The sequence below is a fragment of the Muntiacus reevesi genome, chromosome 3 (genome assembly GCF_963930625.1).
Source record: "Muntiacus reevesi chromosome 3, mMunRee1.1, whole genome shotgun sequence".
Lineage (NCBI taxonomy): Eukaryota > Metazoa > Chordata > Mammalia > Artiodactyla > Cervidae > Muntiacus > Muntiacus reevesi.
The window spans coordinates 78,298,061-78,874,776 of NC_089251.1; the positions used below are offsets into that span (position 1 = coordinate 78,298,061).

General features: G+C 38.2%; 1 long non-coding RNA gene across 2 annotated transcripts; it reads left to right on the forward strand.

The window, feature by feature from the left end:
- Positions 1 to 29,612: 29,612 nt before the first annotated feature.
- Positions 29,613 to 483,462, forward strand: LOC136162967 (uncharacterized). Of its 2 annotated transcripts, none has more exons than XR_010662182.1 (6): positions 29,613 to 29,819; positions 36,993 to 37,052; positions 41,865 to 42,036; positions 131,531 to 131,613; positions 291,994 to 292,120; positions 483,356 to 483,462. It is a non-coding gene; the product is annotated as an uncharacterized lncRNA (long non-coding RNA). The 2 variants fall into 2 exon arrangements; XR_010662181.1 differs by lacking the exon at positions 29,613 to 29,819 and adding an exon at positions 36,773 to 36,846.
- Positions 483,463 to 576,716: the final 93,254 nt, after the last annotated feature.

Genomic DNA, 576,716 nt, shown 5'->3' on the forward strand with positions numbered 1-576,716 from the left:
AGGTGTTGAACAGTATTTTGAGGGCGGGGAACACAGAATGACTTGTGCTGATGGGGTAAGATAAGGTGTCAGGGGTCTGAAAGTGAAGGACCTAAGTCAACATATACCCTAGGGTGAGCCTGTGATGGACCAGTGATGGTGAAGTGTGTGGTGGTGGTTGGGTTCAGGGCAGCCTGGAATCCTTGTGAGTCATGGGAAGAACACTGAACTGAGACCCAGAGATTTGAACTCTGGGCTTAACTTCATCTCTCTGGTTGTGTGACTTTGGACAAGGCACTTAATATTTTCTGAGGATTGTCTTTATGATTAGTAAAATAAAATTGAATTCTCTTGCTTGGTGCCTGGCACATAACAAGAAATCTAAAAACACTAGTTATTGTTGTTTTTGTTGTTATTAACTCGTCTTCAACAATATGTTAAGGATTATGGGAGAATGTGGTATATTAAGTTTTTTTAATTTTAATGATAACTGTTATTACTGGCTGGGCCACAGAGCATGTGGGATCTTAGTTGCCTGACCAGGAATTGAACCCATGTACTCTGCAGTGAAAGCACAGAGTCTTGAAATCCTATTAAGTTTTTGTCTTCCAAGAATGAGGGGAGATCACCAGTCAAGCAAGGGTTGTTTACCTTTCCTTTTCCACTTCCTCCTTGTTATTTTTCTTCTATTGCTATTAAAAAATCCAGCTAGCAGGGGAAGTCAAATAAATAACCCAGTTTAATGAGGTCTTCATAATTCCTTGGATGCCTCCCTCTCCTACTATAAAACTGACCCCTTCCCGTCAGCTGCCTCACATACTCCCTTCCCTTTTGCTAGAAGATGGGGCTCTACCTAGAGCTTAGGGCCTGTCCATGGTGATCTCCATGTACCTCGGCAGCCCCAGAGCCCTGGAGTTCCTCTTTGGATGAGGGAAGCCCAAGAGTTGAGGTAGTACTTCTCGGAGCAGGTAGTATGGGAGGGGTGGGTAGGACAGTGACATCCTTTCTAGTTATACAACATTCCTTTTTTTGTGTGATTACTATATTCAGTTCACTCTGGGATGTTGTATCTCTCCCATTCTGAACATGTATGTAGAGCTGTTTCTCAGTTAAAAAGACAAAGAAGAATAGCGGGAAAATCTGGGGATTTTGTGTTGGGCAGACTTCCATTTGAATCTCGTCCTTTACTGTATGATCTTAGAGGAGTTGCTTATTTTCACAGTTTTCTTTTTTATACAGTGAGGGATAATCAGAATACTACTCAGCAGCAAAAATGAATGAAGTATTGACAAATGGAATAACATGGATGAATCTCAAAATAATCATGCTGAGTATAAGATGGCAGCCAAAAATAGTATACACTGTATGGTCTTGTTTGTATAAAATTCTAGAAAATTCACATTAGTCTGTAGCATCAGAAAGCAAACCAGAAGTTGTCTGGGAAAATGAACTGGAAAGGAGTGGAGCAAGGATAATAAAGGGTGCAAGGAAAGTTTTGGAGGAGGGTTTTACAGGTGTGTATGTGTATCAAAACCTACTAAATTGCACACTTTAAATGCAGTTTATTGTATGTCAGTTCCTCAATAAACATCAAAATGAGGATGGTAAAGACTATTCATAAATAGTTTTGATGTTTTAGTGAAAAAAGCATGCTAAAGTGCCAAGAATGCCGCAAGCAATCAATAAAGGGCTTTTCTATTCTCCCTCATTTTCACATATTTTAAAAAACAATAACAAAACATTAGCTTTAGCATCACATGTTTATATGACAAGGGCCAATAAGTGAGCACCAACACTTTAAGTAATAAAGGCTGCAATTTTTTCCTGCTTTTTTTGGGATCATGGATATATATACAAAGGATTAAATGAGACAATCATGAGAGGAACTTTGAGCAGTGCTGCGCATGTAGAGACATTCATTTTTTTTTTTAAATGATTATTAATCATTATTACAAATTTGATGGGTAGCACATAATAAGTGGTCAGTAAATACTGGTTGTAATTACAATTATTTTGTTTCTGGATTGGATGGACAGGAAAGACTTGCTAGATCACAGAAGTTAATTTCAGAAAAGGTTTGCTTTTCCTGAGACTCCTTGATGATGCTGGAGTTTTGTGCTCAGTTGCTCTGTCTTATCCAATTCTTAGAGACCCCATGGACTATAGCCCACCAGACTCCTCTGTCCATAGGATTTTCTAGGCAAGAATATTGGAGTGGGTTGCCATTTCCGTGTTCTTGCCTGGAGAATCCCAGGGACGGGGGAGCCTGGTGGGCTGCCATCTGTGGGGTCGCACAGAGTCAGACACGACTGAAGGGACTTAGTAGCAGCAGCAGCAGCCATTTCTTTTGTATTTGGTGACAAATCGTGACAGGAACCATCTGGAAGAAAAGTAGTTAATGTCCTTTTCAGCAATATAATTACTCATAATGACTGTTAATAAGATAATATTGAATGTTTCTGATTTATTAATGGTGGTCGGTGATTTAGATGGGAATAAGTGTTTCCTAGTCCTAACGAAGTGGTATTAACTTTTGGGAAATAAATCTCTGCATTATATACAAGCATCTCCTGAGAAACTTGTCAAAATGGAGGTTAACGAGGTTTACCTATGAAGATTTTGACTTGGTAGCTCTAAGATGGGCTAGGAATTTGTATTTTATTATGCATACCCAGTTGGTTTTGATACAGATAGGTTGTAGATCGTTCTGTGTGAAGCAATCGAGAAATCATTTGGGACCTTGGACAGCTCCGGTTATGCTCGCTCAAGCTTTTCAGGACACAGGACAGCTCCTAGCATCTCTGGCCGCTTACACGGTGGGAGATGAACTTCAGTTCTCTATGGGGCTTGCCCATTTTCCTAGAGAATTAAAAAAACCCAGGATCTCTTAAGACTGCACTTTGGGAAATGAAAAGTTTTGCCCCTGGTGGCAAATAAGGAGATGAGGTACATAGTATACCATGTAATAGAAAATATTTTAAGTTCTTAACTTGGAAATTTTGGGGCAGTGAGGGCACATGTAGCCTCCAGAGGATCTGAGACTCTTTTGAGCTTGTATGAAAAATTGTGAGGAGGATTGTGGACATATATTAATATTTTAGTGGATGGGGAAATTAACTTTGTCTCCATTTGAAGATGAAAATATTCTGGACCAACTAACTTGTGTACTTTTATATACCACTTATGTACTTTAATAGACCTCTTAAGATTTGTGTGGGTGACTAGAGAATTTTAAGTTCGTCCTTGTTGTTCAAGTACTAGCAGCTATCTATATCACATTAACTATGACAACATCAGTAAAAACAAGCATGCAAACAATCCTTGAAGGCACCCAACTCTGACATCTCAAGTCGTAACTTGAAGTACTCTCAAGTGTTGTGATGGAGATCTGTTAAAGTTGGCACAGAATTGGATATATCTCATCTTGGCTAATCTGGAAACTTAATATTACTTAAATACTATTTTACTATAGATTAATGTGGGAAATGAGGTCGTTTGGGTGATTAAGAAGGTTTTTTCCCCTATAAATCATTTGATCTTTAAATGTTCTTATCCTTGGTGGCTTTACATGTATATAAGTCAGTGGCTATGGAGTATTGAGTTAGCTATTATTTGCAGTGGGTCAAACTATTTCTTGCAGACAAGGTGATGGCTATTAATAGAATTTCAGTTAAAATACATCCCCCCCCCCAAAAAAAAATACATCCCCAAAGCTAACCCCTAATAGTTGGCAAACTATCTCACATTCATCATCTGTGGCCTGTTTGGTGGTAGTCTGTAGCTTAATATTCTAATATATGTAAAAAGAAAGTCATCCTCTCAAAGGCCTAGTTGATTTGAATCATCTGTCCTGAAAGATGCTGTTTTTTGACTATGGAGAAGATGCTCTTGCGTCAGTGCCAATAAGATGAGAGCTACTCCAGTGGGAGAGGGGAGGCAGAGCTCTGAGGATGCTCATCAGATCCTCAGAGACTAAGGGCATTTGGGGGGGGCAGCTTGTCCATGACTCTGGTGCTTTTCTTTCTCTGAGGAGTAATGAGATAGAAATTATTGACTCAAGGCTTTTAGCAGTTCAGCAAACCTTCTGAATTATCTGTGCTAATTTCGGAGTAAAGATAACCCAGATAGTTTTTTTTCTTGGCTTCTGTGACACCAGCTTCTTGTGTTTGACTTGTTACCTCCAGTCTCACTGGATGCTCCCTTTTAATCTCTTAACTGGCTATGTCTTCTTTGCTTGACCTCTAGTTCTTTCCTGGGTCCTCTTCTCTAGCTATGCTGTCTCCCTGGTGGATTTCATTTGGTTTCATTATGTTAATACCATCTGCATACAGATGACTCCAAAATGTTAGTCTCCAGTCTTGACCTTTCCTTGAACTGCAGGCTCATAAATCAAACTGCCTACTTGATGTCATCCTGCCTCCCTGACTTGGATATCTAATAGCATCTTAAATGTAATGGTCCCACACTGTACTCTTTATTCTCATCTTTTCCCTCTCCCTAAACTGTTCTTATCCCAGTTTCTTCTTTGAAAAATGGTACCACCTCTTCCCAGTTTTTAAAGATAAAAACCCGGGGGTCGTTTCACTCTTTTCCTCACTTGTCACATCCAGTTAGTCAGTTACATTTCCAAGATACATCTCCAGTATATTGACTTCTTTCCATTTCTACAACTATTACCTTCAGGTTAAACAATCAACATCTCTCATCTGGGCCATTTCAGTGGTCTTTTAACTAGCCCCTCAGCTTTCATTTTTGTTCTACTCTAATCCTTTCTCCAAGCAGCACCCAAAGTAAATGATAAATTGAATCATATCATCTCCCTTCTTAATACTCACCAATGACTTCTCATTGAATTTAGTATACAATTCAGACTTCCTTCTTTCCATGGCCTTTAAAACCCTACATGATGCCATCATGTGCATTTCCCTAGCTCACCTCCTTATATTCTCTCTTGCTTCCTCTGCTCCAGCCACATCACCTCCTTTCAATTCCTTAAATACAGCAAGTTTACCCCTCCCTCAAAGCCTGGGCCCTTATTTTTTCTTTCTGGAACACTCATATTCAAGAACTGTACATGACTGCCTCCTTCTCAATATCCAGGCTTCAGCTCCAATATTATTTTCACAGAGAGATCATTTATTCATGACAGAGAGATCATTCACTTATTTTTCCTTCAGTCACTATCTCTCTGGTCTCCTGGCTTCATTTTCTTAGTTTTTATCATGAACTGGGTACAAATTTTATGTCACATATTCAGATAAGTAAAAAAGTGGTAATTTATTGGCTTTTATTGGATTCCCTGGTGGCTCAGATGGTAAAGAATCTGCCTGCAATGCACGAGACCTGGGGTCAATCCCTGGGTCGGGAAGATCCCCTGGAGGAGGACATGGCAACCCACCCCAGTATTCTTGCCTGCAGAATCCCATGGACAGAGGAGCCTGGTGGACTATAGTCCATGAGATTGAAAAGATTCAGACACGACTGAGCGATTAAGGATAGCACTGCACAGTAATAATGGTGGTAAGCTAACTACTGTCACAGACAACCTTAAATTTCAATGGCTTCACCCAAAAGAGTGGATTCCTGTGCACAGCACAGTCCCAGGTAGGGTGGGAGATTATGGGAGTGGGTTTGGGGAAGGGGTATCTGCTCTTGTCCACTTTGATCTCTTTGGAATGGCTGGAGGCTTCTGTCTCTGCAGCCGGCAGTCACTGAGCTTGTCTTGCTCTCTGTCTCCAGTCTGTTCATACCAGGCATCTAGCATCCTTTTTGTTCAAGGCAAGTTGCCTCTCCTGGTCCATTGGTGCTCTCTCAAACAGCTCTGCCCCCTTCCTGAGATTAGGGAACACCTTCTGATGCTCCCCGCACCATTCTGAGCTGAAGGAGCCCGGTGAGTATGGAGGGGGTGGGGGTGGGGGTGGAGGAGAGCTGTACTGGTTTTTTTCTGCGTGAGCATAACAGCCTCCCTTCTGTTCTGCTGGGGACACTCCCCGCTGGGTGAGACATTTCGTGAAGCCTTAAGAAATTCTCTGCTCTCATTCTTGACCCTAAATTAGGGGGCTTCATCAACACCCACCTGAAATTTCTTTTCTGAGCGGGGTCAGGAGGAAGGGCCTCTATCTCAGGGACCATCACCAACAATTTTCTCTCTAGCTTTTTTTTTTTTTTTTTTTTTTTTTTTACCAATTTTGAAGCCGTTCCCTTCAACTCCAAAAAGCTTTTGATCTCTCTGTGTGGTGAGAAGACTGACCATCTCAACTCTTCTCTTTCCAAACAGTGTTTATAAATGAACTCTATGCCCTCTTTCCAGGCTTTGTCTTCTTGCCTTGCAAAGCCAAGCTTTTTGAAATGAAACAAAGCAAGACAATATAATACAAAGCTTTCTTCAAACACCTTGATTTTAAATACTGTTGTCTCTTCTGTGTATAAAAGAAGTCTGCATGTACACTCAAATCCACTGAGAACAGTCCCAGTAGAAAGGGACTGCTGCTTCCTAAAGGACACAAGGAAGCAAAGGGTGGACTTGAGATGGGGTTGGCTGTGGAAACCTCAGTGAAGGTCTTAAAACACTATTTTCCACTACATCTTGTTGTGTATGAGCTCTCTTCCCCTCAAGAAAATATCTCCGTTAAGAGCAAAGACCTTGACAATCTTGTTTACTTGGGGCCTAAAACTGCTTGTGCGAAGCAAATATTTGTTACCTAAGCAATTTGGCTCAAATTGGAAGGTGGTAATGCACCTCCTGCAAGTCAGGAGACCTGGGTTCAATCCCTATGTTGAGAAGATCCTCTGGAGAAGGAAATGACAACCCACTCCAGTATTATTGCCTGGAGAATTCCATGGACAGAGAAGCCTAGAGGGCTACAGTCTGTGGGGTTGCAAAGAGACAGACACGACTGAGTGACTAACAAGCAATTTACTATGACTAATTATTTAATATTTGTTGAATGAATGGAAAAAAAGGCTTTGGTATTTTTCTGAGCTTCGGTTTAGGTTAGAACTTCCGTCCACCCATCTCTTCCTTTTTCTGTACTCCTTAAAATGATTTGAATGACCTTGAATTACCAACCTAATTGTGTTGACTTGGGAGGAGACGCTCTTAGCAGACCCTCTCTTTAGATTCAGTCATATAAATATTCTATAAACTGCATTCATGTCCTTTTCTGAACCACAGTTAGCAGAAGGGGCAGCTGGATTGCTAATACAGACCTTAAGAGGGTCCCTTCTAATGATAAGAACTGAAACAAAATGAGGTTTTTTTTATCCAAAAGTTAATATAATTTAAGAAGATAGAATTAAAATGTACCCACGCATTATTCTGTAACATATTTTCTTCACATTATTTTAACTTCTGTAGCATGAAAATAGTTTGGGCATGGCAGTCATCTTACACAGATTAGAATGACTTAATAAAATGCCATTATGTGTCATTTAAAGGAAGTCAGTGCTTTACAAAGTTTCGAGGGAGCAAAAGGAAGGAAATCCACTTCTTTTGAGGCTAAGATTTCACTCCCTAGCCACAAGCAGACCCTCATATGCAGCTCTCCCTTCTGCTCCAAAGCCCACCTCCTAAAGAGCCTTGCACATATCCAACCTTCCCAGGCCAGCCAGCCATCGCCATTTCTCCATCGCCTTGGCCAGGCGATTCCCTCATCCATTCTTCTACTCTCGGACTCAGCCTGCATCCCACCTGCTCTTTGATACCCTACTTCTTCCTCCCCGTCAGAGTCAACTGTTCCCTTTCCAATAGCATGCTTTTTATACCTCCGCTTAACACATATTTCATTCCCCCTTGAGTTCAAGTGGGCCAGTGCCTTGTGGTTCTCTCTTACTGGCCTGCAAGCCTTTTGAAGAAACTCCATTCACCGTGCTCCCTGCAGCACTGCGCACGCCACAGTGCTCGGTTATTAACACTGTCCTGATCTGATGCTTAGCTGTCACATGCCAGGCACCATCTAGGCCCCTTATATAGCCAGACAGACAAACTTCTCTATTTGTGACCAAACAAAAGTTGCTACTTTTTCCCTTTTCCATTTTTTTTTTTTTTTTGCAGCTATCTTTTTTAAAAAAAACTTTTATTTTGCATTGGGGTATAGCTGATTAACAAAATGTTGTGGTCATTTCAGGTGAACAGGATAACAGGATAACTCCACTTTACTCTGTTGTCAGAAGGATCAAGTGAGATGAAATGTAAAGCATGGTGGCTGGTAAGTAGTAACCAATCAATAAGCAAAGGCCATTATTTTTCTTACTTAAAAAAAAAAAACTATTTTATGTTGAATTATAGCAGATTAATAATGTTGTGATAGTTTCAGATGGACAGCAAAGAAACTCAGTCATACATAAACATGTATCCATTCTTCCCCCAAATCCCCTTTCAATCAGCCTGCCACTTGACATTGAGCGCAGTTCCCTAAGCTATACAATAGGTCTGTGTTGGTTATCCATTTAAAATATAGCACCGTGTACATGTCCATCCCAAATTTTCTAACTGCCCCATCCCCCACCTTTCCCCACAGCAACTATGAGTTTGTTCTCTAAGCCTGTGAGTCTCTTTCTGTTTTGTAAGCTCATTTATATCATTTTTACAAAAGTAAATCTTACATCATCATTTTCAATTAAACAGACAGGTTTTACCTCAATAGTGCAGTGCAAGACATGTTTTTTTCTTCTTTAAATTTTATATGCAGGACTTACACAGATGACTTTACTTTTTTTTTGACTTTACTTTTTGATTATATGTCATCCCTAGATGTATCTGGGGTTTCTAAGGTGGCACTAGTGGTAAAGGATCTGCTTGCCAATACAGCAGACTCAAGAGACACGAGTTTGATCCCTGGGTCAGGAAGATCCCCTGGTGAAGGGAATGGCTACCCACTCCAGTATTCTTGCCTGGAGAATCCCATGGACAGAGGAGTCTGGTGAGCTACAGTCCATGGGGTCACAATGAGTTGGAAATGCTGAGCAAATTTCTCTCCTGTACTCACTGTTCAGAAATGAGGTGAAACCTTTATGCACATGAACACATAGAGACACTTCTTTCAGTTTGGTGGAAGAGGGTAGGGGTGTAAATTGGAATCTGTGTTCACCCTCTGCTATCTTAGTTTGAATTGCTTTATCAGGCAGAGTCCCTTTGGTTATTCATTGGTTACATATTTATTGAGTACCTTCTATGCATAATACTCTTCTTATTTTCTGTATTTACTCTTGGCACCATCTAGCATGAACCATCCACTTTTGAAGGGATTGATTTCTTGCCAAATACAGCTGTACATCGACTATGGCAACTTCTTAATTAAGGAATTGCCAGTTGCTAAAAAGGACAATCCCTGAAATCTCAGTGGTTGAGCCAACAGGAGTTAGTCGCATAAACACACTTCATACAGGTATTTTGTGTAGTGGTTCAGGGACCCAGGCTCTTTCCATTTTGCAGTTCTGCTATTTCTTTGGGTTTCAGAGTCCGTTGCCACGGGGGCAGGGCAGAAGCTGTGTAGAATATTTTTATAGGCCAGGCCTCCCAGGTGGCACTAGTGGTTAAGAATCTGCCTCCCGGTGCAGGAGATGCAAGAGGGTTAGATCCCTGGGTTGGGAAGATGCCCTGGAGAAGGAAATGGCAACTCACTCCAGTATTCTTGCTTGGACAATTCCATGGGCAGAGGAGCCTGGTGGGCCACAGTCCATGGGGTTGCAAAGAGTTAGACTTGACTGAGCATGCATGCTTGCTTTCTTGAACTATAGTACATCATGGCCCACAATCCACTGTCTAGAAATCCATCACATGGCCTCACTAAGAGGCAAGGGGGAGTGTGAGAGAGAATATAGTCTCTGAGCAACCACTTCCTTGAAACAACACTAGCCATATGGACTGGGGCATGAATGTTTAGTCTCTTCTGTTATCCAGGGTGAAGGGTGAAGCCAGTGAGGTCTGCCTTCTCAGACCCAGCTTCTGGTATCTGTTCCTCTTGTCTCCCTCCATGACCCTCCTTTCACTTCCTCCCAGGCCCTGTAGGTGCCCACTCATCTGTCCTTCATCTGAAACTACTCTGAGGAAGGAAGTGATGGTTCTACTAAAGTCTCAGTGACAGGCGAGGCTCCATCTAAGGCTGCTTGCTTTTTAACAGAAGAAAGACTCTGTTTGATATAAGTAGAAAAATATGAGGCTCTAATAAGAATAAGAAGGCATGTGAGGTATTTTGGGGGAACAAGAAGCATGCAGTCCCTAAAATTAAACCACATGTTAGATCTAACCGTGTCTTTCTACGCAACCCCCCAAAACCACAGGGCTCTGAAGCTTGGGATAGGTTTCTTTATTCTTTCATTTAGTTTGGAAGCTTTCCATAAAGACAGGCAGTGATGGGCTAAATTGTGTACCCACCCCCTTGCCTTAATGCATATGTTGGAGTTTTGATTCCAGGTATCCAGAATGTGACTGTTTGGAGATAGGGTCTTAAGAGGTGATTGCATTAAAATGAGGGTGCTAGGGGGTGTTCTGGTTCTAATCCAGTCTCACTGGTGTCCTTGTAAGAATGGGGAGAGCGGGACCCACCGAGCGCCCACAGGGTGTGTGCACCAAGGGAATACCATATTAGGACACAGCAAGAAGGCGGCCACCCGAGAGTCAGAAAGACAGGGCTCAGAAGAATCCCAGCTGGCCGATACCTTGATCTTGGACATTCGTCTCTAGAACTGTGAGAAATAAATTTCTGTTGTTTTAAAGCCACCCAGTCTGGGGGCTCCCCTGGTGGCCCCGTGATAAAGAATCGGCCTGCCAGTGCAGGAGACACTTGGTCGATCCTTGGTCCAGGGACATCCCATGTGCCGAGGAGCAGCTCAGCCTGTGTGCCACTGCTAAGAGCCTGTGATCTACAGCCCGGGAACTGCACCTACTGAACCCATGGGCTGCAACCACTGAAGCCCGTTTGCCAGAGAGCCCGTACTCTGCAACAAGAGAAGCCACTGCAATCAGAAGTACTGCAACTAGAGAAAAGTTGTGAGCAATGAAGACCCAGCACAGTAAAAAAAAAAATCAGTGATTTCAAAGTTGTTTAAAAACAGCATTTAAAGCCACCTGATCTGAGGTATGTTATTATGGCAACCTGAGAAAACCAGTACATGGATTCCCCTGTGTTGTACGTGGATTGGTGTTTTTAGGTGTGATAGGCAGGTAGGAGGAGGTTTGGGAGCAAGGATCCTTGGCTACAAAAGAATCACAGATGAGGGAAAGACCTTAACGACCGAGAGTGAATGGATTCCTTGTTTCCTTGAGAAGTCCAGGGTGTAATCTGTTAGATACTCTCCAGAATAGTGAACTGGTGGTGTTGGCTCTGAATTAACGACTCTAAAACATGCTCAGATAAATTTGTGCTTATTTCCATTTGTGTGTCTATGGATTGATTTAAGTTACATGTGTGTAATGGAAGATTCCTGCAAAATGCTTTAACACATGGAAAAGAGAAATTCTGGATAAATATTAGTCAAAAACTTCTTGCTCTTGTTGTTCAGTTGCTCAGTCATGTCTGACTCTTTCCGACCCCAAGGGCTATAGCACACAAGGCTTCCCTTCTTCACCTTCTCCCGGAGCTTGCTCAAACTCATGTCCACTGAGTCGATGATGCCATTCAACCATCTCATTCTCTGTTGCCCCCTTCTCCTCCTGCCCTCAATCTTTCCCAGCATCAGGCTCTTTTCCAATGAGCTGGCTCTTTGCATGAGGTGGCCAAAGCATTAGAGCTTCAGCATCAGCAATAGTACCCAGCTAGCAATATGTAACTGGCTGATTCAGAGTTAAGGTGGCCCTGTGGTCAGCACAGTCAGTCTGGAGCCTTGAACTGCCTTTTTTTCTGCCTGAGTAGGGATAGCCTCCAGTCCTTTTTCCCTCTTAGCTTCTGAAACTCAGCAATTGCCAACGTATTTTTTTTTAGCACCCAGAGCTGAGTTCAGGGCTTGGAAATGCCCTAGGGCCTGCCAATGCTGGGTTGGCCAAGTGTTTCTCCTTTCTTGCAGACGCATCAGTGGCTCTGGGGCCTTTTCCAGGAAACAGTGTTCAGAATTCAAACCCAATCACAAATCCCCTGTGGGTGAACAGGAGAAAGCAGGCATCTGGCATCCAGAGATAGGAAACAGAAGCGACATTGGGCTGTCAAGTTGCTTTCCACAGTGCTTTGTTAGAATTCAGTTCTCTTTATCTTAAGAACCAGTCATGAGCTGCTTAATTTGAGGTTTTTGGAAAGCAAATCATCCTTTTGGCAAAAAGGGGGAAAATGTGTCAACCATCTGGCTAAATCAAAGGCTTCAGCACTGGGGAGGGAGGGAGCTTGCGCATGGAAAGGTGGCAGTGTAGGGGGGAGGAAGAGCCCTGGACTGGGCTTCTAGTTCACCACCCTGACTCTAGCTGCTGACATGTCCTGCCTAATCACTTAGCCTTGTATTTTCTTCACCTGTTGGAACAGCGTGAGTCTTGGTGGTGCAGAGCCATTAGGAGACTTTGCTAACCCCATGTAAGCTGTTTGCCACCACTTATATGCAAAGGGCCTAAGAAAAAAAGGCTTCTTTTCTGTCCATAGCTGGGATTCCAGCATTTATAGACTTGTCTGATGGATTGATGTTTGTGCACATGTGTCTGACCAAAATCCTATTCTAGGGGATTGAGGGAAGCCACTGTAGGAGAACTCAGCACAAGGGGCTGGGCAAGGAGAACTTGATTTTAAAATGAGACATGAGTGTCTGGGGACAATATGGCAGCAAAATCTTGAGTTCATCTAGACCATCCTACCACAAAGGGGTTTTGTTTGTGAATTTTTAAGTGCAGTATTGGGATGTCCCTGGTGGTTCAGTGGTTACGAATCTGCCTGTCAGTACAGGGGACAAGGGTTCAATCCCTGGTCTGAGAACTAGGATTCCACATGTCTCAGGGCAGCTATGCCCACGAGCCACAACTACTGAAACCTGCACATCCTAGAGCCCATGCACTGCAACAAGAAAGGCCACCACAATCAGAGGCCTGCACGCTGCAACTGGAGAAAGCCTGCAGACAGCAGTGAAGAGCTAATGGAACCAAAAATGAATAAATCAGTAAAGTGCTGTGTCAATAAACACTTGCTGGGGACGCTTTCTCCCACAGCCAGGTGTGACACAGAAGGAACAATACCCTTCTCATTAGGGTGCGCTCTTCCAAGGGGCAGGGCCAACTCTTAAGTCCATGGCACCATCATAGGACAGGAACCGTGGCAGTGGCCATGACCACAGAGCTAAGTCATGATTATGTATAAGCATCCTGAAAGTTACAGGGAAGACTTGAAGGAGGGTAACCTATACAAGGTAAGACTTCCTGTCAACAGAAAGAGGCTTGGAGTGTTTGAAGTTTCAGTTCAGTTCAGTCACTCAGTTCAGTTCAGTTCAGTTGCTCAGTCATGTCTGACTCTTTGTGACCCCATGAATCGCAGTACGCCAGGCCTCCCTGTCCATCACCAACTCTCGGAGTTTACTCAAACTCATGTCCACTGAGTCAGTGATGCCATCCAACCATCTCATCCTCTGTCATCCCCTTCTCCTCCTGCCCCCAATCCCTCCCAGCATCAGGGTCTTTTCCAATGAGTCAACTCTTCTCATGAGGTGGCCAAAGTATTGGGGTTTCAGCTTCAGCATCAGTCCTTCCAATGAACACCCAGGACTGATCTCCTTTAGGATGGACTGGTTGGATCTCCTTGCAGTCCAAGGGACTCTCAAGAGTCTTCTCCAACACCACAGTTCAAAAGCATCAATTTTTCAGTGCTCAGCTTTCTTCACAGTCCAACTCTCACATCCATACATGACCACTGGAAAAACCATAGCCTTGACTAGACGCAGCCACTCAGTCGTGTCCAACTGTTTGTGACCCCATGGACTGCAGCACACCAGGCTTCCCTGTCCATCACCAACTCCCAGATTTTACTCAAACTCATGTCCTTTGCATCAGTGATGCCATCCAACCATCTCATCCTCTGTCATCCCCTTCTTCTCCTGCCTTCAATCTTTCCCAGCATCAAGGTCTTTTCCAAAGAGTTGGTTCTTCACATCAGGTGGCCAAAGTACTGGAGTTTCAGCTTCAGCATCAGTCCTTTCAATGAATATTCAGGACTGATTTCCTTTAAGATTGACTGGTTAGGTCTCCTTGCAGCCCAAGGGACTCTCAAGAGTTTTCTCCGACTCCACAGTTCAAAAGCATCAATACTTCAGTGCTCAGCTTTGTTTATAGTCCAACTCTCACATCCATACATGACTACTGGAAAAACCATAGCTTTCACTAGACGGACCTTTGTTGGGAAAGTCATGTCTCTGCTTTTTTTTTTTTTTTTTTGCCATCTCTTTCTTTTTATGTCTCTGCTTTTTAATACAGTGTCTAGGTTGGTCATAGCTTTTCTTCCAAGGAGCAAGCGTCTTTTAATTTTACGGCTGCGGTCACCATCTGCAGTGATTTTGGAGCCCCCCCAAAATAAAGTTTCTCACTGTTTCCATTTTTTCCCCATCTATTTGCCATGAAGTGATGGGACCAGATGCCATGATCTTAGTTTTCTGAATGTTGAGTTTTAGGTCAACTTTTTCATTCTCCTCTTTCACTTTCATCAAGAGGCTCTTTAGTTCTTCATTTTCTGCCATAAGGATGGTGTCATCTGCATATATAAGGTTATTGATATTTCTCTCGGCAATCTTGATTCTAGCTTCTGCTTCATCCAACCCAGCATTTCTCATGATGTACTCTGCATATAAGTTAAATAAGCAGGGTGACAATATGCACCATTGACATATTCCCTTCCAGATTTGGAACCAGTCTGTTTTTCCATGTCCAGTTCTAACTGTTGCTTCTTGACCTGCATACAGATTTCTCACGAGGCAGGTCAGGTGGTCTAGTATTACCATTTCTTTCAAAATTTTTCACAGTTTATTGTGATCCACACAGTCAAAGGCTTTGGTGTAGTCAATAAAGCAGGAATAGATGTTTTTCTGGAACTCTCTTGCTTTTTTGATGATCCAACAGATGTTGGCAATTTGATCTCTATTTCCTCTGCCTTTTCTAAGTCCAGCTTGAACATCTGGAAGTTCACGGTTCATGTATTGCTGAAGCCTGGCTTGGAGAGTTTTGAGCATTACTTTGCTAGCGTGTGAGATGAGTGCAATTGTGTGGTAGTTTGAATAGTCTTTGGCATTGTCTTTCTTTGGGATTAAGTTTAGGTGGATTAAAACATTCAGCTTCCATGTAAGGGGATGTGTTTGAAACATGATTTTTGAACTCAGTTCTAGTTCTCATCTTCAGTATTTCTCAGAACCTGAGGACAAGCCAAAGAAAGCCTCACAATGATCACAATAATAGAGATAACTATCATTTGTTGAGTCACTTACCTTGTGCCAGACGCTGTGATGAGTGACATTCACAGTGAATCTGAAGGGTAGGTGGCAGGACACCCAGTTTAAGGTGAAGAATCTGGAGAGAAGTTGATTTCTCAGACTTAGGCAGTGAGCACTGGTATTCAGATATGTCTGCTCCCAGGTCTTATGTTCCCAGATACCACAGCACAACAAGAGAGGCTTTAGAATGGCCTTTTCACCATGTTTGACTGGATGCTCAGACGTTGTGCCCATCCTCAGACAGCTCCCATGTCAGAACCCTGAGCTGAGAACCTCAGTGCCAGAGATGAACCAGGGTGAGCACCGCACACCCTTGCCATCACCCGTGAGGCCGCGCTGCAGGCTCTGTGGCGCTGCTCTGGGGCAGCGGGCAGGTGGAGGTGCCCCCACTGAATTACATTGCTGAGCACTTTTGTCATCATGACTGGACTTAAGTGAAGTGGTGAAATGGAAAGAAAATGATAACAACAGTGACAATGACAAAAATAACACCTAGCATTTATCCAATATCGTTACATGCTGAGAATTGAGCAAAACACCTTATCAGTCTCTTAATTCTTACGCCTTCATGAGTTGATTGCTAATATCATTATTTTAAAATTGAGGAAACAGAGGCTCAGGGAAACCAGGTTGTTTGATGATAAAGTGTATAAGTGGGAGGCAGACCTAGACCTGAGCCCAGGTGAGTGGAACTCCAAAGGTCTGGTGCAGAAACACTGTCATGAGCATTTCTCTAGAGCTACTATGTTTGGTGGCCTCTTCTCCCGTTCTGAATCACCCACATCTCCCTCTTGCTCCATATGTGGGACTTTTCCCCTCACCCCTGAAAGATCACTGGGCTCTAGTGAAACTCCAACTCCTTCCTCCCTAGTTATAACCCTGCGGGAGTCACTGTTTTCAGTTGCTTGCACTTTAGAGCTGCAGAGGGAACAGTTGATGTATTTTGGTATTGTTTTAAAATGTTTCTGCTATCATCACTGTTTATATTTACTCATACAGTAATTGGTCACAGAAAAAAAAAGCAGGTGATTTTTTTGTAACCCCAAGAGGAGCTGAATAGCTTTTATCTTGGTTGATAGTAACTATAATAAGCTCAGTGAAGTCATTGTGGGTTAAATATTACAAAATGCAATTTCCTATAGCAAATAAACAATGATTGGTAAATGTAATTTCCTACAATTGGCAGTTCAGTGAGTTTTATAGTTATAGTTTCAAGGTTAGAGGTTGTATAATAATTAACCATTATAGTTAATACAAGACACCCACAAGACACCTTTGTGTACGAACTACTGAATTTTATGATGACAAAATATAGAAAAAGTATAAATCTGACAAAAAAGCATTCTCTCCTTCCAGTCTAGCTCGTGTTTGTATTCTTAGTGGCTTCAAGTTAAGTGACTGGTAAATATTTTCCAGTTCCTTCCTTATCTATATAACAAAGTGTAATTATTAGCTGTGTACAGAGTATTCTCAAAGTCTCATGTCAACTTCTTAATCTCCCAAAGTTCTTCTATTAAAAAGTTTGTGGCCTTTAGAAAACATTTTATTTTTATTTTCTCCCCAGCTTGTTGAGATATAGTTAACATATAATTTTTTGTAAGCTTAAGGTTTGCAGCATGATGATTTGATATATATATAAAAATATTATAAAATGATTACCACAATAAAGGTTAGTAAAACCCCTCCATCACCTCAAATAATTACCTTTTTCTGTGGTGAGAACGTTTAAGATCCACTCTTTTAGTAATGTTCAAGTACATAATACAGTATTGTCAATTATAGTCACCAAGTTGTACCTTAAGTTCCCAGAGCTTTAATTTTAGTCAGTGGTTAATTAAAGAACTTAGAGTCTTTAATTTTTATTTCTGTAATGTAAATTTAAAAAACATTTTTACTTGCTCCTTGTTGAGAAACAATAACTTTGATCCCCAGATAAAGGAGTTTTGAGAGTGACCCAAGGAGAAGTATTATTATTTTTCTGCGGCAGGACAGGGAATGACTTCTCTTATGGCTTCTGAAATCATGATATCCAGAGGTCCTTCCTGATGCTGGCCAAGCAGGTCATGCAATATGAGTAGTGTTTTCTCAAAGCTGAAACATTGTGAACAGAGAGCGCTGTGACCACGAGCAGAGGTTGGGAACATAAGCGATGGTGTGCATCGGGGTTGCCATAAGGTTGTGTGAGCCAGAAGATGAAGCAGGAGAGTGCCCATACAGGCTTGAGTTCCTTGATACTTTACTCCTTTAAAATACTGTAAAAAACTATATTGATTGTGTGATCTAGACTCTTTGTTAGTATTATGGATATAAAAGTAAGTATCCTCAAGTGATTTACAGTTTAATGTGGGAAAATAGATAATTATTAATAAGTGAGCAGTTATGAAAAGGTGTGCTAAGTGTCATGACACAGAAGGTTTATGATATTGGGAGAACAAAGCAGGGGCATTCAAGCCTCATCAAATGAAGGTCAGGAAGTAGCGTTATCTGAGGTCTGATGAATGAGAAGAGGGTTGCCAGTTGAGGGAGGAGTTGAGAGGTGGGGGTTCCATACAGTGAGTTCTTGTCTGAAGTCCTAAGAGCAAAAGATAACCTCCTGGTCCTCAGGAGGAAGTAGCTGTTGGGTGTGACACAGGGAAGGGAGAGGAGATTAGGCTGGAGAGACAGGTTGGGCCCCATCAGAGGCCATGGTAATGTTGGACTTCATTTGAAAGATGCTGAACAATTACTGAAGGGTTTTAAGATAGAAAATGGTGTGGTGAGAGTCCCATTTTGGAAGATCTCAATAAGATTCAGGTCTTGAAAGACTGGATCGGAAGGGGCACAGTTAGGGGCAGAGAAACCAGTTAGGAAACAACTGCAGATTTCCAGTTGATAAATGTTGGGGGTCTGGACTAAGGCAGTGTCACTGGAAATGAAGATAGTTTGAAGGACTTTGAGAAGGTGAAATAGATGTGGCGAGAAACTTAATGTGGATGTGGGGAAGGAGAATAGCCAAGGGTGGCTGGTCTATGAAAGTGTCACATACATATTCAAGTTCGAGGCAGGAGGATGACAGTTCACTTTTGGACTTGCTGAATTTGGGTCCTAGTGGGACAAGTGGGATTGTTGAGTAGGAGGTGGGTTCATGGGTTTGGAGCTTGAGAGAGTGGTGTGGGCAGGTGATATAGATGGTAACTGAAATAATGGGAGAAAGTGGTGTGGGCAAGTGATATAAGTGGTAACTGAAATAAGGGGAGAGAGTGATGTGGGCAGGTGAGATAAATGGTAACTAAAATAATGGGAGAGTGTGTGAAGGGAAAAAGAGAAGTAAGTGTAAGGAATGAACATTTGGGTGACAGGCAGAAGAGGAAAGTCCTGTGATTAGAGGGTAGGAGGAAAACCACGGGAGCCTGGGCTGTGGGAAAGAGTGTTCAGTAAGGGAGAGGTTAACAGTATCAAATGATAAGGATGACTCAACTAAAATAAGGAGTGAAGAGTGCAGATAGGAGTCAGTACAGACGTAGACATCGGCATCTCTGGGGTAAGAGCAGTTAAAAGTGCAGTGATGGGCCAGATGCCAGATTCTTTTGGGATGAGTGGTAAGAAGGAGAGGAAATGGAGGCAGGGAGTGTAAGCACACTCCTTCAGGAGGAGAAAGACTATATTCTGAAGAGGCCACAGGGCTAAAGGAGCATATTTTACCTCTTAATGGGAAGCAGCCGGTAGATGAGAAAGTTTGAAGATGTAGGAAAGAGATGGGATAATCAATAAAATGAAGTGAAGCTGGGTGGTATCCAGAAGCCAAGGGGTGGGACTGGTCTAAAGCAAGGCAAACCTTTGTACAGTGGGTGTGAAGGAGGCAGATATGAATACAGATGTGAGCATTTTGCAGATGTGGGAGCCAGAAGTTGTGAGAAGCAAGTGAGAGTGGTAGTCTTTGGTAGTCTTCTACTTGTGGGTTAATGTTAAAGAACATACCTCCTTATTTCTTTTCATGCATTTCATGAAATAGTGTCAGAGATGCTATCAATGAGCTTTCTTATGATGCTTATCTTTTGTTGCTTTTGCTGTTGAAGCAGATTCTCCTGATTAAGAAAATGAGGTGGGAGAACTCTGTAAGCAATAACCCCTTAGTTCTAAGTGAAAAAAGTTAAGGGTCTTGGCAAATCCCGGGATTATGGCAATTAATATATGGCCTTCCAGGCTGGCTGGCCCTCCGTTGGCTGCCAGCTTAGTTTAACATCTGCCAGGATGTCAATCATATGGGCTAAAGTAGACTGCAACCGCTGACACTCTCCTAACCTTCTACCATTTAGCTTTAGCCAGAACATCTTAAAGATCCATTAAGACAATACTTTTAAAAGCTCTTTGAAAACTGTAGGTAATTAGAAATATAATGGTGTTAGATGATTGTGTGAGGCAATATGAAGTGGTAGAAAACAGTTATATAGGAATTACTTGTATGATTTTGTTTGGGTTCCTTAACCTCACTGAAACCCTTCACATTGAGCTTCTCACATCTAAAGTAGACTTTTCCTACCAGCCATGTAGAATTATTGTCAGTGTTCAAGGCAGTGGTTTTCAGTGTGGCTGATCTTGTCCATTGGGAGTAATTTTGGAGTGAGCAGGACACATTTTAGTTGTTGTAATAATGGGGAAATGGTGGTCTTTGGTGGGGTGGAGAGATTCAGGAATTTTGAGCATCTCACATGCATTTGATGATCCACAGAGAATTTTTCTGGATTGAATGCTAGTTGCATGTTTAGTTTTTTTGAGAAAATGTTTTCCAGAGTCTATATCATTTTACTTTTTCAGTAGCAGTGTATGAATGATCCAGCTTCTCTACAGTCTTGTCAGCATTAGATGCTGTTACTATTTCTTATTTTAGTCATTCTTATGGGTGTGTAAAGATATCTAACTGTAGTGTTAATTTACATTTCCTTAGTGGTTAGTGATGTGAAAATCTTTTTGTGTGCTTATTTGCTGTCTGTATGTCTTCCTTGGTACTATCAAATTCTCTCAGTTCTGCTTTTTTTCTGTCCCACAAATTTTGTCATATCGTATTTTCATTTCTGCTCAAATATAGTTTTTCATTTTCCATGAGATTTCCTCTTTGACCTATAAATTATTTACCAGTGTGTTGTTTAGTTTCTAAGTGTTTTGAGATTTTCCTGATATATTGGTTATTGATTTCTAGTTTAATTCCATTTGGGTCACAGAACACACTCTATATGATTTTAATTCTTTTAAATTTGTTGAGGTTCATTTTATGAGCCAGGATAAGGTCTATTTTGGCATATGTTCTGTGGACACTTGAAAAGGATGTGTATTCTGCTGCTGTTGGGTAGAGTGTTCTATAAATGTTGATTATAGTGTTGGTTACTGGTAATGTTGAGTTCTTGTTTATCCTTGCTGATTTTTTGTCTAGATGTACTAGCAATTGTTGATTGAGTGGTGTAGAAGTCTCTAGATATACTTGAAGTATTGTCTGTTTTTGCAAAAAGTCAATCAGTTTTTGTTTTACATATTTGGTAGCTGTGTTGTTTGGTATGTTTACATTTAGGATTGCAATGTTTTATTGGTTGATTGATCCTTTTAAACATTGTATAATGTCCCTGTCTGACTTTGGTAATTTTTTTTCCTTTGAAATCAGCTTTATCTGATATCAAAACAGCCACTCCATCTTTCTTTTGATTAGTATCTTGCACGTGTTGCCTTAAAGGTCCAGGAGCAAGTGATGAGAATGAAAACAGAGCATGAAATCTGGTGCAGTGGGTCAGGGGACCTGCAGCTTCTATTGGACTGAGGTGCAGAGTCCACTCTGAGTCCAGCTTTTATTCCTAATTGCAGACTACAAAGCTTTCTTTGATCTATCTTTCCCAAGACACTACATTGACATAGTCCAGATCTCCTTGTTTTTACCCCAGGCCATTCCCTTCTGGGATAGTCTTGGGAACAATCAGCAGGTGTGTAGGCAGTGTTCATACTTAACTACCCCAGCAACCCGGTGTTCCAAGGTCCATGCTTTCATGAACCCAGTCACACTCCCTTCTGGGTCTGGCGTTGGGGTCTGTAGTATATATGCTGCCGAAGCGACCACTGGCATTGGGGTCTGTAACAAGGCTATTACTCTAAGAAAAACATGAAATAGTCATCAACACAGTTTCATGATATATGCTGTTTTTCTAGGTGCTATTTCTATGAAATTTCTCAAGGCTGTGAAAGTGCTTTATTAGAAATTCCCACTACATGCATGATGTATTTTTCCCATCCTTTGGCTTTCAGCCTTTTACTTTCAATCATACTGTTTATATTTAATGTAATTATTATAATGCTAAGTTTAAATCTGTCATTTTTTCTTTTGCTTTCTGTTCTTCCTCTGTTTAAAATTTTTTGTCTCTTTGTTATTTTGTCCTGCCTTCCTGTGGGTTATTTGAACATTTTGTAGAGTTCCATTTTGATTTACCTTTAGTGTCCTTAAGTGTTCCTCTCTGTAGAGTGTTTTTAGTGTTGTTTAGGTATGACATCTCACACACACACACACACACACACACACACACACACACATCATAGTCTGCTGGTGTCATCATTTTGCCAGTCTCGCATGAGGTATAAGAAGCACGCCTTTATGCCCCTTCCTTTACACCCCTTCTCCTCCTACTTATAATGAAATGAAAGTTTCAGGTTAGTCACTTAGTCACGTCTGACCCTTTGCGACCCCATGGACTGTAGCCTGTCGGGCTCCTCTGTCCATGAAATTCTCCAGGCGAGAATACTGGAGTGGGTAGCCATTTCCTTCTCCAGGGGATCTTCCTGACCCAGAGACTGAACCCCGGTCTCCTGCATTGCAGGTGGATTCTTTGCTGTCTAAGCCAGCAGGGAAGCCCTATTTAGAATAAAGATGCCTTAAGTATTTCCTCTGTATGCATTTAGAACCATATCAGACAGTATTATAATTTGTGCTTCAACCATCAAATATAACTTAGAAAACTCAAAAGTAGAAGGAAAGAGGTTGTATTTACCTATATTTTTGCTTACTATGTTTTTTCAAAGGGTGTTTCTTCACCCTTCAGGAGAAAGACAAGGTGAAAAACACGTAACTCATCAAAGACAGTGACTAAACCTGAAATAATTTTTTTCTTGGAAGCTGCCATTTCCCTCAGGAATTCTCACTGGATCATGTAATTCATGTTTTATATGCTGTGTGGGGATTTGGCTTTCTGTTTATGGAGTTTGGATAAATACAACCAGGCTACGCACTTAGCTAGTGTCTCAGCAGGCGCCAGAGAGACAAGTTCGTCAAATGTAAATTAACATATATAATCTAAACATACTTCCAGTAACTGGTTTAATATGTGCTCTGTTGACAAAGAAGTCTCCCAGGTAATAAATATTGAAAGCTTGGGAACAGAAATATAAACTCCAGCTAAAAATTTAGCTCCTGTCTCTTTGGGCAAAGAGGCAAAGTGATGTTTTGCTATTTCTTTTAAAAAAACTCTGGATGATTAGCTAGATAAAGAAACATAAAAATGGTATGATCTCTTTTAGTTGAATTCTCATTAAAGAGAAGTTTGTTTAAGAATAAAAAATGAGTATATTAGTTCATTTTAGGATAATTATATGTAGTTGTCATATATGTATATGTAGTTATCATATATGCATTGAAATATATTTCAATAAGTGAACTCACTTCTTTTGAATAATTGGCTCAGTGCTATAGAGAAACTCTGGAGAAGGAAATGGAAACCCACTCTAGTATTCTTGCCTGGAAAATCCCATGGACAAAGAAGTCTGGCAGGCTACAAACCATTGGGTTGCAAAGAGTTGGACATGACTTAATGACTAAATAATAGAGAAACCCAGTCTATTTATCTATTTATTTATTATTAAGATGTAATTGACATATAACATTGTATTAGTTTTAGGCATATAACATAATTATTTAATATAGGTATATATTCAAAATATATATTCCTTGTGGTGAGAACTTTTGCCATCTACACTCTTAGTAAATTTCAATTATACAGTACAGACTTGTTCACTATAGTCACCATGAGTATTTTATCTCCAGGACATATTTATAGAAATTGTGTTAATAACTAAAAATGTTTAAAGTATGGAAGATATGAATGGATGTACAGTGTTTATACTTTGAAGAACTAATACTTAATGATTAAGACTATCAACCTAGACAGCATATTAAATGGCATAGATGTTACTTTGCCAACAAAGATCTATCTAGTCAAGGCTATGGTTTTTCCATCAGTCATGTATAGATGTGAGAGTTGGACTATAAAGAAAGCTGAGTGCTGAAGAATTGATGCTTTTGAACCATGATGTTGGAGAAGACTCTTGAGAGTCTCTTGGACTGTAAGGAGATCCAACCAGTCTATCCTAAAGGAGATAAGTCCTGGGTGTTCATTGGAAGGACTGATGCTGAAGCTGAAACTCTAGTACTTTGGCCACCTGATGCAAAGAGCTGACTCATTTGAAAAGACCCTGATGCTGGGAAAGATTGAAGGTGGGAAGAGAAGGGGGGACGACAGAGGATGAGATGGTAGGATAGCATCACTGACTCAATGGACATGAGTTTGAGTAAACTTGGGGAGTTGGTGATGGACATGGAGGCGTGCTGCAGTTCATGGGGTCGCAAAGAGTTGGACATGACTGAACGACTGAACTGAACTGAACTGAAGACTACGAATGAGAAATCCTGACACACTGGCTTTAAGGAAAAGACCAGAGAATTGTCATTGTTAGGCTCAATGTTGACATGCAAGGAAGTGTCTCAAATACTGTTATTTTGTTACTCAAAGTAATATTTTCAATTATCAGGTTAGTGCCATTAATTTGCCAAGAAAGCCTTTCTTTTTATATTTAGAGCAAAATAAAACCTCCAATTAGAGTATATTTGAATCAAAGCCTCTCAACAGTGGCAGGATTGACATTTTGGGTTGGGTGATTCTTTATCATGGGGGCTGCCCTGTACAATGTAGAGTGTTCCGTAGTGTCCCCTACCTACTAGATTCCAGTATCAACCCCTCCTGCCCACCACTCCCCCCATCCCAGGAGTGACAAGTAAGAATGTCTGCAAGCATTGCTAAATACCCTTTGGGGACAAATTTGCTTCTGTTTGAGGACCATTGGTCTACATTATTGGAAAATTCAAAATAGTGCAGTTAAAATGTAGAACAGCTATTCTACAATGAACATGAAAGGAAAGGTGTCTTTAATTCAGAGTCAATGATGTCTATATAGAACACACTGGACAGCATCTGGGGATCTCCATTTTCATGCTCATCCAAGGACTGAATTTGGGTGACCATAGCAGATTATTTGGATTACATATACTTCTATTGTCCTCTTTTCCCTGGCTTGATTTTGTAGATTACCTGTCTGGTTCACGATAACTCAGAGCAGAGTGTACCCCATTGTATTCAACATAACAGTTCAAGGATGTCCATGTTGGCTACATACATTGTTGATTTAATTACTGTGGCTTTGAATAAAGAATTTGGCCTTCTTCTTTCTGAATAAATGCTTTATTGACCTTTTCCACATAGCTCTTCATCACCTTAATTGCACACTCACTAATTTCTAAAAGACTAATTCCCCTCTAAAGGCTAATAATTTCAATAAACTGTTTTGATCGAGGTAGGATTTGTAAATCTTTGCCAGTTGGGCTAATTGTTCATTCAAGGCTTTTAATTGTTCCCTGACAAATTTATTTTTAAGAAGCATCTGAACTAGCCTTTCTTTTGCTCATTAGGTGGTTGGCAACTTCCCAAAGTAAGCAGGGCTTGACATCTGGTATGTGGTACTTAGTACACTGGAGATTTTTGCCATCTCTTTGATATTACTCATTGTTCCCTTTACTTCTTTAGGCCAAGGTTTGTTCCTCTTGGGATGCTCCTTGATTTTTAACCTAGGCCAGTAATACAACTTCAGGAGCCCAAGTGAGGCCTAGGGCAGTGAAAGCCATCAACTTTTGTTTTAGCTGGGTCTAGTTGAATCATTTTGAGGTAGACTAAGAAAATGATCAGTGTGGAACATGTTCAGTCAAAGGTTTGAGTACATAAAGGGTGCTTCGGAGGAGATGTTTTGGTCTGCGTGGGACTGAGGGGCTTTCTAGAACATGATGCTTTCACTGCTAAAGTCAGGAAAGTCTCAAGCAAATTGGAATGAGTTGGTCATCCTAGGAACACTGCTGTAATCCTGGTGTCTCAGGATTTAGCAGCCTGCAGAGCAACATATGACCACATAGTCATCAATGCCTGAAAAATGGATAGCTCTGAGCCCATACATCATGACTGCAAGAAGTTAGTCCCTTGACTGTCTCCCAGATTTTTCTAGGAGTCTTCAGAGAGTGACTCATATATTCTGAGAAATGAGGGCTCCTCTCTCTCTCCTCACTCTCTGTTTTTCTCTTTTTCTCTTCCTTAACTTTAAAGCAGTGCCCTGCAGCCTGCAATCTGCCTACAGAAGTGCCTCCATACTGCCACTGCTGCAAGTGTCTGAATAAACGATCAACCCCCTGACCTGGTTTTTCTGCCACTTTGCTGAGGATAGTTTTCTCCCAAGGGGGGTCCCAAATCCTTCAGGCTATTCACAGCCCCCAGGGTGTGACAGGTCCTTTAGTTCTTGGGTTTCCTCCTCTTTTCTCCAATCGTCTCCCCACCCCAGCTCCTTTCCTTCCATTATATTTTCTTCCCACCTGTACTTGTTCTCAGACATTCCTGCACCTATAAAATGGAGAATCACAACCCCCCACCCTACCCCTCCATGCAACACCAGTCCACGCAATGGAGGTGGGTGGGGTGGGGACTTGGTCTGCCTCATCTCACTCACTCATTCACAAGCTTCTTTTCTGTTCAGCCAAGTTGCTGGGAGGATTTTCCAACCTGACCAAGAGTTTCCTCTCAATCTCTAATTGTCTAATTAAAACCAGTATAGGCTATCCCTAGCCCCTTTGGTTGGATGGCACGAGTCAGAGAACTTATATTCAGACCCAGAGTTACCAGGAAGCCATCTGGATAAGCAGCAGGTGGTCAGGGACACTGTCCATGAGTTGCATCAGTGCTGAGTGTCGATGGGCACTGGTGAGTTTCAAAACACTGAATTAGGGCTGGTAGTAGTAACTCTCATTTCCCCACTAACCACTCCTGTCCTAACTTGAATCATTTCATCCTCTGACAGGATGGAAAACAAACTGCTCATTAGAAGGATTTTGGCTGCAAATAGTGAAAATTCTGATTCAACCTTGCTCGAACCGATTGAACATTTATTGTAGTATATAACAGTGAATCAATAAGAAGGACAAGCTTCAGAGTTGAGTGACTCAGTGGCTCAGAAATATCAACAAGGAGCCAGATTATCTCCATATCTGCGATATATAACCCATTCATTGTTTCATCTTTGGACTAAGGAATAGTGAGTGATTTGAACCATAATTAGGAAAAAGTCAAAGCAGAGGTTTTCAATAGGTTATGTTTTGGGCTCTCAGCCTGCAAAAATCAGTGAAGTCGGGGGAGAGGAAAGACATGTTTAAGGATAATGCTGTGTGCTTGGAATTCTCCACAGATACTTTTAATTATTGACCAGAAAATAGTCACATGGCCACACCTAGCTGCAGGGGGGACTAAAATTTCTACTACTATGGCTACTGGGGGATGACTAGATGTCTCTGTCTCAAGGATTAAATCAGTGAGTGTTTGTAAAGCAATTAGCACGTGGCTTGTACAGAGCAGACACTCAGCGTGACTATTGTTTCTCCTTTTAGTTAACATCAGGGGCAGACAGAGAATCAAAGGGAGGATGGGGTGAGGGTGGGAAGTGAGCCCTGTGCTACTTGTTCAAAAATTGTTTTATTGAAATCTAGCTGATTTACGGTATTGTGTTATTTCTACTGTATAGCAAAGTGACTCAGTTATATGTATACATTCTTTTCAATATTCTTTTCTGCTGTGTTTTATCTTAGAATACTGAATATAGTTCCCTGTGCTATATAGTAAGGCTTCTTTGTTTATCCATTGTATGTATAATAGTTTGCATCTGCTAATTCCAAACTCCCACTCCGTCCCTCTCTCACTCCTCCCTAGCAATCCTGGGCTATTTTTAAAGTGAGAGAAGCTTCTTCTACACTCCTTGTGAGGGAGGTATGGAAAGGAAGTAAGTTTGGCCAGAGATGGGAGGTTTACAGTTGCTCTTTTAAGTTTCCGTCTTGAAAATTGGTGTTTTAGAGATACATAGTCAAAATGGAAATGTGCTAAACCGGGCACAGGGGGAAAAAGGATATAAATAAGACTGAAATGTGTTCCAATGTCTTAAAGAACTTTTATGCATATTTACATAGTGACCTGGGAATGTTTTTCTACTAAAAATTCTGAGAGAGAATTAGATAATATGTATGAAAGGCTTTAAACTCTTAGGAGGAATGGAGCTATGCAAATCTAAAGGGTGCGCATTATTAATAACGACAGTAGTTTTAACATGTGTCATGCACTTTGCCCTTCAAAAGACTGGGATTTAATGCACACAAGGCAATGTGGTGGAAACATGAGTTCCCGGTGGGGTAACCCGCCCTTTCCTAGTGATTAGTGCACCTTCTTTATCTGGGGCAAAATGGAGGATTAGCGGCCAGTTAGTTTTCTCACTGTTTAATCACTGGGCCAGAAACACTCCCCTTTGTCTGTTTCTTTTTATCCTCTCTGCTTCTTCTCTACCAGCGGGAGAGAGTACATGTCCCTTTAAGCTCCAATTTCCTTTTTTCCTCCTTTCAAATCCTTTGAGGAGTTCTGGCTCTTGCTAGAGGCCTAACTTCAACTAGCAAAGCCAGTATTTTCTCAGGGCTCCTGTTTTTCTTCTTTGAAAATGGAGCAATAGAGCCTGTCCCTGGTGTATGCTCGGAACTAAGACTCTGATCATGCTGGGGGGGAGGGAAGAACTGAATCTGGAGGTAGAATAAGTGTTTCCTGCTTATTAGTGCAGTAATTTTGGGTAAGCCATGCTATGAAAGTGCTTCAGCATCCACAAAGGTCTATACACATTTTATCATCTTACAGGGCAGAGTGGGTTCCAGCTGGCCAGGCAAATGGAGATACAGGAACACACTGTAATTGATCCTACTTACAAATGCCAGAGCTTGTTTCTTTCTGCAAGTGGTTTTCCCTTCTTCGGGAGTAAGGATGTTTCACAGTCATCCCTTTATTTAACCCTTCCATCAGATATTTTTTTGTGCACCTATGAAGTGTAGGGTACAGCATGGGGCACTGGGTCCAACAATCCCTGGCCTAGAGGAACATGGTCACGTGGGGGAGACAGGTAACAACCAAGTGAACAGTTAGATTTGTAATTCCAGATGGTGATGTGCTATGAAGGAACTGACAGGGCTGTGGCTGAGGACCCTGGGGTGTGGGATGAAGGGAGCTCTGCTGGCTCTTTCTAGGATATGGTTCTCTGAGCTGGAAGGAACCCTGGGCATCATTGGTCTTTCCTCTCATCCTTGGTTGGACTTCTGTTTAAGAATCCTAGACTCGGGAGAGCTAATCTTGTTTTAGAAGAGCTGCTCTCAACACCAGGCTTCCCAGGCTCAATACCAGGCTCAAGATGGTATAGATTCTGCCTGCAATGCAGGAGACCTGGGTTTGAGCCCTGGGTCAGGAAGATCCCCTGGAGAAGGGGATGGCAACTTACTCCAGTATTCTTGCCTAGAGAATCCCATGGTCAGAGGACCCTGGCGGGCTACAGCCCATAGGGTTGCAAAGAGTCGGATATAACTGGAGCAACTTAGCGCACATGCACAACCACTGCCCTATTGCCTCCTGTCTGGGGCTGAGAACATGTTGCTTCCTTGTCTCCTCCCTGGGATCTGCCACCTCAGTGTTTCCCACCACCTGTCTCTCCCGAACAACAGAGGAGAGAGACTCCTATCTCACCAGGGAAGATTCCTGTCTCATCTTGCCTAAGCTCCACCCTCTGTAGCTACCAAGCCAGCTTCTGGGATGCCAGCTCCCAGGCCTGCAGGCTGAGTCAATCAATGCCAGAAACAGTCATTTTGGGAGCTGCCTAGGTTTTTTTTTTTATATAAGGAGGTTGATGAAATCTGCTTCCTGCTCATGCTCGCCTCCCTGGGACAACTTGGCACCGTCTGAGGTGGCCCACTCAGCCCCTGCCTTCCAGGAAGCCAGCTGGGAGCTTGTTGGCATTTATTACCTTTTTCGGCTTTAAAAACTCTGCCCACTGAAATGGACTGAATAATAACCATGAAATAGATCCGGGCAGTCACATCTGAATAGAAATGAAAGTAAAATGTTAAGTGGCAGGTGTTAACATCTTTCTACTCTGGGGGTCTAGTTGATCCAGTTTTGGTTGGCAAAGAGGAGGAGCCCTTGAGAGGCCCTGTGGTGTTCTGAGTTGGGTGGACACCCTGGGCTGGATGTCACAATATTTGGACTCTGTTCCTAACCAGATAGAGACTTTAGGTAAATTACTTCACCTCTCTGGTCTCAGTTCCCTTAATTGTAAAATGAGGAGTATGGGCTGGATGACTTACCTAGTCCTTCCTACATCAAATAATGTAATTTCATATAGCATTTTCAGATACAGTCATTGAAAACAATACTTTCCAGTCTCTGTCCTTTTTTAACCCCCTTCCTTTCCTCCTTTCTTTAAAGAAAGTGTGGCCAGGAAAGGGAAATTAAGTGGTTAGTTATCTGCTACTGAGATACCATGTGACTCCATAGTTTTTATAGATTGGTGACTTAAATTCTTTGTCTGAAACTGATGTATGATTTCTGCACAGCTGAAAGCCTTGCCTTGATCCTCCCAGACTGGCCTCTGGCCTTTTCTACATGGGTGTATGTTCAGTTGTAGCTCACACTTTGTGACCCCATGGTCTGCAACCCTCAAGGCTCCTCTGTCCATGCAGTTTTCCAGGCAAGAATACTAGAGTGGGTTGCCATTTCCTACTCCATTGGTGGGTTCAGGAAAGTGATCCAATTATTCCCCCAGTCACTGTCAGACAAGAAGTGGAAGCCAGGCATCAGTGGGCAGGCCAGACTGGTGGCCAGGAATTGGAACTGTTGGCATCTGTGTGGCACATGTGCCTAACACCGTCTTCTTCAAATGCGCTTCCAGCTCTGTCCTGCTCTGTGTCTAGAAGGAGGGAGGGGGAGGGAGGTCAGGGTCCTTATTTGTGCTCCCCGGGGCCTTGGCAGCTGGTCTAGTCCAGGACTGTGCCTTCCCACACTCTGGCCCTCGCTGCGCTCTGGAAACACTGTCCTACTACTGATCCTTTCGGTTCCAGGGATTAATTCATGCGATGGTTTCCTGCTGGGTGCATTTCTTCTCTTAATCCTGCCCAGGTTTCTACAAATACTCCCATGTCAGGTAAATTCTGCTTCTTGTCAAGGCCCTAACTGTTATGACATCCAAAGAGAACATGAAAAGTGACCAGGAATTAAGATAGTATTCATCTGTGCTTCTCGACTATGGTTGAACTTTAGGCTCTCCAGGGAAGTTTAAAAAAATACTGAACTTGGGTTCTACTCCTAGAGATTCAGATTTAATGGTCCAGAGTAGAACCTAGGATTGATATGTTTAAAATATGTACAGCCTGAGTATGAATCAAGCAATACCATTGGTTGGTATTAATTGTTGGGGCTGGGGAAATCGATATCTTTTCCCTGAGAATCAGAATTATTTCCTTTGTTACAGATGTTCACTCTTTTTCTTTTCAAGTTTTTACGATATACAATTTCATACCTCCACAAAAGTGGGGGAGGAGAGCAGCCAGTATGCATGTACCCATCACCCAGATTCATCAGTTATCAAGTCATGGCCCATATGATGTATCATTTTCGTTGTACCATTTTATGTATTGTATGTGTGTGTTTAAAGATGACTGCTTGTTTTTTGCACATTTTTGAGTCTTTGTCTTTTTATTGTTGATTTGTAGAAATTATGTACATGTGCTAAATACAAGATTTTTTTGTTGTTATTTGATCACATATGTATGCTGAAAATAGTTTTTCCCAGTCAATGACTTGTCTTCTTTTTCTCAGTAGTGTCTTTTGATGAACAGACATTTTAAAATCTGGATGAGGTTTTAATTTATCAATTTCTTTCTCTTATAACATGAAATTTTTATGTCTGGTCCAAGAAGATTTTGCCAACCCTGAAACCATGAAGGTATTTTTCTGATTTCTTCTAGAACTATTAAATTTTGTGCTTTGTTTTCGGGTCTCTGATCCATTTTGAGTTAATTTTTCTGTATGGAGTGAGATTGAGTTGAGGTTCATTTTTTTCTGTCTGGATATCTATTTGTTCTAGCAACATTAAAAAAAGATCCTCTTCACCTTCTAAATTGGCTTGGTAAAATTCATCTGCTGAAATCAATTTGCTTTATGTGTGTGCTTATTTCTGTATTCCTTATTCTGTTCCATTTTACCGATTTGCCTATCCCTACTCAATACCATACTGTATTGATTACTATGGCAAGAATAGCAAAGAGATCAAATCAGTCAATCCTAAAGGAAATCAACCCTGAATGTTCATTGGAAGGACTGAAGCTGAACAATAATAGCTTTATTGTCGTTTAGTACCTAAGTTGTGTCCAACTCTTTTGCTTCCCCATATACTGCAGTGCACCAGACTCCTCTGTCCGTGGGATTTTGCAGGCAAGAATATTGGAATGGGTTGCCATTCCCTTCTCCAGGGGATCTTCCTGACCCAGGGTTTGAAGCCAAGTCTCCTGCATTGCAGGTGGTTTCTTTACCACTGAGCCACCAGGGAAGCCCTTAGCAGCATTTCTGGCCTCTATTTACTAGATGTTGGTAGCAACTGTCACCTCTTGTGATAATCAGAAATGCTCCAGACATTGCCAAATATCTTCTGGGGTCAAAATTGCTACGAGTTGAGAACCACTGTCCTAAGGTATTAGGGATAAGCTATCAAATGCCTGCATTTTAAAGCTCTTTGAAACACTTCCTTTCTGTATGGTTACGTCATCAACCTGGTACATACTCAGATCCATTTGGTTAATTTTGCTTTGGAATCTTAACTTTGCTTTAATTTTTAATGTGTTTTATAATTGTATAAAATATTTATATGGTTTTGAAGTCAAATGTATAAAACAAAATATAGTTGCAGAAATCTAGCTGCTAATTCTATATCTTCCACCTAGGTTTTTGCCTATTGTGATTTTAAGTAACCATGAAGAAAAAGTTTGTTTCATTCCTCAGCTGTAGGTTTGTTTGTTTCTTTCTCAGTCTTATTCTCCTTCCCTCCCTTCCTTCCTTCTCCTTGTATTCCTTTTCTTCACCTCTCTTCCTTCTTTGATTATTTTTTCCCTTTCAGTTTTATTATTCAGCTTTATTGAGATATAATTGACATACAGCACTTGTCTGTTTAAAGTGTACAGCATAATGATTTGACTTACATACGCTATGAAGTGATTACCGCAATGATCACTTAGTGAATGATCAGTTTAGTGAATGTACCTCATCTCATAATTACAAAAGAAAAAGAAAAAAATATTTTTCTTTATGAGGCACATTCTTAGAATTTACTTAACCATTTTCACATATAACATGCAGCAATGTTAATTATATTTATCATGTTGTATGTTACATCTCTAGTACTTTTTTATCTTATAACTGGAGGTTTGTACCTTTTGACCACCTTTATTCTATTCTCCCTCCCCCTACTCCCTACCTCTAGAACCACAAATCTGTTCTCTTTTGTGTGAGTTTGTTTTAAAGTATAATCTACCTACAACACTGTATTAGTTCTTGGTGCACAATGTAGTGTTTTGATATTTCTATACATCTTAAAATGATCACCATTCTTTTTTTTTTTTTAATATAAAAAGGTCACTCTTTAAAAAAATTTTTTAAAATAGAGGATAATTACTTTCCAATATTGTGATGGCTTCTGTCATACATCAAGATGAATTGGCCGCAGGTATACAGTCCCAGGTGTTCATTGGAAGGACTGATGCTAAAGCTGAAACTCCAGTACTTATGACCACCTCATGTGAAGAGTTGACTCATTGGAAAAGACCCTGATGCTGGGAGGGATTTGGGGCAGGAGGAGAAGGGGACGACAGAGGATGAGATGGCTGGATGGCATCACCGACTCGATGGGCATGAGTTTGAGTAAACTCTGGGAGTTGGTGATGGACAGGGAGGCCTGGCGTGCTGCGATTCATGGGGTCGCAAAGAGTCGGACACGACTGACTGACTGAACTGAATTGAACTGAACTGAACTGATACACATGTACCCCACCCATGTCCTCCCTGCCCTCCCCACCCCATCCCTCTAGGTTGCCACAGAGCCCTGGGCTTTGGGTTCCCTGCATCATACATCAAACTCCCACTGGCTATCTATTTTACATATGGTAATGTATATGCTTCAATGCTATTCTCTCAAATCATCCCACCCTCTCACTTTCCCTACTGTGTCCAAAAGCCTGTTCTTTATGTCGTTGTCTCCTTGCTGCCCTGCAAATCATTACTATCTTTCTAGATTCCATATATATGCATTAATGTGTTTGTCTTTCCGACTTACTTCACCCTGTATAATAGGAAAAGGGCCACTCTTAACAAGGCAAGGAAGGGGATGGGTATGTCATCCAGGGTACATCCAGTACAACATATGCCAACCTAGAGTGTGTGTGTGTGTATCTGGGTGTGTGTGTTTGAATGATTTGACACACACTGTACAGACTCTCTAGTTGCCTCCCTCATTTCATCAGCAGTTGTCTATATCACTCAGGGTTCCAGTAGGAAACAGATGCCTTGCAAACGGGGTAATTGAGAAGACTTTAGTAGAAGCGTTACTTGTAGTGGTGTGAGCGGAGTTAAGGGAAACCAATAAGGGATGGGGCATCATGCCAGGACTAGGAGCCTAGGAGCCATTCTGTGTGTGGCCTGAGGAGCATGGGAGGCAGTGGGAGCCCAGAGAAGGTGACTTTATGGAGACGGTTGCCTTTGTTAGCTGTGAGCACCCAGCTCAGCTGACTTGGTAGGGAGGGATTTTAAAGGTAGGTAGGTAGCTAGATGATTTAAAAAATCCGATTTTCCTTTCTTCTTTCCTTGTAATACCCAAATGGTGCTTCTTAATGTCTGGATCTAACTGCAGCCAAAGGGCAAGGGAATGCACTGATACAGCATATACTTAGCCTCCAGGTGCAAAGAGGCGGATGGAGAAAGGTAGAGAGTAGATTTGAACGGTAAATGGGAAATAATCGGCACATTACTTGTTTCAACTGCTTGTATGGAGGAAGGAATTCGGCATCTATGGAGCAGTAACCATCCATCCGCTGGGCTCAGCGCCAGACACTTTACTTACCCCATTCCTGTAATATTGATACACCGTTCCTTGTTCCTATGCCTCAGGGGGAGAAGTGGGATTCAAAATCTGTGCCATCTCATTTCACAGCCGTTCTGTGCATTCCACCATGATGCCCTAGTAACACATGCGTGGGGAGCCAAACGGGGAAGGAGAACGTCTGCTGCCTTCTGTGAACATCCTGTCCTGCAGCAGAGAATGGAAACAATAGGAAAGAGGTGGCTTACTCGAGGAAGAGGTCTTCTGTGCATTGAGGGACAGCATAGGGCTGATAAAAACTTGCTTGCAAAAAAGGGGAACTGGAGAAAAGGGCAATTGAGTGCTTATCAATGGTTAGCATGTTCATCACAGTCTGTTTTTGGGAAGCAAATAATTTCCTGGGCCTTTTTCATGGGTTCTTGCCTGGTATTCATGGAGCCTTGGGGATCTATGCATGGAAACATGTTCCAATATAATTGGTTCCTTTGTGATGTGATGTAGTTTATTTGTGCACTTATAGACTTTACTGACTGATGTAGACATCCCACCATACGAAAGATTAATAACCCCAATGTGACAAAGAATTCAAAACTAGTTAGTAATAGAGGACTTCAGTGCTAGTGGGAATATGATTAGAAGCCTTGCATCCCTTGTATAGCGTGTGGTCAGTCGTGTCTGACTCTTTGAGACTTTATGGGCTATGGTCCACCAGGCTCCTCTGTCCTTGGGATTCTCCAGGCAAGAATACTGGAGTGGGTTGCCATTCCCTTCTCCAGGGGATCTTCCTGACCATGGGATTGAACTTGTGTCTCCTGCATCTGGCCACAACCCAGAGACAGATTTCCTCCTCTGTAAAATAATGTGGGCAGGTTCCTTGGGTGCCTAAGATTCAGTCTGGCTATGACACTGAATCTATGAAGCTGAAAGTGAAAAATGTGAACATGAAGATAAGAGAGAACACACTGTTGGTTGGTTTGCGGGAATAACAAAGAGATTTTACCACAGATAAAATTTTGCATTTATTAAATTAACTTAGTTACTTACCATTGCTAAATGAAAAAGGAACTATTGTTTTCCTGAAGACTGAACACAATATCTGACTAATTCATGTGGATAGGAAAGGTGCTTTGTAATTTTTCAGTATGACCACTGGGTGGCGCAATTGCTCCACATTGTTAGTAAAAACTAGTCTGCATTTTTAGGTGAAGTAGGTTTTCAGGGAGGCTGCTGAACCTGCAGCTCCTTAAGGAGAAATATACAGTGGTCATAACCAGGAAGCACTTCAAGAATTATCTAATTTAATCCCTTTTATTTTATTTTAATTGCACTATTTTATTTTATTTAATTTATGTGGCATATAAATATATTTTAACTGTAAGAGAATTAAGTTTTATACTGATATATGCCCCTTTTCTCCTGCTCCTTCTTGGAGGTATGCTCATACCCTACTCCAGAGAAAACTCATCGTTAACCCTTTGGGGTATTTCTTTAAGGTCCCTCTTTTGTACTATACACATAGGTATATGTGCAGTCTTTTCTTAATGAACATTCATGCAACATCCTGATTTTGCAAATGAAGAAAGACACAGTGTAGGTTTGGAGCCAACATTGTTCTGTGGGAAGAGCCTGTGCTTTAAAGTCACACAGACTTCTTAGGTTTTATATTTTGATCTTGCAGTTCTTAATAGTTAACCAACCTTGGCCAGGCTATTTAGCTCTCAGTTTAGGCCCTCATCTTGCAAGCTGTTCAGGTGGACTAAAAATGATGAATACATACAAATGTTCCTAGCTCAGCTGGCCTGGATGTGAGTATTAGTTTCCTTCCCTATCACTTTTTGCCATGTTCACACAACTCAATAGTGAAGAACACAGTTTTCTCCATCCTTTGAAGGATGTGAATACATGGGTACGTGTATAATCATCAGTTCAGTTGCTCAGTCGTGTCTGACTCTTTGTGACCTCATGGACTGTAGTATGTGTATACAGCTTAATGACCTGATGACCTATCCATAGGAATCCTGCTGTTGCCAAAGCCTTCCCTGGTCACTGTGTCACTCTTCTATCCAGGTTTGGGGAAAAACTGTATTTGAGGGGTGGAGGGAAACGCCAAGGGTGCAGAATGGCACAGGAATTCAGAAAGGCTCAATTGACTGAGGTTCAAGTTCAGATTCAGCTCAGGTCTGTAAAGTGCAAAACTCCTAATGTTCTCTGGGCTCAAGTTTCTTTATCTTTAAAATCAGAAAGATGAATCTGGACCCTTTACTAGTGAGAAGGTAAATAACCCACATAGCCCATGATGCTTTCCTTTTTGCCTTGTTTTACAGAAAGCTCGGAGCTGAATTGAATGTGAATTGAAACCATTTTCCTTGCCCCCAGATTTCCAGGTAAGTACCTTCTGTTGCATAGCTTTATGTTGGTTATTGTTTTAATGTGTGAATTGTAGATCAGTAAAGGCAATGATGAGGAGATGAGCTGGACTTCCTGCTAATGCAGGCGTGTGGGGGCTCAGGCTTTGTCCCTTGGGATACCATGGGCAGGCAGGGATTCTTACCTTCTTTTAAAATATTTCTCTCTTAGTTTTGCATAACAATTCCTGATATTTCATTTGGCCATTTTAGAAAATTTTTTCAGATAAGTTTGAAAACAGTTATTTAAAAATAAGATCTCAGGGACTTTCCTGGTAGTCCAGTGGCTAAGACTCTGTGCTCCCAATGCAGGGGGCCTGGGTTCGATCTCCGATTAGGGAACTAGGTCCCACATGCTACAACTAAGAGTTCACGTGCCACAACTAAAGATCCTGTAGGCTTCAGTGATCAAAGATCTTACCTGCTGCAGCTCAGATCCAGCATAGCCAAATAAATAAATACTAAAAATAAATAAGATCGCAGATCTTACTTGAAACTCACAACAGTCTCTGAGACTTGATCACAAAGCACCAGGCACACAGGGACATTAGTTGAACTGTGTTTTATAAAAATAGCACAACCTTAAAAACATTAAAGAACAAAGCCTAGACTAACAATGTATCTGTTTCAGTTAAGAAAGTGCTGAAAAATGAAGTGGGCTTTAGAGGAAACTAGATCAGGCAGCACAGGTCTTGAGGGCAACTTTGCGGGGTGATGGGTTTGTTTCATCCCCAGGTAGACTGAGCCCCATCAGATGGGTCCACACGCACCCTGTCTCTCTCTGGTTCTGAGCTGTTCTCTGGGACAGCTCTTTCCCCTGCAAATATGAGTCTCACTTACGGCCACCACATGGTTCTCCTCAGGAGGACAGAGGGGCTGTGGAACCCACTTTGGAGATCAGAATCTGTGTAGTTGTGGCCCCTTGTTCTGCCCCAGTCCCTATACTGGGAAAGGTCTCTTCTCCTTGGTTCATTTCCTGCCTAAATTGACCAAAGAATCTAGCGAGGTTCCTGGGGTGGGGTCTTGGAGCTCCCCAAAGGGACCACCTCAGGGTCTCCCGGGTCCCTGATTGTAGGACTCCTGGATGCTGCTTCTGAGATACAGAAGGATCTGTTCTGCAATTAAGGAGAAAGGAAGAAGACAGAGATTTCACAGCAAATCTTTCAACCACTCTGCAAAGCAACTGCATTACTGTGAATTCTGGAATGAGCTTGCTGTGGGTGAACAGGAATGGCCGTTGCCAGTTTGCAGGTTTTCTCTCATTCCAGGCAGGTGAGGGAGGCGGGGGAAGCAGCTGCAGGCTTTGGGTTTTAAACAAGTCTCCTGTTCTGATGTAAAGGTTGAGTTTTCAGTGAAGAGGAGATGGGTGTTTTGATGACACAAGAAGAACTATGGGAAAATTCCTTTATAGCCCAGTAGAAGGGATGGGAAAAAGCTTGCTGGCCTCCCTTGATGAGCTTCTGTTTCTTTTCCTGAGTTAGAGACAGGCACAGGCTACAGTCCAGGCTGTGAGCTATGCTACTACTAATTTTAATTAAATAGAATTTCTTCTCATTTCTATATGAATTTCTATTGATGGTATTTTTCAGCATCTTCCTTGCCAGTGGTCTCCCATTGGAGAGTCTTGTCTAAGTAGAACTGTACCTAAGCCATTCAGGCCCAAGCTGCCTGGCATTAAGCAGAAGAAAGCCTGCTTACAATAGCAGTGTTTCAATGGTTGCTATCTTGCCTCCTCAGGAAACTGGAAAGCTTTTTCAAAACGCAAAGTCAGCTAAGTTGGGCTGCTGAGATCCGATTAAGAAAGCTTTGCTTTTCCATTCTGTCTTTCAATGAAATGATTTTCAAAATCTTAACAGTTTCGATGCCAAAGGAGAAGGAACAAAGCCGAAGATGACGGGGAACCAAATAATTTCCCAAAAACAGGGGCTATTTTCACAATGAAAGGGAAGATCAGTTTTGAATTGCTGCCCCGGGGACAAAGTAGTGCTGTAGACCTGGGCCTCAGGGCTTAAAGTGTGAAGTGTGCACAGGACTCTGGCACTTGGAAGGAGCCAGATGTTCCGCAAGGTCCACTCAGCTTGGCTAACCTTGTCAGTCCCGCACCAGGGCTTCTTCCCTATGACTGCAGACCTCTGACCTGCTTTTCTTAGAGTGCTTTAGAAAACCTTCAATCGTAAATTCTTTCTCTGCCCCTTTGAGAGGTCAATCTTCTCCCAGCCTCTCTCCAAGGTTCTAACCCGGGAATGTCTTTCTCAAGGACCTGGGAGTCACCCCTTTGAAATGAGTCATCAGGAAACTTGGCCATGATTATCTCCCAGTCTGTGTGGGCAGGTAGGAATCTTAGCTTCCATAAGCACCAATTACCAAACACAGATGGATGGCCTGATCACATTGACCAACCTCCCTGCTAACTTCCTCTAGTACTTTTCCACCAGCTCATCCTAGCACTTAGCAACTCTCCTGCTTGTCTGTTTGTTCAGCCTCTCTCCCTTCTTGCTGCAAGAGTCTTCAATAAACTCTTCCTTGCCTGTTTAACTGTCTAGTGCAATTTTCTTTGGCACTGTTTAATGTAAACCCTCTTTCTGAGACTCTGGAGTCAGGGCCACTCTCTGTGGAGGAACCTCTTCTTATCAGACGGAACTGCCCTGGGAGATGCCCCTCCCCCTACTTTCATTTCCGGTTGGAAGAACTTCCTTCCGGTCCCTCTGGTTTCCCTCTGTAATCCAAACGGTGCTCCCGTTAGTACTTCCTTACCAGAGAGGACACGGGGAAAGGAAAGGAAAGCCAGTACTTGGCTGCTCCTTGGGTCTGTTCTCGTTCTCCACAGTTGTCTCTCTGTTTTGTAATTTTCTTCAAAAAAAAAAAAAAAACAAACAAACCCTCTTTTAGGGAATTCGCTGGCAGTCCAGTGGTTAGGACTCAGTGCCAGGGTATGGGGTTTAATTTCTGGTGGGGGAACTAAAATCCCACAAGTCATGAGGTATGGCCAAAAAAATTTGTAATTCTTGGATGGGGAATAAATTAGAAATGCTGTGCACATTGGTGAGGGAGAGCATCCGTTGAGTGGCTGTGTTGGGATGCGAGGAATGAGTATTTTGCTGGCTTTACTTAGAGAAACGTGTGGGCCACATGGGGTCCACCTCCCACTGAGCGAGGTGCTGTAGCGCCTGGACTCAGGAGTCTGCCTACCTGGTTTGATTCTCCCCTCCACTACTTGATGTGACCATGGGCGAGTTGCCCACATAGCGGCCCATGCCTCAGTTTCCTCACCTATAAAATCTGGACCCATTCTCAGGCTGTCATGAGATTTACATGCTTACTTGTGAAATGCTTGGTACAGTGTACAGCACAGAGTAAACTTCCAATAAATGCTTAGGCATCATCATTGCAATACGCACATTATTTTTTTCCCCCAAAAGGAAGCACATGCAGTTGTTTCCAAATAATCTTTGGGGAGAAACAGAGTAGGGAAGGAGATACTGCCTTTTGATTTTGTACTTCCTTGTACTGTTTCAACTTTTTAACCCTTCTTTTATTTAAAGATTTCGATTAACTACACATTTTTATCTTTTTGGTAAATTAAGTGAAATAGCCCATTGATGGTATGGGAAGAAATACTGGTCTAGAAACAGGGCTTCATTAAATCTATGCCATTTCAGAGTAAAATTTAAAAATTTAAAATTTGAAAAAATGAAAAGTAAACATGTGAAACAAATGCTAGTTATTGCAAGTCCCTTCTCTTAAGTCCATTTGATTTGATTGACTTAAATTTACATAGTAATCCAATAGCATCACCACTGGGAAAATACTTAACGTGTTTCAGAGGTGAACTGCCATGCCTGGTGGCACCATGATGTATTTTTGGGTGGAGGAAAAAAATGTATTGTTTCAAACCTGATAACAGAATTTCTGCCAGAGTGGGATTGGCCTTTAGGAAAATTTACTGTTATCTTCCATAGATATGAGGGGATGCTTCCCTCTGCCTTGCTATACCCACTGGCTGAATCAGAAACCAAAAGAGCTGGAAACTCCTTTTTTTTTTCTTTTTCAGAAGCTGGAACCATGTTAGGTTCCTACAGGCAGCTGAGAAAGGAGGGGGTGAGGTGCTTAGAATAGAGAAAAGCAAGAAAGTTGACCAGAGAGAGGTTTTTGGAGGAATGGTCAAGGGCAACTTTGGAAAGAGGGTGTGTTTTCTTTTTTAAACACGTATTTATTTGCTTGCACCAGGTCATAGTTGTGGCATGCAGGATCTTTGATCTTCGTTGCAGCACTTGGAATCTTTAGTTTGGTGTGAGAGCTCTTAGTTGCAGCATGTGGGATCTAGTTCCCCAGCCAGGGATCAAACCTGTGTGCAGGAGTGTGGAGTCTTTCTTGGACCACCAAGGAAGTCCCTGGAATGAGGGTGTCTGATTTGAAGTTATCCGCTATGCAGCGGTGTCCCCCACAATCACTGTTCCATGTAACTGCTCTTGTATAAGGGTTTTGGGGAAACGAAGGAAAGAAACTAGGGAGGAAAGAAAAGAACAGCCTTAAGAGGTCTGACTCAACTGAGATATTTATTCAGGGGGGTGGAAAAATTCAAACCTAGAGGAAATAATGAAACCTCTTTGAGAGATATTAGGAGTGTTTGGTTTCCCACTGTGTGGACAAGGAGAGTGTAGCCATTTCTTCTAGTAGCATGGCAGAAACTTTCAGTTGTCCCCCAACATCTGTTTTTGCTTTTAACCTAGAACTCCCTTAGTGTCATTACGGCATGAGACAACCCTACTCAAGACTACGTTTGTTTTGCAGCTGGATGAGTCCCATTGACCAGGCTTCTTGCCAATGGAAGACAAACAGAATGTGCAAACATGTAATTTCCATCTTACTCCCTTGATGGAAAATGACTTATCTCTCATCTCCTCTTTTCCTCCTCCCATGACCTAGAATGTGGAAGTAGCAGTAAGTCCATTTGACCACAAAGGTAAGGACAGTGTCTGAGAGTCTTGTCATAGCCTATGATTGCAGAACCTCCCTTTCTAGAGTTTCTGATTCAGTAGGGTTGAGGTGGGGGCATGAGGATCTACAATTCTGACAAGCTCTTGGGTGATGCTGATATTGCTGGTCCAGGGGCCACAGAGGATGGGAGAACAACAAAGCAGGAGCCTGGGTCCCTGATGTTCTTGTGGAGCAGAGTCACCTAAGCCACTGTGTTATGTCTGGACTGTTACCATAAGAGTGGAGTGAACTTCTGCCTTTTTAGAGCCACAGTGTTTTGGAATCGCTCCCTTTTTTAAGCAGTTGAACTTGTATCTTAATACAAATATTATGGGTAAGGGTTATGTTGTATGGCTGGAGGACTTGGGGATACTGGACTCCTGGCTCTTAAGTTCAACATGGGTGATTTTTATTTGGAAAAGTAATAAAACAAAGGTAATTACTTGTTTAATGACATAATGACTTCTTTTATGAGAGTATAACAGGTAGGCAGTGAACTGAAAACATTCTTTCCACATCTGCATCATTGCTTATTTTCTTGCCTTGGGAAAAATCTAAACCTTTGTATGCCCTTGTGTTCTCATTTAAGTAGGGCATGCAGTTTCAGTGCTGTTGTTCAAAGAGGGTTACATTGTCTTAGAAGTCATTGGAAAGTCAAACATTTCCTTTTATGTACTTGTTAACATGAACATAGGTTCAGTTCAGTTCAGTTCAGTCACTCAGTCGTGTCCGACTCTTTGTGACTCCATGGACTGCAGCACCCCAGGCTTCCCTGTCCATCACCAACTCCTGGAGCTTGCTCAAACTCATGCCCATTGAGTTGGTGATGCCATCCAACCATCTCATCCTCTGTCATCCCCTTCTCCTTCTGTCTTCAATCTTTCCCAGCATCAGGGTCTTTTCCAATGAGTCGGTTCTTCACATAACGTGACCACAGTATTGGTAGCAGTAATAATGACCTTTACTGAATGCTTGCTAGGTATCAGGTACTATGTACTCTGTATGCATGATGTCGTTTATTCTTGCAGTGACCCTCTGAGGAAGCATGACTATAATCTCCATTCTGCAGAAGAAATTGAGACTTGTGCTGTCTCTGTGTGTGTGCTTAGCTGATCAGTCGTGTCCAACTCTTTGTTGCCCCATGGACTGCAGCCCGCCAGCCTCCTCTGTCCTTGGAATTTTCCAGGCAAGAATACTGAAGTGGATTGCTGTTCTCTACTCTAGGGGATTTTCTTGACCCAGGGATCAAATGCATGTCTCTTGCAAGGGCTCAAATAACAGGTCAGATTCCATTCCAGGTTTGCCAGACACTAAAGTCCATGAGCTTAACCTTGGCAATATTCTCTCCCTCCCTGACTAAAGACAATTCTCAGATGGCTTTCAGACTCAGTGTATCAGGCCTAACAGTTGTTAGCAATTGGGTTCTAGTTAGTGTGTATATATTTTCAAATGCAGATACTTTATTATTTCTTCTTTGAGCAGTGGCACCTACCTTGCATAGACTGCTCTGGCTTTGGGAAACTGCTGTGGGAACTATTAGGTGGAAGTGAGAAAAGGGCATGGAGCTTAAATAAATGTATATGTATGAATGATTCACTTTGCAGCATAGTAGAGAGTAACACAACATTGTAAGTCAACTATACTCCAATAAAAATAAAAAAAGAATTCACACTTGGGTCTTGATACATTAAAAAAAAAGAAAAAGTGGCAAATGGCTTTGGGCTGCCTGGATTTAAGGCTGTGAGAATTTGTAGCTATGCAAGGTGTGGGATTCCAACACAGTGTTGGGTTTAGTAAGTAATCGCTATGGGGGCAACAGTGAGGGGCCACTTCTGACAACAATTTCAGGCAGGGACCGTGGTAGTCTTACAAATCATATGCCTCTGGAGCAAAACCAGGCTCCAACAAACACAGGCCAGACTGAATGGGAAGCTTTCACCTCCATCAGTACAAATCCATACACTCCTATGGAGGTCCCTCTTGGTTCTGGGATTGTGGCTGCTTCTTAGAATTGATATTCTCTTCTTGATATTCTCCTCAGCCTCCTGTCAGAGCTTCAAAATTTGGCTGTTCTTTTTCCCATTTTTCCTTTAGTCTGTCTGTATCATAGTAAAACAATTACTGAATTAATTAATCAACACTCCATTAATTAATTAATTCCATTCTTACTTCAATGGGATTATTAGGATCAGGCATTGCCAAGAGCAGAGTATATCTTTAACTCTACACAGACCCTAGGGATGAACACATTTTTGCATGATTTCAAAACTGTGAATCATTGCTCCTAAACGTGTTGATTAATCATTTGTGATAAACTGTAGGTCCATAACATCCTGTCCCTGACTTAATTCTATTCTATATATTTCAAGGCCTTGGTGTGGGGATAAGTAAACTTTTTCAGGGCCAGATAGTAAATATTTTTGAGACCATGTGGTCTCTGTTGTACCTATTTAACTTAGGTGTTGCAGTGGGAAAGTAGCCACACACAATGGGTAAACAGATGAACATGGCTGTGTTCCAGTAAAGCTTTATTGTAACAAGTGGGACGGATGTGGCCCATGGGTTATATATTTGCCTACCCCTGATTTAGATGAAGATAACAATTTATTCAGTGAACGTTGAAGAGGACTTACAGCTGCTGAGAAAAGTTAGGGGAGGAGGAAGTAGCTGAATGGACAGAGAAGACTGGCATGCTGCAGTCCTTGGGGTTGCAAAGAGTCAGAGTGACTGAACTGAGCTGAACTGGCCAAACCATGGCTTATAGGACCAAGATTAAAGCCTTGACTTTCTGGCCCTCTACTTCAGATGACAAGATTAAATATGATAGGTACAAAAGATGACCTTGAGTATATAGGATGGGAGTCAACTTGCTGGGAGGGAATTTGCATGAAAAATTCCCGAGTTGCTACTTTGCCTTAAAGCGGGAGGCCTTGCCTGCTAAAACAGATGACCATCGTGGGCTGAAGGTCCAGTCAACCACTGAAGGTTGACTGAGTACAGACCAGTAATGTTCCAGTCCTGCTGGGTTGTCTGTGGGTCATAGCACACCTGGAGTGGGGCTGCAATTTGGATTCCTCATTTTGAGGGTCTAGTGATAAATTAAAGTGCATCTGTTATTTTTTTTTATTTTTAAAAACTGTTTATTTGACTGAGCTGAGTCTTAGTTGCAGCATGGGGGGTCTTTAGTTGTGGCATGTGAACCATTAGTTGTAGCATGTGGGATCTAGTCCCCTGACCAGGAATCAAACAGGGGAATCCCCTACATTGGCAGCGAGGACTCTTAGCCTTTGGACCACCAGGGAAGTGGATCTGAAGAGGGGGACCAAGATTATTAGGGACCAGGACATCATTGTCTATGTGGAATCGTGAACTGAACTGGTTGTCTTTAGTCAGGAAAGGAGTAGGACTTGTATTTGGCTTAAGGGCCATGGCGCTTGCACACAGCAGCCACACAATCAGTACTTGACTGAACAATGTGCAGAGGGGTCACAAGAAGGGACCATCAGGCCTTCATCAGGGATAAAGATGAACTTTCTAGCAGCCAGAGTTGTCTGTCAATGCAATGGTCACTTTGGTTACTTCCAAGCCTATAGAAAGTACCAGGCACCATAGTGTTACTGGGAGGCACTAAAATTTCCCTTTGTAGGAGGGAAACCAAATTTTTTGATATTCTGACAAAATGGGCTTTAAACAAAGATAAAAGTGAGTGAAGCCAGATGGGTGATTTTTATTGTTTGTAAAATCCAATAAAAATATTCTCTGTAGTGTACAGTGTCTTTGGCTGAGCAGGCGTTCAAGTATTGAGGGGAATAATAAATGTTATTTTGAACAAATTGCTTGTATCATTCAATAGGGAAGAGGGAGAGACAATAACGTAAGTACTTGCAGATTTGCCAGGTGGTCAGTGCCACATGGAGTTGTTACCAAGGCCTTTCAAGGATGGAGGACGATTCAGAAATGTGTAACTTTATTAGGGGCTCTAGAAGAATAGTGAAGTCCTCCCTGTTACAGAACAAACTGTCTCTCTTGTCTGTTGTCCTCTGGGTCAACTTGTGGAGCATTTGCTGTGTGGCAAGAATAGGTCCACACATAGTGTATATTGATTTATTTATCTTGCTTACAGCAGCAGTTCTTAACCAACGATGATTTTGCCCTTACAGGGGACATTTGGTAATATCTGGAAACGTTTTGGTCTTCATAACTGAGGGAGGGGGCTGGAATCCAGGGGTTGGAGGCCAGGGGTGGTGTTGTACACCCTGGAATGTACAGGACGGCTCTTCACAACATAGAATTATCTAGGCCCAAATGTTAATAGTGTTGACATTGAGACACCTCGTTTTATTGGGACAGTAGCTGCTAGTATCATACCCCTTTAACAGAGAGAGAAACTCAGACACTGAGTGACTAGTCCAAGGTCCTCCAGAGCTAGAAGACTGGATAATCGCTGTACTGTCTTGCCTGTTTGTTTATTTAGTGATTTTATAATGTGTGTAGCGTCTAGGAAGTGCTGTGTGTGGTTGGTTCTTGGAACCAGCATGGAAACGGGCTGTTTTCATTTTCAATTTTATACTTAAGAGATATAAAAATTCTTAGCAAGTAACTCAGTTCTCTCCTGATGAATTTGTTTAGAAAAGTCAGACCAAAGGCCCTGGGAGGCTCTAGAGGCCTGGGAAGAGAGGGCACAATCCATTTTCCTCATTGTCTACCTCGTTGTCTGCCTCATTCCTCATTGTCATTCCTCATTTTCCTCATTGTCCCACTAAAAGACGGCGGAAAAGTTACCTGCTACCTGTGTAGGTAAGTTCAGGTGATCAGCTCATGAGAGCTGCCAGGGAAACCCTTCCATTTGTGACTTAAGAAATAGATAAAAAAATTTTTTTCCCCCTCCTCGCTGTGGTCCCCAATCCTGACACAAGTCCCTCGCCAGGGATATGAATTTCTTCTAATAAGTAGCTTGTAGCAATAAAGTGTCCTAAGGTGTAGATGTGTTATCTGGAAGGGCTAACCTCAAGTAAGTTTCTACATTTGTTCTAGAGATCCCTCAGGATTCTTAGGAAAAGACAGAGGACAGGGGATTTCAGTAGAGAGAAAAGAAAAAGGAAAAGACAAGCATCATTTACTACAGAGGAAGGGCTCCTATGGCTGGGGCTTTGGAAGGAATGGACATGGAAACTTTGCTTATTGAATTGGTAGGAAACTGCCCCTGTCTTCTTTCTCCATCTTCAGTTCTCTTGCTTCTTCGGCTCCTTCTAGAGGCAGTCTCAGAGACTGTGTATGTGATGCGCACAGAATGTGTGATTGACCTTTGAGACACTGGTACCCAGTGCAGAGCCCGGCATGATTTTATCGATGCATCCATCCAACTGGTCTTTAATGAGTGTTTTGCACAGATCCTGGTTCCTGAATTCCAAAAGCTTAAAATCATGTCTAGGAACCAGGTAAGTAAAATGAAGGCCTCACAGTGTGGAGAGTGCTCAGACCAAAGTGTACACAGTGGGCTCCGGGGGCTTCTAGGTCAGACTTGGGTGGGGAGTGATTAGGGAAGTTCTCCTGGAGTAGAAGTTTCTTGAGTTGATTTTCAAAGGCTCAGATTTAGTTAGCTAGTAAAAGAAGTGATGGAAATTATCTTATCCCAATGGAATAGCATGTTCCAGGGTACAGAAAAGGAAGCCTTGGAAGTGAAAGAGAATTATGAGGTTCAGCCATGTGAGTGTGGGGGAGGGATGGGAATGAGCCAGGGATGTGGGCAGTAGCCACGTCAATAAGAACCTTTGTGTCACACTGAGGGCTTTGAACATGGACCTGAAAGCCACTGAGGGCTGACACTGTGCTTTCAAAAGTGCCCTCTGGCAGCTGCCAGCAGAGTGGGTTGGAGGGGGGCCAGACTGGCAGTAGGAAATGGCTCTGGGAGCTTCTATTACATTTTTGTGCAGAAAAGCCCAAAGCACTGAGTTCATGACTCAACAGGAGCAGTGGCTAGGAAGGGACTGATTTGAGAAATACTGTGAAGTAGGATCTGCATGGTTGGTGAGTGCTTCTCTGTGGATGACAGGAGTGCACTTTCCAACTCCCTCTGAAGTTGGGTGTGGCCTTGTGACTTGCTTTGGCTAGTGAAATATGAATGGAAGTGCGTTTCTGGTGTCTCATCAGAGATTGCGCTGAAATGAGATTGTTGATAAAATTTTTTAATGAAACATTTTAGCAGAATAAGAGATGCAAGTCAGTCAATACCAATGGATATAAACCCTGAATATTCACTGGAAGGACTAATGCTGAAGCTGAAGCTCCAAAACTCTGGCCATCTGATCTGAAGAGCCGGCTCATTGGAAAAGACCCTGATGCTGGGAGAGACTGAGGGTAGGAGGAGAAGGGGGCAACAGGATGAGATGGTTGGATGGCATCACTGACTCAATGGACATGAGTTTGGACAAACTCCAGGAGATAGTGAAGGACAGGGAAGCCTGGTGTGCTGTAGTTCATGGGGTCACAAAGAGTCAGACACGACTTAGAGACTGAACAACATAAAAATAACCCAGGAACAGAGATCTTATGTTTAAATGCTCTGCAACCAAAAGACAAGAATGAAAAAGACCAGCCCTCCTGGATCCATTCATAATCAGAATGAACCCTTGTGGTTTTGTTTTTCTATGGATTTTTTAGCATTTACCTCCTGTATTTGTCTAAATCTTAACTGGAGATACTCTGCAGTACAAAGTCACACACACACACACACACACACACACACATACACACACACACACACATTCTCTCTCCATTCAAGCCAGGATATAATGTTCTAAAAGCTTTTAAAGAGAATAGGACTGGAACTTCCCTGGTGGTCCAGTGACTAAGACTCTGAGTTCGCAGTGCAGGGGGACTGGTTCAATCCCTGTTCATGGAACTAGATCCCACATGTCATAACATAAAGTTCACATGTTACAACTAAAAATTGTGTGTGGTGCAACTAAAGAGCCCTCATGTAGCAATGAAGATTGAAGATCCCAAGTGCCACAACTAAGACTTTGTGCAGCCAAGTAAGTAAATCTATAGAAAAAGAGAGAGACTAAGACAGTTTCACTTGGGTGTGAATCTCCAGTGATGAAGGGGGATATACTGAATGATCAAAGTTGTTGACTTCTAGTGTTTCTTCTCTCCCAGTGGTTCAAGGTGTGGCCCTGCAGTCAACTCTACAGCATTCATGTTCTAGTGAATGAGGACTGACTTCATTTGCATCTTTCCTTTTTTCTCTCCCACATGACTCCCCCCCTCCCCAGTCACTTCATTGCTAACTGGGCTGTTGTGGCAGAGAAAGAAGATCTGGCTGAATCAATTTGACTTACCTGTTCCCCAGAACTGGTGGAAGAGACTAAAAAATGACCTGGAGAACAGTCTCCTGATAGCATTAAAAAAATTCAGATTATCCTCTTCCTCAGCTGGAAAGAGCAATGTGGTGAATTTTGACTTCCTAAGTAGTTATACCGTAAGTTGCAGAAGATGTCATCTTGAACCTACTGCTTGAGAAGTACTATAGAGCTTCTGATGGCCCATAAAATGAGATGAGTCTTCATGGTGCAGGGAGAGGCTGTCTGGGATGCCTGGCTTGGGTAGGAAAGAAAGAAAACAAAGAAAATCTCTCAGTCATGTCTAACTCTTTGTGACCCATGGACTATAGCCTGCCAGGCTCCACTGTCTATGGGATTCTCCAGGCAAGAATACTGGAGTGGGTTGCCATGCCCTTCTCCGGGGGATCTTCCCAATCCAGGAACTGAATCTGCATCTCCTGCATTGGCAGGTGGATTCTTTAACACTAATGCCCTGGGCTTCCTTGTAGGAAGTGGTCTTTGCAAAAATTCTCTTCTGCCCTCCTTTCCTACCAACTGCCAAGATTTAAACTCACCAGCAGACAGAGAGATGAGCTCTGGAAGTCTCATTCATTACCGAGATTCAAAGGTACTAAAATAACCACAAAGAAATGAGATTCCTTCTTCAGATTGCCAGAGGAGGAAGTGAATGATCTGTGACTCAGAGGTATCTCTTTCAGTTAATCATGGCTGACTCTTCACTGCCTGCAATCCCTATTTATCATTATGAAACGAGGAAGAAAAATGATATATGTGACATGGAAGGAAGGGAAATAGGCTACATATTTCTACATAGGGTTGCTGAGACAGGAGTCCTGAGTTTTTAAGATGTAGCACCTACACGCAAAAGGCAGGAATGACAAATGTATCTGAATCATTGGTTAAGAGAGCTGGCCTCGCTTGGCTGGTGGCCATCTGATGCTCTCTGCCCTTTCTCATCTGTTTCACAGGTTCATTGCCTGTAGGGAAACATGCTTAGCTTAGAACCTTGTTCTGGTCTTGCCTAATGTTTGATAAATCACAAGAACCTTGGGATCAGCAGAAGGTAGCTAGCAGAAATCTCTTTTCTGCCCTCTGTCCTGCATCTGAGTTCCCTGGCAAGCTGGCTCCAGTTTGGCTAGGCTAAGACAAGAGTGTTCTTTCCCAACAAGGGGGGAAACAGGGAATGCAGCTCTGAATTTCAAATGAGCAGGATCTCCTGGTCTACCATGTTTACTTCCACAAGTCCTAGAAAAACAAACAAGACAATTGTGCTCATTTCTGGGAGCCCTCATAATACTTGGCAGAAAAATTCTTTCCTGGTGGCCTTGCATGAAAGTATGTATCCTTGGTTCTTTTGACAAGGCATTATTCTGTGTCTTTAAATATAACTGTTATTCTTACAGTTTCGTTGTTGTTGTTATTCAGTTGCTAAGTCATGTCTGCCTCTTTGCAATCCCATGAGCTGTAGCATGCCAGCCTTCCCTGTCCTTCACTATCTTCCAGAGTTTGCTCAAACTCATGCCCTTTGAGTCAGTGATGCTATCCAACCATTTCATCCTCTGTTGACCCCTTCTCCTCCTGCCCTCCATCTTTCCCAGCATCAGCATCTTTTCCAATAAGTCAGCTCTTCACATCAGGTGGGCAAAGTATTGGAGCTTCAGCTTCAGCATCAGTCTTTCCAGTGAACATTCAGGGTTGATTTCGTTTAGAATTGATATAACCTGAGGCAATAATTAAAGAGTATATATGTTTGTGACTTGTGATGCTGACCAGTGGTCCTTCCCTTTGTAACCTGACTCATGGGTGGTGGAGGAGGTTCTCTTTGTGATCTATAGCAGCCATTGCAAGCCTCGTCTTGCCTCCACTGTAGTTCTCCAATGGGTTGATCTCACTCCTTGTGGCTACTGCTATGGTTCATTTACTGCTGTGTTATATGCAGTCGGTCCTCTGGATGCTCAGTTTTCACATCTGCAAATTCAGTCAACTTCAATTTCAACTGCAGTTGGTTGAATCTGTGGATGTGAAGCTTGAGAATATGGAGGCCCAACTATATTCATTGTCTTCCTCCATTTTATGCAAGTGACTTGAGCATCCGTGGATTTGGGCTTCCTTGGGGGCTCCTGGAACCAATTCCCCGTATTTGGGAGGACTGAGGGAGGACTGTGCATCCTTTGTGTAGGGTGGTGGTTTGAGGATTTCAGGATGAATCACCAATGGTAAAGTCCCAATAGAAAAATTGTAAAGATGTCAGTGGAAATGGAAAAGAATCAATAGACTTGGTGACTGAATGGCTTTCAGTCATTTGTGGAACTGGAGTTCTATGTAGGCAAACTAAGGAGGAGTCTAACTGTGTAAGAAAGGTAAGAAGAGAAAATAATGAAAGGGGAGGTCAGAAGAAGAAACTCAGGGGAAGGAGATTATTTGAGGCACGGTGGAAAAGGTGATTTCTGATCTAAAATGGTTGTAGAATTGGTGAGTTAGCAAGGAAGGCAGTCAATTTGGGGGGTCATGTTTGGTAGGCAGTTGGAAATTTTAGAAGGAACTGAGATTCAGAAGTGAAGTGAGTACCAGTGAGATAGGTTTAAAAGTATTTAGTGTTGATATGATAATAGTTAGGTCCAAGGGAGTAGATATGATTGCACAGAGAGAAGTGTGCATGGAAAAGGACATATTGATAGCTTGTGGTGAACGGTGTTGGATTCATGATTTCTGAAGAAGATTTAACTTTGGGAACAGGGACCAAGCTTGATCACTCAAGAGCGTTTGTGTAGCAGAGTTTTTTAAGATATGAAAAGGAATAGTAAAAGCTTCTGACATAGACATCGGAGGGGTGATGGAGAGTGCCCCCCTCGTTAGTGTTAGCAAGGGAGTTATATACTTTTTAAATTAGTTATTACAGTAAATCAAAAGAGTGTCTCAGGATTGTAAAAACCCTACCAGACCCACTCCCATAATATACATTCTAAGATATCAGGATTAGTCAGAAGGTCTTCAGAAAGGAGAAGCTGTCCTCAAGCAGGGTACGTTGCTGTTATATAATCCCCAGTACAGAGTTTAGTGGAGAAGGAGTGGCAACCCATTCCAGTGTTCTCGCCTGAAGAATTCCCATGGACAGAGGATCCTGGTGGGCTACAGTCCATGGGGTGGCGGAGAGTCAGACATGACTAAGCAACTAACACACACACAGTTTAAACTGAGTTGTCTGTTGTATAATCATCAGTTCTGGGCTCAAAGAAAAAAACGTTTTATGTGACTAAGACTAAGGAATGTATAGGGAAAAAAAAGTTTGTCCTTTCCTCCTCCTCGAAAACCCCAGACCCCTTTCTCCTCCTCTGGGAGCCCTGGACTTCTTATCAACCTGCCTAGGAATTGACTCTCTTAATATGAAATATTTACATTTGAAGACTGGGAGGAGAAAGGTGCCTGGGCCATGGAGGCTGAGAAGGGACAGTAGAAAAAGGAGGATGTGAGAACTCAGGGGGGAAAAAAACAGTTTAAGGAGAGGATAGCTAATTAAGTATTGCAGAGGACTCAAATAGGAGGAGGCCTAAGATGACCATAGTGTTTCCACCTAGAAACATATTGGAGATATCTTTTCAGTGAAGTAGTTGATGTGGAAGCATCATTCTTGGGAACTGAGAGGTGAACTAGTGATGGAGAACAGTGAGTAGTAAATGGTATTTGTGTATGATGTTGATGGGTGGAAGGAGAGTTGTTTGATGTGAAGATGCATGGAAAAGTCATCTTTGATGTGTCTGCTAAGCTGTGTCTGACTCCTTTGTGACCCCATGGACTATAGCCTGCCAGGCTCCTCTGTCCATGGGGTTTCCCAGGCAAGAATACTGGAGTGGGTTGCCATTTCCTTCTCCAGGGGATCTTCCTGACCCAGGGACTGAACCCTCAATCTCCTGCATTGGCAGGTGGATTCTTTACCCTTGAACCATATGGGAAGCCCAAAGGCCTCTTACCCCAAGGGATAAAGAAAAGAGGTGAACATTCAAGAGAGGGTGAGGGGCTGCTTAACGTGACAAAAATCTAGGAAGAGGCATAAAGAATGGGAACCTGTAACAAAGTTTAGCCTGTGTACATCAGTAATGAGTTGAATCTTGGAGACAGAGTTTTGGCTGAAGTAGGAAAGAACAGCTCTTTTGTTTTGCCAGGCAAAGGGGGCAACAGCAGGCTAATGCCAAGATTGTGTCCTGACCAGGGGGAGTAGTAAGGATCTTTATGGTAATGGTTCAAAGAGGAGGGAGTGATCAGCTTGTGGACCTTCTTCTGATTGGTTGGTGGTGAGGTGAGTGGGAGTCAGCATCTTTCTGATTCTAACCAGTCTGGTGTCTACTTGCTTGTGGCCAGTGTACAGATAACTTCTTTCACCTGGTGGGGGTTTCAGAATCTGCAAAACAGCTAAAAAATATTGCTATGTATATCCCTTGAGGGGGAACCAGGACCCTGTCCCAAAGCTGCATTATTGGTTTTTGGTTTCTTGACTGCCCTTGTCTGCATATCCCTTCCCTTCCCTGCTTTGAACCTGTCCTTTGGTATTCAGGGAAGGTTCTAGAGGCTGAATGAAACCTGTGTGTGTGTTAATCACTCAGTAGTGTCCAACTCTTTGTGATCCCCTGGACTGTAGCCCACCAGGCTCCTCTGTTCATGGAATCCTTCAGGCAAGAATACTGGTGTGGATGGCCATTCCCTTCTCCAGGGGATCTTCCCAACCCAGGGATTGAATCCAGGTCTCCTGCACTGCAGATTCTTTACCATCTGAGCCCCCAGGGAAACCTGAATGAAGCCTATTTCCTGCAAACAGGAAAGAGTCGAGGGTGGGAGACACAGAAAGACCTGTGCCCAGGAGCCCCACAGGGTCCTACTTGCTTCAAACCAAAGCCTTGGGATTGCTGTTAGCACAGAAGAGAAGTTGGGATTCCGCCTCCCTGCAGACTAGAGAGAGTCCAGAAGAGCAGATGAAGCAATGAAGTTACTTTGGGATGAAACAGGGGGAGGTGAGGGAGAGAACGCTAAGTTTTTCAGTGAAGTAGGAGGCTCAGAAACAAGGGGATGGGGTATTTGAAGATTCGAGTAGGCTGGATTGAAATTGCTGCCATATGGAGCAGGATAGACAGTTAATAAAGATGAATAAAAGGATTAGTGAGCAGCTGAGGCGGAATAACAGAGATTTATAATGGAGCTGGTCAGCTGGCTTTTACAATTTTTGACAGCTTGGGAACAGGAGTGGATAAAATGGATGATTAGATTTGCCCAGGGCTAGGAATTGGCAAGATTAGAGGGACTGTAGTTTGGGATAGATCTGGGAAGAGGACTTCAAGGTGTTTCTTTGTACCTAAAAGTTCAACTTTTTTTTGGGTCAACCCAATATATTTAAAAACATCCCCCAGTATGGGTCACTGAGAGAGGCCTCAGAATCTTGAATAGTAGAGCACAGATGAGCTCACTAGCTCTCTTTCATTTGAAAACTTCTCCAAGAAGGTCTTCCTGGTAGGGTATCTTTCAAAGGTGTGATTTCATGGGAAGGAATGAGGAAAAATGAAGAGCCCTGCTAAGAGGGTTAAGGTAGTATTGAAAATCAGACACATTGAGGACCCTGGAACTGCGGATGGAGTGGGCAGTTCCTTGGCCTGTAATCTCTGTCAAGAATTGCATCATGTAATCCTTTCTTCGAGGCTATGAATTAAACACAGAGGACTCAGATGCGTGCCCCAGGTTGTCTGGTTTGGGAGTGAGAAAATGAACCAGGATTCCAGCTGAGGTTTTTAGGACACCAAAGGGCATGAACCGATCACTGCCCCCACACCATCCTCTTCCTTCAAACTACCGAAGGTTCCAGGAAGAGAAGTCTCTGGTTGGTCCTGAAGAGGTTTTGGACCATTAGACCCACCCTGTCCTCTGCTCATCAGGGTGCAGATTCTCCAACACAGTAAGCGTGGGGAGGAGTGTAGTTGCCCTTCTGTAAAGTGGCCCAGTAACCAGGGAGCTGATTGTTCCTGGTGTGGTGTCAATTCCTCATTTTTTGGGACAATGCTTCTGCAAGTTGGCTTTTCAGCGCTCTTCACATAAGCTTGGCAATTTGTGTCTCAACAGGTTTAAGAATGTTCTCAAGTGTCTCTTGCCTACTTAATTCCACCTTCTATTTGCCTCTTGGTGGAAGCAGAATGGGTTAGAATTTGAGTAAGAGAAGGACATGTTGTTCACTCACCTTCCTGGGGAGATCTGACAGAAGGCGCTCTGCACTGTGTCCCTGGCAGTCACAAAAGGCCTCAGAGAGGGAAAATGTGGTGGCATCTGACAGTGAATGGGCTGAAGATTCTCAAAAAAGATGTATCCTGAGGGACCGCGGGAGCTGAGGAGAGCTGCGTGCACAAGTAGTGTGGGGAACAGGAGCGGGAAGACAAATGTAGGCCCAACGGCTGCAGTTAGAGGCTCGTATGCCTTAGAAAAACAAAGACAGTGCCCCTGGGGCTATGCTCTGCTCAGGCAAGGCAGTGTTTTAGAAGATGAATAGCTGGTCTCCTTTCATTTCTGAGCTTTGTTTTGCTAAGACCCGAGAATGGCGGCAAACAGTGTGAAGGAAAGACTCCTAGCAGCGACTGTTGGTTAGTTTTTTAAGCTTCCTATTGTGGTAAGCAGCCTTTAAAATGGCCCCCAATGATCTCCACCTACTGGTATTCAGGAGTGTGGGCTGGACCTAATGATGTGCTTCTAACAACTCCCCACTTCTTTCTTACACCATTGACTTGTTTTGTTTTTTATCGTATCATTCTCATGAACGTGCTATGATATCTCCTGTCTTAAAAAGGGAATCTTCTCTTGAGTCCACTTTCTCCACCAGCTGTCACTGCATTTCTGTGTCCCTGCTGTAACAAAAATCCTAGAAAGTGATATCCTTCTCTCACTGTCTCTCATTCCTTGCCTCCTGATTTCTCTTCAATCTACTTAGTGGGGCTTTTTCTCAAATCCTTCCATAGAAACGGCCCTTGTCAAAGTTACCTATGAGTTCTGTGTTGTTATACCCCATGGCTCTTATCAGTCTTCATCTTTGCTTGAACTGTTAACAACCTTTGGCACATTTGTTCACTTGTTGCTCTCTGATACACTTTTCCTGCTTGGTTTTCAGTGTACCATCCTCTCCTGGCCATTCTTCCTTGGCTTCCTTTTCTTCTCTCAGATCTCATTATGTGGGGGTTTTTCTCAAGGCTCAGTCCTTGATCCTCCTGTTTTTCTCTCCATATTCAATTCCTTGGTGATCTCATCCAGTCTCACGTCTATGAATGCCATCTACAGGCCAATGGTTCCAAAATTGATATGTCCAGTTCAGATTTTTCTACTCCAGATTCTTATATCCATCTGTCTACTTGGCATCTACACTTGGATGCCTAATTGTCTTCTTAAACTGAATCTATTCAAAACTGAGTTCTTGTTCCCCTGATTGTTGCCAAACTTGTAACAGTTATAGCTTTATCCATCTTAGTTGATAGCAATCCATTATTCCATTACTTAAGCCCAAAAATTAGCATTAGACTCTTCTTCCTCTCACATTCCATTTTAAAGAGTCAGGAAAATTCTGAATCCTGTTGGCGTTATCTTCTTTTTCTTTTTTTTAAATTGAAGTATATTTACAATATTATAAATTTACAATTTTGTGTAAAGATTTACAATATTGTGTTAGTTTCAGGAGTACAGCAAAGTGATCCAGTTACATATGTATTTTTAGATTATTTTCCATTATGGGTTATTATAAGATATTGAATATAATTCCCTGTGCTATGCAGTGTTTATCTGTTTTATGTAGACTATGTTAATCCCAAACTCCTGATTTTTCCCTTCTTCACTCCCTTTCTCCTTTAGTAACTGTAAGTTTGTTTTCTCTGAGTCTGTTTCCGTTTTGTATATAGATCCATTTGTATTTTTTGTTTAGATTTTACATGTGAGTGATATCATAGAATATTTGTCTCTGTCTGGCTTCACTAAGTATAATATTTCCTAGGTCCATTCATGTTGTTGCAAATGGCAATGTTTCATTCTTTTTTATGACTGACTAGTATTCCATTGATTGGAGAAGGAAATGGCAATCCACTCCAGTGTTCTTGCCTGGAGAATCCCAGGGATGGGGGAGCCTAGTGGGCTGCCGTCTATGGGGTCACACAGAGTCAGACATGACTGAAGCGACTTAGCAGCAGCAGCAGTATTCCATTGTGTGTGTATATATATACACACACACACATACACACCCCACATCTTAAGCCAGTTGTCTAATGATGAGCACTTAGGTTGTTTCCATGTCTTGACTATTGTAGATAACTCTGCAATGAATATAGGGGTGCATGTATTTTTTCAAATTATACTTTCATCTGGGGTAGGTACCTAGGAGGGAGATTGCTGGATGATGTGGTACCTCTAGTTTTAGTTTGTTTTTTTTAAAGGACCTCCATACTGCAACACATAGTGTTGCACCAATTTACATTTCCACCAAAAGTGTAGGAGGGTTCCCCTTTTCCCACACCCTCTCTAGCACTGTTATTTGTAGACTTCTTCATGATGGCCGTTCTGACAGGTGTGAGATGAAACCTCATAGTGACTTTGTCTTCTGTTCTCTGATAGTCAGGTTGAGCATCTTTTCATGTGCTTGTTGATTATCTCTATGTCTTTAGAAAAATATATACTTAGGTATTCTGCCCATTCTTTGTTTTTTTTTCCTCTGATATTGAGTTATATGAGCCTACTGGCCTTATCTTTAGGATCTATCCAGAATGTGACCACCTTTCACCAGCTCCTCGGCTTTCACTCTGCTTTCATCTCTTGCGTGGGGCTCCTTGTTTCTACCTCTGTTTCTCTACAGTCCACTTCTGATATGACACCCAGATAGACACTTTGGTGAGACTATGTCACCTCATTCTTAAAATATCCCCAAACTCCCACCTATTTCACATATATGTCCTTTAAGTGGCCTGCATGATCTGATTCCTGTCACTTCTACGATCTTGACTGTGCTACAAAATGCCTCTAAGTGATGGTTTCCTCATCTGAAAAGTGGAGATGAGTATAATTCTTAGTTTAAAAGATTGTTATTAAGATTAAATAATGCATGTAATAGTAAAAAATGGAAATAATTATTACCATTATTAGTAATTTTTAAATAACATTAAGTTTAATGCCCTTAGCTTGGAATATGAGTTCATTTATATCTTTTCCTAGTCTTGCCCTATACTGTATTTCTCATGGTTCTCCCTTCTCTGCTTCTCAGTTTTTTTCCTTGTAAAATTTGTAAAATGGAGTTAAGTTCTGTCCTTGCTCACAGAGATGCACATAAAACTCCTCTTACTGAAGAAGGGGTTGTAAAAATAGAAGATATTATCATCCTGTTCCCATGGACTTAAAATGTTCCTCTTTCTTGTATCTGCATTAATAACAACAAGGAGCTTTTCCTTCAAATGTTTACCTGGGAAACCCTCCCCTACAAAAAACCCATGTCTGTTGCTCTGGCAACATCAAAAAGGGACTCACCCAAAGAAACTGTTTAAGTACTGCCCCTGTGGAGATGGGTACTTGATTTGACAACTTAGAAAACAGCAAAGACCCTTGCTTCTCCTCCTTGTGATACCATTTGTCTTTGTCAATTCTGTTTGATTAATTGATGTGCCAGCAGAAGATAAATGCCACTCACTGTGTATTCTTCTTGGTGTCTGAAGTTGCTGGGGCTTGTTTCTCTCATTTAATTGAAATGCTTCCCACACAAAAGAGATACGATCAGCTCGTTGGATTTCCAGAGAATAGTCATTCACTCATAGGCCTAGAGGGCAATCATCTCAGTCCCAATTGTGACACAAAAGGGAAATGTGTCACTATACAATCATCTTGTAAAAAATGTGGTATAATATTTGAATTCAGTAGATGGTTGGGTCTGTGGAGATGAAAGACTTTGTCCTAGAACTTTGTGGGTGGGCCTTTGACCCATCTGCTTGAGGTGCCCTCTGTGGTTCCTATATGAGACTTCCACTCCTCTTTATCCTGCCTCTGCATCTTTGTCCATCAGGGTTGTCTGTATTGTTGGAGCTGGATGACTTAGGTCAGGGGAGGAAGAGGGAAGAGGTCCTGAAAAGAAGTGAGACTCAGCCATTTATAGGGATCACCCAGACTACTGTCTTATTAGTTCTCTGCAGTCATGAAATTAAAAGATGCTTGCTCCTTGGAAGAAAAGTTATGACCAACCTAGACAGCATATTGAAAATCAGAGACATTACTTTGCCAGCAAATGTCTGTCAGGTCAAAGCTATGGTTCTTCCAGTAATCATGTATGGATGTGAGAGTTGGACTATAAGGAAAGCTGAGCACTGAAGAATTGATGCTTTTGAACTGTGGTGTTGGAGAAGACTCTTGAGAGTCCCTTCCTTCGACTGCAAGGAGATCCAACCAGTCCATCCTAAAGGAAATCAGTCCTGAATATTCATTGGAAGGACTGATGTTGAAGCTGAAACTCCAATAGTTTGGCCACCTGATGCGAAGAGCTGACTCATTTGAAAAGGCTCTGATGCTGGGAAAGATTAAAGGCAGGAGGAGAAGGGCACAATAGAGGATGAGATGGTTGGATGGCATCACCGACTCAGTGGACACGAGTTTGAGCAAGTTCCGGGAGTTGGTGATGGATAGGGAAGCCTGGTGTGCTGCAGTCCATGGGGTTGCAAAGAGCCGGACATGACTGAGCAACTGAACTGAACTGAACTGATTTTAAATTTGAGTAGAAGTCTAGGGAATGAACAACAAAAATAAAAATCTGGTTCAACGAACAGAGGTAACAGAACCGTTGTCAAATACTTTAAGGTAAACTTGATCCTTATTATATGTACCAATTGATAACTGTTACCATGTATATTGTATTTGACTTCCCTAGTGGCTCAGTGGTAAAGAATCTGTTTACCAATGCAGGAGATGCAGGTTCGATCCCTGGGTTGGGAAGATCCCCTGAAGAAGGAAATGGTAATCCACTCCAGTGTTCTTGCCTGGAGAATCCCATGGACAGAAGAGCCTGGTGGGCTATAGTCCATGGGGTTGCAAAAGAGTTGAACATGACTTTGCAACCAAACAACAACAACAAATATGATATTAGGACAGAAATTTACCTTAGCAATCTATTTGAGGGGCCTGGGTACTCTGGAAAGCATTATGCGCAGTGATGTAGTATGGTAGGAGACGTGTGATCTCCACACCCTAGCTTCATCACACCAGCTGCGTGTCTTTGGGATTGATGTTGAACTTCTCTGTGCCTCAGTTTCCTTTTCTGCAAAGTGAATGATGGGATAATAGTACTTCATAGAGTTGTTGTGAGCGTTTACTGAGATAATATATGTGAAACAAATTGGAATGGAGTTAGATTCTTTGACCCTACATCCTTTCGGGACCACAGAGGGGTGAGATGCATATAAGACCATGATAACGTGATTCCTTCCCCCTGGGTGTAACATGAAAGAAAGTAGACAAATAATATAAATGTAATGCAAATGATTAAAAGTGCTATAAAGCAAAATGACTAGGAAAACAAAGAAATGAAATGAATTTTCACTTAGGAGAAATCTGGATGCTTTGGGGAAGGTAGAATGGGTAGATGGAAGGAGAGGTGGAAGGACTTTGTAGGTGGAGGAGAAAGCAAAAACCAGTGCCTGGGGTCTGGAGAACACAGGGTATGTAGGGTAACCTTATTAGTATAGTTTCCCAGGAATAGTCTGTCTGAAAGAGTGTTGTAAAAGAAGTCTAGAGTCCAGTTAGGTTGAGATTGAATGCTGGGTGAATAGTTTGGGTTTTATTGTGTTAAAAAATTGGGAGCCATTGAAGTGTTTTATTTGTTGTTCTTAGCAGGTGAGTGACAATGAGGTTCTGTGCTTTAGAAAGATGATTCTGGCTCTAGTATGTCTGAGGAGTGATAGGGAGGGATACTGCAGTACTCCACAGGACAAATGATGAGGTTGGATGGAGGGGAGGAAGCAGAGATGGGAGATGTTGCTGAGGAAGAATCAGCAGAATTTGGCAACTTATCAGATGTAATGACTAAGACTGGGATTGGCCAAGCTTAGATTAGCTTTGAAGTAACTCGGGAGCCTGGATGATCTGGAAGATGGAAAGACTAGGGACCTGTCATTAAATGACTAATTCATGTCACTTCTGGGTCAGTGGTGGGAAAGATTAGGGGAAACTGGATGAAACAGAAAACTATCACAGGCTCCAGCCCCCTGGATCTGTAACTCTGGATCGGAGATGGGGAGGCATGGCGCTCATACTGTCCAACTACTCTGGGAGATGAAATATGAATTTCCAACCCTCCCATTTCTGTCCAAGGTAGGAATCAAGTTCTGGCCCTGTCCAGTCTTCCCCTTGCTCTCCAGAAGCCTGTCTAAGCCCAGAGCTTTGCCCGGCCTTGAGTGTCTGTGAGCGAGTTGGCTCGGACAGTCAAGGGGAGGATGATTCTTTGGGTGTCTGCTGCAGTGCCAGCCCCAGAGTCCCGGTCCCAGGGCCAGCCACCAACATCAGGGGGCAGGCATGCCTGTCAGCCAGGAGTTGGCATATAGAACTCAAAGTCATTTTTTGATTATTATTCTTTTCCCCTTTGGTTCCACTTACCATCATTATCTCATTCTTCAACAAGAACTTCTTGAATGTCTGCCATGCTTGGGGTGAGAACATCCTTCTAATAGGAACCAGATATTGCTCTCAAGGACCTTACATTAGACTCTCATGTGCTTGATACCTTTTCCTGTTAATAGAAAAAGAAGTGCCCTGGGAAAGTTAACAGTTGATCACTGGCATTATTTCTGGCTAGAGCTTGCCGTCTGTTAATTAGTCTCCCTTATTTTACAAACTAGAAACAGGCTCAGAGAGGAGGTCAGGTTAAGTCAAACTGGATTTAGAACCCATATTTTCTAGTTGTGTCTTTTGAAATTCCTCTTTGTCTCTGTGAAGGTGAAAACCCCAGATTAACTTATCATAGAAGTATCTTTAGCATAAAATTTCTTTCTTTAGAGAGGGGTGTCAAGGATTGGTAATGCTAAGTTTGCTTCATTTATTTTATTTTTGAAATATTTTAATTGATTTTTGATAAAATTGTATTGTACATATTTAAGGTATTCAATGTGATATTTTGAGATGTATATATATATATATTGAAATGATTATCACGGCTAATTAAAATATCTGTGACCTCCCATAGTTACCTTTTTCTGTGTGTGTGTGTGTAGTGAGAACACTTGAGATCTACTCTCTTAGCAAAATTTAAGTATATAATGCATTATTTTTAACTACAGTCACTATGCTTTACAGTAGGTTTCTAAAACGTGCTCATCTTTTAACTGAAAAGTTTGAATCCTTTGATCAATATCTCCCCTTTTCATCCACATCTAGCCTCTGGTAACCTCCATTCTAGTCTCTGTTTCTATGAGTTTAACTTTTTTTTCTTCTTAGGTTCCTAGTATAAGTGAGATTATGCAGTATTTGTAATATTTGTCTTTCTCTGTCTGTTTCACTTAATGCGGTATCCTCCAGGCTCATCCATGTTGTCCCAAATGGTACAGTTTCCTTCTTTTTTAAAGACTGAATAATATTTTACCTGTGTACCATATTTTCTTTTTTCATCTATCAATACAACGTCAGTTGTTTCCATATCTTGGCTACTGTGAGTAATGCTATAATGAACAGGGGAGTACAGAAATCCCTTTGAGGTAGTGTTTTCATTTCCTTTGGATATATACCCAGACATAAGATAGTTGGATCATATGGATGTTTCACTTTTTGAGGAATCTCCACATTGTTTTCTGTAATGACTGTAGGAATTTACATTCCCCCCAACAATGCCCAAGGATTCCATTTCTTTGCATTCTCTCTAACCCTTCTCTTCTGACTTCTTAATAATAGCTGTCTTAGTAAGTGCAAAGTGCTGTCTCATTGTGGTTTTACTTTCCTAGCATAAGTTCTTGCTTCTCACTCCCCCTCAGTGCACATGGAACGAATGAGACAGAAGTATGAGCTGAAACAGATGAGACGAGGGGAGCAGTACATTGTGTGGGTGAAGTGGAAATAGTAGAGAATGGCTCTGGATGCAAAGACCCACCGCAGATATGCCACTGAAGCCTGTTGATGGTGTCTAGAAGGATGTGGCCTAAGAAAATGGCTAATTCTGCGAGTGACGGTAGTAGGAGAACGATTCTTCATGTTTGTCTTTTGCTGGTCTGTAGTTGTTAATTTTCCTAGACTAAACATGCTTTGTTTTGTTGTTTTGCTACTTTACATCCCAGGTGGTTCAATGCTAAAAATCCACCTGTCAGTGCAGGAGACACAAGAGACATGGGTTTGATCCCTGGGTCGGGAAGATCCCCTGGAGGAGGAAGTGGCAACCCCTTCAAGTATTCTTGTCTGGAGAATCCCATTGTCAGAGGAGCCTGGCAGGCTACAGTCCACAAGGTTGCAAACATACATGCAATCAAATCAATCAATCAATCTACATCCACTTTTTCTCTGAGAGAATGACTGTTTCCCTGAATCTCAGTTCATGCACTTTGGGTAGGAATCACCTCTACCCCTAACTGCCAGCACTGGGGTAAGCATGGATTCAAGCAGGTCATCATATTCTTGGTCACATTCATTGTTTCTGAGATGGACTTGTCCTATTTAGAACCAGTAAAAATGAAATAGGTCATCTTCTATAACTTCAAGTCAAGCTCTCTTGATATTATACTTGAACATGAATACTCTCACTAGGCCCCTCTGTGGGAATGTGAAATACCTCCCTAAAGTTAAAAATTATTAGGCACTAGTTGATAGTTTTGTGAGCTCTATGAAAGAGGATGAGGGAAAATTGAAATCATGTTCTGTGAGACAGGCTGAATAACTTCTCAAGTGGAAAATGAGCATTTTCTCTTCAAGTGGATTTCAATATCCAAATACCTGGGCAATCCTGGAATGCCCTCAGGGAGTTGGACCAGGGCCTAGCCTGGGATAGTGCTTAATAGTTTGTTTTAAAGAGATAGTACAAATCCCATTTACCAGTGAGTCACTCACAGAAACTCTGACACACATTCTTTATTAAGATTGTTCAGAGTAGATGCAGGTTTTTGGTCCATAGGAAATCAGGTCTGTGCCTTAGGGCAATTTCAGAGTTATTTTTTCGGGAAAATATTATGAATTCAAAACTATCTAGTGAGAACATTTTAATCCTAAAGAAAAGGAGAACCTTGGAATAGCTGAGCTTTTCTCTTCAACCCAGTTTGCTTCCTGTATCTCTTTTTCATCTTGGTGTTCTTACAGTTCTCAGGTGCCGTGGAATCTCCTAGAACCCAAATTATAATCTTGAAATGCTAGGTTTTCTTAAAAGAAACCCACATTCTTAAGGAAATTATTAGCCTTAACTCAAGGTCAGCATCTCATCTTAGGTTCTCTAGGAGCAGAGCCTGAGAAAGGGATTCTGGTGCTTGTGATTCATCAAGAGACTGCCCTTTAGGAAAATCTATGAGGGAGAAGGTGAATTAGGATAAGGAAGGGGAAGAACTGAAAAGTCTCAGGTAAAGTCTGATCCATTTGTGTGTGGAGGGAGAAGAGCTTTGCAGCACAGATCACATGCAGTGTCAAAAGACGAGAGCCAACCTTTGATACCCGTGAATCAGGCAATAGATTGATGTATATTGTGTGTGGGAGGGCCCATAATCTCCTATGTTAGGTGACTCTTATTAGCCAAGGACAGTTTTCAGGAGAAGTAGGGTAGCTGTCAGTCATTAGTAGCTGTCTTTATCAACACAGGATACTAGAACACAGTACCATAGACTGAGCACCTGATAAACAACAGATATTTATATTTAGTAGCTCTGGAGGCTGGATGTCCAAGATCAAAGTGCCAGCATAGCTGAATGCTGGTGAGGATCCTCTTCTGATTGCAGACTGCTGATTTCTCACTGTATCCTTACATGGCAGAGAGCAGACAGAGAAAGCAAGCTCTCTCATTCCTTTTGTGCTGAGTCACCTGATTCTTAGTGACCCCATGGACTGTAGCCCACCAGACTCCTCTGTCCATGAGATTTTTCAGGCAAGAATACTGGAGCAGTTTGCTATGACCTCCTCCAGGGCACAATCCTTTTATAAGGGCATTAATCCCATTCATGAGGGTTCCACTTTCATGACCTCGTCTAGTCCTAATTTCTCCCCACAGACTGCACTTCTTAGTATCATTACACTGGGGATAAGATTTCAACATATGAATATTAGGGGGACACACAACTTTCCTAATAGAAGCCAACACTAACTTCAACTGTGCGATGCTATTATAATATAATAATGTGTACTCAGTTGTGTCAGACTCCTTGCGACCCCATGGATTTTAGCCTACCAGACTCCTCTGTCCATGGGATTTCCCAAGCAAGAATACTTGCCATTTCCTCCTCCAGGGGGGTCTTCCCACCCCAGTGATCAAACCCTCATCTCTTATGTCTCCTGCATTGGCAGGCAGAGTCCATACAACTAGTGCTACCTGGGAAGCCCATGGGATGGCTGTCGTTGCTGTTGTTCAGTCACCCAGTTGTGTCCGTTCCTTGTGAGCCCATGGACTGCAGCATGCCAGGCCTCCCTTTCCCTCACCATCTCCCAAAGTTTGCTCAAGTTCACGTCCATTGCATAGGTAATGCCATCCAGCTGTCTCATCCTCTGATGTCCTCTTCTCATTCTGCCCTCAATCTTTCCCAGCATGAGGGACTTTTCCAATGAGTTGGCTGTTCGCATCAGGTGACCAAAGTACTGGACCTTCAGCTTCAGCATCAGTCCTTCTAATGAGTATTCAGGGTTGATTTCCTTTAAGATTGACTGGTTTGATCTCCTTGCTTTCCATGGAACTCTCAAGAGTCTTCTCCAACACCAGTTTGAAGGTATCAATTCCTTGTCACTCTGCCTTCTTTAGAGTCCAACTGTCACAACCACATGTGATCACTGGGAAGACCATAGCCTTGACTCTAAGGATCTTTGTTGGCAGAGTGATGTCTCTACTTTTCAGCACACTCTCTAGATTTGTCATAGCTTTCCTGCCAAGAAGTAGTTGTCTTCTGATATGACTGCAGTCACTGTCCACAGTAATTTTAGAGCTGGAGTAGAGGAAATCTGTCACTGCTTCCACCTTTTCCCCTTCTATTTGCCATGAAGTGATGGGGCTGGATGCCATGATCTTAGATTTTTAATATTTAGTGTTAAGCTGGCTCTTTCACTTTCCTCCTTCACCCTCATCAAGAGGTTCTTCATTTCCTCTTCACTTTCTACTGTTACAATGGTATCATCTGCATATCTAAGGTTGCTGATGTTTCTTCTGCCTCTCTTGATACCAGCTTGTAACTCATCCAGCCTGGCATTTCTCATGATGTGCTCAGCATATAAGTTAAATAAACAGGGTGACAACAGACAGCCCTGTCATATTCCTTTCTCAATCCTGAACAATCAGTTGTTTCTTACAGGGTTCTAACTGTTGCTTCTTGACCCGCAAACAGGTTTCTCAGGAGACAGGTAAGATGGTCTGGTATTCCCATCTCTATGAGAGCTTTCCACAGTTTATTGTGATCCACACAGTCAAAGGCTTTAGTGTAGTCAGTGAAACAAAGGTAGATGTTTTACTGGAATTCCCTTGCTTTCTCGATGATACAGTGAATGTTGGCAATTTGATCTCTGGATACTCTGCCTTTTCTAAAGCCAACTTGGATGTCTGGAAGTTCTTGTTTCACATAATGCTAAAGCCTAGTGTGCAAGATTTTAAGCATGACCTTACTAGCATGGGAGATGAGTGCAACTGTCCGATGACAATTTGAATGTTTTTTAGTACTGCCCTTCTTGGGAATTGGGATGAGGATTGATCTTTTCCAGTCCTGTGGCCACTGTTGGGTTTTCCAGATTTGCTTACATATTGAGTGCAACAGTTTGATAGCATTGTCTTTTAGGGTTTTGAATAGCTCTACTGGAATTCCATAGCATCCATTAGCTTTATCGACAACAGTGCTTCCAAACACCCACTTGACTTCATAGTCATATAAAAGGGATCTGGATGGGGCACCAATAGCATCTCCTCAAGTATGAACTTGGAACAACTTGAATGTAAAGCAAAGAAGTTAATGAAACTTACTGCGTTTGTGCTAAAAGAACTCAGGAATCCACTTAAACAAGCTTCCACTAGCCAAAATGAGATTAGTTTCAAACATATAAAATGTCAAAAACCTTGAGTTTATAAAGATTAAACAACAACAACAAATTAGTAACTATTATTAGTCACCTGGTATATACAGGGAAAGAACCAAGCATTTGTCCTGCCCTTCCCTGAAGAAATGTATTTAGGTAACCAAATAGTTGATAAAATAAAGGTCTTCTTTTAAGAATAATTCCAGATAACAAATTGAGAAGGAATAAGAGAGTATTGCCACTTTCCACTCCTAATGAAATAATGAATCCATTGAAGAGATGTTTATGGCTAAACCATTAAATGGAAAGCTGATAGGAAATCCATTAGATATGGGGAAACTCATAATATATGGGGCAAGCCATAATTGATGAATCAGATTGAAAACAGCTAAACCCGCTGGCCAATCATAATGACACAGACAAGCAGACATCATATGCCATTGATATTGTGTAGTAGAAAGCACACAGCAACCCATATAAAATATACTTGCTGCTCTACCTCAGATCAGACTCAAATCTAATCAAGCCTCTGGATTCAACTATCAGTTTGCAGAAAATACAAGGGGTAGAGAGCCATATTGAATGACATTAACAGATTAGCAAAATCTGTAAAGAAGAGAATTCCATAGGACAAATGATCTTGTTTCTTTAATAAATGCATTTTTAAAGGAAAATAACAGAGGAAAGCAGAACATATAGGGTAAAAGAGTTTAGAGTCTTTCTAGGTGGCACAGTAGTAAAGAATATACCTGCCAATGTAGGAAATGCAAGAGATAGGGGTCAGGAAGATCCCCTAGAGTAGGAAATGGCAACCCACTCCAGTATTCTTGCCTGGAAAATTCCATGAACAGAGGAGCCTGGCAGGTTATAGTCTATGGAGTTGCAAAGTGTCGGACATGACTGAGCAGAGAACAGAACAAACAAATGAAATGTGTGCACCTTATCTGGTTCCTAATTTGAGAAAATCAACTATAACACCACCACCAAGAAAAAACATTCATGGGACAATTGGAAAGATGTTAATATTTCCTGGATATTTAATTTATTAATAGTAAGGATTAAAAAATTTTAATTTGTGATGATTATAGTTTTTTTTAGGGAAAAATTAGTTGTATATTAGAGATCAATACTGAAATATTTATAGATAAAATGATGTATCTTGAGATTTGCTTCACAATAACCCAAGGTAAGAGATATAAATAGAACAAGACTGGCTAAAAACTGGCAATATTGGAACTGGGTGAAAGATACTGCAATGTTGTGAAGTAATTAGTCTCTAATTAGCAACTAATAAAAATAAAAAAAAAGATACTTTGAGATTTATAATATTATTATTTTAATTTAGTGTACATTTGGAATATTCCATTGTTAAATAAATGAAAATAGATTTCAAAAGGATGATAATTTTAAATGTGAAGAGTAAAACAGTAGGCTTTCTAGAAGATATAATAGAGTATGAATATTACTTTGAAACAAAAAAAGAGAGCACTAACCATGTAAAATTATAAAACAAAAAATGAGAGTGCTAAACATATAAAATTAGGAATCTGCTCATTAAAATAAACCATTAGGGAAAATGCAATGGCAAGCCATTGAGTAGGAAAATATATTTGCAACATATATTATTAACATATATATATATATATATATATGACATTATATATATAACATATATTTTAACATATATATAGCATATATTATTAACACACATATATATATATGACATATATGTATAACATATATATAGACATAAAATACTCCTACAAATCAATAAATAAAAATACATTAAATAATTAATACAAATCAATAAAGCAAAAAAGAGAAAAAACAATTCAAAAGAAACTGGACAAAGATTTGAATAGGACTTTTTCAAAAAAGGATATCCAGTGTCTATTAAAGAAGAAAATTTGCTCAACCTCATTAGTCAAGTAGGAAATGTGAATTAAAATCATAATGGGTTATTTCTTTTATCTTTTATCTTTTTTGGTGGTGGTTTAAGTCCTATGGGTTCTGTGTGAACAACTAATAATTTATTCAGAGCTTTTTAAATAAAATCACTCGTGCGACTGATTCATTTTTCCCTTAGAAATTGAGAAATTGCATAATGCAATATTTTTACACACCTTTTGTCATTGTTGTTGTTTAGTCACTAAATCACGTCTGACTCTTTTGCGACGTTATAGACTGTAGCCTGCCAGACTCCTGTCCATGGGGCTTCTCCAGGCAAGAATACTGGAGTGGGTAGCCTATCCTTTCCCCAGGGGAATCTTTCTGGCCTAGGAATAGAACCAGGGTTTCCTGCATTGCAGGTGGATTCTTTACCAGCTGAGCTACAAGGGAAGCCCCTGACCATTGATAATTCTTAGCAAAACTATGAAACAACTGAAACTTTCACATGCTGCTAGTGGGAAGTATAAATTGGTGCAGACACCTTAGAAAATAGACAGTGTCTGTAAAGGCTCAGTATACATGCATACCCTTACGACCTGGCAGTTCCACTCCCAGCTACATGTACCCAACTGAAATGTGTATAAATGTGCACAGAATGTTCAAGAATATTCACAGCAACCTTATTCTTAATCAGAATCAAAGCAGAAAAGAACTCTCAAATCCATCAATAGTAGAATGAATAAATAAAATAAATAAATAAATAAAAAAATTGTGGTATATAATACTACATACTAATAAGAAATAAGGAATTAATTTTTCATCTTTCACCTAAAAGCAATAAGACCATAGTTTTTTAAACCTCTACTGAATACTAGTGGATTAGTAATTTACTGGAAGACATTATATATACCCACAAACAATAGCATGACAAAAAATATTCTGTGGACAACAACACAAAGAAACTAGAGCAAAGCCTTTTATTCACTGTAATTTCATCCCTCTGGTTGGGTCCTTTATATAGGACTTAAAGGTACTTAAAGCAGAAATGCTTTCTTCTTCATCATCATTATTATTTCTTTTTTATGTCTCCTTGTGCTCAAAAGATGTTGAAAGTAGTAAGCAGAGATTTCCCTTCTCTTGTGGTTGTGGAAAGAATTTACTTACTGAGCAGAGGCTCTATATTTTATTTTCTGGAGCTCCCTCCCCTGCCTCAGTCTGTTAACAGCTGCTCACTAAGGACGATAGGAATTTGTAGTTCACATTTTTTCTGGGGAAATTTCTGGAAGGCAGATAGAACTGAGATATTTCAAGCCAGTTCTCAGACACCTACTTGTCTAATATGACCTAGTTTAATATTTTTTCCCATACTTCCAATGTCCTCTTAGGTCTCCCCCACTAAAGGCAATCATAGCACTTATCATTTAGCCAAGAGATTATTTATTTAGGGTCTGCTTAGGTCCATGAGGGCTTTACAGGTGGCTCAAGTGGTACAGAATCCGCCTGCCAATGCAGGAGATGCAGGAGACGTGGGTTTGATCCCTGGTTTGAGAAGATCCACTGGAAAAGGAAACACAACCCTCTCCAGTATTCTTGCTGGGAAAATCCCATGGACAGAGGACCCTGGTGAGGTACATGGGTTTGCAAAGAATCAGACACGACTGAACAGCTGAGCACTGAAGGTCCATGAAGGCTGAAATCAATCATGTCTATTTCATCCACTGCTGGCTCCTCAGTACCCAGTGAAATATCTCATATGCAGTAGGTGCTAAATTATTTGTTGAATGAAATCAGGTTTAATGGAACTACCCCCAACTCCCCAAATCGGGCCAGTTTTACGCTGAAGTTGATAATGAATTTATTCTTATTCCCTATACAAGTCTAAGAAGCTTGCTTGCCTGGTTTCCAAATTCACAACTGATCAAAACTCAGATTCAAATGTAAATTCACGTGTTTTTATCTATATCCATGTCTATATTCCAGGTATTGGGTGGGAAGAGAAATTCCTAGATTTAATACAAACTTGGAAAGAAATCTCTCCTACTATACAAAACCTGTTGACTTGGTTTTATTTTCTGTGTTGCAATATCAAGCATCTATAGTTTTCACTGTCTTATTATTTCATGCTCATTGTTGAGGATAAACCCTCCATATCAGTAAGCTTCAGCTAATCCCAGCAGTGAAGACCTCAGGATATATCGTGATTCTGGGGGTAACTACTTACTCAGTGTTTGACTTTCTTTTCACCATCCCTAACATCAGTATCACCTCTTGCTAAGAAAGAATCACAAGCCCAACTCCAGGTCTACTGATCAGAATCTGCATTTTATCAAGACCCTAAGATGATGTATATTTACAATAGAAGCATTGCTGGAGACCATCATGAACACTTTTTTTAAAAAGGTTTTTCTTTGATGTGGACCATTTTTAAAGTCTTTATTGAATTTGGTACAATATTACTTCTGATGTTTATGTTTTGGTTTTTTGGCCATGAAGCATGTGGGATCTTAGCTCTCCCAAACTGGCAGCCCCTGCATTGGAAGTTGAAGTCTTAACCACTGGACTGCCAGGGAGGTCCCTAATGAACACTCTTGATGAGGTTAAAGTTACTGCATTTTGGACAAGACCATTTCATCTTAGCAGATTCTTAGAAGAATGATATTGAGCTAAAACCTGACTTTTTATTACTTCCCGTTTGTTCCTGGTTTCACATCCAGGGCCGTATGTCCATTTCATTTTTTTCCATGACAATTCTTTGAAGATCTCAAGGCAGCCTACCGTCCCTGAGGGTTTTCCAGGCCACTGTCTCTTAGAATTTATGTCAGGGATTATCAGTTTTGTAAAATGTTTTGTGGAAACAAGTGGTTCACTGCTATATCAATTGCAACTGTGTGTGATTTTGGAAGCCTTATTTGAGGTTCTGAGAAGTAAGGAAATCATTAATTTGACTTAATCCATTTTTTCCGAACCTAATTTGTTCAGGAAAACTTTCCTACTCACGTAACAACTAGTAGCATCGTCAAGATTTGAAGAAGCAATTTTGGGAAATATGGTTGTCAGCTGAGCCTCTTCAGCTGCTCTGTGGCAGTCTGAATAATAGTTATTTAGGTTCAAAGGTCAAAGGTTATCTAGGGTCAAATTCCTTAAATTCACAAGTGTTACCTATATGGTAAAAGAGACTTTGCATATCTGATTGATGATCTTGATATGGGGAGATTATACTGGAGTATCTTGGTGGACCCTAGATGTAATCATAAGCATCTTTATAAGAGGGAGGCAGAGGGAGATTTGAGGATAGATATAGGTAGATTTCCACAATGGAATGCAAGAGACTGGAGTGATATGAGGAAAAGGTCCCTAGCCAAGGAACGAAGTAGGCCTCCAGTAGCTAGAAAATGCAAAGAAATGGATTCTCCCATAGAGACTTTGGAAGGTACTTAGTCATGCTGACACTGTTGCTTTAGTCCAGTGAACGGTTTGGACTTCAGCTCTCCAGAATGGTAGAAGAATGTACATTTATATCAGGTTAAGCCTCTGTTTGTAATTTGTTATAGTAGCATAGGAAACTAACATGCTCATCGTATCACTGCCTACTCAAACCTTGCAATGACTCTCAATTACCCTTAGGAAAGAAAAATCCAAGCTCCTCAATGTGGCCTACAAGTCTGTACACAATTCCACAAACCCTTCAGCCTGAGCCCTACTGGTTTCTCTTGTCCATAGTGCTTAAATTGCACTGCTTTTCTTTCTGTTACTTGAATCTGCCAAATTCAATCCTGTGTTATGGCCTTGCACTGCTAAGCCCTCTGATGCATTTGTTGACCTATGTATTATCTGTTCTTCCACTACTCTGAGAAGAGAGCCTGGCACATAGACAGTACTCAGAAGACACTGGTTGTTGAATGTATAGATGGATAATTGAACGTGAATGTGGTTTCAACTTTCTTCGCCATCTTAATTGCTTCCTTTGGGTTATGTTCTGGCTGGTTTATGTCTTTAAAATTATGATTCCCAGGCCTGACTCCAATAGTACAGACCTGATCTGACCATTATCAGGCAAATCTGAGATATTTCTTGAAAGCTTTAGAGAGCTTACATTTCACATTTTTGTGTCTGAATTATTTTATAATACATTTTTAAAAAAAGGAGTAAAGTCTGAATCTGTGTTTATTTTTTTATTATTATTATTTTTTTTTATTTTTCAGTGGGTTTTGTCATACTGAATCTGTGTTTAAAAACATCAAACTCAGATGGTATTAACACTAACATCTTCCCCAGACATCCTGTCTAAAGTTGTAAACTACCTTTCACCAACATTCCCCGTCTCCTTTTCTGCTTGATTCTTAATATGCACCCCTAAGCCCCTATGTTGGAGAAGGCAATGGCACCCCACTCCAGTACTCCTGCTTGGAAAATCCCATGGAAGGAGGAGCCTGGTGGGCTGCAGTCCATGGGGTCGCTAAGAGTAGGAGACGACTGAGCGACTTCACTTTCACTTTTCACTTTCATGCACTGGAGAAGGACATGGCAACCCACTCCAGTGTTCTTGCCTGGAGAATCCCAGGGACGGCGGAGCCTGGTGGGCTGCCGTCTATGGGGTTGCACAGAGTCAGACACGACTGAAGCGACTTAGCAGCAGCAGCAGCAGCAGCAAGCCACTATGTAGTTTGCTTATTTTTCTTGTTTGGTGTCTGACTCCACTAGAAAATGAATTTTATGTTGATGAGGAGTTCGCTGTTTTTTAAAAACTGCTATATTCCCAGTGGCTGAAGCCTCAATAGCACAACGTAGATGGTCAATAAATGCTTATGAAGTGAATGAACGAGTGAGTCAACCAACCAACTGCATTTATCCAGTCAAATATTGGCTAGAAATTAATTTCAAAATTATTATTCTTTAAAATTATTTCTAGAAAGAAAAAATTTTTAAGAAAGTTCATTTTCTCTTTTTCCCAGATTGTATTTCTGTTTCCCCTGCTGTTCTGTGTTGCTAATTAATGGAACGTGAGTGGAGGAGTCAGGCCTCCCTCCCACGTCTGCTCCATTAAACCTCTCTAACCTATTTCTCTCTGCTCTTTACCCTTCTGGCTGTGACAGCGATGCCAGGACATCATGGAATGCCATGTGTTGAGGCTGGCAGAGTCTCTATCAGTCTGGGACCCTGTGCAGTTTTATGGAACCAAATATGAAATGCTTTGAACTGTTTATATGAGGGAAAAACTAGACTCATTGCATGTGAGCCTGTTATACATCTTTGGGTGTATTGGAGGCAATAGGTAGTCTACCATGACAAATAAGTATGTACAAATAAATAGTCTTCACCTATTAAAGCAATTAACACACACAAAAAGGCCAAGACAGACGAAGGATAGTATTTTAATTATCCTCTTTATTTTTCCTGCATCCTATCTTTGAGGTCCGTGGTTACACATGACAGTTTGAGGAATGGGTTACTGGATAACTAGGTCACCCCTAAAGGATACCCTTGAAACCATTTATTCTCTCTTTGAGGTGGCAGGAAGTAATATCCCTGTTTTAGCATTTCTGCCTCATCAGGGTGATTTACGGAAGCCTCTGAATTCTTGGGATTGCAGCAATGTTTGGCCGTTCCCCAGGTGCCAGTTACATAGTCTTTAGAGAATCAAGCACCTTGCAGTTCCCCTCACGTGCACCCTCATTGGCAAAGGCCTGTAAGCATTGTGAACCCTAGATGCCTTTGGTGAAAGATCAAATCGATAATCTGGTGTGTTCAGCAAACATAGAGGAGGTTGGAAGCAGAATGGATGGTGCCCATTATAGTTGAGACATGCATTCTTCACAACAATATTGCACATACGTGCATGTATAATCCATGTAATGTACAATCCATGTGTGCTCAGGTGCTTCAGTTGTGTCTGGCTCTTTGTGACCCAGTGGACCATAGCCTGGCAGTCTCCTCGATCCATGGGAGATGCCCAGCAAGAATACGGGAGTGGGTTGCCATTTCCTCCTCTGGGGATTTTCCCCACCCAAGGGTTGAACCCGTGGCTCCTGCATCTCCTGCATGGCAGGCAGATTCTTGACCTGCTGAGCCATTGGAAAAGCCTGTATAATCCATACTTCAGAGTTTATTTATGTCTTTCCTATTATTTGTTTTCTACAGTATCTCATCAGGTGGGTTGGAACATGATATAGTTCCCAGTTTGTGGGAGGAACGGAGATTTAGAGGCATTAAGGAGAGCACCCTTTTTGGGGGGTAACAAACTGCTATGGAAGAAATGGGGCAACATCATTAGATGATGCTGAACTGGCTTGACCTGCACGAACATCTCCCTTCACTGGGAAGAAGGAAAGGACTAGGGTCAAAGTCGGGATCAGATGGATTCGCTCTAGGGGGATGTGAACATACTGAAATCACAAACGGCCTTTATGTGTGCCTGTGTGCTCTGTATTGGAAAGAGTGCATAGCCTTCGGGAAACTTTTGAAGGGACTACACACCCTCAAGTGGTTAAGAACCACTGTCTGGGTGTTCTGTAGCTGTAAATTGTCTTGCATTCTGCAGAAGCAATTGATATCCAAAGCCTTGCTATGGGAAAATAGTGCTTTTGTATAAGAGGAAAGGGCCATAGAATCTTCTCAGGTAGAATTTATATCTGTCTTTTGGATATTTACTTTATAGCAGAAAACAAAATGAGTACCCATCCCCATAATCCCAGAGAATTCCTTTGGCTCCACAGGATCAGATTTACTATTTTGCCAAAAAAATAATAAAGATAAGCTTGCCATTTTTAGAAGAAAATGCTTAGCATTAACAAAATCCTGTGGATCCATCCTAGGTAAGGTGTATGAGGCTCAGAAAGCTTTTATTTTGTACACATATATTTATACAGAGGGAAGGCTGCCTTACCAAGTTACTGAAGGAAGTCACAGTTGCTGGGGCATCAGATAAAGGAAATAGGGACTTAGGCTGTTATTTTATAAACATTTCTTTGCTTAGAATTTCAGAGGGGTTGACAAGGTCATGCTCACAACTCTGACTATAAACATGCCTGTCCTAGGGACAGTTTACACATTTTTCTGAACAAGGTGCTTAGCCAAGCATAGACCAGGAACGAACCGTCACCCTGGGAGGGTACTATGCTCAGGTCGCAGGGCCTACGGAGGGACAAAGTGTGAGGGAAAGGGGAAATAGCTCTTAGAGTTGTCCTAAAATTGGGGTTATTATAAACTTCACTTTTTTTGTCTTGAAATTAAACATTAAGCTTGCTTGGTCACAAGGGCAAACCCTGAAGGCAGTTGCTGGCACCAGCTGGTGGTTTGGTATTTTGGTCCTAGGAGCTGACTCTAGGGGAGTTCCTTTTCATAGCTTGGAAGTGAAGTAACTGAATTCTCAGCACAGTGCTGATTTGGGGAAATCATTTTGGTTTGCACAATTTGGAGCTCTGAGCACAGCGTGTAATCGGAGTGGCAGTGATGAGGTGAGGAACCTGAGGAGGTTGCCTATTGTCATTGAATCTCTAATCTGCGTGTTTTAGTGAGACTAGAATGTCCTAGCTGTCATCTCATGATTGCTGGCAACATGGTGATTGGGTCAAGTTTTCCACTCAGGATGTAGAAATATGTTCAAGAAACTGAAGTGAAATGAAAAACATGAAGAGGCTATCTTCTTTATATTCCTCCCTTCTTCCTTCACTCCTTTTAAAATTTAAATTTGGCCATGCTGGGTCTTAGTTGCAGCATGGGAACTCTTGGTTGCAGCATGCAAGCTATTAGTTGCAGTGTGTGAGATCTAGTCCCCTGACCAGGGATTGAACTCCGGCCCTCTGTTTTGGGAGCGTAGCCACTGGACCACCAGGAAAGTCCCTCTTCCTTCGCTCTTTACCTACTGATTGTAATAATGTTCATCTCAGCATTTATCTCTTTGCCTTTCTGGAACTTATCATGTTTCTGCTACAAATAGATTATTGTGACACTGCAGCCAGGCCTGAGCTCTACCCATGTTCTGAGTCTTGAGCACTGTTGTTGGCCAGGTTCTTGCATGTTTTGCTGCTGCTTAAAGGAAAGAGATTGGGATTCAAAATCCATTTGCCCATAGAAGGTAGGAATGTATGCGTGTGTATTCATATGAACATTGCAGTAAGGATTTGGAGACCCTGGAGACAGCATAGAGATAGGGACACAGTCTGTGGGCTCATTCTTTAGTTAGAGAACATGGGTTCTAGTCCCAAATACCGTCTCCCCACTCCATGCTAGCTGTGTGGCTTTGGCCAATTCAGTTAAGCTTTTTAAGCCTCACTTCTTTTGTATTTACAATGGCAATAGTGCCTGTCTTGACTGCCCTATTGGGTAATTATCAAGACCAAATAAGGTAAGGTTTTATTCAAACATAAGATGGTGTTTTGGTCAGGAGAGTTTAGGTTATGTTGTGGTACCAAACATTCTTGGAATTTCAGTTGCTGAAAGTAATAATTTTTTTTTCTCTCTCACAGTTCATGTCTGGAATGGGTTGGATGGTTGGCAGGGGGACTCTTCTCATTGAAGTTTCTCAGAGATGCAAGCCGATAAAAATTCCATTTTCTTGTGTTGCTACTGTCTCCGTGTGCAGTGACCATGTACTTCCATGATTGGTGCATCGGGGAAGGAGAACACCGGAGAGTCAAACACTGGCAATTACATACAGAGCCTAGAAGTGCCATTCACTTCTGCTCACATTTCATTGGCCAAAAATATGGTCTTATGTAACTTTAGAGGAGATAGCAATGTCATCCAACAAGAACCTCTTGAACTTTAGTAATGCCAAAAGCTTAGGTGGTTTTGTGGAATTTTGTTGGTCCTAAGATGTACCTTTTCTCCCCTCATTTAAGTATCTCTGAAGTTGAGATGCTTTTAACAATTAATATCATCTTATAATCACTAGAAGGCATTCTTTAAAAATTTTACCTCTGAAACCAGAGTGCAGGTAACAACTGGTAGTATCCTGGATTTGATGATAATATGGCATTATTGCTATTCTTTCCAAATGCTTGGCCTTCCATGATTCTGAGGGACCATGACTGGGTGGGGCCTATAATTGCAGCAGTGCTAGATAGTGATCTAATTACTATTGTGAAATGTAGGCTAAGCCCTTTCTCTCAGTTCATTCGTTCAGTTGTGTCCGACTCTTTGCCATCCCATGGACTGCAGCATACCAGGCTTCCCTGTCCATAACCGACTCCCAGAGCTTGCTCGAACTCATGTGCATCGAGTCAGTGATGTTATCCTACCATCTCATCCTCTGTCATCCCCCCTTCTCTTCCCACCTTCAATCTTTCCCAGCATCAGGGTCTTTTCAAATGAGTCACTTCTTTACACCAAGTGGCCAAAGTACTGGAGTTTCAGCTTCAGCATCAGTCTTTCTAATGAATATTCAGGGCTGATTTCCTTTAGGATGGGCTGGTTGGATCTTCAAATATTCTCCAACGCCACAGTTCAAAAGCATCAATTCTATGGTGCTCAGCTTTCTTTATGGTCCAATTCTCACATCCTTACATGACTACTGGAAAAACCATAGCCTTGACTAGACGGACCTTTGTTGGCAAAGTAATGTCACTTTTTAATATGCTGTCTAGGTTGGTCATAGCTTTTCTTCCAAGTCTTTTAATTTCATGGCTGCAGTCACCATCTGCAGTGATTTTGGAGCCCCCCAAAATAAAGGGTGTCACTGTTTCCACATCCGTTTGCCATGAAGTGATGGGACTGGATGCCATTATCTTTGCTGTTTGAATGTTGAGTTTTAATTCAATTTTTCACTCTCCTCTTTCACTTTCATCAAGAGGCTCTTTAGTTCTTCTTCACTTTCTGCCATAAGGGTAGTATTATCTGCATATTTGAGGTTATTGATATTTTTTCCTGGCAATCTTGATTCCAGCTTGTGCTTCATCCAGCCTGGCATTTCGCATGATGTACTCTGCATATAAGTTTGATAAGCAGGGTAACAGTATACAGCCTTGACATACTCCTTTCCCAATATGAAACCAGTCTGTTGTTCCATGGCCTATTCTAACTGTTGCTTCTTGACTTTCTTGTACTGTTTGTGTGGGGCCCCTGTGAGGAGAAACTTTCCTGAGGTTTTCTCTCACTCCCAGGAATGGCAGTCTTCTTTTCTCTCGCCTTGACATTGGGCTCCCATTCTGAGACAAGTCTTTGAGGCTATAAGGGCCCATGAAGACGTATAAGACAGAAGCCTCCTCAGTGGCAGTGACGGCATCTTTTCTTTCTGTCTAGACAACTCCCTAGACATCCAGAGGGTCAAGATAAATGCTGATTTGTGATTCAGAATTCTCGTTCCAACTGCTGAAGAAGTGTCACCATTTAGTCCACGTCTGGGTGGGTGTCCAGGCTGTCTTACTTTTGGACTTTCAGTTCAGTTCAGTTGCTCAGTCATGTCTGACTCTTTGCGACCCCATGGACTGCAGCACACCAGGCTTCCCTGTCCATCACCAACTCCTGGAGCTTGCTCAAACTCATGTCCGTCAGGTCAATGATGCCATCCAACCACCTCATCCTCTGTTGTCCCCTTTTCCTCACACCTTCAATCTTTCCCAGCATCAGGGTCTTTTCCAACGCGTCAGTTCTTCTCATCAGGTGGCCAAACTATTGGAGTTTCAGCTTCAACATCAGTCCTTCCAATGAATATTCATGACTGATTTCCTTTAGGATTGACTGGTTGGATCTCCTTGCAGTCCAAGGAACTCTCAAGAGTCTTCTCCAACACCACAGTTCAAAAGCATCAATTCTTTGGCACTCAGCTTTCTTTATGGTCCAACTCTTAAATCCATACATGACTACTGGAAAAACCATAGCTTTGACTAGATGGACCTTTGTTGGCAAAGTAGTGCCTCTGCTTTTTAATATGCTGTCTAGATTTGTCATAGCTTTTCTTCCAAGGAGCAAGCATCTTTTAGTTTCATGACTGCAGTCACCATTTGCTGTGATTTTGGAGCCCAAGAAAATAAAGTCTGTCACTGTTTCTATTGTTTTTCCATCTATTTGCCATGAAGTGATGGGACTGGATGCCATGATCTTCACTTTTTGAATGTTGAGTTTTAAGCCAGCTTTTTCACTCTCCTCTCTCACTTTCATCAAGAGGCTCTTTATCCTCACCCTTTCATGGCTTTCCAGGTCATTGCCTTGAAACACCAGATATTGCCTTCTCTCCCGTTCCTGGTTTCCTCACCTGTGGACTCCTAGAGTGTTTGCTGTGCACACCTGTTCACTCAGATGATGATGGCTGGTTGGAAGCAGGAGGGGAGACTGAGGATTGTGCGGGCTGGGTAGGGGGGCTTGAAGGAGAGTAGGGAATAGATTGGAGGGTGAGGTGTATCTTAGCCTGAAGCCATCTGAGGACTGAAGTAGGGAGAAGAAAGCACAGGCTTTCTCCATGGCTTCTCAAATTTTGTGGGTTTCCAGGCCTCTAGATCATGCATCATAATACTTTATGCATATATCTGCAAATATCATCATTTTTGGCAAGAAGATTTGAGTTTAACCTTCCACATTATTCTCACTTGCAGCCCAGGCAGCCTGTCATGTACAATTTAGTATTTAAATCCTCTCAGTTATGGCCAAGATAATGACCTTTATGGGAATTAATGGCTGGGTAACAACATGTCCTTTTGGGGAGCCTCATGGCAACACATCTAAGTTAGACCCACCTCTTGGGCATTCATATCTGCTTAGAGATGACCTGGGGCTGACCCTGGGGCCAGAGGGCCCTCTTCTGTCAGGCTATGGTTGCAATTGGAGAGTTTGGGGGTAATGTTCTTATTCAGAGCCTCCTTGTCTTGTGTTCTTACTCAGATATCCTAGGTTTTGACACTTCTTTTCCTCTCATCTCTGCTTTTAACTTGATTCACTTGTTCAAGTTTTGTTGGAGGCCACCTTCAAATACCATTGCATTAATGAGTGACACCCTGGTGACTACTGAGTCTATACATGACCCTGTGCTTTACCAACTTCTTCCCTACCCCACATGCCCTGTGTGCTCCAAAGAGCTGCATCTCAGGCTTTGCTTCAACCCTCTGCCTGGCCTCAAGCTGCTGCTAGGTCCTAGCCTCCTCTTGTTGACTCCAGCTGGTTTTGCTCTAGCTTCTTGCTGCTGCTGCCCCTTGAGGATATGGAAAGTCCCTCCCACAGGGCACAGAAGCACTGCTGCTGCATTTCCAGCCTTGATACCTCCACCTGGTCCTGCCGTTGTCCTCCATCCCTCCTCCCAGTGGAGCCAGTTCTACCCTGGCTCAGTCAGTAATGAGCCTCCATGGTTATGCGGGCTGTTCATGATCTTCCCTTTCTCATTCTTTTTTTTAATTAAAAATATTTCTTTTATTATGTTACAGTATAGTTGATTTACAATGTTGTGTTAGTTTCAGGTGTATAGCAAAGTAATTCAGTTATACATATACATATATCTATTCTTTTTCAAATTCTTTTCCCATATAGGCCATTACAAAGTACTGAGTAGAGCTTCTTGTGTTATACAGTAGGTCCTTGTTGATTACCTAATTTATATATAATAGTGGGTTTATATTAGTCCCAACCTCCTAATTTACCCCTCCCCCCCACACCTTTCCCCTTTGAAAAGACACATGCATAGGTTTGTTTTCTAAGTCTGTGAGTCTCTTTCTGTTTTTTAAAATAAGTACATTTGTATCATTTTTTTTGTAATTTCACATGTAAATGATATCATATGATATTTGTCTTGATAATCTCTAATAACCATCTCAACATAGTCATCCATGTTGCTACAAATAGTATTATTCCATTCTTTTTTATGACTGAATAATATTCCATTGCATGCATGTCCTACAACTTCTGTATCCATTCGTCTGTCATTGGGTTTTAGGTTGTTTCCATGTCTTGGCTATTGTAACTAGTGTGCTATGAATATTGGGGTGCATGTGTCTTTTCAAATTAGAATTTTCTCCAGCTATATGCCCAGGAGTGAGATTGCTGGATCATATGGTAGTTCTATTTTTAGTTTCTTAAGAAATCTCTGTACTATTCTCTGTAGTGGTAGTACCAGTTTACATTCTCACCAACAGTGTAGGTGAGAATTTCTTCCTTCTCCATACCCTCTGTAGCATTTATTGTTTGTAGACTTTTGATAATCCCTTTTCTCGTTCTAACCTGTCTGTATTCAATGGACACTTGATTGATGTCACAGAAATGTTAGCGTCGGACAGCACTGGGCTCAACTATTGGTACTACCACTTATTTTACCAAAGTTGGTTTTCCTAACTATAAAAGTTGAGTATGTTGTTGTTTAGTCATTTGGTCACGTTGGACTCTTTTGCTTTCCCATGGATTGTAGCCCACCAGGTCATATGTCCATGGGATTTCCCAGGTAAGAATACTGGAGTGGGTTGCCATTTCCTTCTCCAAGGGATTTTCCTGACCCAAGGATCGAACTTGCATCTCCTGCATTGTCAGGCAGGTTCTATATCACTCAGCCACCAGGGAAGCCCCAGAACTGAGTATCAGTTCTGTTCAGTCACTCAGTCATGTCTGACTCTTTGTGACCCCATGGACTGCAGCACACCAGGCCTCCCTGTCCATCAACAACTCCCAGAGCCCGCTCAAACTCATGTCCATCGAGTCGGTGATGCCATCCAACCATCTCATCCTCTGGTCATCCCCTTCTTCTTCCACCTTCAATCTTTCCCAGCATCAGGGTCTTTTCTAATGAGTTAGTTCTTTGCATCAGGTGGCCAAAGTATTGGAGCTTCAGCTTCAGCATCAGTCCTTCCAGTGAATATTCAGGACTGATTTCCTTTAGGATTGACTGGTTTGATCTCCTTGCAGTCCAAGGGACTCTCAAGAGTCTTCTCCAACACCACAGTTCAAAAGCATCATTTCTTTGGCACTCAACTTTCTTTATAGTCCAACTCTCATATCCATACATGACTATGGAAAAACTTTATTTTCCAATTGAGTATTAGCAATACCCAATTGAGTATAGCGATACCTAATTAAGCACCTGGTAACCAGTTCATGAATAGTGACTATTAGCATGTTATTAGTATAGGAAGTGGGATAACTGTGGTTAAGTCCACAGAGTTTAGGGCCAAACAGATTTGAGTTTTAACTTTTGCCTTACTGCTTAATCAATGTCAGTTTCTATTTCTGACTCCCAGCCTGGTGCTCTTGCTGTTTCTTTGGGCAGTCTCTCCACAGTTTACTTTTCATGTTGGTAAATGGGGACTAAGCCAGCTCCTTGGACAGATTATTGTAAACTGCTAGATCTAAATAAAGAGGTGTTTATTATTGCAAGGAGGAGGACATACAAGTAATTGATGATCTCAGTCGATCGTCTTAACAGAAGAATACTGGCTCTCTGTAGCTCTGGGAATTCTCAGTTTTCCTTGGCTCAGATTGTGTTTTGGAGAAGAGCTAGTGCCAGCGTCAAAACTGACTTCTTATTGACCAAGAGTGAAGGAGAAGTTAATAAAGTGCTTGGAAGAAAAAGTGCCCTTTGTCTCTGGACAAAGAAAGAGGGAAGAACCACCATTTGATTGGGCTAGGATAGAAGGAATGAACTCTTAGGACTTAAGAAATTTGTAACCAGATTTTCTCTTTGCCTGGCAAGCAAGCCAGTGACTCAGCAGTCTTCTCAAGTTGGCAGAAGGAGAAAAAGGCTGAGAGTGTCAGAGATCAAGACACTGAAGGAAGCAGGTTATCTTTTTGGGAGATTTGACAGCAGTTAGGCTAGAGATAGGTTTAACATGGATAATTGAAATTCACATATAATCCTAAGCAGCAGCAGTGATTGCCTTGATTTTATCTTGTTCCATTCTTCTGCCTACCTTGAGGGAAGCTGCAAATAAATTTTGGAGGATGAGCTTAAAGATGAGCTGGCAAAGCAGGAGAGGGGAACTGGTTAACCAGGGCCCTTGGGTTTGAGCTGGAAGAGCAGTGGGTGCTGGAGAGAGGCACCAGGAGAGCTCATACCCCTCCCTCCAGGCCCCAAACATGCAAAGGCTTATTTCTCCTTGGTTATTTGGGTCAGATGGGTTCCCAGACACACAGGACTTGTATACCTATTGTCAACCTTTTGAGGATTGTAGAAATACATTGTTCCATTGGAACACTCAAATTCCTGAAGTGTGCTGCTTTAACTGCATCATAACATGAATTGTGTTTGGGATGGGCTGGGAAGCATTGCCTGTTAAGAGCTTTTCTATGAGCTCCTTTTAGAAGGAGAGAAATCACTGTTCAATCATCTTTTTGCAAAACTCTGCATATCCATTTATTCCAAGTGTATGAAATCTCCCTCCAGCTCGGATTCCAATTTAGTCCTCTAAGAAATTCTGATAGCTCCAGATTTGTAACTCTCAAACTCTGTTCTTAAAAATAGTCCTATAATTTCTCTACAACATGATAGAATTTGCAGAAATTCTGGTTGTGTTTCCTGGCTTTCCCCAGAGGCCTTTCTTCACCAGGGGATGCACTATAGAGAGTGAGGGCTGCATGATGATAGAGAGGGCCATCCCCAGAGTGCTCCAGGAGCAAAGGAAGCAGAAATACCTGCCAAGTGCACAAAAAGGAATAGGACAAGAACCCCAGGTCAGAAACTCACAGCGCTCAGTCCCGAGGGGCTGGGAGCTTGCTGTTCAGATGATCTCACTGTGAAAGTTTCAGAGACTCAAGGGGGTTTATTAATAGTTGGGGCACTGAAACCTCTGCTGCTTGTAGCAGTGACCTTTACAATAGCAGGTTTGTCTTTTAAAATATCTAGAACTTGTGCTTAATGTTCTTTACTGATTTAAACCAGGCAAGGGAGCAGTAAATCAGATTATCATCATCCTCAGGAAGGAGAGCAATCTGGAATGTTAATTTTCCAGCTGAGGTTACTGGAAATTTCTTTTCTGTTTATTTATTAAAGGGAGAGAATTAAAAAAGGAGGAAAGCCAAAGGTAAGAGGTTTTTTTTTCCCCCCCAGAAAAGCATGTATTCCAGGTTTCCGTTCTTGACACTTGGTGAGTTATTAACTTCTTGTCTCTTGTATTTGCCTTGAAGTTATAAAGATCTAGAGAATCTCTTTCAATGGAACAAGGGGTTTTGTCCCTGCATGGCATATGGACTCCGGGGATTCGCAAAGGGCTATTAACCACCCCATAATCAGAGAAGAGGTTTCCAGATGGCAGATCAAATATAAGATCACTGTGTTTCATAGCTAGTTAACTGTGACTGTATTAGAAAATGCCTCAATTGGTTTATTTTTTTTTAAGTAACATATGGGGTTTTGGCAGACAAATTTCCCTTTTCCTTCTTTAACTGTAATGTGGAGTATTTTTGCCCTTTAGTAGGGCTAGTAGATATTTTCCCTTTCCCTGGTAGTTTATTATCGGAGTTTACCCTTTGTGTCATTACTGTCTGTATGTACAGTGTGATACATGCTCTATTAACTCCATCTCAGAACCATGAGAGTTGAGCAGCTTCTCTGGTGGTGACGGTACCTCAGGGCAGAGGCCTGCTCTGGGGAAGGGTCTGGAGTTGGGTGCCAGAGAGATCCAGACTCAACCTGGCACTGCCGCTTGCTCACTCTGTGGTCTTAAAGCCCGTGGGCACTCAGAGAATCAGCTTCTCATATGCATGGGATATGCATATCTCTTATATGCATGGGATAGTGGCATTGACCTTGAAGAATGGTTGTAAGGTTGGACGCGTATATTTATGAAGTGCCCAGTGTAGTATCTGACTGGTTAGTCTGGGATTTCATGACTGTAGGATTGGCCCAATCCAACAACAAAAGTCCTGCTAAATCCCCCCAGTGACCTGATTTTGTGAAACTGCTGATTGAAGCTGGAGAGAAGAAAAATAAGTCTATTATGAATGGAGTGATCATGAACTCAGAATTCCAAGTCCCCTCAAAGAACCTGAAGTATCAACTTCAGCTCCCCTTTGTGGGAAATGCTGTAGGAGTGTTCAACACAGGCTCTGAAGCTTTCCCTGGAATCACAAGAATTGTAGGCTAATTACTGTGTCAGAGGAGTGCCTCATGAGTAATGGCTGCATTCTCTAATGACTCTTGGGATAATTAATCAGCATAACTTAGTGAGCCTTCCATGGCCTTCTTTTCTCAACAGTGACAACTTGATTAGTTTGGACATAGAATAATAGTTTGGTACTTAAACAGCACTGGCTTCATAATGCTCATTTTCGTGATTCTCATTTTCTTCCTCTTGAATTTTTTGAAACTTTTAATTATTTAAAGACCTGAAAATTCCTTTAAAAAATTCATAGAGAATCTTGAGACTCTAGTTTTGATCATTTATGTGCTATCACTAATGGATAAAATTTTATTCCTCATAGAGGGGACACAGCTGTGCAACAGCTGTCAAATTCTATTTCTTATTGCTGGGTTCTTCCTGGGCTTAAATATTTGAGGCAGAGCCAGTAGTGCATTTTATCAAACTGATAACAGGGGCAGATTTATGTAGAGAAGAGAGCGCTGGACTTGGGTTGACCAACTGGTACTGGTTTATCTGGGGCTTTCCCTGTCTTTGCCCTGAAAATCCTATATCCTAGGAAACCTCTCAGTCTTAGGTCAACAGAGACATCTTGCCCAGGTTGTTCTGATTGTGGAAGTTTCATGTCCAGAGAAACATAGGAAAACTAAAGATTTGAGTTCTAGCTCTTGCTCTGCTGCCACATAGCCATGTGACATTGGCCAAGTCACTTTGTTGAAAAAATTGAGGGATTGGATCATACAACCCCACAAGTCCATTAGGAGTGCCCCTTTGGTTTAAGAGGCAGCTTATTATTGGAATTTACCCTTTGTGTTATTATTCAAGGTTTTCCTTTCTTCCAAGAAACCAGTATCCGATTTGTTTTGAAAGGCCCTATAAATGAATTCAGGTTCCGAATTGGGTAAACTTGTTCAGAATAGTTCTGGATCAAATCTCAGGTATGGAGGGAGATGATGCTGATGATATTGTGGTCCTGGAGTAAGCAGGTGCTGCTCTTGTCAATGTTATAAACCAAACACCTGGTGCAAGTATCCTACATTTCATGACCAGGGAGGAAATCGGCTGCCATTTTCTGTTTTAGCTAACATGTAGCAATTCCCCACTAGTGAGGTTGAAGCCTTGGTTGTAACCCTGCAACCAAGCCTATTTATAAATTGTATTAAATATTTCCAAACCAAGATCAACCATGTGCAGTGACACTGATGGTTTTGGGGCACTTAGAATGGGGAGTGTTGTTCACAGTGGACCAATGATCACTCGATGTGAAAATAACTTCCCAATTGCCCATCACGTGCTTGGGATCCAGACACAAATAAGACTCGGCCCTGCCCTCCAGAAACACTCTCTCTTGTGAGGGATGTGGAATAGTAATTAATTATTAAATACAATGGCCACCTCATGGGAAGAGTTGACTCATTGGAAAAGACCCTGATGCTGGGAGGGATTGGGGGCAGGAGGAGACGGGGACGACAGAGGATGAGATGGCTGGATGGCATCACTGACTTGATGGACATGAGTTTGAGTAAACTCTGGGAGTTGGTGATGGACAGGGAGGCCTGGCGTGCTGCGATTCATGGGGTCACAAAGAGTCGGACACGACTGAGCGACTGAACTGAGCTGAACTGATTAAATACAATATGGCAAGTTCTGTAATGGAAGCATAAGCAGAATGATGTGGGGGAGCGAGGAGAAGCAATTGATTCCACTATTGTGCTGCGTATGGCTGTGGCACCCGCATCCCCAGTCTGCTGGCTCATGCATGTGTCTCCATAGCCGAAAGGGTGGGACAAAGATGCCCTGAAGTTCTGAAGCTCTGTGGTTTTTTTCTTTGAAGAGGATAGAATGTCATCATTATTATTGTTACTGTTCAAGGAAAAAAATAAAGATGATAAGAATGATTTCAGTTTCCATTGAGTTTTCCTGAAATCCCACATCTAACTTACTTCCATTAAGCTTTTCAACGCAATAGCTGATGAAACAGTATGTGCACCCATTATAAATATGTCTTTTAAAACCTAATTACTCCTTGTAATGGGAGAGAGCAAAGAAATTTGGCTTCTGTCATTTTGAACTGTTGTTGAACTTTTAAATAACAGTAAAATACCCACCTACAGCCAGACATCCTGGAATGTGAAGTCAAGTGGGCCTTAGAAAGCATCACTATGAACAAAGCTAGTGGAGGTGATGGAATTCCAGTTGAGCTATTTCAAATCCTGAAAGATGATGCTGTGAAAGTGCTGCACTCAATATGCCAGCAAATATGGAAAACTCAGCAGTGACCACAGGACTGGAAAAGGTCAGTTTTCATCCCAGTCCCAAAGAAAGGCAATGCCAAAGAATGCTCAAACTACTGTACAATTGCACTCATATCACACGCTAGTAAAGTAATGCTCAAAATTCTCCAAGCCAGGCTTCAAAAGTATGTGAACCGTGAACTTCCAGATGTTCAAGCTGGATTTAGAAAAGGCAGAGGAACCAGAGATCGAATTGCCAACATCTGCTGGATCACCAAAAAAGCAAGAGAGTTCCAGAAAAACATCTATTCCTGCTTTATTGACTATACCAAAGCCTTTGACTGTGTGTGGATCACAACAAACTGTGGAAAATTCTGAAAGAGATGGCATACCAGACCACCTGACCTGCCTCTTGAGAAACCTGTATGCAGGTCAGGAAGCAACAGTTAGAACTGGACATGGAACAACAGACTGGTTCCAAACAGGAAAAGGAGTACGTCAAGGCTGTGTATTGTCACCCTGCTTATTTAACTTATATGCAGAGTACATCATGAGAAATGCTGGGCTGGAGGAAGCACAAGCTTGAATCAAGATTGCCAGGAGAAATATCAATAACCTCAGATATGCAGATGCCACCACCCTTATGGCAGAAAGTGAAGAAGAACTAAAGAGCTTTTGATGAAAGTGAAAGAGGAGAGTGAAAAAGCTGGCTTAAAGCTCAACATTCCGAAAACTAAAATCATGGCATCTGGTCCCATCACCTCATGGCAGATAGATGAAGTGGAAACAGTGGAAACAGTGTCAGACTTTATTTTTTTGGGCTCCAAAATCACTGCAGATGGTGATTGCAGCCATGAAATTAAATGACACTTACTCCTTGGAAGGAAAGTTATGACCAACCTAGACAGCATATTAAAAAGCAGAGACATTACTTTGCCAACAAAAGTCTGTCTAATCAAGGCTATGGTTTTTCCAGTGGTCATGTATGGATGTGAGAGTTTGACTATAAAAAACTTGAGCGCCAAATAATTGATGTTTTTGAACTGTGGTGTTGGAGAAGACTCTTGAGAGTCCCTTGGACTGCAAGGAGATCCAACCAGTCCATCCTGAAGGAGATCAGTCTTGGTGTTCATTGGAAGGACTAATGTTGAAGCTGAAACTCCAATACTTGACCACCTGATGTGAAGAGCTGACTCATTGGAAAAGACCCTGATGCTGGGTAGGATTGAGGGCAGGAGGAGAAGGGGATGACAGAGGATGAGATGGTTGGATGGCATCATCGACTCGATGGACATGAGTTTGGGTATACTCCAGGAGTTGGTGATGGACAGGGGGGCCTGGCATGCTGTGGTTCATGGGGTTGCAAAGAGTCAGACATGACTGAGTGACTGAACTGAACTGAAAATAATGACTCCAACATGAAGTTTCTAGTTTAATGGGCATCAGTGTAGTCCCATGGTTAATAGTGTAGTGATTATTGGAATCAAGTGCTATAGGACACTTGATTTTATATCTTACCATAAGAAACACTTGACTTTTGTGTTTAATAATGAGAAGTTTGAAACTTTAGAGAGTGCTTTTTTCCCTAGTAATAGAGAGCATTTCATATATTTTTTTATTTATCTTTATAACATCCTTGAAAAAAGGGAGGAAGAGGTATTGCATTGTATGTTTTATAGAAAAGGAAATTGCAGCCTTGCCCAATGATGTACAGCTAATTAAGGAAAAGCCTTTCCTCTGCTCCCATGTCTCCTCACCTAATGTCCTCAGAGCAGGTTGTGCTGTTTTGCTGTGATCTTCAAGATATCTTAGGAAGTCACATTTTCTGATGAAAAAGTTCACTTGCACTTGTGGAAACTCAAAACTCCATGGGGGCCACTCCTCCAGGTGTCATTATAGCTGAGATTATACTATTTTGAAAATTTTATAGCAGCATTCTTTAGGTCTTCACTCCCAACCACTAAGGTTCTGGAGGAGTCAGGCTCCTTTCTTTAAAATAGAATGTTGGAATTCAAACCAGGTTTCATGGTGCAAGAGTACTTGTAACAAAACTGCAGCACATGTCATCAAGGTTGGATATAGCCAGGAAGCCCAGTGCTAGACAGTGACCTGGTTGTTTAGCTGAGAAGTGGTGGGATGAATTGGCCAGAGAATATGGGACTTGGGTCTTTGTGTGGACTCTATCATAAATTTGCTGAGTGATATTGGGCCTCAGGGTCCTACTTGTTTATAAAGTGAATGAGCTACATTGTATTGTCCAATAGTGTAACTATTTAAATTAATTAATTTAATGAAGTTAAAAATTTAGTTCTTCTGTTGCACTAGCCACATCTCAAGTGCTTGATAGCCACATGTGACTGGTGGCTGCCATAATGGACAGTGTAGACAAACACATTTCCATCACTGCAGAAAGCTCTGTTGGAAACCCCTAAGTTAGACTGTATCAATGGCTTCCCAAATGTGTTTTGGTTAGTCTTCAAAATTTTGTAGAATTTCCTTAGGGGCTCTGAGAAGAGTAAGGGAGAGCCTACCAAGCAACTGGAGTTCTGAGCATCTATCCTGTCTTCATTTTCATCTGCTTTAAATACCATAGGTGTTGTAATTTTGAAACACCTTTGAATTTAGTTTCTTTTATCAATCTATAACTGGTCTATCTCCACTCTGTTCACCATTATAATTCTAGAGGAAGAGGGGGACAAAGAAAAGGGCAAATGTTCTAATCAAAGAGAAAGGGGAAGAAAGAAAACCTGTCCCATCCAGCCTGAGGAGCTGTGGGAAGCAGAAGGGGAATTAGTGAATGGAAAGTAAAGCACGTATGTTCGGTTTCTCCTCACTGGCTGAAGAACTGTGATGGGGGACTGAGTTGGTGTTGAGGGGAGCTGGGCTTTAGGTGCCACTCCCATTCAAAGCCCTGGGAGGTGTCCTTGAGGTGTGACCTTTGTAAGCTGGAGTTGTCATTTAGTGACAGTGAGAACCTGACCTTAGCTCCTGAATAGAGTAGAAGTTGGCACCTTTCTTTAGGGAGCCTGGCTGGGAAGCTTTCTGGGAGTGGGAGGGGGTGGTGTAGTGTAGGTGGTCATGTTGCTAAGGCTGCAGGGTAGGACTTTAGGGTCAGAGGAATCACTGCTAAACTTTAGGGGCCCTGTGGGTCTGGTTGGAGCTGAGGTGGGGCCAAGAGAGAAAGGGGATCCTGAACCTGACCAGAACAAGAAAGAATAGCTTGTGAATTAAGTATGTCTGCTGTAGATTGGCAGTTGTGGAAGCCGGTGGAATGCCTGGGTGGAGTTGTGAGGTTGTGCAACCATACTTCATGTGGACCTGACCAATATACACCCAAAAACTAGCATGAGGTGTTGGTGGAGGGGGAGGGCTACATGGTCTCCATCCCAACCTCCAATGTCACAAAACCCCATATGCTCCCTGTACACCCAGACACCTCTTTGGGGAGGCCCTGCCATGGGAAGAAAACCAGAAACGCTGAGTCAGTCAAAATGAGACTAGGTTAACTAAGTCAGTCAGTCAGTTCAGTTGCTCAGTCATGTCCGACTCTTTGCCACCCCATGGACTGCAGCATGCCAGGCCTCCCTGTCCATCACCAACTCCCTGAGTTTACTCAAACTCATGTCCATTGAGTCAGTGATGCCATCCAACCATCTCATCCTCTGTCATCTCCTTCTCCTCCTGCCTTCAATCCTTCCCAGCATCAGGGGCTTTTCAAATGAGTTAGTTCTTTGCATCAGGTGTCCAAAGTATTGGAATTTCAGCTTCAGCATTAGTCCTTCCAATGAACACTCAGGACTGATCTCCTTTAGGATGGACTGGTTGGATCTCCTTGCAGTCCAAGGGACTCTCAAGAGTCTTCTCCAACACCACAGTTCAAAAGCATGAATTCTTTGGTGCTCAGTTTTCTTTATAGTCCAACTCTCACATCCATACATGATCACTGGAAAAACCATAGCTTTGACTAGATGGACCTTTGTTGGCAAAGTAATGTCTCTGCTTTTTAATATGCTGTCTAAGTTGATCATAAATTTCCTTCCAAGGAGGAAGCATCTTTTAATTTCATGGCTGCAATCACCATCTGCAGTAATTTTGGAGCCCCCAAAAATAAAGTCTGACACTGTTTCCCCATCAATTTGTCATGAAGTGATGGGACCAGATGTCATGATCTTAGTTTTCTGAATGTTGAGCTTTAAGCCAACTTTTTCACTCTCCTCTTTCACTTTCATCAAGAGGCTCTTTAGTTCTTCTTTATTTTCTGCCATTAGTATGGTATCATCTGCATATCTGACATTATTGATATTTCCCAGGCCATCTTGATTCCACCTTGTGCTTCCTCTAGCCCAGCGTTTCTCATGATGTACTCTGCATATAAGTTAAATAAGCAGGGTGACAACATACAGCCTTGAGGTACTCCTTTTCCTGTTTGGAACCAGTCTGTTGTTCCATGTCCATTTCTAACTGTTGCTTCCTGACCTGCGTACAGATTTCTCAGGAGGCAGGTCAGGTGGTCTGGTATTCCCATCTCTTTCAGAATTTTCCATAGTTTGTTGTGATCCACACACAGTCAAAGGCTTTTGCATAGTCAATAAAGCAGGAATAGATGTTTTTCTGGAACTCCCTTGCTTTTTTGGTGACCCACCAGATATTGACAATTTGATCTCTGGTTCCTCTGCCTTTTCTAAATCTAGCTTGAACATCTGGAAGTTCACGGTTCACGTACTGTTGAAGCCTGGCTTGGAGAATTTTGAGCATTACTTTACTATCGTGTGAGATGAGTGCAATTGTGTGGTAGTTTGAGCATTCTTTGGCATTGCCCTTTTTTGGGATTGGGTTGAAAATTGATCTTTTCCAGTTTTGTGGCCACTGTTGAGTTTTCCATATTTGTTGGCATATTGAGTGCAGCACTTTCATAGCATCCTCTTTTAGGGTTTGAAATAGCTCAACTGGAATTCCTTCACCTCCACTTGCTTTGTTCGTAGTGATGCTTCCTAAGGCCCACTTGATTTCATATTCCAGGATGTCTGGCTCTAGGTGAGTGATCACATCATCGTGATTATCTGGGTCACAAACTTAAATGCATTTATTTGTTTCTTCATTTCTTTGTCTCGTCTAAGGAATGTGGTGTCAGGACTTTGGGGGTGGCTTTGGTGATCTGAAATCTTTTAAAAATCAGCTCTACCTCAAAAAAATATTAAAAAGTTCTGTATTTGCAATGAGTATAGTGTAAATAAGTCTTTTACTCTAAACCTTAATTGTTGGCCCTCAATTAAGCATTTGGAAAAAAGAGTCACTTACTAAAATAATGTTGAAACATTGGATAAGATGACCTCTACAGTTTACTTTCTCTGAATCTTTATGACTATTTTATTCTAAGATGCTCAGAAAGCAGTATAGCCACCATACAACATATCAACCAGTCAGCCTGCAAGTGTTCTGAGTAGGGGTCCTGGGGGATGATATAATGCTTATGATTGTATATGTGTATAGACTAAGTCTTGATGCAAAATGTATTTCTTACTGTATTTCATTGTCAAAGAAGTTAGACAATGCTTGTCCAGATGGAGAGAGAAGATATCCACACCCGTAGCTGGAGCTTTCCTAGATTTCACCCTCTGTGGGTAATTGGTTACATCAGCATTGCCAGCTGAAAATTCTGTCATCTTTTGACATAGAATATTGGGTTTAAGGCCCTTGTGTGGCCCAAATGCACTCCTCGATCTTGAATTTTCCCACTAAATTTCCCATTTTCAAGCATTTTCTTTTTGTATTTGTATTGTTGTAGAGATTTATATTACTTGCAACCAAAAATGCCTTTAATAAGATAAGAAGGGAGATCTTAGGAGCAGGGAGAAAATTTGAAAGAATTGCATGAAAGGCTAAAGCCCCTATGAAAGCCAGTCTCCTATTCATCTCATTGAAGATGCTCTGAGTCTAGCCTCATGTTTGCCATATTTTTCTTTGTCCTAATCATGCCCTCTAAGCTCCTCTTCATTGTTTTCATATGTATCACCAATTCTCACCTGTCTCACCCTCCAATTTATATTAATTCCTCTGCTTTGTCCAATTTCTGCTTCCTCTTCAAAGGTCACCTCCAAACTCTGAATTTCTCAGGGAGGCAGCACTGATGTTGGTTCAAATCCTGTTTCTGCCAGTTACTAGCTATGCAATTTTGGGTAAATTGCATAAAGTATATGCCTTGGTTTTCTCATCTGTGAAGGGGGTGGGGAATAATAGCATCTACCTGTTAGGACTGGTCTGAAGATTAAGTGCTTGTAACAGTACCTGGCATGGTGAACACAATTTTCTGGCATCAGTTCTGCATTTGCCTCTGTCACTATTAATTACCCTGTTCTCCCTCACTACTTGGTTCTAAGCTTCTCCCACTTATTTATTAGTACTGTGGCCCCTCTGTCTGTAATTTCACATTTTCACAGAATCCAGCTACTTTGCTTTTTGGTAACTAAGATGGTATTGGCTTAGCTTCAGTCTTTGACTCTTCTCTCCTGTCTATGGTTTTGCACAGATTTGCAGCTCCGGGGTCTGATCACACCTGCAGGTTCTTTCAGTGTCTTGGAATCAATTAATCTGGGCCTTGAACAAATGTAAAGCTGCTCTTGTGGGATCTTCTCATTCATTCTCCGCTTTCCTTCTTTATTGATGATGTATGATTCTGCAGAGTCAGCATCATTTTCTTAGCAGCAAAGAGGAAAGCAAAATAGGATTTGAGTAATTCTGCCTTCTCCCTGTGACTGACTGTCATTATATTTTCTGGCTCTGAGATTGCACCTATTCCCTTCTCATAGATAAATTAAAAGTGCCTTTATGGTTGTCTCTGTCGTTCTGTACAGGCTTCTCTTATACTTTATGCACCTGAATCATGCAGCTGAATCACTGCAACATGCCTGTGCTTCCTCCAGGACTTGTCTGCCTGATTCTAGCTTTGTCTCTTTAGCTTCTACCAATCAAAGTATGTGCTTCGGCTTCTATATTTTGCTTGGTTCAAGATCTGTTTTGTTTTTGTTTGTTTTGTTACCCTGACCTTCTTTGTTCTTTAGTTCAGGGTTCAGATGCCTCGTCCCCCTTGGAAATGTGTCCTGATTCAGAACTTTGGTCCTGGTATGGCCTGGGTTTCTTGGGGAAATAGAAATAAACTGAATCTTGGAATGTGGTGGGTGGTATATTAAACACTATGTTAATGTGGTTAAGACCATACAAAGTTCTAAACCTGATCTTTGGGCTCTGTTGACTGTGATTTGAGCCTTTCTTTAGGGAAAAGTTGTTGGTCTCTGTCTTTTTGAAATCAGGGACTTACTGCTTTCTGAGGCTATAAATTTCATGTCACTGAAAGTGTTCAAACCAAGAGCAGATGCTCTTCTATTAAGGTTATTGAAATAAGATTGGATGGGAGATGAGAGCCAGAAGGCCACTGAATTCTCTGCTTTGCAGATGATTAAACTTGAGGATAACTTTTCCCTTTTAAAACTTGTCTTGGTGCCTAGCCCAGCACCCAGGACAGATTGGACTTAGAGTGGATTCTTGTTGTAGGGTGTATGTTGTCCAAGTTTAAAGGTCCAGGCCTTCTGTTCCAGGCTCACTTCCAATTTGAGGCTCCAGATATACTAGATTGTTTCCACTCCCTTAACTACCTCAGTATTCTTGCCTTGAGAACCCCATGAACAGTTTGAAAAGGCAAAAAGATAGGACACTGAAAGATGAACACCCCAGGTCAGTAGGTGCCCAATATACTACTGGAGATCAGTGGAGAAATGACTCCAGAAAGAATGAAGGGACAGAGCCAAAGCAAAAATAATACCGAATTGTGAATGGGACTGGTGATGGAAGCAGGTGATGATTGCTGTGAAGAGCAATATTGCATACGAACCTGGAATGTTAGGTCCATGAATCAAAGAAAATTGGAATTGGTCGAACAGGAGATGACAGGAGTGAACATCGACATTCTAGGAATCAGTGAACTAAGATGGACTGGAATGGGTGAATTTAACTCAGATGACCATTTTATCTACTACTGTGGGCAGGAATCCCTTAGAAGAAATGGAGTGGCCATCATAGTCAACAAAAGAGTCCGAAATGCAGTACTTGGATACAATCTCAAAAACTACAGAATGATCTCTGTTCGTTTCCAAGGCCAACCATTCAATATCATGATAATCCAAGTCTAAGCCCTGACCAGTAATGCTGAAGGAGCTGAAGTTGAACAGTTCTATGAAGACCTACAAGACCTTCTAGAACTAACACCCAAAAAAGATGTCCTTTTCATTATAGGGGACTGGAATGAAAAAGTAGGAGGTCAAGAAACATCTGGAGTAACAGGCAAATTTGGCCTTGGAGTACAGAATGAAGCAGGGCAAAAGCTAATAGAGTTCTGCCAAGAGACACCCTGGTCATAGCAAACACCCTCTTCCAACAACACAAGAGAAGACTCTACACATGGGCATCACCAGATGGTCGGCACAGAAATCAGATTGATTATATTCTTTGCAGCGAAAGATGGAGAAGCTCTATACAGTCAGCAAAAACAAGACCAAGAACTGACTGTGGCTCAGATCATGAACTCTTTATTGCCAAATTCAGACTTAAATTGAAGAAAGTGGAGAAAACTACTAGACCATTCAGATATGACCTAAATCAAATCCCTTATGACTATACAGTGGAAGTGAGAAATAGATTTAAGGGACTAGATCTGATAGACAGAGTGCCTGATGAACTATGGATGGAGGTTCGTGACATTGTACAGGAGACAGGGATCAACACCATCTCCAGAAAAAGAAATGCAAAAAAGCAAAATGGCTGTCTGAGGAGGCCTTACAAGTAGCTGTGAAACGAAGAGAAGTGAAAAGCAAAGGAGAAAAGGAAAGATATTCCATTTGAATGCAGAGTTCCAAAGAATAGCCAGGAGAGATAAGAAAACCTTCCTTAGCAATCAATGCATAGAAATAGAGGAAAACAATAGAATGGGAAAGACTAGAGATCTCTTCCAGAAAATTAGAGATACCAAGGGAAAATTTCATGCAAAAATGGGCTCAATAAAGGACAGAAATGGTAGGGACCTAAAAGAAGCAGAAGATATTAAGAAGAGGTGGCAAGAATACACAGAAGAATTGTACAAAAAAGATCTTCATGACCCAGATAATCATGATGGTGTGATCACTCACCTAGAGCCAGACATCCTGGAATGTGAAGTCAAGTGGACCTTGGAAAGCATCACTATGAACAAAGCTAGTGGATGTGATGGAATTCCAGTTGAGCTATTTCAAATCCTAAAAGATGATGCTATGAAAGTGCTGCACTCAATATGCCAGCAAATTTGGAAATCTCAGCAGTGGCCATAGGACTGGAAAAGGTCAGTTTTCATTCCCGTCCCAAAGAAAGGCAATGCCAAAGAATGCTCAAACTACCGCACAATTGCACTCATCTCACACACTAGTAAAATAATGCTCACAATTCTCCAAGCTTCAACAGTACGTGAACTGTGAACTTCCAGATGTTCAAGCTGGTTTTAGAAAAGGCAGAGGAACCAGAGACCAAATTGCCAAAATCCCCTGGATCATCGAAAAAGCAAGAGAGTTCCAGAAAAACATCTATTCCTGCTTTATTGACTATGCCAAAGCCTTTGACTGTGTGGTTTACAATAAGCTGTGGAAAATTCTGAAGGAGATGGCATACCAGACTACCTGACCTGCCTCTTGAGAAACCTGTATGCAGGTCAGGAAGCAACAGGTAGAAATGGACATGGAACAACAGACTGGTTCCAAATAGGAAAAGGAGTACATCAAGGCTGTATATTGTCACCGTGCAGCCATGAAATTAAAAGACACTTGCTTCTTGGAAGAAAAGTTATGACCAAACTAGACAGCATATTTAAAAGCAGAGACATTACTTTGCCAACAAAGTCTGTCTAGTCAAGGCTGTGGTTTTTCCAGTGATCATGTGTGGATGTGAGCGTTGGACTATAAAGAAAGCTGAGTGCCAAAGAATTGATGCTTTTGAACTGTGGTGTTGGAGAAGGCTCTTGAGAATCCTTTGGACTGCAAGGAGATCCAACCAGTCCATCCTAAAGGAGATCAGTCCTGGGTGTTCATTGGAAGGACTGATGTTGAAGCTGAAACTCCAATACTTTGACCACCTCTTGCAATGAGTCGACTGATTTGAAAAGACCCTGATGCTGGGAAGGATTGAGGGCAGGAGGAGAAGGGGATGACAAAGGATGAAATGGTTGGATGGCATCACCAACTTGATGGACATGGGTTTGGGTATACTCCGGGAGTTGTTGATGGACAGGGGTGCCTGGAGTGCTGCGGATCATGGGGCCACAAAGAGTCAGACACGGCTCAGTGACTGAATTGAGCTGGACTATGTATGTTCTCTCTTACCTCCTTGTTTTTGAACGTATAACTTCATGTTCATGGAGTTTGTCCTCTCTCTTCTCCCCCTGCCTCCCTCCCATTTACACCTGACTCTTTTTTTAAAATTCATTTTTAATTAGAGGATGTTTGCTTTACAATGTTGTGTTGGTTTCTGCTGTACAATGATGTGAATTAGCTATAAGTATACATATATTGACACAGACTGGTTCCAAATAGGAAAGGAGTACATCAAGGCTGTATATTGTCACCCTGCTTATTTAACTTATATGCAGAGTACATCATGGGAAACGCTGGGCTGGAAGAAGCACAAGTTGGAATCAAGATTGCCAGGAGAAATATCAATAACCTCAGATATGCAGATGACACCACCCTTATGGCAGAAAGTGAAGATGAACTAAAAAGCCTCTTGATGAAAGTGAAAGAGAGAGTGAAAACGTTGGCTTAAAGCTCAATATTTAGAAAACCAAGATCATGGTATCCAGTCTCATCACTTCATGGGTAATAGATGGGGAAACAATGGAAACAGTGTCAGATTTTATTTTTTTGGGCTTCATAATCACTGCAGATGGTGATTGCAGCCATGAAATTAAAAGATGCTTACTCCTTGGAAGGAAAGTTATGACCACCTAGATAGCATATTAAAAAGCAGAGACATTAATTTGCCAACAAAGGTCCATCTAGTCAAGGCTGTCGTTTTTCCAGTGGTCATGTATGGATGTGAGAGTTGGACTGTGAAGAAAGCTGAGCACCGAAAAATTGGTGCTTTTGAGCTGTGTGTTGGAGAAGACTCCTGAGAGTCCCTTGGACTGCAAGGAGATCCAACTAGTTCATCCTAAAGGAGATCAGTCCTGGGTGTTCATTGGAAGGACTGATGCTGAAGCTGAAACTCCAGTACTTTGGCCACCTCATGGGAAGAGTTGACTCATTGGAAAAGACCCTGATGCTGGGAGGGATTGGGGGCAGGAGGAGAAGGGGATGACAGAAGATGAGATGGTTGAATGGCATTACCGACTCGATGGATATGAGTTTGAGTGGACTCCAGGAGTTAGTGATGGACAGGGAGCCCTGGTGTGCTGTGATTCATGGGGTCACAAAGAGTTGGACACAACTAAGTGACTGAACTGAACTGAAGTGAACTGATACATCTATTATATATATCCGGGCTTCCCAGATGGTGCTAGTGGTAAAGAATCTGCCTGCCAGTGCAGGAGCTATAAGAGACATGGGTTTGAGCCTTTGGTCGGGAAGATTCCCTGCAGGAGGGCATGGTAACGCACTCCAATATTCTTGCCTGGAGAATTCCCATGGACAGAGGAACCGGAAAGGCTGCAGTCCATAGGGTCACAAAGAGTCAGACATGACTGAAGCGACTTAGCACACACACACATACATATATCCCCTCCTTCGTGAGCCTCTCTCCCACTCCAACCTCATCATCCCACCCATCTGGGTTGTCACAGAGCACAGAACAGAGATCCCTGTGTTATACGCTGCTTCCCACTAGCTCTCTGTTTTGCACATGGTCGTGTATATATTTCAATGCTAGTCTCTCAATTCATCTCACCCTCTCTTTCCCCTACTTTATGTGTCCACAGAGTCCTTTCTCTACATCTGTGTTTCTGTTCTTGTCTGGCTAGCTCTTAACTTGACCTTGGGACAGTCTGGCTTTGGTGTCTCTCAGTGTCAGCCACCACACCCTGGGCTTACGTTGTGGACTCACAGGACTCACCTCATGGTGCTATAATCCTCCCCTATTCTCTCTCCCATATGAAATGTCCCTCTTTCTGTGGCCCAGGGACTGTGTCTAATGCCTTTTGATTTCTCTGAGTGTCCATCACAGTGCCTGGCAGACTAGGAGTCTAATCAGTGGTTGCCAATTGAGTTGTGACTGTGGTTTCCAGATCTTGCAGACCAAACATGTTTCTGTTGCTTGATTTATTTCTGTCTCTAATCCTTCCTTTATGGGGCTGAATTAGAAAGAACTTTGAAAGGAAAACATAAGTGATGATATAAGGAAAATTGCCTTAGTGCATTGGAGACACCAAACCACCCAGCATTTCTTTCTTAGTCAATATGTGCAAGAGAGAGAGAAATTGAGCTGTGCTGGGCAATCCTTATCTGCTTTTTAGTGTGACTTGGCAGAATTAAATTATTCTTTCCCTTGCACTTCAGGGAGTAGGCGGATGCCTTAAAATTCAAACCAGTACTTTGGGATATCAGAGCTGGACAAATTTTTGTCCAAACAGATAGGTAGTGGATGGAATAATTACTCAGTGGGCATCAGGACTTTATCTGGGCATCAGTTTAATTACAGAAATTTGTTATAAAGCTGTACTTTGGCTTCTTTAATGCATATACATATCATTCCTGAACCAAATTTATTAAAATGTTTTAGGGCGGTAAGCATTTAAAAAACTTTAGGGAATAAGTCAGAATTGAAAGTTCCAAACAAGTGTAATTGTCATTGTATGCATGTTGTGTTCAAAACTTTGGCCCTCCTGGGAAGGGGCTGACTTCACAGAATAGGCTGACTTCCTATTAATTAAAGGAAAAACAAATGTGCTGCCAGAGTAGTTCTCACCTCTCCTTGGGCTGACCTTGGGAGACTCACTTCAGCTTTCTGGACCTCAGTTTCTCAGATGAAAAATTAGGGATTTGTTCATCTTTAGAATCTCTCCAGGCTGTAAAATCTGTAAATAAGGTACATCTGCTTTTCCTCTTTCTGAGGATCTGCACCTGAATAGTAACATTGTGGCTGAAATGATAAACTTCTTAAACATAATTTATGCAAGGAATGTTTATTGAACACTTACTTTGTGCTGGTCCCTGAGTTTATAACAAAAATCTCTGTTCATAAGTCTAGAAGAGGGCTTGGCAAACTTTTTCTCTGAAGGGCCAGGTAGTAAATATTTCTGGGGCCTACCCTGCTGGCTCAGATGGTAAAGAACCTGCCTGCAATGCAGGAGACCCAGGCTCTATCCCTGGGTGGAGAAGATCCCCTGGAGAAGGGAATGGCAATCCACTCCAGTATTCTTGCCTGGAGAATTCCATGGACAGAGAAGCCTGGCAGGCTATAGTCTGTGCAGTCACAGAGTCAGACACTACTGGGTAACTAAAACTAAATAAATACTTTTGGCTTTTCAGACCACTGTCTGTCACAACTATTCAACTCTGCCTTTGTAGTCGGAAGGCAGCCTCTGGCAATATGCAAATGAGAGGGTGTGACTTTGTAAATAATCTCTTTATTTACTAAAAAATGGGATGATGGACTTGATTTGTCCTGTGGGTCAGTTTGTAGATTTCTGATTTGTTTAGATATAAACAAATAGATTTCTCTGAGATGGGAGATTTTGCACAAGCTAGGTATTTCCTGTTCCATGGAAGTTAAATATTCTAGTTTAAAAAAAAACTTTGACTTTAATAAGAAACAAAAAACAAGGAAAACAGTGAGTGTCAGCACATAATAAATCACCACAATGGGGTGCAGGTTTTTGCCATGCTAGAATTTAGGGCAGTTTATCTGAATCAGGTTGAGGATCGGGGCAACCCATGACCTGTCCTAAATTGCATGGTGACAGGCAGCTGAGGATGTACAGATTTGCACAGAAATTGGTCACCTTGAAATATTAAATGTCTGGCATTTGGTGACATATATTGACCAATAATATTCTTACAATTTCTGCTTTTCTCCTGTTCAATCAATCTTACTTTATAAAAACTTTCTGTAATTGGAAAATGAGTCAGAACCAAGAAAACAAGTTTCATCATTTAAAAGTACATTTTGGGAAACTCAAAAGACATCACTTATTTGTCACTGATGCAGAGAACAAAAAGAAAAAAAAACGATTCATTTGCTTTGTGGTGCCAGGCTTTCTAAAAAAACAACATAAATTTAACAATACTCCTTTGTGCAAAGTGTATTTGCAGACCTGTCCAGGAGACTTAAGATTAGCAAAGAAAACAATTCTACTATCCAGAGATGATTTTGCTGCCGTGAAGTATAATGGTGATATTGTCTTATTCTGCAGTCATTTTTAGTTCTTTGCCTTTGTGGCAAGTTGATCTGGTACAGAGGGAGGCTTTTGTGTCCTTGGCCATGCTTTTCTATGTGACCTTTCCCTTAAACTTTGTCTGCATCAGCCCTATTGGGCAGATGGAGAAAAAAATTATGACCCTATCAGTGATGTCTCTGGACAAAGAGCAAGCGCCATTTAGACCCTCTGTGGACAGAGCCCTAGCAAACAGATACATAATAATATTTCACTTCAAGAGAATTAGCAGCAGGATTTTTAGATGCATGTGAAAGGCAGATAGTTAGACCCCTTCATCATGTACAGACTCATGTAATATAACTGTGTTGTCCTTTCCTTTGGTTCCAGTGTTCAACAGTAGGCTACCCAAGGATGCTTAGTAGCTTGTTCAAGAATCCTTAGGTAAAGAGGGAAAGAAATGGATATTTATTGATTGTCTACTATGAGGGCATTTTATGTACTGAATCTCACTTAATCTTTAAATACCTTATGTGGTAGGAATTATTATACCATTTGCCTTAGGAGAAAATCAGGGCTCAGAGAAGCTAAGGAGGTTAAATGACTTGCTCCAAGTCATGTTCCTAATAACTAACTGACCACGGATTTAACTACTACCTGGACTCCAAAACCTCTTTCTACTCTATGCTATTTCAAAATGGTTTGACACATGGTATTAGTGCAATGCCTTCCATTCCTAGGCAGGGAAGGTAAGGGCCCCCGAGTGGTTCTCAACCTTGGAGATACCTTTAGGGAACTTGAAAAAACTATTGGAGTTGTGTCTCCTTCTCAGTGATTCTGATTTGATTGTCCTGGGTTGTGACTTGGGCATGCGGCATTTTTTATTTTTATTTTTTGGCATGGAGATTAAAAAAAAATTGGAATATAATTGCATTGCAATGTTATATTAGTTTCTCCTGTACAATGAAGTGAATCAATTATATGTATACACACATCCCCTCCCTCTTGGACCACCCTCCCTTCACCTACCCCTCATCCCTCCCCTCTAGGTCATCACAGAGCAGTGAGCTGAGCTCCCTGTGCTATACTATGATTCCCACTAGCTATCTGTTCTACACATGGTAGTATAAAAGTGTCAATCCTAATTTCCAAATTCATCCCACATCTCTGCCCCCCTCCTCACATTGACATGTCTGTTCTTTGCTTCTATTCCTGCCCTGCAAATAAGTTCATTTGTACCATTTTTTTGAATTCCGCATATATGCGTTAATATACAATATTTGTTTTTCTCTTTCTGACTTACTTCACTTTGTATGACAGAATCTAGTTTCATCCACGTCTCTACAAATAATTCCTTTTAGTGGCTGAGTAATATTCCATCATATCTACATACGACCACTTCTGTATCCATTCATCTGTTAGTGGATATTCAGGTTGTTTCCGTGTCCTGGCTATTGTAAATAGTGCTGCATTGAACACTGGGGTGCATGTGTCCTTTTGAATTACGATTTTTCCCTGGGTATGTCTGGTGGGATTGCTGGGTCATTTGATAGTTCTATGTTTAGTAGTTCCATGAGATGTTTGTATATTTTGGAGATTAAATAAAAGCTACCCAGGTGATTTGAATGTAAAGTTAACTAGGATTGAGAGCCACTGGCCTAGAGAGGCTGTATTATATGACATGATAAGGTGGACATCATTTGGATGTGGTTCATGAGGGACTTAAATATATATGTATATTTCCGAGACAGAAAAGAGATAATCTTTGGAGTTTCTGGTTACAGCAGCTTTTTGTCCAAATCACAGCAAATTTTGTGGCTTAACATGAATTGCACTGCTGGTTTGACACCCTCCCAGACTGTGTCCCTTAGGGACCTATAGAGTATGGTTTTAAAGGATTTTAACTTTACAATATTGTTAAGTTAAAATCCTTTAAAATATTGTAAAGTAATTAGCCTCCAACTAATAAAAATAAATGAAAAAAAATTAAAAAAAATAAAGGATTTTAACTGTGAATTTAGGATTTAACATTTGGGATTTTTCCTTAAGAAGAAAGCATGATACTCCAACAACAAAAATGATGGAACATACAATTTTGGAAAGATCAAGAATAAATAACACCAAGCTTGGAAATAATTTTCCTCGATTTTTAATTCTGGAAGAAATTTTGAACTTAATAGAATATAAGTGTGGATGGAGTCTTGGTGTAAGGACATAGGGGAAAATCTTATGTGAATTCAGAGACCTTAAGAAAAACCTGATATATGAGTCTCATTTTATGTCTTTGTTCAGCTCTTTTCCACAAGCTCAGCTGGAAGAGATAATAGCTATGGAAACAAGCAAACAAATTGTCCTTGGATTGGTGGCAGAGACTGGTGCTTTTCAGGAAGGGTGGGTTTTAATTAGGGAGCCAGTGTGGCAGTTTGTAGTTTGCAAAGCATATTTACGTATATCCTGTTATAGAGTGATTGTAAAGTGATTGTAAAGTGATTGTAAAAATTTCTTCAGTTTTTTGTGTGTATGTGCCCTGTGAAATGTGATTTTAGAGTCTATCCCTGAACCTTTGAATCTAGGCTGGTCTTGTAGTTTAGTTAGCTAACAGAATGTGGTGTAAGTAATGTGCCAGTTCTGACCCTAGGACACAAGAGAGCTTTCTTGCTTTCTCTGTCTCTGTAATGGAAACAAATCTGGACTTGCCTGTTAGAGATGAGAGGCCACAGGGAACAGACTAGTTATCCCAGTGATGCCATGCTAGATCACCAATGACCATTGCCAAGCACATGCTCAATTAAAACTGTCCCATCAAGTCCAGCCAAGATCAGAAGAGTGCCTAGCCTTCTCATGGACCCAGGAGAAGTAACAAATTAAGTTACTGTGGCATTATGCAGCAGAAACTAACACAACATTGTAAAGCATCTATACCCTAATTTTTTTAAAAAAAGACAACAGAAACACATCCTCAGATGTAAGGGATGTGGGTTTGATCCCTGGGTTGGGAAGATCCCCTGGAGGAGGGCATGGCAACCCACTCCAGTATTCTTGCCTTGGGGAATCCCCATGGACAGAGGAGTCTGGCCAGCTATAGTCCATAGTGTCACAAAGAGTCAGATACAACTGAAGTGACTACTGAAGTGACTTATAACACACACACACACCCTCATGTGACTGTTGAAAGGATTATAATGATTCCTTTGTAGATGAAGAGACTGAGGTTCTGAGAGGTTACATTTCGAAGATATCCCTCCATTGTAGAAAGGGTGGAGGTATTCAAAGTATACACAGGCTTTCAAACCAGGGAATCCCTGGTTCTGATATCTACTAGTTGTAAAACTTTGGGATGATTAATTTAAGTTTTCTCAATTTGTTTCTCTATCTCTAAAGTGGGAATAACAGCATCTTGCTTATAAAGTTGCAATGAGGATTAAAGAAGATAATCTATAATCTGTGTAATGGCTGAGTTTGTTGTAAATTCTCTGTAAGTTATAACTTGTTATGATGATGATGATAATAATGGTGATGAGAACTACTCAATATTACATAGTCAGGAGGAGTCAGGGACATGAATTCAGGTCTCTTATTTCCTAATTCAACAAACTTTCTGTCTCCTTGCCCCCAACCTCCTTTTCCTTTTCTTCTCTGTATTTCTCTTTCTTGTTGTCATGTCCTCTGATGTGTTCTAAGAACTTATCTTATGTTTCCAAGCCACCATCAGCTCTACAGTATTTTTGAAAGTCTTGCTTTGTCCTTGAAGTGTCTTCTCCTCACCTTGCAGAAAGTTTATTTACTCTCAACAACAATTTTTATGTTTTGCATAGCTCTCAATGGCCCATCTCTGTGTATTTGAGAATACAGTTTTATTCTTGCATTTCCACTTTATTGCAATAAAATTAACTCCTTGGAATAAACATTTTAGTCCTTGTTTTAAATGTTATGTCCATTTGTTTATTATTTCTCCACATTCAGATGATTTCTCCTCTAGAATCCAGCAAGTGAAGATGCTGTGCAGCACACGGCCCACGTTTGTAGGTGGGCAGTGAACACCACTGACTTGTGGGTTAACTATAGGAGCAAAAGCTGGGCGGCAGAAAAACAGCACATCTCAGAGTCCCATTGTCTAAAATCCTGGAGAGAAAGGAAATATATATCAAGATTATTTGTGGAAACAATTATTCAGTACTGCTGGCTTCATCAGAATGTCTTTTAGCTAAAATTTGGAAGCCTACTATTAATCAAGTTGCCTTGGGAAAGATCACTACTTCCCTGAGGATCCCCATTTTAGCATCAAAAAGCAGATGTTTTGCTAGCTAAGAAACAAGCATTTTTTAACAGCCACATGCAGACTTTAGTCAGCAAGAAACACCAAATTTAATTTATGGTCATGGCTGTATTTTTCCCTCTTGGAATTATTAACTCCAATGATACTAACAAGAACTAATCTCTAGGCTTCTGAGGTTGCTGGTCATTTTATTTTAAACGAAGGTTTTTTTATCATTTCTAATTTTAACCTGGTTTAACTGTTAAAAATCTGATGATTCAGCCTATGGTATTCTGGGTGCCTGTGTATGTATGTGTGTTTACCGTATAATTACGGTCTAACTATATACTCAGATTTAAAAAATCAGTAATTTTGGATCTTTAAGCATATCTTTTGAAACCCTACCTCTGGATGTATGGGCTTACTACACTCATAATTTCATTGTTTATATCCATTTCTGTATATAAATTACCTTGGAAATCTCCTTTGGTGGCAAAACTGAATGTTATTTTGAGTTAAAAATAACTTAAATAGAATATTCTGGATTTATTTAAGAAAGTGATGGCTAGTAAAACGATCTATTTGAACAAAGAGAAATAAAGCATTGATTTAGGTTGTAGTTTAAGATTAATTTTTTGGTTGTTTTTGTTTTTTTGCCTTTCATACATAATTGTTAAAGGATACCAATGACATAGAGTTGGAAGTGTGACTTGGTACATAATCACTTTTTTTTTTTTAATAGCAGAAAGATTTAAAAGTGCATGAAATCTTGCAATCTGATTCTTGGTTGGTATGTGGCTATCATTTCAGCTTTATACTGAATACTGAAGTCCTTATGGCGTTTCGTTAGACAGTCATGCTCTCTCTGTTGGAACCCTTTCAGTGAGGGGGGACTCATTACTTGGAGAGGCAGCATCGATTATGGCATCACACATTTTGTTATAAAAGTTGTAATTAGCTTCTCAATTCCATTCTCCACAAAGCACTGTTACTAATTTGGACACAGGAACAGAATTGATTCAAAATCCGAAAGTAGGCCCAAGGGTGGGAATCCAAGGCTGTTTTGTGCCCACCATTCACAGTCCTGTTGCTGTTTGTACCTCCTCCTTTCTACTAAGTGGACATCACAGAGTCAGCATACATTTTAGTTTTTTTCTGGTATGTTCCTATTAACCTAGAACTCAGCGGCATAGCTGGATATATGGAGTGCTGTCCTCTGAATTTAACCACATATAGGAGTTGAAAGTGAGGTGGCAATTCTGTCTGTGGTTGGGCTTGAAATGGTACTAGACAAGCTTGGTGTATCCAGAACTTTGTTTTCCTCAGCTTTCAAAAACTGTTTCCTGAGATGAGCAAGCTATAGATTCAGAGGTTTATTTATCTCTCAGAATGTCAGTAGTAAAGCCCTTTTTTGGGGGGTGGGGGGTGCCAGCTGTTCATGAGATTTCTTCATAAGGCTAAAAAAAAGGTATAAATGAATTCTAGGGTAGCTCTCTGAACTACTTTTAGAAGTTATAGAAGGAAATCTTAGTACCTTACCATTGTATAATTTAACCTTTTTTCTTTGTGTTGGAGAACTGCTAGGTATTAATAAATCCCATTTCCTTTTCCTGGGCACACAGAAAGGCTGAATTTACCATCATCCCTTGCATTTGGTTTGGGGCCACGTACCTGGGTTTTCTTCAGTGAAATATGGTTGGGAGTAATGTGTGCTATCTGTAGGCCTAGTCATAAAATCTTCCACGTTTGTCTTTCCCTTTCTGGGAAAGGCCATTTGTCAGAGATGATAATATCAAAAGCTACAGGGGGACAATCTCTGAGTCATTTAGTTCAGTTCTTAATTATTCCATGATTATTTCTTACATCAAAGCCATTATCATTTTATTTATGCAATTAAAACTTAAAGACCCTCCTTATTTCTTTACCTTATTACATAGGTATTTTAATTTTGTAAGTGAAACAGGAAATAAAAAACATGGGAAGTTGGCAATTTTTTAAAAAAAATGACATAATTCTAAAGGAAATGACCTTATATTTGAGATACAGGATTGGGGAAAAAACTAAAAAAATTTAATGTTCAAAATTTGGATAAATGAAATACTGACAAATTGCCTTTCAAAGATCATTTCAATTTGAATGTTTCTAAAACTTGATTATATGCTCCAGTATTAAAATCAATGCTTTTTTTTTTTCATTGCTAAAGCAAATGATTCCTGAAGGGTCCACTTTGTTTTCCAGTATAGCTTAAAATTGAAAGGAAAATATTAGTGCAGTAAAGCATGTACTACTGTAATAGAATTTTCCCCTCCATTTACTGCAGTGGCAGTGCTTGAATGGAGTGGTATGAAAGCCATATATGATATATTATTTTTATACATCTTAATAAAAATATCATACATTTTTTCCACCAGCTTTTTTCAAGATTGATGTATCCTGATCAATATGACACAAATCTTATTGAGAAATCACAGGCAAGATACAACATAAACACACTTTCAGTTTAAAGTACAGTCTCTCTTGGTAAACAGTTTGTAATGACTAATCTGTAGGAAGCTTAATTACTCAGCAGAATCCATGTACTAGCTTGGGATGGTACCAGGCTTCCTGCTCATCCACGTCTGTCTGCCCATGCGGTTGATGCCTCTACTTCATAATATGCTAATATCCTCCTAGAATGTTGACATTCACTCTTTCCATCTCCTGTTTGACCACTTCCAATTTGCCTTGATTCATGGACCTAACATTCCAGGTTCCTATGCAATATTACTCTTTACAGCATCAGACCTTGCTTCTATCACCAGTCCCATCCACAACTGGGTATTGTTTTTGCTTTGGCTCCATCCCTTCATTCTTTCTGGAATTATTTCTCCACTGACCTCCAGTAGCATACTGGGCACCTACCGACCTGGGGAGTTCCTCTTTCAGTGTCCTATCATTTTGCCTTCTCATACTGTTCATGGGGTTCTCAAGGCAAGAATACTGAAGTGGTTTGCCATTCCCTTCTCCAGTGGACCACATTCTGTCAGACCTCTCCACCATGACCCGACCATCTTGGGTGGCCCCACATGGCGTGACTTAGTTTCATTGAGTTAGACACGATTGTGGTCCTGTGATCAGATTGGCTAGTTTCCTGTGATTATAGTTTTAGTGTGTCTGCTCTCTGATGTCCTCTCACAACACCTACCGTCTTACTTGGGTTTCTCTTACCTTGGACGTGGGGTATCTCTTCATGGCTGCTCCAGCAAAATGCAGCCACTGCTCCTTACCTTGGACGAGGTGTATCTTCTCATGGCCGCCCCTCCTGACCTTGAATGTGGAGTAGCGCCTCTAGCCATCATAGTCAACAAAAGAGTCCAAAATACAGTACTTGGATGTAATCTCAAAAACGACAGAATGATCTCTGTTCATTTCCAAGGCAAACCATTCAATATCACGGTAATCCAAGTCTATGCCCCAACCAGTAACGCTGAAGAAGCCGAAGTTGAACGGTTCTATGAAGACCTACAAGACCTTCTAGAACTAACACCCAAAATAGATGTCCTTCTCATTATAGGGGACTGGAATGCAAAAGTAGGAAGTCAAGAAACATCTGGAGTAACAGGCAAATTTGGCCTTGGAGTACAGAATGAAGCAGGGCAAAGGCTAATAGAGTTTTGCCAAGAAAACGCACTGGTCATAGCAAACACCCTCTTCCAACAATATAAGAGAAGACTCTACACATGGACATCACCAGACAGTCGGCACAGAAATCAGATTGATTATATTCTTTGCAGCCAAAGATGGAGAAGCTCTATACAGTCAGCAAAAACAAGACCGGGAGCTGACTGTGGCTCAGATTATGAACTCCTTATTGCCAAATTCAGACTTAAACTGAAGAAGGTAGGGATAACCACTAGACCATTCAGGTATGTCCTAAATCAAATCCCTTATGAATATTTAGTGGAAGTGCAAAATAGATTTAAGGGACTAGATCTGATAGACAGAGAGTCTGATGAACTATGGACGGAGGTTCGTGACATTGTACAGGAGACAGAGATCAAGACCATCCCCATGGAAAAGAAATGCAAAAAGGCAAAATGGTTGTCTGAGGAGGCCTTACAAATAGTTGTGAAATGAAGAGAAGCTAAAAGCAAAGGAGGAAAGGAAAGATATTCCATTTGAATGCAGAGTTCCAAAGAATAGCCAGGAGAGATAAGAAAGCCTTCCACAGCGATCAATGCAAAGAAATAGAGGAAAACAATAGAATGGGAAAGACTAGAGATCTCTTCCAGAAAATCAAAGATACCAAGGGAATATTTCATGCAAAAATGGGCTCAATAAAGAACAGAAATGATATGTACCTAACAGAAGCAGAAGATATTAAGAAGAGGTGGCAAGAATACACAGACGAATTGTACAAAAAAGATCTTCATGACACAGATAATCACGATGGTGTGATCATTCACCTAGAGCCAGATACCCTGGCATGTGAAGTCAAGTGGGCCTTAGAAAGCATCACTATGAACAAAGCTAGTGGATGTGATGGAATTCCAGGTGAGCTATTTCACATCCTGAAAGATGATGCTGTGAAAGTGCTGCACTCAATATGCCAGCAAATTTGGAAAACTCAGCAGTGGCCACAGGACCACAAAAGGTCAGTTTTCATTCCAATCCCTAAGAAAGGCAATGCCAAATAATGCTCAAACTACCGCACAATTGCACTCATCTCACACACTAGTAAAGTAATGCTCAGGCTTCAGCAATACATGAACTGAGAACTTCCAGATGTTCAAGCTGGTTTTAGAAAAGACAGAGGAACCAGAGACCAAATTGCCAACATCCTTTGGATCATTGAAAAAGCAAGAGAGTTCCAGTAAAACATCTATTTCTACTTTATTGACTACGTGAAAGCCTTTGACTGTGTGGATCACAATAAACTGTGGAAAATTCTGAAAGAGATGGGAATACCAGACCACCTGACCTGCCTCCTGAGAAACCTGTATGCAGGTCAGGAAGCAACAGGTAGAAATGGACATGGAACAACAGACTGGTTCCAAATATGAAAAGGAGTACATCAAGGCTGTATATTGTCACCCTGCTTATTTAACTTATATGCAGAATACATCATGGGAAACGCTGGGCTGGAAGAAGCACAAGCTGGAATCAGGATTGCCAGGAGAAATATCAATAACCTCTGATATGCAGATGACACCACCCTTATGGCAGAAAGTGAAGAGGAACTAAAAAGTCTCTTGATGAAAGTGAAAGAGGAGAGTGAAAAAGTTGGCTTAAAGCTCAACATTCAGAAAACTAAGATCATGGCATCTGGTCCCATCACCTCATGGGAAATAGATGGGGAGACAGTGGAAACAGTGTCAGACTTTATTTTTTTGGGCTCCAAAATCACTGCAGATGGTGACTGCAGCCATGAAATTAAAAGAGGCTTACTCCTTGGAAGAAAAGTTATGACCAACCTAGAGAGCATATTAAAAAGCAGAGACATTAATTTGCCAACAAAGGTCTGTCTAGTCAAGGCTATGGTTTTTCCAGTGGTCATGTATGGATGTGAGAGTTGGACTGTGAAGAAAGCTGAGTGCTGAAAAATTGATGCTTTTGAACTGTGGTGTTGGAGAAGACTCTTGAGAGTCCCTTGGACTGCAAGGAGATCCAACCAGTCCATCCTGAAGGAGATCAGTCCTGGGTGTTCATTGGAAGGACTGATGCTGAAGCTGAAACTCCAGTAGTTTGGCCACCTCATGCGAAGAGTTGACTCATTGGAAAAGACCCTGATGCTGGGAGGGATTGGGGGCAGGAGGAGAAGTGGATGACAGAGGATGAGATGCCTGGATGGCATCACTGACTCAATGGGCGTGAGTTTGAGTAAATTCCGGGAGTTTGTGATGGACAGGGAGGCCTGGCCTGCTGCGATTCATGGGGTCACAAAGAGTCGGACACAACTGAGCGACTGAACTGAACTGAGTATCCTCCTCCACATCTCCACTTTGGAAGCATTCTTTGAATATGCTCCTTAAAAAATAGTTTTGTTTTTTAATGTATGTTTGACCGCACTGGGTCTTCGTTGCTGTATGGACTTTGTCTAGTTGCGGCGAGTGGGGGCTTCTCTTTAGTTGTGGTGTGTGGGCTTTTCACTGTGGTGGCTGTTCTTACAGGCTCTAGGGCTTTGGTAGCTGTCGCAGGTGGGCGCAGTAGTTTGGGTTCTTGGGCTCTAGAGCACAGGCTCAGTAGTTGTGGCACACAGCCTTAGTTGCTCCTTCTCATGTGGGATCTTCCGTACCAGGGATCGAATACCACTGAGGCACCAGGGAAGCCCCTGAATATTCTCATTTTTGCAGCTGCTATGCAGTTGTTGTTTTTTTTTTTTTTTTGGTGAGCATTTCTAGAGCTTAATTAACCTTTATTACTTTGAAATCTGTATTCATGCTTAAGTTTAATTTATGTCTTTCTGCTTTTGAATTTTCAGAGACACACATTTGGATAACAATGGGAGCATTTGGGAAAAATCAAATAATTATCCCAGCTTGGCCACTATGAAGTTGCATAATTGCTAGCAAATTATTCTACTTCGCTGAATCTCTATTTTACTGTCGGGAGTTGACAGCAATTACCACTATTTACCTCCAAGTAGATTATTCATTTTGATATTTGTCTTTTAAAATGATAGAAAAGAGGATTATGGCTGATAAGAAGACTATAAAAAAGACAATGTGATGTGGAGCTTTGCATCAGGAAAGATGGGTGTGAATTTCAGTTCTATCATTTATTGGTTTAAAATCGTAAACAAGTTATTTAATCTCCAGGCCTGTTTCTTCAATATGGAATAGGATAATCTTACCACTATCACAGGATTGTTATGAGGATGAAATAAAATGCCTAGCAGAGAACTGGTCTATAGGAAGAGCTCAATAAATATTTGTTAACTCAAGAAATTAGATGTAAAACTTAAATTCTCCTGCAAGCGGCATAAAGCCATGTGGAGAGTGACACCACTCTATAAATAGACCACCCTATAGATAGTTATCTCTTTGTTGATCCAGGGTGGTTCATATTTCTGGTGGATAAAGAATTCTGATTTAATTCTATCATTTCACTGCCATTAAGAGTAGAGAAAGAAAGAAGGAAAGGATCTTTCGATTAGTATAATTAAAAGAAACCCAGAAGTCAGAAGTCCTGCCAAGTCATTTTCTGCTCCAAACCTGCTGATAGAATTCATTCTGTTTGGAATAAAATCTGAAGTCTTTACTGTGGACTACAGGTTCCTGTAAGATGGATGGTGGGTTAGCTTCCTCTCTCTCCTCCATACTCCCTCTAATCCAGTTCCACGTGTCTTCTTGCTGGTTTGGACCGCTGAGCTCATTCCCATCTGAAGCCCTTTACCATCCCCTGCATGGAACATCTTTTCCCCTTTCCCCAGACTTTTGTGTAGCTGAATCATTTCCATCATCCAGTGATTCCTCTAGTATTACTTCCTCAGTAAGAATAAGATTGTCTAAGATAGCCCCATCCTCGACCTCTATCCCATAAATCTGCATATTTTTCTTGCACAATAATAAATATATCAGACAGCACTTACATCTTCTAACATTGTCTTATGTATAGATTCCTTGTTGTTTGGTCACTAAGTTGTGTCCGATGCTCTGTGACCCATGGACTGCAGTCCACCAGGCTCCTCTGTTGATGGCATTTCTCAGCAAGAATACTGGAGTGGGTTGCCATTTCTTCCTCCTGAGTATCTTTCCAACTCAGGGATTGAACCCGCATCTCCTGCATTGCAAGTGGATTCTTTACCACTGAGCCACCAGAGAAGTATAGATTTCTTTACTTATTTATTATTTGTCTCTCTCACTGAAATATAAACATCCAGGAGTGCAGAGGATATTGTTTTGCTCATTGCTATCCCTCGTATCTAGAACAGAGCTCAGTACAACAGGCCTCAAAAATATTTGTTGCAGCAATGCACTTACTGTATGGATTGACCTTCTTACTATTATTATCTTAGGCACTGGGATCCTGTGTTTTAATGCTTTCTCATTAAAGCATTAAAAGTGTCAAATCTTATGGACTCAGAGGTAGAAACACTTAACTAGCTGCAATTGAGAGCTTGATGAAGGAAGCTACTTTTAGAAATACTGAATTTCCCATTGGTAAAGAGAATGGGCTTATAGGAGGGAGGTGTTGCCTTGGGACTCAAGGTCACTTTAGGTGCCAAGAGCCATCAGGAAATTGGAAAGGTCATGATGATTTTTACCACAGAACTAAGGATGCTGTGACAGGCTGTGGGGCAGAGAGAAGAATAATACTGCTAGTCATTTTAAGAGTGAAGACTGGAGACTAGGATGAACTATAGTAAGAAATGGTGAGTACGTATATTTAAGTTGGCTGCCACCAGGTCTTATCTGTGGCTTGCAGGATCTTCAGTTGTGGCATGTGAACTCTCAGTTGTGGCATGTGGGATCTAGTTCCCTGACCAGGGATCGAACTTGGGCCCCCTGCATTGGAAGCATAGAGTTTTTGCCACTGGACCACCAGGGAAATCCCTCAGTAAATATGTTTTGTTCATGAAAGCTGTGGACAGATCTGCCCACAGTGATCCCTAATGCTATCATGGTGACCCGTATAGTGCCCTTGCGATCCTCTCCTGTGTATGGACATGGTCTGCCTACATTCTTTCCTCCTTCCACCCTTGTGCCCTTCCATCCCTATTTTTTTCTAAAACCTTTATCCATGACCATGTTATTTTCTTCTTTTATGATATTTTATTATTTCATTTTAAATTTGTTTAACCATTTCAAATTCTTGGCAAAGTAATGTATGCCTAAGATAATTCAAATCATATGGAAGAGGTTCTGATTCTCTTCTATAAAGAGCAACTCGTTCCCACCCCATGTGTCACTTTCCCTCACTTGTTTCCTTGAGGCCAACTCCTTTATTTATATTTTCAGTTCTTCTGATGTTTAAGGTCAAAACTCTAGAGCAGTCCTATCTAACAGAAATGTAATGTGAGCCACATCTATAAATTCTCAATTATCTAGTAGCCCCATTAAAAAAGCAAAAGCACACATATAAAGCTGATTTTAGGAACATATCTTATTTAATCTAGTATATCCAAAGTATTATCACTTCAACATGTAATTATTTTATTAATGAGATATTTTACATTTTTATATTATTTTCAAAATTTGTGGTGTAAATTATACCTGCAGTGTTAAGTTGTGGTGTAACTTATACCTCAAGTTGCATTAGACATATTTTAAGTGCTCAGTCTGGAGAAGAAAATGGTGAGCTACTCCAACATTCTTGCCTGAAGAATCCCATGGACAGAGGAGCCTGGTGGGCTATGGTCCATAGGGTCGCAAAGAGTTGGACACGACTGAAGTGAGTTAGCATGCACACAAGTGCTCAATAGCCGCACATGGCTGGTGGCTGCTATATTGAACACTGATGCACCAGATAATGTATACCAGATAGTATGCATATTTATTTTTCATGATAAATATAATTGCTCTTTGATTTGGAAGATAAAGTTGCTTAAACACCACTTGTTTCTCCTGTTCTCTTCCTAATGTTTATAGATACACACACACACACAAACATACAATTGTGTATCTGTATATATGTATGTAATTTATACTTATAATTTCAGGTCTTTTATTGGTTAACTTTTATAAATTTAAGTAATATATGTAAATTTCTGATTCTTCAGCTTCAGTAATATCTCCGTTATGTCTCTTGACCCCTCACCTTATGATGCTACCATTTCTACCACATTCTGCACATTTCTGTCCTTTCTCTTGGCTCCATCTTTTGTTAGCCACTCTTCAGCAGAGCTCAATTTGTAAATATTTACAACTGATTCTGCAACTGGGTGTTTTAATCCTGCTAGAAAATTATATAGACAGGGAGGGAGTCTCTGTGTAATTTTGATTAATATTGATGGAGATATAGGCAACCATCTGAAAGCTGATAAGGCATTCCCTTTCTATAGGCCAATAAATTATGTAGTAATGGTTTTTGATAATGGAATGAAGTATCAAATGTGAGTTTGAATTGGGACTTTTATTATTTTATGAGGCCATTCTTCGAGATTAAATATAGTAAGGAAATAGATTCACATTTGACATGTAAATGATTCTTCCTCCTTCTGAAGACAGCTGGTTCTTTATGGGTCAGGGTTATGTTCTGCAGAAGACCAAATGCCAGATGTCCAGAGTCAAAGGAAACACAGAATCAGAAATGGCATATGTGTTTTAGTAATATTGGAGGCTAATGTTGTTCACATAAAAGATTTTTTGCAGGTACTTTTGTATTTAAAATGATAATTTGATATATTAAAATTATAAAATAAAAAATTGAAAAATTGAGCTGTTACAGTCTGATCTAAAACTTCTATTTACTGTTATTCTATTTATAAATCTAGTAAATGTTACCAGTCACTCTTAAGAGTTTATTAATTAACTTGATTAATTATAGTCCTTTAAATATTTTAAACTTTAATGGATTTTCTCTTCTTAGAACTAAATGTCTATGACAAGTAAATTATTTCAAGGTACTTAAACTTCTCTGGTTAGTTTAATAAAATTTATAAATATTGCAGTTCTCAAGTTTTTCTAATATATTTTAATAGTATATACAAACATAGGCAAATTCATTTATATCTTTTAACTTAAACTCTAAGTTTGAAGCTCAGTTATTCAATTACATATTTTATTTGGTTATATATTTTAATCTGTTAGTTCCTTTGATGTGCCAGATTTTCTAAGCAATTAAAAAATATTGAGACCATGGATTTGATTACTATATCATCTCTATTTCCTGTCTCAATATTCTGGACATTAAAAAGTCCTTAGCTACTGAGGACAGGGTCACCATCCTGAGCATCCTGAGGTTACTTTTCTGGCTAAGAAGGCTAAGAAGGGTAATTGGCTAGAGAACTGGAGCTGGGGCAGAAGCTGGGGCTACAGTTATTCAGAGAGGTTTTCCCCATGGCCACATTGAGTCTTGCCCAAGACCCTTATTCAATGCTATTGTTTTTTTTTTTTTTTTGCAGCCTAATTGCCTGGAGTCCAAGTTAAGACCTTCTTGATTCTTATGTGGCATATTTCAATCTTATTATTTCATGTAGGTAGATGGAATTCTATAATTCCTACCCAAATTGCTTTATCACTAGACGGGAATCAATTAACCAATTCAAGTTTCAAGTCTAACCTTAATTCTTTTCTTCATCTCTCCTAACTGGCAGGGCTGGGACACCTAGGGATTTTTTTTTAAAAAATTATTTATTTATTTTAATTGGAGGCCAATTACTTTACAATATTGTGGTGGTTTTTGCCATACATGGACATGAATCAGTCACGGGTGTACATGTGTTCCCCATCCTGAACCCCCCTCCTCTCTCCCTCCCCATCCCTTCCCTCAGACGTGTCCCAGTGCCCGGCTTTGAGTGCCCTGTTTCATGCATTGAACTTGGACTGGTGATCTATTTCACATATGGTAAAGAAGGGTGATCACCTAGAACTTCAAATGCATGATCAGGGGCTGGAGGAACACAGTCACGGGATACCTGCTTTGGGGGCAGTTGGGACTTTTTAGCTTCCAATAGCCCTTTATTCTCTCATAAATAGGGGTGAAAAACAGAGGCTATAAAATTTTTAGGTCTCTTATTTTTCAGACTCTTTCCCTAATACCCCAGCATATACTATTATTAATTATAACTTCTTGAGTAACTGGTGTGTGCCAGGTCACAGGATGTTTTAATCTCTATGGAGTAGAAGTTCCTTCCATTGTTGTCCTAGTATGTTTACCTATAATGTACTAATCACTACTTCTTGTTGAAGAGAAAATAGCTAATCTCCCTGGTCAGTGTCTGAAATATTCCTTGGGTCACACTTTCCCAGAGGGCAGAGTTATATAGGACTCTGAAATACTTTCTTTTCCTCTCTGCACCTTCCCTTTCTGCACTCTGCACCCATGGGTTCTCCCCTTTCCCTCTGGGTGAGTAAGGCAGGCTGGGCATATTGTTCAGGCAGTTTGGTACGCAGACTCAGGCTCTGCTCAGACAGCTGGTCTTTCCCAAGTTCAGAGACCAGAGAGAAGAAAGAGCCTTGCTTGAGCTCCTCACCTTCTTCTGCAATCCACCTTTGAGCAGAGTTGGGGTTTTGGGCGCTTGTTCAACTTTGATAAAATTAGTATTTGTTTCTCATTTTGCTATTGGTTCTTGTGGGTACGTTTCTTTTGGTTGAGGATCTCAGGGTGATAGATGGAGAACAGAAGGATTTAAAACCCTGTTCCTATGAGTCCTCATATTCAGAAAGACTTAGTAACATGCTTTGTTGTTGTTCAGTTGCTAAGCTGTGTCCTACTCTTTGTGATCCCATGGATTATAGCACGCCAGGCTCCTGTTTCCTGCAGTTTGCTCAAATTCACGTCCATTGAGTCAGTGATGCTATCTAACCATCTCATCCTCTGCTGCCCTCTTCTCCTTTTGCCTTCAGTCTTTCCCAGCATCTTTTCCAATGAATGGGCTCTTCGCTTCAGGTGGCCAAAGTATTGGAGTTTCAACTTCAGCATCAGTCCTTCTAATGAATATTCTGGGTTGATTTCCTTTAGGATTGACTGGTTTGATCTCTTTGCAGTCCAAGGGACTCTCAAGAGTCTTCTCCAACACCACAATTCAAAAGCATCAATTTTTCGGTGCTCGATCTTCTTTATGGTCCAACTCTCACATTTGTACATGACTACTGGTAACATATCTAGGTCACATAAACTAATCAATAGTCAAAGTAGGGTTTGAAATAGACTTGTCTCCCAAACCAGGGTGCATTTCACACTCCCTCACGGCTCCTGAACTAGTGCAGATTTTGAACCAAAGGAGAGTGATCATGATACTACCTGTGGCTGCTACTTCTTACGGGATGCAGGTCATATTGGAGACATTTACTCACTCACTGGTTCACAACCTTTTGAGTCTCAAGACTTTTTTATACTCTTAAAATGATTGAGGATTCCCAAAAGCTTTTGTTTCTATGGGTTGTATCTTTGGACATTCACTCTGTAAGAAATTAACACTGATACTTCTATAACACTTGATGTTCCTTTCATCAGCTGATCTCGGTGGCCTGATTTTGACTCTACCAATCTCTGTCCCTGCCATAGCATCTCACCTCGGGGTTGTAGTGTGTGTATAGACGTATATATGGGCATCTACTGTGCATACTGCCCATGACATTTGCTTCTTGGCATTCTGGGGACATGTGAGCAGGGGGAGTATGGCTTGACAATCTGTTCAGGTTGTGCCTTCATACACTATGCATATATATATACTTTTTATTTTTTTTTACTCTTTACTTGACAGGGTGCCATTTAAAAAAATTGCTTAAGGATGCTATGTGTGTTTGAGGCAGCTCTGAAGTGGTGTGATTGGACTCGCTCTTTTGGAAGAGGATTGTGACATCAATATGTATTGAATGGTTTGGAATGGGAAGGGGTAAGAATCAAGCAGGTCAGTTAAAAGGAATCTAGTTCAGAAAAATTAAATTTCAGATGATTTACGCTTGTAAAGTGACCTCTATTGCTGAACCATTCCTGCAGGCTTGTCAAATTGCTGAGCTAATATGGAACATAAAGTTGGGGATTCCCTGACAATTCTACGTTTACTTTCTTAACCTTAAGTTTACATTACCTTTAACTTTCCCATTTAACCACATTATAATTTATTACCCCCGACCTTCCCCATGGTTAATATATTTGTTATTAGCCCTCAGGGACTTTTGGTGCTTTAGAACTACTTTGGAGTCTTAAAGACATTTTGCTTATTTTAGTTTCTTACGCAGAGGGAAATGTGGCCAGAGCAGTGGTACCACTTCCCTCCAGTGACCTTCACGGGCTCAGTGATTGATCTGAGGATGAATGAAATTTGAGAGGAGCTCTGTATTCCCCATAGATAAGAGGCTTGTTTGCTTCACAAGCTTGGCTTTGTGAAGTACCTCCCTGTCCTTCTTGTATCCAGTCGCTGTGACTTACAACTAGGTTTAAGGCACCCTGTGGTGATAAGCAAAAGTAGAAACGCTGTGAAATCCAGGTGGTATGCCATTTAAATCAATTAAATGGTATTTAAAAATTATTGCTCTCTCTAACCTTGGAAAATGGAAGACTGTTAAGGAGAAAAATTTACTTTTATTATAAGAAGGAAAAAATCTACTTTCTATTTCAAGCAATATAATCTTTTTATGTATATTAACAATCCACTGTCTTCTTGCAATGCCTGGCCACAATTGATTAGATTAAGCAATTTGACTCTTAAAAGTTAAATGAATTATTTATCAATTATGGGTTGTTTCCAGTAAGTAAGCGTTTTTTTTCACATTTAAAATCTTTGTAGATAATTTGTGATTCTAAGTCAGCTACAGGGTGAGTCAGCAACATACACTGGAATATGATTACTGTGTGATTAGCAGCTTGATTTCAGGATGATCCAACCTGCATATTTGGCAGGCGTCAAGTATTTTCTAATACAGTGTCAGGCACACTCATGTGCTTGTTAAACTTCTTATGTGATGAGTATATGAATCTTCACAATAAGCCCTGGTTTCCCCAGCAAATTCTGTGTGCCCTCTGCTACCAGGCATACTATTGACGTGTATGTGGCGTCCCTAGCCACTGGAATCTAATACCTGATGATCTGAGCTGGAATTGATATAATAATAATAGAAATAAAGTGTACAATAAATGTAATGCTCGTGAATCATCCTGAAACCATCTACCCCTGATGCCTGGTCTGTGGACAAATTTTCTTCCATGAAACTGGTCCCTGGTATCAAAAAGGTTGGGGACTGCTGGGACTATCTACTCGTTTAAACAGAAGAAGGAACAGTTTTCTTGCTTACTAGTGCTTTCTGGGTGTTATAGGCTGAGTTGTTTTCCTCCCAAATTCATATGTTGACATGATAGCCCCCAGTGCCTCAGGTTGTGATCCTTTTTGAAAATAGAATGTAATTAGTTAAGATGAAGTCATACTGGAGTACTGTTGTCCCCTAGTTCAATATGATTGTTATCCTTATATATTAAAAAAAAAGGACATTTGACACAGAGATATACACACAGGGAGACTCTCATGTGAAAGTAAAAGTTGGGGTGACACTCCTGTAAGCCGAAGATTGCCAGCAAACCCCTGCAAGTTAGCTGAGGGTATGGGATGGATTCTTCCTTCCATAAAGAGGAGCCAACCCTGCCAACATCCTGATTTTAGCCTCCGTAACTGAGACGGAGATTCCTGCTGTTTAAGCTACCCAGTTTGTGGTTCTGTGTTACTTACTGTAGCCCTGGGAAGCTAATACACTGCATTTGTGAAAAGAGCAAAATCAACAATGAAGGAATATTTCCTAGTGCTGTGTACTCTGTTCACAACTTCCCATGCTTTATGTGCTGTCATAATTCTCACTCTTTTATTACCTTTATCACAGTACCTCATCTTTTCTTTCTCTTTGGAGAACTTGCATAAAGCCTTTAGTATCTAGAATGGGTGGCTTTTGCATAGACTAATGAGTCTTAGAAGAGCCAAGACTTACTAAGTGGCCTTGGAGTATGTTTAGAATGTCCAACTCTAGCAAATTTGAGAATTTTCAGGTTGTATGCCTATTTTTTCTGTAATCCTGGAAGTAAAAGGCAAACATCTAAAAAATGGTGGATATTTTATCATACTCAGTAAAAAGATGAAAGATAACAAAACTACAATTAGTGAAAAATAAAGTTGGAATGGAGGATGACCTTATATGTATAGATGAATGTTTTATTCTATGAATAATGAGAGCTACAAAAAACTTCTGAAGGGAGTGACATAATCAGTTATTTAAAAATTAATTTTTTTTAAAAAAATTGGAGTAAAGAATCTGCCTGCATTGCAGGAGACCCGGGTTTGATCCCTGGGTGGAGTTCAGTGCCTTGGTGGGGAAGATTCCTGGAGAAGGGAATGGCCATCCACTCCAGTATTCCTGCCTGGGAAACCCCATGGGCAGAGGAGTCTGGTGGACTGCAGTCCATGGGGTGGGAAAATAGTTGATTTACAATGTTGTGTTAGTTTCAGGTGTACAACATTTGAATTAATTATACATACATATAATATACATGCCTTTAAAAATTCTTTCCTCATACAAGTCATCACAGGGTACTGAGTGGAGTTCCCTGTGCTACACAGGGATCCTTATAATCTGTTTTATATATAGCAGTGTATATATGTCAATCCCAGCCTCCCAACTTATTTTTCCCCTCCATTTATCCATAGGTAGTTATTTAAAGCTTTATTTTGAAATAAGTATATAGATTTATAGGAAGATGCAAAGAAGTATCCAGGGAGATCCAGTATGCCCTTTATCCAGCCTCTCTTAATGTGAACATCTGGCATAACTATAGTGTAAAATGAAAACCAGGAAATTAACATTGACATAATCTGCTTATTCAATTTCACCAGCTAATATATGTACTAATTCGTCTCATTTGTGTGTGTGTGTGTGTGTGTGTGTTGCTATGCAATTTTATTACGCTTGTAGCATAGCATAACCACCATTACAACCGAGATTTTTCACTATACCATTACTGCAAGATTTTCTTATGTTAGCCTTTTATAACCTTACCCATCTCCTCCCTCACCTATTTCTAAACCCTGGTAACCATTAATGTCTTCCTCATTTGTATAATTTTACCATTTCATAAATTTCACATAAATTGAATCTTGCATATTACACCCTGTGACCTAAACTTTTTAAAAATTATTTTTTATGGAGTAGAATTGATTTACAGCATGGTGTTAGCTTCTGTGTGTGCAGGCTCAGTTGCTCAGTCATGTCCGACTTTTTGCAGCCCCATAGACTGTAGCCTCCTGGGCTCCTCTGTCCATGGATTTCCAGGCGAGAGTACTGGGCTGGGTTGTCATTTCCTGCTCCAGGAATCTTCCCAACCCAGAGACCGAACCTGCATCTCTTGTGTCTCCTGCAGTGGCAGGCAGATTCTTTACCACTGTGCCACATGGGAAGCCCCTGTGTTCCACTGTACAGCAAAGTGAATCAGTTATACAGAGATTTATATCCACTCTCTTTTAGGCTCTTCCCCATACAGGGCATTATAGAGTATTGAGTGAAGTTCCATGGGATATACAGCAGGTTCCTATTAGTTATCTATTATATATTAAATATATATATATATAGTATTTATGTGAAAAACTTTTTTTATTCAACATAATTTTGTTGAGGTTCATTCCTTTTTAATACTGAGTAGTATTCCATGGTGGAGAAGGCAATGGCACCCCACTCCAGTACTCTTGCCTGGAAAATCCCATGGACGGAGGAGCCTGGTGGGCTGCAGTCCATGGGGTCGCTAAGAGTCCGACATGGCTGAGCGACTTCACTTTCACTTTTCACTTTCCTGCATTGGAGAAGGAAATGGCAACCCACTCCAGTGTTCTTGCCTGGAGAATCCCAGGGACGGGGGAGCCTGGTGGGCTGCCGTCTATGGGGTCGCACAGAGTCGGACACGACTGAAGCGACTTAGCAGCAGTATTCCATGGGCTATCTGTACTACAATTTGTTCAAGCATTCACTTATTGAGGGGCATTTGGGTAGTTTTTGGTTATTGAAAATGAAACTACTATGACATTTGTATCTAAATTTCTGGGTGAAAACAAGCATTCATTTCTCTGCTGTATGTGCCCAAGGGTGCAACTGCGAGGTCTGTTGGTGTAAGTCTGTTGTTAGTTTTAAAAGGAAATGTCAAACTGTTTTCCAGGGTGGCTCTACCATTTGGCATTCTCTCTAGTGATCCCACTTCTTCACATCCTCCCCTAGATTTGGTGTTATTACAGTTCTTTTATTTTTAGTCATTCTGATAGATATAATGATATCTTACTATAATCTTAATCTGCATTTTTCTAATGACTTATGTTGTACACCTTTTCATGTGTTTATTTTCCATCTGTATACACTCTTCTGTGCAATGTCTGTGCATATCTTTTGACCATTTTTGAGTTGAATTGTTTGTTTTCCTATTGTTAAGTTTTGAGAATTCTTTATATATTCCAGATGCAAGTTCTTTGTTGAGTATGTGACTGTGAATACTTTCTTCTGGTCTATAGTTTGTCTCATCATCCTTTTAACAGCATCTTTTTCAGGGCAAAAGTTTTAAATTTTGATAAAGTCCAATTTGTCAACTTTTTCTTTTGTGTGTTGTGATTGTAGTATCAAGTATGTGGTTATTTTTGTATTTTTGAGCGTGAAGGATGAAAAGGAGAGCACTAAGCGTGGTGAAAGGTAGATAGTTGCAAGGCTGTTTCAATAGTACAAGTGCAAAGCCGGTGTCAGTAAAGCTGAAGAGAAGAAAGTAAATAGTTCTATTAGGTATAGATGTGATAGGACTTAGAAAGCAATCGTATATTAAGGCTAGGGTATCAGGAGACGTTTGGGGCTTGGATTTATATAATGGAGTGGATAGCTTTGCCATTACCTAGAATGATTACATGAAGGAATAGCAGGTTTGAGAGATGGGTCTGGGATGACCAAGTCTGAGATTAGACACAAAGAATTTAAGGTGCCCATGGGACATCCAGGGTGAAATATTTAGTGGGTGGTTAGAGAGAGTGAGTGTTGGAAACTAAAGACACGGGCTTAAAAGTTGAGGCCATGGGAATAAGTGAAACCACCTGGGGAGATGCTGTGATTTTAATTCTGTGTGTTGAATCATAAGACAGTAGTGGACTTCAGTGAACCATGAAAACAATCTGAAAACTGAGAAATTCAATATTCTCTTCTGTTATCAAAAGGTTATGGAAATCTGGAAAGGCAAGAATCTTTCAGTGTCTTCCTTTGGAAAGTGGATTCAGAGAATGATTCTAATTTATTTGAGTCATTGAATCTTAAACATGTGATGGACATGTGACTAGATAGGTCCCTGACTGACAGAAATAGTATCAACCTAACAAAATTAGAAGATATTAAGAAGAGGTGGCAAGAATACATAGAGGAACTATACAAAAAAGATCTTCATGACCCAGATAATCACGATGGTGTGATCACTCACCTAGAGCTGGACATCCTGGAATGTGAAGTCAAGTGGGCCTTAGGCAACATGACTATGAACAAAGCTAGTGCAGGTGATGGAATTCCAGTTGAGCTATTTCATATCCTAAGAGATGATGCTGTAAAAGTGCTGCACTCAATATGCCAGCAAATATGGAAAACTCAGCAGTGACCACAGGACTGGAAAAGGTCAGTTTTCATCCCAGTCCCAAAGAAAGGCAATGCCAAAGAATGCTCAAACTACTGCACAATTGCACTCATCTCATATGCTAGTAAAGTAATGCTCAAAATTCTCCAAGCCAGGCTTCAAAAGAATGTGAACCGTGAACTTTCAGATGTTCAAGCTGGATTTAGAAAAGGCAGAGGAACCAGAGGGCAAATTGCCAACATCCACTGGATCATTGAAAAAGCAAGAGAGTTCAGAAAAACATCTATTCCTGCTTTATTGACTATGCCAAAGCCTTTGACTGTGTGTGGATCACAATAAACTGTGGAAAATTCTGAAAGAGATGGGAATACCAGACCACCTGACCTGCCTCTTGAGAAACCTGTATGCAGGTCAGGAAGCAACAGTTAGAACTGGACATGGAACAACAGACTGGTTCCAAACAGGAAAAGGAATACCTCAAGGCTGTATATTGTCACCCTGCTTATTTAACTTATATGCAGAGTACATCATGAGAAATGCTGGACTGGATGAAGCCCAAGCTGGATCAAGATTGCCAGGAGAAATATCAATAACCTCAGATATGCAGATGACACCACCCTTATGGCAGAAAGCAAAGAAGAACTAAAGAGCCTCTTAATGAAAGTGAAAGAGGAGAGTGAAAAAGTTGGCTTAAAGCTCAACATTCAGAAAACAAAGATCATGGCATCTGGTCCCATCACTTCATGGCAAATAGATGGGGAAACAGTGGAAACAGTGACAAACTATTTTTTTGGGTTACAAAATCACTGCAGATGGTGACTGCAGCCTTGCAATTAAAAGATGCTTGCTCCTTGGAAGAAAAGTTATGTCCAACCTAGACAGCATATTAAAAGGTAGAGACATTACTTTGCCAACAAAGGTCCATCTAGTCAAAGCTATGGATGTAAGGATGTAAGAGTTGGATGTATGGATGTGAGAGTTGGACTATAAAGAAAGCTGAGTGCCGAAGAATTGATGCTTTTGAACTGTGGTCTTGGAGAAGACTCTTGAGAGTCCCTCAGATGGCAAGAAGATCCAACCAGTCCATCCTAAAGGAAATCAGCCCTGAATATTCATTGGAAGGACTGATGCTGAAGCTGAAACTCCCAAACTTTGGCCGCTGATTTATTAGAAAAGACTCATTAGAAAAGACCCTGATGCTGGGAAAGATTGAAGGCAGGAGAAGGGGACGACAGAAGATGAAATGGTTGGATGGCATCACCGACTTAGTAGACATGAGTTTGAGCAAGCTCTGGGAGTTGGTGATGGACAGGGAAGCCTGGCGTGCTGTAGTCCATGGGGTCGCAAAGAGTTGGACACCACTGAGCGACTGAACTGAACTGAACTCTCTAACTCATCTTTGTATTCCAAACTTATAACATTAAAAGAAAATGGGGTTTAACATCCTAATTTGGAATAAGAGAAGCATTTCAGCCTGTTACATTTATGCAATGCCACATGAGGTAAATCAAAGAAAAATGAAAAAGGCTACTTAAAAAATGTAATAGTTGCTGGAAAGAGGTATTTGAAGATCAGCTTTTGATCAGCATGTGCCATCTAAGCCTTTAATTTTTAAAATGCTCAAGCACAGTAATCTATTTTCATGCTGTGAGTGAAAGAAAGGGGAAGATTATAATTCTTTTAAAGAGAAAGACTGCTGCTTGTGATCTCGGAAAATAATAGCACTATGTTCTGAAGCTGGAAGCCCACCCTGCCCTTAGCACTGCAAGCTGTGCTGAAAGGAAAAGAAAATATGCAAGAAAGAATACATCACACTGTATTTAAAAGGGATTTTTTTTTGTTAGCGCTGTGGTCAAAGAACCTTGAGATTCTGAAGAGTAGACAAATGGATTTTCAGGTGCAGTGGTCTCTCCTAGGTACCCTCGCAAAAAAGCCCACATGGCCTCCCTGTCACTGCCTTCCCCTGCCCTGGCTTCCTCACAGAATGTTCCCTTGTACTCTTGGCTCCCCTCCACCAACAGAACATGTGTGGATTCCTATTTGCCTTTCTTTTGTATCAGGATGTAAAGAGTTTTGGGCCAGAAAATCAGAATTCCTTTTGCATATGACACCGTCAAATACAGAAAAAGAGGCGATCAAGTGTGAGCAATCAATCTGCAGGGTAGGCTGTGTGGGTCTCCAGGTGGACTCTTAGGGGAAGTGGAGATGCGTGTGATGTCCAGCAGGTGGCAGTGTGAGCACGTGACAAGGCCAGTAGAGGTAACCTCTTCCGGAGGGCCAGGACCTGTCCATCTCAGGGTTCTGTTCATCTCTGAAGGTAGGTTTCCAGCCCTTTGCTGCTGCTAAGTCATGTCAGTAGTGTCCGACTCTGTGCGACCCCATAGATGGCAGCCCACCAGGCTCCCCCGTCCCTGGGATTCTCCAGGCAAAAATACTGAAGTGGGTTGCCATTTCCTTCTCCAATGCATGAAAGTGAAAAGTGAAAGTGAAGTTGCTCAGTCGTGTTCGACTCTGTGCGACCCCATGGACCTCAGCCTACCAGGCTCCTCCGTCCATGGGATTTTCCAGGCAAGAGTCCTGGAGTGGGTTTCCAGCCCTTTACCCCCTATCTTTTAAATCCTTAACAAATCCTAAAAAGTCTTTCCATCTGATAATCTGTAGAAGCATCGCTTGTCTCTCTTCCATTGGCGGCTTATTTTGAAAGGCTGAGCTCTTTAAATAAATGAGCAAACTACACAATGTGAAGGGAAATAAAATGCTTGATAGCCATGTGATGGCAAGTTTGTTTGCCTTAAGCACTTGTTGACAGAATGATCAAATAAGGACAAGGTCATGGTTTTGATCTCTGTAGAGGCCAGTTAGCTTTGTTCTATTGTGTGGCCAAGGGTTTCATCTGACATGTGTTTAACCACCTGAAAATGTCTGTTTTGCATATGGGAGTCAGTGTCTAAGTGTTGCTCAGTCAAAGAAATTCACTAGGGTTAAAAAAAGAAGATTGACCTAAGAGTCATCCAAACTTGGGTCCAAATGCCTGCTCTGTGACACAGTGGCTGTGTAACCTCAGTAAGTTTCTCTCAATCCTTCTTCTTGTTGCCATAGCGCTGTGTGAAGGTGACAATGTAAAGAAAGTGCCTGGCATTCTGTAAGTGCTTGAGCAAGAGTAGCTAGAAATAGTAATGATGTGAAAATCCATTGACTGTTCCCATGGCAACTTGCCTGCATTCTTTGTATACCAAGGAGAGCTTTGCTTCAGTGGAGCATCTACTTAGAACCTTATCCTTTCTCCTCTTGCTGACCTCAGGCAACAGGGAGGAGCCTGAGGTAGAGGACGGTCTGGGTTAGAAAGAGCAGGTTAAGTGTACAGTGTTAGCATATTGCTGTGTCCCATGGCCCAATATAGATGACCTTTGGATGATCTCCCTGTCTGCAGAACTATGAATGGAGTATGAGATACCTAGGTCAGGTGACTTCTCCAAGGGAAGAGCACTCAGATTCCTTGCCCTCTGATCACTCACGCACATTGTTATTTAGCTGGCACTCCCAACTTCTGTTATATCCATGCTATTCTTGTAGGGATCAATTCTCCATCTTGTGCATAGCTCCACCATCCATTCAGTTTTGTAAGCCAGGTACCTAGGAGCCATGCTGGGTATCTCTCTCTCTGCTTTTTGACCTGTTCACCCAGTCTGGTTCAGTTTTATCTTCAGAACATCTCCTAAGTCCATTCCATGTCTTATTATCTGTATTACCATCCTTCTTGCCCACGACATCCTAATTCTTTCAAGATCTCTACAGTGAACTCCCAGTGGTGGACCTGCATTCACTCAGTCCCTTCACTAGTCCCTAAATGGCCACCCACTCCAGTGCTTTTGCCTGGAAAATTCCATGGACGGAGGAGCCTGGTAAGCTACAGTACATGGGATCCCAAAGAGTCGGACACGACTTCACTTTCACTTTCTCTACCCTGAAGTTAGAGTGGTCTGCCTGCTCTCTCATCACCTATAGGGTCAGGATGAAACTCTTGACCACTACTTACAAAGCCTAGCCTGATCTGCCTTCGTTTCTCAGCTGCAGTTCCAATAGCCTGTTATTAGTTCCTTGGATTTGCTACTATCATTTCCACCTGTGGACACTTGCCTGTGGTTTTCTCTCCTCCATTTCATCATTAACACTATTCACCTTTCCTCAGTTCAGATATTCTTAGGAATTCTTTTTTTTTTACCACCCCAATTAGGTAAAGTGATAATAATGAAACAGCAAATCCTTATATAGTAGTTATCAGGCACCAGTCCTATCTATGTTAACTCAACTTATTTAATCTTCATAACAACCCTGTGTAGTAGATATGCTACTGTTACCCCTGTCTTACAGATAAGCAAACCAAAACATAAGGTACGTACACCGACTTGCTCAAGGTTATCTGCCTGATTAGTGGTAGTGCTAGAAGTCAAACCAAGGCTAGCTGGCCGCAGAGCCTGCCCTGAGTCTCAGCCTCGCTCCATGGTGACAGGCGCTCACAGCACCATCTCGTCTGTAGCACCAACTACAGGTGCAGGTTTATCTTTGGTTATTGGAACATTTATGTCCCTGAAGAGACTGTAGGCTCCATGAAAACATCTTTGCTTTTTGCTCTCCTGGTAGCCTTTGCCATTTGGGGCACACAGTAGGAGCTGAATAAATGCTTGGATGAGCAAATACACGTGGATGGGAACTATGGACAAGGACGGCTCGGTGCTTCCACATCCAGGCCAGACATGCTTTCCATGATCTAGTTCTCAGGTCAAGCTAATGAGGCAACTCTGCCTTCATCTTTCAGCTGAGGAAATGCAGGACTAAAGAGGCCAAGGGCCTGCCTGAGGCCAGGTCTGAAGCGGGCTGTGATCCGCGTGGGCTGATGTCAGCGCTCAGCATTCTGCACCTTGCTGTGTTGCTTCTTCTTGCCTCTTTTCCTACCATCCTTTCCTTCCCTTCTCCTAACGTTGTTTTCTCCTTCTCTTCTTCTAGGCCCTGAACAAGATCTTCTGTTCTCAGGATATGGGAGGCATCTGCACAGTAGAAAACTGAGCTGACCTTCTCTCAGGAGGAAGGTAGGCTATGGCTATGTAGTGCCAATGTGACTTCACTTTGAGCTCTTAATGATTGCAGACATTTTCAGTATATTTAGTAAGTTTATTTGTTTTTTTGCATTTGGTCACACTGTTATCTGAAGGCAGGGATTTTTACGTTTTTTTATCTCCAGGTTTCAGAACATTGCGCCTTCACGAGTTCATCTTTATGCCAGATGTGGGAGGGTAGGTGGGTGGTGCTTTGCTTCGGCCGGAAGACACAGAAGAATAGCCCTGGTGTCAGGAGGCTCACATTCTTATAGGGAGAGACTGACATACGAACAAGATGCCAGGGAGCAGTGTGTCGTATGGATGGGGACGGGGGAGGCTGGTGGGCTCTGGGAAACCTTCATAGAGACATCTGCTCCACAGACCTGGGTGTGGGGCTCTGGACGTCCTGCTCAGGGCTAAGGTTCCATCCTTGTGAAATTTACAATCTAGAGGGAAAGAAGGTTGTTCAGTAATTACAGATTATAATTTATATTATGAAGGAAAAGAGCAGGGTAGGATGAGAGGGAATCACAGAACCAGTCTGGGGAGATGGGAAGGTCGAGGCCCTGGAGCTGAGCAGGGGAGAAGGAGTCAGTGCGAGTCCCGTTAAGGACAGGTGCCCAGGATTCTCCAAGCAGGAGCTGGTGCTCACATGAGGCAGGAGAGGCTTGAGGTTGGAGTAGTTGCAGACGGTCAGTGTGGCTGGAGTGCAATGATCAAGGGGGGCAATGTGAGGGGTCAGATCAGGCAGGGCCTCCCAGGCCGTGGTCGGGGACAGACTTCACTCAGCTGTGATGGGGACACAGTCACTGAAGGTTTTAAGGAAGTGAGTGCCATGATGGGATTACTGGGTACAAACAAGGCTGGCTGCATTTTGAAGAATGAATTAGACAGGGACAAACAGGAAAGTGGAGAGAACAGTTGGGTGGAGGTTTGAGTCTGTTACTAGTTTGTAGGATACTATGGCTAGAGTGTGGCTCCTCAATGGGATTTCAACAAGCAGAGGTGGTTGGACTGGAAGGGAACAGAATGTCCAAAATCAGGGAGCAGGAGGAAGCAGGGTGTGGTAGGGAAGTTGCTCTGTAAGCAGCCGAGGGAGGGTGGTGGGGCACTGTAGTGCCCCCAACTCTGCCAAGAAGATAGAATTGGGAGATGGAGATACTAAACATTTAAAGCAGATCTTTAACAGATCAGCTTTGCTTTGCAGAAAGAGCTCTCCTGGGGTGTTTCAAGGAAACTCAGTGGGAGGGGAGATTGGAGCTTGGTGGTTATTGAAATAGCCCAAGGACAGGAGAGATGGTGTTTTCCCAGTAGTTGTCAACAGTGATAACTATCATTTATCAAATGCCTTATGACATGCGAGCCATTGTACCAAGTACCTGACATCTGTCATTTCTCATCTTTGTCACTGAAATTCCCCACCACACGTCCTCTAAGGGGAGCACAAGGGAGGGGAATGCTCTAATCAGACACCCCCTCCTAGCAGCAGTGGAGCCTCTTGGCCCTGCGTGGGGTAGCATTCTGTTTCTGTAAGGAAATCACTGTTCTTTGATGAAGCAACTTTTCTAAAGGCGATAGAGCTGAATGCATTGCAGAGGTGAGATTTGAACTGTAATCTCTCTGATTCCAAAGACCATGTTCTTTTCATTATATCAAACAGTTCCTCATATCTCTAGCAAAACCTGTGGTGATGTAATTATTTATATGAATGTTTTCCTTTCTCTGCTAGAATTTGCACTTGTTGAGAACAGCCTTGCATGCTAAGTCACTTTAGTCGTGTCCAACTTTTTGTGACCCATGGACTGTAGCCTGCCAGACTCCTCTGTTTGTGGGATTCTCCAGGCAAGAACACTGGAGTGGGTTGCCATGCCCTTCTCCAGCAGATCTTCCCGACCGAGGGATGGAACCTATGTCTGTTATGTCTCTGGCATTGGGAGGTGGCTTCCTTACAACTAGCGCCACCTGGGAAGCCCTTGTTGAGAACAGAGACTGTGTATTATTCATTCCTGCACCCCCAGTGCCAAGCCCAGGAACTGGCACAGAGTAGGTATATTTTGACCAGAAGAACCTATATAGATGTGGTGAATATACACAATGGAATATTACTCAGCTGTAAATAAGAATGGAAAATCCCCATTTGCAGCAACATGGATGGACCAAGAGAATATTGTACTTAGTGAAGCAAGTCAGACAGACAAAGATAAATACCATACCACTTACATGTGAAATCTAAAAAAATAATATAAATGACTCTATAGACAAAACAGCACCAGACTCACAGACACAGAAGACAAACTTATGATTACCAAAAGGGAAGAGGAGGTAGGGGATAAATTAGGAGTAGGGGATTAGCAGATACAAGCTACTTACATAAAATAGATAAGCAACAAGGATTCACTGTATGCTGCAAGGAATAATATTCAGTAAAAATCTGAGAAAGATAGCTGAGTCACTTTTCTATAAACCCAAAACTAACATGATATTGTAAATCAACTCTACTTCAGTTTAAAAACCTCTATTGAATAGAGGATAGTTCTATTAAGAATCTGAAGTCCTCTTTCATTGCCCACTTGAGCCCCTTGTCTTTTGCTGTGAGAAGCAGCACACGTGAAGAGTTGCTGGCCCGTGTTTCCTCTTTGTAATAATATCGTCAGTCCTGATGGCTGCAGGGAACACCACCAGAGCAGAAAACCCCATGTTCTGTGCCGACTTTCCTCCAAACCTGCTCACACTGATGCCAACTTCCCCAAGTCCACATGCCGTTTAGTTTGAGGTCCTTCACTGTGAAAGCATCAGCAGGGCTGACAAATGGAAAAATCAGACCTTAAGTTTATTGTGAGGTTATGGGTTATAGGCATCTTATGGGATTTGAGAGTTATGCACACACATTACTGCAGAGATGCAGGTTTGCTGAAAGAAGAGATGGTAATTGTGCAGCCAATTAAAATTCACACTGTGTAACACCGACATTTTCTCCCAGTGCTAGCTGACAGTAGGTTTTAATTATGCAGTAATAAAAAAACTCCCAGAAAAACAGCAGTAAATTACAATCTATTTCTGTGAGTGATCTTAGTCCAATAGCTAAAATCTACAAATTATATAAAGCAAATATTTCAAATTAAATCACAGAATGTTTATAGAGCTCTGTTTGTGCATAAGGCATCAGCATATTTTTAATTGCCACCTTGCCGTTACAGTTAGAGAGCATGATCATTGAATAGGGGATGGGGGACAAAATGAAACTGGCACGTAGGGGAGGTGCTAGGGGTGGGACACCAGAAGCTCTGGGACAATAAAAAAGGATTTAAGGGAATTCCCTGGTGGTCCAGTAGTTAAGACTTCACCTTCCAATGCAGGGGGTACGGGTTGGATCCCTGGTTGGGAAGCTAAGATCCCACATGCCTTGGGGTCAAAAAAAAAAAAAAACAGAAGCAATATTATAACAAATTCAATAAGGACTTTAATAATTGTCAACATAATTTTTTTTTTTAAAGGAATTTGAGTGGCAGGGCCAGTGGAGGGCTTCCTTGGCTCCTTGCAGCTTCTGGGATCAGGCAAGAGTAAGAGCTCTGCACTGCTGGCCGGGCATAGAGACGAGGAATCAGCTGTGCCCAAGGCTGGGGCCACAGTTTGTTCACTTGCTCGGAGCATAAGCTGTTGGTGTTGGGACCTGCAGGCTGCAAGGAGGGCATGGCTGTCTGAAGCATCTTATTTTCCTGTCCTCGTAGCAGTTCTAAACCTCTCTTTGAAGAGTTATGATGGAGCCTGAAGCTTATAGAGTTTTGGGATCCTTCAGAAAGAAAACAGTACAAAAATATCTTCTCTTTTGCAGAGTTTTTGAAAGTATATGACCTTGCCAGGGCTTGAGTTTAATTAATTTCACATAAATCCATTTTTATCTGTGACCCTTGGGGTCTACACTCTTGTAGGGTGTAGAGTGTTTTGAAGATGGGTGTGAACTCACGTAGCCAAGAAAACCCATGGCAGGCAGGGCAGGCTGCACCCCTGGCCTGTCACTCATTCAGCTGCACACGTGGGTCAGGGTGTATCTAAGCCAGCAGCCATTTCTTGAGCGTTTGTGCCGGGTGCTGTGAGCACGGCCAGTGCTTTGGTGCTTCATACTCTAGCATAGCCGGGCATAGCAGCTTTCATTTCACCCCTTCCCCAAATAATGTTAGCGTTAACTAGTCACTTTTCAAAAACTTTTATTTTATTTTGGAGCATAGCTGATTAACCATGTTGTGTTAGTGTCAGGCACACGACAAAGTGATTCAGCTGTACATATCCATGTATCTATTCTTTTTCAAATTCTTTTCCCATTCAGGTTATTACAGAGTTTTGAGAAGCATTGTCTGTGCTATACAGTGGCTTGTTTAACCAGCTACTTTGAATGACAGAAACTGGGGTGGTAGGAACACTTTCTTAAGGGCCGGGCCTATGTATGAATTTGCTGTTGCAGACTGTACGTTAGCTGGGGGTTGCGGGGGGTGCCTGCATTTTTTCCTGACAAGATCTTGGCATCCGGTGACAGTGTGCATGGTGACACTAGAAGGGTCTTGGCCTTTTGGGATATCCTGGCACATGCCCTGCTCCCAATCCCCCACCCCGGGCTCCTACAACCAGAATCAGTGGCTGAAAACGGCCATGATTACGTAGATCCTAGTCCTTAACCAGAACATTTCATAGGAGTCATCTGAGGCCCTTGATAAAAATGGCTGATTTCTGGAGCTTTCCTGACTTCCTACAACAGAAATTACAGAGACAGAGCCTGTGAATTTGTACTTTTAGCAAGTACTTTAGGTGTTTCTTAATATCCAGCAAGTTTGGGTATCACTGAACCAAAGAACATGTGAAAAACATTCTAAGGTAATAAGGGAATGTGAGTTTTCACTGGGTAAATTAATTGAATAGTAGGAAAAGAGGGAGTGCCATAATATTCCTAATGATGGGTGATAAGAAGTGAAAAAACAGAGATAATGTAATCATGCATTTATTGCTTTTCAGGTACTACACTAAGCATCTAATGACTAGATCATTTAATGCTCCCCACAGATCTTTGAGGTGGAGCCTTTTTAACCTCCCTTTTACAGAGGGAACACATAGTAACTTGCCCAAGTCATGCAGAGGATGAACTCCAGATTTGAACCTTGGCAGCATATGCTTTCTGCTATTTTATACAGACTGAAATATTGTCTAATCCTGGAGAAGCTACATCGCTCAATATGGAGGTTAGGGGAAGAGCCTAGAACACTCTGCCAGCTGCAATGGAACCCCTTAAAGACTCTCTGGTTCAATATCCAGGGTCCTGAGGCTGCCGTGGTGCGGAAGGCAGTGAAGTGGAGTATCATCAGTGTGGGTTTGGATCTTGTGTGTGAGACACCGTGGGCCTCCCTGAGCTGTTTGCTGCAATGATGCCCTTGATCACATGAGAGGGAATGTGGCCCTGGGTGAGAGAGGCACCCAGGGGCGGTGACGGGAGTGGTGCTGTGTACCAGTCCACCTACTGGGGAGGGTGGTTAGCAGTGTGATGTGATATCTAAGAGCCTTTGTTCACTGTGTGACCATGTCCATTTTCTTTTTTTAAAAATTGCATTTGTTTATTTATTTTTAGCTATGCTTGGTCTTTGCTGCAGTTTGGGCTTTTCTCTAATTGTGGCGAGTAGGGGCTAGTCTCTGGGCTTCAGTAGTTGTGGCTCCCAGTCTCTAGAGAACAAATTCAATAGTTAAGGTGCTTGGATTTAGTTACTCTGCGGCAAGTGGGATCTTTCCTGGATCAGAGATCAAACCCATGTCTCCTGCATTGGCAGGTGGATTCTTTACCACTGAATCACTCAAGAAGCCCCACTGTGTCCATTTTCTATTGATGCTGTAACAGACTACTCTAAACTTGGCAGTTTAGAGTAACACCCACTTATTTTCTCAGTCGTGTGGATTGGGAGTTTAAGTAAAGTGTGGCCTTCTACTTAGAGCCTCACAAGACTAAAATCCAGAAGTTGGCTAGTTTGGGCTCTTATCTGGGAGTTCTGGGGAAAGTTCCACTTCAAACTCATTAAAGTTGTTGGCTGAATTCAGTTTCTTGCTATTATAGAATTGAAATTCTTATTTACTTAATAAGTTACTCCTTTCATCTTCAAATAAAAAGTGGCATATCAAGTTTTTCTCATCCTTTGAAACTTTGATGACTTCATCTGCTACCAGGCAGAGAAATATTTCTACTTTCAAAGTCTTATTTGATTAGGTTAGGCTCACTGAATACTTCAGGATAATCTCTTTACTTTAAATGATCAGTAAGTGTCAGTCGCTCAGTCATGTCCTCTTTGCGACCCCATGGATTGCAGCCCACCAGGCTTGTCTGTCCATGAGATTTTCCAGACAAGAATACTGGAGTGGGTTGCCGTTTCCTTCTCCAAGGGATCTTCCCAACCCAGGGATCGAACCTGGGTCTCCTGCACTGCAGGCAGATTCTTTTACTGACTGAACTACAAGGGAAGCCCCAAATGATCAGTAGTCTATCTGATTAGTCAACTGATTAGTTACCTTAATTACATCTGCCATATAATTATATAACAATGCAAATTACATAGTCAATATTCAGTGAGCAAAGGCTGTGGGGCCAAAATTCTGTCTGGCACAGTGACTCCAGGCAAGATCTCTTACACTTAGTGGCCTAAAAGAAATACCAGTTTTCATAGATATGTGATATGTACAGAAACCAAGATATTTTGCTCTAACAGAAGGAGTTATATATTATTCTGAAATTCTGTGTTTCATTCCAAGACAGAATATATTTTCCAAATAATGACTTGAAAGCTAAGAATGAGCTAAAATAATTTCTTTGGGAAAATCTGCTAAATAATATCAGAAGCAGTATGCATCATTTATCCTGCCCATCCTCCACCTACCCTCCCACCTCCTCACTCACCAAGTTGGTTTGAAAGTTTTCAAAAATCCTTTTCATTAACTTCTGGAGTATAAAGCTAATAGACCATTAACCAGTGATAATGCCAGACTACACTTTAATGTGTTCCTCTCCGCTCCCCGCCCCTCCCAGAAAAAGCATACCTCCAAGCAATGCTATTTAAAAAGAATATTTGAGCCAGTGTCTAATTTGAAGAAAATGAATACCTTGAGAAATAACATGGATACCTTATAATTTTTCAGTCAAAAACTGTCAAACAGAAGTTTCCATGTTCTGCGATTTTTTTTTCATACTAATTCACTCTAAAGTATTTCTCTTCCACCATGCCCTTTGCAGAAGTTCATTGAGATTCACACTCTTCTGTAAGTTATTGGAAATGAATGTGATCTTTTATTCTATGTACACTCCAAAGAACATGTTGGCATTGAACAATAACAGTAAAGATGGAAAAAATGAAAAACTAAATGTAGTTCCAGTTTCCAAGATTTAAATGCATCATATTTTAAGGTTGGCACCTTCATATACATGCTATTTCTTGGTAGTATAGAGAGAACAAACAAGAAGCTTAATTTTTCTGAGTATAAAACAATGGGGAAAAAAATCTATTTTTAATTAGCTTGGGCTGATATGAATGATGAGAACAATGCAGACTCTGTATTTTATTTGCATTGTTTTTACAGTTGCACAGGGATAAGTGACCTTGAATTCAGTATAATGAATGAGCCCTTTAATCAACTTTTATATGGATGATCGATTTGAAAATTTTGCTTAGCAAGATAATCCATAGCATGCTGTCCAGGATGCATGTGTCTGACAGCTTTGTGCAGCCCATTATGGGGCAACTAGTAGTGTAGTGTTAGTCGCTCAGTCGTGTCCAACTCTGCGACCCCATGGGCTGCTGCCCGAGTCTGTCCATGGAATTCTCCAGGCAAGAATACTGCAGTGAGTTGCCATTTCCTTCTCTAGGGGATCTTCCCAGGGATCAAACCTGGGTCTCCTGCATTGCAGGCAGATTCTTTACCATCTGAGCCACACAGATTGGATGGGGCAAGTAGACAGAGGTAATATACCTATGTTCTATTGTCACTTCTGCAGCGTGATCCCCCTTACACTAAGTATTTTATTTTTGTGAGAATTGAAGTTATTCATATTCCTATGAGTTCCCTTTAGAAACGTTAGAAAATACAGATAAAGATAAAAGAAGAAAAAATAATTCCATGTCATAGATAGCCTCTTTTCCTCGTGGTGTGTGTGTGTGTGTGTATATACATATGTATACACACATATACACAAACATATATATCATCTATCTATCTACATATTTTCAGATTTTGAAAAATACACATGTAGATGAATTAAGCTATGTACTATGTTGTATATATACTCTGTGTCTTCAGATAGTAGCTGGTGTCTTGTGACAGTGTTTACTGTGATTGCTGATTATAGTCACAATTCTGAAAATTTAGTGTTGGCGAGTTTTTGGATGTGATCATTTGAGTCCTATGCTTTAGTGATCCTTGTGCTCATCCAGCATTTCAGCATATTCCAAAAGGCTGAATGGTTGAATGGGTCAGAGGCTGAAAGATAGGGAAACTCTAATTACCAGTTCAAAACAGTATTTTTGGATTTCTCCATTCAGGGCTCTAGGGCTCTGTCTCCTGCTACAGTTTGGTTCTGTAGGGCTTTCAAAAGTCACTTCACTTAAATCTGCAAATCCTCAGAGGCTGATAAGCATCACAGATGGAAAAACAATCTGATATTTGTTGTCAAGAAACAACAAATTAGCCAGGGTTAGAGTCAACACCCCTTCATTCCAAGTCTGTGGCATCTCCTGTTGCTTCACTCCAGCTCTACCTCAGGAAAGGGAACCTTGTACAAATATTTGCATGCTTTATGCAACCAAGAAAACTTACTCTGAAGTAAATAAAACTTCAATGATCATATCCTAGCCTTTCCCCCAGAAAACATTTACTTTTCAAAATATGTCCAAACATATTTTGAAAGCAAATCTTTAATCCTATACAACTTGAACATAAAAAATATTTTCAGTAAACCTCTTTAAATATTTTTAAAGAGAATGAAACTATGAATTATAAACAAAAAGTAATTTCACATAAGAAATACAGCAGTACTTAAACTGTTAAAGGAAAGGAGTGTTGCCCTTCAAAGGGAATTTCTACGAGAGGATTTGTTTTTGTTGTGATGAAGCTGTTGTTTTCGCAACTATTTTGAAATTCATCCTAGCTTCAGGATCAAGTTATAAGGTATACTAGCAAAATGCTCCTATTACCTGTTGGTCTCACTACTGGTATTTGAGCAGACCCAAATGTATTATCCACCTTGAACATCTATTTCAGTTCTCTCCATGTAATGTTTACATCTTAAAGACAAAATGAAGTAAGAATAACTCTTCCATGATGGTGATTTGCTATCCTAGAGTCTGGGATAGTCTCTGTTCAAAGCAATGTAGATCAGGCCCTAAAGACCATTCTGGAAGAGAAGTTCCAAAATTGTTCTGAGCAAAGCCAACAGTGCCTGTGAGAACTGTGAAGACACACTCTACACTGCCTACTTTGTAGGAGATAAAAAATCGTTTGGTTGTTGAGTTCTGGCACATTGTTCAAATGATCAGTTTCTATTACTTTGTATGTTGATCTAGCATATACGCTTTCTGTATTATTTATAATAGCTGTCATTCTTTTCACCTGGCAAATCAACAGTGAGAATTTTTTTGCCACTAGAAAATATATATGAGGAGTTACTCTTTTGGAAAGATAGTTAAGGGTTGAATAATCGAACAACTGGGTTGCATTGAAGCAATATAGTTTCTGTTGTACACAGTTCAAGAATCAGCTTTTTCTTTGTAAACATTAAAAGTTTGTAAATGAGGTATATGTAGAGAGCCAAAAATCAATCTATATTTAATCATTCCAGTCACTGTTAACAGACCTACAGTCCCAGTAAAGAAGGGAGAAACACAGAGATGTATAGAAATGTAGGGGCGACATAGAGAAGTGCAAGCAGAGTGGGGGAATTGAGAAGCGTCTGCCCATGCCTTTACTTTTTTCCTTTTTTGTGTTTTGGCCAGGAGAAGGCAAAATAGACTGGATCAGAGGACCAAAGACTGATGTTAAAAGTCTTTATGTAGGCACTAGCTCTTATTAAAAGCTGGGCAGGTAGAAGGATACGTGAATGGGGGCAATCTTTGTGCTATTTACAATATAAAGAAGATTGACAGTCCCTGTGAAACTTGCACTTTCTACACTGACTAGTGAAGTCAGGAGTAAGGAGTAGTTAAAGAACAAAAAAGACATGAATTTTTTTTTAAAGAAAAGAGTTCATTTATGTGTAAACATAATATTTGGTCTTACTACAATGCATAGTGATTATTTTGAGGAGATGACCCACAGTATTCATATTTTCTTGTTAAAAAGTCTTCATTATAATAACTGGAGGACTGAAGATGAACAAATACTCAAATAACTGCTGAAACCACTGAATATTTTACTGAAATGCAGGCTTTTCCTACCATCCTGAGGAGCAATAGACAAGGATTTGTAGAGTGATTTATTTCTTAGTGATCCTTTTCTTATGTAGCTTAGATCACAATTCAACTTTTGTCCTTGAATAGAATATAATTTTCAAAATGAGGTTATTATATACATGTATGCAGATATAATATATAGTGTATATAATAATGTTCTTTGTCACTTATTAGATATCAACAAAGGTCTTTTCCCCCCAAGGGGGACTATGTTAAGTTGCAAATACTCTTAATATATTAATTTGCATGAAATGTTACCATCTATTGACCAAAGGTATCATGCTTTAGAAGAATATTAAAAACAGCAGAACTTTTCTTTTTGCATATGAGATTAGATCCTCAGTTTTATTTCTGATGGCGTTTGTAATGAAACAGCAAAAAAAAAAAAAAAAAAAAAAGTTGTTTAGTTGCCGCTCTGTAAAGCACATCACTTGTAGTCCAGGTCTTGAAGTGTTCTTAATTAGGCAGACAACCTTGTTAAAGGGAAATGGAAATAGCCAATAATTGTGCATGAGATCTAATGAAGGCATTACTGAGGGAACCAAGGAAGATATATTTCTGGGCAAAAAAGAGCAGTCACTCCCTTTGTGTGACATTAATTTCTTAAAGGAATGAAAAAAAATTAGGTTCTGAAGAGTACATAGAAGTTCAGTTTCAAATAATTTCAAATAGTTTCAAGAACACCTGAACTACTTGGCTTTGATTTTCTCCAAGCATGTCTTTAAGCTGGTTGAATAAATACTGGGAATGACTGAGTGGGGTATTTCAAATCAAAACTGGGTTTGAGAGCTAAGGTTTAGGACAAGAGAATTAGAAAAGAATCTTAACTCCTACATAAAACAAGGTACCCCAGTGAAACTTCTAACAACCAAGTGAATCAAACTGATGTAATCAGTACTCTCAATGCTACAAACACAGACACATGCTGGATAAAAGCAAAATAACAATAACAACATAATAATAATGAAATCTGAGCTTAAAAGGTGAATACCTAAGCACAAAAGTGGAGAGGGAGCGCAAAGCCAGAGCAACAGAACAGAATATATGGACTTAGGCTACAGAGAGTTAAAGGGGCGCTCTTGCTTAAGCATGGACGATTGGATGGCTACCGCATCTATAGAAAAGAGATGAGAAAACTAAGGAAATAGCAAAGAAGTTCTCTGGATGCCTGGAGCTATAAGTGAGTTAAAAACAAAAGTCAGTTACAAGAAATCAAATCCCCAAATTTAACTTATTTTACTATTACAATATTAGAACTACAAGCTGAGAAATTATTAACAAAACACTTTTGAAGTCCTCAGAGAAGCAAATAGTAAACCACTAAATGTGGATTCTTCCATAAAACAGAGCCCTTAAGACATCTTAGAAAATACAACCCTCACTGAATATGAGTTCATAATTAAAATGGTAAATTATGTGAGAAAATTATGCATCAGGACAGAAAATTAGTTAGTGCAAGATAGAGGAGAATTAGTACTCCAAGCAGAGAAAATAGAACATTCTGAAAGATTCTATACAATAACTATAATTAAAGGACTTTTGAGCTTAATGAAGGAATAGAAACTGTAATAAATACAACTGATGTATAGAAAAAGACCATGTAGATTTGAAAAAATTCAAGTAGAATCTCTAAAAATAAAAGTTATTAAAATTATAAACAATACTTGACTTAAATAATATATTAAGTACCAAAAGGAGATAACTGACCAAGTGGAGAGTGATCTGAGGAAGGTACTAGTGCGCTGAACCTAAAGATAAAAAGAAAGACAGTAAGTACTGGTTAAGAAACATGGAGGAGAGAATGAGAAGGCCCAACAGAAAGATGGGACAGAGGCAATAATTTAAGATATAATGCCTGATTTTTTTTTGTAGAATTGAAGAAATATATTAATGCCTAAGTGGAAGACGCACACAGGTTCTAAAGAATATGAAATAGATTTACACACAGACATCCTATGGTGAAAACTGTGGAACCAATTAAGGCACAGACAAAAATGTAAAAGCAGCCAGAGAGAAAAACTAATGTCCTGCTAACAGTTATCAGCAGTAGACTGCAAAAGAAAATAGAGTAATAGGTAGAAAATTTTAAGGGAAATTCACTGTTAACTTAGAATTCTAAACCAAGTTAAACTATAATATAAGAATTAAGATAACATATAGACATTTTCTGATGAAGAGGAGCAGGGCATTTATGACTTAAAGACTCTTACTCTTAGTACTTCAGGAGAGAGGGAATTGAACTCAGAAGGACTTGGGCGTGAAAAAGCAATGGAGAACTAATATTGCTGAACATGTTGATAAATCTGCATAAGCGCTGACTATAAAAATAAAGTTCATTTAAGTGACAGCTAAAGTGGAAGCAACATTTCCAAAGTAATATCGTGGAGCATTGAGGGAATGGTGCAGAGGAAGAGTGGAGTGTATATTGAAGAGGAGGATACATTAATTTCAGTCTCTAGGTTATGTCTTCATGTTCAAAATGAAAAAGTAATAAGTAAAAAAAGTAGAAAGAAAGCAAGTCAGCAAGCCAGTAGTGGGAGACAAAGGAATTAAGAAATTCTATCAGACAACGACAGGAAAGAAAGAAGGAAGAAACTGAAAACAAAATGAAGAGGTTAAATGGTTATATACATGAATTTTACAGAACTTTTAAAACACATATAGATATTTTATAATCATATCAGGCATATTAAGGATTATAATCATATGAGATAGGTGATAAATGAGAGAGGGAAATGGGGAAAAAATTGAGTGTGAAACTAGTGATTATTTACTGAAAAATGTGATTAATTGAACTGTTTGTCCTTGATTTAAATTATGGAGAAGGGAAAGTCAGATGAAAGAGATAAATTCAAGAATATGAATAAGCATAATAATCATAAATAAATAAAATTTGTTGAAATACATAAAGTCAAGGATTGAGAGGAAACATTTTTTCTCTTTATGAGATATAGCTAAAATCTGAAAGAAAGTAAAGAGATGGAAAAAGAACATATCAGACAAATAATACCTGAAAGAAACTTGGCATAAGAACCTTAACATCAGACTAAATAGATTCAAACTAAATAGAGCTTCCCTGATAGCTCAGTTGGTAAAGAATCTGCCTGCAATACAGGAGATCGTAGTTTGATTCCTGGGTCGGGAAGATCCGCTGGAGAAGGGATAGGCTACCCACTCCAGTATTTGGGTCTGGAGAATTCCATGGACTGTATAGTCCATGAAGTCCCAAAGAGTAGGACATGACTGAGTGACTTTCACTTTCAAATAGATTTAAAGTCACAGAACAATATTAGGAGTAAAAGATAATTGTGGATAAAAGAGACAGTAGGCTATACCAAAAGAGTGGCATAACAAATGCACTATATTATAATGTAGTTTCAAAATATAGAAACTAAAAGTGCACAGAAATGCAAGTATAAATTGATTAAGCCCACAGTCATAGTGGAAGATTTAATAGACCTTTCAAAATAAGTAGAAAAACATACAGGGGAGTGGATCAACACATTTAACAAGCTTGACTTAATATATAGACAGATATAAATATATAGATTTAGATATATCTCTGCCCCTTAAACATATAGAGAATGCATGTTCTTCCAAATACAGGCCAAATACATTAACACATACTAGGTCAAAAGTAAAGTCTTAATATATTCCAAAGACTGGCTATCATATAGATCATGTTCTCTGGCCATAACTATACTTAAAAAAAAAAAACTAATAATAATATATCAAAATAGTAACTAAAAAGCCCTCAAAATCAGCAACCCCATTTATATGGGAACTAAACAATGCACCTGAACCCAAAATAGTGATCCTGTTAAGGGCTTTTCTGTTTTTGAGTAATGGTTAAGTTCAAGGATGCCCAGGAAGGCATAATATGTAATAAAATCCATGTATACATATACAAATCTCTGTTATCTGGCCCTCAGAGAAATCTCAAGTATGTGTTTCTGTTTCCAGTTTTACAGATGAAGAAAATGGGGGTCAGTAACTTGCACAGAGTCACACAACTTATAAGTTGTGGAAACAGAATTCACCTCCATTTTCTTTAACACTGGCACAGAGAGAGACATACAACTGGAAATTGCCCGCGAAGAGAAGAGATGGAATGGCTAATCTGTACAAGAAACCCGAGAGAAGGAAATGTAGTTGATTCATTCATTGGGCAATTATTCAGAGAGTCAATATGTAGAGCTCACAAGTAAATGCATGTGAGCTCTTTAAGGAGTTGACGCTGGGTAATCAGGCTTTCCCAGAAGACAGAATAGTACTATCTCTTGTTTTAATAGCATTTTGTAAAATTTAACTCATGTAACAAATATTAGATATTATCATTAATGTTATACGTTGCCCAGAAGTCCTTGTGTTTCCTGGAAGCTTTATGGAAAATCTACTTTATTTTAGTGGTAAATTCCAGATAACAGAGTTTATGCTCAAAGAATAGTAGGAGAACCTAACTAGGAGATTTTCACTATCTCCCTGGCCTACAGAGTAAAATAAAGTGATGCACAGTGAAGTTTGTGTGTGTGTGTTTGTGATTAAAGTAATTCTTTTTTTAAAATTATGTAACAATTTTTAAGTTGAAGTATAGTTAATTTACAATATGTGTTAGTTTCAGGTATGCAGCGAAGTGATTCAGTTATACACAGTTTTATATAGATACTTTTTAAGATTCTTTTCTATTACAGATTATTACAATGAATTGAATATACTTCAATGGGCTATATAGTAGGCCCTTGTGGTTTGTCTATTTTATATATACTAGTGTGTGTATGTTAATCCCAAACTTCTAATTTATCTCTCCCCTGACCTCCATCACCATGATCCCCTTTGATAGTCATAAGCTTGTTTTGTATGTCTGTGAGTCTATTTCTATTTTGTGACACATCAAAATTTAAAGTAAGATAACAGTATCATGTTTTTTTTTTAACCATTTTTGAAAACTATATTTTATCCCACCTAGAGAGAAATAGGTATCCTTATCTCCTCTTTTGGAGGTAAATGAATTTTCTTCTAGCTGTCTTTTTCACTGAGTGCAGATCTTTTAAATGTCTTAACAATGCTGTCCTTTCAGTGGGCCAAAAGTTTAAGCTCCTGTTCTCCCAGACAGCCATTGGTTCCCAAAACTCTAGTTTTGTGGTGTTAACATTTAATCCCAGGGCACTTCTGGCTGCAGAGTTTGTCTACCAGTTTGGTTTCAGCATATTACTTTTATGAGCTTTGGGGATTTCTGTTTCTTTCTTGTAAGCTGAGCAACGCATTTAAACTTACATTTGCATTTTTTTATCCAGCATCTAGATTTTCTGTAGCAGGTGGGCTTTTCAGAACTTCAAGTCTGACAAGTGCATATCCTTAAAGCATTCTTCTTAATTGCAGTTAGAGTGAAATTTCCAAATATGAGTCTGACCATATCTCAAATTACTGTTCAAAACTCATCAATGACCTCAATAACTGTAGAGATAAAGCCCATATTCTTCTTGTTTTCTAGGATGGTTAATTTATTTCTTTTCTTTTTAAACTTTTAAATTTTGTATGAAGGTGTAGCTGATTAACAGTGTTGTGATTGTTTCAGATGAACAGTGAAGGGACTCAACGATTCATATAGAAGAGTCCACCATGCTCCTCTGTCCACGTGATTTTCCAGTGTAATATGCATCCATTTCCCCACAAACCCCTCTCCTGCCCAGGCTGCCACATAATATTGAGCAGAGTTCCATGTGGTATACAGTAGGCCCTTGTTGGTTATCCATTTTAAATATAGCAATGTGTTCGTGGCTATCCCAAACTCCCTAATTATCCCTTTCCTCATCCTTCCCCCGGCAACCATAAGTTTGTTCTCTAAGTCTGTGAGTCTCTTTCTGTTTTATAAGTCCATTTATATAATTTCTTTTCAGATTCCAAATATAAAGGATGTCATGCAGTATTTCTCCTTCTCTCTCTGCCTTACTTCACTCAGTATGACAATCTGTAGGTCCATCTATGTTGCTGCAAATAGCATTAGTTCATTCTTTTTAATGGCTGAGTAATACTCTACTGTTATATATACTACATCTTCTTTTTCCATTCCTTTGTCTATAAGCCCACATTCTTGAAATGGTCCATGAGGACCTGCACAAGCTGAAAGCACCTCTATCCTCATCAGGTGCCTTCCTTTCTTCACTTCGGCCTGAGAACTCCCTTATTTCTGTAAAGGTGGTATTTCTTTCAGCCTCAAGATTTTCACATATACATCTCTCCTGGATCACTTTCCTTGAATGCTCTCCTGGATCACACTTCCTGGATCACTTTTCTTGAATGGTTTTATCTAGTTAAATTTCTTGTTGGCATCTAAGTTCCATGAGGGGTGGGATCATCTCTGTAGGTTCCTTGTTGCATGCCACTTGTTCTGATGTTTTAGACATTCCACAGTATTTGTTGAATGATGTGGTTTAGTCGCTAAGTTGTGTCTGACTCTTTGTGACCCCATGGACCGTAGCCCACCGGGCTCCTCTCTCCATGTAATTTTCCAGGCAAGAATACTGTGGGTTGCCATTTCCTTCTCCTTCTTCACCACCCAGGGATTGAACCTGGGTCTCCTGCATTGCAGGTGGATTCTTTACCAACTGAGTCACCAGGGAAGCCCCATGATTCCTACAAGAATCACTCAATAAGTGAACTACTTGTCTTCATCTTTACACTTACTTTTCCTCCTCTGTTCATTGTCTTTTGAATAGGACAATGCATTGTCTTTCAGGCTAGAAATTGGAGCCATTCTAGTCTCTTCTTTCTTTTACACTACCACTGGTAATCAATAATCTTGCTAAATAACTAAGACAATTATTCTTTCTTTTTAATCTTGCTACCACTATCCTGCCTGAGTTCATTATTTCTTACTTGGATTATTACATATATTACCTAACTGAGTAACTTGCTCTAGCTTGGCTCCTGCAAACAAATCTATTTTCCTTCCCTTCTTAAAGTTCTTAAATGTTTGCCCATTAATGCCTTAGTCTGGCATGCACATTTATTGTGTTTCTTCTTCATCTCCCATCCCTCTCTATTCCACGTGCATCACAAGCTTGAGCTATGTTAATCAAACTTTCATAGAGCACTTATTACTTGGCAAGCTATATACTAGAAACTGTAACCTACATCATTTCAGTTACTCCTCTGAAAGTCTGAGTTTGTATTTTCCTCGGGAGGGAACAGAGATGTAGAGAGCGAGAAATTACTTGGTCTCTAGATTATGTTGCTGACCTGTGGCAGAGCCAGGACTGAAAGCTAGATCTTCTGAACTCCAAAACCCATGTTCATTCCATTAGTGTGTTTCCAGGAAAAAAGTTTGAGAACATTGTGGAGAAGAATGAAATCTACCATTGAGTCACCGAGGCAAATGGCAAGATGATGTCATGGTGATATAAAAATCAGATGCCAAATAAGAGATACATTTTTAAAAGGTCTTAAAGGAAGCTTTTTCTTATTTTCTGGTTTTTTTTTTTTTTCTTTTTCTTTTCTGGTTTCTCTCCACCTCTTCCTTTCCCAGTCCATGGAAACAAAATCAAATAATAGTCCTTAGAAACAAACTCAGAACTACCCCAACCCTAGACAAAATTAGAAGATAGGGTTTTTTTTTTTTTTAACTTTTTATTTATTTTGGAATATCAGTGAACAATGTGGTGATAGTTTCAGGTAGACAGCAAAGGGACTCAGCCATACAAAAACATCTACCCATTTAGAGGGCAGATTTTATATGAATCATTTTGATATGTCTTCTGATAGAGTATAGAATTATATTTTCCTTGACTTTCAGTCTTAAGATTCACCTATTACTGTTTGACCCTCATGTTTTTTTCCTGTCAGTCATATAGAATGAGCACCTGGGATCTATGTGTGCCCCAGTTTCCTTTCTCGGGTATTGCCAGATCCTGTGGGGAAGCGGTAAAAAATCTGCCTGCAATTCAGGAGACATGGGTTCAATCCCTGGATCAGGAAGATCCCCTGGAGGGGGAAATGCCAACCCACTCCAGTATTCTTGCCAGGAAATTCCCATGGACAGAGAAGCCTGATGGGCTATAGTCCATTGGGTCGCAAAGAGTTAGACGTGACAGCACAGATGCATGTGTACATGTAGAGCCTAAATAGCAGTTCTTAGAGCCAGGATCCTGATTCCCTGAGCCAATCCATTTACGTACTCCTCCTTTTGTACTTCTAAATAACTATTGAATTCTTCATTTCTTCTCTAGCTTTCCAATAGTCTTTTAAACCACGGACTTTGACCATCTCAGATTTATCCTGCACATAATTTCTAGAGCAATCTGTTTGAAGCACAAGTGTAACTGTGTTATTTCTTTGCTAAAAAAGAAACAAAACATAACAAAACCTCTCAGTGGCTCCTGGCCAGCGCAGGCTAAAAGCCAAATAACTCAGCATAGCCGGTACCTGCCCCTGCCCCTGCCCCAGCTTTCTCTCACAATCCAATGACGTTGAATGACTGTGGTTTCTTAAAATGCTGACTTAAAAAAAATTTTAACTTATTTTTAAATTAAATATCGTTGCTTTACAATGTTGTGTTAGTTTCTGATGCACAGCAAAGTGATTCAGTTATATATATACACACAGTAAGACCTTGTTGTTTATCCATTCTATATATAATAATTCACATCTGCTAATCCCAGATTCCCGATGCATCCCTCCCCTTGCCCCGCACTGGCAACCACAAGTCTGTTCTCTACATCTATGAGTGTGTTTCTGTTTTGTAAATAGGTTCATGTGAGTCATATTTTAGATTCCACATAGAAGTGACATCATATGGTATTTTTCTTTCTCTTTCTGACTTATTTCACTAGTATGGTAATCTCTAGGTCTCTCCATGTTGCTGGGTTTCCCTGGTAGCTCGGTTGGTAAAGAATCTGCCTGCAATGTGGGACATCTAGGTTTGATCCCTGGGTTGGGAAGGTCCCCTGGAGATGGGATAGGCTACCCACTCCAGTATTCTTGGGCTTCCCTGGTGGCCCAGACAGTAAAGAATCCACCTGCAATGCGGGAGATCTGGGTTCAGTCCTGGGTTGGGAAGATTCCCTGGAGGAGGGCACGGCAACCCACTCCAGTATTCTTGCCTGGAGAATCCCATGGAGAGAGGAGCCTGGCCGGCTACAGTCCATGGGGTCATAAAGAGTCGGGCATGACTGAGTGACAAAGCACATCCATGTTGCTGCAAATGGCATTATTTCATTCTTTTTTATGGCAAGGTAGTATTACCTTGTATATATGCACCACTATTTTATCCATTCATCTGTTAAAGGACTTTTGACTGCTCCCATGTCTTCGCTAATGTGAGCAGTGCTGCTATGATCATAGGGATTCATGTTTCTTTTCAAATTAGAGTTTTATTTGGATATATGCACAGGAGTGGGATTGTGGATCATATGGCAACTCTATTTTGAGTTTTTTAAGGAACATCCCTGATGTTTTCCATAGCAGCTACACCAGTTTACATCTCCATTACTGTAGGAGAGTTTCTTTTTCTCCATACCTTCTCCAAAATTTGTTATTAGTAGACATTTTAAAGATGGTCACTCTGACTGGTGTGAGGTGGTGCCTATTGTTAGTTTTGATTTGCATTAAGGAACCACTTTTTATACTTCTTCAGACAGATGGTGGGTTTCGGTTATTTTGTTAGGCACGGTTACCCTGTGCTTGCCTATTGATGTTTCTTTCTGAGAATATTTCAGAGATGAATGGATTTCTAATTCCCTGGTTTCAAATCTGATCTGATGCAGCTAGGAGAAGCAGGCTGTGACGTAACACAGTACGGCACAGAAACCACCAAAGTTGGGTCAGAGGGCCAGGTGGGGACTTGAGGACTCTTTCGTTAGGCCATGGGTAAGTTCATGGAAAATATCTCAAGTTCCATAGACTCATTCTTCAGCCACTCTAACAAAGATGTTCTGAAGAGTTCAGTGCTGGTACCTCATTAAAGACTGCATTTAGCTTTAGTTCATTCTCCCACTCCTCAATTCCTGTTCATCCAGCAGAACTTTGAGATATTGTAAATGTCCAGCCCTTGCCAACACAATTCCATTACAGATAACCAGTGAACCCCAAACAGCAATAGCAGAATAGGCAAAGCTTCAGATCAAATCACTATCTTGAAGGAGAAGCTTGAGTTAATTTTATGAATGTGTGGATAAAGAAAAAGAGAAACTAGAACAATTAGAGAGGAGGTGTCCTCTATGGTAGATAAAGGAATCCTAACAGGAGTTATGCCCCTAAAAGAGAGAAACCAACACATGGAAGATAGTGTTTTAAATAATCATTCAAAAAGATTCTCCTAAAATAAAAGAATCAAATGACCATGTTGAAAAGATTATACTGGGGGTGGGGTGAAATATAGCTGTCTAGATCAAGATATATTCTGCTCAAGTTATACATTATGTCAAAATTATCAAAGGTTAAAAAACCGAAGTTAAGAAAATTGAAGTACTTTTGGAGAGAAGAAGCAATACACCTCCAAGAGGCCAGTGCCTGGAATAGCTTCAAACTTCTTCCCGAATATGATTCTAGGAGACAGCAGAGCAGCTGCAACAGAGTTCAGAAGGAATATGCAGCCCCAGATATTAACTGGCCAAGTTTTCATTCATTTATAAGGCAGCAAGTAAACATTCTTAAATATGGAAGAATTTATGGAATATGATCCCTTTGAAAAAGCACTCCTTGACAAAACCAAAACCAAACCAAACCAAACCAAACAAAAAACCCAGAGAATCAAAGGGTCAATCAAAGTATTGAACTGAGAAATGGAGAAGATATGACAAAGACACATATAAGATCATTGAATCCAAAGAAATACAGACCTAAGGTTAAATACCTAGGGGGTTATGGTTGTGAATGGAATGGAAATATTACATATTTTAGGGCAGAAAAACAGTAAAGCACCAAGATAAATGTGGATGTAGGGAAAAAAGAAGGGAACAATTTTAACATTTCATCCTCCATAACAGTGTTGATATGAACTAAAGCTGAAACATGAAGTTAACAATAAGGAAAATATAGTAGTCATTTATCGGAAGTTCAGCAATTTCCTTTAGTTTTGTTTCAGATAGTTATACTTCTGTTAAATTAATGTAAAATTATACTTAATACCCCCAGTTAAAATATTATATATGTTCTAGTCCTATTGTCATAAAATTCTTTCTGTCCAATTCTGCTCACCTGTCTGAGTGGCAGTATGTTTAAAGCAGAGCTTCTCAACTTTATTGTGTCTATGAATCACCTGGGGTTCTTCCTGGCGTGTAGGCTTGGGGGAAGGGCATGAAATTCTGCATATTGAGTAAGTTCCCAAGTGTTGCTGGCTTCCCAGGTGGCGCTGGTGATAAAAAACTCACCTGCCAATGCAGGAGGCATGGGCATGTGAGATGCAGGTTCAATCCCTGGGTCAGAAAGATCCTCTGGAGAAGGGCGTGGCAACCCATTCTAGTATTCTTGCCTGGAGAATCCTATGGACAGAGGGAGTCTGTTGGGCTACAGTCCATGGGCTCACAAAGAGTCAGAGACGACTGAAGTGACTTAGCATGCATGCACACACTCAAGTATTGCTGGTGCTGCTGCCTCTTGGACCTTACTTTAAGCAGCAAAGGAATTTAGGCTGTGAACACTGACCTGGTCCCAGATGGCCTACATTGGATTGCTGGAGCCACTACTTACTACTTGTTTGACTGTGAACAAGTCAGATTCTGTACCTGGATTTTCCAGTCTATAAAATTGAGGTTTTACTGATTATTATTCCCAACAGTAATCTGTAAAATGACTATAGGTTATTATTCTCAATAATAATCTATAAAACAAGAATAATAATAGTGCCTGTCAACAAAAGTTAAGTATGATAAAAATTCCAGTCAATCCTAAAGGAAATTAACCTTGAATATTCATTGGAAAGACTGAGGCTGAAGCTCCAATATTTTGGCCACCTGATACTAAGAGCTGACTCATTGGAAAAGATCCCGATCCTGGGAAAGATTGAGGGCATGAGGAGAAGGGGGCGACAGAGGATGAGATAGTTGGATGGCATCATTGACTCTATGGACATGAGTTGAGTAAGCTCTGGGAGATGGTGAAGGACAGGGAAGCCTGGCATGCTGCAGTCCATGGGGTCACAAAGAGCCAGACATGACTGAGTGACTGAAAAACAATGTGATGAAAATTGATTATTGTTACAAGCTATATTAACCCTGGACCAGAAACCAAACTTCTCCTGGCTCCAGTTTCCCCATTTGTAAAAATTGCTACCTCATAGAACTGTGTGACAACTAGAAGTAATTTATTTAAGATGCCCTTCATGGTATCTGGCATAATATAGATAATCAGTAAAGGATAATTACCTATATTTATTGTTATTATATGTTATAATGTAATAATACTAACAATTTCTTCTAATAACCCATATAATCATACATCTACCAATCCATTTATTTACTCCCTCATATTTTATTTATTCATTCTATAACTGATTTTTGAGTTTTTCCTCTGTTTCAGGAGATGCTAGCTCAAGCATGAGGATTATGTTCATAAACAAGACAGTCTAGTGGACCTTTCAGTCTAGTAGGAGAGAAGAAGCAAAGACATCATATGCAAAGTCATAGTTAAGTGTTGTGAAGAAAAACTAAAGCAAGATTAAGGATGGAAGGTGATGCTTGGGGTAAGGAGAAGGATTATTAGACAAGTGGTCAGGACAGATCTCTTAGAGGAAGAGGCAACTGAGCAGACACCCAGATAAGGTGAGGGAGCAGAACTTGAGAAGTTCCAGTGAAAATATTTCCATCATAGATTCTTATGAGGTTGGAGGTCAGTGTTTCTAGTTCTGAGAGAATGTGATACAATGCCAGGAGTTAGAGGCAGGGCCAGATCAGTATTTTCAAAACCCAAAGTCACAGTTCATCAGTGGGTTGCAAACAGCATTAAAAATAAATAAATAAAAAAAAGGATGGGTCAGGATTGAAGATATCACAGTGCATATTAAGGGTAAGTGTTGCTTTGTGGAATTAAATATATGTACATGCATGTGTGTATGTGCTGTTATGATTTAAAAATGAATTTCTTGAAGTACCAGTGCAATAAGTTTCCAATATAGTGGACTAAATTATGTTGACCCTTGTGGTCTGTGATAAAGAGCGAAGGTTTATTCAGAAAGGCAAGAAGCCACAGAAGAAGTCTGGAGAGCAGAGGAGAGCCGTGCTGGGTTGATGTATTGAAGTTCTTTGACTTCTGGGTGGAAAGCTGACTGAGGGGAGCAAGAGTGAGAGAAAACAAGAATACCTTCTTGCTGGATCACCTCTCACCGATAGCACTGTGGTAGGCAGGTAATGTCTCCTGCACTGCCAAAGGTATCCAAGTCCTAAACCTTGGAGCTTGTACATATGTTATGTTAAGTGGCAAAGGGGACTTTGCAGATGTGCTTAAAATTGAGATGCAGAGAGTATCCTGGATTATTTGGGTAGACTGAGCCTAATCACAAGAGTCCTTAAATATGGAAGGGAGCAGCAGAAGAGAAAGTCAGGGTGATATGATGTGAAAGACACTTCACGTGCCATTTCTGGCTTTAAAGATGGTGGAAGAGGCCATGAGTCAATGGATATGGGGGATTTGTAGCTGCTGGAAAATACAAGGATCCTAGAACTTTTGGAAAGCAACTTGATACTTTGATTTTAGCCTGGCATGATCTGTGTTGGACTTGTTAACCTGCAGAACTGTATGATTATAAATCTGTGTTTTTTAAGCCACTGTATTTGTGGTAATTTCTTATGGGAGCAATAGAAAAATGGCACAATCATGTTGCCTCTTAAACCCATCTTCACCCCCTCCCTCATCACAGACCTCTTCAGAGCACTGACATGAGGTCTGGATTTAAGTTCCCTCAGTTGCCCTCACTGCCCCACAGGTTCCCCACAGAACTCTCTGTTCCTTCTGCTGTCTGCTGGTTTCCATTCTGCATTTCCAGCACCTGCTTTCAGTGATTCTCAATAGAGATGCCTAGCAGTGAAGGAACACTCAACCTGAAATCTTTTGTTGTCAAAAAGAGATACAGAATTAAGTTGAAGAAAATGAGGAAAGAATTGAGGTTGGGGGAGGCTGCAACTAATTTCTTTCACTTTTGAATTTTCATTTTAAAATGTTAAGACAAGTGGATTATCTCATAGCTGTTGGTATTCAATGATGAAAAATTGATGATTAATTCACTTTGGGTTTATTATAGCAAAGGGCAATGGTTTAGTTTGTCCAAATTCAAATATAGGGCTGAGCTAGTTGCTTTTAATACATTCTGTGAATGTGTGGGCAGCACTGGAGCCAAGTTCTTTGTGCTTTATCACTACTGGCTGGATCAGTGTTACTCAAATACTCTACTAGCCATATGGTCTTCAAATAGAAATGACTTGTCGTAATTTTTACTATGAATGACATCATTAGATTGGTCTAATGAAAAATATAAGGGATAAATGTTTCACTAGCACTTATTCAGTAATGATAATGTCTAGTATCGAGGAAGCTTTTTCTAATTTTGACAGTTTTCTCACACAAAGAACTCTTAATCCTCACAGAGATCTTGTTTGGCAAGAAGGACAGGTGTTCATCTACTTTGCAGATGATAAGCAAGGGACTCTGGGAAGTTACTAGATCTTCTCAAAGTAAGTGGCAGAAACTAGAACCCAAGTTGTCAGATTCCTAATTAGTATCTTCACCAGTTCCCCTTGATATCCTAAAAAGCTTCACCTTGTTTATTTGGTGTCTTAGCAGAAATGATCCACATGAGGTTGGCCTTGACACCCTGAAACTCCAATTTTTAAATATTTCCAACCATTCAAATAGAGATTTGTAACATCTACAACCTTGGTACGCAGTGAATAATAAGTACAGTTTAACCACTTCTTTCTGGTTAGGGTGTATTATTATCAGTGTTGATTATTGTATTGTGAGGTCCTTGAAAACCATTCCAGTTATCAGTGCCTATCCCATGTGATTCTGCACTGCCAGCCTTTTATTTTTGTATTGACTTTTCTCCTCGATAGTTTGTCCTCCCAGGACACTGGCTTCTATTAAAAGCTCTTGATTGTTGCCTGTGTCCCTCAGGCGACAAAGAAAAGTTGCCTGAGGGACACATCTCACCTGTGGAGCAAGGTGCATGGACTTTGTGAGTCTCCCTTACTGAATTTGATATGTCCTAGATGGTTCAAGTTATCAGAAGTCTGACTGTAATGCCATTCACATTGGATATTACTATGAACATATAAGTAACACTCTCTTGAAAAGAAGATTACGTGGAGCTTATTTATTTATTTGCTGTCCTGGGTCTTCTCTAGGTGTGGCCCTCAGGCTTCTCTTGCTGCAGTGTATGGGCTTAGCTGCTCCACAGCATGTGGGATCTTAGTTCCCTGACCCGGGATCGAGTCCACATCCCCTCATTGGAAGGTGGATTCTTAACCACTGGACCACCAGGGCGTCCCTACATGGAGCTTATTTTTAAAATACTGCTTACAGTTATTATCTCATAGGAATCTGATGACAAATGTTGAATAACATTCTAATGCATATGACAGATGTGGCACCTTGAAATCTGTCCTCATGTAAGGTTTTCTTTTATGGAGCAGCAACTAAGTAACACAGTTTAAACAGAAGATTACAAAATAGAACAGGATAATGTCAACTTAATAGAGTGTTTTAATTTTTTATTCCTATAAATCCCTTATGTAAGTCTTAATAACCTTTAATCATGTTCCACTCTGCCATTATAAACAAAGTACTAATTTGTTATTTGGTAAATAGATAAACAGTATTTACATGTTAATCTTAGAATACAAATTCTAGGGCATTTTTTTTCCCCTCTAAAGCTGTTTGAACTTTACAGCCACCTTATTAGTTCTTATTTTAAAATATTGAAACAATATTACCAGGAGATATTTCTTAATTTTGTATGAGATAGTTCGTTGACTATATTAAGTACTCATGCCCAGGAGAACTTTGATTGAGAACACTGTTTGAAAGAAAAAATAAAAACCATGTAAATTTGCAAAAGAAAGCAAACGTCATATTACTTAGCAAAATGTAATTTCATAATTTAAATTCCATTGATGGCAGAAGGGTGTTTCTGGGGGAATTTGCCTACAGGGGAAAGGAGAGAGCTAGAATGGATTTGATTCCAGGCTGTGTGAATCACACCTGTTGGGTGGTGACAGAGCAGGCTGTTAATTCTCAATGCCATTTGAGCTGTGCTCCTTACTCCTGCTTGAAATTGCTTGAAGTTTTCCACATTTTTTACCACCTCTGCTGCACGACTAGTGCTGAATAAAATGCTGAGATGCAGGCTTCCACTGCGAACTGGTACATGAGCTTGAAAGGATGCTGACACTTATCCTATCTTAGACAGATATAAGTGTCATCTGCAAGTGGTTTTTCTATTATCCTATTGAACACATCTCTTTATTGACCCATATCCTCTTAGACCTTCTTGCAGGGCAAGCTGTGGTGTTTACTGCCTGGGTTCAAATATTGGCTTTTCTGCTAACTGACTTGGTTGCTTTGAGCAAGTCATTGAATGACTCTGAGCTTTAATTTCCTCATCTAAATAAAAAAAAGATTATAATGCCTCATAATTTTGTCATGAAGGCTAGGTGAGTTAATACCTATAAAGCACTTGGATCAGTGCCTGGTACAGTAGTAAATATGACATATTAATAAGTATCAGCAATTAATGGTACTGGGCTACAAAATCTTTGAGGTCACTGGTGTATTTACAATTGCTATATCCACAATATCTGACATGACATACAGTAGAGGTTCAGTATTTAGGCTGAATATTTATGTGGTACATTTTCTAAGAATCGAAAGTTAATGCTGATACTAAAGTTTTATATTTTCTAGTCGACCCATTAGGAAACAAATCACTGTCAGTAAAAGGTCAGGTTGAAAATATCAGATTAAAGATACAACCCCCGAAGAGCATTTATATAAAAATGTTTATAGCAGAAGCTTTGTTTCTATTGAGAGAAAATAATATACCTTGATATGTATTTATAGGCAAAATTCTTATGACAAAATGCCTATCTTAAATGTTCACCTGTTTTTGGCTATTCAATGAATGATTTACCACTAAAGACTGAAACTCTGATCAAGTATTTCACATCACTTTCAGAGTGAACAGACCACCATTCTTATCCCTACCCAAATCTGGCAGTCCCAGTTTCCCTCATCCTATTCTACTTTTTCCCATAAGGACACAAAGCACCTTATCACATTATATTCTATATGGTTTAATTGTTTGTTATGTTTGTCATTTAGCATCTATATTCGTTGTCTAGAATATAAGCTAGATGAGGGCAGGTATCTTTGTTTGGTTCACTAATGTATCCTAAGTGCCCAGAATAGCACTTGGCTTGATAGTACTTAGACTCAACAGATCTTTTTTCTTTTTTTAAAAAAATTATTTATCTTTTAATTGAAGGATAATTGTTTCCAATATTGTGTTGGTTTCTGCCGTACATCAACATGAATCAGTCATAGTTATACCTACGTCCCCTCCCTCGTGGCCCTCCTTCCCACCTCCCACCCTATCCCACCCCTCTATGTTGTCACAGAGCACAGTTTGAGCTCCCTGTAGACTCAATAAATCTTTATTGGATGAATGAATGAACTGATTCCATAGGCTTAATTCTTTAACCTCTCCCCTCTCTGTAATGAAAATATTCTTAAATTTGAGCGCACGGGATTTCATGTGTACCCTTTCATTGGTTATACCACCTTTACCCCTAGTCAACCAAGTTACTCATATAAGTTCAGCTGAAATGAAACCTTCCTTGATAAAAGTGAAATTAGATGTTGCTAACAGAGTCGGACATGACTGAAGCGATTTAGCAGCAGCAGCAGCAGTAAGGAGTCCCTTGGACTGCAAGGAGATCCAACCAGTCCATCCTAAAGGAGATCAGTCCTGGGTATTCATTGGAAGGACTGATGTTGAAGCTGAAACTCCAATACTTTGGTCACCTCATGTGAAGAGTTGACTCATTGGAAAAGACCGTGATGCTGGGAGGGATTGGGGGCAGGAGAAGAAGGGGACGACAGAGGATGAGATGGCTGGATGGCATCACCGGCTCGATGGGCATGAGTTTGAGTAAACTCCGGGAGTTTGTGATGGACAGGGAGCCCTAGAGTGCTGCAATTCATGGGGTCACAAAGAGTTGGACACGACCTAGCGACTGAACTGAACTGAAGATTTAATTCCCAACATAAGCATAAATACTAAAAACAGCACTGGAACACAGTGTTTGAAGAGAGTGTATGACTGTCCAAAGCATTTTATGTCAGCAACAAATCAAAATATCAGCTTCAAAGTATGCCACGGGGCTTAACTTTATTTCTCTTGCTAAGAAAGCTGCAGCCATGTAAACCTATTTTCATTTCTCAGTAGGCAGTCACTGAATTTCTTGCATGGATCTTGAAACTCTGGAAAGGCTTAATAAACTGTGTGTATGTGTCTGTGTATCTCTCTGTGTGTATCGTTGGAGACAGGGGAGGGTGTTGTGCAAGGCCAGATTCCAATTTTAGAGTGGCTTATTTCATACATCACAGAGTCATATGGAGCTACCCAATATCTTATACTTAACTTCTGATTTTGTTCTAGTCTTAACTATACAGCTTGGAGTTAATTATATGTAGGTAGAAAGAGAGGTGGGCTTCCCCAGTGGCTCAGAGAGTAAAGAATCTGTGATACGGGAGACCCAGGTTTGATCCCTGGGTTGGGAATATCCCCTGGAGAAGGAAACAGCAACTCACTCCAGTATTCTTCCCTGGAAAATTCCATGGACAGAGGAACCTGACAGACTACAGTTCATGGGGTCGCAAAGAGTCAGACACAACTGTGCGACTGACAGACAGACAGAGGTAGAGGTAGAGGTATAGATAGTCAGAGAAAGGGAGAGATGAACAGACCTTCAGTATGATATTTCATGGGTTTTGATAAATGACCCAGATGATCACATTAGTAGTGAAGATGCTAAAATTTGTCACTCCAGAAAGTTCCTGTGTGCTTATTTCCAATTAATTCTGCAAACTATAGGCAAATATTGCTTTGATTTCAATCACTTTAGGTTGAGCTTGAATTCTTTGGAATTTCATATAAATGGAATTATGTAGTGTGTACTCTACATCTGGCTTCCTTTGCTAAATATAAAAATTTTAAATTCATTCACATTGTTATGTGTTCAGTTCAGTTCAGTCGCTCAGTTGTGTCAGACTGTTTGCGACCCCATGGACTGCAGCACGCCAGGCCTGCCTGTCCATCACCAGCTCCCGGAGTTTACTCAAACTCATGCCCATCGAGTCGGTGATGCCATCCAGCCATCTCATCCTCTGTCATCCCCTTCTCCTCCTGCCCCCAATCCCTCCCAGCATCAGGTCTTTTCCAAGGAGTCAGCTCCTAGCTTCAGGTGGCCAAAGTATTGGAGTTTCAGCTTCAACATCAGACCTTCCAATGAACACCCAGGACTGATTTCCTTCAGGATGGACTGGTTGAATCTCCTTGCAGTCCAAGGGACTCTCAAGAATCTTCTCCAACACCACAGTTCAAAAGCATCAATTCTTCGGTGCTCAGCTTTCTTTATAGTTCTACTCTCATATCCATACGTGACTATTGGAAAAACCATAGCTTTGACTAGATGGACCTTTCTTAGCAAAGTAATGTCTCTGCTTTTTAATATACTGCCTAGGTTGGTCATAACTTTTCTTCCAAGGAGCAAGCATTTTTTAATTTCATGGCTGCAGTCACCATCTGCAGTGATTTTGGAGCCCCCCAAAACAAAGTCTGTTTCCACTGTTTTCCCATCTATTTGCCATGAAGTGATGGGACCAGATGCCGTGATCTTTGTTTTCTGAATGTTAAGTTTTAAGCTAACTTTTTCACTCTCCTCTTTCAGTAGTTAATTTAAAAATTTTAAGTGGTATTTAGTTGTATAAATATACCCCTACTACTGTAGAACTGCTGTGTCAGGGTAGGTGAGTTCTTAGCTGTATAAGTAACTGCCAAGCTTAATGGTAAAAGAAACACAGAACTGATGCCTTTTTATTACTGTAGTAATGTGAGATCTGGCCAACTGTATTGTACAGCTGAATTTTAATGTGACAAATTTTCTTAGTTTAATAACTTCTATGAATTTTTTAAAATAAATTGAATCTAATTGACATACTATCACATAAGACTTAAGTTTTAATTCAAATGCAGGGTAAAGTGCTGTAAATGTTTTTTTTTTTGATGTGCCTATGTAATATGTTGCATCCCTAAGGGCATGTGTCTGGTTAAGACATGATTCTGCAGGATGCTTCTCTAGGTCACTTTATCTTGACCATAATAGTTAGGAAGGATCCAGCCAGTAGAGGTTTCCATATATACCAAGAACTCTGTTGAGATGTTATCAATGGTGAGTTGAGAAGACGAGGCTCACAGTACATAATGAGAACTGTGGGAGGACAGAATTTTCTTTTATTGCAGTTAAGAATGTGATTTTATTTATTTACTTTAAAATTTTATTGATGTATTATTGGTTTACAATGTTAATTTCTGTGGTATAGCAAAGTGATTCAGTTATACATATATATACATTTGTCTTCATATTTTGCATATGATTTTAGTGCCTAGGTCATCACTGCTGTTCTGTGGATTGGTATATTGAAGTTACTTGCCAAGTAGGAATTTTTAAAAATTATTAATATGGCGGTGGTGTATATATCAATATATGGATGTTCAGTACCTAAGAAGGACCCAATGAGGTTATTTCCAATTGTATGCCTCTTCCTCCACTGCTCCCAGGGATATCTATAATCTTGAATTTTGTGCTTAGCATTTCCTTACTTTTCTTTTTTTAATAGCTTTGCCTTCTATGTTTTCATATAATATATAGCTTACATTTGCACGTTTTTGACATTTATATGAAAGAAAGCATATCATATTTTCTGAGACCTGCTTTGTTCACTTTTTATTTTAGACTTATTCATATTGATGCATGTGGTTATATTTCATTCATTCATTTCTCTTTTTTGAACATTGGTAGTTCATTTCTCTTCTTGGTAAAAATTGGAATTATTTCTAGTTTTCCTTTTCTTTGCTGTTAAAAAAAAATGATGTTCTAAATACATTTATACATGTCACTTGGTGAATATGTAAGTGCAAAACTCTTTAGAGTAGTCTTTGGAGTGGAAATTGATAGGTCATGTGGGTTTCCATTTTCCTAGATTTTTTTTTTTTTTTTTTTTGCTAGACAAGTTGTTTTCTGCCAGAAAAATTATTTTCCAAAGTAGTCATATTAACTTAAACTCTAACTGATAGTGTATTAAAAATTCCCTTTGTGTCAGCATTTCTTATTGTTTGCTTTTTAAATTTTGTCAGTTTGGTACATTTAAAATGGAACCTCATGGTTTGATTTACATTTTTCTGATTACTAATGAGAGTAGAGTGCTTTTTCTAATTTTGTATTTGTGTTTCTACTTCTGTGAAGTGTCTGCTTGTTTATTGCCCATTTTTCTAATAAGTTTATCTTATTATTTGTAGATTTTCTTTTTTAACTCTTTGTGGATTATGTATGTTGTAAATCACTTCTCCCAGTTCTTAATCTTAAAGATAAATTCAGCCAGTAAAGTATACTCGCTTAGTCTGTGACCCCATGGACTGTAGCCTACCAGGCTACTCCATCCATGGGATTTTCCAGGCAAGAATACTGGAGTGGGTTGCCATTTCCTTCTCCAGGATATCTTCCTGACCTAGGGATTGAACCTGGGTCTCCTGCATTATAGGCAGATGCTTTACTGTCTGAGCCTCAATCAAATAAATCAGTTTTTTTCTTTGGAATTTGCACTACTTTGTCCTGTTAAAAAAATTCTTCCTTGTCTGGAGTTCATTAAGAAATTCAATTATACTTTCTTCCAGAAAATGTTCAAGTTTTCTTCTTTTAATTTACAATCTTCAATTTAATTTTATTTTTTTCCTTATGAAAAGCCATTTGTTTCAACACAGTTAACTGTATGGTTCTTCCTGTTCCTCTATTTCTATCACATATAATGTTTGCATGTATGTGTTAGTTGCTCAGTTGTGTTTGACTCTTTGCAATCTTATGGACTGTAGTTCACCAGGATCTTCTGTCCATGATTCCATGGACAAGAGTACTGGAGTGGGTAGCTATTCCTTTCTCCAGGGGATTTTCCCAACCCAGGGATCAAACCTGGTCTCCTGCAGTTGCAGGTGGATTTCTTAGGGTCTGAACCACCATGCATAATTTTGTTTCTGTACTTTCTGCTGAGTTCTTTTGGTCTGTTTTTCTCTTCCTATGCTAATGTCACATGGTCAGATTTGGTTACAAAATACTAAGCATTATTGCAGCAACGACTAACTAAATAGCCTCTTTAACAATTCTCTCCTTTGTAGTCTTTGGAAAAGTTTGCACAAGATTAGAATGGGTTTGTTCTTTGAACATTTGGTAGAAACCTGCCTGTAGAGCCATCTGGGTATGAAGATCCTCAATTACTGATTAAATTCAATTTACTAGAGGAACTTTCAGGCTGGTATAGTGTTAATATTCTTTTATATTTTCATCCTCTGTTGCATCTGTAGTTGTGTTCTTATTTTAATCACATTTTAGTTTAATTGTGCTTTCTCTTTTTTCCTTTGATTAATATTGCTAGGATTGTAAGTTCAGTATTCTTTTTCAAAATTCAACTTGTGGTTTATTTACTTTTCTTCTTTATACCTTTATTGTTTATTTAAGTTAATTTTTATTTTGTCCTTATTGTCTTTATATGGATTTCTTTGAGCTTATCATCTTGTTCTTTTTCTTTTTTTAAATTGAAGTATAGTTGATTTATAATGTTTCAGGTGTATAGCAAAGTGATTCAGTTATATACAAATACAATTTTTTTTCATTTTCACTCATAAGTTATTATAAGATACTGAATATAGTTTCCTGTGCTATGCAGTAGGTCTTTGTTAATTATCTATTTTATATATAGCAGTGTGTATGTGTTAATCCCAAACTCCTAATTTATTTATATATTATTCTTTTCTAATGAATTGAATGCTTAGATTATTAGTTTTTAGTCATTCCTATTAAGTAATAGAAACATATCTGGCTATCCATTTATTTCAAAGTACCATTTTTGCCATATTTAGAAGTTATGATATGTGGGAATATTCTCTTTTGTTTAACTATAAGCATTTTCTAATTTCATGTGATTTCTTTTTTGATCTTTTATTTCTTTTTTTTTCCATTTATTTTTATTGGAGGCTAATTACTTTACAATATTGTAGTGGTTTTTGCCATACATTGACATGAATCAGCCATGGATTTACATGTGTTCCCCATCCTGAACCCCCCTCCCACCTTCCTCCCCATCCCATCCCTCTGGGTCATCTCAGTGCACCAGCCCTGAGCACTTGTCTCATACATCCAACCTGGACTGGCGATCTGTTTCACACTTGATAATATACATGTTTCGATGCTGTTCTCTCAGATCATCCCACCCTTGCTTTCTCCCATAGAGTCCAAAAGTCTGTTCTATACATCTGTGTCTCTTTTTCTATCTTGCATATAGGATTATCATTACCATCTTTCTAAATTCCTTATATATGTGTTAGTATACTGTATTGGTGTTTATCTTTCTGTCTTACTTCACTCTGTATAATGGGCTCCAGTTTTATCCATCTCCTTAGAACTGGTTCAAATGTATTCTTTTTAATGGCTGAGTAATATTCCATTGTGTATAGGTACCACAGCTTGCTTATCCACTCATCTGCCGATGGACATCAGGTTGCTTCCATATCCTGGCTATTATAAACAGTGCTGCGATGAACATTGGGGTTCAGGTGTCTCTTTCAGTTTTGGTTTCCTTGGTGTGTATGCCCAGGAGTGGGATTGCTGGGTCATATGACAGTTCTATTTCCAGTTTTTTAAGGAATCTCCACACTGATCTCCATAGCGGCTGTACTAGTTTGCATTCCCACCAACAGTGTAAGAGGGTTCCCTTTTCTCCACGCCCTCTCGACCTTTTATTTCTTTAACAACATTCAACACACTACTATGTGTCAGTCTTTTCTAGAACTTTGGGATATATCAAGTAAAACAACTAGAGATTTTTTTATGGTAGCATGGATCAGTGGTGGCTTGCTGCAGGGTTGGGGACACTGAGTGTAGCAGTACATGCATGGGATCTTTTGAAGGAGGTCACCATTATCTTCATCACCTCCACCATAGTTTGGGCCCCAGTAAATAGCAGGGAGGGAACACAGCTCCACCCATCAACAGAAAATTGGATTAAAGATTTACTGAGCATGACCCAGTTTCCCCCTCAGTCAATCCATCCCATCAGGAAGCTCCCATAAGCCTCTTTTCCTTCTCCATCAGAGGGCAGACAGACTGAAAACCATAATCACAGAAAACTAACCAAACTGATTACATGGACTATAGCCTTGTCTACCTCAATGAAACTATGAGCCATGCCATGTAGAGCCACCCAAGACGGACAGGTCATGATGAAGAGTTCTGACAGAATGTGGTCCACTGGAGAAGGGAATGGCAAACCACTTCAGTATTCTTGCCTTGAGAACCCCATGAACAGTATGAAAAGGCAAAAAGATAGGTCGTTGAAAGATGAACTCCCCAGGTCGGTAGGTACCCAATAAGCTACTGGAGATCAGTGGAGAAATAAGTCCAGAAAGGATGAAGTTATGGAGCCAAAGCAAAATCAATACCCATTTGTGGAAGTGACTGGTGATGGAAGCACGGCCCAATGATGTAAAGAGCAGTATTGCATAGGAAGCTGGAATGTTAGGTCCATGAATCAAGACAAATTGGAAGTGGTCAAACAGGAGATGGCAAGAGTGAATGTCAATGTTTTAAAAATCAGTGAACTAAAATGGACTGGAATGGGTGAATTTAACTCAGATGACCATTATATCTACTACTATGGCCAAGAATCCCTTAGAAGTGGTGGAGTAGCTGTCATAGTCAACAAAAGAGTCTGAAATGCAGTGCTTGGATTCAGTCTCAGAAATGACAGAATGATCTCTGTACATTTCCAAGGAAAATCATTCCATATCATGGTGATCCAAGTCTATGCCCTGACCAGTAATGCTGAAGAAGCTGAATGGTTTTGTGAAGACCTACAAGACCTTCTAGATTAACACCTCCAAAAGATGTCCTTTTCTTTATAGGGGACTGGAATGCCAAATTAGGAAGTCAAGAAACACCTGGAGTAACAGGCAAATTTGGCCTTGGAGTACAGAATGAAGCAGGGCAAAGGCTAATAGATTTCTGCCAAGAGAATGCACTCATCATAGCAAACACCCTCTTCCAACAACACAAGAGAAGGCTCTACACATGGACATCACCAGATGGTCAACACTGAAGTCAGATTGATTATATTTTTTGCAGCGAAAGATGGAGAAGCTCTATACAGTCAGCAAAAACAAGACTGGGAGCTGACTGTGACTCAGATCATGAATTCCTTATTGCCAAATTCAGACTTAAATTGAAGAAAGTAGGAAACCACTAGACCATTCAGGTATGACCTAAATCAAATCCCTAACGATTATACAGTGGAAGTGAGAAATAGATTTAAGGGACTAGATCTGATAGACAGAGTGCTTGATGAACTTTGGTTCGTGACATTGTACAGGAGACAGGGATCAACACCATCCCCAGAAAAAGAAATGCAAAAAAGCAAGATGGCTGTCTGAGGAAGCTTTACAAATAGCTTGGAAAAGAAGAGAAGAAGAGAAGCCAAAAGCAAAGGAGAAAGGAAAGATATTCTCATTTGAACGTAGAGTTCCAAAGAATATCAAGGAGAGATAAGAAAGCCTTCCTCAGCGAGCAATGCAAAGAAATAGAGGAAAATAACAGAATGGGAAAGGCCAGAGATCTCTTCAAGAAAATTAGAGATACCAAGGGTACATTCCATGCAAAGATGGGCTCAATAAAGGACAGAAATGGTATGGACCTAACAGAAACAGAAGATATTAAGAAGAGATGGCAAGAATTCACAGAACTGTACAGAAAAGATCTTCATAGCCCAGATAATCACAATGGTGTGATCACTTACCTAGAGCCAGACATCCTGGAATGTGAAGTCAAGTGAACCTTAGGAAGCATCACTATGAACAAAGCTAGTGGAGGTGATGGAATTCCAGTTGAGCTATTTCAAATCCTAAAAGATGATGCTGTGAAAGTGTTGCACTCAATATGTCAGCAAATTTGGAAAACTCGGCAGTAGCCACAGGAATGGAAAAGGTCAGATTTCATTCTGAGCCCAAAAAAAGACAATGACAAAAGAATGCTCAAACTATGGCATAACTGCACTCATCTCACACGCTAGTAAAGTAATACTCAAAATTCTACAAGCCAGGCTTCAGCAATATGTGAACCATGAACTTCCAGATGTTCAAGCTGATTTTAGAAAAGGCAGAGGAACCAGAGATCAAATTACCGACATCCACTGGATCAAGAGAGTTCCAGAAATATATCTATTTCTGCTTTATTGACTATGTCAGAGCCTTTGACTGTGTGGATCACAATAAACTATGGAAAATCCTAAAGAGATAGGCATTCCAGACCACCTGACCTCCCTCTTAAGAATTCAGTATGTGGATCAGGAAGCAACAGTTAGAACTGGATAGGAACAGCAGACTGGTTCCAAACACGGAAAGGAGTACATCAAGGCTGTATACTGTCACCCTGCTTATTTAACTTATATCCTGAGTACATCATGTGAAACGCTGGGCTCGATGAAGCACAAGCTGAAACCAAGATTGCCAGGAGAAATATCAATAACCTCAGATATGCAGATGACACCACCCTTATGGCAGAAAGCAAAGAAGAATTAAAGAGCCTCTTGATGAAAGTGAAAGGAGAGTGAAAAAGTTGGCTTAAGCTCAACATTCAGAAAACTAAGATCATGGCCTCCAGTCCCATCACTTCATGGCAAATAGTTGGGGAAACAGTGGAAACAGTGGCAGACTTTATTTTTTTGGGCTCCACAATCACTGCAGATGGTTCCTGCACCCATGAAATAAAAAGATGCTTCTTGGAAGAAAAGTTATGACCAAACTAGACAGCATATTAAAAAGCAGAGACATTACTTTGCCAACAAAGGTCCATCTAGTCAAGGCTATGGTTTTTCCTGTAGTCATGTATGGATGTGAGAGTTGGACTATAAAGAAAGCTGAGTGCTGAGGAATTGATGCTTTTGAACTGTGGTATTGGAGAAGACTCTTGAAGAGTCGCTTGGACTGCAAGGAAATCCAACCAGTCCATCCTAAAGGAAATCAGCCCTGAATATTTATTCAAAGGACTGATGCTGAAGCTGGAACTCCAATGCTTTGGCCATCTGATGTGAAGAACTGACTCATTAGAAAAGACCCTGATTCTGGGAAAGATGAGGGTGGGAGGAGAAGGGGATGACAGAGGATGAGATGGCTGGATGGCATCATGGACTCACAGGACATGAGTTTTAGTAAACTCCATGAGTTGGTGATGGATGGGGAAGCCTGGCATGCTGCAGTCCATGGTTTTGCAAAGGTTGGACATGACTGATTGACTGAACTGAACTGAAGTGAGGTGATTGGTACCTACCCATATATCTTCGCCTTATCTTGTGGTAGTTGCTTGCAGACAGTTTCTATAGATGTTAATGTTTTCCTGCATCTCTCAGCCTGAGGATGTTTTCTAGCTACAGAAGTAAGGTTGGCCATGTGGGAAGTCTAGAAATACTGCAGAATTAGTACCCAGGGGTATGGGATAATTCTGAGCCAGACCTCACCTAGTCTTTCTGAGCTGTGGGATGGAGCCTGTTTCTCCAGTGATAACCTGCTCAGGGTCACTGACTTTCTTCCCTTTCCTCCCTCATTTCCCAACCCTGCACTGTGCCTACTGGTGTTTCCTTTCAGATGAACTACTTAGGTTCATCTCTTTATTTCAGAATCTGCTTATAACAAACATTCATGAACGTTATAGCCTGATGGGGAAGACAAGAAACGATAGATGTAATAAATAAGTAAATTACACAGTATTTTACAAGGTGATAAATATTACATGAAAACAGTAGAGTAGGGTAAGGAGTTCTTTGGATAGGAGATGTTTTGCAATTTTATTTATTTGTTTACTTACCCCTGTCTTGCTGTCATTTCCTAGACCATTTTCCTCACCTGGAACCCCATGCTAGTCAGACACGACTAGTGACTGAACTGACTGAATGACTGAAATAATATCATAATAGTATATGTCTTTCTCTGACTTATTTCACTTAGCATAATGCCTTCAAAGTCCATCCATGCTGTTCCTAAAGGCAAGATCTGACTATCTTTTATGGCTGAATAATATTCCATTGTATATACACATCACAGCTTCTTTACTGTTTCATCTATGATGGCTACTTAGCTTGTTTTCACATCTTGGCTATTGTAAATGGTACTGCAATGAACATGGGTGCATTTTGAGTTACTGTTTTTGTTTTGTTTTTTTTTCTGCAATTTTATATTGGATGGTGTGGGTAGGCTTTATTGAGACAGTAGCATTTAAGCAAAGACTAAGGAAGTGACATATTTGGCCATGTGGTGTCTGAAGATTTTGCTTGGTGTATCTGAGGAACAGTAAGGACCTCAATATGCTTGATGAACAACATGAAACTTGGTAGGAAAGGCAGATAAGAAGGTAGAGTAATCAGTTCATGTAAAGTGTTTTAGGCCATTAGATGCATTTTGGCTCTTACTTGGAGTGAGATGTGGAGCCATTTTGGTTTTGTGAAAAAGAAATGATATGATGGCTGTAAATTTTGAAAGGAGCACTGGGACTGCTGGGGTGGGAATGGTCTCTAGAGAGCCAAGAAGCCATTGTTATATTTCAGATAATTGAAGTTGTTTGCTTGAGAGGAGGAGCAGTAAAGATGGTGGGTGGTGGTTACTCTGTAAATATTTTTAAGGTAGAGCCAAATGAATTTCCAAATGATTGATCTATGGGTTGTGAGAGGAAGAAAGGGGTCAAGGATGAATCCAGTTTAGGATGTACAAGGCTATGGATGGAGCAATATTGAGGGAGAAAATTTCAGACATGTAACTTTGAGGTGTCACAATATGGATTTTTAAAGCCCTGAGATTGTGAGTGGAAGGGAACAAGAGTAAAAGTCAAAGATCTAAGCCACTTGTCACTCTAACATGAAGAGATTGATGAGGGGAGGAGGAATTTGCAAAGTAGATTTAGAAGGAATGATCAGAGGGGTAGATTATGGTGTCCTGGGAGCCAAGTAAAGAAATAAATATCAATACCATGGATTACTTATAATAGATGAGGAATGAGAACTGGAGTTTGATTTTCCCCCCAGTTTTATATAACTGAAATACAGCACTGTGTAAATTTAAGATGTACAGCATAATCTGGCTTACATATGCTGTGTAAAGATTAATGTCTAGTTGACATCCATCATTAAAAGAAAAGAGAAAGAAAAAAATTTTTTTTTTCCTTGTGATGAGAATCCTTAGTATTTAGTCTTATAACAACTTTCAGATATGCTATATAGCAGTTTTCCTTTTTGCATATTTTCTGTGGATAATTTTATTCTGGAGTTGTAATTAGACATATGTTAGCGCTTCTCATTTTATTTCCTTGCCACTTTCCCACTATTTCACATTTCACTTAAAAAATTCTGAGGAACGTACTGTTTAATACTTTTAGTTCTGTTTATTTTTATCTAATTTGCTCTTGACCCACTCATATTAGTCAATTGAGCTAGGCTATGCTGCAGAGACATATAAATCCTAAACTCTTAATTACTTTAAGCATCAAGTTTATTTTCATTCATGCAAGTTGCTCTGAGTGTCTTGCAGTTCTGTAGAACAGCTCCCTTTCACACCGGGATCCAGGAATCTAATTTGTTTACATTTTGTGGTTTTACCATTTCAGCATAGGGATTCAAGGCTTGTCACAGCAGGAAGCAGAGAACATGGAGAACTTATGCCTGTCCCTGCTTCAGACTAGAAGGGACACATACAACTTCTGCTAACATCCTGTTAGTCAGAAATAATCACATTGGCCAGAAACTAATTTCAAAAGGGGCTGTAAAATTTAGAGGAACACGTGGAATAATAATAATGACCTCTGCAAAACATTTGTTTTAAATTTCTATATTAGCTTAATGATATGAATTGCAATAAAAATGTATTAGCAATGCAAAGTTTTATGTACAGCCTAAATAAATGTTTAGGCTTCTCTAGTGGCTCAGTGGTAAAGAATCTGCCTGCCAATGGAGGAGACATGGATTTGATCCCTGGATTGGGAAGTTCCCCTGGAAGAGGAAGTGGCAACCCACTCTGGTATTCTTGCCTGGGAAGTTCCATGGACAGAGGAGCCTGGTGGGCTACAGTTCACGGGGCTGCAAAAGAGTTGCACACAACTTAGTGACTAAACAACAACAACAATAAATGATTATGAAAACTTTTTCTGTATAACTCTACCCAGGTTAAAAACATTATTAGCACTCTAAAATGCATCATTTGCTTATGATAAGCATTTGCTTATCATAATCTCCTCACCTCCAAAAGCAACCACTTTCCTGTCTTTGATGATAACTGTTTCCTTACTATTCTCTATAGTTTTCCACTTATAAATTCCTACCTAAATAATGTAGTTTAGTATTGGCTGTTTTGGACTTTATACATACTGTATGTATTTTTTAATTAAAAAGTTATTTATATATTTGTTTATTTTCAGCTGTTTTGGATTTTCATGGATACACACAGGCTTTTTCTAGTTGTGGCGAGGTGGGGCTACTTTCTAGTTGCAGTGTGTGGTGGCTTCTCTTGTTGCGGCTCATGGGCTCTAGAGCTCTGGCTTAGTAGTTGTGGTTCATGGGCTTATTTGTGCCATGGCATGTGAGATCTTCCCGGATCAGGGATTGAACCTGTGTCCCTGGCATTGGCAGGCATATTTTAAACCACTGGACTATCATGAAAGTCCCTTTTTTTCTTTCTTTTTCTTGTGTCCTATGATTCATCTATGTTCTTGCTGTATATGTATTTTGTTCACTCCCTTTGTCAGCTATTGATGGCCATTTAAATAGTTTCCAGGATTTTTGTTTGTTTTGATATCATGAGCAATGCTGCTATAGCCATTCTTGTATCAGTTCAGTTCAGTCGCTCAGCCGTATCTGACTCTTTGCGACCCCAGGAACTGCACGCCAGGCCTCCCTGTCCATCACCAACTCCTGGAGTGTACTCAAACACATGCCCATTGAGTCGGTGATGTCATCCAACCATCTCATCCTCTGTCGTCCCCTTCTTCCCCTGCCTTCAATCTTTCCCAGCATCAGGGTCTTTTCCAGTGAGTCAGTTCTTCACATCAGGTGGCCAAAGTATTGGCGTTTCAGCTTCAACATCAGTCCTTCCAATGAGTATTCAGGGCTGATTTCCTTTAGGATGAACTGCTTGGATCTCCTTGCAGTCGAAGGGACTCTCAAGAGACTTCTCCAACACCACAGTTCAAAAGCGTCAATTCTTCGGCACTCAGCTTTCTTTATAGTCCAACTCTCACATCCTTACATGACTACAGGAAAAACCATAGCCTTGACAAGACGGACCTTTGTTGGCAAAGTAATGTCTGCTTTTTAATATGCCATCTAGGTTGGTCATAATTTTTCTTCCAAGGAACAAATTTCTTTTAATTTCATGGCTGCAGTCACTGTATGCCGTGATTTTGGAGCCCCCCAAAATAGCCTGTCACTGTTTCCACTGTTTTCCCATCTATTTGCCATGAAGTGATGGGACCAGATGCCATGATCTTTGTTTTCTGAATGTTGAGCTGTCAGCCAACTTTTTCACTCTCCTCTTTCACTTTCATCAAGAGGCCCTTTAGTTCTTCTTTACTTTCTGCCATAAGGGTGGTGTCATCTGCATATCTGAGGTTATTGATATTTCTCCTGGCAATCTTGATTCCAGTTTATGCTTCATCCAGCCCAGCATTGCTTGTGATGACTCTGCATATAAGTTAAATTAGCAGGGTGACAATATACAGCCTTGATGTACTCCTTTTCCTATTTGGAACCAGTCTTTTGTTCTATGTCCAGTTCTAACTGTTGCTTCTTGACCCGCATATAGATTTATCAAGAGGCAGGTCAGGTGGTCTGGTATTCCCATCTCTTTAGGATTTTCCACAGTTTATTGTGATCCACACAGTCAAAGGGGCTTTGGTGTAGTCAATAAAGCAGAAATAGATGTTTTTCTGAAACTCTCTTGTTTTTTCAATGATCTAGCTGATGTTGGGAATTTGATCTCTGGTTCCTCTGCCTTTCCTAAAACCAGTTTGAACATCTGGTAGTTCATAGTTCACCAATTGTTGAAGCCTGGCTTGGAGAATTTTGAGCATTACTTGCTAGCATGTGAGATGAGTGCAATTGTGCAGTTAGTTTGAGCATTTTTTGGTCTTAGCTTTCCTAGGGATTGAAATGAAAACTGACCTTTTCCAGTCCTGTGGCCACTGCTGAGTTTTCCAAATTTGCTGACATATTGAGTGCAACACTTTCACAGCATCATCTTTTAGGATGTGAAATAGCTCAACTGGAATCCCATCACCTCCACTAGCTTTGTTCATAGTGATTCTTCCTAAGGTTCACTTGACTTCACATTCCAGGATGTCTGGCTCTAGGTGAGTGATCACACCATCATGGTTATCTGTGTCATGAAGATCTTTTTTGTACAGTTATTCTGTGTACTCTTACCACCTCTTCTTAATATCTTCTGCTTCTGTTAGGTCCATACCATTTCTGTCCTTTATTGAAGGACGTTTTTGCAGAAATGTTCCCTTGATATCGCTAATTTTCTTGAAGAGATCTCTGGTCTTTCCCATTCTAATGTTTTCCTCTATTTCTTTGCACTGATCACTGAGAAAGGCTTTCTTATCTCTCCCCGCCATTCTTTGGAACTCTGCATTCAAATGGGTATATCTTTCCTTTACTCCTTTGCTTTTCACTTCTCTTCTTTTCACAGCTATTTGTAAGCCTCTTCAGACAGCCATTTTGGTTTTTTGCATTTTTGTGGGGGGCAGGGGATGGTCTTGATCCCTGTCTCCTGTACAATGTCACGAACCTCCGTCCATAGTTCGTTAGGCACTCTATTAGATCTAGTCCCTTAAATGTATTTCTCACTTCCACTGTATAATCGTTAGGGATTTGATTTAGGTCATACCTGAATGGTCTAGTGGTTTTCCCTACTTTCTTCAATTTAAGTCTGAATTTGGCAATAAGGAGTTCATGATCAGAGCCACAGTCAGTTCCCAGTCTTGTTTTTGCTGAATGTATAGAGCTTCTCCATCTTTGGCTGCAAAGAATATAATCAGTCTGATTTCGATGTTGACCATCTGGTGATGTCCATGTGTAGAGTCTTCTCTTGTGTTGTTGGACGAGGATGTATGCTATGACCAGTGAGTTCTCTTGTCAAAACTCTATTAGCCTTTGCTCTGCTTCATTCCGTGCTCCACGGCCAATTTTGCCTGTTACTCCAGGTGTTTCTTGACCTCCTACTTTTGCATTCCAGTCCCCTATAATGAAAAGGACATCTTTTTTGGGTGTCAGCTGTAGAAGGTCTTGTAGGTCTTCACAGAACCATTCAACTTCAGCTTCTTCTTGTTGGGGTGTAGACTTGGGTTACTGTTATATTGAATGATTTGCCTTGGATATGTACAGAGATCATTCTGTCATTTTTGAGATTGCATCCAAGTACTGCATTTTGAAGTCTTTTGTTGACTATGATGGCTACTCCATAATCCCTACTTCTAAGGGATTCTTGCCTTAGAAGATTCTTCTTGGCAGCATAATTTGGCCCCTGGTAAATAGCAGGGAGGGAACACAACTCTACCCATCAACAGAAAATTGGGGTAAGATTTACTGACCATGGCCCTGCCCATCAGAACAAGACCCAGTTTCCCCCTCAGTCAGTCTCTCCCATCAGGAAGCTTCCATAAGCCTCTTATCCTTCTCCATCAGAGGGCAGACAGACTGAAAACCACAATCACAGAAAACTAACCAATCTAATCATATGGACCACAGCCTTGTCTAACTCAGTGAAACTATGAGCCATGCCATGTAGGGCCACCCAAGACGGACAGGTCATGGTGAGAGTTCTGACAGAATGTGGGCCACTGGAGAAGGGAATGGCAAATAACTTCCGTATTCTTGGCTTGAGAACCCCATGAACAGTATGAAAAGGCAAAAAGGTAGGACATTGAAAGGTGAACTCCCCAGGTCGGTAGGTGCCCAATATGTTACTGAAGATCAGTTGAGAAATAAGTCCAGAAAGAATGAAACATGGAGACAAAGCAAAAACAATACCCAGTTGTGGATGTGACTGGTGATGGAAGCAAGGCCCAATGATGTAAAGAGTAATATTGCATAGGAACCTGGAATGATTCATAGGTCCACACATCAAGGCAAATTGGAAGTGGTCAAACAGGAGATGGCAAGAGTGAAATTCGACATTTTAAAAATCAGCCACCTAAAATGGATTGGAATGGGTGAATTTAACTCAGATGACCATTATATCTACTACTGTGGGCAAGAATCTCTTAGAAGAAATGGAGTGGTCATCATAGTCAACAAAGGAGTCCAAAATGCAATACTTCGATACAGTCTTAAAAATGACAGAATGATCTCTGTTCATTTCCAAGGCAAACCATTCAATATTATGGTAATCCACGTCTATGCCCTAACCAGTAATGCTGAAGAAGCTGATATTGAACAGTTCTATGACCTACAAGACCTTCTATAATTAACACCCAAAAAAGATGTCCTTTTCATTATAGGTGACTGGCATGCAAAAGTAGGAAGTCACGAAACACCTGGAGTAACAGGCAAATTCTTGTATAGCGTACTGGTATATATGAGCATGAGTTCCATTTGAGTTATTTATACATTAGTGAAATTGTTAGATCATAGGTAAGGGTATTTTCTATTCTAATAGGTAATGGTAAACTTCAAAAAGTATGTGCATTAATTTATTCTTTTACCAATCATATGTGAGAATATGAGTTTCCTTTGTTCTACATGTTTGCAAAATTGACATTGTCAGACTTTTGAAAATTTGCCATTGTGTTTTGGTATGTAATGGGGTATTATTCTGATTTTACTTTTTACTTTGCTAAGTACCAGCATATTAAAAAGCAGAGACATTAGTTTGCCAACAAAGGTCCATCTAGTCAGGGCTGTGGTTTTCCCAGGAGTCACGTATGGATGTGAGAGTTGGACTATAAAGAAAGCTGAGTGCCGAAGAACTGATTCTTTTGAACTGCAGTGTTGGAGAAGACTCTTGAGAGTCCCTTGGACTGCAAGGAGATCCATCCAGTCCATCTTAAAGATCAGTCCTGAGTGTTCATTGGAAGGACTGGTGTTGAAGCTGAAACTCCAATATTTTGGCCACTTGATGCGAAGAGCTAACTCATTTGAATGGCATCACTGACTCAATGGACATGAGTTTGGATAGGCTCCGGTAATTGGTGATGTACTGGGAGACCTGGTGTTCTGCAGTTCATGGGGTCGCAAAGAGTTGGATATGACTGCGGGACTGAACTGAACTGAACTGAAGTACCAGTAAGATGGAACACTTTTTCATGTGTTCAATGACCGTTTGTGTGTTTGTTTTTTTTTTCCCCAGCTTTATTGATACATAATGCCATATAGCATGGAGTAAGTTTAGAGTATACAGATTTGACTTTTATGCATCACAAAATGTTTAACACAATAAGTTTAATGAATATTTATCACCTTATATATACGTAAAGTTAAAGAAATAGAAAAAGGTTATTTTCTTACGATAACTTAGAATTTACCCTCAACTTTCATATGTAACATTCAGTAGTGTTAATTATATTTATCATGTTGTACATTACATCCCTAGTAATCATTTATCTTATAACTGGGAATTTGTTCCTTCTGACCACATTTATCCAGTTCCCACTCCCCTATCCCTTGCCTCTGGTAACCACAAATCTGATCTCTTTTTCAATGAGTTGTTTGTTTTTGAAGAATAATTAAGTTATAGCACTATGATACTTCCTGTTAACACAAAATGGTGATTCTATATTTTTAAACATTTTTAAATGAGCACCATGGTAAATCTAGTTACCACCTGTCACCATGAAAAGGTATTATATAGTTACTGATTATATTTCCCACACTATATATAGCTATATATATATGTATGTATATATGATTATTTTAAATTACTGTTCTCTTAAGTTCAAATATATTTTAATAATCCTGCATTTTTGGTGGTGTTGCTCAGTTCCTCAGTTGTGTCCAACTTTTCCACCCCATGGACTGCAGTACTCCAGGCTTCCTCGTCCTTAGCTATCTCCTGGAGTTTGCTTAAACTCATGTTCATTGAGTCAGCAATGCCTTCCAACCACCTCATCCTTACCCCCTTCTCCTGCCCTTAATCTTTCCCGGCATCAGGAACTTATCCAATGAGTTGACTTTTCATGTCAGGTGGCCAAAATATTGGAGCTTCAGTTTCAGCATCAGTCCTTCCAGTGAATATTCAGGACTGATTTCCTTTAGGATTGACTAGTTTGATCTCCTTGCTGTCCAAGGGGCTTTCAAGAGTCTTCTCCAGCTCCACGGTTCAAAAGCATCAGTGCTTCAGTCCTCAGCCTTCTTTTGGTCCAACTCTCACATCTGTACATGACTATAGAAAAACCATAGCTTTGACTGCACAGACCTTTGTCGGCAAATTGATGTCTCTGCTTTATAATATGCTCTAGATTGTCATAACTTTTCTTCCAAGGAGCAAGTGTCTTTTAATTTCATGGTTGCAGTCACCATCTGCAGTGATTTTGGAGCCAAAGAAAATAAAGTCTCTAACTGTTTCCATTGTTTCCCCTTCTATTTGCCATGAAGCGATGGGACCGGATGCCATGATCTTTGTTTTTTGAATGTTGAGTTTTAAGCCAGCTTTTTCATTCTCCTCTTTCACCTTCACCACAAAGCTCTTTAGTTTCTCTTAGCTTTCTACCATTAGGGTGGTGTCGTCTACATATCTGAAGTTATTGACATTTCTCCTGGAAATCTTCATTCCAGCTTGTGCTTCATCCAGCCTGGCATTTCGTATGGTGTACTCTGCATATAAATTAAATAAACATGGTGTATTTCAATAATCCTGCATTTTTACCCACTGCCTATTTTTACTATTTTTGATATCATATTTTACATTGTTCTGTTTTGTGTATCCCTTAACTACTTATTGCAGAAAGATGATTTTTACTACTTTTTCCTGATGGGTGGGGCCAGTTCTGGAGCTATTAAAATGGTATTCCAAAATGACACTTGCCAGCACCAGTGACCTTATAGAATAAGCTCCCTCCAGCCACTGCTAGTGTCTATGTCCATGGAATGAGCTTCCATTGCCTCCTCCTTCTCTGAGTGGCTCTGGCTCTGGCTCTGGTGGTCAGAGGTGCATCTGACCCCGGCTCCTTTCAAATTCTTGCCTTTGCCCTGGATCCCAAAGTGTGTGAAGATTTGTCTATTTCCCATAGCCCCCCAGGTCTTCTGAAAGTAAGCTATGCTAGTCTTGAAAGCCAAACAATCACAGGGCTCATCTTCTCAGTGCAGGACTCCTATCTGGGGAGCCTAATGTGGAACTTGGACCCCTCTCTCTTTGGAGAGAACCTCTGTAATTGTAAATATCCTCCTGTTTGTCTGTTGCCTACCGGGTGGGTACGGGTCTTGAGTATACCATGTCTCCATCCCTTCTACCTATCTCATTGTGGTTATTCTTTATATTTTTAGCTGTAGATCTGTCTTTTTTTACTGTAGCAGTTAAAAATTTTTTTTCTTAAATGCCTTCTAAATACATGCCCCATATCATCTCATTTAAACCGTTAACTAGAGGAAATATTTTCTTAAGTGTTTCTATCTGAATATTCTAATATCTGCTGTCTAAGTGGATTTGATCATATTGTTATTCTACTAATTTTTTACTCTTAGTGAGTTGATTCATCATACTTTTTTTTTTTTGGTTGCTCTTTTGTTTGTTTGTCTTGATTGAGAATTCATGTTCCTTGGGAGTTTATCTGTGGAGATTCTTTCAGATTCTTTCTTAAAACCAAAACGGTTTTAAGGTGTTTTTTAAAATTTTTCTTTACTTTCTCAGAACACTTGAGTTACCTCTTCTTGGTGCCAAACTGTACTAACAATTCATGATCACTTTCAACTATTGACTAAGGTTAGTGTGGATCTATGGAAGCAAGTAATATGATTTCAGCTCCAATCCAATTGAGAGTAAACTTCTGGTTAACAATTTTCAGGAGAAGTGGTCTTTCCTCCTCATCTCTAATGGGTGAGCTAATGGAAAAGAAATAGGCACATATCTTTATTAATATTTCCTCCTTATGTGGTATCTTTAAAAAATTCCAGTTTATTCTTTCACTAAGGTGTTAGCTCTAGGGAATTTTAGTTTTTTTGAGAGTCTCTGATCCAACTTCCCACTTGATGTAGTCCCTACATTTATCCCTGTTCTTTAGTCACACAGCCTGGTAAGCATGAGGCTATGGATCTCTAGGGATCAGCAAATGTTCCCATGATAGATACTGATATCAGCATTTTGTTCCCTCTTGGATTCTGCTTCTTGTCACTGTCTCAGCCTCTGAGGATTGCTCTCAATTTCTTGTCAATTCTATGCAGTTGTAGAGATTTCTTTTCTATTCTTTCTTTCCACTTCCCCCTACCCAGGGAATCCAGTTTTTTAAAATATTCAGTCCCATGAGGATTTTAAATGAGATCTGGTGTTTCATATTGTGTAAAAATAGTGAAGTATTTTTTCCTTAAATAAGCTGTAAAGTAGATTCTAGATAGTCATTATAAAATGTCGCTCTCCCTTGCTTTTTGTTATTTCTTGACTAGGAGGGAAATTATTTGGGTTAAGATTAGAAATGTCCATGTGGGTGTACCATATGGGCCAGAGGGGAAAATACTTGAAAATTAATAATAAACAGTGAAGGAATTTGGCTGAGAGGATGCTACCTTCATACTGCACTTATTTCATCTTAGATGCTGATAAGAGGAACTAGGAAAGGAAAATATTTTTATTGCTGTTGAAGATGATTTTATAAACTGCCTGCTTAAATTTAAAGATGGAAGCAATTAGAATAGAATTTATTTTCTTTGGAAACAGTTTTAATATATTATTTAAGACCTATTTAACAAATAATAAAATATGTACAGTTGTGTTTCAGATACTGTTGACTAACATGTGAACATATTTGCCAGCACAGTGGGTCCCTAATCTATATAATTTAACAATACATAGGAATTATTGGTTTGGAAAACTTTTATTATTGATGCAAAGTGACCAATTTTGATTTTTTAATTGTTTTTAGCTAGCAGTTGAAATTTATTCTTATTTTATTTTTATTTATTTATTTTTATTCTTATTTTAAAGAGAATGTCTCTGGCTGTTTAAATGCTGCTTAAGTTCCATTTTAAAAAATAAATCCAGAGGGTGTGGAGAAAAGGGAACCCTCTTACACTGTTGGTGGGAATGCAAACTAGTACAGCCACTATTGAGAACAGTGTGGAGATTTCTTAAAAAACTGGAAATAGAACTGCCATATGACCCAGCAATACCACTTCTGGGCATACACACCGAGGAAACCAGATCTGAAAGAGATACGTGCACCCCAATGTTCATCGCAGCACTGTTTATAATAGCCAGGACATGGAAGCAACCTAGATGCCCATCAGCAGATGAATGGATAAGGAAGCTGTGGTACATATACACCAGGGAACATTACTCAGCCTTTAAAAAGAATTCATTTGAATCAGTTCTAATGAGATGGATGAAACTGGAGCCCATTATACAGAGTGAAGTAAGCCAGAAAGATAAAGAACATTACAGCATACTAACACATATATATGGAATTTAGAAAGATGGTAATGATAACCCTATATGCAAAACAGAAAAAGAGACACAGATGTACAGAACAGACTTTTGGATTCTGTGGGAGAAGGCGAGGGTAGGATATTTCAAAAGAATAGCATGTATAATATCTATAGTGAAACAGATGACCAGCCCAGGTGGGATGCATGAGACAAGTGCTCAGGCCTGGTGCACTGGGAGGACCCAGAGGAATCGGGTGGAGAGGGAGGTGGGAGGGGGGATTGGGATGGGAAATACATGTAACTCCATGGCTGATTCATGTCAATGTATGACAAAACCCACTGAAATGTTGTGAAGTAATTAGCCTCCAACTAATAAAAATAAAAAAAATAAAACACCCCCCAAAAAACAAATTGTACTAGAATGTGTTGCCTCCCAAACCATATCAATACATTTCATGAAACCTTAAAAAAAAAAAATCCATTAAACAGTAAAGTTCTTCATATGTTTTCATCTAAACAAAAGTATATAAGTAGAGATTATTTTTAATAATTATGAAGCACATTTTTGAATCTAGATGTAATTGCTAAAAGATAATGCTGATATTGTTATTTTAATTGTCTTTAACTGATTTCTATTACCTAAATTGTATAATTTAAATATTTAATGTATAAATATATATGATTTTTTAAGAAACAATTTTTCATAAGTGGAAGGCAAGTGTATAAACCTTTATTATATAATGCCACTCTATTTCAGGTTAAAAACGGTTAGACTTGAAGCTCAACAGCAAATCATCTTTTATATAAGAAAATGAATTTTAGTATATTTTAATAATTTCCTTTTTAGTTACTCACCCACGAATTAAATATTAAATAAAACATTTACTTTGTAACCTAAGTTTAATTTATAAAACATGCCTGTAGTATTGTTACATTTACTGTATACTTTAACTATTGTTTTTGGCTGGGTTATACTATGACTTAATAATTTTGCAGTGTTGACTTGTGTATAATATTTTACAGATTTTCTGGATAGCACTATTCTTTAAAGAATTTTTTCCATATTAAAAAGTTAAGTGAATTAAAAACGAATGCTAGTATTTATTTTAAAATAGCCAATAAGGCAAAATTTCCTTTAATGAGTTTTAAATGAAGCTATAAATTTTTTTTACTATTGGTTTATACTACTTCAGCCAGGACAGAGTATATTAACAGTAGAATTTTTATAACCAGTGGAAGGGACATTGTTAGGAATTTTACATTCTAAAATTTATTGTGTGAAGAAAACTTCCTGTTTAAATGTTATCTAAACTCTACTTAAAAAAATAAATCCATTAAACAATATTCCTATTGACAGAGGCCTAATTAATCTCCAGTAATCATTCTCCCACTCTTCTTTTTAGAAATAACATCTTCCAGCCAAAGTTGTAACAGGGTACATGGCCATACAACTTGATCACTTTCCCCAGCTTTCCTGACAGTCAGATGTGGGCTCTAGACACAATTCTGCCACAAGTGTGTGTGCAAGTGATATGCACAGCCTTCTTGGTCATATTCTCCATAAGGGAGACTTCCTGCCCTTCATTTTCTCTGGACCAGTCTGGACCAGACAGATGCGATGTTGCAGAACAGAGCTAGTTCTCGACATGCACGATAGGGTAGCACTCCAAGGGGCAGCAAGACAAGAAAGAAGGACCTGGGTTCTTGGAGACCTCGTGGGGCTGAACTTGCCTTTCTACATAGTGTGGCACTGAACCCACCTACCAATTCTAGACTAGTAGAGAGGTAGAAAAGGAGTTCTCTCTCAACGGCATTAATTGAGCCGAGTTTTTTTGAGTCTCTTATAAATATAGGTGTTTAGTCTATGTCCTAATATCTCTAAAAATAGGCTAATACAGCTTCTATATTTTTCCAACTGGATATTTTCACCATCACTCTGTGACTGTTGAGCACAGGGTGATGGCTAGTGAGATTAAGGAACTGAATCTTTAATTGTATTGAATTAGTGAATTAATTTAAATGTATTTATTTTAATTGGAGGATAATTACAATATTGTGATGGTTTTCACCATACATCGGTATGAATCGGCTGTAGGTGTACATGTGTCCCCTCCATCCTGAACCCCCTCTCACCTCCCTCCTCACCCTATCTCTCCAGGTTGTCACAGAGCACTGGCTTTGGTTGTCCTGCATTATATTGTATTTAATTGTAATTCATTTAAATTTAGATAGCACACGTAGATAGTGAGTACCATATCAGACAACATGACTCTAAAATTTTAGACATTATGCATATAGCTAATAAATGAAAATCTGAACATTTATCAGGTTAAAATTTTACAGGGACAAAAACATTGTGTACAAAAATATTTTTTTAATGAAATAATAGTGAACCCTTGAAAATCACAGGTTTGAATTGTGTGAGTTCACTTATACATAATTTTTGTTTTGATTAAATACATACTACAGGCATCTGGTCCCATCACGTCGTGGGAAATAGATGGGGAGATGGTGGAAACAGTGCCAGACTTTATTTTTTGGGGCTCCAAAATCACTGCAGATGGTGACTGTAGCCATGAAATTAAAAGATGCTTACTCCTTGGAAGGAAAGTTATGACCAATCTAGATAGCATATTAAAAAGCAGAGACATTACTTTGCCAACAAAGGTCCGTCTAGTCAAGGCTATGGCTTTTTCAGTGGTCATGTATGGATGTGAGCTTTGGACTGTGAAGAAAGCTGAGTGCCGAAAAATTGATGCTTTTGAACTGTGGTGTTGGAGAAGACTCTTGAGAGTCCTTTGGACTGCAAGCAGATCCAATCAGTCCATCCTAAAGGAGATCAGTCCTGGGTGTTCATTGGAAGGACTGATGCTGAAGCTGAAACTCCAATACTTTGGCCACCTCGTGCAAAGAGTTGACTCATTGGAAAAGACCCTGATTCTGGGAGGGATTGGGGGCAGGAGGAGAAGGGGATGACAGAGGATGAGATGGCTGGATGGCATCACTGACTCGATGGGCATGAGTTTGAGTAAACTCCGGGAGTTGGTGATGGACAGGGAGGCCTGGTGTGCTACGATTCATGGGGTTGCAAAGAGTTGGACACGACTGAGCGACTGAACTGAACTGAACTGAACAGTACTACATGATCTGGGGATAGTTGAACCTATAGGAGTAGAGGAGAGCTGACTGTAAGTAGAAGTCAGAGAGTTGACTGTAAAGTTATACATGTGTTTTTGACTACACGGACAGTCAGTGCCCCTAACCCCTGAGTTGTTCTAGGGTCAACTGATTTGCTATACAATATCATGTTAGTTTCAGGTGGATTGCATAGTGATTGGACATTTGGATAAATTACGAAATGATCATGAAAATAGGTCTAATAATCCTCTGTCCCCATACAAAGTTACTACAATATTATTGACCACATTTCTTATGTTGTATATTACATCCAGGTGGCTTTGTACTCTTAATCTGTTTGACCAATTTTGCTTACTTGTCTACCTCCCTTTCTTCTAGAAACCACCCATTTGTTCTTTGTATCTATGAGTCTCTTTTGTTCTGTTTGTTGATTGGCTTTGTTTTTTAGATTCCACATATAAGTGAGATCATATGATATTTTTCTTTGTCTGACATTTCACTTAGCATAATATCCTTTGGATCCATCCATGTTATCCCAGATGGCAAGAATCACTGGGATACAGATACCTTTCAAAATAGTGTTTTTGTTTTGTATGGAAAATACTCAGAAATGAAATTGCTGGACCTTATGGCAGTTCTAGTTTTAATTTTTTGAGGTGCCTCCATACTATTTTCTGTAATTGCTATACCAATTTACAATCCACCAACAGTGTACAAGGTTTGCCTTTTCTTTGCATCCTCACCAGCCCTTGTTATTTGCTGTCTTAGAATATTTAGTGATGGGATGGTATCTGATGGATTTGATTTGGAATTCTCTGATGATTAGTGATGCTGATCATCTTTTTGTGTGCCGATTGGCCATCTGTATGTCTTTTTTGGAAAAATGTCTATTCAGGGTCTCTGCCCAATTAGGTTGGTTGTTGGTTTGTTTGTTTGTTTGTTTTTTGATGTTGAGTTGTATGAGCTGATAATATATTTTGGATATTAACTCCTTATTAGATATGTTTACCATTCAGCAGTCTGCCTTTTCATTTTGTTGATAGTTCCTTTGCTGTGCAAAAGTGATTTATTTTGGTACAGTCCTATTTGCTTATTTTTGGTTTTGCTTCCCTAGCCTGAGGTGACAGATCCAAAAAAAATATTGCTAAGACCAATGGGATTAGTTACCTTCCAAATTTCCTTGTTCTTTTTGGTACAAGGAGGTGTACATGAAAATTGATGATGAGGAAACATTTTGAGTTGAGTTACTTCTGTCAAGGCAGAATAAATTTTCTCTTATCTGTCTAGGTTCTTCTGGTTCGTCTAAGAATTAAATTGATATGAGGCAGATTAGCAAGAAACAATCAAACACACATTTAAGAACAAGGAGAGACTCAGGAGAACTGAGTAATTTGCCAAAATGGCTAAAGCTCTTTACCTTAAATATCATCCTCAGCTAAAAACAAAAAGAGTATGTTGAGAATGGGGAGAATCAGTTATGTTAGGTGACCAGGAAAAGCACAGTAAGCAAGGGTAAGATGGTTATATATGTTTAAGTCATTGCCTTCTCCACTGGTAAGAATTACTAGAGATTTGATCATCCTTCTCTTCCTGGTACAGGGAGTGAGACACTTTTACAAATGTAGTTTTCTCTTATAAATGTACATGTTTCTTCAGTTCAGTTCAGTTGCTTAGTCGTGTCCGACTCTTTGCAACCCCATGAAGCGCAGCACTCCAGGCCTCCCTGTCCATCACCAACTCCTGGAGTCTACTCAAACTCATGTCCATTGAGTCGGTAATGCCATCCAGCCATCTCATCCTCTGTTGTCCCCTTCTCCTCCTGCCCCCAATCCCTCCCAGCATCAGGGTCTTTTCCAGTGAGTCAGCTCTTCACATGAAGAGGTGGCCAAAGTACTGGAGTTTCAGCTTCAGCATCAGTCCTTCCAATGAACACCCAGGACTGATCTCCTTTAGGATGGACTGGTTGGATCTCCTTGCAGTCCAAGGGACTCTCAAGAGTCTTCTCCAACACCACAGTTTGAACAGATCGCCAGCCCTGGTTGGATGCATGAGACAAGTGCTCTGGGCTGGTGCACTGGGATGATCCAGAGGGATGGGATGGGGAGGAAGGTGGGAGGGAGGTTCAGGATGGGGAACACATGTAAATCCATGGCTGATTCTTGTCAATGTATGGCAAAAACCACTACAATATTGGAAAGTAATTAGCCTCCAACTAATAAAAATAAATGGGGAAAAAAAAACCATCAATTTTTCGGTGCTCAGCTTTCTTCACAGTCCAACTCTCACATCAAAAGTATAATTCTTCCTTGATTTTCAGAGTTGCTGCCATGTCTGTGGTTTCTTAGAAAATAAACAACTTAAGCCTTATGCAAAAGAGACATGTTTTAGGGTTCTGTGGCATAACAGAATATGTTCTGTTCCCCTACACTTCTATTAACAGACATGCAAAAGAAAATATTTCTACTTAAGGCCTTGGGTTCATGTTGGTTTTTCCATTTTAGCAGCTAGTGTTATTAAAAACTTTAAATTTTATGTCTAATATGAATATTATAGATAATGTTTTCTTTATAATATGCCATATAGATTTTTAACCTCTCCTTCAAGTTGAAAATATACCCTTTTTATTGAAAAAAAATTATTTCTTATCCATTATCATTTTGAAGGGAGGAGGGATTAAAAGTATCTAACTTCAGGAATCATAGAATTTTTCAACTGACAGGGGCTCTGGAGATCATTTAGTGCATTCCTTTCATTTTACAGGTAATAATGGAATGCTCAGTGTAGACAACTTGCTTCAAGTTGTATATATGTGTATATGTTTACACACATATTACTTCTTAAACCCTTAAAATTATTAGTTGTACTGTTACTGGAGGATCTCCCAGTGGGAGATTCCTTCCAGGGCTCTTGTCTAACACTTGGAAATGAATTGTCTGAGAAGACCCATGTGCTGACAAAACAAAAGACTTTATTGAAAAGGGGCACTTGAGTGGAGAGCAACAGGGTAACGGAGCCCAGGAAAACTGCTGTCATGCCACTCACAGTCTCACGCTTGATTGCAATGAGTTTAGCTTTTCAGTGGTTGTCTCTGGGCCATCATCTTGCCTGTGCCCATATTTGTCTGCCTTGGGATCCTTCCTGGTGGTGTGTACATCTCTTAGTCAAGATAGATTCAGGCATGAGGGTTTCTGGGAGGTTGGCAGGACCTCTTCCAGGCTGGCATCTCCTCCCTCCTATTGGCCCCTCCCTAATTCTTTCGGCTGGTGGTAGCTTCTCAATTCTGGGACCTCCTGTTGTGGCATAACTTAAGCAAACAGTCATTTTTGTGCCTGGCCAGAACTGGCAGTTTTGGTCACTGGTTCCCTATAAATACACCTCAGAGTTGGGCTTTGGTGAGTTCTCGGTAGGTATCTCAGGATTCTCAGACAGATTGGGAGATGGATCAGAACATCCTGAAGTCTGAATTGAGACTAATGCTCTCTCTCTAAGATTGCACTCAGGCTATACCCGAGGGTGGGGATGAAATCAAACCTGTCAGAAACTGAAGGGAGAATCAAACTCTTCATATTCATAGTGGGAAAAAATCATGATGCCAGAGCAACAGTTAAGGTCTTAGATTAGTCTGAGCTCATACAAGCTCTGTGTCTGCTAGTTTTGTTCTGTATTTTAAGAAAATTTAAAGATAAATGGTATGCCTTATGACTAAATTCTACCATGAAATATTAATAAAAATTAGATAATCTGGGAAATCATGGAAATCATTTAGTTCTGTTTCCTTATTTCAGAATAGTAAAACAAATCTGGTTTCAGTTTTATAAGACATTTAATTATGGTAGCATCAAAACACATAATGAGCAATTTGCTCTTTTTTAAGAGTCAGAATAAATATAAGCAACAATGTACTTTAATTAGATATAAAGCAGTTTCTGATTAGAGTGTTTTGGATTATTAGAGTTAAAACTTTCTACATAATATTTTAAGCAATTTTAATTTCAAATAGATGTCAGATAAACATAACCAGTATGCTGTATTCATTTAGAACACATTTTGTAATTTTGCTACAGGGCAGAAGTCTAGGGGTGAACATCCATGATCATTACCATCATATTTAAGATAAATTTAACATAATAATCTAAAATTATGATTGTTATTGCCCAATCCCTAGTTCAGTTCAGTTCAGTCGTTCAGTCTTGTCCAACTCTTTGCAACCCCATGGACTGCAGCATGCCAGGCTTCCCTGTCCATCACCAACTCCCGGAGTTTACTCAAACTCATGTCCGTTGAATCGTTGATGCCATCCAACCATCTCATCGTCTGTAACCCCCTTCTCTTCCCACCTTCAATCTTTCCTGGCATCAGGGTCTTTTCTAATGAGTCAGTTCTTTGCATCATGTGGCCAAAGTATTGAAGTTTCAGCTTCAGCATCAGTCCTTCCAATGACTATTCAGCACCAATTTCCTTTGGGATGGACTGGTTTGATCTTGTAGTCCAAAGGGACTCTCAAGAGTCTTCTCCAACGCCACTGTTCAAAAGCATCAATTCTTTGGTGCTCAGCTTTCTTTATGGTCCAACTTTCACATCCATACATGACTACTGGAAAAACCATAGCTTTGACTAGGCGGAACTTTATTGGCAAAGTAATATCTCTGCTTTTTAATTTGCTGTCTAGGTTGGAAGCTTTTCTTCCAAGGAGTAAGTGTCTTTTAATTTCATGGCTGGAGTCACCATCTGCAGTGATTTTGGAGCCCCCCAAAATAGTCTACCACTGTTTCCAATGTTTTCCTATCTATCCGCCATGAAGTGATGGGACCAGATGCCATGATCTTAGTTTTCTGAATGTTGAGCTTTAAGCCAACTTTTTCACTTTCCTCTTTCACTTTCATTAAGAGGCTCTTTAGTTCTTCTTTGTTTTCTGTTGTAAGGGTGGTGTCATCTGCATATTGAGGTTGTTGATATTTCTCCTGGCAATCTTGATTCCAGCCTGTATTTCATCCAGCCTGGCATTTCACATGATATACTCTGCATATAAGTTACATTAGCAGAGTAACAATATACAGCCTTGACGTACTCCTTTTCCTATTTGGAACCAGTCTGTTGTTCCATGTCCAGTTCTAACTGTTGCTTCCTGACCTGCATGTAGGTTTCTCAGGAGGCAGGTCAGGTGGTCTGTCATTCCCATCTCTTTCAGAATTCTCCACAGTTTATTATGATCCACACAAAGGCTTTGGCATAGTCGAAAAGCAGAAGTAGATGTTTTTCTGGAATTCTCTTACTTTTTCGATGATCCAACAGATGTTGGCAATTTGATCTCTGGTTCCTGTGCCTTATACTTTCCCTAGTAGAAGCTTTTAAAATTTTTTATTATAATTTCTTATAATTCTTTTTCTTTGGATCTCTTTTTGGAAAGAGCATAAGGGTATAAAAAAATCTGTTATTAGGCAAAAATACTTTCTTTGCCTATGTTAAAACTTGACACTTTCAATAGCTATGAAGTAAGGTCCATGTAGTCAAAGCTATGGTTTTTCAGTAGTCATGTATGGATATGAGAGTTAGACCAAAAGGAAGGCTGAGTGCCAAAGAACTGATGCTTTCAAATTGTGGTGCTGGAGAAGACTCCTGAGAGTCCCTTGGACAGCAAGGAGATCAAACCACTCAATCCTAAAGGAAATCAACCCTGAATATTCATTGACTCCAGTGAATGCTGAGGCTGAAGCTCCAGTACTTTGGCCACCTGATGGGAAGAACTGTTTCATTGGAAAACTCCCTGATGCTGGGAAAGATTGAGGGCAGGAGGATAAGGGGGTAACAGAAGATGAGATGGCTGAATGGCATCATTGACTCATTGGATACGAATTTGAGCAAACTCTGGAAGATAGTGAAGGATAGGGAAGCCTGGTGTGCTGCAGTTCATGGGATCATGAGTGGGGGCAAAAAGTGGGACACAACTCAGTGACCGAGAAACAGCAACAATATGACAACATAATCTTACAGAAGTTGGTAAGATCCAGGTCTTATTCTGTGATCAACAAGAAAGTCAGTGTGAGTGGTGTTTTTTACAAGTAGTTTTACAAGTACATGATTGTTTTCAATATTGCAAAAAATCCCCAAATCCTCAAAAATGTAATCCTGGTCAATTCTATTACTTTAGAAATTACACTCTTAAACTCAAAGAACAAAAGATGAGGAATTAAAACTTTCCTTTAGAAAATGTCTTAAAAAGCTGTCACTGAGTCAAAGAAGTAATTTGATAAAGACAGTAGTCGACTAGAAATAGAAAGTGCTATTTAGCTCCTGGAATAAAGCCCTGGAAACAAGCGGTTACACAGTACATTTTATAGGCTTTAACTGGGCTATTAGCTTTATTGTTCAGAGCATATTGATTTATGCAAAAGAATCAGCAACCTTAACTATTTCTTGGATGAAATGAACAATTATTTCATATTAAAACTTAATAAAAAATTGCACAACTCATTTAAATTCATGGTACTGCCTTGGTAATTTTCATTACACTGATTTGCAAATATAACTCATTCCTGAAATCCCCTTGTCTGGCACTTACTTCTTCTTAGCAAAATCTAATAGGACAGAATTTCACTAAAGTCTCATGTCACAATGATTTCTCTCCTTTTCTTACTTGGGGAAGATTTTGTTCTTAACCTACTTGAAAGCAGTCAGGAAAACAAGTGATTAAAGCATATCCAGTGACACAGCATCCTTAGTTTTGTAGCATAAGTTGCTCTGTTAAGTTATGTACAAAATATTCATTGTAAATTTATTGTGAGGGGAGATATGCACTGAAATTGGTACACTATAACTCAGAAGTGTGAAGAAAACCATCTATCTTCCTTTATTTTATACCTGATTTCATTTGTTCTCAAACCTTTCTGCTCATAAAGGGAAAGAGAAGCTTAATTTTTCTGTTACAAGTAATCCCATCTTCCTTCAGTTTAAACCAGTTTTTCAGGAGATTGACGAATACTTCAAAGTCTTTTCTCCCTCCTTTTTTGGCCTTTGCAAGATGGTTCTAATCTTGGGAAATAGAGAAGGGTCCATCCATGTATGATGTTGAATGACAGCCCATGCACAATTGTTTTTCTTCCATTGAGGTATTTATCTTGATAGTTTCTGGGTAGCAAAGTCTGATGTCATTGCTATCTTTTATCTGTTGTGATGATGGTCCATGATGGAAATGATTCTTGTTTTGTTTGTTTGTGTGATTAACATGCAATGATAGCTTTTCTCTTGGGTGACTCTGTCATTCCCCTGATGACTGTGACCTAGCTTCAGCTCTTGTTGGCAGTGGTTTCCCTGCTTTTGGCTAAGGTTCCAATTCTCTCATTTTCTTAGACAGACTCTCTTATGAACATTCTGCCACAGATTTCCTCATCTTCTTTCTGCAATAATCTTATTAGAGAGTTCATTAGCTAGAATACTCAGCTATGTTTTGCATTCTTCTTGGGACCTGCTGAGAGTTTTCATCCTCTACGTACCTGGCATAGGCCAAAAACAGCATCCTGATTCTGTTTACTCTATGTTAATGCAAGGCCTTCTTCAAGATGGTCTCCTTATACAGTCTCAAATGGTAATGATGACACAGAACCCTCTGATTTTGCTTCTCTTGCCTCTCTTGGATCTTCCTACCATTTTCCCTTAGAGTTGGCTCCAGTGCAGAAGATACCTTGGGAGCAGAGCAGGAGACAGGAGGACACACATGAATAACTTCTCATTCCTTTCTCCCTCTACTGGTCCTTTTCTTTTGGCCAGAAGGGCTTTGTTCTTACTTCTCTTGTCTTGCTGGGACTTCCTTTAAATCCTTCTACTTTCTTCCATGGATTTGCTCTTTTTACTGGGGACAGAAAATGGTTAAGGATTGCAAGGAAAGAAATCAAAAGGGAAGATATATCAATAGATATTTTTTAAAAAAATGCTCATTACATTCTTTAAATATCCTTAAAATTTCATGGAATGCTATGCCTATTTTTGAAGTAAACAACCAGTGGGAGAAATTAAGGGAAGTGAGATACAAGCTTATACCTTGGTTTCCCTGCTCTAGAAGCACACCAACCAGGAACATTTATTGGAGTCCCTATACTGTGCTTGAAGTTTGGGGAATAGTAACAAAGTACAGGACATTGTAACCTATCCTTAAAGAACTTATCATGTAGTTATGGAGATAAGACGGATGTGCTACTGATTAAAGGTGGCAAATGAATGCTTAATGGATGAGCACTATCATAGTACGTAGGCAAAGTGATTGATTTTGGCTGAGCTGGTGAAAGAACATTTCATTGAAGGAGGGGGTGAAATGTAAACTAGTCTTAGATATATGATAGGACTCATATTGGTAGAGTAAATGGAGGATGGTGGTCTAAGGAAAGGACGTGACTATAAGAGGAGGAAGAAGATAACTATGGAGGAGGAAGACAGAAAGCTCATTTGAGAAATAAGTAATCTAATTTTTTTAGTCAATCATCTATGAAAACAGTACTTGATAAGACTGAACAAAAACCTTGAGATGTCATATTTTGAGGCATGGCTTGATTTCCCCCTATTAACAGTTTACTGAAACACGGCACTTGGAAACAGTTGTGACCTGAAAAGAAACTCTGTCAGTGCAGTAAAGTGGCCACTGTGAATACACACACATGTCCTAGGGTAACTTGGTGTTCAGGGTCCAAGTGCCAAACAACTGGCTCTTGTTTTATCAAGGTTTCAGTGGTAAGAGTAAATATGGAAGGAAGCCAGGTATCTTTACAAGTAAGTAGAGTACAGAATTCAGAAGCTGTACTGCTTGAAGACCAGGTGGCTACAGGGGAAGTTTGCTAATGGCAGCAAAAGCTATAATCCAAAGAAAGACTTGAGAATGGCAAGAAGAAAGGGCTGTATCCCTGAGGGAGTCATCAGGATAAGTATACAGGCTTGCTGGACAGGAAGTGTCCCTTAAACTCTCTGGGAATCTTATCTAATTGCAAGGCTTATGGATGACATGCAAGTGTATATGACTTGCTCCAGGCTATGCAGGTTACTGGAAAGAATAGAATTTGGAGTTACAGTTTACTAGAATCCAGACAGTGTCAGTTTCAGCACTGGCTACGTGTTTGGGGTCAGTAACTTTAATATTCATTAATTAAAAAAAAATGGAGATGAAACCTCATAGTTAAAGAGTCACGTTGAGAATTGCTGGTAGGTGTGATTATATATGTAGACCATCTGGTACATAATAGACCTTAGAAAAGGCAGAGGAATCAGAGATCAAATTGCCAATATCCACTGGATCATTGAAAAAGCAAGAGAGTTCTAGAAAAACATCTATTTCTGCTTTATTGACTATTCCAAAGCCTTTGACTGTATGGATCACAATCAATTTTGGAAAATTCTGAAAGAGATGGGAATACCAGACCACCTGACCTGCCTCTTGAGAAACCTGTATGCAGGTCAGGAAGCAACAGTTAGAGCTGGACATGGAACAACAGACTGGTTCCAAATAGGAAAAGGAGTACATCAAGGCTGTATATTGTCACCGTGCTTATTTAACTTCTATGCAGAGTACATCATGAGAAGTGCTGGGCTGGATGAAGCACAAGCTGGAATCAAGATTGCCGGGAGAAATACCAATAACCTCAGATATGCAGATGACACCACCTTTATGGCAGAAAGTGAAGAGGAACTAAAAAGCCTCTTGATGAAAGTGAAAGAGGAGAGTGAAAAAGTTGGCTTAAAGCTCAACGTTCAGAAAACTAAGATCATGGCATCCAGTCCCATCACTTCATGGCAAATAGGTGGAGAAACAGTGGAAACAGTGTCAGACTCTTATTTTTCTGGGCTCCAACATCACTGCAGATGGTGATTTCAGCCATGAAACTAAAAGACGCTTACTCCTTGGAAGGAAAGTTATGACCAACCTAGACAGCATATTAAAAAACAGAGACGTTACTTTGCCAACAAAGGTCAATCTACGTACCTGGCATAGGCCAAAACAGGTCCATCTATGTACCTGGCATAGGCCAAGGCTATGGTTTTTCCAGTGGTCATGTATGGATATGAGAGTTGGACTGTGAAGAAAGCTAAGCGCTAAAGAATTGACGCTTTTAAACTGTGGTGTTGGAGAAGACTCTTGAGAGTCCCTTGGACTGCAAGGAGTTCCAACCAGTCCATCCTAAAGGAGATCAGTCCTGGGTGTTCATTGGAAGGACTGATGCTGAAGCTGAAACTCCAATACCTTGGCCACTTCATGCGGAGAGTTGACTCATTGGAAAAGACCCTGATTCTGGGAGGGATTGGGGGCAGGAGGAGAAGGGGACGACAGAGGATGAGATGGCTGGATGGCATCACCGACTCGATGGACATGAGTTTGAGTAGACTCCGGGAGTTGGTGATGGACAAGGAGGCCTGACATGCTGCGATTCATGGGGTTGCAAAGAGTCGAACATGACTGAGCGACTGAACTGAACTGAACTGAAGTATTCATTTCCCTTCTACTTACTAATAGCATTTTCTTATTCTCAAATACTTAAAGCTTTTTTTCACCTAGATGCCCACACAGTATCTCAGATCAGTTGCCTGCTGTTGAATTCATTACCTTCACTCCCAAGCCTTTTTTCTTCCTATTTCCTATATGCATGTATGGCACTACCACATTCCCTGTAAAATGCTAAGCCTTTTACCCAGAGGTTATGAAGGGGTATTGGGATGAGAAGGAGGCAAGATATTTTAAATATGCAAATGCAGGGTCAGATTTTATCTTTATTGAAAATCTGTTGTTTTGTTCTTAATGCATTTTTTGCAATAAATTTTATTTTAAAAACATTGCATTAAAATATCACTTATCTTGATTACTGAAGTTTAAAAACCAAAGTGCATCTTAAATATTTCTTACCTGCCTCACCCTAGTCTTGGCCCTACAGTAATGCTCTTCAGTAATGCTCTACCTGGAGAAATAGTGTGTTTGTTCTGCGTATCGATCTTTAAAATTTGAAATGGTTTGCCCACATTTAAAAATTAGGAGAGGTCATGTAAGAATTCAGGTTTCTGACTTTTCTTGAAAGACTCCTAAACCTGGCAACACTAGATCTGCTTTTCCCATGACAGCAGTTGGATGGAGATAAATAGTAGCGACCTTCTGTAGAGTCATGAACTCTCCAGTTTGCCACAGTCCTCCCATTTCCTCTTGTATGTACCAGTGTGCTCCTATACTTTACCTCTGTACATTGTTTTTTTCTTCTCAGATCCCTGATTATTTTCCTCCTTCTTCATTCATTCCTTCCTTACAATTTCCACCCCCAACCCCCCCCCCGGGGGGGAATGAATACAGACTGTTTTGTATTAAAACTTATCAAATGCTGAAGAAAAACTTGTGGCTGGTCCATGAGACAGCCACAAAGGGGCCCACGTAAGGCTCTGGCCAGTGAGGGAGCTCCCTGAAGGTGAGAAGGGGAGGGCCCAAGCCTTCCTCCTTGCACATCGGCAGGGATGCTTGGGTCCTGCTCAGGTACAACCCCTGGGCTCAGAGATTTGTGGCAGAGACCCATGAATCAAGGTAAATTGGAAGTGGTCAAACAGGAGATGGCAAGAGTGAACATCGACATTTTAGGAATCAGTGAATTAAGATGGACTGGAATGGGTGAATTTAATTCAGATAACCATTGTATCTACTACTGTGGGCAAGAATCCCTTAGAAGAAATGGAATAACCCTCCTAGTCAACAAAAGAGTCTAAAATGCAGTAGTTGGGTGCAATCTCAAAAACATCAGAATGATCTCTGTTTCCAAGGCAAACCGTTCTATATCACAGTAATCCAAGTCTTTGCCCAACCAGGAATGCTGAAGAAGTTGAAGTTGTGTGGTTCTATGAATACCTACAAGATGTTCTAGAATTAACACCCCCCAAAAATGTCCTTTTCATCACAGGGGAGTGGAATGCAAAAGTAGGAAGTCAAGAGATACTTGATACAAGATAACAGGCAAATTTGGTCTTGGGGTACAAAATGAAGCAGGGCAAAGGCTAACGGAGTTTTGTCAAGAGAATGCACTTGTCATAGCAAACACCCTCTTCCAACAACACAAGAGAAGACCCTACACATGGACATCACCACATGGTCAACACTGAAATCAGATTGACTATATTCTTTGCAGCCAAAGGTGGAGAAGCTCTATACAACCAGCAAAAACAAGACTGGGAGCTGACTGTGGCTCAGATCATGAATTCCTTATTGCCAAATTCAGGCTTAAATTGAAGAAAGTAGGGAAAACCACTTTCAGGTATGACCTAGATCAAATCCTTTACGATTATACAGTAGAAGTGACAAATAGGGAGGAGCCAAGATGGCGGAGGAGTAGGACGGAGAGACCACTTTCTCTCCTAGAAATTCATCAAAAAAATAACAGAACGCAGAGCAAACTTCACAAAACAACTTCTGATCGCTAGCTGAGGTCATCAGGCACCCAGAAAAGCAGCCCATTGTCTTCGAAAGGAGGTAGGACAAAATATAAAAGATAAAAAGCGAAACAAAAGAGCTAAGGACGGAGATCCGTCCCGGGAAGGGACTTAATAGAGGACGTTCCCAGACACCGGGAAACCCTCGCACTGGCGGGCCTGGGGGAAGTGTTGGAATCTCAAGAGTTTGAATCTGACTGGGAGGGATAGAATAAATAAAACCCACAGATTACGAGCCTAAAAGCAACTCCCAGCAGAAAAGTACCCCAGACGCCCGCATCCGCAACCAGCAAGTGGGGGCGGAACGGAGAGGAGCGGGCGGCATTGCTTGGGGCAGGGTCCGGGCCTGAGCGCCCTGAGGACAATCAGAGGGAGCTTTTGTGAGTTGCCAGCTTGAACTGTGGGATTGCAAAAGAGAGAGAAAATTAACCGGCCCGAACACACTGCCGGCCGTTCTCAGAACAAAGGGACCGAGATTCTGGGCGGCCGAAGTCCGCCGGGAGGGTCTCGGCGAGACGGAGGGCGGGGGCGCCCGACCGGCGCGGGCGGGAACTGGGGCTGGGGACGCGGAGGGCAGAGGGCGCGCACGCCCGACTGGCGCCGGCGGGGACTGAGACTCGGACCGCGCAGGGCAGAAGACGCGCCGCACCCGGGAGAGAGCGCCCGTCAAGCGCCTGGCTGCCTGGGCCGCTCGGGCGGCGTGGGGCCGGAGCGCGGGCCCAGCTTTGTGTGCCGCGCTTTTGTGAATCGCCCGAGGGCTGGAGCCGCGCGCAGCGTGGCGCGCGCTTCAGACAGAACAGCCCGGAGCCTGAGCAGTGCAGACCGAGAAAAGAGCGCAAGGCTCTCCCTGGAGCGCCGGCCCCTCCCCGCACGGCCCCTCCCCGCACAGCCCCTCCCCGCACAGCCCCTCCCCGCAGCGCGACGGAACTAGCTACCTGAATAAGAATCCACCTCCGCCCCCTGTGTCAGGGCGGAAATTAGGCGCGGAAGAGACCGGCAACAGAACCCAAATAAACAAAGGGAACCGCTTCAGAAGGGACCGGTGCAACAGATTAAAATCCCTGAAGAAACCACCGACTGACTACACCGGAAGGGCCTGTAGATATCGAGAAGTGTAAGCTGGAACGAGGAGCTATCTGAAGCTGAGCCGAACCCACACTGACCGCAACAGCTCCAGAGAAATTCCTAGATATATTTTTTCTTTTTCTTTTCTTTTTTTTTTTTTTAAGTAAGGAAAAAAAAAATTTTTTTTTTCTTTTTTCTTGGTTCTCTTTTATTTTCCTTTAAAAATTCCTTATTACTCCCCCATTACTCCTTAACTTTCATAGATTTTTACGATTTTTTTTTAATTAGGCAAAACAATTTTTTTCTCTTTCTTTTTTCTTTTTTTTCTTTTTCTTCTTTTTTTTCTGTTCTTTTTTCTTCTTCTCTTCTATTTTCTTTTTCTTTTTCTCTTATTTCTTTTAAAGCCCTCTAGCACTCCTTTTACTACGCCTTAATTTTCATTTTCAATCCACTATAACCTTACAGAAGAAAGGGGAAAAAAAAAAAAAAAAGAAGAAGAGAAGCCCTATTTTTATACCAAACTTCATATATATTTCTAAAATTTCTTTTGTGTGTTTTGGTTTTTGTTTTTAATATAGTATTTTTAAGAGTCTAACCTCTACTCTAGATTTTTAATTTTTGTTTTTCAGTATATGATATAAATTGTGAACATTTAAGAATCCAATATTCAGCTCCCATTTTTATTCACGAGTGTGTTGATTATTCTCTCCCAATCTTGACTCTGTTTTCTACCTCAGAACACCTCTATTTCCTCCTTTCCCCTTCTCTTCCCAATCCAATTCTGTGAATCTTTGTGGGTGTCTGGGCTACGGAGAACACTCTGGGATCAGACAACTTCGTAGATCTGTCTCTCTCCTCTTGAGTCCCCCTCTTTCTCCTCCTGCCCATCTCTATCTCCCTCCTCCCTCTCCTCTTCTCCATGTAACTCGGTGAACCTCTCTGGGTATCCCTAACGGGGGAGAAACTTTCCACCATTAACATAGAAGTTTTATTATCAGTGCTGTATAGTTGGAGAAGTCCTGAGACTACAGGAAGAATAAAACTGAAATCCAGAAGCAGGAGACTTAAGCCCAAAACCTGAGAACACCAGAAAACTCCTGACTACATGGATCTTTAAGTAATAAGTGACCGTACAAAAGCCTCCATACCTGCACCGAAACCAACCACCACCCAAGAGCCAATAAGTTTTAGAGCACGACATACCACGCAAATTCTCCAGCAACGCAGGAACATTGCCCTGAACGTCAACATACAGACAGCCCAAGGTCACACCTAACACATAGACCCATCTCAAAACTCATTACTGGGCACTCCATTGCTATCCAAAGAGAAGAAATCAAGATCCGCATACCAGAACACTGACGCAAGCTTCGCTAATCAGGAAACCTTGACAAGCCAATCGTCTAACCCCACCCACTGGGTAAAACCTCCACAATAAAAAGGAACCACAGACCTGCAGAATACAGAAAGCCCACTCCAGACACAGCAATCTAAACAAGATGAAAAGGCAGAGAAATACCCAACAGGTAAAGGAACATGAAAAAAGCCCACCAAGTCAAACAAAAGAGGAGGAGATAGGAAATCTACCTGAAAAAGAATTTAGAATAATGATAATAAAAATGATCCAAAATCTTGAAAGCAAAATGGAGGTACAGATAAATAGCCTGGAGACAAAGATTGAAAAGATGCAAGAAATGTTTAATAAAGATCTAGAAGAAATAAAAAAGAGTCAATTAAAAATGAATAATGCAATGAATGAGATCAAAAACACTCTGGAGGGAACCAAGAGTAGAATAACGGAGACAGAAGATAGGATAAGTGAGGTAGAAGATAAAATGGTGGAAATAAATGAAGCAGAGAGGAAAAAAGAAAAAAGGATCAAAAGAAATGAGGACAACCTCAGGGACCTCTGGGACAATGTGAAACGCCCCAACATTCGAATCATAGGAGTCCCAGAAGAAGAAGACAAAAAGAAAGGCCATGAGAAAATACTCGAGGAGATAATAGCTGAGAACTTCCCTAAAATGGGGAAGGAAATAGCCACCCAAGTCCAAGAAACCCAGAGAGTCCCAAACAGGATAAACCCAAGGCGAAACACCCCAAGACACATATTAATCAAATTAACAAAGATCAAACACAAAGAACAAATACTAAAAGCAGCAAGGGAGAAACAACAAATAACACACAAAGGGATTCCTATAAGGATAACAGCTGATCTATCAATAGAAACCCTCCAGGCCAGAAGGGAATGGCAGGACATACTGAAAGTAATGAAAGAGAATAACCTACAACCTAGATTACTGTACCCAGCAAGGATCTCATTCAGATATGAAGGAGAATTCAAAAGCTTTACAGACAAGCAAAAGCTGAGAGAATTCAGCACCACCAAACCAGCTCTTCAACAAATGCTAAAGGATCTTCTCTAGACAGGAAATGCAGAAAGGTTGTATAAACGTGAACCCAAAACAACAAAGTAAGTGACAACGGGACCACACCTATCAATAATTACCTTAAATGTAAATGGGTTGAATGCCCCAACCAAAAGACAAAGATTGGCTGAATGGATACAAAAACAAGACCCCTATATATGCTGTCTACAAGAGACCCACCTCAAAACAAGGGACACATACAGACTGAAAGTGAAGGGCTGGAAAAAAATATTTCACGCAAACGGAGACCAAAAGAAAGCAGGAGTCGCAATACTCATATCAGATAAAATAGACTTCCAAATAAAGGATGTGAAAAGAGACAAAGAAGGACACTACATAATGATCAAAGGATCAATCCAAGAAGAAGATATAACAATTATAAATATATATGCACCCAACATAGGAGCACCGCAATATGTACGGCAAACACTAACGAGTATGAAAGAGGAAATTAATAGTAACACAATAATAGTGGGAGACTTTAATACCCCACTCACAACCATGGATAGATCAACTAAACAGAAAATCAACAAGGAAACACAAACCTTAAATGATACAATGGACCAGCTAGACCTAATTGATATCTATAGGACATTTCACCCCAAAACAATCAACTTCACCTTTTTCTCAAGTGCACACGGAACCTTCTCCAGAATAGATCACATCCTGGGCCATAAATCTGGTCTTGGAAAATTCAAAAAAATTGACATCATTCCAGTCATCTTTTCTGACCACAGTGCAGTAAGATTAGATCTCAATTACAGGAAAAAAATTGTTAAAAATTCCAACATATGGAGGCTAAATAACACGCTTCTGAATAACCAACAAATCATAGAAGAAATCAAAAAAGAAATCAAAGTATGTATAGAAATGAATGAAAATGAAAACACAACAACCCATAACCTATGGGACACTGTAAAAGCAGTGCTAAGGGGAAGGTTCATAGCATTACAGGCACACATCAAGAAACAAGAAAAAAGCCAAATAAATAACCTAACTCTACACCTAAAGCAATTAGAGAAGGAAGAAATGAAGAACCCCAGGGTTAGCAGAAGGAAAGAAATCTTAAAAATTAGGGCAGAAATAAATGCGAAAGAAACTAAAGAGACCATAGCAAAAATCAACAAAGCTAAAAGCTGGTTTTTTGAAAAAATAAACAAAATTGACAAACCATTAGCAAGACTCATTAAGAAACAAAGAGAGAAGAACCAAATTAACAAAATAAGAAATGAAAAGGGTGAGATCACAACAGACAACACTGAAATCCAAAGGATCATAAGAGACTACTACCAGCAGCTCTATGCCAATAAAATGGACAACTTGGATGAAATGGACAAATTCTTAGAAAAGTATAACTTTCCAAAACTGAACCAGGAAGAAATAGAAGATCTTAACAGAGTCATCACAAGCAAGGAAATCGAAACTGTAATCAGAAATCTTCCAGCAAACAAAAGCCCAGGACCAGATGGCTTCACAGCTGAATTCTACCAAAAATTTAGAGAAGAGCTAACACCTATCTTACTCAAACTCTTCCAGAAAATTGCAGAAGAAGGTAAACTTCCAAACTCATTCTATGAGGCCACCATCACCCTAATTCCAAAACCAGACAAAGATGCCACAAAAAAAGAAAACTACAGGCCAATATCACTGATGAACATAGATGCAAAAATCCTTAACAAAATTCTAGCAAACAGAATCCAACAACATATTAAAAAAATCATACACCATGACCAAGTGGGCTTTATCCCAGGAATGCAAGGATTCTTTAATATCCGCAAATCAATCAACGTAATACACCACATTAACAAATTGAAAGATAAAAACCATATGATTATCTCAATAGATGCAGAGAAAGCCTTTGACAAAATTCAACACTCATTTATGATTAAAACTCTCCAGAAAGCAGGAATAGAAGGAACATACCTCAACATAATAAAAACTATATATGACAAACCCACAGCAAGCATCACCCTCAATGGTGAAAAATTGAAAGCATTTCCTCTGAAATCAGGAACAAGACAAGGATGCCCACTCTCACCACTACTATTCAACATAGTGTTGGAAGTTTTGGCCACAGCAATCAGAGCAGAAAAAGACATAAAAGGAATCCAGATAGGAAAAGAAGAAGTGAAACTCTCGCTGTTTGCAGATGACATGATCCTCTACATAGAAAACCCTAAAGACTCTTCCAGAAAATTACTAGAGCTAATCAATGAATATAGTAAAGTTGCAGGATATAAAATTAACACACAGAAATCCCTTGCATTCCTATACACTAACAATGAAAAAACAGAAAGAGGAATTAAGGAAACAATACCATTCACCATTGCAACAAAAAGAATAAAATACTTAGGAGTATATCTACCTAAAGAAACAAAAGACCTATACATAGAAAACTATAAAACACTGATGAAAGAAATCAAAGAGGACACAAACAGATGGAGAAACATACCGTGCTCATGGATTGGAAGAATCAATATTATCAAAATGGCTATTCTACCCAAAGCAATCTATAGATTCAATGCAATCCCTATCAAGTTACCAACGGTATTTTTCATAGAACTAGAACAAATAATTTCACAATTTGTATGGAAATACAAAAAACCTCGAATAGCCAAAGTAATCTTGAGAAAGAAGAATGGAACTGGAGGAATCAACCTGCCTGACTTCAGACTCTACTACAAAGCCACAGTCATCAAGACAGTATGGTACTGGCACAAAGACAGAAATATAGATCAATGGAATAGAATAGAAAGCCCAGAGATAAATCCACGAACCTATGGACACCTCATCTTTGACAAAGGAGGCAAGGATATACAATGGAAAAAAGACAATCTCTTTAACAAGTGGTGCTGGGAAAACTGGTCAACCACTTGTAAAAGAATGAAACTAGAACACTTTCTAACACCATACACAAAAATAAACTCAAAATGGATTAAAGATCTAAATGTAAGACCAGAAACTATAAAACTCCTAGAGGAGAACATAGGCAAAACACTCTCCGACATAAATCACAGCAAGATCTTCTATGACCCACCTCCCAGAATATTGGAAATAAAAGCAAAAATAAACAAATGGGACCTAATGAAAATTAAAAGCTTTTGCACAACAAAGGAAACTATAAGTAAGGTGAAAAGACAGCCCTCAGATTGGGAGAAAATAATAACAAATGAGGAAACAGACAAAGGATTAATCTAAAAAATATACAAGCAACTCCTGAAGCTCAATTCCAGAAAAATAAACGACCCAATCAAAAAATGGGCCAAAGAACTAAACAGACATTTCTCCAAAGAAGACATACAGATGGCTAACAAACACATGAAAAGATGCTCAACATCACTCATCTTCAGAGAAATGCAAATCAAAACCACAATGAGGTACCATTACACGCCAGTCAGGATGGCTGCTATCCAAAAGTCTACAAGCAATAAATGCTGGAGAGGGTGTGGAGAAAAGGGAACCCTCTTACACTGTTGGTGGGAATGCAAACTAGTACAGCCACTATGGAAAACAGTGTGGAGATTTCTTAAAAAACTGGAAATAGAACTACCATATGACCCAGCAATACCACTTCTAGGCATACACACTGAGGAATCCAGATCTGAAAGAGACACGTGCACCCCAATGTTCATTGCAGCACTGTTTATAATAGCCAGGACATGGAAGCAACCCAGATGCCCATCAGCAGATGAATGGATAAGGAAGCTGTGGTACATATACACCATGGAATATTACTCAGCCGTTAAAAAGAATTCATTTGAATCAGTTCTAATGAGATGGATGAAACTGGAGCCCATTATACAGAGTGAAGTAAGCCAGAAAGATAAAGAACATTACAGTATACTAACACATATATACGGAATTTAGATAGATGGTGGCGATAACCCTATATGCAAAACAGAAAAAGAGACACAGAAGTACAGAACAGACTTTTGAACTCTGGGGGAGAACGTGAGGGTGGGATGTTTTGAAAGAACAGCATGTATATTATCTATGGTGAAACGGACCACCAGCCCAGGTGGGATACATGAGTCAGGTGCTCGGGCCTGGTGCACTGGGAGGACCCTGAGGAGTCGGGTGCGGAGGGAGGTGGGAGGGGGGATCGGGATGGGGAATACGTGTAACTATATGGCTGATTCATGTCAATGTATGACAAAACCCACTGAAATGTTGTAAAGTGATTGGCCTCCAACTAATAAAATAATATTTAAAAAAAAAAAAAAAAAAAAAAAAAGAAGTGACAAATAGATTCAAGGGATTAGATCTGATAGACAGTGCCTGAAGAACTATGGACTGAGATCATGACATTGTACAGGAGGCACTGATTAAGACTACTCCCAAGAAAAAGAAATGCAAAAAGGCAAAATGGCTGTCTGAGTGAGAGAGTCATTTCCTAGGTAGGTTGATAAGAAGTCTAGAGGTCCCCAAGGAGAGAGGGGTCAAGGAGGAGAAAAGGACAAACGTGTTTTTTTTTTCTACATTCCTTATTCTTAGTCACATAAAACGTTTTTATCTTTAAGCCTGGAACTGATGATTATACAACTAACAACTGGGTTTGGACTCTGTACTAAAGATTATATTTCAGGGATGTATTCTGCTTGAGGACAGTTTCTCCTTCCTGAGTGCCTTCTGGCTAATCCTGTTATCTTGAAATGTATATTGTGGGTGTGGGTCTAGTGAGGTCTTTACAATCTCCAGACATTCTTTTGATTCACTGTTATAAGTAATTAAAAAGTATATAACTCCGTTGCTAACACTAGTGAGGGGGTACTCTTTCTGCTCCCTTCTGATGCCTATGTCAGAAGCTTTCTCTATCTCCTTTATACTTTAATAAAACTCTATTACACAAAAGCTCTGAGCGATCAAGCCTCGTCTCTGGCCCGGGTTTGACTTCTTCTCCAGAGGCTAAGAAACCCAGCGTCTATCTTGTTTCAGCAACAATCTTTCATGAGGAGGCCTTACAAATAGCTGAGTAAAAAAGAGAAGCTAAAGGCAAAGGAGAAAAGGAAAGATATACCCGTTGAATGCAGAATTCCAAAGAATAGCAAGGAGAGATAAGAAAGCCTTCCTCAGTGATCAATGCAAAGAAACAGAGGAAAACAATAGAATGGGAAAAAGAGGTGGCAAGAATACACAGAAGAACTATATGAAAAAGATCTTCATGACTCAGATAACCACTATGGGGTAATCACTCACCTACAGCTAGACATCCTGGAATGCAAAGTCAAGTGGGCTGTAGGAAGCCTCACCACAAAGAAAGCTAGTGGAGGTGGTAGAATTCCAGCTGAGCTATTTCAAATCCTAAAGGATGCTGCTGTTAAATTGATGCACTCAATATGCCAGCAAATGTGGAAAACTCAGGAGTGGCCACAGGACTGGAAAAGGTCAGTTTTCATTCCAATCCCAAAGAAAGGCAATGCCAAAGAATGTTCAAACTATTGCACAATTGCACTCAACCCACACACTAGCAAAGTAATACTCAAAATTCTCCAAGTCAAGCTTCAACAGTATGTGACCGGAGAACTTTCAGATGTTCAAGCTGGATTTAGAAAAAGCAGAGGGACCAAAGATCAAATTGCCAACATCCATTGGAGCATCAAAAAAGCAAGAGAATTCTAGAAAAACATCTACTTCTGCTTTATCAATTACACCAAGGCCTTTGACTGTGTAGATCACAACAAACTGTGGAAAATTCTGAAAGAGATGGGAATACCAGGCCACCTGACCTGCCTCTTGAGAAATCTGTATGCAGGTCGAGAAGCTGCAGTTAGAACTGGACATGGAACAACAGAGTGGTTCCAAATTGGGAAAGGAGTACGTCAAGGCTGTATTTTGTCACCCTGTTTATTTAACTTATATGCAGAGTACATCATGAAAAATGCTGGGCTGGATGAAACACAAGCTTCATCAAGATTGATCAATCAATTGATCAAGATTCATCAAGTGTTTCATCAAGAAGCACAATCAAGTTTGCCAGGAGAAATATCAATAACCTCAGATATGCAGATGACACCACCCTTATGGCAGAAAGTGAAGAAGAACTAAAGAGCCTCTTGATGAAAGTCAAAGAGGAGAGTGAAAAAGTTGGCTTAAAACTCAACATTCAGAAAACTAAGATCATGGCATCTCGTCCCTTCACTTCATGGCAAATAGATAGGGAAACAATGGATAAAGTGAGAGACTTTATTTTTCTGGGCTCCAAAATCACTGCAGATGGTGACTGCAGTCATGAAATTAAAAGATGCTTCCTCCTTGGAAGAAAAGCTGTGGTCAACCTAGACAGCATATTAAAAAACGGAGACATTACTTTACCAACCAAGATCTGTCTAGTCAAAGCTATGGTTTTTCCAGTAGTCCTGCATGGATTTGAGAGTTGGATTATAAAGAAAGCTGAGTACCCAGAAATTGATACTTTTGAACTGTGGTGTTGGAGAAGACTCTTGAGAATCCCTGGGACTGCAAGAAGGTCAAACCAGTCCATCCTACAGGAAATCAGTGCTGAATATTCATTGGAAGGACTGATGCTAAAGCTGAAACTCCAACACTTTGACTCTTTCATGTGAAGAACAGACTCATTGGAAAAGACTCTGAGGTTGGGAAAGATTGAAGGCAGGAGGAGAAGGGGACAACAGAGGATGAGATGATTGGATGGCATCACTGACTCAATGCATATGAGTTTGAGTAAACTCTGGGGGTTGGTGATGGACAGGGAGGCCTGGTGTGCTGCAGTCCATGGGGTCGCAAAGAGTTGGACACGACTGAGAGACTGAAATAAACTGAACAGCAGAAGCTATTAAAACATTGTAAATCAATTATCTTACAATTAAAAAAAGAGAATTTAGACCCAAGCCCTTATCTTTGAAGATAAACTTCACTACCCCTACATTGTATATTAATGTTTTTTAAAAGCCTCTCCTCTACTCTTCCTGCAGCCCTGGAAAGCTAACTCAACCACTAAACCACTGTCATGGTAAATTTTCAGTTGTAGTAAAATCATCTTTTTTTTTGGGTTCCTTGCCCCCAAATTTTACAACCATTTTGGCTAAAAAAGCTTTGATGCTGCAGAGAGAACAGAACAAAATCCCCAGGGACAGCTGGTACAGCTGAGTGTATTTTGGTGTGATAAATGACAAAAGATGAAAAAGGAGGAGGAAAGAGGACAGGCAGTGGTTCATCTGACTCTGTATGATCTTTGCCTGGGAAAAGTCAAACCAGTTTGCTCCACTGAAGCCAGGCCACAGCTTAGCTTCCCTTTCCTATTTTCTCCTGAGATAACAGCTTAGATAAGTATTATTTAGGACCTGGAGAGCTTTCTTTCTCTTGTCATAGGTTTCACTGGGGATGTTGTTATGCTGTATACTTTCTAAATATCCTTTAAGTCAATATTTGTTAGTGGGGATTGAACCCTTAGGGTTGAACCCTTGTATATTATTGCCTAAGAGTCTGTGAAGGTGCAGTGTGTTAATTTTTACCAGTTGTTCAAACACATTCTGTGTGTAATTCAAACACATTACTGTGAAGGTACTTTATAGATGTGATTAAAGTCGGTAACTGGGCTTCCCTGGTAGCTCAGCTGATAAAGAATCCGCCTGCAATGCAGGAGACCTGGGTTCAATCCCTGGGTTGGGAAGATCCCCTGGAGGAGAGCATAGCAACCCAGTCTAGTATTCTTGCCTGGAGAATTCCTTTGGACAGAGGAGCCTGGTGGGCTACAGTCCATGGCGTCACAAAGAGTTGGACACAACTGAGCAACTAAGCCCAACACAACACAAAGTCTATAATCACTAGGCTTTAAGTAAGTGAGATTAATCTCGATAATTTGTGTGAGCCTAATTCAATCAGTTGAAAGACTTACGAGCAAAGCTGAGGCTTCTCTGAATAAGGAGAAATTCTGCCTGTGCAACTTATCTTTCCTGAGAGTTTTAGCTGGCCTTTCTTGACAGCCTGCCGTATGGGTTTCAGACTTGCCTAGATAGCACCTGTAATTCTGTGAGCTGGTTCCTTGCAGTACATGTTAACACATACCTCCCAGTCTGTTTCACTGGTTGAATCTGACTGATAAGTGGAGAAGATAGAGAGGTACCTTGATGGTGTTTTTCCGTGTGTAGCATTGGTATCTTGAAGATTCTACAGCTGAGCATTGGGGTGGGAAAAATGGATGTGCTTAGATGCCAAATCTTAGTATAGATGCTTTTATAAAACCAGTCAAAGGTGTTTTTCTGTGTGTAACATTGGCATCTTGAAGATTCTATAGCTGAGTATTGGGGTGGGAAAAATGGATGTGCTTAGATGCCAAATCTTAGTATAGATGCTTTTATAAAACCAGTCAAAGGGTTTCTAACTTAGAAGAAGTGGTTCACAATGACTACTAACCATGGAATAAAATTTGATAGGGTGTTAGGCATGTCCTGTGTTTCAACTCTCCAAAGTGAGGTAAATTTTTATAGTTTTCAGACTTCCAACAACTGAAGTTTCTCAAGTTAATAAACCTCATTTTCTAGTTCTGAATGTCATGGGCAAAATGTCAAGCAATTGCATATTTGAGAGGCCAGAGATAAAGGTTGGTGGATTTCATTGTGCTTACTCTGGAGATCTCATTTTGACGGCAAGAAGTGCTCTATGGAACATTAGTAATACTCAGTCTTAATTGTCAGAGCATTTCCCAACAAAATGTTTTCTTTCTCCAGCTTCCTGCTTTCTGGTCAGGTCCCAGCCTTTCATGATATTTCTTTTACAGAAGTACATCTCAGTGTTCTTCTACCTGGGAGAAGAATGTTAATTGAGTCAGGGCTCAGGGCCTCAACTCAGGCCAACTAATTGGTATGGAAGCAGTGTGTTCCTGCTCCTTGCATGGCTGAGTTAGCAGAGTTAGGTCTATGTGACTCATAAATCATTTCAGAATTTTAGCAGAAATGGCATCTAAAAAGAAGAAATAGATAAAGGATAGAGAGATCAAAATTTAAAAGTGCATTGTGAAAATGAGTTGAAAATGTATTAAAATGTTGAGAAAGAGGCTGACAAGGTATTAACAAATGAATTAACCTCATATTTTATCAGAGTACTTCTACTTTGGGCTTAATTTGAACATTGTTATGTTCAAATTCAGAACTCTAGAGCTAGAGTTCTGAAGGTCTGTTTCTTTTATAATGTATTTTAGAAATGTTTGTAAAGGGCTACCAATAATGTGTCTAAAGCCAGTGATTTACACTTGTGATTTTGCAGAAAATACTCATCAACAATCATTTCTAAGGGACATTATGAAAGAAAGAAACATTCAGAAGTCTAGCTCTATATATAACATGTATATACACACATAGATGGAAAGTATATATGTATATACTTATATACATATATGTGTATCTCTCGCTATATATAGACACATATCTCTTTATAATATATAGGTTTATAGTGAATGAATTTTATTACAGTTCATGCTGAAATTAGTTGTGGCAGGAACACTTAACATGAGATCTACCCTCTGAAAGTTCTTCCTAAGTATCCCAGGAAGACCCCCATAGGATCCTGCTTGGTTACATGGGGAAAAAAGAATTCTAAGATGTGTTGTAGTTCTGAATGACCATCTCTCAGTTACAAGTTATCTTGTAGTTTCTGTATTTTAGTGATTAACATTCTCTTTGTTGGGGTTATTACTGTGATGCATGTTTAATATCAGTCATGGTGGTGGCAGGGTATTTCACTTGCTTATTCTCACTGGAGCAAATTGGAAATAAAAATTAACTGCCAATGACTCACAATAAAAAATTATGCCAACTTTCTTCATATTGTTAAAACTTAAGTAGCTTTTTGATAAATACCCAAACTTTAAAGCATTTTAAAGCAACCTGTTGAGTTTCTGATATGTGTAGGTTTTTTTTTTTTTCATTTCACATCTAGTATTTTTTCCTCCTTTATTTCTACTATAAAGATCAGAAATTCAGTTGTCTCCTTTATACTTTACTAACCTTGAGTTGGCCTCAAACCCAGGTTGGTTTTCCCTTCAGTGCTCAGTTTTGGGTATTTGTTTTCTTTCATCTTAGGGGATTGTCTGCCTTACTGATTCCAAAGAAATTGTAACATATTTTAATTTTGGGGGGTAAGAAATATTCATAATCAAACTTTTTACAATTATAGATGTAACTTAAAAAAAAAAGTTCTGGGAGTAATTCTGGTGGAGCAGACATTCTGAGAATGATTCTTTCTAAATCTCCACAACTCTTGTTTGACTTCTTTGAAGGACAGAAGCTGAGTGTAATGTTAATAGTTCTTTTCCAGTTTACCCAACAACTACACTCCAGGATCTCAGAAAAGGATTTTCCTCAATAAAGAATCCATGAAAAAAAATCAGGATGTAAGCACTGTATACAAATGTGCACATCTGCATACACACAGGATCATGGGGATTAGAGAAAATATAATTACACAATTATAGATGATTTAGAAGCTAGGAAAAAATGCTACCTTCCCCACTTATATCACAGTCTTTCTTGGTGCATATTGAAGAAGACAAATATATTTTCAAAGAGTTTTGCCAATAGAGAGAAAACAGGACTAACATTTCAGAAGGGATTTTAGGTTAGCCAGGGGGAGGAATTATTTTTAGAATTTTTAGAAAGTAGAACTAATTATTGTTCAAGAAAGTAAACTCTCCACTGGGTAATTTTAAGAATAGCCCTAACTATAATTTGTTTTACATCATTTACATGGAAACCTGGGGAATGATTAAAAGATCTCCAGCTAATAGTTTATGTTAACATGAATATATAATTTCTCCATTGGTACACTGAGTACTTATTTTTCTAAATCAGAGCTCTGTTTATAAAAACCATCACCTTTGTATTGAAATACCACTAATTGGAATAAAAAATTAGGAATTGTCCTAGTAAGACTATGATCATCATAGTTACTCTTTATTTAGAGAAGGTTAACATTTGAGAATTATTTGTAATAAAAACTATTCTAATTGATTACTTTGAAATATAGAGGATGGCATTAAATAAATAAATAGTAGGAATTAAAAATATGTTTGTTCTTTCCAACTGCTATATAATTAAATTTTGCTTATTCACAGTCACAAATAAGAATAGTAACAGTCTTATATTACTTAGATGGAATACGTTAAGTTATTTTACTTGCAGGATTCTGCTTATCTTCCTCCTTGATTTGCTTAGAAGAGAATTAAGGTTGGCTTGCATTTGCTGGATACATGAGAACTCTTCTTAGGCAAAACAAAACGAAACAAAACAAAACCCCCCCCAAAAGCTCAGAACCATGCTAAACAACAGGGAAACATTAAAAGTTGAGTTAAAAATCATCTGGGGATAATCAAGCATCTTGTTTAGGAGACTCAGTGACAGAATTTTTGTGCTTTGTTTTGTGTGCCTTAGTAAGGTGTTCATTTCAGGGCTTTAAAAATTCCGGAAATAAATTCAGATCAGGTATTTTTCCACTGGATTAGTAAAGTTGGTAATTTGGATTAGAATGTCCTAGAGTTCCCAAGAACATTTTTGCCTATGTTTCACTTTTGATTCTCCCTGCTTTTCTCCTCTCCATTTCTTACTATTCTTGCAGGCTATTTTTACCTGTCTTTGTGAACCCGGTAATTACTTGAACCCTTCAAGTTTCCAAAATAGAGTCATTCAGACTAGGTTATAGGAAAGGAGAAACCTGAACAATTTAAGCTTTAAATAATTCCCTCATAACTGTTTACTTAAATGAAAACACTTCCATTATATACATTTCAACAAAGTTCTTTCTTTTGAAATACTCTTGGTACCTGTGCTTGGTAAGAATTATTACACTTTTCCTTGTGACATGAGATGCTTCCTATTTCCACTTTGTTGGGAATCCATGGTACAACAGATGCTGAGCAGAGAGGCCCTGGGAACACATAGCCCCTGACTAATACTTCCCATAGACTTCCCCCAAAGAGTACAGAAATCTACCACATTTCCTCAAAGTACATATCCTGTCCTAAGTGCATTTGATGGGCTAGAAAATAAAACAAAGACAGGTTATAATAACAAGATAAGTCACTACCATTATACTCTGCTTGGTTCTAGGACAGTAAAATTTTATATTTTAACACATATATGACTGGACTACATCATAAAATTGATGTATACATTCACTTTGGTAGTTTCTATTTCTCCTTATTTTTCTCTTATAAAGCTATTTGTAAACTGTTTCCTTTATAATCCATGGAACCTTAAAATTGAAGAAATATGTCATCTTAAAAATACAAAGACACAAAGAAGCCAGAAGAATGCCAAGAAACAAAAACAGTCTTTTAGAAGTTTCAAGTCCTGTGTAGGGAGGACTAGAGAATAGTGTCCTGACTATAATATTTCAGCTTAGATTTATGGTGGACTTGATTGTCTAAAAAATTATTTTTTCCTAATTTAATCAGTATTTATTAGATGCCAGCAATATGGCAGACACTAGAGTAGGCACCAGTTTTAAAAAAGTGAATAAGATCAAGTCTGTATGTTCTGAAATAAAATTTACAGTTTTAGTTTTAAAAAATTGCCTCAGTGTTCTAACTATAAAATTACTAAATAGTAAGTAAATATCTGAAAGAACATAGCAAAAACAATTTAATGGGACATAATAAAATGTAAACCAACTATATAGTGCTCTTTAACCTGGAATCAGAGTCATGAGTTTAACAGTAATGAATTTATGACTCATTAGGACTAAGAGATTGTAATTTTAAAAAGAACATGACATTTAGGTGACAGTTTAAAAGGCATTAAATCACTGTGTTTAACCTTGTATTTCACATATCTTTAAAAGGGCAACAAAAATATTTGTAACAATGTGACTTGTTTCATTTTTCCTGTTAATATTTGTAACAATTTATTGCCACAATGCTGATGAATTAAACTATATTGATTAAAGGTTATTTCAATAGGAGACTTCAAAAGGACTTTAAAAGAGGCTGTTCTAACAGACTTTATATTCTTAAAATCTGTTTATTATTGCCCTTTCTTTTTCCTGTTTAGGGTGTTTTCTTTAATATAAGGTCTTCTTAATCTTGAGTTGTGGGAAACAAATGCTCTAATAATGAAATTTGATTAAGTAAATTTTGACAGCCAGTTACATTTATTCAAAGTGTAGACCGAGACTATGAAAAAGTGAGTACATCTTAGATCTGGGCTAGTGAAAGATAGGATAAAAGGATAAAATGAGGGGTGGGAACTTTGATCAATGGTAATGCATGAGGATCCAACCACTAGAGGCAGAAGACCAAGGGAAGAGTAGGTAATGTGTTGAGAGGGTTTCTTGTATGACTGATCCCCTAGAAGGATTGTCGTCCACTTAATGCCCTTACATGCACCTAGTTTGTACTGGACCAAGGTTAAATCTGCAAATGCCATATAATTCTTGAATTTATTGTGATGGGAACTAGGAGACCAGTGACTGCTACTCTTGGTTCTATGATTTTCCAAAATATTCCATTACCCTAGGGTTTGCTGTGGGTGCAGGGAAGTGCTGCCGTTAGGGGAGATTGTTGTCTGGGCCAGGGTGGGACTTTCTGTTAACATACACACATGAAGAAATAAGTTGGTCTCAGAGCCATGCAGCATGGGTGGACCTAGGGGTGCATTCACCATTTTGGATGTAGCAGGAAGGAGACGATGAGGCTGTGTTGTGCTGGTTTCTCTCTACCTATGTTATAGGGGAGGCCCAAGCATCATTATTTTGAAGTAACATTATGGAGACAGGGGTCAGAGCTAGGGTGATGATATTAAAATAGGAAGAGGGTGGAATTGAGATGTGCCAATCTGTGTCTCAAATGCTAGTGCTTTTTTTTTTGAGGCTGGAGGATCAGAATTCAATGAGTTCTTCCATTTCAAACACCTTGCAGAACACAAAATTTTTTTGATAATGGTTGGTTTAAATTTCTTCTACTTTCTCACCTTTTCTTGAGGGTTTTTTTTTTTTTTTTTTTTTTCATTTTTCTTGTCCATATGAAATGCTGGTTTTCAATCTGGCAATAACAGTTTTCTCTATGTCTATCTCTAGCTACATCTTTAGCTCTACCTACATAAGACTGAAAAATTTTTTTAGGGGAAAACAAAGATCTTTGTTTAAGGAATGTGGCTATATGCTACATTTAGTTGGGCTGCATATAGACCTATTATGTTATTTAGGCAGGGATGATGCTCTGTTGGGGAGTCCCAGGTGGCTCAGTGGTGAAGAATACACCCCCAATGCAGGAAACTTAGGTTTGATCCCAGGGTTGGGAACATCCCCTGTAGAAGAAAATGGCAACCCACTCCAGTATTGTTGCCTGGGAAATCCCATGGACAGAGAAGCCTGGCGGGCTACAATCACGGGGTCTCAAAGAGTCAGACACCAACATAGCCACTGAGCATGCACACACACTCACAATGCTCTACTGAAAATATCACAAAGTGTTTTGGGATGAAAGGATACCCAGAAAACACTAAACCATTATCCCAATCAGTTGATGGTAAAAAATAAATTCTTTATAGAGAAAACAATATCTCTGATATTTCAGTGGCAGCTTCATTCTGTGAACTGCTGTTTATATTTCTTTAAATAGCAGCATTATTAGCAGGAGATAGAAATTATAAATCACCTCTGCCATTTTACAATTATTGGAGTATACACAATATCCATACACGTAAAAAAGAAAAGGACACTACAAAAGTATTAATGCACAGGGTCAGGATTAAAGGTAGCAACATCTCATGATTGCTATTGTTAACTTTTGTCCTTTAAAAATTGTGGTAAAAATATATACAGCAGAATATATACTATTTCAACCATGGTAAGTGTACAATTCAGTGTGAATACATTCACAGTGTTTGATGTTGTTACATTTTGAAAATCAAAACTTTGGAACTAATTGCTTTCAAATCAAAATTTTGTGTTCTTATCTACTGGTAGAAGGAAAGGATGGAAAAACAAGATTAAAAAAGTGGGTGTGAGATTGAGGAATAAAAAAGTTGATTACAATTTTAGATGAAGGTTTTTGTTTTGTTTTTACTGACACTGTAATTTTTATTTTCTTCTATTGGTTTCATAAAGTCTTAAAACACTATCCCCAAATCAGGTGGAGTGAAAAGCAATTACATTTTGTAATACAGAATGTTTTTTGAAATTTATATTTCTTCCCTTTTATGACTAAGCTCTTAGAAAAATGTTGCAATAACACATCGGAAATATGTTATATTTAAAAGGAGAGTTCACTGTTGTACCAAAACTTATGATAGAATTTTGGGCTTTAAACTTAGAAGATATGTTAGTGATCAGCAACTCTGAATTCCTCATTTTATAACCAAGGAGAATGAAGTCCATAAGGATTTATCTTTGTATCTACCCATCTATTTGTCTATAACATGCTTTGTTTCAGAAAGTATTTTAAAGTGGTTTACAAGGATACATAAAAGACAGAAAGATAAGAAATTGGATATAGGTGAAAAAGGCAAGTGGGAAAAAAGAGAAGGATCATAAAAAGAGTAGTCAGAACTGAAACTGACTCAGAAATGCATGCTAGTAAATCCTAACCGTTTGGGGAGGTGTAAGTCTCAGACTAAACTCTAAGTGCTCTCTTGGTCAGTGTAGACAAGGAAATCTGATGAGCTAAACAATTCAGTTATTCCAAAGATAAATGTGATCTAATTTCAAAAGATGGACCACTATATATAACACAAGAAAGAAATGTTTCCTGAGAGTCTTATGAAGAGGGCACATTTTCTAAATTAGCAACATCTTCAAAGCCTTCTCTGTGGGAGGCAGAGTAACAAATTCCTAGAACCATTTCTCATGCAAGCTGATTGGGTCTTAGCTGGGTGCCATTCAGTAAGAGTTCACCGTGAGTGATATGACGCCTACTTCAGTCCTGGGAAGGATACTGGTGTGTTGAGCCCCATGAAGGGCAGCTAAAACTTCTTTCTCATTTAGTCGTTAGGGACTCAAACTATGCTTTCCCAGGTGGTTGAGAAGAGAGCTATAACTTGGCATGGTAAAACTTCTGGAACTCAAGTTTTCCAATAAATCAGTGTTTTGCAAACCTACTTTGGGCATGTGAATCTTCTGGGTGCTTGTTAACAAGGCAGATTTCTCTATCTCATGTTTATTGGTGATTCAGAAAGTCTAGGCGAGACCCAAGAATCTGTATGTGACACAGGTGTGAAGATCCATACTTTGAGAATTTCTAGATCATCTTTTCTCAGAAAGGGGATTGGTCACTTGATCTTTTGTGTGGTACATCCATGCTTCAGTTGAAGTCTTTATGGGAGCTTTCACCTCCTTGTTTTCTGCCTTTCCATCTTTCTCCCTCTTCTCCTCTAGCTCCATACATTTAAATAATTCAGAGTTGGACAGAGCTCTAGTTAGAGCTGAGATTTCCTGATTTACTCCAGGCAAATGCATAATATTAGCAATTTCTTTAAAGCTTCTTTGCAGTGTTACTGAGTAAATGGGGAAGGGAAAAGTAAGGGGTTTACTTGGTATAATGAGAAACCTGACTTCTCTGGGATTAGGAGTGTTTAATTCCTGATCAAGCTTTCCTACTTTCTGTGGCTCTATTTCTCCAAATCTTTATGGCCATTATAGAAGGAAAAGAAAACAGGAAGAATGTTGAGTAGTGTAGGTGACACACAGATCCTGGTGAGGAGGAATATTTTGTCCCTGATAATATTTAGACTTGTCAACACAAGATGGGTTTTTTTTTTTTTTTTTTTAAAGGGGACCAATTTTAGTCAAATTTCTGAATGTTTTTAAATTCCTTGCAGATACTCCCTTATTGCCTATACCAAGTGTGGACAGCTTTCTTTTCTCTTCATATGGTACATTACATTTGAGACATTATTATAGGGGGTGTCTGTGTTTGGGAGCAGGGACCAGAGGAGAGAGTTTGGAGCAGGAAGAGAAGGCTTCATTCCACTGCTTTGTTCTAGCCTCGCTACTCAGTCTATGGTCTTTATACCAGCAACATCTGGACATCACCTTGGAGCTTGCCCGAAGTGCAGAATCTCTGCCTCATTCTAGATTTACTGAATCAGAATCTTAATTTTAATGAGATACCTAGTGATTCTTGCACATTAAAGTTTATGAAGTATTAGGATAGTGCCTCAAAATTTTTTGAGTGTTAGAATCCCTTGCTGGGTGGAATGCTTTTTAAAACAGATTCTAGAGATTCTGAGTAGGTCTGCGATGGGACCCATGAACTTGCACTAATGAGTTCCAAGTGATGCTTATAATGGCTATCCACACACTGAATAATGAAGGTCAAAAACAGTACTGCTTTTTTTTTTTAGTAGACTTTATTTTTAAAACAATTTTGGGTGAACAGCAAAATTGAGCAGAAAGTACAGAGACTTCCCATATACCACTGACACCCCATAGCTTATTATTATCAACATGCCTTACCAGAGTGATAAATTTGTTACATTTGGTGAACCTACATTGACCCATCATCACCCAAGGTCCATGATTTATGTTAGGGTTCACTCTTGGTGTTGTATGTTCTTTGTGTTTTGGCAAATGTATTATGATATATATATGTATTTGTGTATATATATATATATATATATATATATATACCACTGTAAATTCACACAGAATAGTTTTACATTCTGTAAAGTACACAGAACATGTCCTGTGCTGTGCTTAGTCACTTAGCCGTGTCTGACTCTCTGTGACCCCATGGACTGCAGCCCGCCAGGCTCCTCTGTCCGTGGGGATTCTCCAGGCAAGAATTTTGCAGTAGGTTGCCATGCCCCACTCCAGGGGATCTTCCCAACCCAGGGATTGAACCCAGGTCTCCCACATTTCAGACTGATTCTTTACCATCTGAGCCACCAGGGAAGCCCAGGCATACTGGAGTGGGTAGCATACCCTTTCTCCAGGGAAACTTCCTGACCCAGGAATCGAACCAGGGTTTCCTACAGGTGGATTCTTTACTAGCTGAGCTGCATGGGAAGCCCACTACAGAATAGTTTCCACTAAAAAATCCTCTGTGTTCCACCTATTCATCCTCTTCTCCACTTTAATGGCAACCACCGATCTTTTTTTCCTATTTATTTAGTTTTACCTTTTCCAGGGTCATATAGCTGGAGTCATACGGTATGTAGTTTTTTACGTTGGATTCTTTCTGGTTAGTAATGTGCATTTAAATTTCCTCCATGCCTTTTCATGGCTCGATAGCTCATTTCTTTTTAATGCTGAACAGTGTTGCGTTGTCTAGATGTACCACAATTGATTTAACCAGTCACCTATTGAAGAACATCTTGCTTACTTCCAAGATTTGAGAGTTATGAATGAAGCTGTCGCAAACATTTATGTGCAGGTTTTGTGTGGACGTATGTTTTCAACTCATTTGGATAATTATCAAGGAGTGTGATTGCTGGATTATATGGTGAGACGAAGTTTAACTTTTTAAGAAACTGTAAAGCTACCTTTCAAAATGGCTGTACTCTTAATATTTTGTATTCCCACCAGTGATGAATGAGAATTCCTGTGGTTGTATATCCTCACCAGCATTTGGTGCTGTCAGTGTTTTACATCTTTGCCATTTTGATAGTGTGTAGTGATATCTCACTGTTGTTTTCATTAAGACTTCCCTAAATGACATGTGATGTGGTGCATCTTTTGGTGTGCTTATTGGCCATCTGTATATCTTCCTTGGTGAGGTGTAAAAATCTTTTGCCCAATTTTTAATTGTGTTGTTCAGTTTCTTATTTTTGAGTTATAAGACTGTGGATTGAAAAAAAATGCACCAAGTGGGAACTTTGAGTTAAGTTTTATTTGGGGCAAAATGAGGACTATCATCTAGGAGACAGCCTCTCAGATAGCTCTGAGGAACTCTTCCGAAGAGGCAGTGGGGGAGGTCAGGATACATGTGATTTTGGTGAAGGGGGTCCATGCAGTCAAGCACACATTTTGGCAAAAGATTGCTGCTAATCACAATCTGCCTCCCTAATGGAGGGGCAGAGGTCTCCATTAACGATTTGAGTATTTTTCTGGATATGAGATGGTGCAAGAAGTTGAGCTCATAAAATCTTTTCCTGAAAATAACTGTCTGAAGGCCTGTCCTGCCAGTTTTTGCCAGAGCACTGAGTACCTCATTCCTGATCTCCATCCTGAACTCCTTTCAGGGTGTGTTCATTGTCAGCAACTGCAGTGGTGAGTGACTTCATTCTTGTAAAAACAGATGGCAAGTAATAATTTTTAATTGGCAGAGTTCTTTGTATATTTTGGATATCTGTCCTGTATGTCTTTGGTAAATGTTTTCTCCCAGTCTTCTCGTTCTCTTGACAAACCACTGCTTTTTAAATGGGCCGTATAGAATCATCTAGAGGATTTTAAAGATACTGATTTCTTGGAACTCATCCCCACAGATTATTATATAATCAGTCAGCATAGGGTCAGGGAATCATAATTTTAAAAAGCTTCCTCAAGGGATTCTTAAGTAGTTCAAGTTTGAGAAGCACTGTCCTAGAACACTGTTATTCAAACTTGGGTGTACAGCGTAATCACAGGGCAAGTTTTCACTTTGTAAGTACTGATGCCTGAATCTCACATCCGGAGATTCTGATTTGATTGGCATATGGTTCAGTCTGAATGTTCAAGGTTTTTAAATGGTCCTTGGGTGGTTTAATGTGAATCAGAGTTTGAGAACCACAGCCCTAGAACGAACTCTTCGGTAATGCCAGAGCTATCAACACTAGCAGTGCCTTGGAGAATTATGAAACATCCCCCATCATGTGGGGGAGTTAGTCATGCGGTGTCTATTCCTCAGTTTGTCCCATGGCATATAGTTGGGGGACAGAGCATGGGCTCTTTGGCCAAGTGTTACTGAGCTTGGCATTCACACAGTCACGCAGATACCGAATTCCTAGTCACTGGGGCAGGGAAGACAAGCTGTATCACCTCTTGATGATGGTACAAAAATGATTACCATGTGGAGGTAAATTGTCTTTTCTGTACTTCACATGACAAGAACAGGGAACACTTAGACATTACTACTTGGTTTCTTCCTTTCCAGCTTTGAGGAGACTCAGAGGACATAACCATCCACATGGAGGACTGTGGGTAATAGAAGATGGGCTGGGTTGAGAGGACATGGGGAGCTGTGATGAAGGGAATAAGATTATAGGGACCTGATGATCCAGAGGCAGAAAATGTTCACAGGGAAGAGAACATGAGACTCCCAGGGGTGGCACAGAGCCAGAAAATATGCGATGATGGATAATTTTGGTAAATGCTTTTGAAAGATGAAAGTGAAGTTTTAAATTAGTTTGGGGGAATTGCTTTGTTAAGTGCTACATCATTTATGACCTAGAACACATACGTTGTGGATTTATGAGCATCACATTGTTACGAGTAGATGAAACAAAATGGAAGAAAAGATCTTGAAACTCTAGTCCTTCTCAAGGAGCTTCTACTTGATGCAGCCATTGAGTTTCACTGACATAAATATAAAGAAAACTGGACCCAGAAGTGTTAAAAGACTCATCAGTGTTAGTCAATGACAGAGATGAAATTTGTATTTTTTTCAGGCTCCAAATCCCAATGTTTTTTTACTCCCTGTGCTGTATACTTCCTAATGACTGTTCCTACTTATTGAGAGATTGCAACATGCAAGGCACAAAGCAGTGCGTGTTAAACACATTACTTCATTTAATCTTCAACATTTCTGAGAGGCATGCAGTGTTCTTCCCATTTTACAGATGAGAAAACTGAGAATTAAGAGATTTTAAGCAACTTAACCAAAGTCATGTAGCTATTACATCATGGACCAGGGTTTATATCGATGTCTGTCTAATTCCCAGGAAGTAATCCTTCCATCATATGATACTTATTTTTGTAAAAAATAATAGAAATTCCTTAGCCACTCTGACCTACTCTGTCTCTGTTTCATTCACTAGGTCTAGTTTCTAGGTCACAGAAGGGATTGAGCTCTGACTCTCAACCACAGTTCCCATCTCGTGCTCCCTCTTTTGCTGAAGTGTCAGACATGTTGGATGATAAATAAGACTTGTTCTGTTTTCAAGGGGCCCAGCCTGTGCTGACACCTTGGAGGAAGTGATGCTACTTGGTTAGTACAGATTTTCCCCTACTTTTTTCCTTTGTTCTTAGAGACATTTGGGGAAAAGACACTGAGTTTAAGTAAAGTGGCCAGGGGTCATATCAGTCATCTGCAAATTTTTTGGTAGTCTCTTTTGTGTAGTGCACCTGGTAGGTGGCAAGATATTTAAAGTGGTTTGAGATAAAGTTCTGACTTTCAAGGAACCTATAATTTAATTAAATGATTAGAGCTTTTGATCCAAACAAAGTCCCCCCACCCAGTACTAGTTATAGCAGAATACCATTTTCTATCTTTAAACTTCTCACATATGCCTAGTAGACTATTTTAAAATATTAAAAAATTCAGTTCCTAAATGGAACACCAGTATATAAAACATAAAAGCAAAGTGGTTTTGATTGAAATAGTGGGATATGCCTGGAACCCCATGTGCCCAGTCTCGTTTTTCTCATCTGGTAGCTTCTGAGGCATCTCATCAACAGCCTCTTCCAGGGAACACATATGAAACTCTGCGAGGTGCTTGGAAAGATCCTGGATGCACATTCAGAAGATCAGAATTGTATTCCTTCCTCACTGATAACCTTAGCAAACCCTTTAGTTCAATCATTAGGAAGCTTCTCATTCATGCAAGTGACTCAGTTTCTGAATTTCTGGTTATCTTCTGTGGGCATTGAGTATTTCTCAGAGGGGATGTGACTTAAGAAGATCTCCAGCGTCCTTTACCACTTCAGCATCATTCTGTTTATTCTGAACACTCAAGAGAGCAGCACAGAGGAGCAGAGGTTTCACATTCCTCGGCCCTGAGTCAGGGTTGTTCATTCTTTTATGTTCCAATGATACTGGGGAAGGGAGGCAATACATGCATTTTCTATACTCTCTCTTGCTGCTACTCAGGCTCCCCCCGCCCCAACTCAGAAACAAAAATCTTCTCCTGTATTTATCCAGCATTAACTTATTAACTTCACGTCTCTTTCCCCTGGTTTCTAGGGGTATTCTAGCAACTTGTATCATCTGCTCACCTCGTCCAGCTGAGTGCTTCATATCTTATAAGGACCCTGGCATTTGGTTCATTGTTTTCTCCCCATGCTTAGTCTTGACAAACTTTAGGGGTTATTTGAGTGTCTATGTGGTCAGTCTAGGCAGTACCTAGCCTCTGAGTTCTTTAATGTCTTCAGTTGCAGTATAAACTGCAACCTATTTCATCCTCCTCTTTCAGTGATCACACTGGAACTGCTTGCTTTCTGAAGCTTTACACTCTGTTACTCTGATAAAAATATGACAGTCACATTCCTTCTTTCCCACCAAACCTACTACACTCCCATCAAGCCTGTTCTTAGATATAGTCACTTTTGCCAGTGTTTTTCTTTATGTCCTTCAGCCTCTCCTGTCCACACTCGTTTCCCTTTTTAGCCCGGACAGTCACTAGCATCACTCTCTCCTTAATGCTTGTGCATTAAGGATCTGTCCCCTCTGTTTTTCTCCTGTCAAGGAAGACAGGACCCTTCCCCCACTTCTTCCTGTGCTTCGACTTTACCTGAATTAAATTCCTGACTTCTGTTCCTGCATTGCTCCTTTCAGAAGAGGAGGAATGAGTTGCCTGACTGGTGAATTTTGAAGAGGCTCTAAGCACGCTTAGTTCAGCTCCTCCTCGATCCTCTTTGGGATTTGCCTGCTTGCAGAGAAGGAGGACACACAGTTGTTTCTGAGCTCTGCCTGCCTACAGAGAACTTATATTCTGCTCTGCTCCTCCTTGAGGTGAAGGAGGAGTGGGGCTCACAGTGTTTCCTACTGCCTCAATTTCAGTTCATCCTGCAAACTAGCCTTTCTCATGAAAGGTTGTGTGGTGCCTCCTCTCTTTCCAAAAAATTAAAACAATAATTGTTCCCAACTCTGGCTCAGTCCTTAAATATGAATTCTCTCCGTCTTTACTCAGTTGGCCAAGTGCAGCTGGAAGCAAATCATAAGCTAGTTCATTACTATTATAAATCCACAGTGGAGTCTTGATGGTGCTGGGCAGTCCTTCCCTTACCATTAGGGGGAATGCTTTCTTCTCTTCCTCCTGGCAGGTCCACTCACATTCCCTGATTTTCCTGAGAGCCTGGCCTGCCCTTTCCATGACCAGCAGTTGAAATCATCCCCTGAACATCAAGAAGTTAATAGACATGAAGTTTCTTACATCTCCATACCTGTAATATTTTCTATCGCTGCCCATCTTCTCTTTCTTCCCTCACTTCCTAGAAGAAGCATTTCCCCCTGGTTCCAGGTTAATTTCTATAGTCGTCTCTTGATCCTATCCTTTTGTTTTCCCTCAAGTCTTTATGTCATTGATTGATCCCTCTCTGCTTTCTCTCCTCTTTGCTTGCTTAGTTAAGAGTGTATTCTGGAGACTGAAAACATATTTGAGCTTCTCACCCTGAAGTAAAGAATTCTGTCCCATGACTCTGTGCACCTTTCCAGTTACAGCCAAATCTTAGCTCTAGTCTGTTCTAGTTCTCTGTCTTCTTGTCCGCCATTAACATTTCCATCCACTTCCATCAGGTTTTTACTACCTCCTTCCCTTTCCCACAACAAATATTAAGTCAGCCCTTACAAAGGTCTACTCACATGGTTTTAACTACCAGCTGTTTAGGAAATGATCCCAAATCCCTATCTCCGGTCTCTTCCAACTCTGTATTCTCAGAGGCAACAAAGGCCATTTTTCTGAGCCCCACCAACACATCAAACAAAGCAATGTTCCAAACCCGACTCTTATCTCCTCACTAATCTTCACTCTCTTTCCCCCTCTTCCTATCCTTTTCCCACTCTTTTAAAAAGGTTTTTCTATCTCAGTTAATGGCAACTTTGCCATTCCAACTTCCTACACCAGAAACTTTTAAATCACTCTAGATTCAGCTTTTTTTTTTTTTTTTTAATTCCCCTGGCACCTGCTCACCCTCCCAACTGGCTTCCTGTTGTTTAGTCACTATTGTAGTGTCACTGAATCAAATTGAATATTTTAAAACAGATCTCAGTTTTGTCCTTTGACTCTTCATTTTTACTGCCACTGCCCAGTTAGAACCTCTGTCTTTTGCCACAATTGTCATGGCCTTCCAAATGGTTTATCTATCCTACATGGCTGCCTCTCCCTCAATCTGTCCCTCTTAATGCTGTAAAACAGAATGCTTTTTGAAATGTAATCTGATCATGTTGTTTTTACACTTAGAATTCTTTTCTGGTTTTGCACTGTTTCTGGACTGAAAGTCCACAAATTCCTTTTCATGGCAAGTAATACCCTTCAGCATTCTGATCACTGTCCACCATTTATGGTGTCTTTTTCCATAACTGCCCCCATGCACAGCACTGCACTATGGCAGTGTGGGATGCCTTTCTTTCAGTGATTGTCAGCAGAACTCCTCTTTATCTTTCAGATCCTAGCTAACGGGTTACCCACTCATGGAGGTCTATAGATCTCTACATACTTACACTCTGTGTTGCATTACTTTACACGTGGATATCATTTTCTAGACAGAATGCTACCTGGGGGCTATCACTGCCTTTATCTTTGCATACATAGTGGACACAGTATTCAGCACATGGTCAACACTCAGAAAATGTTTGCTGAATAAAACTGAAATATGCTAGAGATTGATGAAACACTATGACTAAAGGGAAATACACCAAATATAAAAATAATTTATGTGTTCAACTGATAGAATCTCAAGTGACTTCCTCTATCTTCTATAATTTGGTAAAATTGAGTTTAAACTGAAAATAAGTATAAATATTAAAGGGAAATGTTGCTTCCATGTCCTGGCTGGGGACATGGAAGCAACCTAGATGCCCATCAGCAGACGAATGGATAAGGAAGCTGTGGTACATATACACCATGTAATATTACTCAGCCATTAAAAAGAATTCATTTGAATCAGTTCTAATGAGATGGATGAAACTGGAGCCCATTATACAGGGTGAAGTAAGCCAGAAAGATAAAGGACATTACAGCATACTAACACATATATATGGAATTTAGAAAGATGGTAATGATAACCCTATATGCAAAACAGAAAAAGAGACACAGAAGTACAGAACAGACTTTTGGACTCTGTGGGAGAAGGCGAGGGTGGGATGTTTTGAGAGAACAGCGTCGAAACATGTATATTATCTATGGTGAAACAGATCACCAGCCCAGGTGGGATGCATGAGACAGGTGCTCGGGCCTGGTGCACTGGGAGGACCCAGAGGGATTGGGTAGAGAGGGAGGTGGGAGGGGGGATCGGGATGGGGAATACATGTAAACCCATGGCTGATTCATGTCAATGTATGACAAAACCCACTACAATATTGTAAAGTAATTAGCCTCGAACTAATAAAAATAAATGAAAAAAAAAAAAAAAACAATATTAAAGGAAATGTTATAGAGGGTAAACCCATAGTGAATGTACTTCCAAGCTAAAATTTCTCTGGGAAAGTTTAGGAAAGGTAGGTAACTTAGACGTTGTGCTCAGGGATTCAGAAGGATAAAATAAAGAAACAAATAAACAAAACAATTAAGCAATCGGTTGAGAAAGATAAATTTAAAAGAATCAGGGATTTACCTGGCAGTCCAGTGGATAAGATCACGTACTTCCACTGCAGGGGGCACAGGTTCGATCTGTGGTCTGGAAACTAAGATCCTGTATGCTGTACAGTGCAGTCAAAGAGAAAAACAAAAAATCACTCTGTATATGCTTTCATGGTTCCAAATAGGAAAAGGAGTACGTCAAGGCTGTATATTGTCACCCTGATTATTTAACTTATATGCAGAGTACATCATGAGAAATGCTAGGCTGGATGAAGCACAAGCTGAAATCAAGATTGCTGGGAGAAATATCAATAACCTCAGATATGCAGATGACATCACCCTTATGGCAGAAAGTGCAGAGGAACTAAAAAGCCTCTTGATGAAAGTGAAAGAGGAGAGTGAAAAAGTTGGCTTAAAGCTCAACATTCAGAAAACTAAGATCATGGCATCTGGCCCCATCACCTCATGGGAAATAGATGGGGAGACAGTGGAAACAGTGTCAGACTTTATTTTTGGGGGCTCCAAAATCACTGCAGATGGTGACTGCAGCTATGTAATTAAAAGACACTTACTCCTTGGAAGGAAAGTTATGACCACCTAGATAGCATATTAAAAAGCAGAGACATTACTTTGCCAACAAAGGTCCATCTAGTCAAGGCTATGGTTTTTCCAGTGGTCATGTATGGATGTGAGAGTTGGACTGTGAAGAAAAATTGAGCGTCGAAAAATTGATGCTTTTGAACTATGTATGGTGTTGGAGAAGACTCTTGAGAGTCCCTTGGACTGCAAGGAGATCCAACCAGTCCATCCTAAAGGAGATCAGTCCTGGGTGTTCATTGGAAGGACTGATGCTGAAGCTGAAACTCCAGTAGTTTGGCCACCTCATGCGAAGAGTTGACTCATTGGAAAAGACCCTGATGCTGGGAGGGATTGGGAGCAGGAGGAGAAGGCGACGACAGAGGATGAGATAGCTGGATGGCATCACCAACTTGATGGGCATGGGTTTGGGTAGACTCTGGGAGTTGGTGCTGGACAGGGAGGCCTGGTGCGCTGCGATTCGTGGGGTCACAAAGAGTCGGACACAACTGAGCGACTGAAATGAACTGAATATGCTTTCTTCTTTTATTCATTAAAAATGCTTAAGTCTTTAATCATTTATATCCTACCTTTTCCCAGTGTCTTTAAATGAACTTACAATGAAAGATTAAGTAAAAGTTCTTTTTAAAAAGTTCTTTTAAAAAATAAATGAGGCATAGTGATCTTGGGTGGCCATGGCAATGAGTGTATTGAACCTAGCCACTAGACTATGAGGGATAGTGGCTAGTGACAAGGCCATGGTTTGTCTGCTTTGTAGAAATGAATTTCAACAAAGAGATGGAAAGCAGTAAAACAAGGAAAGTGTATAGGAGGAGGGAAAAAGAAAGAGTGCTTGTGAATAGACACACACAGGCAGGCTCAGAAAGACAGAGAGTCATGCCTTCATGGTAGTTTAAATCACTTATATGGGCCATTTCTTCTGGGTTTCCCCTGGCCAGTCATCTTGCTCTGCCTGGCTCTCAGTCCGTATTTGGTATAATTCAGCATCCTCTCCTGTGTGTGTGCATCTCTTAGCCAAGATGAATTCTAGCACAGAGAACTGTGGAAAGTTTAACACCACCTATTATGGGGTGGCACCCCTCAATTTTTAGTCCCCAAGGAACCTTTCTGTGTGTGAATAGTCAGGAAGATCTTTTTGACCTTAAGAATGAGAAATATGCGGGGGGGCCGGGGTGCTCGCAAAAAAAAAAAAAAAAAAAAGAAGAATGAGGAATATGTGGTCTGTTTATCTTTTATTTAGGCAGAACTCAAGTCCTCTCTGCCCCTGCCATTATCTTTATCTTGGAGTATCTGTCCACAGGGGACAGACTTCAGCTTCTCAGCCTGGGGCCCATCTGTCTCCTTGTCTCAAAAGGAAATGAAATCTAACCAAGTAAAATGAAGGCAAGAATTATATTGCACATCAAGTTCAAGCTGCGAAGGTCTTTGTATTGGCTAAAGATGAGTCACCGATTTGACTTTGACCTTTCTAATGATCAATGGGAGAGAGAAAATTATAAGATCTATTTCTTGTTCCTGTTTAATTGCTAAGTTGTGTCCGACTCTTGCGACCCCAAGGACTGTAACTCACTGGGCTCCTCTGTCCATGGGATTTTCCTGGAAAGAATACTACAGTGAGTTTCCATTTCTTTCTCCAGGGGATCTTCCCAACCCAGGAATCAAACCCAGGTCTTCTGCAATGGCAGGCTGATTCTTTACCTGCAATGGCACCCCACTCCAGTACTCTTGCCTGGAAAATCCCACGGACAGAGGAGCCTGGTGGGCTGCAGTCCATGGGGTCGCTACAAGTTGGACACGACTGAGCGACGCCACTTTCACTTTTCACTTTCATGCATTGGAGAAGGAAATGACAACCCACTCCAGTATTCTTGCCTGGAGAATCCCAGGGACAGGGGAGCCTGGTGGGCTGCCATCTATGGGGTTGCACAGAGTCAGAAACGACTGAAGCGACTTAACAGCAACAGTAAGCTTCAAGGAAAGATTTTAATGACCACAAAACTCAGACTCAAGACATTCACTTGAAAATGTATACTTTGTCTTTTAGTACACATTTTCACAAAGGATGACATGTTGAAATCAATGAATGAAATTTTATCTAACCTCATAAAATGAGTTGGCATCTTTGCTTGATCTCTTATTTACCCTACTACTTCCTAAAGTAGGTCCTTGGAGAATCTCATGAGATGAATACTTTTGGTATTGCTAGTGGTTTCCAAAATTCTATAGGAGAAATATACCAGAAAGATGGGGCTTCTCAGGTGGCACTAGTGGTAAAGAATCTGCCTACCAATGCAGAAGATGCAAGAGACTCAGGTTCAATCCCTGGTTGGGAAGATGACTGGTGTAGAAAATGGCACCCCACTCCAGTATTCTTGCCTGGAAAATTCCATTGGCAGAGGAACCTGGCAGGTTACAGTCCATGGGGCCACAAAGAGTTGGACATGACTGAGCAACTGAGCATAGCACAGCACAGCGTACCAGAAAATAAATTCCATTGTTACGTTTGATAGTTTCTAATAAGAAATTTAATTTTTTATTTCTTAGGCTGTCTAGACTATAATGTTTCCTGGATTAAAAAAATTGTGAGGAATAATGCATTAGCTTTAATGATATTCAGAAATAGTTTGGAAAATGACCATCTAAGCTCAAAATTTCCTGTTGTCCTCAGTTTACACAGTGAAACTAATAACTGTAGTAGATACTCAAAAAGCATGGGTACCACTTAATCATGTGGGATTCAGGGCTGCCTCTGTGAAGGCTCAAACAGAGTGAGTAGGCTTATAGTTAAAGGCAAACTTACAGGTTCTTTATTATTGAAGGAAGAAATTATGGTGGAATTGAAATGCTCTGTTTTCCCATTTGTATCTGAAGGGAATGTTCGAAGGGGAGAAAGGCAATATCCAAAGGCTGGGTATATTATGCTTTTTGAGTGTGCTCCAGTAGAAACATAATGTCAAGTGTATTGATTTAACGACCAAATCACTGAACATAGAAACTGTAATTAAATATACTCTTGAGAACATAATTAAGGAGGTAGTACTATTATTTAATGAATAATGAGGGCCAAAAATTTTAAGTAATAAAAACAGGGAAAAGAGCCTTTGGATAGATACTCTTTTCTAAGAATCCAAGTTTCTCTTTATTAAAAATAGTTCTCAAAGCAAATCTCTTAATTTATTTCCCATTGAGAGATTTCCCTCCTTAGTTTGCCTTGTCTTGGAAGCTGTTGAATTTTCTTCTTTTAAAATCCCTCTCATCTTTTCACTAAGGTTTTTATACCAGCCTCTTTGTATCTTCCTGGACTTTAAAACTATCTTATTGTACCATCTGCTGCCTCCTACTTGAGTCAACAATGTTAACAGATATGACTTCTGCATTCAAGATAATAGTGTATTTGGGGGCATGTCTTCAATCTCATTCTTTTCCAGATATAACAGATTTGATAACTACATGCTTCTGATCTGACAGCACGGCCCTAATATTTGAAAAGAAAGCTGAACAGTTGTTCATTACTTACATATCTTGTGCATCTTTATTATTTGATATGGAACATACTTATAAACTGAATTATCAATATTCTTATATACCTAAGTATCCATATGATTTTGAAAATATTTTGATAAGTGAAAAAAACCCTCATCTTCTAAGGCAATGCACAACTTTTCTTCAAAAACACACAATTTTTGTTTCTAGTAATATCACAAATAGGAATGGCAAAGAAAAACTGTGCACATTGTAAGCTAAAGTACTCTGCTTTAATTTTTATGCCATTGATTTTTCAGGCCAAATCAAAGGAAAAATACTGCATTTTGAAATACCTGAATATATTCATATGGTAAGTTATTTATTTAAATCAGGGTAATTTAGTGGGTTACACTATATGTCAAGAGCCACATTACAATGCCATAAAACATCTCATAAATCACAAAAGAGGTACCAAGAATAAAGGGACAGCAAAGGAAATCTTAAGAGACATTGTAATAGCACATTTGGCAGTACGGATTGTTGAGTTCTGAACAGACCAGAATGATACAGTTTTTGCCAACAATAATAGGGAGGAAAAATACTTTCCATGGTAAATCCAAGTACTAAAAGAGTGGAGCTGTGTGGCTATTAAAGAGCCCATGGAGACAACTTGAAAGCATGCTTTATATCTTATATATTACATTATTAGAGGTACTTACAAAGATTCACAGATATGTACAAGCTATCAGGTTTATGATAATGGGTAAGGTAAATTATTTTTAACTTATATATGTCTCAAGGAACTTCACACAGCAACATTTCCAAAGAGTCTAAAATTTTTAACAATCAGAGTCTAAAATTTTTAACAATCTATCAGTTTTCTAAATGTGGTATATTAGTTAGCTTTTGTTGTGGTACCAAACAACCCCAATAGTTCAATGACTTATAAGAACAAATGTTTGTTTTTAACTTGTATTGTAAGAGGGCTGCAAGTCAGCTGAGATGTCTTGGCTGGGCTCAACTGGGATGATTACCTCTATATATCTTCTCATTCTACCACCTGGGCTGAAGGAGCAGCCCCTAACCAGGTTATGCTATTCTCACAGCAGAAGGTAGAACACAAGAAAGATAGACCCTGCCATGCAAACATAATCTGTATCTCTGATGGAAAGTGGCTTAAGCCTGCTCACATTCTGTTGGCAAGAGCAAGACACAAGACCAAGTCGAAAGTCAGTGGGGTTGGAAGTACATCCATCCTATGGTAAAGAATGGCAAATGTAGGGAGGAAATGAGTAATTAAGAACAGATAATACAATCTAACACTGTTGATAAAAGGTACTGTTGGTAAAAATTAAAAATTTTGTGAACATTTCTCTAATAAAAATCTGTCAAAGTTCATTGATAATTTTCTGTAGTATAATCTATTAATGCAATTTATTCTAAATCCTTATTGTCTTCCCTTGCCTGAAGCATTTGATAATCTCCTTGAAACATTTTCCTCTTTTTTGATTCTATAGTATTTTTCTTGGTTCTCCTCTTATCTATCTGAAGATCTCTGTATGTCTTCATTAATTATCTTTCTTCTTGTGGTTCTAGAAATAAGACTTTACCACTTGATCTTTCAATGGCTTTATTATTGCTAACCAGTTTCAACACCAAAAACTCCTATGATTTCAATGATCTCTTTCATGTGGAAGTAACTCAAATATCTTTCTCTAGTACTGACTTTGTACTTCTTCCTGCCTTCTGGGATCTCTATCTGAATGGCTTTTGACACTTGAATTCAATATTGTCATTAGAAACTTGTTGTCTTTCCATCTACATGTGTCCTTCTGGATTTCCCTATTTCTAATGGCAGCACCATTTTCTAGGTCATTCTGAAGCAAACCTATGAGTCCTAGTTGAATCCTCCCTTCTTCTATCATCCCATCAATAAATGCCAAATCATGGACTATTTCATCATCACATGTTTCCCATAACCATCCACTTACTTTTCCAGCACCATCATTCTTCATCCCAGCCTAACCACTTCAAAACAATAGTCTACTCTCCTTTGTTCTACTTCCTTTATCTTCTTATTTGTCACCAAGTTTTCTAGATCAGAGCTCATAGAACTTTCTAGTTATCCTCAGTGTCTAAATCAGTCACAAATTTTCTCTGATATACAAGAATTTTCACAGTCTGTTTCTATCTCAACTTGTTGGGGTTACCTTCTAAAAGTTAAGGTTCCCTGAAGCTCCAGTCAAAACAAGCAACTTGATATGACTTGAACACATCCCGTTTTTCCAGATAAGTGGAAAAACTTATTTTACTTATCTTTTATCTGCTTTTTTTTTTTCTTTTGGTGTATACTCCTGGCTTCAATTTTGGTTCAAGTGCTGCATGTCCTCTTAAAGTTCAGTCTCAACCAAAAGATTCCTTCTAAGAACTTTGTTCAGTAGTACTAGGTTTTCATCTCTCTACTGCATAGATTTGCTATGTGTTCAGTGACTTACAAAATTATTCCTTTATTGACCCTACTGTTTTTGGGGTGGTGGGGAGCAAGTAGATATTACTTGTAATTCCTATAGCTCTAGCTCAGAACTTTGTATATAGTAAATTTATAATATTAATAAATTAATAAAATTAATAATTTTAGAATGTGAGGCAGACAGACTCTCTGGCACTATAAAAGTTAATTATAATTATTTTTGTTATTAAATCTTCATTAAGTGCTCACAGAATATGGTTACATTTGAAAAAGTCATATTATTTCCTACCTTGTTTATAAAGTAATTATAAATGAGAACAAGCACATTTAACATAAGGATAATTAAGAAATGGTTTATTTTCTTATTTACAATGGACATTCATTATAATCCTTTTTGATGGGAGTAGGGGGTAAGATCCATTCTTTGCACTAAGTTAATTTCTGTCTTGGGTGTTTAAAATTAGCCTGTGCAGTAAAGAAATTTCTTGATGTAAATTGTCTCTGCATCTTGCAAAAGATCATTAAAATAACTGTGAATCTCCTTAGAAGATAAATATAAAAAGAAATAATGTACTTTTACTATGACTTGCTCAACAGTTAACTTATGTTAGTTGTTATTGTTTCTGAATAATTACCTTCTACATAAAACTGCCTTGTTTCACAGTGAACTTAGTTATTCAAAAGTTGGTCAGTAGGGAGAGTGTGGGCTGATCTACTTTTAATTTCAGTTTTTAAGATACAGACATTAACTTCTAGTGTTTGTTATAAATAGTAATTAAATGATATAATTTTTGGAAATGTTAATATCTCAGAGTCATCACACTACATTAACATAATTGGGAAATATAATGGTATTGATGTCAGATAAAGAAGTGAATGTGCACTTAAAAATTTGTTGAGATGGTAGATCTCATGCTTGGTGTTTTTACCATAGAAACAAACAGACAAAAAGATGAAAACAAAATAAAAATCCTAAAGGGATGTAGCTAAAATTTTAGAGGTGATAGATATGTTTATTACCTTGACAATGGTGATATCATGAATACATGCGTATATCCAAGCTCATTAAGTTGTTTATATTAAATACATGTAGCTTTTTGTATATCAATTATAACTCAATAAAGTTTTAAAGCAAAACAAAACAAAAACATCTTTAATAGAATCTGAAACATATTCAGGATATAGTAACAATTTCCATAAATCCTGAGAAGTGAGTGAAGGAAAAATCAGTATGATGACCTAAAATGAGAACAGGTTTTGGAATAACATTTTGTACATATCCAATTTAAACTGTGTGCAGCACAGAAAAAGATAAAAGTTTCCCAATTCATTTTATGCTAGCATAACCTTGACTGCAAAACCTTCCAAGCCAGAATAAAAAGGAAAACAGAGACCATTCTCATTTATGTGTATTGTTGCAAAAATTTTTAATAAAATGTTGGCATGTTAAATTGAACACCAAAAAAGGATTAAAAAATCATTATTCTCCTATGTGTTTTATTAAATTTGAACTTTTTTGGAATAAATATAATTTGTCAATTTCCCACTGGAGTTTCTTGCTATTAAACTTTCAAAATATTTTTGCAGTTACTGTCAAAAATAAAGCCCTCACTTTTGTTTTTAATTCCTTTAGTCCCCTTGTGTTTGGCAATTACTACAACAAAAATTAAAATGACATTGAAATTTATTCCTTAGATCTCTAAATAACACCTAAATTTTGTATGCAAATGTCTTCTTAACATAGTGAGTTTTAAAACTTTCTTAAATGAAGAGGTTTTGCCTGTTCTTTAAAAATCCTCAAAACAAATATGCAAATTAATTAAAATAGGGATGGTAAGTGGTTAGATGTTTATATATTTAAAATAACTTGTGTTTACCTCATTTTATAAAAACAATCCATCTGAGGTATTTTTGCTTGTTCAAGTTGTACAAGAGACAAAACCAATATAAAAATCACTTGTATGGGTATAAAATATTAAGTATAGGTGCTAATTCAGCCTTTATTAGTGACTAACCTTGTTTCTATAATGTAGTTATTTAGCCACCTAGTCTTGATTTCTTATCTATAAATGGAAGATGAGGAGTGGATGGTCTTTTTGGTTCCAAATCCTAATGTTTTTAAAACCCCAAACCAAAATTATTCTGTGAGTAGGATACATAGATAGCAGTACCATATAATAAACACAATAGAAGAAAAATGATGTTTTATGAACCTGTTCAGATTAGGGAAAACATACAATTAAAACTCATCTGTTTTGGGGTTTCAAATAGAAAAGAGAAAGCAAAAGCAAGATGGCCACCATCATTTAATTTCTAGCTACATAAGATAAAGATGGGAGAAGAACTAACGTTTTCTTATTTCTATATAAACAATGTATTGAAGAATAAACAGGAGATTTCTAAAGGACTTAGAGACTCCAACTCTGTTAGAAAAACTGGACTTTGAAAAAGGCACTGGAAATAATGCGCCTACTAAAAATAAAGTAGAAAACCCAGAAAACAAAACCTTAAACTGAAATGACATTTAACTGTGCAGTGAAAACTTATTACTTTAGGATGATTTATAGGTGTAAAAATATGCATCTGACCTAGTAAAAAAAAATCTGCACTGTAGGATATTTTGAAATTGACATTCTTTTACTTTTAGATGGCATAAAGTATCTTAACCTAGGGCTTCCCTGGTGGCTCAGTGGTAAAGAATCTGCCTGCCAATGCAGGAGACTTGGATTTACTCCTTGGGTTGGGAAGATCCTCTGAAGAAAGAAATGACATTCCACTCCAGTATTCTTGCCTGGGAAATTCCATGGACAGAGGAGCCTGGCAGGTTGCAGTTCACGGAGTCGCAAGAGTTGGACATGACTTAAGACTAAACAACAACAAAAAACCTTAAATTTAGTTTTTTTTTCTTTACTCTTGGAGGGTAGCACAGTGACTGGCTTTGAAAGTGTCGAGGGATTGTTTGTATAGCATTTTACATATCCATGGTAGTGTGGATGGTTTTAGGAACTTTGAGGACAAATATAATCTATGAAGACTGAGATTTCCAAATAAAGTCACAATTCAATCCATGCTTTTTATTACCAAGATAATCACCCAATTCTTGTGGATTTGGAATTAATAAATTAAATTTTCATTAAGGAAAAATTCCTTGAAAGCTATATTTGAATATGCTATTAATAGCTTACAGTGCATGTAAAATCAGGACATATACAATATATAAGACCAGGAAAGAATTTTTTCCTTTCAAATGCTTTAAAAAGAACTTTCTCACCTTATAAATTATTATTACCATGATGAAACTGGACAAATAGCCAAGAAGCAGTTACTCATAGAGTATGAATTGTTCAACCTTAGTATTTAATAATACCAGTCAAGGAAAGTGACTAATGTTCTTCACTATAATATGCATTCAGAGTCTGCACAAGGAGGAACTTCATTCAACTTTACTAAAACATCAGTGATGTTATAATGTGAGAAAGTGAAATACATCTCAACAGCAAAAGAGATAAGTACCTATTATCTATGCAATTCATATTCCTAACAATTACAATATGGGTGTTGGGGGCTAAAATGTCTGTAATTCATACATTCAACAGTCATTCTTTTAACACCATCTGTTCCTAGATGTCAGAACAAGCGTGGAAATTTTATGTAGGGTAATGCATTGCCTTCCGATTGTCTGCAGTCTCATTGTCAGGTAGACATGTATACCTTGAAATAGATACAAGGGCAGAGGACATAGTGGGACATCAGAGTGGAGTTGGGGTTTCCTGGAGGTGAGTTATGGGCATCACATGCAATGGCAGGGAAAAATGAGAACTAGCAGTCTAGAGGGATGGCAGTGGGAGAGGCATTGTTGCTCATTGAAAACAGGGTAATCTTCATGGCTTCTTCCCTAACAATGAGCTTGTAGTGGATACCGTAACAGGCTTTGTCCCTTCTAAGCCTACCTCTTCCCATCTTCCCATTCTCTGTTACTGGTCGTTGCTCAGAGGTCTGGTTCTTGCTCTCTGCCAGCTACAATGGGTGTTTATTTCTTAGGTTTCACTCATACCTACAGCTTTGTCCCAGTCCCCACTACTCAGCATTCTCCACCCAAGACAGTCAGGGGATCAGGGGCCAAGCTCGTGTGTGTGTGGCTGTGTTAAACTAAAAAGATTTGCTTAATTAAGAAAGCAGCACTAAAATTAATCAGGGTTGTGAGGTGAATGTGAGAGAACAATTAGATCTTATATGGACAAGAAAATACATCTGAATTTGGTGTGATAGAAAATGCCTACTGAAAGATACTGACCAGAAAAGTGATGTAATGAATGCCATTTCCTCACAATGTCTGTTATTCAGAAGTGGAATAGGAAATTCCTATCCTATTCCTGGATAGGAAACTTGTCATCTGGATTAGACTAGTAGCTCCTTGAAGGCAGGGTTCTTCCACATGCTCTCAGGGGTCTCCTTGGGGGCCCGAGTTCCTAATCACTCAGTAAATACTGGCTGTTGGAGAGTGAGCTAGTTCTTAAATTGTCTACTTAGAAATAATTTTGTCTCTTATGAAATTGTATGAACATTCCCATTTTTGTTTCCAGTCTTTCTCTGAAAGGGCAAAACAGACACAAAATTAAAGAAAGCTTATGCAATGCTTCCCCCCCCCCCCCCTGTATATCCTATTAACTTTTAAAAATATTTAAGACATATATTCCTCTTTGAAGTAGACCTGTGCTGTATGACTGTGATTAAATTTTTCTACATTCATCAAGAGTTTTTCATTTTCCATTTATTTCTTACATTTTAATCCAGTTCTGACTGGGGAAGAGAGCCTTGAATGAACCTGAGATTACTTAATTCAAATCAGACATATAAATTGTCTTGATTTTCAAAAATAAAAATACAATAGATGTAGTACCATAATCAGGAGCAGAAGGTAATAAAAGCTCACATTAAAAATTTTGCAAATGATTCTGATGGGCTTTTTTTGTATTATAGAATGCTTGCTACCTAAAAATATAAATAGTGACATATTTTGATGTTAGTATAGTGTTTTATACTTTCAGCATTTTGCTTCATTTTAAGTTGCTAAGATGACCTTAAGAGAACCTGTCTCTTGTTAATTGACAACTATTGCAGGGGCATAGTTCACTTCATTTTCCTCTGTATTATTAGTTTTTATTAGGTTTGATGTTTGAACACCACTATACAAGTTCAAATATTACCAACAAATCAGGTAGAATAGCAGTATTTAAAACTTATTTCAACTTTTCCTCTGAAGACCTGGTCTTTGTTACCATGTCTATACTGATGCAAAAGTAACTGGAGATTTTCCCCATGTTTTTCCAAATTCAGATGATTAATAAAGTGGCTTGTCTTAAAGACACTTAGTTGATGCAAATGATTATGATCTAGGAATATCTAAAGTTCTAAACTTAACTGTAATCATGGATAAAGGAAAGTAAATAATCTCTTTTGAATTTAGATATCCTTGTCTCATTTATTCTTTGTTTTCTCCTCTATTGACCCCACAAGGCTTAGCACAATGGCTGAATATCAAAGGTGCCAGAAAGATTTAGTAGGTAAATACATGTGAAGTTAAATGTTAAAGACCCATCACTTCTCTTGGGTCACTGATTATTGCTGTCCTTTTGTTTTTTAAAGACTTTTTTTTTTTTTTTTTAAACAGCAGTTTTTGGTTTAGAACAAAATTGAGAGGTGGGTACAGAAATTTCTCATATGTCCCCTGTCCCCACCTATGCATTCTCCCCCACCCCTGCTTTATCATCATCATTCACCCCAGAGTAGTACATTTTTACCAAAGATAAACCTACGGTGACCACAGTTTACCTTAGGGTTCGCTTTTGGTATTGTACATTCTAAGGGTTTGGAGAAATGTATAATGACGTAATCATGATAATAATGAACAGAGTATTTTCACTTCCTAAAAGTTCTCTGTGCTCTGCCTATTGATCTCTTCCTCAACATCTTCTTCCTCAGCTGCTCCTGGAAACCACTGATCTTTTTACTGTTTTCATAATTTTACCTTTTTCAGAATGTGACACTGTTGGGTTCGTGCATATATGGCTTTTCCAGATTGACTTGTTTCACTTAATACTATGCGTTTCAAGTTCTTCCATGTCTTTGCATGGGTTAAAAGAGCCTTTCTTTTGAGAGTTGACTGATACTCCACTTGGGGATATACCACCATTTATTCATCCATTCACTGAAGGACAACTTGGTTTCTTCAAATATTGATGCACTTTTCAGAATAAAACCCAACATGTTAAATAACATAAGAAAAGAATATTAGGGATGTAAAGTACCTCTCCATCTTTTCTCTAGCTTCCAAATTAGTGATTTCATTCATTGTATTATAGGATTTTACAGTGGGATTGAAGGAGAAGCTAGAGGTGGTGGCAGAGCTGTGATGAGTTTAGATCTCATCTATTTTGAATCTATTATTTTAGTTGAGAACGATTGATTTTGATCAGTGTCAAAAATACAAAACATCTGCCAGTGCAGACCCATGTAATCTTACTAGCCACTTTGTAGAATGGATTCACCTTTCTAGTCCTGACAGCTTTGATACAGCAGTGCATAGGAAGGCTGTCCAAGACCCTGGATGTCCAGGCAGATTTGGAGGAGGACGAAATGAAGCAGGGCAAAGGCTAATAGAGTTGTGCCAAGAGAGCGCACTGGTCATAGCAAACACCCTTTTCCAACAACACAAGAGAAGACTCTACACATGGACATCACCAGATGGCCAACACTGAAATCAGATTGATTACATTCTTTGCAGCCAAAGATGGAGAAGCTCTACAGAGTCAACATAAACAAGACTGGGAGCTGACTGTGGCTCAGATCATGGACTCCTTATTGCCAAATTCAGACTTAAACTGAAGAAGGTAGGGAAAACCACTAGATCATTCAGGTATGACCTAAATCAAATCCCTTATGACTATACAGTAGATGTGAGAAATAGATATAAGGGACTAGATCTGATAGACAGAGAGCCTGATGAACTATGGATGGAGGTTCGTGACATTGTACAGGAGACAGGGATCAACTGTCAACTCAGCAGTGGCCACAGGACTGGAAAAGGTCAGTTTTCATTCCAATCCCTCAAAAAGGCAATCCCAAAGAATGCTCAAACTACTGTACAGTTGCACTCATCTCACTCACTAGTAAAGTAATGCTCAAAATTCTCCAAGCCAGGCTTCAGCAATACGTGAACCATGAACTTCCAGATGTTCAAGCTGGTTTTAGAAAAGGCAGAGGAACCAGAGATCAAATTGTCAACATCCGCTGGATCATCGAAAAAGCAAGAGAATTCCAGGAAAACATCTATTTCTGCTTCAATGACTATGCCAAAGCCTTTGGCTGTGTGGATCACAATAAACTGTGGAAAATTCTGAAAGAGATGGGAATACCAGATCACCTGATCTGCCTCTTGAGAAACTGTATGCAGGTCAGGAAGCAACAGTTAGTTCCAAATAGGAACACTATTTGGAACACTGGTTCCAAATAGAAGGAATATGTCAAGGCTGCATACTGTCACCCTGCTTATTTAACTTATATGCAGAGTACATCATGAGCAATGCTGGGCAGGAAGAAGCACAAGCTGGAATCAAAATTGCTGAGAGAAATATCAATAACCTCAGATATGCAGATGACACCACCCTTATGGCAGAACGTGAACAGGAACGAAAAAGCCTCTTGATGGAAGTGATAGAGGAGAGTGAAAAAGTTGGCTTAAAGCTTAACATTCAGAAAACCAAGATCATGGCATCTGGTCCCGTCACTTCATGGGAAATAGATGGGGAGACAGTGGAAACAGTGTCAGACTTTATTTTTTGGGGCTCCAAAATCACTGCAGATGGTGACTGTAGCCATGAAATTAAAAGATGCTTACTCCTTGGAAGGAAAGTTATGACCAACCTAGATAGCATATTAAAAAGCAGAGACATTACTTTTCCAATAAAGGTCCATCTGGTCAAGGCTATGGTTTTTCCAGTGGTCATGTAAGGATGTGACAGTTGGACTGTGAAGAAAGCTGAGCACTGAAAAATTAATGCTTTTGAACTATGGTGTTGGAGAAGACTCTTGGGAGTCCCTTGGACTGCAAGGAGATCCAACCAGTCCATCCTAAAGGATATCAGTCCTGGGTGTTCATTGGAAGGACTGATGCTGAAGCTGAAACTCCAGTAGTTTGGCCACCTCATGCGAAGAGTTGACTCATTGGAAAAGACCCTGATGCTGGGAGGGATTGGGAGCAGGAGAAGAAGGGGACGACAGAGGATTAGATTGTTGAATGGCATCACCAACTCGATGGACATGGGTTTGAGTAAACTCCAGGAGTTGGTGATGGACAGGGAGGCCTGGTGTGCTGCGATTCACAGGGTTGCAAAGAGTCAGCTGAGCGACTGAACTGAACTCATATCACTGGAGAAGGAAATGGCAACCCACTCCATTGTTCTTGCCTGGAGAATCCCAGGGACAGAGGAGCCTGGTGGGCTGCTGTCTATGGGGTCGCACAGAGTTGGACACGACTGAAGTGACTTAGCAGCAGCAGCAGCAGGATTCATATCATGGAAAGAAAGAGAAAAGATTGAAGCAAGGGGAGATTGAGTACATAGGAAGGCCAACACTTTCCCCCACATGACCTAACTTCGTATTTACTGTATATAACTTGTCCTTTATATTGAGTTCTATGGATTTTGTCCACTTCCAGCTATGTCCATTTCCCTGGACATGGAAAAATTTTCCATGCCTTTTATCTTTTACCACTTTTGAATTGACTTCAAACAAGCTTTTATCCCTCACCAGTCTAATGAAATACATCAGTGGCCTTTATGTTGCCAAAATCAAAGGTCAACTCTCAGTTCACATCTCCCTTGACTTATCAGCATCATTTGACACAGGTGATTATGTCTTCATTTTTGGAACATTTTTTAGATTTGATCTCCAGGAATAGACTCTTTCCTCATTTTCTTTCTATTTTACTGGCTTCTGTCTTTTATTCTCCCTTATTAAATTCCTCATATATTCATCTCAAACCTCCTAAAACCAGAGGACCCCAGAGTTTAGTTTTCAAACTGGCCCGTTAGTTCTGTATAACCGTACTCACTCCCATGATGATTTCCCCCCATCAATGGCTTTAAATATCATCTATATGCTGATTATGCTTAAATTTATATTTCTACTGCACACCTTTCCTCTCAACCCTGGACTCAGACAGCTAACTATGTAACAAACATCACTACTTGGATGTCTGATTAGCCACTTCAAACTTAATAAGTTAAAAATAGATACATGATTTTTCTTTCCAACTGTGAGAGTCAATTCCTAGGCAGGTTGATAAGAAGTCTGGGGGTCCCTGAGGGACTGGGGCTCTCAAGGAGGAGTTAAGGGTCTGGAATTCTCAAGGAGGAGAAAAGGACAAACAACTTTTTTTCCCTCTACATTCCTCAGTCTTAGTCACATAAAACATTTGTTTTCTCTAAGCCTTGAACTGATGATTTGACTGCAAACAGCTCAGTTTAAACTCTGTACTAAGGATTATGTAACAGCCATATATCCTGCTTGAGGACAGTTTTCACCTTCCTGAAAACCTCCTGACTCATTCTGATATTTCAGAATGTATATTATGGGAGTGGGTCTGGTAAAACCTTTCTATTGTTAAGTTCTAATCCTGTTATCTTAAAATGTAAACTGTGAGAGTGGGCCTGGTAAAATTTTTACAACCTTGAGACATTCTTTTGATGTATTGTAATAACCAATTAAAAATTATATAACTTCCTTGCTAACACTAGTGACGGTGGCACTCTCCACCCCCCTTCTGATGTCTATGTCAGAAGCTTGCTCTGTCCCTTTTTATACTTTAATAAAACTCTGTTACACAAAAGCTCTTGAGTGATCAAGCCTGGTCCCTGGTCCTGAAGCTAAATCTTCTTCTTTGGAGATCATGAATCTGACATGGTAAGCTATCATAACCCTTTTAGTTCCTAGTATTCTGCATCTTGATAGTGGAAAATTCATTCCCCCACTTTCCCTGACCAAAAACTTTGGGGTCATTTTTTACTCCTTTCTTTTTGCATACACCCACATCCAATGAGTCAGCAAACTCTCAGAACACTTCTTTCAGATAAATACAAATGACCTCTTCTATTATCACTCTGGTTCAGGCACCATTCTCTTTTGCCTGAATAACTTCAAGTCTCTTCATCAGTATTTCTGTTTTCACCTTTTTTTTTTTTTCATTTATTTTTATTAGTTGGAGGTTAATTATTTTACAATATTGTAGTGGGTTTTGTCATACATTGACATGAATCAGCCATGGATTTATATGTATTCCCCATCCTGATCCCCCCTCCCACCTCCCTCTCTACCCAATTCCTCTGAGTCTTCCCAGTGCACCAGGCCCGAACACTTGTCTCATGCATCCAACCTGGGTTGGTGATCTGTTTCACTGGAGATATATAACACACACTCTCTACATAGCATTCGTGGAGTTCCTAATGCCGAAAGCTCAACCTCTGTGAATGGGTGCTGAATTGAATTTTGGAGACCATTTCAGGTGAAGTAGAAAAACGTAGCTTTATTATTTTGTCAGATGAAGGGGGACACAGTGGACCCCTGCCCTAAAACACTGTGTCTCCCAACCCAGGAGTGTTTGATGAAGAGTTTTACAGCAATAGCTCAAGGGCGAGGTTGCTGATAAGATTAGGGTATGTGCAGGGCCTATAGTTCTTTAATCTGGTTTTAGGTAATCTGATGAATTTTTGTGGTTTCTTTATTCTGCCCTCAGGTGGTCTTATTGAAGAGCTTCTCTGCTTCCTTTGATCTGGAATGAAGAATGATGACATCTTCCATTCCACTAGAGGTTTTAGTTCTATCAGTTCAGTTCAGTTCAGTGGCTCAGTCGTGTCTGACTCTTTGCGACCCCATGAATCGCAGCACGCCAGGCCTCCCTGTCCATCACCAACTCCTGGAGTTTACTCAAACTCATGTCCATCGAGTCAGTGATGCCATCCAGCCATCTCATCCTCTATCATCCCCATCTCCTCCTGCCCCCAATCCCTCCCAGCATCAGGGCCTTTTCCAATGAGTCAACTCTTTGCATGAGGTGGCCAAACTACTGGAGTTTCAGCTTCAGCATCAATCCTTCCAATGAACACCCAGGACTGATATCCTTTAGGATGGACTGGTTGGATCTCCTTGCTGTCCAAGGGACTCTCAAGAGTCTTCTCCAACACCATAGTTCAAAAGCATCAATTTTTCAGTGCTCAACTTTCTTCACAGTCCAACTGTCACATCCATATATGACCACTGGGAAAACCATAGCCTTGACCAGACGGACCTTTGTTGGCAAAGTAATGTCTCTGCTTTTTAATATGCTATCTAGGTTGGTCATAACTTTCCTTCCAAGGAATAAGCATCTTTTAATTTCATGGCTACAATCACCATCTGCAGTAATTTTGGAGCCCCCCAAAATAAAATCTGACACTGTTTCCACTGTCTCCCCATCTATTTCCCATGAGGTGATGAGGCCAGATGCCATGATCTTAGTTTTCTGAATGTTAAGCTTTAAGCCAACTTTTTCACTCTCCTCTATCACTTCCATCAAGAGGCTTTTTCGTTCCTGTTCACTTTCTGCCATAAGGGTGTTGTCATCTGCATATGAGGTTATTGATATTTCTCCTGGAAATCTTGATTCCAGCTTGTGCTTCTTCCAGCCCAGCATTGCTCATGATGTACTCTGCATATAAGTTAAATAAGCAGGGTGAAAATATACAGCCTTGGTGTACTCCTTTTCCTATTTGGAACCAGTCTAGACTGTTCCATGTCCAGTTCTAACTGTTGCTTCCTGACCTGCATACAGGTTTCTCAAGAGGCAGATCAGGTGATCTGGTATTCCCATCTCTTTCAGAATTTTCCACAGTATATTGTGATCCACACAGTCAAAGGTTTTGGCATAGTCAATGAAACAGAAATAGATGTTTTCCTGGAATTCTCTTGCTTTTTTAATGATCCAGTGGATGTTGACAGTTTGATCTCTGGTTCCTCTGCCTTTTCTAAAACCAGCTTGAACATCTGGAAGTTCATGGTTCACGTATTGCTGAAGCCTGGCTTGGAGAAATTTGAGCATTACTTTACTAGTGTGTGAGATGAGTGCAACTGTACGGTCGTTTGAGCATTCTTTGGGATTGCCTTTCTGAGGGATTGGAATGAAAACTGACCTTTTCCAGTCCTGTGGCCACTGCTGAGTTTTCCAAATTTGCTGGCATATTGAGTGCAGCACTTTCACAGCATCACCTTTCAGGATTTGAAATAGCTCCCCTGGAATTCCATCACCTCCACTAGCTTTGTTTGTAATGATGCTTTCCAAGGCCCACTTGACTTCACATGCCACGATGTCTGGCTCTAGGTGAGTGATCACACCATCGTGATTATCTGTGTGGTGAAGATCTTTTTTGTACAGTTCTTCTGTGTATTCTTACCACCTCTTCTTAATATCTTCTGCTTCTGTTAGGTCCATACCATTTCTGTCCTTTATTGAGTCCATTTTTGCATGAAATATTCCCTTGGTATTTCTAATTTTCTTGAAGAGATCTCTAGTCTTTCCCATTCTGTTGTTTTCCTCTATTTCTTTGCATTCCTCGCTGAGGAAAGCTTTCTTATTTCTCCTGGATATACTTTGGAACTCTGCATTCAAATGGGAATATCTTTCCTTTTCTCCTTTGCTTTTCATTTCTCTTCTTTTCACAGCTGTTTGTAAGGCCTCCTCAGACAGCCACTTTGCTTTTTTTCATTTCTTTTCCATGGGGATGATCTTGATCCCTGTCTCCTGTACAATGTCAGGAACCTCTGTCCATAGCTCATCAGGCACTAAACTAAACAGAGTTTAAAAATACTGTTACATATATCCCTCTAGGCAGAACCAGGATCCTCCCCCAAGGTTGCACTGTTGTTTCCTGGCTGTTCTTCCAGTGTTTCTGCTTCCCTCCCTTCTCTGATTAGCAATTTTTTGAGTCTGCCCGTTGGGACTCATGGAGGTCCTGGAGGCTGGAGTCTGTTCCCTACAAAAAAGGAACAGGGGACTGATTTGCTTCTACCTCAGAGCCTTTAAACTTTGCACCTTCAGTTCTCTCTCTTAGGATTCTCTTTCCTCATGTACCTGCCTGATTTGGTCCAATACTTCATCAGGTATATTCCCCAATACAGAATAGACGTTTTCCATCACTCTCTCCTCTTGCTCTGATATCACCCAATACCTTCTTTTCCCATTGAACTTTTGATTTGTTTATTTCTTCATCATTTCTTTCTATTAGGAAACAAATGCCATAAGGGTCGGGACCTTGTCTCTTTCCTTCAGAGTTATACACATGGTTCTGGAACCATACCTGGCATCTATTAATATTAGCTTATTAATATTTAATAAGTATTAAATGAATTAATTTTAAGGGGTTGAGGACAGAGATGTGTGAACAATAACACAGTGGAAATAAACATGTAGAGCCCAGCACATTGTAAGTGGCTTTTATGGAATATAAAAATACACTGGTAAAAGTTAGAAAGCTATAAATATCACTACCTGAGAAATATGGACTCAGAAGAAAAATGGTTACTGTCAACCTCCATTGCCTCCCTACTTTCTTACCTATTCATGGCTTCTTTTTTGACCTTCTTCTCTACTTGGGCTTTCTCTGCCTTTTTTCCCTTAGAGGTACACCCAGAGGAAAAAATTCAAAATAAAATCTTACTTTCTAAATTATTCTTAATATAATTTATTCCATCTGACATGTTTCATTGCCCTATTAACTTTGGCAAGTGTCCTTTCTAACTTGAATGTAACCACAAAGCAAGCCTATAACCAGTTAATTTAAAAACGTTTATTTAAATATGTATTACTCACTTGGATTCAGAAAATACCAGAATGGCTGCATGATTACATAAGCCATAGCCATATAACATAAATATAAGAGAGTAAGAAAGAACAAAGAGAAAAGTAAGTTAAAGTAATTGAACAGAATCATGATTAAGACTTTGTTATTACAAAAGTATGCCTTAGGGTCATTTAACTACAGCCAGGGGTTAAACTGAGCTCACTGCCTGTTTTTGTAAATAAAGCTTTATTGGAACACAGTCACACCCATTCCTTTGTTCCTTGTCTTTGCTGATTTCACATTACAATGGGAATTGAATAGTTGTGATAGAGTCAGTATGGCCTTTAGAGATGGAAATATTTACCATCTTGCCCTTTATAAAACGTTTGCTGATTCCTGCCGTAGAGTCCCATATGCTCATGAAGGATGGGCCCCAAACTTGGTTCTAACCTTTCTAGTTGCTAATGCAGAGATCCAACTTTCTCCATTCATGAGGGCCTCAGTTTCTATAGAACAAAATAAATTTCAGCTTTCTAGGTTGAATACAATTATTTCTGGTGCTGAAAACCGAAAGGATCTTTCTGTGAAGGATCCTTATCAGTAGAACCTTGACTAATTTAACAGTGTCCTTTGTAAGATGCTCACACTAAACATGATAAAGGCCACATTCCACTGGCGGTATTCCTAAAAAAATCCCTTCATGTAGGCTGATATTTTCACACCAAAGTTCAGTTCTCTTTTTGTGGGAAATTCTGTGTGGAACCATAGTATATGATCTCTTGCCTAAGCATCTCCTTTCAAATTTTATGACCATTCATTTTGATGATTTTTTATTTTTTCATATCTGATGTCTTATTACCATGTCATACACTCAACATTTGTCTAATCTTGGGCGAGTTTACTTTTCTTGGATTCGTTTTGAAAAGAGTGAAAAAAATATTAGGTTAGTGCAAACTACACTTTCAGTGGTGTAGAGGCATTAAAGGGTATGCCATGTTTGTGAATTGTTAAAAATTTGAGTATATATGGTAATAAATGGCCTGAGGTAGGTTTGGTGCAAACTAATTTAGGGTCAGATTGTAAAAGACCTTGATAAATAATTTTGTTATAGTCACACTTTCTGGGAAACAAACTCACTCAGAAGGACAATGCAGAGAGTGGAGTGCAGTTTATTACACTGGCGGGCCCAAGTCTCCTCTTAGCCAAGGACCCCCGACCAGCATTTGTGAAAATCTTTTATACCCCATGTGTACGTGTCTAAACCCACCACCCCAAATCCCTTGAAGCTTACAAAGGAAGGGTAAATACAATCACAATAACCACATCATAGACGTGTTATGTGTTCAAACAGTTAATAATCAATAAGCCCGGTTACATTCCAACCAGTTAATAACTGATAAGCCTGTGGTTACATTCCGATAGATACTGTCCAGAGGCAGGGGTGATTAGTGTCTGTTTTCTCTTAGGTGATGAGTAACCTGGATATGATCTTCAAGGTTCCCCTGTCTGGAGGGGGTCTTATCCTTCCATTGTCGTTCCCACAGGCACTAAGCAGAGAGTTCAGAGTCCACTGGAGAGGCAGCCGAGCACGATCAGCACGGACGGGCCTGAGATGGAGCCCAGGCCCTATGAATTCCTTCTTCAATTTGGGCTTTATCCAGTTGGCAAAGGGGTCCCCACTAATATTTTCAAAGTCACTTTGACTGTATGTCTTTTAGCTAAATACTGAAGAAAGTAAAGTCATTTAAAAAACAAAGAACAAGGCCATTGTGCTTTGTCTCCTCCAAAGCAACTCCAAACAGGTGTTCCTGCCTACTGTGGAGTGATATGAGTCTAAAGAATTGCTTCTAGTAGGTTCTTCCGCTTTCCACTGCCCCTGGCTTTTTAATACTACCTCCTTAGGGTTCATGACTGTCTTTTTCCAAGGTCAAGGCTTTTCTGAATCCTCCTAGTACTCCTTCCCTGCAGTGTTTTTAACACAAACACATGCTCTGTCTGTCAAGTACAGTGTAAAAATGACTTTGCTGGAAGGCATGTAGATTTCTGGGCATAAGCTGCACATGGAGCAAGCATTATGAGCAGATGGCCTCATTACTAGATCCAGCCGGAGCCAGACGGAAACCGTGCCGGGGCTTTTACAGGATGAGACAGTTATGGCTCTCTGATCTTCAGCTCCGTGCTTTGGTCTCAGGTCTGCAGTTAGGTTCAGTTCAAAACAATTCTCTTTGGAACTTCCATTTTACATTTTCCCCTCGTTTAGCATTATAAATATATATATATACATGTATATAATCTCTCCTCTAGTGCTCTCTGTATGCCTGGATAATTTTACATACTGGTGTTTTTTACTCTGGTCTGCTCCAGTTCCTTTAAGGCCTATCTCTATTCTTCAGTCTCACTGAGTCTGCCTGCCTCCTGGTTTTTCAGTTTTCTTAAGCATCGTTCGTACATCACTCTCCCTGGATTGCACTCCAACCATGTGAGCATTTCTCAGTCTAACTTTCGGTTGCCTGTCAATCTGTTTTAAAATAAGTATGCCAACATTTCTCCTTTTCTACAGAAAAAATATGGTTATAAGACAGTTTGCAGTAAAGTCAGGGCAAGGTGAGGGGTAAGAGCATTCTTACCCATTAATATTTAAGAATGTGATGGCAAAAGATATGGGAAACAATTGAGAGACAAATGAAACCTGAATGCGTAATTTATACTCCTTTAAACTCTCTCAAATTTAGGCAGCTTGGCAGGCGCTATTGCTTATCTCAGTAGAAAAGAAGCAAATACTCTGGTCTTCGTTTCTTGATTCCTTGTAGTGTAAATAGGAAAGAGTAGTTTTCCAGTTTCCTTCTTTCACTTGAGTATTATACTTATTATTGTTTTCTCAGATATAGCTTAAACTTATTGAAGGTAGGGGTCATGCATTTACTATGCTGTATCTTCTGCGGCACCAACATTTAGCTATGAAAAATCTCTTGCTTTTGTTTTATTCTGTGTTGATTTTATCCTCGGGTTCTTGGTGGGGATAAGCTGGTTTCCAGTTGGCTCTGCTCTTAACAGCTTTCCAAGCTCAAATTCAGTAGAAAAGATAGCATTTCCCTAAGTTGTTGTTTAGTCACTAAATTGTGTCTGACTCATTTGCAACCCCATGGACTATAGCCCACCAGGATCCTCTGTTCATGGGAATTCCCAGGCAAGAAAACTGAATTGGGTTGCTATTTCTTTCTCCAGAGAATCTTTCTGACCCAAGGATTGAACCCTAGTCTCCTGCATAAACAGATGGGTTCTTTACCACTGAGCCACCAGGGAAGCCCCATCTCCCTAAGCAGTGCAAACAAAATATATGGACTATCATTTGTTTTAATTGAATCATGTGTATCCTTGAAGGGTTATCATGTCCAGAGTGATGAAATAACCTAGTTGGTGGCGGGAGGAGTGCAGGAGCTGGACAAAGAGCCACCTCCACTTGAAGCACAGGCTTGAGTGGAAGAGAGATGATCCTCAAAGGAAAATTGAGTATTTCCAAAAGATGGGAAAATGGGTGATGGTTATCTAGCACAACAAATGTTCACTACAATGTTCTTATTAAGAAAATTATAAGGGTAGTACTATGCAATCGTAGCGTCCATGAACTTTGAGTAACGAACATTGAATGATTCTTTGAAAGCTTTAAGTTTCCCAAGAATGGCTCAGGGCAGGCTTTGATGAGTATTTGAAAGCCACCAGAGGCAAAGTGGAAGCTACAAGGTGTTTTTAGAAAAAGATATTCTCCTGAGGATCAGAGGAGACCTCCTATTGCTTATAAATAAGGTGCAAAGCTTTATCTTGATACATAAGATCTTTTACAATCTGACCCCAATTTATTTTTATTTCATCTCCTGCCAATTTCTACTGTATTCTGTATAATCTGGCTAAACATACTTTCTTATCAGTCTCTAAACAGCATGTCACACTGTTTTATGACTCAGAGACTCTCCCGCCACCTCTTTCCCTGGGTTGGGAAGATCCCTTGGAGAAGGAAATGGCAACCCACTCCAGTATCCTTGCCTGGAAAATCTCATGGACAGAGGAGCCTTGTGAGCTGTAGTCCATGGGGTCGCCAAGAGTCAGGCACAACTGAGCGACTAATGCTTACTTAAAGAAATAATAAAGAGAAATGCTCAACTCAGTGACTTACTTTTTTGAAACTGATACGTTTCTATTTGTTTATGAATGAAGCTCAAATATGATTACTTGTGTAAAGTTCTCAGAGAGAGTTTAGTCACCTCTGACTTGAATACTCATGTGAGTGGTATCACTGTTAAGTTTAAAAAGGATTAAAGAGGCCTTCCCTGGCAGTCCAGTGCTTAAGAATCCATGCTTTCAATGCAGGAAGCAGAGGTTCAAGCCCTGGTCAGGGAATTTCTGTATGCTGCATGGCACAGCAAAAAAAAAAAAAAAAAAAAAAAAAAAAAAAGGACTATTGAAGAAGGAACAAGTTTGACTACAGAAAGAGGATGAGGATAATGAGTTCCATCTTGAGTAGGTAAGTCTGAAGTAACTGTATAGGACTGATGTGCTGGTATTTAGAAGCACTGGATCTAGATATTCAGCTGGGTCACCTGATATGAAGATGCTGACCTGGGTGTTGCCTCAATGAAGTGTTGAATGAGATTTCATAGTGAGAAGATTATCCAGGGTGGAACCTTGGAGAAGCAACATTTAAGAGGAGGCCGAGTCACTGAGTAGTCAGTGTTGGAGATGAGGGAGAAGGAGCAGAGAGGTGTGAGGAGATGATGGGGTAATCTCAGTAGGTGAACAGTGACCAAGGAGATAGAATACGGAGAATGGGGTGAAGAGTGTTCAGTGGTAGAGGCAGGTCAAGGATGATAAAGACTAACAAAGGACCAATGCCTTTAAAGTCATAGGTGATGAGTTTGAGAGAGTTTGAAAGGATCTTAAAGCCTATAGAGGGTACTGTAAGAAGGAGTACCACTTTTGGGTATTAATGGTGCTAAAAGGCAAGTCTCATGAGTATCTTGTGATGGGAACCAAAAATACAGAATTTTTTCCAGCATGAATGAAAGAATCAGAGTTACAACCTTAACTCTTTTTCCTGTAGGGGGTGATGGGGATTCATCAGAGCATCATAATGGATTTCTTTCTAGAACATTTCCTTTGAAGAGAGCATTGTTTTTTGTGAACATAATAATAGAAAAATGTAACTTCTTAAAAATCACATCAGGAACTCTTTGGGAATAAAACTGACCAAATATGTTGTTACAACCTATCACATAGCACAAAAAATGAAGTCTACTGATCTGGATAGAAAGAAGAAGTTGTTATTGATATCTTATTCCCTCTAAACAAATGTCATTCTTTAGTCTATCCTCAGGACCTTTATTTTTCAAGTGAAAAAAGCTTATTTTGTAGTTACTAAATCACTCACTGGTGGTTCCCTGGTGAGAAAACAGTAGTAAATATATAAGGAAAAATATGCTAGAATATGTGGGCTTCTTTGATACTCAATATTGACATATTAAATCTCCAGGTTCATCCTGTGTTTGTGAGAGGCTGTGTGGTTGTGGGGTTATGTTTGGTTGTCAGAAAAGATCTCAAAGACATCATGAGTTCATTTTGTTTTTATTTCTGGGTTCACTTCTCTAATCCAGTAGGTCTGGAAATTCAATTAATAACTTAGGGAAATTTAAGCTTTGAGAAAAGGGACATAAAGGACCTATTTCAGATCTGTGAAACTGATTTTTAGCCAAAGCAGTTACTGATGTTAAGATATGTGTCTTTCCAAACCGCTATGTGAGAAATTAAAACAAAATTAGAGGGCTGCCTGATGAGTAATTCTAAGAATAATATCTAAGTAATCCTGTCTACTGATGTGTATGCCTTGATCTAGCCAATGAAGCAGACATATGGCCCATTTCCCCCTGTTAACTTTGGTTCTTAGGTCTCTTGAAGTCTCTGATAAATGCCATGGAGTCTGTCTCTATGCAAAAGCTTTTTCAAACATTTCAGTGATTCCAAAGAGTCCCAGAAACTGAGACTTACAATCTCACATCAAAAGATCACAAGTTAGGGATGCATAGTCTAGAGACTTCTTTATCAATGCTTAAGCATGTATTTTCCATTCCTGTACCAGCATTTAGATTAATCAGTCCTTGTTTGCTTCAGGTCAAGAAATTCTAGCACCTCCTGACTCATTTCCTAATTGACTCAAGCAGGAAGGTTGGTTGTAGGTATCTTCCTCAGTTAGGATGTAAAAACACCTTGAATATTACCTGTTGGGTAGAATCAGCAGAAATTCCTCCCACTATGTTTTTTTCAGCTTGTAATTCTGAGACAAAAAAAGAAAAAAGGCAAAGAAACAAAACATTTAGAGTTAATGCCAAACTCCTGGAAACATAAATTGAAAGTTAGTATGCTACTTTTGTGATGTGACATAATTTCTCCAAATTGTAATTCTCTTCCAAAGTTATCTTATCCTCTGTCTTGAAGTGTGGGCAGTTGAAAAAATAGCATGTCAAGAATATTTTCCTCTAACTGTGGGAGAGGATAGTGGGCCTCTTATTCAGCCCTACTGTGGATTAGATTTGTTTGTTTATATCATATTGATGCAGGAAAGATTGAGGCAAAACAGCATTTTGATCATCCTTGAGTTCTAAATCTTTGTTGATTTCATTTTTGTTTTTTTAATTTTTTTTTTTTTTACTTTATATTGGAGTACAGTAGATTCACAGTATTGTGTTAGTTTCAGGTAGATAGCAAAATGATTTAGTTATACATATATATCTCTTCACTTTTGGATTCTTTTCACACATAGCTTATTAAAAATATTGAGTATAGTTCCTTGTGTTATACAGTACTTGTGGATTACCTCGCTTTACCTTGCTAGCAAGGTAATGCTCAAAATCCTTCAACCTGGGCTTCAAAAATACATGAACTGAAAACTTCCAGATACAGGCTAGATTTAGAAGGTCAGAGGAAGCAGAGATCAAATTGCCAACATACGCTGGATCAAAGGAAAAGTAAGAGAATTCCAGAAAAACATTTACTTCTGCTTCATTGACTACACAAAAACCTTTGTGTGGATCACAACAAACTGTGGGCAGTTCTTAAAGAGATGGGAACACCAGACCACCTTACCTGCCTCCTGAGAAATCTGTATGCAGGTCAAGAAGCAATAGTTAGAATTAGACATGGAACAATGGACTGGTTCCAAATTGGGAAAGGCTGTCAAGGTATGTCAAGGCTGTATATTGTTACCCTGTTTATTTAACTTATATGCAGAGTATATCATATGAAATATTGGGCTGGATGAATCACAAACTGAAATCAAGATTGCTGGGAGAAATATCAACAGCCTCAGATATGCAGATGATACCACTCTAATGGTAGAAAATGAAGAGGAACTAAGCCTTTTGATGAGGGTGAAAGAGGAGAGTGAAAAAACTGGCTTAAAACTCAACATTCAGAAAACAAAGATCTTGGCATCCAGTCCCATCACTTCATGGCAAATAGATGGAGCAAAAGCAGAAACAGTGACAGATTTAATTTTCTTGGGCTACAAAATCACTTCAGGTAGTGACTGCAGCCATGAAATTAAAAGACCCTTGCTCCCTGGAAGAAATGCTATGACAAACCTAGAGAGCGTGTTAAAGAACAGAGACATCATTTGCTGACAAAGTCTGCCTCGTCAAAGCTATGGATTTTCCAGTAGTCATATACAGGTAGGAGAGTTGGACCATAAAGAAGAATTGATGCTCTTGAACTGTGGTGCTAGAGAAGACTCTTGAGAGTCTCTTCCAATCATCTCATTTTATGAACTAAAAGACATAAAACTAAATGTCTCTTAAAAAACATTGAATTTTATTACATCCATTCTCTCCCAAATTCCCTCCCATCCAGGCTACTAAATAACATTGAGCAGAGTTCCCTGTGCTATACAGTAGGCCCTTGTTGGTTATCCATTTTAAATAAAGCAGTGTGTACCTATCCATTCCAAACTCCCTAAGTATCCCTTCCCATCCTTCCCCTCCCCCTGCCCCAGCAACCATAAAAAAAAAACAAAAAACAAAAAAAACCCATAGAATTTTAGAACTGGAAATGGTCCATGGAAAATCATCTGTTTGTTTTCTTTCTGCAGTTGAAAAACTTGAGGCTCAGAGATATAAATTCATCCAAGGCTAGTAACTCTGATAAGGCTTCTCCTTTTAGATTTTTATTAACAACATCCTAAAGAACAGAACTGACTAAAAGTTCCACACCTTATAAATCAGCATGGAGCTTGCCCAGAGGGTGGAATAGCTTGTGAATTCAATTACCATCTAGATTCCAAGAGACAGAGAGGAGTAAATGAGAACAGAACTTTAATGTTTTGAAGCTTATAAAAGAAACTCTTGTGGTAAGTGATCATCACAATTATACTGCTCTCTGGTGTGGATACAATTTGTCTTGAGGTCCTTGTAAATAAATTATATAATTTCCAGAAAATGTGAACTTTGGCTCTGTATCATAAGGAGAAGTGGCAGATAAATGCACCCACTTGATATAAAGGATGAGAGTAGTCACCATACAACCCAAGAAAAATAAACTAGTTCTGTGTATTCACAGTAAAAATTGTCTCACTTAAGTTTTTTTTTTTGGTGCGATAGTAGGATTGTTTTCTTTAATATTTCATATGAATTTGAGAAGAAAGCTCATGGATGATGACTTAGAATATTATGTGGGGGGTTATTTATCCTTAGAAAAGGGAACATGAAAATTCTAAAGAAAATAGAACATTGTCATTTATCCTCAAGAAAAACATTTTATCTGGAAGGCATACTATCCATCTTTCTCACTATGTCTCTTATAAGAGGGACTGCTATTAAGTCTGTTAAAGCATTATGGGACTCAGAAAAGAAAAATAGCTAAAGGGACTAAGGCTAAAACAATGCTAGTCTCCTGCCATACCACAGGGAGAAGCCATAGACTAGTTCCTGATATGCTTATTTTCTTTAATTAGGACAAACCCCACCCTCAAATGATCTCACATGAAAAGCCAACATATGCTCCAGGGAATCAACTACAACTTCAGACTTTCCAATTAACTTCCCTTTTTCTTACTTCTTATCACTGGTAATCTTTGAGGTATGTTTCAATTAACATAAAGTTTAAACTAAAAAAACTTCTAAACTTCCCAGCTTCTAAAATATTATACACACTATCCAAAACAATTCCTATGAACAAATCAATACATATAAATTTTTATTATTCATTACAAAAAAAAAAAATACCCTTAAGATACACCAGGCAACATGGTGGCATGAACTTGGGACTTTGGATCTTTCTGTGTCACAGTTTCCTCAAATATAAAATGGGAAAATATGGTGACTTACTTCATATAGAGTTGTTACATTTCCATGGGGTAAATTGTGAATGCATTTAGAATAGGACATATAGTATGGCCTATACATTTTAGATAACGTTGTGGTTGTTATTGCTATTATTATTACATTATTATTTGTATTATTTATTAAGCCTGCATTATGTTTAATGAGACCTAAGCACATTATATCCTTGTTCTATATTTCCTCATTTAATCTCCACAACAACCTTGAACTTTGTAGGTAGGTATCATTAATTCCATTTTACTATGGATGAGACCAGAGTTGAGAGGGCTTAGGAAATCCAACTAAGTACACAGAATGAGAAGCAGAGGTATAGTTCCAAAATAAGTCTATCTGACCTCAAAATCCATGCTTTTAACCACTACACTAAATTTATACCCAGCTGATCTTTTCATATTTGTGAAATTTTTCCTAAATCATGATCATCTTGCAAGACCATAGGATTGAGTAAAAAAATAGTCTTGCAATTCTGTTATGGACTAGGTCTGGCTGTATATTTTTAAAATTAAATGTTACATTTATTGTTTTTTCTTTTTACATAAGCAATAAATACCTTTTGTTGAAAAATTAGAAGTTTCTTCTGATAAAGAGTAAAAATCCTATCATCTCTACCGAGAGATAACTATTGTTATCTCCTTGGTTGTGTATTCTTTCACTATTCATGTTCTGAATTTCATCTAGCTCAATGATTTATTCTTCATTGGTTGTAAAGTTTTTACAATTTATTAACAGCATTTCCGTAGAACACATAAGGGTAAAGACTATTTTCTTTTCTTCTATGAGTAAGATATTTTATTTCTCTTAAATCTTTGAGTGGCACAAAGCCTAGACTGTGGTTTACCAGTGGGGTTAACCCAATATTTTTAATGACCAAAAAGGTAAAATAAGGACACAAAAATAAAATATAATACAGTACAAACACTGTAGGAAGAAAGAAAATAAATGGTGGTTGGGAGTTCTTCACTTCTTTGGCTTAGCTCTCAATATTATTCCATTTTAATAAGCAGGTGGTAATGGACATAATCTATGTTTTTTCTCCTGCCCAAGACTCCATCCTGAGTTCTTTGTGAAATGTGGGTTTTTTTTTTAAACCAAAAAAAATAATGATAATAAAAAGGCTTCCCTAACCTCAAGACATTTACAATTCACCACTTTGCCAGTGAATTTAAAGAAGGTGGTAACAGGAAAAGATCAGTTTGTGTTGCCTCAAATTTTAGGACTCATGGAAAGACTGCATGAATTGCAGATGATTCTGCTCATAGATTTTAAAGACATTTTATGGACTGTGCCCAGGCATCTAATACCACTTCTGTTCGGAAAACAACAACAAAAACCAAAACAGAAGTTAAATCAAATTACCTATCGGTGGAATAGAGATAGTACTTTGCCTTCTTATCTACTGTTTTACTTCACTTTTGAGCTTCATAATTTTTTCAATAAATCATTGCCACTGTTATTCTTCATTGTGGGGTGACTATAATGAAATAAAAAATCTAGGCTACAGTTAAAAAATGACAGAAGCGGAGGACACAAAGGAAATAGACTTTTCAAGATAAAATATAGAACAATATCTAAGAACAATAACTTCTTGGTGGCAATTTCAATATTCCAGTTTCATCAGAGCTATTTTTCTTGGAGTCATAATAAAGAGACCACATTTAATGCCTGAATGTAACTCAGTTTATTTTAAAAATTTATATTAAACATTTTGAATTTTATTAGTTTTGTGTTTTTAAAAAATCTGTTCATTTGAAAGGAAATCCAATAGTTTCAGAAAACTGTTAAGTAACTTTTAGTCACTTAAATCACAGATAATTGAATGCCTTTCTTTTTTAGGATCTTTAGTTTTTGCTCACACCACAATTTTTATACTTTTAGATGCATCTGCTGTTACAACAAGGAGTAAATTTTGCAGGAGATTTGACATTGATCATTATGAATAGTTATCTAAACAACTGTTTCTAGACTCTAGTTTAATTGTACTGCACTGAGGCATAGCCAGTAGAGATAAATGAAATAGTCATTCAGCCTAATACAGACCAGTCCTTTTCATTGTGTTATGCAGAAAGTTTTGACTTTAGATACCCATAAGTCTGAGTTTACAATCTCAGCATCAAAGCCCTTTAAAGTCACTGTGCCTCCTTAACCTGCCCCAAAGTACATTTTTCTAGTTTTAGCAGTATTTATTAGATATTAAAAAAATAATCTGTGTTTTATATTCCAGGCCCCAGGTGTGGTCAAAAAATACATTTGCCATTTAAGTCATTTGAAGAACAAATGCTAACCACATTTGATGAATAGACAAGACCTCAAATCTACTTTCATATTTTCTCAGTCTTACTTGTCTGACAAAATGTAGCTGAGTTCTATTGTTTTGAGGACTGTTCTGCCTCTGAGATCTTATGATTCAATGCTCATGCACGAAAGTTGCCTGTCCTGTATGTGTCAGGGCATCAACAAAGCCTGAAGCAGTGAGAGGAAATCCTCTCACAGCGTATCAGTTATTGGCATGCTTCGCTGTTATTGTTGTCAGTCTTAAAAATGGTTCTTCAGAAACAGACCTGCAAACTGGGACACGGAGCAAAAGGGACAGAAAGTAGAATGAGTGACAGTTGAGAGAGGCTTTATGTTTTTCTTCTCTGCCAAGGAAAAGTTATAGCCCATGCCTGTTGGAATGGTGTGAACATGGGATTCCTGCCCATTTGCAATTCACATTTTAAGTAGAGCACCTGAAATTTCTATACACACTGATACTGAGGTTCTGATTGTCCACAATGATCAAATGTGCCACAAGCTATCAGAAACATCCAATGGACTGCAGTTCAAAATCCTTCCCTTATCCAACCCCTTATACCCCTGTTTCAGAGGATTCAGAGAGGCTGAGATGTTAGAGTGGTGTCACATGCAATTGTGGTGACATCCTCAGATATTGAGATATTCCTCTGCCTTTGGATATGCTTGTGTACATCCCAGGTGATGCAGTGGTAAAGAATCTGCTTACCAATGCAGGAGACACAAGAGATGCAAGTTTGATCCCTGCGTCAGGAAGTTCCCCTGGAGTAGGAAATGGCAACCTACTCCAATATTCTTGCCTGGAAAATCCCATGGACAGAGGAGCCTGTTGGGTTACAGTCCATGGGGTTTCAAAGAATCAGACATGACTGAGCAAATGAGAACACAGCAGACACATAAGTGTTAACATTTGGCCATCAAGTGTGTGGATATTTACTTTAGAAGTATGAAGTTGGGATATTTTGACATTCAATCAGAAAAGGCGTATCCTGGGAAGGCTGACATACCCTGTTGTGATTTTAGTTCCTTCACATAATCTAGAGCTTCCCTGATAGCTCAGTTGGTAAAGAATCTGCCTGCCATGCAGGAAACCTTGATTTGATTCCTGGGTCATGAAGATCCCCTGGAGAAGGGATAGGCTACTCACTCCAGTATTCTTAGGTTTCCGTTGTGGCTCAGCTGGTAAAGAAAATGCCTGCAATGTGGGAGACCTGGGCTCGATCCCTGGGTTGGGAAGGTCCCCTGGAGAAGGGAAAGGCTGCCTACTCCAGTATTCTGGCCTGGTTAATTCCATGGACTATATAGTCCATGGGGTCACAAAGAGTCGGGAACTACTGAGCGACTTCCACTTTCCCTTCACTTTCACATAAACAAATCTCTCTGAACAATTTGAACAATGAGTATGATGAATCCTGCCCTATCACTATTTATTGGATATTTGTCATATTTGTGTTTGCCTATCATCTTTTTTTTTAGTCTCTCTATATTTAAAGAAATCCCTAAGTTAGGAGGATAGTTTTACTATTCTACAAGTCAGAACTAAAATCCTCAGCACCTCCCTTGTACCTAGGATATACCTGGGCTTCACCAGTAAAATGCAACAAGGAGGGAGTTCTCACCCAAGCCTTTAGTTCATCTCTCAACTACATTAAGTTATGCATCCCTTTATTTATCCAAAAGAAAGCTTTGAGTTTATAAGGATAGTATCTTATTCAGTTTGGGCTGCTATAATAGAACAGTATATAAATAGGGTAGATTATAACCAATAAAAATTTATATCTACTAATTCTGGAGCTTGGAAGTTCAACCTCAAGATGCTGGCAGTTTGAGTCTGCTAAGGGCCTGCTTTCTACTTCATAGATGGCCATCTTTTCCCTGTGCTCTTCATAGCAGAAGGAAGGAGAGAGGGAACTCTCTGGGCCTCTTCCATAAGAGCACTAATCCCATTCCTAAGGGCTCTGCCTTCATGACTTAATCACTTCCCAAAGACCTCACTTCCAGATACAATCACTTTGAAGATTAGGTTTCAATATGGGAATTTTGAGAGGATGCATGGTCTGTAGCAGTTGGTAATATCTCATTTGGAGACCTGATCTATATTCATTTTTATGATTTTATTAAAAAAAAAAGTCATCTCCTTTTAGACTTTATCTAAAAGGAGAAAGTTTTCCAAGGGAAAAAAAATCTTTTTCTTATATATAAAAGTATTCCATTCTCTGATGAATTTAGTCAGAAATATTTTGTACCCTGCTAGATGCCTAGTGGAAGTAAATACCAGAAGCCTCCTGTTATTTGATATGTTAAAGATAGGGAGTGTTTACATATCCTAGATGCATGCTAAGAACTGCACTTCCTTGGAAAAAAGTTCTAAACATTAAATTTGCAATGAAGTTAAGCTTTCTTCATCATGATCAGATCAAACGATCTTTAAAATAAGTTACTTAACCAAAATCTATGTAGGATGGGCCTTACTGTTGGATGGGTTTCTCTGACTAGTTGGGAACACTGGGGAAGAGAGAATCATAACATTTCCTAATTCAATGGCTTATTGGTTTCATGGTTGAGTTCGGCAAGGAGCATCTCGTTAGAATTTTATCCAAATATACTCGTGTAAATTTGCACAGAAGGGCCCTTCAGTCCTGTTCAGTCACTCAATCGTGTCTGACTCTTTGTGATCCCATGGACTGCAGCACGCCAGGCTTCCTTGTCCATCACCAACTCCCGGAGCTTGCTCAAACTCACGTCCATCAAGTTGGTGATGCCATCCAACCATCCTCTGTCGTCCCCTTCTCCTGCCTTCAGTTTTTCCCAGCATCAGGGTCTTTTCCAAGGAGTCAGTTCTTTGGATCAGGCGGCCAAAGTTTTGGAGCTTCAGCTTCAGCATCAGTCTTTCTGATGACTATTCAGGACTGATTTCCTTTTGGATTGACTAGTTTAATCTCCTTGCAGGCAATGGGACTCTCAAGAGTCTTCTCCAATGCCACAGTTCAGAAGCATCAATTTATCGGTGCTCAGCCTTCTTTATGGGCCAACTCTCTCATTCATACATGACTACTGGGAAAACCATGGCTTTGACTATATGGATCTTTGTTGGTAAAGTGATATCTCTGCTTTTTAATATGTTGTCTAGGTTTGTCATAGCTTTTCTTCCAAGGAGCAAGCATCTTTTAATTTCATGGCTGCAGTGATTTTGGAGCCCCCCATAATAAAGTCTCTCACTGTTTCCATTGTTTCCCCATATATTTTCCTTGAAGTGATGGGATTAGATGTCATAATCTTCATTTTTTGAATGTTGAGCTTTAAGCCAACTTTTTCACTCTCCTCTTTCACTTTCATCAAGAGGCTCTTTAATTCCTGTTTGCTTTCTGCTATAAGGGTGGTGTCATCTGAATATCTAGGGTTATTGATATTTCTCCTGGCAATCTTGATTCCTGCTTGTGCTTCATCCAGCCTGGCATTTCATGTGATGTACTCTGCTTACAAGTTAAATAAGCACAGTGACAATATACAGCCCTGACGTACTCCTTTCCCAATTTGGAACCAGTTTATTGTTCCATGTCCAGTTCTAACTGTTGCCTCTTGACCTGCATACAGATTTCTCAGGAGGCAGGTAAGGTGATCTGGTATTCCCATCTCTTCAATAATTTTCCACATTTTGTTGTGATCCACATGGGCAAAGGCTTTGGCACAGTTGATAAAGCAGGAGTAGGTATTTTTCTGGAATTCTCTTGCTTTGTCTATGATCCAACGAATGTTGGCAATTTGATCTCTGGTTCCTCTGCCTTTTCTAAATCCAGCTTGAACATCTAGAAGTTCTCAGTTCACATACTGTTAAAGCTTAGCTTGGAGAATTTTGAGCATTACTTTGATAGTGTGTGAGATGAGTGCAATTCTATGCTAGTTTGGACATTCTTTGGCATTGCCTTTCTTTGGGACTGAACTGAAAACTGACGTTTTCCAGTCCTGTGGCCACTGCTACATTTTCCAAATTTGCTGGCATATTGAGTGCAACACTTTAACAGCATCATCTTTTAGGATTTGAAATAGAAGATCCCTTCTATTTAATAATTCTAAAAGAATTATTATGTAAGAGATGGTCATGTCACATATGAGTCAGAGTTTCTCTTTCTCCTTCTAGTTTGTTAGCCTTGTCACTTGAATCATTTGATAATAATCCAGGAAAAATAAACTTCATTTCTCAGTAATGATTGCAAGGACATTTCTGCCTTCTTGATGGTATGTTTAGCCCAATTGTAACAATAATCGTCCACACATAAAGATTTTGTTTTCTTTACTTACTGCACATTTTACACATGGATGCTGCTGCTGCTGCTGCGTCACTTCAGTCGTGTCCAACTCTGTGCGACCCCATAGACAGCAGCCCACCAGGCTCCCCTGTCCCTGGGATTCTCCAGCCAAGAATACTGGAGTGGGTTGCCATTTCCTTCTCCAGTGCATGAAAGTGAAAAGTGAAAGTGAAGTCGCTCTGTCGTGTCTGACTCTTAGCGACGCCATGGACTGCAACCTACCAGGCTCCTCCATCCATGGGATTTTCCAGGCAAGAGTACTGGAGTGGGGTGCCATTGCCTTCTCCGTTACACATGGATAATTTCTCTTAATTAGCCCTGAGGGAGAGGAATACCTTTATGAATTGTTTGGATTCAAAGTTTTTTTTTTTTTGGTACAATAACAGAGCTATTGTAATCAAGGTCTTTATATTACATAGAATTAAAGAGGATACTCATTAATTTGAAATTTTAAAAATATCTACAAGGAAAGTGAAACACCAGTTTACTGATAGAAGCTTTTCATACTTACATAGACTGCCTCTACTAGAAGAGTATGAAGCTGATACCACGTTTAGGTTACTGGCCTTCTGGTTATAATTTAGGTAATTTGGGTGAACATTTATTGAATATCTACTCTACATCAGGCCCAGTATTAGTGAATATAATAATGAATGAAACATGGCATCTGCCCTTAAGGTCCTCAGAATCTTGTGTCACAGAGACTCATGTGGGTTGGATTGTAAGGACTCCTGAGTACTAAGAAATCCAGGAGTAAAATTACTTTGATTAGAAATTTGCTTTAGTGAGGGTTTTGAATATCTTTTAGGTCAGAATCAGTAAAAATCGGTAATGTAATCTATATCTAGCTACTGTTCATTCTTCTCAAATGACCATAAATGATATATAAGGTGTTGTTCAGAGAAGCTAGCCAATAAAAGTGAAATAAGTTACAGAGTCAACTGTGCTTAATTACAACTAAATATTACCCATTTTTTTTAACTTATTTTTCTATTGAAGGATAATTGCTTTACAGAATTTTGTTGTTTTCTATCAAACCTCAACCTGAATCAGCCATAGGTATATATATATCCCCTCCCTTTTGAACTTCCCTCCCATCTTCCTCCCCATCCTACCCCTCTAAGATGATACAGAGCCCCTGTTGGGTTTCTTAGCCATACAGCAAATTCCCATTGGCTATTTTAATATGGTAATGTAAGTTTCCATCTTAATCTTTCCATACATCTTATGCTCTCCTCCACCTCCCCATGTCCACAAGTCTATTCTTTATATCTGGTTCTCCATTGCTGCCCTATAAGAAAATTCTCAGTACTTTAGTATTTTTCTAGATTCCGTATATATGAGTTAGAATGTGATGTTTATTTTTGTCTTTCTGACTCACTTCACTCTGTGTAATAGGTTGTAGGTACATCCACCTCACTAGAACTGACTCAAAGTTGTTCCCTTTTATGGCTGAGTAATATTCCATTGTGTATATGTACCACATCTTTATCCATTCATCTGTTGATGGACATCTAGATTGTTTCCATGTTCTAGCTATTGTAAATAGTGCTGCAGTGAACAATGGGGTACATGCGTCTTTTTCAACCCTGGTTTCCTCAGGGTATATGCCCAGGAGTGGGATTGCTGGGTCATATGGTGGTTTTATTCCTAGTTTTTTAAGGAATCTTCACACCGTCTTCCATAGTTGCTGTATCAGTTTACATTCCCACCAACTGTGCAAGAGCATTCCCTTTTCTCCACACCCTCTTCAGCATTTATTTCTTGTAGACATTTTGATGATGGCCATTCTGACCGGTGTGAGGTGATACCTCATTGTAGTTTTGATCTGCATTTCTCTAATAATGAGCGATGTTGAGCATCTTTTCATGTGTTTGCTAGTCATTTGTATGTCTTCTTTGGAGAAATCTCTGTTTAGGGCTTTCCCCCACTTTTTGATTGGGTTGTTTGTTTTCCTGGCATTGAGTTGTATGAGCTGCTTGTATATTTTGGAAATATTTGTCAGTTGTTTCATTTGCTATTATTTTCTCCCATTCCAAGGGTTGTCTTTCACCTTGCTTATAGTTTCCTTTGCTGTGCAAAAGCTTTTAAGTTTAATCAGGTCCCACTTGTTTACTTTTGTTTTTATTTCCATTACTCTAGGAGGTGGGTCATAGAGGATCTTGCTTTGATTTATGTCATTGAGTGTTCTGCCTATGTTTTCCTCTAAGAGGTTTATAGTTTCTGGTCTTATATTTAGGTCTTTAATCCATTTTGAGTTTATCTTTGTGTATGGTCTTAGGAAATGTTCTAATTTCATTCTTTTACATGAAACTGTCCAGTTTTCCCAGCACCATTTATTGAAGAGGCTGTCTTTGCCCCATTGTATATTCTTGTCTCCTTCATCAAAAATTAGGTACCCATAGGTGCATGGGTTTATTTCTGGGCTTTTTATCTTGTTCCATAGGTCTATATTTATGTTTTTATGCCATCACCATACTGTCTTGATGATTGTAGCTTTGTAGTATAATCTGAAGTCAGGAAGATTGATTCCTCCAGCTCCATTCTTCTTTCTCAAGACTGCTTTGGCTATTTGGGGCCTTTTGTGTTTCCATATGAATTGTGAATTTTTTTGTTCTAGTTCTGTGAAAAATGTCATTGCTAATTTGATAGGGATCACACTGAATTTGTAGATTGCTTTGGTAGTATAGTCATTTTCACAACATTGATTCTTCCTACCCAGGAACATGGACTATCTCTCTATCTTTTTATGTTGTCTTTGATTTCTTTCATTAGTGTCTTATAATTTTCTGTGTACAGTTCTGTTGTCTCCTTAGGTAGGTTTATTCCTAGATATTTAATTCTTTTTGTTGCAATGGTGAATGCGATTGATTCTTTAATTTCTCTTTCTGAGTTTTCATTGTTAGTATATAGACATGCAAGTGATTTCTGTGTATTGATTTTGTTTCCTGCAACTTTGCTAAATTCACTGATTAGTTCTACTAATTTTCTGATACTATCTTTAGGGTTTTCTATGTCCAGTATCATGTCATCTGCAAGCAGTGAGAGCTTTACTTCTTCTTTTCTGATCTGGATTCCTTGTCTTTCATTTTCTTCTCTGATTGCTGTAGCTAGGACTTCCAGAACTATGTTGAATAATACTGTGGAAAGTGGGCACCCTTGTCTTGTTTCTGATCTTAGCATGAATACTTTCAGTTTTTCACCATTGAGAATAATGTTTGCTGTAGATTTATCCTATATGACCTTTCCTATGTTGAGGTAGGTTTTTCTATGCCCATTTTTTGATGAGTTTTAATCATAAATAGGTGATGAATTTTGTCAAAGGCTTTTTCTGCATCTATTGAGATTATCATATGGTTTTTATCTTTCAATTTGTTAATATGGTGTATCACATTGATTTGCACATGTTGAAGAATGCTTACATCCCTGGAACAAACCCAACTTGATCATGGTGTATGAGCTTTTTGATGTGTTGCTGAATTTTGTTTGCTAAAATTCTGTTGAGGATTTTGTGTCTATGTTCATAAGTAATATTGGCCTGTAGTTTTCGTTTTTGTGTTGTTTTTGTCTGGTTTTGATATCAGGGTGATGGTGGCCTTGTAGAATGAGTTGGAAAGTTTTCCTTCCTCTGCAATTTTTTAAAAGACTTTTAGAAGGATAGGCATTAGCTCTTCTCTAAATGTTTGATAGAATTGTCCTCTGAAGCCATCTTGTCCTGGGCTTTGTTTTTTGGGAGATGTTTGATCACAGCTTCAATTTCAGTGCTTGTAATTGGATTGTGCATAATTTCTATTTCTACCTGGTTCAGTCTTGGAAGGTTGAACTTTCTAAGAATCTGTTTCTTCCAAGTTATCTATTTTATTGCCATATAGTTGTTCATAATAGACTCATAATCCTTTGTATTTCTGCATTGTCTGTTGTAACCTCTCCTTTTTAATTTCTAATTTTGTTGATTTGATTCTTCTCTCTTTTTTTCTTGGTGAGTCTGGCTAAAGGTTTGTCAATTTTGTTTATCTTCTCAGAGAACCAGTTTTTAGTTTTATTAATCTTTACTATTATTTCTTTCACTTCTTTATTATTTATTTCTGCTTGGATCTGCATGATTTCCTTCCTTCTACTAATTTTTTTTGTTCTTATTTTTCCAGTTGTTTTATGTGTAAAGTTAGGTTGTCTATTTGATGTTTTTCTTGTTTCTTGAAATAGTGCTGTATTGCTATAAACTTCTCTCTTAGAACAGCTTTTGCTGCATCCCAAAGGTTTTGAGTTGTCCTGTTTTCATTGTCATTTCTCTCTAGAAATTTTTTTATTTCCCTTTTTATTTCTTCAGTAAACTGTTAGTTATTTATAAATGTGTTGTTTAACATCCATGTGTTTCTGTTTCTTACAGTTTTTTTTCCTGTAATTGATATCTAGTCTCACAGTGTTATGGTCAGAGAAGATGCTTGATACAATTTCAACTTTCTTAAATTTCCTAAGGTTTGATTTGTGACCCAAAATGTGGTCTATCCTGGAGAATGTTCCATGTGCACTTGAGAAGAAGGTGTATTCTTCTGCATTTGGATGGAATGTCCTGAAGATATCAATGAGATCCATCTCATCTAATGTATCATTTAAAACTTGTGTTTCCTTATTAATTTTCTGCTTTGATGATCTGTCCATTGGTGTGATTGGGGTATTAAAGTCTCCTACTATTATTGTGTTACTGTCAATTTCTCCTTTTATGTCTGTTAGTGTTTGTCTTGTGTATTGAGGTGCTTCTATGTTGTGTGCAAAGATACTTATAATTGTTATGTCTTCCTCTTGGATTGATCCCTTGATCTTTACGTAGTGTTTTTCCTTGTCTCTTGTAATCTTCTTTATTTTAAGGTCTATTTTTTCTGATATGATGACTGCTACTCCAGCTTTCTTTTGCTTCCCATTTGCATGGAATATATTTTTCCATCCTCTAACTTTCAGTCTGTGTGTGTCTTTAGCTCTGAAGTGGGTTTCTTGTAGACATAATATGTATGGGACTTGTTTTTGTATCCATCCAGCCAACTGTGTCTTTTGGTTGGAGCATTTAATCCATTTACATTTAAAGTAATTATTGATACATATGTTCCTATTGCCATTTTCTTAATTGTTTGGGGTTATTTTGTATCTCTTTTTCCTTTTGTTGTATTCCTTGACTATATAAATCCCTTTAACATTTGTTGTAAAGCTGGTTTGGTGGTACTGAATTCTCCTAACTTGCTTGTCTGTAAAGCTTTTTATTTCTGCATCAATTTTGAATGAAATCTTTGCTGAGAACAGTAATCTCGGATGTAGATTTTTCCCTTTCAGTACTTTAAATATATTCTGCCATTCCCTTCTGGCCTGCAGAGTTTCTGCTCAAGGATCAGCTGTTAAATGTATGGGGTTTCCCTTGTATGTTACTTGTTGCTTTTCCCTTGCTGCTTTTAATATTCTTTGTTTGGGTTTAGTCTATGTTAGTTAGTTTAATGTGTCTTGGTGTATTTCTCCTTGGGTTTATCCTGTATGGGAGCTTTTGCCTCTTGGACTTGATTGACTATTTCTTTTTCAATGTGGGGGAAATTTTCAACTATAATCACTTCAAAAAATTTCTCATACCCTTTCTTTTTCTCTTCTTCTTCTGGGGCCCCTATAGTTTGAAGGTTGATGTGTTTGATATTGTCCCGGGTGTCTCTGAGACTATCCTCAGTTCTTTTCATTCTTTTTACTTTATTCTGCTCTTCAGAAATTATTTCCACCATTTTACCTTCCAGCTCACTAATTCATTCTTCTGCTTCAGATATTCTGCTATTGACTCCTTCCAGAGTGTTTTTAATTTCGATAATTGTGTTGTTTGTCTCTGTATGTTTATTCTTTAATTCTTCTAGGTCTTTGTTAATTGATTCTTGCATTTTCTGCATTTTGTTTTCAAGGTTTTTGATCATCTTTACTATCATTATTCTGAATTCTTTTTCAGGTAGTTTACCTATTTCCTCTTCATTTATTTGGACTTCTGCGTTTCTAATTTGTTCCTTCATTTGTGTAGTATTTCTCTGCACTTTAATTTTATATATATATATATATATATATATATATATATATGTATATGTATATGTATATGTATATGTATATATTTTAACTTATTGTGTTTGAGGTCTCCTTTTCCCATGCTTCAAGTTTGAATTCTTTCTTCCTTTTGGTTTCTGCCCTCCTAAGGTTGGTCCAATGTTTTGTGTAACTAAGGGTGAGATTTGTGCTTAGTTTTTTTGTTTGTTTCTTTTTCCTCTGATGGGCAAGGCTGAGTGAGGTGGAATCCTGTCTGCTGATGATTGGGTTTGTATTTTTGTTTTGTTTGTTGTTTAGATGAGTCATTCTGCACAGGGTGCTACTGGTCCTTGGGTGATGCCAGGTCTTATATTCAAGTGGTTTCCTTAGTGGGAGTTCTCACTATTTGATACTCCCTAGAGTTAGTTCATCCTTGCATTCTTTCTGGAGTTATTCAAGACCTTTTAGAACTAACACCCCCAAAAGATGTCCTTTTCATTATAGGGGACTGGAATGCAAAAGTAGGAAGTCAAGAAATAACTGAAGTAACAGGCAAATTTGGCCTTGGACTACGGAGTGAAGCAGGGCAAAAGCTAATAGAGTTTTGCCAAGAGAATGCACTGGTCATAGCAAACACCCTCTTCCAACAACATAAGAGAAGACTCTACACATGGACATCACCAGATGGTCAACACCGAAATCAGATTGATTATATGCTTTGCAGCCAAGGGTGGAGAAGCTCTATACAGTCAGCAAAAACAAGACCCAGAGCTGATTGTGGCTCAGATCATGAACTCCTTATTGCCAAATTCAGACTTAAACTGAAGAAAGGAGGGATAACCAAGACCATCCAGGTATGACCTAATTCAAATCCCTTATGACTATACAATGGATATGAGAAATAGATTTAAGGGACTAGATCTGATAGACAGAGAGCCTGATGAACTATGGTTGGAGGTTTGTGACATTGTACAGGAGACAGGGATCAAGACCATCCCCATGGAAAACAAATGCAAAAAGGCAAAATGGTTGTCTAAGGAGGCCTTACAAATAGTTGTGAAAAGAAGAGAAGCGAAAAGCAAAGGAGAAAAGGAAAGAGATTCCCATTTGAATGCAGAGTTTCAAAGAATAGCCAGGAGAGATAAGAAAGCCTTCCTCAGAGATCAATGCAAAGAAATAGAGGAAAACAACAGAATGGGAAAGACTGGAGATCTCTTCAAGAAAATGAGAGATACCAAGGGAACATTCCATGCAAAAATGGGTACCATAAAAGACATAAATGGTATGGACCTAACAGAAGCAGAAGATATTAAGAAGAGGTGGCAAGAATACACAGAAGAACTGTAGAAAAAAGATCTTCATGACCCAGATAATCATGATGGGGTGATCACTCACCTAGAGCCAGACATCCTGGAATGTGAAGTCAAGTGGGCCTTGGAAAGCATCACTATGAACAAAGCTAGTGGAGGTGATGGAATTCCAGGTGAGCTAGTTCAAATCCTGAAAGATGATGCTGTGAAAGTGCTGCACTCAATATGCCAGCAAATTTGGAAAACTCAGCAGTGGCCAAAGGACCAGAAAAGGTCAGTTTTCATTCCAATCCCTAAGAAAGGTAATCCCAAAGAATACTCAAGCTACCATACAATTGCACTCATCTCACACACTAGTAAAGTAATGCTCAAAATTCTCCAAGCCAGGCTTCAGCAATTCCTGAACCATGAACTTCCAGATGTTCAAGCTGGTTTTAGAAAAGGCAGAGGAACCAGAGATCAAATTGCCAACATCCACTGGATCATCAAAAAAGCAAAAGAATTCCAGAAAAACATCTATTTCTGCTTCATTGATTATACCAAAGCCTTTGACTGTGTGGATCACAATATACTGTGGAAAATTCTGAAAGAGATGGGAATACCAGACCACCTGACCTGCCTCTTGAGAAACCTGTATGCAGGTCAGGAAGCAACAGTTAGTTCCAAATAGGAACATTCTTTGGAACACTGGTTCCAAATAGGAAAAGGAGTATGTCAAGGCTGCATACTGTCACCCTGCTTATTTAACTTATATGCAGAGTACATCACGAGAAACGCTGAGCTGGAAGAAGCACAAGCTGGAATCAACATTGCTGGGAGAAATATCATTTACCTCAGATATGCAGATGACACCACCCTTATGGCAGAAAGTGGAGAGGAACTAAAAAGCCTCTTGATGAAAGTGAAAGAGGAGAGTGAAAAAGTTGGCTTAAAGCTCAACATTCAGAAAACTAAGATCATGGCATCTGGTCCCATCACCTCATGGGAAATAGATGGGGAGACAGTGGAAACAGTGTCAGACTTTATTTTTTTTGGCTCCAAAATCACTGCAGATGGTGACTGCAGCCATGAAATTAAAAGACGCTTACTTCTTGGAAGGAAAGTTATGACCAAACTAGATAGCATATTAAAAAGCAGAGACATTACTTTGCCAACAAAGGTCCATCTGGTCAAGGCTATCGTTTTTCCTGTGGTCATGTATGGATGTGAGTTGGAATGTGAAGAAAGCTGAGCGCTGAAAAATTGAAGCTTTTGAACTGTGTGTTGGAGAAGACTCTTGAGAGTCCCCTGGACTGCAAGGAGATCCAACCGGTCCATCCTAAAGGAGATCAGTCCTGGGTGTTCATTGGGAGGACTGATGCTGAAGTTGAAACTCCAATACTTTGGCCACCTCATGTGAAGAGTTTACTCGTTGGAAAAGATCCTGATGCTGGGAGGGGTTGGGGGCAGTTGAAGAAGGGGATGACAGGGATGAGATGGCTGGATGGCATCACCGACTCGATGGGCATGAGTTTGAGTAAACTCCGGGAGTTCATAATGGACAGGGAGGCCTGGTGTGCTGCAATTCATGGGGTCGCAAAGAGTCGGACATGGCTGAGCGACTCAACTGAAGTGAGAGTTAGTTCTCTGGTAGTCTAAGTTTTTGCAGTCAGTGCTCCCACTCCAAAGGCTCAGGGCTTGATCTCTAAAAGGACAAATCCATCTGGTTTTGTTTCTGGTTCTGATGGCTTTCTAGATTCTGGATCTTTCTGAGGAAGTGAGACATTGCTGCTTCTGCTGTTACCTGATGCTCGTTCTGCAATCCCCCATCATACTGGAGCAGAGCCCACCACCTTGCTTGCAGAGTTCAGCCGCAGCAAAGACTGAGATCTCAGAAGTCTAAATATTACCCTTACTTTTGAACAGAAGTTTAAAAGTTGATCATAAGACCAACCTACATTAATTAATGATTTATAGTCTCTCATTTGGCTTTCACCACCCTGTGAAATAGAGTTTATTAGAGGTTTTAGTTGCACACCATGGATTTTATCTTGGATAGTGTACCAAAACCACAGAGACAGTTTTAAAGAGCTTCTTTGACAGCTCTGAAAATCAGACAGAAGGCTATGTGTCTAGGAACAACATCCAGCACTTACCTGCAGAACTGGCACAAAGAAAGAGTTCCTTTGTACCAGTGTCCCAAAGTGAACCCTGGGTCTCAAATTTCCTGCAACTATTACCACCATCAGCACCCATTCAACTTTTGTGGCAGGAACTCAACTTGCAACCAAATGCACTGGTGTGTTTGACAATCAATGGTAGCATGTAACTGTAGAAATAAGACAAATGTAAACCCTATTGGCATTCTTTCTTTTGACTCATTCAATTGTTCCACCTTCTACGTTCTTGACAGCTCTGAGTTCTCCAGTCAATACTCATCATTCCCAAATCATGAGGTTTCCCAGGAGAAGAGGGGTTATAATTGGATATTGAAAAGTAGGCTGGCTGTTTTTGAGCTCTTAACTATCAAGGGGAGGGTGGTCCTAGGTAAAGAGCTGGGGAGGCCCAGAGCAGTATGAAGATCCTGAGACTTTAGTGAAGTAGGGTCTGCAAGTGGTAGGTAGGATGTGAAGAAATGGAGATGGGAGTACAACAAAAGAGAAAATTGTCTTAAGACCCTTGTGGGGGAACATCTACCCAGCACTGACAGTCACCTCATGCCACGTTTGAAATCATTACATCAAAATGGGTATTCTTGAGTGAAAAGTGGTATTGTCATGGTTTTGGATAAGAGACTGCCTTTTTTTAAACAGAAATGACAAAAATAACTAAGAACTGTAAGAAACTTTGGGCCAAGAGTCAGATTTAAAATAGGCAATTCTTGATACGTTTTTTTTTACAACTTCATTGATTCGATATTTATTTATTTAAAATTAATTTGTATTGGAATATAGTTGATTTATAATGTTGTATTAGTTTCTGCTGTACAACAAACTGAATCAGTTATACACATACAGATTTTTTTCTTTTTCAGATTCTTTCCCATAGAGGTCATTAGAGAATATTGAGTATATTCAATACTTTCCTGTACTATACAGTAGGCTTTTGTTATCAGTAGTTATCTGTTCTGTGTTTGCCAAAGATTTTTATTTATGACTCAAGCATATAAATACATACACTCAAGTAAATGTGTCCATTTACTTGAAGGTTTCTTCCAAGCTCAAGATGCTATGCAGTGATTCAGGCAGTCTTAAAAAATAGAAAGACATCTTCTACAGTAGAAGTCACAAAGCTTCCTCGCCACTTTTTGTCCTCCTACTCTCAGCCAAAGCAGGTGATCAGGAGCCTGGGCCCACCCCCTTCACATCCTCTGTGAGAAGACTTATGTGGGACTCCATTTTCCTTCTAAAGCTCTCATTACTATTATTTAGGGGATACAGACAAAGGAAAAGAAGAACAAAGGGTCAGTTTAATGGAGTTTTCCAAAAACTCGTAAACTAAATAACTTATTGAAAAGACTTTAAATATGTATATGCTTCAGTGATTATTTTTATTTTTTGCAAATAGCTGATATTTATGTGAAAGTTGTGAAGTACATAATTATAGTTTATATTGTTTATCAGTATATTCCCATGTAGTAAAAATTCCCAAAACATGCTTATCCTCACATAATCTTAAGGATAATAGTTATCTTTAGGAAGAAAGGGAGTTGAAGGGGAAGAACTATGGAAGGGGGCTTCCCTGGTGGCTTAGATGGTAAAGAATCTGCCAACCATGTGGGATTTGATCTTGGTTTGATCTGGGGAGGGAATATTCTCTGGAGGCGGGCATGGCAACCCACTCCATTATTCTTGCCTGGAGAACCCCACGGACAGAGGAATTTGGTGGGCTACAATCCATGGTATCTCAAAGAGCCGGACACAACTGAGCGACTGAACTGAACTGAACTGAACTGAAGCACTGAGCTAGAGATATCTTATTTTTAAAAAAGAGTCAGTTGAGACAAATGTGGCAAGTAGTCAATAGTTATTCTTGAAAAGAATGGTATCAGTGAAATGATTTTGAATTCTTCTGTGTATTACAAGATATTTACCAAGGGAAAACATAGCATGTGTCTACGTGAAAAGGAGGATTTGGGCATCAAAGTCATGCCCCCCAAATATATCACCCTTAAAAATTCTAAGACAAGAAAAATATCATCAAATGTATTTGTCATGAGCATATTTTTAGATAGGTAAAATTTATGGTAAAAGCATATGCTGTTTACCTGCACTGAGGCTTATATAATCATCTGGAAATTTGTATTTATATGTGTATAATTTATGATTTGGGGAAATATCAACTATTTAATACTAATTTAAAGGTTTCTTTTCTATCTTTGACTTAATAATGTATTTTGGTCATAGCTATAATTTATTTGATGTTGGTCATTAGTCAGAAATGCAATCCTCCAGTTACAGTACTGTTAATATGGAGAAGTGTGGTCCAATCAGTGACTTAGTTTATGACAATTTCTAGAAGAATGCTTTGATGGAAATTAGAAGTAGAATATTTGTGTAGTTCACTTAATGCTTTCTGTAAGAGTGTCCAGCACATACCAGGTGACAAGTTTAATAAATATTCCAAAGTATATTAAGCAAAAAAAAAAAAAGAAAAAAAAAAGAAAATTTGTGACTAGCATGTATAGAATATTTACATGTGTGCAAAATGGAAGGGAATAGGTAAATTCATATTAGTATTTGGTTTTTGTGTATATCAACATTTTTTGGAAGGACACACACACACAGTTACTTATAATAGCCAATCATCCTGTTTGAAGTTGTGGAAGGGGCTGCATAGACAGAGGGCCAGACTGGGGGAGTGGCTGTCACTGTGGGCATTTTCATACTTTTTTGAGTTTTGAACTTTGTGACTATATTATTTGCTCAAAAATGAATTAAAATAAAAAACAAATAGAAAATTTTATATTTTAAAAATGAGTTATTACTCTTGTGAAGCTTTTCTTATAAGCAACAGGGCTATAATTTTCTTTTTTGGTACTCTTTACTCTTGTTCATTTTATCCAAGCCATTCTAAATAACCAAACTGCAACATCTGGGACATAAAGTACAAATAAATTTTGCTGTAATTACTTTTATGTCAGTATGTCATTTGAAAACTATAAATTTAGGGGGACTATCAATATGACCAATTTTACAGTCTGTAAATTTGATGGCTTTTTCAGAAACTATGGCATTAATGGTCCACAGAGGAAAAAAATAATGAAAAGATTAAGAGCTACATAAAAGGGAATAACCAAATACATGGGCCTGAAATGTAGACCTCAAGTTTTTATAAATGTTAGCCTTCTGGGAAGCTTTCTGGATTGATGGTTGGGAGGCAGAGAAGATATGTCTGTGAAAATTATAAAGACTTTGCAGAGTTCATATTGAAAACCACTGAACTATATAATTTAAGGGTTGTTTCCATCTCAACTGGTCATGCCACTACAAAAAAGACAGAGAGAAACAATAAAACCGTATGTAAGATGAGTCCTTTTAGAGGAAGTTAAAATAACTTAGTTTGTTTTTTAAGACTTGACTAAACGATATAGTTTCTTGGGCTCCAAAATCATTGCAGATGGTGACTGCATGAAATTAAAAGACACTTGCTCCTTGGAAGAAAATCTATGACAAACCTAGACAGCATATTAGAAAGCAGAGATATTACTTTGACAACAAATATCCATAGAGTCAAAGCTATGGTTTTTCCTGTAGTCATGTATGGATGTGAGGGCTGGAACATAAAGAAGACTGAGCACCAAAGAATTGCTGCTTTTGAACTGTGGTGTTGGAGAAGACTCTTGAGAGTCCTTTGGACTGCAAGGAGATCCAACCAGTCCATCCTAAAGGAGATTCAGTCCTGAATATTCATTGGAAAGACTGATGTTGAAGCTGAAGCTCCAGTACTTTGGCCACCTGATGTGAAGAGCATCTCATTAGAAAAGACCCTGATGCTGGGAAAGATTGAAAGCAGCAGAAGGGGACGACAGAAGACAAGATGGTTGGATGGCATCACTGACTTGGTGGACGAGTTTGAGCAAGCTCCAGGAGTTGGTGACGGATAGGGAAGCCTGGTGTGCTGCAGTCCATGGGGTCGCATATAGTCTGATACGACTAAGTGACTGAACAATATATTATATCAGTATATATTTTGACTTACAAAGTTTAAACAAGAAAAATGGCATTAAATATAATGAAGGATAATATGTATAAACAGAAGAAAGAAGCTCTTGATTATAGAAGTGTTAAGTTAGCAAGGAAGATCTTCAACCTTATAAATATTTGACAAAATCAGAAGTTCCTTAGGTGATGTAGGCATTTGAAGGATAAAGTGTTCCTTTTGAACCTTGAGTAACAGTCTCCATAGACCATTTAAAACATGTCACAAACAAATTATCACTTGGTGAAATAATTTTTTTCTTTATTATGCAAATAATTCCATATTTAGGCAAGATTACTTGTTTAAGGCTTTATATTTTCAAGTTGTATACTACCTGAATGGTACATAGAGGATCTTTCTGACCCAGGAATTGAGCTGGGATCTCCTTCATTGCAGGCGGATACTTTACCAGCTGAGCTACCAGGGAAACCTGCATATTTTGTAGATTGTTTAAAGCATCAGGTTTTTTAATCACTACAGCTTTTTTTTTTTTTTTTAGTGGTTATAGGAATGACTTATGTTTATTTTTAATGCAGATGGAGAAAGAATTTACAAAATTATAAATCAACATTCATTTAAATTTGTATTATGTGTCATAATTTCCCTTATAACCACCTCATTGTGTCACAATATTATATGTTTGTACAATATTTATTTCTCCTAATAGCTTTGATGATCCCTGAATGCTACCAATATGTAGAGTAAAAATTAATCTTACAGTCAACCTTAAAGTTTTCAAGTTTGTATAAAACAACATAAAGTATATACTAAAACACACTTTCTAAGCTAACAATGCCTTTAGCATGAAATGATTCAACAAATAGATTGGCCAGAAACTGATTTTTGGTTTGGGGAAAATATTATTTCCCTAATCCATTGGTAGCACAATTGACTACTATCTTAAACTACTCTGTGAAATATTAAACATTAAAACAATTTAACTATCAGGAGTCTATTGCATCAGTGTGTGCTGAATCACATTTTGAGTTCTGAATGTAGTTTCACAGACCCACAACAATGTTATTTTGCTGTATTATTTTTTTGAATTCTCAGATAATTATGAGATAATAAGTGTTCCTGAAGTAAATTAATGATCAGAAATTCCTAATCCAGAGAGGATATTTAGGTGTTAGCTTTCAGGTAAAAATTTAGTTTAGTGATTACAATAACATCAAGTCATGCCAGATAATCACACGCTAAGTTCTTAATCATTCTCCCACAAGGAGATGCCACAACTTGTTGAAACATTTGTTTCAGTGTTTATCAGCTTTCACTATGCAATGGATTCCACCTAAATCTCTTAGGCTACCTTTCAGTAAAGGAAAGAAAGAGAATGGGTCATTTTCTACATTATTTCCCCCAATTTTTTATTTTGACAGATTTTAAGACTAAAGAAAATGGACACATATATCTTTCATTTAATTGCAAACATTTACCACATTTGCTTTCCCCTGCCCCCTCACCCCATCCACTCATATGTCAGTCAATCACTGTCTATCATCTACCTATCTATCCATTTCTATCTGTGTCTTTTTAAGTTGCAACCATCACTACACTTCACACTTAACTACTTCTGCTTGTAAATCATAAGAAAAGGATGGGGAATACGTGTAACTCTATGGCTGATTCATATCAATGTATGACAAAACCCACTGGAAAAAAAAATAAAATAAAAAATAAAATAAAAAAAAAAGAAAAGAAAAAGAGCATTCTCCTACAATACCAATCTCACTCCTAAAATTAACACTCAATAATGATGTCTTTTAAAGCTACCTTTAAAAATTCAAAAACTGGTCCAATTTCTTGTATTACATTTGGTTGTTATGTCACGTCAATCTCTTAATCCAGAACACTCTGATGCCTTTTTCTTGTTTATTTTTCTCAATTGTCTCATGAAAACTCTTAATGACAAAATAAGACATTGAATAGATAATTAATAAAGAACTTTTTTCTACTGAAGCACCCTTTATATTAAGAGGATACCTTTCTTTTTAAATTTTTTTTAACTGGAGGAAGATTGCTTTGCACTGTTGTGTTGGCTTCTGCCATACAACAATGCTAATCAACCATAATTATATATATCCCCTCCCGCTAGAACCCCCCACCCCTTCCTCCCATTCCACCCCTTAGGGCATCACAGAGTGGCTTGGCTTCCTGCGTTATATAGAAGCTTCCCACTAGCTATGTATTTTATACATGATAGTGTATATATGTCGATGCTACTTTCTCATTTTGTCCCACCCTCTCTTTCCCTCACTGTGTCCACAAGTCCATTCTGTATGTCCGCATCTCTATTTCTTCCCTGCAAATAGGTTCATCAGTACCATTTTTCTAGATTCCATATATATGTGTCAATATACAATGTTTGTTTTTCTCTTTCTGACTTACTTCACTCTGTATAACAGACTCTATCTTCATCCACCTCACTACCACTGCCTCAAATTCATTCCTTTTTATGGCTGAGTAATATTCCATTGTATATCTTGTTTGTTTTTAATGATGTTATCTTTTTTTGAAGAGCATAAACCTATTGTCTTATAGTATGTTCTACATTCTGAGCTTCAAAAATATTTCCTCCTGATTAGTAATCTTGTATTTAATATGTAATCTGTAGAATTATGTGGGAGGTTGTATGAATATCTTGTTACCTTCAAACCTTTCACCCAGTGGTTTTGGCCTCTAATGATGATCCTTGTCTCTTATTATATTGATTATAGAAATGGTATTTTGCTGAGTTATCCTTCTGTCTACACTTATCAGCTATATTTCTGCATATGCATCCTTACTATGGTTGAAGTTAAGGATAAAAACCAGCCTTCAGTGTGAATAATTCATCAGAGTGGTCAACTTAGTGGGTTGGCACAGTTGTTCAGTGCGTGCAGCTAAGGAAGCCAAAGCCATAGCTTTAGTGTTCATATGGAGCCAATTACCTGGGCTCTGTTTCAAGGCCATGGGTAGAATTTTCCTCTGCCAGCTCAAGAATGTGTGCCAGCCGCTACCTGGGAAACAGCATGAAATAGAGCTAGAGCTGTACACATCATTCTATTTAAAACACAGATTCTACTAATGGTGGATCATCTTTTTTTTTATATGAAAGATGACAATTATTACTATAAAAATTCTATTTTCCCAATTTCTTTCTTTAGGTCCTATTTTATGAACATGTAAAGATTTTTGTGACTTGCTTTTCTATTTCTGGCAGGGATTAAGGACCAGCTACTCTAAATAATACTTGTGCTGAAAGAAATTAAACATGATGTAAAATATATTCTAAAAAAGACATTTGAAGTTTAAAAAAAGATGATGCATACTGCCAGAAAATTTGTTCTCTTAAAACCTCCAAAAATCTAAAGGCCACTTTTAAGAGAAAGTCAAAACAATCATAGAAATAAAAGAAAAAAAATTGTTGAACAATTCAAACAAACATTGTCTGAATAAAAAAAATTACAATAGTGTCTACTAGTGTATAAATTGGAAAAGGATATGATCAGTGCTAGTGTGTTTTAAATCCTTTTATTGTTTATCTGTAGTTTACTGTTAGACCTTGTTATGTTAAACAAGCATGTTAAAATGTTAATGGTAATCACTAAAAGAATAGAAAGAGTGTATAAATTCCAAGTCAATATATGAGAAAAAAGTTCATTAAAGGAAAGAAAAAAAAAGAAGAAGCCAAAAACTCAATAGAATAGGAGAAGATGGGAAAAAGGAAGGGGACAAGTGAGATGAATAAAAAGTGAAAAATAGAGTAGGAAGTTCAAATATGTCAGCAATTATAATAAATGTAAATAGCTCATCAGTAGAATGACAGATTGAAAATCTATAAATCATTAAGATAAATGTTATTTCAAAAAAATACATATATAATATAAGGACACATAAAGTTTGAAAGGAAAAGGGTGGAGAAGGCTTTATCAGGCAACTACTAATGAAAGAAATCTGGTGTGGATATATTAATACCAAAAAAAAAAAAAAAGGAGGCTTTTAAGGCAGAAAAGCTTATGTATAAAGAAGGTCACAAACCAATGAGAAAGGTTTTGTTTCACTAAGAAAATATAACAATTCTAAATAGAAGTAAAGTGAAAGTCACTCAGTCGTTTCTGACTCTTAGCAGTTCCTTGGACTATATAGTCCATGGAATTCTCCAGGTCAGAGTACTGGGGTGGGGAGCTGTTCCCCTTTCCAGGGGATCTTCCTAACCAGGGATTGAACCCTGGTCTCCCACATTGCAGGCAGATTCTTTACCAGCTGAGCCACCAGTGTGCAACTAATAAAATCATCATAGTGAGAGATTCCATAACTTTGCCCATTATTGATAGGACTATAGACAAAAAGATAAGCAAAATTTTATAAGATCAGATAGGTACCAACCTGCCTAAATGGACATATACAGAATTCTGTATCCAACATTAAAGAATATTCTGTATCCAGCATTAAAGAATACACATTCTTCTCAAGGTTTTATAAATGGGGCATTTATAAAATATCATTATGTACTGGGCAATGAAGCAATTTTTCATCAAATTTTGAAGTTATTGTTCTGGTTAAAACCTCAGACCACAGTGTAATTAAGTCAGAGCTTAAAAAGGAAGCTGTGGTACATATACACAACGGAATATTACTCAGCCATTAAAAAGAATTCATTTGAATCAGTTCTAATGAGATGGATGAAACTGGAGCCCATTATACAGAGTGAAGTAAGCCAGAAAGATAAACACCAACACAGTATACTAATGCATATATATGGAATTTAGAAAGATGGTAACAATAACCCTATATGCAAAACAGAAAAAGAGACACAGATATACAGAACAGACTTTTGGGCTCTGTGGGAGAAGGCGAGGGTAGGATGTTTTGAGAGAACAGCATCGAAACGTATATTATCACAGGTGAAACAGATCACCAGCCCAGGTTGGATGCATGAGAGAAGTGCTCGTGAGGTGCACTGGGAAGACCCAGAGGGATGGAGTGGGGAGTGAGGCAGGAGGGGGGATCGGGATGGGGAACACATGTAAATCCATGGCTGATTCATGTCAATGTATGGCAAAAACCACTACAATATTGTAAAGTAATTAGCCTCCAACTAATAAAAATAAATGGAAAAAAAAAGAATAAGACAAGATAACCACTATTACTGCAGATGTTTAATGTGATTTTGAACTCATTTTCAATGCTATAAGACAAGAAAAATATATGAGATATAAGGTTTAAGGGGAAACTGTTATTTGAAAATAATAGATCATCATAGAAAATCCGACAGGGCCAACCAAAAAAGCTACTAGAAATATGCTAGAAAGAGTCAAGCAAGTGTGCTAGATAAAAGGTCTAGCAAAAATCAGTAGTATTACTTCAATCAGCAATAATCAACTAAGAATGCAATAAAATATAACATACACGTCACACACACAAAAAATGAAGGATAAATAAAAATGTTCTTAATATTTGGTAATTAAAATAAATTTCTAAATTAATCATAAATCAAGGAAAAATTATATTGGATATTAAAGATAAATATTAAGAACTGAAAGAAAATAAAAATATTTGATATAAAAATTGAGGAAAGCAATACTAGTAATATTTTGAGAAGAACTTTTAGCCTTAAGTGCTTATATTAGAGAAAAATAAAAGTTGAAAATTAGTGAACTAAATATACAACTTAAGATATTCACAAAATAACAGCAACATTAATCTAAAGAAAGTTGGAGGATGAAAATAATGGAGGTGACATAAAAAAAATCTATGAACTAGAAAACAAAGACACAATAGAGATAATCAACAAAGAATTGAATTAAAAACAAGAAAAACATTTGGCAAAACTGAGCAAGAGAAAAAAGGAGGGAAGACAGAAATAAACAAAATATTAAAAATAAATTAAAGGATTAAGATTGGAAAGGAGGAAATGATAGTAATTGTACATTGATTAAAAATTTCAATTAAAAATCAAATATTTCAGATTATATGTAAAATCCAGATTATATATAAAATCCAGTTTTAAGATACAGACCTGACACAGTAAGGCATGATATTGGAAGTAAAATTTTGGAAAAATGATACAGGAGGGTAATACCAAATAAATTATAGAGAAACTATATTAATAGCACAAAAAGTAAACTTTAAGACACAAAGGTCAAATGATACACTATGAGAGACATAAAAATTACAACTTAATGGTTTCAAGTCTCTAGCAAGTTGTAAGAGTTTAAAATGTTTCTGACCTTAACAAAGATGCACACACATGTGACAAAACTACAAGTAGAATTTGTTAAATTCACTGTCACAGTGGAATATTTTAACCCATATCTTTCAGTAATTGACAGACTGAATATGTTGCTAAAACCTCTTTGGAAAACCACTTGATGTTACCTTGTAAACCTAAAGATTTGTGCTAACCCCGTGGCCCAGGATTTTCCCTTCTAGGCACATGCCTAAGAGAAACTCTTGCACATGTGAGCCAAGAATGTTTGTATCTGCAGTGCTTGTAATTGCAAAAATTTTAAGCAACCCAAATGTCCAACTGAACTGACAGTTGGCTTATTCTATGATAGAACAATGCAGAACTGATAATTAATGAATTTCAGCAACATAAGTCAGCCTGTATGAATCATCATTTTAAAGTAAATAGACCATCTTCAGAAGAATTATACCATTTAAATAAAGTGCAAATAATACAAAATAAATATTATGTTATGCTATTATACAACCATATGTGATAAAACCACAAAGAGAAATATGGAACTAATAAACACAAAATTTGTGGTAGCAAGTCTGTGAGACATACAGCAGGTGGGAGCTCATGTGAGAGCACACAGGAATGTCAAGATACTGGCCATATTACATCTTTTAAGCCCGAGAAGCTCCAAGGTAGCAGCTTGGAGATTCATATATTTATTGCATAAATTATAAATGTTCTTTTGCACTTATTCAATAATCAGTATAGATAACACAATATGAAATAATGTAAGTAAGATTGAATAATGGAGAAGGAAATGGCAACCCGCTCCAGTATTCTTGCCTGGAGAATTCCATGGACAGAGGAGCCTGGCAGGCTACAGTCCATGGGATCGCAGAGTCAGACATGATTGTGCTCACACACACACAGAAGATTGAATAAAGAGAAGTGTGACTTTCAGACTCCTTAGCTGATTTTGCTTGGGGAGGGTCTGGAAGGTATTGAATTAAAAAAGTAGATATATTAATGCAGTAATTTGTCTTTTTCCAAATGTAATACAGATTCAGAAAATGTTTTCAGAAAAAAATGAAATATCATGAGCCTTTGTATCTTTTCCAAATTCTTTCATGTGCTTTTGGTTTGCAGTAAAAATTAGACCTGCCATGATGGGTTTACCAGTCCTAAATATATTTTCATAATTTATTTGTTCCTTTCTTTAGCTCATGTTTCTTCTTTCTTGGGTCTTCCCTCCTTTCTAGTTATGTTCCTTACAAACTCAAATAATCAACTGTGATCCTCTGTAATTTGAGTGAGTGGGATGGGATGATTCAGTCCGTGTTTCCCCTGAAGTTGGGAAAACACTCTTTTATTTGCGGCAACGCTCAGGGCCTCAGAACAGACAGAACTTGGTTCCTATAAGAGTCCAAACAATGAGTTTCTGGATAGCTGAAGAAAAGTTGAGTGGAAAATTAGGTCTAAGGTATGAAGTCAATAAAAGGGTGATCTGTAAGTGTGTATGTGGGTGGAGACTGTGGGGAAACTGAGGTGCAAGGGAAGCTTAAACTAAGTAGTTAAACAGGGACACATTTGGGGAAAAAGGCTTTTATTTACTCCCTATACTGTTTGGAGGGTGTGAGCCTGTTTCATTAAACTTAGCAGTCACAAAGGGATGCTCTTTCTGCTTCATCTTTGAAAAAAGTGTTTGTTTTAGATTATTCCATCAAAGTCACTTGTTTCTCTTATTTACCAATTTATATACACATAATATTTCACTCCTATTTCTTAATAGGACATTGAGTTTCATCAATAAAAGTGTCACTATTGCAGAGGGTCGTCAGTGATATGTAAACTTGTAATTTAGGCAGACTACGAATAAAAGTCTAACCATCAATCATCCTGCAAAGGTGAAAAAAATTAATTTAGTTTCAAGGGAACATTTTAATCATAAAGCAGTGAGTAAAGGTTGCATTTGAATTTGAAAACCGACATTAGTTTGATTATTTTTAGATTGCTTCACAGCAGTCTTTTCAGTTCAAGTCCCTATGTCACTGATATTTTTCCAATCACATGCCTATTGATTCCTAGCTCTCAAGTCAAGGAAAGATAGTAAATAGATCACCTTTTAAAATGAGTAAGTGAAATAGAGTATGCATACTTGTTGCACTCAGAGATGGGGGGAACTATTTTAGTCACATTCCTTTCCCTGACTAAAAAAAAAAAAATTCAAGATTACCTCTAGTGCCTAAGAACTTTTGGTCAAATGACTTATAGCACAGAATCTAAAGACTCATAAAAATAAAAATGTCTCACTGAAACAATTACTAAGTATCATTTAATCTTATAGAAAACATGTTATGTCTATTTTCTTCATTCCAAAGTCATCAATGCCTGTTGGATCAATAGCAAGTCTAATAACAATATTTTAACTTTATCAGAGTGTAGCATGAGAACTATGGAGAAAATAAATTGCTGCTCTCTAAAAATGCTGTAGGCCAGAATCTACTGCCTTTCTTCCCCTCCCCTGATAGTACATTCTGTGTGTGTGCATGCGCTCAGTTGTGTCTGACTCTGCAACCCCATGGACTGTAGCCCAGCAGGCTCCTCTGTGCATGGGATTTCTCAGGCAAGAATACTGGAGTGGGTTGCCATTTCCTACTCCAGGGGATCTTTCTGACCCAAGGATCGAACCCGCATCTCTTGGGTCTCTTGCACTGGCCAGCGGATTCTTTACCATTGTGCCACCTGGGACACCCAGTATTATGTTAGGAAACATTTAGTGCTATATAAAATAAAAAAAGATGGAGGAAAGTGTTGTCTTGCAGAAAGAAAGCAGAAAACTGTTGTTAGAGCCTAATCTTCATGGTGGTTTACACTCTTGTCAATATCAGAGGTTCTCTCTCCTATAAGAAGTTCGTGAAGGCTTGGTTAGCTCTTAAGGAGTGTAAACATTGATTTTGATGAAGTTGATCTCTGGAGAGCTTTAAAAAGTATTTCATATGCACATTTTCCTTAATGAACCCCAATTTAAACAAGCAACAAACAAAAAAAAGCAAACAAGTACACCAAATTTTGAAACTGTTGTAAGGAGGGTAAAGTGAAAGTCACTCAGTTGTGTCTGACTCTTTGTGACCCCATGGACTATCCATGGAATTCTCCAGGCCAGAATACTGGAGTGGGTAGGGTAGCCTTTCTCTTCTCCAGGGGATCTCCAGGGGATCTTCCCAACCCAGGGATAAAACCCAGGTCTTCTGCATTGCAGACATTTTCTTTGCCAGTTGAGCCACAGGAGAAACCCAAGAATACTGGAGTGGGTAGCCTATCTCTTCTCCAGTGGATCTTCCTGACCCAGGAGTCAAACCAAGGTCTGCTGCATTGCATGTGGATTCTTTACCAACAGATATCAGGGAAGCCCTAACACCAAATTTTGAAACTGTGTGTAATGGTGAAAAGATGAATTGTATCCAGGACTTAGAAGTAATCATTTAGTTTTTAACTTGATGCTAAAATCAATTATGGGTAAAATAGAATTTTTAAAGACAGTTCAGTTATGTCACTCAGTCCTGTCTAGCTCTTCGCAACCCTATGGACTGTGGCATGCCAGGCTTCCCTGTCCATCACCAACTCCCAGAGCTTGCTCAAACTCATGTGCATCAAGTTGGTGATGCCATCCAACCATCTCATCTTCCACCATCCCCTTCTCCTCCCACCTTCCATCTTTCCCAGCATCAGGGTCTTTTCCAATGAGTTGGCTCTTTGCATCACGTGGCCAAAGTACTGGAGTTTCAGCTTCAGCATCAGTCCTTCCAGTGAATATTCAGCACTGATTTCTTTTAGGATTGACTGGTTTGATCTCCTTGCAGTTCAAGGGACCCTCAAGAGTCTTCTCCAACACCACCATTCAAAAACATCAGTTCTTCAGTGCTCATCCTTCTTTATAGCCCAACTCTCACATCCATACATGACTACTGGAAAAGTTATGACTTTGGCTAGATGGACCTTTGTTGGAAAATAATGTCTTTACTTTTTAATATGCTGTCTAGGTTTGTTATAGTTTTTCTTCCAAGGAGCAAGTGTTTGTCTTTTAATTTCAAGGCTGCAGTCACCATCTGCGGTGATTTTGGAGCCCAAGAAAATAAAGTTTGTCACTATTTCCATTGTTTCCCCATCTATTTGCCATGAAGTGATGGGAACGGATGCCATGATCTTAGCTTTTTGAAAGTTTTAAGCCACATGAACAGTCATATCAATATAGTAGGGTTATATTTCCTCTGCTTTTTTAATAGGGGCATTGAAATCTGATACTTAAGAGATAGTAATGAACCCCTATTTGTACATAGAAGAAAAAAATGATTTTTCCTAAACCATTGTATAAGGGATCCCTTGCATCTATTTTGAATATGCTCCATCCGCTTGTCCGCAGCAGATTCAAAAGATATGCTAAAAATTCTTTTTGGATGTACAGAAATCATGATTTAAACTTACTGGTAAAGTCAGCACAGTAGTACCTCACCTTACTCTTTGTGGCAAAAAAGAAAAAAAAAAGTTGCTTCATATCATGGCTGTTGGGAATAATGCATTTTGTTTGTTTTAGAAGTGATGTAGTTGACAAGCTTAGTAACTTATAATCAATACGATTTACATTGTCTTGGTTGGATCTGGACTTTAAGTCTTCCCAAGGTAATTCTAATCAGTCCCAGGGTTGAGGATCACTGGGTTAAACCAATGAAGTTTCCTGGAGGCCTACTGATGGCTTTGATTTCTCTCCCAGGTGAGAAGGCAGAAAGCAGTGATTCTCTTAAACATAAAGAAGTGTGAGAAGTCTTGACCTTTTAGTCACCTGGAGAGTTTTACAAAAACCACTGCCTGGGCCACTGGGTAGATAACCACAAGCATAACAAATATACGAATGAAAGATTCATATTACTACAGACTTAATCCTCAAAGTACCCTAATTTATATTTTAAAGTAAATCATCTTAACAGTAGTATTAAATTGAATCATATAAAAATGTATACATATAAATCATATAAAAATGTATACATATGTGCATGTATACGTCAATATATACACGTATACAATGTATACGTGCATGTATACGTCAATATAATACTCACCATTAAAAATACTCATGTTCTAAGTGATTGCATGTTATTAGTAGCAATGCTTGGAGAAGAAAATGGCAACCCACTCCAGTGTCCTTGCCTGGAGAATCCCAGGGATGGGGGAACCTGCTGGGCTGCCATCTATGGGGTCGCACGGAGTCGGACACGACTGAAGCGACTTAGCAGCAGCAGCAGCAGCAGCAGCAGTGCTAAGAAAAGCTGCTCTAAAACTTAATTTATTAGTTTGTAAAATGAGAGACTGTCTTAGGTGAGGATTGAGAGGGTAACAGCCAGGAAAGCCAGGGGTCTCCAAATGGAGGAAATAGGCTGCAAGTGTCTCTTAAAATCTGTGTTGCTATGACGACACCTGGTTCCACCTGAACTGAATGTTTCTCAAGCCTTGAGCTAACAAATGCGGTTTTCTTATGGAAATGTTTTTCTTAAGCTATGTTAATGAAACTATGTATTGGAATTTGCCTTTCTTTGGAATATGCTTTGGAATGTACCTTTCTTCAAAATGGTTCCACCTAAGACTAACTTTTGGCTGATTCAACAAACCAGTATTCATATTAATTGTTTATGGCTGGGAAATGATACACTTCGTGCCATCCTATCTCAAAAATGCATATTGTGGGAGAGGGACCTGTGTGAAACTCCGTCAGCTTTCTAACAGCCATAAAACAGCTTGTTAAAACTAGCAGTGGGGGGCACTCTCTGTTCCCCTTCTGATGTCTATGTCAGAAGCGGTCTCTGTCTCTTTTCATACTTTAATAAAACTCTGCTACACAAAAGCTCTTGAGTGATCAAGCCTGGTCCCTGATCCTGAAGCTAAATTTTCTTCTTCGGATATCAAGAATCTGACACCATTCACCGTAAGCTATCAGGATGATGATGAAGTTGTTAATAATGATGATTTTGATGATAATGATGATAGTTAATATCTATGGCCAAGTGTTAGTGTGTTAAATATGTATACGATTGCATTAGTCATCACCGAAGGCCCTATAATAGGTACCAAGATGACTCCCTTCTTATAGGTGCGGGAACTGAGGTTTGGGGAAATTAAATGGTTTCACCAAGGTTACAGTGATATTCCATGGTAGTGTTCAGTCTTTAATTACCACTTACCCCTTAATCAGCGGGCACCAACTCAACCTGGAGGGAAACTCCATGAATATAATCTATGTGGAAAAGCCACCAGTAGAAATTCTAACCATATTACACCCAAGAGAAATTACACAGGAGAGAAATGCAGTGAATGTAAAGAATATGGGCAAGTGTACAGTTGTCCTTCATTGCTTAGGATCCATGTGTGATAGATCTCAGCTGGTAAGAAGACCTATTTTAATTTTGTGTGTGTGTGTGGTGGTGGGGAGGCAGAGCTCGGTTGGGGAAGGGAAGCGGGTTGTCAACCCCCGATCGTGAAATTGAAGTCCTGGAAGGTACCTGCTTGGTGGCTGAGAGAGACTGGGTGTCCCAGGGTGGGCTCAGGGTGGGAGTCCCCCCTGTGAACTCTTCCCAGCTGGGCGTCATGAAGCAACAGCCTGAAAGGCTGAGGCAGGCAGTAGGGGGTCCCAGAACACTGTCCTGATGAAGGGATGTTTTTTTTCACATCCTTTGCATTCCTCAGGCTTCCATGGTGGCTCAGTGCTAAGGAATCTGCTTGCCAGTGCAGGGGACACAGGTTCAATCCTTGGGTCAGGAAATCCCCTGGAGAAGGAGGTGGCAACCCACACCTGCATTCTCTCCTGGAGAAACCCCATGGACAGAGGAGCTTGGAAGGCTACAGTTCATGGGGTCACAAAAGAGTCAGACACTATTTCGTGACTAAACATCTGCATTCCTCTTGCTGAACCCTGTGCTGGTGAGTAACTTAATATCTGAGTTTGCAAAATCACATTGTAGAAGATGTGCTAGTTTTCTTTACCTAAGGTCAAAAATAGATGTCATTATCATTATTATTTTTAAATGTTAGAAAGGCCTGAGAGATATGACCTAACACTACCTACAAGCATAGAGTTTTATGTTTTATTTTGAAAGAACCCAGGTTGAGAACAAGAGGTTAAAATTCTATATCAGTTTCCTGAATAGTTGGTGTAGGGAAATGAAATAATATTGCTTGAAGCAAAACTGTTGCTTCTTGTTATACTTAAACACGAATTTTTAAGAATTAAAAGTTTGAGATTTTTTAGATGCTGAGTAAGTCAGAAGAGGATTTTCTAGTTTTTAGGGAAATTTTAAGCAACTCAGGCATAAATCAAAATTTGTTGGTTACCTAGTTTGAAAAGCGAATTTTGGATAAAATTGTTTGATATCACAGACAAATCCACAGAAGTTTAATTCATAACAGCTGAAATTAGCACTCTTTTGGATGTTATTCAAACTAAAAGTGTGATGATGGTGTGGGGGTAGGGGGGTGATGTAGATTTAATGGCTCAGCAGCTCTGCCAGGGCAGAGACCATCTCTATTTTGCTCACAGTTGCATCTTCAGTACCTAGCAAAGTGCTTGGCATATAGTCAGTGCTCACTGAATTTTATTGAATGAATGAAATAAACCAACCACAGGAATGTCAGGGTTTTGCCTGAACTATAGACATGATGGCAGCCAAGGATTTGAATGTCTTGAAGATTATCTTTCTTAGCATTTCCATTATCTGCCTCTTTGTGTCTTGCCTTATTCTTTCAGACCAGGTCATCCTTGTGACTGGAATACGTGTAACTCTATGGCTGATTCATATCAATGTATGACAAAACCCACTGAAAAATTAAAAAAAAAAACATAAAAAAAAAAAGAAACTTAGTTATAAGGAACATGTGTGTCCACATCTTACATATTTTGCTTTAAAAATGTCTCTACTTTTAGAATTCAGACTCTAAGGAGAAAGTTTCTGATTAACTCAGGTGGAATTCAGCACTTACTATTAGAACAGTCATGGCAGTTGGAATTATGTAAGAGCATGGACTCCTCAGCCTCTGCGTGGTTGGAATGAGGAAGTGGGCTTTTGCCAGTTTCCTACTCTGCAAACTTCATCATCTTTGAAGAGAAGGGCCTTAACCAAACTAATGGGTCATGAAAAGAAAAAGGAGATATAGTCCCTGTTTCTAAGGTATATATATATTCATTATGATGATTCAAGATGACAAGATCTGAAGGACAGGAGCCTTCAGATGTGCAAAAGACACTAAAGTGAATGCAGGTTGTTATGATGGAAATGTACAAGATAGAAAATTATAGGAGAACAGTTGAGAAGTAATGAGAATAACTTTCCCGATTATGCCTAGAGAAGAGAAATGTTATTTCAGCAACATTTGTTACTTAAATGTCTCTGTTGAGCAACTACCATGTGGCAGTTATCGCAAATGGATCATGTTTACATCAGTATGATCTGTGAGGTAGAGTTTTTTCCCAAACAAGATGGAATCCATTTGTGTGAAACTGACTCATAAGAAACCAAGCATATGATACTGACAAGGAGAAGCCACAAAATCTACTTAAAGAATTATATAGAGCTCCTTCAGACAATGTTTATCAAGTTAACGACAACAAGGTTGGCGTTAGGAATTCCTCTCTTCATTTTCACCAACAACCCCTTACCCTCACCCAATCAATGATGTAGCTATTAATATACATATGTTGAATGTACCCTAGACAATAACAAAGTCGTTAATCTTCTCTTTTGCTTTTTGAACTTTTTCATAAGCCTAGACTTCTGAGGACTATTTCTTTCTCTTACTCCTCTTTCCTCTTTTTCTTTCTTTTCTCTCTCTTACATACACAGTTCCTTCTGACATGTTTCTGATATACCCATTTAAAGAGGCTAAATGATCCCTGAGAACCTATTGTTACCTATACTTTCTACATACCTTTCAAGTCACCAGTGTAAAGCACTCCTTGGATATTTAAGTCATACTGTTTCAAGTTGCTTGGCTTAAGAAGAGGTCAAATGAGATGTAAATTTTAGCCCAGTTCCACAACTATCCATGTGGAGCTTCAGTGTGAAATTTTGCTTTTATTAACTAGATCCTGTTTGTGCAACTTCCTGAATGTTACATAAATTCAAAGAGTTCTATTGCACATACATCAAGTGAATGAATGCCAAAGAATAAGCCTCATTTTTCCTCATGTCTCTTTTTTCTTCTATTTTTGAACACCTTAGGTTGAGAATCTCTTCAGGCTTGCTTTCTGCAAACCACTGGGTACAGAAACATTATTGCAGATGTGGAAAAAACGTGCAGAGAACCTGTGCTTCTGATAATGCCTGACATGAAGGAATGCATTTGAAGGTTAGTCCTTGAATACATTTTAATCTTTCACTTAGGTCAGTCAGTGTTTGCCAAGTATGTGCTATGTGCTAGAAGCTTCTCTGGACAGTGAGGGTACAAAGATGAATAAGACATGGATGCTGTACTTGGTTGATAAAACAGTTTTCTTGCTGTTTCAGACATCAGAGGTAAATTTTCATTAGAGAATTCATGTGAGCAAGTTAGGGTAAAGTTGACATAAAGCATTATATTAATTCCAGGTGTACAACATAACAATTTGAAATTTGTGTATGCTGCAAAAGGATCATCATGATAACTCTAGTTAATACACAGTTATCTTAATTATTAAGCCAGCAGGCAATGAAGCTGGTTCCACTGCACAAGTTTCCCCAGTTTGTTCTCTGTCGGTCAAACAGAAGTCACCTGAGTGGGTCTTTCCTCCACGAAGGGTAAAATGGTGATGCCGAGCGGGGCTACCTTGGTTCAGGTGTCACAGGTGCTATTGGTCTAGGATTGGGCTTCACAAGCTTCAGGTGCCAACTGGGTAATTGGATACTGACTAAGCAGGATAACAGAGAGGGGGCAGGGAACTGTCTTTCCCTTTGAAATTCTGGCTCAAACACTGTACTGAACCACCCTTTAGAGCTGATGGAAGTCCTCGCTTTTCCTGACCTTGGCATCCTTTCTTCTGAGAATGAGCATCTTCAGAGGAACCACCGTCTCCTTGTGGGAGAATTGCCTAAGGCCTTGCCAACAGATAGCTAACGGAATCAGTGGCGCTCCGGAAGTCGGCTTTTCCCCGTAAGTCCTCCTGCAGGCCTTTATCCAGACCCTGCCTGTGAAGTGATAGTTATAGTAACATTTTCAGGGACTAGTTTTCCTGAGCTTGACCTGAGCTTAAGAACTATATCAGAATGGGATGGATTGCTTGGAAGGAGGTTAATATGGTTCCCTCGTTGGAGTGGTTGGGGTTTGTTACAGAAGAAATTTCTGTATGGAGTGAGTGGGTAGCTGGACAGTCGTTAAAGGTCACTCTTTCTAACTCAGCAAATCTATTGCGATTATTATTCAGGTGGTAAAAGCAGATAATGCCCATCCCTTGAAGGCTTTTGTTTTCTCCAGGCTTGTATCTATGTAGTATTTTTATAACTGACCTAGAAGAGGTTTATCAACAGAAGGGAAAATTCATGGAGAGGACCAGCATAATGTTTGAAAAATATTTTTCTTATACCCCCCTCACTGCAACAATGATCTAATCACTTATTTTATATCTTCTTAACTGTTGCTTCCCTAAATGTTATTTACATGTAACTGGTTAGAATTACAGACTTGGTTTCAACAGAGGGAAAAATAGAGGTTTTAGAAATAGTTTTCTGTTTCTATTGCAAATATAAACTGTTAAAAATTGTAAGCGGCTAAGCAGTGCTGAATTTTGCTGTTTTGCTGAAAATGTGATCAAACAGGGAAAAGATGCCTTATTCATCACCTTTCTTTCTTTATGTTCTCTTGGGGTTGCCAGCTTAGCAAATTATCTGAATCTTAATTATGTTAGGAGCTAAGTACAAACAAATCCTCTGGTTTCCTCAGGTGATTTTTAAAGAATAAATAACTATCAGTTACTACCCAAAATCAAAAGGGAAAATAATTGAAAATTAACCAGAAAAGGGACAGAGCTGATGTTTCATTTAGTGATCTTAAGAGACCTACTTAACCAAAGTACTTATATAACACATTTCAGTGATTTTAAGCATTATAGAATTAAAATGTACAGAAGCTGCTCAGCTTAAGAACTATAAATTTGTATGCAGAGTGTTATCAAAAAACTGTTGTTCTTCCACATTTATTACTTATAGTCAATATAATACTCTGATGGGTTCAACTTTCCCCATCTTGATGATAAAGTAATTGAGGTCTAAAGAGGTAAAAAGCCTAAATTTTCATAGCTAGAGCCAGAAGCTAACCCTAGGTCTACCTTCACTATAAACTCATGCTTTTTTGGAGGTATCCAAACAACCTGGACTATGTGGGAGAAGGCAAGGGTGGGATGATATGAAAGAATAGCATTGAAACATGTATATTACCATATGTAAAGCAGATGACCAGTACAAGTTTAATGCATGAAGCAGGACACTCAAAGCCCATGCTCTGGGACAACCCAGAGGGATGGGGTGGGGTGGGAGGGGGGTTCAGGATGGGGGGACACGTGCACCCATGGCTGAATCATGTCAGTGTATGGCAAAAAGTACCATTGTATTATAAAATAATTATACTCCAATTAAAAAAATTAAAAAAAAAAACCAACCTCTTTCTGGGTAGGCTTGGTTCCCTTTACATCAAATGTATGCTGTGATTTTCTAAAAATTATACAGTCTTCCTGAGAAGTCTCTTGAGAGTCTTTGTGGTGTGGTGAAATGATGGGAAAGACAGAAGAGCGCTAGCAAGAAGTTTGGTTCTATTCGATGGGGAGTGTATGTGGGACAGCGTAATACTTACAGCTTTTTTTTTTCCCCTCCTTCCTCTTAAAAAAAACATCATCAATTTTTAAAGACAAAAGTATCCCAAACAAAATTAAGTATAAAGGTTCATTTTATGGTGTTAAAATCCTATTCAAACATTTTATGGTGTTTTGTTCATTGTGGTTTATTCTGATGAATGTTTCTTTCCAATCTGGTTTTTTAGCTGTCTTGTGACTAACAGAATTTGGTATTTTGTTTTGCAAGTTGTACACTCAGCCCAGTGATGGTGGTGATCATGGTGATGTTGAGCTGTGTGTGTGTGTGTGTGTGTGTGTGTGTGTGTGTGTGTGTGTGTGTGTGTGTGTGTGTGTGTGTGTGTGTGTGTGTGTGTGTGTGTGTGTGTGTGTGTGTGTGTGTGTGTGTGTGTGTGTGTTGGGTCATGTTTAAGGTTACTGCATTTCTCCTGAAACATAAAGTCTTGGGACCACATAAGTGGAGTTTATGACTACAGTATAATGTAAGAGGTATTGAAAAGAAAATGTGTGGAAGAGAATATTTTCCTTTTAAATATTAAATTTATACTAGACAACAGTGCTTAGTGAATATTTGTTTGTTAATATTTTTCCTATACCAACAGTTGTGGGTGGCTGTGGGCCAAAAAGACGAGCACAGTGGTATTCATTAGTTGAATATTGGTGATTCAAAAGCCAAGAAAGGCATAGAAAGAGAACTACATACCCAGGAGCAGAACTAATCTTGGGGTTAGTTCCACATTCCTGACAAAAAGCCAGAAACCAGGGGATCTTGACCCTTAACCGACCATGAATTTTATTTCAATCTTATGAAGACCTTACTGTGAGACTCATAAGGACAAGAGTACAGTGAAGACAGTAAAAATAGTTCTTGGCACTCACATCTTTAATACTTAACCACATTTCAGCTGAGCTCTGCTTCCATGATGCACCTCTGGTCTAGTGGGGACCAATCCTAAATTGAGCCTGGCCTGGAGACCTATTAGCACTCAGGTTAAACTTTATGCTAATTGAGTAGGAACAGGAAAGATTTTTCTTATCAGAGTCATTGCTGGAACCTATAGACCTGATACAGTTTTTCAGAATCTTTTCAGAATTACCCTTTGAAAGTGCAAATATGGTCCTTAGACTGGCTTTTCTGAGAAGAGTCCTCAACATTTTTATGAGGAAGGATTTCCTTTTCTCAAATCTCGTGTCCCCAGAGATTGTGGGAAGTGGACGCAGAAGAGGAAATAGAAAGGATTGTTATCTGGGAATTAGGTTACCTGTCCCTTGGTTGGGTCCCCCTTCCTTGCTTTCAAGCCTTAGGAACAGATTTGGAAACTGGTTAGGAAAATGAAAACAAATAAAGGTTTGTGGTCTACAGCCAGGTTCCGACCAATGGTTTATCATTATTAAATTCAACCATTGACATGAATTGATGAATCCCTGAGTAGCCACTGAATCATAGGACAGAAACATAGGATACAAGCTAGAAGTCAGTCTTCGCTGGACACTATGCCAGGGTACCTTTCTAGGCTCATGAGAAATTGAGCACTTGCTTCATAACACTTAATTAACTTCTAAAGATCAAATTTAGAAAATAAAACTTGATTTTGAGTTCTGGTAAATAGGCTCAACTTAGTTACAAATTTAAAATGAATTTACTTTGCTGTAATCATTGCCCTCAAGTCTGATTTTAGCTTTTCTTGTGAGTAGCATCTTAAATGATGTTTTGGGCCGGATCTGAAATCTCCCAGTAGTTTCTAGCTTAAAAATATCCATACAGGTTAAAATTCTAACCTCCCATATAACTTCAGTTTTGTATTTCTTACCTCCTGGAGTGGCAAGCATTGTGTTACCTTTGATAATCTTTGTCATCATCCTCTTCCTCTTTGTAGTTCCCCTTACATTCCTATTAATGAATACTGGTAAGCCAGAGGAGAAAGGTACTCCTATCTCTTCCTTAACTGACCTTCATGTAGTTTATTCATTATTACTCTTGGTCTGGACAACACTACTTAGCCACCGATGAACTCCAATTGACAGGTGTCCATAGGCTGGACTCTTGATGTGGGCCATCCTGTTTAAAATGTGACATGGTCTATGCCTCTTGATTTTCAGCTTTCGGTCTTGGGTGCTGATTCAGGAGCAACAGAAAATATCCCACTCAGCTTTCTGTTATACTATCTTTTCTCTCTGTGCAATTTTGCCTATCGTGTTTTTTCAGAACTTACCCTATCTCCAAGTAGAGAATGAAAGGACAAAACTGAAGCACTTGTATCAATAGAGGATCATATAACTTAAATCCAAAAGGCAATACTTTTAAGGGTAAAAGGGCTTCTCTAGTCAAATGAGGATGCCAGGATAATGCCCGTTAATAGCGTCTGTCTCTGGTAAATTGGGATCTGAGTTCACAGTAGCTACTGGCTCCTTGAATGTTGCAGTTCTTCATGGAATGCCTGTATGTGGTTGTGCTGAAGTGAGGATGAGGGGTCCCAGGTGTGTCCTGGTCTCCAGAAGGAGGCAGACTCTGCAGACTCTGCAGACTCTGCTAATGGCTGCTGAAGGTCATGCTCTCTGGAGTACCTAAGTCTCCACAGGAGGTTAATAATACAGAGGATAAAGTTATATAATTATAGCATACACCACTTCTGTAAACTTAGTTCCTCAAATACTTTTGATTCACTTTTGGGGCCAAACTCTTTGGATCATAAAGGTGGATTGATTATACATGGACCCTATTATAAGGAGTTTATGATCCAATGTTGGAGAAGGATGAACAAATACCTACATCACAGTAGGATGATAGTATCTTACAACAAGTAATATGGCAGAGTTTCTGTCTCAAAAATAATAGTAGAAGGCAAGCTATTTTAAAAGGGTACTTTTGTAGTATCTTATAATTTGGTGATTTATTTCAGAGCTTAAACTGGAATTGCAGGACAATGGGATGATGTTTCACAAACTACTAATATGAAGGTTTCTATTTTGAATCATTTGTGTAAACAAGGATCAGTAATCTTGTTTGGTGGCTGCACAACTTTGGGGAGATACCCACATCCAAGGCAAAGGAGAAGACCCAGCAAGATGGTAGGAGGGGTGAAATTTCATTTAGAATCAAACCCCATACCTGACAGAGATGCTCAGAGGGTTCAAACATACCTTGTGAGCACTAGGACCCAGAGGCCCCATAGAGACTGAGACAGAACTGTGTTTGGTTGTCTCCTGAGGAGGTGCAGGTCAGCAGGGGACTGCTGCAGGGACAGGGGCTCTGGGTGCAGCAGACCTCGGTGTGGCATAAGCCCTCTTGGAGGAGGTCGCCATTAACCCCACCACAGAGCCACCAGAACTTACACAGGACTGGGGAAACAGACTCTTGGAGGGCACAAACAGAACCTTCTGTGCACCAGGACCCAGAAGAAAGGGGCAGTGACCCCACAGGAGACTGACCCAGACTTGCCCATGAATGTCCAGGAGTCTCTGGTGGAGGTGTGGGTTGGCATTGGCCAGCTGCAGGGTTGGGGGAACTGAGTGTAGCAGTGTGCACATGGGATCTTCTGAAGTCACCATTATCTTCATTACCTCCACCATAGTTTGGCCTCAGGGAGGGAATAGAGCCCTGCCCATCAACAGAAAATTGGATTAAAGATTTACTAAGAATTCCCCTGCCCATCAGAACAAGACCCAGTTTCCCCCTCAGTCAGTCTCTCCCATCAGGAAGCTTCCATAAGCCTTTAATCCTTCTCTAAATCATCAGAGGGAAGATATAATAAAAAATGCAATCACAGAAAACTAACCAATCAGATCACATGGACCACAGCCTTGTCTAACTCAATGAAACTATGAGCCATGCTGTGTAGGGCCACCCAGGGTGGATGGGTCATGGTGAGAGTTCTGACAAAACATGGTCCACTGGAGAGGGAATGGCAAACCACTTCAGTATTCCTGCCTTGAGAACCCCATGAACAGTATGAAAAGGCAAAAAGATAGGACACTGAAAGATGAACTCCCTAGTTCAGTAGGTACCCAATATGCTACTGGAGATGAGTGGAGAAATAACTCCAGAAAGAATGAAGGGACAGAGCCAAAGCAAAAACAACACCCAGTTGTGGATGAGACTCGTGATGGATGTAAAGTCTGATGCTATAAAGAGCAACACTGCATAGGAACCTGGAATGTTAAGTCCATGAATCCAGGCAAATTGGAAGTGGTCAAATAGGAGATGGCAAGAATGAACATTGACATTTTAGGAATCAGTGAACTAAAATGGACTGGAATGGGTGAATTTAACTCAGATGACCATTATATCTACTACTGTGGGCAAGAATCCCTTAGAGGAAATGGAGCGGCCATCATAGTCAACAAAAGAGTCTGAAATACAGTGCTTGGATGCAATCTCAAAAATGACAGAATAATTTCTCTAAACAAGACCAGGAGCTGACTGTGGCTCAGATCATGAACTCTTTATTGCCAAATTCAGACTTAAATTGAAGAAAGTAGGGAAAGCCACTGGACCATTCAGGTATGACCTAAATCAAATCCCTTACGATTATACAGTGGAAGTGTCAGATAGATTCAAGGGATTAGATCTGATAGAGTGCCTGAAGAACTGTGGATGGAGGTTTGTGACATTGTACAGGAGGCAGTGATTAAGATCATTCCCAAGAAAAAAATGCAAAAAGGCAAAATGGTTGTCTGGGGAGGCCTTACAAATAGCTGTGAAAAGAAGAGAAGCGAAGGCAAGGGAGAAAAGGAAAGATATACTCATTTGAATGCAGAGTTCCAAAGAATAACAGGGAGAGATAAGAAAGCCTTCCTCAGTGCAAAGAAATAGAGGAAAACAATAGAATGGGAAAGACTAGACATCATCTCAAGAAAATCAGAGATACCTAGTGATCATTTCATGCAAAGATGGGCACAATAAAGGACAAAATGGCATGGACCTAACAGAAGCAGAAGATATTAAGAAGAGGTGGCAAGAATACACAGAAGAACTATACAGAAAAGGTTTTCATGGCCCAGATAATCATGATGGTGTGATCACTCACTTAGAGCCAGACATCTTAGAATGTGAAGTCAAGTGGGCCTTAGGAAGCATCACCACAAACAAAGCTAGTGGAGTTGATGGAATTCCAGTTGAGCTATTTCAAATCCTAAGAGATGATGCTGTGAAAGTGCTGCACTCAATATGCCAGCAAATTTGGAATACTCAGCAGTGGCCACAGGACTAGAAAAGGTCAGTTTTCATTCTAATCCCAAAGAAAGGCAGTGCCAAGGAATGTTCAAACTACTGCACAATTGCACTCATGTCACACGCTAGTAAAGTAATGCTCAAAATTCTCCAAGCCAGGCTTCAGCAATATGTGAACCATGAACTTCCAGATGTTCAAGCTAAATTTAGAAAAGGCAGAGGAACCAGAGATCAAATTGCCAACACCCGCTGGATCATCGAATAAGCAAGAGAATTCCAGAAAAAACATCTACTTCTGCTTTATTGACTGTGACAAAGCCTTTGACTGTGTGGATCACAATAAACTATGGAAAATTCTTCAAGAGATGGGAATACCAGACTACCTGAAGTGCCTCTTGAGAAACCTGTATGCAGGTCAGGAAGCATCGATTAGAACTGGACGTGGAACAGACTGGTTCCAAATAGGAAAAGGAGTACATCAAGGCTGTATATTGTCACCCTGCTTTTTTAACTTACACACAGAATACATCATGAGAAATGCTGGGCTGGAAGAAGCACAAGCTGGAATCAAGATTGCTGGGAGAAATATCAATAACCTCAGATATGCAGATGACACCACCCTTATGGCAGAGAGTGAAGAGGAACTAAATAGGCTCTTGATGAAAGTGAAAGACGAGAATGAAAAAGTTGGCTTATAACTAAACATTCTAAAAACTAAGATCATGGCATTTGGTCCCATCACTTCATGGGAAATAGATGGGGAAACAGTGGAAACAGTGACAGCCTTTATATTTTTGGGCTCCAAAATCACTGCAGATGGTGACTGCAGCTGTGAAATTAAAAGATGCTTGTTCCTTGGAAGGAAAGTTATGACCAACCTAGACAGCATATTAAAAAGCAGAGACCTTATTTTGTCATCAAAGGTCTGTCTAGTCAATGCTATGGTTTTTCCAGTAGTCATGTGTGGATGTGAGAGTTGGACTATAAAGAAAGCTGAGCACCAAAGCATTGATGCTTTTGAACTATGGTGTTGGAGAAGACTCTTGAGCATCCCTTGGACATCGAGGAGATCCTACTAGTTCATCCTACAGGAAATCAGTCCTGAAAATTCATTGGAAATATTGATGTTGAAGCTGAAACTCCAAAACTTTGGCCACCTGATGGGAAGAACTGACTCATTGGAAAAGACCCTGATGCTGGTAAAGAGTGAAGGCAGGAGGAGAAGGGGACAACAGAGGCTAAGACAGTTGGATGGCATCACCGACCCAGTGGACATGAGTTTGAGTAAATTCCAGGAGTTGGTGATGGACAGGGAAGCCTGGTGTGCTGCAGTCCATGGGGTCACAGAGTCAGACATAACTGAGTGACTGAACTGAACTGAATCTTGTTTGGAACCATCTTTGTGTGTCATAATAGTAAATTTGGATAATGCATAAAGATTAATCCTGGAGAGAAAAATGAATTCAAAAGAGACACAATGTAACACTGTTCAGTTAATCAACCTGTGAAATAATTCTCTGATTCTCCCACAGCTTTAAATTTTTTTAATGAAACCTTTCTTTAATCTGAACTCAGTAACTTACAAAACATCAGGAAATGTGTTCTATATAAGTTAATTAAAAAAGATACATCAAAATCCAAATTAAAACCATACCTTAATAAATAACTTTCCTTAGAAACTTTGCAAAAATCTCAAGCTGGTTTTTTTCTTTTTAAAATTGAAGTGTGGTTGATTTATGGCACTTTCCAGATGACACTAGTGGTAGAATCCACCTGTCAATGCAGAAGACACAAGAGATGCATATTTGATCCCTGGATCGGGAAGATTCCCTGGAATATGAAATGGCACTCCACCCCAATATTCTTGGCTGGGAAATTCTGTGGGCAGAGGAGGCTGGCAGGTTACAGTCCATGGGGCCACAAAGAGTCAGACATGACTTGAGTTGATTTACAATATTGTGTTAGTTTTAGGTATACAGCAAAATGATTTATATATATATACATATATATATATATTCCAGGTTATTTTCCATTATAGGTTATTATAAGGTATTGTATAAAGTTTCCTGTGCTGTATAGTAAATCCTTGTTATTTATCTATTTTATGTATAGTCGTGTATATCTGTTGATCTCATGCTGCTAATTTATCCCTCCTCTCCTTTCTCCTTTTACCTTTTGGTAACCATAACTTTGTTTTTTATATCTGCCTCTGTTTTGTATATAGATTCATTTGTATTATTTTTAAGATTATGTAAGTAGTGTCACATAGTATTCATCTTTCAGTATCTGACTTCACTAAGTATCATATTCTCTAGATCCATTCATATTGCTGCAAACGGCAATACATAACTCTCTTTGTGGTAGAGTAATAGTCCATTGTGTATGTACACCGTAACTTCTTAAACCAGTCACCTCACGGGACTCGAGTTCTCGGCTATCGTCCATAGTGCTGCTTCAAACATGGGGTGCTTGTATCTTTTCAAATTACAGGTTTCATGTTTTCTGAATATATGCCCAGAAGTGGGATTGCTGGATCATATGTAGTTTTATTTATAATTTCTTTTTTAATTTTTAAAGGAAACTCCATACTGTTCTCTATAGTGGCTACGCCAATCTCCATTCCCACCAACAGTGTAGGAGGTTTCCCTTTTCTCCACATACTCTCCAGCGTTTATTATTTGTAGACTTTCTGATGATAGACTAGTTTTCTTAGTTGGTTAATGCTCAAGAATATTTTGGGCAAGACTGAGAGATTAATTCTTAAATAAAAAATCTTGGTTGCCTAAACAGGGCAAACAGCAGGTATACCCACATGTTAGACTTGGAAGTAAATGGTTTTTGGTTTTGGTGGAAAATGGGTGAGAAACTAGAAATCAGTAATTGCTATGAACTAGTCAGTGAGTCATTCTAATACATAGAGCAAATGTGCTCTGTTTCACAGTAAATGTAATTGAGCAGTAATGTCTATATGTATAAATATTATTTTAATCTAGTTATGCATATAAATATTTACTTTCTTACTTTATATTAGAAAATAGAATTTCCAGTTACATAGTATTCTATATTCTTCTGACCAATATTCTGTGTACATAATTTATTTAAATAGGTAGTGAGGTAGAAGGGACTTGAAACTAATTTCTAGCCTAGTTTCTTCCAGTATATAGTAATATGCTGGACATGCAGGTATAATGCACTTTATCTTTCTGTCACTCACTTTTCTAGACCAAATAAGCTTATCTTAGTTGAAAACTCTTTGCTTTGCAAAGCATTTTGCAACCATTTTCCCATTTTATTGTTTTAAGTATCTCTAGACAAAGACATAATGTTGTTTTTTGTTGTTGTTGTTTTTTCCCCAGTGGGAAATTGAAGCAGAGAGGTTAAGGTGTTGCTGTAAGTTACCCAGTTATAAATGGCAGGACCCTGGAAAGTGGGTCTTGTGGTTCCCATGCATTTTTGTATTCCTACGCCACCATGGCACTTCGAATCCATGGAGACCAGGAAAGAGGAATTATGGAAGAAATTTCCATGATAAACAGTTGTATTTTATATCATACAATAAATAGTTATGGGTTGTTTTTATATACACTAAGGCATCTAGTTATTTTAATAACCTCATAGGTAGAGATGATAAACATTGTTTTATAGATAAGGAAATTAAATTCATAGAACTGAAGTGACTTGTACAAATTGGCACAGAGAGTGAGTGATAAAAAGGGAACTTGAATTCTATGTTTCTAACTCCTGGACCATTATAAATCAGTTATCTCTTTGATAGATCTTCTTGGATCTCAACTTACTCTTAGAAATGGGCTACTTGCTGATGCTAACTTTAGCATGGTGGACAGAGAAACACAATTCTGATTCTTATTATTTTCACCCACTAGAATTTTTTATCTTCTTTCATTAAATTTAGTACCTGTTACTCAAACTTTGGACTAGAAAGATTTTTTCTTGTTTTAAATTTAGATGATAGAATTCCTTAGACACTGAATTTTAGTCTACTCAGTAAGCCTAAGCCTGAGAAAACAGGCCCTGAAGAACTAGATCTTGTTTAGTTGACACACTTTCACTGACCTTTAGCTCAAATTCTTACTTTCCACAGGTGCATATGTTTACAGCATGCCATAGGATTTTCTGTTTCTTGTTCCTCATATTTTCAACGGCATAAAAAGTCTTTTGAATAAAGATTATAAGGTGTCAGATTCCATCACAGTGTGTTTCAGAGATAAAATATGCGGAGCCACCTCCTCATGCCAGGCACTATAAAAAGAATTTGGGTGGAAATACAGAAGAGCATTGGGGCTTCCCTGGTGCCTCAGCTGATAAAGAATCCACCTGCAATGCGGGAGACCAGGGTTCGATCCCTGGGTTGGGAAGATCCCCTGGAGAAGGGAACGGCTACCCAGTCCAGTATTCTGGCCTGGAGAATTCCATGGACTGTGTAGTCCATAGGATTGCAAATAGTCAGACATGATTGAGTGACTTTCACTTCACAGAAGAATAAGACAAAGTCTCTCTTTGGGCCTAAGCAGCGAGAGAGAGATGTGTGAACATGGTTATCTTACTGTGCAAGTGCTGGGGTGGAGCTGCATATGAAAAGCCAAGGGAGGAGGAGAAGGTGATATGAGCAGGACATGGGAAGTTAAGTAGAAATGGATAAGCAGACAAAGGGAGACAACATTAAGACAATTCTAAATCTTTTCTAATAAAAATTATACAATATCAGTATAGCTGTGGAATAATTGTATATTTGAAATTCAAAAATAGTGATTGTTGAAAAAAGCATTAAATTCCATATGTGCACTGTAGTTTTCCTATGTATTAATTTAGTATAAGTTATTTTAATTGCAAAAGTTACATGTTCATGCTATAAACATTTTTACATTTCAGGAGAATATAAAGAGACAATGTGCCTCTCCCTTACCTAAAATACCTCTTTCCGTGGACTGTTCTAAATCTTTCTGAACTTGTTTTTATTTTTTTATTTTATTTATTTATTTATTTCATTTATTTTTATTAGTTGGAGGCTAATTACTTTGCAATTGTAGTGGGTTTTGTCATACATTGACATGAATCAGTCATGGAGTTACACGTATTCCCCATCCCGATCCCCCCTCCCACCTCCTTCTCCACCCGATCCCTCTGGGTCTTCCCAGTGCACCAGGCACTTGTCTCATGCATCTAACCTGGGCTGGTGATCTGTTTGAACTTGTTTTTAATATACATTCAAATGGCTATCTTCTTACATTAATTATCTTTAAAAACATTCATAGAAAAATTAGTCTCATGTTAGGATGTTTCTGAAGAGGTCTCCTAATATTTACCAGCTATAAATTCAAAGACTGACATTGGGAATCATTTAGTTCAACCTTGTCACTTTGTCATGTCAGACACTGAGGCCCTGAGGGATTAAATGTTGGTGTGGGTCATCCATGCAGTTAATGACAACACTCCCTGTCTCCTGTCCACCAGGACCATGATTTGATGGTCCTGTTCACTTCATGAACTCAGGCTATCTCAACCAACCATCCAAACAAAAAACTAAAACAAAACGCCCTGTGTTTCAGGGTATTATTAAGATTTTTTTTAAACATGCAGATAATGAAAGCAAGGTACTGGTGTCCTTGAATTCATGCCTGTTCCCTAAATTCTGGTGTGTGTTTCCCCCCCACCCCCCAAAACTGTATTGTGGAAACAGACCAAAGTCTCTCTGAAATGTAGTGGTTTCTATAAATGTTCCTAGTTTTAAGATATATTAAAATAATGAAATCATTCACCAAATTGGTAACTAATTATTCCCAATAGAAATGGGGATGGGGGTAGCAAGTGTGTATTGAATGATTAGGGCATTGATGACTCAGGAAAACTGATCATTGGAATCCCTGGAATCCCTGGAATGAATACTGCTCAGGAAATCTCAGATTTACCTATCGTTAGAGTAGTATAACCAAGAAGCAGTTTATTCTGCATTAACTATGTATTCACTTTGAAAAACAAGTAATTCTTCTTAAAATGTCCTTCTCAAGTGAAGACAAGTTTGCAGTTGCAAGAACAGCACTAGCAATTTTTTTTCCCTTTAGGGAAAATAAGATTTGCATGTATTGAAGTTAACTGTTAATCTCTTAAACATCTGTCCTGCTTCAGGGGTAATAGCAAAGCTAAATTCCTTATTTTTATGTGACTTTTATAAAACCCCCACAGAACCCAGAGTAATAGATTTCTTTAACTGAAAGGAAAACAATTATTATGAGTGTAAAATACCAAGGTGGGTTGTGAAAAATTGGAAAAATGGCCCTACCTCGAGCACTAACATCTGTCTCTGGCTTAATCCCATTTTTGAAATGTGACATTCTCTCCCAAGGTCATCATGACTCATTCCAGTTCTTGACTAAAAAGAATAAACTTATTCTCACAATGGTGATCATGATTTTTGCAGCAAGCGAAGCCTCATCTTTGCTGTTTATTCCCTTTAAAAGCCCATGTGTATTCAATGGTCAGAAAATAAATCCGTAATCCTATGGGTCCCAAGGAGTGCCCACACCATCTAACAATTGAACAATGAAAGCCCTTAAAGAATGGCAGAGATCCAAGTTACCGCCAAATATAAATGATCACTTCTTTCACAAGTACTTTATGTATTTGGTGTAGCATTTCTGCACAGACTAGATTATGGAAACCAGTATATGGAAATGCTTCTGCTGTATATTTATAGTTTACATTTTTGAGCTATCAATGAAGAACATTGATTTGCTTTAAAGGTCCTACAGTAATGTCCAAAAGATCCCAAACTAGGATTTCATATGATTTTCTTATAAATTTTCAGTTTTACACACTGATTTTTTTTGACTCTGAGTTATTTTATATTGTCTGAATTTCTTCTTTGAAATGTATACAATTTATAAATTTGGATTGTCTTCTGTGTCAAAGTGCCATTAAGTGCAAGTTTTATTAAAAAAAACAAAACAAACCTACCAGTCTGTGAAAGATTTATCATTCTGAGGAGTGTCAAAAAGGATGTATTTGGTGGCCATGAGCCTGGGGAAGTACAACGTTTTGCTTCTGTAATATCTCATGCTTCATTTTTATTACAATGACTTGCCTGTAGCATGATTTCATTTCAGTTTATCCTGTTTCTTTTAGAACTCCCACCTATGCTAATTGTCATGGCTAATTAGTCTTACAGCAGAAAGCAGACAAACCAACAGAAGATAGGCTCTTTCGAAGAACAGCTTTGTAAAGATACATTTTCCTGTACAGTAGTGTGGTTGACAAGTAAAACAACCCGACAAACACTGATTGCTTAATCTAGAAGTGTCATATATCCTGACATTAACCTGTATATCATATATTTTGTATGTCAGGATAAGCTTTTATTCACCATTTAACATTGTTAGGAAATACACATATCAGATGAGCTGATGTTCAAAATAACTCTCCCTTTAATGAGAAATAAGTGATTTAATTAATAAGTTATTTAATAAGTACAGGTTGATGTACATAAAATTTGCAGGCCAAGTTCCTCTGCCGAAGAGGCCTTTTTAGGATGGACAAGGATCCCTTACCTTTACCCTTTATGATGAAGGGAGAAAAATATCTGAATAGTAAATTCCATGTAGGCATGCTTAGAGACACTAGGATGATAACCTTGCAAACTGGATTTGGCTGGTATTGTGTTGACACTCAGCCACTGCATGTGCGTGAAAGCTTCAGTCATCCAAGACACATTTACAAGGGAAAATTAATAGGAAATCTCCCAAACCTGCGGACCCCCAGAACCAGGGAGTACAAAGCGAAAGAGCACCAGAGCAGTGGCCTGGGTTGCAAGTACTCCTGGGGCACAGCTCCTGCTATCGCAGTTATTACCTTGTTACCACCACTTACTCTACTGGGTACCAGCTCTATGCCAGGCACTGTAAATATAGCATCCCTTCACATCCTAAATGAGTTCATTTTGAAAAAGAAAAAAACTGAGCCTCAGAAAGATTGTGACTCTCTTATGGCCACAAACCTAGGAAGGGAGCAGAAAACCAGTGTCTCTGTATCATCAGAGTGAATATCACAGCCTTATTTAGTTGGAGAAAGGGAAAAGGGACATTTGAAAGAGAGAGTTTTTTTCCATAGCAAAAACTTGGAAACCTTTTACTGTTTCTGGAAGCGGTTTTCCTCCAGAACAAATCTGTTAACCATTTCTATTTCAAAAGCCATGATGCATCGACTCACTTTAATGAAAGAAACATAATAGGAAGTGGGTTTTCTTCTTTGAAACTCAGGTATTTTAATAGCTGAGTTTCCTAAAAGTGATCGCTGTGTTATTCTTAAAAAAGAATGAGTCATGTAAACAGTGCATTTCCTAAGAAAGGTCATCATCAACAGAGTACAAGATCACGTGTAATATGTCTATAGGTGACTTTTTGGTGTTTAGCTGAAAAAGGCTTCTTGCAAAGACAAGCAATATCTGAAGTGACATATTCCTAAATTTGTTCTGAGAACTGCCACATGAAACTCTGTTGTGGAAACTTGGTTTCTTAGCAAAGGTCTAATGTGGTTTAGTGTCAGGCACATTTGGAATAGATCTGCTTTGTGGCAGTTTCAGACAAGGGGCCCTTGGGCTTCTGTTTCTTCAGGCTAATGTTCTTGACCACAAGGTGTTCCCTTTTGGCATAATGTGCTAACCTGGCAGGCTTCCCATGAGGACCAACCATTTTACGCAGACAGCATTTTCTCCTCAGTGCTTCTGCCGACAGTATAACCTTCCTGTGAGTCTTTAACAAGGTGCCTTTCTCCTTCAGCCAAATGAAACATCCCAGTGGAGAAGAGTTAAGCAGGAGTAGAGCATCACACCCTGGAGAAAGGCAGGGCAACCCACTCCAGTATTCTTGCCTAGAGAATCCCATGTACAGAGGAGCCTGGCAGGCTACAATCCATAGGGTTGCAGAGTCAGACACGACTGAAGCGCCTTAGCATGCAGGCATGCACGCAGAACATCACAAAGAATTCTGGGAGCTCTAGGGGATATTCAGTGTTCTCATCAGGGTAAAAAAAGAAGGTGCAGGGGGAAGAATATGCCAGTTTATTAAAAAGACTCAGAAACTTTAGGAGCTTCAGGATATGATTAAGTGTCAATTTAGTATGAGAATAATTTGTTCCTGTGGAATATGACATATAGAGAAATTCAGGATCTTACTTGCATGGCACTAGAGGAATGATGTGGAGTGGTCAGAAGGATCACTCCTGCCCATGCTTACCACCCCCACCCCCAATTTTCCACTCAACCATAAATTCCCTAGAATTGGGAGCAAATCTTATTCTCAGATGTAGCTCTCCTTTTTTTTTTTTTTTTTTTTTTAAATACAGTGCCTGGCACATACTGGGGACTTAAGAACTGTTTGTTGAAAGAATAATAGAAATCAAGTTTAGAATTCAGACCATTGAATGATATAAAGACACAATGTTTCCACTTAGGAACTGCTTAGTTTCTTAGTATCTTATAGATAAACATTCAGTTCAGTTCAGTCACTTAGCCATGTCTGACTCTTTGTGATGCCATGGACTGCAGCACGCCAGGCTTCCCTGTCCACCACCAACTCCTGGAGTTCAATCAAACTCATGTCCATTGGGTCGGTGATGCCATTCAACCATCTCATCCCCTGTTGTCCCCTTCTCCTCCCACCTTTAATCTTTCCAGCATCAGGGTCTTTTCCAATGAGTCACTTCTTCTCACCAGGTGGCCAAAGTATTGGAGTTTCAGCTTCAGCATCAGTCCTTCCAATGAATATTCAGGACTGATTTCCTTTAGGATGGACTGGTTGGATCTCCTTGCAGCCCAAGGGACTCTCAAGAGTCTTCTCCAACACCACAGTTCAAAAGCATCAATTCTTTGGCGATCAGCTTTCTTTATAGTCCACATCCATACATGACCACTGGAAAAACCATGGCTTTGACTAGATGGACCTTTGTTGGCAAAGTCACATCTCTGCTTTTTAATATGCTGTGTAGGTTGGTCATAATTTTTTGTCCAAGGAGCAAGCGTCTTTTAATTTCATGGCTGCAGTCACCATCTGCAGTGATTTTGGAGCCCCCCAAAATAAAGTCTGACACTCTTTGCCCTGCTTCCCCATCTATTTGCCATGAAGTGATGGGATCAGATGCCATGATCTTAGTTTTCTGAATGTTGAGCTTTAAGATAACTTTTTCCACTCTCTTCTTTCACTTTCATCAAGAAGCTCTTTAGTTCTTCACTTTCTGCCCTAAAGGTGGTGTCATCTGCATATCTGAGATTATTGATATTTCTCCCGGCAATCTTGATTCCATCTTGTGCTTCATCCAGCCCAGCATTTCACATGATGTACTCTGCATATAAGTTAAAAAAGCAGGGTGACAATATACAGCTTTGACATACTCCTTTCCTGATTTGGAAATAGTCTGTTGTTCCATGTCCAGTTCTAACTGTTGCTTCTTGACCTGCATACAGATTTCTCAAGAGGCAGGTCAGGTGGTCTGGTATTCCCATCTCTTTCAGAATTTTCCACAGTTTATTGTGATCCGCACAGTCAAAGACTTTGGCATAGTCAAAAAACCAGAAGTAGATGTTTTTCTGGAACTCTCTTGCTATTATTTTGATGATCCAGTGGATGTTGGCAATTTGATCTCTGGTTCCTCTGCCTTTTCTAAAACCAACTTGAACATCTGGAAGTTCACGGTTCACATACTGTTGAAGCCTGACTTGGAGAATTTTGAGCATTACTTTACTATCGTGTGAGATGAGTGCAATTGTGCGGTAGGTTGAACATTCTTTGGCACTGCCTTTTTTAGGGATTGGAATGAAAACTGACCTTTTCCATTCCTGTGGCCACTGCTGAGTCTTCCAAATTTGCTGGCATATTGAGTGCAGCACTTTCATGGCATCATCTTTAAGATTTGAAATAGCTCAACTGGAATTCCATCACCTCCGCTAGCTTTGTTCTTAGTGATGCTTCCTAAGGCCTACTTGACTTTGTATTCCAGGATGCCTGGCTCTAGGTGAGTGATCACACTTTTGTGATTATCTGGGTTATAAAGATCTTTTTTGTATATTTCTTCTTTGTATTCTTGCCATGTCTTCTTAATACCATCTTCTGTTAGGTTATCTACCCTATAAGTGCTTATTTAATTTTTTAGTGGAAATTTGGATGTTTCTTAGTCTTAGCACTATGTATATGTTTTTAACCTTGACTTCTTCTTTTGAAGACTTTCAATGTGGCAAGGTGTCTTGAGAGAGAACAAAGACGATACTGCCTAACTTCTGATTTGTCTTCCTCTTATCCAGCAAGAAGGACTTTTATACTGTAAACTGTAAAATAAGCCAGACTAAAGGCCATGATATCAATGTGGAGCAGTGGTCAGAAAAGACCTGTGCATAGGTTTTCAGTGATCTCCAGTCTGTATACAGAAATGCATTGCATCTATAGGTAGTGAAATAATGATTGATGTGAAGGGGCAAGTGCCTTGAGCACATTTAGGAATGTCACAGAGATGGAGTCATCTGGGAGGTTGGAAACACTCTCTTAGTTTGATTCTCTTCCAGAGATGAGGATGTGGGTGCAAGTAGGTTTTAGGGACGTAATCCCAGGAAGCACAGAATGGGAGTAGGAAAGTGAGCTGAAGGGAGAGGGAAAGCCAACAAAGGTGCAGTGATTAGTGAATTACTCCTGTGGGAAATTAAGCTCATCTCATCTTACATTGTGAGAGACTGCCAGACATGCCTCAGTTGTCTTATCAAGGGGATTCATCTGGGGGTTTTTAGTCCATCAGACTTTATCCCTCATTAGGATGGCCTGGAGCATTAACCCTCTGGCAAATTCTACTCTGCTTTGGGGTAGAGAAGTCGTCTTTGTCTCTGTCCCTCTGGCAGATATGAAGGAAGTATTCAGTGACCTTCAAAAGAGACTGAGGCGGTAATGAGTGGTGTTCTCTTGATATCTGCTACAGAAAGATAAAAGTAATCTTAAATTACTATGGATAAAAGGAAAACTCCAGAATCTTTATACCAGTGAAATGGATGTTAATTTCCAGAAAAAAACAAAAAACAAAAAACCCTGCCTATTGTTTTTGAACTCTCAGAGAAAAAGCACTGAAACTAAACAATGCAAAATAAGCCTTATTTAAAAAAATATATATATTAGAATGGTTCACCTGATGTCTTCATTTAGAAGCTAATGCAATCAACATTTTCCCCCCTATATCCTATAGAAAAAAATGGATGAAAGTGCAGATGGGCAAATTCACAGGTAATTGATCACCATATCTAGCCTGTTGATGACTTATTCTTTGTCATCCTGAGGCAGTGTGTTTAGTCCTTTAAAGCTAATTCCTTTTATTTTGAAAAATATAAAAATATCTCATGCCCACAGGGATTTTGATGTGTCCTTTCACTAAGGCAAGCTTTTCTTCTCAGTCATGAATATCTTTGACCTAGATGAAGGTGTCTGGTGGCATGCCCTAAAGCCTTTCCTGCACTGTTTTTTTTTGTTGTTGTTGTTGTTTTTAAAATGCTTTGAACGAAGACATGGAAGGCATATCTGAAAAATTTCCATCAGATAGCTCCTATGAAAGGTGACATAACTGGGTTCAATAAAAGCTCTCAACAGACTGAAATGATGACCTGAACCTCATGATTGATTTTTATGAGGGAGGAAATGTAAAATCTTTCACACAAGTTCAAAAAAATTAAAATATGCCTGAATAAAATGAGGTATGTTCTGGTTTATAGTAGTGACTAGAAGAAAGATCTAGGACTTTTAGTTCATTGCAAGCTGAAAATGAGCTAATTTATTTTAGCTGGAAAAAAAAAAACAGTCTAAGATGAAAGACATAAAAGCTTTATGTCCAGAATATAAGAGGTTCCACTGCATGTCTCACTAGTTCAGTTTTATCTGGTGGATTATACTGTTCCAAAAGCTTTTTCTGAACTGGTGAGAATATTAGAGGTCACTTAGATCCTGAGTGTGTGTTCCCATGGTGGTGTGCAAGGTATGCCGGGCATACGAGAAAACCTAAGGATAAATATGTCAGACATTCCAGGAGCACCCATATCTCCTATCTGGTGAGAGAAAGGGAACCAAGTTGCTTGAGTAGTTTGGAAAATGCTGTTCAGGTGAAACCACATATTGATATAATTATTAAATCACATATATGATATTATGAAGTAGAATACAAAGTCCACATCACATTTTAAGTTAAAATGTGAGACTCCAAAAACATTTCAGCTTGCAGAAGATGACTTTTGAGAGCTATTTGGAGAAAGTCATGAGTTCAGTCTCCTCTGCTGGTACTTTTATTCAACAAATATTTGCTGAATACCTGCTGTGCACGAAGCACTGGTACTAAGTGCTTGAGATATATCAGTGAGCAAAAGGAATGAAGAGCCCTGCCTTGATGGGGACATAAGTAGAAGTTTGCAAAGTAAAGTTTATTTTGTAGGTGAAGGGGTCAGGAAACACAAAGTTAGTTCTGAATTAAAGTCCTAGTTGTAGTCATAGACTTCTACTGTTTGCTGGCTCTGTGATCTTCATCATTTCTTTGTCTCGGTTTTCTTGACTATGTAATGGCAGAATGAGACATATCTACTTTTTTGATGGGAGTATTCAATAAGATAACCTGGGCCAAACACTTGGGAAAGAGACTGATCTAGAGCACATGTTCATTATGTCAGTAGACGATGATCCTGTTATAGAGGTCAGGTGCCTTAAGTTCACACCATTAGACAGCTACTCAAGCTACTCAAGGCTTTGTATTCAAGCTCCATCTTTCAATTCCCACTTCTGACCTCTTTGTGTGACAACACAATTCTGGGTGCTATGACCTATAAAATAAACAAGGTTTACTTTTACTTTTTCTATTATTAAAATCAGATACAGTGAGAAAAAATCAGGAAAACACATAGATGCAGAAAATGAAATTACAATAAAACAAAAATGACACAGAAAGAAAAACTTTATAATCACAACATCTTAATGGAAATTTAGATATGATTGGTCAACTTTTTATTTTTTAATTTATTTTTGGTTATTTACAATGTATTAATTTCAGGATACAGCAAAGTGGTTCATATATAATATTCATATGTATTTTTTTTCACTTCTCTGGTGGCTTAGATGGTAAAGAATCCTCCTGCAATGTAGAAGATTTGGCTTCAATTCTTTTCCATTATAGGATATTATAAGATATTGAATATGGTTCCATGTGCTTTACAGTAGGTCCTTGTTTATCTATTTTGTACTTAGTAGTGTGTATCTGTTAATCCCAAACTCCTAATTTATTCCTCCCTCCCTACCCCTTTGCCCTTCCCTGCCTATCAGTTTGTTTTCTTTGTCTGTGAGTCTATCTATGCTTTGTAAATAAGTTAATTTGTATCTTTTTTTTTTATGTTTCACATGTAAATGATACTATATATGTTTGTCTTTATCTGCCTTAACTTCACTTAGTAGGATAATCTCTTGTCCTTTCTGTGTTGCTGCAAATGGCACTATTTCATTCATTTGTATGGCTGAGTAATTCTGTTGTATATCTTTGTCTGTCTATCTTCTACTTCTTTATCATTCATTTGTTGATGGGCATTTAGGTTGCTTCCATGTCTTGGCTGTTGCATATCTTTCAGCCCTCTTATTTATTTATTTTTTATGCTCAAATTGTTTATTTATTTATTTTTCATTTATTTTTATTAGTTGGAGGCTAATTACTTTACAATATTGTAGTGGTTTTTGCCATACATTGACATGAATCAGCCATGGATTTACATGAGTTCCCCATCCCGATGCCCCCTCCCGCCTCCCTCCCCATCCCATCCCTCTGGGTCTTCCCAGTGCACCAGACCTGAGCACTTGTCTCATGCATCCAACTTTGGCTGGTGGTCTGTTTCACCCTTGATAATATACTTGTTTCAATGCTATTCTCTCAGAACATCCCACCATCGCCTTCTCCCAAGTCCCAAATTCTGTTCTGTAGATCTGTGTCTCTTTTTCTGTTTTGCATATAGGGTTATCGTTGCCATCTTTTTAAATTCCATATATATGCATTAGCATACTGTATTGGTGTTTATCTTTCTGGCTTACTTCATGCTGTATAATGGGCTCCAGATTCATCCATCTCATTAGAACTGATTCAAATGAATTCTTTTTAATGGCTGAATAATATTCCATTGTGTATATGTACCACAACTTCCTTATCTATTCGTCTGGTGATGGGCATCTAGGTTGCTTCCATGTCCTGGCTGTTATAAACAGTGCTGCGATGAACATTGGGGTGCACGTGTCTCTTTCAGATCTGGTTTCCTCAGTGTGTATGCCCAGCAGTGGGATTGCTGGGTCATATGGCAGTTCTATTTCCAGTTTTTTAAGGAATCTCCACACTGTTCTCCATAGTGGCTGTACTAGTTTGCATTCCCACCAGCAGTGTAAGAGGGTTCCCTTTTCTCCACATCCTCTCCAGCATTTATTGCTTGTAGACTTTTGGATAGCAGACATCCTGACTGGCGTGTAATGGTACCTCAATGTGGTTTTGATTTGCATTTCTCTGATAATGAGTGATGTTGAGCATCTTTTCATGTGTTTGTTAGCCATCTGTATGTCTTCTTTGGAGAAATGTCTGTTTAGTTCTTTGGCCCATTTTTTGATTGGGCCATTTATTTTTCTGGAATTGAGCTGCAGGAGCTGCTTATATATTTTTGAGATTAATCCTTTGTCTGTTGCTTCATTTGCTATTATTTTCTCCCATTCTGAAAGTTGTCTTTTCACCTTGCTTATAGTCTCCTTTGTTGTGCAAAATTTTCATTAGGTCCCATTTGTTTATTTTTGCTTTTATTTCCAATATTCTGGGAGGTGGGTCATAGAGTATCCTGCTGAGATTTATGTCAGAGAGTGTTTTGCCTATGTTCTCCTCTAGGAGTGTTATAGTTTCTGGTCTTACATTTAGATCTTTAATCCATTTTGAGTTTATTTTTGTGTATGGTGTTAGAAAGTATTCTAGTTTCATTCTTTTACAAGTGGTTGACCAGTTTTCCCAGCACCACTTGCTAAAGAGGTTGTCTTTTTTCCATTGTATGTCCTTGCCTCCTTTGTCGAAGATAAGGTGTCCATAGGTGTGTGGATTTATCTCTGTGCTTTCTATTTTGTTCCATTGATCTATATTTCTGTCTTTGTGCCAGTACCATACTGTCTTGATGACTGTGGCTTTGTAGTAGAGCCTGAAGTCAGGCAGGTTGATTCCTCCAGTACCATTCTTCTTTCTCAAGGTTGCTTTGGCTATTCGAGGTTTTTTGTATTTCCATACAAATTGTGAAATTATTTGTTCTAGTTCTGTGAAAAATACCGTTGGTAGCTTGATAAGGATCACATTGAATCTATTGATTGCTTTGGGTAATATAGCCATTTTGACAATATTGAGTCTTCCAATCCATGAACACGGTATGTTTCTCCATCTGTTTGTGTCCTCTTTGATTTCTTTCATCAGTGTTTTATAGTTTTCTATATATAGGTCTTTCATTTCTTTAGGTAGATATACTCCTAAATTTGTATTCTTTTTGTTGCAATGGTTAATGGTATTGTTTCCTTAATTTGTCTTTCTGTTTTCTCATTGTTAGTGTATAGGAATGCAAGGGATTTCTGTGTGTTAATTTTATATCCTGCAACATTACTGTATTCATTGATTAGCTCTAGTATTTTCTGGTAGATTCTTTAGGGTTTTCTATGTAGAGGATCATGTTGTCTGCAAACAGTGAGAGTTTTACTTCTTCTTTTCCTATCTGGATTCCTTTTATTTCTTTTTCTGCTCTGATTGCTATGGCCAACACTTCCAAAACTATGTTGAATAGTAGTCATGAGAGTGGACACCCTTGTCTTGTTCCTGACTTTAATCGAAATGCTTTCAATTTTTCACCATTGAGGATAATGTTTGCTGTGGGTTTGACATATATAGCTTTTATTATGTTGAGGTATGTTCCTTCTCTGCCTGCTTTCTGGAGAATTTTTATCATAAATGGATGTTGAATTTTGTCAAAGGCTTTTTCTGCATCTATTGAGATAATCATATGGTTTTTATCTTTCAATTTGTTAATGTGGTGTATTACATTGATTGATTTGTGGATATTAAAGAATCTTTGCATTCCTGGGATAAAGCCCACTTGGTCATGATGTGTGATCTTTTTAATATGTTGTTGGATTCTGTTTGCTAGAATTTTGTTAAGGATTTTTGCATCTATGTTCATCAGTGACATTGGCCTGTAGTTTCCTTTTTTTTGTGTATCAGCCCTCTTTTTAGTGCAGAGTCTTTAGTAGAGTGATATCCTGTACAATCCTGACTTTTCCTATTTATTATTAAAACTCATGCTTTGCCCCATGTAATCAGAAGCTTTCTCTTTTTTTATTTTATGAGTGGGTTGGCCTGGACCATCAGCAGGTCTCTTTTTCCACTTTGTTTTTGCTGTTGGTCATGCCATGTGGCTTGTGGGATCTTAGTTCCCTGACCAGGAATTGATTCCGGGCCCCCAGCAGTGAAAGCACCAGGTCCTAACCATTGGACCATCATGGAATTCCCTTAGAAGTTTTTTATTACCATCATGCTTAGTAACTACAAAATAGTCTTCTGAGTGTGTGACAGTTTTCTTAACCATTTTCTTCAGAGTGAACATTTAGTCTGTGATAGTAAAATCTTGTATGTGAATATCTGTTATGGTCCTCCTGTTGTAAGAGTGCCCTTCTTACCAACAGGGAAAGCCGAAACTTCTGCAGATGGTAGTTCTTCTGTGTATACTGTTACTTCAGGAAACTCAAGCCTGAGTCTTCTATTTATCCTCTCAGACTTATTTAACTTCCCCAGGCAAAAATCTCTCTTTTTGGACACAGTTTTTCACTTGGTTCCCTTTGTCTTGGATAGCCTCTTTAGATAACTTCTTTGGCTCCCATGCCATCGCTCTTCTAGAATATTCTCTCTGAATATCCTTTGCTCCTCATTTAACAAAAACAAATTTATCCTGTCCCCACTTATGCCTCTTGGTTTTCGGAACTTACCCGTGATATCTATTGGTGAGATAGCTGAAAGAGTATTTAATGGTGTGTGTGTGTGTGTGCAGCTGTATGCATGTTCAAGTGTATAGTTTTGGACTAAAATTCTGAAAAGCCTTGGAGCACTTTTAAGTTTATGGCTTGTTAGACTCTGAAACAAATTGTGTGAGTTGCTTTTGGGTTAGGTGTTAAAAGAAATATACTGCTTAGGGTGTTTATTGGGGGAAGTTTTATATAAGCAGAAAACATTCCCTGCCACTCTGATATATACTGTACACAAAAAGATGATCAATCCAGATCTTCTCTAATGTAAGGAAAATACGATTCATAGCTTTTGGTCATACCATTTCAACTCTGCGGCTCAAAAATTGAAACAAATTTTTCCATAAAACACTGGAGAATGATGAAGGCCTCAGGGAAGCAAGTGTAAACTGGCCTCTCATCCTAGTGCTTTTTGGAATAAATGTACAACATTACCTATGTTTCATCTGAAGGTCACAAAGTGTACACAGTGAGGGCTCTGAGTATCAGGCTTTCTGAATTAAGATTCAGAATTCGTACCTAAAGCTTGCGGCTGTGTACTGTTCCACATGACTGACTTTTTCAAATACATCAGATATTCTTTTCCATTATAATTAATGCCAATCTACTGACATTATCAGAATGCACATGAAACTCTAAATGAATACGCCTTTATATTTAAGTCTTAGTTCTTACCTAGAGGCAGGGAATCATCACAAAAACAGAAATAACCTTCCATTATACCAGGAACTGTCAAAGCAACATGTTTGTTGAATTGTAGAGATAAGGCAATTCTGTATTCAAGATCAAATGTTTATAAATCTGTAGACCAGGAATGATTCAAATTTGAATTTTTTTGCAGAATTCGGTAAGGTATTACAATGATGTATTATCACTCTGCTAACTAATACAAGTTCTGATGTCTAATTTTGTCCAACTTTCTTTACATGTTTCCCTTTTGATATTTTTGTAGCTCTAGCACTCTTGGACACTAGTTTTTAGACTCACTGGAACAATTGGATATTTTCTCAAAATGATCACACAACATCTTGAACCCCTAGTGAACATTTTTTTGGGACATATTTCTATTTTTTCATTGCCTTTATCTCTCAGTACTCTTTCTTTGTTCTCACAGGTTTCATGTATCTGAGGTCAGGAGTTAGAGAGTCAAAGCCAAGACTTGAGTGCCAGCCATGGCATTCCTGGGACCTCATGGACCTCAAAGTGGATAATCTCCACTGCTGATGAGCTCAAAGGTTTTCTTTCTGTTTGCCTTGTCTCTTCTAAGTCTACTAGATGACTGGAGTCTGTTCTGCCTCCCCTTGGTTTGGTTCTAAGACAAGACCTGCAGACAGGATGCAAGAGCACTATAGACCCCTGCCCCTTGCCTAACTACACTCCAGTGGATGCCAGAACAAAGGTGAGGGAGACCACTGTCCTTGTATAGGTTGTATGATTTTGAGGAAGAAGAATTCTAAGCTGGATGAAGGAGGAGTATGAGACAGCTGCCCTCCATTTCTCTCTTAAGAAAGCCAAGATGCTCCTCTCATTTAGGGTACAACAGTCAAGCATTTCTCTATTCAGATGGATATGTATTTAGTCTCTTAGATGCCTGCCATTGTGATTGGTTCTAAAATGACATAAAAGTGAAAATATATGTCTTCAGTGAACCTACAATTTAAGAGGGCATGAGGAAGGTGAGAAGTGAAGGGACCGAGAGAAACAAAGCTATGATGTTAGTGAAATACATGGGAGGTGCTTACTAAGCACTTGCTGGAAGAGTGACCAGATGTATGCTTGGTTCATGTGCCACTGGGGGTCAGAGGCCAGAGACATCATATCTGTTTTGGGGACTCAATTCCTGAGATGGTATTTTGAACTTATCTTTAAAATAGAAATAAGATATTAAAAGATGGCTATGGAGGGAAATCTGGGTGTAGGGTACGGCACAAGAGCAGCAGGGAAGTACCGTGATCTGTTCAGAGGATGGTGGGTCACTTTTCAGGCTGCAGTGAGTATGCGGTGGGGGACAAGGAGAAGGAGATTAAAAAGGCTGGAAAGGTAGTCTTGGATCCCACCATGGAGAACCTTGCATACTTGGCATGGGAGTGTGGCTTTTATTTTTTGAGCTATGGAGAGCCTTCAAAGAATTTTTAAGGAAGGCAGCGGCCTGAGGAGAGGTCTACTTTGGAAGCGCCCCTGGTGGCATTTTATTAAACATATTTGAAAGGTGAGACCCTAGAGGGAGAGGCATGGCAAGAAGCTACTACAGTTGACTAGGCAAATGGTAGAGGAATAAGAAGGTAAGAGGGAAAGGAAACAAAGGAAGCTAATGGGGTTTAATCATTGAACTTAAGAAGATGTGAGAGAGAAGGCATTAAAGATAACTTTGAGGATGTCAGTTGGAGTAACCAAGAATTTGGTGCTCAGGAAATAAATTGTGGAGTCATAAAGGAAAACTGATTAAGAGAGAAGGGAGAAAATTGGCTTGTTCATTGATACACTGAGAAAGTAGCACATAAAGGCAGACAGGGGGAGATGTCTCTTAACAAAGCATGTAGGCATTAAACACAGGAGAGAGAGCAGGCATTTGGGATCAATTTCTGCAGTGGGGAGAATGTAGAGAAGAGGATTGTAGAGGGAGCAAGTAGGAGGTGGAAAGGAGTCTACTAGAGGGGCAGGGAGAAGGAATTTTAAAACTGTAGCTGTGGATTCTCCTATATTGAAGTTCCTGTTACTTTTTAAGCATCTTGTGAGCTGAATATTTTTGAGACACTTGCCACCCCTAAAAAACCAAATCTTCTCTAGGGACCAGGTCATATCAACATCTTCTGGGGTGTTTCAACCTTAGCTATCATTTAACACGTAAAATTGGTATGCCTTCTTTTTCTTTGTGACTTTTCTTTATCACCTCCATGACTGTCCTAGCTCATTTGTTTCTTTTGGTCTCCTATCTAAATTGTTCACTGTCTATCATTTTATTATGACTCCAAGTTTTCAATGTTCTCTAGTGATAAAAGCTAGGTCAGGCTCCAGTTATAACAGAGGCCTGGCTGTTGCTTTAAAATCAACAAAAGCTGTGACTTTGGGGGTCTCTGTGGTGCTATTTGCTCTCACTGCTTTACTGTTACTATCTGCAGAAAATAAAAAGATCCAAGACTTCAGTATAAAACACAGTGGAGACAAATTTGTATGTGTACCTGTGTGTTTGCATATGTGCACATGTGTACTCATATGTGAGTGAAATTAGCTCATCTGATGATATAATCCATAACAGTACCATGAATGATACCGAGTCCCGTGTGATAAATATTAATAGAAACTATTTAAAATTAATGAAGAGTGATGCCAGTCTCCCACGCCATTTAGAGGTGGGCGACTCAGCCTTGAAACTTTGCTGTCAATAATAGTTTCCAAAATACTTTCACACATACACCATGTCTGGCTGTAGCCTTTTTCTAACCTCACTTCCTCCTTCTCTTGCTTCTAGTAATTTGGCTCCAATAGCCCTAGCTCCTAACTGTTCCTGGAAAGTACTAAGCATGTGCCCACCTCAGGGCCTTTTCCTTGTAGTTCTTCTGCCTGAAATATTCTTACAGACGCCTATACAGTTTACCTTCTTGCTGCACTCAAATCTCCTCTCAGAAAGCAGTTCTTCAGATGAGAACCTGTCTCCCTTTCCCCGCAAAATACAGACCACCTTGTCATTCTTTATCCCCTAAACCTGGTTTACTTTGCTTGTGAACTCTCATCACTCCTTGAAGGCATCCATCCACCCATTTATTTGATTTGTTTTTCTCAGTAGAATGTAAGCTCCAGGAGGCCTGGGACTTGGCTTTTGAACAGCTGTATCACTGATGTCTAGAATGGTGACATTCAAAAAATATTTGTTAAAATAAATGTTCAAATGCATGAATTTGATCTCTTAAAATAATTTTGTTAGGCAGCCTGGGCAGATAGCCCTGTTTATAAAGTGGAGACTAGATGAGAAGACTTTGAATGACTTGCCCAAGGCAAAGACTTGAGATCAAGGTCTCTTAGCTCCAACTTCATAGATGTCATAGTTGATCACTTACATGCCCATGTAAAGGGTTCCTCTGACAAGTTTTTAATCTTGGGCTTTTGGACTAGATTTAATTTCATGCATACTTTCTGATACGTTGTTTTCTTAAGCCAAAGCTTTTTGCAACTATTAAAAATTCTTTTGAGATTTTGCTTTCTTTCTTCTCTGGAGAAATCCGGGGCAAGAGGAATGTTTTATTTTTGCTGTGTTCAGCAAGTCTCTAAGGCACGTATTTATGAAGAGCTGAGCTACAAAATGGCTTTGTCTTTCTTAGCATAATGCAAGCAATCTTTAGTGTTGAAGGAGTGAGAAAGATTTCATGTTCCTTTCAATTCATTCTGCCACCAGCTCAGAATCTAAAGAGAACTCTGTGCTGTGATCAACTGTCTGAGATTCAGGAGCAAGGGCAAAATAGAGTCTGCATGGAAAGGCTTCCAATTAGTTGCCAGTGTTGCTGTAGTTGTTGTTGTTTATTCACTAAGTTGTGTCTGACTCTTTGCGACCCTATGAACTTCAGCATGCCAGGTTTCTCTGTCCTTCACCACCTCCTGGAGTTTGCTCAAACTCATGTCTGTTGAGTTAGTGATACCATCCAACCATCTCATCCTCTTGTTGCCTCCTTCTCTTGCCCTCAATCTTTTTCAGCATTGGGGTCTTTTTCAAAGAGTCTTGCTTACTCTTTGCCAGTTACTATTTTAAATTCTGGAAATTTAAAATGTAATGTGGATATTGCCTCTTCCCTCAAAAGACTCACTTTTTATAAGGCAGGATAGTCAAGTGAACAATTAATTACACCAAATCAATTCTGAGCACTGAAGAATTGATGCTTTTGAACCATGGTGTTGGCGAAAACTTTTGAGAGTCCCTTGGATTGCAAGGAGATCCAACCAGTTCATCCTAAAGGAGATCAGTTCTGAGTATTCATTGGAAGGACTGATGTTGAAACTGAAACTCCAATACTTTGGCCACCTGATGTGAAGAACTGACTCATTTGATATGACCCTGATGCTGGGAAAGATTGAAGGTGGGAGGAGAAGGGGATGACAGAGGTTGAGATAGTTGGATGGCATTACTGACTCAGTGCATATGAGTTTGGGTAAATCCAGGAGTTGGTGATGGACAGGGAGGCCTTGCGTTCTGCAGTCCATGGGGGTGGCAAAGAGTCAGATACGACTGAGCGACTGAACTGGCAAATCAATTCATGCTCTGAATGCTCTGACCCTATAAGCATAATGTATTTGAGGAGCACAAACAGTGTTCTTCATCCAGATTGGGGCATCAGGTGAAACTTCCTGAGAGGGCAATTAATGCTTGAGATGATTATGACATGGAGAGAGATAAGAGCCAGACCACATAGATGTTTGTGTGCCATATTCTGTTTACTTGTTTAAAAAATATCATTGGCCTGGGAGGGATTTTAAGTAGGAACTGATGTGACTAGATCTTTTTCTTAATAGCTAATAAAATAGTTAATGCAATACAGGAGAGTCAGACATGACTGAAGCGACTTAGCAGCAGCAGCAGCAGCAGGAGAGAAGTGATGATAACAGCAGTAAGAAGGATGGGAGAAGCAGTCAGGTTTTATGGATACTAAAGCGAGAATTTATTGCCAAGATATATTGACTGATGGAGGGTGGTTAGTGAGGAGGTGCAGCCCTGTGTGATGATGCCCAAATTCCTTCCTTAAGCTATGTGTGGACAGACAGCTTGCTGTTTACTGAGAGAGGGGCTAGAGGGAAAGGAATTTTGTTGGAATGAAATGACAAGTTTATATCTGGTCATGTCATGTTTGACATCTAGTTAAAGACATCTGAAAGTTATTTGAATTACATATCAGGAGCTTAAGATCAAGAATGGTTAGATGCATATTTTGGAAAGTTTATCAGTGAGGAAAGAAGTCAATACCTTCAAAGGAGAGTCTGTAGAATGTGAATAGAGGAGTTTTGAGAGTAGACATCTCAGGAAAACAAACATATTAAAGGAGAGAAGAACAAAAAAAATTAAGGAGAAAAGAAGAAGATGGGTGAGAAAGGGTGATTAGAGAGTACAAGGTCACCAGTAATTGACTCTTCATTCTTTCTTCAATGTTCTTATATTCTGATGCTTCTTTCTTTAAACTGGCTCATTTTTTTCAAGACATGGGCTTCTATATTCTTACAGGGTTTTTAAAAAGTCACCCAACTTGCTTATTTCCCATCAAGGAGGCAAAAGGTATACATTTATCTCACCTAAAGACAAATCAAGAATATCTGAATTCAGACAGGTAAGAAATTATCTGTCACCAAAAGAGGAAGTTTACTATTATTCTAAGTAGTCACAGTTTGAAACATTCTCTTGCCTAGAATTGAAAGTGGCGTTTTCAAAACTGAAACATGACACCTAGAATTTAGCTGCTATGTGTTGTCACAGCATTACATAGAATAAGACATAGACATTAAATACATCATCAATCAAAACACTGCACACTGTGCGAAGTGGAAGATGATACAACAGTGAGTGGCCCCCTTTTATTCGAGGATAAAACATAGAAACATGGAAAAAACCCTAGAAAATTGAGTCTTAGACAACCAAAGGTAAGTTTTAGATCTTTATAGTTCTAGTATTGATGAGTATAGACTGTTAGTCCTATCTCCCCCAAATCTTATCATCCCTGTGTATTTTGAGTCTAATAGCTATATAGAATGACTAGGGCCCTGAGCTGACTGTAATTGTGTGGGGAAGGGGAAACGAGGTGGCAGACGTTCAATAAGGGAGCACGATAGGTCATGAAACCAAATTTAGGGAATGTGGGAAAGCGTAAGCATTTATTTTCATTCATTCATTCATTTATACAGTAAATAGGTATTGGGGACTTAATGTGTGTAAACCCATATCTTCTCCAAGGGCACAAATGTAGTCAAGTAAATGATGCATCCATGTAATTGGATTACCAGATAGATCAAAAAGCAGTAACAGGCAAGATACAGGTGGCCATCTACATAGGTTATATATACAGGTGGTTATATATACGGGCGGTTATATATACGGGCGGTTATATAAATGGGTGGTTATATAAATGGGTGGTTATATATACGGGTGGTTATAAATATGGGTGGTTATATAAATGGGCGGTTATATATACGGGTGGTTATATATACGGGTGGTTTGGAGAACAGAAGCATTACTTTAAGCAGGACTACACAGAGAAGGTTAAAGGAGGGGATAAAGTTTGAGCTGTATGGAGTAAGACTTAGGGATGGTAATTCTCAATTCTGGCTGATCAACAGAATTGCCTAGGAACTTTAAAAAATGGTCAGTAAGTAGGTGTCTCACCAGAACATCTAAAACACAACCTATGGGATAAGGGGTTGATTATTAAAAAAAAAAAAAGTTCTCCAGGTGATTCTCTTGCATTCAAGATGCAAAACTACTGAATTAATTTAGGGAGGAAAAGAAATTTCTAATTCTTTTCTAGTCTGTGTTTCAATTGTTATTAACTGAACATGCTTAAGTAGAATACTTATTCTTTTACAATCAATTTCTTCTTCTGTGACTTATAACTCCTTATAATTTATTTTTTATTTTATTTGTTTGCATATAACATTTAAAAATAGGTCAAAATTCAAGAAATCAAGAATGCAATTAGGCTTTATTTTAAAAAGTCTTCTAAAATTATTCTGAATTTATTATAACTCACCTCAATTTCTAATTAAGTAAGTACTTTTGATTACCTCTCATTATGAGAGAACTATTCAATTATGGTCACTCTATCTTAAGGCAGGCAAGTGCGGGAATAAATTTTGAAAAAGAGATGTTTACTATAGGCTTTGGGAATTTAAATATTCTAAATTATCCAGGAAATCATAATTAATAAAGAAGCTATTTTCCTAGGTCATTATGCATAATTGTGGTTATTATATGTGCCATTCAGTTGTCTATAGGGGAGAATTATATTATGTTGCTAAATAGAACAAATGGAAAGCTATGGAGAAAGTTTAAATGCTTTTTATTTTTAGAGAACATAGGTATTTCATAATTTTTTAATTATATCTCCACTGTAAGTAAAGTAAGCAAAACTAAATGAATAAATAGCCAGAGAACATCAGTCTAATTGGTCCAAGTTCTACTGTTACAAAGATGAGGAGGGAATATCCAGTTATACTGGCTGATAAATTGATATAAAATAATTGGTAATATTTATTTCTCTATTCCTAAATAATTTAGAGATAATCATATATGCTGTCAACCATCTTCAAGGAAATCCAATGGGGCCACCATTCCAAATGGATTTGCCTTACAAAGACTGTCAGATTTTTGAAATTAGCAAAAAAAATACTTCTGCAGCTACCATATCAGTTTTTGTTCTTGAAGTCTGCTTTTGAGTAATTTCCTGTAGTCTTACTGTACTGTTGCTGAAGTTTCATAGTGAGATTCATTAATAAATGTAAAGTGATGTTGACCTTAGATATGTTCTTCAGCTGAAGCATCCTACTGGTACCCACTTCCAAGATGCCAGAATTTGGCCATTCAGATCCTGAATTTGATAGGAGCCTCATTTCCCTTGCCCACCTGTATAAACAAGATTAAACTACCTATTACTGGCTTCCTTGCTATTAACCCTGAAGGAAGTTTTTAAGATTTTATGTGATTGTTTATATAATCAGAACACTGAATTTATTTTATTGCCGGTGTGTATTAATATAATATGTTAAATAGGTTATTAGGGAGAAGAATGATTATTTATTGAGCTGTAATTCACATAAAATAAAATCCATCTGTTGGAAGTATGCAGTGGGTGATCTGTAGTACATCCACAAGATTGTTAAACTCTTACCACAGTCTAATTCTGGAGCATTTTCATTAACCTAACAAGGAACCCTGTACTCATTAGACTACTTTGTCATGGTTGCTATAGCATCACTTATAGTAAAAGCTATCTCCAGCTTTCCCATTACCTATTACCTTCATTTCTGTGACTCTATTCATCTTTCACATTAAAATATATCATTTTGACCTTCAAATTGATAATCTCAGGATTTTGGAAGATTTTTGATACATTTTATAGTCAAAGAAAAATTGTCCATGTTTAATGTTAAACTAAAGTAAAAATGCATACATATATATATATATATACATATATAAAGGCATTTACCTGTAGAAATATAAATATAAATGACATTTTGTTAATCAGAGTTTGTGGTTATATAGGATTCTTCATTCTACAATGCCGGGACCAGCCGGCAAAGAGAACAAGTCCAGATCGCAACCGCACGGAAGCCTGAGAAAAAGAAACTGAAAGTAAAGGATGGGGTCGAGAGGGCTGAATGCTCTTTAGGCAAGTCAATGATTTTATTGAGTAAAACAGCTACCTTTATACTAGTACAAGCAGAAAACATAGTTCATAAAAATGCCATCTGGTGTTTGTCACATCAATATAATTCTTTGTCTTAAGTGATTGCAGAAGCTTACATCTTGTTTTTGGTATTCCAAGATAAACTACTAAGTGAAGGTCACTACTATGTTTTTCTCAAGGAAGAACAAAGGAGACCCAGCAAATGTTTTACTACTTTATCATGGGGTGGCGGGACAGGGAATGGCCTCTTTCAAGGCTTTCCCAGGGCCTTTTTGGGCCTTGAGCAGACTGACTACCTGCACTACAACATTCACTTAATACTATTTTTTTTCCTTTCCTGGTATAAACTGAGACTCTAGAGTACCTTGTGACACAAACAGATGTACATGACCTAATAGTCTTGTTTAAATGTGATATTGTAGAAAGGCCTAAGAATATCAGATACAAAATAAGTTTTTGTCTGGTATATCTTATTTTTGCTTTTATTGTCCAGAAAGAGATTAATATAACAAGGTTCGACTAAGCACAATAGTTAATTAATATTTTGTAAAATGGAGGAAAATGGTCATAGCAGGCACTATTTAGTTTCTATCCAGACTAATTCTGGTCTTCCGTTAATATCCAGTTGAGCATCTACTACATACAAGATACTGTCATGTGTGTTATGGCAAACTAAGAATTACTTTTCAACTGAAAATTAGAAGGGCTAGTCTATCAGTTGTAAACATTGGCTTCTAATCTTCCAGGTGGTTTTTGACAATGAGTTCTCCTGCAGTCTGATAATTAAGTCCCTTGCAGAAGCTTCCTAATCATCAGAACCATCTGTAAAGGACAGGGTTAAATTTATGTTTTTCTATCATGCAACCACAAATTGGTGTGACTGATTTTTCTTTTGTCAAATAAATAGATTGTTTACTTATTCAGTGACAAGATAATTTGTTTAGTCATCTACCCATCTTTTGCAGCTTAGCCTTTTAACAACTTAGCCAAGGTTTCCCATGTGATACCCTAGCAGTTGATTTTTTTTTTTAGGGGTTGCCATGAATAGCAGTTCTGCAAACACATTAAGCAGCCAGACAAACCATGGCTAAGAATACCAAATGCAATTTGGTGAATAAAACTAAAGTGGGCCACTAATAAAGAATGGGTTGGAAATGATGGAGCAATTCTGGAAATTCCAACAAAGAATGAATAGAAGAAATTCCTACTGAAAGTCCAACAGGGAAATAAAAATTGTTTTCATTGAAGTTATTTTTAAGTATGTATCTTGTAGATGTTTTTGACCTATTTCTATGGTATCCATGTTGAGGCTACACTTTTTATGTTGTATAATCCATTGTTTCTAGATAATTTGCCTGATCACTGGTTTGATCTGATGATAGTACAGATGTCCTAATTGATTGTTCATGAATTAAACATTATATCAAAAACAAACAAAACCAAAAATAGACCAGCTTAGCCTGGTGAGGATGGTGGTAGACTTCATCCCATATTCTGTAGATATAAATTGCTATATGTCTAGAAACATTTATGAAGATTTTATATAGAGAGCTTAAAATACTGGAGATAATATTTAAATATTTCCAAAGCCTCAGTGGAGTTTATGCATTAAAAAATTCTAGGTTTAGGCTGTTTAGCAAAGAAAGGCAATATCTCCTGGTAAATAATCCTAATTTCAACATTTTATCCTTTTGTGAATTGTAAGTCTAAACAACTGAGAGATTATTGTTTGTTTTAGTTTATATCTACATTTCAGAAAATTGCTGAAGAAACCATTTGCAATAAACATAATAAACTGGATTCTATCAAAAGATAATTAAATGTGTTCATAGGATATTGGGAAAGAAATTAAATGTGTCTACAGGATATTGAGAAAGAAGTTATTAGAACTGGAAAAATGTGCATAATAATTAGCATAATTATATAATTAAGATTCTGTTGACACTACATAAAAGTTCTGAAATCACTGGTTATTTAATCATTTTAACCAAAGTTAGGTGGGGCAAACTGGCCAATGTGATGATACATATTGGTAAGTCATCATGTGATCTTTTATAATAGGATCTACATATAGTGTATTAGAGAAATCAGGATAGTTTTGAGAATGGAAAGTGGTACCATTAGGTATTTGTTTTCCCCAAAAGACACTCTACTTTGTTCATAATTTGTGTTCTATATATCCAGTTGATTTGTATATGCCCTTGCAATTAAGAGTTTTGTTTTTACATGAAGAATGCATATTTATCTGTGTTAGTTTGTTAGGAGAAGGTTAGCACAACATGTCACAACAAATGTATTACTTGTGGTGGTTGCTATGCACTTAGTACTCAAGAATTGCCTGTGAATAATTCAAGCCCCTCGCTGAATGTGAGTTAAGGCCCATGAAGGTAAAGAGATTTATCTGCAGAGGCAAGGACAGAATTTGAACCCAGTCACCTAGCCCACGGTCCAGTGCTCCTTTATCTATGCATCTAGTGCGTATTTTAGAGCATCCATTTTGTGCACATACTGTTAGAGTCAGTTATTATGTTACATACTCTAAACACAGGCCACCTATTTTACTATAATTTTCTTTTTATTGTCTGATCAGATAATAGTTCTTTATTTTATCCTGCTCAGCAATCATATTAATACGGAGTTGATTTTATTTCTGCTTGGTCAGCTTATAAATTGTAAGCCTCAAATTAAAATCTCCCTTTGTTGTGTATTTTTAATTAATATAACCTAATATAGAATAAGGAGCTTCCTTGGTAGATCAGCTGGTAAATAATCCGCCTGCAACCTGGGAGACCTGGGTTCGATCCTTGGGTTGGGAAGATCCCCTGGAGGAGGGCATGGCAACCCAGTCCAGTATTCCTGCCTGGAGAATCCCATGGACAGAGGAGCCTGGCTGGCTACAGTCCATGGGGTCACAAAGAATCGGACACGACTGAGCGACTAAGCACAGCGCAGCATAGTAGAGAGTGAAACAGAATGCACCTTAATGTCCATAAATCAGCAATGCGTTCATCAGTAGGGCTCTTGTCTCATGGAATTGAAGCTGTTTCTGATATGAAGGAAAGGTCAATTTTATGCCCTTTTTTTTTTTAATCCTATGGGCATGGTAATAAAGACTACTGGCTAAATGTTTGATCATAATGACATGAGCTTTCTGACTCTAAGGAGTTTCAGTTCACTTGGGAAATTCACTTACAAAATGTACAGATTGTTAAATTAGTAAGTGAGATATAAGTCATAATTATAGGCGATAGACTGTAATTTTCATGCAGGCAGAAACTCTGTCTGTCATGTTCACTGCCCTGAAATCTAGCATGATGTCTGATACAGAATAGGTGGGCTTTATAAACATCTGTTAAAGGAGTAACTGAATAAATACGTGAGAGACTCCTGGTTATAGTCAGTAAGCTGAAAGAGTTCAAAGGAAAGAGAGAGAAGGAGGGAGGGAGGGAGGGAGAGGGAAGCGGATACAGAGAAGGGGAGGGAGAGACTGATGATTGAGAGAGAGCTGGAATGATCAGAAAAGGCTTAAGGGCAGGTAACGCTTATAAGAAAAGGTTACCTCAGGGATAGAATCTTATTGATTTAACATTCTTTATTTATATGTGTTTGTATTCTAAATGTTTTGACAGTGAATGTGTATTTAATGCTAGTCAAATTTATTAGTTAAAAAATTGCTGGTCCTGAACAAGGTTGAGGAATGTGAGGGTTTGGATAAAGAAGAGGAAGGAGAGAATTTCAGGTGGGATGTGTGGCAGTAGCCAAATTACAGAATAGACAAGGACAACTGATGTTAGGAAGGGCTGGATGGAGGGGAGAGGAGAAGGAGATAGGCAGATAAGCTGTGTTGGGGCAAATTCTGGGCTGGTGGTCTACCTTTGGCATTCTAAATGTACCATCTGTACAGATTGATTTCAGGACCCGAGATGGGTCCTGGTTCTCTGAAGGTTATCCCTAACTACTGACAGATTGCTGAAAAAATACAGATAATTTTAATACTTTAATCAACCTCTCATCAGCACACACTAAATATCTTTTTTAGATTTGTCTGCTTGGTATGAATTATTTCCATTCTAACACGAACAAAGAATTTGAGAGCAGAGGCTGTTAACTCTATGGGCCAAGAAAATAGGAAAATAAAGGAAACGTGAAAGCATTGCTGGGTAGGAGAAAGATCCAAAAAGGGGACTGAGGGCCAGGCACATTGCTCCTTCACAGTAGTTCTGTCCTGTGACTTTGGTAGCAGCAAAGGTCAGCAGTGTTGGAAACGAGAGGTTCCTTGGAGGACCCATTTTGTGTGTAGGTTCTCCGGGTATTCATCTGCTTCACTACCTTGGAAGGTAATATCCAACTTCTTTATTTTGGCTTTGACTGTGCTTCATGCTATGGAAAGAACTCATTCTCCATGTTCAGGTCTAGCTGTGACTACAGAGGCAGCTCTGATGCCCACTTATTTTATGATAATGATCAAATTCTGTAACATCTGTTAGCCTTAGTTTCTATATCTCTAATAATGGGATATAATAATCCTTCACTGATAGGGTTTTATATGAGTGAAATGACTGAGCTTTAAGAAGTGCCTGACATGTGATCATTCCCAGTTTCCTTTTCCTCTTCTGAGGTTGACCTCTGTAGGCTTATTTCACCTTGGGGATTTGTTTTTCCTTTGTTTGCTTCAGCTTGTAGAGAATTCATAACCATTAAGAATGATCATTTACAGGACTACGGCTCATAAAAGTGTGCCTTTTAAACAGTAGGCATTCAGAAATATCAATCACTTCATGTTCTAAACAAACAACAATCAGAAATATTGCATGTGGCAAAGCATTTTTCCCCTATGCTAGGAAACGATCCATAATGTTTTGCATTTACATTCAGTACAAGTAGACTTGAAACTTCTTGGTGCAATCATTGAATGCTGCAAACCAGCATTTATTATCTTCCTGCTCTTTACAGATTGGGTTGCTTCAACATTTTATAGGCATTTATGACAGTATAACTTCAATTGTTGTCCAAACAGCCTGTCCATGGGGGAGTTTCCTTGTATTGTTGGTACTTTATTTCATGAAATGACATGGCTTAAAGTGACAGGAAGTGACCTGAAGCCTCTCCTCTTGCCTAGAGAGCAGGCTAGCTCTCTAGCTAGCATGGCCGAGGCTACAGCTAGCCTCAGCCATGATGTACAGGTAATGAATGGGGTGTCCTCAACATGGTACTTTGAGAGTGAGGAGCCTTTAGGTCACCTTAGTCCAGAGAAGTCACAATTTACCTGACCTCTCAAGCCGCCGGAATAGAAAACTTTGTGGGAATGACCTTTCTGGTCCCAGAAACTGGAAAGAAATTTAAAAATTTAAATCACATCACGTTAACTCCCTTAATTAAATTTCTCCAATGGCTTTTCATTGTATTCGGAATAATATCCAACTCCTTACAATGGCTTTTGAGATCCTCCCTAATCTGTTCCTGCTTGTTTTTCTGATTTCATCTCCAACCATTTCCCCTCCTCTCATGTAGGATCTAGTCATTCTGAGATTCTTTCCGCTTCTAGAGTGTGCCAAATTCCTTCTACTTTAGTATGGTACTTCCTGTTCTTCCTGCCTAGAACATTGATCCATGAGCACCGACTTCCTGTTATTCAGTCTCATTTCAATGTCATTTCCCTTGAGAGCTGTTTCTGACCCCCTAAGATAAACTACAATCACCTCTTAAATCTCTAGCACATCCTGTGTTTTATTTTCTTCACAGCATTAAACACTTTCTGAAATTTTATCACTTAGCCTTTAACTTGTTTATTATCAACATCCCTCCTGCAGAATGTTAAGTTTCATGACTGTAGAGGATTTGTGTGTGTTGTTTGCTGTTACATCTCCACTGCTTACACTGGTGCCTGACCCACAGTCAGGTATTCAATACATATTTAAATAAATAAGTTGTGGAAATAAGCAATAGAGAAATGGAAAACAGAAATGAGGTTTGAACCAATCGCCTTTATATTCATAGATATGCAGTGCATCATTTTTTTCAATTAGTAATGACTTGTGAATGGGAACAATCTACAAATTGTGTCATCAAAAGATCTCACATTTGTTTTCCCTTTCCCTGAATAGGAACACTGGCCAATGATATAAAATGAGATTATGTATATCTCCATGCACTTTCTAAGTAGTCTAGAGCTTACTTTTGGTCTTTATACCATGCTGATCTAGACCTGCTCCCAGAAAATCCCAGGCAAATGAACTGAATAAGAGACCTCCAATAAAGATTTTATTACTATAAAAACTCACAGTTCTTTTCAGATGTGATTCGGACCTAATGATTTTGTAAACTGTCAAATTACATCAACAAGAACTATTTTTTGAAGGTGGGCTTTAAATCTATTGCATGAACCAGAGCTGCCTAGATTTAAGCAGTAATATACCCTTGGTAATGCATAAACTACTTCAGTCAAAATAGTTATACTAGGCAAAATTTTTGGCATGATGATTAATTCTGCAAATGGGTGAAAGAAATAATAACCTGGTTTCCAAGATTGCTGTCACTAAGGCTTGAGAGGTGGCAGTGAAGGGAAGCGGAAGATAGTTGCTGGGTCCCCAGTGGAAATATTGGGTTGGCCAAAATGTTAGTTCAAGTTTTTTGTGTTACGGTAAAACCAGAATGAACTTTTGGGTCAGCCCAATATCATCACAATAGACCTCAAGTTCTCAGCCTCTTTACCCTGTCTCTTTACTACTGAGTCTGCAAAAATAACCTAACAGAGGCATTTTCATAATAAATGCCTGCAAGAAAGATTAAAATTCTTTATTAAAAGGAACAATAGACTATTTCGCTTGATGTTTACTCACTGTGGAAATGGAATTAACTTTATTCTACAGACTTCATACAGAATAAAGAAGACGGCAGATGTATAGAGAGTTGCCATTCCTTTTTAGAGGGTTTAATTTAACAAAAATGAGACTGCATTTTTTCCAAAAAAATTAGTTTCTTAAAATAGATGAAGAATCTGAAATGAGCATTTGAGGGAGCATAACATTTGCTTTTGACTAATATGTAAGTATGTCAAGATCACTGAAATCTAAACTAAAGTACAAAGGACAATTAATTCCTCAGGGATGTTTTAATTTTGCATACCTATGTGTTAGTTTTGTGTGCATTGTATGAAATAAACAGCAATTCTTTTTTTCTGTCTTCTTGAAATATCAGAGTTTTAGTAATGCCTTTTAACTTAAGATTGGTTGCTGTCATTCCAGTATATTTAGGTCTGGTGACTTGGAAAGCTATTTGGGGCTTTGTTAAACTTCAAATGTTATCCTACAGTAAGAGTTAAGGATTGTTATGGTTAATTTGTATTCTATTGCTATTTTTCTTCACCACTGAGCAGCTGAAATTTTCTAACCTACTCTTATTCCATTTCAGCAGGATTTATGTTTTAAGAATAATAGCTAAAAAAATTGAAAGATGCATTAATTTGATGCATTAGGGGAAAAGTAGAACACAAGATATTGTATTGTTACTACCTGTATAATTCATCTTTTTATCCAAAAGAATCAATTTTCTTTGTATTCCAATTTTCATCTTTTAGTTTATAAAGTAAATACTTAATGTGAAGCTTATAGGTTCCTCCAAAAGCCTCCTTTTCTTCTTAAAATGAACTGTTTAGTTTGTTTATATGCATGATGGCTTTGATTCGGAAGGAAAAAAGGCCACTAAGTAAGCATTGCTTCCTGCTGAAAGAGTGACATAGCAAACAGGTTTCATACCCAGGGCCCAGATTTCAAAGAAAACTTAATATCAATTTGTGAGATCTGAGTCAAGAAATGAATGGATTCTTGCTAAAAAAGTGAAAATCCTGATAAAGCACAAATTATTTCAAATTATCCCCACTTTAGTAGACAATATAATTAGGAATTTTTGAGTCTTGGATTTCTACGTTGTAACCCGTTCTGTCTTGCAAGTTCTAATCCTAGAACATTCTCTTAATCTCGGTCCTGATAATACCTTTTCAACATAGTATCCTTGATACCGGCTCAATAGCACAGTCACCTTGCATGTGTGTAATGGAGCAATCACATGTGAGAATGTTTTTGTTCTTAATTTGCACTTAAGGAGAAATCAAGGATCTCATAAAGTCAGTTCAGCCTATAGCTTGTTGCATATAGAAACTTCATCTTGGCCAGTGGCTCAAGTTCTGACTCAAATTTTTTTCATCCTTCAACTACGTCACTTTCCCTGGAAGACCAGTTTTATATCTGCCTCCTCAAATGCAAAAGGTAGCAAAAGAACAGTAATCTCTTAACTTCCTCTTTCATTGAAAAAGAGGATGTCTTCTTCATTTCCTCCTAATAGTTTCTCACCCTGAGGTGGAGAAGTTGCAAATCATATGAAGTACTTAGTGATAAGTTCTTGGCTATAATGGAACAGTATGACTCCCAGCATCTCTCATTGGTTACAGTTCTCGTAGGGATTGGCAGTTAAGTGGAGTCTGCTTGCTTTGGCAGTCACTCTCCCAGGGCCTCCTAAACTGATGCTGTGTTCTCTCTGCTCTTGGCCAGCTCAGAGTGACTCTCCCCATCCTACCTGCTAGAAGGTTATTTATAGTAGTCCCCTTCTGAGGAACCATTTCCTGACAAACGAAATATTTCCAGATACTTTTGAATTTTACTAGGGAAGCACAGCCCTTCTTCAGGGCATCTTCTCCAGGGATTGAACCTGGGTCTCCAGCATTGCAGGCAGATTCTTTACCGTCTGAGCCACCAGGGAAGTCCAGCAAGTCCCTATATCAAGGAAATAGAGTAACTGATTAGAAGAAATTGAAATTCCATTGAAACAGTACAAGGGTGTTTCATTATGAAGAAAGAGGGCTGTTTCAGAGAAGTGAGGGTAGGATATACAACTGAACACCAAGAAAAATCAGACCTGAGAGCAGGGGTGCCAGCAAAACCCAAGAAACTTTTCTCCCTTACCCTCTCCACTTACGTAGGAGTCTTGTCTGTCCTTTGCTACAGATGCAGTCTTGCTGGTCCTCGGAATATACAGTCTGAGCATGGTTTCCCCAGCTTCTAAGTTTATGAGAACATCTAGATCCAGAGACTGTTTCCAACTGTTACATCTTAATTTCCAATTACACGTCTTAATCTGAAATCCTGAGAAGAGAGAATACGTTTTGACCCATAGACCAGAGATCTGAAACTCAGTTTCATCCAGTATGGTCAGGATTGGTAGAATGTGATAGAAATATGGTGTCAGGGTCCAGCTGTATTAACTGAGGCTATCAACGGGAATGGCAATTTGCCAAAAAGAAAACGTGCAATAAACAGGCTTGCTGCTTGTGTTATGATCCTTGGTGGCTGTTAATTTTTTTTATTTCAAAGAGGGGCCTACATCTGGTGAGTTTCCTTTGCCTTAAAGAGTATTCCTAACTGGTCAAGATTGCTAAGTTGTTCTCACCCTCCTATCTTTTTGATATTAGGAGATCTTGGCAGCAGCTCCAAATTTCTCTTGAAACATTCAATCCACAGGGTACAACAACACTTCCAGTTAAGGCCAGGGTGTCCCAAAGTAAACATGCAAACAGAACTATAATAAACACTCAGGTCTATAAGAAATAAGTAATTATAAAGCTTGATATCAGATTTTTTGCCTCAGTATACTAGAGGTGTAGTTACTATCTTCTGAGCATACCAAAGGAAATGGTATTTATTTCCTAGGGCTGCTGTAACTAAGTGCCACCCGTTGGTGGCTTAAAACATCTGAAATCTATTGTTTTGCAGTTCTGGATGCTAGAAGTCTGAAATATGGCTGTTAGCAGGGTTGGTTCTTTTTGGAGACACTGAGAGAGTGCAATGGACCGCATTGTGTACCCCACCCCCTAAGTCAAATATTGAAGCCTGATCCCTAATGTGACTATATTTGTTTATAAGATTTTTAGAAGGTAGAATTTTTTAGGAGGTTATAAGATTTTTAATTAGGATTAAAGGAAGTCATCAGGGTAAAGCCCCAACCCTGTAGAACTGTTGGCTTTATAAGAAGAGAAAGAGAGTGAAACATCTTAGATTTCCCAGTCTTCCAGAACTGTGAGAGAAGATTCTGTTGTTTAAGCCATCCAGTCCATGGTGTTTTTTAAATGGCATCCCAAGGAGACTAATATAGGGAGATTCTGTTTCTTGCTTTTCTCCTTGCTTTGGCATTTGCTGAGAATCATTTCGTGGTATCAGTTTGTAGATACATCACTCCAGTCCCTGCCTTTAGCATCATGCCGTATTATTTCTGTCTCTGTTTAGACAAGGGTGTCTGTCACTGGATTAGGGTTCTTCCAAATTCACTGTGACCTCATCTTGTTGATTACATCTGAAAAAACCCTATTTTCAATAAGGTTCACAGATACCAAAAGTTAGGATTTTGCATATCTTCTTAACAAACACAACCTGCAACAGAGATCCTGCTTCAGGGTCACATGCATTTCTCTTGTTTGTTGGGAGAGGCAGTCCACCAAGAGCCCCTGAATGATCTAAAATACAAGGTCTGATATGCTCTAATCCTGAGCCATTTCTGTAGCTGACTGAGTAAGCCATGAAGGCAATCCCAATGCCATGAGTATCTGCCCTCTCCGTGTGGGAGGGGGACAGGCTTATTTACTGCCTGCTATAAAAGTTTCTGAGCCCTTAGCCCCAGGTTCCTTTAGTGCGGTGCAGCCCACAGGTACCTGCAACCTAGGACTTCCTGTCACTCTGTGGGAGGCGGGACAAGTGAGATGGTGCTACTATGCCAATACTGCAGCTTGTCTACTGTGTGTGAGTTTCAAATTGTCTTTCTCCGATCCAATCTCTCATTGTTTTCTTTTGACAACTATGGGGTTATGCAAACCAACCTGCTGTGTGCTTCATCATCTGCCTTGCCATCCTGTTACTCCTAGCCATCCTGTGACTCCTTGCCATATATGAGACTGGAGTTCTTCCCTGAGACTGGGCTTCTTCTTTTTTGGCCTTTCATTCTTTTTGCATTCTGAGGTTTTACATATGCCATTTGTCCACCCAGGATGCCCTCTCTGAGGGCTCCATGCATGTGTGATCACAGAGGGACCAAGAAGGGAACAGAGCTTGCTTTAATGCTTACTTTATATGCGCTGCTTTTCCTGTTTTCTGGTCTTAATTTTTGAATAAAGGCCTCAGCATTCTTATTTTATACGGGTTCCACAAATTATGTAGCTTGTCCTCCCTTTCTTTGGTCAGGTGATGGATTTTCAAGGCTCAGCTTAGAAATAATAATTGATTGCTTCTTTTCCTCCTCCCATCACTTTCCCATTTATTTCTTGCTCTTGCTCCAGTTGCTAGATGGATTTGCAGCTGTCCTATGGAAATCATATTTGTTTTAATTCTAAAGGCTTCAGTTGGCAAAAATCCAACGGTTAAATAAATCCACTTGCTTACAGAGTATATGTCTGTTTTGGCTTCCATATTAAGAAATGAGCATCATGAACTCAGGCACCGTTCAACACCTGAATACATAAGTGTAGAAGATATCTTGTTAAGGTGCTAAGGCTGAGTACCTACTGGAAGAATCTTTATGTTTAGAACAAAGACAGTGTTATTCATTTCTTACATCTGTATATATTTCTATAATTTATCATTTTGATATTTCTTTTTATCCTTTTCAGTTCTATTTGCAGTTATTTTTTTTCCTACCCCAATCTACCACCCTTTATTCACCCCATTATAAGCACTGTGAAAACATTTAGCTTGTGTTTTACACTGGTGAAGCCCGCCATGACTTGGGAAGTATCCTGTTGGGTGATTCTATTGCTTAAACTTAATTTTACTAGGCTTGTTCTGAAGACCAGCATACAACTTTGGCATCACGGCAGAGACGTCTGGTCCACAGATCTTTTTGCATTAGTGAACAGAAGAATGAGGCAGCTGTACTCTGCTTGTAAAAACTGTGGCCACCACCTACATAATGAAAGGAAAAAACTGACACTTGCCAAAATATGAAAGACCTGACCAGGGGAAAAATAAATTTTTAATAAACCAACTGGATTGGAAGACAGGATTATTCAAAATGGCCAGGTTTGTAGGTTGTAGAAATTCTGATAATTATTCTTACTAACTTTGCCTTAACTAATATGAGTTTATTTACAACATGCATTGTGAAATGAAGCAAAATACTTCATAACATTAGTGATGCAAACTGTTCTCTGCATCACTGTTTTCTGAGGGGAAGCAATGGGCTATCTCTAGCATTAAAAATTTACTTCAAATAATGAAGTCACTTGAAAAAAGAGATATACCCACACTTTTTTTCTTTTATGGAATATTCCTTGTAGACTATCTGATAAATGTCTTATTAAGTGACTCAGTATATCTATGGAAACTTAAAAAAGTGTACATATTTAGTTTGAAATTTCATACAAAGGTATTCCAAGCTCGGTATATTTTATGCCAACTGCTGTTGGCATTTTATGCCTATATATGTAATGATTCCTGATGTGATTAGCATTTTACTTTCAAAACTTTCTCCGGGTGCCAATTTGACTTCCATTTTTTTCTGCTTTACTACCACTGGGTTTCTTTTTAAAATAGGACCCACTAGAAAGAGGGAACTGGAAGTTTTAGCACTTGGGAATTTCTGTGTGAAAACAATTGCATGTTCTCTGTCTTTGTTCCATGAGAACATTAGCACGTCCCCTTCTCACTTCACTTCCACCTCCCTGTGTCCTGATTAGGCTAGTGAACAAGTTGACAGGTTTTCACTGCGTTCTTTCTAGGGGAAATGAATGCTCCCAGTGTGTAATAACAAAGTGATGAATTTGATATATCAGTTGTACCTTTTCAGTATAGGTACAGAAAGAATTTCTGTTGATACAAGTTTTCACCTTTTGGAGATTCTGAGTTTGTTCAGTCATTAAGTCATGTCTGAATCTTTGTGATCCCATGAACTTCAGCATGCCAGGTTTCCCTGTCCTTCACTATCTTCCTGAGTTTGCTCAAACTCACGTCCATTGAGTCAGTGATGCTATCTAATCATCTCACTCTCTGTTGCCTACTTTTCCTCCTACCATTAATCTTTCCCAGCATCAGGGTCTTTTCCAATGAGCTGGCTCTTTGCAAGAGGTGGCCAAAGTATTGGAGCTTCAGCTTCAGCACTAGTCCTTCCAATGAATACTCGGGGCTGATTTCCTTTAGGATTGACTGGTTTGATTTCCTTGCTGTCCAAGGGACTCTCAAGAGTCTTCTCCAACACCACAGTTCAAAAGCATCACTTCTTTGGTGCTTAACCTTCTTTATGGTCCAGCTCTCATATCTGTACATTAATAGTGGAGAAACCATAGCTTTGACTATATGGACCTTTGTCAGCAAAGTGATCTCTCTGCTGTTTAATACACTGTCTAGGTTTGTCATAGCTATTCTTCCAAGGAGCATATGTCTTTTAATTTTGTGGCTACAGTCACAAACTGGATTGATTTTGGAACCCAAGAAAATAAAATCTGACACCATTTCCCCATCTATTCACCACGAAATGATGGGACTGGATGCCATGATTTTAGTTTTTTGAATGTTGAGTTTTAAGGCAGGTTTTTCACTCTCCTCTTTCACCTTCATCAAGAGGCCCTCTAGTTCCTCTTCCCTTTCTGCCATTAGAATGGTATCATCTGCATATCTGAGGTTGTTAATATTTCTCTTTTTAATCTTGATTCCAGCTTGTGAGTCATCCAGCTCAGCATTTCATGTGATGTACTCTGTATATAAGTTAAATAAACAGGGTGACAATATACAGCCTTGACGTAATCCTTTCCCAATTTTGAACCAGTCCATTGTTCCATGTCCAGTATGAACTTTTGCTTCTTTTCTTGCACACAGGTTTCTCAGGAGGCAGGTAATGTGGTCTGGTATTTCCATCTCATTAAGAATATTCCACAGTTTGTTGTGATCCACATAATCAAAGTCTTTAGGGTAGTTGATGAAACGAGTAGATGCTTTTTTTGGAATTTCCTTGCTTTTTCTGTGATGTAGCAGATGTTGGCAATTTGATCTCTGGTTCCTCTGCATTTTCTAAATCCAATTTATATATCTAGAAGTTCTCAGTTCACATACTGCTGAAACCTAACCTGAAGTATTTTGAGCATAGTTTTTCTAGCATGTGAAATGAGTGCAATTATACAGTAATTTGAACATTCTTTGGCATTGCTTTTCTTTGGAATTGGAATAAAAACTGATCTTTTCCAGTCTTGTGGCCACTGCTGGGTTTTCCAAATTTGCTGGCATATTGAGGGCAGCACTTTCACAGCATCATCTTCTAGGATTTGAAATAGCTCAGCTGGAATTCCATCACCTCCACTAGCTTTGTTCATGGTGTTTCTTCCTAAGGCCCACTTGACTTCACACTCCAGGATGTCTGGCTCTAGGTGAGTGATCACACCATCATTTTGTCATTAAGAGCTTTTTTTTGTGTACATTAAGAATTTTTTTGTATTTGAGTTTGGATAATCTGAGTTCAGTTCTTTTGAATGTGACATTTAGAATTAGTCTTATACCTATTGCAGTTTCTCAAGTAAGAATACTTATTTCTCAAGTAAGAATACTGGCTTATTTTGTTGTTAACTTTTACTTTGACACACGCACAGAATAGATTTGGCATCATTAAAGTCACTTTTTGAAGTATCAAATATCAAATGGGATTCCTGAAATCCCCCAAAACAGCTAAAAAATAAGCAATTTTTAGTTTTCCCACCATGAGCTAAATATAGTTACTTTGGACCTTGAAGAAATCCAAATACAAGAAAGTAAAAATTCAGCAGTAGTCAGAGTGTATGTAACCCATGATATTTGAACAACAAACACCCATTGGTCCCTTTTCCCAAAGTATCATTGTCATAAGAGAGATACTGTGGAAACAACTTGTGAGCATTTGATCCCACTCTTGTGGGCTGAGAATACCTGTAAGTTTAAGAAAATGCTAATACATTTAAAAGTGAAACATTACTAAATCACATTTATCTCTTGGTCTACTTGAGCCCCATGTAGCCTAGCCCATCTCTCTCCAGATCAGATCTGAAACCCTAGTTTCAGGAGAAGCCACTTAGTTATATGCTTTAGTAGCCAGTAGTTGTTATTCTCACAAAACTTCTCTGTTACACCAAACTGCATTTCCCAGAGTTATGCACTAAGTAGAAAGAATGAAGTAGCAGCAGGTCAGACCCTCTAATAGGACAGTCCTTTCTATAACCAAGGGGTTGATTATATCTATTTGCAAGCATCACCTGAAAAGGTAAAATAATTGCTTTCTTCTTCTTTTCAATAATTTGACCACCTGATGCAAAGAGCTGACTCATTGGAGAAGACCCTGATGCTGGAAAGATTGAGGGCCGGAGAAGAAGAGGGCAAAAGGGGATCAGATGGTTGGAAAGCACAACCTACTCAATGAACATGAGTTTGAGCAAACTCCAGGAGACAGTGAAGGACAGGAAAGCCTGACTTGCTGCAGTCCATGGGGTGACAAAGAGTTGGACATGACTTAGCGACTCAACAACAACTTCTTTTCCACTATGAAAACAAGCTGTGTTTTGTATACTCTGGTTCATATTCTTTAAGTGTCACTTTGAGAATGGAAATTTCTTTTTTTTTTTCTCCAAGTGGTATAATGGAAACTGATATTTTCCTTTTTATTGACTCTTACTAAAAAATTTCTATATTTCTTCCCAAAGTGATCATTTAAGCTAGAAAACATGTCAGCTTGATCATAATCAACTACATATGCTTGACTAAAATTTTTATTTTTACATTTGTGTTTGCTTTTCTGAAATAATTTTCCATTTAAAAAAATCTTTAAATTCCATATTATCAAAACTGCTTCAGATCACATTATTTAAAGAAATTTTAATACATTGTCTAATAGGACTAGATCATTAAAAAGATGACACTGCAATCTTTTTTTTTTTTTTTGACACTGCAATCTTTTGAAATATGTGTAAATTATATTTTGTAATCCTACATATGTCAAAGTGAACTGATTTAATCAGGTTGACACTTATATTAGCTCAGAATTTGTAAATAGCAGCAATTCATTTTATCACTAGCAGAATTTGCTGTCAGGGATTTTGACTTCTGGCAAAGTGAAGGGGCCCAGCATGTAATCAGATCCTTAAAATGCAATGTGAGTAATGTCCCCAAAGAATTGTAAAAGCATAGAAGGAGTTTCTAATATAGTAAGTCATTCTTCTCCCCAGAAAACAAAGATTCTACTCAAGTATCCCCAATAAGTGAGGTGACTCAATAAACACAACTTGAGAAAATTTCTTGATAACAAAAGTAAAATACTTTGAAGCCTCAAGTTTAATTTTTAAAAGTCATTTCTATTTTACAGTATGCTGTGCTTCATAGTGGGCTTCCCAGGTGGCTCAGTGGTAAAGAATCCACTTGTAAATGCAAGAGAGGTAGGTTTGACCCCAGGGTCAGGAAGATCCCCTGCTGGAGGAAATAGCAGCCCATTCCAGTATTCTCGCTGGGAAAATTCTATGGACAGAGGAGCCTGGTAGGCTATAATCTGTGGGCTTGCAAAGAGTTGGACACGACTGAGTGACTGAACATTCATACTTCATAGTATGTCAATGTTTACTTAAATAAAAATATTTTTCCATTTCTCTATCAGGACAAGAATTTGTTCTTTAGGAATTTGCATCATTATTTACCCTATGGTTATAAATACTTACTTTGATTTAACTCTTGTACACAGGCTGAGGGCTTCCCTGATGGTTCAGTGGGTAAAGAATCTGCCTATGATGCACGGGAGATGCAGATTTGATCCTTGGGTTGGGAAGATCCCCTGGAGGAGGAAATGACAACACATTTTGGTATTCTTGCCTGGAAAAATCCCATGGTCAGAGAACTCTGGCAAGCTACAGTCCAAAGGGTCACAACAAGTCAGACATGACTGAGCATGCATGTGTGCGCACACACACACACATACACACACAAGATTGGTTAAGTACATTCATTTAAGAAGTAGGGGTGTAAAATAAGTCTTGGGTCCAGGCAGTTAAAACTCAGGTAAGGTCTAGGTACCTGAGGTCACAATGAGGGAAAATTCTAAATAAAAGGAAGTAACCTCTTTTACTACTTCCTTTTTAAGGGAAAGTAGCCTCTCACTAGGGATCCAGACTTTTTGTCGTCCAGGACCTGATTTCAATGAAAGTAGTTGCTGATCTCCAAACTTCGCTAGCCAGCAAGGCCATTCAAGCCTGCTAGGAAAGATAATAGATAACCTTGGGACATCAGAATAAGAGGCACAATCACACACAGTCCTCTTTAGTCATCTGAGATAATTGCTTTTTATCACTTTAGACAGAGACAGGGACAAGAGAGACTGTGATTATAATATGAACAGGCCTAGAGAGGGCATTGCCTTTAAAACTATGGTTCCTTTTCTTCTAGGTGGTTGCTGTTCAGTTGCTAAGTCCAACTCTTTGTGACCCTATGGATTGCTGCACACCAGGCTCCTCTATCCTCCTCTATTCCCCAAAGCTTGCTCAAATTCATGTCCCTCAAGTCCATGATGCTATCTAACCATCTCGTCCTCTGCCATCCACTTCTTTTGCCTTTAATCTTTCCCAGCATCAGGGTATTTTCCAAAGAGTCGACTCTGCATCAAGTGGCTGAAGTATTGGAGCTTCAGCTTCAGCACCAGTCCTCTCAATGAATACTCAGGATTGATTTCCTTTAGGATTGACTGGTTTGATCTCCTTGATATCCAAGGGAATCTCAAGAGTCTTCTCCAACACCATAGTTCAAAAGCATCAGTTCTTTGGTGCTCAGCCTTCTTTGTGGTCCCGCTCTCACATCCATACATAACTGCTGAAAAAACCATAGCTTTGACTAGATGGACCTTTGTTGGCAAAGTGAAGTCTCTGCTTTTGAATACACTGCCTATATTTGTCTTAGCTTTCCTTCCAAGGAGCAAGTGTCTTTTAATTTCGTAGCTGAAGTCAACATCCACAGTGATTTTGGAACCCAAGAAAATAAAGTCTGTTACTGCTTTTGCTTTTTCCCCATCTACTTGCTGTGAAGTTTGGGGATCGGATGACATGATCTTTGTTTTTTGAATGTTGAGTTTCAAGCCAGCTTTTTTACTCTCTTTTACCCTCATCAAGAGGCTCTTTAGTTCCTCTTCCCTTTCTGCCATTGTCATCTTAATATCTGAGGTGATTGATTTTTCTCCAGGAAATTTTTATTCCAGTTTGTGCTTCATCCAGCTTGGCATTTTGCATGATGAACTCTGCATATAAGTTAGATAAGCAGGGTGAGAATATACAGCCTTGATGTACTCCTTTCCCAATTTTGAAGCAGTTTGCTGTTCCATGTCCAGTTCTAGGTTCTAACTGTTGCTTCTTGACCTGCATACAGGTTTCTTAGGAGACAGGTAACATGGTCTCATTCCTACCTCTTTAAGAATTTTCCATAATTTGTTGTGATTCACACAGTCAAAGGGTTTATTGTAGTCAATGAAGCAGAAGTAGTTGTTCTTCCAGAACTCCCTTGCTTTCTTCATGATCCAACAGATGTTGGCAATTTGTTCTCTGGTTCCTCTGCCTCTTCACAATTCAGTTTGTACATCTGGAAGTTCTCAGTTCACATACTGCGGAAGTATAGCTTGAAGGATTTTGAGCATAACCTTACTAGCATGGGAAATGAGCACAATGCATGGCAGTTTGAACATTCTGTGGCATTGCCCTTCTTTGGGACTGGAATAAAAACTAACCTTTTCCAGTCCTGTGACCAGTGCTGAGTACCAAGACTTTTTCAGGAATAATTTTTTTAAAGTGCTTTTAAAAAAAAATCTAGGTTCAATTACAGTTTTTTCAACAGTAAATTTTTAAAATTATTTTTCAAAAGGTTGCAATTGATAAACGTATAGTGGGTACAAGTTATAATGTGTTCTGAAGTTGTGAAGTTTGTATATTTCAAGTGGAAATGCAGTTGTTTGACTGAATTTCAGACCTGAAGTTCTTGTCATTACTGTTTTTTGTTTTGTTTTGTTTTTAAATCAGCAACATATCCAGTGATTTCGCCTTCTTGGAATCTAATTCTTAAGTTAGAAATATAGGCTTAGTCAGAAAGCAGTGAGTGATGGGGAAACATACTACTTAAGTTACTCAGTATTTGATTTGCTTTTAAACATGCTTGATTGAAAAATTAATTACTTTTCATATTAAAATAAGCATAGTTAGTAGTTTATAATTGAAAGGAATTTAGAGATCAGTTAATCTTACATTTAATGAACGAGGAAAAGAAAGGCCAACAAACTTTGTTATTTAAGGTGACATTGCTACTTGACAGAAGAACTTGGACTTAAAACAAGTATTTTGGTTCCTTATTACTTATCATGGCACCATACAGTTATCCCAGATAAAGAACAAGTTAATTTACAGAGTGAAGAGGAAAATGTGTAATGACAACCTCAGGCAGCCATCTGAATATTTCATCTAACTTTGCTGCTATTTTTCTGAATTATCAGGATCATTATTTGTCAGACAAACTTCAACCAGGATTTTTAAACCCTTCCACCCTAACATATTGATAATAACAGTCACTAGAGAAAATAATAGTTTACAGATGTGTATATATATATATATATATTCAAAGTCTTTCTTCTTTTAGAGAGTTGGAATAATGGAACAGTACCATCAATTCCTTAAGAAAGTGCTCCTTTCTTCTCTCTGGTTACTATCAAAATTACTGATTAAAAAATTTTAACTCATATTGCTTAGTGATACCCTCATGTGTTATAGTGCAGATTTTCTCTCTAGTCCTTGTAGACTGTCATATCATTTTGGGAAGCTGCGGAGAAACTCTTTTCTCCATTTTCTTCTAGGGAAGTTCACCACCACTTACAGTCAGGGTGCAAGAACACACTTGGACTATGTCTGTACCAGCCTTCTGATTGTCAGGAAGCATTTAACAAGAGGCTTCCTGTGTGCTGTTTTGGATTTGTCAGGAACCCTCTGGCCCTTATTGATTCCTGAATATTCAGGAATTAAGAGGAGAGGCACACCTTTCCGGGTGAGGGATTCCTCCCAGGGCTGAGGAATCCAGGCATTTCTCATTACGGTGATAAGTACCCTCTTCCTTTTTATGAGCCATACGGGTGAAAGGTGATTGTTTGCAACTCTCTCTTTGATAGGGATCATCTTATGTTTTGTAAGTCTGGAATTTTAATCTTTATCTTTGCTGAGAATAACTACAGTGCATATGCCCACGCCATGTTGGTCAAAACACCTTTGCTCCATCAGAGCTTTGGTCCCCGTGTCTTTCTTTCTATTCCTTCTCTCTCTCTCTATTTCTGGCTAATTCCTTGGAGTGCGGAGGCCCGCTGAGCTCACTTTCTTACCCGGGCTTCTAAGACCCTCTCGAGAAGGCACACTGTGCCTTCACCCACTCGAGAGGGCGCCTGGTGCCTACCTGCAGCAGCGCGAGCCCTAAGAATAGAACTCTATTGGCTTCCGTGTAAACCACGGGATATCAGCCTCTTTCTCTTTCTTATCGTTGACTCCGGACCACCAGGTTCCAGTCCATTAAAGGACCAACAATGATAGGGTTGTCCCAATTGGGGTTCCTAAAGTTAGTAATGGAGATTTGTACATTACTTTTAGTATTATAGGAAGCCTAATAGAAACGGAAGATTTATTAATTTGCACAAGCTAACTAAAATGTCAAGCAGGTACTTTGCTTTTGTTTGGAGTTACATTAACTCAGTGATTATTCATGCTCATTAGTGCTCCTGATTGGCAGCCACAAAGACTCTTGATGAATAGGATAGTGAAAGAAATCAATTAATATGTAATGAATGTATTTTTTTAGTAGACAGTGATCACTAAAATATAGGTAATAAAGACCTCATAGGTGAGAATCAGAAATAGTAACTTTGTCTATCAAAAAGGTACATAAGACCTGGTATATATTTTATTGTGTACACAAATTATAGATTTGTGTTTTTCTCCTTCCATTTTACCTTTATAGAATCTTTAAGATATTTTTATTTTGAAGCTGAATATACTGTTAACATTTACCAGTGAGTTCAATAGTATATTTAAAATGGTTTAAAATTGTTGAGATTATAATAAGTAAAGTTACTATGAAGGCATCTATAATCTCTGTTTCAAATCCCAGAAAATCGTATTCTGATGGGTAATAGATGATCAGAGGAAGAAAAATGAATATTCTCCCTGCTTTAAGTTCATTTCCTTTAAAAGGTAGCTTCATTAGTACACTCAGTTAGATGATTATATTAACAAAGCTACCTTTTCTTGCTTTGATCTAGTCTCCATGCTGTAGTTATTAGAAGATCCTTTGCAGATCACTTTCCAATGACTTTTCATTGCTTTTGCCATAATCCTCAAATTTTTTGAGGCTGACTTTGTCTTCTGCCTCATCTGTTATTTTACCTTGTCCTTTCTGCTGCAGCTTTATAAGATTTCTTCTAGGTCCTCACACATGTGTGAATCCATTTCCTTCTCTTTACCAGGGAGATTCCTACTCATATTTGGGGTTCATCTTCATCTTCTGGTAGTGGTGCTGGGATCATTTATGCCTGGCTGCTTAGCCTGAAGTGTTCTTGGAACTGTTGCCAACTGTCTGGTTAATGGGTAAGACCACCAACCCAACAGGCTATTGAGAGGATTCCAAAATTGAACTTGCTGGTGCCTTTGTCCTTATGGTAGAACAGGCTCCCCCAGATGGCTACTACCAGTGTCTGTGCCCCCAGGAGGAGTTCCAGTTGCCTCTTGCATCTCCTGGAGGCTTTGTAAGGTTAGTGGGTCTGGCCCAGGCTTTTCTTTTTCAAATGACTGTCTCTGCACTAGGTGTCAGAGCATGTGAGAGTTTTGCCTGTGCCCTTTAAAAGCAAACTCTGTTTCCTACATCCTTCTGCCTCTCCTGTTTGCAAGCCTCACTGGACTTCAAAGCCAGATATGCTAGATGTTCATATACCCAGTGGAGCACGCCCAGCCTGGGAAACTGGGTGTTTAATTTGGATCCTTCACACCTTGGGGAGAACCTCTGCAGTTGTGATTGACTTTCTGTTTGTGTGTTGCCTACTAGCGGTTTGGGTCTTGACTATGTTGTGTCTTTGCCCCTGCTACCCATCTTGCTGGGGTTATTTCTTTATATCTTTAGTTGTGGAAAATCTTTTCTGCTCTTCTTCAGGTATTTCTTATATATAGTTGCTCTAAAAATAGTTATATTTTGGTGTGCCTATAGTGCAGAAGCAAAAGATATTAAGAAGAGGTGGCAAGAATACACAGAAGAACTCATTAAAAAGGTCTTAATGTCCCAGATAACAATGATGGTGTCATGGTTAGACCCAGACATCCTGGAGTGTGAAGTCAAGTGGACCTTAGGAAGCATTACTACAAGTAAAGCTAGTAGAGGTGATGAAATTCCAGTTGAGTTATTTCAAATCCTAAAAGATAATGTTGTGAAAGTGCTGCACTCAATATGCCAGCAAATTTGGAAAGCTCAGTAGTGGTCACAGGACAGGAAAAGGTCAATTTTCATTCCAATCCCAAAGAAGGGCAATGCCAAAGAATGTTCAGACTACCACACAGTTGCACTCATTCCACATACTAGCAAGATGATACTCAAAGTCCTTCAAGCTAAACTTCAACAATATGTGAACCAAGAGATCCATATGTACAAGCTGGATTTAGAAAAGGCAGAGGAATCAGAGATCAAATTGCCAACATCCATTGCATCATTGAAAAAGCAAGGGAATTCCAGAAAAATATCTCCTTCATTGACTATGCTAAAGCTTTTGACTGTGTGGATCACAATAAACTATGGAAAATTCTTAAAGAGATAGGAACACCAGACTACCTTACCTGCCTCCTGAGAAACCTGTATGCAGGTCAAAAAGCAACAGTTAGAACTGGACATGGAAAAACGGACTTCTTCAAAATTGGGGAAAGAGTACGTCAAGGCTGTACATTGTCACCCTGCTTATTTAACTTACATGCAGAGGACATCATGCGAAATTCCAGGCTGGATGAAGCACGAGCTGGAATCAAGATTGCTGGAAGAAATTTCAATAGCCTCAGATATGCAGATGACACTACCCTAATGGCAGAAAGTGAAGCGGAACTAAAGAGCCTCTTGATGAAGGTGAAAGAGGGGAGTGAAAAAGTTGGTTAAAATTCGACATTAAAAAAGCTAAGATCAATGGCAAATAGATGGGGAAACAATGGAAACAGTGAGTGACTTTATTTTCTTGGACTCCAAAATCACTGTGGATGGTGACTGCAGCCGTTAAATTAAAAGACACGTGCTCCTTGGAAGAAAAGTTATGATACACCTAGATGTATTAAAAAGCAGAGACATCTCTTTGCTGACAAAGGTCCATCTTGTCAAATCTATGGTTTTTCCATAGTCATGTATAGATGTGAGAGCTGGACCATACAGAAGGCTGAGCACTGAAGTTTTGATGCTTTCATACTGTGATGCTGGAGGAGAGTCTTGAGATTCCCTCAAACAGAAAGGAGATCAAACCAGCCAATCCTAAAGAAAATCAACCTTGAATATTCATTAGAATCACTGGTGCTGAAGCTGCAGCTCCAATACTTTGGTCATGTGATGTGAAGAGCTGACTCATTGGAAAAGACCCTGATGCTGGGAAAGACTGAGGGTGGGAGGAGAAGGGGTCAACAGAGGATGAGATGATTGGATGACATCATCAACTCAATGGAAATGAATTTGAGCTAACTGCGGAAGATAGTGAAGGACAAGGAAGCCTGGCACACTGTAGTTCATGGGGTCACAACGGTCACAGTCAGACACGACTGAGCAACGACGTAGTGGAGGCTGAGCTCAGGGCCAGAGCTCCACCATCTTGCCCACTGTCATAAGTCATATTATTTTTTATTTTAAATTTATTTGGGTATATGTTTTGTTGGAAGGAAAAGAAAGGGCTATTTAAGGTCCAAAGTCTACATCAAAGGGGTGGGGAGGAATTAATATTTAATGAGGACAGAGTTTCAGTTTAGGAAGGTGAAAATTCAGGAGGTGGATGATGGTGAGAGTCACACAACAATGAGAATGCACTTAGTGTCACTGAACTGTGCAGTTAAATATGGTTAAAATAGTATATTTTATATTTTGTGATTTTTACCAATAAAAAAATTCCCCCTCTTTAGCGCTACATTGAACAGAGAATCTCAAGTCGATTTAGAGAAAAGCAATATCTTTAATTTAAAAGATCCACAAAAGTTCTAATTTTGAATTCCTGAGACAATATATAAAAGAGAATGAAACTTTTGCAAGTATTACCCACACAGATCCTGTGAATCTACAAAAAAAGCTGATGTGGTAGAATAGATAATGCAGGAATATATGCTCCCATAGTTTCTGGATTTCTGTTGATTGAATATACACAGAAGAATACAAATTTTTCATTCTTCTTACTGGAGTTCGTAGCAGGTAGTTCATTCATTCATTGAGAATGCATTGAGTACCTGTTGTGTACTTGGCAATGTAGATAAGTAGACTTGATATTAAAAGAAAATCTTGAGTTACTTATAGTTTTATAGGACAGATAAATAAATGAGCAGGAAAATAAAATTTAGTCTTCTAAGTCCTATAATATGGTGGTGTTGGAATTCATAGGGGAAATATCAGTCTTGGAGTGTTCAGGGATGGTGTATATATGACTGAGACACTGAATATTTAATGCCAGGGATGACATGATCAGATTTTCATTTAGAAAGTTGTCTCTGACTGCCAACAGGGGAACAGATTGAAAAGAAGTGAGATTAGAGAAATGGAAACCAGTCAGGTGGCTGTTGTCTTGCTAATAACATGCCAGGCACTTTTTTAAAGCACTTTACATATATTTATTTAATCCTCACAGCAATATTATGAAGTGAGTTGCTCCTCCCCCCCATTCTTGATTTGCAATAGAATAGAAATTTTAATAGTTTTACAAGGTTGTATAATTGGTAAGATGCAGAGCTAGGTTTTGAATGCAGTTAATCTGGCTCCAGAATCCAGGCTTCCAACCATTATGATATACATCTGCCTCACAGAGTTATCCAGAAGAAAGATTAATAATGTGAAAGAAGTGGCATTGGGGCTGGTAATGAGGATTCTTGGAAAGATACTAGTGAGCTAAAATCAACAGGACTTGATGCTTGATTAGATTAGGAGGCTAATGGAAAGGAAAATGCCACGAGACTCTTAAATTCTTGGCTTAGGCAGTTGGGTGAGCAGAAATTCCTTTCACTGCAACTGGGATCCCAAGAAGTGGGCTGGTTTTGTTGTTAAAAAAAAAAAAAAAGAATTCTGTGCATGCTAAGTTTGAGGTCTCTGTGGAATATCCTAGTGGAAACATTTAGTAGAATGTTAGAAATGTGTGGAAATTGAGATCTGTATTGGAGATATATATTTAAGAATTATTGGCATATTCATACATATATATGTGTGTACATACACATACACACATGCATATATATCATCTATATGTTTATATGGTTAAAGTAATTGAAGTGGGTAGGGTCATCCTAGGAATAGTTTTAGAGTACATTGAGAGCTTAAGAGAAAACTGTGGGCAACTCTATTTAAAGGAAGGGTACAGGAGAAGCTTCCAGAAGGATACTGAGAAGGATGGAACAGAGAAGTAGGAGGAACACGAAGAAAGCCACAGAAACCAAAGAGTTTTAAGAAAGAGGAAGTGGTCTTAAAAGAGTCAAGAGCTATAGAGAAGCTAATCTGAAGTCAGAAAATGAAGAAGTTGATAATTTTGGTGAGAATAGTTGCAGTAGAGTAGTGATTGTAAAAACTCCACACTGCACTGGATTAAAAAGTAAATGACAACTGAGAATGTATAGACAGTTACTGTACATACATCTTCAAGAGTAGTTTTATAAATTTTCAGATGGTAACTTTTATTCATATCTTGTGAAAATAATTTGCCACCCTAGAGAACCAGACAGGATTATTTATTACTACCTACTGGGAATTAGCAAGTGTCCTCTATTTAGTGAGATTTGAGATATCAACATTTCTTTCCCATCAGCATATCACTGGTACATGAAATTCTATCATTAATATTGCATGGCTTTGAGCTAATGCTCCTGGAGAGGAATAACAGAATTAAGCTTCAAATAGTTATAACCCTTATATGAAAACACATTTTTTAAAATTTTTCCTGACAGTGATAAGAAGAGAGCAATTCCATACAGGTAACTTAAGATAAAAGTCAGTGAGGGAGGAGGCAGAGAACTGGGGGGAAGCAGCTGGAATTCAATTCATGGAGGGTATATCTGAATAATATATGCTCATGTATTCAGATGTAGAGGAGGATGGGCAGGAAATGATAGCCCAGAGGATAAATTGTAATTCCTTCATGCTCAGCTTTGCATAGAGCTCACCCTAGTCTGCAAGCGTCTACTGCCCTGATTGTGTGTAAAAGACCACAGCTAATTAGTGCAACTTACAAGTAGCAGTACATTTCACAAAACATTTCTGAATACTTCTCAAGTTTCTCTTTGTGTCCTTAAGAAAGCAGTTGTTAGGAGCCATGTTGCTTGTGAAAGTGCCTTCCTTTCTCAGGTACAGTTTGAATGATGAGGAAACAGCAGCAGAATACTGGCTATTTTAAGGGAAAGGAATATAACAACTGATGAGCTAGCTATAGAAGACAAAATATCTTTTGTCTTCTTTATGAGTTTAGACAGTATTGATGTTCAGAATAAATGCTTGTCAGTTATGTGTGTGTGTGTGTGTAATCTTAGAGGTGTACTGTCCCCATATCCTGGGAATGTGTTAACAGACACCACTGATGGCTGGCTAACTTTGGAATTATGCTGTTGGAGGAAAGAAGCATGGGTCTTGAAGTGAAAACAATGTCTGGATACAGAACAGAATTCTTAAAAAGTGGATGGAAATTCTCCTGAGGAAGGCTGGAAAATTGAGACAGTTTAAAGTGAGGACTGAGAGGAAAGACCTCATCCTAAAGCAATTTCCTGAGAAGGTTTAGTTCCTTGGATCTTTCTCTCTACCTCCCATGAGATGACAAACTATGAGAAAAGTCACAATTAACATAGAGAGTTCAGTTTAACCTTATGATGTTATTTCTAAACTTTGTAAAAATTCTGATCCATCTGTGTGTGGTGGTGGTAAAGATAACATAGAGAGAAGGAAGTTAGGGTAGTAGACCCTGCCTCCATACCAGAGTTTCTTCTCCCGCCTGTGGAAATTACTCTTTATAGCAGATGACAGAATACTGTAATTGCTTCCTATGCCCACTGTCCCGAAGTTAGACTGCAAATTGACATGAGATATTCAGAGGGGCCTATGACTGTCACACGAAAGGCAAGGGATATTTATAGAACAACATGAACTAAAAACCACAGTCTGTCAACAGACTGAGGGTGTACATGTTTTTAAGACTAAAGAATGCAATGCATGGCATCTGAAGGAAGGCTGTGGTGTAGATGTTATTTTTCCTATTGGTTTGTGAGCTTCAGAAGCCCTGGCAGCTCTTGAGTCAATAGGAAGAATGAATTTGGCCCTTCAGTGTTTTTGGTGCTTTTATTCTCAGTGATTGGAGCAATGAGAAGCCATACTTTCCTTGGTTCCCATGGCAGTGATCTAATTTTTGTCTTTTAATCCATTTAAATATACCAACATGTATAATCTGTTCACTAGTAACAGAAAAATTCATTTGGGTTTCTCCTTAAGATGGCATGGAGAGCCCAAAAGGACTTTTTGGCCAACCAAGTAATGCTGGTTATCATCCTTGTGAGAAGTCTTAGGAATTATCTCAAAGCTTCAGCTTGAGGTGCATTTCACTTTAAAAAAACTGTCTTTCAGTTTAGTATGTTATTTCATGGATTTTATTTCTATGTGAAAAAGAAAGTGAAAGTGTTAGCCATTCAGTCGTGTCTGACTGTTTGTATCTCCATGGATTGCAGCCTGCCGGGCTCCTCTGTCCATGGGATTTTCCAGGCAAGAATACTGGAGTGGGTTGCCATTTCTTTCAACAGATATCTGCGTACCCCTCTCTCAATTTGAAAAAATATTTTACCATGTTTGCTTCAAATCTCTGCCCTCTGTCTTCCTCTGTCCTCTCTCCCCACTTGCCCCTTCTCCTCCTCTTCTTTCTTGCCCTACCTCCATCTCAAAGAAATACAAATTACAAATACAGCCCAAGCACCATCCCTCTCCCTTCATTTTCTCTCTTCTTCCCCAGAAGTTGGTATGTATCATAAACATGATGTGGAGTAAAAAGCACATTGCCAAAAGATACTTACAGTTCATTTACATCTATGTAAATTTTAAAAGTACATAGAACAATACTATGTATTGTTTGATTAAAGAAATAGGAAGACTCTTTCTGCATAATAAATAGAGAAAGAATAACCAGTTCATGAGGGTTTATATTCACAAGCAATAAACAACTTGCAGCAAGTCAAGATATACTGAACTGACATATCCACTCAAGGACATCTTAATGTTCTAAATTATTAGTTAATAGTAATCTGTCTTCATATACTTAATAAGAATACTTTTAGTACTAGAGTTACGGCTACTCCTATTTTATCAGTTGCATATCTTTTTTGGTATATAAACCTAGAGCCTTATAGATATGAAATATACTGCATAATAAAATGCTTTCCTTGGTTGGGTTTAGCTGGTAATAAAGTAATTAAATGCCCTGACTTGGAATTCCAACGGATTTACTTCAGTAGAAATTACACCATAAAATTCTCACCCAGTTGTATAAGCTAAGTCTCCATTCTATTGCATTTTAAATTATTTATAGGGATGTTGGGGTCTAGGAAAATGGAAACAGCAGAAATATATAATATACTAAGGTTAGCTTTTTAAATGATTGTTAAAGGTATATGTACTTAATAAAGTTAAAGATAATATTAACTACCTAGCAAGTCAATTTTCTCTGTGAAGCATGCCTGAATGTATGACCCCCAATAAACTTTCTTTTCTTATTCTTTTTTTTTTTTTTTTTTTTAATATTATTTTATTAGTTGGAGGCCAATCACTTTACAACATTTCAGTGGGTTTTGTCATACATTGACATGAATCAGCCATATAGTTACACGTATTCCCCATCCCGATCCCCCCCCCCACCTCCCTCCCCACCCGACTCCTCAGGGTCCTCCCAGTGCACCAGGCCCGAGCACCTGACTCATGTATCCCACCTGGGCTGGTGGTCCGTTTCACCATAGATAATATACATGCTGTTCTTTCAAAACATCCCACCCTCACGTTCTCCCCCAGAGTTCAAAAGTCTGTTCTGTATTTCTGTGTCTCTTTTTCTGTTTTGCATATAGGGTTATCGCCACCATCTATCTAAATTCCGTATATATGTGTTAGTATACTCTTTTCTTATTCTAATCATTGAATTACTTCATTTTTGTTTTTGTCTCTATTTTGTATGTTTACTTTTGTCTTTTCTATACTCATAGTGTCTAACACAGTACTAGGCACATAGTAGGTGTTGATGAATAATTATATTTTGCATAGTTTTAAATATTTTGAAATAAAAACAATTTATCTTTAGGCATGCTGCTGCTAAATCGCTTCAGTCATGTCCGACTCTGTGCGACCCCATAGGCGGCAGCCCACCAGGCTCCGCTCTCCCTGGGATTCTCCAGGCAAGAACACTGGAGTGGGTTGCCATTTCCTTCTCCATAGGCATAGGATTATGTAAATAGGAAACACGAGGGTTGTGGTCCTTTAAGAGTGTAAATTTACTGTTTCACCCATCTGATTTTTCATTCTGATTGTTAAGATACTAAGAAAAAATTGTAGCGTAATCCTAAAGAAAAATATAATAGGAACTAAAAAGTCTTTTGCATGGTATTTTAATTATTATGCTCTGGGTTATTATTTGTGGTAAAAAGTGTTCAACTAAAAAACTAGAATCGATTCATTGAATAGTATCAACTCTTTGCCATTACAAACATGAAACCATTCTTCTTATTATTCTTCTTACTGCTTTTTTCTATCATTTTCAACTAGGTCTCCTGACTTTCCCTTTCCTGTTCCTCAATAGAACTTGATCAGATTGTGTCGTTTCCTAGTGACATTTCATATTTAGAGGTTGTATCCATTTTAAATCTCATTCAAAGTTCTGTCTCTCCTTTTTCCACATAGAACAGATGCTTGTGGTAGCAAAATCATTTCTGTGGCCTCCTTGTGATTCTATGGAAACTTTCTGACTCTAACCTTTAGTGGTTCTCCTTGTATGCGGGCCTATACATTTAGTACCTCTTAGTCCTGAGGTTTAGGCCAAATTTCCGACCATATTTTGTAGTATAGACAGTTTCCAAAATAGCTGGCAATAGTCAATTCTTCCTGCTATTCATGCCTTTCCTTGTAAGGTACCTTTTCTTTGTGTGTGAACTGGATCTAGGAACTCACTTCTTTTTTAAAAATTTATTTTTAATTGGAGGGATATTGCTTTACAATATCGTGTTGATGTCTGCCATACACCAGCATGAATCGGCTATAAGTATACTCGCGTCCCCTCCTTTTTGAACCTCCCATCACCTCCCACCCATTCCCACCCCCTCTAGTTTTCACAGAGGACTGATTTGAGCTCCCTGGGTCATATAGAAAATTCCCACTGGCTATTTTATGTGTGGTAATGTATATGTTTCAATGTTATTCTCTCAATTCATCCCACCCTCCCCTTTCCCCACTCTGTCCACAAGTTTGTTCTCTATGTCTGTGTCTCCATTGCTACCCTACAAATAGGTTCATCAGTACCATCTTTCTAGATTCCATATATATGCACTAATATATGATATTTGTTTCTCCCTTTCTGACTTACTTCACTTTGTATAATAGGCTCTACGTTCATTCACTTCATTAGAACTGACTCAAATACATCCCTTTTTATGACTGAGTAATATTCCATGGGATATATGAAATATAGCTTCTTTATCCATTCGTCTATTGATGGACATCTAGGTTGTTTTCATGTCCTAGCTATTGTAAATAGTGCACAATGAACACTGGGGGGCATGTGTCTTTTCAATGATGATTTCCTTAGGGTATATGCCCAGTAGTAGGATTGTTGGGTCACACGGTAGTTTTATTTCTAAGTGCATAGCTTCTGGCAAAAGTGATGAGATGTGACACTGGAAATTAGGTTCTAAAATCCTGGGACTTCCATCTTATTTGCAGTCTTTCTCTGAATCTTCTCACTCACTTGCTTTAATGAAGCAAGCTGCCATATGTGAGCTACATTATGGAAAGGCCCACATATCAAGGGGCTGAGGGAAGCCTCTGGCCAACAGCTGTAGGGAGTAATTCTTACCAAGAACCATGTAAGTAAGCTAGGAAATTAATCCTTCCCTAGTCAAGCTCTGAGCAAAATCTTGATTGCAGCCTGTAACTCTGAAACAAACGACATACTTATGTGGCACTGGGATTTCTGACTCCTTTATTATCCTGTGAGATAATAAATGTTGTTTTAAGTCACTAAATATTAGGGATCTTTGTTACACAGCAGTAGACAATTATTCAGTTCAGTTCAGCTCAGTTTAGTCGCTCAGTCCTGTCCGACTCTTTGCGACCCCATGAATCGCAGCACGCCAGGCCTCCCTGTCCATCACAAACTCCTGGAGTTTACTCAAACTCATGCCCATCGAGTCGGTGTTGCCATCCAGCCATTTCATCCTCTGTCGTCCCTTTCTCCTCCTGCCCCCAATCCCTCCCAGCATCAAGGTCTTTTCTAATGAGTCAACTCTTCACATGAGGTGGCCAAACTACTGGAGTTTCAGCTTCAGCATCAGTCCTTCCAGTGAGCACCCAGGACTGATCTCCTTTAGGATGGACTGGTTGCATCTCCTTGCAGTCCAAGGGACTCTCAAGAGTCTTCTCCAACACCATAGTTCAAAAGCATTTTGGTGCTCACCTTTCCTCACAGTCCAACTCTTACATCCATACATGACCACTGGAAAAACCATAGCCTTGACCAGACAGACCTTTGTTGGCAAAGTAATGTCTCTGCTTTTTAATATGCTATCTAGGTTGGTCATAACTTTCCTTCCAAGGAGTAAGCATCTTTTAATTTCATGGCTGCAGTCATCATCTGCAGTGATAATTATTGCATGCTGTTAATTCTCTTTGTATCTTCTTTATTGATATTGCAAGGAGTAGCTGCAGATATAGGCCTTTCATTTGTACTCATCTAATTGTCAATTATCCTATAACATATGGTTTAATAAAGCTTATTTCTTAGGGATTTTAAAAATTTCTTTTAGAAATTTGAAGTTTATTCTCCTCATTTTCCTTATCTGGCAAATATCTTAATTATCTTTCTGACCAGGCAAAATGTCAGGTGATTTTGCTTCTGAGTTTTTTGATGGCAAGTCTAAGTATTAATAAGTTGCTAGATAAGGAAAGTTTGACTGGAAGCTCTATTTTACTTTAAAGGTCAATAGATTCACTAGGAATATCAGGCTTTAACCCAATATCTGCTTTGAGTATAGCCCACTATAATATAGAGTTTTAATTACAATTTTTTAAAGAAATACTTTCAGTCCCTCTTCTCTAATGCTATTCAAGAAAGGAGCAAGATGAGACAGAAAGCAGATTTTCCCTTTCCCTAACCAAGTATACATATCTGACCTTTCTCCTTGAAGTGTCTGAAATATAGTCCTTGAAAAAAAAACCTGCCAGATTGAGTCTCTTGAGAATTTTTCCAGTTCTTAAAATTTCCCTTGCTCCAGATATCATGAATATATATTTTAAACAGCTATTGCTTAGAATAGGCAGGCAACATATTTTTCTTCTCTTTTAAAAAAATAAGTTTTCTGTCTTTCCTTGTCTTTTATTCTGTGTGTGTTTTATTCAGTAATATGTACATAAGATAGCATAGTAATCCTCATAACATCCTAGCCCTTGAGGGATAACTGTCTTCTTGTCTGTTCAATGGTATTCATACTGTATTTCTGAAAACAACACTTCAGTTTCAGTTTTAAAACTCATGTGACTTCCTCTTGGATTGATCCTCAATTGATCATATTGATCCTTGATCCATGTGATAATCTCAATAGATGTAGAAAAAGCCTTTGACAAAATTCAGCACCTATTTATGATTAAAACTCATAAAAAAATGGACATAGAAGGAAGCTACCTCAACATAGTAAAGGTCGTATAGGATAAACCTACAGCAAGCATTATTCTCAATGGTGAAAAACTGAAAGCATTCATGCTAAGATTAGAAACAAGACAAGGGTGCTCACTTTCCCCATAGTTCTGGAAGTCCTAGCTACAGCAATCAGAGAAGAAAATGAAATAAAAGGAATCCAGATCAGAAAAGAAGAAGTAAAGGTCTCACTGTTTGCAGATGACATGATACTGGACATAGAAAACCCTAAAGATAGTATCAGAAAATTACTAGAACTAATCAGTGAATTTAGCAAAGTTGCAGGAAACAAAATCAATACACAGAAATCACTTGCATTTCTATATACTAACAGTGAAAAATCAGAAAGAGAAATTAAGGAATCAATCCCATTCACCATTGCAACAAGAAGAATTAAATATCTAGGAATAAATCTATCTAAGGAGACAGCAGAACTGTACACAGAAAGTTATAAGACACTAATGAAAGAAATCAAAGACGACATGAACAGATGGAGAGATATTCCATGTTCCTGGGTAGGAAGAATCAATATTGTAAAAATGACTACTACCAAATGCAATCTACAGATTCAGTGTGATCCTTATCAAATTAGCAATGACATTTTTCACAGAACTAAAACAAAAAATTTCACAATTCATATGGAAACACAAAAGACCCCAAACAGCCAAAGCAGTCTTGAGAAGAAAGAAGAATGGAGCTGGAGGAATCAACCTTCCTGACTTCAGGTTATGCTGCAAAACTATAGTCATCAAGACAGTATGGTGATGGCACAAAAAGAAAAACATAGACCAATGGAACAAGATAGGAAGCCCAGAAATAAACCCATGCAACTATGGGTACCTTATTTTTGATGAAGGAGGCAAGAATATACAATGGGGCAAAGACAGCCTCTTCAATAAATGGTGCTGGAAAAACTGAACAGCTACATGTAAAAGAATGAAATTAGAACACTTCCTAAGACCATACACAAAGATAAACTCAAAATGGATTAAAGACCTAAATATAAGACCAGAAACTATAAACCTCTTAGAGGAAAACATAGGCAGAACACTCGATGACATAAAGCAAGATCCTCTATGACCCACCTCCTAGAGTAATGGAAATAAAAACAAAAATAAACAAGTGGGACCTGATTAAACTTAAAAGCTTTTGCACGGCAAAGGAAACTATAAGCAAGGTGAAAAGACAACCCTTGGGATGGGAGAAAATAATAGCAAATGAAACAACTGACAAAGAATTACTTTCCAAAATATACAAGCAGCTCATATAACTCAAGGCCAGGAAAACAAACAACCCAATCAAAAAGTGGGAAAAAGATCTAAAGAGACACTTCTCCAAAGAAGACATACAGATGGCTAGCAAACACATGAAAAGATGCTCAACATTGCTCATTATTAGAGAACTATAAATCAAAACTACAGTGAGATATCACCTCACACCGGTCAGAATGGCCATCATCAAAAAGTCTACAAATAGTAAATGCGGGAGAGGGTGTGAAGAAAAGGGAATGCTCTTGCACGGTTGGTGGGAATGTAAATTGATACAACCACTCCGGAAGACGGTGTGGAGATTCCTTAAAAAACTAGGAATAAAACCATTATATGGCAGAGAAATCCCACTCCTAGGCATATACCCTGAGGAAACCAAGATTAAAAAAGACACATGTATCCCATTGTTCATTGCAGCACTATTTACAATAGCTAGAACATGAAAGCAACCTAAATGTCCATTGACAGATGAATGGATAAAGAAGTTGTGGTACATATACACAATGGAATATTTCTCAGTCATTAAAAAGGTATGCATTTGAGTCAGTTCTGACAAAGCGGATGAACCTAGAACTTATACAGAGTGAAGTGAGTCAGAAAGAGAAAGATAAATGTTGTGTTCTAAGGCATATATATAGAATCTAGAAAAATGGTACTGAAGAATTTATTTACAGGGCAGCAATGGAGAAACAGACATAGAGAGTAGACTTATGGACATGGGGAGAGGGGAGGAGAGGGTGAGATGTATGGAAAGAGTAACATGGAAACTTATATTAGCATATGTAAAATAGATAGTCAATGGGAATTTGCTATATGGCTCAGGAAACTCAAACTGGGACTCTGTATCAACCTAGAAGGGTGGGATGGGAGGGAGGTTCAAAAGGGAGGGGATATATGTATAACTATGGCTGATTCATGTTGAGGTTTGACAGAAAACAACAAAATTCTGTAAAGCTATTATCCTTCAATAAAAAATAAATTAGAAAAAACTCATGTGAGACAGTTGTTTATGCTTCATTGGTAATGTACTTGTGTATTTAACATCATATTCTAGTACTTCAGATAAAGAAAACAAGGATAATTTAGTCATTTATTTCAACCAGTGTCCGGGCTCTTTATCTGGGTTCCATCCTTCACTTCACAGTTCTCCTCTCAGTCTTGTCAGTATCTTTCCTTCAGTCTATATTTCCAACTTAGAAGGAACTCTTTTCTTTTGTGTGATGAACTATGGACAGAGGTTTGTGACATTGCACAGGAGACAGGGATTAAGACCATCCCCATGGAAAAGAAATGCAAAAATGCAAAAGGGCTGTCTGAAGAGGCGTTACAAATAGCTGTGAAAAGTAGAGAAGTGAAAAACAAAGGAGAAAAGGAAAGATATTCCCATCTGAATGCAGAGTTCCAAAGAATAGCAAGGAGAGATAAAAAAGCCTTCCTCAGTGATCAATGCAAATAAATGGAGGAAAACAACAGAAAAAGACTAGAGATCTCTTCAAGAAAATTAGAGATACCTAGGGAATATTTCATGCAAAGTTGGGCTCGCTAAAGGACAGACATGGTGTGAACCTAACAGAAGCAGAAGATATTAAGAAGAGGTGGCAAGAATACACAGAAGAACTGTACAAAAAAGGTCTTCATGACCCAGATAATCACAATGGTGTGATCACTCACCTAGAGCCAGACATCCTGGAATGTGAAGTCAAGTGGGCCTTAGAAAGCATCACTATGAACAAAGCTAGTGGAGGTGATGGAATTTCAGTTGAGCTATTTCAAATCCTGAAAGATGATGCTGTGAAAGTGCTGCACTCAATATGCCAGCAAATTTGGAGAACTCAGCAGTGGCCACAGGACTGGAAAAGGTCAGATTTCATTCCTATCCCAAAGAATGCTTGAACTACCACAAAATTCCACTCATCTCACATGCTAGTAAAGTAATGCTTAAAATTCTTCAAGCCAGGCTTCAACAGTACGTGAACAGTAAACTTCCAGATGTTCAAGCTGGTTTTAGAAAAGGCAGAGGAACCAGAGATCAAATTGCCAACATCCGCTGGATCATCGAAAAAGCAAGAGAGCTCCAGAAAAACATCTACTTCTGCTTTATTGACTACGCCAAAGCCTTTGACTGTGTGGATCACAATAAACTGCGGAAAATTCTTCAAGAGATGGGAATACCAGACCGTCTGACCTGTCTCTTGAGAAACCCGTATGCAGGTCAAGAAGCAACAGTTAGAACTGGACATGGAACAACAGACTGGTTCCAAATAGGAAAAGGAGTGCATCAAAGCTGTGTATTTTCACCCTGCTTATTTAACTTATATGCAGAGTTCATAATCAGAAACGCTGGGCTGGAGGAAGCACAAGCTGGAATCAAGATTGCTGGGAGAAATATCAATAATCTCAGATATGCAGATGACACCACCCTTATGGCAGAAAGTGAAGAGGAACTAAATAGCCTCTTGATGAAAGTGAAAGAGGAGAGTGAAAAAGTTGGCTTAAAGCTCAACATTCAGAAAACTAAGATCATGGCATCGGGTCTCATCACTTCATGGGAAATAGATGGGGAAGCAGTTGGAAGCAGTGTCAGACTTTATTTTTTGGGGCTCCAAATCACTGCAGATGGCGATTGCAGCCATGAAATTAAAAGACACTTTCTCCTTGGAAAGAAAGTTATGACCAACCTAGATAGCATATTAAAAAGCAGAGACATTACTTTGCCAACAAAGGTCCGTCTAGTCAAGGCTATGGTTTTTCCAGTAGTCATGTATGGATGTGAGAGTTGGACGGTGAAGAAAGCTGAGCACCGAAGAACTGATGGTTTTGAACTGTGGTATTGGAGAAGACTCTTGAGAGTCCCTTGGACTGCAAGGAGATGCAACCAGTCCATCCTAAAGGAGATCAGTCCTGGGTGTTCATTGGAAGGACTGATGTTGAAGCTGAAGCTACAATACTTTGGCCACCTCATGTGAAGAGTTGACTCGTTGGAAAAGACCCCAATGCTGGGAAGGATTGGGGGCAGGAGGAGAAGGGTACGACAGAGGATGAGATGGCTCAGATGGTTGGATGGCATCACTGAGTCGATGGACATGGGTTTGGGTGTACTCTGGGAGTTCGTGATGGAAAGGGAGGCCTGGCGTGCTGTGGTTCATGGGGTCACAAGGAGTCAGACACAACTGAATGACTGAACTAAACTGAACTATGAGGGCTCAGTCTAAGTTCTAGTTCCTTTAAAAAACCCCTTTAATACTCTTCCACTTTTCTTTCTAATTTGCTACTGCTAGTGAATTGCTGAAAACTTTTTATTGTTTTCATTTCATAACTTAGACTCACAGTCAAAGTCCATGCCTTTTCTTTGTAATTTTTTCTTGCCACTAATAGTGACCAGTAATTGGTAGAATTTTAAGCTTTGGAAGGTTGATGGGATGGACATTTTAGGGTCAGGCTATCTTCCTAGTTAGGCTTCCCTGGCTGTTCAGCTGATAAAGAACCCACCTGCAAATCCAGGAGATGCAAGAGACATAGGTTTGAACCCTGGGTTGGGAGCATCACTTGGAGAAGGAAATTGCAACCTGTGTGGGTGAGGGTGATTTCAAATGGGAAACTTTCCTCCTTCCTCATACCCTTCATATCTCTGCTGGATTCTGTTAGTATACTTCAAGATTTCTCCTTAACTGCTTGTTGATCACTGAACCAATCAATATAATTTTTAAATATAGTTTTGTTCTTAGCAAGATTATTGTCAATGTGTTATTGATATATTGAATTTATAGAGTAACAATTGTGAGTTTTTCTGGTCAAAAATCTTTGGTAGTCACTCATGAGTCCAATATATACCTTGCATCTTAGTTATAACTTTTTAAGAGACCCTTGAAAAATCATAGGATATAAGATCGTTAACTGCTAGAATTGAAACCTATGGGTGGAAGTGACAGTTCATATGGAAGAGGAGGACCAGGTTAGACATCCCTGCAAATGTTAGCCTAAATAGGATTTTAGTTCAAGCTTAGGGTGTGTCTGGGGCATGGGGAAGAGGGAGGGAGGGGGAGAAAAGGAAGGAAGACGATGGAGAGCAAAATTGAGAGGCAATGTTTTCAATATAAGTGAGTAATAGTGTGAGTTTTCTGGAGTTGAACATTCAACTACAATAAATGATTCATGAAAATTGAACTGAAAATATTGACCAACTTTGTTGACCCCCAAGAGGCATAAATACAATTATTCATTTGACATGAAAAACTATTTTTCCTTTAGGAATTGGAACTATACAAAGATCTCAATGTTGGTAAAGTTCCACATTTATGTAGAGAAAGTAGAAAAAATGCCCATTCAGATGTTTGCAAATGTTTTAATATTTGGAATTGTATAGGTAAGACATCTATTTGAATTTTCATGTTAGATGTTTTTCATTATATGTAAATGTAAAATCAGAGATTTAAATCCCACAAATATTTATTAACTGCCTGCTGATGATGATGTGCTGAGAGAAGATAAGAAAGGTGATAGAAGATGAAGTTTGAATTTTATTTTATATAAAATGAAGAATATTAAATTGAATAGTAGAATGATATACGTACATTTAGCATTTTATTAAATATTTCCTACAGCTTAATTGGATTTTTCTTGTGTACAGTTCTATTAATATTAATACATGTATAGATTAAAGTAGCTATTACAGCAATCAGGCTGCAGAACTGTCCCATCACTCCCAAAACTCCTGTTAGAGTCACAATGTTACCCACACCTAACCCCTGGCAACTATAGTTTTTCTTTTTGAGAATGTCATATAAATGAATTCATAGACCATGTAACTTGTGGGGTCTAGCTGCTTTCACTCCACATAATGCCTTTGTTGTGTGTATCAACAGTTTGTTTCTTATTTTTGCTGAATAGTATTCTACTGTATGGGTATATCACTGTTTAGTAATCCATCATCTATGGAAGAATATTTGGCATTTTCAGTTTTGGTGATTATGCATAGAGCTGCTATAAACATTATTGTGTACAGATTTTTCTGTGAACATAAATTTTAATTTCTCTAGGATAAATCAAGGAATGGGATTGCTTGTGTCGGTACAATTTATAAAAAGTATCTAAGCTTTTTCCAGAATATCTTTCTGTTTTGCATTCTTACCAGTGGTGTATCAGAGTTCTAGTTGCTCTGGATTCTCCCCAAACTTGATATTTCAATAGAAAAATTAGCTGTTCTTATAGATATATAGTGATAACTCATTTTGATTTTTAGTTGTATTTCTCTAATCACTAATGATATTGAACATATTTTTTTGTGTGTTTGCCATCCTTCTGTATATCTTTTTCACTGAAGTGTCTGTTCAAGCTTTTTACCCATTTTAAATTGAGTGGATTGTTTCCTTTATGTTGAGTTCTGGGAGTTCTTTATATTTTGGAAAGCTCTTACATTGGTATCAATGCAGACAGTGGATTAGGCAAAAATATCTAAAGGCACAGAAAGAAGGGAGGGAGCAGAAACTGATTTTCTACTATGTATGGCTTCTTCTGTTCTGAAATGTTCTTGTACATCTGTTAGGATTTTGGATTCATGCTTATTTCTTGACTCTGAATATCTACTTAAATAGTGAATGGCTCTCCCGACTAACTGGTTTTGATAGACTGCAGCTTAGTAATAGCTTATATGCTTGCTTCTCCCAACAATGAGTCAGTTATCACCACTCCCATGTCACAGATGAGGAAACTAAAGGGCTCAGAGAGACCAGCACTTGTCCAAGGTCACTTCGATGGGTGAGCTGGAACTGGAACCCAGCAATGTGGTTTCTACACCATGTCCTCTTTCCATGGTCCCAGAATAGATTGAAAAGCAAAATATATTCCATTATCTGCATGTAATGACTTAGGGAGGGCAGAAACCCTGTGACCAGGCCGTATATTAACCATTTGTACTATATATATATGTGGTATATATTTTAGTGATGGTCTAAGATTCTTGAGTATTTTTGGGTGGGAAACTCAAGACCTGATCTCCAGTATTCAACTCCCAACTTACATGAGATTTCAGTCATATTTCAACTGTGTGCTAGCTAATAACTCTCTGCTCTTTTACAAGTAGAAATTATTCATAATTTTTTCCCATCAAAAAGTGCCAAAGTAAATTTATTTAATTTTTATTAAAATAGATAGAAAGTTCTGTACAGATTAGTAAAATTATATGTAAAACCAGTTACAGTTTAAAAATAAAATATAGCTGGAACCACAACACAGCCTATTAAATTGGAACATTATTCTAAGCTTGGATGTGAATTACACAAAATGACTTGAGGAAAATCATATTTTCCAAACCTAGCAGATGTTATTATGCCTCTCAAATCCATTTCCATTTTTTTAAACTCCTCTGAATACAAATTTCCCCAACTGGTATTTATGGTCTTTGGAAAGTCATTTAGTTGTTCCCAAGGACAGAGTTGGTATTAGAATATAGAGTGGTGTTCAAAAGCTAAGTGGAAGAGCTGGGAGATTACCCTCTAGGACTGACCCCTACGCTGGGTTAAAACCTCCATTCTTTACAGACCAAAGACAAGTATTTTTCCCTGTCCCTCACTGGAGAATTACAGATTTATAGAGAAGTCTTTACACATGATTATACCATGAAATTTGAAGGAGTGTTAAACTTACTTGGGCTTAGGAAAGCTTTTCTAGGAATACTGCCCTGGCAAAGGTGAGGTATTTTCATCAGATTTATTAGCCAAGAGAGAAAAGCTTACTTTAATGTTCCCACTGGCCCCTTAAGTTATTTCTGTCTATCTGCTGTGGAGGAAAATAATTAAATTATTAATGTTTGTTACCCTCTATGTGCAACTGCTTTTTCATTTATATTGTTCATACACCCAATGTAAATATTCCAGACTTCAAGTAAATCAGTGACTCAGGACCAAAGATAAATTAGTTTGACTAGTGATGCCAATGTTTTCATTCTATCCAAGGAAAGTGGTATGGACTGATTTTATCTGCTGCCAACATTAATCCCAGTGTGATTAAGTTCAGAATATTTAAGTATATATTTCCAGGGCTTGAAAAATTCCCGTCGCTTGGCTTGCTTCAGAAATGTAAACCAACCTTTCTTTAATTACCACCCTCTAAACAATATCGAAGGGTCAATACCAAGGCTTAGCTATCCCATTACTGGCTCCACGTGCAGCCTGCCAAGTACTCCTGGGGAAATGAGGTGGCCAGGGAGAAGGACTGGCAATCTGTTTTCCTAGAATCATACTTTAAATGTGATCTTGGGAAAAAAAAAGTCTTATCTCTCCATCCCACTTCTATTCTGGGGCCCTTTGTTCTGGGTTCAGTTGAGTCCCATCTGAGAGTCTATACTATGCTGATATCATATAAAATATTATTGGACTTTTGCACTCTCCTCCTCTCCCCTAAAGACTTCATTTTCCAAATATTGGGTGAAAATATTTCCAGATTATATTGAAAGCTATAAAGTGGCTTTTAAAAAAAGAATTCTGTTGAAATAAGATTTTAAAAATGTCGTTCTGGAAACATTGGGAAACACATCAATGAAGTTTTAATAAGAACATTCTTTGGTGTTCCCTTAACTGACAAAGCACTTAGAGATGATCCTTCATCTATCTGAGGTATAAGGGAAAGAGCCCAGAGTGTTTGTTTCCACAGATAACCAATCATTTTGCTTTGCTACATTGATAAACTTTGCAATAGAACTGCTAAGAAGCAGAGAATCCAGTGATTTGAGATCTCTCGAAAGAGAGTTAAGAAAGTAGTATTGTGCTTCGTATCACCAAGGAGCCACTGATGCTATAATTTAGGACAAATCCTTTCTTGTTCCCTTTGAAGATGGCAGCAAAAAGACATTTCTCAGGGACACTTGCAAAAATACTTGAGTGGCTTTGATTTGCAGTGTGAATCTTGGGGTTCACACTGGGGGAAAGCTCGATGTCCTGAGGAAGTTATTTTACTTCTTGGTACTTAAGTAGGTAGTACAACATGGCACTTCCAGCATTCTTAATAAAGAGCTTCTCCAGTGAATTACAGGGGGAAATCTCCGCTTCATCTCCAAAACTTTTAGACTATTTACTCCTTGGACAAACTATAGCAAAGTAGTAAAATAGTTCAAAGGGGGAAACGCCCAGAACAGCATGTCTGCTTTAATGAAAAAACTTTGGATCTTTTAATGGCAAGAAATTACTGACTCTCTCCTTTTATTACTTAAAAATGCTTTAGGGTTTCATTTTTTTTTTTTTTTTAATGAACAGAAGGGGAAATAGCCACATGTAGTCATTTAGAAAAATTTTATTGGAATATAGTTGATTTACAACGTGGTGTTAGTTTCTGCTTACAGCAATGTGTATCAGTTACACCCATATATATGTATCTACTCCTTTTTAGATTCTTTTCCCATTATATGCCATTATAGAATATTGAGTTCCCCATGTTACACAGTAGGACCTTATTAGTTATCTATTTTATATATAGTAATGTATATATGTTAATCTCAGTCTCCTAGTTTATTCTACCTCCTCATCCCTGCTTTCCTCTGGGCATCCATCATTTTGTTTTCTACTTGTATGACCCTATTTCTATTTTGTAAATAAGTTCATTTGTACCATTTTTTTTTTAGATTGCACATATAAGTGATATCATCTGATATTTGTCTTACTTCCCTCAGCATGACAATCTTTAGATCCATTCATGCTGCTTCAAATGGCATTTTTTTTTTTTATGGCAACTGTAGTCATTTTTGAGGAGAATAAATAAGCATGGGTCATTCCATAATTCCAAAACAAATATGTTGTTTAATACATAAAAAGAACACGATAATGGGAGAGTTAATTACTTGACAAAATGCTTATTGCAATAAAATAAGAGAATTGGCCCTAGGATGAAGTCCTGTCCACGATATTGCGGGGCAAGTGGCTCAGGCTCTCTGTTTTTGTCTAGTCCGTCAGGGAATTTACAAGCAAACTGACAGTTTTAGATTTCTGCTCCCCCCCACGCCGCCGCCGTGTTCTACTACACGGTCTACACAAATGCCTCACAGTCTTGGTGTCAAATAAAGACGGTCTCACTTGACTTTGGGGGATTATTAAATAGTCTTTCCATACACAGAGAGCTCACACACAGCCCCCTGGCCTGGAATCTCACTAATTTACTTCATCAAAATGTTTTATTGTTCCTATTGAACAAAATAGGGTTTAACCGGTTTCAAAATAGTTTTGCAGTTGATTTGTAGTGTTTTTTTTTCACTCTAATGGATTAAGATAAACACATACACACATACATTTACTGCATGAATTCTACTTCTGACATTGCATCATTATTATTGCTATTATTCAGCATTGTTAACGTTGTGTGTGTATGCTGTCACTTTAGTCGTGTCCGACTCCTTGCGACCCTGTGGACTGTAGCCTGCTAGGCTGCTCTGTCCGTGGGATTCTCCAGGCAAGAATACTGGAGTAAGTAGCCTTTTTCTCCTCCAGGGGATCTTCCAGACCCAGGCATCTAACCTGCATCTCTTATGTCTCCTGCAATGGCAGGTGGGTTGTTGACCACCTAGCGCCACCTGGGAAGCGTATTGTTAACCTTCCTGTAGTCAAATGTATACATAGAGGAATTAAGTATTAAAAGTGAATTTAGAATTTTAAGGGAACCATTAAGGTGTTGGTTTGGATGCTGCAAGAGAGGCCTTGTATTCTATAGATCACATGTTCCAGTTTCAGTTTGGGCTGTATTTCCAATTGAAACAGACTCCTGGGCTTTGTAAAGTTTGCGTTTAGGTTCTGAGTCTGGGTTTGGCTAAATTTTTTTTGGTGACAGCTCTGCTGTAGTCCCTAACATTTGATTTTAGCCACCGCCAGCTGTCGTGTGAGCTGTCAGTCAGCAATGGGACAGTGCACTGAGACTCCTTGGATCAGCAACATTTAAATAAATATTTATGTAGATATTGCAGATTTCCAACCTGATGTGCCTAACTCACCCTTTTCCTCCAATTTCCTAATACTTTAAATCTGCTCTTTCCTGGCAAAACAAGTTTTATAAAGGCAACTTTCTTTGCTAGGCTTTCAGAAATTTTTACAGAGAATAAAAGTTTAATCAGTTTTGCTCTTTATGAGAAAAATTCCAGTAATGGAAATGGCAGATTTCTAGAGTTACACATTATGCTTTCTACATTTAACAAGAGGAAAGCTCTTAAGCAAGAAGGAACACAAATAGTTTTTATTAATATTCATACAATATTACTTCCCACTCACAATAAAACATATTAAAATTGAATCAACTAGTTAGCAAGTGCACCTAATGTTAATTCTCCAATCATGCTGTTCATATTTAGATCTTCATTCTGATGTTTCTTTCTTTGTTAGAAGCTATAAAAACACCTGCCTTCCACATCGTGTCTGTGTACAATTTCCACAGCCTAATACCATATAGAACATTAATTCCCATAAATTATAACTAGTTTTTCAAGCTGCTTCTGCAATGTTATTGTCTATCATTAATATGCAGCATAAATTTAAATGAGTAGAATAGTAAATAAGTTTTAATACTCAAACTGCTTTAAAATTGGGGCAAAACTTTGTGTATGTGCCTAAAATCTTAAGTCTTCTGTCACTGGCAGATTTTGTAAACTACACCTTTATCAATAATATAAGACTTCTAATGTAGGATAATCATTCTCAATCAGAGGTAAGTTGGCCCCCTTCCCCAGAGGATAAATGGCAATGTCTGGAGACCTTTTTGGTTGTTGTAACTGGGAGATGGTACTGGCATCTAGTGAGTGGATGCCAGAGATACCGCTAAACATCTTCCAACACAGAAGCCAGTCCTCTCTTACCCCAACACACAGACATACATACAACAACACATTAAAACATTATTCAGTCCAAGGTGTAAACAGAGCCATGATTGAGAAATCTCCATTTAGGACAATACACAATATAATTTTGTGATAAATAAACTGGGCAGCTGAGATATGTTAATTTAAATTACCAAGGAATCTTATAATATATTTCTTTGATTTTTAGAACCAGATAAGATATTATTGATTTTAAATGCATTTTAATTTAATGTCTTGTCAGGGAGGAAAATGTAGAATGATAAAAGAGAAATAAGAAAAAAAAAAAACTGTAGTGTTTTGTTTTCATTAATAGATCAAACTTCAAGTGTAAATTCTCCCAAGGCATTTTGGGTCAGCTTTAGTAGATACATAACTGGAAGAAAATGTCAGTGTAATTCTGCATGACAACCTCTTTAAAGCTCTGTTGTAGAGCTATAGCTTAAGAGAAAAAGCATTGTAATGTTGTTTCTTGGAATAGGAGTAGTTGTCAAGACTGAAAAGTTTATTTGATTAAGTCTTACTCATCCTAAGAATATTTCAGATTTCCTTTCCTTCCCCAAATCAAATTAATGGATAGTTTTTCCCCCTAGAGCTCTTAAAGAGCAAAGTATTTTAAAATTTCTTGTTTTACATAACCATTATCAATAGGTGCTTAATTTTTTTTTTAATTGTACTTTTAAACAACTCTGGTGAAGTTTGAGATAAAAGCTCCTCACATACAGAATATTAAAACTCAATTTACTCACAAGCAAAACTAATTACATAAAATACATGCTGCATGGAGGCAGGGACCGCTGCTACCATGAAATTAGCTCTGGTTCCCAATACCTAGAATAATTCATTGTTGTTGTTCAGTCGCTAAGTTGTATCCAACTCTTTGTGACCTTATGGATCGCAGCACACCAGGCTTCCCAGTCCTTCACCATCTCCCCGGGTTTGCTCATGTCTGTTGATCTGGTGATGCTGTACAACCATCTCATCCTCTGTCACCCTCTTCTCCTACCTTCAATCTTTCCCAGCATCAGGATAAGATGAATTCCGGAAATATTAGTAAAATTAGCACACACAACCCAGTTGTGCCAGTCTGTGGATGATTCTGTAATGTGCTTATGTTTAAGCAAGTAAAACTTGCACTCAGAAGAGACTACTTAGAATGAGAAGCTGTGTCAAAGAGTCTGCAGATTCAGTTATATATTCAAAAAGCCTGGAATAAGCAAGTCTAGGGTAGTGGTTTCCCTAATGCCAAAGGTTTTTAAGTGTCTTGAGACCACTTTTTCTCACTTCCTTTCCCAGAAATGTTGTGAGGATCGTACACTGTAGACATCACTGCAGTCACAGTGAACGACAGAGCTTACACTCCTTTTGCGACAACAGCCCCCATCCCATATACTGTAGAGTGACAGCTGCCACCAACACGGCATTTACTTACACAAAACAGTTTCACTTAAACTGGAAATATTCTGGTTTGTTCAAAGATATTTTATCCATTTTAACATTTATTCTTTTGGCTCTTCTAAAAGTTTTCTTTATGTATTCACTTTTGAAGTGCATTTAATTGTCTTTTTCCACCTGCATAAACTATAACTCAGAGTGGCATATGAGCCATTAGAACTTTCTTGGGTACTTCATCTGAAATGAGTGAATGGACAATATCTTCACTCCCGAAATTATAACTTCTGCCTAAGAACTGACGAGTCTCACCTCTTAACTCTATTCCAGGCCTCTCAAGCAGCTCCCATGCTATTTTTCTAACTTTATACTGGAAAAACCTATTTGGATTTCCATTGGTTTCCATTTAAACTTGCCTTCAAGTAGACTCACTGTATTTCCCCTCCCAGAGCTTGTTTTCTATGTTTATATTTCACTTAAATAAATTGATTTTCTGCTTCTATTCATGACAAAATCTGAAAAATCTTAATTCAATATTATCCAATGTTCAGCCTTGTTTCTCAGCATATTACATTTCAATCATTAACAAACAGATTAAGTTTTTCATGACTCATGCTTATGTTCTACAGTTGATTATTCATGTCACCTGGTTAGCAATCAGTTGTTTAAAATAAAATTAAGAAAACATGTACTGTCTGTAAAAAGATCCCTTAGACCTTTCACATTGATTTATGAATCTTTATTGCTGGTATGAGGAAACTTATATGAAAGCTAACATTCTGAAAAGCTACTTTTAGTTAAAAATTCAATAGGACAAAATATCATCAATAATAATACTTGACATTGGCCAAGGGTGGTTTCCCACTAAATCTGAATTACAATATACTCTCAGGGTTATGGTGAAAAATGTAGTTTAGTCCACTTTACACATTTGGAAAGGCAAGTACATAAAGACTGTTCTTTTTAAGAGTCATACAATAAATTGAAAGGAAGAACTAGGATTCAGTTCATATTTATATATTTCCAATTCAGTATTTCCTCTAAATCCTATTGCTTTCCATCTTTGAAAAATTGTACTTAGTGGGAATTTAGGATTAATTTTGTTTTTATTTTGTCCTTTGAATATATCCTGTGCCTTCTTGTTTCAAAGTCTTTGCACATGATATTTTCCTGCTTGAAAAGTTCTTTGCTTTCTCCCAGCTTTATTTCCCTTTAGCTAATTTAATGCCTTCCTTTTCAGGAAGCCTTCACTTACATCCCTTAGTAACCCAAATGCTTGCTATAAATATCTGTAATTTTTTTCAAAACATGTTACAGTATTCTGTTTTTCAATCTCTCTGTATGTATGTATGTGTATGTGTGTGTGTGTGTGTGATTATTTGTTTAATGATTTTGTTTCCCCCTTAGACTATAAGCATTATAAGAGCAGAACTTGTGTTGATTTTGTTCTCCATTGTGTCTGCAGGGAGAAAGATGTCTAGTACATATTAGAAATATAACTGTATAAGGGAATACAATACTTGAAAAAAGTAAGATGATATGTTAAAGGAAATTGTATTTAAATTGTGTAAGAAAAATAAATAGAAAAAACACAGGAGAGAGTGTTTGCCATGGGCAGAAATTAGCTTCTAAAAGTCCTGAGACCAAAAAAGGAATTCCATGAACCACTTCCACTGAAATTTTCTTAAACCTGGAGATAGTTCTATAAGCTGCTTTCTGTTATTTACTTACATTACAAGCAACAGTAAATGATAGTGTGCTTACCATAAGTTTTACCATCTTATATCTGCCTGAAGATTTTGATCACTAATTACTAAATAATGAGTTCACTCGGGGTGCCCTGCCTAAATGAGGCATTTTATGGAGATAAGAGTAGACACTCCGTTAGCATAAAGTTCTTCTCTGTGATTTATTTTATGGTTGAAATATTTTATTAAACATCTTCTCTGGGAATGGACACCATATGCTAGAAAAGAATTGAGCAGAGAAGGTCAAAAAAGGATTTTTAAAATGGCTAATAAACTATTCACTTTGATTTACTTGCCCTTTCAGTCCCATATAGTTTTATATTGAATTTTTTATTTCCATCAATGAAATTTTCTTCAAAAAGTGTAATTTCTTTCCCTAGTTGACCAGAGTAGAATTCTTCAGTGAGTGTTTATTATGTGCCAGGTACTTACTAAGTCATGGTGATAGTAAGATAAGATACATCCTTACCCTTCAGAAAGATGGCAGACACTGAGAGCTGTTATGGGGAGGAGATTTCTCTTTCCTCTGGATTTGAATCTGAATGATGTTAACTAGGAGCTGCTGGGGTCTACCTTGAATAGCCTGAGGAATAAACTATGACAGCAGGATGGATTTTGAGACAGAGGGGTGTCATGTGGGTATTATGAGGACACAGAGGAAAAGGACTAGACTTACAATGATTCTGGTTATGTTTCCCAAGAAAAATGAGACTTAAGCTTATTCTTGAATAAGCAACAAGAGTTGACCATGTGAAGAAGGAAGAACTGGCATCTTAGAAAGAGGGAAAATTATGGGCAGAAGGACAGAGGAAAGAAAGACTTTTGAGGAGAGGAGTGTATATTTCTTAAGGGGTAGCAGGGACCTTGGGAAGCATCTTGAATATCTTCATAGGATAGTTGAATTTTATTCTGAAGGTGGCAAACATCATTTAAAGAATTTTAAATACAGAGTGGTGATTGGTGATTGATTAGACAATTTGATAAGATTCAAGAAGGAGTGTAGAATAATCCTTTAGATTCTGATCTGGGAAAGACAAAGAATACAGAAAGAAGAGTAGGTCTGACAGGTAGATAATTAATTGGTTTTTCTCATTAAACTAAAGCTGTAGCATATCCAAGTGGAATTGTGAAATAAGTAGTTGGATTAAAGGATTTGGAGACCAGGAAAGCATTTAGGGCTACAAAACAGGCAAATATTTACAAATGATTATAAAGGTGGTAGTTGAAAAGAGAGGTGTGAATATGATAGTCTCAGCACACACAGGGAGAAGGGGAATGATCCCCTATTTGTCTTGTGTTGAAAGTATTTCGGTTTTGCCATCCAGCATTCATTCATCTTACCCTTTCAAAGAATACCTCATGTTTCCTTTGGGTTGCTGCCTCTATCTAGCTTTTGTCGATTGACACTGATAGTGTGATCGGCTGTGGGTGGCTATATAAGTAGGCATCAGTCAGTTGGCATATTCCATTCCGCTGGCCTCAGTCATTGGTTTGTTGGTGGGCATGTGACTGAAAATAGACCCTATTAACAGTAAGAAACAGGACGTATTTGAGCTATTGCGGACATGCGTGCTCAGTCACTTCAGGTGTGTCTGACTCTTTGCGGCCCTGTGGACTGTAGCCTGCCAGGCTCCTCTGTCCATGGCATTCTCCAGGCAAGAATACTGGAGAATTGTTACTTGCCTTTCTCCAGGGGATCTTCCTGACCCAGGGATTGAACCTGGGTCTCCTACATTACAGGCAAATTCTTTACTGCTGAGCTGTTAAGGAAGCCCTATTTAATCTAGTGGGGGGAAGAAATATCTCTTTTCTTCTGAACTTGAATCTGGAAGATGTTAACTAGGAGCTGTTGGGGGCTACCTTGAATAGCCTGAAAATAAAACCAACACCAAAGAATCCAGAGGAGGCTAGAGATGGAGAAAAACAGTCATGACAAAAACCTCCCTACCCTGCTGTACTTAAAAAGTACTTAAGTTCCATTAGAAAAAATCGAAAACATTCTTAAAGAGAGTTAAAGATGCTGCATGATCTTGCCCCCAGCTGTCTCATCAGCCTCATTTTTCTCTCATGTCCTTGTAGGTGCCATGTTCCTTTCCACATGGGGTCTTTCCACATGCTATTTCTCTGGTTAGAGGTTTATCTTTCTCTCTGCCTAGTAAGTACCCTCTATTCCAGAACCCGCTAGCCAGTGCCCCAGGAAGGAAGGTCTCTCCTGACCAGCATATGTCCAGTTGGGGTTGGTAGCTCAAATGCTTAGAATCTGCCTGCACCGCAAGAGATTGGGTTTGATCTCTGGGTTGGGAAAATCCCCTGGAGAAGGGAATGACTACTCACTCCAGTATTCTTGAGAAGCCTGGCAGGTTACAGTCCATGGGGTTGCAAAGAGTCAGACATGATTGAGAGGCTAACACTTTCACTTTCCTTATTTTAGACCAGGAGAGGTAAATGTCTTTCTGTAAGGTAAGTGCTTGTGTTCAGCTGTGTTCAACTCTTTGCAACCCTTTGGACTGTAACCTACCATGCTTCTCTGTCCATGGGATTTTTCAGGCAGGAATCCTGGAGTGGTTTGCCATTTCCTTGTCCAGGGGATCTTCCCAATCCAGGGATTGAGTCCACATCTTCTGCAGCTCCTGTACTGCAGGCAGGGTCTTTACCAGCTTAGCTACTGGGGAAGTCCGCTTTTCTGTAAAGGACTAGATGACAAGTACTTTAAGCTTTATAGGCCATGTGGTCACTATCACAACTATTCAGCTCTGTTGCTATGGTTTGAAAGCAACCATACATAATATGTAAATGAAGAGACATAACTGTATTTCAATAAAATTTTATTTACAAATACCATCAGTGGCCATGTTTAGCTCACAAGCCACAGTTTCCTGAGTCCTTATATTGTTTCCACAGCTCTGATCCTGGATTGCAATTAAATATTCATCATGGTAATTATTTGATTAATGTTTGCGTCTACCTCCAGATACTGATCTCCATGAAATCAGGGACTATGTGTTTTTGCTCACCACCATATTTGAAGTAAGGTGTCTAGTATATAGTACAGCTTTGTGCATGTTGAATTTGTATGTTTAAAACATTAGAGGAGAAGGAGCCCATGAAGAAGACGGAGAAGGAATGAACTGAAGTAAGTTGTAGAATATGGATGAAGTGGAATTCTAAAATTTTTAAGGAGAAAGTTTAATGGAAAAATTCCTATTTGGAAACTAGGGAGATATGGATTAGCCTCAGAGAATACATTTATTGGAGTAGTGGGATGGGGAAGGACAATCAAGAGTCAGCTTATTTTTAAAGACAAGAAGGTAGGAAATATAGACAAGTATTTTGTGAAGTTTACTGTGAAGGGAAGGAGTAGGAGTTACAGCCAGAGGGAGATTTAAGCCACTTAAATGAAACCAACGTTTCTAGAATAAAACAGGACAATATTTTCTTGACACTACAGTAGGTAAAAAAGGTCTTAAATAGAACATAAAATCACTAAACATGAAGGAAAATTATAACTTGGACTCCATTAAAATGAAACACTTCTCTTTCTCAAAGGATGCTATTTAGAGTATTTAAAGAAAAGTTACAGTATAAAAGATCTTTTATATAGGTATAATATAATTCAGAAAACTAAGATCATGGCATCTGGTCCCATCACTTCATGGCAAATAGATGGAAAAACAGTGGAAAAAGTGACAGACTTTATTGTTTTTGGGTCCAAAATCACTGCAGATGGTGACTGTAGCCATGAAATTAAAAGACGCTTGCTCCTTGGAAAAAAGTTATGACCAACCTAGACAAAATATTAAAAAGCAGAGACATTACTTTGCCAACAAATGTCCATCTAGTCAAAGCTATGGTTTTTCCAGTGGTCATGTGTGGATGTGAGAGTTGGACTGTGAGGAAAGCTGAGAGCCGAAGAATTGATGGTTTTGAACTGTGGTGTTGGAAAAGACTCTTAGAGTCCCTTGGACTGCAAGGAGATCCAGCTAGTCCATCCTAAAGGACATCAGTCCTGGGTGTTCATTGGAAGGACTGATGCTGAAGCTGAAACTCCAATACTTTGGCCACCTGATGCGAAGAACTGACTCATTTGAAAAGACCCTGATGTTGGGAAGGATTGAAAGTGGGAGGAGAAGGGGATGACAGAGGATGAGATGGTTGGATGGCATCACCAACTCAGTAGACATAAGTCTGAGTAAACTCTGGGAGTTGGTGATGGACAGGGAGGCCTGGTATGCTGCAGTCTATGGGGTCGCAAACAGTCAGATATGACTGAGAGACTGAACTGATTTAAGTATAATAATATATACTACATATGTATATATTATGTATTATAAATTATATGAGTTTATATATAAAATGCAATTGTTATATATATATGCATATACGTGTATATATATGAAAGGGATGAAGACAGAGGGACATTGGGAGAAATATATCTACAGTATGTAAAGAGAAATAGGAAGCAGGCACCCCAGAGAGAAACATGGACAAAATATTTGAACAGATCCTTCATATCTAAATGATCAATTAGCCTGGGAAAAGTTGGTCAATCTCATTACTTGTCAGGTAAATGTAAATTAAAACCATAATTAGATATCTCTACACCTGCACCAGAATAACCACCATTACAAACAAAGTTGAAAATACCAAGTTTTGGAGAGAACATGGAACAACAGGATCTCTCGTATATTGATAGTGGGAGAGTAACTAGATTCATTTACTTTGGAAAACTGACAGTATCCACTAAAACTGAATGTGTGCACACTATTATGCAGAAATGCCACTCTCAGGTATATATCCCCCCAAAATGGATGTATATGTTAGCTAAGAATGTTCCTGGTAGCTCTACTTTACAATTCCTACTAGAAATAAATCTGTCACTTATGGAATACACTGTAGATTATTCATATACTAGGATACTATACTGACTCATTTGAAAAGACCCTGATGCTGGGAAAGATTGAAGGCAGGAGAAGGGGATGACAGAGGATGAGATGGCTAGATGGCATCACTGACTCAATGGACATGAGTCTGAGTAAACTCCGGGAGTTGGTGATGGACAGGGAGGACTGGCGTGCTGCAGTCCATGGGGTCACAGAGTCGGACACGACTGAGCAACTGACCTGAACTGAACTGAGGATACTATACAGCAATGCAAATTAATGGGCAAAGCTACATGCATGCAACAACATGGATATTTTTCATAAGCACAATATTGGTCCAATAAGCCAGACACAAGAGAGAATATATGGATTAATTCAATTTAGAGAGAATAGCAAAACAGGTAAAATTAATCAATTGTGTTGGGGTCAGCATAGTGGTTATCTTTGGGCAAGGGAATCCCTGGTGGGGCAAAAATCGAGGCTTCTAGGGTGTTGGTAACCTTCTACTTATTGATCTGGATGGTGTTTACACAAGTGCATTCACTCTGAAAATTCCTTTTATGATTTGTGCACTTTTCTCTATATTCTATTTCAGTAAACAAGTTTATTAAGCGGATGAATGCTTAGAGTTGTTTGCTACTATTTGTACGTTGATTGGAAAGAGCCAGTGAAAGGGGGGTAGAGGAGGAATTTGATGGGATGCAGCCCGGAGGAGATGAGTAGGATGAGGCGGGGGCATAGGTGTTTTTAATTAGACAGAAGGTCTCCTTTCCTTTCCTTAGCATCTTTTATCCTAAACTTCTCTTACTTGTCTGTCTCTCCATCTTCACCCTTTTGGGTAGTTCAAATTTGTCTAAAGAATTGCAAAGAATTGCCTTAAGTGAAATTCTTAGAAATGTTGAGGCTGTTTTTTAAAAAGGCTTCCCAATGGTTTTGTTCTTGGTTAGACCATCCTTGGGCTTCCCTGGTAGCTCAGCTGGTAAAGACTCCTCCTGCAATGCAGGAGACCCCGGTTCCATTCCTGGGTCAGAAAGATCCCCTGGAGAAGGGATAGGCTACCCACTCCAGTATTCTTGGGTTTTCCTGGTGGCTCAGCTGGTAAAGAATCCACCTACAATATGGGAGACCTGAGTTTGATCCCTGGGTTGCAAAGATCCCCTGGAGGAGGGCATGGAAACCCACTCCAGTATTCTTGCCTGGAGAATTGCATGAAGTGAGGAGCCTGGTGGTCTATAGTCCATGGGGTCGCAAAGAGTTGGACACAACTGAGCGACTAAACACAGCACAGCACACAGACCATCCTTACATTGATTAGGAACTAAGACAGATTGTGTTTTCTTCTCTTCCTTCTGTGCATATGAGAATAAAGATTTGATTGGGAGCTTGGTGTAGGCACTTATAATAGGATCAAGTACAGAGTAAAAATACACTGCATGAAATTAAAAGATAATAAGGCCCCAATGTATACTGAAAGCAATTTATTATGTTCTAACAACTTGATTATCTCCTTTGGAAAGAGTGAACACTTCTACTTCTTTTTCGTTGTTAGACTCGCCTGAAGTGACTTACCACTTTACAGTTGCAACTGAATTAATCTTATAATCATTTTGGTTTTCCACCTGGCTGAAGTCATGGGGGCTTTCTTTCAGAATTGGGCCGTATTAGGCAGAATTTCTTTGGAATGACTATACATCATGGTACACAGAAAATTTAAGGACTAGATTTGCAGAGGAAATGAAGGTAACTTCTTGGGAATTAGAACTCTGTCATTTGAGCTTTTTGAAATTTTTTGACTGGCACAGTATCCCTGCATTCGATCATACCGGGGTGGTAATCTCTTTTCTTTAAGGGCTTTATGGGTAATCTTCCTTTCCAACCAGTTGTCTCTTGCCTACTGGAGAGTGAGGCTGTGCAGATCATTTCACAGAGACTTTGTAACTGTCACTGAAGATTAAACAGAGGCAAGAAAATAGTATACTGATGTGTTCCAATTGTCCTGGCTCCTAGATTTAATAATGATACAAATTGTCTTTATATTGTTTCTTTCCCTCATCAAGGGAGCCCATTTTTTTTTTTCTTTTTTTTCCTTTCTGGTAAAACATAAGATAAATCTAGACACATGTATGCAGGACAAATTCTACAACTTATGAGGTCTAGTTTAAGTTCTATATCTCCATGAATGCTTCCAACATTGCTAAAAACCTTAACTATCTCTTTTTGTGAATATGTAAAATGTACACACACTCCACCTGCAAGTCATTGTCTAACAATATAACTTTATCACATGTACTTGTCTGATATTTCCTACTGGATCAAAACTCTCTGAAGATAAAAATCATGCATTATGTTTCTGATTTGTAAACTCAGTAAATGGTTTCTGTTTTTTCATGGTATCTTAAAAATTAAGTACAAGAACCCTATTAATATTAAGAAAGAAACCTACATTCTCAAGTCAATTTCATCAAATTTTAGAATTAGGCATTTTTTATAATAATTCACTTATTGTTTGGAATCCATAAGAAAAATGAAATAGTAAGCAAGAATTGAAATGCAGACCTCAAATTCAGTCAAGATGAAAATAAAGAGAAGTAGGGAGTTATGAGTAGCTTGGCTATTTAGGTATGAAATTTTTTTTCTTTAATTATTTGGAACATAGCCACACACATCTGCTTATGTGCCAGAGTTTGGGTTTACACCTTTGGTGTGATGGAGCTAATTTTGCTAAAAATATCTCGACTCAACAATTTTATAACTTTAAGACCAAATGTTACTTTTATGAGTTCTAGCCATTTCCTTTTTTCCCCCAAAGCATTAGAACTAAGGAAACACAATTGCAACTAACCATCAATGGGAGCTATTTGTCATAATGACAAGTGACAGTTGTTTATAATTATATCATTCATTTCCACGAATAAAATAATAAGGCTTGGTGCACAAAACATCAATACCAAAGTACAAACACTTTTCAGCTTTTTGAAGCACCAGTTTTATTTATTTTTTAAATTGAGCTTTACTTTTGAGTATTCAACTTTATTTCTTTGGTTTTTATTTTCTTAAATCCTGTGAGTGGTCTAGGATACATTTAGCAGAGTACACATATTTGATTAAATACTGGTGAGATCAATCAATCTCATGAGGACAAAATACAGCTATTATCCCAGTCTGCCATTATGAAGATGTTTTCTAAGGCCACAGGAAAGATCAGAGCAGGACAGAGTGGAAACCAAAGGTCACCATGTGGAATAGGGGAATTGATGGTGGGTGTTAGGGAGTCAGGCTGAGATGGCAGGGCTCAGTAGCATTAGGTGTATTGTGACTCATCTGAAAACACTGAGGTAGGTGTCCTGTCTCAATTCCCAAGCCTCCTCCTGCCTTATCCTCTTGTTCATGTTCCATACTTGCTCGTTCAGTCCTATTCCACACCCCAGTTGACCAAGAATCTTAACAATTTCAATCACTTCTTATTTTCTTTACAAAGTTTCTTTTTAATTGAAGGATAATTACTTTATAATATTGCATTGGTTTCTGCCATGCATCAACATGAATCAGTCATAGGTACACATATGTCCCCTCCCTCTCACCTCCCACCCCTTCCCACTCCTCTAGGTTGTTACAGAGACTTGGTTTGAGTTCCCTGAGTCATGCAGCAAATTCCCATTGGTTATTGTTTATTTTACATATGTCAGTGTATTTGCTTCCATGATACTCTCTCCATTTGTCCCACCCTCTCCTTCCTCTCCCCCATCTCGTGTCCATAAGTCCATAAGTCTATAAGGTAGATGAATCGAGAGCCTATTATATGGAGTGAAGTAAGTCAGAAAGAGAAAAATACCATATATTAATGCATCTCTCCATATATAGAACCTACAAAGATGGTACTGATGAACCTATTTCAGGGCAGTAATGGAGACACAGACACAGAGAAGAAAAAACAATTTTTGCCTCTGGGTTTCCGTTCCAATTAATCCTTTCTCTTCTTTTGCTTTGTCTCTGGTATTGAATGCATCTGTTGTTTGTCAGTTTCTCTCCTGATTTCTGCAGAATTGGATCTCAGTTTCTTATTCAGCCTCAAGGACCAGTAAATCATTCTTTATATAGAATTTTTAGAAACATGATTGATCTTATTTTTACAAGGTTTCTGCTTCTTGACCAATTCATGCCTTGAGCACTACTTGCTTGTAAATCCACAGAGTCCTAAAATCCACAAAACAACTCAATGGCTGGAGTGCTGTAGGTTCAACTGTGGTAGCAGTAAGTAATTCATAATGTGTACATGGAAACTAGAGAGAGAGAATTGCAGGAAAACCTAGACAGAGGTGTGATAATGGGCTATGTGATTATGAAAATTACAGCTGGGGAAGTAACAGAATTGGAAGACTATAGGGGCTGAGACGACTTTAGAGGCCTAATTCTTTGACTGTGAGAGAGGAAAGATTAAAAGGAAGGAAAGGGAGAAATATGATACTGTGAGGCAGATTTATTTCCTCTCCAGTATACCTGTAGAACTGATAAGAGATTGTGGTGGCAGAATCGATCAATCAGCAAGCGAGAGTAAGAGTGCACAGAGGCAGGATAGCTACAGGATGTGGCCTCTGTAGGTTTCCGTGCAACTGCCCAGACTGTCATTAGGAAGCTGAGGACAACTCAGTGTTCATGGGGCCTATTCTATCATATTTATTTCTGGTAAATAAAATAGTACATTGCATTTTTGTTTAATTTGACAAACATGTACTAAACACCTATGATGGGCTAGGCCTATGCCATATACTAAGGGCAGAAGAAAGAGAGAAACAAAGGAAGAAATGATAAATAAGAAAGGGAACAAAGGGGAGTTCCCTGGTGGTCTAGTGGTTAGGATTCGGTGTCTTCACTTCTGTGGCCTGGATTCAATCCCCGGTTGGGGAACTCCCTCAGGCCTCATGGTATGGCCAGAAGGAAAAGAGGGTGGGGAGGAAGGTAGAAAAGATGGAAAGAAGGAGGAATAGAATTAGTTTCTTGGTTCCTGTCCTAGGGAATGTATCTTCTCATAAATTTTGTCATTACTCTTAGGTTGTATTAATAAAATACTAAGTTAGAATGAAGTCACACTATTGTAAATATTATATGTTACTTCAAGTGGATGGTCCAGCAACTCTCACTTTCTCAAAATTGTGTATGCTGACCCAGAGATAGCTGAGTGATTGCTTCAGATTAACTGTTTCATCTTACATTTGGACACAGTTACATTTTGCATCTTACACATTTATAAATGTGCCCTCATGGTGACAACTCTAGTTTTTCTTTTCCTTTCTTCAACATTATCAGATATTTGATACATGGTTTTTCGGTGCTGCAGATTTTGGTCAAGATAGTCAAGTGGGTATGAAAAAAGTTAGTTCAGTGGCATCTGTCATTTTTGTGGTCTGAAGTAGGCCTGGGAGAGAGTCCATGAAGTTAAAGATAAAAAAACTCGCTTAAGATGGTGAAGTTAGGAGGCCCCAAGTAGGAGCATCTATGGCTTTCAGAAATTGAGAACTAAAGCCTTAGCTGAAACAAATTTTCTCTACTCCACATTTAAATTTTGGGGTACCCATCAGCTGTCAGGCTATCCTCTTTCCTACAAGAATGGCTAAGAAATGCCTCTTCATCAGAGGTAGGCCCTTTCAGCCTGGCTCTGCCCCTTTGAGTTCATGAGTCCATGTAAAACAAAAAAGGTGGAAGTGAGCTGGTTATACGTTTTCCTCACAGTGATCTTTCATGCAGAGAAAGTATCACATTTTTTTTTTTTTTTTCTGGCCATGCAATGTGGCTTATGGGAGCTTTTTTCAGCAGCCAGGGATTGAACCTAGGCCCTCAGCAGTGAAAGTGCTGAGTCCTAGCCACTGGACCATCAAAGAAGTCCCAGAGAAGATACTGCTTTCATTCTCTTTTCTGTGGGAGTTGAAAGGTATCCAACTGGTTGCTGTATCTCAAGGCAAGGGAAGGGAATCACAGAGTTTGGGCAAGTCTACTAGACTGGTAAATGACCTCCAGTGTCCCGTAGAATCTCTGCCAGGCAGCTAAGCTTGCTGATCTGCCCTGATGTTGCTGAAATCAGGCACAGAGCTCTGGGATGCTTGGCATCGTGATGTGGTGCCTTAACTTATCAGTCCCCAGAGTTAGGGAGAATGAACTTATCTATATCTTTAGGCTTCTGAGTTGTGGGTTATGGTGGTATATGGGCCTTGGCTTATAAATTTGCTGGGGTCTGCTGTAGTTAGGAGCAAAAGCTCATGTGCCAAAAGACTGCTGCTTAAACCAAACACAAAACAAGAGGAATAGTCTTGCCGTAGGCAGCATATAGCAAAATACCTTTCTTTCTTCCTTTTTCCTATAATAGTATCAATGGTAATCTCAATGAAAGGGTCAGGGACCGAAGACTAGGGTGATTCTGGTTTAAAATATTCTCACCTACTGTGTTGAAAGAATTTTCCCTAATTTTTCCTAACTATGAGATTAAATATTTTAAGTAAGCAGAATAGTGTGTTAACAATGAAAATGGAACTACTTTAAAAAGTGCATGTTAAAAATTTTGAAAGTCAGATTAGTCATAATGTCATAATGAAACTCATTGCCCAGAGAAAAGGGGAACTCAAGACAGCATGTTGGTTACAATTATTGGCAAAAATAAAGTTGTTTTATATTCATACCACACAAATTGATATTGCTGTTTCAGTAGTTAAGAGTTCTGCTCAGTGAGCCCCGCAGGGGGTGGATAGCCCCAACAACTGGTGCTATTTGGAAGCTTTCATTCTTGGCTGTGAGTTTTAATGATTGACTCTGGGAAAATAGGATATATTTCACTAAGAATTACACATTATCTTATCACATTAAAAACACACTAGTAAAAAACATGAAGGACAGGCATCCTACTTGATAGGACACATTGAGAGTTTTCTTTTTGTTGCTACGTGTAAGAAAAGATGCTGTTAATCAAAACTTTTCTTCAGAAGTTTATTGAAAGCATTAGGCAGCAGAGGAAAAGGTACAAAAGATAAAAAGATTGGAAAGGAAGATACAAAATTATCATTATTCATAGATGACATGATAATATATTATTTCAGTAATAGTTTAACAAGCTTCCTGAATACTAATTAATGGATAAAAATAATGGACTTTTCTATACATTAGTAATTATAGATAGAAAATGATGTCATTTGAATAGCTTTAAAAATACCAAATGGGAATTCCAGATTCCTGTAAGATTATGGTATTTAACTACCTAAATCTGAACTTCTCTCTGTATCTTCTTAAAAATATTTAAGGTTAAAAACAGGAAGAAAAAAATGCACTCTTAATTCACACCTACGGCATAATTAGGAGAAAGAGAAATCTACAAACTGACTTGAACTTGTAACTGGGAAAATAAATATTTAAAACCATGAGAGTCACCTCTAGATCCCAATCTAGGACAGAGTCAAGTGGAGGGTATGTAGAAACAGGAGGGAAGCAGGTGTTAGCAGGAGTGAAGCCCAGATCACATCACTCTCTGAGCAAAGGATCCCACTCTCAGTGTGATGCTGAAAATCAATGTGAATCCTAGGGTGCCAGTTACTGGGGACTCAAAAGGAAGAGGCTTTTAAGCTTATGCGACCAGAGGTGACCAACGTGAGAAGGCATCTATTCTGGGGAATTGGACGCAGTTTGGAAAGAAGAAGTTTTTCTTTGAAGGATGATTGGTAAAGGAAATTAAAGGAACAAGCAAGATATAAACATTACTTAAGTAAGAATATTACTAAGTATGAAACATCCGCCAAAGGTACATCTATTGAGAAAGCTCAATTTTTGAATACCAACTAAGAACTAAGAAGCCATTAATCCACCTAAAACCTTCACTTCAATCTCTTCCCATGGAGACACACCTGTTATTTATGGTTCAGGAAAGTCCAAAACACTTAAAACAGAAATGGAACAGAAAATGACAGGCAACACCTACCCAAAGCTAATTTAAGAGGGAAATTAGAAGTGAAAGATCAGAGTTTTTCACACTGTAAAAACATTTCTTACCTCCCACACCACAAGGAAAACAACTAGGAAGTAGGGGACAGCTGAAACACATTTCAACATTCATTAAATACCATTAAACAAGTATTTTTACTGTGAAAGAACACTTCAAATGAGAAATTCAAAAACCTAGAATGGAGAAGAACAACAGCATAAAACGAGAAGAAAAGAAAAAAAAGAAGATGTGAGACAAAAGTTGATCAAATAACCTTAGGGGAAACTGGTGAGAAAAATATTTTTAATAATCATCTCAGAGACAAAGACAAAGTGATAGCCTACTCAAGGGAGAATGGTTAGACTGAAAATATGAAGGTAAGACATGGTCATAGCCAAGTGTAGGAAAACCAAATAAGAAAAGTAAATGAATGAGCAGAGGTTGGACGTAGAAGACAGGCAAACATAGTCTAACATACAAGTGATTGTGGTCTCCAAGGAAGTACAAATAGAGTGACAGAACTAATATTTAAAACTATAATTCAGTAAAAGAAATTGTGGAAATTTAAAACTACATTTATTTGATGGAAGGATCTACTGTGTACCTGGAAATCTGACCATAGATGTCACCTCTGAGACATGTCCTAGTAAAACTTTTAGACTTAAGGAAAATTCTTGAGATAGGCAAAAAGATCATCTGGTATTCCCTTCCAGAGTACACATGTTGAAGGGCTAAAACCACCATTCCTCAGATGTCATTGTGGCTAAGGTTTTGAATAAGATTTAATTTCTACCAATAAGATGCAGACATGAAACTGAATTCAGAACTAAGTGGAGAGAGATGCAATGGTAGACAGACATATATTTTTCTTGCATTGTTCTAGCATGAGAGTCAGCAGTTCTGGCAACAGCTTCTAGGCATCCAGGTTGTGATCTCAGTGGTGTAATGTTAGAACCAGCTGTTGGCACAAGGACTTAAAAATTTTGCACTTCTCTGACAATCATGAAGAGAGCAATTTCCCTGTTGAGCTAATTCTGGGGTGTTCGGGGAGTCAACTTTGGAGCATAAGAACACTTGGTCCTCTGAACTAAGATCTCTTCATTCTGAGAATAGCTAGAGATATTTTTCCCTTTTTAAAAACTGAACCCTAATTGGTAAAATATCCTGTGGGAGAAAATATCCTAAGGAAAATATCTTGAAAAGTTGATGTGATGTGTGTATGTATTGCTGATTCACTTTGCTGTACTGCAGAAACACAGCATTATAAATCAATCATAATCCAATAAAAACAAAACAAAAAATAGTTGATGGTATTCTCTTGACGTTCCTAAGCATAGAATTCATTATAGAATACCCTGAACTATTAGACTACCAATATTTGCAGCCTTCAATATGCCAAGTAACCTGGCTATTCATCCTCCAGTCTCCGCTGACATGGTCATTAAAGAATCAAGCCCGAATCAATCATTCCCTTACTATCTTGCTCCTACCTCTTGTCTTGTGTTCACTACTTTTCAATGATTACAGCAGCTACTGCCATATCAATCAAAGCAAGCCACCTCTATTAGTTCTGCAACCTGCATTACAGAGGGATCATCTAGGCTTTTTTAGGAAATGTTAGGACCAGACTCTGGCCTGTCATCTTGGCTAAGGCTAAGACAAATAGAGCTAGCTCTTCCCATAAGGTTCCCTGTTATGGGGCTTTGGGGACTGGCAGAGGGGCTTAAAGCTTTGCTTTCAAATGAACATTGTTCCTAGCTCTGCTAGGAACTGTAACTGTTTCCTAGGGAAGGTGAGTTCTTAGAATATTGTTGGAGAAAAAGAGGATTGTATTCCATTATAAAAGTTAAATAGTCTATCTAGGGTAGGACCTAGAGACCTAGGACCTCAGAGACCTGGAATTTGATCATGGAAGAACAATTATCCAGGCCAAACCTAGAAAATGAAAGAATAATTTAGATTGGTCCCAAGGCAAAGGAAATCAGAGGGTAAAAGCAAAGAGTGGTGGGTTGCCTGTTTTGTGCTTGTCACAGCAAGATTGTGAAGTTACTTAGGAGTGAAAGGGTAAAACTCTTTCAAAGGAGCATGTGTGTTGGCATAATAAGGCATGCTTACTTTTGTCTCTAGCCTTTGCACTTACTGCAAAGTCTTCCCAACAGTTTTATGCAGCAGGTCTCACTCCTATCTGAGGGAATATTGGTTAATTATTAAGAACATGAATGCTGCTATGAATATGCCTCCAAATCCCCATTTTACCCTTACATATCTGCGATCTAGGGCTTCCCAGGTGGCACAGTGTTAAAGAATCTGTATGCAATGTAGGAGACACAGGAGACTTGGGTTCAATTCCTGGGTTGGGAAGATTCCCTGGAGGAGGAAATGGCAACCCACTCCAGTATTCTTGCCTGAAAAATCCCATGGACGGAGGAGCCTGGTGGGCTACAGTGTGTGTGGTTGTACAGAGTTGGACACGACTGAGCAACTGAGCATGCAACAGGTTATATGGATATAGGTATTTCATAATTCAATATAGATATAAATGTATTTCATTTATTTGTCAAAATAGCTATGGTTGTTAGAATGCCTGAGGAGTGGTTTATGAAGGGCAGTGGGATATTTGGGTGCATGGAGGAGACAGACCCCAAGGCAGGCAGCAATGAGGCTTCTCAGTCTTGGGAAGAGAATTTGTGGGAAGATGGGATTAGATAACTCCTGAAGTTAAGGGAATGATGGAGAATACACTTATCATGCAGAACAGAGTAGGTCTTCTTTGGTAGCAAAGAGGAGGTCAGGCCAATAGGGCCACTGTGGACAGCTTTAATGCCTTTGTCTTCTATTTAATCTAGTTAACCTCCTTTGGTCACTACAGCATAGTAAGTCACATTGAAAACTTAACTTTACTGGCTCAGGCCAAATAGCCTAGGGGAGTCTTTGTTTCTGTAATTGAAAAGCAATATAAGAACCAACAGTTTTCAAGATGAGCTATCATCTGCATCCACAAAATTAAATACTCCACTAGAAGTGAAAGATGCACCCAATTATTAAATGTCCACTTTATTTAGAGAGACATGCTTGGGGCAAGGCTAAACAGCAAGCTTGCAAATTTTTATTTGCTGAATCAGTGAACAGGCTGGTGATAACTCTATTCTTTATGGTAATTGATTCACAATGGTTGTTTTTTCCTGTGTGTGTGATGAGGAAGGAGGAAGAAGAACAAACGTTTTCTCTCTCTACAATGCTTAAATCAACTTTCTAGTATTTTAAATGTTTGGACTCTTAAGAAGCCCATGCATTACATAAGTGAGTGCAGTGGGGTTTCAAATAGCTGCACTCAAAACAAAAACAAAAACAAATGGCTGCACTCATTTCTACCCCCAGGTCAGCTAGCTTATCTCACTGAGGTAAGAAAAACCTATACCTTACTACTCAAAACCTCTCAGTGCCGTTTTCAGCTGAGACCCACAAAAAAAAAAAAAAAACCAAATTGTAATAAGCAAGCTCATGCTACTTATTTTTCAGGTATACGTCATATCTATATCAGACCAATTCTCTGACTCCTTTGTACCCAGTAGTCATTGTGCTAGTTTTTATGCAACTGATTTGAAAATGTGGTTCCAAATCTAAAGATGACCAGAAAAAAGGAGAGGACAACTTGTTTGATAGGTCTAATGCCTTTGCCATTTTAAGACTCTTGTAACTATCTGTATAATGTAAACATCTGCAAATAAATTAATTGGTTGACTGTAGTCTGGACTTTAGACTGGGACTTTCCAGGTGGCTGAATGGTTACGAGTACACCGCCAATGATGGAGACGTGAGTTCGATCCCTGGGTTGGGAAGATTCCCTGAAGGAGGAAATGGCAACCCACTCCAGTATTCTTGCCTGGAAAATCTCATGGACAGAGGAAGCTGGTGGGCTACAGTCCACAGGGCCACAAAGAATCAGCCATGACTGAGCCACTGAGCATGCACTCACGCATGCAAGAGACTTAGACTGAAACTTCCCACTTCTATTCAACAGAAAAATAACAGAAAGGAAAGAGAGTGGCTATTAACTTGGCCTTGTGAGAACTATGTCTTCTGGTTCTTAGAGGGTAAAGAATCTACTGACTTGGTGGATTTTCACCTCCATTCATCCTTTGGGCAGTTAAAATTTTTGTACCTACTGTGTGCCATGCCATCATTCCCATGGCTCTCAAAGGCTCCATAAAACTTCTGAAGGTGCATAACATCAACACGTTATAGCTTACTGTCTTAAAACTTAAATCCTTATTTCTTCTACATGCTTAGTATTGGCTGCTTTTCTTTCAAATGCTTGGAGAATTTATTTTCAACCTTTCTCTCCTGGACTCCACTGCTCCTGCCCTTTCCCGCTCCACCACTCACCTTGAACCTTTCAGTACCTCCAAATATTCTGAAATAGGCATGACACATCAAATCTGTTTTCTCTACAAAAGGGACCACTCTTCTGTTGCAGAACTTAGGACTTTATTTGTTGAGGAAAGCACCAGAATGTTCCCTGATAGAGGAGAAAAAAACCCTTAATTTTAAAATCACTTATTATCTCTTAGCCTGCAGATCAACTGATGTTTTAAAAAAAAACAAACAAGAAACAAATAAAAAACACTCTAGAATACAACTTTCTGTAAATTATCTTTTTAATTCACCTTTGCCAGAAAACACTTACTTTGTTTGCTGAAGGAACACCCAAGTTTTTTATCATTTAACTTCCAAACCACATCATTGATTTACCTTTTCTTCTACCTGCAGATATTTATGACTTTTCATCACTAAGAACAGAGACCTTAGGCTAAAAAAAAGGTTAAAGATGAATAGGTTTAACATACATACACCATGGAAGATAGCTGCTCTGTGTTGTCACTTAAATCAAGCTGTGTAAGAGTTTCTTTCTTGGTTGGCTGACAAGAGAGCAGTGAGCTATGTGAGGAGAACGCTGCACTATTTCCCTTGGGCACTTTGACCGACAATCAAGTGTGATAAGTCACAAACCATTCCAAGTGCCAAGGTAAGTAAAATTTATAAAAGAAAGCTCCTCTTACTTGGTAAGATTTGTAGGAGACTTTTCTTAGAAGACTAACTGTATTAGAATGCCTTTAAAGTCTTTTGTTTTTTTTTGCACCTTTCTGCAAACTAAAAGTAGATATCCATTAAATACTCTGTTTGGGGGAGGAAAAAACATCACTCTTTTCTTTTTAGATGATAGATGTCAATATTTTGGTCTTTTGTATAAAATAACAGATTGGTCCTTTCTAGATCTATGTGAAAATCTATATTACAGGGCCAAAGGATCACACCAGCCCCAACTATGTACGTGCATGCGTGCGTGCACACACACACACACACACACCCTGCCAGTATATATTTGCATAAATAATAACTCTATTGGGGAAGAGAGTCGATAAGGATAGAAATTTTGTGTCTGGGTATCTAAGGTAAGAAGGAGAACACTAGAGAGAGAAGCCTCTAGTTCCACAAGGGTTGTGTCGGGCTAAGTCTGCACTCTTTCTCTCTGGTTCTATGTGAAATACATCCTAGTTTGGGCACAATCAGGACTGAAAGGTGATCATCCTGTCTTGGGTATCCTGTGGGATTTCTGATTCATGCATCCCAGGACGCAGCACCCTGGGCAAAGTGATAATCCTCGGATGAACAATGCAGAACATAGATGAGAGCTTGATGCCTGGTGGGGCCTGGCAGATGTTCTCCATCCGCACTGGATGTCATGCTGAGGCCTGGTGGGTGAATGGCAGTGCCTGGTGAGCAGAGACTGTGAGTGCTTTGTGAGACATCTCCCATGCACCTTGCAGGAATATTCCCTAAGAGGCTGCCCAAAGAGGGCACTGTATTCCCTGCCCTGTTTGGATGGCCTCATGAACTAGAGCAGTGGTTTCAGTTAGAGCCGACTGAGGACTGCAGGGAGCTGACATGACTTGTGCAAATTTGATGAGAACCAGTTAATCAGAATTAAGGCATCAATATCTTAAGCTTCCTTTTCTGAAAATACTGTGGGCTTGAATTTACAGATTTAATTAAAGTGTTTATGTTCCTAATCTTTAAAAATTTCATTAAAAAAATACTCCTTTAGGAATTGGGTTCCAGGCAAAAGCAATTTTCCTTAAGCAAACTTGGGACTTTGTGTCATAAAACATCCCCAAAGCCCCACTAGATGATCAGGAGAGGTAAAAACACATTAGTGTGAAAACTCAAATTCCACGACCTAAAAGCCTCTGCATCCTCACAGAACCCTCCTTCTGTGGTTGGTGGGATCTGCATTAGTGTGCATGTGAGGAGGTTGAGATATTGATTTGTGTTAGTTAGTGATGAGTTTGCTTTCCTTTGTAATCTCCGAGTTATCCTGCCTTCCTACCTCCACCACGTTGACTGAAGCTCACGAACCAGGCTTCTGCTCTGGTTGACCTTCTAAGCACTCCTGTTCCTTAAAGGGGCCTGAGCCTTTTCTTAACCCCACTCTCCGTTCTCGGTGTTCTGATAACTGTAATAGTAGCTTTGACCAACTTTTGTAGAGGTCTGGACCCGGAGGAGGGAGTATTTCCCTGATTTTCCACCAATGCTGTAAATTCATCCTTGGGGCCGTGATGTCATTGCTAATCAGATTTGACATGGACTGTCTGTCCACATGGCATCTCACCTTCCAAGTTCCTTTCCAACCCACCCAGAATACCATTACTAATTCTAAACTTCATGCGAGTCTTCCTTGCTCTCCCAGAGCTTCACTGATGCTTCTCAAACTGAAGTATGTGCATGAAACACATGGGGATCTTGTTACAAAGCAGATTCTGTTCATTCGGTCTAGGGTGGAGCCTATAGTTTAGCTGATGCTGCTGGTCCAGGAACCACACTTTGAGTAGCAAGGTTTTTTTTTTTTATTTTTTTATTTTAACCCAAAGTGCATTCTCCTTAGACTTCTCCCTGTTGGACTTCAGATTCTTCCTATTTCTTCCTGACCCCTTTCACCAAAGTCTCTACATGCTTTTGCTTGAGGTATCATGAATGCTTTCTAAATCAAAATTACCAGGCCATTTATTGACCCAAAGTGAATGACCTTCTTCAAGTCAGCTGAGCAAATTCTCACTGCAAACCAGAAGTCTAAGTCTCTTACTCTCTTCCTGGAGTATATTGCTTTCTGTAACCTATGAAGATAATTCAAGTTCAAAAGCATTTGTCCTGTCTGTAACGTCTGTCTATAACATAGAGCCCCAAGCCACTATGAGAATGTGCCTCCAAGGTCTGCTGACAGTCACGTAGAAACATGAATCCAAGTTCACTCAAAAAGGCTAACACTTTGTCTCCACTTAACCAGAAATATAAAGTAGCATATTCTCTTTGCCATATTGTACCTTCAATTTCCTCTAAACTAGCATGCAAAACTGATGAAGGGCCTCCGTTAGAGAGTTAAGATACTTTCGGAAAGGAATGACAACTGGCAGGGAAAATTGTTAAAAGTTCTAGCAAAATTGAAATATTTCCCTGAATGGCTGTAGAAAGGTACTTAATGATAAACCTTTGCAATGATAGTGGACACTCCTGCCAGCGTTAACCTCACTTTCTTGATCTGAATTTTTCTCTAGGCTTCCTAAGCATCCCTCTGACAGCTCTTATCCTAAAGGAAAAGATATCTTTACTCCTTTGTATCTTTTGTATCCTTGTCCTTTATCTGTCCCTTACAATGTCTCAAAGCTTTGGGGAGTGGCATGGACTTCAGCTGGGTAGGCAGCAATTCTTTTCATTGTATGATTTCAAAAGCTGTTCAACTTGACTTTGCTCTTCAGTATTTCATCAGTTTGAACTATGGGTTTGACTGTTCTTTAATGGATTGCCCTATTGGGAGACTTGGAGCACAGAATACATTTAATTAAAAAAAAAAAACAACTGTTTAAATCCATGTGAACAGGGGCATGTTGTATCCTACACTTGAAGTTGATTGACATGTTACAGTGATCATTTGTTTTCTGTTTGTCTCTGCTAAGAGTCTTTGAAATGGCAAAGAGCTAAGTAACTCTCTAATGGACCAAGAAAAGTGTCAGATTTTGACCCATTATGTAATTTTTACCCTGAGGCATGGTTTCTTTATTGATAAATAGAAGCTCTCAGAATATCACAGAATTTCACAAAGGGATCTAAACCTACCCTTGATGTGGTGCCATGGGAGAACAAATAAAACTTCATTTTGGTCTTTTGGTACACTGGGGCTCATCAGATTGCTAAATCACTCACTAACATTATGTTCTAGAACTGGTATTTTCACTCTGATTTATATCCACATGGGATGATTCATGAATTAAAGGAGATAAATCTGATGTTACCAATTGTCAAGTGTTCCATTATTAGTGGCCTGCCTTTCATCCAGTGTTTAATTGGAAAGGGCTTTACCCTTCAATCAATCATCATTGACATAATCATCATTAGAGATGCAACGAGATGCCTCTCTCTCTCTCTCTCATCTGAGAGAAATATGACATTTAGAGAGATTCTATAAATTTCTCAATGTCGCACGTGATGTGAGTAGTAATCAAGAGCTCAAATGTTCACTTCTTATTAGAATACTTGGTGATAAACCAGTCTGTACACATTTCTAAAACCTAATGCAATTTTCAGAGTACTTCATTTTCTCTGTTATTAAATACCTCCATTTCAGCAGGCCCTTTGGCTATAGTCTACATCTCTACAGACACCAGCCCCAGAAAGTGTGCTTAAAAACTAAAATATACTTCTGGAAAGTGAGAATATGCTCCAAACACTGTTCATGCCTTTCCACTTGCAAAAGAGTTAAAAGTGTTTCTTACTGTTCATTTTTTCTCACACTTCAAATACCAAGCAGCTCAGTGTTATTATCATTCTAGTTTGGCAGTAACCATATCAATGACTATCTCAGTCATCAGTAAGCTGATAGCATTATGGAGATGGGTTGTCAGAACTATTAAGTGTGTATCATTGATGGACCACAACATCTGGTTCTTGCAACATCTCTATACCTTACTTTCTCAACTCAGGTTTCCTCACAATACCAGATTTTTAAAAATCCTATCATACATTATTTAAAATTTTTACTTTAAAAACCTTATATAATATTTACTACTTTCCAGGCACTGTTCTAAGAACTTTACACACTTTAACTTATCTACTTTTATTACAATCCCTATTGTAGGTAAATACTATTGTCATCTCTGTTTTACAGATAAGAAAACTGAAGTCTACAAAGACTAATTGTTTAAACCTACACAGCTAGTTGGAGGAGGGCATGGCAACCCACTCTAGTATCCTTGCCTGGAGATCATATGGACAGAGGAGTCTGATGGGGCTACAGTCCATGGGCTCACAAACAGTTGGATACAACTGAAGCAACTTGGCACACACACAGCTAGTAAGTGTTTGAATTGCCCCTGGGACCCAGCCTGATTTGAATCCATGCTCTTGATCACACTATTCTCTACTGTGAATTACTACCTTGCCTCAATCCTTACAGTTCTCAATTTCTTAACTTGTGGTTTGAGAGATCTTTGTTTTCCTTACTTACCAGTGCTTTGAGGCTTGCTCTGCTAGATTCATCATAAAATATATCTGGACTAATGATGAAAGATGTCACCAAGTCTCTTGGTTAGCCTTGTAAGTTACCAGTCAAAAACATTCAAACCTTTTGGAAGATTCTCTTTGGAGAGTTCTCATCTGTTATGTGAAGAATTATACTTAATAGAAATACCATGCCCAAAGAACTCCAATCAGCTGTTCTTTACTCTTCCAGCCCCTTTTCTGGCTAACATGTACACTGGCAGGCAATCAATATAATTGGAGTTTGGACCTTAGCAAAAGTGGATTCTGAAACAGATTGGATTCATAGAGAAGGTGACTTGAATATTCATCTTGAACTACCAAAGTAGTTTTTTTCCCCCCTGAATTTCTCAAAACCGAATTGTATGGAAGCTCTTTCTTTTTAATGATTGAAGTGCTATCAACCTAGTAGAAGTCAAGTAATGTCAGGAGTTTTGGTTTATTTAAAGTATTTTCTTTTTTTCCCCCCATTTATTTTTATTAGTTGGAGGCTAATTACTTTACAATATTGTAGTGGTTTTTGCCATACATTGAGATGAATGGGAGAAGGTGAGGGTGGGATGTTTAGAGAGAACAGCATTGAAACATGTATATTATCAAGGGTGAAACAGATCACCAGCCCAGGTTGGATGCATGAGACAAATGCTTGGAGCTGGTGCACTGGGAAGACCCAGAGGGATCGGGATGGGGAATAAATGTCGGGAGTTTTGTAGGAAAATTCTTATGTGAGATTTTTGAACTGAGAGGAAGTGTGGTCCTTAGGTGTATAATAAATCAGCCTTGCATATCAGGAATATGGAATATATTTCATTAAGAGTTTTTTTTGTGTGTGTGTGGGGGAGTCCTTTGCTTGACTTAAGGCTTTATTGTGGGAACTAGGAGAGTTCAGCTGTGTTGGAATCGCAAAGGTAACACCTGCGTTTGTTTCTCAGCATTTAGTGGGTGATGAAAAAGGCCTAAGTGCCTCGTCCTTCCTATGAGGCCAGTGGTATTGCTATTGTGAGGCCGATCCAAGAAAGACATAGGCAGTTTCACAAGAAAGCTCCCACATGTTGCTGACAGCAGTATAGTTGTGTCCCACTTACAGATAACATCATACACAAAACCTAGGCTTTAAATAAAGATTAGTGATTGTGTATTTGCATTTTTGATGTATTCTTCATAAAGGGTTCAGCAGGGAGTTACTTTAAATAGCTTGTTTCCTTAATGTGCTTAAAATAAAATTTGATTTAAAAACCACTTCACAGAAACATAGCTACAATAATGGAAGTATAATTATAACTTTAGAAAGAGAATAATATAACTCTTTATATAGAACATGTCAATAGGAGATGGATGTGTTTTTGTTTCCTTTAAATCCTTGCTTGATATTCATATTACCTGATATGTAAAGTTATCTTACATTTTTTATCATGGTTTATAGTTTACATTGATTTCAGATGTGTTTCTACTGTGACTGAACCCTCACTATAATATCCCTGTGAGGTCAGTGATGGAGGAACTAATAGCTCATTTTGCAGATAGTAGAGCTTGCTACAGTTTTGAAAGGTTGGGACATGCCTCTTAAGAAACAGCTAGAACAGCATTTTTCAGTCCTGTGAATCTGTGTAAATGGCATCTGTCCATGCTTCACTCCTGTAAGCTTCAATTCAATAGGGTGAGCCTTGTGAATATACATTTCCAAGGCTCTTTGGGTGAATCTGAAGAACATCTAGGGTTGAAAATAACTAGGAAGATTTGAAGGACTTCGATTCAAACTTAGATCTTTGACATCAAGTCTTCTATATTCTCTTATTTACTTTGCTGCTTCCCTGAACCTCAATTCTCTCTGTTGTAGTTACTAGTTAAATTGCTAGGCACTCTTGAAAGTGTGAGTAGAAAACCACAGGAAGACCATTTATGAGAGAGTGACAATGCCAAAGCCCATAATTCAAATCCTGCTTCTGCCAATATCTTGTACAAAACTTTTACTTGAACTGGTTTCTGCCTTGTATGTATCTAAGGGCTGACAGACAGAAGAGGGTTGTCAGATCACTGATGAATATAAATGCAAAAATCCTTAACAAAATTCTAGCAAACAGAATCCAACAACATATTAAAAAGATCATACATCATGACCAAGTGGGCTTTATCCCAAGAATGCAAGGATTCCTTAATATCCACAAATCAATCAATGTAATACACCACATTAACAAATTGAAAGATAAAAACCATATGATTATCTCAATAGATGCAGAAAAAGCCTTTGACAAAATTCAACATCCATTTATGATAAAAACTCTCCAGAAAGCAGGCAGAGAAGGAACATACCTCAACATAATAAAGGCTATATATGACAAACCTACAGCAAACATTATCCTCAATGGTGAAAAATTGAAAGCATTTCCCTTAAAGTCAAGAACAAGACAAGGGTGTCCATTCTCACCACTACTCTTCAACGTAATTTTGGAAGTGTTGGCCACAGCATTCAGAGCAGAAAAAGAAATAAAAGGAATCCAGATAGGAAAAGAAGAAGCAAAACTCTCACTGTTTGCAGACGACATGATCCTCTACATAGAAAACCCTAAAGATTCTACCAGAAAATTACTACAGCTAATCAATGAATATAGTAATGTTGCAGGATATAAAATTAACACACAGAAATCCCTTGTATTCCTATACACTAACAATGAGAAAACAGAAAGAGAAATTAAGGAAACAATGCCATTCACCATTTCAACAGAAAGAATAAAATACTTAGGAGCATATCTACCTAAAGAAACGAAAGACCTATATATAGAAAACTATAAAACACTGATGAAAGAAATCAAAGAGGACACAAATAGATGGAGACATATACCATGTTCATGAATTGGAAGACTCAATATTGTGAAAACGACTATACTACCCAAAGCAATCTATAGATTCTATGCAATCCCTATTAAGCTACCAACGGTATTTTTCACAGAACTAGAACAAATAATTTCACAATTTGTATGGAAATACAGAAAACCTTGAATAGCCAAAGCAATCTTTAAAAGAAGAATGGAACTGGAGGAATCAACCTGCCTGACTTCAGGCTCTACTACAAAGCCACAGTCATCAAGATAGTATGGTACTGGCACAAAGACAGAAATATAGATCAATGGAACAAAATTGAAAGCCCAGAGATAAATCCAAGTACCTGTGGACACCTTATCTTTGACAAAGGAGGCAAGAATATACAATGGAAAAAAGACAACCTTTTTAACAAGTGGTGCTGGGAAAACTGGTCAACCACTTGTAAAAGAATGAAACTAGAACACTTTCTAACACCATACACAAAAATAAACTCAAAATAGATTAAAAATCTAAATGTAAGACCAGAAACTATAACACTCCTAGAGGAGAATATAGGCAAAACACTCTCCGACATAAATCTCAGCAAGATCCTCTATGACCCACCTCCCAGAATATTGGAAATAAAAGGAAAAATAAACAAATGGGACCTAATGAAACTTAAAAGCTTTTGCACAACAAAGGAAATGATAAGCAAGTTGAAAAGACAGCCCTCAGATTGGGAGAAAATAATAACAAATGAAGCAACAGACAAAGGATTAATCTCAAAAATATACAAGCAACTCCTGCTGCTCAATTCCAGAAAAATAAATGACCCAATTAAAAAATGGGCCAAAGAACTAAACAGACATTTCTCCAATGAAGACATACAGATGGCTAACAAACACATGAAAAGGTTCTCAACATCACTCACTATTAGAGAAATGCAAATCAAAACCACAATGAGGTACCATTACACACCAGTCAGGATGGCTGCTATCCAAAAGTCTACAAGCAATAAATGCTGGAGAGGGTGTGGAGAAAAGGGAACCCTCTTTCACCCTTGGTGGGAATGCAAACTACTACAATCACTATGGAGAACAGTGTGGAGATTTCTTAAAAAACTGGAAATAGAACTGCCATATGACCCAGCAATACCACTCCTGGGCATACACACCGAGGAAACTAGATCTGAAAGAGACACATGCACCCCAGTGTTCATCACAGCACTGTTTATAACAGCCAGGACATGGAAGCCACCTAGATGCCCATCAGCAGATGAATGGATAAGGAAGCTATGGTACCTATACATCATGGAATATTACTCAGCCGTTAAAAAGAATTCATTTGAATCAGTTTTAGTGAGATGGATGAAACTGGAGCCCATTATACAGAGTGAAGTAAGCCAGAAAGATAAAGACCAATACAGTATACTAACGCATATATATGGAATTTAAAAAGATGGTAACAATAACCCAATATGCAAAACAGAAAAAGAGACACAGATGTACAGAACAGACTTTTGGACTCTGTGGGAGAAGGCGAGGGTGGGATGTTCTGAGAGAATAGCACTGAAACAAGTATACTATCAAGGGTGAAACAGATCACCAGCCCAGGTTGGATGCATGAGACAAGTGCTCAGGGCTGGTGCACTGGGAAGACCCAGAGGGATGGGATGGGAAGGGAGGTGGGAGGGGGAATCGGGATGGGGAAAACATGTAAATCCATGGCTGATTCATGTTAATGTATGGCAAAAACCACTACAATATTGTAAAGTAATTAGCCTCCAACTAATAAAAATAAATGCAGAAAAAAAAGAAAGAAGAGGGTGGGAGCCCCGGAGAGGCTGATGGTCTGGAGCACTAGTAATACTCACCACCCCAGCTAAGCACAGAATAAGCAGGAGAAAACGTGCAACTCCTGGCTTCTCTCTGGTGACAGAAACAGTTGGAGCTTCTGTCTAATGATTTTATTGAAGAGCTGTTCCAGGAGCTGGTTTCTGCCTTTTTTGACTCAGGATGTTGATGCAATCACTTATTCTCTGTAAGTCAGGAGGCTGCTGAAAACAAAAGAAAGCTGGGTGAATAGTGGCAGCTCCAGAGACTTGCCACACTACAGATTTATACCAGAGGGAGCAAGAGATGACAAGCAACTGAAAATAAAGCCAGCAAATCCTCTAATTTGAAATTGACAAGCATAAGAACAGAGAAGAGGCAGCCAGAGAAAATTGGTGGTTTTCCCTATATGAAGTCAGTCTTTAAAGACTAGGAGGGTGGCTTTTGTTTCAAACACAGGTATCTCAGTTAAAAGCTACAAGGCATACAAAGAAATAGGGAAACATGGCTCCATCAAATGATTCAAATAAATCTCCAGAAACCAACTCTTAAATAAAGGGATTATTTGGCTTGACAAAGATTTCAAATTATCCATCATAAAGAGGATAAATAAGCTTAGGAATGCAGTGCATGGACAAAATGAGAATATCACAGAGATAAAAAAATTTAAAACCAGAAATTTTGGAACTGAAAAATACAATAAATAAATTAAACTATTCGTTAGAGGAGTTCAGCAGCAAACTCAATTAAGCAGCAAATGCAGAAAATAGGATGGTGGTTACCAGGAGCTTGAGGGGAGAGAAGAGCAGACAGAGAGTTTGGTCATGCAAGATGAAAAATTTCTACAGATCTTTTGTGAAATAGGGTGTATATAGTTAATAATACTGTATTGTGCACAAAAAATTAAGAGGGGGGAGGTTTCATGTTTTGTTTTTTTAGGCACACACATACACAACACGCTTAAAAGTGAGTGATTATGTCTGTATTCTTCCAGGAGCTAAAATCATTTGTATTTCAAGCCTCTAAAAGCAACGCTTTTTCAAATAAGACTTTTCTAATTCTCCTATCCAAAAATGGCACCTCTTCTTACCCTCTGTCACCTTATCTGGCTTTATTTTTTTCCCTAGGATTAATTGCAATGTGCTACTATGTTTTATGTTTATACAATTTTCAAAATATTTATTTTCCCTTTCCTCTATTAGGCTATAAGGTATCTGAGGACATTCTGCCTATTTTGATTAATTTTGTGACATAGCACATAGCTCCGGGCACATTTTTGAATGAATGAATCAATAAATGTTGAATGAATGAAATTGTTTTCTATAATGAGTCAGAGTCTGACTTTTGATATTCCTGACTTGTTGAGCAGCATGGCCTGGAGTTGACTTGTTTCCTCGACGTAATTCCTGGTTTCTGTCTCTTTCGCCCCAAACCTGACTAGTTATTCTACTTTGAATCCATTCATCTGATCCAAGACTCCATATTTTCCTTGCGCATGTGCTAAGTCACTTCGATCATGTTCGACTCTGTGACCCCATGGACTGTAGCCCGCCAGGATCCTCTGTCCATGGAACTCTCCAGGCAAGAATACTGGAGTGGGTGGCCATGTCCTCCTCCAGGAGATCTTTTTGACTCAGGGATCAAACCTGTGTCTCCTGCACTGCAGGCAGATTTTTTATCATTGAGTCACTGGGGAAGCCCATCATTTTCCTTGGTGTTCTTGAATCAGGCAATCTGGTTGTAGCAGCAGCTTCATGGGAAGCACATAACTTTCTGATGTTTAAGCTTGACCACTGGTGAACAGATGCACAATCTAGAGACTGGCCTAGAGGAACAGTTGAGTTCACATTGCCTTTAATGATATTGATAAACTAAGTTCTTCTCAGATAGAATAGATAGGATTTTTATTGGCATGGAAGACAACTATAGTGATTTGAAAGATGAGAACTCTTTGAAAAGGGTTAGAGGAAATTTTTATCATACAAATGAGTAGGTTAAAATCTAACATCTGTAGCACCTTCTCTTCCATATTTTTTGAGAAAAATTTTTCTGAAAATGGCCAGAGGTAGATACCACATAAAAAGTTTTTGTTTCAGTAACATTAGTTAGCAATGCTAGTTTCTGTTCTTAGAAAATATAAACAAGAAAATAGTAATAGTATGTAATGGTAAAAATACCTGTAATAGTAATGTACATAATAATAAGAATGATGATGTAAAATACCCTTTACAGGCAAATGTCAAGAGAGTTTGAGTAATGTGTAGAACTTTGAAATATGTGGGACCTTCATTCTGTGTAAAGTGGGTCTGAACTTCCTTCATGACTTTTATGCTGGTGGTGGTGGTTTAGTTGCTAAGTCATGTCTGACCCTTATGACCCCATGGACTATAGCCTGCCAGGGTCCTCTTTACATGGGATTCTCCAGGCAAGAATGCTGGAGTGGGTTGTCATTTCCTTCTCCAGGGGATCTTCCCAACCCAGGAACTGAACCTGGGTCTCCTGAATTGCAGGCAGATTCTTAACCAACTGAGCTATGAAATGCAATAATATAGTTCAGGTACAGTTCCCAAAGAAAGTCATAACAGTGTGAGCTACTTTTAAGTAAGCTGGGTCATTAAAAGGATTTTGTGTGTGTTTCTGTATATGTGTAGGATATTGATATTTCACTAGAGGAACTAGGTGTCCAGCATGGGAAGATAAACAATTTCAGTGAGACACTGAAACAACCATAGAGACAGCGGTGTTTTAGAATTCGGAGGGGGTTCTCTGGGCAATGCTCATCCAGAATGTGTAGGATTATGAAACTCATCCCACCAGAGCAGCAAAGGCAATTGAAGCCATGTAGGGCATTTACAGAAAGTTCCACAGGGTATTCAAGCTGCCTACAGATTTTTATGATTGCAATTAGTAGTAGAAAGCAAATAAGAAACACCATGTACCTGGGATCTCAGTTATTGTTAGGGGAAAAATATTAATATTGCTTTGTCCTTTTTTTATTATGAAAATTGTTTTTTGCTTCCTGTTTTCTGGATTCTCTTTAAAATACTTCCCCCCCTCCCAATCCTATTTTAACAGCAGCAGCATCACCACCACCACCATTGCCACCACCATAGCTTTCTTTGACCCTCACTCTCCTCTGCATCCTCATTTTTGGTTCCACTTCCTCATATACCCTTTTCTCTTGACCTCACTTATGTCAGACTTTTACCCTCAAAATTCCCTTAAAACAGATTTTTTAAAAAATTAACATCTACAATGACTTTTACACACCTTTGTTCAATAACTGTTTGTCTCTTACTGTTGTTGCTCAGTTACTAAGTCGTGTCCGACTCTCTGCTACCCCATGAACTGCAGCATGCCAGGCTTCCCTGTCCATCACCAACTCCCGGAGCTTGCTCAAACTCATGTTCATCAAGTTGGTGATGCCACTCAACCATCTCATCCTCTATCATCCCCTTCTCCTCTTGCCTTCAATCTTTCCCAGCATCAGGGTCTTTTCCAGTGAGTCAGTTCTTCACATCAGGTGGCCAAAGTATTGGAGCTTCAGCTTCAACATCAGTCCTTCCAATGAATATTCAGCACTGATTTCCTTTAGGATTGACTGGTTGGATCTCCTTACAGTCCAGGGGACTGACAAAAGTCTTCTCCAACACCACAGTTCAAAACCTTCAGTTCTTCAGTGCTCAGTTTTCTTTATGGCCCAACTCTCACATCCATCCATGACTTCTGGAAAAACCATAGCTTTGACTACACAGACCTTTTCCAGCAAAGTGATATCTCTGCTTCTTAATATACTGTCTAGGTTTGTCATAGTTTTCTTCCAAGGAGCAAGTGTCTTTTATTTCATGGTTCCAGTCACTGACTGCAGTGATTTTGGAGCCCAAGAAAATAAAATCTACCATTGTTTCCACTTTTTATCCCATCTATTTGCCATGATGTGATAGGACCAGATACCATGATCTTAGTTTTTTTGCATGTTGAGTTTTAAGCTAGCTTTTTCACTCCTCTTTCACGCTCATCAAGAGGCTCTTTAGTTCTTCACTTTCTGCCATTAGAATGGTATCATCTGCATGTCTGAGGTTGTTGATATTTCTCCTGGAAATCTTGATTCCAGTTTGGGCTTCGTCCAGCCAGACATTTTGCATAACGTACTCTGCAGGGTGGTAACATACTGCCTTGATGTACTCCTTTTGCAATTTTGAACTAGTCCATTGTTCCATGTCCAGTTCTAACTGTTGCTTTTTGACCTATACACAGGTTTCTTGGGATTCAGGTAATGTGGTCTGTTGTTCCCATCTCTTTAAGAATTTTCTAGTTTGTTGTGATTCACACAGTCCTAAAGGCTTTTGAGTAGTCAGTGCAGCAGAAGTATATGTCACTTTAAAATATCAATTATTTGATATTATTTTCCTTTGATTAATTAAACATAAAATTAAATTGTTTGATACCTTTTGCCTGTATAAAACTTGGTTTTCTTTTATAATTACAGTTTTAGAATATAAGGTGAAGTGTATGAGGAAAAACGCAAGACTCTGAGCTCCTTATTCATGAAATCCAATAATGGAATCATTTGGCTATTTTATAGCCAGACAGCTGAGCTAATCACAGCTTTATGACTGGGAAAGTTAAGAATTTTTCCATTCACAGATGACTTGCAAGCTCAATGAACCTGTAGGAGATGAACTACTTTATGGTCTCAGTCATGTATCGTATATATAACCTATGGCTTTTTATCTGTCTTGAGAGGCCTGTTAAGAATTTTTGAAGCAAGCAATAGTGCACAAAAAATCCTGACTCATGCAATCTCAGAGACTGAAAGAGGATTCAGAAATTTAGTTGGACTCTATTAACATTTTTAATAAGTAATGACTTTAATATGAAAATTAGCAGAATCCTTTAAGATAGCACGTCAACCTTATAATTGTTTTTTGTATCAGAAAAATTGTCCCCATATACCCCCTTTTTTAAAAACCCTAATTTTCAGATAAAGAAACACCTGTATAAATTCATTGTCATGGGTTTATGCTGTATTTGTTTATTCCAGTGCATGTATTCTTGATGTCTTATAGTTTCTGTAGGCCAGAGATCACATTCCTGTTTTCAGTAAAAGAAGGCTTACATTAGACCTGGCCTTTTTAAGTAAACAGTTTAGAAAGAAAAGGATGTGTTTAACAGTTTTGTCAGCTTCATAAAAGATTCTTTTTATTGCTCATTTAAAACAGTACATTTCCAAGTTTTGTATGTACTATTATTACCAAAATTAGTTGTAACTATTGTTATGGACAGTTGCAAATAACAATACACTAAAGGGAATCCTACCATTTGATTGGATCCTACCATCAATCCTCATGTATTGCAGTTTTGATGCTAGTGTTTATTATGCAGTGTTATAGATTGATGGCAGAGGGTGAGGATGTCAATATCCAGGTTCACAGGGTCCCACTAGCTTTCCATGTATAGATATCAACTCAATCTATTTTGTGCAGGTACTGTGTGAGTACTGTAAAAATATATATAAGATAGTCTTAATAGACAACCAACCAACCTGGGCTACACAGCAACTATATGAGGAAGGTAGACCAGGAAACAAAAACAAAAGAATAGAACTAATGACTGAGTATGGAACAGTGATCAGTTTATTTACATTGGAAAACATCTGCATTGTTTCTTTATGAAATTCAGGTAAACAATATGCTTCTTCATTGTGTTGTGCTTTTATGTTTGACTCACAGGAGCAAGTGACCAGTGAGTTTTCTTTTTTGTTTCTGCCCAAATCATTAAAAGCCATAAAAAATGGTTCATTGACTTACTCCTTATGATCAGGCTTCCTTGTGAAGAATCATTATAGCTTTATCTTCTTTCATTGAGGAGAATTTTTCTAATTCCCTGAGAGAAACCAAACGTACTTGCGTCATCTATTTCTACCAGCCAGTTCATGTTCCTAAGATGTCTAGTAGTTTTCAGTCATGGAAACTATTTTTTGCAAAAAAAAAAAAAAAAAAAAAAGTGATGGAATTTTGTTCACACAATTGGGATACATTTTTAATTAAGATCTATAAAACTATAATATCATTTTAATGTTTTTTTCTGGAGTAATATCTGAAGATATTTGATGACAGAATAAGAGAAAGGCATATTAAAAGGAGTTTTTAAGGATACATGTGAAAATGGCAATGAAATATAGTTAACTGAAGAAATAAACACAATAGGGATAGTTATTTGGGTTAATAGCCTCTTGATATCACTTGGAAAAATGAGTATGTCATTAAGGCAATATATGAATGTAATATGCAGAGATTAATAACTGATCACATGAAATTGTCCTCCAAAAGTATAAAATATGGTGCTGCTGGTGAGTGCTATATAGGGCTACTTTTAAGACTGGATTGAACACGTTAAAATATATAGAGAATCTCTGTGTACCTTTCCTTCCCTGAGTATATTAGGGAGTTTCTTTTATTGATGAGTGCACCCTATACATAGATCATAGGTCATCTCATGTGATAGAAAGGAAATCTTATTTGAATCCCTCATTTTAGGCATACTTTGTGATTTTTTTTATTTATCAGAGATATCAGAGATATATGGAAGTAACATCTCTGGATACTTAAACTTATTTTAACGTCACTCATTGCCAATGATCATAAATCAGGAGGGATGTCTAGTAATAATAATTCAGAGACAAATTCAAGGAAATGTTGATTGCCATTGTATAAGTTTCCTCAGGGCAGTAGGAACATGCAGCCTGTTTTTATCACTTTGCAAATAGAAAGTCATACACACAGACTAAAGTAGACCCTGCTTATCCACAGCTTCTTCTTTCCTAGTTTCAATTACCCGAAATAACTTCACTCTGAAAATATTAAATGGAAACTACCAGAAATAAACAACAGGTTTTAAATCATTTGCTTTTCTGAATAACATGGTGAAATCTAGCACTGCCTCATTCTGTCCTACATGGGACATGCATCATCCCTTCGTGCAGCCTATTTATGCTACATTCAGCTGCCTGTTAGTTACAGGGAAAAACATGGTATGTATAGGGTTCAATATCATCCATGGCTCCCGGCACCCACTAGTGGTCTTAGAATATGTTTATGGTGGGTAAGGAGGGCTACTGTATGCATTTCAGGGTATTAACTATATTCCAAAAGCAAAATTAATCTGCATAACTCAGGGGAGATAATGGGGAATGGGAAAAGGTAACAGAAAAAAAGAAAAAAAGGAAAATATATTTAATTTGCATATATCTAATGGTGATTTAATAATACCCTTCAACATAAGTTTTTTTGAACTTCTGAAGGAAGAAACAAATTCTTACTTATGTTTAGCTGGCTAGGGAGTTATGTACCATCTTAGAGAACATATTGTCAGAGATCCATACATCATAAACGTGTTCTTAAATAATTGTTGCATTAATAAATTTCACCAGCATGTTGACTGTTCTGAATTCAGTTGCAAAGGAAAGCATTATATTCCTGGCAGTTACAAATGGATCAGAAAAACTGACAGCATCTCAAAGGTGGTAGGTACTAAATGATACATAGGGCAGTTAGTATTTTTAAGAATCTCTTAAACCAAAAGGCCTCTCCAGTATCAGATAAGCTGGCAGGATAATAGTAGGCTTTATTACCATCAACAAGACTGTCAGTATAAAAGCAGAATCTTAGATGCTATTCCTATACATAAATACACTGTTAGCTTTTTTAAGCAGTATGATTCACTGCCTCGTGTACAAATAGCAAGGGCATCCAGAGTGAGAAACCAATAGTCTGCCATATCCCAAACTTCATTCATTTCACTGGAAACAGGACCAGCTTTCAAACTGCTAAAAATACCCTGTGAGTAACTTATGAAAAGACAGTGCTCCCTTCTGGAAACTGGGTTTCCTGAGCGAGTCAAATGTTCTATTTAAGCTATATTTAAAGGGCATCAGTGATTAAGTTCACACATACAGTTGAAGGAAGTGGCTAGATTCATTGTTATTATTTGACATGAAGAAAACAGCTTTCAGATATCAAAGCTTGTTAAAAAGAATTATGGTAAAGACTTACTGCTACTAGGACATCTCAAAAAGAAAATAAAATTCATGTACTAGTGGAGTCAGGAAAGAATTGTCTTCCTGGAACATAAGAGAAAGTCTGAGATTCTTTTTTCAATAAGTGAATCATTTTTGATACTCTCCTTTATTACATGCAAAGATTATATATAGTTTTATTTTCATACCACTTTTATCCTTCTAATATTTAATACTTAGAGTTCTGGTCTGTAGTATACAGATATAATTATTCTTTTTCTGTGCATTTTCAGGGTGGCTCTGGATGTGAAGTACCTGGGTTAAGGTCAGGATTATCCCTCTTTTTCTAGGAAATATCATATCTTGAATATATCAAAATTTAGGGCTTCCCTGATGGTTTGGCTGGTAAAGAATCTGCCTGCAATGTGGAGAGCTGGGTATGATTCCTGGGTTGGGAAGATCCCCTGGAGAAGGGAAAGGCTACCCACTCTAGTATTCTGGCCTGGAGAAGTCCATGGACTGGACAGTTCATGGGGTTGCATAGAGTCGGACATGACTGAGTGAATTTCACTTCACTTCATATCAAAATTTAAATTTATATCAAACTATATGTTACTTTTCTTTGGTAAAATATACATAGCATAAAATTCAGTGGTTTAACCATTTTAATGTTTATAGTTCAGTGGCACTGAGTACATTCAGTGTTGTACAATTATCATTACCAATTGTATTGAGAAACTTTGCGTCATCCCATACTAGACCCTGTACCCATTAGATAAGAATTAATTCCACCCTTCCCCTCTCCTGAAAATCACATTCTATTGGCTATTTCTATGAATTGGACTGCTCTAAGTACCTCATATAAGTGAATTATACATTGCTTGTTCTTTTGTGTTTGGTTTATTTCACTTAGCATAATATCTTTACAGATCATCCATCTTGCATCAGAATTCATTCCTTTTTAAGGCTGAATACTATTGTAGATGTATAGACCACATTTTGTTTATTCATTTATCTGCTGATGGACAACTGGGTTCTTTCTACCTTTCGGCTATTGTGAATAACACTGCTATAGAAATTGAGTAGTTTCTTTTCTTTCTCTCATTTCATCCATTTTTTGCATTATATTTATATTCATAATATATCTTCTGTGGTGTATTGTAAGCTCCTTGACGACAGAGTCATTGCTCTGTTTTATGTTTATAATGCTGTAATATCCAGCACAGATTTTACATATTATTTCAGTTCAGTTCGGTCTCTCAATTGTGTCCTACTCTTTGTGACCCCAAAGACTGCAGCATGCAAGGCCTCGCTGGCCATCACCAACTCCCGGAGCTTGTTCAAACTCATGTTCATTGAGTCAGTGATGTCATCAAACCATCTCATCCTCTGTCATCCCCTTCTCCTCCCACCTTCAATTTTTCCCAGCATCAGGGTCTTTCAAATGAGTCAGTTCTTCGCATCAGGTGGCCAGAGTATTGGAGTTTCAGCTTCAGCATCAGTCCTTCCAATAAATATTCAGGGTTGATTTTCTTTCGGATGGACTGATTGGATGTCCTTGCAGTCCAAGGGACTCTCAAGAGTCTTTCCCAACATCACAGCTCAAAAGTATCAATTCTTCAGTGCTCAGCTTTCTTTGTAGTCCAACTCTCACATCCACACATAACTACTGGAAAAACCATAGCCTTGATTAGATGGACCTTTGTTGGCAAAGTGATGTCTCTGTTTTTTAATATGCTGTCTAGGTTGGTCATACTTTTCTTCCAAGGAGAAAGCATCTTTTAATTTCATGGCTGCAGTCACCATTTGCAGTGATTTTGGAGTCCGCCCCCACCCCCCCAAATAAAGTCTGTCACTGTTTCCACTATTCCCCATCTATTTACCATGAAGTGATGGGACAAGATGCCATGATCTTAGTTTTCTGAATGTGTAGTTTTAAGCCAACTTTTCCACTCTCCTCTTTCACTTTCATCAAGAGGCTCTCTAGTTCTTCTTTGCTTTCTGCTATAAGGGTGGTGTCATCTGCATATCTGAGGTTATTGATATTTCTCCCAGCAATCTTGATTCCAGCTTGTGCTTCATCCAGCCCAGCATTTCTCATGATGTACTCTGCATATAAGTTAAACAAACAGGATGACAATATACAGCCCTGACATACTCCTTTCCTGATTTGGAACCAGTCTGTTGTTCCATGTATAGTTCTAACTGTTGCTTCCTGACCTGCATATACATTTTCCAGGAGGCAGGTCAGGTGGTCAGGTATTCCCATCTCTTTAAGAATTTCCCAAAGTTTGTTGTGATCCACACAGTCAAAGGCTTTGGCATAGTCAATAAAGCAGAAGTGGATGTCTTTTCTCGAATTCTCTTGCTTTTTAGATGATCGAGCGGATGTTGGCAATTTGATCTCTGGTTCCTCTGCCTTTTCTAAAACCAGCTTGAACATCTGGAAGTTCACAGTTCATGTACTGTTGAAGCCTGGCTTGAAGAGTTTTGAGCATTACTTTACTAGTGTGTGAGATGAGTGCAATTGTGCAGTAGTTTGAGCATTCTTTGGCATTGCCTTTCTTTGGGATTGTAATGAAAACTGACTTTTTTCCAGTCCCGTGGCCACTGCTGAGTTTTCCAAATTTGCTGGCATATTGAGTGCAGCAGTTTCAGAGCAACAACTTTTAGGATTTGAAATAGCTCAACTGGAATTCTATCACCTCCACTAGCCTTGTTTATAGTGATGCTTCCTAAGGCTCACTTGACTTCACATTCCAGGCTGTCTGGCTCTAGGTGAGTGATCACACCATTGTGATTATCTGAGCCATGAAGATCTTTTTCATATAGTTCTTCTGTGTATTCTTGTCACTTCTTAATATCTTCTGCTTCTGTTAGGTCCATACCATTTCTCTCCTTTATTGTGCCCATCTTTGCATGAAAAGTTCCCTTGTTATCTCTAATTTTCTTGAAGAGATGTCTAGTCTTTCCCATTCTATTGTTTTCCCCTATTTCTTTGCACTGATCACTGAGGAAGGCTTTCTTATCTCTCCTTGCTATTCTTTGGAACTCTGCATTCAAATGGGTATATCTTTCCTTTTATTCTTTGCCTTTCGCTTCTCTTCTTTTCATAGCTGTTTGTAAGGCCTTGTCAGAGAATCATTTTGCCTTTTTCCATTTCTTTTTCTTGGGGATGGTGTTGATCACTGCCTTCTGTTCAGTCGTGAACCTCTGTCATAGGTCTTCAGGCACTTTGTCTTCAGATCTAATCCCTTGAATCTTTTTGTCACTTCTACTCTATAGTCATAAGGGATTTGATTTAAGTTATACCTGAATGATCTAGTGGTTTTCCCCACTTTCTTCAATTTAAGTCTGAATTTGGCAGTAAGGTGTTCATGGTCTGAGCCACAGTCAGCTCCTGGTCTTGTTTTTGCTGACCCTATAGAGCTTCTCCATCGTTGACTGCAAAGAATATAATCAATCTGATTTCAGTATTGACCATCTGGTATTGTCCATGTGTAGAGTCTTCTCTTGTGTTGTTGGAAGAGGGTGTTTGCTATGACCAGTGCGTTCTCTTGGCAAAACTCTATTAGCTTTTGCCCTGCTTCATTCTGTACTCCAAGGCCAAATTTGCCTGTTACTCCAGGTATTTCTTGACTTCCTACTTTTGCATTCCAGTCCCCTATAATGAAAAGGACATTTTTTGGGGGTGTTAGTTCTAAAATATCTTGTAGGTCTTCATAGAACCATTCAACTTCAGCTTCTTCAGCATGATTGGTCAGGACATAGACTTATAATCCTGTGATACTGAATGGTTTGCCTTGGAAATGAACAGAGATCATTCTGTCATTTTTGAGTTTGCATCCAAGTATTGCATTTTACACATAATGAATTTACAGATAATTCATTAAGATTTTACACATTTTAAAAACCCTTCATCTTCTTTATCAACCTCTCCTTTTAAATCACAATATGAGTTCCTTTTTCCCAGCTGTAACTTTGTCAATACCTTTTGGCTGTTGACGGAAAACTGAAGATGAGAATTTGGATGGGGAAAGGGGGCCAAAGACTCAGAAATTGACTTCTTCTAATGAGTGTTAAATGCTACCAATTAGATCACTAAATTCATCTCAGGTAAACTCTGGACTTTGTTCATAGCTACCACCACCATCAAAGACAAGGAAAGAAAAATAAATAAAACTCCTATTAATGATCATAGTCAAGTTCCTCTGCTCCTTTCTTGAATTTTCAGTTTCTTAAAGAATGCTCAGAATAAGTAGGGAAAAGGAACTACTCCAGGCTATACATCCAAGTGTGATAAAGTACATTACTAAACTACCAAAAGTAGTGCAAAATTATATCAATATTATCAGCATGAATCTGAAAGATATAGCATTTAAGTTTCACCCTGACTCAATGAGTTGTTTAACAGCTTTCTTTGTGACTATAGGATAAAAACTCAGTAGACGGCAGTCACTCCTTGCCAATCTCATAGTGCAGCCTTGCAGGTGAGTTAAATACCTAACTAGCCTGGCAATAGTTATTTTTTTCTTAAGCTGATATTATTTTCACTACCATACATACATACCTATATTATATAAATTTAGAAATATTCTTTCACAAGACTGATGCATTAATTGATTTTAAATCTAGAGAAAGAGCTAGAAGTTAAATGATAAAAATTATATAATTTATTGAGCCTTTTCCCTGACCCAGACATGATGGACCAGGGTACTTCACATTCAGAATTTTACTTGATCATCATATCTCTGCAAGGTTTCTGAAGACTTCTGCATATATATATACACACACACACACACATATATATAGTTTATTTTTTCATTTCTAACCACATGCTTTTTAGTATAAAACAAAGGAGATTATTTCTTTTGTAATTATTTTAAAATAAATTTAAATTATCTTAAAATAAGTATTCTATATACACAGAATAATATTCAGTGGCATAAGACAATATGTATAAATGAAATCTTCCCATCCCTCTGTCTAAGTACCTATTTTTCCTTTCTAGGAACAACCACTGTCATGGATTTGGTTTGTATTATTCCATAGATATTCTCTGAAAATATAAACATAGTAGTCTATGAAGTTGTTTTTGTTTAAACTATCTTAGATATTGTTTTATCTCAGTACAAATGGTGCTGCTTCATTGTTTTAATGGCTGTGTCAGATTATACTTTGTGGTTGAATCCTAATTATTTAACCAGTTCTCTGTTGATTAACACTTAGATTGCTGCATTTTTCTGTCATTACTAAAACTAAAGATTCAATATGCATTCAATATCTTTGTGTTATATCATGCATGTGCTAAAATGTTTCAAGGATAGTTCCCTAGAAATGAAGTTTCTGGAGAAGATCACATGTAGTTTTAATTTTGTGGCTATAGTATAAAAACTCAATAGACTACAGATACTACTTGCCAGTCTTATAGTGCACAGATGTTGGTTTGAATTTCTTTAAATATTTTTAAGGTTATTAAAAATGAATTTCCTCTGAGAAATTTGTTTACAGATTTAATTTTGACAGATATTGGTTTGAATTTCTTTAAATATTTTTTAAGGTTATTAAAAATGAATTTCCTCTGAAAAATTTGTTTACAGATTTCACAAAATCAATATTAGAATACAGGGAGGAGACAAGCAGCAATTATTGCATAAAGCTATAATTAAATTAAAAACCAGTGGCATCTTTTGTAGTGTGGTTGATGTCATTATAGATCTTGTATATCTGTGAGGCTCAGAAGAGTAGCAAAATGTTAGCAGAGGAACATTTTAGAGGAAGAGGATTAAGGGTAGAAGTAGAACCTAATATCATAGATAAATCCTTTGAGGCCTGAAGGACAGAACCATACTGGGGCAGAAGAAGTCAATTTCTGAGTATTTGGCCTCCTTTCCCCATCCAAATTCCCATCTTCAGTTTTCTATCAACAACCAGAAGACATTGAAAAAGTTACAGCTGAGGAAAAGGAGATCAAATTATGATTAAAAAGGAGAGGTTGATCAAGAAGATAAAGAGGTTTTAAATAATATCAAGTAGTTAAAGGAACTGGTGCTTAACTTAGGAAAGACAGGCTTCAATATGACATGTGGTTTGAATATTTAGAGTACCCATGGACAGATTTAAATAGAGCAAAGAGAACATAGTTTGTTGCTTTCATGTTTTCTCAGAACACATCCATTAGCACTTATCCATAAATATCAAGAATAATGCCTACAAGCATCAACCGTGATTTCAGGAAGGTAGTGGAACCCTACTGGTACTGCAATGCATACTTAACCCATTGTAAGAGATAAAAAAATACAGCTCCTCATTTCCTTGTCAAAATGGCCTTCCACACTGATTTTCTCACACTCTGGACACAAACCTGTTCTTGTGTTTGTGAATACAAACCGTAACTCTTCCAATTCTTTTCTGGACGCCAGTCTTATGCTTTCTCTGAAATTCTGTGCTTCTATTTCTTAATCCTTCTGTGTTTTTTCCAGGTTTATGTTTAGATCTTTATTTTTAGGAGTGGTTTTAGTTTACAATAAAATTGAGGGAAAATATAAGATTCTCTTATATAGTAATTCCCCACATATGCATGAAAGTCAAAGTTGCTCAGTCATGTCCAACTCTTTGCGACCCCATGGACTATACACTCCATGGAATTCTTTAGGCCAGAATACTGGAGTGGGTAACCTTTCCCTTCTCCAGGGGATCTTCCCAACCCAGGGATTGAACCCAGGTCTCCCGCATTGCAGGTAGATTCTATACTGGTTGAGCCACAAGGGAAGCCCCCTCCTCCATTTTCAACATAACTTACCAGAATGGTGCTTCCCCCCCCCCCCCCAAACCAAAGATGATCCTATCTTGACACAACATAATCACTCAAAGCCCACGCTTTACTTAAGAGTTCACTCTTGGTTTTGTATATTCACTGGGTTAAGAGAAATGTATAATGACTGGTATCCATCATGATGATATCATATTCTACCCTAAATATCCTCTGTGATCTGCCTATTCATCCCTCCACACATCCCTCAGTCCATGGCAATTGCTGATCTTTTTACTGTCTCCGTATTTTTGCCTTTCCCAGAATGTAATATAATTGGAATCCTACAATATATAGCCTTCTCAGATTGGCTCCATTCACTTAGTAATATGCACTTAAGGTTCCTCCATGTCCTTTCATTACTTGGTAGCTAATTTCTTTTAGCATTGAATAATATTCCATTGTCTCAACTATCACTATCATAGTTTACTTATCCATTCACCCACTGAAGGACATCTTGGTTTTTTCCAAGTTTTAGCAGTAATGAATGTAAACATAAATGTGCAGATATTTGGACTTAAGTTTACAACTCCTTTGGTTAAATAGCAAGGATTAATAGTGTGATTATTGGTTCATATGATAAGAGTATGTTTAATTTTGTAAGAAACTGCTAAACTGTCTTTCAGAGTGGCTAAACTACTTTGTATTCCCACCAGAAATGTGGTTCCTGTTGCTCTAAGTCCTCACCAGCATTTGCTATTGTCAGTGTTTTGGGTTTTGGCCCTTCTCATTAGTGTGTAGTGGTATCTCACTGATATTTTAATTTGCAGTTCCCTAATGATACACTTTGTATGTAATTTTTGCATGTTTATTTTCCATCTGCATATCTTCTTTGGTGAGGTTTCTATTAAGATCTTTGGCCCATTTTCAAAACAGGTTGTTTTCTTGAGGTTGAATTTTAAGAAGTCTCTGTATAAATTTAGGATAATGATTCTTTATCATATGTGTCTTTTACAAATATTTTCTACCAGTTTGTGGCTTGTCTTCTAATTCTCTTCATAACTGGATTTTTGTTTTGCTTTGTTTTTTTTTTTTTTGCAAGGAGATTTTAAATTTTAATAAAGTCCTGTGTATCCGTTATTTCTGTCATGAATCATGCCTTTGGTGTTGTGTCTAAAATCTATCACAATACCCAAGATTATGTACATTATGTTATCTATGTTATCTTGTAGGAATTTAGGAGTTTAAAAATTTTACATTTTATAGTTAATCTATGCTCTTCTTTTGAGTTAATTTTTGGGAAAAGTGTAAGATCTGTGTCTAGATCTCTTTTTGCACGTGGGTGTGAAGTTGTTTCCATACCATTTGTTGAAGAGATTATCTTTGCTCCATTGTATTATCTTTGCCCCTTTGTCAAAGATCAGTTGAGTGTATTTATGGGGATCTGTTACTATGCTCTGTTTTCTGTTCTACTGATCTGTTTGCCTATTCTTTTGCCAATAGCATACTGTTCTAATTACTGTAGCTTTATAGTAAGTATTGAAATTGGGTAGCATCAGTCCTTCAACTTTATTCTTCTGCCCTATTGTGTTGGCTGCTCTGGATCATTTGCCTCTTCATATAAACTTTAGAATAAGATTGTTGATATCCACCAATAACCTGCTGGGATTTTGATTGTAATCCAATTGGGAAGAATTAATATCTTGACAATCTTGAGCCTTCTTATCCTTGAATATAAACTATTTCTCCTTTTATTTAGTTCTTGTTTGAGTTTGTTTATCAGAGTTTTATTGTTTTCCTCATATGAAAGTGAAAGTGAAGTCACTCAGTTGTGTCTGACTCTTTGCGACCCCATGGACTGTAGCCTACCAGGCTCCTCAGTCCATGGGATTTTCCAGGCAAGAATACTGGAGTGGGTTGCCATTTCCTTCTCCAGGGCATCTTCCCAACCCAGGGATCGAACCCAGGTCTCCCGCATTTTAGGCAGACACTTTACTGTCTGAGCTACCAGGGAAACCCATATAGATGTTACTTAAATTTTGTTAGTTTTGTACCTAAGTGTTTTATTTTTTGAGGGGAGGTGCTAATATAAATGGAATTGTACTTTGATTTCAAATTCCACTTGTTCATTGTTGATATATGGAAAGTTCAGTTTTGTATGTTAACCTCGTATCCTACAACCTCGCTATCACTTACTAGTTTCAGGAGTTCTTTTCTTCACTTAAAAATTTTTTTCTACATAGATGATCATATCATCTGTAAATGAAGACAGTTTTATTTCTTCCTTCTTGATCTTTATTCCTTTTATTTCCCTTTCCTGTCTTATTGAATTAGCAAGAACTTTTAGCAGTATTGGAAAGACTTGTGAGGGGGACATCCTTGCCTTGTACTTGCTCTTAAAGTGAAAGCTTCAAGTTACTCGTCATTCTTCTCTTTTTGAACTCTAGGTTAGAGACTGGGGAGAGAGGTTGACAACATAGCTATCTTGAGCATGAGTTCATGTCTACTTTGGGCTAGGGCAGAAGGGGAGCCTTTGGCATGGAGCACCACAGGAGAATAGAGGAGGTAGGGGACTCACATGTCTGGGTTGGGTGGGAATAGGAGCAGAGGTACACCAGGACCCTGCTCCCGCCATGACCACTATTGTGCTTGGAACACTACTGGAGGAAGAGAGTGACTAGACGTACCTGGTGGATCCTGGTTCTCAAGGACAAATGTGTATATGAACACATTTTGGGACCTTGAAACCATGTCCAGGGCCAGGAAGCATATGTACAAAGTTCTGTGTTCTGACTTAAAGAGCCTTGCTTCACTGGGAATGTTGGTCCTGAGACTTTCCTGGGATAGCTTCATCTGTGAGCTTCCTATAGGAAAGCTTTCTGTATCTATTCAGGATAGAACTTACAACTTATTAAACATGGAGCAGAGTCATTAATAAGGCATGATAGTTCTTGACTTTATCAGGACTGGGAAAAGCAACTAATTCCATGATTAACTTTCAGAATGACTCAGCCCACTTAGAAAGCCTAGGAAATTCCTGGTGTCAGCAGCCAATATCATGACTAGTTTTGCTTATAGGCTTTAAATGGATGGTATCTTGATGGATTCATTGATGTATTCTGTTTCTGAAACCTATATTTCTAACTTGGACCTTGTATCCACACCCATAATCTAATTCTGATTTCAGTCATTTAAATTTAATATCTTCTTGCTACAGATTGCAAACTTATTGCCATTGATTTGATCCAAATTATTGACTTCTGATTCATCCCCTCTAGATATGGTACCTGCCTACATTTTCTTTATATGCCAGTTAAGTTTAAAGTTTGACTTCTTTTATTGTTTACTACTTTATTCACACTGCCTCTAAATTTCTCCCTAATTAGATTCTTTTCATTCTAAGTGTTAAGTCTTTATTAAACGAGCTAGGTAGAAACATACAATATTAAAGGTTACTTTATTTAAATGAGGCACATATTTTAGGGTGAGGGTACAATGAAATAAATTTATGACATAATCAAGCACTCTGATGCTTAAACTTACCTCGTTTCCTCTTTGTCTTGAACAGAAGAAATCTGTTATAAGTCAGTCAAAAGCTTTGCTGTAGACCGTGAGGTTCTGGTTCTTGTTTTTGAGAATTTAGGGGCAGACAGATATTATACACTCTTCAATATTCAATGATAACACGTGCCAATATCCAACTTAAAAATAACAGGGAAAGAGCTTCTGCTTGACCTGCAGAGTTTCCTATTCTCAATTCTCTTTCCTATTTCCTTGTGGCTCATCAGAAATTTAAAGAAGAATATCTTGGCATTCTTTTCATTTTTAAAAATAATGACCTATAGGAAAAAATATTCTTCATAGGTTTCTTACTTCTTAGATGATCAATCATGTAAAGAACTCATATTCATAAGATTCTATTGAATATTTCACTTTGGTAAGAGCAGGACATCAATGTTTTAAGTATACAGAAGCTTCAAGGAGAAAAAATATTTTGCTTCTCATTTTTCTTGTGTCAAAGTAATGTAATACTTGCGTTTCTCAGGTAGCTCAGTGGTAAAGAACTCACCTGCCAATGCAGCAGACTTAAGAGACACGAATTCAATTCTTGGATCAGGAAGATCCCCTTGAAGAGGGCATGGCAACCCATTCCAGTATTCTTGCCTGGAGAATCCCATGGACAGTGGAGCCTGGCAGGCTATGGTCCATAAGGTCACAAAGAATCAGACACGACTAAAGTGATTTAGCACAGCACAGTACTGTGTAATACTTAAAAATTTTCTCCCAAAGTTACTATATATACGAGATGTCATTCCAATCCCAAAGAAAGGCAATCCCAAAGAATGTTCAAACTACCGCACAATTGCGCTCATCTCACATGCTAGCAAAGTAATGCTCAAAATTCTCCAAGCCAGGCTTCAATAGTACATGAACCATGAACTTCCACATGTTCAAGCTGGATTTGGAAAAGGCAGAGGAACCAGAGATCAAATTGCCAACATCCACTGGATCATCTAAAAAGCAAGAGAATTCGAGAAAAGACATCCACTTCTGCTTTATTGACTATGCCAAAGCCTTTGACTGTGTGGATCACAACAAACTTTGGAAAATTCTTAAAGAGATGGGAATACCTGACCACCTGACCTGCCTCCTGGAAAATGTGTATGCAGGTCAAAAAACAACAGTTAGAACTATACATGGAACAACAGACTGGTTCCAAATCAGGAAAGGAGTATGTCAGGGCTGTATATTGTCATCCTGTTTGTTTAACTTATATGCAGAGTACATCATGAGAAATGCTGGGCTGGATGAAGCACAAGCTGGAATCAAGATTGGCAGGAGAAATATCAATAACCTCAGATCAGATGACACCACCCTTATAGCACGAAGCAAAGAACTAGAGAGCCTCTTGATGAAAGTGAAAGAGGAGAGTGAAAAAGTTGGCTTAAAACTACACATTCAGAAAACTAAGATCATGGCATCTGGTCCCATCACTTCATGGTAAATAGATGGGGAAACAATGGAAACAGTGACAGACTTTATTTCTGGGGGGCTCCAAAATCACTGCTGATGGTGACTGCAGCCATGAAATGAAAAGACGCTTGCTCCTTGGAAGAAAAATTATGAACAACCTAGACAGCATATTAAAAAGCAGAGACATCACAAAGGTCAATCTGGTGAAAACTATGGTTTTTCAAGTAGTCATGTATGGATGTTTCAAGTAGTCATGTATGTATGTGAGAGTTGGACTATAAAGAAAGCTGAGTGCCGAAGAATTGATGCTTTTGAACTGTGATGTTGGCAAAGACTCTTGAGAGTCCTTTGGATTGCAAGGAGATCCAACCAGTCAATCCTAAAGGAAATCAGTCCTGAATATTCATTGGAAGGACTGATGTGAAGCTGAAACTCCAACACTTTGGCTACCTGATTTGAAGGACTGATTATTAGAAAAGACCCCAAATCTGTGAAAGATTGAAGGCAGGAGGAGAAGGGGTCGACAGAAGATGAGATGGTTGGATGACATCACCAGTGCGATAGACATGAGTTTGAGTAAACTCCAGTAGTTGGTGATTGACAGGGAAGCCTGGCATGCTCCAGTCCATGGGGTTGCAAAGAGTCAGACATGACTGAGTGACTGAACTGAACTGAACATCACCTTTTCACTCATCTTATTCTACCCATTTCTTATTCTCTTGTACCGTTACCATGACTCAGTAGTTTCCTGTTCTTATTCCAATTTTAACCCTTCCCCTATTATCCCGTTATTGTTTTTGTTGGCATTTCTCATATCCTGTCCCTTAACTAATACAAATCTGTAGTGTATTAATATACAAGCAATGGGAATGGTGTGGAATGCTAGTTCTCCACATACTTTTCTTGGGTAAAAAAGAGATTTAAGACACTGTATTTCAACCAACTTTTGTTTTTGTCAAGCCCTAATATGAACAGAGTGATATTTTCCTGCCAATTTTGACTTGTTGAGAGGAGTTTTTTAAAAAGTGCCATTTAAATAGCAGTAATTTTATTTGGAAGAAGGCTAACTTATGCTGTAAATCATAACAGAGTTTCCAAGAGAGTAGAGCATTATTCTTCTGAATGATGAAAATGAGCGCCTTTGTGTTATATATAATGGCAGGAGAGGGAAAGCATGTAGTTTTCAGGCCTACAAAATGTATATATTGCTGTTGAAGGTATGGGAAATTCACCCATGTGTGGGATGATTGTTTACCTAATGATTGTTCCACAGCCCATTTCTTGTGTATGTGATGCATTATTGAAAGACACCAACAAGGCCCAAATGGGAATTATATAGACTCAATGTAGTAATCATGGGCAATTTAGACATGGAAAATTCTTGGCACTTAAAAAATCTATTGTTAAACTATAGAGTATAGTGTGGTAGCAATACAAAGCAAAACCAACAAATGAATAAGGCTAAATGTATTCCAAGAGTTTTCAAGCTAGACTAGAAAGACTGGTGGTTCAGCTTTTGCTGCATTATTCATCTGAAAAGGTCTTGTGAAATTTGCTTTTTTGTAAAATATCTTAGAAACAGTGATCACAAATGTGAATGTCCTTCCTTTTTTGTTTGTTTTCTTCCCTCCTTCTTTCCTTTCTCTCCCTCCAACCCTCCCTCCTCATCTCTTTTTCTTTCTTTCTCTCTCTCCCCCTTTCTTTTTCTTCTTTCCTTCCTTCCTTTCTTTCTGACGATCAGTTTATGGATTATTTGGAACAAATTTAGTCAAAATGTGGTTAGCTTCATTGAAAATAGCTCATATGTAGCCAGGGGTTGACTATTTGCTGAGATACTTTCTTTAACTCAAGATATTGGAATGATAAGATTCTGGAACGCTAAAATTATTGGATCTTTTGTTGCTTGCAAGATGATGTTTTTGTTCTACTCTCATAGGGTATATGAACTTCCTAAACTGGTGATTACAACAAAAATCTGGAACACTGTTAATTTCCAGAATGTACAGAAGTTCAGTGTCCAAACAGAAGTTGAACCAATAACAATGAAGACTGCTTTCTTTATAGTCAAATTCCCTAAGTTTTAGTTCTGTCACAGAGTTGAAGAACTCTAGAATTTTTCTCTAAAGATTAGGTCTCTCAAAGGATCTGATGGGACTCCTCATGAAAGAAGATATACAGATGGAATGTGATAAGATGGTGAAATTTGTGTCATTATAGAATTGTAAATTAAAACAGCAGTGAGCTATCACTTTACACCTATGATAGTGGCCAAATCTTAAAAATCAACACCAAATGCTGGCAAGGATGTGGACTAGCAGGAAGTTTTATTCATTTCTAGGGGAATACAAATAGGTTGTTAGATTTTTTTTTTTTTAAATAAAATAGGCATATTCTTAGCATATATTCAGCATTGTATTCCTTGGTATTTATCCAAAAGAGTTGAAAAGTTATGTCCATACAAAAACCTGCACACAAATGTTTACACCAGTTTTGTTTCTAATTGGCAAAAGTTGGGAACAACCAAGATGTCTTTCATTAGGTAAATGAATAAATTTTGGTACATAAAGACAATAGAATATTATTCAGCACTAACAGAAATGAGCTACCAAGCTGTGAAAAGACGTGGAGGAACTTTAAATACATATTACTAAGTGAAAGAGGCCAATCTGAGAAGGTGGCATACTGTGGGATTCAAACTATATGGCATTTTGAAGTAACAAAACTATGGAAGCAGTGAAAAAGGATCAGTGGTTGACAGAGGCTGGAGAAAGGGAGTGATAAATAAGCAAGATATAGAGAATATTTGGGGGGGGGGGAGTAAAAATACCCTGTATGGTACTATAATGGTGAACACTTGTCCAAACATATAGAATGTATGATACCAAGAGCGAACCCTAAGATAAAGTGTGGAAAATGGGTGATAATGATGTGGCTATGTAGGTTTATCAATTGTGACAAATGTATTATTCTTGTGAGGAAATTTGATGGTAGGAGAGGTGGTGTATATATGGGAGGAGAAGGTATATGAGAAATCTCTGTAACATTCACTCAGTTTTGCTGTGAACATAACACTCCTCTTTACTTAGAAAAGTCTACTTAGAAAAAGAATGTGAGGTTTAGTTAAATGGCTGGATAGAAGATAAATATATATGACTGAATATTTTTCTTTGTTCTAGCACTGAGCACTTAGACATATAAATGGGAAAACTGTTCCATTTTCTCCACCTAGTTTACTTCAGTTTACCTTGTTCATTTTAAAACTTTTTAAGACACTCCTGCCTCTTCTCCCAACTTACCTGTTCCTTCCTTGATCTCTTACCCTGGGTCACTTAAATCCTCTCCTCACCACTCTTTTATTTCATCTCCCTCTTCTCCACAGCCAAAGGAAGCTTACATTTAAAAAAAGTATATTCCTCTCCAAGTCAAACTTCACTAAATCACAAAAATAAAAGCTGTGGTTAGTGCTTTTTATTATTTTTAAAAAAAAATTTTTAGTGGTTTTTGCCATACATTGACATGAATCAGCCATGGATTTACATGTGTTCCCCATCCCATCCCTCTGGGTCATCTCAGTGCACCAGCCCTGAGCACTTGTCTCATGCATCCAACCTGGACTGGCGATCTGTTTCACACTTGATAATATACGTGTTTCAGTGCTGTTCTCTCAGATCATCCCACCCTCCTCTTCTCCCATAGAGTCCAAAAGTCTGTTCTATATATCTGTGTCTCTTTTTCTGTCTTGCATATAGGGTTATTGTTACCATCTTTCTGAATTCCATATATATGCTTTAGTATGCTGTATTGATGTTTATCTTGCTGGCTTACTTCACTCTGTATAATGGGCTGCAATTTCATCCATCTCATTAGAACTGATTCAAATGTATTCTTTTTAATGGCTGAGTAATATTCCATGGTGTGTATGTTCCATGGCTTTCTTATCCATTTATCTGCTGATGGGCATCTAGGTTGCTTCCATGTCCTGGCTATTATAAATAGTGCTGCGATGAACATTGGGGTACCTGTGTCTCTTTCGGTTCTGGTGTCCTTGGCGTATATTCCCAGAAGTGGGATTGCTGGGTCATATGGCAGTTCTATTTCCAGTTTTTTAAGGAATCTCCACACTGTTCTCCATAGAGACTGTACTAGTTTGCATTCCCACCAACAGTGTAAGAGGGTTCCCTTTTCTCCACACCCTGTCCAGCATTTATTGCTTGTAGACTTTTGGATAGCAGCCATCCTGACTGGCGTGTAATGGTACCTCATTGTGGTTTTGATTTGCATTTCTCTGATAATGAGTGATGCTGAGCACCTTTTCATGTGTTTGTTAGACATATGTATGACTTCTTTGGAGTAATGTCTATTTAGTTCTTTGGCCCATTTTTTGATTGGGTCATTTATTTTTCTGGAATTGAACTTCAGGAGTTGCTTGTATATTTTTGAGATTAATCCTTTGTCTGTGGCTTCATTTGCTATTATTTTCTCCCATTCTGAGGGCTGTCTTTTCAACTTGCTTATCATTTCCTTTGTTGTGCAAAAGCTTTTAAGTTTCATTAGGTCCCATTTTTTTGTTTGTTTGTTTGTTTTTTTTGCTTTTATTTCCAATATTCTGGGAGGTGGGTCATAGAGGATCCTGCTGTGATTTATGTCAGAGAGTGTTTTGCCTATGTTCTCCTCTAGGAGTTTTATATTTTCTGGTCTTACATTTAGATCTTTAATTCATCTTGAGTTTATTTTTGTGTATGGTGTTAGAAAGTGTTCTAGTTTCATTCTTTTACAAGTGGTTGACCAGTTTCCCCAGCACCACTTGTTGAAGAGGTTGTCTTTTTTCCATTGTATATTCTTGCCTCCTTTGTCGAAGATAAGGTGTCCACAGGTACTTGGGTTTATCTCTGGGCTTTCAATTTTGTTCCATTGATCTATATTTCTGTCTTTGTGCCAGTACCATACTGTCTTGATGACTGTGGCTTTGTAGTAGAGCCTGAAGTCAGGCAGGTTGATTCCTCCAGTTCCATTCTTCTTTTAAAAATTGTTTTGGCTATTCGAGGTTTTTTGTATTTCCATACAAATTGTGAAATTATTTGTTCTAGTTCTGTGAAAAATACCGTTGGTAGCTTAATAGGGATTGCATAGAATCTATAGATTGCTTTGGGTAGTATAGTCGTTTTCACAATATTGAGTCTTCCAATTCATGAACATGGTATATTTCTCCATCTATTTGTGTCCTCTTTGATTTCTTTCATCAGTGTTTTATAGTTTTCTATATATAGGTCTTTCGTTTCTTTAGGTAGATATACTCCTAGGTATTTTATTCTTTTTGTTGCAATGTTGAATGGTATTGCTTCCTTAATTTCTCTTTCTGTTTTCTCATTGTTAGTGTATAGGAATGGAAGGGATTTTTGTGTGCTAATTTTATATCCTGCAACTTTACTATATTCATTGATTAACTCTAGTAATTTTCTAGCAGAGTCTTTAGGGTTTTCTATATTGAGGATCATGTCATCTGCAAACAGTGAGAGTTTCACTTCTTCTTTTCCTATCTAGATTCCTTTTATTTCTTTTTCTGCTCTGCTTGCTGTGGCCAACACTTCCAAAACTATGTTGAATAGTAGTGGTGAGAGTAGGCACCCTTGTCTTGTTCCTGACTTTAGGGGAAATGCTTTCAACTTTCAAAGCATAATGTTTGCTGTGGGTTTGTCATATATAGCTTTTATTATGTTGAGGTATGTTCCTTCTATTCCTGCTTTCTGGAGAGTTTTTATCATAAATGGATGTTGAATTTTGTCAAAGTCTTTTTCTGCATCTACTGAGATAATCATATGGTTTTTATCTTTCTATTTGTTAATGTGGTGTATTATATTGATTGATTTGCAGATATTAAAGAATCCTTGCATTCCTGGGATAAACCCCACTTGGTCATAATATATGATCTTTTTAATATGTTGTTGGATTCTGCTTGCTAGAATTTTGTTAAAGATTTTTGCATCTATGTTCATTAGTGATATTGGCCTGTCAGTTTTCTTTTTTTGTGGCATCTTTGTCGGGTTTTGGTATTATGGTGATGGTGACTTCATAGAATGAGTTTGGAAGTTTACCTTCTGCAATTTTCTGGAAGAGTTTGAGTAAGATGCTTGTTAACTCTTCTCTAAATTTTTGGTAGAATTCAGCTGTGAAGCCATCTGGTCCTGGGCTTTTGTTTGCTGGAAGATTTCTGATTACAGTTTCGATTTCCGTGCTTGTGATGGGTCTGTTAAGATATCCTATTTCTTCCTGGTTCAGTTTTTAAAAGTTATAGTTTTCTAAGAATTTTTCCATTTCTTCCAAGTCGTCCATTTTATTGGCATATAGCTGCTGGTAGTAGTCTCTTATGATCCTTTGTATTTCAATATTGTCTGTTATGATCTCTCCATTTTCATTTCTAATTTTGTTGATTTGGTTTTTCTCCCTTTTTTTCTTGATGAGTCTGGCTAACGGCTTGTCAATTTTATTTATCTTTTCAAAAAACCAGCTTTTAGCTTTGTTGATTTTTGCTATGGTCTCTTTTGTTTCTTTTGCATTTATTTCTGCCCTAATTTTTAAGATTTCTTTCCCTCTACTAACCCTGGGGTTCTTCATTTCTTCCTTCTCTAGTTGCTATAGATGTAGAGTTAGGTTATTTATTTGACTTTGTTCTTGTTTCTTGAGGTAAACCTGTATTGCTATGAACCTTCCCCTTAGCACTGCTTTTACAGTGTCCCATAGGTTTTGGATTGTTGTGTTTTCATTTTCATTCATTTCTATGCATATTTTGATTTATTTTTTTTTCTTCTATGATTTGTTGGATATTCAGAAGCGTGTTATTTAGCCTCCATATGTTTGAATATTTAATAATTTTTTCCTGTGATTGAGATTTAATCTTACTCCATCATGGTCAGAAAAGATGACTGGAATGATTTCAATTTTTTTGAACTTACCAAGGCTAGATTTATGGCCCAGGATGTGATCTATTCTGGAGAAGGTCCCATGTGCACTCGAGAAAAAGGTGAAGTTGATTGTTTTGGGGTGAAATGTCCTATAGATATCAATTAGGTCTAGCTGGTTCATTGTGTCATTTAAAATTTGTGTTTCCTTGCTAATTTTCTGTTTAGTTGATCTATCCATACGTGTGAGTGGGGTATTAAAGTCTCCTGCTATTATTGTGTTATTGTTAATTTCCTCTTTCATACTTGTTAGCATTTGCCTTACATATTGCTCCTATGTTGGGTGCATATATATTTACAATTGTTATATCTTCTTCTTGGATTGATCCTTTGATCATTATGTAGTGTCCTTCTTTGTCTCTTTTCACAGCCTTTATTTTAAATTTTATTTTATCTGATATGAGTATTGCGACTCCTGCTTTCTGTCTCCGTTTGCGTGAAACATTTTATTCCAGTCCTTCACTTTCAGTCTGTATGTGTCCCTTGCTTTGAGATGGGTCTCTTGTAGACAGCATATATAGGGGTCTTGCTTTTGTATCCATTCAACCAGTTTTTGTCTTTTGGTTGGGGCATTCAACCCATTTACATTTAAGGTAATTATTGATAAGTATGGTCCCATTGCCATTTACTTTGTTGTTTTGGGTTCACATTTATACAACCTTTCTGTGTTTCCTGTCTAGAGAAGATCCTTTAGCATTTGTTGAAGAGCTGGTTTGGTGGTGCTGAATTCTCTCAGCTTTTGCTTGTCTGTAAAACTTTTGAGTTCTCCTTCATATCTGAATGAGATCCTTGCTGGGTACAGTAATCTGGGTTGTAGGTTATTCTCTTTCATTACTTTCAGTATGTCCTGCCATTCCTTTCTTTCCTGAAGAGTTTCCATTGAAAGATCAGCTGTTATCCATATGGGAATCCCCTTGTGTGTTATTTGTTGTTTCTCCCTTGCTGCTTTGAATATTTGTTCTTTGTGTTTGATCTTTGTTAATCTGATTAATATGTGTCTTGGGGTGTTTCGTCTTGGGTTTATCCTGTTTGGGACTCTCTGGGTTTCTTGGACTTGTGTGGCTCTTTCCTTCCCCATTTTAGAGAAGTTTTCAGCTATTATCTCCTCGAGTATTTTCTCATGGCCTTTCTTTTTGTCTTCTTCTTCTGGGACTCCTATAATTCGAATGTTGGTGTGTTTCACGTTGTCCCAGAGGTCCCTGAGGTTGTCTTCATTTCTTTTGATTCTTTTTTCTTTTTTCCTCTCTGCTTCATTTATTTCCACCATTTTATCTTCTATCTCACTTATCCTATCTTCTGCCTCCGTTATTCTACTCTTGGTTCCCTCCAGAGTGTTTTTGATCTCATTTATTGCATTATTCATTTTTAATTGACTCTTTTTTATTTCTCCTAGGTCCTTGTTAAACATTTCTTGCATCTTCTCAATCCTTGTCTTCAGGCTATTTATCTGTAACTCCATTTTGTTTTCAAGATTTTGGATCATTTTTATTATCATTATTCCAAATTCTTTTTCAGGTAGATTCCCTATCTCCTCCTCTTTTGTTTGGCTTGGTGGGCATTTTTCATGTTCCTTTACCTGCTGGGTATTTCTCTGCCTTTTCATCTTATTTAGATTACTGTGTCTGGACTGGCCTTTCTATATTCTGGTAATTTGTGGTTCCTTTTATTGTGGAGGTTTCTCCCAGTGGGTGGGGTTGGACAATTGGCTTGTCAAGGTTTCCTGGTTAGGGAAGCTAGCATCGGTGTTCTGGTGGGTGGAGCTGGATTTCTTCTCTCTGGAGTGCAATGGAGTGTCCAGTAGTGAGTTTTGCGATGGGTCTATGGGTTTGGTGTGTCTTTGGGCAGCTTGTATATTGATGCTCAGGGCTATGTTCCTGTGTTGCTGGAGAATTTGCCTGGTATGTCTTGCTCTGGAACTTATTGGCTCTTGGGTGGTGGTTGGTTTCAGTGTAGGTATGGAGGTTTTTGGATGATCTCTTATTAATTAATGTTCCCTGTAGTCAGGAGTTCTCTGGAGTTCTCAGGTTTTGGGCTTAAGCCTCCTGCCCCTGGATTTCAGTCTTATTCTTCCAGTAGCCTCAAGACTTCTCCATCTACACAGCACTGATAATAAAACTTCTAGATTAATGGTGAAAAGATTCTCTACAGTGAGGGATACCTAGAGAGGTTCACAGAGTTACATGAAGAAGAGGAGAGGGAGGAAGGAGATACAGGTGAGCAGGAGGAGAAAAAGGGAGACTCAAGAGGAGAGAGATAGATCTAGGCAGTATTTTGTTTCGTAAGTGTTTTCTGCGACCCAGAACACCTATAGAGATTCACAGAATTGGATTGAGAAGAGATGGGGGAGGGAGGAAATAGAGGTGATCTGGGGGAGAAAAAGGAGAGTCAAAACGGGGAGAGGGTAATCAAACCAGTAATTACACTCCTGAGTAAAAATGGGTACTGAAGATTAGATTCTTAAATGTCCAAAATTGATATCAAATACTGAAAAACAAAGATTAAAAATCTAGAGTAGAGGTTAGACTCTTAAAAATACAATATTAAATAAAACAAAAACACAAAAAATTTAAGAAATATATATGAAGTTCACTTTAAAAAATAGGGTCTTTTTTTTTTTTAATTTTTTTTTTTCAGTGGGTTTTGTCATACATTGACATGAATCAGCCATATAGTTACACGTATTCCCCATCCCGATCCCCCCTCCCACCTCCCTCTCCACCCGACTCCTCAGGGTCCTCCCAGTGCACCAGGCCCGAGCACTTGACTCATGCATCCCACCTGGGCTGGTGGTCTGTTTCACCATAGATAATATACATGCTGTTCTTTCAAAACTTTTTTTGCAAGGTTATAGTGGGTTATAAAAATGAAAATTAAGGAGTAATAGAGGAGTAATAGAGGACTTTAAAAAAAAGAAAAAAATTTTTAATTAGAAAAAAAATAATAGTAAAAATATATCTAGGAATTTCTGTGGAGCTGTTGTGGGCAGTGTGGGTTCAGTTCAGTTTCAGATGGCTCCTTGTTCCAGCTTATACTTCTTGATATCTATAGGCCCCTTCCAGTGTAGTCGATGTTAACTACAGGGATTTTAATCTGTTGCACCGGTCACTTCTAAAGCAGTTCCGTTTGTTTATTTGGCTTCTGTTTGCAGGTCTCTACAGTGTCTACTTTCCACCCTGACACAAGTGGGCACAGATGGTCTCTTGTTTAGGTTCGCTTGTTCAGTCGTGCTGCGGGGAGGGAGGGGCGCTGCAGACAAATATCACTGGCTGTGTGGGGGGCACTCGCAGTGTTCCGGCCACACTGGGTTTGCCCCCACTCTCGGTGTGTGTGCTTTCCCCGTCTACACTGCTCAGGCTCCAGGTTGCTCTACAGGGAGCGGGCCCTTAGTTGCGTGCACTTCCAGGCCTAAGCCACTCAGGTTCAGGTTCTCGGGTATTCCACAAAAGCACAGACTCGGTTGGGCCTGCGTTTTGTGCCATCCCCGGTCGGAGCAGCCCAGGCAGCCAGGAGCTTGATGAGCGCACTCTCCCCAGTGCCGTGCGCCTTATTCCCTCCACAGTCCCAGCCTCAGTTTCCGTGTGCACCGGTCTTGTGCGGCTTGTGTCTCTTCTGGGGAGCTGATCTCTGGCTGCAACCCTCCCGGTGGATGTCAACCATTCAGAATGTCAGGAAGTCTTTGGTTAGAAACTGGAAACCTGCTTGCAGTTTGGTAGGGGATGCCGTCTCTGTGGCCGCGTTTACCCCTTCCCCTCCCCCTTGCCTCCTGCCTCCAGCGGGGGATGGGCCGGTCCACCGCCTGCTACCTCTTCTCTGGTATTGCTCAGTCCTTCCTTTGTTCTGCCAACGGACTGGCTGTGCCTTAGGTTAGGGCTTTTCATAGGTTAATTCTCTCTCTCTCTCTCTTGCTATCCCACAGTTTGAGTTGCTATCTCACATGAGCTCCCTCAGATTGCCCTTATGGCATTTAGTTCCGATCCTTACCCTAAGCAATACCGCCTGCTCCTCTCTGTTCAGCCCCCAGTTGCTGGTGGTGGATGTGAACATCTGGGCTACTCTTCTGCTGGGAGTTGTCTTTAGGCATGTAATCTGTGGGTTTTATTCATTTTTCCTCCTGGTTAGGTTGCCCTCCAAGATTTGAAAACTTCCCATAGACCTACCGGTGAGAGGATTTCCTGGTGTTTGGAACTTCCTCTATTAAGACTCCCTTTCTGGAGGATCTCCGTCCCTAACTCTTTTGTCTCTCTTTTTATCTTTTGTATTTTGTCCTACCTCCTTTTGAAGACAATGGGCTGTTTTCTGGGTGCCTGATGTCCTCTGCTAGCGATCAGAAGTTCTTTTGTGTAGTTTGCTCCGTGTTCAAATGTTCTTTTGATGAATTTGTGGGGGAGAGAGTGGTCTCCCCGTACTATTCCTCTGCCATCTTAGCTCCCTCCTTGGTTAGTGCATTTAAAAATTAAAGTCATTGAATGTGGAAATATGGCCCACAAATATTCATTGAGCATCCATTGTGTTCTCTCAACTATGAGTGGAGTCATGGCTTTCCCCTAATACATTTTATGTTTAAAAAAGATACAGTTTCAGAACAAAATCCTAGTTCTTGATGATATAGATAGTACCTTAAGATGTTTCAGCTTCTTTAGACCGTAAATTTTACGATAGGTCTGCATTATTGGGAATCTACTTTATCCATGTAGATAAAGTAAAATGGCTAATGGGGAAGCAAACTTCCTCTTCAAAGATAGAATACAACTAGAATTTTGGCACAGATACAATGCTCCTCAAGTGATTGACTTTGCAAACTTACTTCTAGAATTATTATCTTTTGAAATTGCTAAGCTAAATTTAGGAAAATTTGAGAAATTTAAGAAAATTTAAACTAAAATTGTCTAGGAAATAAATATGCCAGTTTTAGTTTTATGACCTAAAGTTATTTGTATTTTCTGAGTCTTCATTTCTTTAGTTGTAAAGAGAGACTAATAATTATACTTCCAATATTTGGTTTTCATAGGGCAAAATGAGATAATTATTCAGGTCCTTAGTATAGTATGTGGAGTTCAAAAGTCATAAAATTTTATTAATAACAATAAATTAGAAAATATGATAGGTGAATCCATTGCATTTAGCAACAGTCGTAAGTATAAGATACCCTGGTAGACATTACAAGGAATGTGTGAGAAGAAAATTACAAAAATTTTATGAACAAATAAATTTAGTGGGCTTGCTTGGAGAAAGTTCATATTACAAAATGTTATTTCCAATGGAATATACAGACAATACAATTCTATTAAAAATTTAACAAGAATTGTAGGGCATATTTATGCTTAGAATTTTATTGTAAATAAGAGCTTTATTTGATTCTCTAGTCAAATGAGTTTAAATTAAACTTTGCTATTACTTAAAAAGCATGAACCTAGCATTTGTTTAATTGAAATAATGTATTTTTGCCATTAACACACTTCTGGTGTGGAAGAAACTATTCACAAATGTTAGGTACTATTATAATTCACTCAGTGACATTTAAATTCTAGGCATGCAGACTTTGAAGTAAAGTCAACAGAAATCACAGTGAAAAAAGAAAATGGTTCACTAGGAACAGTAAGGCAATAAAACCAGAAAAATTAGAGTCAAAAGCAAATAGAAAATACTTGTGGTTCCTTTAAGGCCATTATTTGAATTAATTCAGAAAGTAAGTCTCTTGTCATAGAATATAATTTTTTAATGTACAGAATTGTGTATCTTGGAAATTCATTTTATAGAAATAGGCAGATCAGAGGCAAAAGGATGCATACAGAATGAAATCATTAATCACTGCTGTATTAAAAAGTAATATTTTAGCATCTGACTGGTTGAGAGATTTGGCTTAAATCAGTTTTAAGCCTTTTAGTAATAGCATGATCATACTATTGTTTTATTGGTATTTTACTTATATATTCAAGGCATATTAATTTGCCACTTGCTTGGTGATGATATGCATAAATTACAAATAATTATCCAATAAGAGATTTGAATTTTCAGCATGAATGTGATTGATTAGGAAAAAAAAAAGATATTTGAGGATGAACAGTTTTGGCTATAGCTGTTGAGTATAAAATTATTGAGTGTAAAGTTATGCACATGAAAACCTTTATAAAGGTTATTGCACACGCAGAGCACATCAACAGCAGTTGCACAGTTCTGTGGGAGCTTCGTGTCTTAAACTGTTTGCCATTTGTGCTCCTTGGTTTAGTTCTGCTGGTCCTAAAGAAAGGTAATTTTTGTTTTTAAAAATGAGTTTGTAATAGAATGTGTTATGAATCTACAAGTTTATTCAATTATGTTTATGCTAGATTAGCTGTGAATATTTGCTATTCAGAAATGTCACAGCTGACTTTGTTTTTTTTTCTCCATGAAGAAAAATATAAATCATGATAACAGATAAAAATTTATATTTCAAAGATGGGTAGATATTGACAATTTCATGTAGTTTAATCTAATACACCGGAAGAGCTATAACCATATGCAAGCTTTGGTGTTCTATGTTCATTTGAATGATTGAGAGGCTCGCAAAGTTGGCTTATTAGTTGTAACTTTTTCTGAATATTGAACTCGTCCAATGAACGGTCACATTGCAAAGATAAGTACATTATTATGGGATGTATGCTAAGTCACTTCAGTCATGTCTGACTCTTTGTGATCCTATGGACTGTAACCTGCCAGGCTCCTCTGTTCATGGGATTCTCCAGGCAAAAATACTGGAGTGGGTTGTCGTGCCCTCCTTCAGGGGATCTTCCCCACCTCGTTCCTTATGTCTCCTGCATTGGTAGGTGATTTATTTACCACTAGCGCCACCTGGGAAGCCTATTATTTGATCGTATTGCTTTACTTGAAAGGAAAATTAGATGAAGGAAAATAAGTCTCTGAGGATGCAGTGATAAAATGAATAATCTTACATGGTTTCCTTCTATACATATCTTTTTGAGATAACAAAAGAGACTGTTCTTTGGATTTTTTCAATCCACTATTGTTCAAATATTTTGACTCATGATAGCTTGAAATGTTGAACCAGATTTTCTATTTGCTCGCATTAGGATCATTCTACATCTTATTACCTCTATATGCCACATAAAGCAACCAAAAACCCCAGTGTTTTAATTCACAAGTCTACTGGAAATTGGGGACCTTTGGAAACAAACTTTCTCATTCTTTAAAGAAAGTTAACCTCCTTTATAAGTCCTGGGGTTATGTTAGTTCTGTTTTCTTTGAAGAAATCTACCTCAGAATTGTCCCAGGAAAGGATAATTAATTAATAATTACAACTCTAAATTAATAATTGCAACTCAAACCGCTGAAATTTAGCAAGTTTGGCTCCTTCTGTTTTTTGTTTTCCAAAGAAAAATCTGACATAACAGATAAGTGATTTATAGATTTGTGGATTCACAGAAATATAGTAAAAAAGGAACTTAGAAGTGATTGAACCTAGCTTTTTCTTCTTTCTTTACCTTTGTTTTGGATGAGGAATTGATAATCCCTGGATCACTCAGCTAGAATTAAGACCATGACACCAGATAAAGTCTTCTGACCCTATGTTTTGTGCTAAGGAACCCTAGAAAATTCTGAAAAATGTTCTGAGAAAGCTCTAGTTAAATTGGAAAGTAAAGCATATGCTTCAAATAAGGCTTTTTACTCATTCTAATTGTAGGCTTGAGTTTTTGGTCCTTGAGAACAGCTATGAAGTGAAGTGAATGAAAGTCGCTCAGTCATGTCAGACTCTTTGTGACCCCATGGACTATACAGTCCATGGAATTCTCCAGGCCAGAATGCTGGAGTGGGGAGCCTTTCCCTTCTACAGGGGATCTTCCCAACCCAGGGATCGAACCCAGGTCTTCCGCATTGTGGACGGATTCTTTACCAACTGAGAACAGCTATAAGTCTCCATTAATTTTAGAGACTTCCTGGAGAATTGTGATCTTGGCAGTTAGAGTCCTGATCTGGTGAATGATGGGGAACATGCAAATTCCCGACGTTGTTTAACATATTGTGTAAGTAGCTGTTGTTCCCTGGTTTCTCAGAGAGTCCCTGAGGGATTGCGTTTTGCCGTGATCAAAGGAAGCTCTACAACTTCTAAATAGGAGGGGCTTCAGAATGATAATCTGGCTGAGGATGTTTAAGGAACATCCTCTTAAGCTGTATCATTAATTTAGATTTTATACTGATTTGAAATAGCTTTGAAAGAGCTGATGAAGATTACCAAGGGGATCAATTTCCTTCCAAGCTACCACTTTCTGCTGGCTCTGCTGCAATAAGTCTTGGCTTCAATCTAACTCTCACTGGTCATTGAACCCAAAGGTCCTCCTGGATTCTAGTCTAAGCAATAACTGCAGCATTTTTTTTTTTTTTTAGGAATGAAGCTCATTAACATTCTATTTAAACATTATTATACTACCATAGTTCTTGCAAAATAAATGTAGACCATCATTGCATCAATTTTTATTATTACATGTATAAAATAGTTTCTGTTCATTGTGTTTTCTGAAAAGTGTTTTGCTCTTGTTTAAGTCCAGGGAAATGAGAAGCCATGTTTCTGAATAGCATTCTATCAATATAAGATTGCTTTTCACAGGATAGTTAAGGATGCAAGTTATTTCTAACAGGAAGTTTTAGGAAAATGAGACAAGAGAGATGTGGCATACAACTGATTAGCATTTAGGAAGTACTGAATTAAAGCCTCAAAGTGTTTTCATGTTATTTGGGCCAGGTCACTTATATGTGTAACCACTTAACGTGGGGCTTTTTACTAGTGATGGGAATGGAAGCGATTCCAAGTTAGAGGCTGAAGGAAGTTTGGTTTGCTCTCCAGCATTCCTGGGCATGGCAAAATAGATAGTATGAGGCTCAGAGCCAGTCTACTAGGGTCTAAAAATAAAAAGGTTTAGCTAACATTCATGCTTTTAGGTATTGTTATATCCAGTTAATAAGCAGCTCACACCTACCTCACCATGAGGAGCTACTTGAGAGGGCAAATACACCCACAAGAGGTGACCTCTCAGTCTAAATATATCTTTTCTCCCAAACATTTACAATTCTATCTGTAAAACATTTTTTTTTCAGTCACAAAAGAGTCTTGATTTATCTTTAAAAATAAGTGCCCCATGTTTCCAAGTGCTCAATGATAAATGAGGTTGGATTGCAGATGTGATTCTTTGCTAAGTTAGAGACTTCTTGTCAGTTTTCTATAGAATATCTGACATCATTATTTAAGGAAACTCAGGAATGTGCCTCTTGTTATTTTTAGAGACATAGCAGGGATTTCTTTGAGGAAACCTTTCATAGACACTGACACTAAAGTTAGAATAACTTTGAAAGCAGGTAATGGAAAATGTTCAGAAGAGAGAACAGTAGTTGAATAAGAAAAGTAAAGTTTTAGGGAAGTCCCTGACATCATAGAAAAGCAGTTTATTATCTCATTAATAATCCTATAAATGAAAGTTAAAGGACTTTTTTAGCCTACTATTTTGGTAAAGTGAAAACAAAAATGCTGCTGACTGTTGTTGAAGTGTTTAGGCACTCTCGGAACAATCTAAATGGTAATTTGGGAAAAGCTTCAGAAATGTACCTCATCTCAGACTCAGAAAGGCCTCTTAGAGGAATTTATCCTAATGAACTAAATATTTGCAACAAGATTTCATCATAAAGATTTTCATTGCAATGTTCTATTTATTATTGAAAAATGCAAATAAATAGCCTGTCTTATAGTAGAGATTGACTAAATAAATTCTGATATAATGCATATAAAACACAAAATGAAATTCTACTAAAATACAGACATTCATATATTAATGAAAAAGCTGCTTTAAAAGTAGTGTGAATCAATGAAAATGTCTAGAAAGATATACAACTGTCTTTGTTCTTTTTTAAAAGTAAACTATAGATTTTATTCTGATTTCACCAAATTTTTTGCTAATGTCCTTTTTCTTTTTTTTACTAAAGCATAGTTGATTTTAAATGTTGTGTTAGTTTCAAGTGTATAGCACAGCAATTCAGTTTTATATGGTGGCTCAAATGGTAAATAATCTTCCTGCAATTCAGGAGATCTGAGTTTGATCCCTGTGTCAGGAAGATCCCCTAGAGAAGGGAATGGCAACCTACTCCTGCATTCTTGCCTGGAAAATCCCATGGACAGAGGAGCCTGGCAGTCTACCATCAATAGTGTCACACAGAGTCCAACATGATTGAAACGACTTAGCATATATAATATATATATATATATATATGAATCTGAAAAAGATTATATATTCTTTTCCCTTATCAGTTCAGTTCAGTTCAGTCCCTCAGTCGTGTCCGACTCTTTGCAACCCCATGAACTGCAGCATGCCAGGCCTCCCTGTCTAACACCAACACCCGGAGCCTACCCAAACTCATGTCCATTGAGTCAGTGATACCATCCAACCATCTCAACCTCTGTCATCCCCTTATTCTCCTGCCCTCAATCTTTCCCAGCATCAGAGTCTTTTCAAATGAGTCAGCTCTTCACATCAGGTGGCCAAAGTATTGGAGTTTCAGCTTCAACATCAGACCTTCCAATGAACACCCAGGACTGATCTCCTTTAGGATGAACCTGTTGGCTCTCCTTGCAGTCCAAGGGACTCTCAAGAGTCTTCTCCAACACCACAGTTCAAAAGCATCAACTTTTCCCTTATAGGTTATTGCAAAATAATGAGTATAGTTCCTGTGCTATACAATAGTAGATCCTTGTCAGTTGTCTATTTTATATATAGTGGTGTGTATATGTTAATCCCAAACTCCTAATTTATACCCCTCTTTCTCTTTGGTAGCCATAAATTTATTTTCTGTTTATGAGTCTGTATATGTTTTATAGATAAGTTCATTTGTATCTTAGTTTTAGATTTCACGTAGAAGCGATATGGTATGATTCTTGTCTATCTCTGTCCGACTGACTTCACTTAGTATGATAATCTCTAGGTGCCATGTTGCTGCAAATGGCATTATTTCATTATATTTTATGGCTAGTATTCCATTGTATACCACATTTTCTTTGTCCACTCATCTGTCATGGGTATTTAGGTTCCTTCCATGTCTTGTGAATTGTAAACAGTTCTCCTATGAACATTGTGGTGCATGTGTTTTTCTTTTCCAGAATGCGGTTCAGGATACCATACTGCATTCAGTTGTCGTGTCTCCTTAGGTCCTGCCAATCCATGGCAGTTCTTCAGTCTTTCCTGTTTCTCAAGACCTTGACACTTTCCAAGGGCAATGGCTGGGTGTTTTGCAGAATATGTCTCAATTGGGATTTTCTTGTTAGGTTGGAGTTATGGATTTGGGGGAAGAACACTACAGAATTTAAGTGCCATTCTCATCTCATCCTATGAGAAGGTACATGGCAGCAATCTGAGAGGTGGGAGACGGTGTGGAGATGGCTGGGTTAGGTAGTGTCTCCCTGGGTTTCTCAAACAAGTCTGTGCTGTTAGCAATTTCACTATGAAGTGTATCCTGTAAGTCTCACCTTACAGCAAGACGTTCTCTAACTAGGTGATGAATATGAACTGAGCAAGTGGAATTTTCTGGACAGAATTTCATAGCTAAGAGAGTTCTGGTGCCAGGAGAGGATTGAGCTGACTCCTTTTACAGTATTAGTTTCCTGGAAATGTGGCCAAGGGATTTATTCCTGACTCCCACCAAGTTTCTCCTGTGCCCCAAACTGCATTTTGGTTCATTTTCTGCAAAACAAAAACTATCAAAATCTGCTTCCAACATTACCACTTTGAAGTTGACACACTGGGTTGAAAGAGATATTGGGCTTTGATGATGTATTTTTTGCACAATTCAAAAGTTAACTTCCTTAATTTATAGAGAACTGCTGTACATATTTAACAAAAATGGGCAAGTGATATGTGCATATAATTCATAGAGGAAATAAAACTGTCTTTTACACATTTAAAATACTAGTCAATATCTGAATAAGATAAGTGTAAATTGAAATGACAATGATAACATTAAGAAGTTGCTAGAATAGCAAAGAATGCTTGATTCCAAACTATATTCACAAAGGTTTGGGAAAACAGATGCTTCTCATTGTTTATGAAACAGTAAATTGGTACAACTACTATTGAGAGCAATTAGACATTATGTCTCACAAAAAAAAAATACAATTTGACCCAGTAGTTCAACTTTTATGTTATATATTTAGTATGTATCCTTTTTTACAATAAATATTGTTGATATGCTAGCATGTAAAATGTATGTATTAGTATCCTTGGTCTCCCATGTTGCAGTTGGATTCTTTACCCTCTGAATCACCAGGGATGCCCAAGAATACTGGAGTAAAGAACTTATCCCTTCTCCAGGGGGACTTCCCAACCCAGGAGTTGACCTGGGGTCTCCTGCATTGCCGGAGAAGGCAATGGCACCCCACTCTAGTACTCTTGCCTGGAAAATCCCATGGATGGAGGAGCCTGGTAGGCTACAGTTCATGGGGTTGCTAAGAGTCCGGCATGACTGAGTGACTTCATTTTCACTTTTCACTTTCATGAATTGGAGAAGGAAATGGCAACCCACTCCAGTGTTCTTGCCTGGAGAATCCCAGGGTCGGGGGAGCCTAGTGGGCTGCCTTCTACGGGGTCGCACAGAGTCGGACGCGACTGAGGTGACTTAGCAGCAGCAGCAGCTCCTGCATTGCAGGCGGATTCTTTACCAGCTGAGCTACCAGGGAAGCCCCTAATATTCTTTGTAGCAAGAGAGTAAATATTGGGTTGGCCAAAAACTTCACTCAGTTTTCAGTAGAAATAAAAGACACATTTTCATTTTCACCAAGAACTTTAATGAACAGTGTATTCATTAACCAAATGACCTTTTTGGCCAACCCAATAAATTGCTCCATCAGCATATAGTGAATGCTAAGAACTGTATGTGTATCATTAAGGGAAAAATCTCCAGCATGTTTTGTTGAGTTTGAAGAAAGTCAAAAGTAAAACGTAACGCAGACTGCTGGTTTAGTTGCTAAGTCTTGTCTGACTCTTGTGACCCCATGGACTGTAGCCTGCCAGGCTCCTCTGTCCTTGGGATTTCCATGGAGCAGACTAACATGTAAGATATGCTGCTGTTTGTACAAAAATAAATATTTTATATGTTATTTTAATATTCTTAGGTTCTTTCCAGTAGGATATATAAGAAACTAATAACAGTAATTATATCTGCAGAAGGAAATTGGGCGACGGGGGTCAAAGGTGCATGGAGGCTTATTTTTCACTGCATACTGGTCAGCACCTTTTGAATTTTCTACCACTTACCTGCATAACCTATTTAAAACCAAGTAACATTTTTTAAATAAAAAACAAACCAAACAAATGGTCTACCATCTCTTATTTTGAAGAGTAGAGCAAATATACATTTTGGAACTGAGCCTGAAGGCTTAATTTCTGTTCTCCTATCTACCACTCATTTTGTGTCATGGTTAATTTTGTGAGTTAACTTGACTGGGCCACAGGGTGCCCAGATATTTGGTCAGATATTATTCTGAGTGTGACTGTGGGGACGTTTTTGGCTGAAATTGAAGTTTGAATTGGTAGATTGAGTAAAGAAGATTGTCCTCTCTAATGTGGGTGGGCCCCATCCAATCAGTGGAAGGTAGACTCTCCTGACAATAAAATGGAACTTTTCCTGCCTGACAGCCTTAGTTATGCAAGGACATTCTCTCCCCGCCCCCCACCCCTCCCGCCTTCAATCTTGTAGTCTAATTGAAAATTAGGCTCTTCCTGGGTCTTGAGCCTGTTGGCCTTAGTACTAGAACTACACCATTGGCTCTCCATGTCTCAGGCTTCTGGACCTGAGTTGGAATGACACCATCAGTCCTCCTGGATTCCCAGCTGCTGTGTGCAGCTTAAGACTCGTCAGCTTTCATAACCAGTAAGTCAATTTCTTATAATCTCTTTCTAGTATATATAGTATCACATCCAAAGGAGATCACATGTGTATGTATAAAATATTTATGTTTCCCATTTATCCTGTTCTGTTTCTCTGGAAAAACCGAATACACTTTGGAAAAGTACCAAAATAACAGATATAACAACTGTCTCTCAGTGGTTCAATTGTCTGTATGAATGAGAGAATTACACTAGAACAACCACATATTCCCTTGTAGACTTCTGTATAATACAGTAATTTCTCTGTAGATGATCCTTCAATTTCTTACTTGAGCCTGAGTTCTAATTCACGCTCTGCTTACTGATTATTTTCTTTAAGATCCTGGTATGCTCAGCATATCCCAAACTGAGCATGTCTGTCAGCAAAGTTATTTTCCTCTCTTCTGTTATTTTCAGTGGCATCAGTTCCTTGTTGTAGGAATAACTATATTTGAGATTGCCCCTTCTCTTTGGGCAAGGTAATACTTTGATATTTGTGATGGCAATCAAACAACCACAGAATACCAAGAGAAGAGGCAAATCAAAGGGTCATGCTTGCTCTCAACTCTGAATAAAGTGCAATATCAAGTAACACAGAAGAGATATACAGAATTCTTCAGTTGTCTGAATAGTTCTGTGTTCTAGAGTTGATATCCATCTCCAGGCAATGGGAGAGTATCACCAGAGGTTTGCTTAAGCCTTGTATGCGGGTCTCTGTTGAGACTACTCATCTGCAGCTGTGCTCAGGATAGCAAGACAGCCATTTTATTGTCCTGCTCGTAGGAAAAACACTGGACACTTAAATAGCAAATAACAATCTTCTTTTACCTTGGTATATCTGGCTTATGAACAGTTAATAAGACCTCATTTTATTATTAACAATTTATGCTTCCTACAACAAGGAAATGATTGTTTCATGATCTTTCCAGGGGTTTTATGTCCTTTGTGAAGGATTCCTCAGAAATTCTTTTACTAAATGTCACCAACATTCTGATCTGTCTTTTGTTCATCCCTCTCTCTCAGTCTGATGCCCAATCCTTGTAATGTCCCCTTTGAGATGAATTTATTCCATTGGCTCCCTAGATCTCCATAACTGCTACTCTATGTTGGAACCTCAGCATTTCCTATCCAGATTTCTGCAACATTCAGAAATATCCTTTAATTCTAACTCTACCACTACAAATCCATTCTCCATTCCCACCGTTTCATGACTAATTTGCTCTAAATCCTGCTGTTTGTCTGTCATTCAACTGCTGAGAAATCCTGCAGTGATTCCAGAGTCCAAAGTCATCCAAGTTGTGTTAGTCGCTCAGTCGTGTCCGATTCTTTGTGATCCCACGGAGCATAGCCCCAACAGGCTCCTCTGTCCATGGAATTCTTCAGGCAAGAATACTGAAGTGGGTTGCCATTTCCTTCTCCAGGGGATCTTCCTGACCCAGTGATGGAATCTGGGTCTCCTGCATTGCAGGGAGATTCTTTACCATCTGAGCCACCAGGGAAGTCTGAGTTGTAAGAAGTATCTGTAATCAATTCCACTTCCTATACTCTATCAATATCTTATAATTCCACCTAATAAACCATGAAGACTTGCTAATTTTACGCCTAAACTTTCTGTTCTCTCAACGTTCATTCTCTGAAGTGCAGACATGATTTAGATATACAACTTCATAAATATAAATATATAACTTAATAAATATTTAAGTCAAAAGTTAAAACTATTTGTATTCAGATGGTCAAGGATTGGAAATGTTTTTGTCCCTTCCTAAGCTATATAACTGAGTCTATGGACATGAATTTGAGTAAACTCTGGGAGTTGGTGATGGACAGGGAGGCCTGGCGTGCTGCGATTCAGGGGGTCGCAAGGAGTCGGACAGGACTGAGCGACTGAACTGAACTGAAGCCATATAAACCTGGACAAGTTATTTAATATCCCTGAACTTCAAATATTTAACCTTGAATTTTTCTGAGAATTAAATGATAGAAAATATTTAAGTTGTCTAACATTGTCTGGCATATAGTACTTAATAAATTAATGCATATTTCCTTATTTTAAGTTTTGTTTTCTTTCTGTTTTTCAAACTGCAGTAGTCTGGGTTCAGTCAGGAGAGAGAGGTCAATCATAAGTTAAACATGTATAGTTAATATGAAGAATTATTACTTATGATAAAAGATGAACTATGTGATTTAAAGAAACTCGGCATGTTACCTTGGGGTTGAGGGAGAGTAACCAAGAAAGGATAAACTTGGAAGAGTTTCGGATCTCGCTGGAAGAGGTGGAGTTCCAGCCCACTTGATGGCGGTAGTGTTTATAGGTTTGGGCAGGCTGGGCTTGTCTGGAGCAGCAAGGGGCAAACAAGGGGCCAGGAAAGCAGGCCTGTGAGCAGGAGGTCAACAGCTGGCGAGGTGGACGTGCAGCCAGTCCTGTAGAAGGCCTTTACAGCATGCAGGCTTGCGTGTGTGGGGCGTGAATGACTGCTTGGTGTGTGACCCTCCAGGATACAGATAGTTGCCAGCAGACCACACTGGGGACTGCCAGGGCCTGGAGTACAGGAGTCCTTCAGAGCAAAGGATTTTGTGAGTGTGTTTGTGTAGGGGAGGGGGCGGGGAGAAGGGAAGAGTGGGTTGTGGTTTCTGTGTCTATAGGACCAAGGAAAGGTTATTGACAGTCTTACGATGCAATGTCATGGAGGGAGCATGCTCTAGGCCAGTGGCTGGGCAGGCTCCACAGGATGTTTTCACAGCCATGAGGCTGACGCCCTGGCCCTTGCAGGAAATTGCAGAAAGTTTCTTCCTCTGGTGATATCTCTCGAATGCCCTCTACTGAGAAGGCTTGTCATTGTGTTACTGTCCAGGATTCTGGGTCTTCCCCAATAAATAGAAATTGACTAGAGGTCAGAAAAAATTCAAGAAAGGCTTTATTGGGCCTGCTCCAGCATGGCAGCAAGAGAACAAACAGGTTCCCTTGCTTGCTCACTCCCCAGAGGGGGCGAGCTTGTTCCTTTTATGGAGTGTTAGTATGGGTATGCCCGGGGGTCAGGCCGGAAAGGTGTCTTAGGTGTTTTGCCCACCCCTCTGGTTGTGGTGTTGAGTGGAGGGGGGTATGTACTTCTATGGCTCCCAACACCTGTTTTTACTCCAGGCTCTTCAAAAGTAGAAGCTGGGTTTTTTGGGTCCCTTTTGTATGTTTTGGGTCCAGAATTTGTCCCAACTGTTCATGCACACAGTTATTTTTATTCCCAAAAGTTTCTTTGTATTTTGTTGCTGGAGGAGAAGTGTGTCCAGGTGCAAGCATTGTTGCTCCGTGGCAAAGGATCCCAGGTCCCAGGCTTGTCTCAATTGTTTGCTTTAAAGACAAAGTGTTCCAGTAATTCTCTGGTTTATCATAGAGTATACAGTGAAGTGTGTATTCGAAGCTGAGAAGCAATATTTTGATAACTGGCACAAGAGCTATACTATAAACCAATTAGCAATGTCTATTTAAGATGTCACTTTTTCCCCATCATATTTTGTCTACAGAAGTAGTAGGCTTTCCCTCTTGGGGAGTGGTGTTTCCAAATGATTAACCAGGAATCCAGCAGGTATTGCTTCACTTGGTAATAGTTGAGTCAGGGTTTGAATACAAATGCAAGTTTTATTTATGGAATTATATGTTGAATGTGCTTAGCACCATTTTGTGTATTGGTTTATTCCAAAGAAGATGGAAACTGCATCTGGCAAGGTCTGACATCAAGAATACATGCAAAACATCCAAATAGTCTTTCTGTGGGCCCTTGGTTTTTTAAAACTGTAATTTACTACTTTTTGTGTATTAATTTCTCAGAAAAATTACACTCTTTTGTCAATAAGAAAACATGCTTCCACAGTAGGCTGCAACATTTCCACACTTGTCCCTGGCCTCAGATTTCTATCCTTTAAGGTACGTGATCTTATTTCTTCTGTGCTTTGGCAAGAGCATCAGGTTCTTTTTCTTAGCTTGACTATGGTTTCTCTGTTGCTCTCTGAGCAAAGTGTCTTACAGGTTTGAACCCATTCACTGCTCATCAAAACATGCCAAGCTCAATCAATAAAGTTTGATTTTTATTTCCTTCTTCCTTTAAAGGTATGCCTATAGCCTAGGAATCCATCTGATGAGAGAAACTAGTAGCTTTTCATTCTTGGCTGGATTCATTTTCCTGTGATTTTGTCCATGTCTGGGGTCACCTCCTATACACAATTTGACCTTATCAGCCTATAAATAGGATAGCTTCCTACCCTCTTTTACTTAGGGGCTCAACTAGGTTGCTGTGAGGTGGAAAAGTGGATTTGAACTCTAGTGCGTGTGTGTGCTAAGTTGTTTCAGTCGTATCGGACTCTGTGATCTGTACTCTATTAATTGTGTGATTTTCTGAGAACTGAAGGCTAATATATTATGTGGAAATGCTTTGCACAGATTATAGAAATTAAATTGTAAAAATGCAATGCAGAGATACTGGATGATAATATTGAAGCTGACAGTGATGATTCTGTGATGACAGTGATGGCCAGAATTATCTAGAGAAATCTGCATTAAACTTCTACTTTCTGCTTGCTAGGAAGAATAGTTCAGATTTTATCTTAGTTTTTCTCTCCTGCTACTTCCCACTTGTAGTTATTTAATTTTTCTGTGGTATGTCATCCATGGCATTTTTGTAGGATCTACATAAAACAGAAGATAGTATGATTTCACAACAGCTGGTTTCTGGGTCAACTTAGATATCTCATATCTAGTACATCTCCAATTTAATATTTAATATTAGAAATATTGATTTTATATTGATTTTAAACAACAGAGCAAAGTGAAAAGAGTTATAATTTAGTAGATCTAAGGACTATTGGAGAGGAAAACTACAAGTAGTTAGTTCAAATTGGCATCGATTCGTCCTGAGATGAAGATATAAATGTATGTGAGAACACTGACTTTATGTTCATGAAAGGGTTATAAACTTTCCATCTTCATAAGTGGGTTTAATATTAGACTTTTCATGTATGACAGTTATTTTGTGGTTCAGTTGCGAAGTTGTGTTCAACTCTTTGACCCCATGAGCTGCAGCACACCAGGCTCCTCTGTCCTCCATTACCTCCAGGAGTATGCTCAAACTCACGTGCATTGAGTCAGTGATACCATCCAACCATCTCATCCTCTGTGGCTACATTCTCCTCTGCCCTCAGTCTTTCCCAGCCTTGGGGTCTTTTCCAATGAGTCAGCTCTTTGCATCTGGTAGACAGAGTATTAAGCTCTAGCATCAGTCCTTGCAATGAATATTCAGGGTTGATTTCCTTTTGGGTTGACTGGTTTGATCTCTTTGCAGTCCAAGGAACTCTCAAGAGTCTTCTCTAGCACCATAATTCAAAATTATCAATTCTTCGGCATTCAGTCCTTTTATGGTCCAATTCTTACATCCGTACGTGACTACTGGAAAAACCATAGTTTTGATTATATGGACCTTTGTTGGCAAAGTGATGTCTCTGCTTTTTAATTTGCTGTCTAGGTTTGTCATAACTCTTCTTCCAAGGAGTAAGAATCTTTAATTTCGTGGCTGCAGTCATGGTGAAATTGCAGTCACAATTTGCAGTCATGGTGAAATTGCAGTCACAATTTGCAGTGATTTTAAAGTCCAAGAAAATAAAATCTGTTACTGTTTCCACTTTTTCCCCTTCTGTTTGCCATGAAGTGATGGGACCAGATGTTTTGATTTTAGTTGTTTGAATGTTGAGTTTTAAGCCAGTGTTTTCACTTTTCTGTTTCACCCTCATCAAGAGGTTCTTTAGTTCCTTTTTACTTGTTAATAATTGTATCTTTTGTGAACAAAAACTTAGCCCCTGTTTTCTGGAGGAGTCAATTTTTACTTTTCCCTGCTTAATCTGTTTCTTTGGCCGCTTTTGTCATTATAATCACATATAATGGCCAGCCTCAGAGAATGCCGTCCATCTCCTTGACTATTAAGCTGAAGTGCCTTTGTTCAGAACCCTGTCCACTTGGAGATGACTAGAAGAAAGAAATTAGCAAACCCTGCTGCCTAAGGCTTACCATTCCAGGAGATACTTGCATGATTAAGTGGCCTTTTTATTTTGTTTCCTCACCTCCCCCAGTATCTGATCCATAAAAGATGCTGGCATCCAGACTCAGACAAAATGTTTTTTTGAGATATTAGCCTGCCATCTTCTTGGTCAGCCAGCTTTCAGAATAAAGTCATATTCCTTGCCTCAACACCTCATCTCTTGGATTCATTGGCCTATCATGCTGTAAGCAGAGCAAGCTTGGACCCAGTAGCATGCTGAGGTTAGTATTTAATTCCCTACAGATATTTAAGGTGAACAGAGTTAGGCCCAGTTTCTAGATGAGTAAATCTGAATGAAGATAGCAGTTTGTGCCTGATGACAACAAAGCTTAAAAGTCCCCTACATAAGAACCTTCAAATTGAGAACTTTCAAAAAGGTAAACATGCATTTCATGTCTAATTGTAAATTCATGTTGTCGCTCATACTTTTCAAAGTACTGTGCTTCAAGATTAAAGATGCTTTCTTTATTTTTTGTATATTATTTGCATGAAATGTATCATAAACCTATTATAGTACAGTATTATATATAGCCAGCTTAGTTGGGTACATAGGCTAACTTTGTTCAAATTACAAACTGGACTTAAGGACACTCTCTGAACAGAACTCATTTGTATGTAGGGAACTTCATGTATGCCCAGATCCATCTTTGGTCATGCCTCTCTCATCCTGGTGGTGGTGGTTTAGTCACTAAATTGTGTCTGACTCTTGTGATTCTACTCAGGCAAGAGTAGATTCTCATTCTACTTAAACCCAAATCAAATGTATAAATTAAGTACTATCAAAATTACAAATCAGTAACACCCAATTTAGAAACATTATATAATGTGCTAGATTATATTTTGTGGAAATCAATTTTCTATTTGAACTGAGAGTATGCTATCAACTGCCAAGTCTCATGTTCTTTTATGTTATGACCTAAATGTTTTATATTGACTCAATTCTCTCATTCTTTTTTTTTTCCATATAGAGATTTGTGAGCTTTTATTTTATATACCGTGCTGTGATGTTATTCATTCTTCATTTGTCATCAATGCATTCATTTATATATTAAGCACATTGTATTCTTCAAATTTTTTTATAACAATTCATGTTTATAGTTTAAAAGTACAGGTGGATTATAAAGATTACAATAAGAATGCAACATCTATTATCCTCTTAGCACTCCTGAGACCCAGTTCCAAGTCACTTTCAACTATATTTTAGCTGTTATTTGTTTCTTTATTTTTTATTTTAGCTGTTTTTAACCTTGGTGTTTACATCCTCTGGCAGAGACTGCAAGCTGCTCACACAATATCCATTCTCCTTTGATTTTCTTTTTAACTAATGAAATCTCAGCATTGTTAAACTTGACAGTATATCTAGCTAAAAAATTATGGTCATTTTTTGCACACACACACACAAAAAAATTGGCAGTCTCATTGTCAGAACAATTAGTTCTAAAAATTTGTTTCACATGCATTCTTTTGCTTTTTGCCCTTCCTCCCACCTTCAATGCAGACTTGATGGGTAAAGCTGTCGTAGATACTTTGTGACTGACCTGAGAAAAAGGCTAGAGGACCACAGAAATACTGGCCCTGAACGTTTGAACCACTGTCCAGAACTGGGACTGACTGCCCCTGAATTTCTTGTTATATGAGCAAAAAGCAACACCCCACTTGCTTAAGCCCCTGGAATTGCAGAATTATATCTAAATCAATTACTAGAAAATTTAATCTATTTCTAAATTTTTAAATCATTTCTAGGTAATATATTTACCCTATTATGTCTGATTCATCAAATTTAGACATTACCTATTTAGTTCCTAATATGGGAGAGTAAAAAAGGTATTGCACCTATGTCTCTTATGTCTCCTGCATTGGCAGTCAGGTTCTTTACTGCTAGTGCCACCTGGAAAGCCCATAGTTCTGATTAACCTCTTTTAAATATAATGATAGTCTTTTTACATGCAATATTATGATTATGAACCTTCCATATTGGTTGTACTTTTTGAAGTCTTATTTGCTTCTTATGCTATATTTATTTGCTGGTTTAAACCGCTTTGATGTTGAAAACTTTTCTCAAATGCCTAGTGCCATTGATGATTTGTGTGATGATGACGACGGTGTAATCACTCACCTAGAACCAGACATCCTGGGATGTGAGATCAAGTGGCCTTAGGAAGGGCCTTAGGAAATATAACTATGAATAAAGCTAGTGGAGGTGATGGAATTCCAGTTGAGCTATTTCAAATCCTAAAAGATGATGCTCTGAAAGTGCTGCACTCAATATGCCAGCAAATTTGGAAAACTCAGCAGTGTCCACAGGACTGGAAAAGATCAGTTTTCATTTCAATATCAAAGAAAGGCAATGCCAAAGAATGCTCAAGTTACCTCACAATTGCACTCATCTCACAGGCTAGTAAAGTAATGCTCAAAATTCTCTGAGCCAGGCTTCAACAATACTTGAATTTCCAGATGTTCAAGCTGGTTTTACAAAAGGCAGAGGAACCAGACATCAAATTGGCAACATCCGTTGGATCATCGAAAAAGCAAGAGAGCTCCAGAAAAATATCTATTTCTACTTTATGGATACACCAAAGCCTTTGACTGTGTGGATCACAATATACTGTTAAAAATTCTGAAAGAGATGGGGATACCAGACCCCCTGACCTGCCTCTTGAGAAATCTGTATGCAGGTCAGGAAGCAACATTTAGAACTGGACATGGAACAACAGACTGGTCCCAAATTGGGAAAGGAGTACATCAGGGCTGTATATTGTCACCCTGCTTATTTAACTTATATGCAGAGTACATCATGAGAAATGCTGGGCTGGATGAAACACAAGCTGGAATCAAGATTGCTGGGAGAAATATCAATAACCTCAGATATGCAGATGACACCACCCTTATGGCAGAAAGTTAAGAAGAACTAAAAAGCCTCTTGATGAAAGTGAAAGAGGAGCATGAAAAAGTTGGCTTAAAACTCAACATTCAGAAAACTAAGATCATGGCATCTGGTCCCATCACTTCATGGCAAATAGATGGGGAAACAGTGGCAAACTTTATTTTGGGGGGCTCCAAAATCACTGCAGATGGTGATTGCAACCATGAAATTAAAAGACGCTTACTCCTTGGAAGGAAAGTTATGACCAACTTAGACAGCATATTAAAAAGCAGAGCCATTACTTTGTCAACAAATGTCCATCTGGTGAAAGCTATGGGTTTTCCAGTAGTCATGTATGAAAGTGAGAGTTGGACTCTAAAGAAAGTTGAATGCCAAGGCACTGATGGTTTTGAACTGTGGTGTTGGAGAAGACTCTTGAGAGTCCCTTGGACTGCAAAGATATCCAAACAGTCAATCCTAAAGGAGATCAGTCCTGGGTGTTCATTGGAAGGTCTGATGTTGAAGCTGAAACTCCAATACTTTGCCCACCTGATGCAAAAAACTGACTCATTTGAAAAGACCCTAATGCTGGGAAAGATTGAGGGCAGGAGGAGAAGGGGATGACGAGGGATGAGATGGTTGGATGGTAACACCCACTTATTGTACCTGAGTTTGGGTAAACTCCAGGAGTTGGTGATGGACATGGAGGCCTGGTATGCTCTAGTCCACGGGGTCGCAAAGGGTCAGACACGACTGAGTGACTGAACTGAACTGAATTGATGATTTAGTCATAATTAAGCCAGAGTCATTAATAAATTATTAAGTGCTCCATGTAGGATCATTGCTTGTCAAGTGGTGGGCTTCATTTTAGGGCAGAGTTTCTAAATATCAGCATTATTAGCATCTTGTGCTGGATGATTCCTTATTATGGGGTGTGGGGTTGTTTTGTACACTGTAGGAAATTTAGTATCATCCATGTCTTCTGTGTGTTAGTAGCATTCCTTCTGAATGTGACAACCAAAAATGTCTTCAGATATCACCAAATGTCCTTTGGAGGAATGTCATCATCACAACTGCATTGCTGGGGAGTTGGTCATTTGATGTATCTACCCACTTTCTTGTATGATGAATACAACTACCCACTGAATGTTGGCTTCTGTAGCTATATGAGACAGGGTTCTGCAGAGAAACAGAACCTGGGAAATCTACTACAAAACTTTTAGAACTGATAAGTGATTTAGCATGGTTGCTAGAGCTGAGATTAATGTACAAATATCAGTATTTCTGTTTGCTAGCAGAAATGATCAAAAATGAGATAAAAACTATTTATAATAGAATAAAAATAATTAAGTATTTATTTTGGATGAGAGAAATTAAAGACTAAATACACCGAGAGATTGCCTTATAGGACTTAGACTATTAGGCTTCAAGACTTCTGAGCTCTTTTAGTTATAAGATAGTGTGATATTGTTGTCAAGATTCCCAGGGCAAAAAATTAGAGTGAAAGAGTTGTGGCTAAGATGATAGAGTAAAAAAACTTAAGCTCACCTCTTCCTTCAGGCACACCAAAATTACAACTATTGACAAAGGTACTATCTAGGAGAATAACCCAAAGAGTAGCAGAAAAGATTTTACATAACTAAATATAGAGGAACCAAAACAAAATGGGTAGGAAGGACAGAGATATGATATGTTCAAGATTCATACTCCCAGGATAGGTGACTTACAAAAGAAGGATAATTACAATTGCAGAGGGCCTCCTGAAGGAGGAAGTGTTCTGAGCCCCATATCAGGTTATCCAGCCTGGGGTTCCTGCTCCAGGAAGATGAGCACCCAGAATATATGACTTTGAAGGCTAGTGAGGCTTGTGTTTGGGACAGCTGGAAGGCCAGAGGAAACAGAGGCTCTGCTCGTAACGGGTCTTCTCTGTTCAAAATCTTACGTTCCTTGAGTCCCACCCTTGACTGCGGTGGTGATATCTTGGGTGTGTACATGTGTCAAAACTTGTCAAATTGTACACTTGACCTATATCTTATATTTGCTACCATCCTTCACAATAAAGTGTCAAGAGTTTCAGATAAAGCCCAAATACATAACGCAGAGGGAGAAATGTGATTTACATTGAGTTTAAAATTGAAGTTTTAAACTGGATTAAGTTAAATGAGAAGGAAATCTGAAAAAGAGAGCATATATGTATACATATAGCTGATTTAGTTTGCTATTCAGTAGAAATTAACACATTTTATTTTTTATTTATTTTTTCTTACCCAACCTGCACTTTATTTTTAAAAATTTATTTATTTTAATTGGAGGCTAATTATTTTAAAATATTGTAGTGGTTTTTGCCATACACTGACATGAATCAGCCATGGGTGTACATGTGTTCCCCATCCTGAATCCCCCTCCCACCTCCCTCCGCATCCCATCCCTCAGGGTCATCCCAGTGCATCAGCCCTGAGCGCCCTGTCTCATGCATGGAACCTGGACCTGCGATTTATTTCACATATGATAATATACATGTTTCAATGCTATTTTCTCAAATCATCCAACCCTCACCTTCTCCCACAAAGTCCAAAAGTCTGCTCTTTACATCTGTGTCTTTTCTGCTATCTCGCATATAGGGTTGTTGTTACCATCTTTCTAAATTCCATATATATGCGTTAATATACTGTATTGTTAACACAACATTTTAAAGCAACTGTTCCAGCTCCAATGAAATTTTTTAAAAAGATAAAAGTTGAGAATTTTAGCAATTAAAAATAAACTAGATTAAATTTTAAAGTAAAATTTTTTTGAAATTATTACATTTGACCAGTTTTTCATTAAGTGATGTGAAAATGATATTCCATATGTCATCACTGACGATTGATTGAAGAGGCATAAAACTATATAATGGTGTACATTGTTTAGTTTAGACAGCTCAAGAAACTGACCATGTGAATATAGTAATGTATGCTGTTTCCTTAATTAGTACAACAGAGGTACTATCATTTCAAAATATAAACTCAGTAATATTAATTTCACTGCAAAAATATTGCTTATAGAATTATTGTTGTATAAAATTCCTTGAATGCATTATTCTTACAATTTGAATTTTCCCCTTTATGTTATTTTAGCTGAGTGTACAAATTCTTAACTCAGTTACTAGCATAAATCTTTAATAAAACTACATTTGTGTTAAAACATCACACAATTTGACCCTTTATCTGAATCATACCAATACATTTTATTGCCCAATAAGGGTCTGAGAAAAGGACGATTTTGATGAATTACTAATGCAATTCCTGCTATAAAAAATGCAAACCACTGGTTATTGCAAGCCTCTTGGAGACAGTTCCTTGGTCCTGATCCACCAAACTGTGATGTTCCTCTCCTGGAAAGGATCCAATGGCATTGATCTACAGTACTGGGAAAGACTCAGGATATAAAAGGTTTCCCAGAATTTTTGATTAACTCATGCATGTGATAATGCTAATAAATTCAAGGAAGAACCATGCATCTGATTTATTTTAACTACAATCTATTAGCTATCATTTAAATTTATGCTTTATCTAAGTGGTATCTGAGATTTGGCCAGGATGGGGACAGTTAAGCTGTTACAATAGTCAACAGTGAGGGCAATTCTATGAGGCTGCTGAAGAGTGTTCTACGAACCTTGTTGCTGTTGATGGTATAATCTTCAAGAAGTACTTCAGAAGCATTTCTCTTGTGTCACATCTTGAAATAGTCTTCCCACAATTTACTGATTCCTAATGCCATCTCCCCAAATAAAAAACAAAACAAAAAACCCATGGAATTTTTAAAACTTCCTTCTACTTGATATCTCTCTGTGGCAAACTGGCTTCTCTGATTTAACATCCTGTATTGTGGTTTAAATCTATATTTAAATGTATAGCCTCCTAGTGATTGTTAATTTAATCATTCCTAAATATTCTGTATTAGATTCTTTATGAAATGAAACTACTTATTAAGAAAAAAAGCCACTGAAGTGTTTATACAAATAGCCATACTAAGCATTTTAGTGAAGGTGGGCTTCAACAAAAGGAATTCAGTTGTTCAATAGGTAAGCAGAGTGACACGTTTTCATAGTCATTTTGTTTATCATGAAAGTCAGTCTGAAATTGTGCCTCACTGTGAAACAAGGGTAAGTCTGAAAACACCTTTAAAATCTATCTAGCCAAGTGGCTAGAATAGCTGCAAGGAGAAATAGCAGCGTGTTTGAGAAATGACAAGTCTAGAAGTATAGGTTTGTCAGTGTTTCAATGAGAAATTATATTTTCCATTCCCTTCCACCCAATGATCATATGCATACATTACATTAGTTCAGTTCAGCCACTCAGTTGTGTCCAACTCTTTGTGACTCCATGGACTGCACCACGCCAGGCTTCCCCGTCCATCAGCAACTCCTGCAGGTTGCTCAAACTCATGTCCATTGAGTCGGTGATGCCATCCGGCTATCTCATCCTTTGTCATCCCCTTCTCCTGCCTTCAATCTTTCCCAGCATCAGGGTCTTGTCCAATGAGTCAGTTCTTTGCATCAGGCGGCCAAAGTATTGGAATTTCGGCTTCAGCATCAGTCCTTCCAATGAATATTAAGGACTGATTTCCTTTAGAATGGACTGGTTGGATCTCCTTGCAATCCAAGGGTCTCTCAAGAGTCCCTTGTATATATTACATACATATAGTCATATTTATTAGATAAACAAAACATATATATTCATATTTAACTTTTACATTTGTGCCTAGGTTTATATGTAGTTATAAACCTAGTTATTTATTAAAATTAAATTAGTTATTTAAATTAGACTAGTTATTTAAATTTTAAATTGTTTTAAAATTAGACTAGGTTTAAATTAGACTAGTTATTTAAATTAGACTAGTTATTTTCTTAAAATTTAAAAAAGCAAGTAAAATTATCCTCAGAATATCTTTCTTATAAATTAATTTTTAATGTGAAGATATAGACTAACATATTTAAATATTTTAAAACCTGACTAAAGGAATACAACAATAGTAAATCATTGAGCTTTAATTTCATGCTATGGCAATGATAAGACTGGGATGGGCAAAAAACAGGGGTTGGGCTTCTATTCTTAAATTTGTGCTGGACCTGCCAGGACTCTTGTTGACTACTGTGTTTACTCCTGACAATGTAGAAGCTGAGTTCTACAAAGAAAAAATGGTCTTTCTTTAAACTGTAAAATTTTAGATAAATATTTAACTCCTCCATATGGACAAACTTTACAAAATTTTTAAAAGATTAATGTTTTTTTGCGTATGATGATAGCTGATGCTAACATTCTGGATGTCCTTTTTTTAAAAAAAAATAATTCAATAAACATCAATCATCCACAAAATGCAAAGACTACAGAGATATAAAGCTGGATAAGAATGTTCTAGGCCTTCCAGGAACATCCAGAGCACACAGTTTAGGAGACAAGTCATTCAATCCACTCAATTCTAATTATATTTCTCAGGTACTCAAAGAGTTTAGGTTCACGAGTGCTACATACCACCATTATCTAAAAAAATCAGTGCTACATTCCACATTATCTAAAAAAATTAGAACTTTGTGAAAAAGACAAATAATGTAAAATTATAGCAGGCTGCTTATCTTTGCCTATACAGAGCACAACATAAAAGGAATTTAAAAGAAACAGGTGGGTGAGTTCTTTTGTTTTTTTTTTTTTAAGTCTGCTTATAAGCAATATCATGCAATATTTCTGTCTCTGACTTCACTCAGTATAACAGTCTCTAGGTCTATCCATGTTGCTGCAAATGGCATTATTTCATTCTGAGTAATATTCCAATGTATATATGTACCACATCTTCTTTATCCTTTCCTCTGTTGATGGACATTTAAGTTGGTTCCATGTCTTGACTATTTTAAGTTGTCCTCCAATGCACAGTGGGGTACAAGTTTCCTTTCAGAACAAGTTTTTCTCCAGATATATGCCCAGGAGTGGGATTGCAGATAATCCTATAGTTCTGTTTTTAGTTTGAAAAGCCTCCATATTTTCCATAGTGGCTGCACCAACTTACAGTGCCACCAACAGTGTAGGAGGGTTCCGTTCTCTTCACATCCTCTCCAGCATTTATTGTGTATGGATTTTTTTTATGATAACCATTCTTACGGGTATGAGGTGATATCTCTTTGTAATTTTGATTTGCATTTCTTTAATTATTAGCAGTGTTGAACATCTTTTCATGTGCCTTTTGGCCATCTGTATGTCTTCTTTGGAGAAATGTGTATTTAGGTCTTCTGCCCAATTTTTGATTGGGTTGTTTATTTTGATGATGTTAAACCTCATGAACTGTTTGTAAATTTTGGCAACTAATGCCTCGTCGGTCATATCATTGGCAAGTGTTTTCTCCCAATCTGTGGGTTGTCTTTTCATTTTGTTTATAGTTTCCTTTGCTGTGCAAAAGTTTTTGAGTTTAATTAGGTTCCATTTGTTTGTTTTTGTTTTTATTTCCATTACTCTGGGAGACAGATCAAGAAAGATATTGCTGTGATTTATGTCAAAGAGTTTTCTGCCTATGTTTTCCTCTAAGACTTTTATTGTGTTTGGCCTCACATTTAGGTCTTTAATCCATTTTGAGTTTATTTTTATGTGTAGTGTTAGAGAATGTCCTCATTTCATTTTTTACATGCAGCTGTCCAGTTTTTCCAGCACCATTTATTGAAGAGACTGTCTTTCCTCCATTGTATAGTCGTGCCTTCTTTGTTGTACATTGATTGATCATAGGTGTGAGTGTTTATTTCTGGGCTTTGTTTATAAAATAGAAACAGACTCACAGACTATGAACTTATGGTTACTGGGGGGGAAAGGTAGGTGGATGAATAGTTACAGAGTTTGGGGATTTGATATGTATGCATATCTATATTTAAAACAGATAGCTAACAAAGACCTACTTAGTGTATAGCACAAGGAACTCTGCTTAATATTCTGTAACAATCTAATTGGGAATAGAATTAAAAAAGGATTCATGTATATGTATAACCATCACTTTGTTTTATATCTGAAACAAACACAACACTATTAGTCAACTATATCCCAATATAAAATAAAAAGTTTAAAAAGAAAGAAAAAAAAAAGCAGGTGGGAACTCTACATACATTCTTCAGGAAAAGATCTCATTATCAAATATATCAAACACTTCACAGAAATTCACAGTGCTTGATGGTTAATACTTCCTTATATGACCTACTATCTCTGATATCATCAGAAAGGCAGGGGAGGGAGTGGGATTGCAAAGTATGTTGAGGATCATGTTTGCTTCTACTTGATGTTTGATATTTCTGGGTTGACTTGTAGCTGGGGTCCAGAAGCTACCTACTGGTGCAATGAAATTCTCTAACACTGCCTTTGCTCTTTCCCTAAAGTCTGTTGCTTTTGCCCTAGATCCCCACTCTTGCTATTCAGGTGGTATTTTAGACACTCATGATATGTAGACTAAGATTAAAAAGGAAAACAAGCACTGCATTTAGAGACTGATTCAGTGGAAGAGGAACTTCAGATAGGAAATGGTCCATTAGCCACTGACATGCTGACTCGGAGTTTCTTTTTCCCTTGTCTGTCTTTGACTTGGAAGTCAGTTTTCACAACAGTGTTTGACTTTCAGGGTTACTTTTCTTTCTAATAACTTAGACCACGTTATATACTAAACTCTTTGTGTTAGGTAAAAATCTATATTTATAATTCTTAAAATATTAAGAATATAGCACAATAAATGAAAGATTATAGGAAATATTCCTGCTTCTTCCCTCCTTTTATCCATCCCCTCCCTCACTCTCTTCCTGTATTTCTTACTTTCTTCTTCTTGCCTTCCTTCTCTCTCTCCTCCACTCCTTTCCTCTCATCTATAATCTGTTCCTATTCCCTGCCTCTGTCAGATTAAATAGTGAAAATTTATTCAAGAAACTATGAACAAGATGTGTTCTAATTATCCATTGCTATTTAACCAATCACACAAAACTTAGTGGGTTAAAATAACATTTTAACTTATGAATCTGCAATTTGTCCTGAAATCAGAAGAAAAGGCACATTTGTTCATGTTCTTGGCTCAGTCAGTAAAGAATCGGCCTGCAGTGCAGGAGACCTGGGTTTGATCCCTGAGTCTGGAAGATCCTCTGGAGAAGGAAGGACTACCCACTTCAGTATTCTTGCCTGGAGAATCCCATGGACCAAGGAAGGAGCCTGGTGAGCTACAGTCAATGGGATCTCAAAGAGTCAGATATGACTGAGTGACTAGGCATGCAAGCATCTTCATGTTCTATCAGCTGAGGTGGCTTGATTTGGGGCTGGAGTGTTTGCTTTTAAGATGGCTCACTCATGCAAAGAAAGTCGATACTGGTTGTTGGCAGACTAGAGCCTCAGATTCCCCTTCTCAAGCCTCTCCATGGGCTTGGTCTTCTTTCCACCATGTAGGTGAACTTCTAGGAAAATGATTTTAAGAGAGAGAGTTGGGTGGAAGCTATACCACCTTTAATGGTCTAACCTCAGAAGTTATACAGAATTATTTTCTACTCTTCCATAGGCTGAAGCAGTTACCAATGCCCACCCAGATTTAAGGATGAAAATTGAATGTGAAAGTCTCTCAGTTGTGTCTGACTCTGTGACCCCATGGACTATAGCCTGCCAGGCTCCTCTGTCCATGGAATTCTCCAGGCAAGAATACTGGAGTGGGTAGCCATTCCCTTCTCCACGGGATCTTCCCAACCCAAGGGTCAAACCTAGGTCTCCCACATTGCAGGCAGATTCTTTACCAGCTGAGCCACCAGGGAAGTCCAAGAAACCTGGAGTGGGTAGCCTATCCCTTCTCCAGCAGATCTTCCTGACCCAGAATTTGAACCAGGGTCTCCTGCATCACAGGTGGATTCTTTACCAGCTGAGCTACCAGGGAAGGCCCTGGATTTAAGGATAGGAGGGAACAAGCACTCCACTTCTTATTGAGGGACTGATAAGCTTCTGGAAAAGCACATGAGGTGGAAAACATTGATGTATCCATATAGACTACAAAAGAAGACACATTTCCTAGCCTCAAGTTGGGATTTTAGACAAGTGAACCGTTCCATGATACTATGTCATTGTGTGACAAGAGGAGGACAGGATCTATGGAAACCTAGTACTAAAGGTTCCCTGGAGGAAGTGACAGCCGTGCTGAGATCTAAAAGCTGAGTAAAATCAGAAGTTTAAGTTTGAATGGAGGCAGAAAAGTGTTTCAGTGGTTTATCTACCACCAGGATAATAACTTTCTGCTATAATCTTCCCAGAGTTTATAATTCTGATCCCTGTAAAAATGCTGATACTCAGAAACAGTAGCAATTCTTCATGGAAACTCACCTTAGTTGAGTACCTCCCATGAGTCAGACATTGTGCTACTCACTTTCTTTATATTCTTCACCTAAAATTTTTATGAAGATTCCACACAATAGTATTATCCTCTTCTATAATTGAAGAAACTGAGGCTTAGATACAATTTAGCTGATGCATGATCTAAATCAAGACCTGCCTGACTTATCACATCTTCAGGTACCCTCATACTCCACTTTCAGAAATATGTGTAGCCCTCAGAGGATTAACATTTTAACAGCCAGAATAATATCAATGAAAATAAAATTAACAACTATTAAATGCTGACTCTATATCAGACATTGTTCTAGGTTCTTGAAATGTATAAGCTCACTTATTTATGATTTCTATGTGAAATAATTCATCAGGCACTTTACTGAAAGTACATTTTCACTTGGGTGGTTAGATGGAGAAAGATGAGAACAGCAGATACTTGGGACAAGTGGATATGGAGGGAGAATATGGATTTGGTGTCAGTGGTGGCATAACAGGGCATTGGGAGAGGAGTGGGGGTCCAAATATACACTGTCCATTGTTCAGTTTTGCTTGAACTACTCTGAGGGTGATGATGAACTAACCAACCTTTGTGACCAAAAACAGCCATCTCAAGGTTGCAGCAGTAGCTATCCTTCAGTGTTCTTCGGTGGAGAGTGTGTGAAAGTTCCCTGCAGCCGACCCACATCTTAACTGTGATGAATTTCCTTTCTAGGTTCAGTACAACGTTCTGATATCTAAATTTTTGCTATCAGAAACTTTAACCCTCTGACCAGACAATAAGGGACTTCACAGGTTACTCTTTTTCCCTGTCTCAGATCTGCAACATAATTTGTGGGGCCTCTTGTTCAAAGTGTATTAAGATCTTTAAGACAGCAATAGCAGAGCTTTAAACCAAGTGTGAGACCCGGTACAAAATGCAGCATACACACTCATGAAGCCATTCCTATCTCTGTCATTGGCAAGCTACACATTCCACTGATGTCCTGTGTGTCTCAGTTGTACATGGGTTCTAAATGCAAGGCTCACCTGTGAATTTGGGTTTAAGTGGTGACATGAGTACCCTATAGGAGATTCTTCTGTTCTTCAGAGAATGGGTAGCATATAAATCCTTGGGACTACTGGCCACTGTAAACCTCTTTTTAATTAAGTGCATCACTTTTCTTCCAGTGTTCTGACAGCCTGAGGTTTTTAGGAAGATTTATCACTCTGGGGACCTGGCTTAATATATATTTCTTGTGACAGGTAGGAATATACCAACCCAGCAAGTTGGGCATAGAGAAACATGAATTGCTGATGGTCTGAAACCTTCCACTCCTTTAAATTTTGCTGATCATCAGGCTCCCTTTTCATAGGCAGTGAAGCTACCTGCTACTAGCTGTGACTTAGTTTGTGCTTCTTAATATGAAGACTACTTGCCAGGTTACCTTTGTAGCAGTAAAAAAATTTTCTCGACTTCAGAGCTAATTTCAAATAAAAGTGTACTTGGACTTATAATCAGACCAAAGGTTGGGGAGTTAATGGGACCAGAGATTGGGAGTGTAGTGAATAAGATATAAAGAAATAGACTCCGTATCAGAGATTTCCTTCTTAGGAACACATATTGTGTTCAATTTGTTTAAAATAGCTACCTGCCTGAGTCTTATTTCCCACTGACTTTGTTTAAATACAGAAGGGTACAAAATAGTGAGCGCCTAATTACAATTCAATGGCCTGCCTTGCATATCATCACTAATCATTTTATCGGTATTCTACTTGCTTTGCAACTAGACTATACACTTCTCAAGCACCATGTTTTATAAAAACTTGTTCTATTAACATAATAGAATGTTAGAATTGAATTACTTTAGAGGATATTTATTTTTATTCCATCCAAGAAACGTCTGTAATTGATTTTCCATAAAAGTGCTGTGATAAATGTTGGTCTGCCTAGATCACTAGATCCTGATTCCTCTTGCCTCTCAAAAGACTGCCTGCCAGTCAGGTGAAAAGAGCAAAATTCAGAGTCAAAATATGAGAAAAGGCCTGCTCTGATATGAATTAGTATAATGGGAAGAACACAAAGAGGAGATTGGATAATGATTTAATTAATTCAGTTATAATTACTGAGCTCTGACTATATGCTTGGCATCCTACTAGGTATGTGCAATAAAGCAGCAAAGATATACTTAATTCCCTCCTTCTTGGGAGAGAATGATAGCAAATAGCTTTTCCTGGAGGAGTGAGAAGTCTTCATGCAGAAGGTGAAAGTTGAACTGAGTCTTCAAGCTTAAAAAGAAGCTCACTGAGCCACAGGAGGCTTCAAAAAAGAAGCAAAGGACAGAGGTGGTTTTTTTTTTTTGTCCCACCTCTCAGTTCCTCTAGCTATTTCCTTTATAATGTTTATAATGATGGTTGGGTATATGAACTGACAGTTTTCATCGACAAATTTTAAGTTAGCTGTTTTAATGAGCTGTGGCAATTTCTTTCCATGGTGTCATTTATTTCCAATACTTTGGACTTTTTCACTTTTAGCATACACAATGCTATATTCTAGTCTTATTTCCCCTTTGTTTCATGGGAGGCTTGCTCATCCTGTTGCATTCCTAATGGTAAAATAAGTGATTCATCTGCAGCCAATGTCTTTGTACTTTGCAGGTGAATGTAATGTATGCTGGGGGGAGTGGGGTGGAATAAGGGTGGGGAGATTAAGGTTGGCTTCACTATCCTGGACTGAGTTCTTCCTGTGTAAGACTAATGGGCCCACTTTCTCTTCCAGGATTTTTGCTGCTGCCAGAAAAATGCTAAATATATAGCCTCAGCTGCACAGATCAAGTAGATGAACTTTTGGGGAAATGAGAGATATTACGTTTGTAATGTCAGCAAAGGGAAATGGGAGCTATAAAGTTCCTACTTGTCATTAGTGTCACGTTTCCAGCAGGTTTCAATAATGGGACTGAATCTGTATCCCAGGGAGATTTGGAGTCTCGATAGCTACTAGATTGTGTGTTTTGATGATAACTTCTTTGAACTGGCTTATCCAGCAATAATACCTGCAAGATGGGAGTACAGAAGACCACAGGGGGATCAATAGACTATTGTGGTAAAAATTTGTATATCTAATTTTCTGAGAGATTCAAAGCCATTTGAAGCACTTCAGGCCTGTATTAGCAACAGACAAGTGCTCTGTTTTAAAGGTGAGTAAGTCAAGAAGGCCTGAGCTTTGATTTTGCTTACTGAAAAAGCACCAGACCTAGAATTAAATCTGTGTTCAAATCTCACCTCAACCACGAATTAGCTGTGTTCACTGAGGCAAGCTATTAATACTTATCCTTTCTGGGCCTCAGGCTTCCCTGGTGGCTCAGATGGTAAAGAATCTGCCTGTGATGCGATAGACCCAGATTTGGTTCCTGGGTCAGGAAGATCCCCTAGAGAAGGGCATGGCAACCCACTCCAGTATTCTTGTCTGGAGAATTTAATGGACAGAGGATCCTGTCAGTCTACAGTCCATGGGGATACAAAAAGTCAGACATGACTGAGTGACTCATACTTCTCTGGGCCTCAGTTTCTTGTCTTAAAATGGAGGTAAGGCCTGACCAGTAGGTGCTATATAATAGTAAAAGGAAATAGGGGATATAATGATAAAACATTTCATTAATAGTGCTATACAAATTCTTTTTTTTCCCTCTCTTGCACAGCCCCTTGAGATGTCATGTGCAGCTCACATTTGATCAAGAGCAAATTCTAATTCTGTTTATCAATTGGAGGTGATTAGACTAAGTGCTAGGAAATTTGAGATCTAGTTATCTCTGCCACTTGAGTGAGTCATTCATTTATTTACTCATACATTCATTTGCTGTATTGGTTTGTAAACTATTTAATGTGCTTTGTCTCTAGTCACTTGATCTTTTGATGCTTCAATTTTCAAACCCATGAAAGAATAGTAGTACTATTCCTCAAACTTCCTAAGAGGATCAAAGGAAATTCTATGGACCTACCCAAGGGATGACCCTTATCTCAAATAATAATAGCAACAACAATTTCAGAGAAATTAAGTTGAGATTGCTAGTGAAACTCAAGGACTGGAAGGCAAAGGGAGAAGATCAGTTTCCAGGCAAGAGCAAGGCTTCCAGGAGTGGCCTCCTAGGGACTCTAGGATTCCCCGTGTTAGATACTGGGAAATGTGTGTTTGAACGCTATCTTGAGTGTAGTGGGATGCCAGAAATTGAAAAGAGGCACCAACCATGCTATGGATGACAGCCATGCTTGAAAATATTTCTTCTAACAGGTGAGGTAAAAGAAAGGACACATTTAAAAATTTGGACTGCAAGGACAAGCATGTGACTTCCCCTGGCTGCTCAATTTCAGTAGCCAGCTAGCACCAGCCAAGAAGGGCCTTCAGCAGAGTCTCTAGGCAGACTAGGCGTGAGTGGGATGAGGAACGTGTACCCCTGCAACATGAAAGAATGGCACCTGGTTCTGAAATATCTACTTAAAACTGAAGGGGAAACTCAAATGGGGGCTGCATTTCTGTTATTATAGTTGGAAGGGGCTGAGTCTTGGGATAATGATATTGTTAACCTTTTGCATCCTGATTCTATCCACCCTCAACCTGTTAAAGTGCTTTCAAAAATATAAAACAATAAACAAAATATGAAAGAAAAAAGAAACATGTTCTATTCCCTTTCATCCAGCTAAAGGTCAGGTAAGGGTAGAAGATTTCTTTTCTTTTTTTTTTTTTTTTCAGTGTTCTGGAGCTGTACCTTACCAGGATACAGAGGTCTTCCTTCTTTCCTTTATCCCCCTCTTCCCTCCTTCCTTTCCTTCTTTCTTTATTCATTTTTCTTTCTTTCCCTCCTTCTGTTCCTTGCTTACTCCCTTTCTTCTTTCCATTGCAGTAGGTGAGCTTAGTTGCCCCACACCATGTGGGATCTTAGCTCCCTGATCAGGGCTCAAATCCACGTGCCTTTCATCAGAAGGCAGATTTCTTAACCACTCCACCAGAAAAGTCCCATGGGTAGAAGACTTATTGAAAACAGACTTTTAAAGATTTTCCAACACCCTAACCCTTCCCATTATTTCCCTCATTCTCTTCTTCCTATCTCCTTTTCTCTCCTCCCTGCCCCCAAATCTTTCACTTCTCTCCCAGCCCTCACATTCTACTGAAGTTGATGCTTGGTCAAGCAAGCATCTTTACCTATCCTTAGCATGGAGTTAGAATAAAGAGGGAAAATCAGATGGGATCAGCCTTTACCATGAGGTTCAGGGGATATAATTGATGAACTTAATCAACACACATCATTTTTAAAAAGATGGCAGTGTTATCAATGCCCCTTCTCTTACCTATGAGATGGCTATCTAGGAGTACCTTATTTAAAGGTACTGATTTATGACTCCCCCTTAAATCGGATGATGAATTTGGGACATTCATTTATCCTTACTGATTCCACTGGCTTCTTGCCTCATGGGATATCAGTCAGGGAATGTTTCTCTGAGGAATTTATTCTATCCTCTCCCCCATTTCCAATGTATTGAATCCTCTTGTGCTAATGTCTTAGGGGCATGCAAACCACAGTAGCTGGGAACCCTGGGAGACTGAACATTTAGAAGAGTGCCCCAAATCTTAGCATTTTTCTGTTTTCTGTTTAAGTTTCCAGGCTAAGAAAAATAGCTTGTGTCATTATATACTCCTTTATTTATTCCTTGGATGAAGTTAGGTAAGAGGGATTCATATTATAGGTATGATTTCAGGTTGTGAAGACTTTCATCTTTCCAAACCTCTGTGTTGCCTCTTTTGAGTTCTAGTCCTAACAACTGGTCCTTTTTGTGGTTCTCACACTTGATATGTTAAGAGGCAGCTATGTTGGCTGTGGTAGCACTAAACAGAGGCTTTTCACGTATATTTTTGTAAAAGAATAAAATAACTATGTTTGGCTGGCAGGTAAAAGATGTAAAGCTAAGTATTGGCCTATTCTTTGTCCCTTCCCAACTTTCTTATAACTGGAAAACTTATTTTACAAGTCAAGTAAGAACACATATGGGAAAACGGCCCTTTGAATGATTCTTTCAGCCATGGTAATATGATACTTATGCATAATATTAAATTGCCATGATCTATTGTTTTCTTCCTCCTTGATACTTTATCACACATGTGATACAAACTATGTCTTGGCCATAAATAATGCAGAGAAAATAGTGCTAATATGTAATGAAAACAAACAAGGGAATTCAAATCCAGTAACAAAGTCAGAGTTCATCATAACACACATAAATATTTTACTTTAACTCTGTTCCTCATTAGGAAAGTTTGGCTTTTAGATTTTCGTCATTGAAGAAGTTACCTTGTTTTTCTTCTGTTTTAAGATTTAAATATTTTCACATCATTCTTCTTCCAAGGCAATTTTTTTTTTTTCTGAATTGATACCTCTAGAATGTCTACATTTCTCTCCTCTCCTTTAATGAAAAGCTACAGTTAACTTTTAGTGACATCCGTGTGTCACATTGTAGAACCCTTAGATACAGGAATAATAATAACAACAAGAATAAAAACAAGAAGCCTGAAAAAAGAAGACAAATCTTCCTAAAAGCTAAACTTTTATTTAAATCTGAAATTTTGAAAAAGGTCATCCAAAAATTCAAATGCATATTTTCTTACCTTTAGAATTTGCAAAACTCCAATAGTTTCTTGGCTAAGTTAAGAAACAAACATCCTTTGCTTTTTAAATTTATGATATAAGTGAGATCCTAAATCACAAACCTAAATGTAAAATGCAACCACATAAAACTCCTAGGAGATAACACAGGATAATATCTAGATGACCTTGGATATGTCTTTAGACACAACACAAGAGACATGATCCATGAAAGATATAATGGATAAGCCAGACTTCATTAAAATTTAAAAGTTTTGTTCTATGAAAGTCAATATTAAGAAAATGAAAAGAAAATAAACCAGATTGGAAAAAATATTTATTAAAGATACATCTGATAAAGGACTACTATGTAAAATATACAAGAAACTTTTAAGTTCAACATTAAGAAGTCATTCTGATTGAAAAATGGACAAAAGACCTTAATGGGCTTTTCACTAAAGTAGGTATATAGATGGTAAATAAGCACATGAAAAGATGTTCCACATCATGTGCCGTTAGGGAAATACAAATTAAGACAATGAGACAACACTACACTCCTATCAGAAGGGCCAAAATCTAGAAGACTGTCAGCAGAAAATATTGACAAGGATGTGGAACAATAGGGAATTCTCATTCACTTCTTGTGGGAATGCAAAATGTCATAGGCACTGTGTAAGACAATTTGTCAGTTTCTTATAGAACAAAACATACTCTAGCAGTCATACTCTTTGGTATTCACCTCAAGGAGTTTAAAACTGTATCCATACAAAAACCTGCAGGTAGATATTTATAGAAGCTTCCTTCATAATTGCCAAAATGTGGAAGCGACCAAGATGTCATTGGTAGGTAAATGGAAAAATAAACTCTGGACCAGCCAGACAATTGGGTATTATTCAGTGCTAAAAGAAATTAGCTATTGTGTATATTTTGGATATGATTTCCAGGTCAGTTGCTTCATTTGAAAATATTTAGTCCATTCTGAGGGTTGTCTTTGTTTTGTTTATAGTTTTCTTTGCTGTGTAAAACTTTTAAGTTTAGTTAGGTCCCGTTTATTTATTTTTGTTTTTAATTTCATTACTCTAGGAGGTGGGTCAAAAAAGATCTTGCTGCAATTTATATCAAAGAGTGTTCTGCCTGTATTTTTCCTCTAAAGAGGTTTCTTTTTTTTCTTTTCTTTTTAATTTAATTAATTAATTAATTTATTTTTGGCTCTGCTGGGTCTTTGTTGCTCCTCAGGCTTTTCTTTAGTTGCAGTGAGTGGGGGCTACTCTTTAGTTGCACTGCATGGATTTCTCATTGCCATGACTTCTCTTATTGTGGAGCACAGGCTCTCGGGCACCGCGGGCTTTAGTAGTTGTGGCTCATGGCCTCAGCAGTTGCAGTTCCCAGACTCTAGAGCACAGGCTCAGTAGTTGTGGTGCCCAGGCTTAGTTGCTCGGGGCATGTGGGATCTTCCTGGATCAGGGATCAAACCCATATTTCCTGCATTGGCAGGCAGTTTCTTTACCACTGAGTCATCAGGGAAGCATCCTTTAAGAATTTTACAGTGTCTGGACTTACGTTTAGGTCTTTAATCCATTTTGAGTTTATTTTTGTGTATGATGTTAGGGAATGTTCTGATTTCATTCTTTTACATGTAGCTGTAAAATTCTCCCAGCACCGCTTATTGAAGAGACTGTCTTTTCTCCATTGAATATTCTTGCTTCCTTTGTCGTAGATTAATTGACCATAAATGTGTGAGTTTATTTCTGAGTTTTCTAGTTAATGGGTGAAAAAGAGGAAGATAAAGATGTGTTAAGTAAAATAAGCCAGTCACAAAAGGATAAAAGCTGCATGATTCCATTTATATGAGCTCTGTAGTATAGTTAAGTTCAAGGAAACAGAAAGTAGAATGGTGGTAGCCAGGAGCTAAGAGGAGAGGCTAATGGGATTTATTGTTTAAAGGGTATAGATAGAGCTTCAGTTTTGCAAGAGGAAAAAGTCCTAAAGATGGGTTGCACAATGGTGAAGGTGGTAAGTTTTATGTTATATGTATTTTACCACAATTAAAAACAAAAAGTAAGGGAGAAACCCTAAAGTTAGTATATTCTCAAGTTTTAAGTTGAAATTTCAAAAGTTTTTTTTTTTTTTTAGCTTGAATACCATTCATCCATATGTCTATGAATTCATTCAGCAAATATTGATCAACTATTGCATAACAAATTGGGCTGTTCCTTGCCATTTATTTTATGTCATCTTCCCAATAATCCTAGGAGAGAGATATAATTAGCTACATTGTTTTCTGAAAAAAAGAGACATAAAAGAGATATTTGTCCAGAGTTACAGTGTCACTTGACAGCAGAGCTTCAAGGATAGCCACTAGAATTTATCTGGCATGTCAGTCCTGATGGATGAGAAGGGACCTCCTGAAATGCTACCTTGAAAATAAAATTGAAGCTATATTTGCACTCAACTGCCAGGGAAAGGAAGAGGAGAGGCAGTTGCAGCCCTCATGATAGACATTTGTAATCCTTCACTCTTGTCCAGGTTTAAATTCCTTTTATTATATATCAACTGAATTTTGATACTGCGGAAAGTGTCAAGAAGCAGAGTTCCAGTCAAAATAGATTAGTTAGATTGCTGTATTTTTCAGAAAGTTGCAAAAAGCTGTACTCATGGTAAAAGGGTAGGCTTGTTCTTTTATTTTTCTTCTCAAGAGAAAGCAAGTTATGGAAATAAGTGCAATTTACTTCAGTTTATTTTCACACTTATGTATAAAAAGGTGGTTCTTTATTCATCTAAAGGCAAAATTGAGTAAGTGTGTAATTCCAGCTAATAGTTCAGCGTAGTTGTCAGAAATTCAGATATCTATCAAGCAGCCTCTGTAATGTGTGTTCACACATTGCTTTAGCTCCTAATTCACATATTCTAACTCTAGGCAATATATTTTCATCACTTCTATTAGGAATTATGTATTTGTGAAATTTAATTTGAGTAGCTATTAAAAATAAAATTAAGTGCACCTCTAGAAAATGCTTTTTTTTTGAGTTGTTCAGTCACTCAGTCATGGCCGACTCTTTGAGACTGCATGGACTGCAGCACACCAGGCTTCTCTATTCTTCACCATCTCCCAGAGCTTGCTTAAACTCATGTCCATTGAGTCAGTGATGCCATCCTTCTATCTCATCCTCTGTCGTCCCCTTCTCCTGCCTTCAGTCTTTCCCAGCATCAAGGTCATACTTAATGAGTCAGCTCTTCTCATCAGGTGGCCAAAGTGTTGGAGCTTCAGCTTCAGCATCAGTCCTTCCAATGAATATTCAGGGTTGATTTCCTTTAGGATTGACTGGTTTGATCTCTTTGCAATCCAAGGGACTCTTGAGAGTCTTCTCCAATACGACAGTTCAAAGGTAATTCTTTGGTGTGAATGTACCATTTGAGAATTTCCCAGCCTTAGAAAACTTGCTTTCTAGGGTATTACAGAATTGAATGGACCATGAGTATCTTAGAAAGATGCTAGATAAATTTGCCTAAAGATTTTTAAAGTATTGCAGATAAAGACTCTTGAAAAGTGATGAAATTGCGTAAATCTTATACTGACACTTTCTTGTAAGATATAAAACCAAAACTCTGAAAACACCTCAAATAGTAAATTACTAATGTTGAAAGATATCTATGAGGCCATTAAGTGACAAAGAAAGGAAACACATTAATCATGATATAGCAATTTTTATAACCTTCTGCATACATGTGTTTATAAATGCATAGATAAAGATTTAAGAAACACACCCACACTAAAGTATATAAAGCTACTTCTGAAGAGGTGGTGAAGGCATGGGGAAGAACATAGAAAAGATTGAACATTTTATTATATATTTTGTATTGTTTGCTTTATAAGATGCATACTATTCAGTTTTGTGACTTTTGAAACTTAAAAGGAAAAAAGAAATGAACTTATTTTTGAAATCCTGTCTATATACTGGCATTGTAAGTGAACAATGTACAGTATAAAGAGACAATATATTTCTGTTGACACTAATTCTTCCAATCTCTTAAGTCATTTTGGCCTAAAATAGTATTTTCTCCAGATTCTAAATCAAAATATATTAGTGGATTAAATCAATATAATAGATCATTTCTTTTTCCTTCATCTCTTTTGACAATTTTTCTATTGAGTTATTTGTCCTTCTCTTATTGATTTGTCAGAATTATGTAAGAATTCAGTATACTAGCCCTTTGGTAGTTTATATATATTTTTAAGGTTCATCCAGTTAGTTGCTTGAATTTTCTCTTTTTTACAGTTTAATAGTGAACAGAACTCCTTAATTTTAGTGTAATTGAATGTATTTATATATGTGTGTGTTTAATTTATGGTGTGTTATTGTGGTTGTTTATAATCCAGTGTAATCAATCCTTATATCACTGCCAACCATATATTTTCTTGAATTATAATGACTTATAACTGATTTTTAGTTTTTTCTTTAATACTTGAATATCTGATCCAGTTGGAGTTTGTTTACACTGTTATATAAGATCTCATTATATTACGGAATGTGTTGTATGGGAAAACCTCTTGTCCCAGCAACCATTTATTAAAAACCCTGTGTTTTTCCAATTGATCTGCAATCTATGCCCATTCTGTTGTAAATAAATTACAACTTTTATACATATGGGTCTGCTTTTGGGATCTTTATCTTGTTCTGTTATTCATCTATCTTTGTACCAGTTTCTCAATGGTTTTTGCTTATTCCTTATATCTGTAGAGCAGTATTCTCAACTTGCGGTTTTTCTTCAGGAGAATTCTGATTGTCTTCAGTGATTGTGTTTTACTTATAAATTTAAAAAGATGAGCTTGTCATTTCAGCAAAGCAAGATGTGAGGTCTTATGGAATTTTATTTGAATTTATGCATTCACTTGAAAAAAGCTCGCCTCTTTATGATATTAGTATTCCTACCTAAGAATAAGCTATATTACTTTATTCGAACATTCATGCTATATTTGTATCAGAAGCCTTTTGGTCAAATCTTTCAGGTACCACCTCTTACCCTAACTGTTGCTCTGGGGACCAGTTCTGCACAGGTTTGGCTTGGCTTGATACAGGTGCGTTAACACCTTCCTTGGGTTTCTGAGGCACATTTCTCATTTTTTACCCATTGAGAACACTAACATGCATACATATGCACCTGGGAAGTGCAGGGAAATATGGGGGAAGTAACACCTGGTGGGATTACCTTGATCAGTGAAAAGCAAGCCCTAAAGGATAAATGCATCCTTCTTGCCATTTCCCTGTCCAGCTCAACAATGTGGTCTTTCTACCACATTAGGGCTGGACATGAAAACCAGCAGCTTTGCTGCTGAAGGGAGCCTACTTGATTTGGAATTGAGGTTAAAAAACACATGCAGTGACAGTGTCAGCCAACCAGCAAACTATGGAAAAATGAATGGGGAAGACTGCTCCTTCGCTGGCCAGAGGTTAGAGTGTCTTGCAATAAGCTGAAATCTGTCAAACCAGCCGGAAATCATAAGAAATCTTAAAATGAGATATGGAGGGGCTAGTCAAGTTTTTCATATATCCCACACTGCCTTGGATGCTGCACATATAGTGGAGATCTGAGAGGGTCCAAGTTCACAGTCTCTCGAGTGATGGGAAGCTTGTGTGCACATCTAGGCAAGATCTGAGTAAGCCAGCAGAAAGTAAAACCTGAGTCAAGCTTGAAAACTGCCTGAACTTTGAACCTATTTCTCAACCCACACATAATTTTACCAGCCAAGGATGAAGGTCTTGCTAGATCAAAGTTTTGGGGCACAACCTCAATCCAATCATTGACTGACCAGTAGGTTATAAAGACACAGGGGTGACCGTTAGAAAGTTAGGCTAAGGAAAAGTAAAACAAGAATTTAAAAAAAATAGTCATCAGCAGCCATATATCAAGAGGGTGACGGACTCTACAGATTATGTCCAGGCATGTTAAATAAATTAAAAAAAACAACAGCAACAAAAGCGCTCACAGGAAAAATAAAATTGCTGAACACTTACTAACATGTCTAAGATGTTTCATTTTAATAATAACAAGAAAAACAAAATATAAACCATGTAAAGAAACAGGATGACATAATTGGGAAATGATACAAGAATAGAAACTGACTAAATGGACTCAGATGTTGGGTTATAATAAAAAAAATTAAAGCAGCTCTTATAAATACATTCAAATAATTAAATAAAGCCTTGTTTATAGACTTTAGAAAACACATAATCAGGACTCAGCAAAGTTAATATTAATAAGTGAAACAGAAAAGGAAGTTCTAATGTTGTAAGGTATCATAGTCATGGAAAAATCATTACATTGGTTCAGCAACAGATATAAATGGTAGGAGAATAAATCAGCGAACTTGTAGATTTATTAATAGAAATTATATACTGTGGAGAAGATGGATAAAACAAATTGAAGGTAAATGAAAGGAACCTCAGAGATCTATGGAACAACCTCAAAAGAACCATCATATTTTAAGAAGAATAAAGCACATAAGATGTAATACAGATGTAATACAGAAAGGAGTCAGCATCATTTGGTGTCAGCATGATTTTTCACATGTCAGTCATTCTTTCTCTTTTATTGCTTAGTATTAATACTATTCCATTGTAAGGATTGATCACAGTTAGTTTAACCAATGACCCATTAATGAACATTTGAGTTATTTCACATTTTTGAGATTCGTATATTTGGCTGCTGTAAACATTTGGGGCTATTTGGGGGCAGGGAGGAGCAAATGGGTTTTTATTTCTATTTGCTAAATATCTAGGAATGGAATGGCTCGATCACATTTAGGTGTATGTTTATAGCTTTAGGAAACTACAAAACCAGTTTTTACTGTTTTTCAAACTTGTTTTTATCATTGTATGCTCCCAAAGAGTGTATGAAAGTTGAAGTAGCTGCATGTTCTCAGCTATACTTGGGAAGGATCGAGGGCAGGAAAAGAAGGGGACAACAGAGGATAAGATGGTTGGATGGCATCATCAACTCAATAGACTTGAGTCTGCGCAAACTCCTGGATACAGTGAAGGACAGGGAAGCCTTCTATGCCGCAGTCCAAGGGGCTGCAAAGAGTCGGACACAATTGAGCAGCTGACCAACAACACACTTGGCATGGTCGGTCTTTTTCGTTTTAGTCCTTCTAATGTTTGTGTGGTAGTTTCACTGAAGTTTTAATTTTTATTTCCTTAATCACTAATTATGTGAGAATCATTCTATGTCATAATTTCTTCATCATTTATCTTCTATAGCGAAGTGTCTTTCTGCCATTTTTTTTTAAAGTTTGGTTATTTGTTATCGAGTTAAAGAATTCTTTATATATTTTGGATACAAACTTTTCATCAAAAATATGTCTTCCAACTATATTCTTCTAGCATGTGACTTGCCTTTTCATTGTGTGACAGTGTCTTTTGAAATATAAAGATTTATAGATCTGATAAAGTCCAATCTGTTGATCTTTTCCCCCTCTAGTTTGTAGTTTCTGTGTTTTATTTGAGAAATCTTTGCATAACCCAAGATCACTGAGATCTTTTACTGAACTTTTCTCCTAGAAGTTTTACAGTTTTAGTTCTTACATGCAGGTCTATGATGCATTTTGAATTACTTTTCTGGGTTGTGTTCTGCCTCTGTTTTGTTGTTTCTCTGGTTTTGAGTAGGTTCTTCATAAACATGGACTGGTCAGTACTGAGCTGAAGACTTGAAATTTCTGAAGATCTCCAGAGATTTTCCTTGCAGCTTACTTCTGTCTGATACTTTGTTTTACTGATTCTAGCTGCCTTGGCCTCCCCAAATTGGCCTTGGTCACCTCTTCTCTGTTCCCTCAACTCAGGGAAACTGCTCAGGTCTGTGTGGCTTCTCCCTCCTTATTAAGTAGCCCACAAACTTTCTCTAGGCAATAAATTGTGGCCACTTTCGGGCATACCTTATTTCTTTCCTTTTTCTCAGGGATCACGATTTCGTGCTATATTTTTGTCCAGTCCCTAAGAGTTGTTTCCAATATTCTTTCCTAATGTTTTCAGTTGTTTAAAATGGAAGGGTAAGCCCTGTGACTGAAAGCATGACGTTCCTAAAGAGGTCCTTATACTTAAGATCTCAACAATCTTAGTGACTGAGGTCCAACAAATATAAGTGAGACAATGCATATAAGAAAATGCAATATTAGTGGACTTGTTTACTATAAATAAAATTAGATTTAATAACAGATGAGAAAATTTTTTTAAAGTTTCATAGAATCTCTTGAACTTTATGACTAATAGTGACTTGTTTAACAGATAAGAACGTTTATGATTTTCAGTGAAGAACTTGACCCAAGACACAAAGGGAAACATGCATGAAAGATCTGAGTATCAATAGGATGAGAGAGAAGAATTTACTTACAGTGGGGTCAGGTGATGTGAGTTCTTGAAGCACTCTGGTGAGGCATTGGTGAAGGAGAGACATTTGTTTTTATCCAAAATCTTAACTATATTCATCTGGCAGTGATGTGGAGAGGTGAAGACAGATTTAGAATAAAGGACATAAACCAGATGGCTGCTACAATTCAGGCTTATTTGTTAGTGTGGGGTTATATAACAAAACCTAAGAGAAAGGGAATAAGTTTGAAATGTATTAAAAGGTTGGAACAAGAGGATTTAGTAACAAGGTTAGAAGGAGAAGAGTGATTTAACTAATGAATACAGGAAGCATTTTGAGGAGAAGGTATTCTATTTTGAATATTCTTTAGCTTAATTTTGACAATTCAAAACTAACCGTGTCAGAGTAAACTGGGAAAAAATAAGAACCGTGTTCAGACCTAGTCATGATGTTATCATAACATTCAATTTATGATTATAACATATATATATATAAAAACTTATATAAAACTTATGTGATTAATGATTCAATTTTCTAACTCACTAGGTTTGTTTATTTTGTACAAATGAGAAAGGCTTCCAGTTTTCAGAACAGAAAATTGTAAAAAAAGATTTATCCAAACTGCCCTAAAACATAAAGAACCGTAAAAATACTAGATGTTTTCTTCTAATCTCAGTCAAGATCAGGGTTAACTAGAGTCACAAGAGCCACTGGCAAATGAAATAGGTGTTTGATTTTTGAGAGTAGGTACCATGGGAAGGCATATTGGGATGATATTCTCAATGAATATTAATATTAATGGAAATAAAACTTGCATTTGGTTTGCATGCCACGTGCAAGGAGAAAAGTCAAAGAGGAAGGAAGCGGGTTGAGATGGCATAAGCAGTTAGGTCTCTTTAAGTGCCAAAGACATTTCTCTTCTTGGAAAAGTCCAGCCTGGTGTCTGATGGCTGAGCTGCAAAGCTAAGGCAGGGGCCATATGCCCCCTTCATGCATAATGATACCCTTGCCCATTTTCACTTCAGACTTGAATTTTCCTTTTCTTGACATCTTATTAATTTATTCTTCTGGGGAGTCTTTCAAGAAGAAATCTCATCCTGAGGAAAAAAATCAAGCCAAGTCTAATTGACTAAACTTTCCTATGCTCAATGCTGAAAAGCAAACCTTTCAAGTTTTTGCCAATTGGCAGGAGTTTTAATGACAGGCTTCTAGGATCAAAGCAAACCTTTTAACTTCTTTTAACAGTAAATTCACTGGTGACTATTGACATGTAAAACACTCTCCAGGCAGAAACAGAAATCTGAGATCAGTTGAATATTACCAAGTATCCTAAATGGAGGACAATTCAGCATGGTCCCCATTAACCAGGAACAAAGCCTCCAGACCCAAGGAGAGAAGAGAGAGCATGTGACTGATGAGGGAATGTTGAGGAGCAAGCACTTTACAAATCTCACGGTTGGGGTGGGATTTAATGGCACAGAGCAGTTTGTAGTCATGTATTGAAACACCGATAATTACCGATAAAAAGGAACTACTGTGGAGATGAAATAGGCCTATAATAAATGTGTTTGCTTCCAAAAGGCACTGTTTCCTCTTGCTTTCAAGAGAGAGGACTCAAAAAATTGTTAAGGTTCTGGAAAGTAGAAGGCACACACTCTATTATCTAGCTCTTACTTTGTCAGTCAAGATGTTGTATCTTTAATCAAATCACTTATCTCTTCTGGGTCTCAGGTCTTCGATTTTCACTTCAAATTTAAATTTCCTTTTCTTGATATCTGCTATCAAGTGAGGCAACAGAGGCTTTCTACCTCTGAAAACAAAAAGTTTGCTTTTTTTGTTGGTCTAAGGCTTCTGTAGTTGAGATAAGTGAAGTTAAAAAAAAAAGGCATTATTTTATGACAGAATTTATCAAGTTTTAGTAACTGTGGGCCTCTATCCCCAGAAGTATTGGCTTGGTAGACTTAGAGTAAAGTTCATTAATTCATATTTTAACCAACTACTCAAGATCAGCAGTTGATACCTAAATAACATGTTAGCAACAGTTTTTCAGATCAGATTCTTCTTTCTCTCATATTTAGTCTAGCTCCATCAATCGTTCTCTTTCATCTTGAGATTGCAATTAAATTCCCAAAAATGAAACAGCAGGGACTATATGCATATGAGAGGTGATGAAGAATCTTGACAGATCTCTGCCTCACTTTCTTGGGCGGAGGGTTGGCAGGCGGGGAGGGTATCCTACAAGCATCAGTTCCCTCTCTCCCATGGACTGTATAAGCAAAAGACTAAGAATGTGAGAATCTGTTTTGTGTGTGTGTGTGTGTGTGTGTGTGTGTGTGAGAATCTTTGGATAGTCAGATTGGGGATAGGAAGGGAGAATGAAGAGTGAGTTCTTCAAACATACTTAAGCTCTATCAGTTTCCTATTACCACCATAACAGATCATCACAAACTTAGTGGCCTAAAACAATACAAATTTATTGTCTTACAGTTCTGTGGTTCAGGAGTTCAAAAAGGGTTTCATTGGCTAGGATTAAGGTGTCAGCAGCGCTGAATTCTTTTTGGGAGACTCTAGGGGAGAAGTCATTCCTTTGCCTTTTCCAGTTGCTAGATGTTGCTGGCATTCCACTGCTCCTCTCTCTCAAAGCCGGTTGACGTGGGTTGAGACCTTCTTACATCACAGCACTCTGTCTCTTGCACTTCTCTCTTCTAAGTTCATGGACCCTTGTGATTACATTATGTTTATCCAGGTAATCCAGGATAGTCTCCTTATTTTAAGATCAGCTAATAATAATTCTAATTCCCCTTTGCCTTTTAATGTAACATATTCACAGGCTCTTGGAATTAGGATGGGGACTTTTTTGGAGGAGGCAAGATTCTGCCAACTACATAAACCAAAATAAGAATTCTCTCAAAGAATCATTTTTCAAGACTGGGGAATCTGTGAAAAGAGAGATTGGCATCTCTACCCTGGTAACAGTTTTATTTAACCAATCAAGACTGCCCTGCCTCTCTCAGCAATAGAAAATATTAGTAAGTGGGATGACATACTTATTTCAATATTTCAGTATTTTATTTCAATATTCAGATTATATGTATTTAATAGAGAGGAATTATTTACATTGCTCTTCTGTAAAACTATGTATATGTGTGTGTGTGTGTGTGTGTACACACACACCCTATGTTTTGGAACTTTAATTCATCGTAAAGAGTGCAACGAACAAAGATCATACCCCTGCCTAATACCTGGTGACTTTTGCCTCTGTACAACATCAGAGGTATATTCTGTCTACCTTCTTGCCTTATTTTTAAGTTTTGGATAATGTTTCTGGCAATGTTTTTAAGGACAGAAAAGGAAGAGTCAGAGCTTATTTGAAAGGAATGAAAGGGAGGAGCAGCGGTTTTTAACCTCACTGAGTCCAGGTGTGATCAGCAAAAATACAGCAAAGTTTAATATGATGAAGTGATGACAAAATACAGCATAGTTTAGGGCTACATTTCCTGAAATGTAACAAATGTGCTCTTCTCCAAAATAAATGTCTGTGAAATATGGGGTTGTATTTCTGCACTGCTGACTCTTAAGGTTGGCTTTGTGGCAGGTCATACCAGACTCAGTCAAGTCAGTAACCTAAACTGCGATCTTTCATAATCATTACTACCCATTCTCTGATAGGATATAGTCCTTCCAGGAGTACTTCATATGAGTAAAGTGCAAACCCTCAGTATTTGGCCATTAGCTCACTTAAAAATGTCTTGCCTGGTGGATACATTTTGTATTCTGTTTTTACCAACTAGAGTTTAGGTAAATGCTTATTTTTCCTAATTGTCTCCAATTAACATTTCTTTTATTTTGCCTACCACTTTTCATAAACAGTAGATGGCCCAATTTCTGACTTAGGGCTTATGTTACAATGGACCTTGAATGTGAAAAGCAGTTAAGTAGAAGAAAAATTGCATTTAATGCTACTCAAATATGTCTGCTGAGACTTGGGCACCAGGAGAAAAGTGGGATTGGACTTTGAAAAGTGGAGACTGGTGAATGGCGTTTCATTCCTTCACTCACAGAAGATTTCTATTTTTATCTTATGTTGACTTCTGTTCTTCTTTAGTTTCTCCCACTATTGTAATTCTTTTGTTCTTCACTTTCTAGCCAAGACAGTCAGACTTTATCATCTTAATTGTCCAGTTTCCTGTGTCCTTAACTTCTTCCTCCCCTTTCGATATTAGTGCCCAGAAAACCCAGCTTTGTTTTTGTCAAACTATCAATGTTCTGGAATCATGTGGAGGGTGTGTGAAAAGAGAGTGCTGGCCCCCACTCCTAAAGATTCTGATTGAGTAGTTCTGGGGTAGGGTCTGAACAAATATGGAATCTAAAAAAGCAGAACTAATTGAAACAGAGTGTAAATCAATTGGAAGCTGAGGTGGGGTAATGGGGAGATGTTAGTATAAGGGTATAAACTTTGATTTACAAGATGAATAAGTTCTGGGGGTCTAATGTACAGCCTGGTGATTATATTTAATCATACTGTATTATAAAAGTAAAAGTTGCTATCTAAGGTTGAATAGATTGAATAGATAGGTGAGGATCTTTTATTCATAAAGCACAAAGCCCTTTTGTGAATAATCCTCTATTTTTAAACTATACCAATATATGTTGTTATCATAAATAATATGTAAATACAATAATGCCACATTTTTGGTAAGCTACATTTTTGATAAGTTTAAAGTTCCAAAAGCCCACCCCACAAAAGACAAGACAGGAAATGATATAAAATGTGATTATGTTGTATATAGGCTATAAACTATAAGAAGAAAAATGTGTTTCTAGAGTTGGTTTTTAGATGCTATTTTGAAAGATGATTACTAATTTTCCAAGTTCTACCCTCCAGGCCAATATTCTTAAATATTAAATTCTTGGGGGAAATTCTGTGTTGCTTTATGTACTATTTATTGTTAGGTGAGGACTGACATGAGATATGTATAGCTGCATCTAAGGATGAATTTGAGGTTGAGGGAGATGAAATCCAGGCAATGCGGTTCTGTCCCAGAAGTCAAATAGTAATGTCCAGGGCAGAAAATGTTCGCCTGAGCCTTTGGCCAATATAAGTGTATACTTCTCTTTAGTTCTTAATATTTAGTGTAACTGACTCTTTTGGGAAACAACTTTCTAGAATTCTTTTGTCAAAGGAGGAGAAGATTCCTTAGCCATTCTAAATGATGTCAAAATAACATTCTTGAAACATTAAGAAAATGATGTAAATCATGGTTCCTAGTGAGATATGTGTCAAAGTTCATGTATCACCAGGTCTGTCTGGAAAGAAAAGCGGGGGAGATACATTGGTAAACAATTTGTAGTGTAAAAGATCATGACGAAAGCAAAGTGGTCATTTCTACATGGATAAAATAAAAAGTGTTAAATGTGTACAAAAAATAGGTAAATGAGAATATCTAACAATAACTCATGGATATCTTAAGAGAATCTGACAACTGATGGTTTATTTAGCCTTCATTATGCTTAACAACAAAACATCTTTAAGGAACAGAAAGAAGTTTCCTTTCTTTTCTGTTTCTCTTGGTAGCTGAAGAAAACTAAGAAATCATTCTAACCATAAAGTAGAGAGCCTTCACAAATCAGCAGAAAGAAAATAAAAAGGACTAGCAGCAGGGAATGTCTCATACTAGTCTATTCTGTCTCCAAATTTATCTCCATGGAAAACGCTCTGTCTCCTTTGACACAGGAATTCTGCTCTCCTTGGCTGCTTCTCTTAGTGCTAGCCTTGTTGGTATTTGGAAATGGATAAATCAAAAAGAGCTTAAGTATTCAAATGACTGTTTAGCATAATGTCTGCCATAAGTTAAAGGCCATTATGCAACTATTTTATAAATACTGGCAGCACTCACCTGAATGAATTACCTGAGAGGCAAACATAATTTTTCTTCTGGAATATGTAGTATTTGTTTGATTGGCATGACACTCAACTGCTAACATTTCTAGGACACAGGTGTATAGTGGTGTGTGTATATGTGTGTGTAAATGTGTGTGTGACACTGCTAGTTAACTGGACTAGTTAATGATAGACAACACTAGTTAAATGCAATCTTTAAAACACATTCTGATATTTCAGTATTGTATCATTCTTTTGCTTTTTTGAACATGGTATTTTTATGTATTTGGAAAATGCAGTGGCCTATGTGCAGTGATTTCAGTGGCTCAAGGAAAGAGCATTTTTTGTTCTCAAACTTTGTCCCTCTTGTACTGATACCTAAAATTTTTTTTTGTTTTAAAGAAAATTGTTTATTTTAATTGGAGGATACTTACTTTACAAAATTGTGGTGGTTTTTGCCTTATATCGACATGAATCACCCATGAAGTGCATATGTGTCCCTCCATCCTGTATTACCTTCCCACCCCCTTCCCCACCCCATCTCTGAAATTTTTATCCTAGAGATAAAATAAGGTATTCCATATGTAGGGATAGATTTTAAAGACAATAACTCTAGAAACAGCTATATAACTTCTATTCATTCAGATGAAAATGCCTTTCCTGAGACTGGGAGAAAGCCAGATGAGCAGAAAATAATGGAAAAACCCTAAGACTATTCAACTTTGCCTACAACTGTTATACTTCTGTCATATGACAAATATGTATGAAGAATATTGACTAAGTTTCTTAATGCATTAGTAATTGTCTTCTAAAATGTCCAAGTGTATTGTATACATGCTTATATATATATAGAGAGAGAGAGAGAGCGACAGAGAGAGAGCGAGAGCTGACGTGCAGACAGTGTATTTCTATTCCAAAAGTCAAACAGCAACATCCAGCATTAATTTTTTTTTCTAAACATTCTTTTAGGACTTTAAAGATGCTATAAAGCCAAACAGAAACATCCAAACTTGAATTTTAAGACATGCTTTCAGAATTTTGAAAACGCTTCTTACTCTCTGCTGGCCTCCGTGTTTCTGGTGAGTATTTGACCTTTTGTCAAAACTCTTTCTGCCAGTATGTCATACGGGGGTGCACGTGTGTGTGTTGCTGCTTTTACGCTTTATATTTTTTATCTTTTATGTTCAAAAGCTTGACCACAATGTGGCTCAGTACAGTTTGTTTATTTATTGTCTTGTTGTTTGTTGAGAATCCATATCTAAAATTTTATCTTTTATAAAATTTAGGAAATTTTGGGCATTATTTTATGAAATGCATATTTTTTGCCCCATTTTTTTCCTTCACCACTTAGGACACCAATTATATATATGTAGGAGTATTTGATGTTATCTACTAAGTCCTAAGGTTCTGGTCAGTTTTCTATCATTTTCATCTGTTTTTCTTATTGAGTGATTTCTATTGCTCTGTATTCAAGCTACCTTAAACTTTCCTATGTCATTAACATTAAAATATCAGTCAATCTAGGAAATTTTTAATTGCAGGTGTTACATTTTTCATTCTAGAGTTCCATTAATTTTTTCTCTCATCTTTTAAATTGAGATTTTGTTTTTTTATTCATATATATTTACTTTTTTTTTTTTTGAGGATAGTTATCAAAGACAGTTTAAAATCCTTGTCTCCTAGTTCTAACATCTGATTTATCTTCAGATTGGTCTCATATCATTTTCTTAGATAATTACTCTTTAGAATGTGTTTTATTTTCCTCACCATGCATGTGTTTGGTAATTTTATATCATATTCTGGACATTGAGAAAATTAATTTACAGATAATATGAATTCCGTTATTTATCTCAAGTGGGTAGTGTTTCTTCTGCTTATCAGGCAGTTGCCTTGTTTGGACATGAACTGTTTTGGGGCAGTCACTCCAGTCTAAATTTAGCTCTTTGGTATTCAGCTAAGTTGCTTTGAATCTGTTTCTTGCATGAGTGGTTCCAGAACCAGTCAGAGATTGGTTATTCAGAATTTGGGAATTCCCTTCTGTCTCTCTTATTTTTCTTCAATTCCTCCATTCTCTTCTCTGACTATGATTTCTCCAACAGTAGTTTTCTTATTTGGAGAAGGAAATAGCAACCCACTCCAGTATTCCTGCCTGGAGAATTCCATGGACAGAGGAACCTGGAGGGCTACAGTCCATGGGGTTGCAGAGTCAGACGTGACACTTGCCAACTTGTATGTTGCATCTGCTGTCATTGGCCTCAGGTTAAAAATGAAAATGAAAATGAGAATCTAGTTTATTCAATGTTCCTCCCCAATACAATTTCTTCAGGTTGCTGATTTTGGTTTTATGTCCACATTTTATAGTTGTTTTATGAGGGAGGGAGAATTATTTTGGTAGGATTTTGCTCTATTCTTACCTGAGGTGAATATCAATAGTTTTTTTTTTCCCTGAACTGATTATTAAAATGTTTCTTTTATGTTGCAAGAATGGGTTAAGTATATATGTATTGTATCAAATTGATCTGCTAGATAGCATAAAATTGGCACTTAAGATCATGGAGAAATTAGCAAATCTGTAAGTATTTGTCTTTCATAAAAATCAAACATTAAATACCTCTTTAGGTTTAATAATATCTTTTAATATGCTACCATGAAACATCCAGTGTACATTTGTGTAATATGAAAAATTTTCATAATATTTCTCATAATATTGCACAGAAATGGCAGTAATCAGTGTCAAGGTAAAGTATAAATCAGTTGTCAAACATGATTATAATTATTTCAGTGTTAAATAAAGATATTATAGATAAATATTATTTACAAAATAATATTATTAAAAAAACACCTTGCTATCCCACAAGGATGAAATTAAACTTATTGAAATTGTGCTTAAAAGAGAAAAACAAATAAAGGAAGAGGAACTTAATTTGGGGTTTAACTGCCTAGGCAATATAAAGAGGTCCCTTGATTAAAAAAGGATACAGTTTTAAAATGCAGAGAGCTTAACATGGGAAAAAACAAAGGATTATTATCCATTAACTTTATGGTTGGATATATTAGGATCTCCTCATGGAGTAGATAGCACAATAAACAAAGACACGGAAAATAATTTAATGAAGTAACTATTTGCAGAGGAAGATGCTGTTACCAAAGCTTTGTAAAAGTTCTGCTTATAGAAGAGGGGCTACCCTTTAGGGGCAGTGATCAGAGATACCATTCAGACTAGTCAGACTAGAACAGTAGCCTGATAGAGAGGGAGCAGAGGGTAAATATGATCCAGTCTTTGTTTTCCAGTCTCTGCTTGTATGTTCTGTTAGCTGAAACCAATCAGTCTATTGGGGATGCAGCCTACTGGGGTCAGTTTCTTGAGACAAATGGTACTGGGAGGATTAAAGATATATGAGAAATTCTCAATAAATGTTGATATTATTTTTTAAAATGTGAGATTATTAATAATGTTATGATTTTCCTAACTTCAATCCTAAGGCTTTATTTTAAATAAATTAATTGCTATATCAAAATAAGTTAATTGATTTCCTAATAAAGATAGTCTAGTGAAAGTGAAGTCGCTCAGTCGTGTCCAGGTCTTTGTGACCCCATGGACTGTAGCCTACCAAGCTCCTCCATCCATGGGATTCTCCAGGCAAGAATGCTGGAGTGGGTTGCCATTTCCTTCTCCAGGGGATCTTCCCGACCCAGGGATGGAACCCAAGTCTCCCACATTGCAGACAGACGCTAAAGTTCATACCTGATGCCAGTTTCTGGGCCACTATGGAGAAGCTGGTGATATTTCAAAGCTGTCAGTATCCTGTTCTTATGATTCTTGATTGTATATTTTAGATATACTTGTGTTTCCTAAATTCTACACAATTTTAGGATTTTTTCTTCAAACTTAGAATGATTGATTCTTAGGAAAACTAAAAATAATTTTTGTCTGGTTGTGAAATAGATAGCTTCTGTTTTAATTCTAAGTGTGGTAGTTTTTTAAAAATAAATTAAAAATTTTAGAATAATTCCAAATTTATAGAGAAGTTGCAAAGGTCGTACAGAGATTTTTTGTATAATCTTCACCCAGCTTCCCCTAATGTTAAACATCGTACATGACTATGCTGCAGTTGTCAAAACTAAAAATTAACACTGGTACGCTACTGTTAACTACATATTTTATTTGGATTTTTTCAGTTTTTCCAGTAATGCCCATGTTAGTTCCAGGATCCACACAAGTATGCTGTGTTTAACTTAAGGCAGATTTATTATTTTTGTTTTACTTATTTCATGTTTGTATTGTGGGGGAAATACATAGAACTACTAATGTGGGGAAAGGGAATATGCCTTATCAAACTATCTCAGTTACCTAGGGGATTCTGTAATAAACTGTCATAAATTTGATGGCTTAAAGTTGAGAAATTTTTATCTGGTTATGCCTAACATGTAATATTGGGAAGCATGGTATAGGTTTTTGTAAGTATTAATCCCAAATTCTTTGGTCTCAATTAGGAAGCCAGTGAAGCCTCAATTTAACTTTTAAAGAATTTTAAAATGTGATTTATATAATTTTATAAACACAAATACAAGCTCAAAGCTGAAATAGAAGCAGAACTAAATAGTTGCATTCATTTTAAAGGGCATATATAATATTTATAATAGTTCAGTGTCTTCTTTTGCAATAATTTATGTCTATTCTTCTGTGATTCAGATATAATTGCTTAATTTCAATATGCTCCAAAATTTAAAATTTGGCAATGGGTGTGATCTAAAAGAAATCATTGTAACTGAAATGAAGTAAATATTAAAACAAGTTTTCCTATAATGCAATGGCAATTAAAAATAAATACATAATCTCTTATTGATGGCATATTTAAAATTTTGTTGTTGTTTAGTTGCCAAGTTGTGTCTGACTCTTTGTGACCCCATGGACTGTAGCCCGCTGGTCTCTGTCCATGGGATTTCCCAGGCAAGAATACTAGAGTGGGTTGTCATTTCCTTCTCCAATTTTATTTTTTTTAACCATATTTTAATTTTTATTGAAGTGATCTAAACCTGGATTCATAAACTGCATTGTTAGGACAGTGTCTAGAGATTTCAGTTTACCATCAGTTCATAGACAAAGAACTGAAATTTAAGGAGATTAGGGGCTGGACCTTCAGGTCCCCCACCTATCTAATTTTGACCTTCTCTGATTGCAAATATATTAATTTGGGTAACCTAGATAATAATTCTCTCCTTTGTAGGCCTTGCAAAAGATTTAGATGATAGGTGCTATTGATGAATTGATCATTTGGCTGTAACCTTTATTAAAACCCTAATGGAATGCTATATAACAGTAAGTGGTTCTATTTTAGTTGATAACTCTGACTTTGGAGTCTAAAAAAACCAGTTTTGAATTCTGGTTCTTTTATTTAACTGTGTAGAAAAAAGGATAGTAATAGTGCTTGGGAGTAATCCATAGATAACTCCTGAAAATCCAGAAGTCAATGAACATACACATGCCATGACATTGCTATTAATAACCATACAGGTATGGTGATGCTGACAAAGGTAAATGATGCAGTGGTCACAAGGAAAGTCTGCACTCAAATAAAGGCTGAAACTAGGGCAATTCTACATTGGATAGGATATATAATGTCAGTAAGTTGAAAAATGAACTGTTCTTAAGAATTTATTAATCTTATTTTAGAGTAGGAAAATCAATATATATAACGTGAAATATGTCAGTAAACAGATATAACAAGTCATAAGTCTTGGATTTTATGCAATTCAAGTAATGAAGGAAATTTTTGAAAACCTCAATATCACCGAGTATTTTACTTAAAGAATATCTTTCCTTATTACATTTTGCACGAAGCAAAATGAGACTACTGGGAATTGTGTACAAGAAAAGGATCTGGCCTGCTATAAAATCACAATGTCTCTACTAACCTAACCTTACACAAGGACATTCCTTTTTTCAGCAAGAATATATTGCTCCAGAAATCTCCTAGCTAGAGAATGTTTGAGGGCAGATCATACTAAGTATAGAGAGTAATACTGTCAACATTAACCTAAATAGCTGATTTTAGAGCTTGTAAAATAGTACAACATATGGTTGTGACATCACAAGATTTAATCTGTGACCATATTATTTAAAGTGACTGAAGTCACCTTATTTCTTTCTGTAGTCTTTAAATTACCAGGCTAATCACTATAGAGGAAAAGTGCTTTACATTTGGGAGTAATGATGAATGACAAATATGAAAATGATTTGACAGGAAGAACTATCAAAGCTAAAACAAAGGCTGTTGTAATATCAGGAAACGTTGGTATTTGAGAAGTAATCTGTTGTTCAGTGAAATATTTTACTCTGTTCTAAGACTGCATAAACAAATATCCTGCACCAATTAGAATGCTTATCTATCATTTTTGAAATACCACAGTCTTAGTCCACTGACCTCAAACTCACTCTTTATTTTTCTATTCAATGAAATCTTACTTAAATATATAACTACGTTAAATTTTTAGGCAAAACTAAGCTTTTCAGGAAAAAAAATTCTCATCGAATATGATTCAGAAAGTAAAGACTAAGGATAGATTTAAAAAGAGTTAGAAAAGTACACGAGGAAAATTGCTTGATGGAGAGTAGTCATCTTATGTCAGCAAGGGCATAATGCAATTTTTCATTCATTAGTTTATTTAATTGACTTCCCAAGTGGCTCAGTGGTAAAGAATCCGCCTGCCAATGTAGGAAACACAGGTTCGACCCCAGCGTCAGGAAGATACCCTGGAGGAGGAAATGTCAACCTATTCCACTATTCTTGCCTGGAGAATCAATGGACAGAGGAGTCTGGGAGGTTGCAGTCTTTGAGGTCACGAACAGTTAGATACAGATTCATTCAATAAGCATTTATTGATCTCCTACAATATTCCATGCATTATTACAGGAAAATTTTTTGGGTGTGTGTTAAAAAAGAAATTTTGCAGTTTTGAGAAGTTCAGATTTTGACCTTCTGTGGTTGGAAGAAATTCTCCCCAAGAGACAACAAACAGCCTTGTTTACACTAGAGTAGTGATAACTCATAATGGTGGACTGTTTGACAAAGTCATCTATTTTTTTAAGGTATAAAGATTACTTGGCTATAATGATGGTAGTATTTTATTTTCCAAGTTGACAATCTCTAAATTTACATAGCTAGAAGATTCATAGTGATGTCTTTTGCTTAACAGTTAAGCAATATAAATACCCAAACTGATCCTCTCAGTGAAAAACAACAAAATGTTGAATTATGAGCAGGCTAGCATATGCAAATAATCAGAGGCTTAATAACTGAATAAAAAGGAGAACAGGGAGATGATCTTAGCACTAGGACCTGCTTTCATCTGAGGGGCATTTGTGAAACCCTGTGAGCCTGCGATTCAATTCATATTAATTAAGGAATGTGGAGTCAGGAATGGGGAGTTTAGCAGGAAATTCTGGTTCATGAAGCTAGAGGGGACCTTGAGAAAACAAAATAATATTATAGAAGAGTGAAAATATATCAGAAATTAGAATAAATATAAAAGGACTAAATGTTGTAAAGACAAAAATGTCAAATTTGGTAAGATTACAAATTCCAAACAATCAATATTCATGAGAAGCATACCTAAAACATTAGGACAAAGAAAGATTGATTGAAAAAGAATAGAAAGTATATATCAGATGAAACAGATACAATACAAAGTTTTGCAGAAGTTTAATTTTTAAAACAAGGTAAATTGTAAGTGAAAGGCTATTCTGGAAATAATGTGTTACTACTTAATTTCAGTTTACCAAGAAAGTATAATGACTTAAATCTGAATCCAAGAAATATAACAACCTCAAAATATATGAACCTAAAAAAATTATGGTTGAACTACAGAGAGAAATAAACATATCTACCATGTAGTGGGGCTTCCCCTGGTAGCTCAGACGGTAAAGAATCTGCCTGCAATGCGGGAGACCTGTGTTCTATCCCTGGGTTGGGGAGATCCCCTGGAGGACAGTATGGCAACACACTCAGTATTCCTGCCTGGAGAACCCCCCCGGACAGAGAAGCCTGGCGGGCTGCAGCCCATGTGGTCTCAGAGAGTAGGACACAGCTGAACGACTAAGCACGAGCACCACATGGTGGGATCTGGAGAAACCTTTTATTATAGCCTTAATAAACCTTATATTTATAGATCACACTGCCAAGCATAATTAGGATAGAGAACATTTAACCTGGCTAATAAATTTCATCTAGTAGCGGCTCTAGAATACTGTGCTCAGCCAGTTAAGTTTGTATGTTATTTTGAAACACAGAGATGTTATTTTTTAAAAATGATCATATACATACATGAAAAATGATGTAAGTCACACCAAAAATCTCTAACTACAATGTAAGAATTCAATCAAAAAGATGATGAGGGTAAAATTGGTATGTTTGGGAATTAGGAAAAACTTCTAAGTAATGCATACATACATAAGAAACCAAAAATAAAAATTTAAAATTCTACAAACAGCAACAAAAAGACAAAATATTAAAAAAATATATGTGATGCAGGTAAAGTGTCACTTAGAAGGGAAGCTATAGGCTATATTGGTTTTGTATTGCTACCATTATGGATTGCCTGAATTTAGCTTAGAACACCAAAAATTTTTTATTTTACAGTTCTGTAGGTCAGAAACCTGGTATGGGTCTCACTGAGCTATAGTTAGGGTGTCAGTGAATCTTCTCAAGTTGTATCACTCTGCCACCTCTTATCTCTTTCTCTTTCACTTTCAAGAGCTTATGTGATTAGACCTGAAACTCTGTTGGATAATCTAGGAGAGATATATATCTAGATCTATGTCATCTACCTACCTACCTACCTACTAATTTGTCTTAGCAACATGGATTATAAAAAAGAGAGTTCAATAAAAAGTTAGAAGTAAAAATATAGACATAACTAGAGGTGATATAAAAATTAGATAAAGAATAACAAGTATAATATTAAGGATTTTATGACAACGTATTTGAAAGCTTTAGATGAAATGACAAATCCCCAGAAAAATGTAGTTTATGAAAACTGAGTTAGGATAAAAGGAAAAGATCCAAATAATTCCCAAATGAAAGAATTATATCAGTAGTTAAATACCACCCTGCAAACATAACTTTGCATATAGATGGTTTTATATGCAAGTTCTCCAACCATTCCGGGAACTGTAACTTCAGTCATTCACAAAATATTTCAAAGAATAGAGAAAAACACAAACCAACACATTTTATAATGCTAGCAAAATTTAGGCACAAAAATCTATCAAAGATAGAAGAAGAATGAAAATTAACTATTAAACACACTGAATATAGATGAGAAAAATTCTAAATAAAATATTGGCAAATTGCATTCAACCACATTTAGCATTCAATAAAGGGTATTGAAGACAATACCCTCTATTTAATGTAGTGTCGTGGGTACAGAACTGTCCACTGTAGTGTTAATCTTTTCCCCTTACGCATAATTTGTAACTATTGATTTGAATTTAACCAGCAGTTAGCAATAACAACATGGTTCTCATTTTGTATGTTCCTTATACAGTTATATCAAATTTATAAATGTTAAACTAATATTTTTCATGAGTATGTAAGGAAGAGATATTGCTCCTTACCCCTAAACTACCCCTAAACCCCTATGCTACAGATATAGTACATAGTGTGACCTAATAGAATTAATAAAAGTATCTATGTATCTAAGGGTTGCAATTCATCAAAATATTTAGAAAATTAGGAAGAATGTGATTTGAAAAGAGAATATGCAAATATGAAAAAGTCATCCATGGACTAAAGAAGTATGGCTGATCATTTTTATTTTTATGTAAAGGTGAACTTTTTGCCCAAGGGCTGGCTTGTGGCTTCTCTGGCTCCTAAAAGTATACAAATAAGGGAAAGTTGATATGAAGATTTTGAAAAACTTTTTCAAAAAAATAGTTCAAAGTAAGTTTCTTGTTATAGTGATGGGTTACGTTTTATTTGTAAACCAACTTTACAATTCCATTAACCTTCATGTATTTTCTTGAATAAAGTTGACACAGCCTCCAGTTTGAAAAAGAAGGAAAATTGCAAAGGTGCATGCCTCCAAATAGCCTCTAGAGAATGAAAAGAAGGCCAAGTCTATATATGTTAAATTAGTAAAAAACTTTCCTAGGATAATGGAGATGGCAACTAACCCCATAGTGACACTGGTCATGAATGTGATAAATTAGAACTTGGAATACTCTTATTCATATAGCAGTCATAGTCAAGTTTCTAATTGACATTTAAAGCAGAGAATCATAAAACAAGGTTTGGAATTATCCATATGATGAAAATAAAGCAACTGGGGATGTAAATACATTTTTCTTTTCCTAGAAGATGAAGTAATAATAATTACTACAATAACTATTCTTGTTATCAGTTGTCATGCTTGAAAAAACGTGAAGACAAAGTTTTTCTCTAGTAGTAGTAAGTCAGTTTTCAGAAAGACAAAGATATGTTGGATTTTAAAGTTTGGTTTTTTTCAGTCAGAATAGCAGATCATAACATCTGAGATAGATGGCTGCATTGAGAAATCTAATACACATTAGTTTGTCAGAATTTTGTGTGTGCCTAAAAAATATTTTTAGCAATAGCACTGCTTTGTGCTATTTGAAACAGATGTGTGTCTAAACATAGCTGTTTGCTTCATGTCATCAAAAATATGGTAAACATGATAATTATATACTCAACATTAATTCCAGTATATCCTACTTTTCACTTTATCAAAAAATGATTTTGGTATTTCATCCCACAGTTTATGCAAATTTATATACACCTGTTATAAAAATGCTGTCCTATTTAGTGTTTGAATATAAACAGAATAAAAGAAATACCTCACCCTCTGAAAGGAAGGTCTTTTTCCCAAGAAAATTGGCATGCTTTATCATTTTCATTAATTATCCATCTGTTTTCACATTAAAATCATATTTTAGGCATTTAGTTCATAGACTTTTCTTTTCCTCTGGAAATAATGCAGTGATACTACTAAAGCTCATCTTAAGGATTCCTTTTTAAAAAATAATATACAGGAAACTTTTTTCATCAAATACTAATATGTTATCTTAAAATTATTCTAAACAAAAGCAAACCTATTCAGGATCTTGTTCTTCTAATTGTGAAATAAGAGGAGAAACAATGAATAGAAGAGAACAAAATAATTATAATATGAGTAATTCTTAAAAGCACATACAGTTTTATTCATTATATTTAGTGTCAGTGTCTTTGTGGTGTGAATTACCCAACACTAAAGGGATTTTTGCTTACCACCAAATAGCATTCTAATTTTTTTTTTCAGAGGCACAGACACAAAGGTAATAAAACTTTGCCTAGAATTGTCAACACAATGAGGATTGAGACATGACTATGTTAAACCTAATATTAATCAAAACCCCTTGATCATAGATGGGACACTTCTAACAAAAAATTGCCTGAAAAGGGAAATAGTATTTGACCTATATATAAAGTTAAAAGTTTCCTAAGAAATGACTCAAAGCAGTACGTTTGACTGATTTGTGTCTTGTACAATAGTGACAAGTATAACATAATTTTTGTGCATTACTCAAACTTGTCAGTGTCTGTGACTAGAGATCTTCATAGAATGCATTACAATAATAGCTTTCAAGAATCTTGAAATTGTCAGATTTACTCAGGAGTCCATGTTCCTGAGGGAGGCCCTTAGAGGAGTTGACTACAACAGCTTACAGACTCACACAATTGAGATAAAGGATATATTCACTGACTTCAGAAATAAAGCAAATATTCTAGTAATTATTGGGCATTTTTACCTCTTCTATTGTAAAGAAATATGTGACCATAGTCAACAGCTGAGGTTTGGAAACTGGTCACAGGAAAAACAAACGAAAACAAGCCCCAAACCAAAATACAACATGTGTTGTCAGAAATGGCACTGAATGTCAAAATTTTTTGAACATTTTTTTTAGAGGCAGGAAATAATTCCATTGTCTGCAAAACTCTAGATATAAATATTTCTAAATTATTATGACTTCAAAGAAAAGAGTCTCTAAATTTAGGGCTTAAGAATTTTGCTTACTTTTCACTGATAGCATTAAACCAAATTTAATCTGATTTGGAGATTTTCTTAGAATTTCTCAGCATTTTCTATATTTCTAGCATTACTGATATAAAGAAATGTTGTTTGGTAACCTGAATCAGAAATATGCTTTCACTCCTATATGATTTTGATTCTGGAGACTGTAGAGGGATAAAAGTTTAAGCTCCAAAGTAGTCTTTTGAAGTGGGTGTGTGTGTGTATCTTAAACAGTAATAGATTTGAGATTTTAATCTTTAGTAATGTGAATGTGGTTTCACAACAATGAAAATAGAAGTTTATGTTTTAGTATTTCCAAGTAGTAGCAAGTATGTATTTCATAAGCTTAAACTCAGCATTCATCTTTCTTGGTTTTCATTAATACGTAACCACTTTTGTTATATGTAGAAATATGTATAGAGAACATAGACATCAAAACTAAAGCTTGTAGAGGACAGAGTTTAATCTTTGTGGCTGTATGTGTACTATAATTCTCACAGTCAATGCTCTTCCAACATGATATGATACACGATGTGCACATTTTCAAAAGCGTGATATTATTTTTTCTGTAAAAATATTAGTTCTAATTTATTAAAACAACCTTGAGTTAAAGTTGCTTCAGTTGTGTCTGACTCTTTGCAATCCCATGGACTGTAGCCAGCCAGGCTCCTTGGTCCAGGGCGTTCTCCAGGCAAGAATACTGGAGTGGGTTGTCATTTCCTTCTCCAAAACAGCCTTAGATAGCCTTTAATTACATTTACTTTATATTTACTTGCTCCTTACCCTTAATTACCAACAGCTTTGCAGTTTCAGCTTATATGTTTCAAAATAAAGGAGATCCATAAAGGAAAATACAGGCTTCAACCCCTGTATTAAAAAAAAAAAAACAGGTTAATTTTACTTGCAAAGAAAAATGCTTCCCTATCAATTCAAATTAGCCCATTACTTTTGTAAGGGCATTACTTTTACCAGTGACAAATATGTTCTGCTATAATAATCATATATCAGTTCCTAATGTGCCAGTTTCTGGTAAAAACAATTTTTGAATGAAGCATTTCAGAAGTACAATGTTTGCAGTGGGGGGGATGATTTCTGTGTAGAATTTATCATTTCACTTTATGAAAGAAGTACTTGGCTGTGTTCTCTCTACCTTAATTTGTGTCCTATGCTCTTAAGATCTGTTCTGTCTTCCATAACTGTTTTGGGCTGCCAGGCACCCAAGCTCTTGCTGATGCTCTTACTATATATCATTAGGAAAGAAATACATTCATTCTTCATCTCACTTTTTTGAAAAACTGAAGTATAGTTGATTTACAATGTTGTGTTAATTTCTGCTGTACAGAAAAGTGATTCAGCTATACATATATACAATCTTTATGGTTTATCATAGGATATTGAATATAGTTGTCTGTGCTATATAGTAGGACCTTGTCCATCCATTCTATATGTAAAAACTTATTTCTGCTAACCTCCTCCCCCTTGGCAACCACAAATCTCTTCTCTACATCCTTGAGTCTATTTCTGTTTCATTGGTAGATTTATTTGTATCACATCTTAAATTCCACATGTAAGTGATATCATTTGGCATTTGTCTTTCTCTTTCTGACTTACTTCACTTAGTATAATACATCCATGTTGCTTCAAATAGCATTATTTCATTCTTTTTTGACTGAATATCATTCCACTGTATACATGTACCGTTTTTTCTCTATCTATTCATCTGTCAATGGACATGTCTTGGATACTATGAATAGTGCTTCTATGAACACAGATGTGTTTGTATCTCTTTGAATTAGAGTGTTGTCCAGATATATGTCCAGGAGTGGGATTGCTGGATCATATGGTAATTCTACTTTTAGTTTTCTGAGGAAGCTCCATAATGTTTTCCGTAGTGACTGTGCCAGCTTATATTCCCACCAACAGTGGTGGAGGGTTCCCTTTTCTCCACATCTTTTCCAGTGTTTGTTATCTGTAGAGTTTTTCCTTCATTTAACTTTTTAGTCATTATGGACATCTAATTTAGACAATATTCTTTATCTCTGGAAGTAAATACAGACAATCAAATGCAGGATGTTGCTTGGAAGGAAAGGTATCCCTTGACTGGCAAAGGCAATGGATTGTACACTCACATTATACTTTAGAGGCAGGGCCGATAGTTTTGGCCTTGAGAACTTTGGAAAGTGAAAGAGTTGAAAATTAAAGTAGGAAAAAGAAGTTTGTTGCAATTCTGAGCAACGAGTGTTACAAATATTGCAAAGTAACTGTAACATTTCTGTGACAGCTGTATCTGGGGAACGCCTCCTAAACCTAATTATATACTTTTCCTTTCTCTTCTAACTGAAGAGATGATTAGAGACAGAGGTAGAAAAGACAGTGATACAGACATAATTTTCACAAAAAGATTACTTTGTGCAATGAAAAGCGAAATGTGTTATTTGTAAATGCAAATTGAACTTACATCATCCCCAGTGACATAAAATACACGGTGCCACCATAGCTCAAGGTATGTATACAGTGACCTGCCTTGACAGTGTTCCCCTTCTGAAGGTATCTAAAGAATACACTCAATCCTCAGACAAATGCTTATACATATTGTTTTCAAAGGAGATCTTGGTATAAGCAAAAGAAGAGTTGCCTCTTGTGCCTTGAATATGGGTCATAAAAATGATATATACTGCTAATCAAAAATGCTGTTGCATCACAAGGCATTTACTTAAGTGAAATCAACATAAGAAATAAAACACAAAGGAAGAAATAAGTTAAATACCCTAGTAGATTTAGCCAGCAATTATGCTTAAACAATGTGTGCCCTGGGGATGACTGTGGCATGGGAAATTCAGCTTTCCTCCTATTGGTCTCAGTTCTCCCCCTGGCTGAGGGTTGCTCTAGTTCTTCAAAATACATATTTTTTAAAAAAATTTAAACTTTTTATTTTCTATTGAGGTATAGTTGATTAACAATACTGTGATAGTTTCAGGTGGACAGCGAGGAGGCTCAGCCATGCATGTACATGTATCCATTCTCCCCCAAAAGCCGCCTTCCATTCAGGTTGCCACATAACATTAAGCAGAGTTCCATGTGCTACACAGTAGATCCTTGTTGGTTATCCATTTAAAATATAGCAGTGTATTTTTTTAAATATCAGACAGATTCTAAATGCAAGCCAAGCCAACCATTTCATCTACTGTTCATTTGAAGAAAGAAACAAAGAACAACAACAGAACCTCTCTCTTCCAATATAGGAGAAAACATGACTGTGTCAGGGCTAATTAGAAATATGTATGTCCCACAAGATGCTTGGTTAAATGATTGTCAAGGCTACTTTTGAACATGATTTTCACCTTTTGAGCTGATTTCAGAACTTATTCCTGGGTTAGTCTATATACTGATATTACACATGATGGTACAGGTCCTAAGCAATTCTCAAGGTTTCTTTAAAGGTCACAGAGTAGAAAGCCACTTAAAAAGAGAAACCATGTCAATCAGAAGGACTAATATCTTTCCGTTGTTATTTTTGTTCAGTTGCTCAGTCCTGTCCAACTCATTGAGATCCCGTGGACTGCAACACACAAGACTTCCCTGTCCTTCACCATCTCCTGGAGTTTACTCAAACTCATGTCCATTGAGTCGGTGATCCCATCCAACCATCTCATCCTCTTTCGTCCCCTTCTCCTCCTGCCTTCAATCTTTCCCAGCATCAGGGTCTTTTCCAACGAGTTGGCTCGTTGCATCAGACGGCCAAAGTACTGCAGCTTCAACTTCAGCATCAGTCCTTCCAATGAATATTCAGGACTGATTTCCTTTAGGATTGACTGGGTTGATCTTCTGGATATCCAAGGGACTCTCAAAAGTCTTCTTTAACACCACAGTTCAAAAGCATCAACTCTGTGGCACTCAGCCTTGTTTTTGGTCCAATTCTCACATCTATACTTGACTACTGGAAATACCATAGCCTTGACTATTGGAACCTTTATCAGCAAAACAATGTCTCTACTTTTTAATACACTGTCTAGGTTTGTTGTAGCTTTTCTTCCAAGGAGTAAACATTTTTTAATTTCATCTTTCCATACTTCTTCTAATAAAATTCCTTATAGTATATGCCAGAGCCATAATGTTGCAACACTATATGTGAGAACTAGTGTCATGGTACAGATATGCTGTCACTTCTTACTCTATATCTAGTTTATGCCTACTTTTTAAACTTCAAGCTTTGAGAAATTCTAAAAGGAGGACATTAATATTAACATTGATATTGAGGGAAAATCAATAATAAGAAATTTACCTGAAGAATGGTGTTCATTTAAGTGACAATGACATTATAAGCAACTCGTTAAGGAAATTCTAGGAAGGAATATGCAGATATGCATATGACATATCTCAAATATGCAGATGACACCACCCTTATGACCAAAAGTGGAGAACTGAAGAGCCCCTTGATGAAAGTGAAAGAGGAGAGTGAAAATGTTGGCTTAAAACTCAACATTCAGAAAACTAAGATCATGGCATCTGGTCCCATCACTTCATGGCAAATAGATGGGGAAACAATGGAAACAGTGATAGACTTTATTTTGGGGGGGCTCAAAAATCACTGCAGATGGTAACTGCAGCCATGAAATTAGAAGATGCTTTCTCCTTGCAAGAAAAGCTATGACCAACCTAGACAGCATATTAAAAAGCAGAGACATATTAAAAAGCAGAGACATACTTTGCAAATAAATGTCGATCTAGACAAAGCTATGGTTTTTCCAGTAGTTGTGTATGGGTGTGAGAGTCAGACTATAAAGAAAGCTGAGCACCGAAGAATTGATGCTTTTGAACTGTGGTGTTGGAGAAGACTCTTGAGAGTCTCTTGGACTGCAAGGAGTTTCAACCAGTCCATCCTAAAGGAAATCAGCCCTGAATATTCAATGGAAGGACTGATGTTGAAGTTGAAACTCAATACTTTGGCCACCTGATGTGAAGAACTGACTCATGTGAAAAGACCCTGATGCTGGAAAATATCGAAGAGGGGAGGAGAAGGGGATTGAAGAGGATGAGATGGTTGGATGGCATCACCGAATCAATGGACATGAGTTTGAGTAAGCTCTGGGAGTTGGTGATGGAAGTCTGGCATGCTGCACCACAATGGGTCACAGAGTTGGATACAACTGAGTGACTGAACTGGGCAAGGAATAGCCTGTGTCAATCTGGAATGTTGTAAGAAACATTTTGACATTAGAAGCAGATCTGGTATGTCAAGATTTAACATCTTTTAGATTTAAAGAAGCTGATCATTAAATTTTGAAATATTTCTTATTTCTGTAAAATTCTCGACACTTTTAAGGCAAATATAGTATAGCTATAAGGTTTAATAAAAAATAATTATTAGTACAGTAGAATGCAATGAATGCACAAAAACAGAGTTAAAGGAATTTAACTGATCAGGTGTGACAAGTAGGAAGTCTATTCAATTTCAGAAACTCCTGGATGTTTTATGACAACTTCCATATTTATTATTTAGAAGGCATCAGATGTCTTTGAGAGTCATCATTGTGGAGCAAAGCATAAAATCAAATGGTTTAGTTGTTCTGAATAATTAACTTGCTGTCAAATGATTTAATTGTTTACTTTCATGATTTACATAAAATATTTCTCCTTATGTTTCTTCATTTATATGAATATATTAACCTGTGAGGTAAAATGCCCTTATTAGCTTCATTTTATACTGTAATGTTATACTCTTTATTGTTAGTAAGTGATGCCAGCTAGCCACACACAAAGGGCATCTCTGTGTCTGATGTTATTGGTACTCAATTTTCAGGCCAGGAGAGAGACACTTTATACGGTGACTTTGAAAACTACAGACAAATCCAAGTAGAGCAGCATAAAGATATTCCTCTGCATAGAGATCACAATTCTAATTAATGCAACTAATTCTAATTAATGCAATTATAATTAATGCAACTTTTAATGCAAAACTTTAAAAAAAAGCCCTAAGTTGTAGCAATAGCAACAAAACTCCTGGTCCTTCAAACTGCTCTCCAAACCATTAGGCCTCTTAATACTCTGGTAAATAAAGAATCTTCAATGGAAAAATAATTTCCAGAGTATCAATAAAACCACAATGGCCATCATTGTCCTTACTGAAAGGATATATTGGGGACTGAAATTATACAGATGTAGAAGGCAAGGTCCCCTGGGAAGACAATTTAAGTCTTTTAATAGAAGTCAATAGCCCACTGTGGCAATTTTCTTTCTGATATTGTTATTACATAATTCAGTTTTCAACCGAAAAAGCTTTCCTGGAGCACTCTAAAATAATGGGGAAGTTACTCTTTTAATCCAACTTAAAAAATTTTTTGCTTCATATTATGCCTTTGAGAATCTTTAAAGGACCTTATTTCATTCAATGAATATTTAATTACCAAACAGTCTATGTATTACAAACTAAGTGATATTCTTACAAGCTGACTGGAGTTGTGGTTTTTATAAATAGTTGGGAAATATACCAGAAGTACTGGTATATTGCACTTAGAATATATTTAAAAAGAAAATGATTTTGCTTAATTTAAACTGGAAGATTAGAATAAATACACAAATAATATAAAATATAAAATAATACTTTCTTGAGTAAGCTTATTGTTGAATGAGTTTAGTTACCAGGCAAAGATATTATTAAGTATTTTATTTTAATACTTTCAAATTTATCTTTGAGATAGCTAATATAATTACAAATCTATTAATCATTAAGGATCACTAGGGTCTAGTACCACTTAGAGTATTACAGAATATGCTAGAAACAGGCTATTTTGATTTCAATAATTTAACTGTGATTCAAAACCCTGGTAGAGTAGTGGGGGATGGTGTGTTAAACTCTGGAAAAATACAGAAGATATGTTTAGAATTTCACCAGAGAAAACTTCTCCACTGAATCTTGTAATAGTGGGAAATATTGTGATGGTTCCAAAGATGTAGTGATAAAGCTCTTAATCATCCTCAAGACACTATCTGTACTGTGTTGAATAGTAAGAAACCCTTTAAATGAGCTTTTTAAATTATGTATTTGATTGCTACAAAATACAATATGATTTTACTTTTTTTTTTTTAAATGTATATTTTTATACACTTGCATAATAAATCCTATCAAAATAAACTCTTTAGCTTAATTTCACCATTCTTTGGAAAGAAAGCCCATACAGTATAGTTTTTATTTGCAGAGCTTTCTCCTTTAGGAATCAATACGATGTGGCTGCCTTGGTTTCCAATATGGCAGGAGGGCAGCAAGAAATTTTTCACTCATGTTTCAGCGCAGAATCACTCATAAGTGATAGTGTTATGGCAAAAGTTAGATTACATGGTTTTTAGATTAACCATGCTAAAATTAACAATATATTTCCAAAAATATTTAAAATTACAATTCAGCAAAATCTTTGACATATTTAAGGTATTCATTATATAAGACTTCATTATTGTTGTTAAGTCGCTTAGTCATGTCTGACTCTTTGTGACCCCATGGACTGCAGCCCACCAGGCTCCTTTGTCCATGGAATATTCCAGACAAGAATACTTGAATGGGTTGCCATTTCCTTCTCCAGAGTATCTTCCTGACCCAGGGACTGAAGCTGTACACCTTGTATCTTCTGAAATGACAGGCAGATTCTTTATCATTGCTCCACCTGGGAAGCCCAAGAGGACCAAATAAACTTATATGATACTTTGTCAGCATCAGTGAAGGAGTGCCTCTCCCTTAATAATTTGATAGTGCTTCTCCATTTGCCACTGTGCCTTTTCCAGAATGGACAGACTTATCAGCAGTACTAACATCCACTGGAAAAATACTGCAATCCTCAGAGGGTGGGGGGAGAGTTATAATGGAAGATAGAATGGTTAAGGTTCCAAACTTCCTGAGACTTCTGCTGTTGTGAAAGGGTCATATTACTGTTGGGTTGATGACTTGAATGCTCTGCTCCTGCCCCTTCTCTCCATCCCTTCTTTCTGTTTTTCCAACCAGCTAGTTCTAATTCTCCAAGTTTCAGGCTATGTGCTTTCTTAGAGGAGCTTTCTAAAAATGTCCACACAGAGTTAAATAGTTTTATAGTATCTGGTGCATGACTATCAGTGGACTTAATACAGAGTGTTCTGAATGTTTATTTGCTATTCTTTCTCAGTACATCAAAATTTCTCAAATTAGGGAAATGTATTAATTTCCTGTTGTTGCTGTAACAAATTACAAATTGAGTGGTTTAAAACAAAAGCAACAGATACAGATTTAGTGACTTAAAATGACATTTATCATCTTAGAGTTCTGGAGCTGAGAAATCAGAAATGGGTTCCATTGAGCTAAAAATCAAGTTATTGGCTCTGTGGCATTCCTTTTGGAGACTTTGGCTGGGGGCAATTTGTTCCTTTGCATTTTCCAGATTCTTACAGGCTGCCTGAATTCCTTTCTCATTGTCCCTTCTTCAGTCTTCAAAGTCAGCATCTTCAAATTTCTCTTTCACACTGACCTCTGCCTTTGTTGTCCTATCTCTTTCTCTAATTACAACTATCCTGCCCGCATGTCCCTTAGTAAGTACCCCACAATTACATTGGAATCACCTAGATAAGCCAGGACAATCTCTGCGTTAATTTAATCACCTGTGCAACGTCCCTTTGCTAAGTAAAGAAACGTCTATAGAGTTCAGGCTGTAGGACATCTTTGGCAGGGAAATAGGCAGGGATGAGGGGGTAGAGAGAGGAGGCTATTTGTCTAATGACCACGGGCACCATGTCAATTTTTAAAAAGTAAAATCTGGGATCTAGTTGGATGGGTGACATTTTATAGATGTTCAATTAACATTTGATATGTTAATATATAAATTAAGATGTCATAACACAATGTCATTCAAACAATAAACGTAATAAAAATATCTGAAAATTTGTCCAACTGTCTTTCTCATTAAAATATCTTCAATACAAAAAATACTGTAGGGGGGCAGCTATGTCATAAGATACAACATCCTGTGGTAACTCTACTTTGTGAAGGAACTCAGATTCCTCAGAATGGAGTTGTCCTGTAGGAAATGAAAACAATGTCATTGTATTGCATCTACTCATCAAACAGATGAGTTCTTTCAGTTTTCCAAGGAATGATGCCAAGGATGTTCCCATTCTTCTCACCTTTGCTCTCTGCTCTATTTTCTCTCTCCTATGAGTTTCTTACCTATAGCTTATGTCACAATTTCAAAATTATATACCGCAAGATACGAAAATTAAAATTATAAAGCATTAGTATTTTCCACACCAATTCTAACTAACTTGTCTTTTCTCTTTAAAATTGAAAATACATACTCCCTTTTCCAACATACCGTTTCCAACAACCAGAATCTCTGTTACCTGAAAACTCAGTTTGTCTTTGAGGCTGGACAAGCACAAAACCCAAAAATTTCAGGATGTGAGTGGTGTGGTAAAGAACTTACTGGAGCTTAGAGATATAGTTATAGCAGATCCCTATATGCCTAGATATTGTGAAAAACACATTTATCCCCAATTTTGTTTGTTAGGAATGTAAGTTTGTTTTTTTCACAATTAAGGACAGAGGGTTAAGTTATCTCACAGTACTCTGTTCTTCCCTTTCTCTGTGAAAGTGTTAGTTGCTCAGCTCTGTCCAATTCTTTGCCACTCCATGGACTGTAGCCTGCCAGGCTTCTCTGTCCCTGGAATTCTCTAGGCAAGAATAATGGAGGGAGTAGTCACTTCCTTCTCAAGGGAATCTTCCTGACCCAGGTATCAAACTCTGGTCTTTTGCATTGTAGGCAGATTCTTTACCGTCTGAGCCACCAGGGAAGCAGTCCATCCCTTATTGATTGACTGAATATTAATTTCATTCCTCACTCCCATTTTCCTTCCTCTGCATCCTGTTAGCCTGTTATGCTAATGTGTTTGATTTGTACTTTTGAATTTTTATGTTAAATGGTAAACTTTTTAGTTATCATTACATTTACTAGGTTTTTACCTGTAAGATTATAATTTACATGTGAATATTGTATTTTTACTTTTTTTCATTTAACACTGGCTTTTTAATAGCTATCCATGTCACAGAGAATGCATCTAGTTGTTTGCCTCTATCTACTGAATAGTGTTCCACAGTATATGTCCACTATATTTTTCTAATTTATTTACATTATTTTTCTTATTTCTTGTTTATAATCATGGGCTCATACATTGCCTTCAACTATCTACTTGAGTAAAACACAACAGAGAATACCCTTGATAACCTAGTGACCATGGACTTTTCTGAGAATTTATTTTTTAGTATAAACCCTGAGTAACATTGCTGGGCCATTAATCTTGATTTAAGTAAACATTGGGATTCTTTTGGTATGTCTGCCCTTGTCTACCCTCTACCTGTAATGCATGAGTGCTCCTGCTTGATGTCCTCAACAACATGTGGCATTCCAACATTGCTAATCCCTAAGATAAAAGTAGTATCTTATTGTTTTAATTTTAATTCCTCTGATTATCAATGTATTTGAACATTCCCTCAAACTCAGATATTAAACCACTATGCTTTTTCTTTTTGTAAATTGCATTGTGACATTCTCTTCCTATTTGTCTAGTATGCTTAATATTTTCTTTTGTTAACATACTGGGTAGCTTTTTACCACAGATATTAACCACTTATTAATATTAATGCTACCACATTCTTCCATATTTATATGCTATACTTGGGGGTTCCACAGTGACCTTTGCTTCATGGGACATTGTTTACATTTTTTAAGGGTCAAATAAATACATCCAGCAATATGAGCAACTCATGAGTTATAATAGCTGAACAGAATAGCTTATGAATATACTATCACCTTCATTTCATGGCACTGACAAATAGAAAACATTTTCCCCCATGCTTGAATTCAGTCAAGTACTCTGTATCTTGTGACTTTGAATTGGGTCAACTAAACCAAGTTGAAATTAACTTTTCCAAAATTTCCCTCTTTGGATTATGATTATCCATGGGAAAAAGATCATGAGGTATGGAGGGTAAATATGAAATCGCAGTTATTTCTATATTCTCAGCATCGGTGTAGGGTGCCAGGAACTGCCATAGGTTGTATGATTGTTGTTGATCTGTTAGCTCACTTTGTTGGTCTGCAGCCACATTGGTGCCTCCAAGTCCTTTACTTCACACAGTATCTTCTCCTGCATGTCCTCTAAAGTGCCAGATCTCCTGATAAATTTCCTTCTTCAACTTCTATGCAATTTGTGAACAGTTCTGTGATGAGGGATCCCAGTTTTCACCTGCAAATAACTTGTATTATCAAGGATGAAGACAACTTGAAATAGATGTGGATTCCAGTTGATTATTGCACTGTAATGCTTTTTTCCACGTCTGCCAGCTTTGCCAACTTCAGACTCAACAACAGACACAAAAGCAATAGCTTTGCTTAGACTTATTCTCCTGTTTCCACAGTTGTGTAAAAACCTAATTCGCTAATAAATCCCTTATTCCAGATTGCTCTGCTTCTTTGACCAAATTCTGGCTGATGCAGTGTATGTACAATAAGAGGGAAGTATACACCTATATGTAAAAATATAAACATAGAACTTTACTTATCATTGAATCAGACTTGGAACATAATTTTGAGCAATCAAAATATAAAGCCTTGTTTGTGGAGACAGATTATTTAGTAGAAAATATTGAGTTGACCAAAAAGTCTGTTCATTTTTTTCCATAGCATCATTCAGAAAAATCTGATTCTGAACAATTTGGACAACACAATAGAATCACTCAACTATGTTAATTACACTCTCCAAAAGTAATCATTTTTAATCTATTTTACATAATGTACTATTTTTAGAACCTGATAAGAAGCTGTGAGTTCCTTTCTCAAAAGAAAAGTACAAATTTTTATATACTACTTTAGAATGCTCACAGATCTTCTGAAGCCTGTCAACAGACCAAAATCATTGAGAAGTTTGTGAATCCCTGTGTGAAAACTCCACTACCAAACCAAGGCATACCTGTTGTTCCTTGAGAGTTTAGTTTGTGCATAAGTATCTCATTTCTTTAGAACCTGGTTCTAATGTGGATAAGATCACATACTCACTGCAAGCACAGTCCAAATGCCTTAACGTTTCCAACCAACATAGATCAAATCTTTCACATGTGTGTTGTCATGAGTCACAATTAGGATCTTGCATAAAATGGCTCAGTGAAAATTTATCCCCACTGCCTCTAATAAACAATTGAAATTTCTGCCAACAGTGGTTGCATCTTGCACTTAAGGTAACAAACTCCTAAGTTAAGGTCTGGACCTAGTGTCTTTTTCTGAAGCCAACAGTTGATGATAAACAGTTAAACTGTTCACTATATTCCTTGATACATTTTTACTGTTTATATTTCTGTATGACTATCAGAGTTCAGATGTTTCAGAACTTTCAATCTATCACTGTGATAATGGATACAGAGTTTGTTTTGGAAGGGTGATGGAAAAGTTCTAGAATATGATGGTAGTGATGGCTACATAGTCACTGTGTTACTAAATTTTATGGTATGTCACATAACTTTGGGAGCTTCTGAAAGATGAAAGGCCTCTTCTCAAGTGTGGCTCAAAATCAGCCCTAGATAACTCTGGATTACTTTCCTATCCATACTTGTCTGGCTTATTTTTTTTCCAAAGCATTTATGACTTTCTGATGGGCCGCTTATTTATTTGTTTGTTTTCTCATATTCCAGTTTGTAAGTTCCATGCTAATAGGAATTTTATCTGTTTGGTTTTTTGCTCTGTCCCCAGTGTCTAAGTGCCTGGCACTCAATGTATATTTTTGAGTGAATAAGTGAGTAAATCTCTCAATAAGACAAAAAAAGTGGTGGGGATGCATCTAATGGGAAATTAGGGTAGGAGATCCTTTAAAGTAAATACATAGGCAAAGAGACATACTATCTCTTGTTAAATCCCACAAGTATTTTCCCCTTCAGAACTGAAATAGTTACAGATTTCTTTCACTTGACTTGCTTTGCTAAAAGTATAGTTACCATATTATACTGAAAATGCTTATCATTGAAAACTGTAATCACAATAATCCCAGAATTTCTCTAGTTCAATACAGGTAAATGAAATGTGCCACTAAGATCATAAGGGGAAATGTACCTTCCTAATCCAGCCAGGCATCAATACCAAGTGGTAGAACTCCTCTGACTCCAGTAGAGTGAGATCAAGTGAAGGTCCTTGCTGTGCAGGCATGAAATCTTGACTAATTTGAAATCCAACTTTCCATCTACAGTACCATTTCATGGTCCACCGGAACACCCATAGCTCTGAGTAAAGTCTGGTGGATAGCAGTGCCATCTTGCATCTTTCAGAGCTGGGTGGCCCTAGCATGACATTTACTCTGTGGTCACTGGGGACTGGCACTGCTCTAATAATTCCCAGTTCAGCTAAAGGTCAGGATACATAGGGGGATTATATTTAAAAAATGGTCCCTTGGTTTTCTGTACACTTCAGGATTTCACTTGTGGATATGGTCTTCCATTGCCATGTCAGTTTTCTCTGCTGTCCTGGTATCATTGCTCTAGCAGTGACCAAATCTTGTCTGTTCACTGACAGTTTGGACTTTGTGCATCATACCTGTTTGGCTTGGTGTCCAAGAATGACTTGAAGCCTTATGCTCTGTTTTTATCACATGATAATGTCCTCAGCTGGATGATGTCTTTTGGCAAATAGAAGAAATTTTTTATGTGCAGATCATCCACTTCCTTACCACATGAATAGAGAAGGACCTAAAAATCTATATCTGTTTTAATGTATCATTTATTCCAAGGAGAAATAAATAAGCCAAAGGAACATATTTGCAAAGTTTTAGGTACCCTTCAAAGCACTATCTTTAATCCTAAATATCTCTATGGATTTAAGTAAGGTCCACGGATGCCATGGACATATTTGAGGCATAAATTGGTAAAGTGGGGAGAAGGAAGTTTGACCAACCATCCTGGTTTGCCTGAGACTGAAGGTTTTGCAGGAAGTGGGGCTTGAGGGCTAAAACTGGGAAAATCGTGGGCAAATCAGGATGGTTGTTCCCCCTAGAGGAGGAGGTGAGAAGAAAGGAGAGAAGGTGGTGGACATTATTAGAAGTCCTCCCACAAGTAATTACTTATTCATGCACTGAATCAATGTTTCCTGAGCATCTGCTGAGCCCAAGCCCGCGCCAGTGGGGCACAGTTGTGACTAACCCTCATGGTGCAGAGTCCACTTGTCTAGTGGGATTTGAGAGCCTAGAACTGAGAAGGAACTGGCTTATCTTATAGTTAAAACCATCATGCCCTAATTTACAGAGAAGAGCTCTTAAGACTGGGAGATTTTGAATGTCAGACGCTCCTACAGTGCATAAGACCATTCAGACTTCAGTTCTCCTAAGAGCTGCTCTGTTTATTGAACAAAATTCTTTCTTTCCCTGTCTCCTATCAGCAGATGCTTGTATTTCAGCCATGCCAAATCCACTCATATTCCATCTGTGTCTACTCAGCACATATATTTGCATTCTACTATCTCTACATCACCTCTAGATGTCAGATTGAATTGCAGCCTATTACAGAAATGAGGATGGAAATTTACAGAGGAATGCTGACTTCACATAGTTACAAACAAAAGAGAAAGAATACATAGAAATACACACATCAAAACTTTGTGTGTATCCACTCAGGTTCATTCTGCATATTTTCATCTTTTAAAATACTTACCACTTTCTACTTTGTATCATAGTCATTTAGAGGTATATGTTGTATCTTTTTGAGAGAGGGGTTCATATCCTACTTATGTTTTCACCTCTGATCTCAGCACTCTTCTTGATGCCTTGAACATAGTAGCTTCTCTACAAATGTTGCCAAGGAATTAATACATGAGTGGAAACATATTTTCTCAAAGTCAGTCAGTCTGGGAAACTATTTCCTTAGTTCAAGGACAACTGGTTTGACCTTGATTTGAAGCAGTCTCATAAAAAAGACATTTAGCTTACTAAACGTCTGTGTATTTTGGACTTTGTAAAAGGATTTACTGCCACAAGATCTGTTCTATTTATCTTTCCCATCAAGGATAGCTGTTACCAATAGGGACCAATATCTAATGTCACAGAAAATAGGAAAAGGGATGGAAACTTATCTAGAAGCTGATTTGACAAGTAAACTTCTTTTCCTAGCATCTAGTACGATGCCTGCAGTTCTTTAAGAAATTAGATGAATGTGGTAAATAAGGTAAATAGTTCTAATACATAGGATCCAAATAAGAAGTCTGTCAGGCTCTCTGTTCAAGGTATTTTTCAGGCAAGAATATTGGGGTGGGTTGCCATTTCCTTCTCCAGGGGATCTTCCTGACCCAGGGATTAAACCTGGGTCTCCCGTGTCTCCTGCATTGCAGGCAGATTCTTTACCTGCTAAACCTAGAGGTATTTACTTTAATTCAATCAAAAGGGATAGTGGTTTTGAAGTGTTGGGAATCATAGAATTTGTGGAGATGGCAAATTCCTTTTGAAATCAGAATAAGGATGCAAATAACTTTCCTTATTCCTAGGAGAAGAGAGATCAACCCAATCACACATTTAAAGCCCAAGTAACTCTCTGAATTGTTTCCTTTCACTATTGCTCCACCTTGATGTACCATCAGTCCATCAAGTCTTATAAAATTCAAATTTTTTACAGAGCATCTTTCAAATCAACCAAGTTATTCTCCGGATTGCTTTTTTAATGTGTTCCTTATTCTCTGGGCCTCAAGTTCACCTTGTAACAAGAAGTACTTTACTTTGTGATTTTCCTGCCCAGCAGGGACCAGAGCTTTTTCTCATCTGTACTTGAGACCACTCTCAAGGAGTTTTCTCCATTTTCTCCACCCCCAGGCTTCCTCTAGCTGCTCAGACAGATGGCTTAAAGATTGAACTCTGTTATGCATCCTCCTGTCTTCAGAGAACTTTTCCCATTTAGCTCATCCTGGATCCAACTAAAATGTCTCTCTTATTTTTCAAATGAACATTGTTGTCACTATTCTTAGCTAGTAATCAACTACTGGGTTTCCCAGGTGGTGCTAGTGGTAAAGAATCTGTCTGCCAATGCAGGAGATGTAAGAGACATGAGTTCAATCCCTGAGCGGGGAAGATCCCATGGAGGAGGGCATGGCAACCCACTCTAGTATTCTTGCCTGGAGAATTCCATAGACAGAGAAGCCTGGTGGACTTCAGTCCACAGAGTTGCAAAGAGCCAGACATGACTGAAGCGATCTAGCAGACATGCACTGCTAATACTACACTACTATTATTATTATTACTATTAATAATTTTTAGGAGCTATCAGGTAAAGTGTCTTCATTTTGCCACATGTTTTTGAGTTAGGCATTCTGTTACGACACTTAAAATGTTTTATTATATCAAATCTCTTTGATTAAAGTACATATATATGTAAGTGAACTGCCCACAAAATGATTCTTTCACTAATTGTTGATGTTATATAAACTAACTCTTCAACCAAGGAAGTACTTTAAAAACTTCTTGCTAAAAATGTATTAATTTTACTTTGCATAATAAATGTTTACTCTAGGTAGAAGTAAAATTTCAAATTCGTTGATTATCTAGAACACATGGAATAATCAGTGTAATTTGGAATGCTGGATTATAGTGTTTCATTTATATCACAACAGGCAGAAACTGAATTATTTCAATCCATTACAAATGTATTTTAGCCACCCACATTATTCTAAAACAATACTGTGGAAATAATGTTTGCCCATATGCTTTCTAAATGCCTTGATTTTTAAAAATCTGAAGGGTTATCCAGGGAATAATTTGGTAGTTTTACCACTTCCTTCTTCAAACCTCAAACACTTCCATTTTGTTCACTGTTGTAAGAGCCAGTATCAATGGCCCAGTTTAAAATGATAACTGTAGTGTTATATAGCTTTCAAAAAATGGAGGCAAGATTCCTTAATAGTAATATATTTTAAGTTTGAGGTCTCACCAAGTAACTAGACCAGAACCAGTGCGCTTTCTTTCTTTCTTTCTTTTTATTTATTTATTTATTTATTTTTCATTTATTTTTATTAGTTGGAGGCTAAATACTTTACAATATTGTAGTGATTTAGAGGGATGGGAGGGGGAATTGGGAGGGGGAACACATGTAAACCAGTGTGCTTTCGATGGTCAAGACCATCACTCAAAGCTCTGAGTAGTGTGGAGACATTAGCATATGTTATAAACACCTAAATGCATTGATTAAATTTCCTTATAAAGCGTGTCCTAAGTTGCATATGAATTTTCAGCGCTATGGAACTAGAGGAAGAACATTGCAGGGGATCAGTGACAGTTCTTTGCACTTAGACGTCCTAACTTTGAACCTTAGTTCTCCTGGTTACAGATTTGTATCCTTGAACAAGTCATTTAGCCTGTCTGACCCAATTTTCTAGGAAACAATGATCTCAGATGATTGTGACAGAAAATAAAATAGATTATAAATATGAATAATTATTTCTACCTTTATGAAAGTACATGAAAACAACATATGATGAACTGATAATCATGGTGTCTGTATTTCTAGTTCTTGAACTACTCTACTCACTTAACCCAATGAAGATTTTGATAGTACATGACAAATTGCTTTTATTTGCCAACAAAAGTCTTATGAAAAGCCTTATTTCAGTCCCTTCATTCTGATTTCATTATGGCCATGGCTCTAAATCACTTCCCCTGCTTCTTTGCTTTTTTTTTTCTTTTGTATATTTTAAGATAATTTCCATCTAAACATTGTATGAACCACATCACTGAAATCTAATTAGCAGATCACCTGCTTCAGCAGCATGTGCCTGTATCTCATTATTCCTCCCCTGTGAGCCATATGTTTGCTTCCGACATCAATCTTTCTGTGTGATTACTGCAGCAAAGAACTTATTTGGTTTTGTAACAACTGTCTCACCTCTTTGCAAGGCAGTTCTGTTCCTGAGTTTCCCAAGGCAGACATCCTGCAGTTGTCTTTTTCAACCCCATGCTGTGACTGTGTGGTATGGAGGGTGCAAAGTAATAACAGTTTCTTTTTCTATCCAATGTGCTTATGTGCTGAGTTATTGGCTTTTTGCTTTTGCTTTTTTTCCTTTGCCTCACTGATAGTAAAATATGAAAAGCTACTGTTACACTGTGACTGTTGTTTACTTGTTCATTCTCTTTGGGGCCATTTTCCCCCCAGGAAGAATTATAGTCACATCATGTTGAACTTTGTATCCAAGAGTTGTGATTGTGCCTTGATACAATACAGAGAAATTAAAAAAAAAAAAGGAAAAGAATAAAAGAATGAGTGGGTTGGAAACAATGACCAGTTTGGGGTTTTTTCAAGTTAGATATTACCCATTTGAATATAGAATTTTTCATTGTTGAGTAAAAAGCTCTCATGGAAATCTTTTGATTATTTTATAGAACTAGGAGTCCAGTTAGTTTGGATGATCTTATCCTAAATAGCCCAGGAATTTTCTGAGATGAACCTAAACCTTTGCTATAAATAGTGTCTACTTTTCTTCATGATCCACTGTTTTATTTTAATGTTTAACACAACAGAATTCATCCATTTAGTATATGTGTGTTTAATGCCTGCTATGTACCAAGCGCTATTGTATGAACTGGAAATACAATAATGAATAAGACATACATACTCAGTGCCCGTATACCTCTGAAAAGCTGTGAGGAATGTAGACAGTGAATAAGGACACAAAGCAAGTGGTAGTGACTGCTGAGAGAGGAACAGGATACCGAGTTTCCTAACCTGGTAGAGAGCTACTCTGAGAGGCTAATCTAAGCTTATGCCTAGGAAGTGAGTAGAACTGACTCCAAGTTCATAGTGATATTGCTTCATGAACAGTGGAAAGACCTTAGGATGTAAGCAGATTTGAATGTAGTTTAAGTAGAACCTCTTCTAGAAAATGTTCATTAGATAGCCCTCAGAAGATACCTCAAAAGGAAAAAACTTCACTACCTGACTCTATCAAGTCTCATTATAAAAGTCTTCATAGCCCATTATATCTTTTCTTCTATAATTGTATTCTCTCCCCAGATTTCATTATGAAAAATTTTAAATACAAAAGTTGAAGGAATTATACAGTAAACAAGTGCTAAGTTGCTTCAGTCGTGTCCAACTCTTTTTAACGCCATGGAACATAGCCTGCCAGGTTCCTCTGTCCATGGGATTCTCCAGGCAAGAATACTGGAGTGGGTTGCCATGTCCTTCTCCAGGGGATCTTCCCGACCCAGGGATCGAACTTGTTTCTTTCACATCTCTTGCATTGGGAGACAGGTTCTTTACCACTAGTCCCCCTTGGAGGCCCACAGTGAACACACATATGGTCAAAACCAAGACTCTACAATTAACATTTTTCCCTATTAACTTTTTCACATATTCATCCACCTATGCATTCCTCTACTTATTCATCAGTCCATGAATTTTTTAAAGCAATTCGAAATTAGTTGGAGACATCAGTATCCCTAATTTCAGCATGTACATCATTAACTAGGGTTTTTTATATTTGCATATGTCTGAGTGTGTATGTATATGTAAAAACAAATATATTTGTATATTTTATGTATGGTGTACACACAATGAAACGTAAAAAACAGAGCTATACTATTTAATGTCTTGAAAAGTACATATACTTATGAAACTCAAACTCCTATCTAATATATATTATCATCACCCCTAGAAGTATCCGCATGCCCTTTTCCTAGGCTGTTCCTTTTCCCACCACTCCCAAGACAAACACTACCCTCGTTTATTTCCAGTGTAGACTCTTTCACATATTTTAGAACTTTATATAAATTGAATCATAGAGTATAAACCTTATTGTGTGAGCCTTTTTTTCATTTAGCAAACTGATATTGAGATTTATTCATGTTATATATATATTAGTAGTTCCTTTTAATTGCCAACTAATAATCATCATATGAGTATATTACAGCGGTCTCTAGCCATTTTCTGAAGAGGGACTCTTGGGTTGTTTCCAATTTGGGAATTTCATGAATAAAACAGCTCTGAACTATCTTACACAGTGCATTCTTGTGGACATATGCTTTTTAAACTTTTTATTCAATATTGGGGTATAGCCAATTAGCAATGTTGTAATAGTTTCAGGTGAACATCTGAGGGACTCAGCTGTACATATACAGGTATCTGTTCTCCCCCAAACTGCCCTCCTGTCCAGGTTGCACGTAACTTTGAGCAGAGTTCCATGCGTTATACAGTAGACCCTTGTTGGTTATCCATTTTAAATATAGCAGTGTGTACATGTTGTGGACATATGCTTTTATCTCTGGCTTTTAAGGAGAAGTTTTAATTTTGATGAAGTTTAATCACTTTTTCTTTATGATTATTGTTTTTTTGTGATATGCCTAAGAAATACCAGCCTATGTCTAAGTAGTGAATATATTCCTTTGCAAGTATTCTACAAGTTCTTTAGTTTTAACTTTTATGTTTAGGTCTCTGTACCACCTCAAATCAATGTTTTGTATGTTATGAGATGGGACTGAGGCTACTTTTTTTTTTCATGTGAATATTTAGTTATTCAATATCACTTATTGAGAAATCTTTCCCTTCCCCCATTGGATTGCTTTGGCACCTTTGTCAGAAATTAAATGATCACATAGATCTATTTTCAGTCTTAATTTCTATGGTTTTATAATAGTAAGTTTTGTTACAAGTTAGTGTAAGTCTTCCAACTTGGTTCCTTTTGTTCTAAGAAAGATTTTGTTATTCTCTGTCATTTGCGATATTGTTGTTCAGTCTCTAAGTTGTGTCCGACTTTTTGTGACCCCATGGACTACAGGAGTCCGGTTTCCTTGTCCTTCACTATCTCCTGGAGTGTGCTCAAACTCATGTCCATTGAGTCAGTGACGGCATCCAACCATCTCATCCTCTGTCGTCCCCTTCTCCTGCTCTTAGTCTTTCCCGGCATTAGGGTCTTTTCCAGTGAACTGGCTCTTCACATCAGGTGGCCAAAATATTGGAGCTTCAGCTTCAGCATCAGTCCTTTCAATGAATATTCAGGACTGATTTCCTTTAGGATAGATGGGTTTGATCTCTTTGCAGTCCAAGGGACTCTCAAGAGTCTTCTCCAGCATTGACAGTTCGAAAGTATCAATTCTTCAGCATTCAGCCTTCTTTATGGTCCAACTATCACATCTGTACATGACTACTGGAAAAAACCATAGTTTTGACTAGACCGTCCTTTGTCAGCAAAGTGATATCTCTGCTTTCTAATATGCTATCCAGGTTTGTCATAGGAGCAGGCATCTTTTTTCTTTTTCTTCCAAGAAACAGATGTCTTTTTAATTTTGTGACTGCAGTCACCATCTACAGTGATTTTGGAGACCAAGAAAATAGTCTGTCACTGTTTCCATTTTTTTCCCCCTCTGTTTGCCATGAAGTGATGGGACCAGATGCCATGATCTTAATTTTTCAAATGCTGAGTTTCAAGCCAGCTTTTTCACTCTCCTCTTTCACTGTCAACTACAGCTCTTTAGTTCCTCTTCACCTTCTGCTATTAGGGTGGTGTCATCTGCATATCTGAGGTTATTGATACTTGTCCCAGCATTCTTGATTCCAGTTTATGAGTCATCCAGCCTAAAATTTTGTATGATGTACTCTGCATATAAGTTAATAAGCAGGGTGATAATATGCAGCCATGATACTCCTTACCCAATTTTGAGCCAATCCATTGTTCCATTTGTATTTCCACATAACATTTATAATCCAATGATCAATTCCTAGAAATACGCCTGATAGTATTTTGATTTAGACATGGCTTTTTTTACATTGTTCACTGACTTCCTCACATCATGGTGAGATCCTCAGCGGGGAACTCAAGAGAATAAGGGAGAAAGGGGTAAGGTGGGAGGGCAGGAGGGAGAGAGTATGCACCAGGTGGAAGATGTACTACTTACTGTGACTCAATCTTGGAAGTCACGCAGTATCACTTCCGCCACATTTTATTTTTCAAGTCAGTTCCAAAATTGCCATATTCAAGGAAAGGGGAAAAGACTTATGGGGACAGGTAACTAGAGTCAGCAAGAGGATATGGTACTAGAGATTTTGCAGGGACTATTTTTGGAAATACAGTTTATCACAATTTTAGTAGTATAATGGTAGATTTATTAGTATTGTCTAGATAAGCACTCATGTTATTTGCAAGTAGAGATTTTTTTCATTAAAAAATTTATGTTTTTAATTTCTTTTTATTATCTTATTTCAATAACTAGGACCTCCAATCCAATTAATAATAGAGTAAGGGTAAAGATCTTTTCCTTGTTTGCACTATGGGGGAGTGTTTTACTATTTCACATTAAATGTGATACTAGATATAGTTTTTCATAGATGCCCTTTATCAAATTGATTTTCCCAATTTACACAGAGTATTACTTATAAATAGGTGTTAAATATCATCAACTGCTTTTTCTGAATCTATTGAGATGATTACATGGTTTTCTTCCTTTACCCACTAATATAGTGAAGTATAGCTCTTTTTGGTTATTAAACAAATCATGAATTTTTGAGGGAAAAAACCCACTTCTTTATGATCAATGACCTTTTTATAAGTGGTTGGGGTCAAATTTATAATACTTAAGATATTTTTTGTGTCTATGTTCAGAAAATAAATAGCTCTATAATCTTAATTTTGTAAGCTTTGATAAAAAGGTCATGCTAACCTCAATAAAATGAGCTACATAAAGTTCCTTTTCCTCTATTTTTTGAAAGACTTTGGTAAGTATAATGTTATTTCTTTCTTAAAATGTGATAACATTCACCAGCAAAATCATATGGGACTAGAATGTTATTTGTAGGACAATTCCTCCACAAATAAAATTTCTTTAATTGATATAAAGTTATTCATATCTTGTATTTAGTTATGTGGTATCTTGGCTAGTTATATTTTTCAATATTTTTTCCATTTCATCTTAATATTTGAATACATTGGCCTAAAGTTCATTATGTTTCACTTTATATTTTTAATGTCTTTCTCATCTTTTTCCTTGTTTAGTATCCAGTTTTCTGCTCTTTTCAAAAAAATTTAATTTGGCACAATTTTTAACTGACATGTTCATTAGATTGTTTGATTAGATGTCTTTTCTTGGTTCATAATTGTAACCCCAGGATCTAGCACATGTCAGGCTTGTATTGTAAATATTGTTCTAAATATTTTTTATGAAGTGAGTGAATGAATGATCCCCTATGTTGTTATAAATCTTCTGAGATTCAGGAAAAAAAAATAAATGAAATGTTTATTTTAAACCAACTTTTGACTTAATAGTAGTGATAACAATATAGAGCTCCTGATTAAGAGATATAGAATGCTGTTTCTTTGGTCAGAAATATAAATGAAATTTCCCCTCCATCTATATTAATGTTTGCTATGAAGTATTATTAGATCATAAAACTATAAAGTAAATGTTACTAGGTTTTTTTCTTCTTTTCATTCAGTCAACTGTCTGGATAAATGGTCCTCAGAGAGGGGATATCCCCAATCTGAATTTCTTTTAAACCATGGTAGAATCATACTATGGAGAAGGCAATGGCAACCTGCTCCAGTACTCTTGCCTAGAAAATCCCATGGACGGAGGAGCCTGGTAGGCTGCAGTCCATGGGGTCGCTAGGAGTTGGACACGACCTGAGCGATTTCACTTTCACTTTTCACTTTCATGCATTGGAGAAGGAAATGGCAACCCACTCCAGTGTTCTTGCCTGGAGAATCCCAGGGATGGCAGAGCCTGGTGGGCTGCCGTCTATGGGGTCGCACAGAGTCGGACACTACTGAAGCGACTTGGCAGCAGCAGAATCATACTAACCTGAGATATAGTCCCTTAAAATTATCTTTGAGTAGTTTAGCTAGTAATTATTGACTTCAGAGGCTGGCATTATGTTTAGATGCCATAGGTATCAACCTTTACATAAAACATATATATATTAAAGGAGAACAGATTAATTGTAAGAATTCTAGATGGAAGGAAATACATGGAAACTGAGCAGTTGTTATGAATTGAGATCAGCAGGTCTGAAATTTTCATCTGATTCCAGGATCCATTTTGCTGGAAAATTGCACTAGAAAAGGGAGAAACAGTGTTTGCAGATGACATAATCCTCTACATAGAGAACCTTAAAGACTCCACCAGAAAGTCACTAGAGCTAATCAATGAATATAGTAAAGTTGCAGGATGTAAAATTAACACACAAAAATCCCTTGCATTCCTATACATTAACAATGAGAAAACCGAAAGAGAAATTAAAGAAATGATTCCATTCACCATTGCAACAAAAAGAATAAAATACTTAGGAATAAATCTACCTAAAAATACAAAAGATTTATATATATAAAACTATAAAACACTGGTGAAAGAAATCAAAGGTGACACAAATACATGGAGAAATATACCATGTTCATGGATTGGAAGAATCAGCATAGTGAAAATGAGTATACTACCCAAAGCAGTTTATAGATTCAATGCAATCCCTATCAAGCTACCAACAATATTTTTCAGAGAACTAGAACAAATAATTTCACAATTTTTATGGAAATACAAAAAAATCTCGAATAGTCAAAGCAATCTTGAGAAAGAAGAATGGAACTGGAGGAATCAACCTGCCTGACTTTAGACTATACTACAATGCTACAGTCATCAAGACAGTATGGTACTGGCAGAAAGACAGAAATATAGATCAATGGAACAAAATCGAAAGCCCAAAGATAAATCCACACACCTATGCACAACTTATCTTTAACAAAGTAGGCAAGAATATACAATGGAGAAAAGACAATCTCTTTAACAAGTGGTGCTTGGAAAACTGGTCAACCACTTGTAAAAGAATGAAACTAGAACACTTTCCAACACCATACACAAAAATAAAGTCACAGTGGATTAAAGATCCAAACGTAAGACCAGAAACTATAAAACTCCTAGAGGAAAACATAGGCAAAACACTCTCTGACATAAATCACAGCAGGATCCTCTATGACCCACCTCCCAGAGTAATGAAAATAAAAGTAGAATAAACAAATGGGACTTAATTAAATTTAAAAGTTTTGCACAGTGGGGGAAAAAAAAAACTATAAGCAAGGTGAAAAGACAGCCTTCAGCATGGGAGAAAATAATACCAAATGAAGCATGGACAAAGCATTAATCTCAAAAATATACAAGCAGCTCTTGCAGCTCAATTAAAAAAAAAAAAATGACCCAATCAAAAAATGGGCCAAAGAACTAAACAAACATTTCTCCAGAGAAGACATACAGATGGCTAACAAACACATGAAAAGATGCTCAACATCACACATTATCAGAGAAATGCAAATCAAAACACAATGAAGTACCATCTCACACCGGTCAAAATGGCTGCTATCAAAAAGTCTACAAGCAATAAATGCTGCAGAGGGTGCAGAGAAAACGGAACCCTCTTACACTGTTGGTGGGAATGCAAACTAGTACAGCCACTATGGAGAAGAGTGTGGAGATTCCTTAAAAACCTGGAAATAGAACTGCCACACGACCCAGCAATCCCACTGCTAGGCATACACACCAAGGAAACCAGAATTGAAAGATACACGTGCACCCTAATGTTCATTGCAGCACTGTTTACAATAACCAGGACATGGAAGCAACCTAGATGTCTATTGGCAAACGAATGTACAAGAGAGCTGTGGTACATATACACAATGGAATATTACTCAGCTGTTAAAAAGAATACATTTGAATTAGTTCTAATGAGGTGGATGAAACTGGAGCCTATTATAGTGAAGTAAGTCAGAAAGAAAAACATCAATACAGTATACTAATGCATTAGAAATTTAGGAAGATGGTAACAATGACCCTATATGCGAGAAAGCAAAAGAGACACAGATGTATAGAACAGTCTTTTGGACTCTGTGGGAGAAGGTGAGGGTGGGATGATTTGAGAGAATAGCATTGAAACATGTATATTATCATAAATAAAACAGATCGCCAGTCCAGGTTGGATGCATGAGACAGGGTGCTCAGGGCTGGTGCACTGGGATGACCCTGAGGGATGGGATGGGAAGGGAGGTGGGACGTGGGTTCAGGATGTGGAACACATGTACAGCCATGGCTGATTCATGTCAATGTATGGCAAAAACCAATATTGTAAAGTAATTAGCCTCCAATTAAAATAACTAACTAACTAAATATATATATATATATATATATATTTTTTTTTTTTTTTTTTTTTTTTTTTTTAAAAAGAGAGCAAGACATTCATCTGGATGCTTTCTATTTTGTCCATCAGACTTCTTGTCAATAGATTCTATGAAAAACTGAGGGTATATTTTATTTGCCTTTCGTTATATATAGGGAATTATTTTATAATCACCGAGAATTGAAATTTAGTGTCCCTTAATAATAGCAAGGAAAAATAATACATCTGTTTGAATTTGAAGAGACTTGTGGAGGCTTAGAAATAGTTGAGCATGAAAACATTCTCTGTAATATTTCATTTCTTTACCATTATCTATAAACTGATGTCTTAGCTTCTTGGTCTAGTTTCATGGAGTCTGTGATCCATTCCCTCTTCACTTCTTCCAGTGTCTGGTTCACTTTTCCTTGGAAGCATCTATTCACACCAGATAGGCTACCTTTTCCTGGTCTTCCCTCTAGGGATGCTTATCTTTACCTGTGAGCCTTCATTCCTGCTTCTTGACTTCCAAGTCGCCTCCACATTTTCCCTCAGTCTGAGTATGCTCTCCTTCCTCTCCATTTATCTTCAAAACCTGAGTTAAGTCCAAACATTTCCATAGTTTCCTTCCAGTTTTTGCAACATACAGTGACTTAGTCCTTTCGGTTCCTGTGGTATCACTAATTTTCAATTTTACTTACTCTCTAAAATTACCTTGTTTTGTATATTCAAACCTCTTTATGGACTATCAGCCCATTTAGAGTAAGTACCATGTGTAATATTTATAAAATATTTAAGTTTTCTGCCTTAAATATTGATTATGTTTAAAATAAGTTAAGCAACCAAACTTTGGTCAAACTTAGGTTCAAGTACCAGGTTCTCCTATTCAGTAAGGTAATCATGATAAGTTACTTAATATCTCTAAACATTTTCTTTATTTTTTTTGGTAATCAAGAGATGATACAAGTATAAATTGGGAATAGTAAGTTGAAAGTAAGGACTAAATAAGATGATGGATATAATATGCATGATGCATAGTTAAATGGTAGTTATTCTTATAATACTGTATTTAGTGAGTCAGAATTATCTTCATGGATGTTATTCTTTGAACTGAGGCAGGCCGAGGCAGGACTATTTGGTTCTAGTGTAAATTAACTCCAAGTGTTTTCCTTATTTTGGTTATTTATCTGTTCTTTATATTTTTTTTGTTTTTTACCTCAACTTCAAGCTATTGGCTGTATCCTTCTTTTGATGTCAGTATGCCTATATCAAAGAGCATCTCATTCTTCTTTGCTTTTAATTTTATGTGCAATAATGCTAGGTTTGGGCCTAAAACCTACACTGCTTTTATAATGACTAAGGGATGGAAGTTTTGATGCTGCAAATCTTAAACTTGTGCCTGGCATACCCTAGAGATTTCATAAACAATTTTTAATTGGTGAGTTAATCAGTTTATTTACAAATGAATACATAAACATATGAATAGAATTAAGGAATGAGTAAATGCTTACTGTCGGCACTGTTTACTTTCAGATATAACTTGTTTCCTGACTTCCTCTGAATCTATTCGTCCTAGTTGTTGAATGACACTAACCTTGTACTTGGTTTAATTCACTTGGTTTTCATATTTTGGTTTGAGTTCTGTTTAAAAGTTCCCCCCATTCTTCTTGCAATTTTTGCCTCCCTAAGATCTATTCATATTTGGGATCACTTTGACAGGATGCATGATTCCCTTTGTTTTTGTTACTTCAGTGCCCTGTTTCTATAGAATTTCTCCTTACGTACCAGATCTTAGTCATTAGTAGTGAATTTTGTGTTTCAGCTTGTCCAAACGATGAAAATAAGATCCTCTCTTGACACTTGGTGAATTCCTGCTTCAGTCAAATGTCTCTTCTCACTAAGACATTCCATCTGGTTTGCTTGGCTTCAGGTACAGATTTTGGTGTTCAAGATACTCCCTACTGCCAGTTCAGTCCTCTGCTCTATTGCTTTCTCTTACATCCTATTCAACTTGCTCTACTTACTGTCCCTGCAATTCCTGTTTTTGTAGTATGTGACATAAAGAATGGACAACCCAGCCAGATGCAATAGTTTTCAATATACATTGATCTTCACATTCTCTTTCTTAGTCCATAGGATGGTATTCTCTGCAAAAAGAGCCCACTTTTTTTGGACAGTATTTTCAGCTGCACAAAGTTTTAGAATACTTGTATTTAATGTCAGAATCATATACTAGATAAGTATTTTAGAAGTATTTTTCTAAACATATAATAAGAATTTGAACACTAAGACATGATAATGCATGTATGCATTGTAAGGCATATACGTAAACCATTACTTAATGCAATGGTATCGTTTTATATTTTCTAGCCCATTCTGTTTTATAACTTTCTGTTTACTTTTAAATAATGCTTGTTACTACCCACTACTTGGTCATGACTTCCATGTTGTACTAAACATATTACATTCCTGGATTGCACAAAAATTTGGCATTCCTGAAATTTCTTTCAAGAGAAGTTGCTGACTTTATTAACTTTCAGTCACAGTGCTCTCCATTTAGGGAAGTAAAAAAAATAAAACTCCAAAATTAGTGCAAATAATTTGGTATATCATAGGTTTTTATTGTTAAATAATTTGGTATGTTATAGTTTATTAATTATTTCCCTCTGACTCAGTGTTTTGTACCCTTCCAATCTCATGGAATATAATCCTCAATTCCTTTCAGGTATTCGTTCATGCTTGTTGTTATTCGGTCACTCAGGTATGTCCAACTATTTGCAACCCCATGAACTACAGCATGCCAGGCTTCCCTGTCCTTCACCATCTCCTGGAGCTTGCTGAAACTCATGTTCATTGAGTTGGTGATGCCATCCAACCATCTTATCCTCTGTTATACCCTTCTCCTCTTGCTTTCAATCTCTCCCAGTGTCAGGGTCTTTTCCAGTGAATTGGCTCTTCACGTAAGATGGCCAAAGTATTGGAGCTTCAGCTTCAGCATCAGTCCTTCCAATAAATATTCAGGACTGTTTTCCTCTAGGATGGACTGGTAGGATCTCCTTGCAGTCCTAGAGACTCTCAAGTCTTCCCCAACACCACTGTTCAAAAGCATCAATTCTTTGGCACTCAATCTTCTTAATGGTCCAACTCTCACATCTATACATGACTACTGGAAAAACCATAACCTTGACTAGATGGACCTTTGTTGGCAAAGTAATGTCTGCTTTTTAATTCTGTCAGTTTTGTCATAACTTTTCTTCTAAGGAGAAAGCGTCTTTTAATTTCATGACTACAGTCATCATCTGCAGTGATTTTGGAGTCCAGGAAAATCAAGTCTGTCACTATTTCCATTGTTTCTCCATCTATATGCCATGAAGTGATGGGACTGGATGACATGATCTTAGTATTTTGAATGCTGAGTTTTAAGCCAGTTTTTTCGCTCTCCTCTTTCACCTTCATCAGGAGGTTCTTTAGTTCCTCTTCACTTTCTGCCATAAGGGTGGTGTCACCTGCATATCTGAGATTATTGATATTTCTCCTGGAAATCTTGATTCCAGCTTGTGAGTCATCCAGCCCATCATTTCACATTTTGTTCATACTTAAAAATCCCATTTAACCAATCTGACGTGTTGTAGGCATTGAAAGTCAAAGGTATGAGAAATGTTTTGAAAGAGGACAAGGTGGGATTTCTTTCACAATAGCAACAATTTTCATTAGCTGGGTCCTTTCCATGATTTTAGCAATGGAGGATAGATTTTTCCCCCAATGGTGTTCTTCAAAGTTGTAAAAGATACCACTTCAAAAAAAGAGGTCCTGTGCTATCAAATAATCTTGGAAAATTCAATTGTAAACAAAGCTGCTTTTTGAACTAAAAGATTTCTCCCAACATTTTTATGCTAACATGAATTCTGAATATATGGTTCAGTCCGTCATGAGATACCACTTTCAAAATACAATTGTCAAAACTATTAAAAAAGAATACACTGAGTGAGGGGTTGGGAGACTACAGTTCTCATTCTAAATCTGTGTGCACTTGATGTTTCAATCTGAAGAGTTAGGAAACAGACTAAATAATCACTAAAATCCCTACAGTTTTATTCCTCTAAAATTCAGAGAGTTTGAGAAGTTTCCAAAAGGGATTTGGAAACCAAGTGTTGCTGAGGAGCTGGGGCAGAGGGTTTACTCTTGGTATGGTCTCATTTTCCATGGCTCCTCATCCTCAACCTTCTTATTCAACAGTCGTAACTCTGTTCTGTTTGTTATAAAATTTTTGCATTTAATTTCATTTCAAACTTAATGAAACCTCCTACTTATAGTGGTTTGGGGTTGGAGCCACAGACACCTAATTTGCAGGCACCAAGCGTAGTTGCAGGCTTCAACAGGCTAAAAATATACCCACCCAAGTTTTTCAGTCATTTCCATTCTCTTAGCCAGAACCTTGAGACTTCAGTATCTAATATTCAGACTGGAACTTTCATGTAAATGATTAGTTATCACTCGTAAGTCTTATATAAAGTTGAAACAAAAGTAACAAAATAGTAATTGAAGGAGGAAGAGTAATTTCTAGAGAGAATATTTAATTATTTTGGAGTAATTCCTAGAGATTATTCTTGGATAGATCATTTTTGTTAATTAAAATTCATAGCTATTCTGAATAATAAATAAAGTAAGCAAAGTGGACTGTTTGGAATACAATAGGAAAGTGAGTGAGTGAATGAGTGGAAGTCGCTCAGTCATGTCCAACTCTTTGCAACCCCATGGACTGTACAGCCCATGGAATTCTCCAGGCTAGAATACTGGAGTGGGTAGCCTTTCCCTTCTCCAGGGGATCTTCCCAACCCAGGGATTGAATCCAGTCTCCTGCATTGCATGTGGATTCTTTACCAGCTGAGTCACAAGTGAAGCCCATATAGCAAGCTGAACCACAATAGGAAGGTAGAAAATCGTAAACCTTTATTTATTAGACTCGAAAAATGTATTTCCTATCTGATTTCATAAACATTATAGGACAATAATTTCATAATGGCATTTCAAATGTAAATCTTATGTTAATAGATATCTAAAAAGTCAAACAACCAAATTCTATTAATAGTATAGGTACCATAATATAACTACTTTATTTAAAAAAAAATTTTTTTTTATTAGTTGGAGGCTAATTACTTCACAACATTTCAGTGGGTTTTGTTATACATTGATATGAATCAGCCATAGAGTTACACGTATTCCCCATCCCGATCCCCCTCCCACCTCCCTCTCCACCCGATTCCTCTGGGTCTTCCCAGTGCACCAGGCCTGAGCACTTATTTCATGCATCCCACCTGGGCTGGTGATCTGTTTCACCATAGATAATATACATGTTGTTCTTTCGAAACATCCCACCTTCGCCTGCTCCCACAGAGTTCAAAAGTCTGTTCTGTACTTCTGTGTCTCTTTTCCTGTTTTGCATATAGGGTTATCGTTACTATCTTTATAAATTCCACATATATGTGTTAGTATGCTGTAATGTTCTTTATCTTTCTGGCTTACTTCACTCTGTATAATGGGCTCCACTTTCATCCATCTCATTAGAACTGATTCAAATGAATTCTTTTTAATGGCTGAGTAATATTCCATGGTGTATATGTACCACAGCTTCCTTATCCATTCATCTGATGATGGGCATCTAGGTTGCTTCCATGTCCTGGCTATTATAAACAGTGCTGCGATGAACATTGGAGTGCACATGTCTCTTTCAGCTCTGGTTTCCTCAGTGTGTATGCCCAGAAGTGGGATTGCTGAGTCATATGGCAGTTCTATTTCCAGTTTTTTAAGAAATCTCCACACTGTTTTCCATAGTGTCTGTACTAGTTTGCATTCCCACCAACAGTGTAAGAGGGTTCCGTTTTCTCCACACCCTCTCCAGCATTTATTGCTTGTAGACTTTTGGATAGCAGCTATCCTGACTGGCGTGTAATGGTACCTCAATGTGGTTTTGATTTGCATTTCTCTGATAATGAGTGATGTTGAGCATCTTTTCATGTGTTTGTTAGCCATCTGTATGTCTTCTTTGGAGAAATGTCTGTTTAGTTCTTTGGCCCATGTTTTGATTGGGTCATTTATTTTTCTGGAATTGAGCTTCAGGAGTTGCTTGTATATTTTTGAGATTAATCCTTTGTCTGTTGTTTCATTTGCTATTATTTTCTCCCAATCTGAAGGCTGTCTTTTCACCTTACTTATAGTTTCCTTTGTAGTGCAAAAGCTTTTAAGTTTCATTAGGTCCCATTTGTTTATTTTTCCTTTTATTTCCAATATTCTGGGAGGTGGGTCATAGAGGATCCTGCTGTGATTTATGTCGGAGAGTGTTTTGCCTATGTTCTCCTCTAGGAGTTTTATAGTTTCTGGTCTTACATTTAGATCTTTAATCCATTTTGAGTTTATTTTTGTGTATGGTGTTAGAAAGTGTTCTAGTTTCATTCTTTTACAAGTGGTTGACCAGTTTTCCCAGCACCACTTGTTAAAGAGTTTGTCTTTTGTCCATTGTATATCCTTGCCTCCTTTGTCGAAGATAAGATGTCCATAGGTTCATGGATTTATCTCTGGGCTTTCTATTCTGTTCCATTGATCTATATTTCTGTCTTTGTGCCAGTACCATACTGTCTTGATGACTGTGGCTTTGTAGTAGAGCCTGAAGTCAAGCAGGTTGATTCCTCCAGTTCTATTCTTCTTTCTCAAGATTATTTTGGCTACTTGAGGTTTTTTGTATTTCCATAAAAATTTTGAAATTATTTGTTCTAGTTCTGTGAAAAATACCATTGGTAGCTTGATAGGGATTGCATTGAATCTATAGATTGCTTTGGGTAGAATAGCCATTTTGACAATAAATCCAAGGCGAAACACCCCAAAACACATATTAATCAAATTAACAAAGATCAAACACAAAGAACAAATACTAAAAGCAGCAAGGGAGAAACAACAAATAACACACAAAGGCATTCCCATAAGGATAATAGCTGATCCATCAATACAAACCCTCCAGGCCATAAGGGAATGGCAGGACACACTGAAAGTAATGAAAGAGAATAACCTACAACCTAGATTACTGTACCCAGCAAGGATCTCATTCAGATATGAAGAAGAATTCAAAAGCTTTACAGACAAGCAAAAGCTGAGAGAATTCAGCACCACCAAACCAGCTCTTCAACAAATGCTAAAGGATCTTCTCTAGGCAGGAAATGCAGAAAGGTTGTATAAACGTGAACCCAAAACAACAAAGTAAATGGCAACGGGTCCACACCTATCAATAATTACCTTAAATGTAAATGGGTTGAATGCCCCAACCAAAAGACAAAGATTGGCTGAATGGATACAAAAACAAGACCCCTATATATGCTGTCTACAAGAGACCCACCTCAAAACAAGGGACACACACAGACTAAAAGTGAAGGGCTGGAAAAAAATACTTCACGGAAACGGAGACCAAAAGAAAGCAGAAGTAGCAATACTCATATCAGATAAAATAGACTTTCAAATAAAGGCTGTGAAAAGAGACAAAGAAGGACACTACATAATGATCAAAGGATCACTCCAAGAAGAAGATATAACAATTATAAATATATATGTACCCAACATAGGAGCACCGCAATATGTACGGCAAACACTAACGAGTATGAAAGAGGAAATTAATAGTAACACAATAATCGTGGGAAACTTTAATACCCCACTCACAACTATGGATAGATTAACTAAACAGAAAATTAACAAGGAAACACAAACCTTAAATGACACAATGGACCAGTTAGACCTAATTGATATCTATAGGACATTTCACTCCAAAACAATCAACTTCACCTTTTTCTCAAGTGCACACGGAACCTTCTCCAGAATAGATCACATCCTGGGCCATAAATCTGGTCTTGGAAAGTTCAAAAAAATTGAAATCATTCCAGTCATCTTTTCTAACCACAGTGCAGTAAGATTAGATCTCAATTACAGGAGAAAAAAATTGTTAAAAATTCAAACATATGGAGGCAAAATAACATGCTTCTGAATAACCAACAAATCATAGAAGAAATCAAAAAAGAAATCAAAATATGTATAGAAATGAATGAAAATGAAAACACAACAACCCAAAACCTATGGGACACTGTAAAAGCAGTGCTAAGGGGAAGGTTCATAGCATTACAGGCTTACATCAAGAAACAAGAGAAAAAGCCAAATAAATAACCTAACTCTACACCTAAAGCAATTAGAGAAGGAAGAAATGAAGAACCCCAGGGTTAGCAGAAGGAAAGAAATCTTAAAAGTTAGGGCAGAAATAAATGCAAAAGAAACTAAAGAGACCATAGCAAAAATCAGCAAAGCTAAAAGCTGGTTTTTTGAAAAAATAAACAAAATTGACAAACCATTAGCAAGACTCATTAAGAAACAAAGAGAGAAGAACCAAATTAACAAAATTAGAAATGATAATGGAGAGATCACAACAGACAACACTGAAATATAAAGGATCATAGGAGACTATTACCAGCAGCTCTATGCCAATAAAATGGACAACTTGGGTGAAATGGACAAATTCTTAGAAAAGTATAACTTTCCAAAACTGAACCAGGAAGAAATAGAAGATCTTAACAGACCCATCCCAAGCAAGGAAATCGAAACTGTAATCAAAAATCTTCCAGTAAACAAAAGCCCAGGACCAGATGGCTTCACAGCTGAATTCTACCAAAAATTTAGAGAAGAGCTAACACCTATCTTACTCAAACTCTTCCAGAAAATTGCAGATGAAGGTAAACTTCCAAACTCATTCTATGAGGCCATCATCACCCTAATTCCAAAACGAGATAAAGATGCCACAAAAAAAGAAAACTACAGGCCAATATCACTGATGAACATAGATGCAAAAATCCTTAACAAAATTCTAGCAAACAGAATCCAACAACATATTAAAAAAATCATACACCATGACCAAGTGGGCTTTATCCCAGGAATGCAAGGATTCTTTAATATCCACAAATCAACCAATGTAATACACCACATTAACAAATTGAAAAATAAAAACCATATGATTATCTCAATAGATGCAGAGAAAGCCTTTGACAAAATTCAACACCCATTTATGATTAAAACTCTCCAGAAAGCAGGAATAGAGGGGACATACCTCAACATAATAAAAGCTATGTATGACAAACCCACAGCAAGTATCACCCTCAATGGTGAAAAATTGAAAGTATTTCCCCTGAAATCAGGGAGAAGACAAGGGTGCCCACTCTCACCACTACTATTCAACATAGTGTTGGGAGTTTTGGCCACAGCAATCAGAGCAGAAAAAGAAGTAAAAGAAATCCAGATAGGAAAAGAAGAAGTGAAACTCGCTGTTTGCAGATGACATGATCCTCTACATAGAAAACCCTAAAGTCTCTTCCAGAAAATTACTAGAGCTAATCAATGAATATAGTAAAGTTGCAGGATATAAAATTAACACACAGAAATTCCTTGCATTCCTATATACTAACAATGAAAAAACAGGAAGAGAAATTAAGGAAACAATACCATTCACCATTGCAACAAAAAGAATAAAATACTTAGGAGTATATCTACCTAAAGAAACAAAAGACCTATACATGGAAAACTATAAAACACTGATGAAAGAAATCAAAGAGGACACAAACAGATGGAGAACCATACCGTGTTCATGGATTGGAAGAATCAATATTGTCATAATATAACTACTTTAGAGAACTTAAGAAAGTGTTTCATTTTCCAAACCATAATTCCAAATTATCTAACTTGTTTGACTTTAAATCCTCATTTAAATTCTGCCTGAGAGGTTTATCTTTTTTTTTTTTTTTTTTTTTTTTTTTTTTTATATTATTTTATTAGTTGGAGGCCAATCACTTTACAACATTTCAGTGGGTTTTGTCATACATTGACATGAATCAGCCATATAGTTACATGTATTCCCCATCCCGATCCCCCCTCCCACCTCCCTCCCCACCCGACTCCTCAGGGTCCTCCCAGTGCACCAGGCCCGAGCACCTGACTCATGTATCCCACCTGGGCTGGTGGTCCGTTTCACCATAGATAATATACATGCTGTTCTTTCAAAACATCCCACCCTCACGTTCTCCCCCAGAGTTCAAAAGTCTGTTCTGTATTTCTGTGTCTCTTTTTCTGTTTTGCATATAGGGTTATCGCCACCATTTATCTAAATTCCGTATATATGTGTTAGTATACTGTAATGTTCTTTATCTTTCTGACTTACTTCACTCTGTATAATGGGCTCCAGTTTCATCCATCTCATTAGAACTGATTCAAATGAATTCTTTTTAACGGCTGAGTAATATTCCATGGTGTATATGTACCACAGCTTCCTTATCCATTCATCTGCTGATGGGCATCTAGGTTGCTTCCATGTCCTGGCTATTATAAACAGTGCTGCGATGAACATTGGGGTGCACGTGTCTCTTTCAGATCTGGATTCCTCAGTGTGTATGCCCAGAAGTGGTATTGCTGGGTCATATGGCAGTTCTATTTCCAGTTTTTTAAGAAATCTCCACACTGTTTTCCATAGTGGCTGTACTAGTTTGCATTCCCACCAACAGTGTAAGAGGGTTCCCTTTTCTCCACACCCTCTCCAGCATTTATTGCTTGTAGACTTTTGGATAGCAGCCATCCTGACTGGCGTGTAATGGTACCTCATTGTGGTTTTGATTTGCATTTCTCTGATGATGAGTGATGTTGAGCATCTTTTCATGTGTTTGTTAGCCATCTGTATGTCTTCTTTGGAGAAATGTCTGTTTAGTTCTTTGGCCCATTTTTTGATTGGGTCGTTTATTTTTCTGGAATTGAGCTTCAGGAGTTGCTTGTATATTTTTGAGATTAATCCTTTGTCTGTTTCCTCATTTGTTATTATTTTCTCCCAATCTGAGGGCTGTCTTTTCACCTTACTTATAGTTTCCTTTGTTGTGCAAAAGCTTTTAATTTTCATTAAGTCCCATTTGTTTATTTTTGCTTTTATTTCCAATATTCTGGGAGGTGGGTCATAGAAGATCTTGCTGTGATTTATGTCGGAGAGTGTTTTGCCTATGTTCTCCTCTAGGAGTTTTATAGTTTCTGGTCTTACATTTAGATCTTTAATCCATTTTGAGTTTATTTTTGTGTATGGTGTTAGGAAGTGTTCTAGTTTCATTCTTTTACAAGTGGTTAACCAGTTTTCCCGAAGGAACATACCTCAACATAATAAAAGCTATATATGACAAACCCACAGCAAGCATCACCCTCAATGGTGAAAAATTGAAAGCATTTCCTCTGAAATCAGGAACAAGACAAGGATGCCCACTCTCACCACTACTATTCAACATAGTGTTGGAAGTTTTGGCCACAGCAATCAGAGCAGAAAAAGACATAAAAGGAATCCAGATAGGAAAAGAAGAAGTGAAACTCTCGCTGTTTGCAGATGACATGATCCTCTACATAGAAAACCCTAAAGACTCTACCAGAAAATTACTAGAGCTAATTAATGAATATAGTAAAGTTGCAGGATATAAAATTAACACACAGAAATCCCTGGCATTCCTATACACTAACAATGAAAAAACAGAAAGAGAAATTAAGGAAACAATACCATTCACCATTGCAACAAAAAGAATAAAATACTTAGGAGTATATCTACCTAAAGAAACAAAAGACCTATACATAGAAAACTATAAAACACTGATGAAAGAAATCAAAGAGGACACAAACAGTTGGAGAAACATACCGTGTTCATGGATTGGAAGAATCAATATTGTCAAAATGGCTATTCTACCCAAAGCAATCTATAGATTCAATGCAATCCCTATCAAGCTACCAACGGTATTTTTCACAGAATTAGAACAAATAATTTCACAATTTGTATGGAAATACAAAAAACCTCGAATAGCCAAAGTAATCTTGAGAAAGAAGAATGGAACTGGAGGAATCAACCTGCCTGATTTCAGACTCTACTACAAAGCCACAGTCATCAAGACAGTATGGTACTGGCACAAAGACAGAAATATAGATCAATGGAACAGAATAGAAAGCCCAGAGATAAATCCACGAACCTATGGACAGCTTATCTTTGACAAAGGAGGCAAGGATATACAATGGAGGTTTATCTTTGAATAGAGTTTTTGAGATAGGAAATTTGTATTGAAGTTTTTTATACCCTACTCCCATTATTAACATCTTATGTTAGTATGTTTTGTCACAATTACTGAATTAGTGTTGAAACACTGTTTTTTAACTAAATATCATACTTTAGTACATTTTTTTTTTAACTTCATGTCCCAATTCCCCTCTTTTTTTTTTTTTCTTTTCTGTTCTCAGATCCTATCTAAGATACCACAGTGCATTCAGCATTCATGGCTCTGTAGGCTCTTTTTTTTTTTTTTTTTTTTTTAACTGTGGAAATATCTCATTTCCTCATTTTTGATGACCTTGACACTGTTGAAGAGCACTGCTCATGTATTTTGTAGAAAACCCCTCAATTGGAAATTGTCTGATATTTTTTCTTATGATTGACTGATATTATGGGTTTTAGGAGGAAGACAACACAAGTTAAGTGCTATTTTCATTACATTTCATCAAGGTTGCATAATGTCAACATGACATCACTATTGATGTTAACCTTGATCACCTGGCTGAGGTAGTTTTAGTCAACTTACTCCACTAAAGAGTTATATCTCTCTCTTCCTTTTCAAAACTGCATTCTTTGAAAGAAATCACTTTTGTATCACTCATACTTGAGGGTGAATATAATGACTTTAAAAAATAATATAAAAGTAACATATAATGGTGACATATAGATTTATATAGCACTTTACAACTTATGTGGAGAAGGAAATGGCAACCCACTCCAATACTCTTGCCTGGAAAACCCCATGGACAGAGGAGCCTGGTAGGCTACAGTCAGTCCATGGGGTCGCAAAGAGTCGGACATGACTGAGCGACTTGACTGATTTTGACTTTACAACTTACGAAGTGATTTTACTTACTCTGATTTAGTCACCAACTTCTTGTGGAAGAAATCATAGAAGTGAGAATAATTGATAAAGCATTAAGTAGGTGTAGAAAAAGGATATTGTTCCTTCTAGGAAAATCCATTGAATGACAGCTGGTTGGCTTTAGACTTCTTAGAATATTTCATTATTTTTCCTCTTATCTTGTATGTTTTCTAACTGTCACTTACGAATTCCTCCTTTAAATGTCTTGCCATCACCCCAAAATCGATGCTACAAGTGAAGACCCATCATATTTTCTGTCCTCTCCCTCTGCCACCTCAGTTACATCTCTTGTTGTCTTGCCCTTGCTTTTTCTGTCTCTCTCTCTCTCACACACACCTTTAAAATAACTTTTCATTAAAATGTTCCTAACTCTGCCAAAAGAACTACCCTTTCCTCTGTTATTGAGGCTGGATTCTATGAAATTCTATGGATTACTTGGAAGTAATTCTCTGATTTCACTTTGAAGTTATCAGTTTCTTTCAAAAATGTCATGCATTTTACTCCTTTCTCTTTGATTGTGAAACCTAAACCCTAGTTCCTTATATTCTTCATACCTAGACCATTACAGTTTTTCCAGTTGTTCTCTGTTTACAGTAATTCTACCTTGCTATAGACATAAATACTAACTTTTTATTGTGCATTTCCCTGTTCAAGAAACTTAATAATTCTGAATCTTAGCACATTTCTACATGTCTTCTGGATTTGACGTAGGAAACACAACCTAACTTCCTACTGCTGTATAATAAGCATGTGGAAATCTAATCAGACTGAAATAATGGCCCTAGAAATCTGTGGTTCTCCTCTCCTTAAATGCTCTCCTAATGCCCCCACTCACTTATTCAGACTCTAGTGATTCTTCAAGGGTCAGTTTAAATTCTATCCTTCATTGAAGTACATCTTAAAATCTTAGGTTCAAAGCAAGTCAATGTTGATAGACAGTGGAGACAGAATAAACTAGCTCTCTTAAATCATTTGATGTCTTACAATGAGGCAAAGCTCCTGTTTTTTCATCCCTTTGTATTCCCCACAACACACAGAGTAATGATGGACATGTAATAGGTTGCACAATAAATGCTTCATGTTGACTGATTATGACGTTTCTATTTCTTTTTAAGGAAGTAGTCATTGAAACATGGCTGCCTTCCCCTTTGCATTTGTCTGCCAGCATTAAACATTAATTAGGCTATGTATTCCAGTTTTTCAAATATAACACTTTCTGAAAAAAAAAATCTTCCTAAAGTGTCTTCTCAAATTTTAACTACATTCTGCTGGCTCTTTTCCAAACTTGAGGCATTTTTTCCCCCTTTGGAAGCTTTCTATACAAAATGGATTTTTAAATTCTCTTTTAAAATTATATACTTACATAGCAATTATGATGTTGTTGACAATATAAAAACTGTTAACAAGAAGGAGGAGCTGAATAGAGAGCCAGTTTTCCTTTACCAAAAATGGAAAAAAATAATATTTGGAGGATTTATATTTTTTTGCCTCCTGTGGAAAATTTGGAGAATTATTTTTAAGGTCATATTAGAAACAGTTCCAAGTGAATGCAGTAAAGGCCTCCCTAGTGAGTTGGAGTGGTTTCCAAATCAATCTTATCAAAAGGAAATCTTACTTAGAAGCTTCAGAACAAACTCTCAAAATGCCCCTATCCTGTGCTTTCCAATAAGAGTGAAACAGAACAAATTAGAGAGCGAAAGTGGGTCTGGAGAGCTGTTTGCTAAACATTAAAACAACTCAGGATACTGAACTGGAGGAAATTATTATTTTTATCCTCCAAGTTTGTTTTGGTAGTGACTTTATATGGAAGCATAATTACTTTAGAAAGTGCTTGGGGAGGGGGATGGTGGTGAGTGAGTATGGGAGGCCTAGAACAGTAAATTAATTCAATCAGCAAGAGGGGAGAGGACCCTAGCCTAGTGACTCTATAGGGATATGTCAGTGTCCATTCATTGATTAACTGTCAATATAACTGCTTCTTCAGGGCTGAAAACAAGTACATCCACTTAAGTTACCAAAGACTGGGATAAGTTATTAAAGCCATGTGAAGAGAGGGTTTTGATATCTTTTAACGACTATATAAAATGAGTTTTCTTGAAGGTACCTCATATTGTACTATCACATTGAAATCAGTGTTGTTTACAGAAAAAAGTATTTTCCTGAAAAGTTGTAATAAACCTCTCTCTCTCACCAATTATTATTTGCAATGAGTAATAAAGCCATACTTATTATACGCAGACATGCTGCCTGACTTTACAAAAATGAAATTCTAAAACAGACAAAACTAGTAAATGTATAGATGCAACCACATGCACATTATAAACTCAGTTTCTCTGGTCTTACTCTCTCCTTGTCTTTTTCTTTCCATTATTTATTTCTTTAATGACTGTTGCCTGTTTGGGAGCTGGCCAAATTAAATGGAAGATGCAGCCTTGGTTGGTGAGGAATATTTTGCATTGTTTACCTGAAGCCTGTTGAGATGTACCAAGCTTACCGGACAAAGGAAAAGATTCGTGTGATTTATTGGGTTGGCCAAAAAGTTTGTTTGGGTAACATCTTATGAGAAAACCTAAACAAACTTTTTGGGCCCAATACTATCTCCTGAGAATTTCCTTAGGTTGTCATCGCTTAGAGATTAGGAAGCCAGATTAGGTGGTTTTTAAGAACTAAAAATTTTGAATATTTGCTTTCAATTGAATGGCTCCATTTTTCACGTTGGAAACACATACTTCACAAGAAAGTGGAAGGTGGTTTTATTTATTTCTTTAAAAAAATTTTTTTTTCATTTATTTTTATTAGTTGGAGGCTAATTACTTTACAACATTGTAGTGGTTTTTGCCATACACTGACATGAATCAGCCATGGATTTACATGTGTTCCCCATCCTGATCCCCCCTCCCGCCTCCCTCCCCATCCCATCCCTCTGGGTCTTCCCAGTGCACCAGCCCTGAGCACTTGTCTCATGCATCCAACCTGGGCTGAAACTTTAACTCATTAAAATTTTTCTCATCTTTTCTCTCTCAAGGAAATAAAAATCATGAAATGGCATGGCACATTTTTATAAGTAGTCTTTCAAAGGTCTTAATGTGAAACATTCATAAATATTCTAGATAAAATACAATAAATGTGCAAGCAAAGAAAAATGTGAAAAAAAATCAAGCACTGACTAAACATAATAATCACAGAAAAATCTCAATCCTAAACAATATTAATAGGTAACTTGTATTCTGCATTAAAAATGCTTTCACATGAGTTATATTAATTGATCTCTGTTAATTATTTCAACAAAATTAAATTTGTCCTATACCACTGAGCTAAGTGAGGTCTGATTCTTGGGGGAATGGGACTAGCCAGGTGAAATAAAGGAAAATTGAAAAAGTGGGATATTGCTCCTGATTCCTGAGTCATTGGTAAAATTTTCTTTTCTTTTTTGGTATAATTTCTAGAGTCTCATGTCCTGTTCAGTTAGCCGCTCAGTTGTGTCCAACTCTTTGCAACCCCATGGGCTATAGCACACCAGCCTTCCTGGTCCATCACCAACTCCCGGAGCCTGCTCAAACCTATGTCCATTGAGTCAGTGATGCCATCCAACCATCTCATCCTCTGTCATCCCCTTCTCCTCCTGCCTTCAATCTTTCCCAGCATCAGGGTCTTTTCCAATGAGTCTGTTCCTCGCATCATGTGCCCAGAATATTGGAGCTTCAGCTTCAGTCCTTCCAATGAGTATTAAGGGTTTATTTTCTTTAGGATTGATTGATTCCTTTAGGATTGGCTCATGTCCAGGGACAAAGGAAATTGCTATTATTCAAGGATGAGATGATTGTAGACAATTCTAACTTACATACAGAAAAACTAGTAGAACCAATAATTGAGTTTTTCAATGTATTACAATACTGGTTCAATATACAAAATTCAACTGTATTTTTATATTTGCATCAAGCAATTGGAAATTGAAATTCAAAAATATTTTTTAAAAATATTTTAAAAAGCATCAGTAATACTTAGAGATAAGTTATACGGAGAATGCTCTCTCTCTCTCTCTGTATACATATATATATATACACCCACACATACACACACATATATATATACACAATAAAATTTATATTATATTCCTGACAGGAATTACAAAGAGCTAAATTAATGCAAATATATGCTATGTTCATGCATTGAGGTTATATATATGTTATGTAAGTTTTATATATGTTACATTATTATAATCATTTGAAATGTAAGTAATTAAAACTTTAAAAGCAATTCTTAGCTGATGGATCATCCAAAACCAAAGGTGGACCAGATTTGACCCATAAGCCATTAGTGCTGACCCCTGTTATACATATCATAATTAGCATATGAACAATAATACAGGGCCCTGTGTTACTTATTTAGTACATATTAGTAAAACGAGCAAGTGAATGAAATTAAGATATAAGTTTTATGTCCGAACCTACTTTTAAGTGTAAGAAACTTAAGCTGAAAATTATCTTATATGCTTTTTACACTGAAATTTAATATCAGTTTAAGTGTAAGAGTATGTTTATTATTGCAAAAAATAAAATGATTAATGATAAAAGTAATTAATTTTATGTACAAGTCAATTAGGGATTTTACATGGTCAATCAGTAAAAGATTAGCTGGATAACATTTCAAAGCATACATAGCTTTCCAACCAGAAATATTGATAATATTATAAAATCTAAAGCAGATTGCTAGAGATTTATACCCTAATTCTAATCTTACATAATTGTGCTTTATAAGTGGACAAGGCTGGTCCTGAACCCAAGTTTGACTGCTTGATGGTCAATAAACAAGAAACAAGTGTGGGTAGAAAAGAAAAATTTGCTTTACTCAGGAGGGCAGAAACCCAGGAAGATGGTGGACAAATGTCCTAACACCATCTCCAAGATGCCAGTTAGGAGATAAAGGTTTTAAAGGCAGTGTGAGGGAGGGGGCTGTGGTGTGTGTGATCAGCTTGTGTAGAATTCTCAGATTGGTTGGCATCAAGGTGAAATTTTGGACTTCATCAACCTCTGGTTTCAACTGCCCTGGGATCTATGTGTTTGCAATCAGCAGTTTTCATCTGATGAGGGTCTGCTTCCTGTAAAAACAATTTAGGGATGTATTTCAGACCTTTATCTGTATCTTTCAGGGAACTGGGAATTTGATGACTGCTATGTGACTGGTTTATAGTCTAAATTGTTACCAGCTTCCAGGGCCAACATCCATTCTTTGTTTCTACATCTTTACATTTCCTGATTCGTTAACTCTTCAGTCAGCTCTTTGAGACTTGAAGAGCTTGGGAAACTAAGGCTTTTCAACAAAGAACAGGCAGATGGAGGACATGGCAGGGGGATCTGTTCCTGGAAGACTCCATAGGGTGCTGCTTGGTTACAATACTTCCTTTTCTTTGATCCTATTCAATCTTGAAGAGGACAGTATGGAGTAAGAAAGGGAATACAATTTTGGATAGAGAGGTTAATCATAGCTTGGCAACAGAACTCAGTATGGGGGACTTGGATTTAGTTTTATGACAAATAATATTAAAAAATAATCTGTATAAATTGTACTTAATTTTTATTATTATTTTCCAATTATGCCATGAGTGTTCCTAGCAGAAAAAATTTTCTTTTAGACTTTCCTATCATATAAATGAAGAGCAGTATAATTAGCTCAAAATTTCATAAGGGAAAAAAAGTCTTCAAGATAACATTTAATAAAAAATTTTCTATTTAGGCATCTTTGATCTAAGACTGATAAAGAATTTAAAGAGTAAAGAAAATAGTTGTTACAGGAAAATGAATGATTCAAAGCAATTTTTCTTCTCATCAATCAAACTTCAAGACAATAGACTTTACAAGAATGCTTTCAGAAGTTAATTCCTTATAACTTTGCTTGTATAGTGACTAAAATTTAAATGAAATTTTGAAATAACTTCTATGGCCATTTTTAATAAACAGGAAGGATTTTTGAGATCTGTTCATGGTATCAATTCTAGATACAATGTTCCTTCTAGAATATTTTTACTGAAAATCTTATTCATGAATTGTATGCTACCATGCACCTGAAGATTGGTGGTATTAGTAATTTAAGTCGTGTACATTGCACAGTTGAGCATTTCAAAATGATAAGAAATCATCTTTAACTCTGACAACTCTGTGGGTAATGATGAATTAAATCTTATTTCTACTAGACTAGCTTGCTGAGAGAGTTCTTGGTGCAAACAACTAGAAACATTGTGAATTTACCTGGAAAATATATGGAAGGGAAAATTTTTAAAAGTTTCATGCAATTTCATTGACAACTGAACACAATTGATGAATATTGTGAATGATTACAAGCATATGATGTTTTAGCCCCATCCTAAAGTTGTTTTTTCAGGAAGTAGTGATAGGACTATGCAATGGAATAGAATACAAGCCACATGCAAAAAGATCATGGGCCCTTTTTAATCGTTATTCAGCATGGAACAAACTATATGACATAAAAAAAAAAAAAACTGGAATCAGTTTGTCATGTGTTTATATATGATGTTTATGTACTACTACTATGACAAGTTAAAAGTGAACCAAGTAAAGCCTTAATAATGTACTTTGCAGACAGCAATATTGACAGGCAGGATTTGTAAGAAATAGTTCCTTACAGATAAAATGCTGTGTTTTCAGAAACCAGTGACCAAATTCAAGTGCTTTGAGAGGGTGTATACACTTGGAGCTAGTTATCTGTTGAAAGATCCTTCCGTCATTCTACTCTAGGGTAGATTCTGAAGTTGTATGGAGAGTCACCAGAGGAGAAAAGGAAATAGAATTTGAGAAATGATGATGCTCTCTTGAAGGCCAATTGCTTTACTCCATTGTAATATTTCTAGAGCCAAAATGAAGAATTTTTTTTTTCCTCAAGGGATTTTGCAAAGTAGCAACTGTGTAAACAAGGTTAGAAACAAAAATTTATTAAGTGAGGGAGGCAATTTTAGCTCCCCTTCTGAAAGTATTTAGAACGTGTTATCAAGCTTTAGTTTATAAGATTGTGAAAATATAATTATGTCATCACAATCAACAGAATCTTCCATTCCTATACTTATTCCTAAGTATAGGAATGGAAGAGGATAGGTTAGCTACTTTCTATTAAAGAGGAAGAAAACTTCAGGGCAATACTTATTTAGACTTTTTTCTGTAAAAAAGAATGATCCTTCTTCCCATACTAATGTACTTATTCAGTTATTTGTTTATATAGTTGACCTTAATTATCAGTGCTAAGAGCTATGTTGTTTGGGATTATCTATGTAGACAATCATATGGTCTGCAAGCAGTTTAATATCTTCATTTTGATCTGTGTGCTTTCTACCTTTCCTTGCTTTATTGTACTATTTATGAAATTATGATAGGAAAACGTTTAGAAATCATGACAGATGCATCTTTGCCTTGTTTCTAAAATTGATAGGAAAGTGTTTAGTCATCCACCATTGCATATAGTTCCAGCTCTGGATTTTTGCAGATACCACTTAAAGGTTAAAAGAATCCCAGTCTGATTTTAGTTTTAAGAGACCTTTTATAATGAATGAATATTACATTTCATCCATTTGTTTTTTCAAAGTGACCTTGTGTATTTTCTCCTTTACTCTGTATCATTGGTTTAAAGGTTAAACCAGCCTTGCACTCCTGGAGTAAAGCCCACTTGATAGTGATTTATTGCCTTTGTACATATTGCTGGAGTCAATGTATCAGTATATTGTTGAGGATTTTTGTAGTCTATATTCATGAAACATTGGTCTGTAATTGTCTTATGCTTTTCTGAGTTTTAATTTTAGGGTAAATGTGTCTATAAATTGAATTAGACAGTATTCTCTATCTCTGTGCTTTATGGAATAGGCTATGTAGAAATTATAATTCTTCCTTAAATCTTTGATAGAATTTTTCAGTAAAGCCATGTTGACCAGGAATTGTATGTATTTTATTTGTAAACTTTTTAACTTTGAATTCAATTTCTTTAGTAGATATAGGGCTGTTCAAATGATCTATTTCTAAGTTATTGGTAGGTATCAGGTAGATTTTTGTCAAAGAATTGTTCCATTTGTTCTAATTTGTGGAATATTTGAGCATAACATTGTTTGTACTATTTTCTTATTATTTCTTTAATGGTTGTGGGGACTGTAGAGATATACTCTATTGCTGTTGGGTAAAGTGCTCTACAGATATCAATTAGGTCTAATTGATAACACTCAAACCTTTTGTAGTCTTTTTAAATTTTTCTAAAAAATATTAATGTATAGTTGATGTACAATATTATATAATTCAGTTATACAACATAGTGATTCACAATTATTAAAGGTTATACTCCAATTATAATTATTTTAAAACATTAGCTATATTGCATGTGCTGTACAATATATTCTTTTAGTTTATATATCTTATGTGGAGTAGTTTGTATTTCTTAATCTCTCTCCCTACTGCTGCTGCTGCTGCTAAGTTGCTTCAGTCGTGCCAGACTCTTTGTGACCCCATAGAGGGCAGCCCACCAGGCTCCCCCGTCCCTGGGATTCTCCAGGCAAGAACAGTGGAGTGGGTTGTCATTTCCTTCTCCAATACATGAAAGTGAAAAGTGAAAGTGAAGTCGCTCAGTTGTGTCCAACTCTTAGTGACCCCATGGACTGCAGCCTACCAGGCTCCTCCGTCCATGGGATTTTCCAGGCAAGAGTACTGGAGTGGGGTGTTCATTCCCTACTAGTAACTACTAATTTGGTCTCTATATCTGTGAGTCTGTTCCTTTTTTTTTTCCTATTCACATATTTTTCATTTTTTAGGTTTCACATGTATGTGGTGTCAGCAGTATCTGTCTTTCTCTGTCTGACTTAACTTAGCATCAGTCAGTCAGTTAGTTCAGTCACTCAGTCGTGTCCGAGTCTTTGCGACCCCATGAATCGCAGCTCGCCAGGCCCCCCTGTCCATAACAAACTCCCCGAGTTTACTCAAACTCATGCCCACCGAGTCGGTGATGCCATCCAGCCATCTCACCCTCTGTCGTCCCCTTCTCCTCCTGCCCCCAATCCCTGCCACAATCAGGGTCTTTTCCAATGAGTCAACTCTTCGCATGAGGTGGCCAAAGTACTGGAGTTTCAGCTTCAGCATCAGTCCTTACAGTGAATACCTAGGACTGATCTCATTTAGGATGGACTGGTTGGATCTCCTTGCAGTCCAAGGGACTCTCAAGAATCTTCTCCAACACCACAGTTCAAAGGCATCAATTTTTCGGTGCTCAGCTTTCTTCACAGTCCAACTCTCACATCCATACATGACCACTGGAAAAACCATAGCCTTGACTAGATGGATCTTTGTTGGCAAAGTAATGTGTCTGCTTTTGAATATGCTATCTAGGTTGGTCATAACTTTCCTTCCAAGGAGTAAGCATCTTTTAATGTCATGGCTGCAATCACCATCTGCAGTGATTTTGGAGCCCAAAAAAGTGAAGTCTGACACTGTTTCCACTGTCTCCCCATCTATTTCCCATGAAGTGATAAGACCAGATGCCATGATCTTAGTTTTCTGAATGTTAAGCTTTAAGCCAACTTTTTCACTCTCCTATTTCACTTTCATCAAGAGGAATTTTAGTTCCTCTTCACTCTCTGCCATAAGGGTGGTGTCATCTGCATACCTGAGGTTATTGATATTTCTCCTGGCAATCTTGATTCCAGCTTGTGCTTCTTCCAGCCCAGCGTTTCTCATGATGTACTCTGCATATAAGTTAAATAAGCAGGGTGACAATATACAGCCTAGATGTACTTCTTTTGCTATTTGGAACCAGTCTGTTGTTCCATGTCCAGTTCTAACTGTTACTTCCTGACCTGCATATAGGTTTCTCAAGAGGCAGGTCAGGTGGTCTGGTATTCCCATCTCCTTCAGAATTTTCCACAGTTTATTTTGATCCACATAGTCAAAGGCTTTGGTGTAGTCAATAAGGCATATATAGATGTTTTTCTGGAATTCTCTTGCTTTTTTGATGATCCAGCGGATATTGGCAATTTGATCTCTGGTTCCTCTGCCTTTTCTAAAACCAGCTTGAACATCTGGAAGTTCACGGTTCGCGTATTGCTGAAGCCTGGCTTGGAGAATTTTGAGCGTTATTTTACTAGCGTGTGAGATGAGTACAATTGTGCAGTAGTTTGAGCATTCTTTAGGATTGCCTTTATTAGGGATTGGAATGAAAATTGACCTTTTCCAGTCCTTTGGCCACTGCTGAGTTTTCCAAATTTGCTGGCATATTGAGTGCGGCACTTTCACAGCATCATCTTTCAGGATTTGAAATAGCTCAACTGGAATTCCATCACATCCACTAGCTTTGTTCATAGTGATGCTTCCTAAGGCCCACTTGACTTCACATTCCAGGATGTCTGGCTCTAGGTCAGTGATCACACCATTGTGATTATCTGGGTCGTGAAGATCTTTTTTGTACAGTTCTTCTGTGTATTCTTGCCACCTCTTCTTAATATCTTCTGCTTCTGTTAGGTCCATACCATTTCGGTCCTTTATCGAACCTATCTTTGCCAGAAATGTTCCCTTGGTATCCCTAATTTTCTTGAAGAGATCTCTAGTATTTCCCATTCTATTGTTTTCCTCTATTTCTTTGCATCGATCGCTGAGGAAGGCTTTCTTATCTCCTGGCGATTCTTTGGAACTGTGCATTCAAAATACCTCCTAAATCCACACATGTTGGCATGATTCTCAAAATGACATTTTTTATGGCTGAGTAGTAGTCCATTGTGTGTATATGCCACATTTTATTTACCCATTCATCTGCTGATGGACACTTTGGTTGCTTTCATATCTTGGCAGTTGTAAATAATGCTGCTATGAATAATTGGGGTGTGTGTATCTTTTCTTATTAGTGTTTTCATTTTCTTCAGATATATTCCCAGGAATGGAATTGCTGGGTCATATAATAGTTCTTTTTAAAAAAAAAGTTATATATTTTAATTGAAGGCTAATTACTTTACAATATTGTGGTTGTTTTGCCATATATAAACATGAATCAGCCATGGGTGTACATGTGTTCCCCATCCTGAACTCCCCTCCCACCCCATCCCATCCCTCTGGGTTGTCCCAGTGTACCAGCTTTGAGTGCCCTGTTTCATGCTTTGAACTTGGACTGGTCATCTATTTCACATATGGTAATATACAATATACTATTCTCTCAAATCAATCCACCCTTGCCTTCTCCCACAGAGTCCAAAAGTCTGTTCTTTATACCTCCATCTCTTTTGCTATCTTGCATATAGGGCCATTGTTACCATCTTTCTATTTTTCATGCTGTGCTGTGCTAGGTTGCTTCAGTCATGTCTGACTCCGTGCGACCCCATGGACTGTAGCCCACCAGGCTCCTCGGTTCATGGCATCCTCCAGGCAGAATACTGCCATTGGAAAATACTGCCATTGGAGAATACCCAGTGGCAACTGGGTTGCCATTTCCTTCTCCATATATATGCATTAATATACTGTATTGGTGTTTTTCTTTCTGACTTACTTCACTCTGTGTAATAGGCTCCAGTTTCATCTACCTCATTAGAACTGATTCAAATATGTTCTTTTTCATAGCTGAGTAATAATCCAGTGTGTATACGTACCACAACTTTCTTATCCATTCTTCTGCTGATGGATACCTTAGTTGCTTCCATGTTATAGCTATTGAAAACTGTGCTGCAATGACTATTGGGGTACATGTGTCTCTTTCAATTCTGGTTTCCTTGGTGTGTATGCCCAGCAGTGGGATTGCTGTGTCGTGTGGCAGTTCTATTTCCAGTTTTTAAAGGAATCTCCACACTGTTCTCTATAGTGGCTGTACTAGTTTGCATTCCCACCAAAAGTGTGAGAGGGTTTTCTCTTTTGATTCTCGTTTTCTCTGCACCCTCTGCAGCATTTATTGCTTGTAGACTTTTTGATAGCAACCATTCTGACTGGTGTGAGATGGTACTTCATTGTGGTTTTGATTTGCATTTCTCTGATAATGAGTGATGTTGAGCATCTTTTCATGTGTTTGCTAACCATCTGTATGTCTTCTTTGGAGAAATGTCTGTTTAGTTCTTTGGCCATTTTTTGATTGGGTCATTTATTTTTTTTGGAATTGAGCTGCAAAAGCTGCTTGTATATTTTTGAGATTAATCCTTTGTCAGTTGCTTCACTTGCTATTATTTTCTCCCATTCTGAAGGTTGTCTTTTCACTTTGCTTATAGTTTCCTTCATTGTGCAAAAGTTTTAAATGTAATTAGGTCCCATTTGTTATTCTGCTTTTATTTCCATTACTCTGGGAGGTGGGTCATAGAGGATCCTGCTGTGATTTATGTCAGAGAGTGTTTTGCCTATGTTTTCCTCTAGGAGTTTTATAGTTTCTGGTCTTACATTTAGATCTTTAATCCATTTTGAGTTTATTTTTGTGCATGGTGTTAGAAAGTGTTCTAGTTTCATTCTTTTACAAGTGGTCGACCAGTTTTCTAAGCACCACTTGTTAAAGAGATTGTCATTTCTCCATTGTATATTTTTGCTGTGTTTGTCAAAGATAAGGTGTCTATAGGTGTGTGGATATTTATCTCTGAGCATTCTATTTTGTTCCATTGATCTATATTTTTGTCTTTGTGCCAGGACTATACTGTCTTGACTACTGTAGCTTTGTAGTATAGTCTAAAGTCAGGCAGGTTGATTCCTCCAATTCCATTTTTCTTTCTCAAGATTGCTTTGGCTACTCAAAGTTTTTTGTACTTCCATACAATTGTGAAATTATTTGTTCTAGTTCTCTGAAAAATACTGTTGGTAGCTTGATACGGATTGCAGTGAATATTAGATTGCTTTAGGTAGTATGCTCATTTTCACTATATTGATAATTCCAATTCATGAACATGGTATATTACTCCATGTATTTTTGTCATCTTTGATTTCTTTCATCAGTGTTTTATAGTTTTCTATATATAGGTCTTTTGTTTCTTTAGGTAGATTTATTGCTAAGTATTTTATTCTTTTTGTCGCAATGGTGAATGGGATTGTTTCCTTAATTTCTATTTTTGTTTTCTCATGTTAGTGTATAGGAATGCAAGGGATTTCTGAATATTAATTTTATGTCCTACAACTTTACTATATTCATTGATTAGTTCTACTAATTTTCTGGTGGTGTCTTTAGGGTTTTCTATGTAGAAGTTTATGTCATCTGCAAACACTGAGAGTTTTACTTCTTTTCCAATCTGGATTCCTTTTATTTCTCTTTCTTCTCTGATTGCTATGGCTAAAACTTCCAAATTTATATTGAATCATAGTGGTGAGAGTGGGCACCCTTGTCTTGTTCCTGACTTTGGGATATGCTTTCAATTATTTGCCATTGAGGATAATGTTTGCTGTGGGTTATCATATATGGCTTTTATTATGTTGAGGTATGTTTCTTCTATGCCTGCTTTCTGGAGAGTTTTTATCATAAATGAGTGTTGAATTTTTTCAATGGCTTTCTCTGCATCTATTGAGATAATCATATGGTTTTTATCTTTCAATAGTTAATGTGGAATATCACATTGATTGATTTGTGAATACTGAAGAATTCTTGCATCCCTGGGATAAAGCCCACTTGGTCATGATGTATGATCTTTTTAATATGCTGTTGGATTCTGTTTGCTGGAATTTTGTTGAGGATTTTTGCATATATGTTTGTCACTGATATTGACCTGTAGTTTTATTTTTCTGTGTGTGTGTGTGTGTGTGTGTGTGTGTGTGTGTGTGGCATCTTTGTCTGGTTTTGGTATTAGGGTGATGGGGGCCTTACAATATGAGTTTGGGAGTTTACCTTCCTCTGTAATTTTCTGAAAGAGTTTGAGTAGGATAACTGTTAGCTCTTCTCTAAATTTTTGGTAGAATTCACCCATGAAGCCATCTGGTCCTGGGCTTTTGCTTTTTGGAAGATTTTTGATTGCAATTTATATTTCCATGCTTGTGATGAGTCTATTAAGATTTTCCATTTCATCCTGTTTCAGATTTGGAAGGTTTTACTTTTGTAAGAATTCCTCCATTTTTTTCCAAGTTGTTCCTTTAATTGGCATATAGTTACTGATAATAGTCTCTTATGGTCCTTTGTATTTCTGTGTTGTCTGTTGTGATTTCTCCATTTTCATTTCCAATTGTGTTGATTTGATTCTTTTCCATTTTTTTCTAGATGAGTCTGGCTAGTGGTTTGTCTATTTTATTTATCTTCTCAAAGAACCAGCTTTTGGTTTTGTTGATTTTTGCTATAATCTCCTTTGTTTCTTTTTCATTTATTTCTGCCTGATTTTTATGGTTTCTTTCCTTCTACTAACCCTGGGGTGCTTCATTTCTTCTAATAACTGTAAAGTTAGGTTATTTATTTGACTTTTCTCTTTTCTCTTTACCTCTTTTCTTGAGGTAAACTTGTATTGCTACGAACCTTCCCCTTAGCACTGCTTTTTCTGAATCCCATAGCTTTTGGGTTGTTGTGTTATCACTTTCATTTATTTCTATGCATATTTTGATTTCCTTTTTCATTTCTTCCATGATTTGCTGGCTATTCAGAAGTGTGTTGTTTACCCTCCATATGTTTGCATTTTTAATAGGTTTTTTTTTATTTCTGTAGTTGACATCTTCTACATTGTAATTAGAATATATGCTTGAAATGATTTCAATTTTTTTGAATTTACCAAGGCTAGATTTATGGCCCAGGATATGATTCATCCTGGAGAATGTTCTGTGTGCACTTGAGAAAAAAGTAAAATTCATTGTTTTGGGGTGAAATGTCCTATAGATATCGATTAGGTCTAACTGATCCATTGTATCATTTAAAGTTTGTATTTCCTTGCTAATTTTCTGTTTTGTTGATCTATCCTTAGGTGTGCAAGGGGTATTAAAATCTCCCACTATTACTGCATTACTGTTAATTTCCCCTTTCATTCTTGTTAGCATTTGTCTTATGTATTGAGGTGCTTCTATGTTGGGTCCATTATATTTTTAATTGTTATATCTTCTTCTTGGGTTGATCCTTTGATCATCATATAGTGTCCTTCTTTGTCTCTTTTCACAGCCTGTATTTCAAAGTCTACTTTATCTGATATGAGTATTGCTACTCCTGCTTTCTTTTGGTCTCCATTTGCGTGAAATATCTTTTACCAGCCCTTCGCTTTCAGTCTGTATGTGTCCTTTGTTTTGATTTGGGTCTCTTGTAGACAGCATATATAGGGGTCTTGTTTTTGTATTCATTCAGCAGTCTTTGTCTTTTGGTTAGAGCATTCAACCCATTTACATTTAAGGTAATTATTGATAAGTATGATCCTGTTGCTATTTACTTTGCTGTTTTGGGTTCAAGTTTATAAACCTTTACTGAGTTTCTTGTCTGGAGAAGATCCTTTAGCATTTGTTGAAGGGCTAGTTTGGTGGTGCTGAATTCTCTGAGCTTTTGCTTGTTTGTAAAGCTTTTGATTTCTCCGTTATATTTGAATGAGATCCTTGCTGTGTATAGTAATCTGGTTGTAGGTTTTTCTCTTTCATCACTTTAAGTATGTCCTGCCATTCCTTTCTGGCCTGCCTGAAGAGTTTCTGTTAAAAGATCAGCTGTATCCTTATGGGGATCCCCTTGTGTGTTGTTTGTTGCTTTTCCCTTGCTGCTTTTAATATTTGCTCTTTGTGGTTGATCTTCATTAGTTTGATTAGTATGTGTCTTGGGGTGTTTCACCTTGGGTTTATCCTGTTTAGGACTCTCCGGGTTTTTTGGGCTTGGGTGGCGATTTCCTTCCTCATTTTAGGGAAGTTTTAACTATTATCTCCTGAAGCATTTTCTCATGACCTTTGTTTTTATTTTCTGTGTGACTCCTATGATTCGAATGTTGGGGTGTTTTAACATTGTCTCAGAGGTCTCTGAGGTTGTCCTTGTTTCTTTTAATTCTTTTTTCCTTTCTGCTTCATTTATTTCCATCATTCTATCTTCTACCTCACTTATCCTATCTTCTGCCTCAGTTATTGTACTGTTTGTGCCCTCCAGAGTGCTTTTGAACTCAGTTTTTGTGTTATTCATTATTGATTGACTCTTCCTTATTTCTTCTAGGTCCTTGCTGAACATTTCTTGGATCTTCTCAATTGTCTCTAATTTATTCATCTGTAACTCCATTTTGTTTTCAAGATTTGGATCATCTTTACTATCATTATTCTGAATTTTTCTTCAGGTAGATTCCCTATCTCCTCTTCCTTAATTTGGTTTGGTAAGCATTTATCACGTTCCTTTACCTGCTGAATATTTCTCTGCCTTTTCATTTTGTTTAGATTGCTGTGTTTGCAGTGTCCTTTCTGTAGGCTGGAAGTTTGTGGTTCCTCTTTTTTTTTTTTTTTCATTTATTTTTATTAGTTGGAGGCTAATTACTTTACAGTATTGTAGTGGTTTTTGTCATACATTGACATGAATCAGCCATGGATTTACATGTATTCCCCATCCCGATCCTCCCTCCCACCTCCCTCTCCACCCGATCCCTCTGGGTCTTCCCAGTGCACCAGGCCCAAGCACTTGTCTCATGCATCCAACCTGGGCTGGTGATTTGTTTCACCATAGATAATATACATGTTTTGATGCTGTTCTCTTGAAACATCCCACCCTCGCCTTCTCCCACAGAGTCCAAAAGTCTGTTCTGTACTTCTGTGTCTCTTTTTCTGTTTTGCATATAGGGTTATCATTACCATCTCTCTAAATTCCACATATATGTGTTAGTATACTGTGGTTCCTCTTTATTATGAAGGTTCCTCCCTGTTGGTGGGGTTGGACGAGTGGCTCGTCAAGGTTTCCTGGTTAGGGGAGCTTGTTTCTGTGTTCTTGTGGGTGGAGCTGGATCTCTTCTGTCTGGAGTGCAATGAAGTGTCCAGTAGTGAGTTTTGGGGTGTCTATGGGTGTGGTATGGCTTTCAGCAGCCTCTCTTTTAATGCTCAGAGCTGTGTACCTGTTTTGCTGGAGAATTAGTGTAGTATGTCTTGCTTTGGAACTTGTTGGCTCTTGGGTGGAGCTTGGTTTCAGTGTAGGTATGGAGGCTTTTTGATGAGGTCTTATCTATTAATGTTCCTTGGAATCAGGAGTTCTCTGTTCTCAAGTTTTGGAGTTAAGTCTCCTGCTTCTGGCTTTCAGTCTTATTCTTACAGTAGCCTCAAGACTTCTCTATCCATACAGCACAGATGATAACACATCTAGGTTAACGGTGGAACAATTCTCCACAGCGAGGGACACTGAGAGTTCACAGAGTTACAAGGAGAAGAGAAGAGGGAGAAGGAAGATGGAGGTGACCAGGCAGAGAAGAGGGGGAATCAAAAGGGGAGAGAGCTATCCAGCCAGTAATCAGTTCCCTAAGTGTTCTCCACAGTGTGGAACACCCAGAGAGATTCACAGAGTTAAGTAGAGAAGAGGAAGGGGAGAGAGGAGACAGAGGTGACCTGGGGGAGAAAAGGGAGAATCAAAAGAGGAGAGAGCAATTAAGCCAGTAATCACACGAGAGTGGATGCAAGCATCTGGGCTACTTTTCCACTGGCAGTTGTGGTTAGGCACCTATTCTGTGTCTACCCCCCTCCCCCCCCCCCGGTTATGTTGCCCTCTGAGATTCCAAAACTCCCCACAGACCTGCCTGTGAGAGGGTTTTCTACTCTTTGGAAACTTCTCCTCCTTCACGACTCCCTCCCCAGGACGGGTCTCCATCCCTAACTCTTTTGTCTCTCTTTTTGTCTTTTATATTTTGTCCTACCTCCTTTCGAAGAGAGTGGGCTGCCTTTCTGGGTGCCTGGTGTCCTCTGCCAGCACTCAAAAATTGTTTTGTGGAAATTGCTCAGCATTCAAATGATCTTTTGATGAATTTGTGGGGGAGAAAGTGGTCTCCCCATCCTATTCCTGTGCCATCTTGGAACCGCCCTAGTAGTTCTATTTTTACTTTTTTGAGCTATCCTTATTCTGTTTTCCACAGTGGCTGTACCAACTTACATTCCCACCAATGATATACAAGGGTTTCTTTTTATTCACATTCTGCCCAGCATTTGTTATTTGTGTTCTTTTGATGACAGCCATTCTGATAGGTGTGAGGTGATACCTCATTGTGGTTTTAATTTGTATTTCTCTGATGATTAATGACGTTGAGCATCTTTTCATGTGCATGTAGACCATCTGTGTAGTCTTTGGGGAAAAGTATATTTAGAACTTCTGTTCATTTTTAAATTGGATTGTTTGATATTGAGTTCTTGGGTGCTGTTTATATAGGTTGGATATTAACCCCTTATTGATCATGTAATTTACAAATATTTTATTTAGTAAGTTATCATGTTGTTAGTGTTTCTTTTGTTGTGCAAAAGCTCTTAGGATTAATTAGGTCCCACATGTGGGACCTATTTTTTTGTCTTTATTTCCTTTACATTAGGAGACAGATTTTTTAAAAAAATTGCTATGACTTATGTCAGAGAAGGTTCTACCTATGTTTTCTTCTATCAGTCCTATGGTTTTCTGTCTTATTTTAAATCTTTAACCTGTTCGGGTTTATTTTGTACAAGGTGTTGTGCATGCTCAGTTGCTTCAGTCATGTCTGACTCTTTGTGACCCTATGGACTGTAGCCTGCTAAGTTCCTCTCTCCATGGGCTTCTCAGGCAAGAATACTGGAGTGGGCTGCCATACCCTTCTCCAGGGGATCTTCCTGACCCAAGGATCGAACCTGTATCTCCTGTATCTCCTGCATTGCAGGCAGAATCTTTATCCACTGAGCCACTTGGGAAGCCCTATATGGGTTTAGAGATGCTCTGATTTAATTCTTTCACATATAGCTGTCCGTTTTTCCAGCACCATTTATTGAGGAGTATGCCTTTTCTCCATTATATATTCCTGTCTCTGGCATTGTAGATTAATTGATCATAAGCGTGTGGCTTTATTTCTGGGCTTTCTATCCTGTTCCATTGATCCATGAATCTGTGTATGTGCCAGTACCATACTGTTTTGATTATTGTAGCTTTTATTGTAATCTGAAGTAAGGGAGAGTGATATCTCCAGTTCTTGTCTTCTTCATCAAGATGGTTTTAGCTTCAGGGTCTTTTATGTTTTCATACACATTTTAAAATTATTTGTTCTGGTTCTATGAAAAATGTCCTTGGTATTTTCATAGGAATTGCATTGCATCTGAAGATTGCCTTGGGTAGCATGTTCATTTGAAGAATATTGATTATACTGATTCATCAATATGGTGTATCTTTCCACCTGTTTTCATAGTCTTTGATGTCTTTGTTCAGTGCCTTACAGTTTTCCAAGTATAGGTCTTTTATCTCCTTAGGTAGGTTTATTCCTAGGTATTTTATACTTTTTGATGTAATGATAAATGAGATTATATTTTTAAATTCCTCTTTCAGTTACTTCTTTGTTTCATTGTAGAAATACAACAGTTTTCTGTATATTAATTTTGTACCCTACAATTTTACCAAATTCATTGATGAACTCTAATTATTATCTGGTAACATCTTCAGGATTCTTTTCTTTTTAATTAAATTTATTGAAGTATTATTGATTTACAATGTTGTGTTAGTTTCAGGTGCACTGCAAAGTGATTCAGATATATATATACACACATCTCTGAAAGAGGGGGGGAAAGGGATAGATATAAGAAATACTGGAATTAATAAGGACTGAAAACTCCCCAAATTTGGTAAGAGATACGTCTACATATTCAAGAAGCTATATGAATCTAAAACAGGGTAAACCAAAAGAAATATACATGAAAACACAACATAATTAGCTTTTGATTAAAACAGACAATAAAAATCTTAAAAGTAGCCAGCTAAAAAGTATACCTCACATACAGGGGAAAATAACTCAAGTTACAGAGGATTAATCATCAGAAACTGTGGAGGTCAGAAGGAACTGACATAACATTTTTGAGTGCTGAAATAAAGGAATTGGCATTCCTGAATTCTATACCCATCAAAATAATTCTCAGGCATAAAGGGGATATCAAGACATTATTAGATGGGGAAAAATTAAGAGAATTTGTTTCTAGAAGACAACCTAAAAATTGACCAAAATAAGTTCCAAACAGAACAGGAATGATTAAAAAAAAAAACTTGGCATATGATGAGTTGGTACAGTAGGCAGTATCTGGATCACGGAGCAAAACTAGTTATGTGATATTAGGGGTCTCTCTGGATTATGTCTTACATCTACATGTGACTCTACAATGAACTCAAACTAAAATTTGAAAACAAGTCACTAATTTGAAGATATTTTAGCTCTTTTTCAAGTGGTAGGGACTCCTCTGCTAGCTCACTATATTCTAGAGTTTAAGTTAGAAATTTAGAAAGAAATTTTTATAATTATCATAGGATTGAAAGAAGGGAAATTCCTAAAAGAGTGAAAGAAGGTTCTACTGATTTTATATATTAATTACAGTTTAGACAAAGTCTTAGATGTCACATTTACCAAAATTTTAATGTCTAAAATTTAATTGTCCATCCCTCTTCCCATCTCCATCCCCTCACTATGTGTTTGAAACTACCTCCCTCTTTTTTGGCTTCCCAAGTAGCGCTGGTGGTAAAGAACTCACCAGCCATTGCAGGAGGTGTAAGAGATGTGGGTTCAATCCCTGGGTCTGGAATATCACCTGGAGAAGGATATGGCAACCCACTCCAGTATTCTTGCCTGGAGAATCTCATGAACAGAGGAGCCTGGCAGGGTACAGTCCATAGGGTCACAAAGAGTGAAACACGACTGAAGCGACTTAACACACACATACCCTCTTTTCCCTCTTCATCACAGTGAAACTTCTTAAAATATAATTGCAGTGGTTGCCTCCACTCATTCACCTTGATTCTTTTGTATTCCAATCTCATTTCTGATCCGACTACTGTCCTCAAACTTCCATTAAATAATAGCATGTCACTATTCTGGACTCTTCTCAATCTTTCAATCTTTATTTTAATTAACTTCTCAGCAACACTGAACATTGTCATTTACTCCCCCTTGAAATAACTTTGTTTGCATTTCTTGATAAAATAATCTTCCAATTCTCTTATTACATTGGACAGTTCTTTTTAGGCCTCAACAGCTAGTCCCTCTTTTTGACAACTCTCAAATGTTGATACAACTTAAGATTTTTTTTTAAAATTGATCCTTCATCTTTCACTGGGTTGGTTATCTCATCTACTCTTATAACTTCATTATAAATTATATAGTGATGATTTTTAAAGTATAAATTTCTTATCTGAACTTTGGACCCTCTAATCAAGCATACTTACTTGGATATTCCAAGATATTGCAAAATTAATGTCTAAAAACAAAAAAATCTTTCCCCTACATATATTCCTTCCATTTTCCCCAAATAAGTGGACAGTACTATCATCCATGCAGTTTTTTAATTGAGAAGTCTGGTGTTATAATTTCCTCCTTGTTTCACTCTCTCAGTATTCATTCTTTGATTGTGTGCCATCATTTTACCTCCCACCCCTATCATCATCCCACTAATGCAGGCCATAATCATTTCATCTCTATTTCTGCAACAGCTGCTTACTGGGTTTCCCTGTCTCCAGTCCTGTCTCATCTAGTTACCTCTGGTGGGAGAGTCATGCAAAGATATAATCCAGTAAGTTTTGGGGAACATGACTTTTTGAAAAATTACTTCACTCATTCATTCAAGTATCACATATATGTTAATTCCCTCCTGTAGACTAGCCACTGTGCCAAGCACTGGGGTGGTAGTGCAGAGTTTCATCCTCATCTACTTCATGGATACAGATGGCATCTCATCAAAGAGGTCTTCGCTGGCTACCCTGTCTAAAACAGAATTCCACTTCTCTGCACATATTTTTCTACTTTCTTGATAAATCATGCATTGATTTTCTTCCATTTGCTTATTGTTTTCCCTTCAAAATATAGATGCCAAGAGTGTTGGAAGCTTGAGTCTGTTTTGCCCATTGCTATACCCCAAGGCCTGAACAGAACAGTGCTTGCTACCCAGTAGATTCTTTACATTTGAATGAAGTAATAAGTCCTGATTTGGGGGAAATAAATAAGGGTCAAGTTTTTCAAAAAACATAATAGTTATATGTTTCAGGCAAGTAGATGAAGGAAATAAGGATCCCCAGAAGAAAGTAACTGAGGAAGTGCCAACACTTAGAGGTGGTTGGAGAGATCCTCTTTTAAGCTGACACTTGAACCATGGAAAAGACAAGAATACCATGGAACAGAATATTTTAAGAAGGTGAAGCAACTTGTATAAAATTTCTCAAGAGGAAAATAGAAAGTGTTTTGCAAGCTCAAGCAATAAAATAACATTACCGCTGCTAGAATGTGGAGCTTGATATTTGATGATATGGTCATGGGAAAGAATTTGGGTTTTATTTTAGTCATTGAGAAAACTAGTGACAATAGCATGTTTTGAATATAAATATTTCTAACATGTAAGTTAAGTATTGGTTAAAGATCTGACTTTCCTGCCAAAAGTTTCATGAGGACACATTTTATTTACTTTGACTGTTAATGTCTTAAGCAATACCTGTTATATTTATAGGGTTTATTAAGTAGATTGATTGTGTGCAGGCCTGAAATGAACTTCTTTAACCACATCCTTTTTCTTTGCCAATCTTAATAAAAACTTCAGTAGGACATGTATATATAATCTCAACAAATGTCAGGTTGAATCCATAAATATCATTCTCCAAGATCGTATCAAAAGGTCTTTACATAATTGATAGGGATTCCCAGGTGGCTCAGTGGTTAAAAAATCCACCCACCATTGCAGGAAATGTTGGTTCAATCCCTGGGTCAAGAAAATCCCCTGGAGGGGAAAATGACAACCTACTCCAGTATTCTTGCCTGGACAGAGGAGCCTGGCAGGCTTTAGTCCATGGGGTCTCAAAGAGTTGGACATGACTGAGTATGCACACATTACCTAGAAGTAAGAAGTTTTTCCTTTCTGTTTGATTTCCATTCCCTTCCCCTCGCCAAAAAAGTCAAGATTAAAAGGTAGAAATTTGCTCTTGGTGATTTATGAGTTTCCCAAGTTCTCTTTCATTGGGATTATTCAAGTCAAATCTGACTCATAATTCATCAACTATTCAAAAGAACAGAATCTTATAATGGAAGGGTTTGAACTACTAGAGAACACCAACATTCTCTACAAATATAAGATCTGAGTCTTTCATGGCTACTATCATAAATGCCTAAAAGCTCAATAAATAAATTACACTAGGTTACTTTAGATAAAAATAAATTTTACCTTGCCTCAGTAGCTCCTTAGTGTTTGACCTTGAAAACATACAATTTTGGCCTCTGACTGCACTTACATTTTATTTGCAGCCAATGAAAATATCAGTAAACATTTTGTAAATAAAATAAGCATGCAAATACTTAATAATAATGCAAGCTGGGTTACAACACAATTGCAGCTGACTATGAAATAGAAGTCATGGAAATCTATATTAGACCAAAGCTTGTTTTATACTATAATTGAATCCATCTCACCATATACTAAGTGCTCTCTCCCTAGCTTATTTTTGGAAAAGGATTAAAATTTTGTAGCCTATATTCCTTTGACAGTTATTTTTAACATGGAGCTATAAATCAAATTTCATATGAGTTTCTCATTTTCTGAATTTTTTAAGAAAGCCTGCAAAAATTGTAAAGTAGCCAGATTATACTCATATTCTGTATGCAGACTCCAAGATTTACCAGAATCACAATATTTGGCATTAGCAGGACTATTTTTATTTTCTCAGTCATATATATATGACTGTCAAAATAATTTTTGTTCTCCTCCCTGATAAGAGGAGCTTAAAGTAATTCTGATTGATGACTTCATTGTTAGCTTTTAAAAATATTTTTTTAATGCTGCTCTTTTTTTTTTATTATTATATGTAAATGTTAGTTTTCTAACTAAATGAAAATAAGCATGACATTAATCACAGCCTAATGAGCAACTGAACTCTAAAAAAATCTTACTGAATAAAAATATACTCAGTAGCTTGAACACACCCAAATTTCCATATAAAGAAGGCTTATTTAAATATCACCACAAAGATGTGCTCTTTACAAGCTAAAAATGTCTATAAGGTTGCTGTGGTTTGGTTTATTTCCTTGATTTGATGCACATTAGTGCCTATGTGAAATATGCCAAAGCTCAATAGAAATGAATCTCATTAGTATTTAAATACAGCAATTAATTTATGTTGTTATTTATTGGCCAATTATATTAGAAATTATAGTGTTTAGCAGAGGACAATCAGGTTTCCAAGAGCTATAATTTTGCCTGCAGAGAGTAGGAGACAGATACAATCAATGCTCACAGCAATAGCATCCACTGTTTCCTCCATATTCTTCTAAATATATCTGATCTTATAAATAAGAAATGTGCTAAACTACACTTTCTCAAATTTTTCATTGGTGTTCAGTGCTTTGAGTAATTTTTACTTCCTCCTCACTGCCTTTTCCTCCTCCTTACCTGAGACTATTTTATATAATAACCTGAATTTCTTGAAAAGTTTAGATTTTGTTTCAATTATTTTTTCCAGGTGTATACTGCATAATAACATTGTTGTATCATATGGTAGTTCTGTTTTTAGTTTTTGAGGAATCTCTGTACTATTTTCCATAATGCCGGACCAATTTATATTCCCACCAACAGTGTACCAACGTTCTGTTTTCTCCACACTGATGGCATCATGTGATCAGATGCATGAATTGAGGCCTCTGTGCCTCTGTCACTCTGCATTGTCTTTCTTTCCCTTCCTTCCATCTTCCTCTGATCTCTCCCTCTGCTTTAAACAGATGTTAAATAAATATTATTGTCATTATCTAAAATGTTCATTAGAAATCATACATAATCCTTTTCTTTAGGAAACAAAATGCCAGGGTTATAACAATCCACGCCAACTTTGTCTAACTAGAATTGGGTCCTTAGTAATTAAAGAGCTACAATTTTTTGAGTGCTTTCCACACACGAATGTCTTTACATATCAGTTAACTTTTTGAACAGTACTATGAGATAGAAATTACTACCCTTGTGTTGAGAGAAGAGAACTGAAGCTAAGGAGGTTAAGTGACTTACCCAGTATTTTGTGGTTTGTTCTTGTTCAGTTGCTACTCTTTGAGACCCCATGGACTGCAGTAGGCATAGGCTTCCCTGTTGTTCACTATCTCCAAGAGTTTTCTCAAACTCATGTCCATTGAATTGGTGATGCCATCCAACCATCTTATCCTCTGTCACCCCCTTCTCTTCCTGCCCTCAGTCTTTCCCAGCATCAGGGTCTTTTCCAAAGAGTCAGCTCTTCACATCAGGTGGCCAAAATGTTGGAGCTTCGGCTTCAGCATCAGCCCTTCCACTGAATATTCAGGGTGAATTCCTTCAGGGTTGACTGGTTTGAGCTCCTTATCGTCCAAGGGGCTTTAGAGTCTGTTAAACCTAGGCTTTAGACTCTGCTCAGCTTGCTCGCAAAGAATATGCCTTTCATATAATACTGCCTCTTGAATGTTGTTTCATTATCTCAGATTTTGTTTTCATAATGGTATTAAAGATCAATCAGAATTCACCATATCCATGTTTAATTAGTATTTTGGATGCATGTTTGGAGAGAGAAAAATAGAGATAGGAAAGCAAAGGTTACTGCCAAATTCTTTCATATTTATTTTCTCATTTGATCTTGACCATGGTCCAGCTTATACTAGGAACTTTGTCTTATTCAATTCTAGTACCCCATTGTTCAGAATGCAATGCATATTTGTTGAATGGATAAATTAATGAGAAAGATATCTATGAGATAGGTATCATCATTTTCATTTTGTAAAATTGAGAAAAATGAGGCTTAGAGGATTTTAAAATTTTGCCTAAAAATCATCCTGCTAATAAGTGGCAGAATAGGATTTTTGATTCCGATCTCTCAGAGCCCAACATTTTACTGATTAATAATTAGATAATAGGACTTTCCCCCCAAAACACCATCGCTTTAGAGACTTCAGATTGACACTGATTTTACAAGTGGAAAATCAAGTGACATTTTAAATGCTTTCCCCCATATCAGTCCAAACAGTGCTACTCAGCACTGGAACTGATTGTTTTCCAGTTCACACTGGGATAAAGAGTTTCAGCCAGATGGAAATTATCTGCATCATCAACTACTCTGTTTTGTATAGTTGACATTTTTCCATAACTAGACTTTCTTTATTAAGGAATCACTGTTGATTCACATTCTGATATAAGCTTCTTATCTCACTGCTATGGACTAGGGACAATGGTTCAAGGACAGGCATAGATTCTGGTTTACACTTTGAGTTGTCTTGGATCATAAGACCTCTCCTCAACCCACTGAACCAGAATCTGAAGGTGATTCACATGTGCATAAAATTTTGAAAAGTACTTCTATTGAGGACATTTTCAAGTCGACTTTTGCATATCCACATTTGGGTACAATCCTTGAAGATGTCCAATAAATGATTATACATGAATGATATTTTAAAATATAAAAGAATTTCATATACACATATTCTTTTGCTTCTCACAATGATCCTGTGTTATCATTCTTATTATACATATAATGTATTTTAGGCTTAGGAGATAAGAACTTGCTCTGAAGCACAATTTACTGAACTGTACAGTCAGAACTTACTCTTGACTTTCCAGGGCCCATCTTTCCCATTAATTCCTTTGTGATTTTCTTCTCTTTCATTATGAATAGGAAAGATTCACTACAGTAAACATCCAATATGAGTGTGTTTAGGAATAAATGATAGATTTTGCTTCACATGGCGCCCTGTGAAATATTTATACAATTTGTATTGCCAGCCTGTGAATTATACACACAATGTTATACATATTTTCAATTTGTGAGGCAATCAGTAGAAGTGCTATAATTTTCAAAATTTCCAAGTCTAACCTTGGCTGAGGGGACAGAGAAAAATATGAGCTCAGTTATATTGCAAATGAACATCTTACAACATATAAACAGCCCAAAGCACATTACATCACTATGCTTTAATAAAAAATAATTAAAACAAGGAAATAAACTGTCACATGTAGCAAAATGTAACGAAGAGCCAATTAAGAGGATGTAAATGAGGTTCCCAGAGAGAAATGTGCTGACCTGGTCATTTGCAGGTCCTTTTTCTAAATGGTGAAGTCTATAAAGAAGGTAAAATTTGAATGAAAAATGGGTTTAGGAGTCACAGTACTGAAGGCCATTTGCTGACACCTGCTCCCGTGTCTCAGATTAAAAAAACTGTACGTCATCTGCTTATCATTCTGTGTACGTAATAAAAACAAACAAAGAATGCCACTTACTCTCTAGTAATGCAATTCTGCATATGAAAGGCAGTTTGAGGACGTTAAATGAGCACTTTCTCATTCTTGTGGAGAAGGAAATGGCAACCCACTCCAGTTTCCTTGCCTGGGAAATCCCATGGATGGAGGAGCCTAGTGGGCTATAGTCCATGTGGTCACAAAGACTTGGACACGACTGAGCGATTAACACGTTCTTATTCTTGTCATTTACCACAAATATTCATGGTGAAATCAGAGAGCAGGGAGGAATGCATAAAAAGCCCAAACTGTCATTCAGTTCTCTAAAGTTCAGTCACTCAGTCGTGTCCGACTCTTTGCGACCCCATGGACTGCAGCACACCAGGCCTCCCTGTCCATCACCAACTCCTGGAGTTTACTCAAACTCGAGTTGGTGATGCCATCCAAACTGTCATTGATATTCCCCAAATAAGAAAATCTTAACATTGTGCTGTGGCAACTATACTATTTTCAACAGTGTCATTGACAAACTGAATCTTATGGGCACAATTGAGAATACATTTGATTGAATTAGAGCTGCCATTCCCCAGGAACTAGAAACACTGTGGAGTTTGGATTCAGCAGTCATGGAAATGCCATGAACACTTGTGACATCACCTAGTAAGTGAATTATCAGAATTACTCTCTGCAAATTGGTAGTCATACATTGTATCTACTCTTTTCTATTAAGTCAAAGGTGGTCCAAAGCACACAGGAGGCTCAGATAGGTTTCCTGATGGTTGCTGGCAGCGTTGGATGTGCCAGCTTGGTTTCCTTCAGTATTACTTCTGTTGTCACTTAAGTCCTGGGAGATGCTGCAGTATTGAAAAATAGAGTGGTATGCAAAAGTCTGTCTTCCTTGTTTGGTATTGATAATGACAGGAGGAGTTGAGTGTTTCAGATAAGAGGCTTGTTATATGACTGGCAGCTCTAATAGTCAAAATAAAAGATTTTTTTATTCTGTTTCTGAACTACATAAAAATTCCCTAAATTATTATTAATTTTACAAAGCCTTTGATGTAGGTATATTATTTTAGAAATGTATACAGCTTATAGTATCCACCTATAAATAGAAGAAGCAAGATTTGAGCTGCTGGGAGAGTAGTTGATCTCAAGGTTTAAGTAACTTCTAAATTATTTTTCTCTCTCTTCTCCATGAAAACATGCTACTGGCAAAGTACTGAACATATATTGAGTCACTTTTCTGGATTTTTTTGCTCACTCATCTCTGACTTCCCAAGTGGATTTGGGAATCACTATCCAAAATTTAGGTACAGTCTATAGGCATAGAAGGGAGAAAAGGAAATCAACTCATGTAGGGACTGAACTGAAAACCTTTGCATAGTTCTCACTCTGCTCCTCCCTTGTGCTTCCCATTTAGCACTTTTCAAAGGCTGGCACTTAGATGACTGCTCCTCTTTTATCCCATTCAGCATTCTCACTGGAACTATTGCTGGACTCTTAAGATTATCTTGTCAATTCTTTTCCCACTATCTATGAAAACAAAATAGTAACATTGATTTCCTGAGACTAATTAGGAGAAAAGAATTTGAAATTAAGAACAAGGTGTATAGGTGGTACCAGCGGTAAAGAACCTGCCTGCCAGTGAAGGAGACATAAGAGACTCGGGTTTGATTCCTGGGCCTTGAAGATCCCTTGCAGGAGGGCATGGCAATCCACTCCAGTATTCTTGCTTGGAGAATCCCATGGTCAGAGGAGCCTAGAGAGCTATAGTCCATAGGGTCACAAAGTGTTGGACATGACTGAAGCGACTTAGCATGCACAGATGTACTTCCTACAAGAATGATTTTTCGGGGGAAATAGAATAGAGCCATTCCCTTAAATTTTATGTAGGAAAAGCATCCATATTGTGTGAGTAATTTACACTTGTGGCTACCTCAGAGTTTTGTTCAGTGACTTGCAGATGTAGTATTGACATATCCAGAATTCCTAGATATAATTATAGTTCTTAATCCTTTTAATCAGACAGAATGGAGCCTATGAAATTGATGGATAATCTTTTAGATTCTGGTATATAATCATCTGGCAAATGTGCTGTAAAGACTTCTAGTCTGTCTACCATTTAATATGCAATTAGTTGCCTTACCCACCAACCACATCTATATGATTTGATAATCTAAGAATAATTATATATAATATATATAACTAATTTTGTTTGCTGTTGTTTAGTCACTAAGTTGTGTCTGACTCTTTGCAACCCCATGGACTGAAGCCCACCATGCTCCTCTGTCCATGGCATTTCCCAGGCAAGAATACTGGGTGGGTTGCCATTTATTTTGCCAGGGGATCTTCTTGACTCAGGCATCTCCCGCATTAGCAGGAGGATTCTTACCACTAGCACCACCTGGGAAACCCCATATAATTCTCAAAATTTCAGAGTCTAAACTTTGCTCAGGAGACAGAGAAAAATATAAGCTCAATTATACACACACACACACATAAAGAGAATATATGGAATATGTATATTAGTTCTTATAGAAGACTGGCTATGAAAAGACTCAGTCAACCACAGAAGTATTTTACATATTGGCAGAAAGTGTAAAAGGAAAGAAAGGCTAATTTGGCATCCATCAATTTCACTAAAAACATATCAGGTTCAAATATCAAATAGTAACATTAATAAAAATTGAGTAGTGTGGAAATTATTTTCATGTAATTTTTCCTGATATAAACAAGACGATGTAAACAGTCAAAGAACTGTATCATACTTACCATTCCTAATCACTCTGAGCTACTTTATTTTGGACAACTAAGCCAATTATTAATAGAAACTTGCACTAAAAAATTAATGTGTATTTTAAAATTTTTATTGAGGTAACAGTGGCTTATATAACGTGTTTCATGTGTGCAATGTTATATTACTATTTCTGCATGCACAACAGTGTGCTTAGTACTAAATATTTAGTTTCCATATGGTGTCAACCATACAGTTGATACACTTTACCCATTTTGCCACTGCCCCTTCTCTTTGGGTAAGCATTATTATTCTATTTCCAGTGTCTAGTGTTTGTCTTTTTGGTTTGGTTTTGTACTATTTTGTTTGTATTTATGTTTCACAAGTGAGTAAAACCAAATGGCATTTTTCTTTCTTTGTTGGATTTATTTTACTTAGAATAACATCCTCAGAATCCATCGCTGTAGTCACAAATAGCATGGAATAGTACTCAGTCATAAGAAAGATTCAAGTGTATCTTGAAAAAGACTCAAAAGATACAGGGTCTTACCATGAAGTATATTAGCCAAATTATAGTTTTTTTGGCTAATATACTCCTACTCTAGATGTCCATCATATTATGTTCAGCCTTCTTACATACTATGTAAAATGCTAATTTAGAAAACAAAATATTCAGAATCTGTCAAATTCATAGCCAATCATTGGATAGATTTTCGGAGTTTCACTGTAAACTGTAAATTAAACAAAACTATGGATGGCAACTAGAAAGTACTATGCTAGTTACAACAGATAAATGGTTTCCTTTTCATACCTGTGAAGAATAGAGATCATTGCAGATAAGACATTTATCAAGATGGAATATATGTTGGACAGCAGAGTAAGTCTTGAGAACTTTCAAAGGATCAGCATCATGAAGAGCATATTCTCCAACCATAGCAGAATTAAAATTTAGACTAAAAAGGAGATGCCTAGAAAATCTTCAAATATTTGCAAATTAGACAATATACTTCTAAGTAATCCCTGGGTCAGAAAGAAATTAAAAGGGGATATAGAAAATACTTTAATCTGAAATTACAATGAAAATAAGACTTACCAAATTTTGTGGGATACAGTTAAAGCAATGCTTAAAAATATATATATATAACTTTAAATGCAATATTAGGAATGATTTTTATACTTCAGAAATAAAGAGCATGTTAAAACCAAGTAAGTAAATAGAGGGAATAATACAAATTAGAGTAGAAGTCAATGACAGAGAATGTGGAAAAAGAAAATCAGCAAAGTCAAAGTAGATTTTTAAACAGATTTTAAAAATGGACAAGTGTCTAGCCATATTGATCAGGAAAAGAGAAATAGCCTGAATTAACACCAAGAAAATATCATTCATATATTAATGTATATCATCATTGAATCACATTCACTGAGTAAGCATAGATAACTGTCAGTGGGGAGTCTACTCGAGGCAATGTTTCGCAAAGTTTGGCAGCACAGATCAAGTGCCTTAAAATTGTTCTTGACTTTTGAGTCAGAAATGCAAATTTTAGGACTGCATACTATGGAGAACATGAGATATGCAGTCAGAGATTAATGTGTGAAGTTGGTCAGTACTTCCTCATTTACAATGGGCAAAATGATACCTACCTAATATTCCCAGAAAATTGAATAGCTAAACTGTGGTGCATCGAGATGAAATATCATGTGGCCATTATAAACCATATTTACAATGTTTATCAAATGACAGTGCTCATTTTATATGGGTTAATTTAAAACCTGATTATAAAACTGTATATGTAGTATTCCATTTTTTATGGAGAGAAAGAAAGTGGTATGTGTATTCCCTAGAAGTCATACTATTTTTTCTTTTGCTTTGTCATTGGTAGAATATAGATATAATTTAAAACTGAAGGAATAGAAATTATCATATGGTGAGGTAAAGAGAAAGTGTGAATTTAAGAACTCTAAGTACCCAGTGTAGAGATACAGATGGAGACTTTGGATAATTAAAAGATGGAGTGACAGTATAACACCCTTAAGAAATAAAGCCAGTTGATGTCAGAAGATGGGAGTTAGGTGAACAGAAGAAGTTGTGACTCTATTTGACTAATTTTATTCTCAAATTAATTCTTTTACCTTCTCTATTATTTCCTAGGATTGGTATAAAGAACTACCACTCCCTGCGTAGCTTGAAACAACTGACATTTTTTTTCACTCACAGTTCAGAAGATCCAAAGTCCCAAGTCAGGGTATGGGAAAGGTTGGTTCCTTCTGGAGGCACTGAAGGATCATCTCTTCCAGGTTTCTCTTCTAGCTTTGTGTGACTGCCAGCAATTCTGGGTGTTCCCAGCTTGGATGCACTCCTCTCATCTCTGCCTCCATGGTCACCTGGCCTTCTTTCCTTCTCATCTTATTGTGAGTCTACTTCTTTTAAGGACACCAGTCATTAGATTTAGGACTCACTCTAATCCACCATGACCTCATTTCACGTAACTAATTACATTTGCAAAACTCTAAGTAGGATCATATTTCAAAGCACCAGTGGACATGAATTTTGTGAGGACACTGTTCAGTCCACTACACCTTCTCTCTTTTTGTGTGGAATGGGGAGAGGAAGTCAAGATGAAGGTTGAACCATCCACAGTGAGCAACTCAAAGGTTCTCTGTGGATAAACCTTAGAATTGGAATAAGACAAGTCCAGCTTTCTCTGCAAATGAGAGGAGAAAGTATGTGGAAATGGCAGGCTGTAGCGGGTTGGGTGCAAACTCAGTGATACTGAGTTATGCTTGAACTATCTGTTTATATTGTGCATGGAAGTTATCGTAACTAAAAGTTCTCTTTTGAAACACAAGATTGCTTTATAATTTTTGATGAGTAGTAGTTATATGCTGTATCTGGGAAAGACATGGTTTTAAATTTGAGAAAATATTCTTTTATATTGCACATAGTTTTTAGTTCTTAGATTTCTTCCTAAACAATGCTGTCCAGTATACGCATGTGCTGGGGATCGATAACTTTACCTCTATGTGTGGTGTTTATAAAAATCAACTTTATAATTGTGTATGTGAGGCATTCACCAACGTTCCACCCTCTTGTTTTGGTAGCTAATATATTCTTTTTGCAGTTAGGTGTTTAGTGGCTAATAAAGTTAGCTAATACAGTGCTACGGAGCCTGCATAGCTAACAATGTACTTAGCAATTATTTGCTGAAAATGTTTTTAATTCTCTTTCATGATATTTTCAAATATAACTTAATTTTCCTAACACTGCCCTATAATCCCTTATTAGAAATACTAATCTGGAAACTTAATAGCTAGACAGCTCTCTGTTATTACAATGGCAGTTACTTTAGATGTTTAGTCTTTATAAATCCAGCCCGAGCTGCTTCATTCCTTAGACAGTTACCAAGAGCTGAGATTTCAACACTCAGATGCCATGAGGGGCACTTGGTAGCATTCTTGCTTGTAGACAATGCAGCTGGCACACTCATGATGTCTACCATTAGTGTTAGTAAGTGAATTATTACTAAAAAAAAATATGTGGTCATAAAATTATTTTTATAATTTCCCAGAAAAATGTGATCCCTACCAGGAAGAAATTCCAATATTTTAATTTTTCTAAAAGGAAAAAAAATTCTAATCAGAATAGATACAATCTCAATAATATTTTCCAGTATTTTATTTAAGAAATCCAAAAATAATGTTTAACAAATTTTAATTAATTCAATTATTGGGTAGAAGGAAGACAAATCATGTTTCATTTAAATTTGATGCTGTTAGTCAGAAATCCTTTGATCAGGTCTGTTGGTCTATTTTTCAGATTCGGATTATTCTACTCACTTTTCCTATTAATAAGGGTAAGAGTAGGAAAACGTCCAGAAGTAGTAGTTGGGAAAAAATAAATGTCAGAATGTAGCTAAGATTGTATTAATTTATGGTTTAACATGAGTTCCTTGCATCTCGTCAGTTAGTGTCAGTCAGTGTTAGTTGCTTAGTCATGTCCAGCTCTTTGCAACCCCATGGACTGTAGCCTGCCAGGCTCCTCTGTCCATGGAATCCTCCAGGGGTCTTCCCTATCCAGGGAATGAACTCGGGCCTCCTGTGTTGCAGAAAGATTCTTTACCCTCTGAGCCACTGGGGAACCCTGGATCTCCTAGAAGACTGAAAAAGTGTCAGGAACATTTTGCATCCTTTGCTAAATCTCTGCAAAATACACTGTGCACTGGTAGCTTAGTTTCCCCTACGTAAAAATTTATATTACATAATCCTTTTAGAATTTAGCAACATGGAGATTTTTCTATTTCAAAAGGACTAGTATATTTTATTTTTATCTGAAAATGAAAACCATAAAGCCTACTGTGTTAACCCTCCAGTACCCACATGGAGATACCTCTCCCTTGAAAACTCCCCTGGCCTGCCTTTTTATATTTATATTTTCTCATTGAGTAAGTCATTCATGTAATCATAAATAAGAGAAGTACATGAAAAGGGACACAAACATTCCTATTTTCTGTCATTACTCATATGTACTATTATCATTTTGCTCCCTAATACATATTTTTTTCTAATACATATTTTTGGGTAGAAAATCTATAGTTTATAGAAAATTGGATTAACTAACTTATGCATAGCATTTTATAACTAGATGTTTTACTCAAAAAATTTACTATTACTATACATACCATCTTGGATGCATCCAAGAAAATTATCCTGAGTAAAAATAATAAAATCTCCAATATTACATACTATGGTATTATACTTATATAGTACTCTTGAAATAACAAAATTATAGTTTCCAGGAATTGGTGTGGGAGGAGGAGGTAGGCGTGGCTATAGAAGATCAACAGCAGGGATTCTTGTGGTGTCGAAACTGTTCTGTGTTTTGACAATGTCAATATTCTGGATAGTGTACAGGATTATATTCTGTTTACTGTTTATGATACAAAGGATTATATTCCTAGTTTACTAGGATATTACCACTGGGAAAAATTAGGTACAGGGTATATGGACTCTTTCTTTAATATCTACAACTACATACAGATCTACAGTTATCTTAAAAAAATGTGCATTAAAAAACATTCAGTGATCATCTTTTCATGTCAATAGCTATGTCAATATTTCAGTGACTGTCTAATATTCCACAGTTACCTTTATAATTTCTTATAAAGTTAACATTACAATTACCATACAACCAGCAACTCTGCTTTTAAATGCTATCCAGCTGAAATGAATGCTTCAATTGACACAAAACATTCTATACACAGACATTTAGAGATACTTGGTGCATCCTCACCAAAAACTGGGAAAGATCCAAATTTCCTTCAAGTGCTGAATGAGTAAATAAACTATGGTGTGTCCACGTGGTGAGCTACTGTTCATCAGTTTAAGGAAATGAACTATTGATACATGCTATTAATCAATTTTAAATACATTAAGAAGCCAGACTCAAATGCTTGTATAATATCCCACTTATGTGACATTCTGCAATAATAAAAACTATGGGGACAGACTGATGATTAAACACTGATGGAAGATAGGTGGCAAGTAGGGGGTTATGCATGTGCACAGATTGTCTGTATGAGTTGGTGAAACATAACATCTTGAACATAAAATTACCCAGCCACACATATGTTGAAATTTACAGAACCATCCAGAAAACGAAATGAATTTTGCTAAATAGTCATTTACATAGTATAGAAGATATAATTTACCTTAAAATATATAATTTACCTTAGAATATCCAATATAACTTCCCTTTAAAGATTCATGTAATAAGCAAGAAAGTATCAGTGATTATAAATCCAGCTATTTTATGAATTCTAGGATAGTTTTTCCTACTAAAAACATCAAGGGAAAAAACACAAAGATCTATAACTTTATAAGAACCTATTTTTTTCTTCTATCTTTAAGAAAGAACTACTAGGAGTAAATAATTTGACTGATGAATATTAATACGACCAAGTTAACCTGATATGCCTGGGGAGTTTCTTGATAATCTTGACTACATAATAGAACTGATGCATCAGATTATTTAATTAACTCAGTTACATTCTATTTTCCAGCCACACCACATGACTCTTAATATTTAAGAATACATGATTAAACTTCTTGATTTCATAGTCTCCTTTTAAATCAGTTTTAGGTACTTAACCAGCTCTGTCCTGATTTACATGGACTATAGGTAACAAGCTGGTTTTTTTTTCCCTCTGGGAAAAAATTAGAATTTTTTTTTTTAAGTTATAATCTCAGTGTCTTGTTACATTAATGTTTTGTATATGGAGTGATTTTATTTCAGATTCTTTTGAAGGCATAGTAATGGATGCTAAATTATCCTAATGCTAATGATGATACTCTGTTACTCTGATTAGGTGAAACTGTACTGTCAGATGACTTCCCATCAGGAAGTTGGAGCTCCCTTTTTATTTCAGAAAACTCAAAATCATGCCCAAAACTGATGTTGTAATGAAAAGAAAAATGAACCAGTGTGTTTTTCTGGCAAGTTTAAGACAGTAACTATCCAACTTTCACTGGGGGAAAATATTTCTTTTGCCATCAGTCCCCAATTCCAAGATTCACAAAAATATGTTTCCTGCAGTTTCAGAGCTAATGAGATTTCCATTATATTAATAAAGCTCTATACTTGAGAAGGTGAAAAAAGTACTTCAAAATGGAGTATGAGGAAAAGAGTGAATTACATTGTGTGTTTACAAGTCCAAGGTATTGTTGAAAGCTGGCATTCCTTTGTATTTGTAAAGAATATGTTGATATTATATTTAACAGTGGCATTTTTAAAAACATGAAACTACATTAAACATTAGTCATTTTTAAAATATGGAAGCTTTGCAACTAATATTAGTGCTTCTAACTGAATAGCTAATCAATATATGTAAGAAATGTTAGCAATATGAAGAAAAAGAAAAATAACTACACTCATTGTGAACACACATACATGCTGTTACTGTATAATATTATAGTAGGAAAATTCTAAATCGGTGTTATATGACTGGCAAAACATGAATATTCTTTGTTAGCTTTGTATACTTGTTCAACAAATAGCTGAGGTCATAGTGTACAAAAGTATTTCCTAACTAGGTGCAAATTTTATTTAAAAATTAAAAAAAGAAAGACCATCTTGTCCAACTTTCAGTATTGCACTTCACAATAAAAATTATGTGACTATGTCACTGTGTGGGTGTGTGATCCAATTATCAGTAAATGAAAATATCCACTAATGGAAAAATGGTTATAAACATTTACCTAAGTCCCTTGATATTGACAAACTATAATTATTTTTTCAAATACTATTTCAAGTAAATAAAGGAGAGGTATCCATAAGCTTTATTTGAAATATGAGGACAATAATAAACAGGTCAAGAGATAACACTGTGATGAGCACCAAATAGGATACTTCTGTGTATTTGAGCAATAGTCTTAGGAAGAAAAAGGAGGAGGAGGAGAGGACCAACAATTGAGAAATTTATGGCCGAGTATATTTATCATGTAACTTCCTTCATAGCTCAGTTGGTAAAGAATCCGCCTGCAATGCAGGAGACCCTGGTTCGATTCCTGGGTTGGGAAGATCCCCTGGAGAAGGGAAAGGCTACCCACTCCAGTATTCTGGCCTGGAGAATTCCATGGACTCTATAGTTCAAGGGGTCTCGGAGAGTCAGTCACGACTGAGTGACTTTCACTTCACTTCCATTATTATATATAACAAATATAGTATGATAATGGATAATGAATACATAATTTATGATTAAATAGAATTCAATTAAGGAAGATCTATCAAACTTAGGCTGGGTGTCTTCTTTAAATGTTGAATCAAAGGTGATAACTGAATGAGAATTGGGCATATGTCTCTCATCCTACCTCCAATAATTCAAACTATACTCTTTGGACTTCAGTGTGGTATGGGGGTATTGAAAGAAGTGGAAGGCTAGAGGCAACTACTGCAACCAGGGTGAAGGTTTTATTGGCACTGTGCTGACAAAAAGTTACTGACTGAACAGGAAAGAATTCTTTCTGTCCTCTGGACTTTTAATCTCCAACTGCTATGCCATCTATTGGCAGGGCCTATTAAGATGGTTAATTGACTAAAGAAAAGTGTAATTTATAAAGTCCTAACCAATGGCAACTTGATAGATGTTTAATTAGATTCTGAGAGAAAAGAGAAAGCTCAAATTTGTAGAGTATGTCTATATTTATGGTAAAAATATTTCCATCATCATAGTTGGTGCAATAGTATGACAATGGTATTCAGCTATAAATACTGATATGATTGATCCAAATGAACTTAAAGTAGATAATTGTAAAATGTAGTAAAGTAATTAAGAAGTGATACATTTTAGTAGTCATTTTATTTAGTGCAATTTAATTTTGTTTATGTAATTTAACTTTAAATAAATGCCTATTTAACAACCGGTTGTCAAAATTCCTAAAAATTTAAGTTTGCTCTTGTGTTCTGGTATGTGTTGGCTCCAATATACTGCTGAGACCCAGCCCAACATCACAAAATAGAAACCAGAAGACTAGATACAGATATAGCTCACCTCTTATTCAGCCCAGTGATTCCTTTGAACAATGTTATCCCCTAACAAGAACCAACTATCCTTTGTACAAACAAAGATGCACTCGTTTTCATCCCCAAAAAAGACACACTCCAACAGTCCCTTTCTCTCTCTCTCTCTGGGCAATGATAGCGCACTCTTATTCAGTCACAGTTCTATATATATGCGTGTGTGTATATATATGAGAAGATAAATAACAAACTGTAACATTAATAGCTCCCAGTGACACTTATGCACAGTAATATAAGAAAGGAGGATGAAAAAAAGGGAATTAGTTAATATATACAAAAGTATATTAGTTAATACATACAAATTAGTTTTGTATGTAACAAGCAAAGCTATCTTGTAGCTGCTATAATCCTTTTTACTGTAAATGGCCATGAAGTTGTAGTTGACATTTCTACCTTTCTTAACCCACTGGCCATTCTATTTTCTGTCGTCATAACCATACATTGTTGTAATCATTTACTTAGTGATTTACTGAAGTTTTGCAATCTTCAGTGACCTTCTTCCCATTGATTTTCTGTTAACTTTTATCATTTGGTATGGATGCAATAAGCATTTCAAAGAATTCCTAGTATTTCAGACAAAGCTGTTGTATAGCAAAAATCCATTTTTACTCTCAGCAATCAGGAAATATTATCCCTCTTATCCTATTCTTCATCTATTAGCCCAGTGATATAGAGCCCAAAATGTCCAGGTGACAGTTTCAACGTTGAAATCAATAGAGCTATTATGTCTATCAATAAAACCCTTTCTCTCCTGATATTTAAGACCCAAAACCAGAAAAACTCAAAAAATCTCAGGAAAAAATTCTTTGAAAGGGTTATTAGGTTCTTGATTTCTGTGAAAGTGTTAGTCACTCAGTCATATCCAACCCCTTGTGACCCCACAGACTATAGCCCACCAGGCTCCTCTGCCCATGAGATTTCCCAGGCAAGAATACTGGAGTGGGTAGCCATTCCATTCTCAAAAGGATCTTCCCAACCCAGGGATCGAATCCAGGTCTCCAGCATTGCAGGTAGATTCTTTACTGTTTGCGCCACCAGGGAACCCCTGTACATATATACTATAGAATAGAAGAAATATAGCACATGTATAGGTTGCTAATTTAATTATAATCTTTATGGTGTAATATAGAACTCCAATAATTCATGCCATTTATTTCATTTATTTATAACCGAGTCTCTAATAAGCTATTTTTAACTGTTCTGCTAGTCTAGCTCTTATAGGACAATGGGTTCTATGATAAGACCAATGATTCTATGAACATTGCTGTACCTCTTTTGCAGTAAAATGAGGTCCTCAGTAATGAGAAACATTATGTGGAATATGTAAAGAACAAGGAATTTCATAAGCTCACAGTTGATAATGTTGGCAGGGACAGCAAATTTATATCCAAAGTGCATGGCTCTTCTAGTATTCTAGATCTCTAGTAAAATATTCCTATTGTATACTCTCCTCCTCTCATGTTCATGATCTCATTCTGAAAATCTAAATAATCTTGTTATTTAATGAATAACTACATTAAATAGGAAACAATATTACTGAAGAGTCCCCCTTCTAATCCTTTCCACCCTTCACGCAAATTCCCAACTTTGACACACAGCAGCTTGGAGCAATAACTCACAAAGAGAATTTGCTACATGAAATCTAGTAGAAATATTTTAATAGATGCTAATGATCATGCATAAATGCTTAACTATTCATATATAGAATAGAGGGAACTATAAATATCATCATAAATAAAGCAAAATGAGACAACTTTTAATATTAAGGAATTGGGAGCATATGGTCTGTTTGCAGAATCTGGATATGGCCTATTTAGGTCTAAAGGAAGAAATGAATAGAATTGGCTTAAAAGTTTCTCTATCTGTGCCCTTATATAATTTTTCTTTCTTTTTGTCTTTCTAGATGGAACTACTGTTATTTGTATATTGAAAATTTTAAGCAAGAGCTTCATTAAATAATTAAATTATAATAGTGAAAGTTATATTTTCTTTAGAGTTGTACCTTTTCACAAAACGGCCCTCTCCATTCCCATTACACCAGATAAGAGTCCTGGAGAAGAAGGTGACAATGATGAGTGGAAGGTAGAAAAAATTCCTCTTACACTTAGAATCATAGTTGAATACTTACTTTGGAAGACTGATTACATGAATGCAACTCTACCCTTCCTTTATGTTCTCTCTTGGCTATGTGGCTTTGTAATTTCTCCTACTAAAATATGCAGAACATGTTTTCATGACCCTTGACTTTTAGGTTGAGCCAAGTGACTTACTTTGAACAGGAGGATAAAGTGGCAATGATAATGTGAGTTTCTAGCCCAGGCCTTAAGAGAGCTTGCTGGTTTGTGCTCTGTCTTGCACTTCTGCCGTGACCACGAGAACAGATTTCTCTGTTGGTTCATGGAGGATGAGACTTTTGCGGATAGAGCCTTTCTAGCACAGCTAAGTCTAGTCCAGCTTATCTGCAGATAAACAAGCTAAATAGATGCTTGTTGAACATTATGTGTTTGTTATGTTTTTGTGGCAATAGATAACATGCAAATTTAATGATAGTGTATGTTCAAAGTAATTTCCTTGGGATACAGAATGAGAGAACAGAAAATAAGAAAGCTTATCTTGAAAAAATAATTCTACTTCAAAGATGATAATACCAAAGTCATCTCAGGGTTAAAACATCTCTCAGGAAAGAGATTCTGAAAACCCTGAGTAACTGGCTCTTTGGAAGTTCCTTCTAAAAGTGAAGCCAGCCCACAGTGTTTCAGTTTGTCTTTTTGCCTACAAGGATTTTAAATCAAATTGACTAAAGCCCTTCTTTCAAAAACTATTTTCAACCTGTAAAGGAAAATACTTTTAAGTAACAACTTAAATTGTTTTTCAAGAATCTGTAAAACTCTACATGGCAATAGTTAAAAGCTGACAGCTGACATTCAATTTAATTTAGAAAATATTTCTTGAATATTTTTGGAAGGTGTATACTCTTGGTAACCACATCTTATTGATGAAATTGAGGACCCTTAAAGATTAAGCAACATTACTAAAATTGCATAGCAGATAACAGAGCAGGGATTTGAACTTAATTTTATGACTCCAAGTCTACTTAGAAATCCTTTGCCAAAGAAAGCTTATGGAATGAAATAGCATACTATCTTTCGCCCTGCATTCTGTATCATGTTTTTAGTTCAAGTAGTCTTCTTATATAGAAGAGAGCCTTATGAGCAAATTAAATTATCAGAGTAGCTTTGGGTTTTCCTTTGGTTCTTAGGGTAAACATGCAACCTAATCTTAACAAAGTATCTAAAAGAAAACTTTTTTAGGATATTAAGTGTTTTTGTCCTGACATCCTTTCAAGAGAAACTTCTCAATATTATTCATATAAATAAACAATAGTTACTTGAAAGAAATAATTTTTAAAGATAGTAGCATACATAATATTTATTCATCACATTATTATATGCCAGGTGCTACACCAAGAATTCTATAAGTATTATCATAATTATATCTCATAACATTTCTAAGATTATATTGATGACCAATATTCACTTTCAGTTCAGTTCAGTTGCTCAGTCGTGTCCGACTCTTTGTGACCCCATGAATGGCAGCATGCCAGGCCTCCCTGTCCATCACCAACTCCTGGAGTTTACTCAAACCCATGTCCATCGAGTCGGTGATGCCATCCAGCCTCTTTAAAGGTGAATAAATTCAGATATAGAGAGGGAAAATAACTTGTCTAAATACTCATAACACAAAAACAGTTAGCTTTTCATTTGAACCCATGAAATCTGAATCAGGAAAACATGCTTTAAATCATTAGACTACCCTCTAAAGAGTGCATCTCAGTATCAGAAATGTCCTTTGTTGGCAATGTACCTATAAGTGGCTGTTCAATTTGAACACACTAGAACAAGTTCAATTGTTCTGCCTAATAAAGTCTGTTAGAAATGTAAGGTGTTAGGTAACTGAAATGGAAGATGGGGCAACCAGGAGACAATAATGTTCAGTTTTCTTAGAGAATATGGCAGGAGCGTATTAAAAGGCAGAGACATCACTTTGCGGACAAAGGTCCATGTAGTCAAAGCTATGGTTTTTCTAATAGTCATGTTTGGATGTGAGAGTTGGACCGTAAAGAAGGCTGAGTGCCTAAGAATTGATGCTTTTGAATTGTGGTGCTGGAGAAGACCCTTGACAGTCCCTTGGACAGCAAAATCAAACCATTCAATCCTGAATATTCACTGGAAAGACTGAGGCTGAAGCTCCAATATTTTGGTCACCCTAGGCGAAGAGCTGACTTATTGGAAAAGACCTTAATGCTGAGAAAGATTGAGGGCAAGAGAAGAAGGGGGCGACAGAGGATGAGATGGTTGGATGGCACCAGTGACTCAATGGACATGAGTTTGAGCAAGTTCAGGGAGATGGTGAGGAACAGAGAAGCATGGCATGCTGCAGTCCCTGGGGTTGCAAAGACTTGGACATGATTGAGCGACTGAACTACATAGAAGGAGAGCTCTCTTAGTGGTGGTACCTTGGTGAAGATTTGCAAAGTGACTAGTTAATGTGAATTGATAATATTTAGTGTTGTGT